The sequence below is a fragment of the Mus musculus genome, chromosome 10, assembly GCF_000001635.26.
Source record: "Mus musculus strain C57BL/6J chromosome 10, GRCm38.p6 C57BL/6J".
NCBI lineage: Eukaryota > Metazoa > Chordata > Mammalia > Rodentia > Muridae > Mus > Mus musculus.
The window spans coordinates 94,290,940-94,867,655 of NC_000076.6; the positions used below are offsets into that span (position 1 = coordinate 94,290,940).

At 43.9% G+C, this 576,716-nt stretch overlaps 3 protein-coding genes, 5 long non-coding RNA genes and 1 other non-coding gene across 25 annotated transcripts in view, besides 1 other annotated feature; 2 read left to right on the forward strand and 7 right to left on the reverse strand.

The window, feature by feature from the left end:
* Positions 1-2,723: 2,723 nt before the first annotated feature.
* Gm4792 (predicted gene 4792) lies at positions 2,724-7,764 on the reverse strand. Its single transcript, NR_033209.1, has 3 exons — positions 7,423-7,764; positions 4,244-4,361; positions 2,724-3,036 (listed from the first exon to the last, which is right to left on the reverse strand). It is a non-coding gene; the product is annotated as a predicted gene 4792 (long non-coding RNA).
* A 12,978-nt stretch (positions 7,765-20,742) lies between these two features.
* Positions 20,743-300,015, forward strand: Tmcc3 (transmembrane and coiled coil domains 3). Of its 10 annotated transcripts, none has more exons than XM_030245121.1 (6): positions 20,743-21,263; positions 84,410-84,494; positions 139,584-139,700; positions 287,484-288,400; positions 291,335-291,470; positions 295,789-300,015. In XM_030245121.1, exons 3-6 carry the CDS (start codon positions 139,671-139,673, stop codon positions 296,089-296,091), a joined length of 1,386 nt encoding a protein of 461 aa, XP_030100981.1. In that variant the 5' UTR covers positions 20,743-21,263; positions 84,410-84,494; positions 139,584-139,670; the 3' UTR covers positions 296,092-300,015. The 10 variants fall into 10 exon arrangements, with proteins under 10 accessions (XP_030100981.1, NP_001346691.1, XP_011241777.1 ...); XM_011243475.3 differs by lacking the exon at positions 20,743-21,263 and adding an exon at positions 66,061-66,169; NM_001359762.1 differs by lacking the exon at positions 84,410-84,494 and having other exon boundaries at positions 21,010-21,263.
* On the reverse strand, positions 124,010-135,522 carry Gm32827. 2 transcript variants are annotated; one of them, XR_871962.3, is made up of 4 exons: positions 135,394-135,522; positions 133,409-133,484; positions 130,817-132,200; positions 124,010-128,421 (listed from the first exon to the last, which is right to left on the reverse strand). It is a non-coding gene; the product is annotated as a predicted gene, 32827 (long non-coding RNA). The 2 variants fall into 2 exon arrangements; XR_380688.4 differs by having other exon boundaries at positions 135,443-135,512.
* Positions 221,338-223,940, reverse strand: Gm40743. 2 transcript variants are annotated; one of them, XR_871960.2, is made up of 3 exons: positions 223,749-223,940; positions 223,393-223,649; positions 221,338-221,951 (listed from the first exon to the last, which is right to left on the reverse strand). It is a non-coding gene; the product is annotated as a predicted gene, 40743 (long non-coding RNA). The 2 variants fall into 2 exon arrangements; XR_871961.2 differs by having other exon boundaries at positions 221,637-221,951; positions 223,403-223,649.
* Positions 274,777-275,232: an enhancer, noted in NCBI's record as "VISTA enhancer mm280". NCBI's record gives its function as "enhancer in: heart[3/8]" and the evidence as "EXISTENCE:transgenic organism evidence [ECO:0001131][PMID:17130149]".
* On the reverse strand, positions 295,198-295,260 carry Mir7211 (microRNA 7211). The gene has a single exon (NR_106070.1). It is a non-coding gene; the product is annotated as a microRNA 7211 (primary transcript).
* A 9,095-nt stretch (positions 300,016-309,110) lies between the features above and the next one.
* Gm32898 lies at positions 309,111-332,765 on the reverse strand. Of its 4 annotated transcripts, none has more exons than XR_001779842.1 (5): positions 332,633-332,765; positions 331,977-332,247; positions 326,722-326,984; positions 316,749-325,869; positions 309,111-309,150 (listed from the first exon to the last, which is right to left on the reverse strand). It is a non-coding gene; the product is annotated as a predicted gene, 32898 (long non-coding RNA). The 4 variants fall into 4 exon arrangements; XR_003948933.1 differs by lacking the exons at positions 331,977-332,247; positions 332,633-332,765 and adding an exon at positions 331,847-331,970 and having other exon boundaries at positions 316,749-316,870; positions 318,494-325,869; XR_380689.3 differs by lacking the exons at positions 331,977-332,247; positions 332,633-332,765 and adding an exon at positions 331,847-331,970.
* Positions 332,766-382,553: 49,788 nt separating this feature from the next.
* On the reverse strand, positions 382,554-397,674 carry Cep83os (centrosomal protein 83, opposite strand). The gene is made up of 3 exons (NR_015524.1): positions 397,294-397,674; positions 387,392-387,508; positions 382,554-386,190 (listed from the first exon to the last, which is right to left on the reverse strand). It is a non-coding gene; the product is annotated as a centrosomal protein 83, opposite strand (long non-coding RNA).
* A 10-nt stretch (positions 397,675-397,684) lies between these two features.
* Positions 397,685-499,397, forward strand: Cep83 (centrosomal protein 83). Of its 2 annotated transcripts, NM_029852.2 has the most exons (16): positions 397,851-398,107; positions 427,913-428,180; positions 428,653-428,803; positions 434,708-434,800; positions 437,652-437,783; positions 446,834-447,085; positions 449,118-449,249; positions 458,002-458,116; positions 459,320-459,464; positions 459,571-459,720; positions 475,503-475,578; positions 477,880-478,037; positions 480,006-480,135; positions 495,805-495,908; positions 497,708-497,897; positions 498,765-499,397. In NM_029852.2, the coding sequence occupies exons 2-16, from the start codon at positions 428,035-428,037 to the stop codon at positions 498,867-498,869; spliced, it is 2,079 nt and encodes a 692-aa protein (NP_084128.2). In that variant the 5' UTR covers positions 397,851-398,107; positions 427,913-428,034; the 3' UTR covers positions 498,870-499,397. The 2 variants fall into 2 exon arrangements, with proteins under 2 accessions (XP_006514363.1, NP_084128.2); XM_006514300.4 differs by lacking the exons at positions 480,006-480,135; positions 495,805-495,908; positions 497,708-497,897; positions 498,765-499,397 and having other exon boundaries at positions 397,685-398,107; positions 476,105-477,974.
* A 529-nt stretch (positions 499,398-499,926) lies between these two features.
* Positions 499,927-576,716, reverse strand: part of Plxnc1 (plexin C1) — a 154,150-nt gene continuing 77,360 nt past the window's right edge. Inside the window, exons 7-31 of one of the 2 annotated variants that reach the window (NM_018797.3) lie at positions 575,972-576,059; positions 573,992-574,094; positions 573,778-573,873; positions 561,650-561,789; positions 558,883-559,062; positions 556,576-556,675; positions 553,243-553,446; positions 552,784-552,969; positions 550,526-550,628; positions 546,979-547,080; positions 546,563-546,666; positions 542,709-542,747; positions 542,349-542,473; positions 540,404-540,602; positions 536,232-536,378; positions 522,184-522,361; positions 519,726-519,829; positions 510,522-510,576; positions 508,535-508,566; positions 508,332-508,439; positions 507,045-507,208; positions 505,431-505,578; positions 503,647-503,787; positions 503,477-503,551; positions 499,927-502,351 (exon numbers count right to left, since the gene is read on the reverse strand). In NM_018797.3, the coding sequence (NP_061267.1) occupies positions 502,247-502,351; positions 503,477-503,551; positions 503,647-503,787; positions 505,431-505,578; positions 507,045-507,208; positions 508,332-508,439; positions 508,535-508,566; positions 510,522-510,576; positions 519,726-519,829; positions 522,184-522,361; positions 536,232-536,378; positions 540,404-540,602; positions 542,349-542,473; positions 542,709-542,747; positions 546,563-546,666; positions 546,979-547,080; positions 550,526-550,628; positions 552,784-552,969; positions 553,243-553,446; positions 556,576-556,675; positions 558,883-559,062; positions 561,650-561,789; positions 573,778-573,873; positions 573,992-574,094; positions 575,972-576,059 (3,026 nt within the window). In that variant the 3' untranslated portion in view covers positions 499,927-502,246. Of the gene's footprint in view, positions 502,352-502,436; positions 502,971-503,476; positions 503,552-503,646; positions 503,788-505,430; positions 505,579-507,044; positions 507,209-508,331; positions 508,440-508,534; positions 508,567-510,521; positions 510,577-519,725; positions 519,830-522,183; positions 522,362-536,231; positions 536,379-540,403; positions 540,603-542,348; positions 542,474-542,708; positions 542,748-546,562; positions 546,667-546,978; positions 547,081-550,525; positions 550,629-552,783; positions 552,970-553,242; positions 553,447-556,575; positions 556,676-558,882; positions 559,063-561,649; positions 561,790-573,777; positions 573,874-573,991; positions 574,095-575,971; positions 576,060-576,716 lie in introns of those variants that run through there. The other variant, XM_030245180.1, reaches the window with a different exon arrangement.

Sequence of the window (576,716 nt, forward strand, 5' to 3'; positions counted from 1 at the left end):
ATGTGTTGCAGTGGCTTGTTGAAGAGGTATGGCCTGGACTCCACATGTCTTTAGTTTATTTCTCTTAGCCTGTTAAGGTTGTGGGATATATGAAATTGCATGTGGAAAGTGCATGCACACAGTACCTGCCCAGTGTCCATGCAACAAAACATTAACTATTACCACTGTCCTTCCCTTTGCAAGTTGTTCTGGGTCCCAAATGCTGGGCTCTAAACTAAACAACAAGAGCCATTAACAGCCAGTAATTTAAGATCTACTATAGCTACTTATGTGGAATAACCAATCGGAAATAGAAGGGAAAATGATGAAGCTAAGGTATATGTGTTCTATTAAAAAGATGTCGAATATATTATATTAAAATCAAAAGAAAAGGAGGGAGGGAAGGAGAGGAGACCAGAGGCAGGAAGGAGAGAAGGGAGGGGCTGGAAAGAGAAGAGAAGAAAGGAGGAAAAAGGATTGTATCAACTAGATGCCATCAGATTGTGTTACATTGTGTGCCTCAACTAAATGCCATCAGATTGTGTTACATTGTATCAACTAGATGCCATCGGATTGCAACCCTTACTCTGATTTCAACATGACTGTGTTTTAAGCAGCTGACTGAGTACCCCTGAGAATAAATGTTAGCATCATGGGAGACCTTCAAATTTCTAACTAAAGAGGAGCCAGGTCCCTCTAAGCACCCAAGAGAAAGCACTGATCTATCCCATCACCTCGTGAATGGGAGGGTCAATCATTTTATTTATTTATTTATTTTATTTATTTTTATATATTTATTATATTTTTATAGTTATATTTATTTATATTTTATTTTTTATATATTTATTTTCTCTATTTTTCTTTATTTATTGACAATGAAGGTGTAAGAGCAGCTGTGCCTCCATATTCTGGGGTTGCTTTGCTACTTCTTGTAATCAGGGTTTCTATTGCTGCAATGAAACGCCATGACCAAAAAGCAAACTGGAGAGGAAAGGGTTTATTTGACTTATCCTTTCATGTTGGTGTTCATCACTAGGGGAACTCACGTAGGGCAGGAACCTGACAAACCTGAACCCAGAACCACCAGACCAGAGGTGGCACCACCCACAGTGACTTGGCACCTCCCCCTTGGATCACTAATTGAGAAGAGGCACTTTCCTCTCCGATGACACTAGCTTGTTTGTCAAGTTGACACACAAAACCCAGCCAGTACGCTAAAGATACTGAGTTTTAAGATAGGCAACTTTCTGCTAATTGAATTCTATGGTATTGATTTTAAAGTTAAGGACACGAGTTTCTTTGTTGGAGAATCTTTAGTCTTCACAGGTCTTCCAGGCCTGTATCATGGGGCACAGATGAGACTCATTACTATTATCTGTAATCTCCAAACATGTATGTGTGTTCTTCAGATGGCCAGTGTTTAGGCCTTTTTTAAATTTCTTCTTCTCTCATACAATGCATCTCAATTGCATCCCTCACTCCCCTCACGGTCCCTCCCCTCCAGGTCTCTCCTCTTCCCCAGATCCACTGTTCTTCCACAGGCCTCCCAGGGATATCGACTGAACACAGCATAACAAGATGCAGTAAGACTAGGCACAAACCCTCATGTCAAGGCTGGATGGGGCAACCCAGTAGGAGGAAAATGGTCCCAAGAACAGGCAAAAGAGTCAGGGACTCCCACCCCACTGTTAGGAGTCCTACAAATAATCCAAGCTGAACAACCACAGCACAAATGCAGAGGACCTAGCACAGACCCATGCAGGCTCCATGATTGCCACTTGAGTCTCTGTGAGCCCCTGCTTAGTCGATTCTGTGGGTCATGTTTTCCTGGAGTCCTGGACCCCATGGCTCCTACATTCCTTCCTCCCCTTCTTCCACAGGCTTCCCTGAGCTCTGACTAACGATTTGCTATGGGTCTCTGCATCTGTTATCATCAGCTGTCTGAGGACGCATCTCTGGTGACAATAGGGCTAGGCACTGATCTATGAGTACAACAGAACACCATTGGGAACTGTAAGCAAAGGCCCAATAAGGGGAAGGTGAAGGGGTAGGTTTGAGTGGGATGATAAAGAACTCACCTCTTTGTGCCCAAATCTCTCCCCCCTGGCACCTGAAGCTGTCATATTACTCAGGCCCTTGTGGGAAGGACATTGAACACTCTGTTGAAAGAAAACTTCCCAGAAGGTCTCTCAGCAACATGTTTCCAATTACTTTGTCAAATCTCAGGAATCTCCCTTCAAAAACAGCAGGAAGAAATTCTCTCTCTCTCTCTCTCTCTCTCTCTCTCTCTCTCTCTCTCTCTCTCCACTCTGTGTGAGAGAGAGTATGTATGTATGTATGTATGTATGTATGTATGTATGTATGTATGTATGTATGTATGTATGTGTTTGTATGTGTATGTAGGTACACGCAGGTACATGTGGAGGTCAGAGGTCAATATCCATATCTCCCCCCCATTGCTCTCCAGTTTACTTTTTGAGATAGAATTTCTTACTGAATCTGGAGCCAATTTGGCTAGATAGGCTGGCCACAAACGCCCAGGATTCTCTTGTCTTCACCTCCCCAGTGCTGAGATTTCTGGTGTGCCAGCATACCTGGCTTTTTATGTGGGTGCTGGGGATCTGAACTTAGGTGCCCATGCTTGCAAGGTGAGCGCTTTACTGGCTGAGCTATCTCCTCTATCACCAGAAGAAGTAAGTTTTGATGGAGATATGCTAAAGGAGACACATATATGAAACCACACATTCATTTCCTCATGGTGCCAACATTTATTGAGCACCTATTATGTGCCACCACTTGGAAACAAGCTTATAGTCTAGTGGAGGAGAGTGCCTGCAGAGCACCCATGAAGCACCATGGACCACATTCAGGGTTGTGTTATCCTCAGAGATGGTGGCCTGGGAGGAGGGAAGTTGGAAGAACTGCTTCCTGAAAGAAGTGATGCGACTGATTCCTGAACCCGCCTGGTTCACAGGAACCTGTCTTGTACTCTCCAAACTCCATCCTCTGATCTTTCCCGTTTTATCAATTACGTGGATACATATATCAAAGGTACACCTATCATAGTCAGAGACACAGAGAGACAGGGGTTATTTTGGACAGTGGCAGAAGGAGGGCTCTAGTAGATCTTCATAAAGTCCTGGGGAGACGGCTCAGCGGGTAAGGGTGTTTGTTGTGTCTGAGTTTGGATCTCCAGTGCCCACATAAAAGCTGGGCATAGCTGTACATGGTTCCAACCCCAGGAAAGCAGGTGGAGATCCTGGGAGCTCGGTGTACAGACAGCCTAACCAAAACAGGAACTTTTAGGGATGGTGAGAAGCCCTGCCTCAAGATAACAAGGAAACAGGAGCATGGAAAGGGATGATGCCTGATATCTCCCCTGACTTCTGTATGCACCCCCACATACACCCCTACATGCATGCTTACACATATACATATGTATATATACTTATGCACTCACACATATATACTACACACACACATATATATATGTATATACACATGTACAAACCCCCAAACACACACATACATATATACATACACATACACACATATGCATACACATACATGCACATATATAAATACACATTTATATACACTTACACGCACCCCTACATACACATATACACACATGCATGCATACACATACGTACACATACACACATCCACATCCACATGCATCCACATGCACCCCCACATACACATGTACACATACACCCACACATCCATATATATATACACACCACACACACAAACACAGGAGAAAGGCTAGAGGAACGTGCATAGCCAATATAGTAAAGTCGAATACAGATCCACAAAAAGCCTCCTGCTTATGCTTTAAAAATAAGCAAACAGACACAGCATAATCCCAATCATTTCTAAAAAGCCGGACAGGGAATGAGAGATGAAAAACAATTTTTTAAAATATGCTTTAGCTTGGAAGTTAGGAAACTATGGCTCATGAAGCAAATTCAGCCAGTGGCCTGCTCTTTGTAAACGAAATCTCTCATCTTGTCTAAGGCTACCTCATGCTTTGTCAGCTGAGCCTAGCAGTTGCAACTGAGACCATGTGTACTACAAAGCCTAAGGCCTTTTGTGGCAGTATTTGTTCCCTGCCTTCAGGCCACTGCAATCCCAGCAGGAGACAAGATCTGTGACACACACATTTAAAGGGACAGTTCTCTATTACACAAACACACATGCAGAAAATCATTTGTGAATTGGTGAGTGAACGGAGAAGCAGAAACAGAAAGGAGTGCCTCACCTCGTCTTGGCTTTTATGAGCCAGAGCAGACCAAAGAGAGTCCTAGGCTCAATTCTTGGGATATAGTTAGGCAGGAATCCTGGCCACTGGGCTGTGTGGGGGAGGGGCACAAGCAGTCCTGGAATAAGGAGAGAAATAAAAAGGTTTAGTCCAAGCAAGCAGACTCCCATGACCATCAGGGTGACAATTCTGCTGCTGAGTCATATGTAGCAGGCTTCCTTTCCCATCCTAGTCTCCAAGGATAGGCAGCATTAGGGTTCCTGGTTTGCAAATGAAGAATCTGAGGCACAAGAAGATTCAATTGCCCAAAATCACAAAGCCAGGACTCTGTCCATGCAGTCTGCCCCTGGGGCCCACACGCTTAATTGTATATCATTCATTGTCGGCCGTCATTTGAAGTGAGTCACCCTGTTTCCTCTGATCCCAACAGATGGAGCAGCAGGCAGAGGGAAGAGAGAAACAGACTCTGGTGCCCTGCCAAAAAGACCTTTCCAATAACCAGTGATGGAGTGGCTGGTGTAGAATGGGCTTTAGAAAGCGTGACTAGTATGTGTTTAAGCAGGAGTCAAGACACCTTGACCAAGGTTTCAGAGAGAGAATATTCCCGAATGGGCAAGAACAGATGGTCTCTAAGATGTCTTCCATCTCTTGATTCTGTCATGGTCTGAGACTTGGACGGGGAGCTTCCTAGGGTGACCTCATGGCCATTAGAGAGGAGAAGTGGGGAGGGAGAGGAGAGAGAAAATACATCCATTATGGAGTCTGCAGGGATGAATTCCTTCTGCTAGCACCCCTGAAAGTCTCCATTACCTTACAATTATATAATCAAGTTAGGAATCTGTCTGTGGATTAGCCCATTGATGAAGGCAGAGCTCACAGCATCCAGTCAATTCTCAGTGACTGGAGGAGCCAGCCAGGGATTGAGCCTTTAACACATAAATCATCTGGTAGACACTTATACCCAAACCACAACCAAGCACTGGATAATTTCAAAAGTCCCCTTTCCTTTCCCTCCACCTTTTCCACCATGACTTTTAATGTATCCCCTTGCTGTGCTGGAAATCACTTTATTACTACAAGTTAATGGCGGCAGTTGTCGATATAATATTCTCGTTTTGTCAGGTGACAATTTATGGGGCCCGATTCTCCTGCTTCAAAGAACCAGGCTCTGAGGTAAGAGGTTCCCTGCTGTCCCATAAACTCCTACAGACTAATCAAGCTGCATGCCTGTGTTCTTCCACACAGTCCTACCTGAGGGGATAACAATAATGTACCGCTCAAAAGATATGGCTCCTTCCTGTTTAGGTATCAAACAGTAAGAATGCCTCAATTTCTGTACTTTCTTTAGAAGCAAGGTTAAGCTATAGACCAATGTGTGTGTGTGTGTGTGAGTGTGTGTGTGTGTGTGTGTGTGTGTGTGTGTGTGAGTGTGTGTGTGTGTGTGTGTGTGTGAGTGTGTGTGTGTGTGTGTGTGTGTGTGTGTGTGTGTGTGTGTGTATTTCAGTGCTGAGGACTGAGTCTGGGACCTTGTGCATGTCAGGCAGGTATTCTGCCACTCACAGGTATACCTAACTATTCTGTTTATGTCTTGGGGTGCTGAAGACCCAAGCCAGAGCCTCAAGCATGGTAGACAAGCACTCTACCATCTGAGCTCTATCCCCAGGTATACCAGCCGTTTCTGCATAGGAATTTCCCCAGTAGAAAAGACTGTAACTTGTTAATAGGACTAAAGCCAGCACTCAGTAGGTTCTTAATACATATTTGTTCAATATATAGGATCAATCAGGATTTATTGACTTTGAGGGAAGAGAGGTGTCAAGTTAACTTATTTCTTTTTTTTGTTCTAATAGCAACTCGTCCTGTTTGATATTTTTTTTCTTGTCAGTAACCAGACAAATAGAACTCTTAGCTTCTCTTTAAATGCATTACTCTCCTGAGAGGGGAAAAAAAATCTTCATAAGAAAAACTTATTATTTAGCCAAACATTATGTTCCCTGCCTGCTTTAATTCTAGATCTATCCTTCCTCCACAGACAGACAAAGAGTTGCCAACCCAGTGAGAGCAGGAATTGTTAAATGGTCGATGCACTCCCTAGAGGAGGGTGCAGGCTTTTGTGTCTAAGGAGACCACTTATTCATTGTGTACAAGGACAGAGTGTTCCCTGTCTGCTTGTTTACTGTGCGTTTTAATGAGCTGCCAGGCCTCTCATGGCAGTCGCTGCTCCAAAGGTGGAGATAGATACCAGAGTTACTAGGGGTGGCTCAAGAACTATTTCTAATTCTATACTTCCCCTGCACCCTCTTTATGCTCAAAGATTTCGTTCCTAATGCAAAAATGGTAAAACTCTCAGAGGGCAAATGGCCCCAGGGACAGGTCAGGTGGCAGCTAGCTTCTCAAGGGCAAGGGCATTGCCTTCTTGGTCATTCGCTCCAGCGCTAAATGATACCTCACACACAGGAGGGATGAGGAAAGGGGATGACTCCTTCCTAAGTTATACACGCTTGTCACCATGTCTCCAGATCCCACGTATCGTTAGGCCTTGTGGGGATCTATCTTGAGGTAATATTCAAAATATTGGTCTGAAACTAGAGCAGGGGCACTGACCATTCAGCAAGTCAGCCATTGAGTGGAGCAGGATGGACCCTGAAGAATGTCTGCATGGTGGGTGTTAACTGTGTAATTCCTTTTTCATGAGGTGTGCACGGGGATAGTAAGAGAATGTTTTGGGGAGACGTGGCAGGGGATTTGAACAGGGATGGTTTACTAAATAATCAAGGAGTAGCCACCAGCAAGGGTGTCGATTTCATTATCAAAGCCACCAAGACACCACACAGCTGAATGCAGCCAGAGTTCACCCACCTTTACCAAGTGGAAATAGCACTGCTTCCCCCCTCCCAGATATCTATGACCACCGTGAAAATATAAAATAGAGCAAGCTGGGAAGATGGTTCCTACAGTATAGTTTTTTTTTTAATGTCTCTGAATCCCCAAATAAGAAACAGTAGAGCACCCAGATGCTAACCCAAAACCCATGAGCACATTAACTATTGAGCAAGGACAGGGCATCCCAGGGGCTCCCAATCATTGAAGACTAGGGAGTATCAGTGACGGTGTAGGAGAATGCAGAGGAAGGGGCTGCCCGAGAACACGGGAGTCCTCAGTAGTCCACAGGTACTCACCAAGAGTCCACACAGAGGCAGTCTGGGTACAGGAGCGGTGAGTGCAAGGTTTGCTATCTCTAAAAGCAGACGAATGGACGAGATCTGTAGGGCAAGAGAAAGACGAGAAGTTAAAGACACTGAAACAGTCAGGGCCTGCTATCATCAGCTGCCTAGGGTCCTCTTGTTCTATTTGTGTAGACTTCTGATAGTTAAGGAGTGGCTCTTCCAGGTTGGCAGGGCCAGGCTCAAGTGCCAAAGGCTTATGGACTGGGTTCGCAGGCTCAGAGGCTTATAGAGCCAAGCCCTGAGGCTTATGGCTAAGGCTTTAGAAGCTAGAGATTTATAGCTCTGGGAGCTTAGGGTAGAGGCTTATTTCTCTGGCTCTGATCACCAGCTGCCTGGTGCTTGGCAGCTTACGTAACCCTTGGCCCTTAGCATCAACTTGAAACAACCTCAGTCAGTGCCATGTGGTATTATAGATCCCAAACTTTGATGTCGGGACCATGGGTCCCTAATAGCAGCTAGAATGACAGGTCTTGGGGCTTAAGGACTGGAAACTCCGTGGAGGCCTTCCAGCAACTAGGACCCAGTCTCTCAATTTGGCTCTTTGCAGATTTCTGCTTCCTCTACTTCCCGCTCTGTATCTTCTCTTGCCTATACCTTCCATCCTCTGCCATCCCCTTCTGCTTCCCGCTGCTGCTGCTACTGCCACTGCTACAGTGTTGGCCATCTCCTCATTGTGTTTCCAGCTTAGCTTACACCACCTATAATAAAGATTATAACTAGATCACTCCGAGATTTTTATTGACAGTAAGGTTGCAATACCAGCAGGCAGGACACACAGAAGGATGCCCTGATTGACTTGAAAAATATAGGAAACAACATGGTTCTATAGCCAGAAGGGCTGCAGCATGCAAATATCGGGGATTGTAATTTCCACCAATCACAGAAAAGCTGCTTCACAAAAACCAATCACAAGCCTCCAACAGGAACCAATGATAAACCTGGTTTAGGAACAGTTCCCCATCTGTCAATCACAAGCTGTTCACTGAGCCAATAGGGAGCACCCTTCCTCCTTTTGGTCCTTGTAGAAAATTAAATGCAGGGTCAGGAGCTCTCTGTGAAGCAGATATAGGCAGGGTCATCATGAGGTCACCAACACTTGTTTGTCAGGGCTTTGGTTTCAGGTGCTGGGTACTGGAGCAGACCAGAGCGGTCCTTACCGGAACAAACCTCCTGAGGTTGAAGCTGTGGTTTCAGCAGCCAACCTTGGTAGCCAAGGTCACTGGTTCTGGAATAGAGCTTCCTCCAGGCATCCAAGAAGTTTGCAAAGAAGCTGGGCTTCCATAACAACAATCTAGCCAGCTGACAAAAGAGGGGCTGCCTAGTTATGGGCAGGAGGAAAGAAGAGAAGGCCACGGTGTACATGGTAGAAAGCAAGAAGGCCAGGCAATCTCAGAAAGCAAGCTGCCTTATTCAAAAACCCACGCAAACGTCAGAAAAAAAAAGTTTCCATGAAGGTAGGAAAGCTACTGTAGATGATGCTTCTTTTTGAAATTTCAGAAAGATGAATTTTCCATAAACTATTAAGTATCAAGATCAAGTCCTATAGTTCTTTTAAGGGGAAAAAACAGAACAGAATAGCATCTGTGGAGACAATGAAATCAGACAAAAAATATGCAGTCAGATCCGAGCAAGACTATGAAAGAATAACTTGTTGTATCTTTTCTTCGCTTTACCTGTATATTTCTTAATTATGTTCACCTCCTTATCGTCTCCCATGGGCCAAGCTTTAAAGCACATGAATCTATGGGAGCCAAACCTATTCAAACCACCACACAAACTATTATTAATGTTCAAGAATTAGGGTTGTGCTGGCTAGATTTATGTCAACTTGACATGAATTACAGTCATCTGAGAGGAGGGAACCTCAGTTGAGAAAATGCCTCCATAAGATCAGGATGTAGGCAAGCATTTTCTTAAGTAGCGATCAATGGGGGAGGGTCCAGCCCATGACAGGTGGGGCCATCTTGAGCTGGTTGGTGGTCTTGGGTTCTACCAGAAAGCAGACTGAGCAAGCCACAAGGAGCAAGCCAGTAAGCAGCACCCCTCCATGGCCTCAGCATCAGCTCCAGCCTTTGGGTTCCTGCCCTGCTTAAGTTCCTGTCCTGACTTCCTTCAATGATGAACTACAATGTGGAAGTGTAAGCCATATGAACCCTTTCCTCTCCAACTTGCTTTTGGTCATGGTGTTTCATTGTAGCAATAGAAACCCTGACTATAACAAGGGTTATGGTTCCCGGGAACCTTTCCAGAAGGTTCTACTAGAGAACAGGCTTCAGACAAGAGGAGCTGGAGATGTGAATTAAAAATACAGAAACTGGGGCTGCAGAGATCACTCAGACGTCAAGAACACTTGCTGCTCTTGCAGAGGACCCAGATTTCGTTCCCAGTGTCCCACATCTGGCATCTCACAATTGCCTGTAACTCCAGCTGCAGGGAAATACTGACCTTTGGCCCCCACAGACACTGCACTCATATGCATATACCCATATGCAGATGCCCACATACATGTCCTTATACAAAAGAACACAACTAGACCTTTTACAATACAGGTATTTTTGAAGCCTAAATGAGTATTAAAATGAAGAGTGTCGTATGTGATGGCTAAAGAATCCATAAGTTAGGTATAGAGCTGGTAAAAATGACAGACCAAAATAGGAAGGGTACATCCAAAAATGCTCTTAAATATTCTCAGATATAACACTTGGAAGCAGTAGTATTGCTCTTTTGAGACAGCTGTGAGATAAAGCAAATGAATAATTGTAGTATATTCTAATTCCAACACACTAACCCATGTTATTAAAAATGAAGATTTTCATTTGTTAGAAAGAAGTGTAGCTATAATTCAGAAGAGGTAAAAATATGAGCAAAAATATACATTGGAGTTAGAATCATTAATGTCATGTATATCAAACAAGACTACTTATAGATCATACACATCATGATATAATATATGGCTGAAAATACACATGAAATCTCTGTATAAAAAATAGTCTCTTTTTTTTTATAACTCACACATTTTCATAACTGAAATTTCCATAAGTCCAATACTCATAGCCGCTGTGATACTTTGAATTTCCACACAGTACAATATGGCCAGTGACTGGAATTGAGAGATCTGTGTGAGCTGGTGGCTATAGGTCCAACAGGGATTCCATGATGAAAGACTCTTCATGGCTGTTAACTGTGGTCTTGTTACCTTGAAAGGGTTAGCAAAGGCTGTGCCTTGACCGTGCTGTGTGTGGCTGCCGTCCTGATTCTCAAGCACTGTCTAGCTGATGGTGAAGGGCTTGCTTTGAAATGCTATCCATGCTGCTGTTTTTATGTCATACCAGTTCAAAACTACTCCCGAAGGAAAAAGGCACACAATCTGAGAGGCTGAAGAGTTGGCTCAGTTGGCAAAGTGCCTCCCACATGTGCCCGAGGACCAGGGTTTGGATCCCCAGCATCCAAGAAAAAGCTTGGCTCAACAGCATCTGTAACGCCATAGCCGGCATCAAAGGATAGAAAAACAAGGCAAGCTCCAGGGTTATGGGACGCTCTCTGAGGAAAATAAGGTGGACAGCAACTGAGGTGGATGCCTGACATTAACCTCTGGTCTCTACATGGAGGCAAATACACATGCATGAATACACACAAACATGCACATGTAACACACACACACACACACACACACACACACACACACACATACACACACACACACACATACACACACAATCAATCAATCAATCAATCAATCACTAAATACTTTTTTCTCACTAGAGAATTTTGGAAATGGGGTCATACAAAAAGGGAATCTAGAAGCCTTATCAAAGACCCCACTTGATCAGAAAGCATATAAATGCTGGACCACAACTCTGTGGCTTGCCTTCTGAATGACTCCAACTGTGTGGTTGGACGGACAGCCAGAAGTTGCCCTGTGTTTATTGTCTGGCTTGCTGGCATCCTCAGTCCTTTGTTCTTCGGTGTCTTCCTGCTGTTTCTTGGATTGTAGTGTTCCACATGGGCCCATATGCTGAAGGCCAGTTCCCTACCCTGTGGTGCTATTGGGAGGTGGTGGAACCTTCAGAAGGTGGAACCTAGTGGTGAAACATTGCCGGGAGTGTGCCCTGGATGGAAATATTTGTACCCTAGCCCCTTCCTGCCTGTGTTTCCCAGCAGAGATGAATGAGATGACCTGTCATTCAATTATCCATCACCACAGAGCAAGCCCAAGACAAACAACTTAAAGGGAGGAATTATTTTGTCTCAGCATCTGCCCACAGTCCTTGGTCTCATTCCTTTTAGGTAGGTTCAGAGGAAACCATCACAGTGGTGGAAGCATGTGGCAGAGGCTGCTCACCTCATGGAGACAGACAGAAGAAGAAAATGGGAGACAAGATGCATTCTTCAAAAGTATACATCCAGCTCTCTACTATCCCATGTCAGCCCCCATCTCCCAGTTTTTATATTACCTTCCAATAATGCTACCAAATTAAGAACCATCAATGGACTAATCTGTTCATGAAACCAGAGTCCTCCTGGCCAATCACAGAAGCTCATCAGCTGCCAAACAAGGCTCAAGTACATGGTTTGCAGGGCTGGGTCATAGCCGGGACACAGTAAGGCTTCCTCTACCATGTGCCCCTGCATGATGTGAAACTGTAGGTCTCAGTCTTCCTAATGCTGTGACCCTTTAATACAGTTCCTCATGTTGTGGTGACCCTCAACAATAAAATTACTTTCGTTGCTACTTTATAACCGTAGTTTTGCTACTGTGATGAATCATAATATAAACATCTGATATACAAAATATATGATATGGGACCCCAGAAGGGGTCATAACCCATGGGTTGATGTGTGGGGTTACCACAGGTTCCTAAATAATGAGGTCAAGAACTGTGGATAAAATGCTTTGCAACCATTAGCCAAAGTAAACATTATTATCTTATAAGTTGATTGTCTAAGGTATTCTGTCACAGCAACGGGGAATTATTAACTTACCTTTATGGAATCTTTTTATCTCATCACTTAATTCTCTTTGCTTGGATATTAGTTTCTAGGGAGGATGTGTTGTTTGTTGTCTACCAAGGCTTCCTCTGCCTGTGGCTGGTTGTAATAATTTTGGCTCATTCCTCCTCCCTAAGCTCTGTAGAGACTGTTGCATCATCCTCTGGCACCAGGGTTACTCGGACATATTTGTAACAAGCTTGATTTGATTCGCACCCACCCCCACCCCAAGAAGATCTGACTCCATTGCACCGATGTCAGAATAAAAATCTTCCCATCAAATCTAGCAACAAAGCCAGGCAACATCTTAATGTTCATTTGAAGTCTGTGTGATCGTTTCTCTTCATTGTAAACTGGACTGGAACTTAGAGTCACCTAGGAGACCGGGTCTGTGAGGACATTGCTAGAGACACTCAACTGGTGAGTAAAGGTTCAGATGGGATGTGGGCAGCAGTATCCTATGCGGTGGGGTCCCAGACTATTGACAGCAGAGAGCCTCACTCAAACATTCATCTCTCCCTACCTCTTGACTATGGATTCAACTTGACCAGAGGCCTCAGGCTCCTCCCACCACAGTGGGAGTGGCTCCTTTCCTAACATACCAGACCATGTATTTTTATTAAACTGTGACCCAAAATAAATGCTTCTTCCCTTCATTTGCTTCCAACAGGTATTTTGTCACAACAACAAAAGTAACTAGACAGCCTGCTTCTCTTGGTATATAGATACATCTCTGTGGGTTTAGCTCTTTCATTTTAGGAAAATGTATCATGTGCCTGAATACATATTTTATTACATTTATTGGATCCTCTACACCAATTAACTATACCAATTACCCGTGCGTTTGATTATCTCTTGCTCCTCTCTTACTACATCTTATTATCTTCTCCCTAATTGCCCGACTCCTTCTGTGCCTTCCCTTTGTACACGCCATAATTACCTCAAAGCCTTTTATCCCTGCCATTAATTCAATTCCAGTCATGTCTTTCCTGTCATTTGGCATTTTTAATTCAAGGATTAGATCTATCAGTGTTGTTTCAGCTTGCGATTCGTGTCCTCAGCTACAAATCCTCCCTTTTGCTTCCGCCATTTTACGGAGGCAGTTTTGATGTCTTTATGCTGCAGAGAGCTCTGTGAGGACTTCCTGTTTCCTAGGGTCATGCTTCGTGATAGACCAGTTTCTTCATAGCTCCTGAGCTCTCTTCCCCTCCCCCTATCCCTTTCCACCATACTGTGTTCACATGGTCACCATGTAAGTCCTTTTCAGAGATCAGCCCCAGCTGGAGGTTTTACACAGTTAGTGCTGCTTGTTGAAGTCACCACACCCTCTTCCCACCTTATTTAGAGTAAGTTTACTGTCCTTTCAGCAGTAAACTGAAAGGTTTACTATGGTTTTAGCTCGATTAATCATAGATTTGCAAAAGGAGTCTTTGTCTGCCATCTTTACCCTGAAACCTCAGGATGATTTTCTAAGATGTGCATCTTATCACACCACATTCTGCCCTTTGATGTCTTTTGAACCATCTTTAGAAAATAGGTCTAAAATTCTTTGTTTTTTCAACTCTTTCCTTACGTCCAAGATCCTTCATTGTTTGACCCACACCCTTCCTGTCTTGGGTCTCTCTTTATTCTCTACTTTATCTACTAAGCCATGACAGGAGTGTGTTGCTGAGCCTAGATCTGACCTCAGAACCCTTCCCTCCAGAGGCCTGCAGGCAGCATAGGGGCCATCGGGGCTGTAGTTAAACACACCCTTTGTTGTCTGTCTGTCTGTTTGTTTGTTTGTTTGTTTTGTGTGTGTGTGTGTAGCCCTGGCTGTCCTGGAACTCACTCTGTAGACAAGGCTGACCTTGAACTCAGAAATCCATCTGCCTCTGCCTCCCAAGTGCTGGGATTAAAGGCACCCTTTTAAACGTAATTCCAGTGTTTTCCTCTCTGGGAAGCTTAGCTAGAGTGCTCCCCATCTCTCTTCCCTCATGCACATTGGCTTTCCCTCTCTTGTGCTTTTCTGTCAAAGCATTTATCATGCTGAGCTGTAATTGGCTTTTATGGTGTCGGGTAGTGGATTTTGGAGCCAGTTTATCTAGGTTGGGAACTTATCTCCCACATTGCTGTCTGTATGACTTTGGATGGCATCATGCAAACTTTCTGTCCGCTGGTGGGAATTTACAGTTAACATATACAAAGTTCTGTTGAGCACATGCTCAGTAAAGGTTGTGTATTGTTTATTAAAGGGCATTCACTCTAAATGACTACACTAATGGCCTCATAGGACTCGTCTCTAAACACACAACCCAGGAGCTATCCATGGTGCTAAACCCTGCTTCCTACCACTGGACAGCGGTCCCACATCTGGTCACATGCTTAGTTCCACGTAGAGCAAATCCATGCTTGTAACTTTCCAGATGTGGCAAGGAACATGAAAAACTATTTCTCCCTTCCCATAGCCACCATCCTGAGTTTGTCTTGGTTACATCATGGGTGACTAAGTTTAGCCTCTTGACTTCTCTGCTGATCTCCGGATCTTTTAATAGCCTGCAATCCTAAAACTGTCCTCCAAGCCTTTATATCAGGGCATATCTCTACTTACAATTCATAAGAGGTCCTCAGAAAGGGTAGAGAGAACTTAAATGGTCTCAGGAGGGGTTGGTTAAATGGTAACTGTCACTGTGGTGTGCATAGTAAGCAGACAATAAAGGTAGCATAGAAACCCATAGGCTGAGAGAATACAGTAAGGTTTGAACATCTTTCATTCATTTATTGAACATGTATGGAGGATACACTTTTTGTAATAGTTCCCAGAGGAGCTATTATTAGTATATTAATATATAGAATTACATTAGTAAAATTCTTTCTTTAAAGAAGCTCAGAGACAGCCATTAAACAGACTGCATAAAGCATGCATTTCAAAGACTAGGATGAACTATGTATTTGATTAATTTACTGCATTAAAATACACAGGCAAAACCACTCTAAGGGAGAAAGGGTCTGTCTTGGCTCACAGCTTGAGCACACAACCTATCACGGCAGGGAAGGTGATGGCCACAGCCAGGAAGCACAGTGACAAATGTGAGGGCTCAGCTTGCTCGCTCCTCTTTATTCAACCCAGGACCTCAGACCATGGGATGGTGTCACCCACATTTAGGGTGAGGCCTTTTAGCTCAACTAACCTAATTAGGCACTCCCCCACAAGCATGGCTAGGCTTGTATCCTAGAGAAGTCTAGATCCTATGCCGTTCACAATCAATATTAGCCACCACAGAGTATGAAAATAAAGAGAGATAGCATTTTGGAGGCATATCCGTAAATTCTCTTTTAGATTACCTGCTGAGGCTGAGCATTGGCACGGAAGCTTAATGGAGAATCAAACATCTCCGATGCGTAGTCCACCAGATCAAATTCGCTACCACACCACCATTGCTTCTTCAACTCCCTCTTCCCAAAAAGGCCAGCTCTAGACTGTGCCTCAGAGAAGTTGAACAAACACTTTGAAAGGGCAAGAGGAAGAGAAAGGGCACAGCAATGGAGTAGATCTTCAACAGCAAAATACACAGCCTCGAGGATCTATAAAGCCTCAAGTGGCTGTAATGCTCTGGGGAAGAAAGCCAAGGGACCACACACTATCCCCTCCCCCACCAGTGTCTCTAGACCCCCATAGGCCAGATTCCCTCTCCTGTTATCTGTCCCAGCTTCTAAGATGTCTAGTCTCTGTGTGATGCCCCTACCCTCCCACCCTCTAGCTATTGTTCACTTTGTAGGCAGACTCTTCTTCACTCCAATTCTAAGCACATGATCTTCTCCAGTGATATACTCAGCTTTCCCAAGAAGCCTTTTATTAGATAACCTCATGCTACGTTAGTATAATTACTTGGCTGTCAGCTTTACTGGCAGAGAGACATAAGTCTGAGATACACTGATTTTCTATCTCTTATTGGTTAATCTTTGGGGCTCTGGAGTCAGATTTGATTTTAGACATGTCCAAGTTACATGTGGCTGCACGTGACTAAGAATGGCTGTGAATGTTCCCCAACAAAACTTCATAAGCTTGCCTAAAGACCAAGCTTTTTTTTTTGCAACATGCACAGTTCTTGAGTGGGAACTTCGTGGGTGACAGTGTTGCCCCACAAGGTCAACAACTTGGACACCCCTGTTAGATGTGTGTCAGTTATGAGCCATAAAAACCTGTCACTTATTAGCTATGCCATTTCTTTAAAGTTGATAAATCTTATTTGCCTAATACACCAAATGTCCTATAAGGAGATATTGCCAAGTTTTGTGTAGGGTTTAGGGACGATGACAACATAGACACAAAAACCAACTCATTAGGATCTAGTATATACAAAGAATATCTAGGATATTTTTTGTGTTAGATATTTACTGGAAAATTTTTTTTACCTATCTCAAGGAATTATGGATTGATTTACGCAATGTGTGTACTTCCTCCATAACACTAAATAGAGATCTTATGGATGATAAGGGTTGAAAAGAATTTCATGTTGTAGCTTGGGCTAGTCTGAATCTCAATCATCCTGCCCCAGGTGAGGCCTTGCTGGAGGAAGTATGCCCCTGACAGTTTAAAGACTGCAGCCACTTTCAGTTCACTCTCTCTGCTTTATGCATATGGTGTGAGATGTGAGCCCCCAGCCTCTGCTCCAGCCACCATGCCCATCTCCTGCTGCTTCAGCCCCACCATCATGGGCTCCAGCTGTGTGGAACCATTTGCCCAAATGAAGTGTTTCTCTCTAAGTTGCAGTGTCCCCGGTGCTTTATTGTAGCCGTAGAGAGGTAACAGGTAGATTTGTAAGTGAGACTTGAAACCTGCAAACTGCTGGAGGAGAATGTAAGGGAAACATTTGAAGACATGGGTATAGGACTCTAAAGAGGACTCTGATTGCTCCAGAAACCATCTCAAGAACTCACAAATAGGGACGTAGAAAACTGACAATTTTTCCGCACAACAAAGAAAGCAATCACCAAATTAAAATGACAACCAATTGAAGGCACAAGATGTCTGTGGTGGTTTGTGTCCCTGTCAGCTATGCATCAGATTAATACCTAGAGTGCATAAAGGACTTCAAAAAAAATTCAACATCAAACATCATCCAATCGATGAATAGGTCCACAAATAAACTCGGTAGACAGTTCTCTGAAGAAGAAACACAAACGTACAATATAAATTGGAGAAAAGCACTCAAGATCATTAGCTGTCAGGGAAGCGTTCATTTAAACTGCTTTGAGGTTCTGTCTTGCCCCAGTCAGAATGGTCAACATTGGCAAGTGTTGGTGAAGACACTGGGGAGAGGAACTCGTCTTCAGTGATGGCTGGAACTGAGCATGGCAGGCACCGTGGAAATCAGAGTGGAGGCACCCCCCCCCCAAATCACAGTAGGATAAAGGTATGCTCTATCTAGGCCACTCTCTGGAATACACCATAAGGGCTCCGTGTGATACTACAGGGGCACTTGAGGATTCATGTTCACCGCTGCACACTGCATAGCTCACAGTCCATAAGAAACAGAGCAAGCCTAGATGCCAAACCACACCGGGAAAGACAAAGAGAATGACGTACAGACACACCATGGGATTATACTTAGTCAGAAAGAAAAATGAACTGGACATAGTGGCACACACCTTTAATCCCAGCACTGGGAGGCAGAGGCAGGGGAATCTTTATCAGTAAGTGCCAGGCCAGCCTGGTCTATACAATGAGACCCAGGCCAGCCAGGGCTACAGTGAGAGCCTGTCTTTAAATAAAATAAAATCAGGAAAATGGATGTAGGTGGAAATCATGATGTCTGTGATGGTTTCTATATGCTCTGTCCAGGGAGTGGCACTAATAAAAGGCATGGCCCTGTTGTAGTAGGTGTGTCTCTGAGGTGTGGGCTATAAGACCCTCTTCCTAGCTGCCTGGAAGACAGTATTCTGCTAGCAGCCTTCAGATGAAGATGCAGAACTTTCAGCTCCTCCTGCACCATGCCTGCCTGGATGCTGCCATGATCCCACCTTGATGATAATGGACTGAACCTCTGACCCTGTAAGCCAGCCCCAATTAAATGTTGCTGTATAAGACTTGCATTGGTCATGGTATCTTTTGACAGCAGTAAAACCCTAAGATAATATCAGACTAAAAAAATATTTAGGAAGATAAATTCCACGTTTTCCTCTCACATGTGGTCTCTGATATGAGTGTATGCACATGTGTTTTTGCACATACATGTGTGTTCATGCACACATGCACACATGTGAACATCACAAAAGTAGAGAAGTGCTGGGCAGTGGTACGCATGCCTTTAATCCCAGCACTTGGGAGGCAGAGGCAGGTGGATTTCTGAGTTCGAGGCCAGCCTGGTCTACAGAGTGAGTTCCAGGACAGTCAGGGCTACACAGAGAAACCCTGTCTCAAAAAAAAAATGTAGAGAAGAGACAGTGAGAGAGAACAGGACTTACTAGAAGGAGACGAAGGAGGAGACAGAGACCCAGAGAGGATAATGGACCACATGTGATAGGAAATATTTAACCTGGAAGAAGAAAGCCAACAAAGCGAGAGAAGAGCAGATAGGAAAGGAAGTGAATAAAAACAAAATGCATCCACATTTATTATGTACAGAAATGCCCCAAGGAAACCCATTGCCTTGTACGCAAACTTAAAACATTACAATAATCATTCATGTAACTAGTGCTTGAAGATTGCCAAAATGATTATCTAAAAAATGGTTACCTCCTGCACACTAGGAGTCTTATTTGTTGAGCAAGAAATACCATGAATTGGATTAAAGATCAAATTCATAAAGCAGTGGTCATTGTTTAGGGAGAGAAGGGCGCTGGTGCCATAGGGAGCCATCTTGGCCCTTAGAGGCTCACCAAGTGCTGCTGTTGCAGGGGACCATGGCCAGTTCCCAGCAGCCACATGGGATGGCTCACTTCACAAGGACTGAACACACACAGACAAGTGTAAGCTAGAATCTTTTTTTAAAAGAGGCTGTAGAACAACTTACAAACCAATGACATTACCGCTTTATTTCCAGGTTACGATTGCACAATGGTAGCCCATGAAATGATCACACAGCAAGTCGCAAGCTTCCTGTCTGGACAGCCCCTTGATGTGTCGACTTGGTCCAAGTTTTAATATAGTAGATGAAGAAACCAAGTTACGGAGCTGAGAGAGGTTGACCTGACCAAGACAAGAGCTGGAGTTTTACTTCCGAATGACACCCTTTGTGTGAAGCAGAACACAGAATGGGGCACTGGCTGGGAGAGAGTGGGCAGACTCTGTTGAAATCTTGGCTGTGTTATCAGCAGGCTGCGTGACTTGGGGTAAATTATCTACCTTCTTGGAGTATAAAGCCATAAAATCATAGTTAATGGGGTTGTGGATTGCAAGCGATCACAGAGAAAGCACATGGTTCATAAGTAAGCACACTTACTAAAATTGTTATTATTTCCCCAAAGGCAAAAAACATCAAAGAACAATATGATGAAATTCAGATCAAGGGGGGGGGGGAAACACCCACTGTAGGCAGATCATAAAATGAAGGGAAAAGGGAAGCAGCAGGCTTCATTAATTTCCTCTCTTTATTCTCTCTAGACATCAGTCAGTCCTCCCTTATCTTTCTTGATAAATACCAGAGAGATCCAGACAAAATGGTTTTATTCATTAGCTCATTAGGGTGCTTAGTCTGTGTGATATTATGGGCTCTCTGTGTTGCTGACAGTCTATGGGTTCCAGAAAATTATAATGGCACTTCTTTGACAGCAGTGATAAGTGATGATCTGTCAGAGTATGCTGCATCCATTCATCAGAGATGTTTACCTACCAGAGCCTTTGCGTTCTTGCCGCTGCCCCCCCTCCTCGCCCCGCCCCCCCCCCCCCCCCCCGCCTCATTTACCTGTCAAGGCTAGCTCTGGGTACTCACGCTTCTTTGCAAGTCTTTCAAAGAGTCTTTTGCAAACAAGGCATATTGTTTCGCTATGGAATTCGAGCAACCTTGAATTCTACACTGCTTTCTTTACTTTGCTAGAAGTCAAAGCAGCAAAAGGCCGGGGGTCCATCCTGGCCTTGATCTGGCAGAATGGCATCCTAGCTCACAGGTGTGCAGTGTATTCGTGGCTGGGGAACTATGCCCTTTCTCCCTCGCACCCCAAATTAGCATTTGAGGATGGCCTTCCAGAGTGGTTTGGAGATGTTGGGGTGGGAGACTGTGTGTTAGGAGACAGTTTTGCAAGCAGGTCGACCTGTGGGTTTTGCTGGCCTGGAGGTTGGGACTGCCCTCTGCTGAGCAACTTTGCTAGGCAGAGACTACATGGACTATGCTCCATACGATGGTCATTCTTCCAGCCCTGACTTGACTCCGTGTTTCCTATTCAACTTTTAAACCCTTCCATCTCCCCCACCCCAAGAACTCCCCAAACACGGAACCTCTAGAGTAGGAACTGACAGGAGTGTGCCTTTGGCGTGGGAAGGGAAAACCAAGGTACTTTGGAGGTGGCGCATCACCTCCCCCGCTCCCCGCCCGTCACTCCCTCGAACACTCAGCTCCGGCACCCGCCTCGCTCGCTCGCAGCTAGAACTTTCTCCCACTGGGCTCCGGGAGCCTCCGGACACGGGGTATCGGCGGCTCCTGCAGTGATCGGAGGAGAACTCCAGGCTGAGGCTAGAGCCGAAGCAAGAAGAGCCGAGTGCGCGCGGTTTGAAACGGCCACCACAACCACTGTCACCAGGCAGCCCGGCGAGCCCCGCCCGTCTCGATCCTGGCCTCAGTGTACGCGGAGTCGCCCGGCCTGCGGGGGCCAGCAGCATGCGGAGGGTGAGTGTGCCTCCCTGGTGTAAGCAAGGGAAGGGTGGGGATGGTCGCAGCGAGGTAGCCCGCGACACCTCTGGCCACGTATCCACCTTGGGGCCTTGGTGCGTGTGGCCCCATCAGCCAAGGAAACTTTACAGGCGTCAGTTGGGATCCCTTGGTGTCCGCCCAAAGGAGGCGAATGGGAACAGTAAGCTCTGAGTCCCGGTCCGGGAGGAACTGCAGGGGGGACACGGTGCGGGCGGGGCAGTGGTCCCTTCCAGTCGTCCCCTGTCGTCGTCCCCCCCCCCACCCCCGTGCAGGGACTTGGGGCTTAGCCCAGCTAGCTGCCTGCGAAGTTCCAGAGGAGCCCTGCGCGACAGCCTCCTAGGCAGCAGATGTGAGCTCCAACTGCCCGTGTCCAGTAGGGGCTCTTCGTACAAAGATGAAAATGAAAATGGACCGGCTCAGCCGCAGGGGGCATCCCCTTGGCAGCCCCAGAGAGCAGGAGGGTCCCAGGGCAACCATGACTAATCTGTCTGGGGGTGCTAATCTACACAATGGTATGGGTTACCAGCCCCAGTGTGCTTTTGATTATGACTTTGGGGTGGAGGCTACTTCATTCTCAGCATTTCTAGTATAGACATGGGAGAAACCCAAGAAATCTCCTGGAGGACCTAACCTTGGTTACCCGTGAGGTACTAAGGAAGAAATTAGTGAATTTTATTTCTGAAGATGCAAGGCTGAGAAATTGCAAAACAGAGTCTCTTTTCCATCAGGGCCTTTGCTTTTCTTTGGGTTGGAGTTTGGGGTTGGCTTATATGTAATATATGTATTCAGCTATTGGTTTGGTCATCTGGGGGGGGAATTTCCATGATTTCTGTCTCTCAGCTGACGGGATATTTCAAAGAGAACTCTACTGTTTTTTGTTAGTTTTAATTTTACTGTTTAGTATTTTTTGTTTGTTGTTTTTTTCAATGGTGCTGGAATTAAGTCGTGTGTGTGTCCCCTGTTTGTCTGTCTGTGTTGGGGAGTAGGATATTTGGAGGGCACTTAGAGTGAATACAACCAGTTCTAGTTGCCGCTGAAAATCTGTGGGTGAGCTGACATGGAAATTTACCTGTCTTTACCTTTGGATCGGCTCCAAACCTGCTCAGGTGTTTCTGGGGCAAACAGGATTCCAGTCAGGCTGGCACTGGTGTGGAGCAACTGGCCTTAGTGGCGTTACTTGTTTGAACTCCAAATTCAGAGATCAGTAACTTTTTACTTTCAACCACCAAAGGTGGTTACTAAGGCACACCACAGCTGGGATAAGCTGCAGATAAGTAGGGTCTTTAAGAGGGGGCATCAACAGCTGGAGGTGGAGGGTGTTGGCCAGAGTACATTAAACTGAATTGCGGGTTCCCTGTCTTGGAATGCAAGGGATTGATGTTGGCTGGCAATGCGAATCCCTGGGCTCTGCTTTCCTTTACATCAGCCTCTGGGACTGGAAACCTTTAAACGCCTCCTCCATTGTAAGAGACACACATTTAAACAAATACTAACTACAGGCATGGCTCTAAGGTTCTAAGCTCTAAGAGCCCAGTGGAGAACATGATAAGCCAAGAGCTTTGTTTCTGGGGAGAGAGAGGGAGGGGGGAGGGGGAGGGGGAGAGGGAGGGGGAGAGGGAGAGGGAGAGGGAGAGGGAGAGGGAGAGGGAGACTCTATTAGGATGGAAAAAGAAAAAGAACTACTTTGGGTTGTGTTCTTTCATGAAGGCGAAGATACCTAAGGAATGTCAGATGGAGAACTTCCAAAGGTGCCCATTAACTGAGTTTCTCTAAGTGCAAGTCTGAGTGGTTATGTCTCTCTACTTTAAACATAGGTTGAAATTGTATACTCAGGATGTTGGTATTAAGAAGACCCTCGAGAAGCGATTGAGTATGCAGACAGACCCCTTACAAATGGCTTCCGTATTCCAAAGATCCCAGGGCAATAGCCCTCCCCTTTAATTATGTGTGAGAATGGGTGTGTGAGAGAATGGGGCGAGGGAGCCTGTGAGCCAGTGTCCAAGCCTTTATCAGACACTGAATCTGCCAGGGAACGTGATCTTGGAATTCGCTTGCTTTCAGAACTGTGAGGAATACATTTCCGTTGTTTATAAGCTAGCCAGGCTGTGGTATTTTGTTGTAGCAACCTGAATGGACCAGGACCTGAGGCTGGTCACGTGCATGTCATGTTGCCAGTCCTAAATACCCCTAAAACTACATGGCCAAGTCTTCACTAACTTCTTCCCATAGAGCTAATTGTTTGTTAGTTACTTTTAAACCTCCAATTTTCCCTCCCTCCTTCCCTCCCTCCCTTCCTTCCTTCTCTTTTCCTTCATTTCTTTCTTTCTTTTTTTCTGTGCAAGGCCAGGAGTTTTAAGTTTGTATTTGTTAGAAGGAGTTAGAAATCAGATGTAGAAAAGACATTATATTGGCACCACTCTTGAAAGAATGCTTTCTTTGTTCCAGGTGTCTCCTTTCATAACAACCTTTTAAGTTAAGAATTAATAGCCAATACATTTGCCTGGCACAAATGCAAATAATATAAAAAGGGTTTACAATAAAAATCATCCCTGCTATTATGGTGCCCAACCAGTGGATTCCCTCCCAGTGTAACCGATGTGAAACCACTTCTTATGTCCTCTCAGGAATAGCCTACGCAATACAAACACTTATATTGCTCTTTTTTTATACACAAATGGAAGCATGTAAGTATACTCCCTTTGCATCTTGCTTTTTAAAAAGATTATATATATATATATATATATATATATATATATATATATATATATATATATCTGTAAGTACACTGTAGCTGTCTTCAGACACCCCAGAAGAAGCATCAGATCTCATTATGGATGGGTGTGAGCCACCATGTGGTTGCTGGGATTTGATCAGGACCTTCAGAAGAGCAGTCAGTGCTCTTAAACTCTGAGCCATCTCTCCAGCCCTACTTTTTTCTATTGCTTACAAGTTCAGTATTTACAGCTCTTTTTTAAAGTTGCATACACGATGTCTTTGCATGGCTATACAGCCTTAGAATTGTTTCTGATGATGTCGTCATGTCCCAGAATACTCTTACATGTAACTCTTTCTGCATGCATGTATGATTATGTATGATTAATTTATGGTTGAATGACATAAACACTTGTATTTTTATAGGCTAAAAAAAAAAAAAACCAGAAAAGACATTTTGAGCACTGATTACCTGTGTGGAATCTTCATGATTCTTATAAGCTGTGCAAGGACCCTTCCTCTTTGCCTCTGTTGCCTCCTTTGCAAAATATGGAGAATAATACTATCTACTAGGAGGACTGTATAAGTAAGTTTAGTTTGCTTTGCATAACAAGTCACCCCCAAAACTTAGCAGCTTCAAGTAACAACCATTTTGCTTAGCTCACATCCTTTGATTGGTTCAACTCAATGGCTCTACTCATTTGGACTCGCCCAGTGATCTCGTTGGGTTCTGTCATGTTTCTGTGGACAGACAGTCCATTGGTCAGCTGAAAGGTGGGCAGTCTAGGATGATCTTTTATGTCTGGTGATTGACAGGTGAGTTGGCCTTTGGGAACATCATCTGAGGGGCAGCTCAGACTTCTTTATAAGGTAGCATCAAGGTGCCATTGCTTGGCTCATGGGGTGTGTAGCTCCCAGGAGCAGCACAGCCCTTTTCAAGCTTCTGCTTGTGTCCATTGGCTAGTGAACAAAGCAAGTCACAACGCTACACTCAGAGTCTGTGATGGGGAATCTCTAAGGACAAGGACACCGTGACAGAGTCTCATTCATCACCACTGTTAATTTCAATGTAATTCTTTTCATAAAATATATATGATCGTATTCTTCCCCTCCCCCAAGTCCTCTTAGAGAGTCCCTACCTCTGACCACACCCAACTTCATATTCTCTCCCTTCTCCCGCCTCTCTAAAACAAAGACAAAAAAAAAAAACCCAAAAATTGAAAATCAAAGCAAGCAATAAGACCAAAAAAAAAAATACCCAAACAAAACAAATGAAACAAAAATCCTACCAAAACAAACAAATACCCCCAATGAGTCCATTTTGCGCTGGTTAACAACCCGGGGTCACCACCACCATTTTGACAAACAACCGACCACAGAGTTGGTAAGTGAATATTTGCACAGTACCTGTTAGGATACTCGGTGCACTTTTTGTGCTATGGAAGGCTGTTTTAATTAAATAAATAACATAGCCCATTACCAAATGGGCTCCGTAGAGATGGAACTGGTAAACTGTTACACCAATGTAACTGTGTCTGCCTCCCCTCATCTCTCTAAGCACTGTATCTATGTCTTTTAAATCCGTAGAGAGACAGAAGTCTTTATTCCCGTTTTATAAACTGCAAAATTCAGGGCTCAGGCAGTTTGAGCTCTGAGAGTCTGGAGCCTAGTAAGGCCTTGACTCTTGGACAGTCCGATTCCAGAGCACCCTAGACAGCCTCCTTCCTCGTGTCTGTCATTTCAGCTTCATATTTGGATCTGAGGAGCTTGTCAGACTTTTGAAGTCTTTAGAGGTGATCTTGATTTCTCTCTGGCCTACTGAATTCAAAGCAACGTGTCCACAAAGACAAAGGATCCTTTCACAGCCGAGGGGCACTGCTACAGGGATGCCAGTCTCTTTCCCTCTTTTAAGTTGAGAAGCTTGAAGCCTGACCTTGTTTTGTTTACACTTTCTTCCTTTGTATTTCCCAAGTCCTTTTATTCCAGTTTCTCCTTTTTGGAATTCCAGTCCCACAAAGGAAAAGATATGAAGACAGGATATTTCTCAGTGGCTCAGAACTTTATCTTGGGAACCCATCTGCCTGGGTTCAAATCGAGTGTGACAGCTCTCGCTGACCTGTTGATTCACAACTAAGGGTTTTCTGACTTGCGTGGTCAGCTATGGTAAAGACTCAGGGTTTTTTTTTTGTTTTGTTTTTTAAATTAGATATTTTATTTATTTACATTTCAAGTGTTATCCCCTTTTTTTGGTCTCTCCTCTGCAAACCCCCTAGCCCATTCCCCCTTATCCTGCTTCTATGAGGGTGCTCCCCTACCTACTACCCACTCCTGCCTCACCGCCCTAGCATCCCTCTACACTGAGGCATCAAGCCTTCACAGGACCAAGGGCCACCCCTCCCATTGATGCCGGATAAGGCCCCTTCATCTCCTTTAGTCCTTCTCCTAAGTCCTCCATTGGGGTCCCTAATCTCAGTCCAATGGTTTCGCTGCGAGCATCTGTATCTGTATTGGTTAGGATCTGGCAGAGCCTCTCAGGAGACAGCTATATCAAACTCCTGACAGCAAGCACTTCTTGGCATCAGCAATAGTGTGTGGGTTTGGTATCTACATGCAAGATGGATCCCCAGGTGGGGCAGTCTTTGGATGGCCTTTCCTTCAGTTTCTGCTCTTCTCTTTGTCCCTGTATTTCCTTTAGACAGGAACAATTCTGGGTTAAAATTTTGGAGATGGGTGAGTGGTCCCATCTCTCAACTGGGGGGGGGGGGTTATGCCCTAACCTCTGGATATGGTCTCGACAGGTTTTTCTCTCCCCTGTTTGGGGTATTTTAGCTAATCATCCCCATGGGGTCCTGGGAGGCTCTTGCTTTCCTGGCATCTGGGACTTTCTGGTTGCTACCCCCGTTCCCCATCCCCCATTGCTACACACGTCTGTTCAATTTCCTGATCCTCTGTACATTTCCTCCATCTCCTCCCATATCTGGTTCTTCCCCTCTTTCCCCCCTCCCCCTCTTCTCTTCCTCCTAAGTCCTTCCCACCCTCTACTTCCCTTGATTATATTGTTCCTCCTTCTAAGTAGGACTGAAGCATCCACTCTTTGGTCTTCCTTCTTCTTGAGCTTCATGTGGTCTGTGAGTTGTATTGTGGGTATTCCACGCTCTTTGTCTAACATCCATTTATCAGTGAGTACATTCCATGTGTATTTTTTTGTGACCGAGTTACCTCACACAGGATGATATTTTCTAGATCCATCCATTTGGCTGTGAATTTCATGAAGTCGTTGTTTTTAATAGCTGAGTAGTTTATTCCATTGTGTAAGTGTACCACATTTTCTGTATCCATTCCTCTGTTGAGGGACATCTGGGTGGAATGCAAATTGATCCATTCTTAGCTCCCTATACAAAGACTTAGTTTTTAATACTACTTGGCAAATCCCTTCTGATTCCATCATCTCTGTTGTGCTTCATATCCCTTCCCCCCCAGACCTATTTCTACGAACCTAGAACACTGAGTAATAGGACTAGCTAATGTTTCCAGCAGGACTCTTAAACCAAGCACACAACAGGCAATTGATTAATCACTTAGTTCTCAAAACAAAACTATGAACTAGGTTTTACTCCGTTCTCATTTCCAGGCAAGGAAGCTAGCTACTGAATGGCTAGGTAGTTTGCCTAGCATGCTACAGCTAATAAATGTTGTGACAGGGATTTTAAAGGAAGTGTCTTGGCACCAAAGTCTATGCCCTTAATGTTTATGCTACAAGAGAAAAAAAAAGAGTCTAGATGCTTGGTGACTGAAATTGAATCTCGTGCTCCAGCGAGGCTGCTGGGGAGCTCGTAGGCAGCCTCCATCCTTGGCAGCCAGCTGTGATTGCAACCGAAAGTCACAGCACACAGAAGATACAAAGCTTCAGTGTTTTTTTCCAGAAGCCTTTCCATTTTCATCACCACAGTCCTAGCAAGCTCTCAGCTGCATTTCAGCCTCCCATACAGCCAAGGGGAGGCACTACTGAAAAAGGTACTGGGCATTTTTTTTTAATTTGAAAAACAAAACAAAACAAAACAAAACAAAAACAAAAACAACAATCTGGCTAGCTAGCTCTGAGGCATGTCACCTCTTGTTTCTGTCAATGAACTACCCTGGTATCTGTGACATGATTTGCCAGAGCAGCTGGTATTTAAAATACAAATACTGATAAAATATGGCTTTCTGAATTTAAAATTGTGTGTGCGTTCAAGTTGAAGGAATGGCGGGTGTGTGTGTGTGTGTGTGTGTGTGTGTGTGTGTGTGTGTGTGTGTGGTGCATTTCATAGGTGTTGTTCCACACAGGACAGATTTAATGAGACAACACTCATCACGCATACGGAATTCAGACTTGCGCTCTTGTGACATCCCTAGAGTCTGTCCTGCACGAGCAGCTCTTCATGGCCCCCATTTCATGGAGCCAAACAGTGTTATCTGTTGTGTGTACTGCTGTGCGGAGAGTATACAGAGGTGGGACTGTGTAGCGGGAGCTCTTTGTTTAGTTTGTGTGGTAGTTCACGAAGTCCCTCCAGAATGAGGCTGGCGGCTAGCTGAGACTCGAAGGATACAATGGATGGCCAGAGAAAGAGGAGGAAGATCACATGCAGGTGGCGTGCAAAGCCTGAGTGGAAAGGGGAAAGAGGCAGCACGTGTTGAAGAGGGAGCAGGATTCGGAGTGGCCGGAAGGATAGGTCAGGTACTTGGAGGGCAAGAATTGAGTCTGGAAAAGCAGAGGTGGGCCAGGTGAGGATATACGGTGTGAAACACCCTGGAAAGGGACCAGTGGGCAGTGGGAAACCACTGAGAGGTTCTCAGCAGATATTTGTAAGTGAAATCTCGATATCAAAGTCTCTCTGGCTGCTGGGTATAGAACACACTTGGGATTGGGTCAAGAATTGAGGTGAGATGACTTGTTAGGAGTTGCTATGATCATTTGTGTCCACACAAGGGAGGGAGTTAAGGTAGTGGTGAGGCCCATCCTAGTCAAGATTTTGGCAGTGGAATCAGGAGGCCTTGGTGGCTGAGAAGACATGCGAGACCAGGGAAGAAACACAGAGTGACTGTCTCCAGGCTTCCTGCTTGCCTGAGGCATGTGGTGGTGGTGTGAAGAGGGACACAACGCCCTGAAGAGAAAGTAAAGGACTGGAGCTTGGGCCTTGTTGCTTTGAGTCTGAGATACCTTCAAGCCATTTCAGGAGGCTGGGTGGGTATGGAGATGTGCATCTTGGGAGAGTCTGTTCTAAAGTTACTGATATATAGATGATGATTGCTGCCTTGGGGTCTAGAACCCCGCACATAGGATGGGCTTTTAAACAGTGGCTCACAGAATCTGTTGTACATAAGAACCCCTTGTGGAAAATGCCGATTTCTATACAACACCTCTTGAATTACTGATTCAATATCACCATAGCCAGATACCAAGAGCTACAGTATCTAGCAGAGATAGCACTATGTATAATCTATAGTTCAGACAGTTTACCCTTAGGATTAGAATCTAAAACATCTCTAGCAGGCTATAGCCTCTCCTTTAAAAATAAAAAGGTGGTACAAAACAGAGTTTTAATGTGTGAAAAATGGGGGGAGGAATAATACTAATAATATATTGATATCTGAATAGTTGCTCTAACTTAGAAACAAACATACTAAAATCAGAGCTGGATTTGTCAAGATTGAGCCCGGTGCAGTGGGTGCTGGTGCAGAGTCCTGTAGACCCTGGTGATAACTGCAAACAAGGCTAAAGGTTATCTCCCAGGAGCTCTAGAAAAGTTACACCGATTGGGGTTTATTGGCGGGGTCCCCGGTGCCTGCCACGAGGGCCACCATCAGTGGGGAACCGTGAGCCTGTGGGGATTAAACACAACTCTAGACAGGGCGGCATCTCACACATCCCTGTGCTGCTGGTGTTAGGATCACAGCAACTACAGCCAGGCAGATCTCACCCAGCTGGACAGTTATGCTCACAGAAGAAACCCAAGTGATTCTGCAAGGAAAACCCACACAGATTTAGAGCTGAGACGACACAGGGGAACAGGCCTGGTACAGATCCATAAGGAGTATAGTTAGGGGTGAGGCCAGAAAGACAGTTTAGGGCTAGCTCAGTGACCAGAGACAAAACACAGCATCTAGGCCATTCTTTCATTGTCGTTGATCTCCACCCAGCTCTGGTTACCTCTGCAAATAGTCCTTCACTGTACAGCAGCTTAGGTCAAGCCAATGGGAGTGCTGACCTCTAGCACATTTTATTGTTCTATATCCTCCTCCTCCTCCTCCTCCTTTTCCTCCTCTTCCTCTGCCTCTTTTGTCCTCTTCCTCCTTCTTCTCTTCCTCTTCTTCCTCCTCCTTTTTCTTTTCCAATACTTTTTCCTCTTGATAGTACACATCTCCAGAGGCTCACTTGGTTTATGATAGTGGAGTACAGGTCTCTATCATGTCTTCTTAGTCTACTGTTAGCCAACACTTGAACCCCTCCCCACCATCTTTCTCTTGCCTCAATTACTACCACTCCTGTGTGTGTCTCCTTCCTCCATCTCCCAGCTAGCAACCAAATACACATTTTTATTCTCACCACAAGTGCTTGCTTCTTTTATTTTTCTTCCCATTCATACTCCCAATAATGAACATACTAGAATCAACAGTTCCACAAGGGTTCTTTTACTCCCGGAAACTATCAGTACTTATCAAGTATGCGTTTTGTAGTCATCAGCTACTGTATTATCAGAGTGGATAAGCTGCTGAATTGAGACTGTTGCTTCAGATAGTACACAACACACAGGAGTAAACTGCAGACAGACACAGTCTAACAGAAGAACACAACACAACTACACTACAGCCTGGTCTCTCCTGAACAGTACATACAACAATAAGAGAAAACAACAACCTCACAAGAACAGCTCCACTGTCAACAATAACAACAAAACCTTAATAAACGCTAGAACCCCAGATGGGCAGACCCTAGCACAAAATGCAAGTCACATCCCAACCCAAGGAAGGAAATATATCTTCTCCCAAAATTACCAATCCCATCATACTGTCACCCAGTGGAAATGACTTATGTGAGATTCCAGATGCAGAATTCAAGAGAATGAGTAAAAATATGTTCAAACAGATATTTTTCCAAGGAACACAAACTGCTGAATGGAACAAGAAGACAACTCATGATATAAAATTAGAATTCAATAAAGATATAGAAATAGTGAAAGAAACCCAAACCAAGATGAGGGTAAAAATGTAAAGCACAATAGGGCAAATAAAAAAAGTCAATAGAGGGCTTGAAGAGATGGCTCAGTGGTTAAGAGCACTGATTGCTCTTAACTCAGAGGACCTGAGTTCAATTCCCAGCAACCACATGGTGTCTCACAACCATCTGTAATGGGATCTGATGTCTTTTTCTGGTGTGTCTGAAGACAGTGACAGTATACTCATATACATAAAATAAATAAATCTTTGAAAAAAAACTCAGTGGAAAGTCTCACCAATAATAGACCATATGAAAGATAGAACATCAGAATTTAAGGACAAAATAGAAAGATTGAGCCATTCAGTCAAAGTTGTTGACAGTTTGTTTTCTTCTTTAATATAGCAATGGAACATGCAAGAAATCTGGGATATCATAAAAAGGACATAGGAAATGGAGAGGCATAGAAAACATTTTTAATAAAATTATTAAAAAAAATTTCAACCTAGGAAAGAGAAAGGTATCCAGACATAAAAACAGCGGACAGATAGAACCAGGGAAGAAACATCTCACATCATCATAGGGAAAATTTGCTACAGTTAAGCAGAGCAGAGAAAGTCTATGGAAAGCTGCAAGAGAGAAGGGTCAGGTCACACACAAAGGCAGGCTCATCAGAATAACTGCTGGGTTTTCCAATCATAGTCTTAGAAGCAAGAATAGTTTAGAATGATGTATTTCAAATCCTGAAAGATCACCACTGTCAACCCAGACTCACGTAGCTGCAAAAATAGTCTGTCATAATTGAAGGCAGAAGAAAAACTTTTCATGATAAAAATGGGCTAAAGGAGTATATGGCCACAAGTGAACTCTTTAGGGGTCATTGGAGGAAATACTCTGGACCAAAGAGAAAGATAAATACACTTAAGAGACTACAGGAGTTACATGAGGCTAGAACATTCCTTAAACAAAGAATAAGAAATCAACAAAATTATAGAATCAGTGCACAGTTTTTAATGATCTCACTTCACCCAAAAGATATAGACAAACGTATTTGGCTGAAAAGCAAAATCTTTTTTTGCTGCCTCAAAGAAACACATCTCACCATCCAGGATAACTACCCTTTGGCAAAAGGATGGGAAGGGTATTTAAGCAAATGGAATCATAACACAAGCAGGCTGCTATTCTAATATCTGACAAATTAAACCTCAGACTAAGTCTAGTCAGAAGAGTTAAAGAGGTTCTCTTCAAATTGACAATTCAACAAGACAATCCATCAAAGGAAATTGCAATTCTAAATTCAAATGCAGCAAACCCAGGCCCATTTATCACATTTAAAATAGTACTAGATTTAGTCAGGCATAGTGGCATACATCTTTATTCCCAGCACATGGTAGGCAGAGACAGGTGATCTCCATGAGTTCAAGGCCAGATTGGTCTACATAGTGAGTTCTAGGACAGCTAGAGCTACATAGTGAGACTCTGTCTTAATATAACCCCAAACCAAAAATAAATAAAATATTGCTAGATTTAAACTCACAGATTAACACAACACAGGCATAGTGATTTCAGTACTCAGTTCTCACCAGTAAACAGACCAACTGAACAAAAAATAAAGTATTAGAATCAAGTGCCTGAAAAAAGCCTCAGCAATAAAGGCTACTTGTTGCTCTTGTAGAGGGCCAAGATTTTATTCCTAGTATCTACATAATGGCTCATATTCATCCATGTCTCCAGTTCCTGGAATCTGATGCCCTCTTCCGACTTCTGTAGGAATCAGGCATGTATACAATGCATATACATACACAGGGAAAGCACTCATACATGTAAAGTAAAAGAAATAAATCTAAAATATTTTAAATAAAAAGAATTAGGTTTGTGATGGTTTGTATATGTTTGGGGCAGGGAGTGGTAGAATTAGAAGGTGTGGCCCTGTTGGAGTAGGTCTGTTACTGTGGGTGTGGGCTTTAAGACTCTCATTCTAGCTGCCCAAAAGTCAGTATTCTGCTAGCAGTCTTTAGATGAAGATGTAGAACTCTCAGCTCCTCCTGTACCATGCCTGCCTGAATACTGTTATGTTCCCACCTTGATGACAATGGACTGAACCTCTGACCCTGTAAGCCAGCCCCAATTAAATGTTCCTTTTAAGAGTTCCTTGGTCATGTTATCTGTTCACAGCAGTAAAACCTTAACTAAGACAAGGGTTAAATGACATGATGTTTCAAATGGCTCTAAGAAACCTCTATAGAAACATAAAACATCAAAGAATGCTCACTCTTCTTAGTAGCCCAGATCACATATTGGGCTTCTTCAAATCACATATTGGGACACAAAGCAAGTCTCAATGGACATAGAAACAAATCAGAGAAATGATCCCATCCACACTGGCTTAAAATAAAAGACCTTGGACTAAATTAAACTAAACAAGAAAGTGAAAGACACATTCAATGAAAATGTTGGGATATTAAGGACAGAACATTTATGAGACTCCAGAAGATGGAAAAACAATCCCATCCTCGTGTATAATGTGAAAATTGTTATCCTATAAAATGCCATCCTTATAAAAACTCTATAGGATTATATTTTTCAAAACCTACTTTTCATAAGGGTTCTTAGATGCTTTAACCTCTCTTTTAGCCCACCACCCATCAGAGGTAGTGGAAAGGAAAGGCTAATAGGGCAAATGAAGATGTGGACCTGTTTAGAAACAGTTCTTTGGAGCAAATCCAATCTGCATTGCCAGGCTAGCAGCTGTTCAGTTCACATGAATCAGCAGTGGCAGCTCAATCCACTCCAAACACCATTCATGAGTCAGCAACCACAGTTTGATCCAGAAGAAACCTCGAGGCTCTGCTGATCAGCAAGTGTCCACAGAAGTGGCAAGAGGCCACTGCAACACCACCACAAGTTTTTTTGGTGTATTTCTCTCTATAAAGTCATGACAAACAATGACCAGCAAAGTATGGCAAGGCAAACCAATACCATACAGCCTTGTTAGCAAAGGCCAGCATCAGCAAAGACCGGCATCAGCAAATCCCAGTGATGACCATCAGAGAACTGAAAGGCGAATCAATACCATACAGCATCATCAGCGAAGACCAGCATTAACAAATCTCAGTGACAACCAGCCAAGAATGGTAAGGTATACCAGTACTACACACCATAGTCCACTGTCTGTTGTGTTCTCTCAAGTGTCTGCTCTAGCAGAGCATCACATATCCTTTTTCCAGGCTGCTTCCAGAAAAACAACACATGTCTGTTCTCACTCAGCAAAACATTCTCCCACATGTCTGCTTTGGCAAAAACATCCTCTCATGAATCAAAGGCCTCAATGCCAGAGCTGGAACCACTAGATGAAAGGAAGGGGAGTATACTCTAAGATATAAGCTCAGATAAGGGCTTTCTGTATAGACCCCAGGCATGCAGGAAAGAAGGCCAACAATCAACAGCAGGATATCTTGAAATGAAAAAAGCTTTTGTAGGACAAAGGAAACAGTCAGCCGAGGGCACAACCCACAGAGTGGGAGACTGTCTTTGTCAATTACACATCGGACAGAGAACTTATGTGTAGAACGCATGAAAATCTTTAAAAACTCAACTTTAAGGAAGCAACCCAATTAGGAACTGACTATGAAAGTGGACAGAGAGTTTTCAAAAGAAGAAATGCAGGGCTAAGAGATGGTTTTAGAAGCGTCCATATCCTCAGTCAAAAGGGAAATGCACGTTAAAACGACTTTGCGATTTCCTTTATCCCAGTCAGAATGGCTAAGATCAAGAGAACAAACAGCAAATGCAAGGATGAGAGGAAAGGGGAACGAACACTTATTTGCTGTTTGTGGGAGCGCAGATTAGTATAGCCACTACAGAAGCCAGTGTGGAGTTTCTCAGTATGCTAAAGATAGAATTATCATATCACCCACTTATTCCACTCTTGGACATATACTCCATGTAATGTGGAGATAGTGGCACATTCATGATCTCTGCTGCCTCCAGGAAGGGAAGCAGCCTAGACAGCCCTTAACTGATGACCGCATCGTGAAAATGTGACACCAGTGCACAGTGGAGCATTGGTCATCTGTAGAGAGAAATGAAATCTTCAGGAAAATGGATGGAGCCGGGGAAGTGACCCCGAGGGAATTTACCCAAACTCAGAAAGACAAATAGCATGCGTTCCTCTCACCTGTTGGTCCTGGCTTTGAATCTCCAGATTTGTCTGTTTCCTGAGAATACCTATAGAAGTCAGAAACTAGAAAGAGACCATGGATCTCAAAGGAGGGGGATAGCAGAACACAAGTGGAATGAGGGAAAATAATTGGGGGGGGGCTAAATAGGGAGGGAAATGGGAGGATGAGCCAGAGGAGGGGGGAGTAGAGGGGTAACTAGTACTAAGATGGTTGGAGAAAATCATATAGAAGCCTATTTTATAAGAATGCCTCAAGATATAATAACAAAGAGTTCAAATGTCGGTAGTCCTCCAAGGAATCCTAGTTTATTAAATTAAAAAAAAAAATCCCAGTTCTAGGTGAGAATACCTCATGATTTTTTTCCTCTGGAGGAGATCCCAGAGGCCCACACCCCCAAACACTACAGGCTCTTGGTTGCCTACCAGAATTTTATGATAAGACAAAACTGCCAGAGATAGCACAACTTTGACCTTAGGTCATGGAGAGGTCAAGCTAGTCTTGACCTTGAGGCTTCCTCCTTGATGCTTCGTTTCCACAGTGCTACAAAGTGCTGAGCAGGCTGCTGGATGGGGAAAGCCATCAGAGGTCTTACCCCGTGTGGAAGCCTGCTCGCTACAGTAATGACCAGCCTAGAAGATACACCCATCAGAGCAGCAGTGCCGCAGAAGTTGTGCAGGTGAGCAACTACTTTCTGGCTGGATTTTAAGACCCAGGAGAGATTCATGCCTGGGTCTACAAACCTGCCCAACATTTGTGACTGAAAAGATTATAGGCCTAGAAGAATAAGTCTACTATGAAATACTATACTATTCTGCTAACTCTTTATGTTTATACCCATAGATTAGGTCTCTGATCTCTCATCAGAAAAGCTGCTTTTTGTATGGACTGTGGGTAATGCAGAGACATAGTCAAAGCACATTGGATAAGTGGCTGTGAGAGCTGAGCCTTAAATGGAGCATATAACACACACACACACATACATGCACACACAAACACATGAATGTACACACAAACACACATGAATGTACACAATACAAACACAACACTTGCATGCACATGTGTGTGCACACACACATGCAGGCACACATACATGCACACACAAACACATGAATGTACACACACACAAACACACATGCTCACATACAAACACATATGAATATACACACATACAAACACATAAATGCACAGAAAAACATCCATGTGTGTGCATGTACACACACACACAAACACACACACACACACACACACATCCCAAGGCTCAAAAAATATCACAGGGCAGAAAGCCTTTAAGAGGCAGAAGTGGAGGAAGACTGCTGTGAAGTTGTCTTGTGGATGAAACAGGGCCGTTGTATTCAGAGCTAAGAACAGCCGTGCACAGGATGAAACCCCACCCTTAGCTACAGAGCTATTGGCAGCTGACGATTCCTGGGGAAAGCGGAGTCATTTTCTGCAAGGACGTGGTTCCTGGTAGGTTATCGACACTCCCATGGGTGGTCCTATACATATGGGCAACATTAATTGGATTTCGTGGGTTAAAAGAAGACATGAAGTTGGGAGAGGTGTGTGTTCAGGAGCTGGAGTAGAGAGTGGATATGATCAAAATACCCTGTACATATGCATGGAATTCTCAAAGAATAAATCTACTATGAAAATACTAAGACCAACTGAAGTAGTTTTATAAAATACGACATACCCAATGATAACAAGGACAGAGTGTGTGTGCCTGAACATGGACAGATCTCTAGTGAGCATGAAGGAGCACAGGCTAGAATTCTGTTTCTGTCAAGTTCCAGGGTAGGGAACAATAGCATGCAGCTATAGAAATAAAAGCATGGCCCTAGGGGACGGACGAGGAAGAAGACTGAGGCAGGTTGGCCGGATGACGGTAATGGATGAGTTCTTGGTACATGTGGCTCCCATGGGTGCATATGCTGGCCGATACGCATAGGCATTGACCATATCGTTGAGATCTGTGTATGTAACTATGTAAATTAAGTTTTAATCAAAGATTCTAAAATATGTATCTCATATGCATGGAGCTCTCTGAGTACGTTTTACCAGGGGTAGCCCCTATCCTGAACTTAGCATGTCAAGGCCTTTTATGATATATGTGTGTGTTATGTTATACGTTATATATGTGTGGTTTTTATATATGATATATATGATATGTGTGTGTGTTCTTGAATCACCCACCTTCTTACCTTCCTAAATACCTGGGGTCATAACCATGTACCGCCATTCCTGCCTAACTACAATCTTTTTTTTTTTTTTTTTTTCTCGAGACAGGATTTCTCTGTGTAGCCCTGGCTGTCCTGGAACTCACTTTATAGACCAGGCTGGCCTCGAACTCAGAAATCTGCCTGCCTCTGCCTCCCCAGTGCTGGGATTAAAGGTGTGTACCACCACACCTGGCTTCTTCTTTTTTCTTTTTTCTTTTTTTTTAATTAAAATGTTTAAACACACTTAATGAAGAATTAATTATATATTGTGATATTGACTCATTTAAGTGTATAGTTCACTGAATCCAAAGCAGATTTGTGGACTATTATCTTCCATGTCTTTAAACTTTATATTCACCATACCATATACATTACATATGAAACATACTATGATACCTTGAATGTATGCGCATGCACGTATCCTTTCGTAATTTGATTATTTTGTGCAATATCATATATGGAAGAGTCTTCCCGTTGATGCCAGCAGCCAATCATGTGTTTCTAGAGCTCAGTCTACGTCTGTCCGTTAGTGCTCTGCATTTAGGGAGTTTCATACCCTGCTGCATTGACAAACCTACTTGTGTCTTATCGGTGGGCATTCAGGATGGAGGTGTTAGGATAACCATGTGATCGGGGCTACAGAATGCCACGAGACTTGCCAGAAGTGTCAGTGGCCTGCATTTTTCCAGTACTTAATACGGTCAGCCTCGAGTGTTTCTCGCAAGTGCGAGGGGTATGAAATGTTTTCTCCTTATGGTGAATTTGTGACTCTGATTTCTAGATTGAATCATGCTTGAGTGTAGTTCTTGGCCATTTGAGGAATCTTCCAATGCCCTCAGACTGAAGATACTCACCACTATGTATCCCAATGAAAGTTTAGCTTTTCAAAGATATTATTGCTATCAGTATTATGGTACATGTGTATGTGCGGTGACTGTGTTTGAGTATGGCCATTTGCGTGCCACCGTGAACACGTGTCGGTCTGAGGACAACTTCGGAGAGTCATTTCTCTTTTCCCTGTGGGTTCCAGAGATCAAACTCAGGGCGGCATGCCCGTGTGGCAAGTGCTTTCATGTGCTAAGCTATTTTGCTGGCTCTAAAAGCTTAAAATTCGCCTTTAATCTTTCGGTCGTTAATCCTCTTGGAATTGAGGTTGACATATGGAACGAGGCGGTTATAGCCAGGTATCAATACAGTCTTCTAGAGTGTATTTCTGTACGTGGCTAGATCTGTGGACTTTGCGTGTGGATTTCAATGGTGACTTTACAGTAAGCCTGGTATTGGATTGGCAGATGTGTTCTCCCTTTTCCCTGAGAGAGTTAAATGATGTATCTGGTCCCAAGAGCAATGGTAAGAAGGCCCTGGGTAGGAACTCAGTAAATATCCCACGAAGGGATTCCATTTGGGGGCACCTGCATTGACAGGTCAGCAGCTCCATGGGGGAGGGGCTGAGTGAGAAGAATCCTTGGAAGATTTCCCCCTCCCCCACCTCTCTCCTGCTTTTCACTGGTCTGTTGCTTCTTGTCTCTTCTTGGCCAGAACCGAATCTGGAGTGACTCCTCAGTCAGCCTCACATTTCCTACACAGTGTGGACACGGGCTGGCAAGCATGGGTAAGTGAGCTGGGTGGTTGCTAGCTGCAGTTATTCAGGAGCCAGCCACAGGCTGCGGAGAGTTCTGTGCAGTCTTTTGGCATCTGGCCAGTAGCTGCGCCCTTAAGCCTTGGTGATAGGCAGGGGCTAGTCTAAATTTAGCTTTACTTTATTTTCCATGCTTTTGAACATCTTTATTCCATAGGCCAGTGTTGCATTCAAATAGAGTAGCTCGGTTCTTGCGCGGTTTGTTACTACTGATAAAGGAACCTCCACTGACTCGATGTTTGAGATGTGTGATGCACGGTGCTAATGCATGCATGTCTGTTTTCCATACACCTAAAAAGGTTTAATTGACCTTTTCAAAACCAGCTTTTCTCTCTCATTTTGGAAGGCCAAATCTGTTCAACCTCGTTCACCTAACAGTCTTGAAAGGTTGGGTGGAGTTAGGGCTGGGGCTGCCAAAACACATGACCACTCAGCTCCAAAAATTCAGACTTCAGGGAGGAACAGTTACCCTCGTAGGGTGGTGATGGCATTGGCCAAAGCACACTGAGAATATGACCTAGAGAAAAACCCAGTGATCCAGGGCAGGGAGAAGATCCAGAAAGCTGAAAGCTGACTGTTCTTTTTAGTGATGGAAACCGAGCCCAGGGCCTCACACCTCCTGGGTAAGTGCTTTACCACCAAGCCACATCCCCAGCCTCGGGAAGATGATTTTAAGTAGGAAGCTAGCCCTGAGTATCCCCTTGGAGATCCATTTCTTGTCTCAAGCTTACCCCAGCCCCCTTGACCTTTCCCCTGTCCTTATCCAAAGCACGCCATCGTGCTTCTTGTAACGGATATTCGTGAATTACTGTTCACTCTGTACAGTCCTGCTGTTCTTTATTTATGGGTGGTTTCTTGTCCACACCTTCTTCCCTTCGCTACACTTTGGGTGTGGTGTTGGGGATTCAATCCAGGGGCTCATCCACAGGCAGGCCCTCTCCCTCTGAGCTATAAGCACAGCCACTTTTATTTTACAGAGTCTCACTGAATTCTCCGGGCTAGTCTCAAATTCACTACCTTGAGCATTTCTTTGAAAGATTTGTATTTATGCACACACGTGTTTTATTATGTTTATGTGTGTGCTGAGTGCAAATCACATGTGTGCAGGTGCTCTTCGAAGCCAGAAGAAGATATTGGACACCCCCCCTCCCCAAGAGCTGCAGTTACAGGCAGTTGCCAGCTGCCTAGCATGGGTGCTGGGAACTGAACTCAGGTCTTTTAGAAGGGCTCCAAGTGCTGCTAAACAACCACTTAGCTATCTCTCCAGTCCTTCTTGGAAGATTTGAACTCTTTGCCATATCCTTCTGGGTAGCTGGGACGTTCAGCCACGTAGCACCATTCCCAGCAAAATAAAATTTTTGTTTTTAAAAAATTAAACACTTTTATTGAGAAATGATCTTGTGTCATGGACTCATCCTAAGTACACAGATCACTGAATCCAGATCAAATTCGAAGTAGTGGCATTCCTTCCGTTTTCTCAGGTAGAGCAAAGCTCAGAAAAAAACGGACCCACACAAATGCCGCGGGCCCCTAGCAGAGTTAGCACTCAGACTGTGTGGTGTAATGGCCTGGTAAAATGTATCCAAGTCTCGGGGGGGGGGGGGAAGTAAGCCCACAGTGTCCTTCAGTTTGGAGGTGCTTTGTTTATCCCCTTGAGAGCTAAAGACCTGTTCTGCAACTAGAACTTTCCATCCAAGGAGAGTTCAGTGAACACACTAGGAAGGAGGGATGCACACAGTTTGAAACGTGAGTGAACTCTGTCGAGCCAGTTGTTGGTGTTTGTGATCCAGGCACCTATTTATTGGCAGGGGTCTCTACAGTTAGCAATGAGCCATGCTGGCTACGATTGTTGTAACCATGTGCTGCCCCTTTGGCTTTTCCAGGGTATTTACAAACACGAGTTTCCAGCAGGAGAAGGTGTTATCTCCATCCCCAAGCAAGCTGTGATGTGGAGGAGTCCAGCGGGTTTCCCCCTCTTTCCCCTCCAAATTACAGGGCTGGAAATGTCCTCACAATTGAATTAGCCGACTGATCCAACAATAGAAAATTTTTTATAATTTGCGCTGCCTTCAGAGATGGCAGAAACTAGGCTTCTGGTAATGGCTTAGAGCCGCCTGGACACGGGCGGGCCGACCTCCCGCCACTCTGTTGTGAATTATGCTTTATTCACGGCTTTTGTGATGCTTTGAATATTGATGTTGGGGAAATGGCAACAGAGCTAGCGATATTTGTTGACAGGATAAAACTATCCATTTCTTAATGACAGGGAGGCTTAGACAGGACTGTGCTGAGGGCCCTGCTGCATTAGTATGCTTGGCTGCCTCTCTTTATGCAACTATCGTTCTAATAACGAAACTGGATATGCAGAAACCCTACCCAACCCACGCTCGGGGCAAGAAAACCCCACAATAGTCCCAACTCATTGGGAGCACCCAGGCAGAGGCTACCACTGTATAGATCATGATCAAAGACAACACAGCTGGGATGATTCTAAGCTGGGTTTGGTGTTTTGGTTTTGTTTGTTTGTTTGTTTTTGTTTTTTTAAATCATTATTTCATATTCCGCAAATGAAGGCTAGAGTGGGTTTGATTTCTAGAAAGTCATTTAACAGCCCCACCCCCATCCTACTGTCTTAAACCAGTAGTTAGCAAGCCTTTTTAAAATTTCTTCTTAAAGATTTGACTTATCTTTATCTCACAGGTGAGTGTTTTACCAGTGTTTGTGAATGTGTACCACACCCATAGCAGTACTCACAAAGGACAGGAGAGGGCGCTAGACGCTGGCGTCGGAGTTACTGATGGCGACGAGCTGCCGTGTGGGTGCTGAGAACGGAGCCCACGTTCTGTGGAAGAATAGCTACTACTCTTAATTACTGAGCTGTCTCTCCAGCCCCCAAATTTTCTCTTTATAGGAGCACATAGTAAAAATTAGGATCTTAAAGGCTGTACGCTCTCTCACTGGAACTATGTAATTGTGCTTTGTATAAGAAGAAAGCCGCCATGGGCTACAAATTAGTAAATGAATCCAATCCGTGGGCAGCACTGGGATGAGCGGTTCCTGGGCTTGTTTCTATAGAATTACCCTATGCACATGAAATGTGCATGCCACAGACTATCCACAGGTCTTAAGTATTATTCTGATGTTTCGTTTGGAAATATAAGTAACATAGACGTTCTGGGGCAGACTAAAATGGGTCTTGGGGTATATTTGGTCCGAGGATCATAATTTGCTGTCCCCACATTAAGGTATTAGAAAGCCTCCTGCTTCAGGCAGGTCTCTGATTTGTCCTCTAGTCGGTGAGTTATCCCTTCTCTGCCGCAGCACTTCCTCATTTTTAGTGAATGATAGACAGCCACATGAGTCAAACCTACTCCAGTCTCCTGCCTGTCACGCTGTGCATGGGCACGCACACACACACACACACACACACACACACTCTTAGCCAGAAATCTAGGCTTACACACCGAATAAAGGACTTAAGATCAGCAGAACGGGATAGCAATTAGAAGCAAGAGCAGGGATGTTTGTTTCCTCTTCTTTAGATGATTTCTTACTAACGCTATAAAATGAGATTTACGTATGAAAGCCATGTGCACTACAAATTTATTAAAGTTACATTTGAATGTGTGCGTGTGTGATTTCTTAGTGCACAGACAGTGAGCGAGCTGGTTGGCATATATAGGGTCATATGCAACAATCATTCGGGCATACCATGGCTTTCGACTGGTTTATGAGTGTTCTGTGAGATCAATACTGGTACCAAGTTAGAGGCTCAGAAAATGAGGATGGCAAAAGAACTGTAGTGTGACATCTGAGCTGAGCCTCTTCTTGCTGCGAGTTTGATGACTGACAACAGTTAACTTGTTTGTCACCATCAAAAGAAGTAGCTCGCGTGAAGGCTCTCTCTGAAGTGCCCTAAAAGCTGCTGCTGTGGTTTGTTTGCCAAGTCTGAACTCAGTCCCTTGTTCATGATTCACAGACCTGGCTGGATGTTAGAATCAGCTGTGGGAGTAGGCGGAGCTCTGGGCAAACGTGGACTCAAGCCTGCCCCTGCCCCACGGAATCGGGAGGATTCTGGTGGGTGTCTCTGACGGGCTCTCCCCTAAATTTCATTCCATCGGTCTTCATCAACAAGAAGGGCATTGGAAGCCAGAGGGTCAGGACGTACCCGGGGGTAGGGGGAGAGATGGTAGGGCACATCCCTGAAGCCCTTAAAGCTGTGTTCATCTTTCCTTTATTAAAGTGTTGTTTGTGGAGTGAGCCTGGGAGACTGTACATCGTGAGCATGCAATGGACTGACAGCATCCCTTTCAGTCTGGCTACTCCAAACTCATCATTGAAAAATGTCTTTTCAAGTTATTCCTGGAGCTAACGCAATCATAGCATTGGCACTTGCAGATCACAAACACTGGGAGAATCTCAGTGCTGCTAAAAAGATGGATTCCTCAGGGTTTGCGTTTATTTATTTATTTATTTATTTATTTATTTTGCGTTTCCATTAACACTCATTTACATGAAAGTAGTTGTAGATTTCAAGTGAGTACACCTGCCTCCACATGGGCAGCCCAGGTTGTTTTGGACAGTAGACTTCAGTAGTTCATATATATATATATATATATATATATACACATAGGCACAACTCTGCTTCTGCGGTATTCAACCCTTCCTCTTCCTGATGCCTGAGACCCACAACAAAGCGCTCCTCTGTGTGCAGAATCTCACCACAAATAATTGTCCTCGCTGCCTCCCAGGGGCCTTGTTAGAATTTTAAAGAAACCATAACTTCACGGTCCTCATCTCAGAAGTTCACAGGCCTATAGGAGGGCAATTAGAAAAATAAGCCATTGGAAATAAATATTGGAGTGAATATCAGTATATTTTAATTAGATCGTATTTCCAAATTGTAACCGTAATAAAAGCAGAGATGGCCCCTCCCCAGTCTAGCCCACGGTGGCTAAGCTGAGATCAGGTGTCTGTCTGGTCCTTTACCACGTTGCTGTACTCATTACTTTTTTGGTGTACCTCCTTTGAGGTCACTGCTGCTCAGCTTCCATTGTGAGTCTCTCTCTCTCTGGAAGCTGATGACTCCCTAGGGATAACTTTGAGAGATCCAGCGAAGCCCTGCGCATCTCTGCATTTCTGCTCTCCACCGTTCCTCAAAGGCAGCAAATGAGAAACGGGGCTTGTTCTGTTTGTTTTTTTCTCTCCCATTCACATACTGACCAGGTCTCACCCTGCTTAGCCTCTGCGATCAGACCTGGTCAAGCGTGTTGGGAGTTGTGGCTGTAAATAGTTTTCATTTGGGTTTCTGTTGACCTTCTCCCAGATATGGAGGCTGTGCATTTGAAATCACCTCTGCCTGTTCTCTCTCTCCAGGACCTCTTGGCATATCTCTAGCATCTTTTCCTTCTACTGCCTGCTTCCTATTTTTAGATTTTTTTTGTGTGTGTGTTTCAAACCAGCTTCTGTAGGCTCTGAAGAGACTCTGTAAATGTTCTTAGGGATTGGAGTGCTCACTGTAAATTCGACAGTTTCGATGTTCATGTTCAGGATAATTTAATAACACGAGTCGTTGTGTGTTTGGCCTCAAAGATTTGGAAACACTAGAAGGTAGTAGTGCATCCCTTTAGCCAAACCACCCCAGAGGCTGAGGCCTGAGGGTTTCGAGTTCAAAGCCAGCGTGGGTAACATAGCAAGACTCTGTCTCAAAAGTAAAATAAAATAAATGAAACGCAGGCTTGGAACTAATGTCACATATTTTATCATCCATGTGTGTTTTGTGGGTATTTGTTAGCTCTAAGTTCAATGAATCCTCTTCGGGATCTTATGATATTACTAGAAGGTTCAGGGAGTCCCTACGTTATATGCTGCGCACTGCCGGGAAGACTCGGGGTTTTAGTTTCGCTAATAAAAGAATTTAACAGTGGACTCACTGGGAAGCTCAATTTTATTAGAATTTGAAAGAAAAACACTGGAGCAAGCAGGCTGAACATCTCCATCTTAGCAGCTGTAGGAGGAAGGAGCCAAAGAAGAGAAAGATGGAAAGCTACGCACTGCTAAGAGAGCAGTCTGGCTCAGTAATGGAGATCTGAAACTGACCCACAGCAGAACCGCAGTTGCACAATGAAAGGGGAGAGGGATTTCAGAGGAAGGGTGAGAAAGTCCAGTGTCCAAGAGACCATGCCAAGGCGTTGGGAAAAGAGATGGACGGAAGATGAAAAGGTCTTCGATTCAGGGTAACTCCAGTAGAGCTGAGTTTTGGTGCCTCCATAAGTAACTGCACCAGGGGAAGGATAAGTGTATTATATCATTCAGGGGATAACTAGTCCACCCCTCTACTCAGAAAGTGCTTTAGGTGGCTCACTTCCTGAGTGGGGAGGGTAGGTTCCTGGATAGGCCTGGCTAGATTAACTCTTTAAGCAAGGAGACAAGAGTGTACAGTGTGCTAATCTTTGGAGAAGATCAGAATATAGTATCTCTTCCCAGGGCTGGAGGTAGATTCCTTTAGGGAGGGGTCCAGCCTCCATTTCCTCTAGGGTTGTTTATCTCCTGCCTAGCTTTCTAATGATACCTTTACCAAGATTTACTCTAGTAGCCCATGTGTGCGCTGTTGTGCTTTTTTGAATCCAGCTTTCTTAGTGAGCTATGAAATGTTGGAAGACAGGGACCATGTCTGGCTTTACTGTCCTGTGACCTAGCATTGAATATATATATTCATATGTATATATCATATATATTGTCTTTGCATATATCATATATGATATCTGTTGATTGATATATTATATATTAACATATAATATGTTGCTATACGCAAATATTTATGGTTGTAGTCACCATGTATAAAGACTTAGTGCCCCTAACTAAAAATCCTAAACTTAAAATGCTCCCAAGGGCTGGAGAGTGGTTAAGAGCACTGGCTGCTCTTCCACAGGACCTAGGTTCAATTCCAGCACCCACATGGCAGCTCATATTTCTCTATAACTCCAATTCTTGGGGGCCTGGCACCTTTATAGTCATACTTGCAGCCAAAACACCAATGCGCATAAAATAAATAAATAAATAAATCTTTAAAATTCTCCCAAATCTCAAACTTCTTGAAAGCATAGAACTACTTTTAGGCTGTGTATAGGAAATATAGTTTGTATTTATGGAACTTGGAAACGCAGAGGGAGGTGTCCATGAATATGATGGAGACTTTCTCAATCTCCGGTGAGCTTACTAACTCTGGGGACTGGGGTTCTGCAACGTCAGCAGCCACCAGAGCCATCTCAGCTTCTATGTATCTTGTAAACTGGAAGACTGAACTTCACAGAGACTGGAAGGGTGGATTTCAGAAAAGAGCTTTATTTTGTAGTGGGAACTCAAGAGAAAGGAAGTGAGCAGAGCTCTTGTATTAAAGGAGAAGGCTAAGAGACAAAACGATACCAAGACAAGTCAGACGAGGCACCCAAAAATTGTCCAACTCAAATTCCGGCATGGATTCTGTGAAGGAATCCTAAACCAAAGACAGCAGCTGCTGGAGAATCTCTCTTGAGGTTTTCAATCGCTCATAAAATAAATGTTCTGGTTTCGAAAGCAAACAAACAGGAAAAAGAAGGGAAGAGGAAGAGAAAGTATGGAAGAAGTGTGAGTGCCCGACTCACCAGCAAAGCAGACGCCACAACAGGATCCTTCTGCAACACGTTTATTGGGAGTGCATTTATTGCATAGGCAAGAAGACCCCGAGCCCAGAACTGGTGCTGCTTATATAGGCCTAGGAGAGGTGTGTCTCACACCCGGATTGGTTATGCATTCTACCTCATTTGCATGTTCCTCATCTGATTGGTTATTCTCTCTCAGTACCTCACTGAGCCTCATTATCATAACTCATTTGCATGTCTCTCATCTGATTGGTTATTCTCTCTCAGTACCTTGCATAGCCTCATTATCATGCTGGGGCCAGGCAGTGACTTGGTGAAAAACTTTACTACATATGTACACATTGGTTGTTTACCAGACTTATGCGTGGTGGCCAGTGTTAGCCAGCGCCACCTTGTAATGGCATATGTGGCTTCCCACAAGAAGAAGAGGAGGAGGAAGAATTAAGAAAGATGAAGGCTGGAGACCAGTAAAGGAGCTGAGGCACCTAAACATTTTTACTATTTGTGGTCTCGGGCCAGAACAGAAGTGCAGGTAGAACCTGGATGTGCCTGGCTTCTCGTCAAGACAGAACTGCTTGTCAAGGTGAAAAGCAGAGCTGATCTTTCAAAGTCTCCACTCTAAACTTGTCTGACTACTTTTTCCTTCTGTTCTCACTACTTAAGCTTGGGTCCCATCTCCGATGTATCTCTTTGTGGGTGTGTGGATATCCCAAACCCCCAAATCTCTGAAATCTAGATTGCTTTTGGTCCCAAGCATTTTAGATAAGGCATATTAACCCCATATCATGCCTTTGTTTCTTATTTCCAGGGATGGCTGTAGGTATTTGAATGTTTATATACTATTTAGTTGTGTTGATAGACGACATTTGGCTTCACTCATCCCTTATTTGTAGATGTTTGGGTCATTGTCCTTTTTTTTTTTTTTTTTTTTTTTACTTTCTTGAGTAGCATCGCTTAAAATGTCCTTGAACAAAATTAGTTTCAGCTAGATTGTTCAATGGAGAATTGGTTAATAAAATTACTAGGTTAAGTAGTTCTATTCTTTTGTTTTAAGGCTTCTGTTTTAAGAATGTACCAGATAGGGGGATTATATGAATTCTTTTTAGATATGTTTTTCCCTCTTCAATTAAACTGAAGATTTGATTTGGTGGCAAGAACAAGTGGTGGTTACTGTCTTTCTGCATCTACCCATCACTGCATCCACCTATCACTGCATCCACCCATCACTGCATCTACCCCATCACTGTATCCATCTATCACTGCATCCACCCTATCACTGTATCCACCCATCACTGCATCCACCCATCACTGCATCTACCTATCACTGCATCCACCCATCACTGCATCTACCCCATCACTACATCTACTCCATCACTGCATCCACCCATCACTGCATCCACCTACCACTGCATCTACCCATCACTGCATCTACCCCATCACTGTATCTATCTATCACTGCATCCACCCTATCACTGTATTCACCCATCACTGCATCCACCCATCACTGCATCCACCTATCACTGCATCTACCCCATCACTGCATCCACCCATCACTGCATCTACCCCATCACTGTATCCATCTATCACTGCATCCACCCTATCACTGTATCCACCCATCACTGCATCCACACCATCATTGCATCCACAACATCACTGCATCCACCTGTCACTGCATCCACCCATCACTGTATCCACAGCATCACTGCATCCACCTATCTCTGTATCCACACATAACTGTATCCACACCATCACTACTTACCTGGACCACGCCTGCCTTCACATCATCACTGATCCAATCAGTAATGCTTGAAGCACATATTACTTCAGTCAAGGTAATGCTCTCAGCCTCCAGATCTAATCGTATGCTGCTCAGAACACAGCAAGGAGCTTTCTATTGCCTGCCAGATAAAGTCCAGCTCCACTGTCAGTGCACATAGAGCCCCTCGGGGCGTGGTGTCTGTTTCCTTTTCCAAGCTGCTCTGTGCCTGCTGCCCGGATGCTCTCAGTGCTCATCCTAAAGCGCTGTTTTCAGCTGGGAATGTATATACTGTTCCCTCAATCTGACCCTGCCTGCCATTGTACACACCCTTCAGGACTCTTAGTCCTGCAGGCTTCCCCTCCTCCACCCTCACTGCCTGCTCCACCCCCATTCTCTCAGTGTCTTTTCCGTTTACCTGCAAATCTTTTGTAGGTGTTGAAGCTCTTTGTCACCTTTTCCATCTCCTCACTTAGATTTAAGAAGAGAGATTCTGATAGTTATTGGAACAAATGGAATTACTTTGGTTTACTCATTTATAAGCAGGCAACTTACAGCTAGGTCTACTTACTGTCAATAGAGACTATACCTATGTTGTTTGTGATGCTTCTCAATTGTGTAGTAGATCAATGTGTTAAGCTTCTCTTTTCCCAATCATTCCCTGCTGGGCATCCGTGAGAATTCTAATAACTAAGCCGTAAAGTCTAGACTGTGAGCTGTTTAGTTCCTTCTCATTCCAGGTTCTTAACACTAATACCTGAGACTGAGTGCCCACTCACTACTCAGTGAATGAATGAAACACTGAGACAAGGCACTCGGCATGTGCCTGTGACAGGGGACAGTGCGATTTGCATGACTGAGGACCAGGTAAGTCATGCTATAGCCTGCTTATCTCTTTAATACCAATGCCTTAGACATACCAACTCTATAGACTAGGAAGCTGATTCTGTGGTCTATTAGTGTGATAGTCTTTCTGTCCCACCACAAGGAGGCCAGTGTCCTCAGGAAGATGGAGTCTGCAGGACCTAAATCAGCACCTTGTTGGGTGTGCAGTAGTTACTTCCTGTATTGTTGGGCAAGGTCCCTGTCAGAAGCACCTGAAGGAATAAGAGGGTTTCTTTTGGCTCACAGATTACAGTCCATCCTCTGTGTGTGTGTGTGTGCGCGCGCGCGTGCAGACAATGGAGCTAGGAGCTCAAGGCAGATGAACATGTTGCCTTAAAAGTGCAATGAATGTTCACATACAGAACCCTTACTATGCCTTTCAGGACCCAGCTCACGGAGGGTGCTGCCCACAGTTAAGCTGGATTTGATGCCTCAGTTTAATCTAGGGAACTCCTCATAGACAGGCCCAGAGGCTGGTCTTCTAGATGATTCTACCAAGATGATGATATCATCAGAAGATTTGAAAACTTGCATTGCATCTGCATGGCTACCTTGATTTGGATAGATAGAGACAAAATACCATGGCCCTTTTCAGGGAAGTGTGACGTTGGTATAGAGACTAAATCTCCCTTGGTCGGTGATGGATTTCCTGGGAATACACATTACTTCCCCATTTTTTGGTATCCTGGTGAAAACGTGAACTTTTTGACTATGTCCTAAGGAACAAAGATGGCCATGTATGGATGCATTTGGATTGCTGACTTTAAAGTCTAGAAGTGGACTAAAGAACTGAATTAGTAATCCGTGGAGTAATTAATAGAAGGAACACTGTGTGGAAAGGGGGTAATGATGGGAAACAGAGGTAGGCTTAAAAGCAACGACTTGGCTAGGTGGTAGAAGTCCAGCTATTTTGTTCATTAAGAAAGGTGTTATAAATTCCCAGGCTTAGGACCGCCATAGAAGTTCTGCTGTACGGAGCTACAGTCTTAATTGAAAATAGAGTGATTGAGCCACTTCTGCATTTACTAATGCTATCATCCATGCGGCAGTCTCCAGTGCGTTCTCCTTATGAGACTGGAGGAAATGTGCGACATCGTTTAGTTTTCCATAGCAGGTCCAGTCAGAAAGAGCAGTGTCCCTAGGCACAGACCAGGACATCTGAGTGGTGAGGCTGAAGAGCTTGTACCTGAATAAGTTAGACGCCCGTGTAGCACGTGAAGCAAGCGAAACTGGCCGCTATACCCAGGACGTGGGTGAGCCGCGCAGCAAGGGAACCACGTGGTATACAGAAAAGCTCCGAAAGAGCAAAGGCTTGCGACTGTCATCGCCTTTCGGCTCCATGGTCGAGGCTGCTGAGAATTTCTTGGCTCTGATATTCAGGGGAGCCAGAGATGAATTCTTAGGTCCCATATAGGCTCCTGCATCTGGATGCTTACTCCCCAGTCAGAGATGCTGTTTGGGGAGCCCAGGGAACTTTTGGGAGGGAGAGCCTTGCTGGATGATGTGTGTCCCAGGAGGCAGGCTGTAAGGTTTTATAGTCTCGGCTCACTTCCGGCTCCCTTGTTCTGCTGTCTGAGCGGGGATGAAGAAGCCAGCTTTTTCCTCCTGATGTAGTGCTTTCTCTGCCTGGTGCTGTGCCTCCCCTGCTATAATAGACTCAGCTTACATCAGGGTATTTTATATCACAGCAACAGAAATGTAGCTAAGACAGTTCCCAGCTTTCCATGAGTCCTAGGGACCAAACCCTGATCCTTATGCACACGCAGCAAGAGGTTTCCCCACCAAGCCATCCCCTGGGTCCTCTGTTTTGTTTTTGCTTTGTTCCTGACACCCAAGCGATGAAAACACATGTTTTGGATGAGAAGCAAACGAATCAGATTATGCCCCAGTAACCGTGAGGCAGGAAAGGGAGAGATCTGAGCCTAGTCCTATCCATTTGTTCTGGGAATGCAGAGAAGTGTGACCACTCTCAAGGGTCGCAGGGAGGAGTGTAACCACTCTGGAAAGGTCCCAAGGCTAGGAGGCACTGGTCTGGTTCCAGGTTTGGCATGGCCATCAGAATTGAATCACGGTCTGTGATTTGGATACACGGTTTGAGTTGTTTAGAAAATGGTGAGGTTGGCTCCCAACATGGCTTCCATGCCGATTTTTTCCTCAGTCTGAAGCAAAAATCATCAAAAGGAAACAAATATGTGGTTAGCATTGCACGGTGCTAAATGTGTTCAATTTAACAGACTCTCCTGTTTTCTAATATTAGGTCCTCTCTGCTTTTTATGTTTCATCCTTTTATTAAATAATAATAAGTAGATGGTGGTTGGATTGCTTTTATTTTTTTTAATGACTTTAGTTGGCAAAAAAAAAAGGTGGAGATATTGTTGTAATCCTTTAAGTTTTTTTTGTTTTGTTTTTTAAATTTTAACGGTAGATTAAAAAAAATCTGCCCATAACTCTCAGACCAAATAACCTTTAAAATTCTATCCAGTTCTAACAGTTGGGGATTTTAGCCTTTTCTTTCCACTTGTGACTGTGAGGCGAGAAATTCAAGTGTCAGTTTATATTTGTGTCCCGGAACTGGCTGTATTTTCACCCAGAGAAATCATGGTACCTCCATATCAGCATCATAGATGCCTCATTCCCTTCAGCTTAGACAAAGCCTGAAGCATCGCTTTGTGTCTTAAGTTAGACAAAGCTGAGAAGGGAAGTGGGAGATGGGTGTCCCACATCATTGCTGGGGACATGCTCTGGCTTAGTGTGGCTGCCATCAAACCTCCCCTTGTTATCTGTCACCCAATCTGAAATGAGGACACCCTGTATCCAGAGCCTCGAATACACTAGGCCAGTGATCTAACACTGAGCTACATCCCAGGTCAGTCTTCTTTTATTTCTTTAAACATTTCCCTAGAAACGTTAAAAACAAAACAAAAAGAAACATGGGTTAAGTTTAGCCCGTGGATTATAGTGATAAATAGTTGACTGTGGTCCAGGTCTCTGGAAGGTGCTTTGGGCTGACGATGTTAATGGTACAGATGCAGTTATCCCGTCTGACCGATTCTGCTTTCGGGAATTTATCCTGCAGATATGCTTATAGCTTACCTGAAATAGCAACATACCAAGAGCTAACTGGACACTCACCTATAGGAACTGATCGAATAATAGATTATCCACAAACAGTATGACTTAGCCTTTTAAAAATTCCCGGCAGCTGCCGGCATAGCCTCTCCAGAGGCAGGAAACAGGAGAGGTTTGCTGGTTTGGTGGCTAAGTGCTTGCCAAGAGCCTGTGAAGCTTTGGTGTTGATGCCAGCCAGCACTATAAAAATGTGTGAATCTGGGGAGGTGTGAAGAAAAAATTTTTTTAGCATAGTAGTATTTACTAGCTTTAAAAGACTAGCAAGGCTGGGCGTGGTGTCACATGCCTTTAATCCCAGCACTTGGGAGGCAGCGGCAGGCGGATTTCTGAGTTCCAGGATAGCCAGGGCTATACAGGGAAACCCTGTCTCGAAAAACTAAAAAACAAACAAACAAAAGACTAGCAAGTTTGTGTATGCACACACACCCATACATGCATATTGTGTCCCGTGTACGTATAGGATGCGCTTGTGCCCTGTGTAACTATAGGTTATCTGTCAATGGTGAGTGTCACTGAGGAGTCTGGCTGAGGGACTGAGGGGGGTGCTGGGACATTGATTTTTACTTCATATTATTTTGTAGCTTATGAATCTGGTGCACACGCATGAATCAATCCATGCGGAATTAAACTGAAAATCTTTTTTAAAGAGCTAAAACGAGTGAAATCACTCTAACGTCTAGCACGAGAAAATTTACTCAATTGCTTGAAATCGACCTGAATCATTTTTCAATCACAGGTGAGGCTGCCCTGCCCTAAGAAATATACATAGTTGTTTCCCCTTCGTGGGGGTGTTTTGACAGAATAACAGTTCTCTGTCAGCCTTTGATCGTCTTTCGTGGTGGAACGCCCCTCTCCCAGGGCAGAGTTTCAAGTTTTTCTGCTGCTATCTTTCCTTCTGATTTTCAGACAGCCCACCTGCAAGTTAACTTGACCAATGCACAAACATGAAAGTTCCGGGGGTTGGGGGGCTGTGCTGCTGGTGACTGCTACTATGCGCAGTGACTGCTACTCTGCGCAGTCCGGCCCTTTATTTTTCTGTTTCTTACCCACTAAGTGCAGAGATATCTGGAGTATGTTCCCCAGTGGTCACTCCCTGCTGATGACGTCCACGGTATGCGCACACAGGCCTCTGTGGTCTGCTGTGGTGTTTCCACCTGGGAGATTCTTGGCAGCTTGCTGAGAAGTTCTTGGTCCCTACTCTGACTTGAACGTCCAGCCACTTCCGTATTGGGCTTAGAAGGGCAGCACTGCCTCTCAGGATGGGAAGTGCTTGGAGGTGGCGGGGCGGGGCGGGGCGGGGCAGGGGGGGCGGGGAGAAGGATGCCTGGTCCTGGAGGCAGACAGGACTGGTTGAAGATGAAGAGATAGATACCAGTACCACTTCTCTCCGGTTTCTGGCTTCACCCTTCAAGCCTCACCCATTGTGGCTTAATATTCGGTCAAAAAGGATGTTTGGCCATTCCATGTTGAGGCTTCAGCAGGCACTGCATGCTTCTGTCTGTCCTTTTGCCTGCCCGCCATTGCCGTGAGAAAACAGTCTCAAAGGAAAGCTGCCATGACCCAGGATTTCCTGGCCAAGATCTCTAAATCCAACAGTCAATCAGCTGACACCAGACTGGTGGTCACGTGAGGGTGTGAGTAACCCCAGCCAAGGCCAGCAGAGACCCCCTAACTGACCACCCAGACCCCTGTGCGTTTGCTGTCGGGGCACTAGTGAGGTTCTCTGATCGCTTTCTCTGCAGCATCACTGTGGAAAACAGGTAGCAGACACATGCCGAAATGTTCAGAAACCGCAGGAGGTGGCGCACGCCTTTAATCCCAGCACTTGGGAGGCAGAGGCAGAGGCAGGTGAATTTCTGAGTTCAAGGTCAGCCTGGGCTGCAGAGTGAGTTCCAGGACAGCCAGGGCTACACAGAGAAACCCTGTCTCGAAACAAAAAACACAAAACAAAACAAAAAAAAAGAGTTTTCTTACTTTTTTAGTAGGACACCATTTGACGACACAAAGTGGTTTCTGGTCAAAAGAAAGAAAAACAAGCAAGCAAGCAAGGCCCAAGTTCAACACAACAGATCAGCCAGGGCTATGTAGCAGAGTGAGGAGAGTACCATGGAGTTGGTGAGGTGGTTCCTACAACAGAAGAGGAAATGGAAAAGTCCAGGCAAAGATTGCAAAATAGAAAATGAAAGTCAGGGAGATATGTGGTCACATATATTAAATATGTGTATAAAGTCATCAAATGGTAAACATTATGAGTAACATCTGAATACCTAAATAAGCCTATGTAGCTCAAAAAGAAAAACAATAAAAGAACATAGCCGATAGTAGGAAGAAAACATTTGGCTTTTTAGTGATAATTCCATTACACGACAGTAAAGGGTAGCAAATGTAGATAATGCTCACAGAATTATCAGGGCCTCAGGCCACTTGTGGGTTTATTCATGAGGAGAGCTGTTGATCGGAGTATACACCAGGCACAGCCTGTTGACTGTGACAGGGAAGTGAGCTGTCCAGGAGGGTAGAAACATTGCAAAATCCATAGGACACCCCCACATCCAACATTTGAATGAAGGAACGTCACCTCACATTTCTTGCTGTTAGAATATTCAATCTTTTACATTTTTCTCCAAATTACCTTGAGATTTTATGCAAGCCCACACAGGGGCCGCAGAAGGGCTCTAGCGATGGGATCTTCCTGCAAGTCCAGTTGGTAGGAAAAGATTTAAAAGGCCTTTGTCCTTTGGTTTCAAGGAAGAGAAGCTCTGGATAAAACCAGTTTAAACAAGAGATTGAGGTTTGTCCTTATGTGGGGTGTTTTGGAGAATTCTGAAGTTCTGCAGGATCACAGAACACGAAGCTTCTTTATTTTCTTGTCAACCTTGACGGTGGGCTGGTAACCTCAGCTTAGTGCCTGCTATCCACAACATGGCTGCATGAGCTCCACACATCACATCCTTCATCGAATCATTGTATCTAGAGTGGAGAAAAATGGGTCTCTTATAAGGACAATCTTCTCATGTCTTACTGGCCAGAATTATGACAAACGTTGCTTATACAGAAACAAAATGGCCTCAGTTTAGCCCAAAGCAAAGACGGGTTGGCATTCTTTTCCTTTGCTGATGAGAGGGCTCCTCCTGAAACAGCTGGTGGGGTATTAAATGGACACTGGAACAACATTGTCTCCGAGGCTGCATGGTGGCTCAGTCATTAAAGTGCCTGCCACACAAGCACAAGGACCCAAGTTCGATCCTCACCTACGTGCTGGACGTGGTGGGGGAGGCCTGTACTTCCAGTGCTGGGGAGACAGAAATGTGGGGATCCCTGAGTAGGCAACTAATAGTATTCGGGACAGCCAGTTGATCATGAGGATAATTAAGGGTACTCTGTAGTCTTCTGTGTTGACATATATATATATATTTTTTTTTTAGAATCCTTTTTTTCAATGAGCCCCTTCATTATAAATGGGTATTGTGGCTTTTCCCAAGTATAGGCTAATGTGAGTGTTCTGGTACATGGAAGGGGTGCTGAGCTAAGATTTGATGCTGGTTAGGTCAGTTGTTATTAAATGCACCATCACCTCATAATGGGTTAATCAGTTCATGACCCCATTATGAACAGAGAATCATCTGTATATATCTTATGTGTGTGCCTATTTTTATCTGTATCCCTGTAGGCATGTAAAGCATGAGCCACGGCCATATTGGCAATGTAACTAAATTTAGTAACATTTTACTAAATTCTAAAGTGACTCTTAACACTTTAAAGAACAAACATGGGGAACAGACCAGGAGGAGTGCATTTGGGCTAAGCAAATAGCCGACGGTGGTATAAACGAATAGGATCCATGTCTCTGACACGACTGTCCTCCTGAGGCAGACGCTGGCATAAGCCCCGGAGAGTAAGACAAGCTTGGGGGCGGGGCTGAGCATCCTTCACCCACCTGGCCTTTCTCTATGGTTGCCAGGTGGCTGCCCCAGCACTTTGCCTGGCACGAGGATAAAAGCCTCATTTTAGCAGCCCTACCGTGCCTTGCTGTTGGGAAGGCTCTTCATCACATTAGTCTCTGACAGGCCCCCACACAGAGGCCTCTTTCAGTCCCATTTTCCGGATGCACAGGATGGGTCAGCTGGGTGAGTGATCTGGCCTACTCTTTACATGCTGAAGGAGCCTCCCCCCCACCCCCCCGCCCCCACCCCCCACCCCCATGCTGCTCAAGAAAAGGCGGGAAGGGTGCTGCAGGAAGATGCTGAAGTGCTGCAGGAATCAGCCAATCACCAGCTGGGTCTGAGGAGAGTAGGGCTCTCTACAGGAGACCAGAGGACCCTGAGACCGCTCATGGCTTAAGGCCTGTCTCTTCTTTATTTGCCACTGATATAGCAAAATATCCCAGGCTGGGCACTTGGGCACTTTATAAAGAGATGGTTATGAAGCTCACAGTTTAAGAAGCTTGAAAGTCCGAACAGCGTAGCATCAGCCCCGGAGACCCTCCACCTTGGGGTACTCGCAGCCAAGGGCAGATGGTACCGAGGTGCTCATGGAAGAAAGCATGAGGCCGAGAACCAAAGAGCAGGCTAAAGTCAGGCTTTCTCTGTTAATAACAATTTTCTAATAAGAACTACGTTATTTCTAAAAGCAGAGACAACGACTTGGTTTACTTGCCGTAAGCACCCACCTCTAAGAGGTCCCACCGTGACCTCTGACATCACCACACCAGGAACAAGCATTCACAGGAACCCCCCAGGGATAAACCATACCCCAGCCATAGCAAGAGGAAGGCTGGGAAGGCAAAACGGAGAGGTGGGAACTAAAGACAAGGAAAGAAGATTTGTAGAGAGCGATGCCAGGTTGACGCCATCTTCTGAGACCCAGTGGGGCTTCTCTGTCTCGACTCTGTCTTGTCCTGGCAGTGAGTCCAGAATTATCCACTCTGTTTCTCACTGCTAGATGCCCAAAGTAGGAAATGTGAGTCCTAGCTTGGGTCAGAGAATAGTCTCAGACTCAGAAGGCAGAGCACCGGTGGCTCCGTGGGGCTTCTGACCCTGACCACTGTGGGGCCCTCGGTTCCTTTTCATCTCTAGCTTTTCCGTTTTCTGAGACCCTCTCTTTTCATCAAAGCCAGCAGGAGATAGGAGGCAGCTGACTCGTTTTCTCCAGGATCCTGCTCTCTCTCTTTCAATCTCTCTCTCTCTCTCTCTCTCTCTCTCTCTCTCTCTCTCTCTCTCTCTCTCTCTCTCTCTCTCTTGGATTAAACTGGGAACTGCTCAAACCATCACTAGCTCTCTTTCCGTTTTGAAATGCATGTTTCAGAGATCCTTTCTGACCTGCTACTTCTAAGCATCTTCTTTCACAGGTATCTGGTGGCTTGAAGCTCCTCCCAACTGACTCCAGCGCTTGCTTCCTCCCACACAAGATGGTTCCCAGTGGCTGGTTACCTCAGGCCTTGCTTCTGGGGGCCAGGCTCTTCCTCATTGTTACACCTCTGTAATAGGGCCTTAGCCATTGGAGACCAGACTGACATCAGATTTCTCCTTGACAAACACACTTCAGAACATTTATTCCACTTGTCTATGTAAAATTCGGGATACAACAACAACAACAACAACAACAACAAAATAGCAGAGAAGTTGGAGCTGGTCAGTTATAAATCCACTACCTAGGAAATTACTCAATATTGTTTGCATTTTCTTCCACTTTCTTCCTGAGGCCTGTGGTGTGTGTGTGTGTGTGTGTGTGTGTGTGTGTGTGTGTGTGTGTGTGTATGAGTTTGTGTAGGATCATTTGATGCAGGTAGAGTCATACATGTTTAATATTTATGATGTATTCCTGCTTGGATGTTTCTTCTTCTCTAACCACTGTTAATCTGACCTTTGGCAGGCCTATCAACTCCATGATGTTAAATAATGCTCTGCTATGTAATGGGCAACCCACCTGGCCTAATTAGGCTTCTCTTCTGCTCTCATTAAATAAAAACCCAACCCAAACCAACCTAGGTGAGGAAAGAGTTTATCTGGCTCACGGCTTGCATTCTGTTATCAAGGGAACCAGGGCAGGAACCCAGAGACAGAGGCCATGGAGGAGCCTTGCTTATGGCTTGCACTCCATGGCATGCTCGGCTTGCTTTCTTATATATCCCAGTACTCTCTGTCCAGAGCTGGCATCTCCCACATCCATCAGCTATCAAGAAAAATACTCCATAGACTAGCCTATTGGCCAAGCTCATAGAGGCCTTGTTAAAAAATCAAGGCTCCATCCATCTTTCTGATGACATTAGCTCATCAGCAACCCCCTTTCCCTTGGGTCACAGAAATACCCAATATTTCACTGCTATTCCTGATTTCTGGTTAATGTTGGTGATGAGTTCCGTGGAAGCCCTCTTCATGGGTGCACTTCATCCTGAAAACACACTACAGGACCGGTGATGTTATAAGCCCCTTTTATGAATGAGAAAACTGAGGCTGGGAATCCTTTCCTGATGCCACCCTGGTAAAGGGCAAGCTAACCTGGTAAAGGGCAGAGCTTGGGTTTCAGCTCAGAGCGAAGCAGATCCTCTCCACGTGGTACTTCCTCAGGGCCCTTTACTATCGAGTGGGGCATTTCTCTTCCACGCACAGGGGTTGCTTGCACTCCCAGAGCAATGGTGTTTTCCAGTTTGGTGTGTAAGTCCTGGTGTGATCACTTTTCCTACTGGTGACCTTCGGTGAACAATGACACCACTAGGCCTCTGCTGGTCTTCGCTTCTCGGCTCTAAAGTTCTGTGACTTTACTGAACAACAGTGGAGACAGGCCAGAATGAATGGCCCATTGTTGTCTGGTTGGTTTCCAGGGGTATTTACACTCAGCGCAACAGATCACATGGGCCTGGGCATTGCTTTTTCCCTTGTGCTGTTCAGGAAAGGGTGGGGGTGCCCAGGAAAACCACTACAGCTGTGGTACTGTCTTCTTGAATATCAAGATAGATTTTCCTCAGAGCGTTAAGTCCCCTGAATTCCCTTGAATTCTGAAGTTATGCATTTTGTGGCTCACCAGCAAGTACAGGAACTGCATGTGTGTCCCTCCCTGAGGCAGGCACTTGGGCTTCCTGCTAAGCATGATGGGTTGCTAGAAGGATGTGCTGGGGCGGAGGGTCCTTTAGCTGCAGTGTAGGCAGGTGGGCAAGTGGTGGGCCTGCCAGGTCAAAGGTGAGTGTGTTTTTCCTGGCATCACTGATGAAGCATCTGCCTAGCTTAATAGCCACCTTATCCCGGGCCATGTCCCTGAAACCACCACCCAGAAAACACGGACAGAACCAGAAGATGTGTGCCTTTCAGAATAGATTCTACCTGTGCAATTTCCCCTCCCTTTTCACATAAAAGAAGAGGGTATTTTGAACTTGGTTGGGTATCGGCTGTTCCCAGGAAATAGCCAAAGCGTTCTGCAGGGCTTTGCTGGGTTCTGAAGTAACGCTGCTCTGCAGCAGGGCCTGGTAGCTGTGGTCCGGTGCCAGCTCTTCCTGCAGATGGCCTTATTTTTCTTCAGTTTCCCTGTTCGCCAGGCCTCCCCGGAGATGCTGGCTGCTGTGTTTATCTTGGTCCAGTCTTCCTAGAAACAAACAACAATGTATCTATTTAAAACTTCCTGCTATTGTTGATCTTGAATGTTTCTTGCTTTAGCCAGAGAGTAGCCAACTGTCTTTCTGTCCAGAGAAATGACCGGCAGACCTAATTTCAAAGCATAAGTGCCTAAGATGATCTTAAATGAAGGTTTGAAAGACACTTGGCTGAGTGGGTAGTGAGCTGAATGGAGTATAACGGTAATGAAACACTCACTGGCTAGGAAGTATGTCCCCGTATCAACCCCCGGAGGGACCTAGGGTCATTGAGATGGTGTTAGTGATGGGTTGGCAATAAAAACAATAACATCAGCATTTGTTGAGTACTTACCACCTGCCAAATGGTCTGCAAGCTTAAACAGCTCTGCTGTGTGTAGTAACTCTCTAACACGTTCCAGGCCAGCTAGACAGCAGAGACCTGGGTATTTGACAAGGGTAGAGTTAACTGTCTCCAAGACCTTTAGAAAGATGAACTACTCAGAGCTTTAAGTTAGGAAAAACTGAAGTGGATTTTTATTCGTGTTTGTTTTTGTTTTCTTGTTTGTTTGTTTTTAAGACATGTCCCTGTAGCTCAGGTTAGCCTGGAATGCACCATATAACTAAATTGGTCTCAGACTCATGATACTCATATACATCACACATATGCACACATCAAAACGCATGTGTGCACACACACACATACCACATATACGCATATTCCCTCCCCCCTCCCCTGCTTTAAAAAGAAAGAAATCTGGGTAGTTTTAATACCACCCATCCCCAGCTGGGCCTGCCTCCTGTATGCCTGTATCATTATGGACTAGCCAAAGCCAAAATACATTTAAGGTGCCCCAATCATGCGATATCGCTAAAGGGTGGAAATTTAATTACAGGCTCCATAAATAAAATAATATTTATGTGAAATAAACTCTAAACCTTAATACACCTCAAAAATTGGCCCACGGGCTTGACTGTTAAAGCTTTCTTTAGCTGGGAAGGCTTAGGTTCCATCCATCAGCAACTGCAGTAAGTTTATAATTCTGAGCATAACTGTGGGTCACCAGGATGGTAGAAAGGCCTTGGGGTTGAAGCCTCTCCCAGCACATGTCTGCATAATGAATGGTGTGGTGGTTTGACTAAGTTTACCCACTATAGACTCACCCTTTTGAATGCCTGGCCCATAGGGAGTGGCACTATTAGGAGGTGTGGCCTTGTTTGGAGTAGACGTGGCCTTGTAGGAGGAAGTGTGTCACTGTGAAGGTAGACTTTGAGGTCGTATGTATATACTCTAGCTGTGCCCATATTGGGCAAGTGTGGAAGACAGTCCTTTTCTGCTACCTGTGGATCAAGATGTAGACCTCTCAGCATCTCCTCCAGCACCGTGTCTGTCTGGATATGGCCATGTTTCCTGATATGATGATACTAGACTAAACCTCTGAACTGTAAGCCAGACCCCATGAAATGATGTCTTTTATAAGCGTTGCTGTAGTCCTTACTTGCGTGACACCCTAAGGTCTGCCCAGTCAACCCACCCCACTGTTTTCATGAAAAAGAACTTTATCGATGTGTGATTTACCCATCAAAAACCATTCCTTATAAAGTCAGGGATTATTTTTTTTTTTTAGAATTGTGCATCTGTGTGCTTCATGTCTAGACACAGCTGGCACTGCAGAAAGTTGCCTAGTGGCCACCTTTAGACAGCAAGTTCCCACCGTTACACCTTAAGCCTTCCCTTCGATTGGTGCCTCCTGTTCTGTCAAGTGGTTCATATTTAACTTGGATTCTAGGTGTAGAGCTAGTCTGGACATTTCTTCAGATTATGGTGTTTTGTGCTCATCTCCAATGTACAGGTATGATCTGGTCTGACAGAGTCGCTGGGCCTGCCAGCCCCTTTCATGTGGACAAGAACTATCTGGCTGACAATGCTTAGCACCTGCATTGTGCTGTTGACACTTGCCAAGTCTTCAGTTGGCCAAAATCCTGTCTCTTTTTTGACTCCTACAGTCTTTAGTCAAGGCTCTGTTATCTATCCTACAGAATTCCCCTCTTAAGGTACCAGGCTTTATAATCAGTATGATAATCAATCAATGACAATGTTAACGACGAGCATCTTTTGAAAGCTTGCTATTTTTATCTTACTGGGTTTCCCCCAAGGTTTGTCCTTGGTATCATTCTGAATTTTGCTTCTTCCCTTTCCTCACTCTTTCTGCCCATAAAGAAAGAAATCTGCATATTTAGTTCTTACACCATGTCCAGGTCTCTGTACCTCTAAATGTATGTGTGATTTGTACATATATGTGGTATGTGTGTGTGGTCAGAATCAAAACAGATGAAATTATGTGCTCATATAAGTCACAAAGAACTTCTATCAGAAGATGTGAATGACTGCTATAACCATTAGAAACAGGCAAGGAACCAAGGAGGCATGTCTTCCAAGACAAGTAGTAGATAAATAAACACATGGAAATCAGATGAGCATTACTCAAGATTAGAGAAATGCAATCTGAAGCACGTGCGCAGATAAAATACAGATAGAAGTGCAGTCGGGGATGCGGAGAAATTGGAGCCACCCTGTGATGCTGCTCAGGATGTCAATTAGTAAGAGCACTGTGGGAAAGAGCTTAGTACATCCTCAAAATGCTAAACTTAAAATTGCCACACATCCCCACACTCTATCAGGTACAGAGCCATGAGAAATGAGCCCGTACCCACGTAAAAGCATGTGCAGTCAGCAGCCTTTTCATCGTTGAGACTATAGGAGTTTTTAAATACAGAGGCAAGTGCCCTGTTAGCGCCGTGATTTGCAAATATTTCATCTTAGTCTGTGCGTGACGGTTCCACTTTGTTGACAGGACTTTTATCGGTGACCTTTCTCAACACTGTGTGATGTCTGTATCATTGATGTGACCAAGTAGCTGACAGGAAGCTGCACGAGGAGAGAGGGGGTATTGGTTTGGATTGTGGATCAAGGGGGAAATCATGGCTTGGAAGAGGTGGTTGTTCAAGGCTGTGCTCACATGCCGGCAGAAAAGGAAGCAAGAGAGGAGAGTTACCCATGTGGTGCCCAGCTGGCTTTCTGCTTCCCATTTTGTAGTCTGTCCAGGAACTCAGACTGTAGGAGGGGGTTGCCCGCATTCAAGGTAGGTCTTACATTCCTCAGTTGATCCCCTCTGGAGACACCCAGTGATGTACCTCACTAATTCATGCCTTCTGTGGTCTTTAGTCCAATGAGGTTGACCATTGAAATCACCATTATTGTGTCCTTTGCACCAAAGTTTTTAATTTTGTTGAAATCTAATTCATCTATTTTTACCCCCTGTGGTATTTTGGTTTTGGGTTCTGTATGTGTGTGCTAAAATTATTAGGGTTTTTTTTTTTTTTAAATCTGAGCTAGTTATTTACTGTAATATACAAGAGGAGCTAGCTGTGAGTAATTGCGTAATTAAAACCTTTGTTACTGAAAAGTCAGAAGCTTACATAATTCTGTGGTTCAGGGTATTGATGACTTCCGTATTTACCTTTGAATCCCCTCCCCCACCTGCACTAAAAAGATGCTGAAAACAAACAAGCCTGTTGGCTGGCTCTGGAAGGAATTTTTTTCTTTTTCTTTTTCTTTTCCTTTTCCTTTTCCTTTCCCTTTCCGTCTTTCTTTCTTTCTTCCTTCCTTCCTTCCTTCCTTCCTTCCTTCCTTCCTTTCTTTCTTTCTTTCTTTCTTTCTTTCTCCCTTCCCTTCCCTTCCCTTCCCTTCCCTTCCCTTCCCTTCCCTTCCCTTCCCTTCTCTTTTTTTTCTTTTCTTTTTTTTCTTTCTTTTTTTCTCTTTTGCTAAAATCTAAACCGTGTTCTGTTCAGGCTTTAAAGATCTGAGTTCCACTTACATCTTCATTCTACTTACTCTGTGGCTTTTTTTTTCTAAGCCTTTAAGCCTCTGAGAACTCAGCTGCCTCTCTGTAAGAACGGACAACACACCTCTTGGAGACCTGTTTCGGAGATGACATATACAGCTCTGGGCACAGGTAGCCATTACTCTGTGTGTCAATGGCTTTGTTGCTGCTATGGCTACAGTGTTGTTCCTGCCAGCTCTTTGGGTTAGTGGCTTAGGCAAGATCACTTAGAGGAAGTCTTTTATGGGGGGGCTTATCCTGTAACACCCCAGGGCAGGATGGCTGGATAGCAGCCATTTCTACTTGCAGTTCCAGGGGCTCCTATGTCCTCCTCTTGGCTCTGTGGGCATTGCATTCACATGGCACCCCCACATACAGGTAAATAAAACACTCATATGAATTAAATAAATCTTTAAAACAACAACAATAACAACAGCAAAAGGTTTGTATTTGTACTGGTCATGCAGGGTTTTGTGTGTACCAATCACAGGCCTTCTGCAGGGCTTGTGAGGAACTGCTCTTCCTCTGTCTGGGGTAACAAGAGGCTTCAGGGTCACATAGAGTTCACCCAGGCTTGTCTTCCTCTGGGTATTGCTTTCTAAGGCCAACAAACATGTCTGGAGTGGTCATGGTGGGGGGTATGTTGTCACCTAGGTACATAGAGGTGTTTCCTAGTTGCTGGAGTTTCTTCAGTGGGATTATAAAATGTCCATTACTATCTGGGCTACCAGAGCCATGCAACCAGTCACTAGGAAAGGGACTGCCCAACTGACAGTTCCACACTCAAGGATACCCGGAAGACTTGTCAAGTGGCTTGCCCTTGTCAGTTTTAATCACTCATGAAATGCAATAAAAGTGTGTTTGCAGTTAGCACTTTAAAAAGCTCAATAAAGAACTAACACTTCTTTTTGTTGTTTGTTGGGGCTCTACTAAACCCATGCTGGCTTAGAACTCACTGTTCAGCCCAGGCCAGTTCCACATTCCAAGTCCTGCCTCTGCCTCTGCCTCCCCTGCCTCTACCTCCTCTGCCTCCTCCGTCTCTGTCTTTCCCAGTGTGCTGAGATTACAGGCAGAAGTCTCCATACACAGTAGAATTAATAGTGCTTAATATTAACTAGCAGTGATTAACAGCATTGACTCCTGTCCCACTGCTCTAAGGAGAGTCCCTATAATCTGTTTTATAAATACTATATTCTTATCCTTTGAGAATTAGCTCCTCTCAGATTGACACTTCAACTTCCCATACCCTTCCAACATGTGCCCCTTTAAAAAAATCATCCACTGAGTCAGTTTGTGGGGCCCATATACTCAGGGGTACGAGGCCATCCACTGGAGTGCAGTTGATCTAACATGAGCTACACCCTTAAGGAAAACCAATACCTCCTTCCTCAGAAATCATTGTCTGGCAGACACCAATAGCTCTTTAGTTGGGTTTGGGGCCTCTTGATCCCCTTCCTCCATGCTAGGATATTGACTGGTTTGTCTCTGATCTGTTTTCCTGGACTTGATGCCCCACCCCTGCTTCCTTTGGTAAAGAAAGTCATTATTTTTCAAAACACCAGGAAAACCTTTCTTAGTCCCCGGCTATCTCTGCTTTTTTTGGAATTCACATAGAAGGGACTGAATGTCTGGCCAGGAAGCCCTAGTATGGTTGTGTGAGCTTGCAACCACAGAGTAAACAAAACTAGATTAATTTTCTAAGGAAGGGATGGAAGATGACCTGGCGCTCTTGAATGTGAGTAGATGTTATGTCTTTTCTTGTGGGAAGCATAGTATGTCTCCCACAATGGCTGGACGGGAGCACACCGCCTTGCCAGGGATCTTGAGGACAGGCGGTCATCAGGGCACCCACTGGGGAATTGCCCAGCTGAAAGATTGGTGATCTGAGAAACAGGAAAAGCCCCATGGTGGGGTGGTGTGAATGAAGCAATTTTGCAAATACTTCTGCTTTTTGTTTCTCGGCGATTATTTTTAACTGAAGCAGTATCATCCGAAGCTCCCGTGGACTCATGGGCTCTCAGCACACGAAAGTAGCCTAGATCTTACAGACCTCGAACCACGCCATCTGGCCCGAAGAGAAGGTAAAAATTGCTCTCTGGTTTTCACTGGATTGTTTTGTTCTTAAGGAAGATGTTAGTGAGGCTGTCAGCTTAGTTCTCTCTGGCACTCACTTTAGGGTTTGGTAGATATCTATTTCTGTTTTAAAGGGACATTCCAGTAAATAATTTTCAGGCAGTACTGTTATGTTGTGAATTTCTCCATGGCTTCTAGAAGGCATCTCAAGGTCCGAGGGCAAGTTTCTCTGTCCAGGAGGTGGGTTGTGTGTGCATCTTACTCCGTTGAATACTTCTGTGGGTGCTATTACCAAGTGAGCTTTTATTTAATTTGAGATACTTGAGTGTTAGCTAGGACCGTGACTGATAATAGAAAGTAATGATAACTAACATTTCTTAAGAGGCCACTGTGAGCCGGGCACTATTATGAGTGTGGTACCTGTATTAACCATGTAACCCTCTCAGAAATACATTGAGTTTGTTAGTTGTGCTTTTACTCCTAGTTTTTAAGCAGGGAAATAGAGCAGATCTTCCATTGTCATGAGGGCAAGCATTAGCTGTTAGGTTAGCATTTCTCACAGGGCACAGCAAGGCAAGCATTATGGGATGCATTACACCTGAGATTGGGCAAAGTTTCATAAACCTCCTTGGTGGTGTTGTTGGTTTTCAGTTATTCTTGATCATGTGTGTGTGTGTGTGTGTGTGTATATATATAAGATTTCTTAAATAATCAGTTTGAAAAAGAGTTAGATAAGGTCTCAGTGGTCTCCCTGACTGACTTCGGCCTCTTTGAGGGCCAGGAAGCCCATTCCTAGTTTGAAAGTTGTAGACATCAGTAGATATTGAAAAAATGAAGTCCACTTGTGTATCGAATCAACGATTGATTCTTGGGCAGTTTGTGGAATTGGTGCTTAGGATGCAAACGCAGTGGAGCCCTGATCCCCTGTGCTCTCATGGAGTTGTCACCCAAGGAGAAGGGGGAAAGCACTTCCAACAGTTAACATCCCTGGAGTCATGACACGGAAAATAGTTTCTCGCATCCTATTTTTAAAAGTCTGGTGGCTGCAATGGGAAGACCCTGTGCTTCTTGGGTGACTTGTTGTCTGGTATTAAGGAATTCACCCAAAGCTCTCAGGTGCAGGCTGTGGGTACAGTTGCTCCAGGATGCAGGCTTCTCACTGACTACTGTGAGAGGGGTGCCCTCAGGTCTCCTTGATCACCTTAAATGACTGCAGGGCAGGCTCAGAGCCGGGGTACATTTTGTAATACATGTAAAGAGAGGCAAGCCCCCACTATAAGGATAGTCATCTTGGGTTAACATAGGAGACAGGTTGGTAACACATTAGGTCCTGTTAGGACTCCTTCAACATTGAAGATTTCTTGGTGCATGGTGAGAATCCAACTAGGGACACTGAAGGTGGCTTGCTCATGTCAGGCCCTAACCACAATCCTATGCTTCCTTGGATAGATCGGGTTTAGAAGCAAACAGAGGAAGAGTAGCCAGCCACATGGCTGTCTCTCTAGGAGAGTCACATAGGCTCATTTTAAGTTGCTAGACAGGTTTTCTGGAACCTTAGAGAACTTGGAACTCGCAGCTCATCTAGGTCCTGCCTCTTCTTCTAGCTAATGTGCTATCAAGATAATTTGTGTCTGTGTGTGTGTGTGTGTGTGTGTGTGTGTGTGTGTGTTAGTGTGTATGTGTGGTGGTGCGGGTTTCTGAGGATCAAACTCAGGGCCTTGTGGTCCCATGCTTGCTGCCACTGAGTCAAATCTCTACCTGGGGTGTGTTTGCTATTTCATAGCTAATGTAGATGAAGTTATTGGCCAAAAGGAATGTTGGGAGATTCTGTTTTGAAGAAAGATATCTTGGCTACTCCCAGTCTGGATGGTGTTTTGAGTCTGTCAGGCCCCTACCTCAGTTCAGTCTCATCACAGCCCCGTGAAGTGTGCACTCCTGCCCGCACCCGATGGAAACACAGAGATGACGACTGACTTGTTTTAACCAAGACTGAACTCCGATGTCTGGTTGGAGGACAGTGGCTTGTCTTCTGCCCTGGACAGCAATTTAGCTAGGTCATCCTGGGAAGAGAGAGAACTTAAAAATCGTCTAGATACAGACAGTGGATTGAACACAGAGGCAAATGTACTACTTCAAAATTTGGTTTGAAATAGTTGTGATAGAGCAACTGCCTACCAATGTTATCAGGAGCCTTTGAGCTGGTTTTAGCTTCTGTGTCTCTGGCCCGAGGAGAAGACCGGGGTACAAAACAACCTAGGGGTCTAAGGTTGCTTGCAGAGTTTTAGCACTAGGACAGAAGACGCAACATGAATAAACTAATTCAGCAAAAGATTACCCAACCAAAGGGGCTTGGAATTACTACAAACCTTGCTCTTGCCCCGTCCTTCCCACACTTCAGTGTGCCACCACACAGCCTGCGTGAATGCTCTGGGTTGTGTGTGTCTCAGTGTGTGTTTGTGTGTGCAAGTGCACACATGTGAGTATGCCTGCTTGTGTGTGTGTGCAGACTGTATGCATGTCGAGGTCAGAGGGCAACTGCAATGCTGCTTCTTGGGTGCTGTCCACTTGAACTTTTGGAAAGATTTGCCTTTATCTTACGTGCATGTGTGTTTTGTTGAATGTATGTACGGGCACTATGTTTTACAGTGCTTGAGGAAGCCAGAAGAAGATATTAGGTCCTCTGAAACTAGTAAAAGACAGCCATGAGCAACCACCAAATCTGGATCCTCTACAAGGGCGTGGCTGAGCCATCTCTCCAGTCCTCTTTTTATTTTTTCAGCCAGGATGTCTTGTTGACCGGAAGCTTGTCAGGTAGGCTAGGCTGTCTAACCAGCATGCTCCAGGGATGATGATGGTGATTATGAGGATGGTGATGGTGACAACGATGGTGATGATGATGATGACGATGACGACGATGATTTATTACAAGCATGGCACCAAGCATGGCTTCTTACATGGGGTTTTATGTTCCGATACTGATATCCTGTATCAATAACAATGACAGAAATACAAACTCTCTAATTCTGGTTTAGAAGAGAGAGTTTAATTATGAATTGCATTGTTACTTTGATAGAGCATTGTTTTGTTTTGTTTTTTTAATTCACTAAAATATTGGTTAAACTGTCTTTGTCCTAGAAAGACATCAATAGAACTTGGCTTGTGCCTCAGAGTGTATTTAGATGATAATAATAATATTATTAAAAGCTAATATTGGGATTTTCATAAGCACGGGAGCGATTCTGAGTGCTTTACATTCATACCTTGTAAACTCTAATGACTTTGATAACCAAAGTACTGAGAAATATTGTTAAGCAAAGGAGAGAGGAAAGGAAAGGAAAACTTCCCTGCCATCTTCTTTTTCTTATTCTTTTGTGTCTGTCTGAAATGTCCCCTCTGTATCCTGACTCCCTGGGGAAGGGTCTAGTTGTTGTTGTTGCTGCTGCTGCTGCTGTCGTTGTTATTATTATTAGATAAAGTTGATGCCATTTGAGGATTTTCTGGTCTTTGGTTTCCTCACAGAAAGACCATATTTCTTTCACAATTTGTCATAATTTTAGCATCTTAGCTAGAAAGAAAACATATAAGACTTTTAATTTTAAGACTCTTACATGGTGAGTCTGGAAATCCTACTTTCCTACTATTTGGAAATCTGTTGATTTGTTGTTGTTGTTGTTGTTGTTGTTGTTATTGGGGCTGATGTATATTGTGACCTTGCTAACTGATATCTGTCACTGTGTGTTCTTGTTTTTTGTGGTCACTGAAGTTTCTGTTCTGTTATCTCTGTGGTTGGCCAGTGACCTTCTTAAATGTCTGCCTCTGAAGAAGGGAAAACACAGGGAATTTATTTTTTAAAATTTCCCTATAGATGGTAGGGGAACTCAACGGGGCCCAGACCAAAGTAGGCACCTGGATCAGTCAATCAGGAGGCACTGTCAGTTTGCATGACAAAATTTTGGAAGGAAGGGTCCCGTTGCCCACCCCGGCACCCACCAGCGTTCTAGGTGCATGGGTGGCTCCAGTTTCCAGGGAGACCTCTGTGAGTGTGAGGCCAGCCTGGTCTCCATAGACAGCTCCAGGATAGCCAGGGCTATGTAGAGAGGCCCTGCAGTGAGAGAGGCAGGGAGGGAGGGAGAGAGACAGAGAGGGGGGGCGGAGGAGGGGGAGGGGGGAAAAAGGAAGGAAGGGAGGGAGGGAGGGAGGGAGGGAGGGAGGAAGGAAGGAAGGAAGGAAGGAAGGAAGGAAGGAAGGGAAAGGAAAAGGGTCTAGTTTCATGTTTTTTCCCATCTGAATATCTAGTTCCCCTCTCCTGTTTATTGTAGATATACCCTTCCCCTGTTATCTGTGTTAAACCCCTTTATGCACATGTGGGCATGATTTCCTGTTTCTCTATCCTATCTGGTTTTGTTCCTTTATATTCCCTTTCTCTTTATTCCTTTTGTTTACTTACTGTTTGTTCTTATAATCTTTGTTTGGTTGGTTTTGAGATAAGGTCTAAATTGGATCTGGGTTTGGGACCCAGGCTGGCTTCAAACTCATGTTCACCATACTTCGGCTTCCTGAGTTCTAGGACCGCTATTCGTACCACCGTGGGCGTTGCTGTTTTAATTCCTGTACCTTTGTCATCTAATATGAAGGCTGGAAGTGTGGTTTCTCCAATTGTTCCTGCTCAAGACCGTTGTGTTAGCGGCTTTTCCTGTTGCAGTGACACAGCGCCTGGCAAAAGCCCCTTAAGAAAGGGTTTGTTTCCGTTCATAATTCATGGGTACAGGTCATCATGGTGAGGAACATCGTGGTGTCAAGAACTTGAGATGTCTGGTCACACAGAGTCTCTAGAAAAGGAGTAGTGATCAATGAATGCTCATGCCGGCTCCCTTCTCTGTATTTTGATCTGTGATCTGAGACCAATGCAACAGTGCCACCCGTATTCAGAGTGACTCCTCCCACCTCAGTTAAGGTAAACTTTAGCGGATCTTGGGAGTGTCTTTTGTGGGTCTATGTACTTGAAAGCATTGTTTTGTTCTGTTTATGTCATTGGCATTTTGATATGCATTATATTGAATCTGTGGGTGGTGTGAACACTCATCAAATCTTCCTGCTTACTATCATAGGCTATTTACTGGGGTGTTCATTAATGACCTTCACTAAGGCCCAATAGATTTCACTTACAGATTGAACACTCTGTGCTTAAAGGAGTAAAGTTTGCTTTTCCCAGCCGGAAGGGCAGTGATGGGCACCGGAGCAGTAGCCCATGTTCTCTTCCTTTCTGGTTGCCCTTTGAAGTCCCTTTCTTCCAGAAGCTAGGAGTGGGGAAGACCCACATAAAGCGGAAAGCTTACAGAAATGCTGGACCCTCTGCAACAGGAACCAGAACAAAAGGGCCAGAGAAGCGAGGACAGGGTGCTCTTAGCGCTGATGTAGCCATCTGGATGGAGAGAAACTTTGTTTCACCGGGTATGGCTAAGTCTTATCCAGACAAAGGGCGGTGTCTGTTATTAGACGCGTTCTCACGACCGGCCAGGAAAGACGCAACAGACCAGAATCTTCTGCGGCAAAGCTTTATTGCTTACATCTTCAGGAGCCAGAGTGCAAGAAGCAAGAGAGAGAGAAAACGAAACCCCGTCCCTTTTTTAGGAGAGTTATATTTCGCCTAGGACGTGTCACTCCCTGATTGGCTGCAGCCCATCGGCCGAGTTGACGTCACGGGGAAGGCAGAGCACATGGAGTAGAGAACCACCCTCGGCATATGCGCAGATTATTTGTTTACCACTTAGAACACAGCTGTCAGCGCCATCTTGTAACGGCGAATGTGGGCGCGGCTCCCAACATCTCCCCCTTTCCTTTTAATAAGAGCAAATAGGCCACCCATATTAATGAGAGTGGAGATAGAGGTCAAATCCCCAGTGTGTAGGTAAAGGAGCCATGTACAGGATTAGCTCTTAGGCTCACAGGCTTTTACCCAGAGCAACCCTGACCTGCTCCCGTGTCGTTTTGCCTGGGGGAAGGGAACTAGGACACTGAACCTTCATGAAAGATGACATGTCTCCCTAGAATAGGCTCATATATGCCGCAGAGCCTTTCCATTGCAGTGCTTAGCCGTGCAACTCTCTCGGGCTGCTGAAGCACACTCACTCTATCCCGTGCAATGAGTCTAGCCTCGTGAGATGTAAGAGCTGAGTGGCCAGCGACCTATTGCCTAAGCATAGATAACCATATATCAGGGGGAGCTCCATGTTCTAGTCCTGCAAGCGCCTGGGCAATAACCACCTTGTCTCTCCTAGTTTGGGCCTTAAGCTTACAGACCAATCAAAGAAGCAACACTAATCCACAGCAAAGTGTATCTCCAAATAATATTAATCCCACCCAATTTTTTAAAGAAGGAAAATGCTGAGGAGATCCAATTGGGTAATCCTTTGGTCAGCGACAGGTCCAAGCGCGTGGAGTTGACCTGAAGTCTCAATTCCCGAAGGATCTGTTCAAATTCAGCCATCCAATTCTGTAACATATACTGAAAAAGACTTTTTGACAAATTAGCTGCCCTAGTAAATTTAACATACTGAATGGAAATAACACACAATCCCGGAAACTTTTGTTCACATCCCTGCTGAGTTATTTGTCATAATACATCTAGTTGTATCTGGACAAGATCTATGAGTTGATTAACCAGCATGAGACCTCTCTGTATCTTGACATTAGCTGAGGCCTGTTTATCTATGACTGTAGTCACTGAGGCTGACAAAGTGTTAATGGTGTCAGTCGTCTGGACCTGTCCAGACAGAGCCAAGGCTGTCTGAATCAAGGCTAAACCCAGTTCCTAGTTAGTGTAAAAAGGCAGGAGAATACTTGAGCATTATACATCACCGTCATTGGGAGTGGAAATGTCGACATTATCCCCCAACGCTGCTCTCTTTTTATTATTGACGCCCTGGACATCACCAAGACGAGGGACATTAGTATTCCCTTGGTCAGTCTGGATTTTTCGGGTGAGTCTTTCTGGTATCCAAAATGGGTTGTCTTCATTCTGTGGGAAAACACAGATAGCTCCCCTGGATCTTATCAAAATAGGATCCGGGCCATACCATTTATTATCAAGGACATTTTTCCATTTAACCATCTCATTGGGCCTATCTGGCTCTGTACAATGACGTTCAGCCGCAGTATGGCCATGAGCATCAATATTTAAAAAATTGAGTGTAAAGAGTGCCAAAGACACAGACACTCTTGGTGCTCGGGGTACAGTCTCTTCAATTCCCCTCTTTTGTTTTATAAGATAGGCTTTGAGGGTGCGATGCGCACGCTCAACAATACCCTGTCCTTGAGGGTTGTATGGAAGTCCAGTCAGGTGGGTCACGTCCATCTGACGGCAGAACTGTTGGAATTTTTGAGACGTATAAGCTGGTCCATTATCAGTCTTAAGGAGTCTGGGTTTCCCCCAAGCACTCCATGCCTCAAGACAATGTTGAATCACATGTGAGGCTTTTTCTCCAGTTAACGGAGAAGCAAACATGATGCCAGAACATGTGTCAATGGACACATGGAGATATTGAAGTTTTCCAAAGGAAGAAACATGTGTAACATCCATTTGCCAGACCTGTAGAGGTCGAATACCGCGTGGGTTAATTCCCACATGAGGAACTGGCAAGAACTCACAGCAGCTTTGACATTGAGTAACAATGTCACGGGCTTCTTTTCTTGTCAGGGAGAAACGACTGCGTAATGTTTCAGCCGTCACATGAAAATTGTTATGAAAATTTTTTGCAGCCTCTACCGGGGATGATAGGGCAGCAGCCACCACTTTAGTGGCCTTATCTGCCAAATCATTTCCCAGAGCCATGGGGCCAGGTAGGCCTGAATGGGCTCTAACATGAGTAATATAAACAGGAAATCTTCTAGATAACAAAACTAATTGTATCTGCTGAAAAATATTGGCAACTCTACTGGAAGGCTTAATCACTCCAGCCACTTCTAAAAGATTTACTGCATTAACCACATAACAGGAATCTGACACAATATTAAGGGGTTCTAAAAAGGTTTTTAAAACTTCTAAGACCACTAAACATTCTACCACTTGAGGTGAATTTTCATTATATTGTTTGGATACCACTTTACCATTAGCCACATAGGCACCTATGCCAGTTTTTGATCCATCAGTATATACCACAATCCCATTTTTAAGTGGGTTTCTTACTGTTATTTGTGGAAAAACAACAGATTGATTTTGGGCAAACTGTAAGATTGGATGTTTTGGATAATGGTTATCTATTTGTCCTGAAAAGGAGGTAACTAAAACTGCCCAATCATTAGATGTGGCTGCCAAGGTTTGAACCTGTGCAGCGGTATAAGGTACAATTAAAAGATATGGACTTTGCCCAAAGTGGGTGATTGCTGCTTTTAGACCTTTAAGGGCAAGCTGTGCAATTGCATCAGGATACCAATCTATTATTTTAGCTGGGGATACGTTTGGATGGATCCACAACAATGGCCCATTCTGCCACAAAACTGCAGTTGGCAATTGTGCTGTCTTAAAGACACACAAACTGAAAGGTTGCGAATCCTCAATACGTTGTAATTGTGCATTCTGTAAGGCCTTTTCCACTTTTTGTAAGGCCTGGTTAGCAGCTAGAGTAAGAGTCCTAGGGGAGGAGATATGAGGATCTCCTTCTAAAATACTAAACAAAGGCCTTAACTCAGCGGAAGGAATCTTTAAAAAAGGTCTGAGCCAATTAATATCTCCCAACAGCTTTTGAAAATCATTTAAGGTATGGAGGTGATCTCTTCTTATCTCTACCTTTTGGGGCACAATCTTATCTGGGGACACCACAGAGCCCAAGAATTGTCCTGTATCAGAAATTTGGACTTTTTCTGTGGCTATCTGTAAACCCCACTGACTTAAAGTTTTAAGTAGAAAAGGATATGCCTTTTGTAGCATGGTAAGGTCTTTATGGCACAGGAGGATGTCATCCATGTAAAGGAGCAAAATTAAAGAGGGGAATTGTTCCCTCACTGGCAAAAGAGCTTCTTGCACATAAAGTTGACACATAGTAGGACTATTGGACATTCCCTGTTCTTGATGTCCTAACCCTTTTCCTTCTTTATAACCCATCTTTGCCATGATATTTTTTGCTTTAGCTGAATACCCTCCCGATGGGGCGTTTTCATTGGACAAAATAAGGCCCAAATGCTGCATAATATCCCTTCCCCAGAGGTTAACCGGGAGTGGGAGCACATAAGGTATGAATTTCCCTTGCTGCCCTTCAGAGGATTCCCACGTCAAGGCAATGGAGCTTATAGTGGGACATGATTGATATCCTAGGCCCTGTAATGAATGAGATGACTCTGTGGTGGGCCATGCTTTGGGCCACCAATGTGTAGAAATTATACTTTTATCTGCTCCGGTATCAAGGATGCCTTCAAACTCTTTTCCGTTGATCTTAAGGCAGAGCTTAGGTCTATCATTTAAAGATACAACCAAATAGGCAGAATCATTTCCTGAGGAGCCCATTTTCTTTATCTCAGGTCCTGCAGATTTCTCCCTGGTATTATCAGGGAGGAGCAGCAGCTGAGCTATCCTATCTCCTTTACTAATAGAAAAAACGCCTTTAGGGCTTGAGCACAGGACCTGTATTTCAGGGGAATGTTGACAATCCATAACTCCAGGGTGGACTACTAAGCCCTGCAAGGTGAGTGAACCCCGGCCGAGAATAAGGCCCATGGTTCCCAGGGGCAAGGATGGTATAGGCTCCACCGGCACCGGCTGAATACTCATTTGAGGCATTAATAGGAAGTCGGAGGCGGCACGCAGGTCCACCCTTGTGGGTCTTCCTGGGTCGCCTCTCTGACTGCTTCCTGGGTCCTGACAAACCGGTTCCCATATCTTTGAGGGCCCTGGGACCGAGGGCCCGATGACCCGTTTTTTGGCACATCAGTTGATTGACTATCAGGTGGGGGAAGAATTCTGCCCTTTATATCCCTCACAGAGCGACACTGGTCAGCTCTATGATAACCCTTGCCACACTTAGAGCAAAGAGTGAGAGTCCCCCCCTGTTTATCTGGAGCTCTGCAATCTTTCTTAAAATGCCCAGGCTTTCCGCAATTAAAACATGTCCTCTGATCATTTCTGCTCATGGAGCGGTTCTGAGATTGGAGGATGGCGGCCGCTAAGCCTGCATTGGTGAGAGGTCCCCCAAGCTCTCGACAGACCCTGAGCCAGTCTTGTAAGCCTTTGTTCTTTCTTGGGGCTATGGCCGCTCGGCACTCCTTTGTGGCTTGCTCATAGATGAGCTGTTCTATCAGTGGCGCGGCTTGCTCTGAATCTCCAAAAATACGCTCTGCTGCCTCTGTCATTCTGGCCACAAAATCTGAGAAGGATTCCTGAGGTCCCTGGACAACTTTTGTTAATTGACCAGTGGTTTCACCTGCTCGGGAGAGCGCCTTCCAGGCCCTAATAGCCGTGGAGGAAACTTGGGCATAAGCTCCCCAATGGTAGTTTGTTTGATCAGCAGAATAAGCTCCCTGACCCGTTAACAAGTCAAAAGTCCAATCTCTCTGCTCTGGAGTCAAAGCAGCTGCGTTTGCTCGGGCCTGCGCTTGTGCAGCTTCGTGCCAAAGCGCTCTCCATTCCATATATTTGCCCATACTAGGGAGAGCGGCTTTTACAACCGTTTGCCAGTCGGCAGGAGTTAGTGCCATGCCGGCAAGCCTGTCTAACTGCACCAAGGTAAAATTAGCATTGGTTCCGTATTTACGGACCGACTCGGCAAGCTCTTTAATTTGTAAGTATTCTACCGGAGCGTGGACACGCCCACCCTCGGCTCCTTCAAAGACCGGAAATGCCTGTTGTATTTTCCTTTGTTCCTTTCTGGGAATGAATGAGTCTGCGCATTGCCTCTCTGCGCATTGCCTCTCTGCGCACTGCCTCTCTGCGCACTGCCTCTCTGCGCATCTCTCTGCGCATTGCCTCTCTGCGCATCTCTCTGCGCATTGCCTCTCTGCGCATTGCTGACGCACTACGCAGGGCGGGGGCTCCGCATAGGGCGGACCTTGAAGCCGACTGCCCTGAGGCCAATCAGCAAACTGGCCTTCGCCAGCCGCTTTTGGCTTCCTTAACTGATTAGCTAGCACTTTACCTGGCTGGTACCCTTTTTTCTCATAATGAGCTGCTTCTTCCTCCCAGTCTGTTTCTTCAGAGGAGAATTCTTCATCTGCTTCAGAGCTACTAAGAGCTGGCTCCCCGAGCCCATCCAGCGATGAGCACAGGCTCCTTTTCCTAGAGACCTCCGCTAATTGATCTTTCTTCTTTTCCCTTTTTCCTCTTTTTCTTCTAATCTCTCTCCAGGTATTCCTACCTAACCTTAACTTTTCCTCGGGTTCAAGACCCTTGGAAAGGCCTGTATACTTATTTTGTGTACCATATTTCCTCTTTGCTCCTACTCTCTCTCCCCGCTTTACTTCTGATAGATTGCCCTGAATTTCATCCAGAATCCGCCCTGCCTTAACCACTTGATAACATGTGAAAAGGGACAAAAGGGCTTCTAACACTAGAAAAAATTCAAGGCCAAACATTTTCCACTTTACTTCTGATAGACTGTCTTGAATTTCCTTAGAAAGTTCAAGATCAGACTTACCTCGTAAAGCTGTACTCACTGGTACTCTCGTTCCCCAGCTGAAAAGTTCTGAATTCATACAGTTGAATCCTTCTTAACAGTCTGCTTTACGGGAACCTTTATTACCGCGACCCGCAGTTCTGGTTCTGGAATGAGGGATCTTCCTTGCGCCAGTCCCGAGTTTTTTTCTCGTCCCGGAATTCGGCACCAATTGTTATTAGACGCGTTCTCACGACCGGCCAGGAAAGACGCAACAGACCAGAATCTTCTGCGGCAAAGCTTTATTGCTTACATCTTCAGGAGCCAGAGTGCAAGAAGCAAGAGAGAGAGAAAACGAAACCCCGTCCCTTTTTTAGGAGAGTTATATTTCGCCTAGGACGTGTCACTCCCTGATTGGCTGCAGCCCATCGGCCGAGTTGACGTCACGGGGAAGGCAGAGCACATGGAGTAGAGAACCACCCTCGGCATATGCGCAGATTATTTGTTTACCACTTAGAACACAGCTGTCAGCGCCATCTTGTAACGGCGAATGTGGGCGCGGCTCCCAACAGGTGTCTTAGGGTTTTACTGCTGTAAACAGACACCATGACCAAGGCAAGTCTTATAAGGACAACATTTAATTGGGGCTGGCTCAGAGGTTCAGAGGTTCAGTCCGTTATCATCAAGGCAGGAGTATGGCAGCATCCAGACAGACATGGTGCAGGAAAAGCTGAGAGTTCTACATCTTCATCTGAAGGTTGCTAGCAGAATACTGGCTTCCAGGCAGCTAGCATGAGGGTCTTAAAGCCCACACCTATAGTGCTATGCCTTCTCCAATAAGGCCACACCTACTCCAACAAGGCCACACCCACTCCAACAAGGCCACCCCTTCTAATAGTGCCATTCCCTGGGCCGGGCATATACAAATCATCACAGGTAACAGGGCAGATGCCCCACTTTGGCTTCCCTTTGGCATGTCTGCTCACAGTGTCCATCCCCTCCCCTCCTGCTTATGCCTGAGTCCTTCATGGACATCATCAGTATTACTCTCATCACTGGGGGTCATCTAACTACTCTCTCCTCAGAACCCTCTGATAGTAACCTTACCAAAACAGCTCACTTTTCCCTAGCCTCTAACCCGGCCTGATTTGTGTCCAGATCCGAGACACACCTTACATTATGTTGATGAATGGGCCAACATTCACTCAACACGTGTATTTTCTTATACTCAACTTACTAAGAATAGATATAGGGCAGACACTGCTCTTAGCTTTACAGACAAGTGGCCAAGACAAAAGTTTGGGGTTTTATGATGGGTTTGTATTCTAGTTTACAGAGATAGACAAAAGTAAGTACACGGTAATTTCAGGTAGTTGTAAATGTGTAGAGAAAGTGAAATCGGATACTAAATGTTCTGGTTAGTTTTTTATGATCAGTTTGACACAACCAAGAGTCAGTGGGGAGAAGGACTGACATGGCTTCTGTCTGAGTTCCAGCTCTGGCTTCCCTCAAGGGTGAATTGGGATCTGGGAATGTAAGATAAAATGAACTGTTTCTTTCCAAGTTATTTTAAATGGTCAGTAAGGTAGTGGCTGGGGGATGCCTTTGGGCTGGTGCTCAATGAAGGTCTTCCTGTGAAGGTAACATTTGATCTAAGATTCAAACTGTGTGGAATGCGCCAAGTGATGTCCTCTAAGAGTACAAATGCTGAAGTTCCAGCCCCTAAATACCTTAGAATGATTGTGTGTGTGTGTGTGTGTGTGTGTGTGTGTGTGTGTGCGCGCGTGTGTGTGTAGCTTGTGTATACCATGCATATGCAGGTTTGTGCATAATTCCCTGGAACTGGAGCCCCAGATCTTCTGAGCCACCCAGTGTGGGTGATGGGACTGAAGCTGGGTCCTCTTCTAGACCCCAAGTCCTCTTGCTGATGGCTCTCTCACCCACTTGTAAGTAACTTGACAGGATGCTCATAGGTGTGACTGTGACTTGGGCTCAGCTCTCGAAAGCTAATGGCTCAGAGCTTAGTTGCTTGTTGGTATTCAGCTTGCTGCCAAGTGGAGAGGAGGTAGAGACTTGAAGGGGACCTTCTAGGGGACCTACCAGCCACTGTGGTATACATACCCTTGAAAAAGGTAGGGGCCCCTGCATCTTTGTCTTCCTTTTGTGTTGGTTTCCTGACCATTGTGAGGTGTGCTGCTTTGTTCCACTGGGTGCTCTCTGCCATCAGTGTCCTCTTCCCTCACAGCCCCCAAAGCAGCAGAGCCACTGGTTCATAAACTGAAGTCTTAGAAACTCGGAGTCAAACCAGCCTTCGCTTTGTGTAAGTTGATCGCGTTGGGTAATTTGCTATAATAGCGTTCTTGGTTACCGTCTTTTGCCGAGACTGGGTCACAGCAGGTAAGAGAAAGATTGCAATGTTGAAAACCCAGAACAAAATAAAAAGAGAAGCCAGACAGTGCAACCTGCCAGGGGACAACAGGTAGCACTGACTATTGACATGCAAAGACGGTATCCTATTATCACAGAAATCCTGACAATAAATTAGTTTCCCAACTTGAAAAGCATAGCCAAACATTATATATAATCCATGTGTTAAAATAAAAAAGGTTCTACATATTAAAATAACACACTGAGTCCAGTTTGTAAGCTATTTTGGAAGATATCCAGTGTCCTCTTTGTTCTCTGGCAGCATGGAGTCTAAATGCAACACAAATTACACTTAATCTTAAGTCAAAAATGACTGCTGTTTTAAGATAAGAAGGAAAGACACTAGTGTATGAGACAGATGGCATGCCATCTCCTCTGATTGCTACTGACAGTGTGTGCCGTGGGGTGCCCAGCTATGGCTGTATGCCTGTAGATTAAATCATTTTTCCCCCAAAGAGATGCCTATTCTGTTCCAAACACTTCACTGTGTGTTGTAGATGCTTCAGTGGATTCGACTGAAAGCCCTTTGTAAGCCTGCTTGAGGTTTACACCCTAACCTGGGAATATGAGCAATAAAGCACTATATAAATCTGGTAGATAAGAGGTATTTTGTGGAGCAAAATAAAGCTAAGGCAAAGAGGTGTTTTGAGAAGTCGGCTACAATTTAAAAGAGTGAGCGGGTGAAGGTGTCACAATTGTTGAGAGAGGGGACCAAGTGAATTCAGGGGTAGGTTCCTGGAGAATGCATGCCAAGCGCCATGGTATGGAGGACAAAGTGGCAGGGAGTGGTGTCTCAGGATTCAGGTGTGTCAGTAGGAGAGTGCTAACTCTGCATTACTGCTCACCCAGCAATGGGGGATGACCCAGAGTTGACCCCCAGATTCATTAGTGCCCACTAGAGGTCATAAGTACAAATACATTAGAAGCTGGCTGCCAGCTAATAGTCTGCAGGTTTGTTTGTTTGTGTTTGTTTTTGTTTTTCCTCTGCAAATTATACATCATGTGCCCCTGGTGCACCCTGTGGCTTAGATTCACCTTCTTCTGATTTCCCTATTCCGGGAAGTGCCTCTGAGCATCAGTTTCAGCGCTACAAGATGGTTGAGTGCAGTGTGCCATCTCAAAGGAACACAGAACAAATCTTAGACAGGCAAAATAATACACACAGGTTTGTTCATGAGAGAACCAGGAGAGCAATGTCAGGCCAGAGTGCTGGCCTGTGTACTGAAAGTCATATGAGATCAGAATGATTGTTCCTTCTTTGCCCTCTCCCTTGTACCCTTGCAAAGCACGCCTTGGCCTTCTTCAGGGCTAGGCTTATATCTCAATTCTACCACGTACTAGCCCTCTGACTTTGAGCAGCCCCATCCATCTTGGCAAACCTCTGTCCATTTGCAAAATAGGGACAATAATGGCCCCAGGGAGCTGTGACAAACTGCTGCTTGCCTGTAAAACCCTTTGCATCCCAGGGCATAACAAATACCCTATATACAGAACCTCTTATGGTTATTACAACTCGGGGACTTCCAGAATGTAGTCTTTAGTTGAGCTGTCTTTAAAAAGATTTTTAATTGGTGCCATTGCTTGGGGTTTATTTATGTAACAGATTGAATAGAATCATGCCCACAAATCTATTAGGATTTTCTCTAAAGAAGTTACCAAGTATCTTTTCCCCCCTCCTGGTTTCGGCTACTAGGAGAAGAAAAAATGCCAACAAAACAAGTTAAAAACAGTGCACTGCACACTCAGGACAAATTCATAATTTGTTCCCCTTTATCAGCACGGAGAAAACAAAACTGTCAGTTTCCAATTCCCCAGCTTGCCATTACTCATGCGAGGAAAGAGCAGCCGGGAGGACGTGCCCTGTATACCGAAGAGACCCGAGAACCTTCTACCTGAGAGCTCAGTGTACAGAGATGCCTTTAAGATGCTGAAGGGTTACTCTGGGTAGCCACAGTATAGTCACAGTTACTGTTAGGAATGATCAGATGATTCCAGTGGGCTGGAGGGAGCTCTGCAGGCAAAGCACTGGCTGCAGAGTCATGAAGACTTCAGATTTAGGTCTCAGCACCCCAGCAGGATTCCATGGAACCCTGTCTACAACCCCAGTCAGGATGGGGAGCAGCTACCGTTACAGTTGTACTTCTTCAAACACATCCAAAACTTAGGCTCATTCCACCTTAGCATGTCGTTTCAAGATAAGATGAATGTGTTTAAATAGCAATGAATGGTATCACTTCACACGCAAGCTGTGAACCCAGGAGTTTCACCTATGTCCCGAAATCTGTGACCACCAAAGGCCACTTCCACTTTGCAAAATTATAGTGAAAAATAAGTTTCCCTCTTACCCCAGACTGTTGGTTTTTATTGACTATCTTTCCTCCCGAACTTTCTCCAGCGTATGCACTGGTATCGTGTGTGTCACCACCGTGTCTCTTGTTTTTAATATGAATGGCGTACTTCAAAGAGAGTTCCAATCCCTTTCTCCTTTCACTCCATGCTCATTCTTGTCACCACAGCAGCACTGACTGATCTACCCCAGTGGTTTTATGATGGTCTCAGAGCATTCTGTTGTGCGGATGTACATATTTTAATTTTCCAGACTTCTAGCTTGTTTTAACAAGGTGACATTACATTCTTGAACAACAGAGTTCTCTTAATGAGAACCACACAAAATAATATCTATCTCTGCTCTCCTAACGTTGGCACATGATAGACTCCCAGTAAATATTAGCAGAGTGGGTGACTCTGTCTTCTGTGCTATGTGTTGGCCGTTTATTTTGCATGTTATTTTCCTTTATAGATATTAGAAAAATAAAATCCAGCACTGAGGATGGTCACATCGTCTAAACTAATGGACTCTGTGTTAATGAGGCTCAGGTCATTTCATCTGTATCCCTAGCACCTAATTTGCATAATTAGATATTTAATGTCCCCTGCGAGGGCAACACAGATAGCTGTGTTTTAGAAGGCTGATGTTCACCAGCACCAAAGGGGATGGTGGCTCTGTATAGACCAGAAGGCTGGCACATCTCATTCAGTCTGGTGGGTGTTTAATTTGAGTGAGTAACGGGAGTCTTAGCTTAGGAGGTTGAGAATCAGGAGTGGGGCAGGAGGGTTCTCAGAGTTGAGGTCTTTGGAGCTGGGACTCGGGGTCCTAAGACCTGTACATTGAATGAAGGAATCTTTTGAGTCCTTGGCAGGAACCCTCCATGTTTGGCTGCAGGCACACCTTGGTTCATCAAAACAGTCTTCGTCATGGTCCTTGACAATTTAGATGTCTTGGGAAATGACTCCCTTTTCATGGTCATGAATTATCACAGCTTCTCCAAGGGTCTCTGGTTTTCACGAATTCCTGTGCGTTGCCAGCAAGGAACTTACCTGTGGGGCTCAAGGGTCAAAGAGGGGGAATGTCTTGTTCCTTAGGAAAAAAAACAGAACCATGTCCTGAAAGAGGTTGACTTGGCCTAAATAACACAGAGAGAGTCTTTCCTGGGAAGCCTTTCAGTATTAAATGGCATAGCAGGGTGTTTCCCTGAGTGTTGGAACTTTGAAGTAGGCCAGCCATAGTTAGTTATGAAGCATCCATACGTTCCCAAGGGTTGCAGGCTCTGTTAGCTCTATTCTCCATGGGCCCTCTGATCCTTACCGTTCTCAGAGTCTGGAAATAGTCAAGCCATCTCCTCTCCATGCTCGTCCGTGGGGAAGAGACTGAAGTAACGCCGTGCTTCAGTGAGATTCACCCAACAGGTCTGCTCCTGTCTCCTTGGATACCTGATTACAAAGACGGGTCAAGTGTAATGTTTTCAAGGGACATTAAGATTCCTGGCTAAAAATCAGTTTCTGTCGCCAGGAAAGAAGGAGAATGAATAGAAATGAAGAGAGACTATCTCAATTACCCAACTCTCTTCTTTAGGCAAAGCACTGATTCATGAAGACATAATTTGCTCAAAGTCCCTGATGAAAGGCGGGGATAGGGATAGAGAGTCGTGTCTCGTAGGCCTTCCCTACCCGGCTCCTACTCCGAATCCAGGGAACTGGCCTTGAAACCCTAAGTCTTTCTTGTGTGAAGTACTTTCTTCAAATTAGCAGGAACTGCTTATGCCTTTGGGAAAGCCGACTGTGGAAGATTTATTTTTTACTTATTAGTCTTGTGTCCGCTAGCATTTTCTTGATTTATTTTTTTTCTTTATATCCTGCCACTTTATGAATTCGATATCACACATCTTTTTTCCGTCTATTTAGTGTACCTATTGATCTTCTTGTGGACGGACTGAAGACCGCTCCTGGGCATTCAGATGCTGGTAAAGAACAATTACTGAGCTGGCTGGTAAGAACAGAAGCGACAGCACGGCACATGAACCCAGGACAGAGGAACTGGAGGAAGTCTAGATTTGCTTCTAGAAAATGCTATTCATTAGAATATTTCCCACGGAGATCTAGTATTTGTCTACATTGAAAAGTGCTTGTGAATGCGTGAGGGTGTATGTGAAAAATGACGTCATCCATAAAAGCTCTGAGCAGTAAAGATACATCTTCACCTGCCTATCGTGTACCAAGTAGCAGGAGCTATGACTGCAGGCAAAGCATGTAGCTGGGGTAGCTGACCCAGCCAATAGAGCTGTATTCCCGAGTAAGCCGTGGACCTGAGTTTAGAAGGTTCATAACACCTGGGTGGGCAGCCTGTCTGTAATCCCAGCACCTGGGAGGCAGAGTCACGGAATCCCGGGAACAAGCCTGCTAGCCACACTAGCCAAATCGGTGAGCTCAAGGCCAGGGAGAGACCCTGTCTGAAGAGAGGGTGAACAATCACGGAGACACTCAGTTGCAGCCTCAGGCCTCTATAAGCATGCACACCTGCATGCACATGTCTACCTGCAGCACGTGTGAGCATGCATACCTACATTCACACCACATGCATGGCATGCTCATATTCAAAGCAGTACTCTGGTGGGAGATGTTTACGTGTCGGAAGCACAGATGAGAGAGGCATCTAACCTAGCATTTGGAAGTAAGGGGAGGGATATTCAGGCTGAAAATAGTCGGACTTAGACCCACGATGTTTTCTCCAGGCAGAGGAAGCAGAGGGTGTTAAGAATGGCGACTCTGAGACAGATGCAGAGGTCAGTGACACCCTGCTCAGTAAGGGACTAGAAGCAGTGGGTGCTGGCTGGCCAGCTGTGCCTAGGTTACCAGGGGTCACGGTAGCCGCACAGAGGCTTTGTCCCTGCCTTTCTTTTAGACAGGACAAATTTGGGATACAAATTTTTTTGGGTGGGTTGGTGTCCCTTATCCTTCCACTGGGAGTCCTGCCTGGTTAATGGAGGTGGTCTCTTTGGGTTCCATGACCCTACTCTACTGTTAGTCATCCCGGCTAAGGTCACCCGCAATTGACTCCTGGGAGCATCCCTTATCCAAGATCTCTGGGACTTCCTAAAGATTCTCTGCCCCTCCCCCCACCCCTACAGCAATTTGAGTATTTTAATTAAAAAAAAAATTGTCCTAGGAAAAATCATTACCTTAGCTTCTCTGTAGTGAATGGACAGACACAGGGCAGTAAGCTTGGAAGGAGACACCAGTTAGGAAAGCCATAGGGCATCAAAGGGAAGAGGCCATTGTGACTTGGACCAAGAGACGCAAGTGGCGAAAAGAGGGTCTGTTTCTGTACCCTCTGAAGAGCTCACTGGAGATCAGGGAAGAATGATAAAGGGGACAGGTGCGTGTTCATTCCCCAGTTGTCTCAGTCAGCAAGGGGACCTCGAGAGGAGCGACCCATTGTCAGCGAGCAAGGCGCTGTGCTGAGTTCCCGATCTGTGATCTGCTGGCTACCTTTCTCCTGCGAGTCTCTGGTGTTGGTTCTGACCTCTGGAACCTCCATAGGTCAAGAAGAACCCCTTTTACTTGTCAGATACTCCAAGGCAGCTGCTCCATCAGCTGGTCTCCCCCAAGGCTCACACGCCTGTTCCTCTGGCCTTTTCCCGTGGGGCTTATCTTTGAAGCACTTTGCCAATCACTTTGTCAGTCACCTTCCTCCAGACACACACTGCATTGCTCGATGCCCTTTTGAAAATGGGATGGATTGCAGCTGGCTGTCACCTTGACAACAGGGATGAAGGCCCCAGGAGAAAAGAAAATCCATCTTTCATGTTTAGAGTAATACATAGAAGAACATTAAAAATACAGACAAAATATAAGAAAAGCTTAAGTGGCTATAATGTTGCTATTTTAAATTTTGATTACATTTCTATTCATCTTCTCTGGGTATCTGTTATCTAAAACATGGATACAGAGAGGTGTGTTGTTCTGATGGCTGGCTTTTTCACATCAATATAAGTTCTCACCAACAGTGCTTTCCTTAACTATTTTTGGATATAATTTATATACATATATATGTATATACATACATATACATATATATCTAGTTTTTAAGTTTCATAAATAATGTATAATTGTATACACTTAACATCAAACCAGTCTTTCTTGTCGTCTCTTAAGCACAGATTCCTGGTTTAGAATTACTGGGTACGGACATTTTTTTCCTGGGCTTTGACACACTTGGATGTCCTCCGGGCAGAGTTTACCTGTTCCTCCCCTCTCTCCCTAAAATGGATCAGTGGCCTAGGCCATTTCAACTTTCCCTGACCCTACCCAGAGGAGATAATGAATGAGAAAAATCCCAAATACCAGGAGGGCATGTGCAGAAGGGGAGGGCCATCAATTGAATCAGCCCACAGCTTTGAGCACTTGCCCTCTCGGCTGTGCACCAAATGAATGAACCCTACACCTCATGTGCCAGGGCGGAAAATGATCAGGCTTATGAAGTGGCTTGCTAGAGGCCACACAGTCTGAGTGAAGATCGTTTTCTATCCAAGTGCAAAAACCTTCCCCGGCAGATGGAGCATATCTTACCAAAAGATGCACACATGGCTGGCCATGCCACTCGTTCAGTTGTCCCACCTCCTCCACAAGCACTATCCAGCTCAAGGCAGTATTGTTTCAATACAGTGTTGTCAGCCTCCTAAGCAGAGCTGGAGGCCTCTGGTGATTAGTGCGCTCGCCTCCTCCACAGGAGTGAAGCGGTGCTCATTTCTAACCCTTGCCGTCAAGCTTGCCGGGGGTTGAACCTCACTAAATAAAGTGTAGTGTGAATATTTGCTTATTAGCTTTTTCCTTTCCCCCAACAGTTTGAGTCCGTGATCTGTACGTTGCCCCCGTTGTAGAACATTCATATTGCATGACTAGACCGCAGCCTGCATTTGCTGTTGGCAGGCATTTTCTGTCATTTCTGGTTCGGGGTGACTATGAATAGTGCGGTTGGGACCAGTCTTGTATGACAAAAATAGACACCCATGCGCTTTGAGGTCAGGGGTAGTGTTATGCAATCGCTTCTCCGCGTCTGAGACATTTCCTTAAAAACAAATGCTGTTCGGTGTGAGACAGCAAGAGAGCATACATGCCTGTCTGTTTACTTGTGCGCATGCTCCCTGCTGGAGGGAGGGGCAGCCGACGGCACTCTTCCTGGAGAATATATGGCTGCCGCCTCTTGGAGGCATGCTTGCTCCAGCAAATGGGACATTCACTCTGCTGCTGGCAGCAGAACACAGGAGTGGCTGTGGGCGGAAGAGTGTTTCTGTGATTTAATTATGAATCTCAGGGAAGCATATTACGATCCTCTCCAACCTGCTGCGCTGAATGGCAGGATGCCACAGGCACGTCTCTCAGGTGTTCCGAACGTGCCAGAGAGAAAAGGGTGAGGGACCCTGTGACAACCTCTCTATATCTCTGCACACAGTGTCCTCACCAGAGATTTGGGGGGCCTGAATCTGGTCAGTCCCCTCTAAATCATTAACAGCTATGGTTGAGAGATCACAAGGACATAAGGCAAAGTTGGCTCGAGGGAGTCACATGCCTTACCCGGATCAGTGTCGCTCATACCTGCTCTGGTTTCATTGTTAACAGCACCTCCTTTATCTGGTAGCGATGTCCCAATTCATTAATAACTGTTATGGTCATCCACTTAGTCACAGTGCTTAAGGTTCTGTTGCCTGTATGCAAAATGACCTTGGACAAGCCATGGCAGCCCTCTGAGCGTCACTGCACCGACTACAGTAACGTGGGTTCGTAAAGATGAAACAAGGCAGCAGGTGATAGACCTTCAGCCCTGTCACAGAAAAAGAACCCAACTGTTTACCCAACTGTTTACATCCTGTTTACTGTCGCTGTCGCTTGAAGCTAGATTTTCCGTGAGGATGAAGTGTGATTGCCTGGAACCGAAGGGCCTGGGGCTGTGCAGTCTCATCTTCCTGCTGAAAGGGTTTGTTTGCCTTCCTTCCAGCGTACTAGGTGGAGTTAATCACTTAGGCTTTCTCTCAGGTCTACTGCGCAGATGCAGACGCTAGTAGCATTTGGATGTGAAACTATCAACCTGCACTGTAGGGGGTGATTAGGAAATCCTGAGACAGCACCCAGAATCAATGGGGTGACCATACAACCTGGTTTTACGTTGCTGCTCTGTGTAAAAATCAGTAGTGCTCAAGACAACCTTTGACTCCAGGTTCTCTCAGTTCTGCCCAAAATAAGATCTGTGTACACCCATCCTGGAGTAAGGCGTCACTTTTGGGACAAGGCCAAGGTCCAGAGAGAGTACCAAGGTAAACTGGATAGCCTTCTAAACAGAGTCCCACCTGGCAGCCAGCGACAAAGATGTTTGAAAACTCCATCAGATGGGAAAGCAAGTTGCAGGGAAATGCCTACTGTATACTTCACTTACACAGAGTTGAAATTTTTGTTATTTTTAAATCGGTGTGTGTGTATGTGTGTGTCTGTGCGAGTGCGCGTGAGTTCAGGTGCGCCCAAAAAGAGCGTCAGACCCCCTGCAGCTGGAGGTGCAGGCAAATAGCGAGCCATCTGATATAGGTATTTGTTGGGAACTGAACCTGGGTCCTCTGGAAGAGCAGCAAGCACTCTTTTTTTTTTTTTTCTATTACATATTTTCCTCAATTACATTTCCAACGCTATCCCAAAAGTCCCCCAGCAGCAAGCACTCTTAACTGCTGAGCCATCTGGCTAGTCCCATAAGTAGTCATTTTATTTTTAACTATTTGTATGCATATGTGTTTGTGCGTATGTATGTGTGAGTTCCTGCAAGTGTGTGCAGGTGCCTGTGGTGGCCAGTAGAGGGCATATGATCCCCTGGAACTGGAATTTACAGGCAGTTATGAGCCCAAGTACTAGGAACCAAACTCAGGTCCTCTGCAAGAACAGTGTATCAGTCCTGCCCCACATTTACACAGAAGTTAGTAAAGCCAACCTAAGTGATTTCTTCTTTAGAGATACAGACATGTGTGGGGAAAAGTGTAAAGAAAAAGAAAGCTTAGGTTAATTTAGAATTCTTGGGCAGTGGGAAGGGCTGGAGGCTGGGAAGAAGTATGGCCCAAGGGTGGACTTTATTCTCTCTCTCTCTCTCTCTGATCTCAGGGCAAGGATTTTTTTTTCCTTTTGACCTTAAAGAAAGATGGATACATATTATAGACATCCTTTGGATTCTTTGGAAGGTTTAACAAGGAAAATATACAGAAAATAAGCCAAAACAATGTATCAAACTTTATCCTTATTATGCATGTGTGCTTTGGAGGTGATTCATTGCTGACTGTGCCGAGGAAGGTAGCCAGACTCTCCAGCTTTGAAGTGAAGTGCCAGGGAGGTGATTTTCTGCTTGGCAGCTTTAACTCTTTAATACGCTGGTTGTGACAAGTGGCTGCCTGGTTCTCTGCCTGCTGCTAGAATTGACACTGCTCTGGCAAGCGTGCCGGGCGTTCATTGAGCAAACATTTTCCTAATACCTCAGTATACGGTCTGTCTTGTTTCTCAAATGCTGTGAGGAACGTCCCAGTGTCACTTGCATTTCACAGTTAGGAAAAACAGAGACATCCAGGTTGACAGAGTCTGTCTACAGATTCTCACATCCCAGGCTGGGGCTCATTGCCATTGTCTGGGGTCAGTTCCCTGAAATGCTGCCTTCTGCCTGCCCTGCAGTGGTAGAGGCAGAGGCTCGGCCCTTCCAGTCTTTCCTAAGGCAACTTCCTTTTTGTCAGGCTCCACCTTCTTCAGTAGCCTGCACATTCCTGTGGTGTAGTCACCATGACGCTCCCCCCACTGACCCTGCAGGACTCTTCAGGCCCTAGGCACAGTTGCTCAGGGACTGTCTGTTTTCTATGAGGCTGGTTTGTGTCTGGCTTTCTGAGTGTCTTTGACCTCACTGGTGGCTGTGAGGGAGCAGAGCTGAGCAGTCCCTGGTCATATGTGGATACCGCCTCAGTTGAAGTCAGCCTCAGTATGCTTAGCATAGGGAACAAGTACACACGTGTGTATAGAGCAAAAGAGAAAGGAGAAGTGTTGTAGATGGCGTCCCTGTGTCCCAGCAGGAAGACCTACTGTGTGCAGTGAGTGGTCTCCAGGTACAACACAGCTTTGGTGGGTTGTCACTTCCCCAAGGTCCCATCTCTTACTGTCTCTGGAGATGCTACTTCCAAGGCAGGCGATTATTTTACCAAGTCCAATACTTTCTGTCCTTGCTAATGAAGCCAGGCAGGCATCTCTTAAATATAAACCTTGCTCTAGTCCTGGGGACAGACATGAGTGCCTGAATGGTCCTAAAATGGAAGGGGAAGTCTGCTGAGGGATGCTGGGAGATTCTCATCCTTTAACAGAGGAGGGCTCTCAGTCTATGCTGCTTCCTGCTTTGAGTGCAGCGAGGCTCACATGCAGTGCTTGGGGCTGCTGCCGCCATTCCATAATGGTGAGAGCATTCCATAATGGTGAGGCCATTTCATAATGGTGAGGCGTGGGACAAAAAGAATTGGTGATGCTGGCCCACCCACATCTTACCATCACTGACCACCCCACCCCCACCCCCCAGACCCTCAGCATCTCCGAAACAGTCCATCTGAGATTTCATGTCTTGCAAAGAAGAGAGATTCCCAGTTACAGAATCCTATGCCTGCCATTGACTGTTAGCTACATTTTCTGTTATTTGCAACTGTAAAAACAAAATGACTAGGGGAGTTTAGCCTGGTCTGGCCTCTGCAGGTACTCAGATACACATAGCTCCAGACACATACATAATTTTTAAAAAGTCTTTAAAACCCCAGAACTAAGTAGATGGGGTGCAGCAGTTGTCTGTCTTGTCTGTGGTTTAATATTACCCCCCCCCAGGTTTTTCTGGGGCAGCTCAGATATGTGGGTGATGGGAAAGAGGACTGAAGGCTTTGGCCTGACTCTTTCTTCAGGATACTATACTATGTCAGGAGGCCATACAAGGAAGGGTGGGGTGCCTGAGTTAAGGAGTAGAAAGAAGTCGGCAGAGTCACCTTACAGTTTGAATTTATTCAGTTCTTGACTTATTCTCTTGCAGTGGGCTTGGTTATTGTAGGTCCCACATATTGAACAGATTCAACATGCATGGCTTAAGAACACTATTAGCGCTTACACCTTTGAGACCTTTGATGACCATGCCTTTGAACCGGAGCCCAGGGAATAGCGCTTTTTGACACAACGTTTCTGTAAAGAGTTATTATAGAGAGACAAAACTCTCTGTTCTCAGCTCCCAATTGCCTTCCAATCCAGTCCCCGTCATTAAGCTATGCACGCTCTTAGTGTGCTGGAAGTTGGAGAGATGAGTACATTACCATCAAAGCACGCTAGGCCAGCGATTTGCATAATCGCTGCCGACGGGACAGCTCCTCAGGCTTGGCATCTGCCACCCTCATCCTCCGGTGGCCTTGTTTTGGATTCTGCTCATGCAGAGTCCCAGTTACTGGTTTTCATAGTTTCTAAGCCCTGGTGAGGGTTGTCTGGTCACTGCCGTTGCTTCTCCCTCACGGCAGCGCTTGTGTTAAGTACCCTGATACAGAGTCTACACGTTCCAGAATAACGAGGGACAAGGACAGTGTTCCTGGTTGGTGCTTCTAACCAGTGGCCATTCTGGCTGTGTCCTCTTGGCTGGGTGGCTGCTGCAGCTGCTCTTGTTTAGCCCCAGTGCTCTGGAGCATGTGAGCAGAGAGGTGGAGGGATAATGTGTTTGATCTCTGCTGAGATTCTTTCTGCTCAGGCAGGTGAAGAGGGAGCTGGAGTGAGATGATAGGACAGAGCAGGTGCAGTGGGTAGAAAAGAGTCGGATGGTGGATCTCTGGACCGTTAACCGGGAGCAAAGCCACCAGAGGCAAAGCGACAATGGTTGACCTACAGCTATGGCACTGCAATGTCCTTCAGAACTGATGTGGGCTGTAGGTCTGGCAAGCCCTGGGTCTGGGCTGGGCCATACGGGAACCCACGGTGAGGACAGGGATTTGGAGAAGTGAGTAGGGGATACAAACCAAAAGGGTGTGTGTGTGTGCGGTTGAATACTGGAGCCTTCTGCAGAAGAGCAACTTGGTAAGAATCCCGAGCAGCCCAAGACAATATCGTGGAGGAAGAGGGCAGCCAGAACTGCACCTTGACTGTGCCTGGCACCATGGAAGGAGCCTACTATTCATCAAAAGAAGTCAAGGGAGTGTATCAGTAAGCGCAGGGGTCCCCACTATGCTAAAAGGAGGGATTTCCCCCAAGAACTTTCTGGTGTTTTACAAGGCTTGTGGTTATTTGCATGTTCACTGCATTGCTATCAAAACATGAACCGGTGGTAGAAAAGGAAACTGTGTCCTTGTAGAGAGAAGACTACACGTCGACTGTCCTTTAAATGCAACTGGAGAGGGGTCCTGGGTCCCCTGGAGCATTCTCCTTCACACTGTACCTTGTGAAATGGTTATTGCAGGAGAAAGATCACGTCTTTTCAGAAGCAGCTGCTTTCCTGTCCCAAGGGGCCACACACGGGCTGGCTGGAAGTCTCGATGATGGAGAGTTAGGAGAGTGTCCTTTTGTTCCCGATGAGTGGAAAACACTAGGCAGCCCTGTCTAGCCACAGGCTCTGTGTCAGGGTGACAGGCTGTTCCAGCTTTGAGGCAAGGTGTCTCCTGGAGGCACTGTGGCACTGCGGGGGCTGCACAGCTGAGTCAGGCAGTGTTTCTTCCACAATGACTGTGATTTTTCCCTCTATGGCCTTGAATACCGGATTAGCCCCAGTGAAAACCGTGCGTGCTGCAGAGCTTTGGGCAATGGCTGGTTCTGAAGAGCTTGCTTGGGGGAGCTGGGCCAGATGTGATTCAAGGCACTGGTATGGCTTGACTGACTTCCCCCCTCTTCCTCAAGAAGGACACAAAGAGTCTTTTAAAGTGCATAACGACAATGCTGAGGAATAGGTTTATAATAATGGTACGAAATTCTAGAAATTAAGCACCTGGACCTAGGAAAGGAGAAAAAAGACAAAATACTACAAATGGAGAGATGAAATGGTGCCACTAAAGCCTTCAGAATGGTTTTATACGAAACCTCCTGGAAGCCATCCTGGAAAGAGAGAGATGGGATGTACCAGTTTCTTGGTGTCTTAGTTAGGGTTCTACTGCTGGGAGCAGACACCATGACCAAGGCAAGTCTTATAAAGGGCATCATTTAGTTGGGGCTGGCTTACAGGTTCAGAGGCTCAGTCCATTATCAGCATGGCGGCATCCAGGCAGGTATGGTGCAGGAGGAGCTGAAGAGTTCTACATCTTCATTTGAAGGCTGCTAGTGGAATACTGGCTCCCAGGCAGCTAGGATGAGGTCTTAAAGCCCATACCCACAGTAACACACCTCCTTCAACAAGGCCACACCCACTCCAACCTAGCCACAAGTCCTAATAATGTCACTCCCTGGTCCGAGCGTATACAAACCATCACACTCGGAGGAAGGGACACTTCTGAAAAATTAACTGTCTTCACTCCGAGTTATTCTGGAGCTGATGCTAATTGGCTCTCCCAGTTCCTTAACTATTCCAGCCACTCCTTCCTTTCATGGTCCCCACACCCCACACTGCCAGTAAGCTCTGTATTCGTGCTATCAGGAGGTACGGAGAAGGAAAAAGACGACATCTTGGTGGTGGTTAAAGTCATTCATGCCATGGCACCATGACTGAGTTCTTGCTGTCTGATGTTTAGAACAAAATCCGTATTCATGGAGACTACAGAATAGAGAATTGGACATGTTTTTAAAATCCCCATGGCTGTGTGAATCCTATGTAGTCATCAGCACCCCTGGGATTAGCGCCCCAGACAGGAGATCATGGTTAAGCATAACTTGCCTTTAGAAAGCTTGTCACCCCCAAGCCTGGAGGGGGTGGGGCTTCAAAATCATCCAGGGAGCCTTGCAAAATCCCACACTACCAGACTTGCCACTTTCTGCCAGGTCCCATCCCGCACTTTCCAGAGCCCGTACCACACTGGCTGAATTAGAACCTCAGATGGTGGGTTGGTTTGTAATGTGGTTTGTAATGGCTGATACTCAGAGGCCAACCTTCCCATGGGTATCCTTGTAACCAGTGAGGCTCTGGGTCCACTGTCTGTCCACCTGCAGAGAGACCCCATAGCCCCTGGTCAGTGCTGACACTGATCAGCTGCCCTTGTGCAGTCAGCTCGAAGCTTGAGGATAGTCTCCGGAACAGGACAGAGATTACTAAGTGGGTTATAAACAGTCCAGGCCTGGTCAGTAAAGCCAGATAGCACCATAGGAAAGGGTAGCTGCCCTCTTAGAAATGGTGATAGAAACAGCCAGGAGGAGTATCACAGCCTGCTTATCTTTGTCCTGTCCTGCCTGCCAGGTGCCCTCCATAATAGCAATGGCACCATGAGGGTGGTGCAAGTGACCTTTGCAGCCATGTGAAAAGCCTCAGCAGTCCTCACTGGTAGGAATAAAATAGGCTCAGTGACAGAGACACACAGCCTGGCAAGCGGTGGATCAGATCCAACAACCTTTGCATTCAACTGGACACCATCAAATAGTACTTCTAAATATACCTCCCCCTCCCCCATGAAATACTATATCAATTTCTGCTTGGTACTGGCTTCATGGAAGAACAGCCACTAAGGTGTCCTTTCTGGTAAAAGGCCTTTCTGCAAAGGCCATGTGACCCTTGGGAGGACAAGGGTCCCTTGGGAGATGACTGACCCATTGTGGAACGGCTAACTGGTTATACTTGGGACATTACCAGAGCCATGGGTGTCAAGGTCCACGACTGAAGGAGGAATGAGGAGCTTTAAGCTTTCTGGACCAGCGCTTGAGTGTTTGGCCCTCTGTTTGCTGTTTGTTCGCTTTCATAGACGAAAGAAATGTGTTTTATTAACTTATTATTCTATCACAGTCAAATATAATCCTTATATGATTGTATCAAAGAGACTGCCTCAACAATTTATATGCCTAAGACATTATCATTTCATTGGACATGAATATTTCATTGTTAGGCTGAAAGTTGACCGAAGCCAAAGCATCCCTCAGTTCTTGTCTTACTGCATTTCTTGCCTTTCCTAATAGCTGCGTTTATCAAGTGCTTCTCTATGCATGTTTATCTCACTGGATCCATTCTGAGGAATTACAACTGCTACCCCATCCTACAGATGGGAAAACTGAGTCTGGAAAGAACACAAGTGGCAGGACAGGGCCTTGGCTGTTTCTCCTAGGCTTACTTGGGTAGACAAGCTGTCTCCTGTGTCTGCTGTTCTTCTTGGGAGTGTCAGCCCTTTCTTTAGCTTCTAGTGACTTCTATGTACCCTGAGTCTTCTCTCCTCAAGCACACCTTCCTTGGTTCCTTCACACCTTCCCATAATCCTTTAACAGTACCTTGCGTGTCTTCTGTGACATATCTTTCCCATACCCCTCCCACACTCCATGTAGTAGACACCAAAGTCCTTGGAAGAGAAAGTTTTATGTTTGTCTTTTTAACCTCTAGAGATAGATGTATAACATTTTTAGAGTGTTGTGTCCTCAGAGCCTGTATGGGGCCTGGCTCATAGTAGGTGCTCACTATCTATTTTGAGCTACCAATTGAACTATAAACAAAGTCCCTGCCACGCTGTTTTTGAAGCAAAGTTATTAAGTATTTAGACAGAAAGGCATAGAAGAAAAGGATAGCACACCTAACCTAGATGTGGGTGCAGACTTCTTGAGAGAGTTGTTCTTAGGGGTATTCAAATAAGACCTCTCTTTCTCTCTCTCTCTCTCTCTCTCTCTCTCTCTCTCTCTCTCTCTGTCTCTGTATGTGTGTTCATTCACAATGTTATGCGTCATGTATATAACATAGTTTGACCACACCCATTACACCATTAGCCGCCTCCTATCCCTGTTGTGACCCCTTCCTCCTAGCAAGTCACCTCCCTTTCTACTCTCATTCATGTCCTGTGTATGTGTGACCCACTGTGTTTAATTTAGGGTGGCTTGCATGACCAGACTGTGGGATGAGTTACTTGAGTAAAACCAACTTCCCAGTGACTACACCACTGGGGGACACACCCCCCTCCCCCAACAACCACTGACTGCCAACAGCTCTGGGCCATGGCGAATGCTGACAGCCCCAACCTTGTGCAGGTCTTATGCAGACAGCTTCTGCTGTGAGTTCACGATCAATGGCCATTTTATGTCTGGAAGACAGTGTTCCACACTCCTCCCCATCCTCCTGATCTTGTGTTCTTTCTCTCCCTCTTCCATGATATTCCTTGACCCTTGAGGGAGGTGACAGAGATGTCCCCTTCATGGCAGCTCTTGAAGCTCCTTTTGGCCTAGGTCAGTCTATCCAACCGCACTGCTAGCATTTGTTCTTGTCTGGTATCTCAAGTGCCAGATGTGTGCACAGTCTCCCGAGCCTTGGTTTGGTAGATCTTTTTTTTTTTTCTTTCCTTGAGACATACATGGTATTTCTTCTTTGCTCTCGGCAGGCTGGCTTAGCTTGCTAATGATTTCACAGTGTGAATAGACTTGTAACTATTAAGCCATGGTGATCTTTCACATGCAGCCCTGGGGCAGGGGATGGGAGGAGGGAAATAGTTGTAAGTCATTGTATGCATGGATTCATTGAGAAAAACCGAGAGTCTGGCTCTAAAAGTGTATCATCGCTCCCTCTGTATTTAATAAGGGAATAAGAGGCCACGGATTTTCAGGGTTGAGAGTCAGGCTGCTGTGTTGAGGGGTGAAGCACTCTGGCCTGGAGCATCCCCCAGAGGTGGCCAGAATGGCTCATTGCTGGTGCAGAGATCCATTCTAACAGGATGCAGCCAGGTTAGGTTGACTCTTCCTCCTGGGTGGAAATGTCCACAGCTTGAAATTCCTCCTGTGTGTAGGATCCTAAGTCCCCAGCACCAAGCACAGCACCTTGCCTAGACAGGCAAGCTACATCAGTACTGGTTACAGAAGGCACGCACGTTCACTCATTGCCGCCCCCCCCCCCCGGCCCCCAGCCCCGCAGCTGCTATGCTCTTGTTGTTTAAACATTTTGCTTTTTTAGCATTCGGCTCATTGTATTTGCACAGAAGTTGATGGGAAGCAGCAAACTGGTAAACCAGAGCCCAAGGATAGGCTCTAATGGTCCCTTGTCTTTCTGTTTTTGTTTATGCTTTTTTTTTTAAAATCTTTCTTTGAGGGTATGGTGCTGGGACCTTAGTTACATTCACAGTGTTGTGCAAAGCCATGCCCTTACAAGCCATCTACATTCACCTCAAACTGAAATTGCTCACCTGCTGGACAGTAACTCCCTGTTCCCTCTCCCACTGGCTCCTGGGAGCCCACTGCTCCTCTCCCTGAGTCAGGGAGGGCTGGGTACCCAGCTGTAAATGGGCGGGTAAGGTATATGTCCTTTCCTCTTGTTTCACTTATCACAGTGACTTCAAGATTCATCCCTGTTGATGTGTGCCTTAACTTCTCCATCCTTTTTAAGGTTAATAATGCTGTGTCCATACTCACCACATTCTGTCTCAGACACTTGGCTTACGGCTTTTGGAGCAAGTGTAATGTTGCCTAAGTCCCCCTTCCCTGTGGGATGTGGACCAAGCTGCGCTCTTTAGGTCATTAGCATCCTCAAGTTTTAAAACCATGTCTTAGGGCCAAAAAAGTGGAAATTCAACTCTTAAACAGGAGTAAATATTTGGAAGTCATGTATATGGATTTATGATTTGTATCCAGAATAAAGAAGGACTCTTAGAACTAACCACTCAACGAAAAGTTCACCCAGTTTAAAATGGGCAAGGGGCCTCAGAATAATAAGACACACAGATAACCAACACAGATAACTGGAAAAAAAATCTCAATATTTGCAGCCATTGTGAGTATGCAAATTGGATCCACACTTCGCAGGCATGAGGATGGGTGGCCGAGGTGGCAGAGTACCAAGAGTTGAGGAAAGAGGCCTTCACACAATTCAGTGTGGCGGAGAGATGACGCACAGCTATAGAAGACAGCCCAGGCCTCCCCTCAAAATGCTAACCACAAAGTTCTGGCCCTTATCTCATCTACCAAAGAGAAAGAAGACTCGGTCACACAAAAGCCTGCTTATGAGTGTCCATAGCAACATCACTAAAGGCCAGAAAAAGCAGAAACAACCGAGATTTCCTTTGACCAGTAACAAAATCCACAAGATGTGGTCTGCTTGAATAATGGGAATATATCTAGTAACAAAACAAAATGGAGATTTACTGACGCCTCTTCTAACATGACCCCAAAGTCATGCTCAGTGAAAGAAACCAACCACAAAAAGCCAATCTCATAGGATTCTGTTCCTATAGAATGTCCAGAATGGGCCAATCCGGAGACAGGAGGTGGACCAGTGGTTACCACGGAGACATAGGGGGCAGGCCATGGCAAAACTAGGAGTGGCCACTAATATAGGGATTTGCTTGGGATGGTAAAAATGTTCTAAAATTAGGGTTATGTGAAAAAACAATGAATTATATTTTAAGTAAGTGAACCTGGTGGTAGGTACATTATAGCCCAATAAAACTGCTTGAAAAAAATATCTGGCAGCCATATCCCAGCATTCCACAGGGCGAGGATGTCATAGAGACAGTTACCCAGTATCAAGTAGAATTCTGAGACGAGATTAGGGAATCTCCCAGAGACACTATAGGAGGAAAGGAAATGAGAATGTGTTGTTTCCTGTGCATGTAAGAATTGAAATTTGGTGATCTCTATCAGTTTCCTAAAACTGCAGCAGGTCTTCCTTTCATGAGTCTCAAATTAGTGGCACCGATTAATTAATGAACAGGGGTAATAGAGTTGTGCCCATCCGCAGAGAACTTCAACAGCCTTAAGGATGGCTTTGGTCTGTTTCCTCCTTGGGCTCTTTCTCTCTGTGTGGGTGATGTCATGAGCACCCAGGTTGATGTTAGGGCAGTCGTCTAGAGTCACCACCCCCTTAGCAGGCTTTCTTCTTCCTTAGCGGGTCTTAGGTTCCTTTGCTCACCTGACCTTGGAAAACCAACAGTCTCCCTTCTGATTGCCCAGGAAATCTGTCTTGGGCTTAGTGGATGTGTGGTGAAAGCTAATTGAGGACTAATTGGGGTGTATCTTGATGGTAGAAAAATTGCTTTTAATGTGTGTGACTCTGAGGGTCAGCCTCCATCAACACACACACACACACACACACACACACACACACACACACACACGTACACACACACATTCACCTGATAGAGATTTGTTTATGCTTATTAATCACTCAACAGACTTTTAACTGTCAAATTAATTTAAATCTGTGGTCAGTTACTGGTCTGTTGAGCATGGCCATACATTGACTGGATGGTCGCTTGCTGGTCTGTTGTACATGGCTACCCATTGACTGGAGTCTCCCCTTGTGACTCTTCCCACTGCCTTTATGGTTTCTCCTCCTACCAGGTCTTGAGCCTGGGTACCTCTTTCACTCTCCTTACCAGACTGTAGACTCCTGCAAGGACCAAGATCACCATTATATTCTGCAGCTACTAGGCCAAGTAGGTGCACAGGATGGTTCACTGGGTTCTGTGTGGATGGCATGTCACACAGCAGCCAGAAAGAAGTGGCTTCTGTATGGTAGTGTTTGTCCTCTACTAATGTCTGCTAAAGGAACGTCCCAGAGCCAGAATCCTGCTTTTCTGCTGGCTGGAGCACACAGTGGCCTCCCATTTGATTGACTGTGACCCGGGCTTGCAAGCATGCAAGTGTGGCATTTAATCACACGGATTAGGCTTCAAACATTGATGTAGTGTTTGGCTTTTCTTCTTTAGAGTCTGTGAATAATATTTGTGGTTCCAAAACCTTGTGAAGGCGCCTCTGGAATGTGAGCTCGAGATGTCTTGGTTTTTCTTGGCAGGGCTGATCAAAGTCATCAGTCATGTCAGAGGGGGTTAGGCCACCAAGAAGACAAATTGACTCCAGAGCCATGCATAGACTTGGATCAGTTGATTTAAAAATGCATTTCCTCCTAATTCTAATAGTAATTCTGCCTATTTATGAAGTACAGAGCAATATTTCAGTCGCTTCATACTATGTGTGGTGATGAGATGGGGCATATTGCATACCTATGTGCCTCTCTACTCCATACCCTTCATGGGTTCTCTTAATCACTATTCTCTACTCTTGTGAGGCCCGACTCGCCAGCAAAGCAGACGCCACACCAGGATCCTTCTGCACATGTTTATTGGAAGAGCTTGATTGCAGAGGCGAAAAGACCCCAAGCCCAGAACTGGTGCTGCTTATATAGACCTAGGAGAGGCGTGTCTCACACCCGGATTGGTTATGCTTTCCACCTCATTTGCATGTTCCTCATCTGATTGGTTATTCTCTCTCAGTACCTCACTGAGCCTCATTATCATACCTCATTTGCATGTCTCTCATCTGATTGGTTATTCTCTCTCAGTACCTCACTGAGCCTCATTATCATACCTCATTTGCATGTCTCTCATCTGATTGGTTATTCTCTCTCAGTACCTCACTGAGTCTCATTATCATACCTCATTTGCATGTCTCTCATCTGATTGGTTATTCTCTCTCAGTATCTCATGGAGCCTCATTATCATGCCTGGGCCAGGCAGTGACTTGGTGAAAAACTTTACTGCATATGTACACATTGGTTGTTTACCCAAACTTATGCGTGGTGGCCAGCGGTAGCCAGCGCCACCTTGTAATGGCATATGTGGCTTCCCACACTCTACCTTTAAATATATACACACATATTATATATGCACATATAGATATATACTATGCTTTAATGAATATAATTTATTATATAACTATGTATGTAAATATATTGTATGAATATAATTCTGTATATCATTATAATATATAAGTATATATCATATATTATAAATAAATATATTATATGTATATATTTGTATATATCATAATATATAATACAAGTACATTTTTAGCTTCCAGATATCAGTGACACTGCACAGGGTTTGTCTTCCTGTGCCCACCTTATTCTTTTAACCTACTATCCTCTAGTTCCATGCTACTGAGATTGACAGGCAGGATTTTAGTTTTTCATGGTAGATGGCTTTTCACCCATCAAGGTGAAAATCTCACCTATTTCCCTTGTCCACCCCTCTGCTGATGGACCACTTGGGTTGATCTCACATCTTGGCAGTTGCAGGCAGCAGACAATAAGCATGGGAACCCAACCAGACTTTCAAAACAAAGGGCTCACTCATCCTCGCCTCGCTGTGTAATAGAATCGACTCTCTCCTCACCACAGAGAGTGTTAAGCATGTCTTACGTTTCCGTGAGTTTCCCACCGAACTCCATGTGGAACGGGCATTTGTGACATCGTGGAAGACAAAAGCTTAATCACCCTATCAACAAGCTTAGCTCAGAAGGGCGTGTGAGGATGTGATGCAGATATTGCTTCTCAACACGGTAGCCAGTGTTGTGGGGCAAGAAGGCCCAAGTCAATGGCATGTACTTGCCTCCAACTTCAACCCTCCAGCCCACCAAGCCACTGCCCACTCATTGCTGACTGCACACACTGTGGAGCATCCTCTCTTTGTGTCTCTGACCTCTCTGGCCCCTCGTGTTGGAGTCTCCTCCGATATCTCTGGTTGAGACTATCCCCATTCTTCATCCAGGATTCTCGTTCTCATTTCTGCTCCCTGACTTCAGCCAGGACTCAGTAGCAAGCATCATCTTCCCTCTTGTAACTCATGCTTATTTTCCATGCCCATGCAGCTTCCAGTGCCATAGGATTAAGTCCCCCATAGGATTAAGTTTAGCGTGGGGCTGCACAACTGGCATATACAGTGATTGACATCTCACTCTTAGCTGAGCTATAGATCACACAAGCCAGTAAATCTGGACCTTCTCCTTGCAAGCAGATTGGCTCCCAGCGGGAAAGCAGATGCAGCTGTTTACAGCAGAAATGGACCACAGAGTCTTTTGCTCTGCTGCATAGAGCAGGTCCTTTCCATTTACTGGGTTTTTTCTTAAACATAACATCCAAAGGATACTAAATACAGCTCTTCACAAGTGATAGGGAAGGGATCTAAGACAGATGACAGACCACTTGCCCCAAAGTCACTCATCTTGAGGTCAATCTTGCTCCCCTTGGTCCTCTAAACCCATGTTCCGTCCTGGTGACTGATGGAAAGGAAGGGATAGAAGGGAAGCCAGAAGACCAGCAGGAAATGCCCTGCAAGATGGGAGGTCCGAAAGAGCCAACGGTAAGTGAACAAGGTGTGTCGTGAAGCAGCAGCAGCTTTCTGTGTGGGAAATAGTCACAGCAAGCAGCCTGAACAACAGTGTAAATGACGGCCTCTGGTGGCTCGCCTGCCTTCTGCCAGCAATCAAAAGAGGAAAAAGGAACCTCACCCTCAGCTTCACCAGAAAAGCAAAGCAAAGCAAAACAGACCTTCAAAATGACTGTCTTAGTTAGGGTTTCAATTGCTATGAAGAGAATCCATGACCAAGGCAACTTTTATAAAGGAAAACATTTCATTGGGGCTGGCTTACAGTTTTGAAGGTTCAGTCCATTATCATCATGGCAGGAAGCATGGCAGCTGTGCAGGCAGACATGGTGTAGAGGAGCCCCACATCTTGGAGGAGTTCTACATCTTGATGTTTCAGGAAGCCAGAAGGAGACTGTGCCACACTGGGTGGAGCTTGAGCATAGGAAACTTCAAGGCCCACCCCCATGGTAACGCTCTTCCTCCAACAAGGCCACACCTACTCCAACAAGGCCACATCTCCTAATAATGCCACTTCCCATGGACAAGCATATTCAAACCACCACAGTGACAGAATGTATGGAGCAGCTTGAGCAACACAGAGGCAGCCATGCATGGCATCCTGGGATCAGATCAGGACTGAATCTCCACCCTGCACCTTCTTCAGCTGTGGAGCCCTGAGCATGCTAAGGGCTCAGGAAATACCAGGGGTTATTGTTACTTGGCATGAGCTGGGTTTCAGTGATCCAAGGTCAACCACAGCAGCCTGATGAGCATATGATAGTTTCCAAACTCCACAGAAGGTCAGGGCTGCACTGTCACCCAGTGGTGAACCTTCCTAGCATGCACAAGACCTTGGGTATGCTGATAGACCCTACACACAATACAGGCTTTTGCCTTCAGAGAGCCCATCTGAGGGAGTGTGATGTTCCTGAGGAAGGCAGGACTTAGGGCAAGGTCTTGTCCTACAATAGTGGAAACATTTTCTTTCTAAAAATGATTTATTATTAGTTTCTGTGTGCATGCATGCACACAATGTGGACACATGCATGATGTAGTTCTGGGATTGAACTGAGATTCCCCAGGGTTACATAGCAAAGGCCTTCACCTACCAATCAATCTCACTGGCCTAGAAAGGTTTTCTTTGGCTAAGAGATGGGCTGCCGATCCTAAGAGGGTTTGTTATTTAAAGTAAATAGCAAGGTACTCTGTTCTCTTTGCAAGGTGATAGAATAAATTGATTTCCCGGGGCAGGTTTTCAACTAAGTGCTAAGCCTCCTCACACTGCTCTCTGTTAAGTCCCAGAGAGGTGTGAACAGCTCATGAAAGTTTTATGTTTGCCCACTGCCAGCTTAATAAAGTTGGGCTTGGCAGGTTTTAGAAGAGAGCTCAGGTTATTAACTGGCTATGGTGTGAATCTCCTTAGCCAGGAGAAGATGTCCCGGAGAGATGCAGAGGATGCCTGAGGTCCTGAGGCAGTAGCTTGTTTTCCTCTTTGCTGGGAACAGGATGAGAGAGAAGGTGGCCACCCAGGTTCCTGCCGTCTTGCCATGGAATATGGGAAGCAACATGGGTTTTCCTTCATCTTTTCTTGTGTTTTGTTTGCTATGGGGGCTTTGCTATGTAGCTCCGAATGGCCTGGAGCTCTCACTAGGTGATCTAGAGTGGCCTCAGACTCACAGAAATCCTTCTGCCTCTGCACCTCAAGGGCTAGAATTACAGTATGTCCAACCATCTTCAGCTTCCACAGCTCCTTTTGACTTCCTTCTCACACCAACCTGTCTTCTTCCTAGAGGCCTTCTGCTTCTGAGCTCTCTCTGTGCTGTGGCGTGGGACATGAGGCTGAGGAGAGAAAAACGCCACAGGCTTTTCAACCTTGCTAACACTGTGACCTTTACTATGCTGCCTCATGCTGTGGCGACACATAATGAAAATTATTTTCAACGCTACTTTGTACCTGTAATTTGCTACTGTTATGAACCCTAATGTAAATGTCTGTGTCTTCCGATGGTCTTAGGCCTCTCCCGTGAAAGTGTTGTTCAACCCCCCAGAAGGCTTGTGACCCAAAGGTTGAGAACCAATACTCCAGATGGTCTTCACCAGGCTTTGCTAATTTCCCTATAGTCCCTTTCCTCAGATTTCCTCAGAGGTCTCTAGTGGTACCCACGAGCTTATTTCTGGGATTCGGAGGTGCAATTGTGGATATGTGATCATTGTGATAAAAAGTGTGGTCTTCGAAACACAGGACTGTGGGACCAAGAAATCATCACCATACTCTTCACCAAGTTTTGACATCTAGAAATGCTTGTGGGGTTTAGGTAGGAGTGACTTCATTTCTGGGCAGTGCAGAGTGGTTGGAATGCCCAGCCCAGCAGTGTGGGCATTTAATGTTGGCTGCATCTAAAGGGTGGAGCTTCAGTCCCTACTTTTGGAGAGTGGACTGTGCTTTGGAAATGAGACACCAAGGAGCCAAAGCTTCAGCCGCAGCCAAGCCTTTGGTTGCACTCAGCCTGAGCTTATACCTACATCCCTGAAGCCAGAGTAGTAAGGTAAGCAGCCCCCAAATCTCCAGCCACAGAGGTTTTGAGAGAGCAACTGTTTCTTGTTTCAGATCAGTGTTTGTGGAATGTCACATTAGACATGAAGCTTATTTTCAAGTGACTTTTGGGGCAATGGTCATTACATGCCATTCCACCCTGAGGATGTCCTCTGTGCATTTAGAAGGTTACTCTCTAGCTAAAGTTCTTGAAATGCTGTGAGCCTTAGTTTCTTCCTCTGTAAAATAGGTATGATAACAGATCGCTGGGTTCACATGGATACCTTGTCTGTGGTAGGGTGCCCCATAAATGAGTAACTCAATATCATTAATAGAGTATCAGCCTAGCCAGGTGTAGTGCCACACACCTTTAATCCCAGCTCTTGGGAGGCAGAGGTAGGCAGATCTCTGTGAGTTCATGGCCAGCTTGGTCTACAGAGTGAGTTTCAGGACAACCAGGGCTACTTAGTGAGACGCCTGTCTCAAAAAATACCATATATATATATGTATATGTACACACATATACATCATATACATGATGTACATCAAATACACCATATATATCATATACATTGTATTTTCTGAAACAGGGTCTTACTATGTATGTACATGTGTGTATGTATACACACACACACACACAACACACATGATGTACTGGCTGTTTTTGTGTGTCAACTTGACACAAGCTGGAGTTATCACAGAGAAAGGAGCCTCCCTTGAGGAAATGCCTCCTTCCATGAGATCCAGCTGTAAGGCATTTTCTTAATTAGTGATCAAGGGTGGGAGGACCCCTTGTGGGTGGTTCTATCCCTGGGCAGGTAGTCCTGGGTTCTCCAAGAAAGCAAGCTGAGCAAGCCAGGGGAAGCAAGCCAGTAAAAACATCCCTCCATGGCCTCTGCATCAGCTCCTGCTTCCTGACCTGCTTGAGTTCCAGTCCTGACTTCTTTGGTGATGAACAGCACCATGGAAGTGTAAGCTGAATAAACCCTTTCCTCCCCAACTTGCTTCTTGGTCATGATGTTTGTGCAGGAATAGAAACCCCGACTAAGACACACAAACACATACAGACACACACACACATATGTATATGTATGTATATATTCAGCCTTCTTGGTTCTTGGTTTTTCTTCTCTTGCTTCCTCAGACACCTGTCACACAAGCACAGGGCTCGTCTGCCCTCACCGCACTGTACAGAGATGGATTGCCTCAAGATCTTCTGCACTGATAATAAGCTCCAAAGAAGAGGGGGAATCTTCCAGTCTCTGTTTCCATAGCACCTGACACCAGATAGTGAGAGACTGGGCAGCTTCTGGGGTATTTGCACATACACCATCATCATTTGCACATACACCATCATTTGCACACATACCATCATCATTTGCACATACACCATCATTTGCACATACACCATCATCACCTGGTAATGAATGCCATTAAGTGATTGACTCTTGTCTTCATCCACACATGGGTGACATTCAAAAGCCAGAGATCCCGGCAGGGTCTGCTCACTTCAGCCTCTGCCTGCCCATCACAGAAAACTGGCTATGGTAGATAATCGTTCTTGCTTGTACATTTTCCTCATACGTAGGAACCACTTAAAAGTCAGAATCCCTTTAAGAGTTGGGATATAGGTGACAATTTGAGATTTGTTAATTTTAAATTATGATTCACGTTATTTCCCAGAACACAAACCCTCAGAAGTCATTAAGTGCCTTTTTTTTTTCCTGTAGTGTTGCAAGCACAGCAGAAAGAGGGGGAATGAGAGTGTCTGAGTTATGCCCAAATCTAAATTTCAGGATTTATGAGCTGTGTATCTGCCCAGCTGTGGCCCCAGCTGTTTGTTCCCTGCGTGTTCATTTGTTCCACCCCATAAGGTGACAATGAAGACTAGCAGAGAACACACACACACACACACACACACACACACACACACACACACACTGTGGTCCAGAAATCTCACCCTCCATTCTGTCTTTGCTGTCTGCCAGATGGATAATAGGTGTCCATCATCTGTCAAGAGAGGACGCTCCCAGGACCACCACACCCACAAACAAGGAGTTGTCTTATCCCTGAGGGATTCCTGAGGGCTGACAGGTTGAGGTCTGTGCACTGGTGACCAGAGAACAAGCATCTCTCCCGAATGACGTCACTGGGGTTGAACTCTGAGCACGGATTCTGGGTCAGCTCCCTCTGGTGATTGCATCTTTCCAGTTGGCAGGTCCGGGCGCCTCAGATCGGTCCAGCGTGCTGTTTACTCTCGGTTTTGCTTTGCCAAGGGAAATCTGAGGACTTGTTATTCTGCTGTTAAAACATTAATTAGTTGCACTTGCAGCAGCAAACATCATGTAAGCCCAAATTAGTACTTTTAATACCTCCTGGGCTGATGCAGAGTGGGAGGGAAGCCAAATCTGGTCGGACATGCACTTAGGGCTTCCCACCAAACAGCAAGTAGATGTTGAGTTCATCAGCATCTCACTAGGCAGAAGGCTCAGTCTCCATGGCAGGAGCATCAATTGGACTGGAGAGCCATCGAAACTGGAAGAGTAAAGCTTGCTCATGTAGCTCAATGCCTTTCCTTGTAACTCTTGAGAAAAAAAAAAACAAAAAAAACCAAACACCCAGTCCTTCTGCCACACACCATGTAAGCATCATCACACTGCCTGTCAATACCAAAGCAAAGGTGAAAGACGGTCTTGCAGAAATGTGCGCTCCAAACAGAAGAGATACATCGCTAAGAGGAAGTTACAACACAGAATTACAGATCTTTAAAAGGTACAAGCATCCAATACGTGCAGAGGAAGAAAGGGTTACACATTCTAAACACTAGTTTGCTCGAGTACCGATCGATCAGCACTCTTGCTCTACAGAGCGTTTTGCAGTAGTTATGAGAACTCCAATTTGTTTGCATTTGCAGAACAAAGCGGCTTATAGGACTCCATCTGGATGATGTAATAATGACAGTATGTGTAAGCACAGCAGATTGTTATCTTTCCATAATAGCCAAAGGAAAAAAAATGAAATATCTCTTAACAAGAGACCAGTTACTGACACCCCTGTTTGGCTATGCAGTGGCATACCATAGAGAGCCTTGAAATGATGTGTTTCAGAAGAGGTTACAGATGCCCATACCATGTTCATGCCACCTGGTTGGATTAAAAAGCGTGGGTCACAAAAATCAATAAAGATGGAATGGTTCCAGTTTTTTTGTATGATAAATATTTGCATAAAAGCAATTTGGCAGATGTTGTCTTTAGATTATTGTCATCTTCAGTTGGTATCATTTGTAAATTTCCAACTTTCCCACAAAGAGACTGTGCTATCTTTGTAGTTCCAAAAAGCCATGAACAAGAGAAGCCAGTACACTTGGATAAGGGCCTCGCCCAGGTGTTGGGGGAAACTGAGGCCAGAGCTTGGGGAGGGACGTGCACTTCCTTCAGTGCATCCAGCTGAACCACTGTTGGGAACTAAAAAGGGGGGCCCTGCGGAAGAGAGGGAAGGGGAAGACCCACACCCCGCCAGAGTTCCACCTATGCTCTGCTCCGTCAGGCATGGGAGAGCTGCCATACACTTTCCACTCATCCCTGGGTGGGCATCTAAGCCTCTGACCCACTCTTCGGAGGGTGGTCAAGGGGCAGCCCTACCTGGGAGCCCCGGAGCTACTTTGCTAAAGCCGCCAGGGTTATCAGAGAGAGAGATGAGGGAAGAGAGCTTCCCAGCACCAGCGAGAGTGAGCGCAGCGGATCTTGACTGGAGCAGAGACTGTCTATGGTTTTAGAGCTTTATTGTAGAAAGGCAGGGAGAAAGAGAGAAGGTATGAGAGAGAGAGAGAGAGAGAGAGAGAGAGAGAGAGAGAGAGAGAGGAAAGGGTAGAGAGAAAGTAAGAAAGTAAGAGGGAGAGAGGAGAGGAGAGGGGAGGGGAGGGGAGGGGAGGAGAGGGGAGAGGAGAGGAGGGGAGGGAAGACAAAGAGAGAGGAGAGAGGGGGTGAGAGTGGGGGTAAGAAGTAAGAGAGTGAGGTGGGGCCTAACAGCTCCTTTTATAGTCTTTACTGTTGCTAGGTAACTGGGGAGGAGTTTAGTCTGAAGGTCAGAAACTTGGGCCATTGCCTACTAGACTTCTAGCCATGCTTCTCTTGTGGGGGCTGTGGGGGGCGGTAACTTAGGTGGGGGGGGGGGGGACCAGAGGTCCAGGAGCATGAACACCTACTGTGTCATGAAGGTGAATTATCACCCTTCAGGGTTCAGACCTCAGCTCGGCTGGAGTCCAGCCTGTCTGTGCAAAGCCCAATCCCCCACAAACCACGGTCCCTGCTGGGGGCTGGGCAGAGGAAGGAGGAGCTTCTGTCCCCCACAAATGAGGGGCCTATTGCCATGATGCTCTGTAGCAAGGAAGGACAGACAGACAGAACTGAGAGTAGTAAACCACGCTATGGAGACCTTAAACCAGGGTGTTTCATTGGTGAACAGCTGGGTTAGAGGGGAGTTTGGGAAGCCTGAGATGTCTGCAGAGTTCACAACTATGGAAATAACATGTGGAAGAAAGAGAGAGTGCATGCGGAGTCTGGAAGGTAGGAATATGCTTGGAGATTTGTTCTGTTTGAGGCAGAGTCTTGTCACATAAGCCAGGCTAGCCTCAGCATCATGGCCGTCCTCTTGAATGGTAGCATCGCAGGTGTCAGCATGCCTGGCTGAGTTTAGCTTTGCAACGTATAAAGCAAAGAGCTCAGCACTTCAGGGGCCTAGTAGAATGGACCACGTGGTCCATTTAGAGCGGCTGGCAGGAGCAGATCGCACAGGGGCTGTGTAGAGTGTTGGACTTTACTGAGAATCCAACTGAAGAGCAGCTGGTTCTCATTGCTGTCACTAAGCTGAGCCTACACAACCCAAGGCAGAGGGAGAGAAGGGGCTGAGCCTTGACTGGTGTGGGAAACTGGAACTCTTGGTGTTACTAAATGCCCAACTGGATAAGCTTTGCTCGGTATGGTCACAGAGGTGGCAGGGAGTCCCTGTGGGACGGGCCACTCAGTATAGTCAGGCGGGTGGCGGTGCCCTCTAATGCAGAACAAGTTCTCTTGGTCTGCCTTTTCCTGCACACTCTGAACACTGGGAGACTGACTTGTCTGAGGCTATGAACAGCTTCCTGCAGTCTTTAGTTTCCAGAAGTCAGCCCGCAGGGAGGTCAACAGGAGACAACAGATACTGATGAAGTTTCCTCAGCCTCCTGTGCCACAGCACCTCTGGTTCTCAAGTCCACTGATCACAGCTCCGGAGGGAGGCACGCTTCTTTGTGGATCAGGTGACTACGCCCTGCTTTACCCTCTCAGTGCAGGAATATTATGAGTCCTGAGGTTCCGTGCCTCTCTCTAGGTACCCCTGCATCCCCACGCCTTCCTAAATAAACCCTTTGTTAATCTTGCCTCTGATTTGCGATTCAGGTTTACCATTCATGTCAAGCAGGAGCTCTGTCTGAAAAGCCACCATTTTTTTCCCAGTGGTTTAGGATGTTCTAGCCACTGAACAGGAGACCAGGGGCTGGTCCTCCAGGAGTTGGCGTGCCAGAACCCACAGGTTCAAGTCATGTTGATTTGATGAGGGTTGTGAGTAAAAGGCTTTCCAGAAAGGCTTCAAGAACTCTGGCTCCAGACAAGGTCTGGTGAAGTTGATGCATTTGAAGACACCAACATAGCAGTTCTTAGGGTCTAAGCACGGACTGCAGTCTCTCTCAGGCCTTGAAAGGTACCTCCTAAGTCTTAAACTAGAGGAGATACAGCTTTTGCGTGTGCTCTGGAACTAGGGAGCATGATAGACAATGGTAGAACATTATAGCCTTAGGGGTGCGGACTGCAGGGGTGGAGAGTTCTAGGTTCAAATCCTACCTCAGCCACTGTGTTGGCTTTCTCACAAGCCAAGTGACTGGTTTTATGTCAGCTTGACCCAAGCTGGAGAAGAGGAAACCTCAACGGAGAAAATGCCTTCCTAAGATCAGGCTGTAGGTAGGCCTTCAGGACATTTTCTTAATTAATGCTTGATGCATGAAGGCCCAGCCCATTGTGGTCCTGGGTTCTACAAGAAAGCAGGTTGAGCAAGCCATGAGGAGCAAGCCAGTAAGCAGCACCCTCCATGGCCTCTGCGTCAGCTCCTGCCTCCAGGAGCTGTCCTGTTTGAGTTCCAGACCTAACATCCTTTAATAACAAACAGAGGTGATGAAGTGTAAGCCAGACAAACCCTTTCTTCCCGAAATTGCTTCAGTCATGGTGTTGGCGATCGGATCCCTAACTAGGATAACCACCCTCATCAAGCTACTTCCCAACCCAAGGCCTCTGTTCTCTAATAAAATGATAACTTGTGTAATATCATCCCTCCCCTGGTGTATTATAAACCGATACAATGTATCAGTATAGTGTACGGGGGTCTGAAACAGTGTGAGATAATTATTGATACTGGAACACCAAGAGGATTAGTGGGTACAATAAGGATTTGTCATCAAAATTTCAGGCATGATAATAGTTATATGATTATGCTTTTCAAAATGAGTCCTTATGTCTTCGAGATACATAGTTATCCACTTGTGGATTTGCTTCAGAATTCCCCGTGGGGAGGGAGGTAACATAATCATGAGCCAGTAATTATTAAAGCTGGATAATAGTTACATGGGGATTTGTTTTCAATAGTCTCTTTGTGGTGTTTGACTTTCTCATAAAACAGAGTTTGAAATTCCCACCGTGGGAAATGTTTAGTGGGAGCCGAGGCCACAGTAAACACCTTGCAAGTCACTTTGTTTCTTGAGAAGCTAGTGGGCTCATATACCTTCCCGCATGGTGGCCACTGTGTCACCTTGATGGATGTGAAGACCCGCCCCTTTCCTGGTGGCCAGTACACAGCACCACCTACTCTTGGGGAGTGGTGGGTATTCTGTCGTCATGACAACAGGGTCCTCTACTTAGAGGCTTTGAGACAACTGGTACTTTCCCAGATCATGTCTCTTATGGAGATAAATTCCCTGGACAGCATGGATTGCTTTCAGGTTAGGCTTGGGGCCTTTGACGGTGTTAGTGTCTTTGGGAGGAAATGAAGAGTGGAGTGAAGGGAAGAAGGAAGAAGGAAGGAAGGAAGGAAGGAAGGAAGGAAGGAAGGAAGGAAGGAAGGAAGGAAGGATATTTGGTGGAGAAACAGAGATGGCCTGTGCTTGCTTTCTCACAAGCCAAGTGACTCTGACATGTCATAAACGTTCTCTGGATTTGAGTTTCTGAGTGTATGAAGCAAAAGATTTGGTCGAGTTTCTGTGATTCTCTCTTAATCCAACCTAAAGTTTTAATAACCTTCTGAATAAATGTTTTCACATTCACTGGAGACAACCAGGACCATGTAGAAATAGCAGAGACAATGTAAATTGCCCTAGTTCTGGCCCCAAGAAGTTAAGTATCTCCCAGTGTTATTTTCAAGAGCCAAATTCGTGCATGATTGGTTGAAAACTGAGTTTGTAGGTTGTTTTATCAGCCAGGGAAGATATAGCAGGTGAACAGGCCTGGCCCCTGCCTTCCATACCTGTCCCTCTAACAGCATAGGTGATGTCCTACAGGTTTCCATGGAGGGTGTATCCCCTGGAGGCCGATGCCTTCTGTTTACCAGTAAAGTCTGCTGTGTTTTGCTGCCATTTTGGGGCTGTCCTGCTTAGATTTGAAGAACTTTTCTGAATGTTATTTCTTATGGCGAAGGGCAAAGAAGCTTTAGGAAGCTACGTTAGTCACATTTCAGATTAGCATGACAAAGGCAACTTGCGGGAGAAATCATTTATTTTAGCTTACAGTTCCAGGGTGTTCAAGCCCGTGATGGCGGGGACAGCGTGGCGGTAGGCATGATGGCTGCAGCAGCTGACAGGGGTCACATCTTGAACCTCAAATACGAAGCAGAGCGAGCTACAAGTATGGGAAGCTTTGTTTTTGGTTTACTCTGAAAGCCATACCCTCGGTGAGAGACTTCCCCTAACAAAGCCCCACCTCCTAAACTGTCCCAAACAGTGCCACCAACCAGGGATCAAGCGTTCAAATGCCCTAGGCTGTGGGAGGTACTTCTCAATCCACCACAGGAACTAAGAAAGAAAGCAACATCAAGCCGTCAGACCAGACTTATCAGCCATGTTCAGCTTCTCTGACCGCCTATCTGAGGCACATCAGCTTCTCTGCTCTTCATCTACTGTCTTCAGGTCACCTCTGCCAGAGGCATAACAAACAATATGGCAGCTTCAGAGGAGAAAGACCCGGGGAGGAGAAAACATTGGGGGGGGGGGGGTGATCGGGAAGCTAACCCCCTCTCCTGTTACGTTTGCAATGAGAGCTGTAAGAAACCCTAGAAATATTCCTGATGAACCCCTGCTCTCTTCCAAGGAGATGGGGAGGCAGAGACACATGTCCCCAAAGGCCACTTCCTTTCCAGTCGTCATTTAGAGAGGGGCACTTACTCTACTCATAGAAGTCCCCATCCTGTGAAGCCTTCTCCACTCACCTCTCTTTTCAGAGACTGAGTTCCACCTAACGGAGCCTTCCCAGCACACAGGGCATCCTGCAAGCCCACCTCCTGCAGGGGAATCTGAGCCTGTAGCTGAAGGACTCCTGAGCAGGTTTCTTGCATCTCACAGAGAGGTGATGTCCCCATGTCTCTTCCAAACAAATGCAAGATTGGTTTCCATAGCAAATACTGTATTTTTTTTCCTACCTGTATGAACTGGAAGTCCGTTGCCTTCCTTGTAAGCTGAATCTTTTTGCAAAAAGTCCCAAGCTGACCCTTGCCAAGGGAGTTTGCTGTCCAAGTACAAGAAACAGACACACAAGAAGAAATAAATATTATTGGTGGCATAGATTTGCAGTTTCTTAACTCTCACAGAACTCAGGCCTGAACAAGCATAAGTTACCTGGGCGTTGTCCAGAGAGACAGCTGAAGTGGAGAAACAAGAGGAAACTAAGAAATAAATAAAAAAGCAACCAAGACTCAAAGTTCAGATTAGATGAGGAGAGAGTAATTCTAACTCCCTAACAGAAACCGGCACCAGAGGGTCTCCTGTCCTTCAAAGAGGGGTGTGTATCAGGGTCCAGTGCACGGGACAGCTGCTTCATCGCTCCACAGTTGCTTAAGGGCTGTCTTATGCTGGAGGGATGGAACGCTCGCTCTGCATGATAGCAAGGGATTGAACTGATACTGTTTGTGAAGATAAACAAAAGATGGGTTTCTCTTTAAGGAAACACTTCTAGGAACCAATGTAAAGGACTATGTGTGTGGAGAGGCAGTGTGTCTCTTGCCCGCCTCTGACTCAGTTGCCAGATATTCATCCTTCAGTATCTTAAAGGGGCCAACCCCTTCTGCACCCTGTAGCTAGCTCTGCTTGGAACACTCTGTGTGTAACCCTGCCAGAGTCCTGACTTCCCCTTTGACCTTTGAACCTGCTGAGTCACACACTTCCTTCAGGTCCCAGCCAGATTATCATAGCCACACACAGTGTTTTCCCGACCCCTTCTCTAAGGAAGTTCCTACTTGCCAGTGACCGTAACATTTTGTGCTTTCCTTTATAGCACTTACCAAATGTGTACATACATGTGTGGATCTGTGTGGATAGAGACATGTACTTATGCACATACATATACTTCATATGTGTGTGCACATACAAAGACAAAACACAATCAAAATTTGTGTGACTATTTATTTACTCTGTGTCTCAGCAGTAACCATGGAGCCCATTGCTTTATTCTATTTTCTGTGTGGCACCAGATACAGTAGGCACCAATAAGCATGCTGAATCCTATGGCTTCCGCTGCTACAATGTTTCTGAGTGTGTTGCTCCGAACTGAGCTGTCAGAAATGGTTGCAGGTGGACCTGCCTTCAGATCTTGATAATAACTGTACCAACTTGTATGGAAGGAACTTATTTTCCATTTACTTTTAATTCTTCTGATTTTGTCAAAGAGAAAAACTTGTTTGGGACAATGGCTATAACACCTGCCAGGCTAAAAAGAGAGATAGATGAATGGTAGGTAGGTTGATAGTTAGTTAGATAGATAGATAGATAGATAGATAGATAGATAGATAGATAATGATATAGATGGATACAGATAGAGGATAGATAGAAATAGAAGAAAGGAAGGAAACACACACACAGAGATACGGGGAGAGAGAAAGACAGACAGACAGACAGACAGACAGACAGACACTGGTTGGTCTTCAGCAAGCAACACTAGGCAGAATGTAGTAATTTGATTTTCATGTTTCATGTCCTTTATTCGTGGCAAGAAATACTGATGTTTTCCCTCAGGGAAGTGATCCCAGCCTTCAATTTAAAATAAAACCCAAATAGCTGGGCTTGGTGGCGCACACCTTTGATCCCAACGCTCAAGAGACAGAGGCAGGTAAATCCCTGTGTTCAAGGCCAGCCTGGACTACAGAGTGAGTTCCAGAACAGCCAGGGCTAGACAGAGAAACCCTGTCTTTACAAAACAAACAAATGAATGGCTAAATAAGGCAAAATCAAGTAAGTTTATCTGATAAAATATTGAGGTAATGTTTGTGCTACAGGCGGTTCTTGAAAGGTCTACAACTTGGAATCACTTGGTTCTGGGTAGAGACTAGGGGCGACCTCCTCTGGCTTTTCTCTGCCTTTCCTCCCTGCATTGCTAGTACCATATTTCTTGGCTAAGGGTTCCCTGGATTCCATTTCTGAGCACCGCGGTGCAAGTCTGTGACAAGGTTATGAAAGCAGACCAAGTCTTTCTCAAGTCACTCTGAGAACATGTCCTTTCTGATATTAAAATAGCCTTTTTTCAAAATAGCGATTGGATCACGAGTATGCCTTTGGTGACTCTGTTGTTCCCTCTGTTTCATTTTGTGTCCATGGTGACTTGGAGGATCATAGCTCCTCTGGGTGGGCTCCAACAGTCTGGAGTCCACTACTTTCAGGAGACATGTGTGGTCATCCTCTGTAAGAAGGGAATTTAATACATTCCGGTACAATCGTGTTTACCTTTATAAGTAATAAAAGGAACAGGGAATTCATTGTGTGTGTTATGTGTATTATACGAATGTCTCTGTGTGTGCATGAGTATGTGCATATGTCTCTGTGTTCATGAGTGTGTGTGTATGTGTGGGGGTGGCTTAAGGCCCTTAATACAAATGTATGTGTGTTATAGAAAATAGCCTTTCTATTTAAAAAATAAAAATAGGGAATTGTTGTCCTTCATTTCAAACAGGGATACCAAGAACCATATTTTTAATGAAAGCTATCACCTAATTAATTAATTAACTAATTAATTAATAAATATGGCCAGTGTTGTATAAGGCCAGTGTTGTGTAAGGGGTAAAAAGGTGTGAGGTGTCCCTACAGCAAATTCTTCCCCTGGAGACAGACCTGAGATGGAAGGGTCTTAGATTATGGTACCTAGAAGACAGACAGACCTGGGATGGCAGGGTCTGAGGTTATGGTACCTAGAAGACAGATGATTATGTGGAGGCTCAGGCTCCTGGTCTTCTGAGGAGAAAGGCAAGCAGGAGTTTACAGAGGAGAGACAGGTTGTCATCTGTGGAAATTTCCAAATATCTGGTGCTGCTTTCCAGCCCGAGCATGGGAGAAGCCAGTGCCTGACACCTGGTAGAACTGTGCTTTTTCTGTGTCAGTGCTGAGCTTGGGTTTGTGTGACACTTAGAGCTCTGTGGGAAACTCAGCAGATAGAGTGCTGGGCTTCATGGCCTCATCCCTTTGATCAGCTCCAGCAACTGCCTAACAAAAAGCATCCGAAGAATAGACCCTGGCTTGACGTGAGCTCACACGTATCCAAGCCGCCAGTCCTGTTGGTCTTCAAATCTGAGCTATGCAGCGAAAGCTATTACCTTTCGTGCAGGAACTCTGCACTGGGTACCATGGGGCATCTGCGGCAGATGCCAGGCATCGTGGAGGGGGCGGTGACTGTGTGACTGGGATGTGTCCCTGTCTCTTCACACGTGCGGTTCATCAGCGGCGCGTAAGCTAAAACGGAAGACGTCATGAAAGAACATGAGGACCAAACAGAGGGACGTGTTTAACTGTGTGATAGAGAAATTAAGAAAAGCTTCATTGAAGGCCATTTGACAAAGACCTAAGAAAGTGACACACCCTGGAGAAGACGCTGATCATCTGTCAGGCCAGAGAAGCCATGGGACGGATGACTCGGAAGAGCTCACTCTGCTCTTGTGGATGACCTGAGTTCAGCAGTTGATTCTCTCCATCTTGAGGGTCCGGGGGAACAAAGTCAGCCGTGGCGGCATCTCACCAGCTCATAATAAATGCGTTTGTAAGAGGGAGGGATTTAGAGGAGATACAGTCCTTAAACTATCTGACAGATGCGCATTGCTACATGGGGCAGGGAATGTGATTTTTCCCTAGCATTCAGACTAAGGCAGCAAACCTGACTTTGTTTCTGGAAGGTGGAATTCCCCCCCCCCCAAACATTGTAAAGAAGCCCTCTACAGTTAAGATTGTTTTCCATTGCAAAAAGTCCCTAAATCCAGGCAGAAACAGCGGGGAATCTGAGAGCAGAGCTCAGGTCTTCCACAGCCCTCACCATCACCGCCTGCTGTGGGCGTCCACCTTAAATCGCTGTGGCTGTTCCCTATAATCGCCAGCAGGTGGCAACAGTGCTGTCTGTGTAACCGTTGTTTTCCTGTTCCTGGTTTTACTCTGGAAGCCACACACAACACGCATATTCATTACAGGATCATTATAGGCAAAGCCAGGAAATAGAGGTGAGCAAAAGGGAGTGGAGGGAGGGAGCGGCGCCATCTGTACATAATCACTGCCGTGGTACAGTCTGCCTTTGTCGCACACTGGCCCGAACCAGCTCTCAGCAACCTTGAGTGATCACAGAGGTGAGGATCAGTAATGAAGCAGAGCCCACGGGAGCAGCGGTTTGCAACCTTCCTAATGCCGCCACCCTTTAATACAGTCCCTCATGGGGTGGTGACCCCCTAATCATAAAATTACTTTCATTGCTACTTCATAACAGTCATTTTTATTGCTGTTATGAGTTATAATGTAAATATCTGTGTTTTCCGATGTTCTCAGGCAAGCCCTGTGAAAGGTTCGTTCAAATCCCCCAAGAGGTCACAACCCACAGGCTGAGAACTGCTGCACTGCAGGGACAAAATGCACAAACGAACAAGTGCTTGTCCTGGGCTGTAAAAAGTACCTGGGAGGCTCATTTCCCACCTTCTTGTTGCTCAGACAACAATCCAGCAGAAGGCTGTCCACAGGGCTGGCATTTTTAATTTATATTTGTTATGTATGCATACTGTTTATTGAAAGTAGAATCACTTGACACGTTGGTATATATACATTTCGTCACCTTCTCCCATTAATAACATGTTGCAGGTATGTCTCTGAGTCAGTGTACCTCCACATTTCAGTGACCACTTAACAGTGCATCGTGGACTGTAATAACCACGTGGTTTTTACAACTTACAACTATAATAAGCATCCTTACAAAGATTATCTTTGCACATGCTTCTGTGTACATTTGCTTTGTTGGGATACATTCCTGGAAGTGAGACTGTAGAATCATAGAGTATATTCATTTTTAAAAGCATCTCCAACGGGATTTCAGATTCCTTTCTGAAAGAATGTAGCAATCTGCCCTCCCACCCGCATCTGCTCTCTTAGGCGCTCTCCCACACAGGAAAGAATTTAGTAAGTGTTGCCTATCCAGTAGGAAAAAAAAAAGCTTGAGTTAATCTTACTGATGAAGTTAGCCGGGTGATGTTGTTATTGTGGTTTTTAATATGGTCGTTGCTACTTTGTACTTATCCTTTACTTCAGATGTGGTGGTGCAGGCAAATTAATCACCATATGCCTATACTCCTATCTGTTCCCAGAAACCCTTGCTTTACTTATTGTTTTAGTTTGGGAAATGCAAACCCAACTCACAGCAGTTCAGACCATCCCAAAAGTGGGGGCAGTGGTTGAAGCCTGTCACTCCTGCTGTCCCCTCCATAGCCGCGGACACTGTTGGAAGGGGTGAGACACCCCAGCTGCCAGGCTATTTTCAGATGATGGTGGGAGTCTTGGGTTAAACCTGCCATGCTGATAGTCATATAAAACAATGTGAAATGTGACTTTAGAATCCTGAGTTAATTTGATGGACGTAGACAGCCAAAGGGATAATTGAAGCACCAGAGGGGGACTTGCTCAGCAGAATCCTCTAGTTTTCTTGTCTAGAACTGATTGGATTAACAAGGATATCGCTCTCTTCAGTTCCTAGGCTGATGTGTTTTGAGGAAGACCCACGGGGAGTCTCAGCCCCCCACCCCCATCCCCACTCCCACCCCGTCTATAGTTCAGAATCTAAATATAGATCCCGACCAGGAGAGCAGTTCTCAAAAAGAATTTTCCCGAGTTGCTCTGATGTCTAAAAAGAAGACAAACTTCCAGTGAGGTCCACCCCCCATCTCACATCAGCCTATTGCCTGGTGCCTCTAAAAAGGCAAAATCCTCCAAGCAAGATCTGTGTGGAGCTGGGACCTGAAACGGAAATTCATCAAAAGCTAAAAATCATCATAAACTTGCCCTAAAGCACCAATCATTGACCATCATTGGCCACCAGCCCTAGAGAAGGACTGGCCTTCAAAGGGAGGCAGAGGAAGAGTCACTGAGAAGAGAAGCCTCTGCAGGAGATGCGGGGTACAGTGGCATGCTTTGCTCTGAAATTGGCCCTGGTTGAGGATGGCTTCTCAAGGGCCCTTTCCACGGTGCTATTGGCCACGGTAATTGAGAAATTGTAGAAATGGGAACTTTAATGACTTCCTCTGATGTGTGTATCCAGGTGTTCGGCTCAAGGGGCAGCGCTTCTCTCTCCCTCTGCTTTCTGGCCACACTGACAGGATGATACAAATGTCTAGGGAAAGACTGGCTTTTCCAAGCCTGGGTCTCTGTGCTGTCCCCTCAAAGCATCCCTGGACACCTGCCTTCAAACAGGGACTGCTTCTGAACGTTGTCCCCTCTCCGTAACTTGACAATTAGTAGCCATTTTTGAATGATGATTTACGTCACTGCAGGCTCTGTAAAGATGGCATACTAGCTTACATGCCCATTATGAAGCCACCACGATGGAGGTGTGCAGCCCCAGCCTAAGTGTCGCTTTCCCAGAAAGGCAGTGGGGTACCCGACCCGTCTCCCTATCAGAATCACTCAGACACCCCCAAGTTTTCTTCCCAGCAAAGTTCGTTTGAGCTTTTTCAATCTGGATGCTCAAAGGATCATTTGAATAATTATTAAATCATTTGTCTACCACTGCAACCTGAGACTTTCCTTTTATGTTTTTCCTCCTGATTTCAGAAGACCCACGTGTTTACTATGTAGACATATGTATGTCTACTCTGTAGTCTCTATATAGACTCCGTGTTTACTGTGGAAATTTTTCAGAAATGCTGGACACGAAGGGAGTGACTTAGTAAGTCCCTCTCTGGGCCCCTGTGCAGACCTCTTGTGAGCACGCAGGGTGTATATTCCCATAGCACCACCGTCGTCCCCTCCCACCACAGGAAAGGAACCTGTTTTGAGTTCTGTGTCTTAGCACCTAGTGAGGTACCTGGCATGTGGTGTGTACTGAGTAAATATTTGTCACTTGAATAGGTGGGAGGTTCGGCCCTCGAAAAACATGTTGGGTTGCCCACACACCTGCAATAGACCCTGCTGTTGCCTGTGGGTGTCTTTTCTGCTTAATCTTGTCAGAGGGGTCGCTTTCAGGGCCTCTCCCACGGTGTCAGGCCCTCATCCGCACTCAAGTGGCAGAGAGTCACCATCTTCTAGATGGTGACTAGGCTAGGTTTCACAGATGTTAGGATCTCTGTGGCTCCTGCAAACAAGACAAGTTCAGGAAGCTGTTAGATGAGGCAGCCTGGTCTGCTCTGTGTGTTCATCATCCACTACTGAGTGCTCCCACCACTCGGTGCTCCCACCACTGGGTGCTCCCACTACTCATTGCTCCCGAAGTCAGTATCCCCACATTTGCTGAGCCAGGCAATCTGGTGAAAGGAAAGGAAAAGCCAGACCCCATCACAGGCCTGAATCTCACAGCAGGAACTGAAATAGCTGCCATTTCCTGAGAGCCTACGTGCTGGAGGTTTTACATGCCATTAAGCCTCATCAAAACCCTGTGAGGAAACTACTGTTTTTCTCCAGGGTCCAGACTACTCCCCAGGATGACCAACTACAAAACAGTGTTGCCTGACTTTGGACCCAGGTCTTTCTGGTTATAAACCATGTAGGCTCCCTTTCCCCCTGCGCCCCTCCACAGCCTTTGCACTTTGCAACAGGAGAATTAGATCTTAGAGAAGAAGCTTGGAGTCCCTTCTCTTGTTCAAGGAAAGACAACTGGAACTCTCAAGAAGCCATCTCATCTTCAGGAAAATTCTTCTCCATGTCTAAAATTGTAGCTGCATAGAGAAAGCATGGACCAGGCAGTTCAGGGTATGTCTGCATTTCTCTGCATGAGCGAAAGGCCTGTTGCTTTGGGTTTAGATGGACGTAGAGTGAGACTCAAATAGAATTCAATGTCTAGGTCAGTTATAAACCAGATCCAGATCACAAAGGCAGGCTGCTCTGTGGACCCTATGAGTCTATGTGAAAAGTGTCCCGAAGCCAGCTCGCTCTCTCTCCCTCCCTCCCTCCCTCCTTCCCTCTCTCTCTCCCTCCCTCCTTCTCTCTCTCTCTCTCTCTCTCTCTCTCTCTCTCTCTCTCTCTCTCTCGGCTATCTTGTAGAGCCCTCTTGATGATGTCCCCCTAGTCCAACATTTCTCTTGTTTCTATTGACCTATAAAAAAGGAGATAGGTGTCCAAAGTCACTCAAAATTTTTGAGAAAATTCTTCTGATATTATCTCTTGCCTGAAATTTCCAACGGAGACTGGGAATGTAAGAAGACCTGATACTGTGTCATCAGGAAGATGTGCTAGTGCATGTAAAATCCTTCTCTCTCTCTCTGTCTGTCTGTCTGTCTTTGTGGTGTGTGTGCTTGTGTATGTGTATATATGAGACACAGAGAGGGAGAGGGGGAGGGGGAGGGGGAGGGGGAGAGAGGGAGAGGGAGAAGGAGAGGGAGAGGGAGAGAGGGAGGGGGAGAGGGAGAGAGGGAGAGGGAGAGGGAGAGTTGGGGAAGGGAAAGGGTGAGGGAGTCAGAGAGGGAGATTTGCCTTGTGGGGGGTGTGTGTGACATTTATTTTATGGATCACCAATAATGTGTTTGAAAGAGAATCAATCCTCTTGTCTTTCGTTTAAAGCAAAATAAACTTTGTTTCCTGAGGGGTGGAGGGGGGCCGCCTCCTGAACATTTAGAAGCAGCTTGGCACCATCCCTTAGCCCCTTGAAAGCTCTGTTTTAAGTTGGATGGTGTCAGAGGTGGAGAGTTCTTTTGCATCTCCCAGTCCCTGACCTCCACCAGTTTCTGCAGCTGTGTTTGGTGGCTCTGGAGGGCAGCTCATTTCAGTCATTGTGTAGAGACTGCTACAGCTCAAACTACTCAGCAGACTTCTTCTCTGGACGCACCACACTCCCAGCCTTTGTTTGGGAGCTTTCGTCGTGGAAACTGCTTTGGCTGGTCTCCTCCACTCCCAGGTGGTCTCGGGCTTTGCCCACACAGTGCAACAGTGAGCATGCCGGCTGGCTCTTGGTTCTCTATGCACATCTTCATTGCTTATTCGGTTTGTGGCCTGATCCCAAGATTTGTTTCTGCAGAGGGGTAGTTTTCCGAGTCCCTGTCATCTCTAACACTGCTCGGTGAGAAACATCCTGAATAGCCCCACAGTTACCCCTCCCTGTTTTCACAGCCATCCTGAGATCAGGTCAGGCCAAAGCCCAGTTCTCTCTAACCTTTACTCTCACTTGGCTTCCTTTGGGCATCTGTTCAGCTGTTTTGTCTCTAGCTTGGGGTGTAGCTCAGGAGGGGGCCACCCTCACAGACTGTGCCAGGGGCTGCCCATTGCTGCTGGTGGCTGAGGTCTGGCAGTCTCCCTCAGCTTTTCTCAGCTCTGGATTTATCAGAGTGCAGTATTTATGCCATGTGCATCTCACTTGGGCCAAGAGTCTTCAATCAGCCTGGTGACTTGAGTTGCCAAGGAAACAATGTCTAGTGGGACCTTGAAGATTTACAACCTGTTCCCAGCCTGCAAGGATTCCTCCAGAATTCTTGCTGACACAGTTTACTCTGGTAAACTCTCAGCCCTGTGGGGGATATAAATCTCAGCCTGTCTCTGCACAATTCATTTTTCCTAGATACAAGGTCTAGAACAGGAGTTCAGAGAAGATGGGCTGCAGGGGGGCTCATGAGCTCACAGGGATGAGAGATGCTCTGCCTAGTGATTTACCACAGTCTTTTCACAGGAATGTCTCTAAGCAGGATAGCCTTGGGCAAACTGTGGGAATGCTCCGAGTCTCTGGAAAACAAGAATGATACAACATCTTTCCCAGTTGCTTTCCACGGGACAAAATGAAATGAAGCATAGAAGCTGCCTCACAAAATAGATGTAATCATTCACACGTTAGCTGCCGCTATTTGTATGAGCCCATTAACCTTAGAGGGCTATGATGGTGTGCATTGCCCTTTGTTACGTAGAATTTGGAGACACAGAGTAATACAGCTTTTTATGCTGCGCCAAGAATCTTCATTAAGCTAACAGGTTAGTCAGGTTTTCATTGCTGTGATAAAACACCCGAGCAAGGTGCTGGGGAAAAGGCTGAGTCAGGAAAGCATGCTGTGCAGACGTGAAGGCCTGCGTTCAGGTCCCCAGAGGCCACATAAACTGTCAGGCACGGCTGCAAGTATGTACCTGTAACTCCAGTGTGGGACATTTGGGACATGTGGATCCCTGAATCACAGTGGGCAGCCTGCTTAGCCCAACAGATAAGCCTCAGGTCAGCGAGCCATTCTGTCTGTAGATAGATAGATAGATAGATAGATAGATAGATAGATAGATAGATAAGATGTATGGATAACAATAAAGGAAAGATACTCAGTGTCTGTCTGTGGCCTCCATGTGGACATGCACATACCTGAACCTGTATGTACACATGCACACACACAAGTTCAATCAATGTACATGTACACACACACACACATACACACACACACATGTCTGAGCACATCACCTTAAAGGAGGAAAGGTTTATCTTGCCTTATGGTTCCTGAGGCCTCAGTGCATCGTGGCTGGGACAGTGTTAGTCATCCCAGCAGAGGGGAACCAGAAAGGAAGAGAAAGCCTGAGCTAGTAGGCTTGACCTTCCTGTACCGTATTCGGTACAGATCCCTGCCTATGGGATGATGTCACGTACACGCAGAATGTCTCTCCCTGCCTTAATCAATGCTCGCTGGAAACACCCCCGTAGAGATATACCATATTAATGTAGGCACTGCTCAATCCAACCAAACTGATGAGATTAAGTGGCACAGCCACTTCATGCGGCATGCAGTAATGGATGGATGGGTGTTACTACTCTCCCCCTTTACAGGTGCAGAAACTGAGGCTCAAGGAACACCAAATTCATTAGGCCAAAAAAAAAAAAAAAATTAAGAAAAAGAAAAGAAAAGAAAAAGAAAAAAAAAAAAGGAACCAGCTTTCAGTGGGATGGACGACAGACAGATCCTAAGAAAAAGAAACCCGACGAGCCCTGAGACAGACGGCAGGCTTCTGGGCATAAGTCATAGTTACATGTGTACCAGAGGTAGGAGTCAGTCAAGCAGGGGAGTACACTCCAGCAGCCTTGCAGATGAAGGCAAGAGGGCCTTCTGATGCCTAGAGGCAGAGAGAGCTCAGGGAGACGAGCAGTGTGGGGTGAAGTCTGCTGCGTGTAGAGACATGGCTGTATCAAGTTGCTGTCGGCCATGGACTGCAGCTGGGGAAAGGAACTCAACAAAGGACGGATGTGAAGAGAGGAGAACGGGTTGTTACGGTAACGGATCTCAGGGCTTGTTCTCATGCTGCATTTTGCTTCAGTCCAAGGTTGTTCACGGGACACTGCCTGAGTGGTCAAGATGCCAGCCTTCGGGAAGCTTCCAGCTCCCTTAGTTCCAATTCATTAACATGTTAGTTTATTTCTTGCTGCCTCTTGGGCGCTGTGCTCCAGCAAGTACCGGTTGCACGTGTACATTTATCACTAGCTGGGCTCAGGGTGCCCAACACCCCCCTTCCCCCTCCCTGCTTCCCCAGAGACTCCCCAGCTAGCCACCGCTTTACCAAATGTGACTTCTCGCTAGTCCTAAGTAGTGAGTGCTCCTCCTCTGTTAATGTGAGGCCAAGGAAGAAGCAGGGGCCAAACAGAAAGCAAGGCTTTGTCAAGGGTCTCAAAAGAATGGAACAAGGAAATTATGTAACCAGACGAGTGAGGGGCGGAGTAACCCCGTGTCAGCCAGAGGTGTTCTCAGGACCTGGCTTGTTACTGGCTGGAGTCTGTGTTTCCTCACAGTTGCTTGGTTTCCAAGCCTTCCCACAGGGATGGAAGGCTTTGCTCGCTCTCTGTGTGTTTTCAAGAGGCTAACTGGAAAGCCCTCCTACTCCCTCGGGTCAGCAACAAGAAAGTGGCATACAGCCGTCAGCCCGGGGAATGGCAACAGTCTGTCCCCGTCCATGGTCTGTGTCTGTGTTCTGTGTATTTCCATTGGCTGTTCTTTCAGAGGATGCTCGGCATGCACACGGTAGCTCACACAAGTCTGTAACTCCATCCCGGGGCTTGCAACCCCCTCTTCTGGCTTCTGTGGGTCCCGGGCACACATGTGGTGCACAGACAAGACATGCAGGCGAAGCTCCTGGGCACATAAAAGGGGGAGAGGAGATCTGAGATTTGCTCTGAAGTATATTAATATATTTACAGAAAGCATGGGTTTGAGAAATGAATGGCAGACACACAGCATTCCATTCCCTTCCCTCTGCTTCTTTAAAACCATCTTAACATCTTTTTATAGTTTGTTGCTGTTGTTTGTCGAGACAGAGTATCACATGGTCCAAGCCAGGCTTTCGCTCACTGGGTAGCTAAAGCTGTTCCTAACGTCAATACTCAAGGCCATTGCAGATGTTGGGAAGTACTCTGGAGAAAGCTACAGGGAGCCAGACACACAGCAGTCAGGAAAGTTGGTGACTGGAGAAGACCCCTCTGGAAGGCCCTGTTGGAACAGCCATGAAGGACCAGCAAGAACCTTAACAGGCACAGAGAGAGATGGCTTTCTAGGCAGGGGGCTCTAGGGACAGGGTATACCTTGGTTAGATGGAAGCCCAAGTGTCCAGTATTTAGAGGGGGTCTTGGTGGCTGTCTTTCCTCCTTTCCTCTCTTCTTCCTCTCCATCCCTTTAAAATTCTTCCCAGAGATCAGCTTGTCTCTCTGGGGTCCATTTTCCATTGGTTTGGGTTTAGGTGTTCTCCCAGATTGCACTGATGTTCTGTGTGGATTTTTGTTTGAGGGATCTTCTGTGGAAACCAGGCTAGGCTACAGGGCTACAAAAAAATAATAAAATAAAATAAAATAAAACCCAAAAAACAATGTGTGCAAATTAGAGAGGGATGCCTTGGTAGGCAGGGCTCCATTGTTTAGAAAGGAATGAGAATATGGAAGTTGGCTGTCTGTCCCGCAAAAGCCACATCCTGACTCATCTGTCACAAGTCGAGCCAGCAAACTAGTTGTAAAAGGAACCAAAGAAACAGAAACAAGAAATAAATCATAACAAAGTTTTGGCGTTAGCCATTTTTTTTTTTTTAATTTAAATTGGAAGAAAAAAAAAAAAAAGCCTTTCCCTGTATGAGGATACTGTCATTGGTCTAAACGGGATTTAAACCCTTTAGCTAAGAAATTCTATCTGCAGTAGTTTATCCTAAGAAAACAATTATGGATATATATACAAATTTTTGTGTATGAAAAAAATTTCCATCCTTTGCTAAGAGGATACAATGGAAAAAGTCATATAGACCACAAGTTGAATTGTAATTAAGTCCCTTGGAGAGTGCTATCAATGTAGATACTAAAAGGGTGTCACAGAAGAGTAGATGTAGTGGTGTGAAAAGCGATTTATGTTCTATTTTGTGTCTGAAAAGATTTGGCTGTAACTAATAAAAAGTATTTCCCAGTGGCTAAAGTAGGTCGGGGTGGATGGTTCTCGCCTGACAGGACTGACTCAGATGCATCACGACCAGTATCTCAGACGTTCCCACAGACACTCCAATGCTTGACGCATTATGGTTGAAAAGAGCTGCACCAACTTGAGCCATCCGGTCCTCTGCTGGGACACAGAGGGGACAGGGCGGCAAAGGCTGCTGGCGTTTCTTCACTACCCTGTTGTCCAAAAGAATGTCACATGCAACCTCTGTGTGCCAAAGATGCTAAAGTGTTGTTAAGTAAGCTTTGCAGAGGAGATGAGATGAAGATTGCATAGGAGCCTTAGATTAAGGCAGGAGAGCAAGCTTGAGAACAGGGGAAGAGGAAGGCACACAAAAACCCAGTGGAAGCGTCTGCCAGCAAAGGTGCAAGAATGCCGCACAATTACCAACTGCTCAAGGTCTGTCTCTCTTCCCTAGTGGAAGCCAACTGATGTCTAGAGATCTCCCCTGAAACCCCAGTCGCAGGGAAAGGGCATGGCCATTTTAAACATCTTGTGTATGCTCTGGAGGTTCCTGGTGGTTTTCCGTCATCAGATTACAATCAAAGGCCGTCCACGTCATGCTTGGGGTTCCCTGACAGGTGCTATGTAGGCGTACTCATTGTATTCTTAGATCTACCACCCTTCTCCATCCGGATCCCTTCCAATTTCCAACACCAGGTAGGTGAGAAAGGCTAGAGGGAGAAAGGGGCTTAGATCTCGTTAGACTGCTTCCTGTTGATTACAGGCAAGTGTAACCATCGTCATCAGGATACCCAATTTCCTCTTGTTGTCTCTTTGCTCATGACCACTTGACAAACAGCAGCAATAGAAACCAGCAATGGCAGGGGGGCAGCAAGCTCCGTAGGCCCTCTTGGCGCTCTCGAATGTATACCCTCTCAAGAGTTCCCAGAATTCCAAATGTCACAATCAGTAGCTGGCAAAACCCATACCCCTGCTAGAGCACGAGGCAAATCACAGTCCGCGGCTATGGACAATCTGGAGAAGCCTATATCCCACACCTGTGACCAAAACAAAAACAAAATCACATAACATAACTGGGTTAAAAAAAAACAACAACAACGAAATTCTCACTACAGTGCTAAATGTTGTTGTTCCCATTTAAACGACTAACACCCGAGGTTGTACACATTCCTGGAAGAGCCAGTCAGTCACTTATTAATCAGTTATTAGTCTCCAGAACAAGCTGATTTCTCTCACTTCTCAAAAGAGAAAAAAAGGAAAACCATAAGGGTTTCTTAGCAACCCTTTGAGATGTAACTCGAGAGTCACCAGAATGCTCTATACTGAACAGTTAATTCCAACTCTTAAAGGACCCATACCTGAGCTTAGATAGGTCTTATCCTCTGCAGCTTTCTCTTAGAGAAGCTCATGTCCGTGTTCTCGGGTGCTTTCCCTCCTTCTGAACACGGCTCTTCCTCTTTAATATGTTTAGTAAAATCTCCAATGCTGCTTCAAACCGGCTAAGCCTAAAATCCATTCCTGTGTTGGAGCCACGACTCCCAGCTGGGCCTGAGCTGAGGTCCCTAAATTGTAAGGTGAGACTCCTAGAGGAATTGAGGGTGATAGGGTGGAATTGTGTCTCTGATCCTCGATGCTGACAGGATCACCCAACCCAGCAGGGTCTGGCCCCACTGTTGAGTAGCTTGCACGGTAACATTCTAGGCACTGCTGTTAGGATGCGGAAAACTAAACAACATTTAGCACCCATCAGGGATAACATCATGGTATGGAAGGAGGAGGAGGAAGTTAGGATGTGACAGCCAGAGAACCTAAAGGTCCTTGTTCAATGTGACAGGGTCCCCACAATAATCAGTGCTATTTTTAAGAGTAGATAACTTTTTTAATTAGAAAGGAATACTCCAAAATTTTATTTTGGAATAATTCATAATCTATCTATATCTCTATCTATCTATCTATCTATCTATCTATCTATCTATCTATATGTCTTATATAGTTGTAATTATTTTTTATATATTTTAATGTCTTATATAGATATTAGATCAAATGATTCTCTAAAGTTCTACCAGCCACATTTAAAGTCCTTCAGGATGGGGTTATAGATGAGAATATTTCTCCTTTTAATTTTTAGAAGACTATTTTTCTTTGTAATGAGCACATATCAGTTTTATACAAAACTGTGAGCGCTCAATTAATGTTTACATTAAGGCAAAGAGAAAGCTATTTAGAAGTTTTAAAACTTTGCTCACCTCTTCACCGTGTCTAGCTTTTGTGTGCACATCATATGAAGAGGACACAGCAGCAAGAAGCGCATCCCAAGCCCCTCCTCCCCAGAGACAGAGCTTGCCAGCCTCTGGCGATGCCTGCCACACCAACATCAGCATATCCACCATGCTTTTAAAAATGGCAGTGCTTTCTGTGGGGACGCTGTTACGTTGCCCATGGATGTATGTTCTCTGACTGTCATGTCTAAGCTTTCTCCTCCTCCTTCCACACCATGTTGTCCCCCACAGGTGCCAAGTGCTGTGTCTCCATTTAAATCATTAATATTTGAGGTTGTACGTATTTGTGGGAGAGTCATTCATTCATTTATTCATTCATTTATTAATCCATTACTGAAGAAAGATTCATTGCCAGGACTCCATTAGGGATGCAAAGATGAACAAGCCCTTGGCTCAAGTTAACACACGCTCCAGAAGGAGCCCGACACATAAGCAGTTACAGCCCAGATTCTTGGCACCATGAGGGTGGGCTTAGAACATGAGGGTCACTTACCTGGCTTCTTCTGTGTGTGTGTTTATGTGTGTGTGTGTGTGTGTGTGTGTGTGTGTGTGTGTTGGGGAGCACCTCTGTGGAGGGGCCTACAAGAATGTCATGGGGGGGTGCATCTACAAAGGAAGTAGTGCCAAGTTAGAAAGAGGGGAGAAGAAAATCTGGGATTCGTCCCAGGGAAGGGAAGGCAATTTCAACCCTTCTCAAAACAAGGCTGAGGGCTGCAGTTTTAGTGCCTTTCCTGGTAAAGAGGTGTCATTAAATAGGATAAGGAAAACGTAATAGGTTCATATGTACTCAAAAAAAAAAAAAGTTTCCCTGTGTACTGCATCACCAAACCATTTCCCCCTCTAGAGCCTTGGACATTTATAATGTTAATCTCTTGACATTGGGTTATGCGACAGCGGGGGATTTGTGCCTTTTAAAATAATTTTTAATATTGTCTTTTGGTTTTTTTTTTTTTTTGGAATGCTGTATATGTTCTCTTGTTTGTGTGTGCACGTTTTTTGGGTATGCAAGCATGCCTTCCTATATTTTCTCCACTGATTTTTTTCTGAGCCGGATTCAGTCCCTCTCACACAATCTGGATCTAGCTGTTTCCGTTACACTGGCTAGCGTGTGCTCCCAGAGGTAGCCCGTCCCTCCTTTCCAGCGCCGAGATACCTTTTTCTATGGTGCTGGCGTCTGAACACGGATCCTCAGTTTGCACAGTTATTGCTTTAACCACTGAGCAATCTCCTTCTCCAGCAGGCTCCCTCCACCTTCGTTTTGGTTTGAAAACATCATTAGGCATCATGTAGGTGAGACTTTCTGGGAGTAGCTTTTGACAGTCCTAGGAGACACAGTCACACAGCGGACTCCTTGATCCTCTGGCTCTAAAAGGGTTCTGCCTCCCTTCCTTTCCTCAGTGATCCCTGAGCCTCAGGCGAGGGAGTTGTTTTGTAGCTGTCTCAGTTGGGACTGTACTGCCTAAGCTGGAGCTGATCAGGGTCAGCAATAGACATGCTAATGTGGACAGGAGCCCTCAATGGGCCCTATGGCAGCTAAGGAAAGTGGAAAACAGGAGAAATAGTCTTCCTTAGGAAGAACACACCAATTGGTTATCCAACAACAAATGGTCAGCCCCAAAACCATGAATGCAACATAACTTTATACAGACTGAGCAGGTTGTATTTACATATTTAGAAGGATGTATGTACATACGTGTGCATATGCATATCATATATGTATACATATACATGTATGTATATGTAGCAACAATGAATGAAAAAATGCAACTGCGAATCTGAAAGAGCACAAAGGTATGTGGGGAGTTTGGAGGTAGGAAAAGGAAGGGAGAAACAACGTAATTACAGTGTAATCTCAAAAAATAAAAAGATAATTTAAAAATATATATATCATTTGGGAGCTGAAGAGGCAATGCAGTGTCTAAGAGCACTTAACTGAGTACCCAGCACCCACAGGGCAGCTCACAACTACCTGTAACTCGAGCTCCGGGGGATGCAATGCCCTCTGGACTCTGCGGGCACCTGCACAGATGCGGTTACACATAAAAACTGATGGAGATGCACATACATACATAAAAACAAAATAAACAAATTAAAAACTTATCAACCTTTCTTCTCTCCAGTATTACTTCTACCACATTTTTAGAGCAGATTTTTAAGCTCAGAATTGGATTTGAGTTTGGAGTGTTTTCCTTGGTTCAATAAAGAAGGCATGATGTAAGAAATGGAGACGCAAGGGCTGGGGGGGTGGCTCAGTTGTAGAGTGGTAGTCTGGTGTGCAAGATGCCCAAAGTTCAATCCCCAGCATGGCATAAATGAGTGTGGTGATACATGCCTGCAATCCCAGTGCAGGGGAGGCAGAGGAAGAAAGATCAGGAGTCCAGGGTAATTCTTGGGCACAGTGAGTTCAAGGCCAGCCTGGGATGTGTAGAGGGTCCTGTCTCAAACAAGAACGTAAAAAGACATGAACCTGGCATGGTAGCGCATGCCTCAGTGAACTGAGGCAGGAATAGTGTTTGTTCTAGGCCACCAGAGATGATCTGAAATGGAAAAAAAATACGATTAACGATGTACCTCAGTGGATGAATATTTACCTAGCACGTATGTGGTACTACGTCTGATACCCAGCACTGGAGGGGGGCATGGAAGACAGGGTAAATTGGCTTCAAAAATGATAAAGATAGTAAGTCTATGTTTTGGTAATCCTGGGAATTTAAAAAACCTGTCCTTAAGATTGCAGAGTATACTTGGCTATGGAAAGGTCATTGAAGCCCAGTATAAAGACATTTCATCAGGGTTGAAATGGACTCCGAGGAGAATTCGGGGAAATAATGGTTACATCTCTTAAATCCGTTCCCCCAGAGCAAGCCAGACACCTCGCTCTCTGGGAACATTTAGTTGAGCCATTAACATTCCGTACACAACAGAGGCAGGGGTTCCAGGACTGTCTCATCCCTCACGCTGGACTCTGATGCCTGCTGTCCTCACTCAGAGCTTCTCAGCCATCTACCCTTGCAGCCCACTCGTTGCCTTCCAGGGAAGATCTTCAGCTGGGCCCCTCCCTTCACTCCTGTAGGGGCTTTCTACTGGTGGGCAGGGCAGAGCACAGCTGGATTTAATTCCTTGCACATCACTTAAGAAATTTTACTGAACACTTCTGAGCTCAACGTGGTCCTCTGTAAAATTAAGACCATGGATGCTTAGTTAGGGTTTTCCTCTTGTGAACAGACACCAGGACCAAGGCATCTCTTATAAAGGACAACATTCAATTGGAGCTGGCTTACAGGTTCAAAGATTCAGTCCATTATCATTAAGGCGGGAACAGGGCAGCATCCAGGCAGCCATGGTACATGAGGAGCTGAAAGTTCTACATCTTCATCTGAAGGTCTCCCAGAGAAGACTGGCTTCCAGGCAGCTAGGATGAGGGTCTTGAAGCCACGCCTACAGTGACACACTTCCTCCAACAAGGCCACCCCTACTTCAACAAGGCCACACCTCCTAATAGTGCCACTCCCTGGGCCAAGCATATTCAAACCACCACAGATGCCTGTTTTGTGCTTGAAATGGGGTAGCATGCAGTGTATAATCTCATAAAACATTGTAGCTGTTCTAAGACTTGTGTAAGTCTTTTGCCTGAGATAAAATTGGAGCCCTTCATGAATAGCCATGATCTGTGTGTCCTTCCTTCCCACCCTGCTGCTTCTTCCCAGCCCTCCAGGCTCTGGTTCCCATGCACGGGGCCACTTACCAGCTCTTTGTTTCTCCATACCACACCTTTGCTTAGCCAGCTCCATGCTAATTAAGACTCAGCTCATGAGAGGAAACTGGAACAAAGCATGCATTATGACCAAGACAACTCTTATAAAAGAAAGCATTTAAATGGGGCTGACTTAGAGGTTTAGAGACTCAGTCCATCATGGTGAGAAATATGGAAACATGCAGGCAGACTTGGTGCTGGAGGAGCCAAGTGTTCTTCTTGATCTGCAGGCAGCAGAAGGGGACTGTCACACTGGTCAGACTTGAGTCTGTGTGTGTATGTGTGTGTTTGTGTGTGTGTCCTCAAAGTCCCACCATCACAGTGACACACTTCCTTTAACAAGGCTACATCTCCGAATAGTGCCACTTCCCATGGGCCAAGCATATTCAAGCCACCACAGATGTTAAAACCCAGAAATTGAGGGAAGGCAAGCGATCAATAAGAAAGGGGCACAAGGAAATTTTCCAGTTGTGGTTTTTTTTGTTGTTGTTGTTTTTTGTTTTTGTTTTTGTGCATATGGATATTTTGCTTGTGTGGAAATCTGTGTACCACATATGACCTCTAGTGGCCCTAGAGGTCAGAAGAAGGCATCTGGGACTGGAGCTACAGATGGCTGTGAGTTGCCATGTGGGTGCAGAGAATAGAACCTGGGTCCCCTGGAAGAAGAACCAGTGTTCTTAAAAGCTGGGCCATCTCTCAAGATCCCTGATCTTGATTTTAGAGGTAGGACACAGGTGCACGTAGTTGCTAGCTTGTTTAACATCTGTGCATTTTGTTGCACAGTAGTAATGCCTTCAAAACAAAAATGTCACAGGCACTGTTTTCTCCAGGAAAATTCCTGGATTTTAGCTTACCCTCTAGGGTCTCCACCTGCCTTCTCTTTATGTACTTTGTGCCCCCAGTGGTCTGTGAGTTCCTGTAACAGACAAATGACCTGCTCTCTGTGTGAGTGCAAGAAGGCTGCTTAACCTTAACCTCTCTGCACCAGCCATAAATAGGGAACTATTAGTGTCTCCTCTACACAGAGCTGTTGGGATGATGAAAAGAACAGGTCTGCGGAAGGGACTCAGCACACAGTAGGTGTTCAATAAAAATTAGTCCTATAATGGGAACAAAAGGTTTGCTCACATTGACAAAGCAAGTGTAGCCTCCTATTTCTACCGTGAAGCTACTCTACACCTGAGCCCCTCTTCTGTCCTAGGCAGGGATAGCAGAAGGAAACCAAAATTTATTCCAATCTGACAATTCTGTCCCATCCAGCATCCGATATAGGCTCACCATGCAACTCATACATGCTTGCTCCCATCAACAGCTGCGGAGATAATTTAGTAGTGTGTTGATTAGTTTAAAGCACGTTAAAGTACATATTATTCTCAAGAGAACAAATGTCATATGATCCTACTGTATAAAGTACCTGGAATCATAACAGTGGTAGAAACAGAAATAAAATGGTGGTTGCCATGGCCCTGAAAGGGAGATGGGTGTGGTTTGGGGGAGGTGGAGCTTGTTTGTTTGGGTTGAAGAATAAGCTTGAGATACATGATGCTAACCGCGGTGCAACAACATGAATGTACGTCTGAAGTGTACGCTTAAAAATGGCTAAAATGTAAACTTTAGTTTTTTTTTAAATTTAATCTAATTTTTGCGTATGGGTATTTTGCTTGCACAGATATTTGTGCACCATATGCCTGCTATGTGAGGAAGAGAAGAGGGTGTTGGATCCCCTGGAACTGGAGTTACTGAAGGCTGAGAGCTGCCATGTTGGTGCTGGGAACTGAACCTGGAGCCCTCTGGGAAAGCAAGCATCCAGTCCTCTTACTTAACCACTGAGCCATCTCCCCAGAGCCTAAATTGTTAAACTTTATATTATGCATATGTCAGTTTAACTCTTTAAAAAGTTCTACTCTTCTCACGCCTGTGAGTCATCACTCTAAGCCGAACTATCAGCATCTACCCCACCACAGACCCCACCCTACCTAATGGAAAGGCGGCTTCCTCCCGGGTCTCCTGGGCTCCTCCCCTTACCCCAGACTCTCTGCCAGAGCTGGGAGAAACAGCTTTGAGCTCTTGGCGGACCCAGGCTTTGTGCCAGGCACAGGAAGTACAGAGAAACACAATTGCAAATGTCTGGTGAGAGATGCAGGCCAATCAACAGTTTCCGCACAGAGTGGGAGGGGCCGTGGTGGGGCAGCTGCAGGGCAAGGCGGCTTCCTGACTCTAGAGAGGTGGGGACACACAAGAGTTAACCCGCTGAATAGGGACAGAAGCCAGACTGCTTCCATTTCTCTGGGGCTCCCTTTACTTTGTGTGTGTGTGTGTGTGTGTGTGTGTGTGTGTGTGTGTGTGTGTGTGTGTGTGTGTGTGTGTGTGTTTGCTGGCTCCCTTTCTTCAGCTAGAGAGCACTCTTTTCCTTCTCTATGAAAGCAGCCCAGTCCTTAAAGTGCCAGCTCAGATGCCACCTGCCTTCTGGAAAAGACGCTTTTCCACCCAGCCGAAATTAATCTCCCCTTCTCCTGAGCTCCCACAGCCTCCTGTTGTATCTTCATTTAGCACATTCTTCATCCTGTCAGGTAATCCAGCCTTTTGTAGCTCTCGCCCCCCTGCTGGATATATTTTGGGAATTTATATTTCTAAGTAAGACACACCGAGTAGACGCAGCCGTGGCATTAAAGAATCGGTCGCCAGCGTGGAAGCCTTCCCAGCCTCTCAGTTCCACTTCCCAATCCACAAGGCAGGGCGTGGTACTCCGCTGTCTGCTGCTCCAACACAATGACCGATGAAATCGGTCGAGGAGAAGCTGAACCACGCTCATAGCTTTAGAACCTTCGCTATGTGGTCATTTGGGTCTATGATTTGGGGGCCTCTGGAGCCGAGGAAGATCAGGTTGGGAGCATGACAGGTGTAAAGATGCTCACCACTTGGTGGCCAGGAGCAACAAAGAGGAGAAGCTCGGATGCAAACATTTCCTACAAAGCCGCGCCTCTCACAGGCTGGAGGTGAAGACTTTCTGGTGTGAGATCTGAACTGTAATATGGGGACAAGTGGCATGCTGTAACTCTCACAGGTCGGACTCACCTCTGCCTTTCAAGAGTTCAAGCCCAAAGGTGGCCTCTGTCCTTCTTAAGGTCCTAACCATGAGCAGAGCTCTGTGACATCGAGGATGTCAGCGTTCAGTCCTTTAGAGTGGTCCTGGCTGCACTTCCCACCATGCTCTCCTACCCAACTTGTGTTACTTACTGTTATATGCTTATTACTAAATCTCTGACATAAACAGCCCAAGTTTGTTTTGGTGCCCGGGTCCATAGGACTTGGATCTGTTGATTTGGGGCTAACGGTGCAGTGACAATGTGAGTAGAGAGGGCTTTGAACTCATCTCAGACAGGGACTGGAGCATGAGGAAGAGACCAGGAGATGAGGAAGTCCCCTTCAAGGGACTTCCTTTCTCCAGCTGGGCCCTCCCTGCTGGTTTCCAGACCCTGTCCGTCGGTCTGTCCGTTATAACACCACTTGCCGAGGGTCTTTGATAAAGACCCACCTGTGGGAGACTTTTCTTACTAACCCGTGATAGCGCCCCCTCTGTGGCTTGCTTCCTGCTTCTCCAGCCACGTCATTTTCTCCTTCATGGAGGAAGGAGACCATTCCTGACTCCTGGGTTTCCCCGGAGGTTCCGCTCTGGCATCTTTTTTACTTTGTGCCTTTCCATTGGCTGGCCTCAGTGCTTTCAGAATAGTTAACCGCTCTGATCCGCTGCCTGACCCATTGCCTGGTGATCACCCCCAGAAACTGTCCCATGGTGCACAAGGTCACATGTCTCTCAGCCCTCCCGACCCTCTTGCATTTCTGCTTCCGATGGGCAGCACAGCGAACCACCCATCAGATCTGGGAATTACTATAATTCCTTGCTCCTTACCCCTTAGATCCAATCTGTCATTAAACCCTTTTGCTAAAGACTCAAATATGCCTTCTGCCGTGACTCTAACTCAGGGCTGCCTGGTTTCTTACCAGTGGTACTGGCCCTGCGCCACCTTGTAGTGTGCTTTCCCAGAGTGTAGCCCTGTGATGTCTCTAAATAAAAGATCTGGTTTATGGCAGCCGCTCGTTTGTACTCCCTCGGTGGCTCCTCATGGCCGTTGGAAAGAAAGTCTCACACACGCTTTGATATATGATCTACAAAATGCTCCCCTGCCCTTCTATGTAATTTTATATTAGACCTTCATGAACCATTTATAGTTTCTAAATGTACCCTGCTCTCAGAGATCCAAACTGTAATATGGGGACTCTTATTCAGTTTGTCCTATTTAAAAAAAAAAAAAAAAAAAAAAAAAGCCTGCAATGCCCATGCTGGCACCAGATGGGGGCAGGCAGATCCCTGAAGATCATTGGCCAGCTGGCCCGGCCAAATTCATAAGCGTCAGGTTTGGTGAAAAATCCTGTCTCAAAAATAAAGGTGAGGAGCCGGAGAGCCAGCTCAGTGCTTAGGAGAGCCTGCTGCTCTGACAGAGGAGTTGGCTTCATTTCCCAGTGCCCACAGCTCATAACCACCTGTAACTCCAGCTCCTAGATACCTTCTATCATCTTCTTTCAGGCACACACACACACACACACACACACACACACACACACACACACACAGGCACAGATGCACATATGTGTACACACGCACACAGTCTTTTAAAAGAAATAGGCAAACACGGAGAGTAATTGAAGAAATTATATGACATTGACCTCTACACACATGCACAATACACATGTGCACATACAGTCACACATACACTTATATACCTATGCACTGGTTAATTTTATGTCAACTTAGCAGAAGCTATAGTCATCTGAGAGGAGGGAACCTTAATAAAACAAAACAAAACAAAACAAAACAAAACAAAACAAAACACTGCCTTTATAAGATTGGGCTGTAGGATGGTTTGGGCCACCCTTGGGCTAGTGGTCCTGGGTTCCATAAGAAAGCAGGCTGAGCAAGCCATGAAGAGCAAGCTAGTAACCACTACTCCTCCATGGCCTCTGCCAGGTTCTGCCTCCAGGTTCCTGCCTAGTTTGAGTTCCTGCTGTGACTTCCCTCAATGGACTATGGCATGTAAGCAAAATAAATCCCCAAGTTGCTTTTGATCATACATAGTATACATAGCAATATATGCTATGTCATGGTATCTCAACGTAGCAATAGTAACCATAACTGGGACAACTCACATGAACATGTATATCCACCTTATAACAATACACAACAAGTGTGTGTATGTATACACAAATGTATGTATATACATATATATATGTATGTATGTATATACACATACATGTATGTGTGTGGATATATATATATATATATATATATATATATATATATATATATATCTCCAAGGGAAGGCTTAACTGGGGACCAAAGAGCCAGAAGGTGCTGATAACATAATTGAACATGATCTAAAGGCAGCCGATCACATGCCTGTCTGTGTTCCATACGGCAATCTCCTGCCTCTTGGGTGGAGCTAGAAACAGCTGAGCTGTCTCCACAGTGGGCAGGTTCTAGATCAACTTACCCATCTTTCACTGGTCTTTGCCAAGGTGTCTGAAATGGGGAGTTCTTGTATGTAAGGCTGGAGAAGGACACGTGTGTGCCGTGTGGGAACAAACTCAGGATTCAGCTGGTGGAAGAGAAGGTGGAGTGTGTGTGCCCCAGAACAACCGGCAGCCTCGGCGGCCATCCTGCTTTGGCATCCCATGCTGGTCCACATTTCATGGTGCAACAGACTGGTTGCTTCCTGGTACCCACACACATTGCTAATTGTGGAGGATGCTCAGTCTCTATGGTGACGTTGCCTAAGGTTCAGACTCTCAAGTATAACCTTCTGTCCTGGATGCTCTGTTGGGAACGTTTGGTTGCAAACCACAGAAAAGTCCAAGAACAGTGACTGAAACAAGCAGGGGTGTATTTCTCTAACGTGATGGCAGATCTGGAGATAGGCTAGTTCAGATCCTCATCAGAGCCACTCAACACTCTGGTTTCCGTTGTCATGGTAATACCAGGTGGCTTAAGTCCCAGCCATTGGGTCTATGTTGAAAGGGGTGGGAAGAGCTTTCCTCATCAACTGTATCTTCTTTTATTAGGAAATAACAAAACAGATGTTTACTCGGGTTTATTTTTTTCCTTCACCAGAACCATCGTACATGGCCATCGGCAACTTCAAGGGGGCCGAGAAGAGTATATTGAACAAGGCATATTAGCATCCTGAATAAAATCGGGATGATGTTAATGAGAAAAGAAGGAATGAAGGTTAGTGAACCCCACCCTCAGGGGTCCTCCATATTCCCACCAGCCGGCTGAGTACTTGCCCTGTTTACTGCTGCGAAAATCCCCTTAGCACTGCTCTTTCCTCTTTCCGCTCTTGACATTCAAATGCACTCCACCACTCTTCTACAAACCACTTTCAGCTAAGTGCAGCTCTCACTGGATAACCTTGACTCTGAGCAGCGGGGGCAAGGGATTGGTGGGATTGTATTCTGAAAAAAAAAAAACGCAAAAAAAAAAAAACATAAAACAGTCTCTCCTATTAGTTTTTCCACTCTTGAGCAATTTAATCAGACACTTATAATGTGTATGCAGATTGGGCTAATCTTCTGCTAATCACAATCGTGAGCCTGGGTGGGCGTGTTCAATGTGTCAGTGACTGGCTATGTACATGGAGACCCTGTTCCTCTCTTTAATGGTTATATTGGCAATCCTTCTCGATAGTTCAGTTTTATGATACAAATTTACTGGGATTAAACTCAAGCAGCTCATGTAAAATTAATTTTCGTTCCACTTCGGTTCCGATCACTAATTGGTTGAAGCCCAGTGCACAGTTCTCTCTCTGCTACCCTCCTGGTCCTTGGTTAGTAACACTTGCTGTTTTGATTTTGCTCTCTACTGCAACTGTGTGTGCTCGAAGGATGTGAATCGTGTCTGCCTTGACTACTATCTGTTTACTAAGGGCCTGGCCCAAGTAAGCACCAGTTAATTTTTTTATTTGCCACATCAGCTTGTATTAATAATCCAAATGGTAACCAATAAGTAATGTAAAAATAAATGAGATTAATGTGTGTGTATGGATGTATGTGAGTGTATACATACGGGTGTGTGTGTGTGTGTGCATGCACGCCCACTGAGCAAGCTCATGTGTGTATACTGCAGAGCTACAGCAGCTAACAGGAATACCAGTTATCAAATAGAAATCTGGGTCCTTACTATAGAAGAGAAAAAACATATATTACATACATGTATCCAAATGACTCTTGTCACACTCCATTGTATGTCAGCTGCAGAGTGTCTCAGCAGACCACTGTCCGCATGTATAGCATGTTTTATGTAAAGAGAAAACTCCTACAAATTAGGCCTCCTGGTGTGTTTAAACATGTAGGCTCTGTGTGGCTATTCTGTAATCCCACCCGGACCACATTCACATTTTACAGACCAAGGAGGGACCTTGAAAGAGAGTGGTTGCAGTTCCTGGTCCCAACTCCCCAGGGGATTGTTGTAGCCATGATTTTGGTCTGAACCTGTCCCTCTCCTGCCTCTGGGTCCCTGGGAAGGAGTCTACACCTTAGTGTTCTATCTGCAAACTCTGAGGCTGTGCAGAAGCAATGCTGGAAAGGACCACAGAGACAGGCAGGTCTAGAGGAAGTGCCCGGGCCACCTTAGCAGATGTGTGTCCAGCTGTATCCACCCTCCCGGCTCTGTGTAGCCCGTGTATGTTTACATTTCACTTAGTCAGTAACCGGTTTTATGTTCTGTTGTCTCTTCTCCGTGTGCTCACTGGACACTCTATGGGACAACCGTGATGCATTGTGGGATTGTCTTGAGGATTGAGATTTCTCACGTTAAATATATTATACAGTATATGATATGTCAGGCCGAGGATGTACACTGTAGACCGAGGATGGTCTACTGGAAACGTGGAACCATGCCCGGAACAGCATGTTTGTGAGATGGCCATTGTTACAAACCTACAGTTCACTTTTCTGCAGTTCTAAAACCCAAAAGCTCTTGAAAACCCACGTTTCTTCTTCACTTTGGTAGGTTCCAACCTGCTCTGAGTTAAAGGACTTGCAGGGTCTGACCAGAGGGGGTGCATGATGGCTTCCAGGCCTTATTTAGACCTTGGTGAGAATAATCATACGCGCTGTTGTGGAAGAAATGTCAGTGTGGTAGGCCTCAGCAATATTATATATATTATTGCCTTTTTCAAATGACGAATTCTGAAGTCTGGTGTGTGTATCTCTCTCTCTCTCTCTCTCTCTCTCTCTCTCTCTCTCTCTCTCTCTCTCTCTCTCTCTCAGTGTGTGTGTGTGTGTGTGTGTGTGTATCCAGGACCCACCTCACTCACAGCACTGTCCCTGGCCTTGACGGCACTCTGAGCACTGAGGCGACTAACATTGCTCCCGTGTGGCAGACCTAGGTCTCCTGGGTCCGAGGGCTGCTCAGGAGAGCTGTTCACTTGCTGTGGCGTCAGAAAGGCAGAAAGAAGGATGCACATGAAAGAAGCTGATGGGGGGTGGGGGTGGGGGGGGGATCTGGACCACTTGGCCCAGCCCAATAGAAAAGGCTTTTGTGTCGATCATCCGGTTATTCTTTTCCAGGGTGGCTGGAAAAGAAATCAGACCTGGGAAAACAAACTAGAGCTCTGGTCAGCTGAACAACTGTTGCTGCCACGGGTCAGCAGCATAATCTGTGAGCCTCTGTGTACACGCATGCCTAGAAATAGAGCCAGTGTTGGATGACTCTGGGGGCGTGGGGGGAAATGGGATTGTTCTCTCCTTAGTTGAACTTCCAGGAATTCCTGTGTTGTCTAGAACTGCCCCCAAAGCAATCACATGTCTGTTTCAGAAGACTCAGGAAGGGTGGCAACCTGTTCTTTCCTCATCACCCCCACATGTGTGTTTGTATGTGCATATGTGTATGTATGTGTGCATGTATGTGTGTTTGTGTATGTGTATATATGTATGTACCTGTGTATGGATGTGTGTGCATGCATGTATGTTTGGGTGTGCATGTGTGTATGTGTGCATGTGTGCATATGTATGTACCTGTGTATGTATGTGTGTGGGTGGGCATGTATGTGTGTTTGTGTGTGCATGTGTGCTTATGTGTGTGCACATATGTGTATATGTGTGTGCATGTGTGTATGTATGTGTTTGCATGCATATGAGTGTGCATATGTGTGTTTGTGTGTGCATGTGTGTGTTTGTTTGTGTGTGTTTGTGTGTGTGTGTTTGTGTGTCTCTGTGTGTGTTCCCTTCCTTAGCTGTATTTTATGCTTTGCTTTTCATTTTCTTTTCCCATTTGATTTTCTCTGATGGCCAGATCTGGCAGCAGTTGCTAGATACTTACCTATCATTTTCCTGTTCTCAGCGGAGAGAGGGGGGGGGGGGAGAGAGTAAGAGAGGGAGGGAGGGAGGGAGAGAGAGAGAGAGAGAGGTGGAGAAAGAGAGAGAGAGAGAGAGAGAGAGAGAGAGAGAGAGAGAGAGAGAGAGAGAGAGAGGTGGAGAGAGAGAGAAATTTCAGGAAAGCCTGAGATTTGTGTTTTACATTTTGTGTAGGATGTTCTTAGTGCTTCGGAGACAGGGATTCAGCCCTTGGGAATCCTTTACTCTTGGTTCGTAATTCTGTCACATTTAGAGCTCTCCTCTCTGCTGCTGGGTAGGTGGAAAGATAAAGGCTGCATGACAGCTCGGAATCCCCACAGGGACCCCCAGTGAGATGCAGTTTACCAAAGCTTAGCGATAAGAAGCAGATTAGTCCTTCGAGATAAGAAGGGATCAGAACTTTCCAGAACTGCAGAAAAGGCTTCCATGTGAGCAAGAGCCTTCACCACGACTGTGCCCCTGCAAATGAGGTGGTTGGTGAGGTTAACCGGGACTTCTTCTCAGGTGGGTTGCCTAGAGATCTCCAGGCTGGCTCTTTTCTGGGCGAAGTCATTGCAGGCAAGTAAGCAAAGGCATGAAAGGTACAAACAGAGCACGTGATTCATCTCTCAGAGGAGACACACCTAAACAGACAACACACACACACACACACACACACACACACACACACACACACACACACACTATTGTAATCCTCTCAAATATTTCCCTTCTTTTTCTGGGACAACCTAAATTATAATTTTAAAACTTGTCTTTTTTTGTGTGTATATTGAGGGAAAAAAACCCTGTTCAATGAATCCTCCACAGAGGGAAGACTACACGAGTCATCTGACTGTGAGCATGCTGGGGAATCTGGAAGAAGGAAAAACGAAAGCTACTTGGGTGTTCCCGACCCATTTTTAGAGTCTCTTCAAAGCTTACCCATGCACCTGTACTTTAGGGTCCTTGCCCTTGCAGTAAGAATTCAGAAGACACATTTCTTGGAATGTATGGTTCTGGGGACAGGCTCCAAAGCATGCGTGAGGGGCTTATATACACAGCAATGACAGGAACAAAACTTCTGCGAGACACGGACAGCTGCAGCTGCCTAGTAGTTCAATACTCTTTAAAGTGATGTCTGAAGACTTATTAAAGAATAGCTGGCAGGTGGAGAACAAGGCCCTTGGGTTTTCTATGGTGACCTCAAGAGACTCAACCTTGACCTCTGTCTGTCAGTCTCAACAAGCCCTGCAGATACACGGCCCTAGTGTTCTCCCTACTTCTGTAGTCCTGAAGGCTTTTAATTAGAGAAGAAATCAGCCTGTGGAAAAGCAATTTCCATTAAAGGGGGTTGAGGAGGCTGGGCAGTGCTCACAGAACAGGCCTTAGAATTGGGTTAATTAACAAAAAATTGACTTTTCAAGGTTGTCTCCAGATGGCATTGTTACTAAAACATAGTATCAATGTTACCAATGGACACCAAGAGCATTGCACTTTACTGACCAAGAGAACACATACTTCATCTTCTAAAACGAGACCCAACTGTCATAGGGCTACCTTTGCCTCCACCTGGAAAACCAAAAGAGTACGGTGTGGTAGTGCCACCTGGTCCTACCCCAGGGAGTGCCACTAACTGTCCTGAATGCCTGATGTGCCCCTTGGAGACTTGAATTGGCCACTGAACACAATATTCATCTGGAGCTCTGACTGCCTCCTTGAATTTCCCAGGTGGGTCGCTGGTCTGCTCCTGGCCCTGGCCCTTTCCTTTATACCCAGCCCCTGTTCCTACAGCCGGATGCTTCTGTTGCAGTGACGACAATTCTTAGAGATTCTAACTGCTGAACAGCACAAGAGCCTTTAAGTGTGAGAGGTAATTTACCTTTAATTAACTTCTCCTCCTCCTCCTCCTCTTCTTATTCTTCTTCCTCCTCCTTTTCTCCTCCTTCTCCTTCTCCTCCTCTTCCTCCAATTCCTCCTCCTCCTCTTCTTCTTCCTCTCCTCCTCCTCCTTTACCTCTTTCTTTAAAGTCCTCCTGTGGTGTTCTTCCTGAGAGGGTGTGAGAAGCTCTCGCTTCCTACGTGGTATGCTAGATAAGATCTTAACTTTCCATGTTTCTGATGAATGATCTAAATGACTTGTAGAAATGTGATTAGAACAGACGCATACCCATTTCTCCTCTTGACCCCTGCACTTTGAAACTGTATGGCAGATGTGGTGGTTTGAATACGCTTGGCCACAGGAAGTGATACTGTTAGGAGTGTGGCCTTGTTGGAGGAAGCGTGTCACTGTGGGGGTGGGCTTTGAGACTTTCCTCCTAGCCACATGAGAGCCAGTCTTCTCCTGTCAGCCTTTGGATCAAGATGTAGAACTCTCAGCTCCTCCAGTGCCATGTCTGCCTGGATGCTGCCATGATGATAATGGATTGAACCTCTGAACCTGTAAATCAGCCTCAATTAAATGTCCATTATAAGAGTTCCCTTGGCCATGATGTCTCTTCACAGCAGTGGAAACTGTAACAGTGGAGATAGAGGCAGGTTTCTTTGTCAAGGGTCAGCGAACTTTTTCTAGGGTGGGTGTGTCTTATTCTGCTCACAAAATCACCTGAGGTGTTCAACATAAAAAGTTGTCTATAACTCATGGCTTGATAAGCTTCAGCTTGCTGGATTTGGTAATACAAAATGAACATCATGGCAGAGATACCTGGGTCAGTTAGCTGCTTCCTTCCAGGGATCTAGGCAGCAAAAAGGAAGAGGTGGGTGCAGGGTCCCAGCATTCCTCTCAAGGGCGTGCCTTATATAACCAAAAATATATCTAGCTTGGATTCTACTTCTTAAAGAATTCACTGCCTCCTAATAGTACCAGGGACTGGAGCCAAACCTTTAACACACAGGCCTCAAGGAGACACTTATCCAAACCATAGCAATAGGTGAGACATACATGCTTTAGGCTTTGTGGACATGTGTCAATGTAGCTGTTCATCCCAGCAGCTGTATGTAAATGAGGGGGGAAGGCACACCGATAAAAAAATCATTATAGGCACTGAAATTTGAATCTCATGTAATTTTCACATGCTGTAAAATGTTCCTCTCTTTCTTTCAATCATTCAATAATTAAAAAAAAATCATTTTAGATCACAGATCATATGAACAACAGGTGGTTGGCTGGATGTGGGCAATTTCTGGTCACCTACAACCTCAAAACACACGGTGCTGAGTTCCAGCTGCCAGGACAGAGGCCTGTTAGTGTTTGCTTCATGGAAAATGGTAGAGATGGGCTCAGAAGGGCCACCAGCTAACTTCCTGTGTCTTGCTAGAGGCACTGCTTACAAATATTCATCAGACTCATGGAGGTTTAGTGACAATTCTAACAACGTGTTGACTATGTCAGTGGAGGCTGTACCATCCCATGCTGCAGGACAAACCCCAGACCTCCCTGTCACACGATGGACAACCAGCTTTCCTTTCTCTCTTCTCTTGGGTCTTCAAGTCATTGTGAAAGGCTACTCACAGTTCTCTTTTGGGTCCAAGACTGAGTGGGCTCGCTCTTCTCTAGGCAGATGAACAAGTCGGTAGAACATACAGCATCTGCATATTTCAGTCCTTGCTTGCTATGCTGCTCAAATACTGCTGGTGTGTCGATAGTAAGGGAGAATATATATATACATATACATATATATATATACATATATATATACATATATATATATATATATACATATATATATATATATATGCCCTTATATGTGCAACCTGCCAAATCTCAATCTTTAAATGGGCAGCGGATGCCACTGGATAGCAGGTCATACACATACATACTTGACATTAGGATAGGGTGAGATGAGGGAGTCATCTCCGGTTTAAAGCATGTCTCTGGCAGGTCAGAAAGGGGTATCTTCTGCTGTCCATGTAAGGATGCTGAGACCTGTAACAGGGCTTCCTCTGCCCACTCTTTAACATGGTTGCCCTCATAGCTGGGACTCCCTGGGTGACCTCGTCCTGTCCGTGGCTACAGTAGCTTCTGTCGCTGTTGACAGGGCTGTAGGTTTGCCCTGTCACATTCCCCCTTCAGTACTTCATAAGTTCTCCCAGCTGCCATGGAATACATTTGGGATCCAGTTAGGATTTCTGAGAACCCTTGTGAAAGTCTAGACCATGGTCTCTTGGTATTGCACCTCCATAGTCCTCTATGTGAAGTAGCCATCTGAGCTTATCATTTCCTATCCACTGGTGTGTGTGTGTGTGTGTGTGTGTGTGTGTGTGTGTGTGTGTGGTGTGTGTATGTCTATGTCTTTGTCTATGTCTACGTCTGTGTATGCATATGCACACACCCCTGCATAGGCATGCATGAGTGCATGTGTGTGTGTGTGTGTATCTGTGTGCCTGTGTGTCTGTGTGTCTGTGTGTGGGGGTGGGTGGTTAAGGATATCTAGAATTGGGATGGGAAGGAGACCTAGTTTTTACTAGATGTCTTTACAGTGTTGGATTGGCTTACCATGAGTGTATGACTTTATTTCTCAAGATAAAATAATTAGGAAGAGAGCCAGCAGAGAAACTGAGGCAAGGCTCCACAATTCACTAGATATGAAGTAGAAGACAAGTCAGATGTCTAAAGGTGAAGCCCGGGTTACAGGGACACCATAGTTTGAAAGCTAAGTAACACATTCTTTAGCTGAACTTCATTTCTGGCTCTTGGGTTACACATGTAGCCTGGAGCTCGGGGCCCTTCAGGTGAGGAACCGCACAGTCTCTGAAAAGCAAGGTGATGCTTTCTGATGAACTCTTAATTGTGTCCAGGGTCATGAGTTAAACCTGGTGGAGTGAGTTCTTCAGTAGGTTTAACACTAAGACTCTGAGATCATGAATCCTCACGGCTACACATAGTTGCTCTAAAAACTTGAGCAAATTAGGTTATTTCAGCTACAGTTCTCTGTGGGAACAGTGCCTGCTCCATAGCAAGACCTTGAAGGCGGAACTGTGTGTGTTACCAATGCATCTAGCTCCTAGGCTACCCTAGGTACGGTAGGATGCTTTTGTTTATTAAGTATATCCAAGAGAACTGGAGGGCATTATGTAAGTGAAATAAACCAAACACAGACTAACACTTCAAATTCTCATAGGCGAACACTGAAAAGGTCACACAGAACACGGCATAGGAGACTCGGAAAGGTAGATGGAGGTGGGCTGGACTTTGGTACCAAAATACAGATAGGCAGAGTAAGCGCTAGTGTTCTACAGCACCATGCTCAGAGCTGTCAATCAACCTCTGCATACTTCATAAAGAGCTCACAGAGAGGAATCCAGAGGTTGCCTGTGTGCTCAAAGCAATGATAAGTATTCAACAAGGAAATGCCCATTACTCTGATCTGATCATTACACATTACATATAGATATTGAATCATTGCACATAAATATGTACAACAATTACGTGTCTGTTTTTAAAAGTATTCCCAAGGGCTGGAGAGATGGCTCAGGGCGTAAAGTGTGTGCTGTGCAGTTGTGCCTCCTGGTTATAGATTCCAACACACACATAAAAATCCAGGCATCATGGCACACACCCTTAACCCCAGGACAACGACAGGGGCGGGGTAGGGTGAGGCGAAGATAAACAGATCCCTGACATCACTGGCCAGCCAATTGATGAGCTCTAGATTCAGAGAGAGACTTGATCTCAAAAACTGTGGTGGACAGTGATAGTAGAGGACTCCTAATGTCAACCATGTGACCCAACCCCCCCCCCCCATGGATACACAGAGACACAAATACTGTCTTAGTTACGGTTTTATGGCCGTGAAGAGACACCATGACCATGAAAACTCTTATACAAGAAAACATGTAATTGGGGCTAGCTTAGAGTTCAGTAAGTTGGCCGTTCTTATCATGGCGAGAAGCATGGTGGCACTGTGCAGGCAGATGTGGTGCTGGAGGAGCTAAGAGTTCTACATCTGAGTCAGCAGGTGTCAGGAAGAGACACTGAGCCACTAGGTCTGGCTTGAGCATCTGGGACCTCAAAGCCCACCACCTAGTGACACATATCCTCCAAAAAGGCCACACCTACTAATAGGCCACTCTCTATGGACCAATAAGAATCATTTTTTTTTTCTCAAACCACTACATATGTTCTTCCATGTGTACATGAACAGGCACTGTACACACACACACACACACACACACACACACACACACACCCCATGGTGGGGGAGTCTAAAGAACAGTTGCTCTCTTTGCTTAAAAACATCCAACATAAAGGTCTGCTTGTTGGAACCCTTATCCCACTGAAAGTCATACTGAGTTTAGAATCAACTATAATTAATGCCTGTAAGTCTTCATACATAGTAATTACGTGATCCATAATTTTCTCAGCGCTATCCCCTTATTCTACCTCCGTCCCTCCCTTCAATATTCTCTAGGCTTTACAGTTGTTTTAATGCATTTCATCTTGCTTAATGTTATCCTGAGGACCGATGCAGGATCAAAATATTGATGAGTTTTAAAGACTATTTACATAAGTATATGGATTACAGAAGCTAATGGGTTGTGAGGGTGTGCCTTGGGAAAATCAGAAATGTTTGTTAGGCAGTTTATTCCTCCAACAAATACTGAATAATCATAGTTGGTCATTGTCCCAGCAACTCAGTACACAGGCCAGATTGGATTCTGTCCCTGAGTTCACTTACTGATGGGGACAACCCCAGCTAACACTAAGCCTTAAAAGAGTAGGAACTTAGTACAGAGACATGGACCAGCCGTGTGAGCTACCGGGGAAAAGCTGTTCCAAGAACCCCCGGTGAAGGCCAGGAGGTGCGAGTAGTCCGAAGCACATGAAAACAGACTGAGGCTTTTTCTCAGGCAGCACAGTGGCTCTCAACCTTCCTAACTCTGCAAACCTTTCACATAGTTCTGCATGTCGTGGTGACCCCAAACCATAAAATGATCTTCATTGCCACCTCATATGGGTAATGTGCTACTGTTATGGATTGCAATGTAAATATCTGTGTTTTCTGATGGCTTTAGGCAGCCATCAGAAAGGGTCATCTGACACCCAAAGCGGTCTGGACTCACAGGCCGAGAGGTTGAGAACCGTAGCAGGAGGCCAGAGCAGGAGGAGGCAGTGAAGGGAGAGATGGGGAAACTCCGCAAGGCTGGGCTGAGCTGGCCCTGCAGATGCTAGTTAAGTCACATTAAGGCCTTGCTCTGGGTTTTGGGGGAGGGAGGGTTGCTGTGGTTGTGTGATTGCCTGGGAACCCCCTCCCTTCTCCATGTCCCCAGGACCTGTGAGGGTGTTACCGTACTCAGTGAAAGGAGTCTGGCTGATGTGCGAGCTGAGGTACAGAGCTGATCCAGGTGAGACCACTGTCATCCCAGGTGGCCTGTAAGAGGACCAAAGAAAGAGACAAGGAGTAGCCATGAGTCCGAAGGTGCAGACAGTCTCCAGAGGCCAAAAGGGTGAGAAAATAGATTCTCTCCGGAAGCCTCTAGAACATCGGTTCTTAACCTGTGAGTCACAACCCCTTTGGGGGTTGAACAACCCTTTTATAGGAGTTGCCTATGACCAGCAGAAAATTTATTTACATTACAATTCATAACAGTCGCAAAAAGTAGCAATCAATGAAAGTCATTTTGTGGTTGTGGGTCACCACAGCATGAGGGACTGTATGAAAGGGTCGCTTTGTTAGAAAGGTCAGGACTACTGACATGGTCAGGACTACTGACATAGAAGGTGTGTTAGCCCAGAAAACACTTTGATGTCAGATATCTGGTCCCCAGAAATCTAAAAATAAATAAATAAATAAATAAATAAATAAATAAATAAATAAATGCATGATGCTTTCAGCTGCTAAATTGTGGTGAATTTTTTTTAACAGTAGGAAAGAGATTCTGGTGTGAGGCTGGAAGATGGTCTTTCAAGTTTGAGGACCTGAGTTCAAATCCCCAGTACCCACATAACAAGCTGAATGTAGTGGTGTGTATCTGAAAGCCCAGGACTAAAGGGAAGACTGGCAGATACCTGCAGCCTCGGGGACCAGTTCGTGTGCACGCGCGTGCGTGCGTGTACACACACACACACACACACACACACACACACACACACACACGCAAGTTTTTAAAATGCAGCGGGAAGCTGGTCGAAGGTTTTAAGCAGGGGAGCATGGAGATCGTGTAGTTTGTAAAAGACAGGGCTATTGGTGGGTTGCTGTGAGGGTACAGAAAGCAAAACAGAAAAACAAACAAAAACAAACAAACAAAATCAACCAGGGAGATGGCAGATGCTGTAGAGTGGAATTGGGGGATACATGTGGAAGTAGAAGACTGGGAAAGCAAAAGAGCTGGGAGGGAACTTACATTTTCTGTCTGGAATGTATTAGCAGCACTTGAGATGCCTACTGAACCCCGGAGCAGATGCGCATGCCCGCACAGATCTGGGGAGAGGGGTGTTCCGAGGATCTCCCCTCCCCGGGCAGCATTCACCCCTCTCTGTAGTCATTAGCCTTCCATAGTCAAGGTCAAATAACCCTGAGAGCAGCTTTCAGAGTGGAACTATTTATTCAGATTCAGTGTTTCAGAGTTCTCGGCCTGTGTATGGCCGGCTCCATGATCCGGTGTCTCAGGTGAGGATGAACGTCATGGAGGAGGGAGAGCGTGGAGCGAGGGGCTGCTTGCCTCGTGCGGACAGGAAGCCGGAGAACGAGGAAAGGACCAGGACCAGACATAACATTCAGAGACCTATTTCGTCCAACAAGGCTCCACCTTTATAACTTCCTAGAGCCCATCAAATGTCACTGCCAGCTGAAGAACAATGCGTAACCCTAAGGGGGACATTTCATATCAAACCGTAGCAATCGTAGTGCTCAGCCCCTCACCCCCATCACTGACAGACCGCCTGGACGCTTGACCCACATGACTCTTCATGTTTGTTTACCTTTGCCCTGGGCTTATTATCTGTTACCTCCTCAGTAGGGACTGAATGAATTAAAAGTCTAAAACCAGACCCTGTGTGTTTGATGACTGAAGAGGGCTAGAGAAAACGATGGAGATTAATTTGTGCCCCAAACGTGTTCAGTTATTTAGCGCTTTTTCAGAAAGCTAAATGGATTCCGTGAATTTTAATTGATGTTTAACTTTTAATTGTGTTCATGTAGGGTGGCCAGTTGGAACTGCGCCTAATAAGACTGATGAGGCTACACACATTTGCATGCAGCAAGTATTTCCAAGGCAGCCAGGGAGAGGCTCCAAGTACGGGGATGAAAGCTGCAGGGAGCGGAGGAGGCAAAACACATTAATTTAGGGGGAAATGAAAAATTATCAATCTTGCTTTCTATTCATATTAAATAAGTATAGGTTTGCTATTAATTTTCTCTCACTGGTATTTTTTATTTAATTTTTTTTCAGAAGAAAGGGGAAGGGAAATTTTAAGAGGCACTGACTTATTTACAGTGGAGACAATTCTAATCTGCGGGAGTTTCAGGTTGCCGAGGTGCATTAGAACGCGTTGAAGTAGGGATACCGGTGCAGTAATTAAGACGCCTTTTGGAGCATTTGTTTGTTGCTGTTACCTAAGTAGTGTAATGGGCTCCAGGCACAGTACACAAGCTCCTAATCTCTCTATGGTTCTCAAGGCTCTGGTCTCCTGCATTTCGGGACTCCATCTGTAGGTCAAAGCAAGATGGCCACCACAGCGATTCTAGCTATCACACCCAGAGTTGATAACATCCAGAGGAACAGAGAAGGGTCATCCCTTGTATCTGCTGTAAAGTAGCCCTGCTTCCTGGGAGCCCTCCCAGAGACTTGGCCCACACATGCCATAGACACACACCATTCACTGGGATTGGGTCACATGACACCCACGGGGATTAGGTCACATGGCATTCAGTGGGACTGGGTCACATGCCATTCCCAGGATTAGGTTACAAACTATCCACTGGAATTGGGTCATATGTCATCCTCTAGAAATGGGTCACATGCCATTCACTGGGACTGGGTCACGTACCTATTTGTCACCTATTTGTCACTACATGCATTTACCATGATTGGCTCAGACTAAGATTTTGCAAACTGCAGCTAAACACTCATTTGTATAAAGTGCTTTCGACACAATCGGCACCATTGTTGAATTGTGGCTACTGTTGTCTTGTATTAGCAGAAGCTAACTGAAGCGTTGAGGCAGAGACATGGCCTGATCCATAATACCTGCACTCACTGTCTACCCTCTAACAAAGTTGTCACTTCAGTCCCCAGAGTGGAATAAAATGTGATCTTGGTCATCTGCTAGTCTGCTCAAAAAAAAAAAAAAAAAAAAAAAAAGTATTTCAATCCTTCCAAGTAGCTGGAAATGCTATCCTGTTTAATACTCAAAGGAAATATGTCCTATGAACACCTGTAATTGAGAGAAAACTATCTCTGCTATAAATTTGGAAGAAAACAATAAAATCTCTCCATCTATTTATTAAGCTTATATTGTAAAGAAATGAGAATCTAAAATAGAGAAACTTACGAACATGGAAGCATTTTTTTAGTCTAGGGGGAAAATAATAGTATATTTGAAAAGTAGTATTTGCTGTTTGAGGAACTGCTCAAAAGGCCAACAAAGAGTTGAGCAGAAAGGCAGCCTCTCAACTCACACCCAGCCCCCTTGGCTAATGGCAATTGATGTCAAAGCCAAACACAGGAAAACAAACCAGGGTAATTCCTTTGCTTTTTTGTTTTCTGTTGATCTGTTATGTTCTGTCCCATTTTATTCTGTTTTATTTAGAGAGGGTCATGCTATATAGCCTAGGCTGCCCTTATCCTCCTGCCTCCATGTCTTGGATAATAGGTCTATACCTCTGTGCCCAGTTAATATTAAAGAGATTAATGAAGAGGCAACCAGGGTAGTCCTTGCAGAGTCAGGCTACTGTGTCTTGACTAGGGGTACATTTGGACAGTGTGATGAGGTCTGGCCTGGCATAGTGGTTCACACCCTTAATCCTAGAACTCAGAAGATAAAGGCAGGCAGGTGTCTCTTGAGTCTGAGACTAGCCTGGTCTATATAGTGAGTCCCAGGGCAGCCAGGGCTACACTGGGAGACCCTGTCTAACGTGTGTGTGTGTGTGTGTATCTATTTGTCTGTGATCACTGACATCAGTGCGGGGAAACTGAGTGAGTTGGGTAGATTGTACCAGTGTCAGCATCCAGATACAGTTCTGGAAACCACTGGAGGAAAATAGTGGGTAAAGCTCACAGAAGGACATTCTGCCTCCCTTATTAGAACTAATTACAAAAAGATACTGGAGCCTGGGCTAGGTGGGAAGGTACTAGGGAAACTCACATCCCAGATGGCCATCTAGCAATGCTTAGGAGTTCAAAGATGCTGAGGAGGATAGAAACCATGCTAGAAACAGGAACGCCGCTCTCCTCTTTCACAGCTCGCCTTTGGCATTTCATTTGTGGTTTGTGATCAGGAAAGAATGAATTGATCAGTAGGAGCCAGTCAGCATTCTCAGAGAATGTTCATTATGGCAGCCTGGCTCTGGAACAACACACCTACTGCATCTGAATTTCCACCAAGGACTCACAAAACCCCTTATTTCCAATTTTGTCGGAAACAATGTTGGGCGGTGAGTGGGAGGTGGCCGGATGAATGGCATTTACTAGAGAATGACAATTCTCTTGGCTTGAGGCCAAACTGAATGATATCTATAGTGGAAAATATTACCGGTGACTTGGATGAGATGTGCTGATGAATTGTCAGTTGTCGTAGACGTCTCAGAAAGATACCTCACGGAGACAAATGACAATGGGTGGTGTCCATGCCTCAGATCTCAGTACCCATAAGGCAGAGGCAGGAGAATTGCTGTTCAGGGTAGTCTGGGCTACGTAGTGAGTTCTAGGCTATCCTGAGATATAGAGTAAGACCCTGTCTGGGAAAAATAGAAAAATAAAAACCTCTGGCAGCTTGGTCTCAGGTTTTGTGGAAACCCTTGAACGATGGAGCACACTAATAAAGCTAAGCTTAACCGAGGTAATTGTGTAGGTTTAAGAGGGCCCTACATAAGCACAATGAGATGCACACAGTTTTCTAGATGTTCATGTGGAGAAAACAACTCCACTGATGCTCTAACAGGCTGCCAGAGATCTGGGGGTAACCACTGGACCATCTGTGGGTAGCTGGAGAAAGCTAGGTTGGAGAAGAGCAGGGCTTCACAGCGTTGTTGAGAGGATCAAATGTAGTTTGCTGAATGCTGAGCACGTCCCCTGGACTGTGTGTTAGGTACTCCACCGCTGGTGATGAACTGGCCGTTTACGGCCGCAGAGAGGTTGTAGAATGTATTTCACCTTTAGAAGGAACTTCCTACTGCAGTCTCTTGGAACCTGGACTTTGGCATTAAATGAATCACTTCACAAACTTAAAAAGAAAATAATAACATTCAAAAGAAAAATGTTCCCCGATCGCTGAGCCAGAACCTCTGCGGTTTTTAAAGCTCTCCTGATGATTCTGACGTATTGCCAGCCAGCATCAAGTGCTCTCTAACTGCATTGTAAGTCCAGGTGTCACCGTCCCGAGGCCTCGGGTTTCCAGTGGACTGGAGACAGCCAAGAGTAGCAGTAGGGGGGATTGATAGCCACCTATGAACTTGGGATGGGCCAACAGAGGGGGAAACCATGCTAGCCCCCAAACACCATTGCTAACACTGGGCATCTGCTTCAGGAGAAGAGCTATGTCAAGTGAGGAATAGGTAGCCATGCTGAGCCCAGAGCCAGTCCTGGCTCTCCTGTAGCATTGCTTTCTATGCAGAAAGGTTCTGGAAGAGAAGAGACATCTCCCCAGGACGTTGGACTGAACCAAAGAGCGGCAGTGTTAAACCAGCCAACAGTGTCCAAACATTTCTGCGTGCTGGAGAAGATCACAGGCCTGGGACAACTGCCATGAATATCAGTCTGGGGACAATAGAATGTAAAAAACAGTACAATCGAAGACAATTCAAGCTCCTGCAGTAGAACAAGGCATCAAGAGATGCATTTTACTTACTTTATTTTATTAGGCATATCAGTATTTTGCCTGTGTGTGTGTCTGCGTGATACGAGTGCTCAGTGCTTGCAGAGGTCAGAAGAGGGCATAAGACTCAACGGTACTGGAGCTTCAGACAGTTGTGAGCCTCTGTGGGGGAAGGGAGTTGGGAATTGAAGCCATGTCCTCTGGAAGAGCAGCTAGTGTTCTTAACCATTGAGCCATCTCTCCAGACCTAGAGCTGAGTCTGCATAAATGTTCTTTAAAGCTGAAAAGCAGAAACAAGTCTGACAGAGCAGAGTGTGTTTATCAAAGTCAGTTGAAAAACACACTTAACAAGTACTGACGTCCCTGGACCAGGAGCATGTTGGTTTGGTTTGGGTTTTTTTGTTTTGGTTGGGAACAGAGTCTCAGTCTTGCTTCAGATCCTCCTGCGTCTGTTTCCCCAGTACTGGGTTACAGATGTGTGCCATCACGTGAGCCTTTTGTCCCCAAAGCACGCTCCGTGAGAAGCTAAGCAGGATCAGCAGGAGCAGAAACCATGTTCTCCATGCAGCAGACCTGGGGATACTGAGCCCAGAGCAAGCTGGGAAGCTGAGCCGAATAGAAGCCATCTTAACATGCTTGAAGCACCAACCAAGGTTTGGGCCTTATGGGAAGTCAGATCAGTGGGTGGTATCGAAGCCAGCCAGCTCTAAGTTGGTTAAAGTGCTGTGAATTATAGGATTCTAAAAGAAAGTTCAAAGAAATTCAGAAACTACGATCATTGGGATTCCTCTTCTAAAATTTTAATTGAGAGATAATAGCTGTGTATATTTATGAGATAGGTTAACTGTATGGTTTAACTGTGTGTATTTAGCTCTATGACTGCCTGGTGAAACGATTAGAGCATAGTAATTAATGTGCCCATTACCTTACCTACTTATCTTTTGTGGGAGAATATTCAAAAGCTATCTCTTTTTAGATTGTATGTATGCGTATTGGTGTTTTGCGTGCATGTACATCTGTGCAAAGCATACGTGCCCGGTGCTCACGGAGGAGAAGTGGAAGTGGGAATTACCAATGGTGTTTGTACTGGAATTCAGACTCAGGTCTCTGGAAGAACAACAAGCACTCTTTTTTTTTTTTCCTTTCTTTTTTTCTGGTTTTATGAGACAGCATCTCACGACTTAGCCCTGGCTGTCCTGGAACTCACTGTGTAGCTTCAGATTCACAGAGATCCACCTCCCTCTGCCCCCCCAATGCTGGAATTAAAGGTGTGCGAGCCCAAGCCCAGCTTAAGAATTACCCTTAACTGCTGAGCCATCTCTTCGGCTCCAAGAGCTAGTCTTCTTGCAGATTTAAAGTTGATGCTACTAATTACAGCCACAGCTCTGCACACTTCCCCTCTCATTTCACTCTGAACTCTTTGGCTGACATTTCTTTGTTTCTATCTACTCTACCCCAGTCCCTAGTAACCACCATTCTAGTCTCTACTTCCAGGAGTGTGACATACGGTGGCATGGTTCTTTGTTATGTTACGGGGCGGGGGTGGGGGGTGGCAGGAGAGACACGACAAATATTTGAACAACTGAGTGCTACTTGTTTGTATTACCAACCAGAAGAGTCAATTATTTGTACGAACACAGACTACAGTTCTCAGTGCAGATGGAACATTTTAGTGCCTTCTTAGGTCTCGGTTCTCTTCCTTTGCGATCATTTAAAGCGTTTTATATGTGACTCAACGAATGTTTGTAGTGCCTGCCGAGTCTGAGATAGCAGCCTCTACTCGGACAGTTGAAGACATCCTCTACCCTAAGTTTAAACACATTCGAAATGAATGGTAGTGTCTTATGGGAGCCGAGCAAATAGACAGGATGGCCGTGGACTGTCATTGTCATTGTGCCCTAGCACAACTCCCTGGACCCTCGTAACAGGTCCACTGCCACTGAAACTCCTGCACTCAGGAGAAGCTGACTGTGTGTCGATTAGAAGCCAGGCTGAGCTCATCCATACAGTACAAATGAATCCCTCTTACTTCTGTAGCCAGAACCCCTGAGCTGGACCTCCGAGGAGGAGCTGGGATGCAGATAAGTTTTCTCTCTTTGGTGTGAGGAAGGCACTCGTGATCCTAGGGCCTGTAGGTAGCAGCTGTTACCCACCCATGATAAGCCCTGATCTGAAAAATGGAGAAAAGGATTGCTACCTCTTGGTGACAGGGCTCCCTTCCTGTATTGAGCCTCACCGGAAGACTACACCTCTTACACATTGGCTAAGTATCTAGAATCTAGATTTCCTTGCTTGCTTTAGAACTGCTTTGACTAAGAACTGAAGATTCCTCCCCGTTCAGAATGGTGGTTATTTCCCGGCGGTTTCTCGGTTCAGCTGATCCTTATTTAATTATGTTTGCTAAGTAGTATGTGGTTTGGATTATATCCGTAATGAAAAAATAAGGGAAGTCTGTGGACACAGAAGCACAGCGTCCACAGCTACTTGTCTAGGAAGGCAGGCGTTTAGAACCAGGACTATACTAGGCCAAGATGCACGGCCAGGTGACATTCTGCGTCAGGTAGGGTCCTGAGATGACCCTGATGGCACTTGGCACTGCCATCGTCGGCGTTACCGTTCTGCAGGAAATTCTGCAGTTCTGTAAACTTACTGTAAACAGTTTTATATATTGGTGATCTCTTACCTAGCTGCCTGGGGGGGGTGGGGCCTGGGGTAGGGGACCTTTCTCCGCTGCTACACCATTTACCACTATTTCTCTTCCGATCCTCAGCAACGTGGGTGAAGGGCTGCGTGTTCTGCTCTCAGTCCTGGGATGTTGCCTTCTTGTGACTTAAAGCACACATCTGCACTCAATGTGAAATTAATAAATATGTAACATTTTAAGGGTAACAAACAAATTATGAGACTGTAATAAGAAAGAAGGACCCATCTGGTGGTGGCTAATGAGCCTAGCCTGAACCATGATTTAACAACCTATAAAACAGAATCACTAAACAAAATTGACCCTGGACTGAGTTTGTTTCTATAAGCAGAATCCCAACTTAGAAGGTAAACATACTTGAAAGGTCAAACTTTGGGATATATTTAGTAACAAATAGATTAGTCTCAGCCAACTACACCAGCTAAGTTTTAGCCAGTTGCCAGCTATCGGCTGATCAGGCCACACCCACAGGGCAGTGCCAGGCTCCTGGCAACGGAGCTTTCTGGACCTCTTTCTGCTCTCTGTCTGCCCACCCCATCCTGTGGGGGCAGAGTTCCTTGGACCGTTTTTGGTTCTGGGTACTGCCCAAACTTACAAATCATTCTTTACTCACCCAAACTCACATTCAGTTTGTCTAAAGTGTGTGTGTGTGTGTGTGTGTGTGTGTGTATGTAAAGTTGAGCCATTTGAAAGTTTAAGCAGTAGACACCATCTTAGAAATATTAAAGCCAAGTTTTGTTTGGTGTGTGTTTTATGGTAGTGGTATTATTTTCATGTTTTTAAGTTGTCCTCATATGTTTTCAGTCGGTTGGTTTTTTGTTTTGTTTTATTTGTTTGTTTTTTATTTGTTTGAGACAGGGTTCCTTTGTGTAGCCTTGGCCATCCTGAAACTGGATTTCTAGACCAGGCTGGCCTTGAACACACAGAAATCTGCCTGCCTGTGCCTCTGCCCCCCAGTGCTGGGATCGGAGGCCTGAGCCACCGCATCATCCTGGCTGTTTTCATCTTTTAGCAAGACTGATTCCTATTAACTGTCATTAATCTTGACTGTCAGCTGGGCAGGATTTAGAACCCCCCGGGGAAACAAACCACTGGGCACGTCTGTGAAGAAGCTTCTAGATTAAGCTAGTGAGGTGGGAAGACTTGCCGTAAATGGGGTGACTCCATGTCACCCACTGGATTCTTCGACTGAATGAAAGGGAGAAAGGGGGCGGGGCGGGGGGCGGGGCGGGGCGGGGCGGCAGCATCTCTCCCTCCCTGTGGAATGTGATCAGCTCTCTCCAGCACCTGCCATAACGCCCCCCACGCCCCCACCCCCACCCCCGTGATAGATTATACCTTGGAACTGTTAGCCAGAAGCAAACCTTCCCTTCTTGAAGCTGCTTCTGGTCCGGCATTTTGTTGCAGCAATGAAAGAAGTAGCTAATACGGGAAACCGCCCACAGGATACACTGTCTCTGATTCGATGCAAAGCTGTGGAGAAAGGGGCTGACTGCAAAGCGGAGATAAAATCGGGTCAGACTGCTGACTGCTAACATAAGCAATGGTGTGAACTTTTCAACTCCAGGAGCAATAAGAAATACTATTCTAGAATGAATGTAAATAAAAAGTAAAGACTTCCCCTTGCTGTCCCTCAGGAGTCGTGATGAATAATTTGATAAATCTGTATAAATTACAGAGAGAATTGGGCCAGCCAGCTAGAAGGCTGGGCTTAACTAAACGGACTGACAGCTCACACTGCCTTTCTTTATGGGAGCAGGGTGTTTTTTATAACGTAGATGCTCTTCCATTGAATTTGATTTTGGAGCAATTGATGGATTTTTTTTTCCCTCCCACAAAGATCAGAATATCTTGCTCCTGTAATAGTAAAGCTTCTATACAGCCTGGGCTCTAGGGCCAAATGCCTACATTGGAAACCTGGCCCTTCTGGTTTTCTGCCAGATCGTGAAGTCTAAGTCCTGGTATTTCCTGCTCTTCTGACTACAACTCTTTGTCAGTCTATGGTTGTCTCCCTCTCTGAAACCTCCACTCTTGATATTTTTTTCTCTGCCTTGGTGTGTGTATGGGTCACACACATACATGCATGTGTGTGCACATGTGTATTCATTTATGTGTGTCGTGTATGTGCAGAAGCCAGCGATCCGTGTATCCTAATTTCGAGACTAGATGTCTCACTGAACCTGGAGCTATTGGCTAACCTGGCTGGCCAGCAAGAGCCCTGGCATCCTCCTACCTCCCCCTCCCCAGCACTGGAGTGTGCCACTGTGCCTAGGGGTTTATGTAGGTGCTAGGGACTGAACTTTGGTCTTCATGCTTGCATGCCACATGCTTTACTGACTGAGCCATCTCACTGGCCCCTCGTGGTCTGTTTCCTGCTGCTATAACTGAATACCACAGACTGGGTGATTTGTTCTTTAAAATGTGTTTCTTATGGTTCTGAAGGTTGAAGTGTCCAAACTCAGGGGGCCACAAATGGTGAGAGCTTTCTTGCTGGTGGGCACTCTGCAGTGCCCTGAAGCTATGGTGAGCCCAAGTAAGCAAGTCTCAATCATCCATGAATCCACCCGTGGATTTATCCACTTATGAGGATAGGGCCTTGTGACCCAATTTCCTCTTAATGGCCCTACCTCCTAATACTTCAAATTGGGAATTAAGTTTCAACACGATGTTTTTGAAGGGTATTCAAACTATATGGAAGATGGTAGCCTCTTCCTTGAGATCTTACTCTCAGACAGCAGTTGTTTGGCATGCTGGAAACACAACATCCTCTGTTGTATGTTTAGGGGCCAAACATTTGTAAGAATGGAAAAGCCATTGAATTCATATTGCTTTTGGTGATCTTTATATAAAGCCAATTCTTAGTGACTAAACTTATGTTAGTAAGAGAAAATCTTGGTGAGTTTTGTTAGTTTTGTTTTGTTTTAGGTAGGGTGAATGAGTACGACCAGTCTTAGCTCCAAGGTGGCTATACTGGCTGGTTTTGTGTCAACTCGACACATAAGCTAGAGTCATCAGAGAGGAAGGAGCCTCAGTTGAGGAGATGCCTCCAAGAGATCCAGCTGTGGTGTGGTTTTTCTCAGTTAGTGCTCAATGCGGGGAGGCTCAGACCATCATGTGTGGTGCTGTCCCCGGGCTGATGGTCCTGGTTTCTATAAGAAAGCAGGCTGAGCAAGTAAGGGAAAGAAAGCCAGTAATCAGCACACCCTCCATGGCCTCTGCATCAGCTCCTGCCTCCAGGATCCTGCCCTGTGTGAGTTCCGGTCCTGACTTCTCAATAATAAACAGCAATAAGCCAAATAAACCCTTTTCTCCCCTGGAGAAACCCTAAGACAAATTGGTACCAACGTAGTAGGGTATTGCTGTGATAGACCTGATCATGTTTTGATGAGGATTGTGGAAGGACTTTGGAACTTGGGAGAGAAAAGCCATTGAGTCTTGAGATCTCAGAGAGATGCCTTGTAGGAGCTTGGACGATAACAATGTTGAGAACAGTGCAGACGATGGAGGCCCTGGCTTGTGAAATTTCAGAGGAAAGATTAAAGACTCAATCAAAGCCATTTCTATTTTGATTTAAGATTCTGATTAGCTGGGGCTAAAGAATCAGCCATGGTTAACAAGATACCAGAATTACTAAAGTGAAATCTTTGCATTACAATTGGGACAATTGATGCTGGTGAGCTGGAGCTAAGAAACTAGTGGTGATTAAGAAGAGATCACTGATCAGAGAAGCTGTGTAGAAGAACCTGGTGCTGGCAGCTGGACTTGGTAATGTGTAAGAATTACTCAGGTGGTACTAGTTTTGACAGGTCAAAGGGGCCATGGAGAGCAGCTGAGGCTTGGCACTGTGAGAGATCAGGAAAGGCCATTGGGGAAAGTGGAGCCTTGGTGGAGATTGAAGACCCAGGACTGAAGGGGTTAAGCATAGAAGTTGAGGCTTGGCACCAGGAAGAGAGCCTGTGAGAGGCTATTGGTGAAAGTGCAGTCCAGGTGCAACAGAAAACCCCAGTGGTTTGGAGCTACCAATACCATGTGACAACCACCAAGAACAGCAGCAGTAGTGAAGTGAAGCCAGCCCTGGCCTACGAGACAAGGTGTATGTGCAGAGAACCGAACTAGAGAAATGTCCCAAACTCTTTGGGGAAGTCCAGAAGATCCTGAGTGGATCCCAGACATTGGATGGTTGGAGTCTGATTTTGCTTTGATTTGATTGCAGCTGTATCCTGATTTTTTTTCTTCTTCTTGAAGTAAGAAAGTATTTTGCTGGAGCCCACAGTTAAGAGACTTTGAATTGTAAAAGACTTTGGATTCTAAGAGATTGAATATTTTAAAGAGAATGAAATTGTAATGTAATGTGTTTGAATTTGTAAAGACTATGGTACTTTTAAAGTTATTTAGATCTTGGGGATGAATAAGAAAGTAACCACTGTGGCTTAATAGTGATGTGTTTGTGTGCCAAGATGACAAGGGGTCAGTTGTACTGGTTGGTTTCTGTGTGTGTCAACTTGACACAAGCTAGAATTATCATTGAGAAAGAGCCTCCCTAGAGAAAATGCCTCCATGAAATCCAGCTGTAAGGCATTTTCCCAATTAGTGATCAAGTGGGGCGGGCCTAGACCATTGTGGGTGGTGCCATCCCTGGGCTGGTAGTCTTGGGCTCTATAAGAAAGCAGGTGGAGCAAGGCAGAGAGAGGAAGCAAGGCAGTAAGCAATATACCTCCATGGCCTCTGCATCAGCTTCTGCCTCCTGGCTCCTGCCCTGTGTGAATTCCTACCTTGACTTTCTTCAACAATGAACAGCATTGTGGAAGTGTAAATCAAATAAACTCTTTCTTCCCTAACTTGCTTTTTGGTCCTGCAGCAATAGAAATCCTAACTAAGATAGTGGCACTTTCTCTTTTCATGATGGGAAACTGACATAATTTAATTTCAATGAATCTTTCAATGTCTGTTACTGGTCATTTTTCTCTTTATCCCCATGGGGGAAAAAAGCAATCTATGTTTAGAATCCTTTTTTTTCCTTGTAACCCTTAAGGAACACAATAAATCCCATATGTCTTATGGTTTCCATTACTGTAAAGAGACACCATGACCAAAGCAACTCTTATTTTTTTAAAGATTTATTATACATTTATTCATTTATTATATGTAAGTACATTGTAGCTGTCTCCAGACACCCAGAAGAGGGCATCAGATCTCATTACAGATGGTTGTGAGCCACCATGTGGTTGCTGGGATTTGAACTCAGGACCTTCAGAAGAGCAGTCAGTGCTCTTAACCACTGAGCCATCTCTCCAGCCTGAAGGCAACTCTTATAATGACAACATTTAATTGGGGCTGACTTACAGGTTCAGAGAGGTTCAATCCATTATCATCAAGGCAGGAACATGGCAGCATCCAGGCAGGCATGGTGCAGGAAGAGCTGAGAGTTCTGCATCTTTATCTGAAGGCTGCTAGGAGAAGATTGACTTCCAGGTAGCTAGGAGGAAGGTCTCTCAAAGCCCACCCCCATGGTGACACACTTCCTCCAACAAGGCCACTCCCTGGGCCAAGCATATTCAAACCACCACACCATATCCCATGACTTATTTTCAAAGTGTTTTAAAACATTGTTATTATTATTATTATTATTTCACCCTCTTACCCAATACTTTTGCTACATCTACCTTGCTCTTGGCATTATGTCAGTGTGGGCAGGATCCAGGAGTGCAAGGAGATCAGTTTTCACAGTGTTGTACTGGTGGAAATAGAAGCCAGGCATCAAAGAAGGATGGATTTATGGTTTGCAGAGTAAGCATTTGGTATTCGGGCATCCTTTGTGTATAGATCTGTGACGATGGGGGACAACGTACTGATTAATTGCCATGTGTTGAGTGCCTGTCTGAAAGCTTTATCAATTATTCCGTTTGCTATTCTCAGTGAACTTACGGGATGTATGCTCATTTTCTTTTCTACATGGAAATCAAAGCACAGAGAGGTTAAATTATTTGTCCAAAATCATATAGTTTGACAGTGGACTTAAACATAGGAAGTCAACTCTAAAATCTGTGTTCCCGATGAAACAATTACTAAGGAATATGCTGGCTCTTTGACATTGTATCAGTGGCTTCCAATTTAAAGAAAACCATGGAAGGTTAATTAGTGTTTCCTGTCAATGTCCTTGGCTGTGAAACATGCTGATGTTCCTAACAGATACAATGTGATATTACAGCATTTTACCTTGCTCCGTATAGACTGCTATGGCAAATATCTCAGCAGAGTTAATTCATTAGTAGTAGAAATATGTCTCTTATAGTTCTAGAGACTGGAAGTCTAAGATCAAGCCACTGGCGGATAGGGTCTTGCCCTTTCTTACAGCACACTCATATGGCAGAGGTAGGGTGACCCCTATGAACACAGATAGTAGAAAGGCCAAAAGGGACCAGAGAGCATCCTGAAACCTGATGTATGGGGCCCTGGCTGCCTTCAGGGGTAGTAGAATCATTGCGTGTAAATCACTCCCTTAAGGAATCATCCTGGTGAGAATTAAGTTTCAATATACACTTAGGAGTGACCCTGGCACTTAACCCATGATAAACTAAGACCACTCTCTAAGCTTAAACTGGTCAAGGTCTACTGTATGTTACCTTTCTGGGATGAAATTCACTTTAGTGGGTCAGCAGCACTACTGAGTGAATCTCACTCTGTCACTTGCAGCATTCATGTGTGGTGACAGTCAAGCCTGGCTGACTGGGCTCTTGGATCAGTTTTATCCCCATGTGCAGTGTCACATTGAGAGTTTGTTTCCTCCGTGTGCACATGATGCATGTACCTGTATGTGCACAAGATGATACATGTACCTGTATGTGCATGCACACACACTCTGCCTAAAAAGACAAAAGTTACAACCCTTTGGGAGTTTCCTGTAACCTGCATTCATTGGTTCTAAATTCTGTCATCTGGGAGGCTAACCCACTTTTATTTAAATCACTCCACAAACCATCCTCAAAGTAACCCCCTTGAAGGCATTTCTCCTTTTAAAGATGAAGAAAGAAGGGCAAATGGGACTTGAATTCAAGTCTGTCTTCCTCGGCACAGACAGAACGGTACCCGGAGACCACAGAGTAGCCATTGACTAGAAAAGAGGTTTGATTTTTACAAGTAAATAGTCTAGGTGTTGCTCAGAGAGTGAGGACTTGTTTAGCATATGGAGTGACCTGGGTTTAAGCTCCAGCACTGTATCGTTGTCATCGTCATCACCATCATCATTATCATCATCTTCACCACCACCAGCAGTAACTAGGACTTCCTGTATTCTGGTGAAATCAAAAGACATTAGCTTTTGAGTCTTAGCTCTGTTTAATGTGAAGATATTTAAATAACAACAGCCTATGCCTTCATTTGTCTATAAAATAAGAATAACACTCCCTACGTAAACCTGCATACACAGTGACACTATGTTTAAGTGGGACAGTAGAAAGGAAAGTGTTCCCTATGGAGTTCTTGGCTGGTATTCTCATTTGTCATCTACCTCCCATTCCCACAGATCTTAAAGCTTCACCTTAGGTTTGGCCTAATGATTTTTTTTTTTTACAGTGTTATAGTCCTGGGCCAGGGAGATGACTCAATTGGCAAAACCCTTGCCATGCAAACATGACAGCCTGAGCTTTGGTCACCAGCTCCCGTGTAAATAGCCAGGCGTGGTTAGTGTGCACCTGTATCTCAGTGTTGAGAAGGAGACAGAGGCATCCCTGAGCTCACAGGCTGCCCAGCCTCGCTGAGCCACGGAGCTTAAGGCTCAGTGAGAGACCATGTCTCAAAAATTAAGGTCATGAGTGACTGAAGAAGACACCTGATGTCAGCTTCTGCCCTATACATACACACACCCACACACATGCACATGCATGAACATATGCTCACATGCATGCATACACACACATGCACACACCGATACATGCACACACATGCATATGAACACATACATAATACACATACACACCACGCACACATGCACACACAGGTGTGTGTATACATGCACACACACACATGCATACACATACATACAAACACACAGCACACATATGTTCATACATACACATACACACACACACACACACACACACACACACCACATACACATACAGAGGAAAATGAGCCTGTCCCTTTTTCTCTGTTTATTTAACCAACTGAGTGCCTACACTGTAGCAAGCATTGGCATTGTTGCCAGATGTGTAGCATTCAACACTCATTCCAGATGTGCAGCACTCAACACTCACTCCAGATGTGCAACATTCAGCACTCATTTCAGCCCTGGCCACAGATTGCCCCAGACAGTTCCTGCTAGAACGGCTCTCATAATGCACTCAGACCTGAGTAAACTAGATATAGTCCAGTTCTCTGTGTGGCTGCCCAGGCTGATTTGCTTAAGGAAATCTCTGGGCAGATGGGTGCTGGCACCTGTGGTGGCTTTTGGTCACCTGCTCTGGAATAACAGACAAAGCAGGAAGATTTAGCATGAAGCAGAGCAAAATCAGCAAGACACAATGGATCATCACTCTTGTGGGGGTTACTTCCCGGTCTGCCCAAACTCAGAGGCCCTTGGCAAGGTCATTTCAACTGGAACCATCCAGATAATTTGTTTCTTTGTTTTGAGACAGGGTCACACTATGTAGCTCGGGTTGTCTTGGCACTCACTACAAAGACCAGGCTGACCTCATACTCACTAAGATCCACCTGCCTCTGTCTCCCACACACAGCCACCATTCATATACATTTTAAAACACTTCAACTGGGAAAAAAACCATACATTTCTCTATAAGGATATTGCTAATTTTAATATATTTAAATTGGAGTCCTCACAGAATTTCATATTGAATTCTTTTAAGTAGTTAAATTAATACACTCCATCCTTTGAGCAGCCAGTGCTTGCTAAACATTGCCTAAAGTTGGCTTCAGAGAGATCAGAACACTCAAAAGCTACAGCAGGCATCAGCGTGGCATAACTGGGAGATGTCTTTGGTGCTATCCTTCTACTCAACTATTTCTGGTCCCAGTATTGAGCAAGAAATTCCGATACTATCTATCTTTTTGCTAGGGTGGGTGGTCTAGCGAGAAGTTAGAGGCCTGGAAAGATACAATGTAGGATATGTATCAAAATCAGACCTGCATCCTCTGGTAGAGAACAAGTGAACAAGACCTTCTCGCTAGCCCCTGCTCACTCCCGGAACCCTCACATACAAGTCTTTTTCAGAAGGCCACCTCATGATCTCTCATGGCCTGTTGGAGAGATAACTGGATGGTGAAGCCAGGATGAGCTGCTAAGGGTGGGATCAAATGTCTTCTAAAAGGTGCTGGGTTAATTTGCGTGGAGTTGTAGAATGTTGGAAACAGCAACACTGTCAAGCTCTGGCTGCACATTTTAAAGCAGTAAAATGATAGTGGACTCTGCTAGCAGCTCACAAGCTTCCCCCAGCAGCAGCTGTCGCTGTGTGGGTGGTCTTGGCTGGGACTACATTAGGTCACCCTGGTGTGTTCCTGTGTTTGCTGTTTCACCGTCAGATCTCACAGTGGTTACTGCATCCCACTTGGATAATCGAATTGACAGAGATAAAGAGCGATTTCATAGACTCCTCCACACATCTGAACGGTGACTGATGCATTAAATACCCCTGTCATATATGTGCTAGTCATATGTGTCATATGTGGGAAGGGGTTATAAGAAAGGAGCTCCGGGAACTGAAGTCTGTTTTGAAGTAGGGCGTGGGGATTTGAAAACCCAACTGATCAGGCTGATGGCCCTGAAGATCTGGACTACAGAAGAAACGACAGGATTTCCAGATTGCCCTGTGGTATGGAAACAGCAGGGCACCCCTGTCTGCCCCTGGAGAAAATACGCCCCAATCCAACCACAGCTCACCCAGCTCTGCTCTTACAGTGATCTTTCAAGAGTTTTGTGGGTGATGGTGATAAGACTCAGTCCCTAGCTTAATTGGAAAAGAGGGGGTGCTGGGAGTGTCATCTCTGGACCTCTCCCCTGAAACTTAGTCTCATTTTCCATGAGCCAGTAGTTCTAAAAGGAAGGGAAAAGAAAATGTCCTGACTTGCCAATGTGTCAAGCATGTCACAGATACATATATAATACAGTTAATACATTACATTTAAAAGATATTAAGTGAGTCTCCCACCTTCTTCCCAGAAATAACCAATATTATATTACCTTCTATTTACCCTTATGATACATTGCTATGCACATGTATGCACATAGACATCTTCTATGTAATTATCTTTATATTGACACATATGATAATATACTTTATTATTCATTCTCATAGTGCTAGAGCCTGCTTCCCTCCAGAAGTGGGCATGCTACCCAGGCTTGGCTTATCCGTGCCCAGCTACCAGTGGCCAAGGCCGATCTGATCTATTGTTATTCCCAACCCTCCATTAACCTCTTATAAGCCCCTCCATGCTCCTCACACTGGGGATATATGCTCTTCTGTAAAACTCATGGAGGCCACGGAAGAAAGCAGATTCTGTTTCATTAGATCTGAGGAAGAGACTGGAAATTTTCATTTACAACAAATTTTCAGAGGGTGGTTCCAGGGGCTACACTCTGAAGCGAAGAGATACAGTGTGGAGCCAGCGACGTGGCCAGGTTCCTCCTAATCTAATCACTTTGAGATTTCATAGCAAACTCTGAAAGCTGGGCTGTCGATTCCAGCTTGTCTCCGTTGCACATAGCAAAGAGAAACAATGATTTCATAAACACATTTATTAGAAAAAAAGGTAAGAACGTTGGCTCATTTTAGAAGCCCGCTTCTCTTTCTTGCCTTGATAGCGAGAAGAAACCGGTGCTGAATTGTATGGAAACAATCACACCATAGGCTGAAGGTGTAAAACCCTTTCCCAGGATGACGGAAGCCCTGCATTAAGTCCCTGTTCCTGCATGATCCAAGTGTGGGCAGCCCAGACCTACAATCCCAGCACTCAAGATGTAGAGGCAGGAAGTGCAGGAGTCTGAGCTTATTCTCAGCCACCTAGTGAGTTGGAAGCCAGCTTGGGTTACAGAAGACATTTTCAAAAAATCTTGAAAACATTTTTTTTTTAAAAAATCAAAAACAGAAAGTAAAATCAAACCTGTGACGAGTGTTGGCAGGAAAGTCACTTTCTCTCTGGGGAATCCTCAGCTCTCTCTTGTCTTTGTGGGGAGTGACTTCACCCAGCACTGCTGTTTCTGTCCAGGTTAGCAGACAGTCAGCCTGATGGACTTCGTTATCTTTCAGACCTGGGTAGCCTGGTGGCAATGCCTGGGGACAGTGCTATTTTCTTGGGAATAATAAAAATAAGTAAATCTCTTTTGTGGTCTTTTGATTTTCTTTGGGTCTTCTTTTGAAGTGGATTCTTTTCTGACCCTCTCTCAGAACTCCATATCTCAGTCCGGACTAGTTTAAATAACATTAAAGATTTTTTTCTTTGCTCTCTCTCATTCAGATCAGGCATTGAATGGGTTTCCTCCAACTCCTGGATCATTTATTGAATCAGAAAAATGATTTCTTTTGTGAAGCAATTTCATGGCTTGTTATGTCCAATATGTCTGTAAAATTGAAGGTTGCAGAGCCTTACCCGAGAGTCTGTCTTTTTGCAAAGATGGAAAAATGAAAAATTTTGATAAAAGACTCACTAAGCCTGTGCCATTGTCCCTTTGGGGTCCTCATGCCTTGAGGGGCATCGTTGGGGTATGATCAGGCATTTGTTTTAAAGCCATGTAAGGAAACATGTGGCTTCACACAACATTCGAAACTTGAAATATGTCAATAGGTATTAATGAATCATGAATGATAGAAAGTTTCACTATTTTGGGGAGAAAAATAACAGAAAAAAAAACAGCTAGCTGGCTTTTCTTTGGCATTTTCATGCACGGTCACACTGTATTTATACCTGTGGCTTCTTATAGAAGGCAGGTCTAAGGAATCCTGTGCAACTTACCTGTGTCACTTCATTATCCTGTTGCTAAGCTGTTAAGCTTAGAATGCAGACTTTAGGCTTAATAATGTAAAAGGTAGTGTCTCCCCAGGGCTGTAAGGAGGGATCTGTGGTTAGTAATACATACTGCATTTGAAGAGAGCCTGGGTTCACATCCCAGCACCCACAAGGTGGCCCACAACAAGCCCAAAGTCTAGTACCAGGGGATCTGATGCCCTCTTCTGGCCTCAGTAGGTACTGCATGCATGCGATGCTCTGCATGCAGACAAAACACCCATGCAGACAAAACACCCATACACAGAAAATAAACAAATCTAAAGAAATTAAAATGCTGGGCATGGTGGTGCACGCCTTTAATTTCAGCACTTGGGAGGCAGAGGCAGACAGATTTCTGAGTTCGAGTCCAGCCTGGTCTACAAAGTGAGTTCCAGGACAGCCAGGAGAAACCCTGTCTCGGGGGAAAAAAAAGAAAAAAAAGAAAGAAAAAGAAATTAAAAGTTTAAATAGCATCTCTATAAGAGTGGGTCCATATTTGCTTTGTAAGGTTTATGTAACTCAACCCATAGGAATTAGCTTAAAGTGCTTAGGAGACAGGAGGCCGAGACCCTTTCCTGGTTCCTTCCATATCCCATGGACTCTGTGGCCGATGCCCTTGGATGACACTCGGGCTAGAAAGTCATAGACAAATTGCATCTTGACGTCAGAACGGATGGGGGAGGAGCACCTGTTGTAGCTTGAGCCATTTCCATCCATTAGCAATAGAAATAGCTTCAGGCAGCAGGCTTGAAGGTTGCCATTTGGCCAGACGCTCTTTTCCCAACAATTCTTTCTTGAATACCTGCCGTGCTCCGGGGGCATGGTGGTAAGCTTTGAGCATGCAATGAACCCAGTGTCCTGAGCTCTGACTTCATGGTTGCCACTTAAGTGAGCCACTGAGTTTCTTTGGACTTTGCTTGAGAGGAGGAGCTCATCTTAACCTCCTAGGATTGCGTTTATGACCTGACATACTGAAAAAGCCCAAGATATTAAATCCCGACGTCTTTAGGTCAGGGTGGCCACACGGCCTTGGATTTTCTAAAACCAGCCTCCTTGCTTACACTCTGTCTTCGTCCACTTGCCCTCAAGTGACCCTCCCTTTGTCCTTTGTCTTATTGTGACCTTGGCATTGTCTGCTCTAAAGAGGACCCCATTTTCCTGATTGCTCAACAATGCTGGCTTCTCTCCTACTTTACACAGTCCTCCTTAAGGGAGAGTCTGAAGATGAAATGACAGAGACGTTTGATTGGACCTTGGAAGGAGAAGAATGTCCACAGATAAAAGATACTGGCAGGGGAAGCAAAAGTAGTTTTCTGCATTAACTACACAAGACAAATCAGATACTCCAATCAACAACACAGAATACAGTTATCATGGGACATCTCTGTCATTTCCTAGAGTCAGAAATAAACAGAGACCAGTTTTGGAGCTGGGCAAGTGGCCAGCCTTGTCGTTGGTGGATCGGAATGAGGCAGGGTCATGCTTGAATAAGGACGCCGGCGGCCAGCTAGAAGCAGCATTCTCTCGAGCACGTGGAAGCAGCTGAGACTTGAAAACACTTGGGGCCAAGCTGTCTGCGCCTGTGGAAGAGAGACCTCCATGTACTCTAAAGACTCGTGACCCTTCACACGCTCCCAGATCCTCTTTTGGTTTTGCTTTATAGCTCATTGTATCAATTTTATGTCTGATCCTATTGGCTGAGGAAGACCCACTACCACCCATGCCCCTGCCCAACTCACTTTCTAATGTCCGGGGAAATCTGTGTCTTTGACTCTGACTGTTCTCTGTCTCTCTCTCGTCATTTATCTGTCTCCAAGCTCCAATTGCACATATGTGTCTACATCACTTGGAGAGTGAAGAAGGACCTCCAGTCTTGTCCCTTAAGTGACTGAGAAGTTCTTGTCTCATTCTTTTTAAATCATACAACACTGACAGAGTGAAAGACTCCAGGGGCCACCTCTTCTTTTCTCTGTCTTGAAAGAAAAAAGAGACTGCAATTAGAAACAGCCAGACTGTAGAGTGTAGGAAATGCTTTCTGTGAAGGGCCAGGTAAGAAATATAATGCTCTAAGGTTTGAGGGCCATGTAGTCTGTCACAACTCCTGAACTTGACTGCATTTCATTAAAGCAGCTACAGGCAAGACTTGAGCACAGATGGGTTTGCAAACTTCATGAATACTGAAATGTTGACGTCATCGGACTCTACATGTCATGAACTCTTTGTCTCCTTCAGCTGTTTAAAAATATGAAAAACATGTTTAGCTTACAGCTCTATAAAAGTAGGTGTGGCAGGGGCCTAGAGAGAGGGATCAGTGGTTAAGAGAACTTGCTAGAGGATCCAAGTTTGGTTCTCAGAACTCATATCAGATGCTTCAAAGCAGCCTCTAATTTGTGCTCCATATTGGATGCTGTATTCTGGCCTCTGAGGGCACCTATACCACCCCCCATACACACACACATGCACAAGCACACACATACACACATATATAAATATATACAAACATATATATGCACACAAGCACACACACATATATACATATGTATATAAATATACACAAACACATATTTATGCACACAAGCACACACACATAAATAAAAATAAAACCTACAGAATAAGGTAGCTGGTGGTTTGGACTTCTGCTATGAGCCATGGTCATTCCTGAGCCCTGGCACAGAAGGAACTTGGAAGTAGAAGAGGGAAGCCTTTTGTTCTGGTTGCAGATTTACTGCTTCTAAGCCTTGGCATCGTCTTAATTCCTAATCTCACTTTCCCCATCTTAAAAATGAGTCCAAAGGGAGCAGGGTGTAAGGTGAGAGTGGAGAGACCTGGGCAAACAAGTCAGTTGTCAAGGTTCACGCCTGCTCTACTGTCCTGCTTGGAAAGCAAACAGATAGTAGAGCTTTGTTCTGGCTCCCTCACACAGAGCTCCAAAAACCCTTGGGATTTCCTGAGTGATAAGGTGGCAGGAATCTGTGTGTTACCCATAATAAACCCCTGCCAGCCTGTGCTTATGCTAAGGAGGGAACCGTGGACCCCTACATAACTACAGGATGGGTCTGGTTGCCAGAGGAACATGGAGTGTGTTAGAAGAAGACTAAAGATTAAGGTAACCACGAATATCCAAGGATGCAATCAAGCATGTTTATGCCATGAAAGCATCATTAAAAACCCTAAACCATAGGGTCCTGAGAACTTCCATCCTGATGGCTGCATCTTTGTATCAGGAGGGTGGTGTACCTGACTCCACAGCCATGGGGGGCCCTTCACCTGGCTGGTTGCTTGCAGCCTGTAAGAAAGTCACAGGTAGCACTTTCCAGAGTGAAACACTTTACAACTTATCAAACCTGGGGTGGTGGGGGCTGGGAACCCCTCAGTCTTACAGCCAGCCAGTCAGGATTGTTGGGGGTCTAGTAGTTGGGGCCAGGGTCTGGAGTGGGAGCAGTTTGTGGGTCTAATCCACTAACCCGAGGGGTCTATACTGAATAAGTAGTTCAGATGAGAAGTGACTCAGTCAGTCGACTGCTTGCCTAGCATGCATGAAGTCCTGGTTCAGCCCCCAGCACTGCATAAATCAGTCACAGGGGAACGTATCACATGACAGGGAGAAGCAGAAGTTGGAGGATCCGAAGTTCAGGGATGTTCTCAACTACATAGGAATTTTGAAGATGGCCTGAGCTGGAGACCTCAATCTAAAAGAAAAAAAAAAAAGACACTTGGTATCTAGAGTGTCAGGGGAGTGGGTTAAAAAGTCCCACACATTTCAAAGTATTAACACCATTCCAAGTCATGTTCATATGTTTTACCTCTGTATGTGTGAAGTTTCACATCTGTAGTTGTCCTCACCGAACAGTGAAATGTCAGTGGAAATATGAGAAAATTATCAGTCTACAAAACACCTGGCCACTATTCCCCCAGACTGCCAAGCCCATCCAAAGCTAGGAAGCCTTAAAAATGGCCACAGCGATAGCGGAGTGAGGAGAATATGTCAGTTCCATACAATGAGGTGTCCTGGAGATGGGTGCTGAGACAGGGAGGGGCAGTGAGCGAGGAATGGTGGCTGACGGCCCGAGTGTGACATGTAGTTCACAGTAATGCAGCAGTGTTGGCCCCTCACTAGGGGCAGACGCCTCAGGAGGGACAGATGTGCCATACTGCAGACACTGGCGTGGAGTCTCAGGTGGAAAGCAGTCTTGGTTGTAGACCTACAACTATATATAATTAAATTATTATTCTATATACAACTATATAATTGAAAATGTATATTTAAAAGAACTAAAAGCAAAACCTATAGGACTTAGCAGCTGATCAGGTCTGGTGCACAAGGGAGAAGGAGGCTATGGCCGTCTTCAGCCTCAGTCCCTGGGATGGTAACCAAGCCAGTGGACAGAAATAACGACTCTAGCAGGCTTGAAATAGGACGTGATGAAGTTGGAGTGTCAGGGAAACATCTATAAATAATGGGGCATATCGTTCTACCACTAAGGTCATGAGCGCCCAGAAAGGCTTTCTGGATTCCAGAGGCTTTATTTAAGACGATTGCCAGGGGACTAGAAAGATGGCTCAGCACTTATGGGCATTTGCTGCTCTTCCAAAATACCTGAATTCAGTTCTCAGCACCTAGGAATGTAACACCCTCTTCTGGCCTCTGCAGGTGCCCATATGCACAGCACACGCACATACACACACGCACACGCACACACTGACACACAGACACGGACACGCAGGCATACACATAAATTTTAAAAATAAAAATAAGCCTTTAAAAAATAAATATAAGTACAATGTTCCTAAGATTTGCTGCAGCATTTGACACTTAAATCCTAGTGTAAGAACAAGAGACTATCTGGCTCCAATAAACAAAATGGTTATTGGATTTAGCATGACTAGCTATCGTCCTGCCCATGTATATATATTTCTTTAGGGTGTGCTTACCCTCTTGTCATAGAGACATTGTGTGCATGGCTACAAGCTCTCTTCATTTGCAGAAAGATTTAGAGTCATACTGCCAAGAGGGACATCATTCATTTGGCTGCTGCCATGGTCAGTTCTTTCTCTCCAGCCAGAAGCTCTCACTGTGTTGACCCAAATCACACTGGAGAGCCGGGTTTGTTTACTTCAGTCAACAGCAAGAGCTTTGTTTGAGTTCTCTCCTTCTCCCACACACGTTCCAAACCCAGAATTGCAGCAGCGAAGCACACAGTCCTTTATCCGGGGGCCTGGAGTGTCCGCTGTGCTGTACGTACAACAACACACATACCAGGGCGTGTCAGGAGCAGGCAGCTAGAGAAACAAGAAATCCAGATGATGAAAAATATATGAAAAATAATCAGCTTCCCAAATAATCTAGGCTGGATAACTAAGCGCAGGCAGTGTGGTAGTAACAACAGTAAATCCTGTGTTGGCAGCTCAGGGGACCAGGATGCTCTCAGAGGGCAGCTCAAACTGCTTGTCCCAAGCTTTAAGACACTTTTATCTTTCACTCCTGTTACCTCACTTCTGGGATTGCTTACAATAGTGAACTATCCAGGGAGAGGGAATAGAAGCAAGGATGGTACCTGTATAGGGCCATGGGGCTGGGGGATGCAGAGAAGCCTTTACCCCGAGACTCAGGGCAGCAGGCAGGTGACCACCTCTCACCTGTCACTCATTGAATCGAGGAGCCTGATGACACAACGCTCATGTCACAGGCCTCCTCATTTCCTCCGTGTCATCAGCTGTATATAACAACTCCCTCCTTGTGATCCACTGGCCCCCGTGAGTCAGCTGTCCAGAGGACGGTTTCTACAAAAAGAGGAAAAAATAAAACCCGGTAACAGGGCGTCGGCTAGCTTCCGTACCGTAGTGATGTTGATATTGTGATCGATTTGTGATATTTGTTTTCTGGGAAGAAAAAATATTCCAAGGTAAATTCATGTATTCCGATGATGTAAATGGTGTGTTTGTGTCTACACTTCTAGAGCATGTGCTGAAGTTTAAATACCTATGAGCTGTAAATGCAAAAGAAAAAAGAATTAAGTCTGGATCAATGTGTGAATATTCACAGCTGCACTCAGGATGCCTGGTCTCATAACTGCTGCTGTTTGTAAACGTGAAAACATGTCCCCATCCCGGCCTGCAGGCTCTTTCTCCACAGCAACCCTGGCTTTCCCCAATGGTTGTTTTGTTTTTCATTGTTGTTGCTGCTGTTTGAGATGAAGCTGTGTTATCCAGAAAGGTCTCAAAACCTTAGACCCAACCAGTCCATCGTCTGCCTCCCAAGTAGCTGGCATGAGCCTCCAGGTCCAGTTAATCCCAAACTTCTTAAGCAACATCCTAAATTATTAAGAAGTTTTATTCTTTCATTGAAGAACATCTAGTGGTCTTAGCCAAAGACAATAAATAGTTGTCTTTTCTTCATTCTATTTTTTTGCTATAATAGTTAAAATACCCATGACTACGCTTAGGGTGGGAAATCAACACTTTATTTAACAATGCAGGATAAAAAACAAGATTTCATGGGGGAGAATGTTCACCTTTTCCCTCATTAATTTACACCTTGCCTGATGCCTGAACTCTTCAAACACATTTGAAGTTACTGAGCCCTTGCAAGAGAATTGTACTAAGTGTTAAGAAAGGATTCACACACACACACACACACACACACACACGCACACAAACACACACACAAGTTGTATCATAGCTACCTGACTCCCACCCCAAAGAAATAGTGATGTGTTAAAGACAATGTATTTGTGGAGTGCTCTAAGATCCCTAAACTACACACTTGACCTTCAGTGCATGAATAAAACGATTCAAAAGCATCTTTCCTCCAAGGTCAACAGAAAACCACTGTGACAATCAGTGATTTGAATCTGTCGGGAGGCAGAGCCGGAGAAGGACCCTCAATCACCCTCAGGGTCCTCAAGTCGATAAAGCTATACATATACCTCCTGACAGACCAGTGGTTCTCAACCTGTGGGCTGCAACCGCTTTGGGGGTCAAATGTAAGACCATCAGAAAGCACAGATATTTAATTTACACCGGGATTCATAACAGCAAAATTACAGTTATGAGGTAGCAACAAAAATAATTTTATGGTTGAGGGTCACCACAACATGACCAAGTGCATCGAAGGGGTCGCAGCATTAGGGAGGTTGAGACTCACTGTGATCAGTTGACAGGCTTGAGCAGCAGAAAGAGGGAGAAAGACTGAGCGGTCTCTGCTTCGGACCCGGCACTACTCTTAAATGCTTCTCTTGTGTTCTTGCGCCCGTAAACGGCAAGCACAGTGTGCAAACAGTAGTTCATCTAAATGTTTCTGAATGAAGCCATCTTCTCCCAGATGTTGCTTTTACCATCTTCATCCTGAGCACAGCCATCTCCAACCCCATCTCGCCCCCAGGTATTTGCCGATGGTCCCAAACTCCTTCTCTTGCTGCTGCCGACTCTTCTGTTAGCCACTCCTTAGAGCGCCCACATGGTCACAGTGGGGCAAGTGTGAGGTTAGCTAAAGAGGTCTGTCAGAGCATGGGCTTCATAGATTCATGAGAGGGCTGTACTTTCTTAGTTGTCCCATTCCAAAAAAAGATTGGAAGTGTTGGATTCGTTGGATAGTACACATGTTATGAGATTTTTTTCCCGAAAAGTAGGAAATATTAGGAACCCCACCCAGAAGGAAGAAGATCAGGAACTCCTGAAGTCACTCCCCAGTAATTTAAACAGGGAGCAAGTGAACCATGTGTACCTGACACCCATGTGCTATGGCAGCTGAAAGATAGACATGAATTCTTTGCAGTCAGTTCCATTGAGCTGTGAGGTCAAGTCCCCTTCCCTTGAACCTGGGAAGGCCTTAATGATCCACTGCTTGTCTCTGAGGTCAATTGGGAGGCATGTAGCTCTTATCTCCACTCTTTGTTTTGGTAGGCCTTTTGGCAGGGCATTTGGTTAAACCCAGGGCTTATACAGCTGGCAAGTGCTCTGCCACTGAGACACACCTGAGCCCAGCTTGACTTTGTTTTAGCACTGACGTTTACAGCCCAGTTGCTATTGCTATTGGAAGCCCAGACGGCTGCACAGATAGCCCCAGGTGGGTCAGTGATCAGACAATGGTTCCTGAGTGTGGAGCCTCAACCAAGAGACTCCAGTTAACACCACAGACAGCACGGTCCAGTATGCAGCTTTTGTGAGAGAAATAAACGACATTGATAAGTTCATTTGAGGATGGCATGTTATTTAGCAGTAATGAATGAAGCACCTGCCAGCCTTGCTCAGCCAGTGCCAGTGACAGTCATATTTGGGGTCCAAATGCTTGTGTATTCTTTAAGGTTAGTGTTAGTACAAAAACATCTCCTTTTGGAGATACTCAAATCTTAAATCATCCCTGATAATCAGCCCATAATTTGGGGGGCAGGGGAGGGGGGCTGGCCAAAGTATTTTTCTCTTTTCACTAACAGAAATTCCAGAGGCTACCCACATAAGTAACAAATTTATTGACAATTGAAATCTAATAAAAAATACATCTTTGCTTGCAGAATATTAATCATGTACCATCAAAAGAATTATAGGAACTGAATCCATGTAAAATCAGTTCCTTAGGGGATCCATCCCATAATCAGCTTCCAAACGCTGACACCATTGCATACACTAGCAAGATTTTGCTGAAAGGACCCAGATATGGCTGTCTCTTGTGAGACTATGCTGGGGCCTGGCAAACACAGAAGTGAATGCTCACAGTCAGCTATTGGATGGAACACAGGGCCCCCAATGGAGGAGCTAGAGAAAGTACCCAAGGAGCTGAAGGGATCTGCAATCCTATAGGTGGAACAACAATATGAACTAACCAATACCCCCCCCAGAGTTCGTGTCTCTAGCTGCATATGAATCAGAAGATAGCCCATTGGTCGTGCAAACTTTATATGCCTCAGTACAGGGGAATGCCAGGGCCAAGAAATGGGAGTGAGAGGGTGGGGGAGTGGGTGGGGGAGCGTGTGGGGGACTTTTGGGATAGCATTGGAAATGTAAATGAAATAAATACCCAATTTAAAAAAAAAGAAAAAAAGAATCCAAGTTGCAGCTGAAGAGATGGCTTAGCACTTATACTCTAGGTTTATATTTAAAAGTATTTTAAAATGTTTCATACAATATATTTTGATCAATTTTTCCACCCAGTGTTATGTTTTTCTCTTTCTCAAAAAAAGAAAGAAAAGAAAAAAAAAGAAACAAAACAAAATAAAACAAAAACAAGAAGACCTTCCCTCAAAATGCCAAAACTAAACAAAAATCTCACAGAAAAACATGGATTTGGCTTTGTATCGGCAGTTAACATTGGGCTTGGGGGCTGCCTGAGATGCAACTGATATACCCAGTGTCTCAGTCAGGGTTTTCATTGTAATGATGAATTGCTTCGACCAAAGAGCAACTTGGGGAGGAGAGGGGTTTTTTTGGCTTACACTTCTATGTTGTTCATCAGCAAAGAAGTCAGGACAGGAACTCAAACCGGGCAGAAACCTGGAAGGAGGCACGCCTCGGAGGGGTGCTGCTCACTGCCTTGCTTCCCCTGGCTTGCTCAGCCTGCTTTCTTGCAGCACCCAGGACCCCAGCCCAGGGATAGCACCACTCACACTGGGCTAAGCTCTCCCCCTTTGATCACTAATTAAGAAAATGCCTTACAGCTGGATCTTTTGAGGGCATTTTCTCAATCGAGGCTCCCTCTTTTCAGATAACTCTAGTCTGTGTGTTGAGCTGACATAAGAGCAGCCATCACACCCAGTAAAATTCCATTGGAGGAAATGGATTTTTCCCTTCCCTGAAGGTGTCAATGCAGAGAGCTTCTAGGTTAAAGGTGGGACCCTGTGACTGGTCCATCCTCTCATTGCTGTGACCCTGGCCGGCTTGAATCTGGGCACGTCTTAAAAGGCCATTTCCTCCTCTGGTGGAGGTCCTCCTGGGTTTGGGTTCCAGAATCCACCTGATGATTTATTATTGCCAAACCAAGGGATCTATTATCCTCTTCTGGTCTTCGAGGGCTTCTGTATGCAAGTGGTACACAAACAGACAAGAACACACACACACACACACACACACACATACACATGCATACACACGAATTTTTAATTTACAAAATAATCCCTACACCCTGAAAACTAGGTATGAGAAGTCTGAAGTTAGTTCCTCCTGTTAGCTAAGAGAGCAGGGAACTTAACATGGAACACTCATTGCTTGGGGTTCCTCATTTGCACATTTGCCTAGCAAACATTTTCCAGTCCGGCCAATACAATTACACAGGGTGTGCTCCACCGGACCTGACCAGCCAAGCTGGAGAGTGTGGGGTGATTTGTTTACTGTGAAAGGACGATCTGGTTTCTCGTGAGTCCTTCCCCACATGCAGTCCTCCTGCTCAGCGTTCCCAGCAAGACGAGTAAAGGAGGAAGAAGGCTCAGGGTCTGTAGTGGTGGCGGATGAAATCCTAGGAGAAACCTCACAGGGCAACAGCTGACAGTGAGGTATTTATCAGAAAGCTGCTGGGGCTATAGACACTTAGAGAAAGAGAGAGGGACAGCACGACCACGGCTGGAGCCTTTGCCGCCATTCCCCACGTGTTCATGGTGAAACCCAGTCCTCACTGAGGCTCTCAGGAGGTGGGGCCTTGGACAGATGAATAAGTCATGTGGGCTCCAGCTTCATGGATGGATTAATGTCCTTGTAGATGTCCGGAAAAGATTGGTGACTGCACCCAGCACGTGACAGTGCACCAAGACGGTGCCATCAGAGAATGAGAGCTCTCATCAGCCGCTGAGTCTTGGACTCCTACAGACGGAGAAATCGATGCTGTAGCCGAGCAATTATGGAGGCTCAGGGTCCCTAGTGACCTTAGATGACCAGAATGTACAGTTCAATTTTAAAAAGAGAACCGGGTTGACAAACAGGAGCTTTTGTATCACACAGTTTTAGGTGTAGACATCCAGGTAGAGGTGGCTAGCTGGAGAGAGAGGCTGAGAATCTCTCTGTTGGATGCAGGCATTCGACTCAGGTCTATAGCAGCACAGATGATAAGGAAATGGGCAGCAAGATTATATGCTAACAAGTTTTTCCTTATGAACACTGAAAGTTCAATTTTACATTATCTCCTTCCCTCCCTCTCTCTTCCTTTTCTTCCTCCTCTTCTTCCTCCTCTTTCTGAGACAGGAAATGGCCTGTAGCCCAGGCTGGCCTCAAACTTAAGTCCATCCTCTTGCCTCGGCTGCCCGGCAATCCTGGAATTACAGATGTGAGCCATCACACCTGTTGGGAATCCATGTCATTTTCACCTCACAAATTACTCTTTTCGACCACTTAAAATCATAAAACCATTTATACAAAAGCAGGTGCAGGGTGGGTTAGACCCTTGCAGCTTGCTGGGAGAATCAGAAATTGGATTGGTATGCAGAATATTGTCCTCCAGGCGTGACATGGCCAGGGGCTACCCAGCAGCCGCGACGACTTCCTGGACAACCGAAGATCAGGCCCACTAGCGTTCTGTCCTGATTGGGGTGGGGGTTGAGGAGAGGTCAGTCAGTGGCTCTCACAGGGTGTTTCGGCAGATAATGGTTGCTGGGACAAAGACATTTTCTTTAGCAATGTAGCCACCAAGTTGTCTATACTTCTAAGTAACTTTAACCCTTTGGGTCACCAAACTGGACTTGGGAGGTAGCCTTTCTTTGGTGTGTTTTTGGTGCCCTGTCTGAGACGAGCAGCGTTTGTTCCCCCTCTCCAGCTCACACAATGACTGGGAAGACAGGGGAGATGGCTTGCGTTTGCTTTTTTTACTTTCTTAACTTTTGTACATTGGGAACTTTTGAGAGAACATAAAGCTCGTACCATAAAAATAGCTAAAGATATTTCCAATTTAAGAATAAAAGCAGAAGAACACTGGGAGTCAGTCCTATTCCAACTCATCTGGACTCACGGGCTCCATTCAGGATGTCGCCCTGTTTGTTCTCTCCATAAAGCGAAGACCGAGCCTCAAAAGCTGTAAACAGCTAAAGGCAAATGGCATTAGTAATTATAAGTCGCTCCCCTCCGTGTATGCAAACAGGCGACTTAGAACATCAGCCTGAGACGGCCAAGTGTGCTTAGATGAAGACACTTGCAAGCCATTTTGTTTTGCCTGCTGCGTTACACAGCGAGTTCTGACTGCTTGCCTCTCGCCTCTCGGTGTTACACTTTTATGGTTCCCATCTCTGGGTGATTCATATTACTTATGTCCTTCCTGTCTGTCTTCTTCCTCTGTAGATTCTCTGCAGGCAGAGGACTTACACACAGCAGCTCCCATTCATTCTACAAATAATGCATGCTTTCTACTCAGCAGGCGTTGGCTTTGGGCTCTGGGGATACTGGGGTAGACCAAGCAAATTCCTGATTGATGGATCATATACATTCTTTGTTGAATACAACTTTTTCCTGTTCTCTGAATTAATGTTTTCTTTCAGGAATAGAAAGTTAGTTTTTCCCTGTCTGGTGTGTGCTCAGGGTAATGTGTCCAGGCAACTCTGACTGACTTCTTAGTGTGTGCTTGAGGCAGTGTTTGGACACTTTCTGAGCGTCAGCTCAAAAGAAAAGCCACATCTGTCACACGTCTGGGAGGGGAGTGTGACAGTGGGTTATACCTGTCATCTGTACAGATTGGAGATTAGGACACATCTGAGGGTGAATGTGACGTAGCATCAGTGGGATACATGCAGACTTTGTATGTCAGGGGCTAGGGCTGAAGCTGGCTCCGTTGGTAAAGTGCTTGCCTAGCAGGCTTGCAGCTGGGATTGGCACCAGGTAAACCGTAGCCTGGTGTGGTGCCAAGCACCTGTATTGCTGGCACTCAGGAGGGGGACAGGAGGATCTAAGTCCAAGGCTGTCTCAGCTCCACACTGAGCTCAAGGCAGCCTGGGATGGACCAGAGCCTTTCTCCAGGAGGAACCGAAAGAAGAAAGAAGAGGCAGGTTGTCTGTGTCAGGGTTCAAGTTAACTTCCCCTCTGGCTCCTCTTTTGTCACAGACTCATCAGTGGTTCCGTTTTATCATGTTCAAAATGGGCACAGTGACACCTACTCTAGGAAACTGTGTCATCACGGTCTTTATTAAGAGCTGAGCTTTGCTGACCATGTCCCGTGTTTACAAGGATTTCACTTAATTTCCCTAAGGATGACTTCTTGGCTTTTTGGATGAAATCAGGTATAATTCCATTGAAATTATCGTTAGCCAGAGATATCTCATTTTTACTTATGAAGAACCAGACATCTAGTTAAGGCTGATGGACAGTGGGATGGTGGCGTCTGGTGTGGGTTTACTCTGTCTGTGGCTAGGAAGAGCATGGGAGGCCTTTTGACTTGACCACAGCTGAAGTGGTTGTAATTACTGCACCTGGCCTGTCTCTAGTCCATACAGACCTTTGTAAAGCCTGGCCTTTTGGTTTTGTTTTGTTTTTTACATTTTATTGATTCTTCGTGAATTTGAAATCGTGCACCCTAGTCTTGCTCATCTCCCTGTCCCCTCATCTCCACCCTTCATTCTTGCAACTCCCCACAAACACACACACACACACACACAGAGAGAGAGAGAGAGAGAGAGAGAGAGAGAGAGAGAGAAAGGGAGAGGCAAAACGAAGCATATAAAAACATCTCATCGTGGGAGCTCCAGTATGTCACAGTGTGCCCCACTATCCATACATCCTAACTTGCAAACATTCATTGCAATGAGTGAGACATTGGTCTGGTCTGAGGTCTCCGAGCCAGGCCCATTTCTAAAAATATTATTTTCAATTATTTTAACATTGGTTATACTTTTCAGTTGGGTGTTGAAGACTATGAGAACGGCCAAAACACATCACTTTCTTTATACAGCAAAGGCCAGTTGAGGGTCTGGTCCTTGGGCTTGGAATGAACCTCGCTCTTCGTCTGTCTTTTCTTAACCAGTTGTTCCATCTTTCATTTTAGATTGTGTGTATATGGGGTAGGGTGTGTGCATATGAGTGCAGCTGGTCTTAAGAGGCCAGAGGCATTGGATCCGTTGGACGCAGAGTCCCAGGTGGTTGTGAGTCACATGATTTGGCTGCTGGGAACTGAATCCCAAAGCCTCTGCAAAAGCAGTATCTCCCTTTCCCCCCAGACGCTGAGGCACCTCTCTGTCTCATATTGTTCCATTTTGAGAATGCACTGGGGCTGTGCTTGACTGTGCCTTCCTCCACATTGGCTCTCCTCTTTAATGTAATGTTTATTAACTTGGCAGTTTTAATTAGCATAACCAAAGACTTATAAGCCAATCTGATGCCAGAATGTAGGTTCCATGATTAATTGACTCATCCCATTTTACAGACCAGAAAACTGAGTCATTGACGGGAGTGCAGCACATATACATTAGATGTAACAATCCCTGCAGCACTAGGCCTGGCACAGCATAGCAGCTTGCTGTATCCCTTTGCCTCTCCGTACATCCCACCTACCCACCTACCCACCTCACCCTGTGCTGTGTTGTAGCAGTATGGATAAGATTGTCAACTCTGAGTGATTTGTTATAGGTCAATAAAGACAAGCCCATTCACTCAGTTTTCTTCCTTCAGGCTCCTCAGACTAGATGTGTGCCTCCCCGTACTTCTGGTAATATCCTTCTTTGCATGCGTTATGGGTATTCTGGCTTGGGTCCTTGATAGACCTGCATGGCAATAGCAAATAAATGATAAACCCAAATTAGATAAAGGAACTTTGGTTGATGCCAGCCCAAAACCTGGAGTGAACACCCAGACCTGGGGCCCAAAAGTCAGTGGGGATGGGGCTCCCTGGACCACAAGTCAAAGAATACAGCCAGCCCAGGATGAGCAGAGCACACCCCAGCCTCACTCCTCTGTCCCATCATTCCTCCTGCTGTTCCCAGGAGTGAGTCCAGCTGGAAGACCCTGGATGCAGTCCTTGTCTGTCAGGCTCCCAGAGGTAGTACAGCAGACCTAGGGGAGCAGATAGGATGTGCTCAGCAAATGCCAGGGCAACGGTGAGATGACCACAAGTTCAGTTCCTCGTATGTCTCCATATCTGTGCAGATTCACACATCGTGGGCTCCAGCTGTTTAACAGATGGTCACTTCTACCAGGTCGACAGTTACAAATTACTTTTTGTAATGCGCATTTGGAAAAAAGTCTCTGGCAACAGTATAGTTGGATGACAAAGAATTGGCGTTGGTACACCTCCATTTTATATAGTGTAGCACGTCATTTCTACTACCCCACTTTAAGCTCCATGTGGACCATGCTACCAGCCACTGCCCTGGTTCCCTTGGATCCTTGGATGAAAGACACCCCCCCACACACACACCACCACCACCACCACCCCACTCTCTCTCTCACGCACGCGCGCGCACACACACACACACGCACACACACACACACACACACACACACACACACACATACACACACACACACACACACAGCTTATTTTGAACCTGGGCTCTTCTAAGCCTCTAGCATGCTTTTTCCTCGACTCCTTGCTTAACATTCTAATCTGCCCTTAGCTTAGTTGCCCAGTTACCTTCTCCTTGCTCAACACCCTACATCTGTCCTCAGCTTAGTTTCATTTCTAATCTCCTGCCTGGGGAAGCGGCCATTGACTGCTCCATCTGAAATCTCACATAGCTGACTCTTTCTCCCTCCAAAGCATGGCGAATTCTCTCTCCTCCTGTGTCTTCTAGCCTACCTGTGGAAACCCGGAAGTCCCACCTCTTCCACCCAGCCATTGCCACTGGCATCTTTATTGGTCGATCGGGAACCAATTGGAGAACAGGACACTCAGTGTTCACACACGGGTTCCTGATCAACATAGACTTTGCAAATCTTTATTTAAAAAAAAACCCATCTCGCTTTTTTATAAAATAAACATGCTGATATAGCTTCCTCAGGGTGCATGATGGAGATGGTGAGTCCCGGTCCATTGAGCATCAGAAGTATCAATAATGAGTGGCATCGTCTTTTAACTTAGATCTGAGATACAAGGGTCCATATGTGTATGTTGCTGACTCTGGGGTGTACGGAGGAGTGTCCCAGCTTAGAGGTTCATTTTCGAGATGAGTAATTTGACTTGAAAGGGCATTGAGGCTGTTTTGGTATTTTTCTATGCCAACAGTCTCAGAATAAAAACCAGATAATGATTGGGATTTCTGCCAAGAATCAACCACTCAAATCAAGTGTGTAAGCTTCTTCTTGTATTATGAAAGTCAGTGCATGAGGTTGAAACCTAGAATAATCTGCTAAAATAACAAGTGAACACATGGCCCACGGGATACCTCAGCGAGTAGAGGCGTTTGCAGCCAAGCCTGATGACCCGGGTTGATCCCCAGACCTTACCTGGTAGAAGGAGTGAACGGATTCCCACAGTTGTCCCCTGACCTCCACAGGCCTGTCACGGCACGCATCACCCCTACACACAGACTAATTTTTTTCTTTTTGAAGTGAGCATAAGAAGATTGGTCTTGTGGCACACTCTTATAATTCTAGTTCGTTCGCAGGAAGCAGAGGCAGGACAATCACAAGCTCTTGACGACCTCAGGTTACATGGTGAGACCCAATCTCAAAAGAATTAAAACAAACAAGCAAACAAGTAAAGTTCCTGTTATACCACAGATGTGCCAAGTGCATTACAGTTTAGCTTGTGCATATTGGGCAATAATTTAAAGTTCATTCTAGGCCTCTGGGCCAGTTGAAATTCTCACACATTGTCTGTGGGAATTTAAATTGGTGCAGCCATTTTGGAAAACTCATTCTTTCCACTGAAGTTAAAATAAATATATCCCTACCCATCAATATGGAGTCTTCTTTATTGGATTTTTTAAAAAAGGATTTTGGAATACTTTTGTATACTTATTGAAATACCTTTGGGATGAGACCCAAGTTTAAGCATGAAATTAATTTGTATCTAATTGGTATCTTACATATAAGAGCCTGGTATTTTCAGTATTGACTGACATATCACACAAGGTCAGGTGTGGAAGTTCCATCTGGGAAGTAATGTTGGTATTAGAAAATGGTGGATTTTTGGATTTGTGGATCCCAGATGCTCAGTTCTAAGTAGATATGCTGGTGTCCATGAGAAACATGTGAATTTACTGCCCCCCAAAACATGCACAGTGTTATTTCTAGAGCCTTATCCCCCATTTCCCTAAACAAATAACCCAAAATGGACATCAGCGGGGGAATGGGTAAAATAAAACATGGTGCTTTCCAGCAGTGAGGCACTCCCCAGCAGTAAAAATAATGAACTAATTAGAAAGTAATGAGCTAATACTGCGTACAGAAATACGAATGAACTTGAGGTCGTGACCTTTTCTCTGTTCTGCTGCGGATTACTATGACAGACATAACGCCCAAGTGAGAACTCCTCACACGCCATACCTTAGGTTACTCCATTCCTTATAGATTTGAATAAAAAGCGTTCCCTTAAGAGCTCATTTCTTACTATTATCTAACACCAGCAAGAGTGATGATGCCAGGAAAACACAGAACTTTTTACTTTATTGTATAGCCACACCCATGTCATCTTTCCAGAAGCCTTGGCTCTGTGTGTGTGTGTGTGTGTGTGTGTGTGTGTGTGTGTCCTTTCAAAGAGGTTGTCTGGAAGCCACCTGAAGATGTTCCAAAATGTGTAGTGTCACATGGAAATGCCACTGCACGCTAGTCCATTGTCATGAATCAATGATCAAACCGGAAACTGTGACTCCCAATTATATAAAATCTGATCAGTAGGCACAGCTATTCTCTGAGAAAGACTTTTTAAAAATTACTATTTCTTGTTTCTTCTTTTGGCTAAAAGAAAAATCGGCTCCACAGCCTTGATAGATTTCTTTTTTGGAACACTTTGTATAAGAAGAGATCTTACACTGCCATTTGTAAGCAGTTTTTAATTCTAGTAATCCAAGAGTGCTTTTTTCCATTGGTTTAAAAAAAAAAAAAAGCTTTCTTCTTTCAAGGCTTCCTTATACCAAGCTGTTCTTTCCAACCCTCTCAGAGCCTCAGTTTCTACATATATAAAGGGAGGTTTACTGTATAGGTGAGTTAAAACCCTCTTCTTTATTTGAAGGGCGTCTTGGGTGCCCTGTCTTCCTAGCCCACTCATCGTCCACTGTGTGAATGTTTACTGACCATCGGCCCCGAGCTGCTTACTCACTGAGGTGCTGGGACACAGTGAGCCAAACACAGTGGCCCCCAACTCCATGGGGATCATAAATGCTGGGGGGTGGCTTCCCAGTGTTACTTCTGCTGCTCCAGCAAATAATTTTTAGCCTTAACACGCCTCCCCCGTCCCCCATTGCTTGTTCGGTAGCCCCAGAAGTGACGGTCTTCCTGGCCCTTCCACGCAAGGAAGTCCTCCTCCTCCTCCCTATCCTTGCTGGCCTTCCAGATAGGTCAGCGGTTACACAGTCCATAAGGAGCTGGAATCTTCTTTCCAGGAATCGCCTTAAAATGGATTTATTGTTGCCCAGAATCTTGGCTGGGAGTCTTGTGGGAAAGGTCTCATAAACAAACGCCAGGTTATCGGAGGCTTGCCTGTGCGATTTACCAGCAACTTTTCACGTGACAGAAACACGTGAGAATGACCAGGGAAATGCTCCCGTCACTCTTGGCATGAACCAGAGTCCTTTGCAAGGAGAATGACTCTTTTTAGATTCCAGTCTTTTCGGATTCTTGAGACGGCAAAGACCACCTAAAGAGGAGACAGACCCGTGAATGGAGGGGTGAGCACACACACAGAGGGGGAATCCTCCTCCTGTTAAAAACAAAAAGCCATCAGTCTGCAGTGATAAGTGGGGAAGGAAGCTCTTGGCTCTTGCTTCTCTGACAAAAGGCAAAGTTTTTAAATGAAAAGGAAGACTTGGAAGCACGGGAGTGGGGGAGCGGGGTTGGGTGGGGTCGAGGGGGATGCTGATGTAGCAAACGCTGGCTTCCCTGGTTCCACTGGACAGTGAGGGCCAGCAATGAATAGGATAACATTTTGGGGTGGACGAAACAGGGGTTAAGCGAGCAAATCCTGCGTTCCTGTTTGAATATAGAGGCAGCTTGACCGGGGTCTTTCCTTCTTTCTACCTTACCCACTCATTCATCAAAGGGGCAATTGCTGAGCATGCGCATGCGTCTTACATGGAGCTAGGCTCTGGGCACTGGAAGAGCTCAGAGACAGGAAGGAGGCACTGTGGAGTCCTACCACTTGAGACAACAGGAAGCCACAGGGAGGTTCCTCTACCTCCAGAGTTCATGGCCTTCTGTTGTTTTGGAATCTCTATCTTGTTGTGGCTTTGTTTTGTTTTTCCTTTGTATCTTAGCTAACATCTTTATCCTCTCGTGGAATGCCACTTCTTTGATCTCTCGAACCTGCTTTGGGCCAAAATGTCCTTCTGGTCTAGAAAGCCATATTGTCTTGTTGTACGCTCACGGGAGATGCCTAAGCCTTCCCTCCCGCGTGACTCCCATTCTCTCCTTTAGTCTGTGTGGGCTCCTGTTCAAACTCTGACTCATTCTCTCTGGTGCCAAGTCCTCATTCTGAAATCTCTCCTGAAGATCTCCCTGTGGCAGACACGCAGGCCTTCTTCCAAACCAAACATAGTGTAAGCCAGGATGAAAGGCAGGAAGGATACCAGGGGAATTGCTAACAGTACCCAGGTTCTTGACTCTCAATGTTCTGAAGTCAAACTAGACTTGGAAAGCAAAAGACATTATTTATAGCAGAACACGGTAAAAATGAAGGCCCCATGGGCTTGATTCAGAGACTCTAATGCAGAGGCCATAAGCATGCATCCTGTGAAAACTGCAGATGACATAGCCTTGTGTCTTTTTATCATTCACTCAGCTGACATTTATCAAACACCTACTATGTGCAACTCACTACAGTGCTAGAAATGAAGCTCTTTCCAATGACCATAGTGATACACAGCTATAATCCTAGCACTTGGGAAGTGGGAGGCAGGAGGACCAGGAGTTTGAGGCCATCCTTGGCTACAGAAAGAATTTAAGACCAGACTTGACTGTGTATGTCTTCTCTTGAAAAAGAAAACACCAGTATCACTAACAATAAAAACTCCTGTTCTGGTAAAGCTGCTAAGCCAATACAGTCAACAAATCCCCGAGTATAATTCAGTTAGACCGTGGTAAGTGCTAAGAAGTAAAGGTAAGCAGGGAATTAGGGCAGTATCGGGGTGGGTTTTCAGTCTTACCTAAGGAGCTTAAAAAGCCTCCAACCAAAGGGGAGGTTTTAGTAAGGTACTTTGGCAGGAGATGAACCATTCACATGTGTGAATGAGACCATTCCAGACCATACAGGCCTTGTGCCAGGAGAATCAATGTCCAACTGAAGCTCCAGGAAAAAAGTAGACATCAGTGTGCCCAGAGCACAAAGGATCACATAGTAGGTTCAATCACATAGTAGGTTCACTCTGACTTGGGGCTTTGACTATTCCTAAGTGAGAGGGGAGCTACTCAAAGGTATGATTGGAAGGATTTTATTTTATCTTATTTAGTTTAGGTTTTTCTAAACAAGCTTTCTCTGTGTAACAACCCTGGCTATCCTGGAACACTGGCTTTGTAGACCAGGCTGGCCTTGAACTCACAGAGATTTGCCTGCCTCTGCTTTCTGAGTGTTGAGACTAAAAAGTGTGCACCACCATACTCTATAATAGGAGGGATTTTAGAGAAAGGTTATTTTTTCTGTTGCTGTGATAAGATACCCTGATTGACATCCCTTGAGGGAAGAAAGGGTTTATTTGGGCATATAGTTCTACTAGAGTGGCAATAGAATGGCAGCAGGAACAGGTGGATCACATTTTCATCCACAGGCAGGAACTAGAGAGAGAGAACAGGAAGTGGGGGCAAGGCTATAAACCTTAGCGACACACTTCCTCCAGCAAGGTCCACCTCCTTAAGGTTCCATAATGTTCCTGAACAGCACCACCTACTGGACATCATGAGTTCGATCGGCCAGCCTATGGGGCACATTTCTCATTTAAACCTCCACAAGTGAGGAAGATCGCAGCATGTTTGCATGCTGTTGGAAATGGTTCCCAGACAGAATAAAATACCATGATGCAGGAAAGCAGGGGAAGAACCGCTGGTGTGGTGTCCTTGAGCAAGGAAGAGGATCTGGACCGGGCGGCATGAGAGGAAAGGAGAAAGGTCAGCATCACACCGTGTCCATGGACCAGGAGGGAAAACAGCAACACAGGAAGATACGCATATGTGCTGGATACTCACCCAATGTCTCCGAGTGTTTCAATTATTGTTTTCAGAAAAGTAGGGGGAAACAATCATGAGTCAAGGGTAGAGATTAATAGAAATTAGTATTGAACATTTGAAGAGAAAATAGTTTGTGTACTTTCTGGACCTTAGATATTTCCCAAAGACCCCCCAGTCCATGGTGCTGATGAGGGGTGGCTGAACCTTTATGGAATGAGACTTTGTGGGAGGAAGTTAGATGACTAGGAGTGTGCCCTCAAAGGGCATTGTGGGATCTCTCTCTCTCTCTCTCTCTCTCTCTCTCTCTCTCTCTCTCTCTTTAACATGTTAGTCATGAGGTTATAAGCTTCTGTACCACATATTCCTGCCACGATGCCCTGTGCTGCCCAGGTACAAAGCTGTGCAACCATTTGTTTGTGAGCTGAGACCATGAGTCAGAGTCAGCCTTTCTTCTTCATGGGCTCATTATCTCAGCACTGCTATAGCCATACAAAGCTAACTAGCACAAATAGGAATTAGCCACACAGGAGGGTGGGAGACTGAGGAACCCTGAGATGTGGCATGATTGCGGTTGGCACTCCTGGCTTCTGGTCCTGAATTTAAAAGGAGCTGCATGGGTGTATGTGTTTTCCCTAGAGTGCTAAGCTGAATGGATGCAACTCAGAGTGAGCTGAGAGTTGGGTAAACAGGCTTAATCTAGAAGATCCTACTGGCACACACTGGGGAAGGAAGGGAGGCAGGAAGCTGAAGGTCCTTTATAAATGAATGATGATAAACTGCCTAAGAAGCAGAGGATATTGGTAATAGTGCAAAGACGATTACCAGCATCATTACTATAAGCTTCATGTGTTCCAGCCTTGCCTGATGTACAGGCTGGTGTTGTGTGTCAACTTGACACAAGCTAGAGTTGTCAGAGAGGAAGGAGCCCCAACTGAGGAAATACTTCCATGAGATCCAGCTATGAGGCGTTTTCTCAACTAGTGATCAATGAGGGAGGGCCCAAATGGGTGGTGCCATCCCTGGGCTGGTGGTCTATAAGTAAGCAGGCTAAGAAAGCCATGTGAAGCAGGCCAGTAAGCAGCACCCCTCCATGGCCTCTGTATCAGCTCCTGCCTTCAGGTTCCAGTCCTGCTAGAGTTCCTGTCCTGACTTCCTCTAGTGATGGACTATGATCTGGAAGTGTGAGAAAACCCCTTCCTCCCCAACTTGCTTGTTCAGTCATGGTGTTCTTATCAAAGCAATAGAAATACTAATTAAGATGCCTGGATTAGGAAGAAACTAAGGACGAAAAGGTAGAAATCTGGAAAGCCATGGCCAGAGGCTTGAAATTTATGATGAATACAGTGTGGTTTGGGGTAATGACGTAGTGTGATTGTGGAGGAAGCTGAGTTAGGTCAGAAAACAAGGCAAGAATAAGAGGGTAGTCAAGCAACTTAGAAGCTGGGACATTGGGAGGCTTCACTCTCTGCTTTTTAACAACCAAGTGTTTTAAGATACGAGGTATGCTACCAAGGTAACAGAGAGTCAGGTGCTAATATCATCAAAGGACAAAGATAGAATGTTAGGTGTGTAGCTGAGCAAGAGTGTATGGAGGTGAGTGTGTGTGGGTGAGTGTGTGTATAGGTTAGTGTGTGTATAGGTGAGTATGCGTGTAGATGTGTATAGGTGAGTGTGTGTCTGGGAGAGTGTGTGTGAGAGAGAGTGTGTGAGTGTAGGTGAGTGTGTGTCTAGGTGAGTGTGTGTCTAGGTGTGTGAGTGTGTGGGGTCTCTGGAAAATGCAACAAGGAAGACTAAGTAGCCAGTGGTCTTGCTTGATGACCACAGAGCTTCGGAGTCAGTGGGTGTGAGAGATCTGGAAAGCTGTTGACAACGAGGAGCACGAGGCCACCTGAGGACAGGGCACAGAAGGAGCAGATGAAGTGGTGGCTTCAGCAAAGGCCTGGCTTCAGTTACAATAAGAAAATAAAGAATAGAAGTGATAGAATATCACTTGAATATCAGAATAGAAAGGACTTTTGTTGATGACAAACATGGGACCCAGCGGTGGATGGGACAGGTTTGGGACCTTGGCTTGTTGAGAACCATCTGGAAATGGGACCTGAAGATAATGTCCATCCCCCATGGAGATTCTGACCATGACCAACCTTGACAGCAGCCAAGGTCATGATAGGGTATGGTCTTGGCTTTGGAGGACAATGTGTGTGCTTTGTGAGAGAAAGGGCAACTGGGAAGGGGTCTTTCAAGGGCTTCTTAGAACTTTGTCCCTTTGCAATTAAAACTATACACACCAAACGCACTGCAAACAGGAAAGAAAAGGACATCAGCGCCCTTGGTCTTTCTAGTGAGGTGTTAGATTAAACAGTTTTTTCTCTCTTTGGGATTTTCCTCTTACAGTGGGTCCCAATGACCTCAGTGCCAATTTGTGTCCTCTTAATTAGACACCGAGTACATTTTGTATAGGGCTTGAATTCCTTGAGTTTGCTAAGGAAAAAACACATTAAAAACAATGACCACAAATAACTTTTCAGCTAATGACTTTTCCCTGAATGTTTTCACAGGATATCCCACATTAATGCTAATGATTTTCTGGCCTTGAATGCATCTCAGTCCAGTGTATCTGTTACAGACTGGATTAGGGTTTTCTGGCCAGATCCAAACTTCTCAGGTTCTTCCAGAATATGACTTTTCTAAAAATTTCCAGAGCCTTTGAAGGAAGTTCTTATGTGCCTTCATGTTCCTGCTATGGTCCCTGATGCCCTGGGGGCAGTTAGAAGCTAAGTTATTCTGTATCTCCCTTTGGGACTTTTTAGAAAAAAAAAAAGAAAAAGAATCTATTTTCACTAGATAAAAAGAAGAGGAATTCTACCCCCATCATCTACTGTATTCCCAGCAGAAGATCATAGTTCAGCTTCCTGATTCTAAAATTATGCGTTTTTCTCAAATGGTTTGAAGAATTCATCAGTCTAGCTGGGGCAAGATGATACACACTTATAATCCGAGCAGTCAGGATGGAGAGGTAGGAAAATTTTGAGTTGAAGGCCAGTCTGGTCAAATAAAGTAAGATCATACCTCAACAACAAAAAAGGAAACTCGTCAGTCTGTTATTGACTAAACCAACAACACGGAATCTGGGGTTTGGTGTTGGTGTTGGGTGTGTTTTGTTTTGTTTTAATTCACTATCATACCTTGCTTTTTGAAAGATGTATTGATGATGGACCAGGTTATTGGTCCAGCTTTTATCAAACCGCTGGTTTGCCCATATGTGTAAGTGTTATCAATTCTTAGATGGGTGGGTGTGTGGTTAGTATTCCAATGAGTGTCTTGGCCAACAAGCATTTTAAGATACTGATGTGGGTTTGGGGCTTGAAATACTGTGGGGGGAACAATACCTTCTTAGAGCAAGCAGCACAGAGCCTGGATTACATCCTTGAATGAGTCTAAAGATGGACTCTTGCTTCCATGGTCTTGGGCAATTGACTCAACCTCATAGGCCTCCCATTTCATCATTGGAAGTATGAGAGATTGTGCTGAAACCAAATGATGGGGCCTTAGGGTTTTAAGTCCTAGCTCATTTCCTCTTCCACTGCACCATGCTGAGCTGTAAGCCTCTTAGAAATTATGCTTCAGCTTTAAATGTCCTTCTAAATTAGCAGGAACTTCAGAAGCAGATCAGCTCCCGCCACCTACCTTACCCTCCCCTGTGCCTCTTGAGCCTTGTCTGAAGGCTTTTAGATCAACAGCCCTGCTACACTGTGAAATGCTGGAAATGCTAAGAGCCACTGAAATGCAGTCTGGCTGGCTGGATGTGTGGTATGAGTGCCCTGCATTCATAAAGTGAGATTGGAATTCTTCTGTTTGCAGAAGCTAGAAGCAGCCTGAGCAGGAGAGGAGAGTTAGTAGCCCACCTCACTGCAAACTCCCACAACAAATGAACGGGAATGACTGGGTCTCACACAAGGACATTAAGCCTGTCGGTGTGGTCTCCTCAGCTCCTCTTCTTCTGTGATGGCTTCCACCCAGGAAGACTTGATCCTCAGATGGCCTCTGGTAGTAGCCAGCCTGCATATTTACCAGGTTATCACCACGCACAGAAGTAGCTTTCCACATAGTTCCAGTAGAAGTGTACAACTGAGTGTCACTGGCTTAGTCACTGGGCTAGCAATAGTAGCGAATGCTCATATAATACTTGCTGTGTGCATCCCTATTCTTAATCACCAGGCTGGTAGGATTCAGTGTAAACTGCTTCTAAAACACGACACCTTCACACCTTGTATTTATTTTAAGCTGAAAGAACCTGAAGAACTAGAAGCAACAGGAAGGTCAGAATGACCTTTCCTCTACTCTTCTTTCCTGAAGCCGGTCTGAGCATTCTATTGCAAAAGATAAGGTTAGACCCAGAGGAATCCAGACAGACAGGCCTTGTGTCCTTCCCGCTGGGGTTAACTCAGATCCTTTGCCTTTTATCCTATTCCCACACAGCTACCCACATCTCAACAAACTGCTTTTAAAAAGCCACTTGGATCTGGTTGTTTCTTCCTTGGGGAAGCTCTTGTGTCGTATGTAACCCACATTCGGTATTATACACTTTGATTAATTTGTCTTGTATTACAGGAGTTCTGGCCAATACACTAAAAATGGGTTTTAAAAAAAGTTGTTTTCTACCAATGCCGTGGAGAGAGGAAGGAATTGAGGAACACAGAGAGAAGTTGAGTAACTTGCCCAGGGCGTCACACAGCAGTAACAGAGCTGGGATTGAAAATGTAGGTAGTTTGGTTAGTGTATGGTCTTGGCCTTAAATGCTATGCTGTCATTTCCACCTCAGGAAAGGACAGCTCAGATTAGCCATTACTGGAGCAGATGCAGAATCTGTAGCTATAGTCTTCCCTGAATTCTGTGTTGCGGGCCCTCAAAAGCAGTCTTTATGTGTGAGGGAAAGGTGCCACACATTTATACAACACTAAGATAAAGTGGTATACAGTCAGCTATTGGATGGATCACAGGGCCCCCAATGGAGGAGCTAGAGAAAGTACCCAAGGAACTAAAGGGATCTGCAACCCTATAGGTAGAACAACATTATGAACTAACCAGTATCCCGGACCTCTTGACTCTAGCTGCATATGTATCAAAAGATGGCCTAGTCGGCCATCACTGGAAAGAGGCCCATTGGACTTGCAAACTTTATATGCCCCAGTACAGGGGGACGCCAGGGCCAAAAAGTGGGAGTGGGTGGGTAGGGGAGTGGGTGGGAGGGTATGGGGGACTTTTGGGATAGCACTGGAAATATAAATGAGGAAAATACCTAATAAAAAGTATTAAAAAAAAGATAAAGTGGTATATATGTATATATATATATATCACCTCAAATATGAACGACTCCTAGAAGCAGGTTCGTGGCCACCTTCAGCTTCAGACACTGCAGCCATCTCTGCAGACAGCACGTCACTGAGCATGGTCCCCTGGGAAAGAAGCCCCCGAGATTGCCAGGAACACTGAGAGTCAGGGTTCTGGGTCCTAGAGTGTTGGCAGCAGCATCTTCAGATACTGGCCCGTCTTAAAGGAAGTCACTCCAAGCCAACTGTGAGAAAGGATGCTGTGGTAAGAATTCGATGTTTCCTCAGCAGCTGGAGGAATAAAGGGAGGCTTCAACCTTCTCCCTAGAGTAAGTCACAACATGTAAATATACTGTGCCCGTGGCTGTGAAACCCAAGGATGGGAGCCTAACGCGCTCATGAAGTGTTGTAAAAAGGAAGAGGCAGGTCTGGGGAGGTAGAAGAGGTTTGGTGGTTTCCTGATGTTGGAAACAAACCTACATGAATAAAGATTTCTAAGCTAACAGCTACTGATTGTGTTTTTCCTAAGCATGGTTTACAGAGCACAGGCATCAGGATGACCCAATCACCCCATGATGGCCTCTCTTTTTTTCTTTGCCTCTCCACCCACCCTTTGGCTTTTTGACACAGGGTCTTGCTGCGGTAGCTCTGGCAGTCCTGGAATTCACAATGTAGACGAACTTGACCCTGCCTCTCTAGTGCTGGGGGGTCAAAGGCATGGGCCGCCACACCTGGCTCCTTGTTAAATCCTGATCCCATGTGCCAAGCCCAAGTATCTGGATCCGATATCACACAAGCCGTTCATTCTTCATTTCACTGAAGTTTGACCTGAAGTTTGCCATTGTAGCAGCTGGGTTGCTGGACATGGTCTAGGATCTTAAACGACAAAGGACCTTCATGACTATTAACATGAGTCAAAGGCAGCATCCATGAAGACAACTTCTGTCCCGAGATGCTTCCGTGTGTTTCCGTTGGCTCTCACTCTATGGTCCCCCACCCCTGACCCCCGCCTCCCCCTTGTACTTGATCCTGCTCGCCTTCGGAGGTGTGAGCGCCTGCTCTAGTTTGCTCTAGTTTGTTTCTCTTTTGCTGTGGTATAAAAACCAGGGACCAAAGCAGCTCAGGAAGAAAGGCTTATTTAGCATAGGCTTCCCAACCACGAAGAGAAGTCAGGGTGGGATCTGGAGGCCGGGATGGAAGGAGGCAGAGATGGTGGGAGAGTGCTGTTCTCTGGCTTGTTCTCCACAGATTGACTTAACTTGCTTTTTGACAGAGCCCAGGACCACCTTCCCAGGGCTCATGCCTCCTATGCTGGGCTGAGCTCATCTACATTAATATATCCCTCAAGAAAATGCCCCCATAAACTTGTGCATAGGCCCATCTGATTGGCAGTTTCTCCATTTTCCCAAATACCATTTGCTTTCATGTCAAGTTGACAAAAAACAAACAAACAAACAAACAAACAACAACAACAAAAACCAAACCCAAAACCTAACCAGCACAGTGCCTACGCACACTGTTGGCTCCAAAGAGCAGAAGGAAGAGCACTGTCTCCTAAGCTTCCCTAAGGAAATGTGCACATGGAAAACTTGCTCCCAGGAGCTCTAAGCTATGACTAATGATAATGGAATCACTAATCAGCAAGAGTTAACTTTTACCTAGTGTTCTTTCTAATGCATTCTGCTGGCATTATCCGTTCCGGTCAGAGTCACCTTAGGGATGCCTGAGTTCAGATAGAATCTCAATTTCACACAAGGAGGTTGAGGTGCAGTGTTATGCAACTTGTCCCAGGTCACAAAACTGGAGTAAAGTTGAGGCCCAGGTAGAGCAGCTCTGTCTCACAATACAGCTGATTATGTCTTAACCTTTAAACCGTGTCTCGGGCTCTCAGTGAGAATTCATGCTCCACAAGATTGAAATAGAAAGTCCACAAATCATATGAATGACTGAGGCAAACCTAAGTTCACTGGGGACCTGCAAAGAGGCCCCAGGACTTGACCACCCCTAGAAACTGTTCAGAGTTAGGCTTTTATAGCTCAGGTACTGGCTACCTAAAGTCAGAAACAGAGGTGTTTATATTTTAGGGCTCATTTCATGGGATTACAAGCTTGTACTGCCTCTCCGGGCTTTGTTCTTAGATTCATGATGCTGGAAGGGCAAGTTAATTGCTGCCCTTGACCTGCCTTGAAAGCCCTTTTGCTGGGTGAAGCAGAGAGACAGAGCCTGCCTAGAAGAACCAGCCACAGCGGGTGCCCCATCTGTAAATGCACAGAGCCATACCAAGGCACTTTTGCTCAAATTCAGGCAATCAATTCAGGGCAGTCTGTGAACTAGTTTAATAGAGTATTAAAGGATATGTGCACTCAGAAATCCACAGAGCAGATGGGACACATGCATAATACTTGTCATATAAGGTAACAACGCCTGGCCCAAACCCACTCCCTACACTTGCCTTTTGCTGACCTCAGTTTTCCCAGCATGGAGGTGCCACAAGCAAGGAGCCAGGTGAGGACCACCACAGTAATCCAGTTGTCACACTCAGGTTTGGGCACATGAGATCACTACAGCAACATGGGAGTGTCTGCTGTCCCCCCAACCCCCAATCCCATTTGTGATTCTTCTTTGCCCAGCATGGGTGATGTGCTGACAGGAATACACTGGAGTCCCATAGGCCTTACAATGCTGGTTTGGGTGTGACTGGGGAAGCCTGGGACCCTAAATCCAGGATGAAGTAGGGGACCAGAGGAAGGTGAGAGCCAGTTTTCCTCCAGAGAGATAACAAGAGGATGCCCCAAAGGCATATGCTGGACAGGTGATTTTCCCCCTAGCACACCCCCGCCCCGCCCCCTTTACCTGCTTGGATTTGGGATTGGGTCACTCCCACTGAGAGGTCCTCAGAGCCCAGAATGTTATGTAAGGGAGCTGCCTGATGCATTTAGTCTCTGTGACACTTAAGCTGTCACCTCCACCCCAGTTCAGCATTGTCCATATTTATAATAAACAGAGGATAGCCAAAGGACAAGAAGAGGGTGTTTTAAAATTAAAAAGGCGTTAAAAAGCCAAGTCTTAATGGTTGTCTCCTAATTTTGTCTCTCTAGCTAGAGACAACCAGGTCTGTGTCTCAGTGCCCAGTGGAGAGTTAGGGAGCCAGCACTGGGTGCACTTGCGTGCACTGTGTGTGTTCTTGCTTCAGTTAGGTCCAGCATGGGAGTTATGTAGAGGAGAGCCTTGAAGCTTGGCTGGCCTTGGGAACAGACTGGCAATAGTGTTGTTGCTCTGGCTAGTGAACACATGGGTTAGAAACTCCTGTGGGGCAGGACTTCGGTGCAGAATTGGTTCAAAGCCAGATCCAGCACAAATTGAAGGCGTGTTACAATTTGAGCATTTTTTAGAGGGCAGATGTGGCCCCATGCTTAGGCCTGGATTAACCTGATTTTCAGTAAATCTGCTTCAACTGTGCCCGTCGTAATCATGAAAATTAAATATGCAGGTTTTGTAAACATATGATTTCTTTTAGACAAAAGTTTACTGTGTAACCTAGGCTGCCTGTGAATTCCTTGTCCTGCTTTAAACTCCTCTCTGCTGGAATTACAAGCCTATACACCTGCGCAGCATGGCATTGTTAGGCAAGGGTTGAACTCTTTTTATAATCTTGAGTCAATCGTGAAGTGTTGGTGTGGCTAACCCAGGCACCTTCCAGGCTGTGTTTCTATCATAACTGTCTTCCAGTGCCACCTTCGGCCACAGCACGTCCTTGACACACCTCGCACAAACCACTTCAGTTTGTTTGGTATCATCTGATTCTTTCCAGAGCCGTGACTGAGATGACTGTTACCCATCAAGGGATGCTGACACAAAGACAGGTAAACTATATAAGGCAACCAAGCCAAGCATCAGCCAGGCCATGGGCTTCTGTGAGTGGGCCTCTTTACTGTACCACCGTCTCTCAGTTTTGTTTTAAGATACACTTTATAACCCAGACTGACCTGAAACTCATAATTCTCCTGCCTCAGCCTCCCTAGTGCTGGAATGTGTAGGCACGTGTGACCATACCTGGCTTTTGACTCAATTTGGAAAGCCCAGATTTCTCAGGTTTCACACAAATAGGTCATCTTTTCTTTCTGTCATATTGACCCAGTTACACTCCTTTCTGTAGATTTAGCCATCTTCCAGGATGTCAAAAGCAAATTCTATACATAACCAAGGTCTTAAGAACAAAAGTCCTCAGCAAAATCCACATTTCTTGGGGAGTTGAGGAAACAGGAAAACGAATACCTTCTCTGTGCCAGGTGCTCGCCTCGGGCAAACACACTTAAAGGGTTGGTTTTACAAATCCAGATCATTTTGGTTGTCACATAAAATAAAACTTTCCTTAGGCACCCACCTTGTAACTCTTCAGACCCGCCACCTCCAACTTCTTTCTCTCCCGATTCTTCTTGCCCAGCATCCGTGGAGAGCTTAGACATTTCCTTGCCCCAACTCTTGCTTTTCAATCTCCTCCCATCTGGGAGAGTGAAGTGTGGTCACCCAGGGTCCCCGTGAGAACACTAACTGGGAGAATCATTTCTTATGATTATGTATATGCATGTGGCCATGTGGGGGGAGGGGCATGCCCGTGAGGTGGGGTGCGTGTGAGTACATACGCCTACGGAAGCCAGATCTTCAGAATCTGCAGTTACAGGTGACCGAGTTACCTGGTATAAGCGCTGGGAATGAGATTCAGGTCCTGTGCAGCAGAGGAAACCATCAATGGTTTCTTGGACACACTTTACTCTTTCTTGTGCAAGATTCAGTATACGTCGAAGTCTTGGGAAATTTCTGTACGAAGTGGGATTAGTGCCTTCCTCGTGTGAGGGTAGGGAGGTCTCAAGGATGTGGTTTGTGGGGAATAAGGAGCACTGTGCTGCCTACAGTGATGGGTAGGGAGAACGATGGCCCCACTTTTATGAACACACTATGCCTTTGGCTCTTTGTGCTTTATTCTACTTCTCCATTTCCTTTGCTGTATCACAGAGGACCCTGAAACGTCATAACGATATCCATTACTTTGCATGTGGACCTACACGAATTAATTTTAAAAACGAGTTTTAAAAATAAAAAGAATTTTTAAAAAAAAATGTTCATCCCACAAGTATATTAGCATATTTCATGCCAAAAAATGTTCTTGGCTCCAAGAATATAAAAATAAGCACAATTAGGATTAGCATGTGGCTTCATTTATGGGTATAAAATTTTGATAATTGGCTGTATAGATATCTCAGATGGTGGTATACACAGCAGAGCCCTTTACCCAAGGAAGTTTGTTCCAGTGCATTTACTGAATGCCTGACACCACAAATAGTGCTGAAATCCATGTGTGCTCTGGCTTTGCCTATACTTACAGACCTATGGGAAAGTTCAGTTTATAAATTTGGGACAGTAAGATATTAGTAGCAATTGCCATAATAATAGAATTATAACAAAACACTATGATAAAACCACCAACATTATTGCTCTTATACTTTAAGAGCATTTATTAAATAAAATAAGGGTCACGTAATAAAAACATCATCTATTGTTGATTCAGTTACTAAGTGGCCAGCAGGCAAGTAGCATATAGAGAGAACACAATAAACAGAGATACTGGTTGTCTGTTTGGATAACAGGACAGCATGGCGCAAAGATTTTTTATCACATTAAGAAGGACACAATTAAAAACTTACAAAGTGCTTATACCAGGAATCTTCCATTAAGTATTTCTGAGCTATGGTTAACCTTGGGTAACTGGAATAGCTGAAAAGTGGTCCACAGTAGATGGTGTAACATACAGCATAACACATATTAGCACATATTTTCATAATTTCATCTATGTTGTGTAGTATATAAATACATACTTATAACAATTATATACCCCGTGACAAAATACACAGCGTTCAAGATGTCATCAGGTTTCAGAAAGCAAGGGATACCGAAGGAAAGACATAGGAGTATTGCAATTTAGAATAAAATGATCCAAGGAGCCCTCACCAGCTAGCTGTGGTATTTGACTAAAGACTGAGGGAAGTGAGGAGATAACATGTCGGACACCTAGAAGCTGACAATTCTAGACAAGGACCTCCCTTAAGGTATGGGAGCACCAGCACCCTTCTCTGCGTCCATACCCAATTCTTATCTAGTTCCCTGACGCCTTGGAATAGCCTACATGTTTCCGCAGCTCACGAACTACATCCCCTATTCCTCTGTCCCTCCTGACCACCAGCCTTACTTATCTTTCTATTTCCCGCCACATGTGCATGTGTTGATGGGGCCGCAATGTGCATGCACCTCCACACATGCGCATGCTCCTCCACACCCCTGTGGATCCACTGGGCTCCACCTTTCAAGAAGACAGCACCAAACCTGTGTGTCTGTTTTTAACACCTCGTCACCTTGGGCACCAGTTGTCTCTGTCACCTCTGTCCATAGCATGCCCTGGGTGCCTCCTCCTGCCCTCTGCCTGAGCCTCCCTCGCTTCCTGTGTAGCCCAGAGCTAGTAGTCCCTGCCCATGCAGCACCCTCTGTGCCTTCCATGCCACAGCTTGGCTTTCCAGAGATCTCATGCACAAAGGAGAGCTGTGTGGGACCAGCGGAAGGAAAGTCTAAAGATGTGCTTTGCTCCCAGTCAGGCAGCACTGCCTGTCGGTGAGAGAGAGAGAGAGAGAGAGAGAGAGAGAGAGAGAGCGCATCTGAATGGTGTGCTTTTGGATTGCAGAGCCGGAGTGGAGAAATAACCAAAGACATCTGGCATCTTGCCAGCATTCGCAGCCAGAGCACTATTTCCCAGAATAAAGAACGCCTCTCCCTTCCCACAGTCCAAATCCCAGCATCCCTCGGTCACAGAAAGCCTGCTTCTGTCTGGCTCAGGAGAGTAGTTTTCTGTGTGCATCCTGCCGCTCAGAGCACCGCAGATTATAATACATACAGGAGCTTCAACGGTTGGGAAGGAAGAGGACTGAGTGTGGACCATACACCCGATCCTTTATCTTATTCTACCAGAGAGAAAACGGATTACTTATTTTGACCCCCAAGTGCAGCCAGAGTGACCTAAAACAATTATAACTAATGGTGACAGTGTGACATTGGAGCTCTTTGTTTAAAGACTCTCAGTATCGCCTAGTGGCCTTGGTAGTGGTCACACTCTGTAGATACCGTCCCCTGGCCTGGCTGCTGTGCTCTCTGGTACTCTTTCTCTCAGCCTCAGCCTTTTACCTTTCTAGCTTCACTAAGCTTACCTCAATTTCTCAGACATGTACCTCTCATACCCTGCTCTTTCTCTGCTCTTTCCACACTTACTTATAAACTGTGTCTCCTTATCACCCGGCTCCCTGTGTTTTTTGTTGTTGCTGCTGTAACAAAATGCCTGATACTAAGTAGCATATAATGAAAAGAGAGTTGGGACTGGAGAGAAGGCTAAGCAGTTGTGAGTCCTTGCTGCTAACCAGAGTTAAGTTCCCAGCACCCACATGGCAGCTTGCAACTGTCTGTAATACCGATCCCAGGGGATCTGGTCCCCCACATTGTGATCTTCATGGGTACCAGCTACACATGTAGTGCACACGTGTACATCTAGGCAAAACATTATATGCAAAATAAAAGGAAAGAAATGTATTTGGGTTGTGAGGTCGGTGGCTATTAGCAAGGCTAAACCACACTAACACCGGCATCTGGCAGCAACATCTGTGTAGAGCCACGATGTGGCAGATGGGAAAAGAAGAATTAGTTCCTGGGCAGAGTTTGACTCATTCGCTTATAAGAACCTCATCTCATGGGAATTACAGACCAGCAGTAATCCCTTCCCAGGGGTGGTCATGACCCAGCCACCTCCTACTAGGCTTCTCATTAGCTTAACCTGTCAATACTGTCCCTGGAGACTGGGCTTCTAGCACATGAGCCTTCAGGAGACAGCCCATACCTAAACCACAGCCCTGGGGGATCCGCCCCAACTCCTGCATCTAGTTGGCTCTCCCTATCTTATGCCCTGTCTTTATTTGTCTCCCTGAGTTCAGTTCACACTGTACTTGTTTGGTGGGTTTGGTCTCATCCAGCTGCTGCCTGCTGCAGCCTGACTACAGCCAGATGACAGGAAGGCCTCACTCAGCAACAGTGACCACTTTGCTTGGGGCTTGATGTAAATACCCAGGTGTTTCATAAGTGCATACCTCATGAAGATTGAAACTGCTGCTCTCATTGACCAGGTGGCCCATTTTATAATAAAGCAGGGAGACAAAGAGTAATTGTCTGAACCCGACCACTGAAAAAATATGAGACTTCTTATAAGGGTTGGTGAAATAAGAGGATGGGAGAGAGAACATGATCTTGTGACCATATGTTGGACTTGTTTGTGGCCTTCATCTTCCCTGTGTTCAGTAAAGCCATTAGGTATATTGCAAACAGACTTCCTCACAGCACAGCTGTGTATATTGAGCTCTTTCTGAATCAGGCCAGTGAAGACAGCATGACTGGAAACCCAAAATTCTGAATTTTCATGTCCACCCCCCTCCTGAGATTGCCATCTGAAGCTACAGAGATGTCCTGTGAAGACGGCTGAGGTGGTCTCAGGATATTTTGTGCCTTGTATAATAATGTCTACAAAATGAAGGACTAGTGTGCAGTTTCCACTGGGGTAGGGTGTGTTCAACCTTTGCCAAGTTTCTTCCTCTTGGAACGTGGGGCTCCTTCACTTCAGGAAATGTGTGTTTCTACCGGGGTACAGAAGGGATCTTCTAAGATGCTGAAGGAAGTCGGTCTGACTTACTGAATAGACCCTTGGCACCTGAGCAAGGTTATCTGAGATCACAAGAGAATAATAAGAGGCTCTGCCAGCTTCTGCATTGCCAAACTAGAGCAAGGTTTTTGTGGCTGACTTTTGTCAGGCTTTTTAAAAAGAAGAAAAGAGAGAGAGAGGGAAAAGCATGCAATGCTGCTGCCTAATTATGGACACAATGACATAAAAACAAAAGAAGCTCATTGCTTTTCCAGTTCCCATTCTGGTGAGGGTGACCCAAGCCTGACTTAGATTTTCTCACCGATTCAAAAGAAAATTGAGTATTATTAAGGGAGAACAGCTTTAATCTCAGACTCTGAAATTGCTCATTAAATGTGAGCGGAGCACAGAGTCCCCTGATGAGTGTCACCTGCTGCCTTTTGAAAACTATTGTTGTATACAGCAGTCTGCTAGCTGCTTAGAATAGCAGTGACACTGGCCCTTTAAGACACTTCCGCGTCAGAGGTAATAGGTCAGACTCTTTCCCAATCCCCCATGCAATCCAGACTCACCAGATGGGGGCTTGAGGATAGCACTTTGGGTCACTATTTCTGTGGTCCACTTGTGTATTAAAGTTAGAGATAAGTAAGTTCCCAACCGCCTCCGACAGACTGTATCCTCTAAAGGCCAAGTAAAACAGTCTCTAATTAGTAGGACCACAGAAATCAGGAAACGGTACTCAGTTTGACGAAATGTTTTTCAACTAAGACGCCAAGTTCTATGAAATGACGGCAAGACTCTGAGAACCTGTCTTAGTATGCTTGATGTGTTTTTAACATGCATGCTGTACTTTTTTGTAGGCATTCCTATTTTTTGCCTGGGAAACATTACCCAATAGAGAGCCTTGCTTGCTAATGTCAGATGGTCTTGACTTTGAATCCATCACCAGCCGATTCTTCTTCCTTTTTGGGTCTCCATGGGCATTACAGTGGGAGGTAAACTGTACTCAGGACATTTTGTTTGTTTGTTTGCTTGTTTGTTTGTTTTTTCAGGTCAGGCAGGCGGAAAAGTAGATGTCATATTGTCACTTAAATAATTGCATTGGAGAGGAAAGAGCCAGAAGCTTGTGGAATTCCCATCACCAATTAGGTTGGGTGGCCAGGATTTTATTTGCTCACACCCAATCATATATGCATCCACACATTCATTTTTTCCCCCTGAGACAGAGTTTCTCTGTATAGCCCTGGCTGTCCTGGAATTCACTCTGTAGACCAGGCTGGCCTCGAACTCAGAAATTCGACTGCCTCTGTCTCCCAAGTGCTGGGATTAAAAGGCGTGTGCCACCATGCCCGGCCCATCCACACATTCTTAATTAAATGTCAGTCATGCTACCAAAACAGAAACCAGAAGCATCTCAGTTTGAATAGTAGGAAATAAAGCAAGGATTTTCAAGAGGCCACCGAATCTAAGTGTCTTGGGTAGGGTATTAAAGGAAATTATCGGAATTTCTAATTTCTTACAGTCTGCAGTCTAGCTAACCCAACAACGGGCAGCTGTGAATGGTAAGTCCAAGAATCTACTAGTTGCTCAATGCCATGAGGCTAGGTATTTCACCTGATCTTCTGTATAAGCTGGAATCCTGTAGAAGCAGGTTCCAACAGATGTGCTAGCAAGTAAGTGCAAGCCAGGTGAAGAAGAGCAAATCTTCCTTCTCCCAATGTCCTTATGTAGGCCTCCAGAAGAAGGTGTGGCCCAGATTCTAGGTGTGTACTACTGTGCCTGAATGTGGAATTTGCTTTGTCCCAAGATGGCCTTGAACTCAGAGGTCTGCTTGCCTCCGTCTCCTGGGATTAAAGGCATGTACATAAGCTTTTCATGGTGTGCCCTTCATTTCTGGATTATAGTTCATTGCAGATGTAGTCAGATTGACAACTGGAAATAGCCATCACACTACATTTGTGCAATGCTGTTATAAGTATCACTTTTGAACATAATAATATAACTTGGTTCTATTCACTCTCTTAGAAAGTTGAGTGGGAACAGAGAACAGTTGGTCTGTGGTCTCTGGTAGGTTCTAGTCTAAATCAGTCATTCAGTAAAAAAAAAAAAAAGGGGGGGGGGCAAGTTCTGGGGCTGGACCGATGGTTTAGTAGTTAAGAGCATTTCTTGGTCTTACAAAGGACCCAAGCTCAATTCTCAGCACCAATATGGTGGTTTACAGCAATCCATAGCTCTAGCTCCAGGGGATTCTGAGCTCTCTTCTGACCTTTAGGGGCACCAAGCTTACACACTGGCAAGTATACACACTGGCTGCCTAGCAATGTCCACACAGCCAGCACTGTCTCCTCCCTCTTATCCTACCCTCCTCCCAAGTTCTGCCACTTCATTTTGCATATCTGGCTCTCAGTTTCTCCAAGCTTAAAAAAAAAGTCACACTGTCCACATCATTCATTCTAGAAAGTTCTATAATTATAGGCTTTAAAAAAAAATAAGTAAATAGCAGGCTGGAAAGATGGCTCAGCAGTTAAGATGGCTTCCTGCTCTCCCAGAGGTTTCTAGTTTGGTTGCTAGCATCCCCATAAGGTGGTTCACAGCTGGCTTTAACTCCAGTTCTAAGAGATCCAACACATTCTTCCAGCTTCCTCAGGTACTAGCACATATATGGCATTCACTTACACAGACACACTCACACGTGTGCGTGCGCGCACACACACACACACACACACACACATGCACATACACACAGATACACACATACACAAACACAAACACAAATAAAAATAAGTCTTAAAAAAGATATAAGTAAATAAATTATTCCAACTCGGAAAAGGATATCAGTAACAAACGTATATTTGATATGTAAATTGACAACATGCACCAGCCATAAACTGGGCCTGGTCCTCGTGCTATCAATACGTTATCCTGAGAACAAGTTAATTAGAAAATCCAGAAAGCATTACAATTCCTTGCATTTGTCTTAAAAGAGCAATAAAATCCAGTCTCCTGCAGTTTTGAAATGAGTACGTGGAAGGATGTAAATATTTATTGGAACGAGAGCGGAGCAGGGAGACTCTCTGCTTTGTCTGCTAGTGGGCGGTAACATATCTATGGATCATTGTTTGCACGAAGCATTTAATAATCCCATCTGTTGGAAATGCATTTTTGGAGGTACTTTGAGACTGCTATAAACTACCTACGAATTGGCAGGAAAGCAATCCTGGAGAGACGCAAGTCTCTGGAGCAGAGCAAGAAGTTCAATATAAATCAATATGTAATTACAAAATTCCATCTTTGGCCACCGCGCCTTAAATATATTTATTTAGGCAGGATGCAGACTTGTGACTCCAGAGTCTAGGGTTGTCGTGTTCTCTGCTAACTCGAGATTTGAATTTCTCGGGAGAAGAGGAGAGGACACCTTTTTTTTTTTTTGGCCTGAAAAATCTATGGGAAGTGCGAGAATGTTGCTGGCCTGGCAGTTGCTCTGCGTTGTCTCCTGTGATTCTGTATCCCCCACCCCTGTGAGATTATTTTTCACTTAAAAAAAAATAGACGTATAAAAACTTGGTATTCTTGGTATTCCTTTTTCTTCCCTCTTCAAGCTTGCCTCTTTTGGCTCTGCCTCTCCTTCACAGCCGCATGCTGAAACGTTCATCTTCTTAGGTCCAGATGAGAGGGTATTTTCCTGACTGTACTACATCCTTCAGCAATCTGCTCGCTGGCTTCCCCTGTGCCCCGCCTCTTCGCTCCTCCACGCACAGCCTCTCTTCCCGTCCACTCTTCGTGAGTGTTCAATGTAGAGGGGGGGGAGGGTGCCATAAGAATCGTAGCTCATATCTAGGGGTTCAATTGGAGCTGTCAGAGAGATTTAATGGCTCATTACCTCGCCTGCTATCTCTTTTGGGTGAGATTCTTTATGTAACTGTCTTTATGTAAAATTAGATGAAAAAGTTTGGAAGGGGGAAGGCCTAGTCAGAATGAACCATTTTCAGCGTAAGAAATCAGGGCTTTATTTCCCCCGGGACTGTCGAGGTTTCAGTAGGCTTAGAGCTCTGCCCTTTCACCTCTGGCTGCCTCTGCCTCTCATCTCACAGCAAGGCCATTACTCTGAGTTGTATCACCCTAATAATATTCCCACTTGGAGAACCTAACCATGAGAACCTTAAATGTGACATTTCCGGGTGAGGGTCCCTGCAGACGTAATGAAATTAAAATAAGTCAGATAATCTAATCATATCTGATTCTGCTATGACTGCTATTCCTTGAAGAGGGGGAAATTAGACACCAGGGTGCTGTGTGGATAGAGGGGCAGCTTCTGCTGTTTAAGCCTCCCAGCCTGGGACCCACAGCAGTCTAGCAGAGAGGTCTGTGTCGTGGGACCACCGTAGGACCAGTCAGGAGAACACGAGGCAGGGACTCTAGGAGACGGGGTGAGACCACATGCATGCAGAAAGTGAATTAACAGAGGTGTGACCTGAGACCTGTGTGCTTACACACTTCTGATCTTTCCCTAACGAGAGAAGAAATGGCACCGTGGGCATGGCATGCCATAAGGCATCCCGAGACAGCTGTCACCAGGCTGGGATGCACAAGGCTCTGAGTTACAGAGTTAGGCTTACGGAGTTAGGCTAAAGGTTGGGGGTGAGTGAAGAGAGTACTGATCCCAGCTCAGTTAATCCAGATGCCCATGTGGAGAGGGGCTTTGTGTGGTGCTTGGACTCAGTCAGTCAAGAGCAGTTTCGGCTTCCTGCAGTTAGCTGCTAAATAAATAAATAAATAAAAATAAATAAATAAATAATTCTGAAGTACTTGGTGCAGTTGTTGTATCTGTCCATGTATATTTGGTGTCCTCTGTCTCAGTTCTAAACCTTTGACCTTTATAAAGCCACAGATGACTTCATCTCTATTCAATGTACTGTAAAATAAAAACAAACAAACAAACAAACAAAACACATGGCTTATAGACCCAATTGTGTTGCCATCTTTCAGTCAAGTTCTTAAAAACATACAGCTTCTGTCTCTTTTTATTTCTGTTGACTTAGTCCTAATTATGTCTGTTATTGGGTAGGAGGGAAGAGTATCATATATGACTGTGTATTATATAATCTGGTTGGAATTACAGTAGATTCTCAACAATAATAGAAAGCTGGGCGTGTGCCTCTCAGCGATGAGAAGGTTGTACCCTGGGTTTTGATTTTGTCTTCAGTGGTCTACCGCGTTTTCCGATTTTCTTCATCAGTTACTAATTGTTCCCCTCCAGCCGCTGACTGTCACGTGTTTCCAGATTAGCACGGGTCTCCTCTGAGCTCGCTCTTCATTGGTTGGCAACCCTGCTCCTGGTCACGTGAGCTTTATTGTTGTTGATAAGGCATCCAGCCATCTGATAAGGGCAGAGCAGCCTGCCAGCTCCTAGTCACCACCACCACCACCCCACCTCCCCCCAGTTGTCTTTTCTTCCACTGAAGTTTAAAATAAGCTTGTCAGCTTTCAGGAGAAGCCTTTCTGACAGAGTTCTGTTTTATCTATTGACTGATTTAGGGGGTGCTGCCATCTGTTTTATGATGCGTCTTTTCCTCCCCGAGTACAGAACACCTCAATATTAGTTTTAGGCTTTCTTTTGTAGGGAAAAAAAAAAATGAATGTTTAAAACACATCCGTATACACAGTATTCAAATCCTCAAACATTTAGAGAAGGATTTCCGTCGCAAGAAGCGTACCGGGAATGGAAGGGTTTTAAAGCGTGGGAGTCCTCTAGCTCAAAAAGGAAAAAAAAAAAATCATAATCTAGCAGAAGGGAATGTGATAGATATGTACACTATTTAATATGAACTAAGCCACGGAAAACACTTTTATATATAATGTGGTTCCTGGGAAGTGTCTTAGTTTCTTTTCTATTCCTATAACAAAATACCTGATAAAAGCGGCTCAAGGGATGAAAGATGTGTTAAGCTTACAGTTCTAAGTTATAGTCTATGATGGCAGGGAAGCCACAGGGACAGGAGTATACACACCCGCAGTCAAGGCGGAGAACAATGAAGGCATGCACATTAACTCTACATTTATAGAGTCTGGGATCCCTGCACAGGGCATGGTGCCACCCACAGTGGGCGGAGCTTCCCACTTCATTTAAAGTAATCAAGATAATCTACCATAGACAATCCCAGAGGCCTGTTTCCCAGGTGATTATCACTAACCCTCACAGGAAGTGATATTAATTTTGGCACAAATCACTTGAGGTAAAGAACTAGGATACAGTTTTTTAAATGTAGATCTAAGCACTAATTTTAATATACTTATGATCTATTATATTTGCTTTACACTTTATATGAGGTAGAGAGAATACTGATCAGTAGTGTTTTCATTTTTCAATAGGTAAGTCAGAGTGGAATTTGCTGTCTATATTGTCATGTAGTCATATAAAAACAAAACTATTCCAAAAGAAAAATTTTAAATGTTCCAGAACCTGAAACTTCTTGAAAACTAGGCAAGTAGAAAAATCTACACCTGACCTTACATGACAGAGCACAGTCAGAGTGTAGACATATTTAGAAACATTGTTCAAAATCAACCTTCAGGCTATGTGGTAAATTTCACGTTTAGACTTGAAAGCCATCTCATTATGTCTGTGTAAATGTTCCAAAATTAAAAGAAAAAAAAATCCACACTCTTTGGGTTGTGAGCATTTTGGATAGGGAATATTTAACCCACACTAATGATATTTTACATTCTTTGTTGGTGCTGACCTTCAGTGGAGAGACTAAGTAAAGTTTAAACTCAGCTCTCGCTAACAGTAGGCATATCTCACATACTCTGTGGTCTCCTGGGACTCCCTTACTCTGCGGGGCATCAGAGCTTTGGCCAATAATCAGTTATGTAATTAATCTTGATATCTAAATGACAGAAATGCTCAAATGCAATACTTTGAGTAAATGTTCCTGCACTTAGATTTGGTGGATTGCATAAATTCTGATTGGTAATCTGTATTTTCAGCCGCTGTATCTAAAATGGTCTGATTCTTTCGGATTGCAGACAGTGTGATTCCATTTACAGACAGATCGAATCGGGAACAGTGAGGGATGGGGAAAGCCTTATCTCGCTGGAGCATGCCTGGAAAATAGTTCTGTAATCACGAGTGTCAAGAGACTTCGGGGGAATTCATAGACGTCTGCTTCTCAGTGGGAAGTAGAAATTCAAAATCAAGCTGTATAAGATGAGCAGCATCCTCTTGGGTCTTTCCTTCATTTCTCCCTTGATTATCTCCAAGGGTCATTTTGGGGAACCGAAGGGAGTATTGTCATTGCTTTTAACCCTAACTACATTTTGCATTTCTGATCGTTTCTGACAATTCCGCCCTGTGTGTGTTGGTGTTCACACATGTGATCCAGTACGGTTGCCTGTGGATTACTCTAAATCTTGTGTGTGATTTAGCCGTTCTCTCCTTTTGGAAAAGACAGTGCTCTTATGGGGTCAGAACAGAGGGAAATCAGAAATATGTATGGGTTATGTATGAGCCTCAGCTGATCTGCGAAGAAGCAGTGAGAAATTACAGAGCCAGAGAAAACCCTTCGAAACTTGGCACCAAGGCAGAGATGGAGCATTTGACGAGACTTGCAGAGAAGTGTGTCTCAGTGTCACAGGAGAGGTGACTCCTCATTTTGGGAAAACTTAAAAACACTAAACCAAAAAATCCAAAAGTGCTTAGAAATGGCAGAAAAGACATAGAGGAAGCCTTCAGATGAAGGCTAAAGTTAAAGTGACTGCCATTTTGACTGCTTAAAGCCCTATTCAGATTCCCCCTACCCCCAAAAGGTAGAACAAAAAAACAAAAGTTTAGCATATTTAAATATTCCTCATGGGGTTTTAATGAGTAGTGAGTATTTACTAAAGGCCTTGGGAGAAGCTTGGCCAAGTGGGATACAGAATGACTCATGGTGTGGCCCGCAACCCTGTTGTTTCCAGATTCCTGGAGCTCTTTCCTGGGGCAGACTCTCGCCAGCTCTAGCACAGACTCGATCTCGATCTCGCAGTGGGAAAGCAGAGGCTTGTAAATGTGAAGTTGTCATCCAAGGAGGTATACCTAGGGGAGCTTTAGAGTCACAGTGACCAGCAATTTGTATATTACTTTGTCATCCTTGGATGAACACCTTTAGTCAAATCTGCCCAGAGACCCTGGTTGCCTCTCAGTAAGGTGGGAAAATAATAGCGCCTATCTACCTCATAGGCTGTGGCCGCTGTGAACAGTCCTGTGTGTGTGTGTCCTATTGGTGAAAGCCTTCTAGGTTAACTCCAGGGAGTGGAGCTGTCAGGTGTGAGAGTGCGTGGTGTTCTGGTCGTCCACAGCACTAATGGTCTTAATACTGTTTAGATTTTATTAGTCTGGCAGGACTATCCTGACCTGCCGTAACAAAGTCATGGTATCATTATATCGATGTTTCCTTATGTAACTGCTCATTCTTAAGTGTAATCTACACTGGCCTTACTATATTTTATCATAATTTATATACGCATTCCTTATTTCTCCATAAATACTAAAGCTGGGAATCACCCCCAACCTTTCAGAATGATAAAAACTGACAGACGAACTTGGGTATGAGGTACCCCCGCCCCTGCCCCGTACTGTCTTATTCTGGGGAAAGATTCCCAGGAGCAGAATCATTTGATAAAAATGTACGGAGAAAAGAAACTTTTAGTATGTGGGAGTCATGGCTTGTGACTGAAGGGAGTTCATCCGCGTTAGGAAGGGGGAAGTGTGCCTTCCTCATTTCTGTCAGCTTGTAAGCTCTGGAATGGTAGCAACAGCTAGGGCAGAAGTCAAGGGCCGGACCCGGACAGGATCCAGATCCAAGGTCTCTTATTTTCTTCCCTTTTCCACTGACAATTCTGATGGAGTTCGGCGTCGACATGAACCCTCCCTTCCTTGGAAGACTTGCCAATGTCGCAGCATAAATCCGTGAGCTCTCACTGAAAGGGACAAAAGGCGTCGCATGAAGACAGGCACTGGGTTTGGTTTCATTTCCCACAGACTTTACTGAGTGCTTATTTTTCCTAAGTGATTCAGGAGCACCATCCAGTCTACATCCGCAGTGTGTGCACTGGCTGGTTCTGTGTCAGCTTGACACAGGCTGGAGTTAGCACAGAGAAAGGAGCTTCAGTTGAGGAAATGCCTCCATGAGATCCAGCTGTAAGGCATTTTCTCAATTAGTGATCAAGGAGGAAAGGCCCCTTGTGGGTGGGACCATCTCTGGGCTGGTAGTCTTGGTTCTATAAGAGAGTAGGCTGAGCAAGCCAGAGGAAGCAAGCCAGTAAGGAACATCCCTCCGTGGCCTCTGCATCAGCTCCTGCTTTCTGACTTGAGTTCCAGTCCTGACTTCCTTGGTGATGAACAGCAACACGGATGTGTAAGCTGAATAAACCCTTTCCTCCCCAAGTTGCTTCTTGGGATGTTGGTGAAGGAATAGAAACCCTGACTAAGACAGTGTGAGAAGGGAGGGTTGTCACCTTCCAATCACAGTTACTGGGACCAAAAAGCTTCATAGTAAGTATCGAGACCAAGATTGGAATCCAGACCCTTTATCTCCAGTCGCCAATCCTGCCTCCTGGGAAGATCAGTCATACCATATACAAATGCTTGAGTGGTGTAAGAGACAGATGTTGGTGGGATTCAGGGAAGACAAGATGGAGGCAGACACAGAGGGCTTCGTGTAAAACATGGCTTCACAGTTATTTAGTTGTTTCCTCTTCGACTACCCTCATCTTGCAGCTTGAGCTGATCAAGCACAAAGCGAGATCCCTGGCACTGGGTTCCTGGTGCACAGCTAAGCCATCCTTCAGATTCAGTATGGGATTTACGAAAAGGTTTCTCTTGGACAGAGCACATAGCTACCCAGATATCTCCAGAGAGTTGCCTTCTCGGCGGCTGTGGGAAGTGGGAAGCCGGCATCCCAGCCACAGCCACAGCCACAGCCACAGCCACAGCCACAGCCACAGCCACAGCCACAGCCACAGCCACAGCCACAGCCACAGCCACAGCCACAGCCACGCACTTAACTGAATGGAGCATTCTGGGCCCGGTGCAAAGGAAAGCATTTTTAATCTGTTTTTGTAACATTGTTGTGAACTTCTAGGAAAGGGTAACAGGAGATAGCCAAGAGCCAGACGCTGTAACCAGACAGCTGAACCCTTTACTTTTAAATGTCAGGGTCAAGAGGTGAGAAACAGAAGGGCTCACTTTGTTAATAACCTGTGTGTATGTGATATAAAACACAAGCTCAGACCAAGGCCATAACCCCAAAGCGGTGAGGTACTGAGAGATTAGAGAATCGTCTATTCACCCTTGCAATGTAAAATCTTACTAAACAAGTTGACTTGTAAGGTCCTTGAATCAAGTCTATGAAGTGTGATATATGCTTACCTCCAAATCAGGACTTCATTTTCAATTAATTATACGACAAAACCTTATCAGGTTATTGCCTTATGCTGGGCCCTGTGCGTAGCACTGGTGTTTTGGGGACACTGCCTCTGGCTCTCAGTTGACCTAGGTTGTGATACAGCATACAGTGTGGCCAGACACAGATGCTCCCAGTTACATTAGTGAGCACCGCACAACTCCTCTCCTCGGCTGTGAGCATCTGCGCCATGGAAGAAGAACACGTACGTGCAGGGAAAAGCAGCCATATATCAAAGGCCCTCCCTGCTGTGTTGGTTTCTTCCTTTCCCACATCTGGAATTTTTCCTGGGGCAAAGGGACATCACAATTGCATCTTTTAGTTCAACTTTTTATTGTGAGATGACTGTAGATTCAGACACAGTCGTTAGAAATAATATTGAAAGTCCACACGTACCCATTCCCTACTTTGGCCTTATTGTAGTAGCTTGTAAAACTTTTGTATGAATCAAAGGCAGTAGTAGCATTTGTGTACTCTTCTGTCTATTTAGATTTTCCAAATCTCACTTACACAGTAATACCCTACTTACAATGGGATTATGTTCTCTTCCACCTTATGGTAAGTAGAAAATATTGTAAGTCAAAGCTCTGTTTACTATCAAACATTGCAGTGTGTTGTGAAGTATGAATATGACATAACTGTGGTCGTGTGGCTCTCTTCCTCTGCCCAGCATAGCAAGAAAGTGTTGAGCTGCAAATTGCTAGCCCAGGAAAAGATTACAATTCAAAGCACACAGGGGCCAACAAGATGGCTCACTGGATAAAGGCACTTGCCACCAAGCTGACAACCTGCATTTGATCCCCAGAATCCACATTGTGGAGAGAGAGAAATGACTCCAGTAAGTGATGCTCTGCCCTACACACACACACACACACACACACACACACACACACACACTATGGCACATGCTTCCTTCACACAAAATGAACAAAGGACTGTTTTTAAAAATTCAAGGCACTGTTTCTCCCGGATTCACATTGCTTTTGTGTCTTTGTAAAGTGGAAGCATTGTAAGTTAAGCTATCATAGATTGGGGCCACCTATACATATCTCTGTGTGTGCAACTTAGTTCTTGGTTATTTAATTGCCTACATAATTCTACCTACCACTGCTCCTAAGATACAAAATGGTTCCATCACTATGGGAGCTCCGATGTGGCCCTTCAGTAACCATATCCATCACCTGCCACAACCATCCTTTCAGGTCCCAGCCACTGGCAACTACTCATCTTCATGTCTGTAATTTTAGCACTTTAAAGATGCCGTGTAAGAGAACCCATGGGGTATGTAACCTTTGGGGACTGGCCCCATCCACATTGTGGCATAGAAGTAGTTTGTTCTCCTTTACTGTGTACTCCATGACATGTAGGTTCCATGTTGTGTGTTCCATGACATGTAGGTTCCATGTTGTGTGCTCCATGACATGGGTGTTCCATGTTGTGTGTTCCATGGCATGGACATGTATTTGCCTGTTCAGACACCTGGACTACTTCTGGTTTTTGATGTTGTAAATAAACCTGCCGTAAACAATTGTGGATCAGTATCAGCATAAACATGTTTTCTTCTCTCTGGCATAAAAGCCCAGGAGAACAATTGCTGGGTCAGATGGCTTTGCACAGTTTAGTTTTGTAAAACCTACTGGGTTTACAAAACCCAATTTTATAAAGCAAAAAACAGGGCAATTTGATAAGAACTTGTTTCAAAAACAAATCTGGAAAGTGGGCTGGAGACATACCTTGATGGCAGAGCAGTTGCCTAGCATATGTGAGACCCTCTGCTCCACCTTCAGTACCACAAACAACAAGAAAGCGAGCAAACAAAACAACTGGCAGACTGACTGCTGTTCAAAGAGGCCAGGGCACTTTTTGTTTCTATCAGTGACGTATGAGTTGCTTGATTTCTCCACGTCTGTGCCACCACATCCTGCTAATTGTTCTTATTTTAGCCCTCTGGTCAGTGCGGAGTGACATTTCATTGTGGTTTGATTTGCACTGCCCTTAGAGCTGATGATGTCAGACCTAATAGCCTATGTCTACTTTCCATTCACGTAGCCTCTCCAATGAAATGTCTTTTGTATGTTTTGCCTGTTCTTAATTGGATTGTTAACTTTTTATGGTTTAGTCTTGACAAGTCTTTGTAAATTACCAACTCTCCTTAGGTCCAGCTTTATCATTAATAGCATCATGATTTTGAGCCGCCTTGCATACCATTCTTAGTATATGTGCTGCCAAAGTGAGAACATACCATTCTTATATATATCAAAATGAATACTAAACATACATGCTACAAACACACACACACATTCAACACATACATGAGCACACACTATTCACGTGCACACATACACACACAAACATGTATTCTACACATATGTACACAGACAAACACATAAGCACATATGCACATGTACACATGCCACTACCCTGGGGAATTCTTTAACTTTTAACATTTTTTTTAGATATTGATTTTATCTTTTGGGTGTCTTGCCTGCATACTTGAATGTGCATCATAAGGTGTTAGATCCCCTGATAAAGAAGGTTGTAGAACACCAGGTGGGTGCTAGGAATTAAACTCAGGTCCTGTGGAAGAGCAATAAGTTCTTTTAACCAGTGAGCCATCACCAATCCCTATTTAAAACAAACAAACAAACAAGCAAAGAAAAAAAATAAACAAAACCAATTCTCTTTTGTTCTGTTTTGTTTTTTGAGACAGGGTCTTGCTAAGTAGTCCTGGCTGGCCTGGAACTCACATAGATAGATGTTCCTGTCTCTGCCTCCCAAGTGCTGGGATTAAAGACATATACCACCATGCCCAGCTCTCTGGGGAATTCCTTACGCAGTCTAGATACTCATCTTTGTGAGATACATGGTTATGCTGATATTTTCTGTCTTTTCATCTTAACAAGCTCTTTCACAAAAGAAACAGTTTTAAACTTTGATGAGGTAAAAGGTAAAATACATTTTTGTTCTTGTTAACATAGCCTCAGATCTACACAGAGACAAAAAGTTGGAGCAGAGCTCCGCTACCTCTAAAGGCTGCCTGTAGCATCTTCTTTGATAATCATTGCTCTTGGGAATCTGTAGCATGAAGTCACTGTCTTTGCTTTCAAAGGCACTGGGACTTTGGGGAGGCCAGGCTACCAGCCTACTGAGTCAATTTGAGTCTTCCCTCTTTGTTGTGTGTGTTTTCTTTTGTTTAGCAACATATTGCAAAGTGGAAGTTTTGAGCTTCCGTGCCAGATCATTACTGACTGTAAGTAAACAATGGAAATTGTTTCCATAAAAGTCATATGGATTATACTATATCAGAAGCTAACTGGAAGGGTGGTCATTTGCAGTTGGCAATACACCAAGCAGTTAAAATCGGAGCTTACAATTTTGCTTGCAGTAGGCCACACGGCTTTTGGGTCCTGTCTTAGTTAGGGTGTCTATTGCTATGAAGAGATTCCATGACCATAGTAAGTCTCATGAAGGAAAGCATTTAATTGGGGCTAGCTTACAGTTTGGAGGTTTAATCTGCTATTATCATGGTGATGTGCAGACAGACATAGTACTGAGGAAGGATCAGAGAGTTCTACACCTTGATCCACAGGCAGATGTGTAAGCCACATTGGGCATAGTTTGAGCATAAGAGACCTGAAAGCCCACCCCCACAGTGACACACTTCCTCCAACAAGGCCACACCCACTCCAACAAGGACACACCTCCTAATAGTGCCATTCCCTATGGGCCTATAGGGGCCATTTTCTCTCAAACCACCACAGGGGCCCCAATCTAAACATCTTCAAATTTTGCTATCAGATATATATCTGCGCATAATGTATTTACCTTGAATCATTTGAATAAAATTTTAAAACAGTGAGTATTCTTTCTTTTGCTCTCTTTAGCTATAAACCTTAAGGAAGAAAAGTTCTGGGTTTAGTTCTAGAAATATCTTCCCCAAAGAGTGTACTTTCTGTATAGTTTAATTAAAATGGAAGATAAAGGGTGGGGGGGGGTAACACTTTCCTTTATACACTCTGAACTTGCTATGTAGAGGAGAGCTGTCCTCTGTCTCCTAAGTCCCAGGTTTAATGGTATGAACCACAATGCCTGCTGTGGCCTTTACAAATTTAATCTTGAAAGAGTAGGTATGTAAAAGTTAAGTTTACATTGCTTGTATGTTTCTCAATAATTTTCACTGGACAACTTTGTTTTCCTAACAGAATAAGTTGTTTCCCTGAACTATAATTTTTTGTAATTTTTGTTTTTGTAGCACAGAATGCTTGCAGTTTTCTGTGGCTTGCTTTCTTTGTTTCCCAGGAGTGTTTGTGAAATTCAAAGCTGGGGTTTAGTCTGTGACTCCTGTTCTCACTTTACTATTTCTTCTCCTAGACAGAAGGATGTTTTAAATGTTGTTAGCATTTTTTTTAATGCTGATAAATATTTGGTATTTATGCTTTGGGAAACCTGCTTTTTGTGATTTGGGATAAAATGATCTCCAAGTTTCTTTTGAAAAAATGAAGTTATAGGTTTGTTTTCTTTGTCTTTAAAATAGAATTTTACAGTGTGTGTGTGTGTGTCTGTGTGTCTGTGTGTGTGTATTGTGCATGAGTGCACACCTGCACGGGTGCCAAGCTGTATGTATAGATATCAGGAGAGCACTTTCGAGAATCTGTCTACCACATGGGTTCCAGGCATTGAATTCAGGCCACCACTCTTACACCCAAGCTTTTACCCTCCAAGACTCTTGCTTTTAAATCCTACCTGGTATTGATTTTTTTATCTATGATGTGAGCGAATCTCTCTTCTCCTATGTGAAAAAGACAAATTATGCCATGGATTTCGTAAACTTCTGCCATTTTTCATAAACTTCTGTCTTCCTCTGGATGAAAGTCAAAGTTCTGAAAATGGCCTACAAGGGTCTCATCCTCTGAGACATCCCCTCCCACCTCATCCTCTATGTGCCCCCGAGGGAACATGGTCTTCCTCCTTGCTCTTCCTTGAGCTCCTCTCAGTGTGCCTGCTGCAAGTCTCTTGACATGTTCATGTGTGTGAAATTCCTAGACTCCTGCTTGTCTTGGTGAGTGTTTCATTGCTGTGAAGACACACACTGACCACAGCTTGTAAGAAGTGTAGTAAAACCAATTTACATTTAACCCCGTCTGGCTTATGAATGAAGAGACTCAGACTATGATCATTTTATTTGGCTTTGACAATTACTAGGGGGTAACACCTAATTTACTTTTTTAACTTCTGGCCTGGCTACTACCCCAGCAGTGTACCCCAAGTACTGGCTGGATCTCCTGGCCATGTGCTCATGGTCCATCTCCTCTTGGGGCAGCTTCTTCTTCTTCCTCCTCCTCCTCCTCCTCCCCTTCCTCCCCTTCCTCCTCCCCTTCCTCCCCTTCCTCCTCCTCTTCCCCTTCCTCCTCCTCTTCCCCTTCCTCCTCCTCTTCCTCCTCCTCCTCTTCTTCCTCCTCCTCCTGTCCTTCTCTCCCTCTCTACAATCTCCAACCAGGTAACTCAAAACCCACCTATCTCTAATCCTTCAAGTAATTGGTTGTAGCCATTTTTATTTAACCAATAGTTTTATATTAAGGAACAAGGTTTGCACAACAAAAACTTCAGGTACAGAATTTAGCATTACAATACATAGCAACAGACCAAACCTCAATAAGGAAGTATTTAATTGGTGCTGGTTTACAGGTTCAGAGGTTTAGTCCATTGTCGTCATGGTGGGAAGCATGGCAGCATGCAGGTAGATGTGGTGCTGAAGAAGGAGCTGAGGGTTCTACATCTGGAAGAGAGAGACACTAGATGTGGAATAGGCTTTTGAAACCTCAAATCCCACTCCCAGTGACTCACTTCCAAGGAAGACACATTCCAAAACCTTTCAAATAGTGTCACTCCCTGGTGACCAAGCCTTCAAATAGATGAATGAGCCTATGGGGCATTCTCATTCAAACCATCACATACATTACAGTCTCTCTCACTTCCTAAGTCTGCATTCCTCATACAAACATAGTCATTCCCTAAGGCTCTGCTCAAATATTGGCCTATCACAAAAGCTTCTCTGGACATCATAACTGAAATCACACACACACACACACACACACACACACACATCACAATCTATGCTTTTTGCGTGGAAGAATTTACCTGAAAATCTCTCTGAGCCTGGTGTGTGTGTGTATGCATGCGTTTTGTGTGTGTGTGTGTGTTTGTTTGTGTTTTATTTTAAAGGTTCTTTTCCCCTTTAAGTGGCTTTAAATTAGGTTTCTGATTCTTTTTAAGTTTTAATAATTTACTCTACTTTTGTGGCCACATTTAAGATGTATACTCAGTGAAAAAACGATCAATAAACAAACAATCCTCCCATCTGCCCTGTAGCTGCTCAGTTCTCCTTTCCCAACTTAAGCTGCTTGTTCACTTATTCCTGTAGCTTTTTTTTTATCTTGTCAGAAATGTGCCCTGTGTATATATAAGCACAGGCATATATCTATATTTATGTATATGTATGTATGTATATGTATCTATATTTCTCTATATAGATATGATACACATTGCACTTTCAATAAATGGTAGAACACTATATTCTCCAGCACCTTGCTTTTCTTCACTTAACTATACATGCTAGAAATGACTCCACAGAGGGCCATCGCAACTGCTACACTTGTCTAATACTCCACTAAGTCGACATGCTTGGTTCCCTGGTCTCCTTGTGAGTGAATGACACATAGGTCAGGTTGTCCTCAGTCTTTGAAAAGGCCTCCTATCGAGAGTTCTTTATCTTTCATCAATGCCTCTCACAGGACTATCAGATAGATGTCTTAGACTTCCATCCTGATCTTGTCAACTTCTGGTTCAGGGAGCCCAGCAGCTTGCCAAACACCCACAGAACAAAGCTGAACTTAATGTTGAAAGTACATTCCCCCCACCCCCTACCCCCGACTCTCCGTTCTTCTACCTGATCCCTTTTTGCCTGAAGACACCCACTAAACCGACACCTTGAGGGTCCCCTCCCCCACCCCCACCCAACGCACAGACCTGTTTTCTCTCAGCCAGCTAGGGGGATAAACACCTCCTCCCCTCCCTGTAGGCAGATCACACTGCACTCTGAGCCTGTTAGGATCAGTGATTTAAAACCTGCCAATCCGGTCTCAGGGGCACGTCTCACGAAACCACTGGACCTTGTGTAGTTAATTTGGGGGTTAGGCAACCGATACCGCATTGATTACCAATCAGTACTTTTTCTCTTCAGATTCCAAATTCCTTGTGGGCAGGGAGCACTCGCTGGGACTAGAGAACGCTCAAGTGGAAAGATGTCCCGGTTTCAAAGTAGCTTACAACACAGTGAGTCACACAAGCACAATTAAGATACACAACACAGTGGGAGTGCCGCTCCGTGGAATACTAGATGGGAAAATGCCCCTCCGTCCTGGAATCCTTAGCCCACTGTCCAGGTCCAGGAAAGCTGTCCAGCAAGTAAGTGTGCCTGTTGAGTGAAATATGTATATATATTTCATTAAGGCATCCGGCAACCTCCTGTGTGCTCAAACCCGTCTTTTTTATCACACTCAAGTGGGTCCATAACCTGTGCCAGCGTCGCTCATCTGAGCCGGGAGAGGCGTGGGAGCGCGTGGGCCCCGTTCGCAGGCAGGGAGGGCAGCTGAGCCCGGCACCTGGAGCGGGTCTAGGCGCCGCGCGGGCGCAGGGGCGGGGAGCGGGGAAAGGGGCGGAGACTGTCGCCCGCCTCCCCACCCGGGCGGCGGCGCAGGGCCGCGGGGTGTCGGCAGCAGCTGCAGCGGCCCGCGCCACCCCCTCGGCCGCGGCTCCGGGGCGAGGGTGAGCGGAGCACGGCGAGCAGCTGCCACCCGGCGCCGAGTGGAGCGGCAGCCCCGGAGGACGCAAAGTTGTCAGTCTAAGCGCAGACATGCCGGGCAGCGACACGGCGCTCACCGTGGACCGGACCTACTCAGACCCCGGCCGGCACCACCGCTGCAAGAGCCGGGTGAGGGCGCGCGCAGGGCGGCGCGGGGGTGCGAGTCTGCGTGGGGAGGGCGCGGGCCGGGTCGGCTCGGAGGCTCAGCACCGTAGAACCCAACGCCGGCCTCTCCCGGCCGGGAAGGTCCGGGGAAAACCTGCGGCCCGGGGACGCTGGGCCACCGCTGGAATCGGAGGCTAGCCAGTCCTATTCCACGACGGTGTCGCCGGGCTCTCCTCCCCGCCAGAGAGCGCACGCTGCCTGCCGGGTCCCCGGGACTCCCAGGGTCTGGCTCCCTCCCGGCACAGCCACCTGCAGGGCTCTGCATTGCTGCTGCGTCCCCTGCCTGGCAGCTGAGTCCCCTGCACTGTACGCCCGGGACGCGCTGCCCAGGTCAAAAGTCGATCTCGGCATGGACGCTCCGGAGTTGGGAGCCGTGCAGAGCGGGTGCCTTCGCCACGGTTTGCAGCCTAATTTGCTGTTGCTGATTTTGGCTGTGAGCGAAAATAGCTCTTCTGAGCAAGCTGTGGAGACCGGCCATGGAGGGCTTCACTATAAAGACGGAGGCCACAGCCCCAGCTCTGGGCCCCTCCTGAGGAACACTTTCCCTTTTGGGAAGCTCAAGTGTCCAGCAAGGATGTGACACCCCCCCCCCCATCCCTTCTTTTGACGGACTAAAGTGCCATTTGAAACAGCACCTCCTCCACTCTGGCAGGCGGCACCTGGAGTTGTTCTCTGAGCCTCCCAACTTCTGGCTTGTCCGAGGAACTGGGGATTCGATGTCGGCTTTCTTGTATAAAGTTCGTAGAGATAGACCGGGCAGAGTTTCTACCCTTCCACCTCTAAGATCAAGTTGCGGCCATAAGTGATAGGCATATGCAGGGGTCCCTTATATATAATGTGGGTATGCAGTCACAATTTGAAACAGTAGTCGATTCTCCCAGAAGTGGCATGTTTACCTCATTTCTCTTTTCACTTTAGCGCCTCTTAATCAATTTAGGAAAAATGATTAAAAAAAAAAAACCCACAAATTTAATGAGTTTGGTGGAATCGCTCCTGCATCGACCGACTCTTTCTCGGTTTCATTAGAAGTTTCATAACAGTGCACCAGGAAAGTATTCCCAAACTCCCTAAGAAAAACATTTAGAGTTTTGGTTACCTGCAGTCAGAAGTTTGCTTGGGAGGGCAACTACTCGCGAACCCAGCTGACTGAAGGAAAGGTCTTTTTTCATAAAACATTTGTAACCCGGTGGGGGTGGGGGACAAACGTAATAGAGCAGTCACAGGTGAGACGGTAATGCTAAGATAATTTGAGAGCCTGGGTTGTCATAACTTAATGGTCTCTGTAAGCAAGCAGGGTTGGTAACTCCTGGGGGCTGGTGAGCTTGTTGACAAACTTGGAATGAGCTTGAATGAGTTGTTGCGGGTCAGGTAGAGGTGGGAACTGGTGCTCACACACTCAGTTGGGGAATGGAAGGACTAGCTGAACTGCAGCGTCTTCCCCACACCTGTCTCTCCTTAAAGTGACCAAGACATCATGTCAAGGGGATTTTTTTTTTCCTTAAAAATCCTGCTTATCACGTTTTACTTGTTACATTATCAGTAGGGAGATACTGGATTTGCAAGTAAACTGTGCAGTACAACTGAGTTAGGTGCTGGATGGACTGACTAGTCTCTGTAATTAGTCCACTGGGCAGATGAAACCTAGTGAAGGCAGAAGACATGGGGGGGGGGTAGGGGGGCGGGGCAGGAGTTGAGTGGCCCAGATCACACAGTTCAAGGCCCTCCTAGTGATCCCGATTTAGCCTTCTGGACTGTCTGCTTTTAGTTGTTTTTTGTTGCTATTGTTTTGGGGTTGTTTTTGAAACAAGGTCTCCTTGTGTAGCCCAAGCTGGCTAGCAACCCACGATCCTCTTGTCTTAGCCTTCTGAATGCTGGGGTTAGAGGCATGCACTGCCACAACTGGCATTGCTTTTAGGTTTGTTTTGTTTTGTTTTGTTTTTGGTCTGCTTTCCTGTGGAGACATCGAGGCACCAGGAGAGCTACCATAAGAACTTTTCTCTAGTGGGGCTGGTGTAATTTTGCATCCCTCCTCAAGGCTGCAATAAGTCTGCTGGAATGAAGGCACAGCAAAAGCAATTTTGCTGTGGCAGAAGGCAGCACCCCATTAGGTGATCTGGCTGCTCCTCTGTGGAACTCAGTTTGATATAGCTATAAAAAAGCATCCTCTTATTACACCCAGAAAAGCACGCTGTGCAAGAGGAAAGCACCAAACCTCGGAAGGGCTTAAAGTTCTTCCTGTTACTCTCTCATTGGAAACAAACTAGGATTTAAAAAAGAATCCCTGCCTCTGGCAAACTAGCTTTTTTTTTAAAAAAAAAATGCAGATAATTACTGGGGTGGATGCAGAGGTGACTAACCTTTCAAGAATGGGTAGTTTCCTCCCCCCAAACACCTTGTTGATTAACAACCGTCATTTAAAAGATTCCCCTTGAGGTAACTGGGAAAACACGCATCACTTTTGCTGGGCGTATTTAAGCCTTTGAGACTAGATGGTAATGAGACAGGGGACCACTTTAATATTGCAGAGATCTATTTTTACAGCCAGGTAGACTAACCTACATTCTCCTCCCCTCCCTCCCCCTTAGCAAAAACTGTAATGTAACAAATGGCATTTTTTTTTTGACTGTAGCAAAGCTGAAATGCCAGACTCATTCACAGTTTTAAACTTCATCTTTGTAAAACTAAAGAATGATGCTTGTTAACTTGACACACATAACATCTTTCTTCTTTAAAAGAAAGAGCATACATAATTAGAGCCTGTGTTGTTTTATTTTTCCTTTATGCCCTAGATAGTCAGAGCCTGTCACCAAAACCTATATTAAGAATATAGGCAGTCTGTCTTTCACATTTTAGCTAGATTTTGTTAATTATGTGAGTCCAGTTTTTTTTTTTTTTCCTTTTGCTAGTTGGTTGTCACTTTAAATGTTTCCTAATGCCACTTAGCATTCCCTTTAGCCGCTTGGGTGCAGCTATGAACTGTTGTTGAATATTATTGAATATGTAAATATTATTTGGGGGTTTCTACCCCACCTTAGATTATTTAGTTCCCAAATAAAAGACACAAACACCTTTATATTTATAATTAGCCTTAAAGCACTAGAGCTGGGCAGATATCAACTCTCTGTGCTATTTTGTTACTTCCTTGTCAGTAACCTCCAGATATCCACCCTGAGATGTCACTTTTCATGTTCCACTGGGGCCACTCCTACTCTAACAGCCTGGTCCTCATGGTCATGAGCTCATGATTCACCTACCCTGGGGTGGCTTCTTCCCACCCCCACCCCAGTATCCTTTCTTCTCTTGGTCCCTGCTTGAGACCTCAAGTCCAGAACCCTCACTCTGCCCATTCTACTGCCCAGCCCAGGCTGTAGACATCTTTATTAACCAATCATGGATAACTTGGGGGAGGGGCAAGGTTCACATAACAGATGTGTGTGGATCTGCTTGCCTTGGGGTACAGAATTCAGCATTTGAATACAAGCTGAATTAGACCAACCTTCTACAAACTATTGGAGCTCTAAGGATAGAAACATGGCTCTCAACTGGTTGATCACCAGGACAAGGCCCCAAATAACTTTTCTGAGACTCTAGTCCCTACTGGAGATGATAGGTGTCTTAGCTAGGGTTTTACTGCTGTCAACAGACACCATGACCAATGCAAGTCTTATAAAGGACAACATTTAATTGGGGCTAGCTTACATGTTCAGAGGTTCAGTCCAATACTTAAAATTCCACCCACCCTGTACAGAGCACTGCAATGTGAAAGGTCTCTAAGTATAGTTGGTACCCAGAGAGGACAAATCCTAATAGATAATAATGCTTTTAGCTGTTAACATCAAGGCAAAAGCATGGCAAACAGACATGGCTCAGGAGAAGCTGAGAGTTCTACATCTTCATCTGAAGGCTGCTAGCAGAATATTGGCTTCCAGGAAGCTAGGATGAGGGTCTTAAAGCCCACACTCACAGCAACACACCTACTCCAACAAGGCCATGCCCACTCCAATAGTGCCACACCTTCTAGTAGTGCCACTCCCTGGGCTGAGCATATACAAACCATCACAGTAGGGGGACACCAATAGAACCTGGGGCATCAGCCCATTCCTTACATTGTGAATTTGAATCTTAAATAAGAGGTTGTTTGTTCTTTTAGTTGACAGTTGTGTGATTGCTACTGCTTTCTTCTGTATGTGAAGGGGATTTTTTTTTTCTTGCTGTTAGAATGCTAGGACCCTAATGCTGTTAGAATGCTATGACTCTCCCGCTTTTCCCTATTACACTGTCAACCATGGGGCTTTCTTGGACATCTCTGCAGTTGGTCCTTAACCCACTTAGGGCTTTAACTATTTCTATTTTATCAAGCCTCCAAGGGAGGACTAGAGTGTTTTTCTCACAGACTCCCCTTCATCAGGCTTGCCCGCTCTAGTGTGGCTTGCTTGGACCCTCTGATCATCCCTTGCTTTAGATTCTTCTGTGCAATAAGGGGTGGTTTAAGGAATGGATGGCAGTAAGGTCCATAAATCCTGAGGCGCCTAATAAGAACCCAATAGGTGGCGAGCTTATTTTGTTTATTTATTTATATATTTATACAATGTTATCAGGAGGCCCCACGAGCCTGAAAATTAAAAGACACCTAATTTTGTGACAAACCCACTGAGCGTCTTCCATGCCCCAGGTGCAGGTTCTGCACATCAGAAAGAACTCTGGAGTAAGTTAGCACTCCTGGTCTCCCTGGTAGCTTGGTACCTGGTGGGTATATCTTGTGTATACTGTGGCCCACAGCGATGTAGGCCTTTCACAGAAAGACTTGGTCATAATAAATACAGAAGTGTCTGAGGCCTGAAGCAGAACCTGTGTGGAGCCCCAGGGCCACACCTGTAACACACTGGTGGGTGCTGAATGATAGCCAGAGGCTGTCAGGAAGAGGGAGGTGTCGTGGCCCTCCCAGGGGAGCTAGCTGAGCAAGAGTGAGTCGATTGCTTGCTTGTTCCCGGGGAAGGAAGTAGGGCAGATGGAACCTGACTCTAGGTGCTCCTGGCCCAGGGAGGTGGCACGATGAGTAGTTTGTAAGGACCGCTTTAATCAGTGTTTTGTTTCATTCTAGAGTTAAGCAAAGAGACTCTCGCTATGACCATAGCCAGTCCCAAGTCAATTTGTTCACATTCGGAGGGGTAGGTTGATGGTGCATATGTTTTGTTGTTGTTGTTTTTGTTTTGTTTTGTTTGGAGCCATGCTTTGCCGCAGGCTCACTGGCTTTGCCTTCAGAGATGACTGACTGACTTGCCAGCCGCCACCAGTAGCTCACGCATGCCTGTCACATCCGCTGCAGAGCGGCAAGACAGCAAGACAGCTGCCATCAAGTTGGATCTCGAAATATGTTTTCCTTTAGACGCTTCCGGGATTCCTGGAGCCAAAAACCCAGAGTCCCAGATGAAAATTCCCCCTGTCTCCCGGAGAATCGGCAGTGCAGTGTGTTTTTAGCCTCACTGTTTCCTAATTGTGTGTGTGTGTGTGTGTGTGTGTGTGTTTTCGGTGGAGGGGGTGGTGAGAGAAAAAGACGAAGGAGCTATGATTCACTGAACGGTGTGAATCAGAATCAGGACTTTTCATTCCTTCTCAAAGGAACATCAGTGTGCATGCGTTGTGCATCTTCTAGCCACTGTGCAGATGATGTGGGGGTTGGGGGGGGGTGCGAGCTGAAGGGAAGTGTTGGACTTGTTGAGCATCCTTCTTCAATGAGGCAAAAAGAACATGCGTGGAGAGGATGTAGTGACAACAGTAGCCAGCACACACCACTCACATCATGCATATCAGGACAAGTGAGTGGGTAAGTGCTTCAGTCCCAGGCTCCCCCCTGGCCTTCTAAGTGGAGATGGCTTGGTCTTAACCACTTCCCTGGTGGCCCCTGGGGTGGATTCTGATGTCTTGATCATCTGAATGGACACCTTAAGCAGCTCCGTCCTGGTAACCCACTTGGCTGCTCTGAGAGAGAGCGAGCTGTGCCCGGCTCCCTCAAAGCACCTCCCCTCTTGCGTATTCTAGACTCTTATTATGACATGCTCCTTTCTGACTTGTGTATTCTAGACTCTTATTATGACATGCTCCTTTCTGACTGTTGGTGCCTAGTCCTGTGCTCCAAGTAAAGTTTTTGACTGAATGATATGGAATGGTAACTTGTGGACTTTTTATAATGCCCAGGGGAAGGATTCTGTTTAGGGGTGTGGAGAAGTCTTAAAGGGTGTTAAGTAAGGTCATAGTTTAAGGTAACTCGAGCAGGGTTGGAGAGATTTCTCAGAGGCTGTGAGTTCTGGAGACTAGTCCAGAAGACCCTGGTATGAATCCCAGTATCCTCAGGGTAGCTCAGAACCATCTGTACCTCTTGTAGCAGGGAATCTGACAGTCTCTTCTGGCTTCCAAGGGCACTGCGCGTGCACACACTACACAAACATACACACGGCAAAGCACCCCTACCAAATAATTTTTTAAATTGGGGACTTCTCTTTTAGCCTGATATTGGGTCTTCAGAGGGTGGGCCATGGATGAGCGTGGTGCATGGTAAAGGTTCCTGTGAGTGTTGAGTTCAGATGGTGCCTGCAAATCTGTTTCCTGGCTAAGATGACCGTTCACTCTTGTTCTCTGTGTCCCACATGTCGTCACCAGGCAATCTCCTGGGAAGTCCCTCGAAACAAGCCTCTCGTGTTTCCCTCGCCACACTCTGAGGAAGCACACCAGAGTGGTTCAGGCTGCTGGTTCTAGAGTTTCCACCTTGGTTGAATCCCCGTGGTGAGCTCATGAGCACAGGGCCTCAGTTACCTTTCTACAGAAGCTGTCTGTCAGCCTGCTTCCCCTGGGGAACTGTTGCATGCGTTAGGCCATGTGCCAGGCGTCTGCAGCATTCGGCCCAACCCCTGCTGATGATGAGTGACCCCTAAGGTGGAAGAAGGAAGTACTGCTGACTGCCACTTCAGGGGTTGTCTTTGTGTGGAACCCGGGGGGGGGGGGGGGGGGGGGTGGTGTATCCAGCACTTTGAACGCTCTGCAGAGGGCAGATCTTTTTAGTGTTGGCTTCTGGAAATGCATGGCATTCAATGAGGGCCCTTGCATGTCTCAGCTCTAAAGACACGAGGAGTATAAAGGAGAATGATTCAGATGAACTGGAAAAGCAATAACCCAGGGGCCACACCAGCACCTTTAGGAGGTCCTCTATTTTGATGGACAGACAGCCCATACTCATATGGTGCAGGGTTTGGAGTTTAGACCCCAAAGTTTGCCATGTTAGATGTTGAAGTGAATATATGTATATGTGTATGTGTATACGTATATTCGTATATACGTATATACGTATATGTGTGTGTGTGTGTGTATATATATATATATATACACACACACACACACATATATGTATGTGCTGGGGATTGTACCTAGGGCCCTTACATATGGTAAACATATACTCTGCCATTGACCCACCCAACCCCTGACCCTGGAAGGGAATTTAGACCATTCCATTAGCACAAGTGGAAAAGTGTGTCACTCAAACTATAACCAGTAAAATTCTATAACTAATACAGACTGGTTGGGACTGACTATTTTCTATCTTAACAGGGAGTCCCTTTAAAAATAATTGCTTTAAAAATATATGTGTATATTTAAAACAAACACATGTCAAATGTCTGTTTTAAGTCAAGTACATATTTTAAAATACATACTATGTATACTGCTGGGGCTTGGACTCAGGCCCCACCAAGTTAATTGCAAAGTTTATAGGAAGGTTATCTAAATTAACCTAGGGAGAATGAACGTACAATTCCTTTGGGTGGAGGGACTTGGGAGGTGGCTCACCGGGTTAGTATGCTTGCTAGGACAACAAAGGGACTGGATTTATTTCAGGTTAATAACTTGTATAAAAGCTGGCATAGCTTACAGAGCCTGTCACTCTAGAGTTACAGGGCAGAGACAGTCAGATCCTGGGAGTTCACTTGCCAGACAGCCTGGTGGTTAGGAAACAGCAAGGCTCACATTCAGTCAGAGTGCTGTCTTCAAAAAAGAGGAGGTGGGGGGGGGGGCTGATGAGATGGCTCAGGGGTAACAGTGATTGCTGCCAAGACTGATGTCCTGAGTTCAATCCCTGACACCCACATGGTGAAAGGAGAGAACTGACTCCCACAAGTTGTCTTCTGATTCTCATAGAGTGCTGTGGCACACTCATGCCCTCCCCTAAATAAACGTTTGCAAATAAGTGTAATCTTAAAATCAAAGAAACAGCATAAGGTGGCGAATGATAAGGGAAGACACCTGACATACATCTCTGTTCTTTGTAAATGCACATTCCCACACGCCCACACATACATGAGCGTGTACCCTGCCAATGCACACACCCACACACGCCCACACATGCATGAGCGTATACCCTGCCAATGCACATACCCCCACAGGCCCACACATGTATGAGCATATACGCCGCCACAAGCACACACACACACACACACTTGTTTTCAGTGAAGAATTCATTGAATGGACTTAAAAGCCTGGGGGCTTTTCTAGGTAACAGCCATGTATTTGAGTGATTTAGTGTTAGATCAGTATCCTGAGTTTGTTTGAAGTTTTGTGGGGGGAAGGAGGAAGAGAAGCCGCAGCAAATGTACAAAGCCACGTGGCTGCACGGGATCCTCGCCGTTTCAGAGCATCTTTCTCAAGGCCCCCTTTCAGCATCTTTGTGCTTTCCGTATAAAGTTCAGCGGAGTGAGCTCATCCTGGTCTTGGCTGCTTGCCAGCTGGGACAGGAAGCGGGGAATGATGCACAGATGCACAGGCCGTTCAGTGCAGCGTGCATTCTGCAGGCATGCAGCTCGAAATCCCTCCCACCTGGCTCCTGTCGCCTCTGAAGCATCTGGTTCTGTGAGCCTCCCATCCCGAGAATCTTCTAGCACCTGCTGTGCTCAGCAGCCCTGTGGTCGGCGGGCGGGCAGACCGAAACTTGAACACCTGGGGTGCTAGATCGCATCAAAAGGGGTTCAGAGTTTGCGTTTTCTTTGGATTCTGGAATATTTGCGTATGTACCACAAAATACCTTGAAGGCTTTGGCACTCAAGTCTAAACTCAAACTATTTAGGTTTCATATACACCCGGATGTGCATAGCCTAAAGATCCTTTTATGTCATATTTACATGCCTGTGTTATGTGGCCCATCACATAAAAGTTCAGGTTTGGCATTTTCTACGTGTTGCATCATGCTGGTATCCAAAACCAACATGTCAGAATGTTTTGAGCTTTTGATTGAGAACATTTGACCTGCATATATATGTGTGTGTGTGTGTATACATGCATATGTGTGTGTGTATGTGTGTATATATACATGCATATATGTGTGTGTGTGTATATATGTGTGTGTGTATATATATATATATATATATGCATATATATGTGTGTGTGTGTGTGTGTGTGTGTGTGTGTGTGTATACATTTACAGCCAAGTCTTAAACTCAGCCCCCAAACCACTCTGGTTCTTGGCTAGGGAATATGTTGCCTGCTTCATTGCAGGGGTATGGGGGAAGGGAGAATAGACAGAGCATCGAATGGCCTGCTGAGAGACGGCAGACAAAGTGTCGGCAGACAAAGTGTCAGACCCCAGTGACTCTGTAAAGGACTTCTGCGGTGTTCACTGACTTGAGCCTGGCCTGGAGTGAAATGTGGCTTCTACTTTTTTAGCACCAGACATCTGTGCTATGCCTTACTGTAGAGGACTAGACATTTCTACCTAAATGCTAGACCTAGATGTACCTTTAAGTCTATCTGTCAGATGTAGTTCTCCCTCCCTGTCATTTCTAGTGAGTACTTTGCCATACGGCCAGGCCCAGAGCCACACTCCTGGTACATTTCCTCAGACACTCCCTTCCCCACCACATCAGAGGCACACTTCTTAAGCACCCGGTTACACCTTCATTGTCTGTGATGACACCCTCCAGGCAGGTTCCCAACTTTGAGGAACAAACCAATAGTTGAGAGCATGGACTTGAATGTCCCCTCTACCTACCAGCTGTGTGACCCACCACCGGAAGTGGCATTAGAAAAAAAAATGCTGACAGGTATCGTGTTGGTTGAGTCACTCACGGCCTACCACAGAGTTTCCCAGACTTCAGCCATCCCCACGCCACCCACACCCAGCTTGATGCCATCAGCACTATTATTTACTTAATATTTCTAAATCAGCTCATTCTTTAAGTCTTCAATTTATTATTATTATTATTATTTTTAATGTCACCGTGACTATGCTAAGTGCTGTCTGAATTTGAGGCCTGCAGTCCCAGAGTGAGCTGTGAGCAAGGGGTGGGGCTTTTGTGGGAGTCTCTGCCCTGCCTTTCTCCTGGACTGGATCAGCCGGATTGAGTTGAGGCTTGAAAAGAGAAACCTCCTCAGCCCCCTCCTGTTGTTGGATGGTTTTGCCTCTGGCCATCTGTAGGAATTCAGAACCATTAAGGAAAGTACTAATCTCAGAGCAGCTGGTCCCACATCCTGTCCTGAAATACTTAGTGGACATATTGGACTAGAAGGTGCTCAGAAGCATATCTTCCCAACTTTGCCCAGTAAGAAACTCAAATCCAAATCTCAGTGGAACTGAGTAAGATATTCGATTCCTCTTTTAATTTTTTCTGTTTGTTTTGTCCCCCCTCCCCCCAGCCTTGTTTTGATTGTGTGCTTTTTTGCATACATTTGTTTGCATTATGCACAGAGACCATCAATCGTTCAGTAAGTTGTTGTTGGTTTGGTTTGGTTTTTGACTTTACCGTGGTTGGGAAGCATAGTCAAATAACCTGGTTCCAGTTTCTCTTTCAGTACAGTATCCAGGAGACTACACGAGCCATTCTGTTTATAGCACGGGCTTTGTGAGGTCAGTTTCATTTACCGTAGGCAACTCTGAATGTCAAGAGCACGTTCAAGGTAGCCAAGGCTAAGCTCTTAGGTTTGGTACATTCAATGTATTTCTACTGTTGTTAGTAGCTTAGTTTTTAGCTTACACTGGGGTGACCTGGAGGGAACCTGGTGTACGTAGTTGGTGGATTGCCAACTCTGTGGACGTTGTGGGGGAAAATGCCACCATCCTCAGTTTGGTTCTATGGCATGCAAATCGCTTTCCTACTTTTTCGAAAGTTGAGAAACCATACACATCAAGCCATCATAATTCAGACACTTCTACGTGTGTGTTTTCTGTAACACACTTCAGATTCTTTGTGTACCAAGCCAGGTAGAGAGACTAGTTACTTAGCCTAACACAAGGGCTGTTTGCAATGAACAGATACCCACTGTGGTAGGTGGACGGTAGCCTCCCCGGTGGGAATCCTTGAAGGAGGTTGGGAAGGAGTTGTGTTCACCCCAGGCTGTGGGCATCTTCACGATGCTCTCTTTGGGCTAATAGTGACCCGAGAGAAACTGAGGCAGCCAGTGGAAGACCTTCTGCTAAAGAGCAGAACCCCTAGAAGATAGAGGAGGATAGCGTTCAAAGATCATACCCAGATTGTGAGGCGAAGGGAAATTCTAAGCGGCATGGGGTTGTTTTAAAGTCAGATTGAACACAATTACTCTGTGTATGTTGACTTGGAATGCGAGGCAGTTGAGTGATGTCTGGAATGGAGTTGTCCAAAATCATGCCCTAGCTGAGAAGCAGTCTCTGATGTGTGACCGTTGTCCAAAAGTCATGCCCTAACTGAAAGCTATGCTGTAGCACCTAAAATGGTTAACCTAAATGTTTGCATTTGTACGAGGGGTCAGGGGGTCAGAAGTCCCTCTGCCTGCCTTGTAAATCTATTGTGATCATCATGAAAGGCCAAACTTGACTTCAGATCGTCATCGATGTACTATTTTAATCTCACTAATTGGAACAGGTGCCCTCTGTTTGAGGATGAATCACTGGCTGGCATGGATCTCCATTTATCTGACAGTGTGCGGCCCATTCAGTAAGAGCTGATGATTGTTCTGGCATCAGGCAAAGGGCTTACGAGCCCAGTGGAAAAAGCAACAAGGGACTCTGCGGAGACAGAAGAAATGTAGCAGTCTCATGCATTTCAGGGTCTGCACGTAGAACAAGCACGACTGAGGGCTGTGGCTCACTGTAGCATGACCAGTTGCTGGGGTGAGGTGCTCACGTGCGTTCTAGATGAGAAGAAGGCAAGTGAGCCTCTGTTGACTCTCCCTGATGAGACCCCATGCTTCAGGAAGACTGTGTGTCCTAGTGTTCTCAGGCACTCATCTGCAGGCATAGGGAAGGGGCGTGCCCTACTGTAGAGGCTCAGGCAGAAACACCGTAAGATGCTTCTAATGGAAGCAGAGATAACCTGAGATTATGAACTCCTCAGCTTTATCTTTATAGTAAGTATGCGTGTTAGGTGCTTTGTCACCGTGATAAAGCACATGACATTGGCAATGGAACTGAAGAGAAGACTGCTTTTTGCTTAGTTTAACTTTGAGTCTGTAGTCTTTGGTTCTGTTGATTCTGGGCTTATGTTGAGGTAGAACTTCATGGTAGTGGGAATGGGTGGCAAAGAGTACTCACTTAATGGTGGGCAAAAAAAAAAAACAAACAAAAAAACAAACAAACAAACAAAAAACACAAAGAGGAGAAGGGACTGGGGAACAGTGACAGCCTCCAAGAACAATGTGCCCAGCGACTTAATTCCTCTAGCTAGACTATTTCTCCTAAACCAGTGGTTCTCCACCTGTGAGTCTAGACTCCTTTGGGGGTACTGAGCAACCCTGCCTTAGTTAGGGTTTTATTGCTGTGAAGTAACACCATGACCAAGACAACTTGTATAAAAGATGACATTTAATTGGTGTAGCAGTTTTTGATTAATTTGCTCAATCTCCCTGCGGCAGCAGTGTGAGTTCCTAGCTACTGCCCTGATGTTGTGCATTTTCGAATGAAAGACACACACACACACACACACACACACATACACAGAACATGCCATATATTTAATATGCCCTAAGCAACTCAATGGCAGGGCCACTCCCAAACCTCCATGAGGCTAGCACACTCTCCCCTCTGATATTCCTGAATTATTACTTACTAAAACCTGTATTCCATCCTGACCGTCCCAGCCTACAGCCCTCCTGGGCCATGGTTGGCAGTCTCTCTGTCCTGCACTTCGCAGGCCTGATCTTTCTGCTTCCCCATCATGGCAGTTCATAGGGCATATTACATATAAGGCTGAGTGTGTGTCTTTCATTGAGAAGTCACAACATTGGGGCAGTAGCTGCTGGGAGATTAGAATGGATTAATTAAATACCACTACAGATGGCGCCCCACATTAAACACCAATTGTTACTGGAATTTTCAACCCCAATAAGTATATATATATATCACAATCCACACAATTATGATTATAAGCTATGTGCCTAGATTGGGCACATCTAGCACTATGCTAACTTATTCCCCAGCTATAAGACCCTTTGCTACTTGCAGTTTCTTCTGGCCATGTGGTTGTCCATCATGACTTCCTCCTCCTCTTCCATCCTTACTCCTCTCTTCTCGTTCCCCTCTCTCCCACTCCCTAACACCTCCCATCACACCTTTCCCCACTACTGCCCAATCACAGGCTCTAGCCTTTGTTGACCAGTTAAAATGGGTAAAAGATTCACTTGAGATCACCTGCTTGTTGGGGGCAGCCCCTCCTGAGGAAACAGGACATCAGAATATAAGCAGCATCTGGGCCACCCACAACAAATTGGACCTGGCTTATAGTTTCAGAGGTTCCTAGCAGAAAGCATGGCAGCATGCAGGCAGATATGGTGCTGGAGAAGGAACTGAGAGCTCTATACCTTGATCTGCAGGAACCAAAGAGGAGACTAGATTCCACAGTGGGCAGAGCTTGAGCATAGGAGACCCCAAGCCCATCCCCACAGTGACACACTTCCTCCAACAAGGCCACACCTCCTAATAGTGCCACTCCCCATGGACCAAGCATTTAAACACATGACTCTATAGGGCCATACCTATTCAAACCACCACAGACCCTTACCCAAAGGTTGCCTAAGACCATTGGAAAACACAGATATTTACATTAGGATTCATAACAGTAGCAAAATTATAGTTGTGAAGTAGCAACGAAAATAATTTTATGGTTGGGGGTCACCACAGCATGAGGAACTGCATGAAAGGGTCACAGCAATAGGAAGGTTGAGAACCACTGTCCTCAAGGTTCCAGAATGTCCCCAAATCGTCCCACTAGCTAGGATGTCAAGCATTTGTTTAACAATGGGGGATCATTGGATATTCAAACTGTGATAATGTATGTTCATAGTCCTATCAGTGCATTAGCACAGAATCCCAGCTGCTTAACCTGATAACCCAGAGTCTCTCAAATAATGTCAGTCCTTCAGTCAGTCCAGCACTTGACCTGATCCCTTTCACAGAGGACTACCAGTTCCTCCATGATTGTAGGCACCCATTATATACTCTCTAGGGATGTGGTGCGGTCTCTTCACCTGGGCTTGGAGCCTTGGTACATGGTCGAGACTTTGTAAATGTTGAATGGGTCAGTACAAATGATGCTCTGGGGACTGGCAAGATGAGACTGTGCCAAGGACCAGCCTCGGCTTGGAGAGGGTTCCTGAGGAAGGGGTGTCTGGGAGCTGGTGAGACAAATGGCTCACAGTCAAATCGTGGGTCCAAGCTGACAGCCAAGGTTCTACTCAAAACAGCTTTCCCGATTGCACTCTCTGTCTGTCTATCCCTTCCCCTCTCCCCTCTCCCCTCCCCTCTCCCCCTCCCCACTCTGTGTACAGAAAACAAACCAACAAGCAACCATTTATAGACCCACCAGGAATAATACACTACTGAGCCGAGGCTCACATCCTCAAACACCCAAGCTTTCTTGGGATTTTGGTTCCTATTGATATGCTAGGTGAAACTGGTGGCTCGTTTCAACTATTTTCCTGTTGCAAATGAGGCAGGTTGTATATGAAAGTTTTAAATTTTGTACAGTGTTTGATTTTACAAGAAACTGCTGGGGACAGTAGTGACATTCCCCTGTATCCTCTAAGCCACTTCCTCCAGATGGTTAAGTCTCACAGAACTAGAAACACAACAGGTTGATTGTGTTGTCATAGGCTACAGAACTAGAAACACAACAGGTTGATTGTGTTGTCAGAGGCTCAGAGCAAGCATTTGTCTATGTGTGAGCCCCCTGTTTATCTATTCTGGCCACATACACACTCAACTTCGGAGCAGATTTGCAGGAGCCTTCTATCTATTAGAGAAGTTGCCATGGGCATGCGGTTCCCCAGTGTTGTTATTCCTGACTGTATCCATTTCTCTTACCATGTAACAATTGCACAGGAGCATCTTTGAAACAAAGTCTGCTCATTGTTCCATGGTTTGCCTGGCTCGAAGTCTGGGTGCACTACAACCACATCCCCTGAGAGTTTCATCAGCCTGAAATCAAAGTGTCAGGCAGGACAGAAGTCTCAAGGGAGACCCAGGGGTCCTTTTGTAAGCTCTCTGGTTGCTCACAAAGTTATGTTTCTTGCAACTGAAGCCCTCAGAGGCTGTCTACCATTCCCTGCCACATGGCCCCTTCACAGCTTGCTTCTTCAAGACCTACAGACCCCAGTCCGTTGGCTCTCTTACCTCTAGATCCTTGTTTTGAGCTTGCCAGGGCCGACATATATGTTGTTTTGATTTATGTCAACTGATTAGGAGCCTTAATTGTATTTGGAGAATTCCTTGCCCTTTGCCATAGAAGATAGCCTAGTCATGGAGTAAGGTCCTGTCTCAAGTCTTGCGGGCATCCAGGGTGAGGAGGATCATATGTTGGCTACTGTCTTAGAAGTCTGCTAATCATGCTGGTTTATGCTCTGTGAGGATGGAGGGGCATAGATAGAGCTAGCATATAGAGAACATGTAGTAACATATATAGGACATACATAGAAAACACTGGGTAATAGCAGCAGACCTGCCATGCAGACATTTGGAAGTGCTTAGGTGTGGAGGTTTCTTCGGATAGCCTTTGCTCTCCGCAAGCCCAGGATGCTTGTGTTCTCCTAATGCGTTTTATGATTTTCGTTTCCCTGCCTTTGGATTTTGGAACTAGGTAGAATCTCTTGGCTGCTTTCCATATGTTCCAACACTATTTTTTTTTTTTTTGCATAGTTACCTGTTTTTAAAAATATACTGCTTCCCATATGGACGGAACTTAATTATTTTATCTTTTTCTTTGAGTTTTAAAAACTAATGAACTCAGCTGGTTGTAATTCTGATGCATTTATTCTGAATCTTCATTCCCCTCTCCCCCAACCTCCTGCCTCAAGGAATTGAAATGTGCATTTTGAGAACTCTAGTTGAAGCATTTAGAAAACTTCAGGCAGGCATGATTCCAGTATCCTTTACAAAGAGAGGCCAAAGGAGGGAGTTGGGGACAGTGAAGGTTTGTGTGCCTGTGAATACAGATGGCTCAGTGGGGAGAAGGTCTTGCTGTGCAAGTCTGAGGACCTGGATCCAATCCTTGGAACCCAGAGGGGGAAGAAACAAAGCCTGACCTCTGACCTCTGACCTCCAAACACACAAGTGACAAAACAAAAATGGCTTCTCACCAAGCTCCTGCTGTGACAAAGTACTCAAAAGGGCCAGGTATGGTAGTAGCACATTCCTGAAATCCCTGCATTGGAGATGCAGAGGCAGGAGAATTGCTGTCAGTTTGAAGCCAGCCAGCTCCATATAGCAAGTTTCAGTTCAACCAGGGCAGTGTGATTAAGACCCAGATTAAGACCCCAACAGTAAGGTAAACCTGACAGAGACCGTTTAAAGGAGTAAGACTCTATTGTGGCTCATGGTTTGAGAGGATATAGTTTTTCCAGGCCACGAAGGCATGGCAGCAGGAGCAGCTTGGTCTATGGCAGGAGCAGGGGGCAGCAGCTTGTTCCAGGCATAAACCAGGAAGCAGAAAGCTTGGGCTAGAAGTGGAGCTAGCCTTGTCTCAGCCTAGCGATTCATCTACTTCCCACTAGGTCCCACCACCACTCACAGGTTCCACAGCCTCACAAAACAGCACCTCTGGCCCGGTGACCCAAGTGTTCAAACGAGATCCCGTGAGATCGTTTTACATTTAAACCATAAGACGTTCGTTTAACCCTTGATGACATTACAAGATTTCAGATCTGGAGGTGATATGCTATTTCTTACCTTGTTCTTGTTTTCTGTTCCCCATTGCCCCTGGCCAAGTATAACTGAATTCTTAGAGGTTGTTTCATGTACCTGTGATGATCTTGGAGCCATCTGCCTGCCTCTAGTTCTGTGTTTGATACACAGACAGGTTGGAGCTGTTGTCTGTGCCCAGAAACTAACATTTACATTCCATAACCCGACCCAGGAGCATCGTCAGGGTGGCGGGAGTATGTTTATATTGCATGCTTTCATTTGGGCAAGGTGCCCTCCCTTACAAGCAAATCACCACATAGTATTGGCTATATAAGGTGGACCAAAGCCTTCCTCACGTGCTGGCCAGGTATGGGGCTCCGTGAACTGGTGCTCCTGGGCACCAAAGTTACCCCTCCCTCCCTTCTTTCCTTCCTTCCCCTGTTCCCAGGAACAGCTGGGGACACTTTCTCATTCCATGTCATTTTCTAGCACCTACAAATGCCCTGCTGTCTGGGTGGGTGGAGGCACCTGATCCTACTGCTGAGGAATTTGACCAGCTCTGTGAGATAGAACACAAATGAAAGTAGGCATGTGTTCTCGTGGCTTTCTTTAAGTTGCGCATTTTAAAATAATTCCTGTGTTTGGGATGATTCTGACAACAAAAGGGTGATAAATAATAAGACACAAGTGAAAGATGAAGCAGCTACTTCTGAACACAAAAACTATTGTTTTTTTCTCCTGCTCAGGCATTTTGGAAGTCTTGGACATTTTGTCAGTAGAGGCTCCTCTAAAGTAATTGCTTTCTTAGTTTACACACCAGCCTAAAATAAGCATGACTTTTTTTTTTTTCTTTAAAGGACAGCAAAGTTATTAAAGTCTCACCAGATTTTAATTTTCTAGCATTTATGATTGCTTTGCTGGTTGAATTTAATTTAAGGTTGAAGCCAGTGCCCTGTGGATGTAACTGCAGTGATGTCAGATTCTAGAATGCTAAGGTGATGAAATGGTCTGTCAGACACAGCAGCTATTGCATAGGGGGGGGAGAATGATTGACAGCTGCTGAGGAGTGTATCAAACTGTTAGCCCAGTGGTTTCCATTCAATCGTAGGTTGGCAGAATTCCTCATGGTAACTAAATCCTTCCGATTCGGAAGCGGGGAGGGTCATTTGGGGAAAAGTTAAGATCCCTAACTTCCCATGGAACCTCTACCAATCTCCCTCCTTGTTTGCATCAGATTCTGGTTACCGCCCCAGGTGCAGCTGTGTGGGTGTGGTCTCTCCTCTGCTTACTCCCAGCTCTCCATCCCTCAAGCACGGCTTTACCCACTGGTAAACCAATCCAATCCAATGTGTTTGCATCATACTATTGGTCATACAAGTAGTATCTCTAGAAACTTGCCCTTTCTCATCATTGTGGAGTGTGTGTGTGTGTGTGTGTGTGTGTGTGTGTAAGAGAGAGAGACAGAGAGAGATTTCCCTCACTTTCATCCCCTCCCTCCTCTTTAAACTGCTGTGCATTACTTCAGTACACAACGGAGAAGGGAACAGAGTGTGTGCACAGCAGTTCTAATGATGAGCAGTTTCTCTGTTGGTTCTGAGGTTTCTATCCCTAGGGGAGAGCATCTCTGGAGAATATACGTCAGAGGGGGAGAGCTAGACCAGAAGAAAAAGAATGTCTTCAGCCTTATGGTCCATTCTTGAGAGCTTTTTTTATTTATTGGGGGGTACATTGTGTGGAAGTCGAAGCACAGCTCTTCCTCTACCTCGTGGATCCCAGGGATTGAACTCAGATCATCACACTTGGCCGCACGCAAGCCTTTTTGCTCACAGAGCCATCCTGCTGGGCAACCACCCACTCTTCAATAGCTTTCCCAACCGCTTCTACTTAAGCAGTGATTTTTATACATTTTTTTTTTAAATATCTTTAATAGGAATTTTTATATTTTGTAGGTTGTGTGCCTAGGTATTGGATAGTATTTATTTTAAACATGCATATTTTTATCTTGCCTAAAAGCACATATAGTGATTGTGAGTGTGCCAAGAGGCAGTTTTCAGATCTTGTCAAGACTTCAGCTTCTCTCCCCCGTTAATGTGTATAAAAGTTGATGTCAATATCTTAGTAATTGAGACATAATTCACGTAGGTAAAATGTCCCCTTTCTGAGTATTTATGTGTTCTATATGTATATATTATAAATATTGTATATATGTGTGCATGTATATATATATGTATATGTGTATGTATGTGTATATATACATATATGCATATATACATATATATACATACATATACATACACACACACACACACACATATATATATATATTCATTCATTCTACATATAAAGGCAGAGTCTTGCCATTTTTCAACCAGTTAGGATATAGCGTATTTTCCATGCTTCCAAAAGCACCCTTCAGCCCCTGATCTGACCTTTGACCTTACAGCTCAGCTTTTCTAGAATGCAGTGATACAGTCTTGGCACCATCCCCCCCCCCCCCCCCCCGTGTTGCTTCTTATTTAATTTAGCATCATTCTTTTGTAATTCCTCCTGTAATCCTGCTGGCTACCAGGATCTCAGGGCATAGCCCAGGAGGACCCTCAACCTGGGTTCCTCCCCACAGCACCCGCTCCTCTCTCTTGATCAGTAGTGGCAGTATCTTTTTCAGAGTACTGTGATAGGCATGGACAGAAATGAAGAATGGTGAAGGGCTCTGGTGTGTGGGTGTGTGGTGGAGTGTTTTTCTTATGGGCACACCCCAACACTATGAAAAGATGTCTATGGGAGGGTGAGCTCACAATCGTGTTCATTGGGCATTTTGTTTTTAGACATTTAGATACTTCAGGATACAGCAAAACACACATTTAAATATTATTGTGCATGTTGTGTGCAAGTAGAGCTGTATTCTTTCTTAACCTATAGTCTCCTTGATCTGCTACGTGTGTTCTAGCCCCGCAACACAGCAGTGCAGCTGGAGTGGGAGGCCATGATATCAACAGGACTCTGTGAGAACCATGGGACCTCCCTCCTGAGATCCCCAGAGCGCTGCCACCCTCCCCCCCCAACCCCCACCTGTTGTTTTTATATCATCTTCCTGTATACTGTATGTCTGCATTTTCCCTTCTTGTAAGGGCACCTTTATATTGGATTGCTACCCAGCTTAACTTATCCTTCCAAAGGCCTTTTCTTGATATAGTGAAATTCTGACATACTGGGGATTAGGACTTCATGAGATGTTTATTTTGTTTGTTTATTGAGACGTGATCTCACCGTGTAGCCCTGGATGGCCTGGGATGTGCTTTGCAGACCAGGTTAGCCTGGAGCTTACAGGGGTCCACCTGCCTCTGCCTCCTAAGTGTTTCTCTAGGAAGATATAGCAAGGGCCCAAGAAGTCAACCAAACACCCAGATTTCCACTACCCAGCAGTCACTGGGGCTTACAACTAGGTTTCTGGGTCACTGCTCTTGAGATGTGTGGGAAGTTCTGTCTATTGGTTGGAAGCACTTGGGATTACCAACTTAGGCTCCAGTTGCAGCCTTTCCACTTAACAGTGTGATGTTGGCCACGGCATTTAACCCATTTGACCATCAGGTCTTCATCTATGTCATGGGTATCACTTTATTGGTATTGCTGTCAGAATTGCCTTCACCACACAAAGCCTTTACTGGCATCAGTGTAAAAATATTTGCTGACATGTCAAGAGGTCTTACTTACAGATTGCCTGAAGAAGTTGGCAAAACATCTCTACGAGATCACTTTTGTTTATAAAACAGCACCCTGCATTCAGGATGTTCTTAGTGAAGCTGGCTCAGTTAAGTGTTCAGTGCCAGCACTGCAGTACGGCATATGTACTTTCTTAATGGAATTTTGAGCAAATATATTCAAGGATGTCTCCCTGGACCCTGATGTACATTTAGAGGAGCAAAAGAAATGACATCTGTAGTGCTGTAGCTTCTTACACGCATTCACGACCGGCCAGGAAGAACGCAGCAAACCGGAATCTTCTGCGGCAAAACTTTATTGCTTACATCTTCAGGAGCAAGAGTGCAAGAGAGCAAGAGTGCAAGAGCCAGAGCAAGAGCAAGAGCTCTATTGCTTACATCTTTAGGAGCCAGAGCGCAAGAGTGCAAGAGAGAGAATGGCGAAACCCCGTCCCTTTTAAGGAGAATTATTCTCCGCCTAGGACGTATTACTCCTTGATTGGCTGCAGCCCATCGGCCGAGTTGTCGTCACGGGGAAGGCAGAGCACATGGGGTGGAAAACTACCCTTGGCACATGCGCAGATTATTTGTTTACCACTTAGAACACAGGATGTCAGCGCCATCTTGTAACGGCGAATGTGAGGGCGGCTCCCCACAGTAGCTGCCTGGCTAATACCTCATTTGACTCCTGGTGTGGGTCAGTGTTCTTGATTGGCAACCGCAGATGGAAGTTCTCAGTTGTAGGCAGTCCAGGCTCATCTTCAAGATGATGAAAATGCCCCTCTTCTGAGACATGGTGTACCATCATCACCACCACCACCACCTCCACCCCCACCCGCACCCCTACCACTATTTCATACTTATGTTTTTGGGTGTTTGGCCTGCATGTATGTCTGTTCACCACATGTGTGATGAATACCAGCAGAAGCCAGCAGAGGTCATCAGATCCCTTGGAACTAGTGCAAGCCACCATGTAGGTGCTGAGAATCAAACCCCAGGTCCTCTGGAAGAGCATGCAGTACCCATCTCTTCATCCCAGACAGGGTATTTTTGTTTTTGTTTTTGTTTTTCTTTTCAAACTTGATTTATTTATCTATTTTATGTATGTGAGTACACTGTAGCTGTACAGATGGTTGTGAGCTTTCATGTGGTTGAAGAATTTTAGGACCTCTGCTAGCTCCAGTCTGTCAGCCTTGCTCACTCAGTCCCTGCTCACTCCAGCCCAAAGATTTATTATTCATAAGTACACTGTAGCTGACTTAAGATGCATGAGAAGAGGAAGTCAGATCTCATTACGGGTGGTTGTGAGCCACCATGTGGTTGCTAGAATTTAAACTCAGGACCTTAGGAAGAGCAGTCAGTGCTCTTACTGGCTGAGTCACCTCACCAGCCCTGACAGGGTGTTTTTGGAGCCCCATCCTGTCCAGTCTTAGTAAAAATATCAAGAGAGGCAACAGTGTCCTTGAGCTCCCCTCATTGTACTAAGCACTCCACTCCATACCCAGCCATGTATAAGACCTAAGAGCCTTCTTCATGGAGCTGGGACAACAGGTCTGTGAGTTAATACCGATGCTGAGGGTGGCAGAGACTGTTCTCTAGGGAGTCCTGGCTCCATGTGATTTCCTGTGGGAAGAACTGACCCTAGTCTGCCCTGAGAGACTGTGGGTCAGAGGAGTAGTGCCCACTGTTCAGGCTCACCTTCCCTTCCTTATAGCACAGTCCTCTTTGCAGGGATGTCTCTTGTGTTTTGTAGGAGATTTGTGGTGTGGAGAATGAATGGTACCCATTTTTCAAGGATCGGGTTACCTCTGATTGCTGTTTAGTATGTGTTCTGTATATGTGCACATCTGTAGGGTTTTCTTTTGTAGCCTTGTGCAAAGGAAATGCTAAATCCTGGGTGTCCTGGCTTCTTTGACTTGACTCAGAAGAAGGATGCTGTGGGAAGGGAGGAGTGAAGATGTTAATTGTCATGGCAACCAGCAGGTTTTTATAGTGGAACACTGCCTTCGTAACCCAAATCCGTCACCTTTTTGCTAACTACTGGAAACAGACTGACGCAAACTCAAGAAATTACCATACCATCTCTCAGTGGGATTTTATTTGCTCTTTGGAACAGTCTTACAGTCATCTTGGTCCTTTCTTAGAATTCAGAACCGAAAGGCACATGTATTTATATGTCCAGAATTTTTCTAAAGTTAGATGCTTATGACGTGGTTGTTATCACGATGCTCTCCCGCTCCGTCCTCAGTCTGACCTGTAGGGGACTTAGGATGGGAATAGAGGCAGGCAGACATCCTATGTTTTGTGACACAGGCTCCTCCCTGGAAAAGCGTTCCATTTCCCACTTTGTAATGTTTGTTTGTTTGTTTGTTTTGAGGTCTGACATCATATCGTCTTGCTTCTCCACCATCCACAAGGCTGAGATGCCTGGAATCCCTCATTACTATCAGGCCTTGTGTAGACAAGTTCATAACCACCGTCAGCTGCCCAAGAGCTAATAGAACATAGAACCCTGTGAGTTCCTTTGGGAGCTCTGCCAAAGTTTGTAGGGAAGTGCTTACTGTAAGAAAACTTTGTGCTGCTGGGCAGTGGTGGCACATGTCTTTAATCCCAGCACTTGGGAGGCAGAGGCAGGTGGATTTTTGAGTTCCAAGCCAGCCTGGTCTACAGAGTGAGTTCCAGGACAGTCGGGGCTACACAGAGAAACCCTGTCTTGAAAAAAAGAAAGAAAGAAAGGAAGAAAGAAAGAGAGAGAGAGAGAGAAGAGAGAAGAGGAAAGGGAAAGAGAAAGAGAAAGAGAAAGAGAAAGAGAAAGAGAAAGAGAAAGAGAAAGAGAAAGAGAAAGAGAAAGGAAAGGAAACTTTGTGCAGAGAGGCAGAGGTTACCTAGGGGAACTAGAGACCTTTCATTACGCAGGCAAGGTGCTTTGGTTGATAAATACTTGGAACAGAGAAATTCAAACTTCTGAGGTTGAGAAAGTCAGATTGAGTGAGGATAACAAGAAGAGGTAAATTGTACTAATGTAATATATATGTATATATACACACATACATACATATATATGTGTATACATGTTGCATATCTATCTATATATGGATATAGATATATGGGTATGACATGGTAAAATACATTAATCTGTATAATTATTATACAATGATTGAAAGATAATGACCTCCACAGACTCATATTTGCATGTTTGGTCCCCAATTGGTAGAACTGTTTGGGAAGGATTAGTAGGTGTAGCCTTGTCAGAGGAAATGTGACATTGGGGGATGGGGCTTCAAGGTTTCAAAAATTCACACCATTTCCAATTCTTTATCTACCTAGTACTTGTGAATCAAGATGTAAACTCTCAGCTACTGCTCCAGTGCCTGCCTGCCTGCCTGCTGCCATGCTCCCCACCATGATAGCCATAGATCCTAACCTTCCGGAGCTATGAGCCCCCAATAAACTTGTCTATAAGTTGCCTTGGTCACGGTGTCTCTTCACAGCAACAGAAAAGTAATGAAGCCATGCAGTAATGGTTTCAAATCTACACGGAAAGGAGAGAGATGAAAGAGATCACCAGGCTGTTCTTGGCCCACGGAATTCCCTCTCTGAATCCATGCCTGGAGTTTGCTTGTTCTGGGACTGTTGGCCTCAATAGGAGAGAAGATGGGAGTGTGTCCTCGGGAATGATGTTGAGCGTGGTGGTAGCCGTGTGTCCCCAGTCTGTAGCGTGGACAGGGATCTTTCATGGAGGTGATTTGAAGGATGAACTTGGTTGAGCCCCTTAAGGTGACTTCTTTCAGTTCCTCATTGCCCGTTTGTCAGGTTGTACCCTCCCCACCCCCCATGCCCTCCCCCAGCCCCTCCCCCACCCAGAGCTCTAGCCCTTTCACACAGTTCATGAATGGACTGTCAGCCTTGGAATCCCATTCAACACGTTGATTTCCCAAATATGCATCAGTCCCCTGTGATGTGCTAGGTATTCTGAGTGACAGGAGGCCCTTCTCTAGTCAGGTGTTTGTTCCAATCGTCTGAGGCAAACAAACCAGACCCACAGGTAAAACCCATGTGTGTTCAATGGTGGCAATACAGCAGGAAAAGATAAAACAGAAGTTAGGTAGGAGCCAAAGTGAGGTCAGAGAGGAGCAGTTTAAAATAGAAGACTCAAGGGATGCTTTTCTCAGAAAAGACCTGTAGTGCTGGGCAGGTACATCATCCCTAGATAGGAAACAGCAAACACAGATGCTCTGAGACAGGAGCTTGCTGTGTCCCAGGTACACCAGGAGACATCTTAGTTGGAGCCAGGTGGACAGTGAGTTGAGCAGAGGTACAAGGGAACCGAGAGAAGTCATGGGGAAAGCCAGATCATGCATGATCCAATGTTTTGCAAGCACATCCTTGGTTGCTGGGTTGTAGAGAGGTTATAGATGGACCCAGGGAGACCAGACTGTGACAGCTGAGGAGGTGGTGAGTGATCAGTTCTAAATCCAGCCGAGGTTAGAGCCCTCTGTCACTGTGCAGGGAGCCAGCTCTGCATGGTGGAATTAGGGGACAGCGCAGGGCAAGGGCTTAGGAGACACGGGCCCAGCTTTGAAGTCCTGGTGCCTCTTATGACTGTGCAAAATCATCTTAGCCCATTTTTGCACCAGACTCCTCATGCAAGAGGACCAGTTCCTCATAAGGATGTAGGAGGCTTGTGTAAGCTGACATGCACAAAGGATCTTTTCTGATGCCCTCTCTTGACTCACATCTGGCTTGGGTACCCCTCTCTCCAGCCTGCGCCAACCTTCACACCCTTTTATCTTGGGACTTAGTTTGCTCAATCCTAAGGTAGGAGGGGTTGCTCCCTCTGGTGCAAAATAGCTATGTGGTGCATAGAAATGGAAGGAAGCAAGAAAGAAGGGAAAGCTCACATTAAGGATTTCATGTACAGATATTAGTATAATATTTGAGTTCGCACCTTCCAACAAGCCAGCAAGGTTTGTCTTCTCGGAGTTCAGTGTTTGAGTACATCAAATGATTAGTTAAGGCCTTGGCTACAGTTTTTATTTAAATAAGTCTAATTAGGGAAGGCATGTTCTCTTATTTCCATATTTTAAAATTTTATCTTCTCTCCGCTTTTGGCTTGTAGAAATTATTTGTTCAAAGATGCTAATTGGCGTCTTTGGGTTAGGTCTGCTTTAAGAATGAGTCTGAGTTTCTTCTTGTTCCTGAAGCAGCTTTCATGAACTCTCTAAGGAAAATCTCCCACAATCTTTTTATAATGACATTTTCAAGCAAGTTAAATCCGGCAGTCATCATTTAGATCACAAGTGATGTTACCTGTGGCCCAGGTCAGTGCCCACAAAGGTGGTGACCACTCTACAGCAGTTCTAAGCTTATTTAGTTTTATGTTTTAAGATTTAACTTTTATGTGTATGGATGGGGTCCTGCATGTGAATGCAGTACCCACAGAGGTCAGAAGAGGGCATCAGATCCTCAGACCCACAGTTACTGGCAGTTGTAAGATCCAAATGTGGGCGCTGGGAATCGAACCCAGGTCCCCTAGAGGAATGGCCATTACTCTTAACTGCTGAATCTTCTCTCCAGCCCCTTCTATTGAGAGTAAAGGCTTCCATCACCCACTGGCTGAGAGAAAGGCTCCACCCCAGCATAGCTTTCCTCTGTCAAACAATGTCTGCTTGTGACACCGTTGTTCACTGTGAAACAGTTTGATCTCTGTGGGAACTGCTGGGTTCTCTATGTAGTTAAAGCTGGTTTTATAGGTTGAACATCCCGCAGAACAGTCGCTGACATCCAGACCTCCAGTGTCTCACAGCGGGACCTTGTTTGGAGACAAAGCCTTTATAAACCAAGTTAAAATAAGGTTTGTAGAGCAGAATCCAGTATGGCTGGTGTTTTAATAGAAAGGGTAATTTGGACAGGGTCAGACATGCACCTAGAGACCAGAGTGTAGAGACCAGGGCATGGAGACGGAGGGTTTGGGCCATGGAATGAATGCCTCAGACAGCCACCAAGAGAGACATGGGATGGTCAGTCCCTGGCATCTCCCCAGGCACTCAGTCCTCTCCACTCTTGGACCTTGGTTCAGCCTCCAGAGCTGTGAGAAAAGGAATGTCTGCTGGTTTAAACCACTGAGTTTGTGAAACTTTGTTATAGTAGTTCCAGGAAGTGGGTATGGTCAACTATAGTGATTCCTTTGTTTAATTCAGTTTTTTAAAACCATTCTGTGTTCATGATTTGTGTGTGTGTTTGTGCTGTAGCGCACTTGTAGAGGGGGTCGGAGGACAGCTTTGTGGACGCAGTTCCTTTTTCATCTCTATGTGGACGATTCCAGGCGTGAGGCTAGGTAACATGGTAGAAAGATTGTGTTGCAAGCAACTTTACTTGCTGTTGTAGGGTTTCATTGCTGTGAGGAGACACCATGACCAAGGCATCTCTTTTTTTTTTGTTGTTGTTGTTTTTGTTTTTCGAGACAGGGTTTCTCTGTGTAGCCCTGGCTGTCCTGGAACTCACTCTGTAGACCAGGCAGGCCTCGAATTCAGAAATCTGCCTGCCTCTGCCTCCCAAGTGCTAGGATTAAAGGCGTACACCACCACTGCCCAGCCCCAAGGCATCTCTTATAAAGGCAACTATTTAACTGGGACTGGCTTACAGTTTTAGAGGTTCAGTTCTTTATCATCATGGCGGGAAAGCATGGCAGCATGCAGGCAGACATGGTATTGGAGGAGGTGAGAGTTCTACATCTTGATCTGAAGGCAGACAAGAAGAGACCCTAATTCCATCCTAGGCAGAATTTAAGCACAGGAGGCCTCAAAGCCCACCCCTACAGTAACACATTTCCTCTACAAGGCCACACCTACTCAAACAAGTCCACACCTACTCCAGCAAGGCCATACCTCCTACTAGTGCCATTCCCTGTGGGTCAGGCATTCAAGCACATGTGTCTATGGGAGCCTAACCTACTCAAACCCCCACGCTCCCTGAGCTGTCTCACTGACCCATTATTTTCCTTATTGACCAACATGAACTAAAGGCTTGCCAGGACCTGGCTCCACCTCAGGTAGAAATGTAAGCAGCATGGGCAGTTCTTGGTTAGCAGCTGGCCCTCTGTGGCCCCTCCATTGCAGTTTATTATTTACCATCTAAGCAAATGCAACATTTGAATCTGCTTGTAGCAAATTCATGGGACCCGAGGCTGACTCCAGTGTGCAATCATAGAAATAAATCACAGAAACAAAGCAAGCGGTTTGGGGCTGCTGAGATGGTTTGCTAGGTAAAGGTGCTTGCTGCCAAGCCTGATGACCTGAGTTCTAGTCCCAGAACCCAGAAGTGGAAGAAGAGAACTTGACTCTTGCAAATTGTCCTGGGACCTCCACATAGGTGCTGTGCAGAACATACCCACATGTGCACACATATATATGCACGCACACACACAAATCAACAAATGTAAAAACAAAAAACTTAAATAATCTTGGATCCTTGAGAGGGAGGAGGAGGAGGAGGAGGAGGAGGAGGAGGAGGAGGAAGAGGGATGGATGCAGCTTAGACTTTGGGTCTGCGTTCAAGTCCAGCTTTTATGGAGATTCCAAAAGGCAAGGCAGCCCACTTAGGGTTAGGTGGTCTTACAAGTTGGGTATTCGTGTGGGACAACTATGAGCAGAATTGCTAGGTGTCACAGGGATGCTATGTTAACCCTTTGAGGAATGTCAGGGTTTTCCAGTGGTTGGTCATGAGCATCCCTGCCAGTGTACGTAGGTTGTAGGTGTCCCATCTCCTCCCCACCGCTCCCTGTCTCTTTCTGTCTGCTGAGTAGTATCTCATGGCAATTTTGTGCTGAGAAAATTTTTCTTTCCATGAAAGTTGTCCCTATACACGCTACTAGGTAAAATATCCTTAACTTAATTAACAGTCCAGTACAGATGCACATCCTGTGTCATCCTAGGCAAACGGACAGGACATTCACTCATGGTTCTCCCATGGGGTAGCTGCTGCTTCGTGAGTATGATAGTAGAATATGAACATCTTACCACTGTAGCCAGCTGGAAGCCAAAATAGAATCCATGCCCTCTTCTGAGACAGGCTGCCCAAAGCTGTGAATTCCCTCATCAAGAACAAGTGGCTGAACAAATGCTTGGCACCCAGAGCCAGAATAAAAGCTAGGCAGAATGAATGAATAACTCTAGCTTTGGGAGTCAGGCACAGTTGTCGCGTGGCAGCTTGATCAAGCTACTCAAGGCTGTCGGAACCTTGGTGGTAGTAACTCCGTCAGTCACACGGTGAGATGCGAAGTGCCGGGCTCAGGACAGACACTCAGCTGACGTTAACTCCCTTTCCATATATAGCTTTGTTGTTAGCATCAGATATATTTTTTTTCCCAGATAATGGCAGAGCAGAGGATTCATTGTGTTGTTTAGATATCTTCTCTTTGCAGAGAAATAACGAGCTCTTGGCAAAAAAAAACCTTAGTGCTGGTAGAAATGGATACTGCAATTTGGTAGCTGCTGACTGACACGTGTTTGCCAAACAGCTATTCAGTCTTGAGCAAGCTCACCTAAAAGCGGGGAAAATGGGAGAATCCTGTAGTTTTATCCTCTTTGCCAGGTATTTATTTGGAAACAAATATCTTTGTAAAGTCCCAGCTTAATTTTTTTTTGTGTGAATAAAATGTTGACACGCTTTGGCTTAAGAGTTCAAACTATCCTATGTGAAACTTAAGTGTTAGTCGACACAAAGGTGTCAGACGCTTTCCAAAGGCTCATTGCTTTGATTTTTGATTTTTGGGTTTTTTTGGTTTTTGATTTTTAAGAAAATGTTGGTCTTTTTGTCACTGGAGTCTTTTGGGTTTTTTTTTTGTTTGTTTTTTGTTTTTTTTGTTTTTTTTTTCTTGCCCTGCAGGGAAGTCCTAGTAACAGGCTTCATGTCTGATTGGGTTCCATGGCAACAGAGGTTGTGACTTTATTAAAAGAGAGCCCGAGCATGCCAAGAAAGATAAAAATCAGAACATGGGAGATGTCCGAAGAGATGCATGTGTTCTGAGGGCCGTGTGCCCTGGAATGCAATCGGTTTCTCGTTCGCTGTCCTTGGTCTCCGTTAGCAATATGAGGCCCACAGCGTTGCCCCTGAGGTCACAGGGTTCAGGGCTCTCTCTTTGAAAACACATTTACATGTTTGCTTTTCATTCATTCACTGATCTTGCTTTTAATATCTTTTGATGTATTAGGAAAAATCCAAGCAGTTATGTGAAGAACCTAGGCAGGAAAGGATTCTGGTTTTTAAGGTAGGAGGAGAATATATGGCATCCCTTTTTGGAACTCATTACAGCTGTAAACTGTGCGATGGTGTGGGAGGGCCAATTAGAGGCAATTATAACCAGCTCGAGCTTTCCCTGAGTCAAAGCTTGCTCTGAGCTTTCCAAGCTGGGTCCTGGGAGGGTGGGGCGGAGCAGAGTGCTTCTCCTCCTTGTTTCTCAGTTAGAAAAGCTGATTCTGGTCTACAAGCGGAGCGTCTGTAGCAGGGCTTGCCATCCTTTCTCTCCCGACCACGACCACAAGAGGCTGGCAGTTGCCAGGACCAGAGCTGTTTGGCTCAAAGTGCTAACAGGAGCTGAGGAAACAACGGTGAGGTGGTTGAATCAGCCTGCGCTCCTGCCTTCTTGTTGCTTTCTTTCTCAAGGGTAATCAGTCAGGCCTTTCCCCTCATTCTGATACTGAAAGTGAAAGAAACCGAGGGGCCGGTCAAATCAGACAGGTCACCCTGTCTGTCATCCTCTAAGCCGGTGGGTGGCACGTTCTGACCTGCATCCGGAACTCAGACTTTGTTAGTCACGTACCCACAGCTGCCTCACGGTGAATCAGAAACTTCGCAGATACTTGGACTCTGATGATTAAACATAGCAGGCAGTATTGGTCTGTGAGCAAAGAATGAGCTCACCACGTTCTGGGCCCCCGAGCCATAGTTAATCAGACCTTGGGGAAATTATGTCACTCAGTCAGCCCTGGTTCCGTTCTTCACAATGAGCTCGACCTGAACAGATGCTTCTCAGACTTCCCTGTGTATAATATTACAGCCTGGGCTCCAGCCCAGGACACGGAACCTCCTAGAAATTCTGATTCACTGTCTCGGGTGGGGCAAGGAGGGTTAGAGGCCCCAGGTGATCTCATGAGTAGTTGTTCTGGAAATACCGCTTACCTGGCTCACTGATGGCAAACTAGTTGGAATCAAAACTGGAGGGAGAAGGGAAGCTGTCGGGTATAGATTCCCATTGATCAGGATTAGGCAATGGTGGCCAGGCTCAAAAACAGGGCCCCACTTTCCCAGCTCCCTTCTCGGCTCAAACATAGCTGTCTTCCCTGCCTGCCCCCCACATCTCTAAGGAACCAGAAGGGGCCGAAGTGATGAGAGGCCAGTTGGGTTTGTTCGTTCTCAGTGGCTCACATCCCGGGGCAGGGTAGCTCTGAACACTTACACATTCGTTCCTAGACTCTTGGCTCTCTGCAGTGTTGTCCCCTCAGATAGAAGTGTTCACTAAGGACTTAATTCCAGTGGGCAGGAGGCAGTGGCAGAGACATCGGAATTACCTAGGGAGGTTGTTTGAAAAGAGTGGATCTGAGCCCTAAAGATTCCCCGTCACGCAGAGCCCTGGTTATTCTTTTTAATATGAAGCATTTTTACAAGGAAAACCCATGTTCTTTTGAAGATTTAAAACTAAAGCTATAAGAAACCAGACCCCAACCAGCCCTCCTGAGTACAACTAACTTCAAGTTCAGGCGCACACGTGTAGCATAAAGGAGATGACCACATGGGGTCACTTAGATAATGGACGTGCACACAACCAGAGCCAGGGCCTTAGAGAGCAGCCGGCTGGATCGCTGGAGAACCTGAGTTTACTGGTTAAATCATTAACTGCTAAAGCAAACAGGGTTCAATGTGTGTCTCCTCTGTGCTCTCTGCTTGTGGCTAGGTTTTGCGTTCCCTGTGGAAGAAAGGTTAAATGACATCAGTAAGTGAGGTTCTCAGTGTATTATCTGAAGAAGCAATTGTGAAAAAGGCTCATCTTTTTCCTAGCAAGCTTAATGTAAAAAGTGTATGTTCGGGGGCTGGAGAGATGGCTCAGAGGTTAAGAGCACTTTTTGCTCTTCCAGAGGACCTGGTTCGGTTCCCAGCGCCTACATGGTGACCCACCGTCATCTGTAACACCAGATCCAGAGGGTCCAATGCCTTCTCCTGGCCTCCATGGGCACTACATGCAAGTGGTGCACAGGCACATATATGCAAGCAAAACCACCCATAGATGTAAAATAAAAATAAAATAAAGCTAAAAGCATTCTTAAGCGTAAACTTATTGGAAAGAATAAAACCCATAGTACCAAGTACACAACCCGGAGTACTATGTATATTTCTTCAGGGGAAAACCAGACTCTCTGTTCTGGCCTTATGTCCCCCAGACCTGGGGTATCGAGTTATATTCACTATGCAGCATACTCTCTGCCCAAAAAGGTTTATTTATTTCATGTGAGTGCATTGTCGCTGTCTCCAGACACCAGAAGAGGGCATTGGATCCCTATTACAGGTGGTTATGAGCCACCATGTGGTTGCTGGGAACTGAACTCAGAAGCCATCTCTCCAGCCCCATCCGGCTATTCTTGGACCACTTCTCCCACTGACATGCGCACTGACCACTTCTCCGTTGACATGAGCACTATTCAACCTCTTCCTAGGCAGGATGTCACTATTCAAGTCTTTTCCAGGACGTCGTGGCTCATTATTTGCTTCCCCCCTGTATTTGTTTGGATTTATAATGCTATATTTTACATCTCTGTACCTTTTTCAGGAGCGTTAGAAAAGTGCTGAGCTACCCAGTTACAGCTTCAGCATCCTCCCCCACTTGCTTGCCCACCCCCACCTGCCCCCATCGATAGATAAATTGCTAAAGTAAAAGTGTTTATAGGCCAAGGATAGGTACAAATCTTTGTCCTCCCAAAGCTGGTGCCAGCTTGCTAGGAGCATCTTTTACCTGCAGACTGTCCCCACCCCACCCACCGCTTGACTGCTGTCATGGCCTGTCTGTGTACGCAGAACCCGGGGCTTCATCAGAAGAGACCCTTGACTAAAAAAGAATGAAGTGAGCTATTGGTAAGAATAAAAAAAATAAAAATAAAAATAAAACAGGTACAGTATGCCTACAGTGTTCTGAGGGAGAAGAGGATGAAGAGCCCAGCAGCAGGTAGCTAAATGAATTTGCAGAGGGCTTGAGGTCACAGAGGTCATAGATCCTGAGCCTCCTTTTTTTTTTTTTTTTTTGTGGAACTGTGTGTGGACCGCTAGTGGACAGTAGAGCTTCACAGTTTTAGCAAACAGAGACGATCGGCTTTCATCCCGATAACCTTGAGTTTAAAGAACCCCTGCATTGAAAACTGGGTTTAATGCGTCTGACCTGTGTGGTGCAACACAGTCCACTGCAGAGAAGCACTCTGGCTTACTTGCCTTCCTCTGAGGACTTGGCTGAGGGAGTGCCACCTCTCTGCCATCGCCTGCCATCCCCAGGGCACTTCAAGCCCCATGTTACTCGCCCAGGGAAAGATCTGAAATCTGAGACATGGCTTCGACGGGGCATACATTACTTTCATACTATCACAAAGTTTAAAAAAATTTAAGTCGACCCTCCTACGTCAGGTCTGGAGCCATCTATAGTTTTAAAAGTGTTGAAGTATTAAGACAAAATAAGCAGATGAGCCCAACCCCTTCCAAAAAGCAGGCGTTTCTTTATAGAGCATTCTATTGACTTGACATTTCGTTTGAGGTGAGGCCCATTTGGCAGCATTTATTATTTAACACTTCTTAGACCCTGCTTTAAACTGAGATGGAGAGACCATACAATATTAGCTCCAGTGGGCACACTTCTTCCCAAACATTACAGTGTAGATATGCACAGGCTAGGTTTTATTATACTGACAAAATTCTCTCTTTTTTTTTCCTAAACCCCATTGTCCCTTTCTCCCCGCCCCCAAACAGTTAAAGCAATAACTCTGAAACCATCCAGCAATTTTGGGATCTTGGCATCCGTAATTTAACCTTAAGGGCAGGAAACTTCCGGTTCCCCTGGACCATCCTGGTCCGAGCTTTTCATATGACTTTGTGTCAATTCAAATATTTGAGAATACGTGCATACAAGGAAGGTCAGAAGGGATTTAAGGACGGGTGACTGACAGCAAGAAAGCCAGTGATCTGCTTGCGTGTGTTAAATTATAAAACGAAGCGCTATATAATCTCGAAAGGGCAGGAGGAAAATACGAACCATCTCCTGTCTGCTGTGATATTAGGGCCTTTTCAGAGCTTGTTAAATCTCAAGAGAAATTTCCTTAGCTAAAAGCAGAGTCTCAGAAAGGTTAATTTACTTGCCCAGGGTCACACAGTTACCAAGAGGCAGAGCTGGGGCTCCAGCAGGTCTGCCAGACCCTTGAAATCCATGCCCGTACTTAAGAGTACAGGGTTCTTCGGGCTTGCTGTCCAGAGCAAACACCATGACACCTGTGCTTGAGTGTCCAGGGAACCTCTGAAGTGTCTGAAGCTGAGTCCCCTAGCCCGCACATCTCTTGCCTATTGTGTGGATGGCACTGTGCTGCCTCGGCCTCGCTAATGTACACTCTGTCCTCTGATGACCTGGAGCTAGGATACTATTCTCTAGCTTTTACTACCTTTGGCCTCTGATTTGCTATGCTAATGCAGCCACTGGCCTCTGATTTGCTATGCTAATGCAGCCTCTGGCCTCTGATTTGCTATGCTAATATTGGCTCTGGCCTCTGATTTACTGTGCTAATGCAGTCTTGAATCCCTTCTTTCCATCCTGATCCCTCCTCCAGTTCCAGGTTGCCAAGGGCCTGGCAGATGAACTCAGCTTAAGTGGGGCAGTCAGGGTCTGATCCCTAGGGCGTCTCTGTTCCTTGTACCATATTTCTCAAAACTTACATTTCTCTATGTGCTAACCCAAAGCAACTTTGGACAAACAAACTTGTCTCTCTGCTTTAGAGGAAAAAAAAAGCCAGCCCCTCCCACTTGGCAGCACTTCCCTGGTGCTCCCTCTGTACCAAGTCCTTTCAGTTATCAGTGACTGTCATTGTTTCTTCCTCTGTGGCCATTAGACAAGAAGAGGGCTTTGCCTCTCCAGCTGTGCCTGACACTCAAGGCACCCAGAGCATCTGTCTTGGGAAAGAATCAACAGAGGAGAGGGTCTCCTGACCCTGCATGTGGCCTGCAAACCACTTCCACTTCCCTCCCTGTTCACTGAGTGTCTGCTTTACAGCTGGTTGTGTGTGTATGCATGTGTGTGTATGTATGTACGAGTGTGTTTGTGTGCATGTGTGTGCATATGCGTGTATGTCGCATGTGTGCGTGTCTTGTATGTGCATGTATGTATGCATTATGTGTGAATGTGTGTATGCATGTGTGCGTGTATGTATATATGTACCAGTGAATGTGTGTGCATGTGGATACGCATGTGTGCATTGGAGTGCATGTGTATGTATGTTGCATGTGTGTGTGCCTTGTATGTGCATGCATGCATGCATTTGTGTGTGTGTGTGTGTGTGTGTGTGTGTGTGTGTGTGTGTGTGTGTATGTCCCATCCTACTGCTTTGCATTTGCCCCGCCATCCTGGATTTGTTCTGTCGAGCCCTTTTCCTATAGGTACTCAGGAGCACCAACCAGGCTAAATGTGAATTGTCCTGCACTCCCAGGGTTACAGGATAGCAGGCCTCTGCCCTGGTGGGCCTCCCTGCAGAGACAGGGAGGCTCTTGCTTAGCCATCAGCACAAAGAGCCCATTTGTACAGCAGGGTGCTGAATACACCATATTATTGCTGACAGTTGTTCTGGGCACAGTACAGGGCGTGGAGTTTCCCCCGAGACCAGCACAGGAATATCCAGAGATAGCGTGTGTCGATCTTCAAAGTCCAGCGTGAGTCACCACCAGCAGGCACAGGGAAGAGTGTCAGCCTGCCTGTGCACAGTTGGCTGCCTTGGGCAGACAGGTGAGAGAGCCTCGGCGGTTTTGTTGTTCGGGTTTGTCCTGTGGCGTTTGGTAAGTCTCTTTATTGTCTCTCCAGCTTCAGCCCTAGCATGGACATAGGTATTGTCAGGCCTTTTGTAATTAATAACCTGCAAGATGCTTGAAAGAAATACAAATTATTTTTGTCTTTACTAAGTTGTCTTTGTGCTCTTTTGCAAATCCCTCTCTAATTTCCCAAGTGGATTTCTAAATATTTAAATTCCAAAATTCCTAGGGAGTTGCCAAATTCCTTCACTGCTCATTCTTCCAGGAAGTGCAACCCCAGTAAGAATAGTTCAGGAGAGCAGAGCAACAGACGCCAGGCAGGGCAGAGTGCTGGGGCTCCAATTTTAAAAAGACCAGTTCTTCCCCAGGTCCCCCTCGCCTGTGGGTCTAACAAGTCCTGAGCTGGCATCTAACTTCCTCCATTAACATTCCATCTTCCCACAGTGGTCATCCCTCATTCCACTTGCCCTGGAAACCGGAGCTTCTATATAACTGCCTCTGTGACACCTTAAGCTACCACAGGCAAGAAGGGTGTGGCGTATGCCACCCTGTGGGTGGGGATGGGGGCAGTCTAGGGGGAGTGCTGCGTACTTTGAATTGGGATTCCTCTACCCATCCTGGGACTTGTGGATGGGACACGGACGTGGTGGTTTCAGCAGAGGTGAAAAATCTTGTACCTGTGCATCCTATCCTGGAGCTGATGAGGTCACAGGAAACCAGTATTCATGTGACCGTGTGTGTGTGTGTGTGTGTGTGTGTGTGTGTGTGTGCACATGTATTATGGAAGAATTTAAATAGTGATCTTCTTTTCATTCTTTAAATATCTATCAATCTATCAGTCTATCAGTCTATCTATCTATCTATCTATCTATCTATCTATCTATCTATCTAGTTTTTGAAGACCGGGTTTCTTTGTGTAACCCAGGCTGACTTTGAACACAGAGCCTGCCTCTGCCTCCTCAGTGCGCCACCACCGCTCAATACATTTAACTGAGGTCTTTTTTTCCCCCAAGCTGATTCTTCATCAAAGTTTTGTCTAGGATGCCTTTAAAGACAGGGTGTGTTCTTGGAAGCTGTTCTCTGGTTTTCAGAAACCACAATAACTGGTTGTGAGAGGAAGTAACCAGTTAGAAATCTCAACCCTTAAATCTCAGACCTTTAACTTTCTGTTATTTAAGAAGAAAAACCAGAGTGCCTAATTGTTCCAGCAAGCAACAAAGTATCCCATAGCCTCAGCATTGTGATCGGCAGTTAACAGAGCAGCGTGGCGTGCACGGGGCCAGTTGGAATGAAAGAGAAAGTGCTCCCCAGGTCATACTGCCTGTAAACCAGTTTCAGTCACCATCCCCACCCGCCCCTTCCTGCCAGGCTGTGCACAAAGATAGGAAGTATTCTGTCAAGCCATTGATTGGAGAACAGGCCTTTCTGGAGATCCTGTATCCATGTTGGCACCCCTTCCACCTATGCAGCCCCTATCAGGGGCTTAGCCTTCACCATGGCCAGGGACTTTCTCCTGACTGTATCCTTCACTTCCCTGGATGTGACCTAGTAAGGACAATGATGGGTCAGAAAGACAGGACCAAATGCTGGGGTGGCCTAGGGCCCTTTAAATCCAGGTCATAATTTAAATTTTAATAGTATACAAAGGTTAAGTTATGCTGGAGATAATCATATTGAGTTAAACCCATCTTAGAAAGGCTGCTATTATGTGTCTTCCTTCCTGGTAGTTCCTAGGTTCTATATAGATATATATAAACCATGTATGTATGTGTGTGTATGTATGCATGCCACAGAAGTAGAAGCCAAACCAGGAACAAAGTAGGAGGTGTGGGGGACCATGCTCAGCAAGTGATACATGTATGAAAATGCCTTATGTCACACAATGGGAGACACATTGAAAACAGTTTTTCCTTGTCATTTTTTTAAATGTTAAGGGGTGTGTCTGGTAGCATGCCTTTAATTCCTGCACTCTGAGGCAAAAACAGGCAGATGTCTGTGGGTTCAAGACCAGCCTGGTTTACAAAGCGAGCTCTAGGCCATCAGGTCTGCATAATGAAGACCCTGTCTCCAAAACTTCTTTCAAATAAAATGGTGGGGACAGAGCATCGGGATTGGAAAAGATGCCATTTGTTCTCTTACTTCAGACACATGTAGTTTAGTACTTTATTCCATAGTTTGTACTTTTAGAAATGGCCCTAAAGTATCACATAGTACGCAGAAGAGATGGGGCCCTAAGGAAAGAGGAAGTGGAATGCCTGAGAGCCAATGCCAGTTATCAGACATGACCTGTGACCTCTTTCCTTTACGGGGTATCCTTTCATAGCCTTCCCAACCCTAAGATGCCAGCTCTGTCGTTAAGATTTATGTTAATCATTAGCTCAGGCTATCTCATTAGTTTTTACCACCCAAGTGTTTATACTAAGGGGAGCTGGCATCTGACCTCTGTGAGCTTCATTCTGAATATGATCTCATTTTTGTGGGTGGGGCGAGTGTTGTTTGTTTGTTTACTTCTTTGGTTTTTGGAGGAAGGATTTTACGAGAGATGGCTAGGGTCTCAAACTGATGGTGTTCAAGTCTCGGCTTAGCAAGTACCTGGGTGTGTTCCGTAATCTGCTTCAGTTTACACTCACTCAACGAGTTCAAGTCATCCGCTGTGCAAATGCATCTGTGTAGATTGTGTGTGTGTGTGTGTCTGTGTGTGTGTGTGTGTGTGTGTGTGTGTGTGTGCACGCGGGCATGCACTCGCTTTGCCCAAGGCCTTTGGATTATCTACGCGTCGTTTCGTGGTTTTCCTGTGACTTGCTCTGTGACCGATGCTATTGTGAACGTTTTTAATGTATTCTCCTACCTGGGCAGTTGGGTTTCTGAATCTCTCTAAGAAGGCGTGGGCGTGTTCAAGTGCCCGTTTTTTAATATTTTAAGAATAACTTAGATGTAAACAGTTCCAATTTATCTTAATCTGATTCTAGCGTTGCTTCGTTTCAGAGGCCTAGAGCTACCAGAGTGTATTTTAACGAACCAAGTTCTCTTCTGTTTTGGCTTCTGAGAATGTGGTCCCAACCTTCAGGACATGGCTTTATTGCTTTTTGTTTTGTTTGTTTGTTTGTAGTTATTGTTACAGAAACCATTTTTAAAAGTCCAGGTAAAACATTAAAGACTAGGACTCACAAACACAGCAGCTCAGCCCCTGAAAAGTCATATGAGCTCTATGTAAGCAGTCTCTCTCTCTCTCTCTCTCTCTCTCTCTCTCTCTCTCTCTAGCCATCCCAGGATGTATGACACTACCATGTGTCACCATACCAGAGATGACTTGAGGAGACAGGTTCTGAGAAATCTTTCACTAGGTGATGTTGCCATTTTGCAAACATCGTGAAGTACACTTACACAAGCCTAGGCAGTCCAGCGTACTACATGGCTAGGCTTCGGAGTACAGCCTGCCACGCTCCCACACACAAACCCTCATATGGAGCACTGTGCTACACACTGTGAGCAGTTGTAACATAGCTGTGTTTGTGTGTGTGTTTCTAAACATGGAAAAGGCACAATAAAAATACCAAAACTAACTTTATTTATTTATTTATTTATTTATTTATTTATTTCATTGTATATTTATTTAATTTTAATGGTGCAGCATCTAGGGCACTTCTGGGACTGGAAGCTGCCCTGCAGGAGTCAGTGAGATGCCGGTGAGGGACTGTAAAAGCCTAGGGCATCACACCTAGTCCTATCAATGTAATTTTGTAAAAATTGGACTTGTAGGCACCACAAAATTTATGTACAAAAAATATTTTTCTTCAGTAGTAAACTTATTTTAATGTCACTTTATTTTCTAAAATTTTTAAGTTCTTCAACTTTGTGACTTTAAAAAAAATAATAATTAAAAGAGACACCGTCTAGCTAGACCTGTAGTTCTCAGCCTTCTTAATGCTGCAACGCTTTAACACAGTTTGGGGTCATGTTGTGCTGACCCCAACCATAAAATTACTTGTGTTGCCACTTCATAACTGTAATTCTGCTACTGTTATGAATCATAATGTAAATATATGATATGCATAGGTGACCTCTGTGAAAGGGTCATGCGATCCCCCACAAATGGGTCATGACTGAACTCCTGAGCTATACAAAAATCTTTACTCTGTTTTAAATGTTGTTTTTAAAAAAAAACTCCTTAGCTTTTTGTTTAAAAAACAAAACCCAAAACCAAAAACCAAAAACCAGACACCTGAGATTCAACCATACGCCTTAACCTGGGCCTTCTTCCTATGGTAGAGTATGTATGCACACTGCTGCAAATGTCTCCCTGGATCTGTCCCAATCAACAAGGTCTTCAGGAGAGGTCAGGCACATGGGCCCATCCTATGGTGACAGTGGCACCTCCTAGACCTCGGGGGACCTGCATGGTGCTATTTTACTCTTTTGATGAACTCTTTTTGTTTTTAATGACCTAGGAGGAGAGTAAGGTCAAATAATGATGGGAAACACCGAGAGTCCATAAACCAGGAACACACTCCTCTGTTTCCAAGTGAGTGTATGTGTTACACTTTTCTTCTATGTGTCACACTTTTCTGTGGCCGCTAATGAAGTAGGTTTGTTTACACTGGTTTTGCCCAGACTCTTGAGTAATGTTTTCTGCTATGATATGAACATACTATGATGTCACCAGGTTTGTTTTGTTTTGTTTTTTTTCAGCTTCATTATAGTCTTACAGGACTCATGCATACAGTCAGCCCATTGGCACTGCAGACAGAAGAATCCTTGTGCTGTGCTGTGTGTGTGTGTGTGTGTGTGTGTGTGTGCGCGCGCGCGCGCGCGCGTGTATGTGTGTACATATGGTATTGTTTTGCTCCAGTGGGTGTTCCCAGTGAGGAGTCTGTATTGGGGAAAAAATCACTGTCCACACAGTCCAAATTCAAAGCTGGGAGCATTTGGGAAAGTAGCCTTTAGCAGAAGTGTTTTCCGGCGGCATTGGTACCTTGAGAAAATAGTAATTCGTGAAGACCTTAGAAGAGAAATGTAATATTAGTATACTGTATTTGGGGAGGGGGGTTGTTACTTGAAGTTTTATATTCTGAGTTGGTGATTCCAGCTGAGTATCAACAAACATGGTTTTAATTCCTCGGGGATTGGATTTTAAAACCTCTTTTCTAGTGGAGTTACCTTTCTAAAGGAAATCAACACATAGAGAGATGATGAAGTCAGCGTGCAGCCAGAGAAGTCTTACTATCGGGGAAAGTTGGTTTGTCCCTACGAGCAAGCCAGCCTTGGGATGAGTCAGAGAAGGGACTTGCCTGTGGTAATGCTGTGTCACAGGTAAGTTGTCTGTTGGTCTCCCTGGGAGGGGCCTTGTTTTTCAATAGAGAGCTTAAGGACGGCAAAGGGCAACGGGAGACAAAGTGTTTCATCTCTAGACTCCCAACCCACTTCTCCATGGGCAGCTACCACTCAAAATTCTTAGGATGTCCTCCTAGAAAATTCCATGTGGATACAGTACTCTTGTACAGTACTCTACAGTAACCTGTTCCACCCTCTGAAGCACAGATGGGCGGGCACCATAGGCAGAGCTCAGCATCTTGCTTTTCCCTATTAATTTCGATAGCTTCCCATGGTAGCTGGTCAGCTCCATTTCCATTTTGATGGCTACATCATTTTCTATAAGTTTTGTCTGTCTGTTTCTCCCTCCCCAACTGACCCCTCTTCCTTCTTTCCTTCCTTCCCTTCCCTTCCCTTCCCTTCCCTTCCCTTCCCTTCCCTTCCCTTCCTTCCCTTCCTTCCCTTCCTTCCCTTCCTTCCCTTCCTTCCCTTCCTTCCCTTCCTTCCTTTCCTTTCCTTCCTTCCTTTCCTTCCTTTCCTTCCTTTCCTCCTTTGCTCCTTTCCTTCTTTCCTTCTTTCTAAATGGTTCTCTATGGATGGTTGGTTGTCTGTGATGTTTCCAAAACCAGGAAGCACATGGTGGTGGTAGTGGCAGGGGTGGAAGGGCAGGGGTAGCATAGGAGGGGATGGCGGTGAAGGCAGACTATGGTGTTATAAGCAAAAGTAAGGAACTGGAGAAGAGGCAAAGACTCACTTGAACTTTGATCTTCATTTCTCCTTTCCAATCTCTTGGGGCTGTTCATTTTGAGAACTATATGGAAGATCAAACGGGCTAGGTAGCTGGGCTGGGCTGGGCTGGGTTGGCACACACCTGCAATCCCAGCTACCTGGGAAGCTGAAGCAGGAAGTCTACAAATTCAAGGCCAGCCTAGGCTTCAGAGTGAGTTCAAGACCAGCCTGGACAAATTGATCTCAAAATAAGAAGTAAAGCTGGGTAGTGCTGGTGCATTCCTTTGGTTCCAAAACTTGGGACAGGCGGGGCTCTCTGAGTCCAGCCTAGTCTATAGACTCAGAACAGCCAGAGATACACAGAGAAAGCCTGTCTCGAAAAACCAAATAAAATAAGTAAAAAGTGAAAGAGAAAGAGGGTTGGGGATGATACAGGTGGAGTGCTTGCTCTCCTGCACAAGGCTCTGCATTCAATACTCAAAAGGGGAGGGGTTGGGTGGAATGCGTTCTTCCTTCTCCTCATGGAGGCCATTATTGTGGAGAAGAGTGTGATGTGCAACTAAAACCCAAGGAATGGAAATGTATTTACCACCTGGTGGCCAAAGATCTGCGCATTCCAGCTGCTTTATCTTCTAGCTCTGGTGCAGATATTCCCTATGGCTATCTGACCTTTTTGCTAACACCTCATTAACAGACTTTTCTCATGATGTCTTTGGACATGGAAGATTCCCTGACGTGAAGCATTGCATTGGTGTGTTTGCAAACCTTCCTGCACTGAGTAGACCCTCAGGGAAGGCACACAGATCTGTGTGGGCCTGCTAACAAAGGTGGAGGTGGAGATGGACGTGATCCAGGCTCAAGCACTTAGCCTGGACATGGTTCACTGGGTCAGGGTGTTTGCTCTGGGAAATAGGGAAAAAGTACAGAATGTGTACAGAGACAGGGCTGGGTCGGGGCCTGGAGGCCTTTAAAGTCCAACTTCAGGAAGTTAAACTTCAGCCTGTAGACAGTGTGTGACCATTAAAAGGAGGAGCCTAGAGACACATGAGTAAAGACCCTGGCTGTAATCCAGCTGTGCCGTCTAAAAGAGTTGAGCCAGGGAAAAGAAGGGTGAGCAGATAGAAGATAAAGGCAAAAGAATGTGGTAGGTAGCTGTGGTGGTCAAGGGTGAGGTGAGCTTAGCCCTAAAGACTGTGCAGGACTCTCAGTTGCATAGTGTGACATTCAGGGGTGTCAGATCTTGAGATATCTGTATCTGGATTGGGGCTAGGACACTTGGAAAGATTTATTGAAATTGTTGATGAAAGATTTCAGATAGGGGCTGGTGAGATGGCTCAGCAGTTAAGAGCAGAGGCTGCTCTTCCAGAGGTCATGAGTTCAATTCCCAGCAACCACATGGTAGCTCACAACCATCTCTAGGGGGAAATCTGACGCCCTCTTCAGGCAGGCGGATGTATATGCAGCAGAGCACTCATACATTAAGTAACTAAAATTGAAAAAGAAAAAAAAACAGATGTCAGATAAATGGAAACCTGATGATTGTACCCAGATCTCTGCTTGTCATTTGGCTCTTGCCTAATTACACTGTCGCTTTCCCTTTGTTTGTGTATATTAAGTTAATTTCTTTGAAGGGTGTGCCCTGTATGTAAAATGAACATAGCCTAGCCTCTGGTTGCATACAACTGAACACTTGAAGTCAATCCTGCGATGGGCCGTGTGTGTATCTTCACTGATTTTCAGCTTCCTACTTATCCAGGATGGAAAGCAGTCAAGCAAGCTATCTTCAACAGAGGCCCGAGGTGTTTACAGGCATATTTACAATGGCCCTAATAATCAAACAAGTGTGAGGTCTGGTAGCAGCGGAGGCCGTCAGGACCATGGAAGCAGAGAGATCAGAGAAACATCAGTTCCTCCGTTTCAGGCTGAAATCCTAGGCTGAACAAGGTTTCGTAATGTTCCTGGTCGATGAATATCAACCAGATGGTCCTCTAACATTTTGAAATGCTGAATAAAGTAGGTGGACTGAGCTGAATTAATGAAGCATACCATATTGTAGATAGCATTACATTGTTCAAAGCCTTGGAATCAAGTTCGTCAGCTTTCCCAAGGCCAAAGAAAGGGGGAAGGGAGAGCCCTACCATTCATATAGCTTAAGGAACTGCTATGAATAAAGTCTATTAAGAAAACCCGCTTTCCCCTTTCGGCATACATCCAGTAGGTTTTCAAGTGATAATTCTGAATACAGGCAGGTATGTAATAAGCTCAGAGCAAGTACCTCCTGTGAGTTCTTAGTCTCTGGAGGTGTTAGGGCTCCAAGTAGGGTACAGAAACATGGTTTGATCTACTGTCCCAATCAAAGAAAAACTGCATTGAGCACTGAAACTCCTAGGCTACCTTCTACCCACAATGCCATAGGTTGTTCGTTTTCCTTGTTATGATAAAAATGCAGAGACAAGAGCAAGCCACAGGTGAGGGAACACAACTCACTGTATGAGGGTGCAGTCCATCTTGGCAGCAGGGGGGGGGGGGAAGCAGAGAGCAATGAATCCTGTGTCCAGCTAGCTTTCTCCTTTTTACACAGCCCAGGACTCAGCCCCACATTCAGAGTTGGTCTTCCCATGTTAATTAACCTAATTAAGATGAACCCTTCAAAGGCATACCCAGAGACCACCCTGGTCCCTCCAGGTATCCCTGTGGCCTGCCTCCTGGGTGATTCCAGACTCTGCCGAGTTGACCACCGACACTAGCCATCCTGTCTCCCCTAGAATATACCTCCTCTTTATTCATCTAATCTGCGTTTTCCAGACAGAATGTTTGTCTTAGAGACGAGCAGCCGGGAGCCTGCTGCTTTCCTGCTGTTCGATGGTTCAGGGAAGGTGGGGTATGGTGTGCTGCGGGGATTTTTCTTTTCAGTCCCTAAGTAAATGATCTGTTTCTCTCAGAGAATCTTCTTTAACTCCTGCCTTTTGTTTTGGTCTGAAAGCAGTGCCTTTATAATCTGTCCATGCCCCTGATGGAAAGAACCAAGACTACTGGTAATAATTAGAGACTGTCTAGTATTGATAAAGGTCTCCAGGGGAGAAGTAGTTTGGAAATGCCCTAAAATACCAGTCAGGCAGTTTTGAAGAAAAATGATTGTTTATCATATGATAGATAATATTGTCTTAGAGAGGAACCCATCTAACCTTAGCTGTGTGTGTGTTTTAATAGTAGGTCCAGTAACTTCATCTCTGACTCTCAGACACAAACCTACTTAGCCTTGGCATGCAGTAGCATGGGCATATTTTGACTAAATCATATACATTTGTTCATGTGCAATCTTCTGTAACTTCACAGCACATAAGCCAAATAAGAAACCCCTAAAATTCAGTCTAGTCATGACTCTGGAACTTTGCATGCTAAGTAAGAATATAGATCGCCAGAGGCCTAGCATGATAGTGCACTTATAGTCCCAGCAAATGGGAGACTGATGCAACTTCACAAGTTTGAGGCCAGCCTGGGCACATAGGTGACTGTTCTTTCTCTCCCTCTCCCTCTCCCCCTCTTTCACTCTCTCATCTCTGTCTTTGTCTCTCTCTGTCTCTCTCTCTTTCTCTCTCTCTCTCTGTCTCTCTCTCTGTCTCTCTCTCTATCTATCTATATACACATATATATACACACACATATATACACATATATGCATAAAAGTATATATACATGTGTATATGTATATAATTTTAGAAGCTGTATTTTATGTGGATTTTTCATTTTTATTTTGACATTCTGCCTTCTCCATTTCTCAACATTTTCTATGTTCAGTGTAAAGTGTAGCGTGGTCTTTGGAGTCTTTCTGTAGGCTGTCTGTGTTCCTTAGTCATTGGTCTCCTTTCAGACATAAATAAAAAACTCTTTTCAGAGTTAAACAAGAATTTGTTGTGCATACTTCTTCGGCCAGGCTGGTGGTGCATCACAACTCAGAAGATAGAGGCAGGATGATCTCTGTGAGTTCATGGCCAGCCTGATCTACATGGTTGAGTTCCAGGACAGCCAGGGCCATGTAGAGAGACTCTGTCTAAAAAACCTGAAATCAAAACGTAAGAATAAAAATATGTCACAACCTTTTTGCCTCATCTTTCATTCACACCCATAGAATGACCCATTTAGTCAACTTAGGTTCAAATATCTCCAGTAATTTCTAATATTCTAAACGTTGCCCTTTGTGGTGTCCCTTGCATATGTATTGTTCGCATAGGTAGGTTATCCTAGCTGGCTTTATTGTCTTCCTTTCAGTTTGGAAACAAACAATCTCAAGCTTATGGCCATCCTCCTGCCTTAGCCTCCAAAGTGTTAGGATAACAGTTATGAATGGCCACAGGCATCTTGGGAACTTTTCAAGCCTCAGCTGGGTCTGGGTCAGGTGTCTCCTTCCCAGAAACCTTGGGAATCATCAAGCTTACTTACAGCTTTCTCTTTGTTCCATCCTCTGTAACACTTACCGCATTCCTCCCACACACACGTAATTCTTGTGCCGCTCCACCCAAACAGTGGACACTCCCAGGGTTGAGCTTATCACGGTCGCTTTCTGACTCCAGTGCTTGTAGTACCGCCAGGCTAACTAAGCAGATGGGAACAGGAGGGCACTTTTCAAATAGAACATCTGACTTTGGGTGGGTCCATTCGTGAACTAACTTAATGAATTCTGTCAGCTACCATAGACACAATTAGGCTTGTGTCAGTAAGCTCTCATTGTGCACTCTGTGCACTTTCAAGTTAAATCCAGCCTGAGAAACACTGGCTCTCTAAGTGACCATTCATTCTATGAGGAAGCAAGACGTCAGCCCAGGGCACCAACGTGGTTGTTTAGGGTTTGCTGGTTTTCCGAATTTGAAAATTAAGCATGTCTGTGTCTAAATCTGATGGCACTCAGTTACCTCCTTGATGTTAGCACCTTGCTGTAGACCTTTCCAATCCCCATTCCCTTTTGTTTATACTTTATATTCTGGTAACACACACACACACACACACACACACGTTTATCAGATAGCATCGTGGACATTCTGGAAACTAAAATGCAGTGTGCATCAACAGGCTAATTAATTTGCTACTGAAAGGTGATAATTTTTTGACAGTTCTTTCATTTTTGTGCTCTAAGATTGTTTTGCTTCTTAACATATTTTTTGAGATATAATTCACAGAAATGTGCATATATACATACATACATACATACATACATACATACATATATACATACATATATAATACATATTATACATAAATTATATATATAATGTATAGTTGGATGCTTCTAACCCTGCATGGATGACTAACATCAGCAATGTCAGTGGTCTGGTGCTCCCTCACGCCCCCTTCTGGTAACTCACTCTCCCAGCTTCTGCATGGGTAATCACAGTCTCTAAGTCATACAGCATGAATGGTGTGTGTGTGTGTGTGTAGGGGGAATGTTTTAACTATTATATGCAAGAGCTTCTTCTATAGCAGTGGTTCTTAACCTTCCCAATGCTGTGACCCCTTAATAGAGTTCCTTATGTAGTGGTGACCCCCAACCATAAAATTATGTCATTGTTACTTCCTAACTGTAATTTTGCTACTGTCATGAATTGAGATGTAACTATTTGACATGCAGGTGTTCTTAGGCGACCCCTGTGAAAGGGTTGTTCCACCCCCAGGTTGAGAACCTCTGCTCTATGGTGTTATGTATTAACACTCATTTGGTCCTTGGGCTCATTCGATTAAAACTACTAGCTGCATGCATTTTGTTTTGGCAACCCTGAGACTCCAGAAGGACATATATTCAATTTGCTAATAATAATTCAATGTATTTTACAATTCTACCTTAGCCACAGACTGCTGTGAGTGAGTGCTGCAGAGCCTTTCAAGGCTGGGGAGTTCAGCCATCCAGGTCCCTCACACGAGGGTCCTAAGGTCTGAAGTTAACGTCAGCACAGATCGCTGGTCCACCTAGGTCAGGTGTCTTCCTTCCTGAGAGTCACCGTGTCACAATTCAGATGATATCTTGTGGACTGTATTTATCGCTTTGCTTATGGCAGTAACAGAAGCAACTTAAGGGAAGAGAATTTCTGTGTCGGCTCATGGCTTGAGAGGGTGTTCAGGCCATTGTGGCAAGGACACATGACAGGTGGGGCTGCTCTGCAGTGAGCAGTGTGTGAGGCAGCTGTTCCTTATGTCTTGGTAGATCAGGAAACATGGAGTTGGGGGTGCAGGAAGCAGGACCAGGCTGTAACTGTCAGGGGCTCCTCATTTCATCACATACACCAGGAAAGCCCCTTCTCTCCCCTTCCCCAAATAGTGCCACCATCTCAGGACCAGCCCTTGTGCCTCTGAGGTACATCCCAGCTCCAAACCATAACCATAGCCCTGATCAACAAGAACTCAATATTGGCAAGACTTAAAAATGTTGACTCTCACTCTTGGCAAGAATTTCAGTTATCTAGAGACTTGAGAATCTCACCTGGAATACGCCCCTCTTGGTGACAATTAAATGAAGTCTATCTGACTGTGTCCAAGGAACCCTTTAATTAAAACCAGACGTTACAGAAGGAGAGGGAACAGTTTACCAAATTCTGTGTCTTTACACGTGTGTCTTGAATGTTTTGTATTCTTGAATATGGTCCTTTATAAGTCCTGATTTTTAAAAAAGAAAGAAAGAAAAGAAACACCCACAGAATTATTCTTAGGGTGGGAAGACTTAGGATAAATTCTGTTTCTGTGATCTCTACATGTAAAAACAAACAAACCCTTAATATACATATACATATACATATACATATACATATACATATACATACACATACACATACACATACACATACACATACACATACACATACACATACACATACACATACACACACACACACACACACACACACACACACACACACACATACACATACACATATACATACTTTGTAAGATTTGTCTTATTCTTAAGTCACACACCTTTAATCCCAGCACTTAGGAGGCAGGGGAGATCTCTGTGACCTCATTTCAAAACTTATAATTTATGTTTCCATGCACTCGTGATAGCATGTTGAAGGGAGACTTCATTCTCACCCAGGCACATAAGCAGCCTGAGGGTCTTAAACCTTCTTGCCAAGGTAGCAGTGAGTCACAAAGAGGTTCCTCAAGGGCTCTGAGGGAGAGACATTGGTGAACTTACCGCAAGGATAAATTCAGGCTTTTGTTGACCTGCTGGCCAGGGAGCAACCATAGAACATTTTTCAGAGTGTTAGTGTCTCTTTAGATATAGTTAGCAAACAGGAAAAGAAAAAAGAGAAAGAAAGGAAGAGAGAGAGAGAGAGAGAGAGAGAAAGAGAGGGAGGGAGGGAGGGAGGGAGAAAGGAAGGGGAGAGAGGGAAAAAGAAAGAAAGAGAAAGGAAGGAAGAGGGAGAGAGGGAGGAAAGAAGGAAGGAAAGGAAGAAGGGAATGAAGGAAGGAAGGAAGGAAGGAAGGAAGAAGGGAAGGGAGGAAGGAAGGAAGGAAGGAAGGAAGGAAGGAAGGAAGGAAGGAAGGAAGAGAGAAAGAAAGCAAAGCTTGTCTTTTCCCAATAATAAAGCACTTTCAAGCGGGATTAAAACCATCGGTTGTTGATGAAATTAGCTAGAGAAATAGCAAGTAGTATTTTATATATTCAGGTGGGAAGGCAGAGGTTACCTCACACAACACAGACTCATCTACCTTACCCCAGTTCAATATTGGCAAGTTTCCTACTTGTTGTGTGTTTGTGTGTATGTGTATTTGTGTATGTGTCTGACGTTTTTGTGTGTTTTTATGCATATGTGTTTGTGTGTGTGTGCATGTGTATTTGTGTGTTTGTGTGCATGTGTACTTGTGTGTATTTGTGTGTGTGTTTGTGTGCATGTATATTTGTGTGTGTGAATGTGTATTTGTGTGCATATGTATTTGTGTATATGTGTGTGTATTTGCCTATGTATTGTGTGTGTGTTGGTAGCTGTGTTTGTTGTGTGAATGTGTATTTGTGTACACATATATTTGTGTGCATGTGTGTTTGTATGCATATGTATTTGTGTGTTTGTGTGTATGTATATTTGCATATGTATTGTGTGTGTGTTGATAATCATGTTTGTTGTGTGTATGTGTATTTGTGTGTGTGTCTATATATATTTCTGTGTGTGTATGTGTGTTGATAGTCATGTTTGTTGTGTGTATTTGTATTTGTGTGTGTGTCTATGCGTATATATTTCTGTGTGTATGTGTGTGTGTTGACAACTGTGGTGTCCTCATTGTCCCTCTTGGCCTACCTTCCTAGAGCATATTGACTTTAAGTGGGAACCAATTTTCAGCCCTTACTCTGTACAAGGCCAGTTTAAGCATTCACAACGCCCTCACAGCTACCCTGTGGAACAGATAGAGCCTCATTTTCCATGTAGGAGATTAAGGCATAGAAAGAAATAAGTTATATAGAATAAGTCAACCTGGCAGAAGTGCAGCTTGAATCAAGCTGGTTTGGCACAGAAATCTACGCCTCAGGCTCAAACGTAGGCCCCCACCTGGTCACTGACCTCTCCTTAGGACACATGGCAGTGGAATCCCAGGAAATCTGAGCTGCCTGGTTGTTGCTGCAAGTGCCATATATAAGTTGGTTCTGGCAGTCTGCTCCCTCTGTTTTGGAAAGACAGTCGACCCAAATATAGACCTGGATCTTAAGACGGGTCATGATATGGTGTTTTCTTTAAAGCCACAATTCACAGTGTCTGTTATTTATTCTCGGGTCTTTCCCTCCCAGATGATAAAGTGTTCCTACAACCCTTGCCTCCCTCAGAAACGAGCATCTCTGGGGTCTTTAATCTGCAGTGACAGTGTGAGCAGGAAGCCTGCACTCATCTGCAGCTGATAGCAGAGCATTTAGTGGCTGGAGAAGTTCATATCTGAAGGAGGAGGAAGTTTGTGTCTGCCTCTGAGAGTCATTATCAGTAGCCGAAGCAAAAGAAGCCTGCATTTCTTTTTTTTTTCCATTATGCAGGACATTCTTGGGATTTAAGCTCATTTCCCTTGTTAATATCAGATTGAAAACAGCTCCAGTAATTACCTCAGGGCACCAAGGACTAGCTGAAGTGAAGCATTCAGTGTTCATGTATGTGCTCAGCCCAGGCTGTGACTGTCAGTCACAGGCAGGAAGTCTCTGGAGCCAGGTAGGCCTCAGTTCTGCCTCTCGTCAGCTTGACAACTTCACACAAGCCACGTGACGTGTGGAGATGACTTTCTTCTTGTCTTCCTTTCATAAAAAAAAAATAATAATGATAATGTTGAACTCTCTTAAGATCCTAGTCTTCTTTCCGCCGTTCACCAGCTCTGCCTTTCTCTCTCAGACACGTCACTGCCATCTTAGATTTAGGAGGGTGAAGGGCTGTCAGAGATACACACATACATGAATGGATGGTTGGACAAACAGACAATCTGATAATTTAAGGGGTAGAGTTTGGCAGGATTCCAAGCAGGGAAAAGTGCTTACCAACAACTCTGATGGCCTGAGTTCAACCCTTCGAACCCACACAGTTGGAGGAAAGATCAGATTGCCAGGAGTTACCTCTAACACCCACTGTGATCGGGCGTGCGTGCTCACTGAATAGGCAAACAGCAACAAGCCGCCGGATCTTTTGATCTGTAAGCGTCACACAGCAAGCAATCACTCTCGCACGGAACTTCTTCACTCTTAGCCATGGGATGCCTGCATTTTTTAGGTCACGTTCAATTGCGCCGTGCTAAGGAACAAGAAACTACCCGTGGCCGTATTTTCCATTGACGTATAATAAATTGTCTTTAGGGGACACAGCATATGTTCTGTGTAATGATGAGGGATAGAACTCAACCCAAAATACTTGGGTTCTTCATCTGTATCAGTTCTTAGTGGTGATTGCATTCAAACTCCCTAGTTATCTTCACTGTAGGCTTCTGTGCTGTTTGCTATAATCACCCCAACTAGGTCCTCCTCTCTGCCTGTAACACTGCACCTGCACACAGTCTCTCCCCATTCCCTGCCCCTCATCCCCTGCCTCTTTCGTCTACTTTTTTTTTAAAGATTAGGGTTTTTTTTTTAATATTTATTTATTTATTATATGTAAGTACACTGTAGCTGTCTTCAGACACTCCAGAAGAGGGAGTCAGATCTCATAACAGATAGTTGTGAGCCACCATGTGGTTGCTGGGACTTGAACTCAGGACCTTAGGAAGAGCAGTCGGCGCTCTTAACCGCTGAGCCATCTCACCAGCCCTCTTTCGTCTACTTTTACAAACTCCAATTTTTAAGAATTCCATATATAAGCAAGCCCATGCGCCTGTTATCCCCTGCCTGGCTTACTTCACATAATATTATTACCTCTGGCTCCATCCATGTTACCACTTATCTGACAGTCTTACTGGTTCGTTAGATAAGTTTAACATTTTCAAGACTGCTTCCTTATCACAAAGAGTAGGTTGAGTCAAAATGTATAAATGTGTTCCATATAGCAGGCACCTGAGTTCTCAGCATTAATTATAATAATGCCTTCAGGGAAATGCCATTTAGGAAGGGAGGGGTCCTGCCTGCATATTTTGTGCATTGTGGCTCTTAATAGCATTTGGGGAGCTAGAGAGATGGCGAGCACAGACTGCTCTTGAGGGGACAGAGGTGGAGTCTTAGCAGCCATTTCAGGTAGCACACAATTGCCCGTAACGTCACTTCCAGTGAATCTGATGCCCCTGGCTTCCTTGGGCTCTTGTATGCACATCTACATACCTACACACAGACAGACAGATATTCATAGAATTAAAATTAAGTCTTAAAATTTTATTTTTAAAATGTCACTTGGTAGTTGACCACCTATATGCTGTTTGAAGGCTGCTGGTTTCCTTGCTATCTGAGCGCTAGCCATTCTCCAGTATGGCTTGAAAGCCATGTTGTCTCCACAGCCACGCCACGTCCCTCAGTCACAGGTTCTTCTTGGTGTTATTGCGAACAGCTGAACAAGTTGTAAACAAGAGGACCGACTGGCTGCCCCAGTTGGCTGTTTGTCAGCCACTGATTCATTCAGCAAACACAGAGGTCCGATTGAGGAACCGGTGGGCAGACAGGTGGCTCATTAGATGATCCTTCTCCGGGGAGGCTTCCAAATGGCGAGCGAGCAAATGTTACACAAATACTCGCAGTTCGGGGCAGAATCAACATTGTAACAAAGGACATGATTAGTTCCAGCTGGTGATGGGTGTGGGCGAGGCACCTTGGAAGGCTCCTTGGAAGAGTCCAGCGATAGGCCTTGAAAGGTGAGTTGGTGACTTGGGATGGAGGCATGGGAGGCGGTGCTAGGCTGGGGAGCCAACTCGGAAACAGAAAAGTGTGAGGAGCATTCAGGGCAGGGTGCTCATCAGATACCTAGAATGCAATGAAGGCTAAAACCTAGACATTGGTAGAGATCTCAGCTCTGTGACTTGGAGCTGCAAACACAGCGGTCTGATGGCCTCCCATGTTCAGATCCATACAGTAGAGCTGGTGACAGCTACTTCTGGAACTGTGAGGATGGGATAGGTTTGGATCCCACCCACCCCCGGCCCTATTCCTGTGGTTGTCTGTGACTGTGCTCCGGATCTCACGGGCTGGCTGGCTGTGCTGTGTGGTGTGTCTGAGGTGTGAAGACCCTGCACAGGCCTTAAGGTTGAGGTGCTCAGGGCTGAAGGACAGAGGGCAGCACAGATCACTCCCGAAAGCTCTCACCTCGTGTGCTTGGGGGTCAACAGGGCGCCTTTCCTAACCGAAGGCAATACTTCTACCCCCAGGATGGGCCTTGTCGCTCTTGCTCTTCGGCTAAGGGCCGTAAAGACTTGTTTCCCCAAACTTTCTATAGCTGCTTCCCTGGCTCTTCCTAGAGGGCGTCTCTCTAGGAGTGGAACATGGTTTTCCCACCTTCCCTTGCTCGCTGGCCTCCCCTCCTGCCAGCCACAGTCTAGTGAGCATGCACAGGCACAGTGGGAAAGGCCCCAGACACCCCAGGGCCTCTCATTCATTCCGTCCCTTCGGTCTGAGTCAGGGACTGAAACTTCCGTCCTCACCTGCCATGTGTTTAGTGCCCAGTGTGGCCTTCAGCTTCCTCTTGTAGGAACTGACTGTCCACCACCTCCTGAGAGGAACCTGAGAGGAACTTCCCTCAGGAAGGCACCGAGTTACTAGGTACTCTGTTCCCTTCTCGGACCTGCTTGAGTTCAAGGTGCATGGGTGTCTGGAGACTTCCTAGAAACACTCTCTGTGGGTGTTGCCTGTGAGCCTCTGCAGGCTCCACCGCAGGTCTGGGCAGTTCCTCACTGGAAGTCAGTGCTCCCGTCTTCTTCACCACCAATCTCCCTGCTTACCCTCCTAGGGGCAGGTCGGCCATCTTCCTCACTTCAACACCATTCATCTATATGTTTAGCACGCAGTAAATCTTTATCAGGACAGATGAATTTCATCAGGGATTAGCTTGTGTGGATTCGAAGTGTGAGTTATAAGCTATTTTTTTTTTGAAGAAACGTGTGTCTTCCAGTGCATGTAATTCAAAGTAGATTAGCAGTGCAGGCTGGTAGCGCCTTAATGAGAAGAGAATTATTTGTAATTATGGTATCAAGTGTTTGTAAGTGCTTGAGGATGCTTGAAGAATTTGCTTTGAGAGCCTTAAACACCGCCTCACACATCTCCTCCACAGTATTAATCTGTGGAGTCGATGGAGAAAGGACAGGGCTGTCTAAGGTGTGTGCTCTCCAGTTACATTTCAGAGTGACCGGTCCTTCCTTCCAGGCAGCGAGGCAGTGCAACTTCTGACACTCCAGAGGGCCCCTGTCCTGGGATTTTAAGGGAGGGAGTGGGGTGCCAGCAGGAAATGTGTTAGTGACAGCGTGGTGCAGAGCCAGTTTTGCTTACTCTGACGTCAGATGGAGACAGTCAGAAGAAATGTTCCAACTTGTCCAAGCCAATTGGAAACTAACATGGGATGAAGGTAGTTCCCTAATAAAACGTCCTTTTGAATGAGGATCCTCAAGATTACTTGTTTGGGGCATGTGGGGAGGGACGGGCTGTCTTCCAGAGAGTGCAGGCATCAGGTCTTCTGAGCTGGTGCCCACGTGAATGCAGCCATGTCTCTAGAAAGAGATGACAAGAGGCTTGCCAAGGCTGCCGTTGGTTCGGTGGTGGTGGTGGTGGTGGTGGTCTGGTGATGGTGGTCTGGTGGTGGTGCTGTAGTCATGGTGTGGTGTAGTAGTGGTAGTGGTACAGTGTTGGTAGTGTTGTGGTATAGTTGTGGTAGTGGCATAGTGTTATAGTGTAGTTGTGGTAGTGATGTAGTGTTGTGGTATAGTAGTGGTGGTGGTCATGGAGCTGTAGTGGAGATGTTGTACCGGTGGTAAGGTATGGTGGTGTTGTAGTGGTGCTTGCTGATGGTGTGTCGGTAGTAATGCTGGTGACAGTAGTGGTGGTAATGGTGGTAGTAGTAATGGGGACTGTTTTGTGTATTAGTGCATTGGCTCCATCAGTAACAGAGGCAAGTGCCTGGCATTTGCTTTGATGCAGTGGTTTGGTTATCTAAGTTAAGTCCCCTCAGATCTGTTCTCACTACCTCAGTGAATAATTTCTGGGTCAAGTCAGAAGGAAGATGACCTAATACAGCACATATTACTACAGGGTGGGAGAAGGAAAACCCGACCACCCCCATCTCCCCCCCCCCCACCATGGCACAGCTCCTCCCCACACAGCACAGCTCCTCTGTGCCTCTACAGGATTATCCCTCGGCACAGGAAAGGAACTATAACCTCTCTTCAGGCCTGCGCTGGGTGCCCTTGCCAGACCCGAGGCATTCACTGGCTGGGCGTGTAGACACTCCCAAATCATCTTTCCTTTTTCCCGCTTCATCTCTTGCTTTCCTTTCTTTCTCTTATACTTCTGACTCACTCTTGGTGACTATAAATGTTTGAGTATCGTTGTCATAAAAGCAATAAACTTTCTGTCCTGGTAAAAGCTGCTTTAAACCACTGTTCATATTTTACAATAAGGATCCACCTGAGACAAGGACGTGCCAGAAAGCAATGCCAGGCCTCTGCTAGCCCCTAACCTGGAAGCGATAGGTCCAGACTTGGTGATGAAGGAGATTTTTCTGACAGGAGACTCCTCCAAGCACAGAACCCACACAAGCCCAGGCGGCCATGTTAAGGGCACTGCAGAGTAAATTCTTCCACAGTCAGCCCTGAGTGTTTCATAAATCCAAGTTGAGATCCAGTTAAACTGTGTTATTATCTCTGGCCTTCAAGAGACATATATTTTCTTTGTAAGCCTCAGTGTTCTCGTAAAAGAGGGTTAGTGTGGAAGATACTCGAACACTTAAAAGCTTTATCTTTGAGCCTAACTCACACAGACTCATTAGGCAAGCAGGTGCTACAGGTGCCAGGCTTGGGCTTCCATCCTGGCTCTTCCTTTATTAGCTGTGTGTCCTGCTCCTAACTCAACATCTCTGTGCTCAACTTCCTCGTTTGCAAAATGATTATCAACAGAAGAATCCACCTCAGAGAGTGCTTCGCAGATCAGTACTCTTACTTATGTCAGTAAGGTGTCACTGTCCTTTGGCTTAAAGAAGGAGAATGCTTCCCTGTCCCCAGGAGTCCCTGCTGTGTGGTTTATGGAGCAGGTCACTGATGCCGTCTCTCTGGGAGAAGTGTGAGGGACTATGTACAACTAAAGAGCATTCCAGATGCTGTAGGCTTCAGCACTGCCTGGATCCTCCCGCTGACTTGAGCTGCTAGTGAGAACAAGAAATAGTCCTTAAAAAACAGAAGGAAATGGAAGTGGGGACTGGGATTTTGACCTTGTTACTGTAGCAAAGCCTTGCACATTGTAACTGGCACACTGTGGGAATAGCCCTGATTGTAGACCCAAGAGACACAGAAGTCTGCTAAGACGGGTGACAATAAAATCAGTAAGGGTGAGGGGGATGCTTGGCCACAAGCCCCTCCCCCTGGCCACAAGCCCCTCCCCCTGGCCACAAGCCCCTCCCATTATCTCTAGCCACAAGCCCTACCCCCATCCCCACTCCTCCCCTAGACTCTTGGGTTCTGGCCATGCTGCCTCGTGTGGCCTGCATGTGAATCTACACCTTTACGTGGCCCTGAAATACCCGTAAGTGGAAGTGGGTGGCTGCCCGTGGGGAGGACCTGCCCCTTTCCTTGTATGTCCGAATACAGGCTACCTTTCTGTGAGCAGAGGTCTATTGTGTCTGGCCTTGAGACTAAGCAAACAGTTAACTATCTCTTGTTCTGCACTCTCTGGATCTCAGCAGGTTCTAAGCCTCACGCCACATGCCTGAGGGACATCTTAGCCCATTATCCCTTGCTATAAGGGAATGCTGATAGACTAACTTACAAAGAGATGTATTTGGCCTTTGATAAAGGAGAGATCAAGGGTCCAAATGGCACAGCACCAGCATCCTGATGGTGAGCCCCACCACCAGTGAGTACCAGAATACGGTGGAGGAGCAGAAGGGGGACTCTCATGTGCAGAAGGGGCCAAGAAGGTAGCATGGCCGCACCTCTAACAATCTACTCTCAAGAAAACATACATCTGTGAGGCCAGCACGGCTGTGACCGCGTCCATGACAGCAGAACCACAATCGATGGCCTTCCAATTGTGGCTCTGCCATCTTGGCACTGGTACATGCTCCTCTGATGAGCAAGTGACATGCCAATCATAGAGGGTCTGCAGGAGCCCCCTCTCCTTTCCGTTCTGTCGCCCAGGTTTTCAGAGTGTCCTTGAACATCTTGTTCTCTTCCTGTAGGAAGGGGGGGAGGGGTGGTAAATGTGTATCAGCGAGCCTAAGGGGTGTGCTCTGAGCTCACAGGGAAGGACCACACTGTGCCAGACTTCAGGGTGGATATGAGTTACCTTGGGACACCGTGCAGGAGTCCGGATTGGATGCAGAGATAACTCAGGGTAGGGTTTTGACGTCTGTCCAGCGCTTAGCCTTTTCCTCAGCCTTTGTTCTAGAACACTGAGGTGACAGTGGAAACGTCTCTGCTGCCGGAAGAAAACACAATTAGCAGTGGTATTCCGCTAGGACGCTGGGGGTCTGCCTTTTATCTAAGTAATAACAACCAGGTCGTTGTGGGTGGACTGGAAATGTCAGCCATCATTTTTAAAAACAACAACTCTTCCTGCCAAGACAATATTGCATTGGCTGTATTTTTCTAAGTGGGATAATACAGCAGAGGCATAATAAGAACGAACCCTTATGACCCTGTGATGCAAAAATAGCCGTTGTTAGGACAATGGTGCTTGTTTCCCTTTCACATTTTACATAAAGATATGTTTTTAAGTGAAATTAGGACGATGACAGGAAACACCAATTGAAGCCATTCTGCATGCCAGGGTTCTGGAGCTGTTTGTTTGTTATCCATTTTCTCTTTACAGTGGAGAATCTCACGAGTGTGCGTGTGTGTCTGTGTGTCTATGTGTCTGTCTGTATGTGCCTGTGTCTATGTGTCTTGGTGTGTGTCAGTATCTGTGTGTCTGTATATGTCTATATCTGTGTGTATCTGTGTGTGTCTGTGTGTCTGTATCTGTATGTGTATGTCTATATGTATATATGTCTGTGTGTCTATGTATGTCTGTGTGCCTGTGTAGTATGTATCTATATCTCTATATGTCTCTGTGTGTGTATCTGTGTGTGTCTGTGTATGTGTCTGTGTGTGTATGTGTGTATGTGTGTATCTGTGTGTCTATGTGTCTGTCTGTCTGTGCCTGTGTCTGTGTGTCTTTGTGTGTATCAGTGTCTGTGTGTGTATGTGTGTCTGTGTGTATGTCTGTGTACCTGTGTCTGTGTATGTCTATATCTGTGTCTGTCTGTGTCTGTGTATCTGTATCTCTGTGTGTCTATATGTATATGTGTCTATGTATGTCTGTGTGCCTGTGTATGGATGTATCTATATCTGTGTGTGTGTATCTGTGTGTGTCTGTGTATGTGTCTGTGAGTATATGTGTCTGTCTGTCTGTGCCTGTGTCTGTGTGTCTTTGTGTGTATCAGTGTCTGTGTGTGTATGTGTGTATGTCTGTGTACCTGTGTCTGTGTATGTCTATATCTGTGTCTGTCTGTGTCTGTGTATCTGTATCTCTGTGTGTCTATATGTATATGTGTCTATGTATGTCTGTGTGCCTGTGTATGGATGTATCTATATCTGTGTGTGTGTATCTGTGTGTGTCCGTGTCTGTGTGGTGTATGTGTGTGTGTGTCTGTGTGTGTCTGTTTATACACCAGAGGAGAACCTTGGGTGTCCTGTTCATTTATTCCTCTCCTAATTCCCTTGGGAATTCTTAGCAAGGCTAGAATCCAGTGAGCCCCAGCAATCCTCTTGTTTCCACACTCGCGGTGTCACTGGGGTCGTAGGTGTGTGTACAGCCATACTCGACCTTTTATATGGGTGCTGGGGCTTTGAACTCATGGCCTCATGCTTGAACAGCAGCCTCTCTTACCATTAAGTCAACTCCCCAGCCTTTCTTTAAAGTCTTTATGTCCATTTACAGAGGAGGAGCCTGAGGCTAGGATAGTCTATAGGAATCATGATAACAAGGGCGGGGTAGTCTGCCTCCAGAGGCCTCAGTCTGGACTGTGCATCAGCAACTTCACAATGTGTAGTGTCCTGTATCTCCTCAAATTATACAGTATTCGCTGTTCCCTGTCCCCCTGTTCTACAGATTGGGTGATAGGATCCTACCGACCTGACTCAGTTTACCCAGAAACATGTAGTTAATTAATACAGCACTGGAAGAAGCCCACAGTCCCTCATGCACACAATCCATATACACGCTGACCGCGCAGGTGCTCCAGGGACCTCTGACCTCCTCCCACAGCCTAATTCTGAAAGCAAGTTGCGCCATTCAGGGGCGGGCGCCAATTCCAAGATAAACAAAGCAGAGAGGGCTTGGCTCTCACACATACTCTTTGTCTCAGTTGACACCCAGGGGATCTGCGGGCATTGAGCAATGTATACCTGGCCCTCACTTATCTGTGCAATGATCAGGCTTCATATAAAAGTCCAAAATGTGCACCCCAGCAGTTCTGTCGCTCTTCAAGCGTGTGTAGCAGAGATTTGCTGGCAGGCAGCAAGACTAACTGACCTGAGCTTTAAGCTTGGTTCCTTTCCCCCAGTCTTGAGGCCATGCCAAGCATTGTTACAGCTTTAAAGTAAGGCAAAAGTCAGTTGGCCTCCTGGGAGCCAACACAGCTCTGTATAGAAGGCTCCCTGGGACCTGCAGTGTTTAAGAGAGCTCTGCTCACGGCCTTGGGACTACCTGGGTGGCTGACCAGCTCAGGGGTGGGGAGGCCCGAAGAAAGATGAGCAGGCGGTAACTTCGTGATGAGTTTTGCCAGGTAAACCATGAAACCTTTCTCTTCAGACACAGGAGAATTCGAAAACAAAATAATGTCAGTTGAGACGTGTGAGGTGTGTGTGTGTGTGTGTGTGTGTGTGTGTGTGTGTGTGTGTGTTTCATCTTATATTTGACTTCTAAGAGGACTACAACAAGTTGCTCATGAAAAAAAAATGACAAGAATGTTGTGTAAATAGGCCAAACTAATGGACACTGTTTGGATTCCCCTGGAGGGAAGAGTGATGTAGCTGTGATTGACAGGGCCCGGGGGGTGCTTCTCCTCTGCCTTAAGCTCAATGTAGTTACACAGCGTGTTCATACTGTAATTGTTCATCATGTTTTATACTTATTGACTGAGGTCTTTCCTGGGTGTGAGCTCTACTTCACTTAAAGACTGAAAGCCCTTGTTTGTGTTTGTGTATATTGTCAGGCAAGGGTACTCAGCTTCCTTCTCGGTGGAGTCGATTTGGAACAGCCTGGGAACTAGGAAACAACTCTGTCTAGAATTGTCAGGGCTACCAGAGCCAGAACACGAGGCTCTGTTTGTTTGTTTGTTTGTTTCATTCTGCTCATCAGTATCTTGAGTGACTTCAGGGTGGACTCCTCGAAATACAGAATGATGTCACTTTGGGTGATCCATTGTGGACAGCCCTCTGTGAATAAAGGAAGTGCCGGCCGAGGCTGGGTACAACTGTGACATCATCTCTCCCATGTCCCTGTCCTGCAGAGAGAGGAGCGGTAGTGAAAGTTCACAGAGGAGCAATAAGAGCCAGAGTCAGCAGGCGGGGCCACATGATACCAGGGCAATAAGAAAGCTCGCAGGAAGCAGCAGCCTCTGCTGGCACTGGGAAAGCTTGGGGTGAGAGGCATTTGAGCAGCTCTCAGAAGCACTGGAGGATTTGGATAAGAAGTAGACAAGCGGGGAGCACTGTGAGAAAGTCCAGAAGGTGCTCACATTCTCCACTCAATGCCGACCAGCTCACTTAGGCTAAGCGGCATCCCTCAACTGCAGCTGGGGCTTGAAAGGTGAGCTGGGGTCTCGCTGTGGCTGGGTAGTGTGATTTCACCTGGGAGGCCTCGGGAATTGGAAAGTTACAATCAGCTCTGGTACCTCCAGCAAAACTCGGTTTCCAGCCTTATGGCTGTACAGCCACCATGAATTACCCCGTCTGTCTCAAATTAGCATTTTCTAGGTTTGGCGTATTTCTTTCAGTTGTTCTCATTTGGACCCATTGCTGTTCCTGTTCAGTAGTGAGCCACGGGTGCATAGCTTCTGTGAGCTCACTGTGACCACCCTCTTGGACAGCTAAAGACCTCCCTGTACCTGATACTCCTTCTTCCTGACCAAGCACAGTCATGGCCCCTCTGTCCTCCTTTATCTTGCTGTCTAGTCTCACGGTGGCCTGTGTCTATTTCCTTTCAGCCTGACTTGCATGATCCTTCATGACGATCTCTACCTAGATAAAGCAGCAAGAACGAGTCTGTTTCTTGGCAACTGTGTGTGGGAAGAGGGGAGTAAGAGAGAACACTAACTAACTTACACACGTTTTGCAAGAGGTTTTGCCGGTCAACCTTTGCCTACTATAGGACTCCCTTCTTCCTGATAAGGCTCTAGGCAGGGTTTAGGACCGTGGCAAAGACTTCATACTCTTGTTGAAAGTGGTCTGTATCGAGTCTGGGTCACTCAAACACTGTGAGGTCTGTCTGTTTAATCCCTTACTAACCTTTTGCTGCCAGATCCTTGGTCCTTTACAAGGTGGGAAGAGGTAACTTCTGCCAGCCATTACCTTGTCTCCTGTCCAGTAATGGCATTATTCTTATCAAGGGCATGTTAACTTGACAGCTGAGATGTTCCAGATTAAATATTATGATTGGAATTGGGTTCAGACTCTACCATGGCTCATTTTTCATCCTCTGAGGATGGTATCAGAATAAGAGGGTGAGAGGAGGCTTGGCCTCAAAGCCCAGCTCCACAGCACTCAGTTGCTACATGTGTGTCTTTAGCATGTTGCTACATGTGTGTCTTTAGCATGTTTCTTGCCTGGCTCGGTGATAAGGGTCAAACACGATAATCTCTATGAACACGTCAGCAAACTCGGTGCATGGGCTGGGTCTGCCCCTCCCTTTTCGAGCCCAAACTTCTAGCCCTGACCAGGATGCTAGATGCTACTTTATAGGGTTTTTTTTTTGTCAGGACAACCTGGGAATGGGAAAGCAGGTGTCTGGCTGGCTTTGTATTATCACAGCAGTTCTCAGCCTGTAGGTCACAACCCCTCTGGGGAATGCCTACCAGATACTTAACATGATGATTCATAACAGTAGCAAAATTACAGTTATCAAGTAGCAACAAAATAACTTCGTGGTAGGGGTCAGCACACCACAAGGAGCTGTATTAAAATGGTGGCAACATTTGGACTATATGATGATCTTCTGTTCACTTACTTTAATCACTGTGCTTGTAGTCAGGAATTATTTATTTTCATATAGAGATACCACTGTATTATTCAATTATCGAAGTTAATCATCCACCATACAGTTCTGTCACATCTGCTTAATGAATCTATTCGAAAAATAATTTTCTTGATGGATGTGTCTCCTTGTCTTGTTAAATGACTGAGTTCTGAATTAGGGGACTTGGCCATCATGAGGCACACCACAGTGAGGGTCACGGAAAGTTTCCCAAGTCACTTGGGAAACCAGAACTGACTGGCTTCCTCATTCCATTCTGCATTTTCTCCCCTGGAAATCAAGAGTTACCGCCTACAGACAGCAGATTGGATACGCTGGAGATGTGATTTTTGCATTACTCAGATATAGGCTACAGTTGGGCTGTCCCCCCTTCTTCAGCTTGGAGGGATAGTACAGAGTGTCCATCCTGCGACACAAGCTGTTTGGAAAATCTAGGGCTTGACAGATGTGCCACACGTACATGGACAGTTCCCTCCCATGGAACGTCTCAGTGACTTCAGGTGTCAATCTGGTTCCTTGTCTTTCAGGTGGACCGCCATGACATGAATACCCTCAGCCTACCCCTGAACATACGCCGAGGGGGATCAGACACCAACCTCAACTTCGATGTCCCCGATGGCATCCTGGATTTCCACAAGGTCAAACTCAATGCGGACAGCCTGAGACAAAAAATCTTAAAGGTGACGGAGCAGATAAAGATCGAGCAGACGTCCCGAGATGGGAACGTTGCAGAGTATCTGAAACTGGTCAGCAGTGCAGACAAGCAGCAGGCTGGACGCATCAAGCAGGTCTTTGAGAAGAAAAACCAGAAGTCAGCCCACTCCATCGCCCAACTTCAGAAGAAGTTGGAGCAGTATCACAGAAAGCTCAGGGAGATCGAACAGAATGGCGTGACCAGGAGCTCAAAGGACATCTCTAAAGACAGCCTGAAGGAAATACACCACTCTCTGAAGGATGCCCACGTGAAATCTCGAACTGCTCCCCACTGCCTGGAGAGCAGTAAATCTAGCATGCCAGGGGTATCCCTCACGCCCCCCGTGTTTGTCTTCAATAAGTCCAGAGAGTTTGCCAACTTGATCCGGAATAAGTTTGGCAGTGCAGATAACATTGCTCACTTGAAGAATTCCCTGGAAGAGTTCAGGCCCGAAGCCAGCCCCAGGGCTTACGGCGGAAGCGCTACCATCGTGAACAAACCTAAGTACGGCAGCGATGACGAATGTTCTAGTGGCACATCCGGCTCAGCGGACAGCAATGGGAACCAGTCCTTTGGGGCTGGTGGGACCAGCACCCTGGACAGCCAGGGGAAGATTGCCAAGATCATGGAGGAACTGAGGGAGATCAAGGTTACCCAAACCCAGCTGGCGGAAGACATCGAGGCACTGAAGGTGCAGTTTAAGAGAGAATATGGCTTTATCTCTCAGACTCTGCAAGAGGAGAGATACAGGTACGTACATAGAAGTCTCCCTCTGGGATTCCTTTTAGAAGCAGGAAGCAGAAACTGTCTGCTCACAAGTGAAGTGCTAATGCATGTGTTTGCAATAGATACAGATGTGGATGCAGAGACATTTAAAGATTGATAAATTCTTTCTATCCTTCATGATCCTAAGTTCCATAATTTCCAGTTTATAACTGACAATTAGAGGAAGACATTATATGCATTGGGTCTCTTAAAATATTGTTATCCAAGCCATGACTCACATGCCTAGTAAGAAATTGATTCAGCAGACGTCTGTGATGGCCTCATTACACTAATTTCCCTCCATCATAGCAGGCAAGTGGACTTAATTCGTTGGACAATGAGACAATGAGGTAGACTTTTATGTGGTATGTCAGTTTGAAATATACATATTTTGTTAATTAAGCTTTTGTTAAAAAACACACACATGGACTGGAGGGATGACTCCGTGGATAAAGTGCTTGCCATGCAAGAATGAAGCCATCAGTCCAGGTACCTGACACCCATGCAGATGCTGGACATGACAGCACAGGTCTGTGTCCATAGCACTTGGGGCAGCAGAGACAAGCAGATCCTAGGCTGGACCTTGCTGGGCAGATCCTAGGCTGGACCTTGCTGACCAGTCAGCCTAGTCAGGGTCATTGAGAGACCCAAAACACCTGGCATCAACCTCTGGCCTCTACACACACCCATATGCCCACATGTGCTACACACACACACACACACACACACACACACACACACACACACAGAGCATTTTACTATAAATGAGTGGCTCTCAATCACCATCTTGAGATTATAGGTTCTGTAGCCTGGCATTTATGTGTTTATAGTTTTTTAAAGAAAGAGTATAGATGACCAAATATGAGATTGTTTGCCCCATTTTGCTCCTATCCTCCCACCAAATTATTTCCATCAAAATGGGTTAACTTCAAAGACTGTGAAATGGATTGTAAACGTTTACTGCATACTATAACATTTAAATTGTAAATTTAACTTACACTCAATGTACAAGTTTTATGTCATAATTTAGAACATGGCTCTTTCTTATTTTTACGAAAGGTTTTTTTGTGTGTGTGTGTGATGTCAGGATTTGAACCCAGGGCTTCATCCTGAGTAGGCTCTGTACCATGGAGACATATTACCAGCCTTGAAACTGTGTTTACCTATTGCTTGCATCTTACAAGAACTGTTATTCTTTTTTTTTTAATTTTTAAAAATTTATTATTCTCTCATATGTTTCATCCCAGCTGTAGTTTCCCCTCCCTCCCCTCCCTCGGTCTCTCCACACCTACCTCACCCCAGTTCAGCCCTCTTCACCAGAAACGAGCAGGCCTCCCAGGGACACCAAGCAAACACAGTGTCACCAGCTACAATAAGACCAGGCACATTTTCTCACATCGAGGCTGGGCGATGCAATCCAATAGGAGGAAAAGGGTCCTACAAGTAGGCAAAAGACTCCGAGACAGCCCCGCTCCCACCATTAGGCACCCCACAAGAACACCAAGCCACACAACCATAACACACACGCAGAGGACCCCGGCCAGATCAGTGCAGGCTCCCTGATCTCCGTGAACCCACTTGAGTCCTGCTCAGTGGATTCTGTGGGCTGCGAGGAACTGTTTATCAAGTCATGGTGGCGTGAGACTGTGCTGACCGTACCTTCATCCAGATCGTTTGAGATACTGTATGCTTTGGATGCGTGTCTTATCCCAGATCACAAACACTCCCTTGTGTGAGCCTTGGACGGCCTGAGTCATGTGTCCTGCATTTGGTGATCCTCATGACCGAGCCATCAAACGCATTCCTTAACAGGTTAAAAGGCTCACTTAGAACAATGATAACGTTTGGCACTCAAGAAGCGGAAGATAATCGGTAAATCTGAATTAAGCCTTTTCACCTGTCAGATGACCTATGTCGATATCTATAGCTGGCCAGTCATTTCAGGATAAGACTTTATCCTTAGATACTGCAATCTCTTTCAGTTACTCAGAACAGAGTTTCAAGTGGGACACACATTCTCGTCTCTGATGGTGGCTGTGGGAAAGGAAGTGTCTGTCAGTTGTGGATTTTTGGATATGCCATAAGCCATCTATAATTTGTGATGAGCTTAATCTTAACATCTTTTTTTTTTTTTTTAAAAAAGATGTGTTTATTTATATTTTATGTGTATGAGTCTTTTGCCTGAATGGATGTCTGTGCACCATGTGTGTGCCATGCCCATGAGACCAGAAGAGGGCGACAGATTCCCCAGAACTGGAGTTACAGACAGTGTTAGCCCACCATGTAGGTGCTGGGGTTTGGACCCAGGTCCTCTGGAAGAGCAGCCAGTGCTTTTAACCGCTGATTTTTTTTTTATTAGCACTTAATAGTCTTAAGAGCTGAAAAAGCAGGTCTGGGTGTTTGCTGCGAGGCAGTGGGATTGCCTTCAGGAGTAGAAGCTAATCATACAAACTTCATTATTTTCTTGGTGGGCTGTGTGTGGCCACGGGCCCCTGATTACTATTGGGTAGAAAAAGGGATAGGCTACTGTAGGTGTGGCCAGTCCTGGCTTGTCCTTGCTGTACAGCTGTCTCCTAGCTAGAGGCAACTGCATCCCTGACAAACTCTATCTCTTACATTGACAGCCAGTCCAGGTACTGGGTCAAGCATGGGTGGGAAAAATCAAAACAGATTTGATTTTGGTAAAGCCTGAAAGTTGAGGACATACAGTTAAAACTGTAGACAGAGGTCCCTCCTAGAATTGGGATTCAGGGGTGACAAAAATTGTGTTTCCCACAAATACACCAACTCTTTCAGAAAAACAGTCTTCCAGGGGATGAAAACAAGCCAAGGGCCCCAAGACAAAAAGGGACATCATTCTAGACCACGCCGTTGGAACACCTGTGCCCCGTGCTCACTAAGGCTCCTGTCTTTGTTAAGGTATGAGCGACTTGAAGACCAGCTCCATGACCTGACAGAGCTGCACCAGCATGAGACAGCCAATCTGAAGCAGGAATTGGCCAGCGCTGAGGAGAAGGTGGCCTACCAGGCCTATGAGCGCTCAAGGGACATCCAGGTATGGGTCCCCTCCTGGGCAGACCCCGGTGTAGGATTTTTCCAGGCTTTAATTCATTCAACAGCCTAACCCAGTACACTTCCCCAAGCATTCCGTCATGAGGGGCAAGATGTTCATTCTCTCTACATAGATATTTCCCATCCACCCCTTGGCCCTGTTGGCTTATGTTCCCTCTGTTACCCGGTTGCCTAACTAGTGGCTATACCACTAACCTAATTTCAAAAACTCCAAAACATTAAGAAACGTCACCTGTTAGGCAGCCTGCCTTCAGGAAGCTTCTTGCAGAGGCTGGAGTAGTCTAACGGTATACCAGATGGCTCTAGCAAGGACGCTACAGTGCCCCAGAAATCCAGTCCAGCTATGCTTGCTGGCCGGGATAGGAGCAGGGAGCAGGGGCTAGCACTCGGACATTTCCTGGTAAATTTTGGTTTCGAGTCTATTATTTACCAACTGTTTGGCTCTGAGCAAGCCTTGAGTCTGCTTATCTATAAAGCAATTGCTTCGTATCTGTGAAATCGCCGAGCATGACTGCCAGCCCCTACTAAACCACTGTACTTGGTACTTACTCAATAGCCCTTTGTAATCGCTCTTATTGTTGGTCCTGTTTCTCAGATCTGGAGACTGAGGTACAAAAAGGTGAAGTGACCTGTACAAGGCCTTGCAAATTGTCCCTTAGGAGTGACTAAGAAGGCGGAACTGAAAGGGAAAGGCAAGGCCCAGAAGGTTAGCAGGAACAGATGTGTAGATCCATGTAACAGTTATGTCACAAACAAAAGCCAGTGCTGAACTTGCTCCTGAGGTCCCCAGGCTGCTATGGAAGAGCCCTAGGCTTCTTGGTCACCTTTTGAAAGAAATCATAACAATAACCAAAATCAGTAATGCCCTTTTTCATATCTTCTCTGTAGTCGGTGGGAACTTTCTGAGCTTAAGAAAGGCTATCCACGCCCTGAACCCCACTTTACAAGGCAGTAGGCTGAAGCATCAGAGCACTTTCTCCCTGGGGCGCATGCTGCAGTTCCGCTGCAAGCATTTTGTTCTGCACCGGTGGAGTCTGGGTTTGCTGATGCCAGAGGTCTATTCAGACAGTTCTGGGAAGCAGGGCTTTAGCACTGATGGGAAACATTGTCCCCAGAGAGCAGAGGACACTGGGAAACTACTCTCTGTTCCCTGGGTGAGGAGCCTCAGAGTCTCCACTGACTGACCTGGGAGACAGAACTCTCATCTGTTAAGTGATTCTATATAGAACATTTTTTATTATACTTACGTGTGTGTGTGTGTGTGTGTGTGTGTGTGTGTGCATGCGCGAACACGCATGCATGTCACAGCATCATGTCACACATGATGACTGGAGAACAGGAGTCATGTCCCTTCTTTCTACCTTGTGGGTCCCAGGAATCAAAATCCAGACTTGGCAGCAAGTGCTTTACCCACTGAGCCATCCCACCTGCCCTTGGCCGTCCTATCTTAGAACAGGTCTAGGATATCACCGGGTGGTGTCTAAACACACTGTTTCCTCTTTTAGGGGATGGTTTAGATTAACATTGTTCTCTGCTCTTTAAGAAACATATTCTGGGAGCAAGGAGGTCAGATCAAGGGAGGGCCCCCACAAAAGGAACTTGAACTTCTGAGGAGTTCATTTCCACGGTTTTTCTTCAGCTGCACCTCTAGTCAGAGCTATGAAGAGCAGCTCTGTCAATGACAGAGGTCACGGAGGTTCAAAGCTGGCTCTACCACTCTGTCTCTGTGTGAACCTGGCTAAGTCAGTGCTGAGCGCCTCCGACTCCTCGTCTTCAAACAGTCAAGCAGATCAAATAGAATCAGATATTTGTTGTACCAGGGTCTTCTTCGCCAGACTCATAATAAACAGCCAAGAAGTTAATGCCGGGGTCCCTTTTATCTTATTGTTAAATAGCAACATTCCTCAAGGCTCTTAGCCATTGATCTCTCTGGTCCCCATGTCTGTGGTTCTGGGAAGTGAGCTTCCAATGGGATAGGCTGGCATGCTGCACGTAGCAAGGGCCCACAGACCCACAGTTTTTGCTGTTAAGTGACCGATCCCCCTCATCCTCTTTAAAATCCTGAATATCCAGTTTAAACTACTAAAGATAACCCCGCCCTCTATGTTCATATAAAACAAGTTAAACACTCAACCAAAGAAATCCTAATTATCATGGGGCAAAATCTCTCCATGTCATGGGCGAAATGCCTTAACAATTCACTACCTGATTTTCTTAGATTTTTCTTTGAGTAAGACATCGGTAGCAGTTCTAATGTGAATTCTAAGATGAGCCTAAGGAGATGTGGACCTCTCTACCCTAAAACTGAGTGAAAGGGCCAAACATGACAGTCCTTTGTCTTGATCTGTCACCCTTTTCACGCCATATCTAAAACGGAAAGGGGAAAAAAAAATCCCGGGCCCCATAGCTGAAAGCCAGCCCGCCCTTCTGCACTTGCCTGTTAGTGCCGGCAGCCAGCAGCGCTTAAATGTGAAGATCTGAGAAAGTTTTATCCTTTGGTCGGCAGCCTAGTATAATGAAAGTTGCTATAGTAACAGAGAACCCTGTTCTTTAGCCAAGCGAGTATATTCAGCGGGAGAGAAGCAAATCAATGTTGGAGCCATTACACCCGCTTAAAGCCTGGAAAGGTGACCGCACGCAGCTGCACAAGCACATTGGCAAATGATTGCCACAACAGACTGGTGGAGGAGCAGGCACGTCGCACTGCCTCCCAGGAGGCGTGGGCTCTTCCTCTTCGAGCTGACATTCCTGTTACTGGCACCCTGGCTCTCCAGCCACCTGCTGCGTGCAGCACTGCTGTTCTGAAGTGGACAATGAGGGCTGGATGAGCCTCGTGCCTGACCGCATGCAACTTAGGCGCCTCTCAGCTGTGCAGGAAGGCTGACTAGAGACAAGATGGGTCAGGGAGGGCTTCCTTCGGGGAATGTCTGTAAGGATGAGACCTCAGACGTGTGGCAGATCCACTGGTGAAGAGAGGGGTGCTTAAGAGTTTCCGGCAGTGGGTACTGCACAAAGTCCCCCAGGCATTTTTTGGAACCTGGAAAGGGTCAGTTTGGGCAGAGCAGTGGATGAAGGCAGGATAAGATGGCTGCACACAGACCAAGCAAGATTCCGAAAGGTCTTTTATGAAGAGGGATGTCAGAAATGTATATCTTTCAAAAGTCACATGGACTGTGGCAGGGAATATGGATTATGGAACACACCATGTGAAATTCAAATCACAGCAAGCAAGAGGTCCCGGCGATCCCTAGTGAGTGGGGACTGCAAGAGAGGTTAATATTGATTAAGATGGACAGTGCCGGCTGCATCGGCAGAGCCAGCTGATGGCTGGACAAGAGACATGTCAAAGGATGCTTTGGGGTTTCTGTCATAAGAGGCCTAAGTGGTGTTCTAAGAGAAAGAGTTGGGGGTGTGAGGACACAGGGTCACTGCTTGCAGGGCAAGGTACACTCCATAAACATACTCGTGACTGAGCTGCACAGGGGCGTTTTCCAAAAGCTCTGTAGATGTGCAAGTCAGCCTCCGAGGAAATAGCCAGGCTGGGTAATCTACTCCGAGTCACCCATGTGATGTCGCTTTAGGAAGTGAAGCATCAGGTTGCACTGGGCCTGGAGAGACAGCTTGGGCTGCTGCTGACTTAAGGAATAGATTCACAAGGCTGATTGAAGCAGAGCGGCCTGCTGTTGGTCCAGTCGTTCCCCTTAGCATCTGCATCCTCCCTACAGTCACTCCACAGACACAAGCTCCCAGCGGTGGAGTGGCAGAGGGAAAGAGCAGATACCATGGATAAGGGTTGAGCAGCCTGCATCCCAGAACACAGATCCAGCTCCGCCCCTTTTCAGTCCCCTCCTGACAGGGCCAGCAGACACCGGTGTTTCATGTCACCTCTTCTCAAGTACAAATACATTGAGAAATGAGCCCTTATGACCGGGTATGATGCTATTTGACTGTGACCCCAAATCTCAGCACTTGGGAAGGTTGAGGTAGGAGAATTGGAAGTTTAAGGCCAGATTGGGCTACTTCACAAGAGACCTTGTCGCCAAAAAAACAAACAAAAACAGTAAACAAATAAACAAAAGTAGACCACCGTAACTCCTCCCTTATGGTGTTTTATGGTTGAATACATGTAGGAGTCTTGGGATTCCTGCCTTATGACTTCCTCTCTCACCGTTGGTTTGGGGATTTGAATCTGCTGAGGCAGTAGATGCTCTGAGCTGGAGCTTGGGGCACATCTGGGCACGTGTTCCCGCAAGGCCTGTGATTCCAGCTACGTCTGACCCTTGCTCTCCTCTCGCCCGCAGGAAGCCTTGGAATCTTGCCAGACCCGCATCTCTAAGCTCGAGCTGCATCAGCAGGAACAGCAGACCCTGCAGACGGATGCCGTGAACGCCAAGGTCCTGCTGGGGAAGTGCATCAACGTGGTTCTGGCCTTCATGACGGTCATCCTGGTGTGTGTGTCCACCCTGGCCAAGTTTGTCTCGCCCATGATGAAGAGCCGCTCCCACATCCTTGGCACCTTCTTTGCTGTGACTCTTCTCGCCATATTCTGTAAAAACTGGGACCATATCTTGTGTGCCATAGAAAGGATAATCATCCCGAGATGAGCCGCTGCTTCCTGCCTTCACATCCTCTTAAAGATTTTATTTTGAAGAAAACCCTGTGCATACTACCAAAATTTCTGAATGGACGGCTGTGCCAAAGACGGCGCGAGAGGGACCAGAGCTACGTGCGGTGTAAATAAGTAGAGACTCTTAACCCAGTAGCAGATGCCAACACTGTCCCTGTATGTGGTTAACGTGAAACTGTCCCAGAGTCCTCCTCAAGGGGCTCACTGCCTTAATCAGAGCCGATCTCGAGCCCACCTGTTGAGCTCAGCACAGCAAAGCCCTTGTTCTTTGGGCGCCATGATTGCTAACTGCTGTGTTCTGAGTTCCCCCTGACCAGCAAGAATATGGCTAGGACTTGGGGAAGTGAGCAAACAGGAACTGGCAGGGTTGAGCTCCTGGGGGCCTATGGAAGCTCAGTGAGTCTCTCTGTGATCTCTCCTACTTGTCCATGGGTGGCTCTGTGCCCTACTATGTACCCAGTGTTCACAGCGGTCAATGGTGTATGTCCTCATAACGTGGGAATCTTCTACCTGCTTATCCAGCCGTAGTAGTGCACTTTACAAGGTAGACACTGGGATTTACAGCCAGGCTTTCCTCTTATGCCCAGAGCACCACACACCTGATTCCATCTTGCGTGGTTAGCAGTGCTCTGCCCTCAGAGCATTCGGCTGGGCTGTTGTCAAACTGTAGCTTGGGTAACTCAGGGTCCTGCGAGCATCCCTGGGGAGGCAGTGCGTAGGCGACTGTTAACTGTGATAAATGCCCTGAGACGACAGGATGCACTTTACGTGATTCACTTTACTTGCGGGTCTGTGGGGATCTGACTGCAAAGCTTGTTCAGGAAATGAAAACGAATGACGTTTGTGTTACCCAGCTTTCTTTTCTCAGAGACAGCAAAATCAAACTTCATAACTCAAGTGTGTGTGTGTGCTGAGGCAGGACACTGGGGGCCTAAGAGGGATGTGAACTTTTAGGTCTAATCAAATGGTGGCAAGAGTAGTGGGAGCTCTTGACCCAGATGAGAGCAGGAGGGTCCCTTAGGGACGCAAAGGCCATCAGGAATAAAATTAAGTCCTGCGCTGGAGTGGAGTTGCTGCTGTCTGTCTCTTAGGTACACAGATAAGCTCTGAGGTCACAGGAGAAATGCACTGCCCCATGAGCAGAGAGCCTGCAAGAGCTGCTGTGTCTTGTTCGATGGCTGCCATTTACTGACAAACCTGGTTTTCTGTGTACGCCACCAAGAGGAGAGAGAAGATTCTTATTGTGTCCTGTCAGCCAGCCAGTCAGGTCTCTGGTCCTCCCCACCCCCAACCCCCTCCCTGCTGAAGGTGTAAAAGATACTCTTAAATGCTTTCTTCCAGAAGAACCTCTCTTAGATTTAACTATCCTCACTTGCAAATGGATGTCCTTAGGGACACTCCACCCCACCCCACCCCCGGGGCACATTGGGGATGGTGGCATGTAGCAAGTTAGTACAAGGCCAGGTTAGGTGAGTGGGACCCACACAGTTCTAACCTTTGCCCCTCACCCACTCCAACTTCTAAGTCAATAATTCATAGTTTTAGTAAATTCACAAAGTATTTAACCATCACCCCTAACCAATTCCAGAGCCATGCTTTTCCAAAATAATAATAATAATAATAAATTTAATTTTATAAAATACAAAGGAGTTTGAAATCAGGGATGGGGAAGTTCCCAGTACCACCCCTATCTATGGCTTTGTTCCTACACGGGAGACAGAGGTTTCTAGTCCAAAAAAAAAAAAAAAAAAGGGAGGAAGAGAGAGACATGATCTTCTTTTATTCTTGTATTTTACTGGCCAGCTCCCTTACCTGTAGGCCCCAGACTCCATCTGCCTGTACCCTGAAGCAAGCTGGGCTCTGCTGGGCTCCCATTCCTATCTGTGAATATTTCCAAGTGGCACTTAGGGCGTGCCAGGGCCTGGGATGCCCGTGAATGCCGCTAGCAGGTTTCAGAAAGAGTTTGAATGCAACCTTAAGAGACTTAGCTAGGGCTCTGAGAGAATCTGGGAAGAGGTTCTGTTCTCACGCCAGCACCTGCCCCACCCCTACACTGCCTAACCGGACCACTCTTGATTGACGCTTGCCAGACCTGCAATCTGTGTTTCTTCTCCCTGCTGAGAAAGTCCAAAACAGCACACTCCACACCCTTCAGACTGAGCTTTGGACAGAATCTGTTAGAAGCCTCCAGCACCATTGTGAATTAATGGAGGTAGGGGTGGGGCCTCCAAATCTTGGATTCCTTCTAAAGAGCTTAGATGCTCATTGCTTCCCATTAGATGTCAGATCACCTTCTTTGCCTGGGCATGTGCAGCTCTATGGCATACTTGTTTCGGTCTCACGGAAAGTTTGTGAAGCTTTTGATATTTTTAGCAAGAGTGTATAGTTCAAGGAGACTTTGACTCAACAGTTCTTCATTCTCTCAAGGGCTATAACCCCACTCTCACTCTCTTGAACATGTAACATACATACTGAAGAAATGAGTTCTATAAATATACAATTGGCGGTAGCAATAGAGCTGTGAGGTACCCTGGAATTGGAATCGATTTGTAATTGAGTCAGCGCATCTTGTTTTGCACTTTATGTTGGGAGTAGACATCTCGTGCATCCCTCGTGTTGAGAGCCAGTTGGAGGTTAGTGAGCACGTTCCCTGTTCGCCTAGGAACACTGGTGAGAGCTTCTAGATGCTGGACGCTGCGTCTCTGGTTATCATGACCGATCATCAGAAGAGTGATTACGGAGGACAGAACAGAACTTTAAAATACTAAGAATAATAAATATTAAAAAAAAAAAAAAAAAGTAAGCAGCCACTCAGTGAAGCAAGTGGTGACCTCAAGTGCTGTCGCTGACTTTGGACTGTGAAGGCAGGATTTCCCATCTCAAGCTCCTGGCTTGTGGCTTAGTAGTGTTCAGGTGTTCTTGTGTTGTCTGTTGGTGTTCATTCACATTAATACTCTGTAGCTCTTGACTTTATCTAAGCAATGCCCTCAATGAGTTCTTACTGCCTGACTGCCTGGCCACTTCTCTAACATGGGGGGGGGGGGGGGCAGGCGGATGAGGGAGCTCTTCCCCCCAACTCCCTCTCCCAATAATTAGTTACTTTGGCTCGTTTGGGTTGAATTTTAAATACCAAATTACTTTTGTGTTGAATGGCAGTATATCTATCATAGGGTTGTTGTTGTTATTGTTGTTTTGTTCTGATGTTGAATCCAGACCTAATTGCCTGGGTTTGGAAAAACAAACGTACTCATTGATAAGAACGTGTGTGATCAAACAACCTATTTTGGACGTTTTCTTAATTCTGACCTTGGGCTGGGATGTGAGCACGGGCTTATGCAGGGAGATGGTTCAAAGCTAGCAGGTAACCTTTAAGGGGCCTAAAAAGACAAATCACAGAAAACAATTAGATTGGCCTGTTTGTATCAAAAATAAAGAGCTTTAAAAACGTGTCATTGATGGGAATTGGGTAATTTGTTATAAATAAAGCCAAATTATCATTTTCTGCCATGGATACAGTTCTCTGCTTAAAGAGTCTGGAAGTGATGTGTAATTCCTTGGGAGTCTGAGGGAGATTTACATGTTGCTGTCCGCATATATTTAAAGCATGTCTATTGTGTTTGTCCTAAAAGAAACATTTCAACTAACCGTGCTATGTGTTTCAGATACGCAGGGGCAATAGCAGCGATTCTGATGTAACATCAGGAATGCTGACTGTAACTTCTGTTGGAGAATTCCCATCTCATGGGAAGCTACATAGTTTTGTATCTGCCTAAAATTGTAATTTCTCTGTAGATCTTCCCCACGGCGGTGTTATTAATGAATTCAAAGCAGGTGCCATTATTTTTTAAACAATTGATGTTTGCTTTGGTGTTAAATAAAAGAACTAGATTTCTTAAATTTTTACATTTGTCAGAGCCCATCTCTATAATGTGGGGTGTGTGTGTGTATCTGTGTGTTTGTGTTTGCATGCACAAGTGTGTGCACAGGTGCATAAAGTAAGATTAATAGACTTAAAAGCCACTTAGATTTAAAGCAAACCTGAGAAAGATGTATCAAGATTTCTCTTGAATATCCTGCCCCTACATGCCTCCTCATTACCAACATCCCCCCACAAAGTGGTACCTTTAATGTGTATGAGTGTTTTGCCTACATATGTATGAGTACCATATATGTGCTTGGTAAACACAAAGGTTTAAAATACAAAGTTATCTGATTCCCTGGATCTGGAGTTACAGATGGTCATAAGCCACCCTGTTGGTACTGGGAATCAAACTCAGGTCCAGGTCCTTTGTAAGAGTGACAAGTACGCTAACCACTGAACCATCTCTCCAGACCCCTGAGTGGTACCTTTGTTACAGCTGATGAACCAACATTGTTAAATCATTATCACCCAGAGGCATCATTCATATTAAGGATATTCTTGGTTTCACTCTATATGGCTTTAGACAAATACATAAGGACAGGTATTTATTGTAGCATACAGAATGGTTTCATTTCTTAAAAATCCTGTGTCCTATCTCCTCATCCACCCCGGCTGTCAACTTTAAAACTAACTTTATGTCTTCTGTAGAAAGTTAGTGATGTGTGATGTGTGGCCTGTTCCTTGAACCCAAGGGGAGGGGCTGGTTATTCGTCAGGACTTGGAATAGCAAAGAGCAGAAGTGAAGCCCGGGGAAGCCGAGTCTGGGTGAATCGAAATGAAGAACACGGAAGTGATGTGGGGGGTGCCAAGTGATGTGTGCACACTCGGGAAGGCCAAGAGTGAGCAGATCCCTGAGCAGTCTACTCTGGGGGCTTTGGTGTTTGCAAGGCACCGCTTTGACGGTGTATAAGAACTCGGCAGGGCCGTGGTTCAGGTTTCATTTCCCCCCATCCTGTGTGGAAGTAGAGCTTAGTTAGATAAATGAGCCTCTTCCAAGGCCAGGACCTGTTAAGGAGGGATTTAGGGTGCTGCCTTTGCCTTCCTAGCATCCTGCCCTCTGAGCTCTGTTTCCAGGCCGTTTGCTCCATGGGTCACCCATCCTGAACCCCGAGCAAAGAAAACCACTAGAATTCCCCAGGTGACTCAAAAGCTCTGAGAGATCAGGCTATTCTCTGTCCTGGACAACACTGACTCTAGAGACCATAGAAGCACAACCCTCATTCTGGCCCTGGTGTCACATGATGTCTAAATGCATAAATACAGGAAAAAGGAATGCAATAAAGATGGATAACTGGGAGTGTGTGCAGCCCAACATACTCTTGGTCTATATTGCCTAGAAATAAAAACAAGCGAGAAAGCAATTTTAGTCATTGATGTCTAGCTAAGAATGACTATGCTAAAGAATAAAGCACCATTTTCTGGTTTCAACATATCCATGTTTCGTTTCTGTGGCTGTAACAACCCTAACCCTAACCCTAACCCTAACCCTAACCCTAACCCTAACCCTAACCCTAACCCTAACCCTAACCCTAATCCTAATCCTAACCCTAACCCTAACCCTAACCCAACACTTCCAACAAAAAGCCATGTCGTGAAGAAAAGGGTTTGTTTTAGCCCTCAATTCCAGATCACAGTCCATCATTGTGGGGAAGCCAAGGATGGAACTTCCACTAGTCACATCCCACCCACAGTGAGAGCAGAGAGAAACCTCCCTGCTGTGAGCGCAGGTCCCTTTCCCCACTCAAATGTGGTTCAGAACCCTCTACCTCAGGGACACAGAGGCCACTGTGAGATGAGTTAACTTTAGACAGTCCTCCTCAGACAGTCCCATTAGCCAGCCCAATGGGACAGCCTTCACTGAGACTATCTTCCCAGGTGATTGTAGGCCGAGTCAAGTTGACAATGGAAGCCAACCACCTCACACACATGCGCTCCAGGTGGAAGAGAAACACTGGAACATCGAAGAATGTCCAGTCACAATTGACCAAGTAGCAGAGTCTAACAGCATTTTACCATTGCTCCTTTGTTTACAATCATAGGTGGCAGAATATCTTACCTCTCCCCATACAGTTACTTTATATGTAATGTAATGTAGATAGACTATTGTGGGATACACAGTGACTGTAGCTATACTAAACAGATAGAGTATAGATCAAAGGAATCCCACTATCAATTCTTTTGTGTCTGAAAAATTGTTGTGTGACCTCCAAGTATATATACATGCATATATATATATACATATATATATATAAGCTAGTAAATTCAACATTTGTGATAATAAATCATTTTTAATTTTATTCCGTTTGTGTATGCACTTGTGTTTGTGTGTGTGTGTATGTGTGTATATATGCATGTATGCTTGTATATATGTATGTGTCTGTGTATATGTCTGTGTGTGCATGTGTGCTTGTATGTACATGTGTGGGTATGTGTCTGTGTGTGTGTGTGTGTGTGTGTGTGTGTGTTCTATGCACCTGTGCAAAGGGTACAAGTTCATGTGGAGGCCAGGGATTATCTTTGGACATCTTCCTCCATGCTCTTTACCCTATTCTTTGAGGCAGGATCTCTCCCTCAGTCTGGAGTTCACTCATCGGCTGAGTTGGCTGGCCAGTGAGTTCCAAGGACCCATCTATCGCTGCCACTGCTGTCCCTCCCCCACCCCCACTGCTGGGGTTACAGATGGCCATTGCCACACCCAGCTGTTACATGGGTACTTGGGAATCCAGACTCACATCCTTACGCTTGTACAGAGAGCACTGTACCCACTGAGCCGTCTCCCCAGCTCCCCCCCAAATTATTTTAAAGCAATTTTTATCTACATTTACTTTTACTACTTAAAGACTCAAGCAAATTTGCATACTAATGAGACGGGTGTGCTTAGTTTTACATAAAAGCTAAATCTTGGCCCAGTATTTGATATGGCAGGATGTGGACCATCTTCAGCGCTTTTCAGAGTTGATCGATATTTTGATTCTATAATCGCCAATGCTGGTCCAACACGGTAGAAGTATATTTAAGGCCACTTCGGAAAATGTTGGAAATTCTGTCCTAATCTCAAGCCAAAATTCATTTAATGATGTTTTGTGAGACTATAATCAGCAAACTCAAAACACAGTTTTTAAAACCGAACAGTCTATCACAACACAACCCAAAAACATATTAATTTGATCTATGTTAAGGGATGACAGTAGAGAAAAATAGCATTTGTTTTCAATAATGGAACCAATATTCTTCTACAGTAGAGGAAAACTGTGTGTGTACAGTACACACACTGCACTTCACCACATACCAGAATCTGAATGGGGGTGTTTTTGGGTCGTGGAGGGCACAGTGCAAAATAGCAGTATTGAGTGTTCAGAACCAAGGCTACAGTGAAACCCTGAGCTGCAACCCAGGGGAACATAGCCAAAGACACCTCAGGTTCCTTACCTGATTTGGTTTTGAATTATTTCTGAAGCTTGAGCATTCAGATGCCTTTTACTGTCACCAATTTTTGTGAACCAGCACATTCGGTCGCATGACCTCATTGGGGTTGTGGTGGTTTGAATAGGAATGACCCCCGTAAAGTCACAGATTTGAATGCTTGTTCTTCAGGGAGTGGCACTATTAGGAGGTGTGGCCTCATTGGAGGAAGTGTGTCACTGGGGGTAGGCTTTGAGGTTTCAAATGGTCAAGCCAGGTCCAGTCTCTCTCTCTCTCTCTCTCTCTCTCTCTCTCTCTCTCTCTCTCTCTCTCTCTCCCCAACCCCACTCCCAATCCCCCCCCCATCTGCAGATCCAGATGTAGAACCCCTGGCTCCTCGTCCAGCACCATGTCTGCCTACATGATGCCATGATGATAGTAAGCCACCTCCAGTTAAATAGTTTCCTTTATAAGAATTGCTGAGGTCATGTTGTCTCTTCACAGCAATAGGAACCCTACGTCAGGCTCCTAACCCACACTTCCGGAAGCTGGTGTGTAGACGCCACCTAATGCTGCTTGAATACTTACTGTGTTCAGTGCACCGCACAAGCACTATCAACTGCAGTCACCCACGTGCTCAAGAAGACAGGGGCTGTTATTCCTGCTTCAGTGAGGAGAAAGCTGGGCTTCTCAGTGCTAATTATGGAGGTTTGACTGGAAGTGGCCCCTACAGACTCATAAGGAGCAGCACTATTAGGAAGTGTGGCCTTGTTGGAATAGGTGTGGCTTTGTTGGATATAGTGTGTCACTGAAAATGGGCTTAGAGGTTTCAAAACTCAAGCCAAAAGCTGCCTACAGATCTGGATGCAGAACCCTCAGCTCCTTCTCCAGCAGCACCACATCATCTGCACATGAGATGTCATGCTTCCCGCCATGATGATAACAGACTGAACCTCTGAAACTGTAAGCCGGCCCCCAATTAAATGTTTTCCTTTGTAAGAGTTGCCAAGGTCATGGTGTCTCTTCACAGCAACGAAATCTTAAGACATAAAGTGACTGGCAGTACCAAACAATGGGTAATGGTAGAGCTGGTTATCCAGCCCAAAAACAGCATCACTGGGGCCCCACCCCAAGGCGCTGTAAAAAGGAAGTAGATCAACTTTGAGAGTAGTCCCTTCTGGTACCTGTGACCATAGAAGGAATCACCTAAAACCTAGGCCTAGAGCTGCCAATACTGACTGGATCAATTACAAGCTTACAGTGTCACACAGCTGACATGTTAGATCCTTGAGGAACCATGGGCTGACAGATTTGTGGAAATAAAAAAAAAAAAGTCATATCAATTAAGGGAACTTCAGTACCTTCCCTGGCTTCCTAGAATTCTTAGGGTATATAATTGGCAGTTGGCTTGGCTGAGCAGTTCTTGGCGGTTTTGCACAGCTCTGAGATGGTGGAGTCCCTGGCGGCTTCCGCTCTGAGTTTCACGACATCTGCTACCATCTGTGGTGGCTACCTCTGAAATTTCTCTCCCTGCTAAGCAGCCAGAATGTATCCCTGCCAGGCCTTTAACTTGACTCAAGCAGTTAACGGGAACAAGCTTCAGTCATGTTAACAGCTGCTTGGGTGGCGGTTACCCTACGCTAGCTGAAGCACTGAGATTTGGACATTTCGCCCACCCCTGCTCTGCTTAAAAATAAGCAACAGAGATCACAGAAAGCGAGCAACATTGTGCCTCCACCACGTGACCAGTCAGGGGCTCCTTCAGCTAAACGAACCGTCAAAGGCCTGGACCCTTCTCTGATTCTTTAACTGTCCATGTCACAGTAATGATGCGACCCAGCTTTCCATCAAAGCTGTCCCCTCTCCATGCTGTCTTGGCTTCTCTTCTGTCTTCAAACTTCCCTTGTACTTTGAAGTCAAATCCCAAAAGCTAGAGACAGAACCTTGACCCCCTCCTCCTGTTTCTCTCTCTCCCTCTTTTTCTCTCTTTTTCTCTTCCTCCCTCCCTCTCCTCTCTCTCTCTCTCTCTCTCTCTCTTTCTCTCTCTCTCTCTCTCTCTCTCTCTCTCACACACACACACACACACACACACACACATTCAAGCCAACAGGATCCAAACACAGGATCCACAGAAGTAGCCAGCCCCAGTCTCCACAGTGGAAAGTGTGTACTGTTTCCCTTTGTTAGCAAGCAACAGTCACCTCAGAAAGTCAGTGAAGATCCCTGTGAGGAAACAAAAGCTACCCATGGAGGGTCACTCAGGGAGCAGCCGTCCTCACAGAAAAAGCTAGAAGGTCACAGGAAGGTGCTGACTCTCAAGGTATGCCTGAGCATGGCCAGCTATGTGTCCCTGGTCCTACTAGGAGTCCAGGTACAAAGGGTCACCTTGGCAGCCAGCTCAGTAGCATCCAGGAGTCAGCTCAGTGCTTGACTTCAGAAGGGATGGAGGGTGGAGGGGGGTGCATAGCCTAGCCGGAGGCAGTTCCTCAGGCTTCCTCAGAGGACCCTTGCTCCTGCAGGTAGACCAAGCTTTCCAGCCGGGCATCTGCATACATGTGAATGGAAACGATCACAATTGCTTGTCCCAAGGCCCTTGGTCAGCAGTTAGTGTGAACTAGTGTCTCAGGAATGGTCACCTGATACATTAAATCCAGAACTATAGTCTGGCCTGAAGGGAAGGGGACACGGGGGAAGTGAGAACAATGGTGACATTCCTCTGTCCACTGAACAGATGTCCTGGTTGGTTTTGTGTCAACTTGACACAGACCTAGACTTATCTGGGAAGAGGGCATCTTAATTAAGAAAAAGCCTCCATAATATCGGCCTGTAGGCAAGTCTGTAGAGATTGTTCTCAATTAGTGATGGATGCGGGAGGGCCCAGCCCACTCTGGATAGTCCCACCCCTGGCCAGGGGTTTCTTGTTTATGCAAGAAGGCTGACTGAGCAAGCCATGAGGAACAAGCCAGAAAGCAGCACTCCTTCATGGCCCCTGCTTCAGTTCTTAGCTCCAGGTTCCTGCCTGGAGTTCCTAGGGTGGTGACTTCCTTCAGTGATGGACTATGACACAGAAGTGTAAGCAAGATGAAGCCTTCCCCGCCCAAGCTGTTGTAGCATGGGTAGTTGATCACAGCAATAGAAATCCTAATGAAGTCAGCAGGCCGGCTGAGCAGGTACAGCAAGCAGCTCGCCTCACTTGGGGTTATGTCTGGGCAGGGTTACAGGGGCCAGGAGGCCCAGGGTCAGGGCACAGAGGTAGCTCCTTGGGCTGCAGGAGAGCCAGCAGGGAGGCTGCTGTGTCTGTGTTCTGGAAGTGGGGGCAGGACTGGGGTGGGGGGAGCAGCCAGCATCCTGCAGAGGGGTTATTCACCTCTGACTCAGAGCCAGGTGCCCATTGGCACACTCTGCTCTTCAAGCAGAAAGGAGCATCCCTTTCTCTTTTTCAAACAGAACCACTCCAGATCATACCATACAGAGCCCCTGACTGCTGGGCTGTTTCTGAACTGGAACTATTTCTATGGGGCAAGATGGGGAACTGAACTGAAAAAAAAAAAAAAAGGAGACGCCCCCCCCCCCCCCGGAAGTTCATTTCAACACCACTCCTTCCCTTCCTCCCATTTCTCCTCCCACTCCTCTCATTCCTCCTCCCAGTCTTCCTCCTATTCCTCCTCCCCTCCTCCCATTCCTCTTCCCCCTCCTCCCATTCCTCTTCCCCCTCCTCCCATTCCTCTTCCCCCTCCTCCCATTCCTCTTCCCCCTCCTCCCATTCTTCCTCCTCTCCTTCCTCCTCCCATTCCTCCTCCTCCCATTCCTCCTTCCCCTCCTCCTATTCTTCCTTCCCTCCTCCCATTCCTTCTCCCCCACCAACCCCCCCTCAAATCCTTTTCTCTCCTCCCCTTCATTACCAAGTTTATTAATGAAATAATGTCTACCCTCCACCTCTGGATTCCTTAATCCACTGAACCTCTCCCCTGCCCTCAGCAGTGCCCTAACTCTCCCCTAGTGCATCCCTAGTGCATCCCTCAGGCCAGAGGTGGCAGGCATGGTTTCCCTATCTGCATTGCTGCTGCGTTGCTAGCGTCTTTCAGCTGAAGGGCTTCACTGCCAACTGGAATGTACATGGGTACCTCGGATCCTCACTCAGGTCTGTGTGTGCACATCTGCATGGCCAGAACGTCATTGGCTGAGCCCTCTCCCTAGCCTGGAAATGACTGTGTTATGTCTGTTTCTGGAATAGCTAGCCAGCTCCTTGTGGCCAGAGCCCCGGCTCACTCACCTGTGGCTTTTCCCAGGACCTGGACAGGTACCAGATGTGTAGGTAGCACTCCATCCATGTAATGAACCATTTACTATGTAAGTAAATTTCCCATGAATGCTTGCTTCCTTCTCCCCTAGATTGTGAGCACTTGGTGCGGTGGCTCTCGGCCTTCCTAAGGCTGTGACCCTTTAATATAGTTCCTTGAGATGTGGTGACTCCCCCCCAACCATAAAATTATTTTCTTTGCTACTCCACAACTGTAAGTTTTTTGCCATTATGAATCATAACGTAAATATCTAATATGCATGATATCTGACATGTGACCGCTGTGAAGGAGTCGTTTGACTCCCAAAGGGATCTTGACCCACAGGTTAAAATCCAGACTCAGAGCAACCTGAACTATTCCTTCACCTGCCACACCCGATGGTGTTTTGGAATCTCCAGGATGAATTGTGTTTCTCAGCCTCCAACCAGAAACCTCTCCTGGTGCAGAGGGAGAAAGGTCCTGACTACAGTGTAGCCCCCTGGGATGCACTCCTCCACCTCAGCTATACTCCCCTGACACAGACTCTCCCACTCACCGGTCCTTCTCATCCTCCTCTCAGCCCCAAATTAGAGGAAATTTGGGGCCATAAAGTAGGCCTAGTAAAACATAGCCAGAATCTCATCTCAGTGAAAATAGACACACCTCAGAACCTAGCCCAGAGGTTCTGCCTTTTTCTTTTTCTTTTTCTTTTTAATTGTATTTATTCATTCATTCATTCATTCATTCATTCATTTACTTATTTATTTAATGTATTCACTTTATATCACTGTCACCCCCTCCCACAATCCCTCCCCCTCCCCTTATTTTCTGAGCAGGTGGGGCCCCCTGGGTATCCCCGCCTACATCCTGACATTTCAAATCTCTACAAGCTAGCTATTTCCTCTTCCACTGAGGCCAAAGAACCCAGCTAGAAGAACATATCCCATGTACACGCAACAGCTTTGGGATATGTTCAGGACCCACATGAAGAAGCTATATACATCCTCTACATATGAGTGGGGAGGCCTTGGTCCAGCTCCTGTCTGTTCTTTGGTTGGTGGTTCAGACTCTTTTTTTTTTTTTCCATTTTTTATTAGGTATTTCGCTCATTTACATTTGCAATGCTATACCAAAAGTCCCCCATAGCCACCCACCCCCTCTCCCCTACCCACCCACTCCCCTTTTATGGCCCTGGCGTTCCCCTGTACTGGGGCATATAAAGTTTGTGTGTCCAATGGGCCTCTCTTTCCAGTGATGGCCGACTACCCCAAGGGTCCAGGTTAGTTGACTCTGTTGGTCTTCCTATCTCCTTCTGGTCACACAATCCTTCCTCCTGTTTTTCCATAAGAGTCCCCATTGTTTTGCTGTGGGTGCCTGCATCTGTCTGAGTCAGCTGCTGGGTGGAGCCTCTCAGAGGACAACATGCTTCTGTCTGCAAGCATAATAGAGTATCATTAATAGTGCCAGGGATTGATGCTTGCCCATGGGATGGGTCTCAAGTTGGGCTGGTTATTGGTTGCCAAACTTTGTTTTTGACTGACACATTTCTGGGATTTGATGTGATGATACACACACACACACACACACACACACACACACACACATTGTGTGATGACCAATTGGGAATGGTATATATCTCAAGCACTTGTCATTTCTTTGTGCTCTGAACATTCTGCTCCCTCATCTATTTTGAAATAGATTGTGGCTAAAACATTGTCACCTCTGCTATTTTCCACTTAGTGAAACACCGGGCACACTTCTGTAGTCAAGAAACAAAGACAAGTAAGTTGTAAACCAACCTTCCATCTGTAGAAAAATCCTGCTGGGGGTGGGGGGGCTCATTTTATGCAAACAATTGCTTGAGAGTAAGTTGCCAATCAGTTATTCTACCTGATATTTATAGGCGATTATACACTGGCACAATTCATTACCTCAGTATAGTCATTACTTCTGTGTGTAATTCTTAAAGCTAAAGACCATCTTCTGTGGCCCAGAGATATGGCTCAGTGGCTAAGAGTGTGTGTCGTGCAAGCATGAGGACTGTGAGTTCAAATCCCCAGCACCTGTGTAAAAGGACAGGCTTGGTGCACCTGTAACCCCAGGATCATGGGAGTGGAGACATGATTGCTGAGGCTGCTTCCTGCTAGCCTAGCTCAAAGTCCATGAGAGACCCTGTCTCAGAGGAATGAAATGGATATTTGATAGAACAGGGTACTGAACATCCTCTTCTGACCTCTGTACTCTCTCTTTCTCTCTCTCTCTCTCTCTCTCTCTCTCTCTCTCTCTCTCTCTCTCTCTCTCTCTCTCTCTCACACACACACACACACACACACACACACACACACACAGTAGATGTCCAACTGACTCCAGATCCCTTTTAAATTTTCCTAACACCCTTTGCAGGAAAAGGAAGCTGCTCAGAGTTACAGCTATCCTCGCTTATCTCTGGTCAGTTCCCCACTCTTTCCTTGATGGCTGTGACTATCCATTTTCAAAGAGTTTTTCCTTTGTATCAGGTTCTTCGATCTGATATTTCCTCATGACTCACTGCAAGTTGTCTATCTTTGGTCAGAATTGCGGAAGTGACTCCTCATTCTCATCGCTTCCTCTCTGATGAGGCGGTTTCTGTCTATTCCATTGCTGATGGTCTTACATCGCTCATTCAGTGAAGACCCTTAGTCTTCAGCCATTCCACCTTACATGACCCTAAGTTCCTTAGAAAAGGGACTCTGGACCTGCATATCCCCTCATACTTTAAGTTTATTCATGTACTTATTTGGATCAACATAGAGGCAGACTCACAGACTCATCTCAACAGTCTTTAGTGACCTTCTGGCATGTTGCCATTACACCTGAGCCATCACCTTGACTTTTGACACAAGGTACTCCACGCTTGTGCACTTCCCTTTCCCTAGACCTAAGTTGTATGTTCTCGCAGGGATCTCAGATTCTCCTTAGTGAGAAACGGTATTTAAAAGACAATATCTGGGGGCTAGAGAGATGACTCAGCGGTTAAGAGCACTGACTGCTCTTCCAGAGGTCCTGAGTTCAATCCCAGCAACCACATAGTGGCTCCTAACCATCTGTAATAGGGTCTGGTGCCCTCTTCTGGTGTGTCTGAATGGTGGTACATAAAATAAAAGAAAAAAAGAGAAAATACTTAAAATACAATATATGGTGCTATGTCTTCTCTTTATTCTCAACACCCCTAGATCCTCCTAGCAGACAGAGCGGGGAATGCATGGAGTGTCTGTATGGGTGTGTGCATGTGTGCTAATGTATAATGATACATATAAAAATGTATCCGTTTAATGGGCTGCATGGCCCCCTAAAATGAATATACTATATGGAATACTTGGAGACCGGGCCTTGGAGGAGGTGACTAATGGTTGGTTTGGCCATTGGGGTGGTATCTCCATGAATAGCCTTATAAGAAGAGAAGTGAAGGTGGAGAAATTATTTGGGGATTAAGGGCAGAGACTGCTCTTGCGGAGGAACCAGCGTCAATGTCTAGCACCCATACTGCATGACTCACAACTGCCTGTAATTCTAATGCCAGGAGATTTTCCAGTCTCTTCTGGATCTCACAACACCTGTACTTATAAGTGTGCATGTGCACACATGCATATATCCATATCCATATGCGTCCGTACTCACAAACACACACACACATTTAAACATCCTTTAAATCTTAAAAACAATATGAACAGCTGTTAGAACTTGCTTTTTGTATGTACCATTTAAGAACACGGCAAGAAGACAAGCATCCACAAACTAGGCAATGGCCCTCAGCATGGACCAACTTAGCTAACAACCTGGTCTAACCCCATAGCCTCCAGAGCTTAGGAAATACATGGCTGTCCCTCAAGCAACATAACCTGCAGTTTTTGTCATAGCAGCCGGAAATGACTGAGAATATCTATACTTGTTTGTGTATAATTTCACACAGATGCGCACTTAAACCCACACTTATTTCTGCATCTGATTATATGTCGGCAATCAAGGGTGCACACCTCTGACATCAACCAGCATGGCTAAATTTATCCCAGCTTCCCTCCTTTCTGGACTTGAAACTCTTGCCTCCAACAAGGAAACCACCAGCTTCCACTTTCAGTGAAGGATAACTTTTGATGTTTCCTGGCTTCCATGGGAGGAGTTCCATTGTATTAAACCCATCGCTGAATAGAAAATATCCTAAGCTGAAATGCATTTAATATCCCTCACCTAGCAAACATCAGCCTTAACATATCCTGAGACCAGGAAAAGATCCATGCTCAGAACATGGAGTTCGCAGGCATGTTGCTTCCATGCCAATTCAGAGTTGACAAACTTTAAGTAGAACCTCAGAAGTCAAATTGTCTGCTCTCACTCACCTGACCAACCCTCTGTATACAAGTAACAGCTCACCTCTGTTGCCTTGAGTACACAGTGTTTGGTTACTCGCATGCCATGCTGGACTGCTGATGTGTTGGGTCACCTGCCTCATCCCGCTGGGGCCTCTAAAACCCTTGGCAGGTTGCCCTGTTTTATGTGCCTAGGACCTCTCATTTCTTTCATTCCATGAAACACTTCTCCTTGCTCACTTCTTCCCCCCCCCCCCCCCCCCCCACTGCTTAACTGCCATCCTCAAGCCCTGCTCTACACTCTAGGCTACCAACTCTTTCTCCACAGCCCCATGCCTGGCTCTGCCCCTCTGCTAACCAACTTAGAACTATATGGTTCAGGATGGGATAGGAAGGCAATAGGAACAGGAAAAGCAAGATCTCTATGCATGTTTCTCCTAGAAGCCATAGAAAATGACTAGGAGACACTGGGAAATACAGACCAGAAAAGAACCAGTCTTTCCCCTAGAGCAAACCATCACTGTCACTTTCCCTACAAAACAAAGCACACAAAGCAGTACTAGGAAAAGCTGCTGGTTTCTTCTGCTGCAAGAGGACTACGCAGCTGAGGTTGAAATGTTCAGAGGTCACATTTCCTCCCACCCATTCTCAGACACTACACCTGTGCCTGCCATGCTAGCTCCTATGCGTGTGCGTTATGTATGTTCTCTGTATGGCTAGACTTTCATCTGTCTTGTTTATTTTCTATATGCATTGCTTTGTTTTAAAACTGATAAGCTTTCTGCCTATTTCTATACTTAGGTCCTTCCATGGTGTCATTTTTAAGTGATTTTATTGCTTCCCATCATGTATGTGTTTAATCTATATAGTCTGTTGTTGGCTGACTGCCATATTTACTATTATAAATGAGCAACCTTAGCCTTACCATGCCAAGGGGGCTCCAGAAGCCGTTCAGTGTAGTGAAGCAGGTCAGCCACCTTACTTGGCTGGTAAATCGGGTCAACACATCTTCAGTTGTGTGTAATTGGCTGAAACAGTTGTGGTTTGCTTTGTCCACTAAGAAATACTCAGGGAAGGGGTGGCTAAACGAGGGTGCTGAACCTGAGTCTAGACAGTGTGACTGAGGCCCTCAGCTCGGTCCTAGAACCCCCTCATTCTCGTCGGGATCAAGAAAGAATCAAGAGACAGGAAAGAAGGAGAAGATTTTTGAATTTGTTTTTCCTTTGGATTTCTGCCAAGTTGGCTGGCACCTGCTGCCCTAGTCCCCCCACCCCCACCCCTGTCGGGACCAAATCAGTATTTTGTCTGGGTCCCTGGACTAGCAGGTGAGAATTCAAGCCACTTGTACAATCATGGACCTGGCAGAAAGAAGGTGTGTGGGACAGTCTCTGGAATGTCTAGTGTTTTCTTCTGGACAGATGTGGACCACATAGGAGAAACGTCTTGGGGGTTGAGTTGGGATGTACACTCAATGGGTATATGAGGGTAGGGTAGGGGGATCCCAGTAGCAGGAAGCCAAAGGACAGGGCATCTCCATGAGGCTTAGGGATGAGCCCCCAGGATATGTGTAACACCTTAACCCAGTCAAAAGACTGCAAGGAAGAATCTCCTAAAGTGACAGTGGAATAGGAGTCTCCCAGGGGCACCGTGAGAAGCCAGCTCTTTTGTCTGTGGAGATTAGTAAGCTGAGGCCAGCAACAGGAGTTCCCATGTTAGCCCATTGCTTGTCCTTTACCACCCCAAATCCCCGACCAAGCAGACTCATCAGGGAAGAATTGGAAAGCAAGAAGAGAAGAACATGCTGCCAAGCTGAGAAGTCAGCCATTGGTCCCTCTACCTCATCCGTGAGCTGGACATAGACCTGGTGGTAGTTGGGAGATTAGATGCAATATCAGGTCCATGGGTTTTCTGGGTTTGTCTGTTTGCTTGTTTGTTTGTTTGTTTTATTCACCTTGGGCTATTTTATTTTATTGAGACAGAGTCCCATTATGTGGTTCTGGTTGGCCTGGAACCTACTCTGTAGACCAGGTTGGCCTCAAACTCACACTGCTCACTCTCTAAAATGCTGGGATCGAAAGCTTGGACCATCACGCCCTCAAGGCTTGGCCATTTTAAACTCCAAGAACTGTGTCTGTGTTTACTACCAAAAGTGATCTCAGCCTGTTTCCCAAGATGAAGTCATGGATCTGGCAGAGTTTTTGTCCAGGTGTGTTTTATGTCCTGGGGAGTTCCCAGGGATGAGAGAGACAGCAGCAGCAGGTTGACTGTGGACAGCTTGTGAGCTGTTGTCAGTACAGCCGTTCCTCTTAGAGTCAACATGGAGTAAGCGTGGGGATCTGTGCTTCTCCCCACGTTGAACCTTCAGACCTGGTGAAGCCCTATTTCACTGAGGCGAGGGCCAAGCTCATCTGTATCCATCCTTTTCTCCACTGGCCTCATAGCAGCAGTGTTTCCCAACCTGGCCACGCCATGGCAATGTTTGCCCAGCCTGGCTACGAGATGGTCACCCCAGATCTAGGTTGTGCATCCTAGCTCACCCAAACACATAATTGCAGCTGCTGCTCTCTCTGTACTTATTACAGAGAGAGAAGGAAGTCCCTCCCCAAAACCAACCTGTGACCTTGGACCAGAGCTGGGTCACATAAGCACCCCGCCCTGCAACACATCTCTAGAACATTTTCACTTCCTTATTTCCTAAGACACTTCGAGCCACTATAAACTAAAATGGTGTCTCCACCCATGAACTGATCCCAATGAGATCATCAGTCACCTCACTGCTTGAGTGGGTACGGTGTTTCACAAACTATGTACTTTGATTTCTAAATCAGTTGATGCTGCTGGCTTCTTCTTGCCCCTTGAGATCTTGTTTGTCCCCTCACAGGGAGCTTCCTTTCTGGGTCTCCTACCTCTCCATCCCTCTTCAGGGTTCTGTGACTCTCTCAACTCCATTACAGTGTGTGTGTGTGTGTGTGTGTGTGTGTGTGTGTGTGTGTGTGTGTGAGAGAGAGAGAGAGAGAGAGAGAGAGAGAGAGAGAGAGAGAGAGAGGAGATGCCAGAGATAAATATTAGATATCATTCTCCATCTTTATCTTCTTCTCCTCCTCCTCCTTTCCCTCCATCATCTTTGTCATCACCACCACCACCACCACCATCATCATCATCATGATTTTTTTTGAGACAGGGTTTCTCTATGTAGCCCTGGCTGTCCTGGAACTCACTTCATAGATCAGACTAGCCTCGAACTTAGAGATCTGTCTGCCTCTGCCTCCCACGTACTTACTGACTTATTTTTATTTTTGAGACAAGTTCCCTCACTGAAGCTGGGGCAATTGGGCTAGACTGGCCATCCCCTGGGCTCCAGGGCTCTCTGTCCCTGCATTGGGGTCACAGAAGTGTGATGCCATGTCCAGCTTCTGGGTGGGTTCTGGGGATCCAAACTCAGGTCCTCCTGCTTGCATGAAGCGTCCTTTTCAAAGTGAGCTGCCCCTCCAGCCCCCACCCTACCCCCGCCCCCACCCCCGCATATGCTTTCTACACCAGCTCTCCTTGCATTCGGCAGCAGCCTGTGTGACAGATACCCAAACATAAATTCATCATTAGCACTCATCTCTTTTCTCCAGGGTCAATGTAGCCCCGGCTATCCTGGAACTCAATGTGTAGACCAGGCTGACTGGTTCCCAGCCTGGAACTCACAGAGATGCCCCTGCCTCTGCTTACTGAATTTGGGGATTAAAGTGGTGTGCAGTTACTCAACTCCATACTTCTAATTTCTGTATAACATCTCTGCCATGCATAGCCTTAGGCTGAAAACATCAAAGTCTTTCCCCTTACCTCTGGTGTTTTCGTATACCTCCACCTATCCAGACTGGAAGCTGGAGCCCTCACCATTGCCCACCTCAGACCCAGTCAGTACTACCTCCCAATTACATCTCAGAACTGCCACTCGCCATCTTGGCCACACTATGTTTGCCCTGTTTCCACTCTCTCTTGAGTGGTTCCAAACCAGTGCCTGTCTGTTCTGGTCCTCTTCCTGTGTGAGTATAATGCCTGCCACCATGCTAGCCACGTTGCCACCGAAAGATAACAGCTGTCACGGCTAAAATAATAAAACCCATGTTCTGGGGATGGCAGTGGGAAGACCGACAGAAGCCACTTGCCTATCAGCCCCATAGAGCAGCTGAATCAGTGCTGCCAATCACCTGCCAGTGCCATGATGAGGTCACAGAAATGTCTGTCCTACATAAGCCCTGGCTAATTGCATCACAAAACATCTGCTACCGAAGGGATGAAGGAGAAAACAGTCGGAACAAATCTATGACATGTTGATGTGTCAACCTCAAGGCAGCTATTTTAGTGCAAGGGACATATTTTAGTGGGAAAGACAAATTATTAATTATTTAGCATTTTTGTTTTTGTTCCCTATGACATGTTCAACTGATATTATGCCCATCTGTTTGAACAAGATCCATCTTCATTTATCTTTTTTGGATTATTACTGTTATTGTTATTATCATCATCATTATGACTGCTATTATTATTATTATTATACTGGGGCATATTAAGCAAGTTCTTACCACTAAGCTACATCCCCAACATCTTTGTTTTGTGATATAAATCGGTGCTTCCAATAATTTTTCGGGAGGAATTTTAGAATGGTCACCCCCAAACACCTCCAAGTCAAAAATACCTTTCTCTCACAGGTCCCTGTAGCTTCGTTGCTTGTTTTGAGTAACGATGAGGGAGGAAGGGCTCTGTGGGGTGGATAAGGGGAACAGATGTCCAGTTTCCCCAGTACGCACTGCTTTGACCCTGAGAGTGAGAGTTAGAATGTAAGCAGGACTCAGAGAATAGATGGTTAAATGCTAGCTCACAAGTAAAATATAAAGACCATGCATGAGGCTCGGGGACGAGGGTCCTTCTTTCTCTCCTGGAGGTGTTGTGCCAGGGAAATATTAGTAATCCCCCCCAAAAAACAGACAGGAGATGATTGGATGCAACTTACAGCAGGGTCTTTACTCTATTCAAGCTAGCTCAGGCCCCTCAGCTCACTACCGACACGCATGGCAGTTCTGGTGGTGGGGAAGCCCCAAATGTCTATCGGGGCAAGGCTTTATAGTAAACACAAGCAGGGAAGATGTGTGCAAGCATCAAATTGGAAAGCTCCTGTGGCCTTTAACATAATTGGCTGGTGCTGGGAGTCATATCATAAACTTAACTTCTGTTCCCCTCTGCATTGGTGATCGTTAGGCAAGGAGTGGACTTGTAACCTGGGCATGCAGGTTTGTTGAGGGAACAACCTGGAGATACTGGTCTTGTTGAAAGTGTAACCTGGAAACGCTGGTCTTGTTGGGGATTAGCCTAGAGACTGAAGCTAGGCCCAGGTTTTGTTGCGGGGGCAACTTGGAGACCAGTGGAGTTCAAACTTAGGCCAGGCTCTCTAAAATGGAGTCTGAACTTAAAAACTTTGGCATCCAGAGTCAGTTAGTTAACTGGTGTCTTATGGCCTCCATTCCACCCATCCCTACCTTCAGAGACCCACTAGGAGCCCTACTCAAGACCCGTGGAACCCTTAATTGGTTGCCCTATCTCCTAAGAAACATGATGAACTCCACTTGCTGAGGTTCAAAGTCCAGGGTGTAGGTATGATAATGGAGCTAAGAAGCTCACAAGGGCTTGGCTAAAGCTGTCTGTTTCCAGTGTCTGACTGCTAGCCACTTACAAAGGAGGCAGAAAGCCAAGGTTTAGACAAGGAAGAGGCTAGAGGTCCTGGAGGTTCATGTAAGTGACAGGGTCCTTTGAAAGTGCCCCACCTATGTTAAGAAGTATAGACTGATTTGAGTCCAACTGGTGGCAGCCCTATAGGATCCTGGTGTCTTTACCAATGATCAAGGTTTAGAAAAAAGAATTGAGCCGCTATCATCAAGTACAAAACCCTGGAACCAACCACCCAGAATCTCCCAGATTAATAACCACGAGGTAACCAAAAGACATTCTTCCCTCTACCTTTACCCAAGCTGCCCCAAGGGAGACCTACTGATAGTATTGTCCAGGCCTGAAGAGACTTTACCCATCACAGCTGGTTAGTGACTTCTGAACTTGCAGTTTAGGGACTCCATGCTAAAAACTGGGTATACTACGTAAGCACATGGAGGGATCTCCACAGCCGTTGGCTACTGGAGAAGTTACGCCTTTGTTCGTACCATTCCTTCTACCATGGCTCTCACCATGGGAAGTGTGAGAGGGGTAGACACTGTCCCCTTCTGACACTGTTGTCACGAGCCTCCCGTGGCATGTAGACTGTTGAAGGTCATCCTAAGATCACCAAGCTTGGGCCATCTCAGGGGAACTGGCAGGTTCCTTGGGATACAGCTCCTCATTGCTGAGGCTCTAGCAGCCTCTAGGGGTTGCCATGGGTTACTGAGTACTTGGTACCTTGTCTGGAATCGTTCAAGCTGAAGTTCTAGATATTTCCTCCAGGCGGCTCCAGAGAGCACAGTGGGTTTGATGATGGGACCTCAGCCAGGCCTCCATTGGCTGATGGTAACCTGGAAATGGTTAGAGAAAGGGCCAAGGGACCCAGGCTGGCCCTGTGGTCAGTCAGCTTGACTGGGTGCAGCTAAGATTTGCCCCCATTCTCAGGGTGTGTACGCACCACAATGAAGCAGATTCCCGGCCACCTGCTCTGACGGGCCACAGCATCCCATCCCTCCCTGAACCCTCCAAGGCTACAGCAGCTCCTGCTCTCATCCTAAGCTCCTCAGTGTCCAGACAGAGGCATGGGAACCCTGTAGGGCTGTGCAAAGGGCCTTCTGCCTTCTCCAGGGTCTTATCAGTAGCCCCTGTCACTTTCCAGGATTTCTTTTTCTTTTCTCTTTTTTTTCCTTTCTTTTATGAGTGTGTATATGTGCATGCATGCATGTGTGTGTGCACACATGCTCTTGTGCATGAGTACCCACACATGCACACATGTATACATACATGTATGTAGAGTTCAGAAGTCAATATTGGGTTATCTCCTTCTATACTCTCTACCTTATTCTTTAGAGACAGACTCTCAGTGAACCTTGATTTTGCCAATTCAGCTGGATCATGTGGCCAGAGAGCCCTGAGAAGTCCTGTCTCCACTCACCAAGCATGCCCTGCTGAGCTGTTTGTTTGTTTATGTATTTGACGTGGGTGCTGGGGATGAAACTCAAGTGTTCACACTCGCCTGGCAGGCACTTTATTGTGAGCCCTCCCCTCAGCTCTTGGGTGCCAGTTTTCAATGATTTATCTCGAGATCGAATCCAGTCCTGACACTCTCTGTGTGAGCATGCTCAGCACCGCTCATTACCCTGGACAAATGTGAAACCCCATCTCATGGGCCCCTTTCCCACTCTGCTCTCTGAGCATGACTCCTCATTCTTGCCAGGATGAATTCTCTGAGTTTCCAGTGTCCTGCCTGAAACTACATGGTATCTCCTCTCAGAGCTGAGACTCTGAGGATTTCATGGTCCTTTCTAACACATAGGGGTGTGTGTGTGTGTGTGTGTGTGTGTCTTTGTGTGTATGTCTGTATGTATATATCTGTGTGTCTGTGAGTGTGTGTCTGTGTGTAAGTATGTATCTGTGTGTGTAAGCTTGTATATCTGTGTGTGTTTGCACGTGTGTCTGTGGGTTTGTGAGCGTGAGTATGTATGTATCTGTGTATGTCTATGTGCATATATGTAAATGTGTGTGGTTGTATGTGCATGTGAGTGAGTATGGGTTAGTGAGCATGCATGTGTGATTGTGTGTGTGTGTCTATGTGTGTCAGTGTGTATGTATGTCTGTGCAGGTCTGTGTGTATGTCTATGTGTGTCTGTGTGTGCCTGTCTCTATGTGTGCATGTACACAAATGTGTGTGCTTGTATGTGGATTTGGTGACTGAGTATGGGTTAGTGAGTACATGTATGTGTGTGTTTATGTGTATGTGTGTGTGTGCATGGATATGTGTGTGAGCTAATATTTGGAAAGCTGTCTGTGACCTGCTCCGAGTGACTTTTCTGAAGAACACTGAAGAACTTTAAGACACAGCTCCCACATTCATGAAGATTTTATCTTCTAATTGGCTGCATAAGACACTAACACATGAAGAAGCTAGAAAGTAGTTAAACTACTGTGTGTGTGTGTGTGTGTGTGTGTGTGTGTGTGTGTGTGTGTGTGTGTGAAACATGGGGTACAAACTGGGGCCCATGATGGTGTAAGCCCTTAAGGGCATCTTGGCCAGCACAAGCATTGTCTTTCAAATTGTCTTATGTGTTATAACATAAGATTTAGTAACTGGCCATCTTAAGGTGTAGAGTCCAGTGGCTTTCTGTACATCCATGTTGCTAGGCAACCATCTCTACCTCCCATTCCCATCCTGCAGAACCAAAACCCCACCTCCACTCAGTAGTAGCTGTCTGTCATTGCCCTCTCGCCCTGGCCACCATCATTCAACTATCTCTGTGACCATGATTACCCTAAGAACATCATACACACAGTACGTAGCCTTCTGTGATTGACACCTCACTGAGCAGTCCTCTAAGCTCATCCGTGTCGAAGGCTGTATCCACATTTTAATCCCGTTTAAGGCTAAGTAATACTATTTTGCAAACGTACACCACACCTTGTTACCTGTTTGTCTGGCAGTAGAGATGGGGGCTGCTTCTGTATTTACACCTCCTGTGACTAATCCTGTTATGAACACAGGCATGCAAATAAATCCTCGCTGCTTTCAGAAACACGGGGCTCCATCCCCAGAGCTGAAGTCGCTAAGTCACACTCCATTCTTCTTAGTCTTTGGAGAATCTGGCACGCAGTTTCTCAGATTGGCTTGCCTCCTGTTATATTCCCACCAGCCGAGCGCAGGATTCCAATTTCCCCTCACCCTTGCCAGCACGTTCCAGCTTCTACTTCTTTTCATTTTTTGATGGTAGCCATCATAATAGGTACAAAGTGGCCAGCAATTGCTTTAAAAAAATTTTTTATATAGTTGCTAATGTTTAAGGTCTTCTTGTTTCTAATCCACATTCCCACTTCATTTGAGAGACTGTAAGACTCTGGCGGGCCTCAGCCTGCACTTGCCTCTGGTGACAAGTGTCTGGAGCCAAGCAGCAGCTGTGCCCCTGGCAGGGACAGGGTCTGCATAGCCAGCTCACCTCACTGTCTCTCTGCATGGGCTCTTGCACACAGGGCCAAGGCAATGCCTCTCCCGCCAAGGTTGTTGCTTTCCGTAGCACAGTCAGGAAGAAAGAGAGCTGTTTCATATACCTACCCTTCATGAACTCGGAGAAAGATAGACACCAACAGGAACACTGGCAGCCAGCACAAGGTAAGGGAGGCTGCTTAGATTTAACCCACAAACACCATTCCTCACACTAACCTATTCCCTGCCTGGCCCTGTAGGCACTAGGCTTGTGGTCCTGGCTAAACAACTCAGCTGGGAGGTATTCCCAGACAAGGGTTGTGCTGTGAGCTGGTCCAATCAGGCATTTTGGAAAGGGAGGTAGAGTTTCACCTCTGCTTGAAATCTGATACATCAATCAGACTTGAGCTTCATCAATATAAGTCATATAAGTTGGCTCCCTCATACTTCAGGAGGCTACAAGCCCAACATGGAGATCTCTGCAGGGCTATCTTCTGAGGCCTGGCTGCTGGGCCTGTAGAGGTTCTCTTTCGTGTTGTCCTCTCACCATCTTGCTCTGTAACTTGATCCTGTGGCGTAGTGTTCTTTACTTGCGGGATGTCAGTCATGTTGGATTAGAGCCCGCCCACAGGACCTAGTACCTTAACTGTCTGGCATGATGCTGTCTCCAGATGCTTGAGGCTTCCGCATGAGAACTGTTGAAAAGATTCATTCCACAGCAGATGGAAAGAACAGGAAGGAGGGATGGGAGAGACACAGTGGCCTTGGAGTTTAGCTTCTCAGTACCTGTTATGTTGCTAACATTACAAATTGTCACAAATGTTAGTTGAAATATAGAAGTTACATTTTTTTTCCCAGAAGAGCACTCAAATCAAGTATGGGCAGGGATGGGGCTAGAGTAGAGGGGCTAGTCTTCTACCCCTGTTAGCTTCTAGAAGCTCCATAGCTTTCTGTGGTTTGCAATCCCCATGAGTCTGAATTCTGCTCCAATCACATCTCCTCCTCCTCCACTTCTTCTTCCCTGTCCCATTGGTCCTCCCAGATTTCCCTGAAGCTCTTCCCACACTAAGATTCTTTACCACATTTGTAAAGCCCTCTGGCCATGTAAGATAACTAATACAGGTCATAGAATAGTGTTGCATGTAGTTTTATGCTCTATCCTCCTTTGACCCCAAGAGTGGCCACAATACTAGCCCCCTCCCAGCTTCCCTTGAATCCTTGGATAAAAGACACAGACACACACAGTTGTTTCTTTTGAACTTGCCTTAGGACACAAGTGCTGGGCACTACTATCTACCACCTAGAAAAGTGTGCCCCTACCAATTTCTTATCTCAGCTTCTCACATCTGCCCTAAACCTTGGTTGCTAAACTCCACTGACCACTTACTTGCCTTTGGACCAGCCTGTGTGGCTACTCTGTTTTGAGATCTCATATGGTTGCCTGGTTCACTTTTCTCCAAAGCAAGATGAACTCCATTCTCCTTCTTTGTGTCTCCCTGCCTCCAGGGACCTGGAAGTTCCTCCTGTACCTTCCATCCAGCAATTGGCCTATGGCTTTCATTACTGACAGATAAAGAACCAACTGGGGAACAGGACCTTAGCATCGGCATCAACCCCTACAGAGTAGGACACTGTGGTGGTTTGCATAATAATGGCCCCCATAGACTAATATATTTGGATGCTTAGACATCAGGAAATGGAACTTGGATGGACAATGAATGGGGAAGATTAGGAAGTATGGCCATGTTGGAGTGGGCATGGCCTTGTTGGAGGAATCATGCCACTGGAGGTCCAATCTCTCCTCTCCCTGTCTCCCTGTCTCCATGTCTCCATGTCTCCCTCCCCCTCCCTATAAGAGTTGCCTTGGTCATGGTGTCTCCTCATAGCAATAGAACAGTGACGATTCTTGTGATATTTTAGCAAAAAAAAAAAAAAAAAGTGGCTTTTTTTTTTTTTTGCTCTTGTCCTAAAAATCTACCTGAGGCTAAATTGAAGAGTTTTAGATTAATAGTGTTGGCAAAGGAGACTTCAAGACAGCCTAATGTTGACTGTGTCATGTGGTTTTTAATGGTCCCTCTTATGCTGACCTACTATGAAAAGGAACAAGCTGAGCAAGGAAAAATGCAAAATGCATAGTTTGAAGAGAAAAAGGAACACCAGGAAATGCTTTGTCGGAACCAATTCCTGTGTTCAAGGAAATAAAATGTTTAAAGGACAGCCTGGTGCTAAATGGAATAAAGAGAGTGGTGACCTCACACCAAGACCCCATCTAGCTCTGCTTCCAACCTGTGAAAAGGAATTAAAGAAAAGCTTAAACAGTGAAGGAAACCATCAATAGCAGAAAGCTGAGGCATATATAATTGAAGGAGAGGGCCAAGTCCTGGCCCCATCAAGTAATAGATGTTGGCAGTCTCAGCCAAGGGGTTCCGACTTTAGAGTCAAGGAAACAAGAACATGTAAAATCTTTCTCTGCAACTAAGGAAAACCACTAAGGTCAGGCCTGTGTCCTTGCATGGAAACCCAAAGAGATCATCTTGTGAAGCTGTGAACATAAAACCTAGATGGTGTTGGAGACCCCAAGATGTTGGTGATGCCAGAGTCATGTGATATCTGCCAAGGAAAGCTGCTAACTGGGTGTAGAACCAAGACAGAGATATGTGTTGCAGTCAGTAGAGCTGAAATGAGTTGGAGACTTAAGAGCTTTGACATCAGACATGAAGATACTGCATCTGGAGTCTGCCCTGATATCTTCTGTCTTGCCCTGGTCTAGTACCTCTTCACTATTCCTCCCTTTAGGAATGACAGTGTATATTCTGTGCCATCATATGTTGGAAGTATGTGATCTTATTTTTAAAGTTTGAGTTTCCAGGGGGTTATAGTTAAGAGATTGCCATGAGTCTCAGAAGAGATTTTTGAACTTTGGACTTTTAAACAGTTGTTCAGTCTGTGGTAGACTGTAGAGACTTGTGAAGTTAGACTGAATGCACTTTTTGCATTATGATTTGGCTACAAGCCTATGGGGGCAGGGAGAGGAATGTGAGGGCTTGCATAAGAATGGACCTCATAGGCTCATAGACTTGAGTGCTTAGAACAATGTCTAAGATAGACATGGACACAGGCGGGCACTGTTCTGTCTACCACAACCCCTGTCCTTCATGCCTACTCCCACCTTGAAGATCTAGTGGGAACTGTCCATCAGAACACTTCACTAGAGTGGTCCCATGGCCCACACCAGCCCCCTACAGTGCCCACAAAACAGGCTCTGGGTCCAGAGGGGCAGAGGGCTAGCCTTCTGGAAGGTAGAAGTTCTGTCTGCACTTGTAGAGATGAGAACTGAGGGGAAGCAAAGAGACAAAGAGGCCTTGCACTGTTTCCCCACTGTCCGTGACTCTGCACTGAGGGAACGAGTCTATCCTTCCTTGTTCTTGTGAGTTTCTGCCCCTGTAAACCAAAGTCATCCGGACATAGATAGACAGACAAAACAGCTTTTGAGTGAGGGCCTGACCCTGGCCATGGGGAGACAGCCCACAGGAATGAGTTGTCCTAAGTGTGGAGAAGCTAAAGCTTCCAAGGCCTCCATCCCCATGTCCCACAGAGGCCCTCCATGAGCACCACGCTGCTACAGTCCAGTAAACTCTGTAGACAATGCATTGACTAAGGTGATTGCAACCAGGGCATTCGCTGTTCATTTCCACTGGGCTGGTAGGAGTGAGTGGAGGGCACACGCTTGTACTTAGAGCATTTCCAGCTGCTTTCTTAAGTCTGTAGGTAGGCTGGCTGCTGCGGTGGCTTATAGGAAGGAGGACATGGATATGTAATGTGTGACCATCTTTAGGGCCTTCTGGGGTTTGCCACCAGAAATATGGTGAGTGGAGGAAAAACATGGAACAGTAGAGAGCCAAGGCTCGTCGCTGAGAGCCTGTCTGGTCACCACACATATCAAGTGGATGACTGTAATCTTGATTCCTGGTCAAAGCTGAATTCTCTTCAGTGAGGAACTGCCAGATACCACTGTGTAAATGGACATCTTTCCCTGTTTTAGTGGAAGCTGTACAGATTCAGATTTATCAGGATTCCTGCATGCATTGGCTACTCTTCCCATTGTGATTTCAAAATGGCTGACAGCCGTGACACAGGGTGGGTTTATTTGGGCTCATAGTTTCATAATGCAGTGCATTATGGTGGGGAAGGTAGAGCAGTGGGTACTTAACGCATCCACCCACATTGCATCAGCAGCCAAGAAGCAGAGAGATGAGAGCTCATACTCACTTCCAGTCCTCCTTGATATTCAATCTGGGCCTCCCAGCCCATGGAAAGGTGACACCCACAGTTAGGGTAGGTCAACCAATCTCAACTAAACTCCAGCTAGGGATAGTAATGAACATCTTAATTTCAGAATTCAGAAAGCAGAGGAAAAAAACAAAAACAAAACAAATAAACAAACAAAAAAACCAAACAGGCCTTCAGAGTGTCTTTGGCGATAGCCACCAGGGCTACAGTGAGACCTTTGGGTGTAAGGTGGGAGAGGGAGGAAGGAAGGAAGGAAGAAGCCAGGCGGTGGTGGTGCATACCTTTTATCCCAGCACTTAGAAGACAGAATTCAAGGCCAGCCTGCTCTTCAGAGTGAGTTCCAGGACACCCAGGGCTATGCAATAAAACCCTATCTCAAAAAAAAAAAAAAAAAAAAAAAAAAAAAAAAAAAAAGAAAGAAAGAAAGAAAGAAAAGAAAAAAGAAGAGAAGAGAAGAGAAGGAAACAAGAAAAGGAGAGAGAGAGACTCCATTATAGATTCGCCCAAGTTTTGTCTCCTAGGTGGTTCTAGAATCAGCTTGACATTCAATATTAACCACTACACTGTGGAGCTACAAACAAGCCTGCAGGGCTACAGCAGACGTGTGTGTGTGTGTGTGTGTGTGTGTGTGTGTGTGTGTGTGTAAGACATTGCAGACTCGAGCATCCCAAGGCACTGGCTTGTGTTGCAGAGAGACCTCATTGAGACAGATGGTGAAACACAGGTCAGCTTCTCTAATCTCAAAAATATTCTCTGTGTGACCCCCATCTAGATAATACTCTTTTAACCTCACTGTCACATGGGAAAACATGGGCAAAGCCCAGGGGCACAGGTCTGGAATCTCAGCTACTCTGGAGCCTGAGGCAGGAGAATTACAAATTCATGACCTGCCTGGGCTACAAAGTGAGTTCAAGGCCAGGCTAGGCAAGTAAGTGAGCTCTTCCCTCAAAATAAAAAGGGGAAAGAAGGCTGACGATATATAAGCTTAATGTTAAGGCTCTCCAGTATTCAAAAAAGCAAATAAAATAAAAGTAAATCAGATCTCACCCCTCAACAAAAAGGGGTGACACGAGTTATTGTTCTACATTTTGTGTTCTGCTATTTGTCAGCTCTTGAGTATCCATAATTTGTTGCGATATGTTTTCTCATTCTGTTAATTTTTGTATTTCTAAATTTGCATTGATTTCTTCTAAAGAATGCCCTATTATTCAGGACTCATTACCTGGACCGGTTCCCAGTGAATAAGTCACGCTGAGGAAGGGAGAATGGCCAGCCTGCCCAGAAAAGCTAGCTTGGGAACTGAGAACCACCGGTGAGAGCTTGGCGGAGATGGAGACAGGTGATGGTGGATTCTGATGAAGGTGGGTGGGCAGCCAGGTGCCGGGAGGCGGGCTCTGGGTGACGGGTGCACAATGGCTCCTGCCAAGAGGAAGAGGTCCTTTTCCTATTGAACAGATGTTTCCCGACAGCTTCAACCTTCTGCACCTGTGAAGAGTGGCGAGATGATTAAAGACTAAACCAGGTGGTATGTTCCAGAATCCTGAAAAGGAGTCAAAAACGTGTCAGTCTCTGGAACGGAGATTTATAAGAGCCCAAGTAAATGGCTGAGCCTGATCAGAGCTTGCGTGCTTCCCAGGGCTCCCAAGAGGCCTTGGGGGAGAAGGCAGCCCCTCCACTCATCAAGAGTTGAGAGTTGTATGAAAACCCCATCTGGGCAATTCCAGGACCAGAGCTAATGAGAGATGCTTTCCACCATCCTGCTACACTGTGATAAAGCATTTAAAGAGAAAATTTCAAAACGACAATCTCAACACACTTACGTACACAGAAGATGAATTAGACTAAAACAATACTTTAAGGTGGAAAATGTAGACTTTTTTTTTTAAATCTAAATGACATGCAGGAGAAATATCTGTTACTCCTTCCACATCCAAAAGTAATTTTCTTAATGTATCAAAACCCTGATAAATCTTAAAAAAAAAAAGACCACCAGTCTAATAATAAAATAGGCATTTCACCAGAAGGAAATACATACGCCTCTTGGAGGGAAAGCGATTAAGCCTTATTCACAATGAGAGCATGAAAAATAGAATTCACAGTGCAATTTCAGCTATCAGATTTGTAGAGATAAAAGAATGTTGGCAAATCAGGAGGACTCACACTCTGGAGTAAATTGTTAGCGTATAGATCCAAATATCTGTGGCAAGCAATTTGATGGTATGGATTCAGCTTGTAAGAACATACCTTGGCACTCGGCAACTTGATTTCTGTGAATTTGTTATAAGGTCACACATGTATGATATGACTCAATGCAATGATAGAGCTCTTGTCTAGCAGGCCCGAGGCCTTGGGTTTGACCTCCAGCAACAACAACAACAAAAAGGAATTATTTACAACACTTTTTATTGATTTTGTTATTGTCTTGAGACAGAGGCTTGTGCGGCCCAGGCTTCTGACTTTCTATGGACCTGTGCTAATTAGCTTTAGAGGTCAATTTGCCATAACCTAGACTCACCAGGGGAGAATCTCAGTTGGAGGATTATCTAGATCAGGTTGGTCTGAGGGCATACATGTCTGGATGGTTAATTTACCCAGCCCACTGTGGATGGCGCCATTCCAGAGCCCGGGTCCTGAACTGTGTAGGATGAAGAAAGCTAGCCAAACATGAGCATCAGCAGGCAGCAGGAGTGTTTCTGCTTCTCTCAGCTCTGCGATACGACAAGCTGCCCGAGTCCATGGCAACTGCTCCTTAAGGATGGATTGCAACCTGAAACTATTAAGCTACAGGAGACCCACTCTTTCCCTATGTTGCTTTGGGTCAGCGGGCTGGCTAGTTTTAGGTCAACTTGACCCAAGCTAGAGTCAGCAGAGACGAGGGAACCTCAGTTAAGAAAATGGTCAAGCTGTAGGCAAGCCTGTGTGGCATTTTCTTAATTAGGGATTAGTTGGGGTGGGGGGGGGAGCGCGGGATGGGGCAACCCCATTATGAGTGGTGCCACCCTGGGCAGGTGAGTTGTGAGTTCTATAAGAAAGCAGGCAGAGCAAAATGTATGGAGCAAGCCAGTAAGCAGCACCCCTCCATGGCCTCTGCATCAGCTCCTGCATCCAGGTTCCTCCCCTGTTTGAGTTCCTGCCCTGACTTCCTTCAGTGATGAACAGCAACATGGAAATGTAAGCCAAATAAACCCTTTCCTTTCCCCTCAACTTGCTCTTGGTCATGGTGTTTCCTCGGAGCAATAGAAACCCTAAGCCAGTCAGGGTGTGTTGATCACAGCGACAGGAATGGATCCAGGATAGTAGCCGAGGTTAACTTTGAACTTCGGATCCTCCCATCTCTGCCTCCTGAATACTGGGATTGAAGGCATCGCCATGACATCCAGGCTATTATGTTTTGCTGGGGGATTGAACCTAGGACTTTCTGCATTGTAGTTAAACACTACCAAGTGGACCACATCTCCAGCTCTGCTGTACTTTTAAAATAATAACAACAGTGAGAGGCAAGCCAGCCTTACACCCAAGGGAATAAGCTGTATCCACAGGCAGGGATATTACTCTGTTGCATAAGAGTATGAGGAAGCTCTATGTAAACACATATACCATGATTTTCAAGATACTAAACATGAAGGATTCAAGAAGGTATAGAAGAAATAGAGTGTTTGCAGTGGCAAGTCAGCACACAGTACTTACAGAAAGACAGGAGGGAGATGGAGTTGTAGCTCAGTTGGTAAAGTGCATGCTTACTATGCACAAAGCCATGGGTTCAAGCCCCAGCACACCCAAAAAGAGCATGATGGTGCACACCTATAATCCCAGAATCTAGGAGGTGGGGGCAGGACAGCTAGAAGTTCAAAGACATCCTCTGCTTCATAGCAAGTTCCAGGCCAGCTTGGCCTTCGTGAGGCCCAATTAGAAGGGGCTGGGGGTGGGGAGCATTGTGTATATGGATATGAAGAGACATAACCTATGTCTACGAGTCAACCAGAATGGCATGGCAGCAGTTAACCTCCAGAGGGAGGTGAGGACGCTCTGGCACTTACCCACCCTGTGTAAAGAACCCAGTGTTTTAAGAGTGAAGAAAGCTAGCCGAGCAAAAGCGGCAGCAGGCAAGATGGGTGCATTTGGCTCTCTCTGCTCCTGACTGCGGATGTGACGTGACTAACTTCTTGAATCCCTGCGTCAACTTCTTCTCAGTGATGGGACTTGTAACCTCCGAGGGTGACAGGGAGCCACAGGAACTACTGTCCATTCAGTGGCTGCCAGCAGCAGGCACAGCAGGGCAGTGGGGATGCAGGAGATGAGGAGACAGACAAGAGTCTGCCTGCAGGGAGCCCGCAGTCGAGTCAGCAAGATGAGCAACAAACATATAAAGCACATGTACAGGCTTGTGATGGCCAGGCAGAGAGACAGATGTGAGGGAAGGAGATGAGGGAAAGGAAGGAAGAAAGGCAGGCAGGTGTTAAAAGAAAATGAAAATCAGGAGAGAGGGAGAGAGTAAATGAGGCCATGATCTTATTTTAGATAGAGAGGTAGGTCATCCATGCAGACTCCAGCCATGCAGATCTCTGGGGTAGAAGCTCCAGGGTACAAGATGTGCCGTGGGCACTTCTGAGAAGGAGTGGGCGAGGGGAGGGAAGGGCATTGGGATGGCTACTGAGCTATGTCCCCGTGTCAACCATTCTTCAGGAACCAGAACATGCTCCTCAGCCTTTCAGGAGTGTGGCCAGCCCCTCCTGGATTCCCTAGGAAGACCTGTTCTTTTTTTTTTTTTTTTTTTTTTTTTTTTTTTTTCCAACCTCAAGCGAGCGAGCGACCCAAATGGAATAGCACCAGCTTCGGAGCTGTGGAAGGTAAGAGAGTTGGCACATATACTTAACAGCCAGGGTATTTAACCACTTCTCTTTTGAAATAACCTTCCAAACCCAAAGTGACACATCTCAGTGTCCCCATCCTCCATAGCCCCCAGCAACGCCCCCTCCCCCCTCAGTTCTCCTAGAGCGCGTGTTATCTTAGCAGAATGCAAACACCTTTACTAAAACTGGCTCTCCCCGACCTGTGTGGTCCAGAAGCAGTCTTCTGTGATTGCCTTCCAAAAGATGGCTTGGCCCCATGGGACCAGAACTTCCCCCAGAGTGAGTAACTCTCTGTATGGTGCGTGCTATGCAAACTCTTCGGTCACCCTGGGTCCTGGCTCTTTAAGACAACAGAGCCCCCAGGGGAAGAGTGTTGAGTCTTTTGTAATTGGACAGTTGGCTGCATCCAGCGGCAATGTTTACTGAGTACATCAGAAGCCAGCCCAGGGACCCTCGTGTTTGCTCAGTATCCACACAGCAAATAGCAAGAGCCTCCCTTGAACGCATGGGTCAGAAAGGATTTTCCTCAAATCTAAGTGAACCTCCAGGGTGACGGCTCATTCAGAGCTGTGCTGGACAGGGTGTCCTAGAAGACGGGTGCCAGGCTTCCTTCAGCTGGGTCGACCATCAACTGGCTTTTCTTCTCATTTTTGTGTCCTGGTGACAGAGCCAAGCCTGGGAGACTGGAGGAGGACCCAGGCCAGTCTGGGATCTACTTGGAATGAGAGCCCAAAGGGCAGCTGGAGGGAGCAGCAGGGGGTGGGGCAAGGAGGAAGGCCCACTAGCTGTGCTGAAAAGGAGACCCACAGCTTTTATGCACATGATTAGTGATGAGCTGGTTGCCTGGCAACGGCAGCCCCTTTCCCCCTTCTATCCATACCCCTCAGGCTGCATGTAATGTTTGTGACATTTTTCTTTTCACCGCAGAGACAGGGAGTCTGCCCCCTTCATTAGCAGAAGATGGTACCACCCCGGGTACTCCCCCCCACACGCACACAACCGGCTTGTTAGAAATCCTCTCCCTAAAGCATTTAATTATTAATTGCACATTGGGCTGATTGCTGTATCTAGATAGCCCTGCGGATAGTTCACAAAAATAAAATGCTTGGAGCGAGACCTGGCACATGGGAAGTGCTATATGAAAATTAGCTGAGAAATTAATGTTCTTAGGAGTGATTCCCTAGGGCTGAGACCTCTTGGTCCAGGTTTGTTCTTTCCGCCGTTTCTCAGACTCTCCCAAAGCCAGAGGCAGAAGAGCCCTTCAAAGTGCCTTCCCACACAGCTGCCTTTGTTTACAGCTGGGGAAACTGAGTCCCAATAGACCACTCACAACACCAGAGTCAGATGGAATGCAGATCTTCAATCTTCACTATACTTCCTGTTCTCAAAAATTTAGTGTGCCTGAGAGTGGACCTGCAGTCCATCAAAAATGCAGATTTAAGATTCCTCAAACTGTCTTTTACTCTCTATTAGTTTCCTGGGACTATAATGACTTACCTCAGACTTTGCCAATTTATCACCCACCGGGTTGGAGATCCGAAGTCCTAAAGTGAATTTTAAAGACTGAAAACGAGGAACGAGGAGTCCAAGTCCTTCCCGAGGCTGGAGGGGAGAATGTGGCCTTTACCTTTAACAGCTTTGGGGCTGCTTATATTCCTTGACTTGTGGGAAAGTCACATGATCATAGGTCTGTGCCGGGCATCTGCGGGTTCATTTGTGTTGTCCCGGCTGTGCCTCCACAAACAGATTCCGGCCCAGGTGATTAAGGCAGAGCCCTGGGAACTGCATGTGAGCCCCCACTGAGAACAGAGGGTCTCCTAGACAGTTAGGAAGTCCTGCCCGCCATGCTCCTTCCTCTTCGTAGGGAAGGCTGGTCTTCCAGTCCTTGGTCCCACAGTCTGAAAGTGAGAGAAAAATAAAACCCACTGCTGAAGTGTATGGGGGGGGGCGGTGGTGGTGGAGGGGGCGCTCCTGTCTTGTAAATAGGAAACCAAGACTGATGGACCCCTACTTCCATATGCACCCCAGAAAACCCAGAGAGACCCACCCACACCAAGCTCTTTCCCTCTGGGAGATCTAAGCCTAGCAATCTGCCAAACACAATCAATCAATCAATCCAAACAAACAAACAAACACTATGCTCTTTTGAAGGTAGAGAAGTGAGATTCTCCGAGATCACCATGGTAGCCCAAACTATCCTCGAACTTCCCATCCTCCTGCCTCCGCCTCCCAAGTGCTAGGATTTCAGGCACAGGCCGCCACACCCGGCACTTTTAAACATACAGGAAGATGGATGTGCTAAATTAACTTCAAAAACATGGAGTAGTAACACTGGAGAATTCCCAGGAATTGTCTCTCGGAGCAGTGAAGGGAGCTGGGTATCTCAAAGGATGGGTGAGAGAGTGACGGGCCTGTTCCTGCTCAAGTCCCTAGAGGAAAATTGGAAAAACAAAGGAGCCCTCCCTCCGCTGCTGCGTGTGTGACCACTAGGGGGCGGAGTGTATCCAAGAATGGGAAGGCCACCTCTGCTTGCCTTTGGTTGTGAGGGCGATTTTTAAAAGGCCCCGGCTTACAGTGTGAAGGGTCATTGCCTTTAATACAACCTTAGTCAATAGGTTTCTAATTGGGCTATTAATCTGGAAGTAAGTGTGACATCGGAACCCCAGAGGGTGGGGTGAGAGGGATACAGCCGTGACAAATGAGTAGCCTGCGGAGCTGTTTTTAAGGGTCAGCTCTCTCAGAATCTTTGTTCTCCTTCAGTGTGAATTGACACCACTACCCCATCACCACCACCACCCAGCAACTTGGGACTTTGTCACAGAGCAGTAGGTTAAAAATAGCAACACATCAAATAATAATTCAGGAGTTTTCTGGTCTTTAGTCTCTGCAGCTAGAATGCAGCAAAAGTAAGCAAGAGATTTATTTTTATTTATTTGCAAATGAATTCAATGGCACTAACTAAGCTATGTGTGCCCTCAGATCTGCCAAGGTACAGAACCTGACTGAGGCAGGAGCACACGGCCATAGTTAGAACACATAGCACGCCGATTTCTTGCTTGGGAATTAACCTCAATAATGCGTAACTCAACCATCTGCAGGCAACATTTGGACCAATTTGAATTTAGCAGTGGCCTGTAGGCTCTTGGTGAGAGAGAATTATTAATGAGAATTTCTTAGACACACTAGGCACTGGGCTCTTTTCTTCTCTCTCTGTCTCTCTCTCTGTCTCTCTCTCTCTGTCTCTCTCTCTCTCTCCATCTTAGTTCCTGTTCCTGTCTTCCCATAGTCTTGAACAAGCCTATCCCAGTGAGAAAACTTGGACCCCAGAATCTGGTCTTTCACCTATTCTGACATGGTGGGCGTTTTAGAAAGCTCTCCATCTTCATTAGATCTGAAGATCTTAAGAAGAGACTTATGCTTCATAGTTCAATGGGGCCACAGAATCAAAGCCACTGTACTAGAGATGCCCGAGACATGTGCGCCCATGCAAAGGGATGAAGTAAAGGGTGCCATCTTAAGATCTAAAGGGACCTGGCATTTCAGAAGAAAAGGTTTTATAAGTTAGAAATTAAAAGATAAGAAGAAGAAGAAGAAGAAGAAGAAGAAGAAGAAGAAGAAGAGGAAGAGGAAGAGGAAGAGGAAGAGGAAGAGGAAGAGGAAGAGGAAGAGGAAGAGGAAGAGGAAGAGGAAGAGGAAGAAGAAGAAGAAGAAGAAGAAGAAGAAGAAGAAGAAGAAGAAGAAGAAGAAGAAGAAGAAGAAGACGACGACGACTGGAATTGTGCCCTGTTTGCTGAAGGTCCAGGGTACATGTTCCTACTTAGAGGGATGCATTTGAAGCCTACAGATCTGTCAGAGGACAGGCATGCACTGGGCATAAAGACACAAGTATCAATGACATATTGACATCGGCTGATGGGCAGCTGGAGAAGGAGCCCATGATTCCCAACAAATCAGGAGCCGACTGGGCACTGATGCCGGGGCCAGCCTTCGGGTAACGTGATCAGCTGTGTAAACCACAATCTATACCCAGGGGAGCAGAGAAGGAGATAGACAAGGTGAAAACGTTTCTTTACTGCCATGCCCCAAACCTTCTGAAACCTGGAGTTTATATAGTCTATGGGAGAGGAGAAGAGGAAGAAACCTTCAAATCCAGGATACGGCTTGAATTTAAAATTGAAGAGAAGCGAATCTCAATGAGAGAAATGATTCTGATAAGCAAAACAGTCAGACTGAAATATAGGTGGGAAGGGGCGGCTCCATGGCGTAATCAATAGATTAATCTGGAAGAAAGAACACACACACATTTCATGTTTATCTCCCCGGAGCTTTGACAATCTTCACTAATTCACTAACCCTGTTACTCCAAGGGAGATCAATAAATATCAAATATTCTGCTGGAGGTGAAAGACCGGAGCCTGCCTTCTTCACACAGCCTGGTTGGCTCTTCACGGGGCCATCACTGGCAAGCTAACTGAGCCTCAGCTCTGGGATACTTGAGCTTGGATACTTGAGGGGAGAGAAGAGGGTGCCCCTCCCCCTACCACAAGTGCGGCTGTAGCTTTCTGCTGCTCTCACAAATATTTGGGGGGGGGGGGGGAGATGGGATATTTATCGTCTTAAGTGTCTTCCCTCGGCTCAGAGCCCTCTGCCCCTGAGGAGTTAGGACTAATGCTTTCCTCTTCCCAACGTGCGTGCCCCCAGTTTAGACTTGGCTCAGCTCTCTCTAGCTTCACATTTCGCAGTAAGAACATGAATCGCAGACATAATGACCGCATTTCTTTGCCCCCCCCCCCCCGACTATAGATGAAGGCCATGTAAATCCTCAGAGATGACAGCGTATACTTGTAACCCACAACTTGGGAGACTGAGATAGGAGATCCACAGGTTCAAGACCAGCCGTGATTATCACTGTGTGATAAAGGTGATGTCACCAACGCATGGGCGCTTGGGTAACAGTATCTGGATAACCATCGAAGAGTATGTGGGAACACGGCCTTTAAAATCTCACCTTGGAGAGACATGGAACATGTGTCACCGCGGAACACAGCACCTTGGCAGCACCGAGGATCTTAGACTAAAGGGAGCTGAAAACAGAATACAGAAAGAAGGTCTTTCTGACGGGAGTACCTCCTGTTCCCTTCTCCTGCAGGATCCATAAGAACTGCAATTCTTCCTGCTCCTTCTCCCCTGAAGCAGACCCCCACTGCTCCTTGGTGAAGCAACATCATACAAGGTGGCCCAGGAGAATCTGAATAAAGAGGTCTTTCTGAGTCTGTTTCCTCTGCCCCCGAGTTGCATACCTTAGATCAGAGCCCTCTGTTCTCCCATCATGCTCTGCACAGCTGTCCACAGAAATACATAGATGTCCCCACTCCCTCATGTCTTCATTTCTAAAAGCTCACATATCATGCAAAAGCCTATGCTTAACATGTTAAATAAATTCGATTTTTTTTCTAATTTATTTCTATCATAGGGATCACTGCCATGCAGCAGTGATGGGTGAGGAAAAGACACTACGTTTTCTCCTTTACATGTCTCGTGGTGCACACCTTTGATTGGACACTTGGGAGGCAGAGACAGGTGGAAAGATATCTGTGAGCTTGAGGCTAACCTGGTCATCGAAGTGAGAGCAGGGCGGGCATGGTGCAGGAGAAGCTGAGAGTTCTACATCTTCATCTGAAGGCTGCTAGCAAAATACTGCCTTCCAGGCAGCTAAGGTCTTAAAGCCCATGCCCACAGTGACACACCTACTCCAACAAGACCACACATACTAGTAGTACCACTCCCTGGGCTGAGCGTATTAAAACCATCACGTATTTGTAGACAAAAATGAAAAGAACTGTAAAGGAAAGACTAGAGGATGTGATGACCCTGTGACTTGGGAGCTGTAGCTCTCCTGGGTTCTTCCTCCCTCCTCTACATAGTGAGTTCCAAATCTGCCAGGGCTACATAGTAAGACTCTGTCTCCAAAAAAAAAAGAGAGAAAGGAAGGAAGAGGGGAGGGGAGGAAGGGAAGAAGGAAGAAAATAAGGAGGAACTCATAGACCAAAGAATGGACACATAGAGACGTAAGTGAATGTTTATCAGATCTTAGAATTTGGGGGTGGGGTGGGAGTTTATTAGTATAAAAATAAAGAAATTAACAAATTATAAATTTCAACATATAAATGTTTTAAATGCATACCAAAAAAAAAAAAAAAAAAAAAAACAACCAAACAAACAAACCAAAACAAAAAATGATGCTAAATGTCATGGGCTGGGGAGGTGGCTGTAGCTGTTGCTGCACAGATGTGAGAAGCTGAGTCTGTAATCCCAGTGTTTCTGCCCTGGTGGGTAGAGACAGTAGAATCTCCAGACACTGGTGGGCCAGGTAGCCACAGCTGTCACAGCAGGGGTCAGAGGACAGCTTACTGGATGAGATTAAGGATGTCTAGCTTTACTTGCTCAGTCCTATCCCCAGCCCCTCCCCCGGCCGCCATTAGGCTTTTTGACTGTAACACTTTGTGTCCAAAGAGAATGGAATAGCATCTAGCAACTCAGGAAACACAACAAGCTGGGTAACTTTGTGGCATTAGTAAAGCGCTCCAGAGTGAAGATTCCTTCCGAAAGTCCACGAAAGAAAAGGAAAGGAGAGTGAAAACAGTGAAAACGACCAACCAAAGGCACTGGGTTAAGCTTTGCTTTCCCCCAGCATTTGTCAGCGTCTGGGTTCAGTCTCCAGCATCGGGTGAGATGTTGGTGAGGGCTGAGATCAGGTTCTCACACGCAGTTATGAGACTAGGAATAGGAGACAGCGTAGCATGGCTGTGAGTAATGAAAGCAAGCCAGCAAGCCAGAAAGACCGACTCCGACTTTAAAAAAAAAGTGTAAGAACACAACAACAAAAATCCAAAGGGAAGAAAATTATAATGTATTATTGGGATGAACAGAAATACTTTAAGAGAGTTATGCCAACCACGAAAGAACCACGTAAAGGAGAAAGAGAAAAATTCAGGAACATCACAACCCAAGATATAAACATGGACATAAAATTAACTTCAGCGGACCCAGTAAATAAATACAGTGGTAATGCATAATGAGAAATAAAAAGGGAAAATACGCGGAAGATTTTCAGAAGAAAGCAAGGCAGAAATAATACTTGAGACCGAATGATTATAAGCAAAGAAGACGCAATATATGGATAAGAGCTGTGCCCAAAGGAAATACCAAGCAAGACCACCAAAGGACTAGTGGATGCAAGAGCTTAAGGGTTTTTCTGAAGTAAAGTAAGTTTGAATGTACAGATTGAAAGAAGAGACTAGAGATGGTGAGACGGCTCAGCGGGTAAGAGCACTGACTGCTCTTTTGAAGGTCCCGAGTTCAAAAAGAAAGGAAGGAAGGAAGGAAGGAACGAACGAACGAACGAACGAACGAACGAACGAACTATTGAACCTCTTGAACCATGGTATTTACTATGTTGACACAACATAGTAAATTTTGGGGGCCTTAAGAAAAAAAGATAAAAATCATGTACTACACATCACATGACTTTCAGTGAAATGTAGATTTTAGTCATTTTTTTTAAATTGTATCATTTCATGTGGGATAAAAAATAGAGAAGGCCCATTAAGATACTCAATCTGTGACATTCAAGTATATGTTAAAAAAAATAACTTATTATTCTTCCAAAACTCCTGAGGAAATGTATCAGAGAATAAGCTTCAGATGCCAAGATCACTAGAATTGGTAGGAAGCAGTAAACAGATAACAACTATTTTGTCTTAGTTATGGTTTTACTGCTGTGAACAGACACCATGACCAAGGCAACTTTTACAAGGGACAACGTTTAACTGGGGCTGGCTTACAGAATCAGAGGTTCAGTCCATGATCATCAAGGTGGGAACATGGCAGCATCCAGGCAGGCATGATGCAGGAGGAGCTGAGAGTTCTACATCTTCATCTGAAGGCTATTGTAATACTGCCTTCCAGGCAGCTAGGGTGAGGGTCTTAAAGCCCACACCCACAGTGACACACCTACTCCAACAAGGCCACACCTACTAATAGTGCCAGTTCCTGGGCTGAGCGTATTCAAACCATCACGTATTTGTAGACAAAAATGAAAAGAACTGTAAAGGAGAAACCAGAGGATGTGATGACCCTGTGACTTGGCAGTGTGGCCATGTCACTGAGCTGTAGCTATCCTTTGTTCTTCCTCCCTCCTTGGTTTAAGCCAGGGTTCATTATGCAAAGAATAAGAAGACAACCCTTGCTCCAGAGAATGGGCTGATGGGCAGGCAGCAGTGGGAGAGAACTTAGGAGTCAACTCGAAAAGTCCCCAGTGGTCAAAAGTCAGAATTCTAATTTCAATAAGAACAATGGCTGCTGTGGATTTTAATGCTTCAGATATATTTATAGTAATCAATTCATCACACTATAAGACTAAATGGTCTCCTTTGGAGAATTACAGGGCATCAAGCCATTGGTTTGTAAAGCTGATAAAAGGAAGGAAATGAAAGCATGCCTGTGTAAACTGGAATGAAAGCTTTCCCTGGGTAAACGTTCAGTGGGTAGCTGTGAGTAGATGAGAGAATGTGTGTGCTCCATAGCAGAGATTCAATAAATAAGACAATAATTATACTATTACCATAGTGTAATTCAGATGGATTAATGGATATTTATTGCACATTGATGCTGCTAATATTAAAAAGCAATGAAAGATACTGTCTGTAGAACTAAGCCTGCTCAAGCTTTTAGATCCATTGGCAGAAAATGCCCAGGACAAAGGAATGTATTGAGTTGTCCCATAAATGCACAATTGTTAAAATCCAGAAGGTGGGAAACTCTATACATTAAGAGGCCCACATTTCTTCCTTCCTCCCTACCTTTCTTCCTTCTTTCCTTCCTTTGAAATTCTAGTCTCACTGTGTTACCAAGGATGGTCTCAGAATCCGGCTTTAGCTTCCCAGAGGCTCGGGCTGTATCACCATCATGGGCTGTAGACAAATGTGTATCACCATACATGGCTAAAAACCCAAGTTCTTAAACAAGTTCATTAGAAGCAAAGAAAGGCTCAGAGGGGCAAACAGCAGATTCAGATACTTAGATGATGTATTAGAAATGAAAAGGCTACAAAGCCTATGGACTTAAATGTGTAAATAGCAAACATATGTGAATGAATTATTATTATAATCTTCTGAGGATGCAGAATCTGTGTGTATGTATAGTCAAAATGGTGTTTAACATTTGGAAGATGGAAAGATAATTAATACCTGTGGTAAGATTTCTGGGTGCTTACCAAAGTCCTATTCCTCAATCAGGGTAGGAGATTCAAGGGTGTTTAGCTTCGAATGGTTCACTAAAATATACGTTTATTTCATATTGTTTGACTGCATTTTACTTTTCATTGAAAATAAGTCTAAACAAATAAAATGACAACCAAAACAATAGTCCCGGCCTACCGGTGGGCAAGCCCAGCCAAACTGAACTTAGTTAACCCAAGAAACGTGGGATGGTTTGTTAGACTGAAACCTTTGGCTTCTATTACCTAACACAGCTTGATATGCCTCAGCTATCTGAAAGCTCTTGCTGCATCCTAAGTCTTGAAGAAGCCAAATACCATTTTCCTAGGTACCATCATAGTCCATGCTGGGCCTGTGACTCAGACATAAAAATGAGGGGCCCTCAGGGAATTTTGCTATAGGACTCCTGCCAAAGACTTTCAAACTAGCACGTGAAGAGATGCTTGCTCTTTTTGGCTCCACCCATCCTGTGGTCTTGAATTTAGCTTGTGTGGCTGTGTGCTGCTTTGAGTCACTTTCCACAGGAGACAACAAGGATGGAGAGGCAGCCTTCTGAGGACACTGCAGTGGGGAGAAAAAGAGAAGAATCTGATGACTTGGTTCATTGTGCCTTCCTATAGGTCGGGTTACCCAAGCATGACTCTCCCCAACGTTCGTTTGTTTTTCTATGACTTGTTCTTGGCTTCCTAGCACTTCTACACTGGCTTTTAAGGATATTCCTGACTTTAGCCTGGTGAATGAACCATTTCCACCAATTTAGCATGAGAAAATAATCCAAATTACAGGCAGAGAGACTTTGTCATTACCTGCAAAACTAGAAGACAATCTAGGAATTCAATATAGATGAATTATCAAATAAAATATAAATATGGTGATGAATTATACATCCAGTAACATTCATGTTTTGAGAGACTGTTTAGTGTTATATAAAATATTCATGTTTGATTAAAAAAACATATAAAACTATATGGGAGACACCAGAGAAAATGGCAGAACACCGACCTCCAAAATTCTCTCCCATTACAAGTAGTGGGAAAACTGGCAAAATTGTCAGTATCAACCGGAGGATGTTAATTCAAGAAGAAAGGCTAAATTCCAGTCATTCAAAGCTGGGAGCACTGTGGCATTTTTCATTTGCCCTGTTCTCATTCTCATTCTTGCTTTTTTCAGTAGAAATTTGTGCCCTGGCAGTCACCAGATGGGTCACCACAGCTTTGGGACACTTCAAAGCCCCATGCCGAGGAAATAACATTATGTCCAGTCAAAGTCACTTAAAAGAGCCCACGCACAAGGCCATCCATCTGCATGTGGCTTGACCTAGAGGTCACCCAGTGTGAACAGCCTTTCGAAGAGTCTGTGACAACTGTGATGTCACCGGCCGCCTCCAGCCATGGATGATAATCAGATCAAACACTTAGGCCAGCTGACTAAAATACCCAGAGTGAAAAAAAAAATCTAGAGAATGAGATGTCCGTGGGGGCTTTTCGAAGCACTGGCATATTTGTGGGTCTCTAGACGGTAGCATCCATGCATAAGGTTGTGCGCATGCCCAAAGGTATGTGAGCAGAGGAAAAGATGAGGAGGGAATAAGTTGCCACCTCCATGAACCTTGGGACTCCGGAAATAGTAAGTGAAGGCTGCGGTAGAACTGTACAGAGGCTGAGAAAATCAACCCCAGCATGCGCACAGCTCCCCCAGAGAAGAACCAGGAAGCCGGGTGTGGCAGCGCATGCCTGTGATCCCAGCACCCAGGAAGCAGAAGCAGGCAGATCTCTGTGAGTTCAAGGTCAGTCTTGATGACATAGCAAGTTCTAGGCCGACCAGAGCTACAGAGGCCCTGTCTCAAAGACCAAAAACCAAACAGAACCAAAGAATGATGGGAGAGTCACGCAGCCCAGGCATTTAAACAAAGTGTCTATTAGCTAATTGTCTAAACAGTCTAATTAGCTAACCACTAAGCTAGGCAGAGGTTCTAGCAGCCACATACAGCAAAACAGGCAGATTTTACACTTAGTTTGGAACAGTGACTGTACAGACTAACCAATGACAGCAATCTCAAACAGAAACATGAGGGAGTATGGAATATATGATTCCTGATAATGACTTCATGTCAAATACCTGGGTTTTCTACTATATTTTGTTTCCATTGTGTGTACATGGCATGGGATTTCTTGGGGACATTTTCATATATGTGTAAAATGTATTTTGAGATTATTCTCCCCACATACATACACACACACCATGTTTCTTCCTCTTTTTCATTCTTCTCCATTCCAGTTACTCCCTTGTTCTAGACAGGTGGCTTTCACTCTCACAACACATGCCCATTCATGACTCTATGTAAAAATCTAAGAATCTCAAAGAAAGGGTATGCTATCCTTATTATCAGTGACTGGCTAAATTTACTTAATATGATTATCTACAGTCCTACAAATAACTTTGCTCTTCCTTATGGTGGGCAAAAAATTCCATTGGGTGTACCACGTGCCACATTTCCTTCATCCCTTTCTCCACTGATGGACACCTGGGTTGGTTTACTTAGCTACTGTGGGCAGTGCTGCAATCAACATCGATGGGCAAGCATCTCTGTGATCTGTGAATGTAGAGCTCTTTAGACAAATACCCTGGAATGGCATAGCTCTATTCTATTTGTTCTATTCTATTCCACCAATCCAGGTGTTGGGCTTTGTGCTGGCGCCATGTTGCTCTTTCTGTTACTACAGCTCTCTAATGTGACTTGACATCAGGTATGGTGTAGTTCTGCCATTGTTCTTTTCATTGAGCATTGCCTTGGCTAGCCAAGGTCTCTTGCACTTCTGTACCAATTTTAAGATTTTATTTTCTATTTCTGGGCTGGTATCATTGGAATTTTGATGGCAGTTATATCAAATTTGTAGATTGCTTTTGGATCTATGACCACTTTCAAGATATTAAGTCTTCAAATCCATGAGCATGGGAAGTCTTCTCATCTTCTAGTGTCTTTGATTTCTTCAATATTTTGAAGTTTTCATTTGAAGTTTTCATTATGTTCTTGGTTACATTTATTTTTATTTTATTATTATTATTTTATTCTTGGCAATTTCAAATGGGCTTCTTTCCCTGGATTCTTTTTAAGCATTTTTTAATTGACCTATAAGATTTCTGCATGATAATTTTGTATCCTGCCATCTTGTTGAAAGTATTTATTAGTTCTAAGAGTTTCCTGGTAGAGTCTTTGAGGTCTCTTATGCCTAATCTTACCATCTGCAAATGAGGCTTCCTAGACTTCTTGCTTTCCTAATAATGTTCCTTTTGTTCCCTTCTCTTGTTTCACTGCTACACATAAGACTTCCAGCACAATACCAACAAAGAGCAGAACATGTGGACACCCTTGACTAATTTCTTGACTAATTCCTGATTTTAGTAGAAATACTTTTGGATTTTCTCCACTTATTACAATGTTGTCTATGCATTTGTCAAATAGAGCCTCTATTGTGTCTATTGACTAATGTTCCCTCCCTCAGTAGTCTCTTCAAAGTTTTTACTAGCAAAGAGATGTTGGGTCTTGTCAGAAGCCTGTCTGGCATCTACTGAGATGATCCTGGGATTTCTGTCTTTGCATCTGTTTATGCAGCATGTGACACATATTGATGTCCATCTGTTGAACTATCTTTGCATTTCCAGAATGAAGTCAACTTGATCATACTTAGTGAACTTTTTGAAACCAGTTTGCAAGTGTTTTATTGAAAATGTTTGCATCTATGGGCACATGATGGTTTTCTGGTGCTCACTGGTATGCACTGCAATGTTTCTCCTAACTTAATTAATTTTATTAATTGATTTTATTAATTTGGGTCATCTTCTTCTTTCCTTCAGTGAGTTCGGCTAAGGGATTGTCCTTTTACCTCTATTTCTCTTCTCTTCTATTTCTCCATTAGGACTTTACACATCTGGAGTTATTTTGTTGATTAGATTTTCCTGTCGGCTATATTTTTTCAGTTGAAGTGTTTGAGATGTTTGACTGAGGCTGGGTTGTAGTGGAGTTAAGCTGTGTAGTTCAGAGTTCAATCCTCAGCCCATATGCATAGGTGCTAGGAGTGCTCTTCTAGATGACTCTAAGAGTAAAATGTTAGTGGAGGAAGGAAACCCAGCTGCTGCACAGATCCACTATGAAGTATCAAGGAGCCAGGTAAGAAGTTGCTGCTTTAGCTTCAATGACTATTGGGCGTGTAAAGGAACAAAGGTAGCTTGGTGTGTACAGGATCTTAGTCACTGTGTTTAGGGATGGTAGGGAAGTAAGACAGGATTGAGATTGAGGGAAAACAATCAAGGTGGGAAAAGCAGCCAGAAGAAATGGAGAGATGTTGGAGTATGGTTAGGGCTCACAAAAGGGAAAGGTTAATAATCCATGATAGATTAAAATTATATATAATACATAAAATATACATATAATATATATTTACAATTATATGCATATATGTATATATATATATATATGGATGAGAAGAGAAAGAGAAAATGAGTTAGGAATGAGACGAAATGGTGTGAGTTGTATACAGGAACAATAGTAGCTTCTAACTAATAGAATGTGTGGAAATGCACACCGAGCAACCACACAGCATAACTGAGGGATGTACAAGCGAAAGCAGGACTATCCTGAGCATGTTCTGCAGCCACGATAGAGATTGCTCAGTGGTTAAGCGTGTGCAGCTCTTGCAGAGGACCCACCCTCAGTGCCAGCTCCTGTGACTCTAGCTCTAGACTCTGGAGTTGAGCCCAGCGCTTCTCAACCTCTAATGCGGAACTTTAACCCAGTTCCTCAGGTACCGGTGACCCCCAATCATAAAATTAGTTTTGTTGCTACTTCATAACTGTCATTTTGCTACTGTTATGAATTGCAATGTAAATGTTTGTGTTTTCCGATTTTGTGATTTTGTGAATGGGTCATTTGATGAGCCCAAGGGGGGGGAAGGGTGGGAGGTGGGGGAAAGGATGGGGGAGCGGTGGGGGCTTTTCAGCCCAACTGTGGAACAAGCAGCACACAGCAATCATATAAGATCTTGGGGAAGTCTCTGCTCTACACTTTATCTCCATATTTGCTCCTGTGAGTATTTTGTTCTCCTTCTAAGAAGGACCAAAACACCCACACTTTGGTCTTCCTTCTTCTTGAGCTTCATGTGGTCTGTGAATTGTATCTTGGTTGTTTGGAGCTTTCGGGCTAATATCCACTTATCAGTGAGTGCATACCATGTGTGTTCTTTTGCAATTGGGTTACCTCACTTGGGATGATATTTTCTAGTTCTATTCATTTGCCTAAGAATTTCATACATTCATCATTTTTAATAGCTGAGTAGTACTCTATTGTGTAAATGTGCCACATTTTCTGTATCCATTCCTCTGTTGAGGGACATCTGAGTTCTTTCCAGCTCCTGGCTATTATAAATAAGGCTGCTATGAACATAGTGGAGAGACTGTCCCACCTGGGGATTTATCCCATCAACAGTTACCAAACCCAGACATTATTGTGGGTGCCAAGAAGTACATATGGAAAGGAGCCTGATATGGCTGTCTCCTGAGAGGCCCTGCCAGAGCCTTACAAGTACAGAGACGGATGCTTGCAGCCAACCATTGGACTGAGCACGGGGTCCCCAATAGAGGAGTTAGAGAAAGGAGGACTGAAGGAGATGAAGGGAATTGCAACCTCACAGGAAGAACAACAATATCAATCAACCAGACCCCCGGAGAGCTCCCAGGGACTAAACTATCAATAAAGGAGTACATATGGCTACAGCTGCATATGTAGCAGAGGATGGCCTTGTCATGCATCAATGGGAGGAAAGGTCCTTGGTCCTATGAAGGCTGGATAGATGCCCCAGTGTAGGAGAATTGAGGGTGGGGAGGTGGGAGTGGGTGGGTGGGTGGAGGAACACCCTCATAGAAGCAGGAGGAGGGAGGGTGGGATAGGGGGTTTCTGTGGAGGGGAGACTGGAGAAGAGGATAATATTTGAAATGTAAATAAAGAAAATATCCAATTAAAAAAAAGATCTTGGGGAAGATAGAACCAGAGACCTCTGCCACGGGTGGATGGCCAAGGAGGTTGGCAGGAGCTGGCTAATCCAGGCTAACTGGTAAATTGAGGGCAGGAGATTCTATGCCCAACAATTATGTTTGTAGGCAAATTCTAAAGTAATAAAGCCGTCTGAATGTTTCTCATCTGCGGAACAAAGGTGGGTAGAAAGAGAAGCCTGGTCCGTGATGGAGGCTCAGAGGAGCTGAGCCAGGAGGAACACAAGGAAGCCGGGAAGGGCAGGAGTCGGGGCAGGCAGCAGCTCCAGGGGTGCAGCTCTCGGGAAAGGAGGTAGTGTGCTTTTTAAAAAAATTACACACAACAACAATGTGTGTCAGTGCAGGGCAGGCTGAATCTATCCATGGCTTGCATGGTGGGTGGGAGAATGCAGCCAAGGATGAGCCACAGAGCTTGGTCTGACCACCGATAAGTGAAAGAGAACTTTTTAGAAATTGTACGGAATGCCTGCGAAGGAGGAGGGATAACAGTGTTGGGGAAAGGGATCAAAGCTCAATTTTGAATGTCAAGTTAGGAGTGATTATGGTCCCCCATGCGAACATCGATGTAGTGTAGATGGCGTATATCTCGAGGTGCAAAGGAGAAATTCGGAGTGGAGATGTAAAATTCGTCATTATCAACACAAAAAGATATGGCAAGATCTGGATCCGGATTAAAAAGTTCCACCAGGGCCTGAGTGCAAAGATGAACAAGCAGACGCCTGCTGCTGATGTAGCTCAGTGTATAGAGCTCCTACCTGGCATACAGGAGGCCGAGGGTTCGGTCCCCAGCACCATCATCCAGTGGATGGGTAGAGACACACAGATCTGTAATGGAATCCCAGACACCTCCGATGTGTGAACTGGAGGATCAGGACTTCAGCCTCGCCCTTGGCCTCAGCCAGCTTGAGGCCTATCTGGACTACATTAGACGACATCACAGCAGCAAAAGAAAAGCTAGGCAAGAGGAGCCCTGGGGGTGAAGGTGTAAAACCCTCTGATGTTCAAAAGCCAGGAAGAGGAGGAGGAAATCTCAAAACGGGAGAGGGAGGAAGGGCAATCCATTGAAAACAGAGTCATGAAAGCTGGGGAGTCCCAGAGACGGAGGGAAGAGATGGCTTCACAGAGAGGGACGCAGGAAGCTTGTGTCTAGGACAATTTCAGTGTGCCGGTCTCCTGGCCAAGGGTGCTCTCTTATGACCCCTTCACATTCCCGAGGAAACCTTTCCTGTGAGCTGTGAGCTGTGAGCCTTGGGAGAGAGTTAAAAAGAGTGAGAGTTCTTATGTACATGGAATGCTGTGTCCAAAGGTCACCCCCATATCTTCCTACTCTTGAGTCCTTTGAGACATTGCAGCTGAAGTCACTGGCTACGGGTGCCCTTCAAGAAACGGAAACTTTTGAAGATCACAGACTGTCCAGTGTCTTGGGGCTCGTCCCTACAGTCCCTATCCAGCTGATGGGATTTTTCTCTATCTCTGTTCTGTTGAAGACAACTTCACACAAAGTATTGTATATTTCCTGCTTCTACTGTGTCTTCTTGACCAGACTATTTGCATCCGTTAAATGTTTTTCCCCCCTCTCTCCCCTGCTGACAAGATCCCCTCTCGTCATTTAAATTGCAGCTTTACATTCATCTCCATTCCCTGCCACACGCTGCCAAATTGGGAAATGTCTATTAGTCACTCTGCAAAAAAAATTTTTTTTGAGTGTCGGCTCTACAGAGCACTGTCATCAGCGCTGCACAGTACACTAATAATTATGACACAGACTTTGTCTTCAGATTCTATTCAAAGGTAATTCTGGAGAGAGAAAGAAACTAAGTGTGTGAAATGACAGGTAGTAAAACTACACAATAAATCACATTTTTAAAAAATCACCATCAAATCCTATTGATGCCCAGTGGGAGGAAAGGAAGATAGCGTTTGGGCAGGGCCATGAACAGATGAACAGGATTTAAATTGGAGGGAAGGAAAGAGGTGGACAATCTAAAATAAAAAATAAATGATGTCTGGATCGCAGGGAGGTCCATGGAAAGGTAAAGCCATTGCGGATGACAGGATGTAAGTGACTGGAATTGAACGGGGGGGGGGGGGGTTGCTCAGTAGCTTCTCAATAACGTAAAAGCGGTGTTAGAAGAGGAACTTGGAAGCCTGGGTCAGGATGAAGAACTAGAAGTCAGAGAAACCAGTCACAAGTCTGGTGTAATGCTGGTACAGAGCACAAGTACAAGTACTCCACAGGGCATTTCCCATCAACCAGCCCCACACAGCAGTGCCCAGGGGCTCCCAACTACCAGGCATTTAACCAACATATAGAAGACATGTTTCAGCAACCATGATTACAAGGATCATAGGACATATGAGCCAGGAAGGGGGACAGAGTCCAGCTATATAATCTTTCAAAATATATATCCTTCACAACATCACACAGTAAAGCCCCGCAAATGATGGATTTCAAAGGATGGGCCCAGGGACAGGCTTGCCAGGGAAAGGTACCTTATTTGGGGATGAAGACAATATTCCCAGGACTATCACAAGCAGGCACATGTCCAGCAAGCAGGAAGGGAGGCCTCTTTTGATACAGAAAGGAACTTTCTCCAGAGCCCCCTTACAGTGAGTGATGTCTTAGCTGGTGTCTCATTGCTATAATGACCACAGCCACTCTTATAGAGGAAAATATTTAACTGTGGCTGGTTTGTAGATTCAGAGGTTCAGTCCACTATCATCAGGGCAGGAAGCATGGCAGTGTGCAGGCAGACAGTGCTGGAGAAGGAGCTGAGAGTTCTACATTTTGGTCCACGGGCAGCAGGGGGACACACTGGCCAGACTTGAGCTTATAAAACCTCAAAGCCCTGCCTCCGCAGTGATGCACTTCCTCCAACGAAGCCACACCCACTCCAACGAGGCCACGTCTCCTAATAGTGACATTTCTTGTGGTCCAAGCATTCACACACATGAGTCTCTGAGGACCATCCCTATTCAAACCAACACAAGTGATCACTCTTCAGTGTCAACTTGACTGGGTTTAGAATTACCTGGAATATATACCTCTGGGTGTGCCTGGGTGGATACTTCCAGAGAAGTTTAACTGAGGAGGGAAAACCTACCCTGAATGTGTGTAATACCATCCCTTGGGCTTGGATCCCAGACTGAATGAAACCTGGGGGAAAAAGAGCAAACTTAAAAGCAACCATTACCTCTCTCGGCTTTTTCACTGTGGATACAGCATATCCAGCTGCCTTGAGCTCCCGCCACCACGCCATCCTTTCTTGATAATCTGTACCCTCAAACTGTTCCTTAAGAATCTTCTGCCACAGCTGGGCGGTGGTGGCGCACACCTTTAATCCCATCACTTGGGAGGCAGAGGCAGGCAGATTTCTGAGTTCGAGGCCAGCCTGGTCTACATAGTGAGTTCCAAGGACAGCCAGGGCTATACTGAGAAACCCTGTCTCAAAAAAACCCAACCCCCCAAAAGAGAGAGAGAGAGAGAGAGAGAGAGAGAGAGAGAGAGAGAGAGAGAGAGAGAGAGAGAGTCTTCTGCCACAACAGTAAGAAAAGCAATGAGTAAGCCCATCAGGCTTCTTAGAGCCCTTTCCTTGCCATTGGTAATCCGTCATGCTGGGCTGCAAGAGAAGCTGAGAGAGCAGACATTGCAGACTGTACACCGGAAGTGTGATGTTGACCACAGGGGAGGAAAGGGAAGGGGTTTTACCCCGCCCCCCCCAAAAAAAAACTCAGTGAAATACTAAACACAGACTTATTTTGCAGACATTGTTTCAGGTTCAAATGACTTCCGAATGACTTCTAGTACATTAAGCAAGGTAGAAATGACCCGTGGAGGGGGGTTTGGGGGGAGAATACGTCTCCCATTCCAGAATCTTCCAATTCCATCCCTCCCTGCAGCAGCACTAGATCTTGGTTGGAAACCTTGTTAAAAGGTTTAATAAGGAAATGCTCTGCTGTCTGGAGTCAGGGAGAATGTGAAGTTTAACTTCTGTCTGGGAAGTGGCAAACTGTAAGAAAGTTGACTTTGAAATTTGTCAGATAGGTCAGGCCTATTTGTAGCTTTTTAAAAAAGGCCCGAAATCATGGGGCTGACAGGAAGCGAAAGGGAAGCAGAAGCAGCCTGCTCCTCATCCCTAAAATTGCATCAAGTCCAAGTCTTAGAATAAAATAATTTTCATTTTCTTATTTCTTATCCTAGCCAGCATTTGGATCTAGACTTGAGTTCCTTGGGGGGACACATCGTCATTATGCAAGATAGGAAAAGGAAAGAAGCCCATGATTTTTTAATGCTATATTTATGAACCAAATAAATATGTAATTATAGCTAGAAACAGGGAAAGGGCAGGCAGTAGGAAGCAACTGGAAAAACTGCTGGCGTGGTGTATTAGTTGCTCTCTTTGTTGCTCGCACCAAAATGCCTGACAAGACACGAGGGGTGGGAGAGATGGCTGAGAGTTAAGAGCAAGTGTGGCTTTTCCAGAAGACCTGGACATGGTTCCTAGGACCCAGGGGACCCACCACTGCCTGTAATGCCAGCTCCAGAGAATATGATGACATCTCTTCTGGCCTCTGCAGGCATGGGCACACACATAGTAAACACACAGAGAGACATACACACCTACACATAAATCAGAATAGATAGATAGATAGATAGATAGATAGATAGATAGATAGATAGAAGAGAAGCAATTTAAATAAGGAAAGCTTTCCGAGGACTCACAGTTTATGAAGAGAGTCCACAAAAGCTGGGAAGGTATAGTGGGAGGAGGGACTGCTATGGTGCTGGGAGCTTGTTTACATCTGGACAAGTGAGGAAGCAGGGGATGCCTGTTCACTGGCCTTTTTGTGTCCCCAGGCCCATGAAGTGGTACCATCTACATTCAGGGACCATCCTCCCTCCTCATTTAAACTCTTGAAATGTCCTCACTAACACCCTCAAAGATTAGATTCATTAATGCCATTATTGGATTAATTCTTAATCCAATCAACTTGACAATTAAAATGAACACGTGTGAATCCACCCCCACCCCCCACTTGCCAGCTTATACCCAACACATCACCTTAAACCAGAATGGTCCCATCCGGGTCCACATAGGCAAACGTGTACATCCCAGCTTCAAACGTCTCTAATTTTCATCCAACGTCTCTTTGGAACTCAAAGCAGTCTCTTACTTGTGAGCAATTATAAAACACACACACAAAAAGTTGCAGGGCTGGTGAGATGGCTCAGCGGTTAAGTGCACTGGCTGCTCTTCTAGAGGTCCTGAGTTCAGTTCCCAGCAACCACATGGTAGCTCACAAGGGATCTGATGCCCTCTTCTGGGATGCAGGTGTATATGCAGCATATATATATATATATATATATATATATATATATATATATATTCCAATAAATAAATAATATAAAAAGATACTCTGTTCCCAAACTTTAAAAATATAAGGAAATAAATAATTTAAATAAGTTAAGTTGCGTACCTCCAATATGTCGTAACATAGAGTAAACATTTCCATTCTAAAAGGGAGGAAAAGAGGGTTCCGCTATTAAACCACAAATGAAAGCGAGCCAGGAACCCAGAGGGGCAAACACCAAGCCCTGCAGCCCCATGTTCAGCATCTGGAGCTCATAACTGCATCGTTTGTGCTACATGGGCCCAAGTAGCCCTTTACCCACAGCTCTGTTGCTGGCAGTACCCTTGGCTTCTCTCTTGTGGTTACTTGAGTCAGTGGCTACAGCTTTTCTTGGTGAAAATCCCTCGTTTTTTTGGCGGCTCCAATAACCTTGGTGTCTACTGCAAATTAGGCTCACCTTCAGCACTGGCAATGACCTGTCAAGGTCTCTTCTCAGGGAATTTGACTTTGCTATACATTTCCTGGCCTTAGTGGCTTTCTGGAATCTTGACAAAAGCTTGTGTGACCCCATAAATTTTGCATTTGTTTACCTGCAAGACCAGCACCCTGTAGATGGCACCGCCAAATCCTGTTGCCAGCTTGAGTTGTAACCTGGACCCCTTTAGACCATAGGATGATCCAAAGGCTGCCTTGTGCCTTCACAGCTGAACCTAGGGAAATAGTTTCCAGTAAGATACTCGCCAAAAAAACAAATCAATTATTTAGCCACTATTCTACCAAAGGACTTTTCATTGTTACACCCTGGAGCTCTGAGAGAGTGCTGTACTGTCCAAACAGTGCCTCTCTGATGTGCCACAACAGAGCTTGAGGTTTCTTCTCAAGGGTGCTCCCCTCTTTAACAGTTACTTTAGCAGGCATTTGGTCCACCATGTCCACGACTTTAACTGTAGCTGAATGTTCGCCACACTCCTTTTCTTTTTTTTTTTTTTTTTTTTTTTTTTTTTTTTTTTTTTTAAAGATTTATTTATTTATTATATGTAAGTACACTGTAGCTGTCTTCAAACACTCCAGAAGAGGGAGTCAGATCTTGTTACGGATGGTTGTGAGCCACCATGTGGTTGCTGGGATTTGAACTCTGGACTTTCGGAAGAGCAGTCGGGTGCTCTTACCCACTGAGCCATCTCACCAGCCCCACACTCCTTTTCTTACACTGTACATATTTGTGCTCTCACTGTTTCATGGTAAATCTGGGTGAATTCAATAAACAATCACATCGTTGCTTGAATGTTAAGCTGTCTTTAAAAAAAAAATTCCTCTATCAAACACCTTAGTCCATTACATTTCAATTAAGCCTCATTCAAGTTTTCAGGATCAAACAAATGCTCTTAGGTTCTTTGTGAGACTATAGAACAAATGGCCTTCAACTTCATTCCTCCACACCCCTTCCTCTGGGATTTCATGAGCAATCTCGACTGTCTGCCTTTCTATTGGTGTTCTACTTTCCTGAGCATCCCTGAGGAGAACAGCCCATTAAACTCTGCTTAGAACACTATAGAGATTTTGTGGCCCACTCTTAGTTAGGGTTTCATTGCTGTGAAGAGACGCCATGACCAAGGGAATTTTTATAAAGGATAACATGCAATGCCTTACAGTTCAGAGGTTCAGTCCATTATCAACATGGCAGGAACCATAGCAGCATGCAAGAAGCCATAGTGCTACATAAGGAGCTACATTCTAAATCTTAAAAAAAAAAAACTAATAACATTTATTTTTAAATATACAACTCAGTATTGACATTTTTTTAAGTCATCAAAATAATTTATAATAGTTAAATGCCTCTTAAATATACATGATATCTTCTGAAGCTAAAAGTAATATGTGCTCAACTAGTTTTTAAAATCTATTTGAAACATTAAACATGATAGAAGTGGAAAAAATCTCTTATGAAGTCCTCTATGAAAGGAAATTGTGAAAAGTTCCTGATTAGTCAGAAACCGGTTCATCTCCAAGGGAGACTATGCAGTGTAACTGTGGCTTCATAGAATGAATTGGGTAGTGTTCCTTCTGTTTCTATTGTGTAGAATAGTTTGAAGAGTATTGGTATTAGGTCTTCTTTGAAGGTCTGATAGAATTCTCCACTAAACCCATCTGGTCCTGGGCTTTTTTTTTTTTTTTTTGTAGACTTTTAATGACTGCTTCTATTTCTTTAGAATAGGACTGTTTAGATGGTTTATCTGATCCTGATTTAATTTGGTATTTGTTATCTGTCTAGAAAATTGTCCATTTCATCCAGATTTGCCAGTTTTGTTGAATGTAGGCTTTTGTAGTAGGAGCTGATGATTTTCTGAATTTCCTCAGTTTCTGGTGTTATATCTTCATTTTCATTTCTGATTTTGTTAATTTGGATACTGTCTCTGTGCCCTCTGGTTACTCTGGCTAAGGGTTTATCTATCTTGTTGATTTTCTCAAAGAACCAGCTCCTGGTTTTGTTGATTCTTTGTATAATCTTTATGTTTCTACTTGGTTGATTTCAGCTGAGTTTGATTATTTCCTGCCATCTACTCCTCTTGGGTGTATTTGCTTCTTTTTGTTCTAGAGCTTTCAGGTGTGCTGTCAAGCTGTTAGTGTAAGTTCTCTCCAGTTTCTTTTTGGATGCACTCAGAGCTATAAATTTTCCTCTTAGCACTGATTTCATTGTGTCCCATAAGTTTGGATATATTGTGCCTTCATTTTCATTAAACTCTAAAAAGTATTTAATTTCTTTCTTTATTTCTTCCTTGAACAAGTTATTATTGAGTAGAGTGTTATTCAGCTTCCATGTGTATATGAGCTTTCTATTGTTTTTGTTGCTATTGAAGACCAGCCTTAGTCCATGGTGATCTGATAGGATGCATGGAATTATTTCAGTCTTCTTGTATCTGTTGAGGCCTGTTTTGTGACAAATTATGTGCTCAATTTTTGAGAAGGTACCATGAGGTGCTGAGAAGAAGGTATATTCTTTTCTTTTAGGATGGAATGTTCTATAGATATCTGTTAAATCCATTTGGTTCTTACCTTCTGTTAATTTCCTGTGTCTCTGTTTAGTTTGTGTTTCCATGATCTGTCCATTGCTGAGAGTGGGGTGTTGAAGTCTCCCACTATTATTGTGTGAGGTGCAATGTGTGCTTTGAGCTTTACTAAAGTATCTTTAATGAATGTGGCTGCCCTTGCATTTGGAGCAAAGTTGTTCAGAATTTAGAGTTTTTCTTGGTAGATATTTCCTTTGATGAGTATGAAGTATCCTTCCTTATCCTTTTTGATAACTTTTGGTTGAAAGTTGATTTTATTAGATATTAGAATGGCTACTCCAGCTTGTTTCTTGGGACCATTTGCTTGGGAAACTGTTTTCCAGCTCTTTACTGAGATAGTGGCTTTCTTTGACACTGAGTTGTATTTTCTGTATGCAGCAAAATGCTGGGTCCTGTTTATACATCCAGTCTGTTAGTCTATGTCTTTTTATTGGGGGAATTGAGTCATTGATGTTGCAATATTAAGGAATAGTGATTGTTACTTCCTGTTATTTTTGTTTTTAGAGGAGGAAGTATGTTTGTGTGGCTATCTTTTAGGTTTGTTAAAAGAAAATTTACTTTCTTGCTTTTTCTAGAGTGTAGTTTCTCTCCTTGTGTTGGAGTTTTCCATGTATTATCCTTTGTAGGACTGGATTTGTGGAAAGATATTGTGTAAATTTGTTTTTGTCATGGAATATCTTGGTTTATCCATCTATGGTAATTGAGAGTTTTGCTGGGTATAGTAGCCTGGGTTGGCATTTATGTTCTCTTAGGGTCTGTATGACATTTGCCCAGGATAGTCTAGCTTTCATAGTCTCTGGTGAGAACTCTGGTGTAATTCTGATAGGTCTGCTTTTATATGTTATTTGACATTTTTCCCTTACTGCTTTTAATGTTCTTTTTGATTGTTTGTTTTGTTTTCTTGTGTGTTTTGTTGTTGTTGTTGTTGTTTAGTGCACTTGGTGTTTTGACTATTATGTGAAGGGAGGAATTTCTTTTCTGGTCCAGTATATTTGGAGGCCTATAGGCCTCTTGTATATTTATGGGCATCTTTTCTTTAGGTTAGGGAAGTTTTCTTCTATAATTTTGTTGAAGATATTTACTGGCCCTTTAAGTTGGGATTCTTTGCTTTCTTTTATACCTATTGTCCTTAGGTTTTGTCTTCTCATTGTGTCCTGAATATCCTGGATGTTTTGGGTTAGGAGCTTTTGCTTTTTGCATTTTCTTTGACTATTGTGTCAATGTTTTCTATGGTATTTTCTGCCCCTGAGATTCTCTCCTCTATCTCTTGATTCTGTTGGTGATGCTTGTATCTATGACTCCTGATCTCTTTCCTAGGTTTTCTATCTCCGGGGGTGTCTCCCTTTGTGATTTCTTTATTGTTTCTATTTCCATATTTAAATCCTGAATGGGTTTGTTCAATTCCTTCACCTGTTTGGTTGTGTGTTCCTGTAATACTTTAAGGGATTTTTGTGTTTCCTCTTTAAGGGCTTCTAGCTGTTTACCTGTGTTCTTTGTATTTCTTTAAGGGAGTTATTTATGTCCTTCTTAAAGTTATCTATCATTATCATGAGATGTGACTTTAAATCAGAGTCTTGCTTTTCTGGTGGTTTTCCAGGGCTCGCTGGTGGTGGTGGGAGAACTGGGTTCTGATGATGCCAAGTAGCCTTGGTTTCTGTTGCTTATGTTCTTGCCCTTGTCTCTCAACGTCTGGTTATCTCTGGTGTTAGATGGTCTTGCTGTCTCTGACTGTTGCTTATTCCTTCTTCAAGCATGTGTGTCAGTACTCCTGGGAGACCAGTTCTTTCCAGGGGTTGGAGGGAATTTGGGTATGGAGAGCTGTGGCATAGGGTCAGCTCCTGGCACAGACAGAAACTGGAAGGATCTTGTCCATGGCTGTTCCTTGGTTCCTGTGTCCTTAGGGTTCCCTGCGGGTCCCTCAGAGCAGAAATGGTGGTCTTACCTGTGCTCACAGGTATGACCCCACCCCTGGATACCAGCTCTCTCTTGGAGGTATTTGGGTATGGAGTACTGTGGTACAGGATCAGCTCTGGGTGCAGTCAGAAACTGGGTTCTACATCTTGATCTGAAGGCAACTAGGAGACTGTTACTTCCACACTGGGCAGAGCTTGAGCCCTCAAAGCCTGCCTACACAATGACACACTTCCTCCAACAGGGTCACACCTATTCCAACAAGGCCACACCTCCTAATAGTGTTACTTCCTATGGGCCAAGCATTCAAACTCGTGAGCCTATGGGGGCCAAAACTTTTCAAACTGCCACACCCACATTTGTAACCTTGCCAACATTGGGTCCTCAAACCAAAGGCCTAAGAATTACAAGGTCGAGTTTATCACAGGATATCAATCCTCTGCATTACTGTGTCTTCACTGCTATGACAACATAGCTTACAGAAAGAAACTTGTATGGGGAAGGATTTACTCTAGCTTGCAGTTTGAGAGGCCTTGTTGGAGGACGTATGTCACTGTGTAAAGATGCTTTGAATTCCCATGTTCAAGCTCCACCTATTATAGTTCCCATCATGATAGGGAAGGCTTGGTTGGAAGTGGAACACTTCCTAGGACACATCATTTCTCAGAATACCCATCTCAGGACCCCAGCCATGAGACACTGCGGTCCCCATTCAGGCTGTACCTTTTCTCCATATCTAAGCTTCTCTGACAATATCATTACAAACACATCCAAAGAGTATCTCATGAATATCCCAGATGTTTTAGTTTTTGTTTGTTTTGTGGGGTTTTATTGTTGTTTGCTGGTTTGTTTTTGAAACAATATCTCCCTATTTTTTTCCTGGGTGGCCTGGAACAGATATGTAGACTAGGCAAACCTGAAAATCCAGTAAAGATCCCTCTTGCTTTGCTTCCCAAGGAGTTAAAGATGTGTACCACCACACCTGTCCCCTGAAGTGTTTCTTAAATAAATAAAGTTGATAATTGAAATTAATGTGAACTCTTGAAAAGAAGCTGTGTTCGCATAGATTGGTTGACTAATGAGAAGTTCAGTTCTGTGGGAAGACTGAAATATTGCAAGTCCAAAGGCCAATCACCTTATCTTGGGCTAGTTTTAGCCTCACAATACATTCCTTTCCCACCTCTCTGCTTTGAAATCTATTAACTTAGAAGCCTACTAGCTTCTACCAACTCCAAAGCTAAGAATCTCATCAGATAAACTCTTAGGCCTATATAAAAAAAAAAAAAAAACTTCCCCAATTTCTGATGTACCAACCAATATATTTCATTTTATTATTATCTCCTTTGGAGTTTTAATTAAAGTATTTCAAACTTTCTTTGATTCTGACTTTCTTCTTTAAAATTTTTTAAACATTTATTTATTTATTTTGCAGACACCAGTACACTGTTGCTGTCTTCAGACACACCAGAAGAGGACATCAGATCCCATTACAGATGGTTGTGAGCCACCATGTGATGCTGGGAATTCCTCTGGAAGAGGACTCAGTGCTCTCAACCCCGTCTCTCCAGCCCCTAACTTCCTTAATTCTATAAAACTGTGATACTTCAAGAATTCATTTTCACATTAGCACACAAATTTTGGAGATATTTTAAATCTGTGCTGCCAGGCCATGCCATTCAAAATGACTCCAGAATAAATTTTCTCTTATTGCCTTCAAGATAAGAGTATGGGTTTTGTATTGACATTGGTCATCAAACATAGCTGATAGACACAATGTATAAAAATGCTTCAAACTGTTAGTTATTAGGAAAATACAAGTTTAAGTCACTGTGATGGTTTGTACATACTTGGCTCAGGGATTGTCACTATTTGGAGGTATGGCCTTATTGGAGTAGCTGTGGCCTTGTTGAAGTAGGTGTGTCACTGTGGGCAAGTCCTAAGCTGCCTTGAAGCCAGTCTTCTCCTAGATTCCATCAGATGAAGATGTCTAACTCTCAGTTCCTCCTGCACCATGCCTGCCTGGATGCTGCCATGCTCCCATCTTGTTGATAATGGACTGAGGGTAGAATGTTAGTTGCCGAGGGCTGGGAGTAGAAGGATGAGGAGCTGTTGGCAGTGAAAGTAGGGGCGGGGGAAGCCAAGTAAAAACCACTGGTCTCTGGAGAAGCCATCCTAGCCTGGCTCCAGCTGTCCCTGGTACCCACAAACACAGTGTTCAGTGCCATTGGTCCCGTCTCCTACGTCATTGTTCCATTGTGAGTAGAAAGAAGTCAGAGAACTTTAATGCAAACAGTCATACTATTTCAGTGGGGGCCACCCCACCATAACAGACGCCGTATTTTCTGTTTCACAGAATGGCATCTTCTTCATCATCACCTGGTCACTGCTAAAGCAGGCCACACTGACTAACCTCGTTTTGAACACAAGCCTAATATACCCAGCTTACTTCCCTGCAGTCGTCATTGCTGGAGTGTGCAGCGTGAATCCTTTTACCTAAACCTAGTCCTCTAAATCTTTTTTAAAAAGCATCTTACACAAATATCTAGGAAAATTAAGCAACACATGGCACCTATCTGCAAAATGATTTTATGGTCCAGTGGGATGGAATGGCTGGGGGTGTTTTTTGTTGCCTTCTAGGGACTTAAGTCGGGTTCGTTTTCTCTGCCAGTTAAAGAATTAAAAGGCAGGAAAAACCTTGAACAAGAGAGGTAGTGGCACAGAAATCTTGAACACAGCAAACAGGAACAGATAGAATCGGTAGTTGAAGGAAGTCTATTATGTTGAGGAAGCACACCTGCACAGCAGGTACACAGAGAGAAAGACCCTCTGCAAAGCCGGGGCGTTTAGGGCTGGAAGGTTTAAGTTTTCTGAAGAGTCTTTGTCTCCTCATTTAGCGTTGTTCAATTTGAAGAAAGGATGGCTGATTAGGTCCCAACTGTTGTATAACCATTTTCTGATCACGCTTTGAACTTGTTGAACTATTCCATTAGTAAGAACCTGCTGACAGGAGAGAAAGACCACAAGGCCTTTGTTTTAAGCAGGGCCCAGGCTTTTGTCTCAGGTTAGGAGGGTGAGGAAGAAGCCGCCATTTTGAAAGGCACCAAGTTTATTACCTAGTCATGCCCTTCTCCATACGTGTCTGCCTCTCAGGGAGTCTGGTTCCTGATCTCTCATTTTGAAAATAAGTTACCACAGAGTGTGATAAACCCTGCCGAGGAGAGTATAGGTACTTTGGGAAAACCATCAGGGGCTACAATTTGAGAGGCAGTGAATTCTGTGTTGTTCTGCAGAAGGCCTTATGTCTAAGCAAAGGCTGATGGGACAGTGGGGCCCAGTCTGGGAAGGAAAGTAGGGTGTGGGAGGATGTTCTTGGCAGAGGTCACTGCCAGGTTCAGACAGTGACAGGATCACTGTGGGCTCTTCATTATGTTCAGTTCATATCGGGGTTTTGACAGGGCCTAATTTTGAAAAGTCTGCCACACTCTGAATGCCTCAGCCTTGGGACGTGTGCTGGTAGGGAGTTACAAAAAGGAAAAAAATTAATTGCTTTATGCAGATATGAGATATGAAAATTGGCTCAGGATTATGGACACCAAATTGGTACATTCTGGGTGGTCTGCAGGTTAGACATCCAGGAAATCTGGTCCCATTCAGAGTCTAAAGACCTGAAGAAGAGGTTAAGTGGGGTGTGGATGTGGGTGTGGTGGGTGTAGGTGGGAGGTCGGTTGGGTGAAGGCTTGCACTCTGCAGGCCTGGGATCCACCTCTAGTGTCTAAAGGCAGAGCATGTTGATCCTACTCCAAAAGTGACTAGATTTGCCCTCCTTTCCCGTTGACAAGTACTGACCACACTGCATAGGCCATCCCACCTGCTTCACTCGGTTCACCTGTTCCAGAAGGACCCTTACAGACACACCCAGGGATGTTTTTCTGGGATATCCCCACACTCCTTTAGCCCAGTCATATGGACACACAAAACAGAACCACTTTAGAGTATTTAATCGGGAGTTACAAAAACTGACTGGCGTTTTGGAAAGGCGACTCTAATGCAGAGAGATTAGAGTCCCAGCCCATTGGCTAGAGTAGATAGAGGCAGTGTGGCTTCATGCATATGCCTCTGGGCTTTGCTTCTTTAAATGCAAGAAGAGTATTTTCCAATTAGAACTACTGGGCAGCCAAGAGGAAAAATGCTCACAGGAGCATCACCACAGAGCCTAATAGAAAGTACATTTTAAGATGGGTATTAGATATTAAGATATCATCCTGAAAACTCCATGCAATCTATGAGAGTGTCCTAGCACAGACTCGTAGTAATAGGGGACACGGAGCCTGAACCAATATCATCTTCTATACCTAGTCAAGGCCTCAAGTGGAGGGACTGGACACCAACCCAGCCTCAAACCTTCAACCTACAGTTTGTCCTGACGGCCAAGTGTTCTAAGATTAGAGCCTAGCAGAATGATCATTAAGGAGAACAGAGAGACTTCAGATGGGAGCAACATATGGGAGCAGATGCGGAGTCCCATAGTTGAACATTAGGTGGGTCTCAGGGAGTCCTGCAGAAGAGGGAGAGGAAGGACAGGAGGAACCAGAGAAGTCGGGGACACCATGAGAACATGGCCCACAGAATGAACTGTCTGGGACTCATGGGGACTCTGAGAGATGAGGAAGCCTGTAGGTTCCTGAGAGGAGTCTAGGCCCTCTGCATATATGTTATGGCTGAGTAGTTTGGTGTTCTTGTGGGAATCCTAACAGTGGGAGCGGGGGCTGTCTCTTGCCTACTTATGGGACATTTCTCCTCCTACTGGGTTGCCCTGTCCAGCCTTGCTGTGATGCTACGTGCCTGGTCTTATTGTAGCTTCTTATACTGCATTTGGATGATGTTCCTGGGAGGCCTGCACTTTTCTGAGAGGAGGCAGAGGGAGGGTGGATCTGTGGGGAGATGGGAGGCAGAGAGGGTAGGATCTGGAGAAGAGGGGAGTTTGCGGGGAGAGAGACTGGGTGGAAGGGAAGGAGGGGAAAACAGTCAGGATGTAATGTATGTAGTAATAATAATGATAATAATAATAATAATAATGATAATGATAATGGATATCATCCTGAATCTGGCCAACCCTTATCATCTCTGCTTCTGTGCTTTGTGTTGCTTTGAAACAGGGTGTCACTGTGTAACCCTGGCTGGCCTGTAATTTACTTTATAAAACAGGATGGCCTTGAACTCACCTTCCATAAAAAAAATCTCTTTCAAGTCAAGAAAGAGACAGAGGGAGGGAGGGAGGGAGAAAGAGAGAGAGAGAGAGAGAGAGAGAGAGAGAGAGAGAGAGAGAGAGAGAGCTTTAGAGTCCAGTTGCTTATAAAAAGACTCTAGCTGCTCCCCTACACCCTTGGCAGGCTGAACCTTGTCACCATCATGGTGGGGTGGGGTGGATTGGGTGGGCTCCAACCCAAGTCAGTGGGGCTGCACCTTTTCACCTTTACAGTGGGACAGATCAAGACAACCCAGCTGACTGCCTCAGGTCATAGAACAAAGGACACAAGACCTCTCCCAAGCCACAGAGGCTTTCAGAGGTGCACCCAAACTATATCCCTTCAGGACACATCTAACTGCCTCTGACAAATGCAATATCTATGGAAGCTTTTGTATTTGACTAGCAATTAGGTTTTCTATCTACGATCATCAAGTATCCTGTAACAACTATCTCTCTGTGCAGTGAGGGCCACTGTGATGGGCAGTTTTTAACTATCACAAGCGTTGGCTCTGGGTATGGAAAGATTCAGCCTTAACTGAAGTTTTCATAGATGGGAGCTGTACAGTCAGTCACACAGTGCCCTCCATTCCGACTCCTCTGCACTGGTATTTATATTGCCACTCAGGTTTGAGATCTTTTTAAGAAATACAGTAGCTGAAGAGGATGTCAGCAGCCAGCACTATGTCAACCTTAACCGTGCTCCCTGTCTTCACATGGATGTACTTATAATACTGGTTATAACCTCTCTGGAATGTTCCAACAATATCTTTAGGGGTGAAATCTGCCATCAATATCCAGCTTGGCAGCTCGTCCAGTTAACTTCCGTAAGTTTCTTCTCCTTTAGTGGTACAAGTGATGACATGCTGGAGTCTTATTGTTGGCAGACAAATATACAATATCAAGAAGGAATTATCAGCTGGGCAGTGGTGGCGTATGCCTTTAATACCAGCACTTGGGAGGAAAAGGCAGGTGGATTTCTGAGTTCGAGGCCAGCCTGGTCTACATAGTGAGTTCCAGGACAGCCAGGGCTATACAGAGAACTCCTGTCTCGGAAAAAAAAAAAAAAAAAGGATTTATCTAGGTCAGGTTAACTCTATGAGATGTCTGTATGGGACTTGATTGCTCGTTGATGGAGAAAGACACACTGTGGGCAGCTCCATTCCTTAGGCTGGGACCTGACCTGTATGAGTCAAGAAAGTAAGTCAAGCAGATGGCAGCAAGCAAGCAAGCATCCCTGTGTTTATTCTCTGCTCTCAGCTATGGAGGAGATGACTTAAGCTTCTGCCTTGACTTTCTTGCAATAATGGCCCATAACTTGGAAAGCCAAATATACCCTTTCCCCTTTCCTCTTCTGGGTTGCTTTTTGTGGGAGTATTTGTTGCAGCAACATAAATCAAACTGTAAGAACCATCATCTTTTCCTGCCCTCCAAACCAGTAACTTTCTAACCAAGTCCTCTGCTTCTTTTTATAGAATAGCAAAAATGATTTTTTGAAATTAAAAATCAGATGATGTAGCCCAAGAGCGTGGCTCTGTGGTGAAGAGCACTGGGTGTTCTGGAAGACCCAGGTTCAAGTCTCAGAACCCACGTGGTAGCTCACTGCTGTGTGTAACTCCAGTTTCAGGGGACCTGGCACCCTCTTCTGACCTCCACAGGCACTGACACACATGGAGCACATAAATACCAAATACCCATACAAATAACAAAATAATTTACCATGCTAGCTTGGGGGCCTCCAGTGGCTTCCCATCAGTCTTAGAATACAATTTGTAATTCTGACTCTTCCTTCCTTCTCCATCTTCCTTCCTCCCTTCCTCCCTTCCTTTCTTCCCTCCTTCCTTTTTTTCTGCTCCATCTTTCTGTGACTGACGCTCTTTTATCTTCCAGCTCAATGCATTCTGTTCCTCCCCTCAGGCATATCAAGATGTTTTTATTTTTATTTTGAAGTATGAACTGTCTCAAGATTCTCTCAGATCATCTTTCTAGCTGGCTCTTTTTCACGCTTTCAAGTTTCTCCTTAGACATCTACTTAAATAACATCTAAGTCTGGGAGGGTCATTTCTTGACTTCTAAATTTTTTTTATATAGTTTATGTGTGCGTGTCTGTGTGTATGTGTTTTTATATGTATGTGCATGGGTGCATGTGCATAAGTGTACACATGTATGTGGAGGCCTTAATCACTTCAATGGCTTATTTTATATGATATATATATATATATATATATGCATATATACATATATATATGTGTGTGTATTATATATATATATTAGTTTTTTCAAAGTGTCTAACAGTTGTAGTTGGATTAATTCTCCCCTCCTCCACTTCCCAACTCCTTCAGATTCACCTCCATCTCTTCCCAACTTTAAGTCCTTTTTAAAAATATCCTGCTGAATCCAATTTATACTGCTCATATTCTCATGGGTAGGGGGCCATTCATTGAAGTGTAGTCAACCTACCAGGGGCTATATACCCCTAAAGAAAACTGATTCTCCCCCACTTCTGCCTACCTCTACCCCTGGACTGCTGGAATTAAAGCAGTAGGTCACCACACCTGGCCCTGCTTTTGCATTTTTAAAGCCAGCCTGACTTTCCTTCAGTGTGAGTAGTGCGTAGCTTCCCAATGGGCTTGCCTCCCGCTTTACACAGCAGCCAGGGAGATTTTCACAAACTGTTACTCTGTCATAAACAAAAATGAGTCATTCTGCATACTGAAGAGACCGAGGTAAGGCCATCTTGTCCTGATCTTATTTTGTGTCTGCTCGGATGCTTTTCCTGCTACCTGCCTGATCTCCCATGCCATCTTGGCAGGTACGTTTGGTCTTTCCATGACCCTGACCATGACCTAGATGGAGAATCAAAACAAATGTTCCACGGTTCCCTTGACCTACGCCCAACAATAATGTCACTGTGATTTTTCCCTTTATAAATGCTGTTTCCCTGAGCTTTGGGGACTGAGATTTGTTTGTAGAAAGATCCTGTTCCTGGAAGCTGGTTCAAATAGAGGACTCTCATTTGGTGTTTTATGTGTGTTGGCCTGTAAGTTGGTCACCTGGCTATAACATAATGAGGAACCACAAAAAGACTGTCAACCAAATAGGAAAATAGGCAAAATGAAGAAATCCTAACGGCTCTAAAGTTTATAGATAATTGCTCAACCTTGTTTATAATAAAGGACATGCATATCACAGCCATTTTATTCTCTCAAATATCAGACTGGGAAATTCTAGGGTTTAATAATTGCAAATAGCACATTATTGGTAAGGCGGTAACTGAAAAGACCTAGGTAGAAGGCAAACAGGAAATGCCTATTGAAATACTAAAGAATAATTTTCTTTATGGTACCTTGGATTGAGCCTACGGTCTCGCATGGACAATACAAACTCTGTACCAGTGATTGGGCCACTTAATTCCTATGAACTTAACCTAAAACTATGGCAATCACACAGAGTATCTGTTACAAATGAGTGTGAGCTGGACCCCAGAAAATCAAATAACCCCATTAAAAATGGGGCTCAGAGCTAAACAAAGAATTCTCACCTGAGGAATACCGAGTGGCTGAGAAGCACCTGAAAAAATGTTCAGCATCCTTAATCATCAGGGAAATGCAAACCAAAGCAACCTTCAGATTCCACGTCACACCAGTCAGTATGGCTAAGATCAAAAACTCAGGTGACAGCAGATGCTGGCGAGGATATGGAGAAAGAGGAACACTCCTCCATTGTTGGTGGGATTGCAAACTTGTACAACCACTCTGGAAATCAGCCTGGCGGTTCCTCAGAAAATTGGACATAGTACTACCGGAGGATCCCGCAATACCTCTCCTGGGCATATATCCAGAAGATGTTCCAACTGGTAAGAAGGACACATGCTCCACTATGTTCATAGCAGCCTTATTTATAATAGCCAGAAGCTGGAAAGAACCCAGATGTCCCTCAACAGAGGAATGGATACAGAAAATGTGGTACATTTACACAATGGAGTACTACTCAGCTATTAAAAAGAATGAATTTATGAAATTCCTAGGCAAATGGATGGACTTGGAGGGCATCATCCTGAGTGAGGTAACCCAATCACAAAAGAACTCACATGATATGCACTCACTGATAAGTGGTTATTAGCCCAGAAACTTAGAATACCCAAGATACAAGATACAATCTGCAAAACACATGAAATTCAAGAAGAACGAAGACTAAAATGTGGACATTTTGCCCCTTTTTAGAAATGGGAACAAAACACCCATGGAAGGAGTTACAGAGATAATGTTTGGAGCTGAGACGAAAGGATGGACCATCTAGAGACTGCCATACCCGGGGATCCATCCCATAATCAGCCTCCAAACCACCATTGCATACACCAGCAAGATTTTGCTGAAAGGACCCAGATATAGCTGTCTCTTGTGAGGCTATGCTGGGGCCTAGCAAAAACAGAAGTGGATGCTCACAGTCAGGTATTAGATGGATCACAGGGCCCCCAATGGAGGAGCTAGAGAAAGTACCCAAGGAGCTAAGGGGGTCTCCAACCCTATAGGTGGAACAACAATATGAACTAACCAGTACCCCCCCAGAGCTCGTGTTTCTAGCTGCATATGTATCAGAAGATGGCCTAGTCAGCCATCAGTGGAAAGAGAGGCCCATCTGTCATGCAAACTTTATATTCCTCAGTACGGGGGAACACCAGGGCCAAGAAGTTGGGGGGGGGGGAGCGAGTGGGGGAGGAGGGTATGAGGGGACTTTTGTGATAGCATTGGAAATGTAAATGAAGAAAATGAGTGTGAGCTGAGTGTGAATGCCATAAGCTCCCAGGTGCCTCTTTATCCTTGGATTCCTCCCTGATTGCAGAACTCCAGCCACTCTGACAGATGTTTCTATTTCTGACGTGGCAAACATGGAACACTTCCTCCTCAAAGCCAGAGCATGTGCTCTTCTCTCAAGTCTCTCTTTGTGGAAGGTCCATCCCTGTCCCTTTTAAATGGTTCTTTGCGACACAATTCACCACCTGATCTTTGACCAAAGCTGTCGAAGTGGATTTATATGGTTATATATGATTTATATAATTAATAGCCTCACTGTGTCCATATAGGGAACAGTCCAATAGAAATCATTATGGGGGCTTATTAGTGTGAAACATTAAAATAGAAACATAGTGATGCACACTGGAAAACGTTTCTTTCAGAAAGAGAGGCTGGCCCTGGTGTGTGTGTGTGGAGGGTATGGTTGGAGTGACTGGACCAAGGTCTTGAGTAAGAGAGAGCTGGCCCTACACCTGACCCCACCTCTTATTCTGCCCCTTGGTGGCTACAACTCCTTCCTTGGCAGCACAGTAGAGCTGGCCTATTGGCACGGGTGCAGAAAAACTGGCCCCTATGGCTTGAACCCAGGAGAACTGGTTTACCCACTCCCTCTCCTGGGCAAAGTGGGAGAGCTAGCCCTGGTAGCTCAGGTGCAGGAGAACTGGCAGAACCCAGGAGAACCCAGGCCCAGATCCATGGCTTTGAGTTGGCCCACCTCAACATCTATCCCATCTAGGAACCAGATCGTGTGAAGGGGCCATTCCTGCAGACCCAAAGCTGCAGGAGCTTCATGACACAGGGCAACAACAGGACATCAGAGAGGAGTCTCAGTGAGGTTCCGATATTGATAACATAGCAGAAGTCAGAGCCCTCAAACTAGACCCAGGACTCATTAGAATGAACTTCTGCAAGTAAAATTTGGGCAAAAGGCTGTACTGTGTGACACACAATGACATACTGAAGCTTCCAGAGTGAGACGTTTGTTTGTTCATCTTTTTTTTTTTTCTTGCATTTTTGTTTTTCGGGGGAAGTGGCAAGGGCAGATTCGGTCCACTTCTGGCAGTTCTTCTGTGCAGATGAGATAAATGGAAATAGAAGCATTACACTGGGATCCAGACCTCCTCCCTTTGGACCCTCTGTTGGACAAAATGCCATCAACGACTGTCGCATCTGCTAATAAGAAAGGCAGAGCCTGCCGTTGGCTAAGAGGTAGGTTCCCTGTGAAATCTCCCCGACACACACACAGGCGGTAAGTCACGCATATGAAGTAGGAGCTCTGGGAACTACAGATGGTTCCGGATGGGAAGAAATACTTACTGTGACCTGCGATTTGCACAGCAGGTGATAGATGCAAGTACAGAAAGTGCTAGAAAGTGACCGGAACAGAGGACACGATGCCAATTTGGAAACTCAAGTCACACTTCTTTAGGCCAACTGCTATCCATAAACCCTTTGATGGTTAATAGAGAGCTCTACGCACACACCACCCATCCTGTTATTGTATTGGAAGACTGCTCAGGTTGTTCTAAGGTCAGCCCTGAGGGGGAAAGAACAGAATGTACCTACATAAGAGGAGGAAGTTTCTCTGTGCTTCTCTGGTAGCATGTTTTTGCCTACTTTATTAAGGAATTATCCAGGGTACTTCCTTACTTTTTCAAGTGCTTCTCTATGTCATTCAAGAGATGACAATAATTCTAGTTGAAGGCTTATTTTATGCTCCCCTATCCAGTTAGAGTCCAGCTGCAAGCTATTTTTCTCTCAAGTGAAAATGATATGTCTAAAATCCCAGTGGTCATTGCTGGGTGGTACTGACAGGCTTTGGTCCCCATGTTCCTGTCTGTATAAGCACGACTTCTACAGTACCTGATGTGGTGGTGTGAATGGGAATGGCTCCCATGGGCTCATGTGTTTGAATGCTTGGCCCATAAGGAGTGGCACTATTAGGAGGTGTGGCCTTGCTGGAGTAGGTGTGGCCTTATTGGAGTAGGTGTGGCTTCGTTGGAGGAAGTGTGTCACTGTTGAGGTGGGCTTTGAGGTCTTACATGCTCAGGTTAGTCCTAGCAGGCAGTCACTTCTGCTGTCTATGGATCCAGAAGTAGAACTCTTAGCTCCTTCTCTAGCACCGTGTCTGCCTGCCCGCCACCATATTTCCTGCCATGATGATAATGAACTAAAATTCTGAACGGTAAGCCAGCTACAATTAAATATTTTCCTTTATAAGAGTAGCTGTGGTCATGGTGTCTATCTCTTCACAGCAATGGGAACCCTAACTAAGGCACATGCTTATTACATGCAGATATGACATCTACAAAATCACGTCTCAGTGCGCATCATAAGGACTCAGCACCGTAGAGAAACAGTAAAATTTCAGATTCAAACATAGCTTGTCACTGTTTATGCCTCATTCAAATTCAAATTCTTTTGGAATTTTTTTTTTAATGAATAGGAACTAGGAATATTTCCAAAGGACACATGTTCTCTAAAATCTGAATAAACTAACCAGATGCCAGGTTTCTAATGTATCAGTGAATTGGCAGCCTTTCATATCCGACGGAGATCTTTACACTATTTTTAATGACCAACCTCTGTGGGATTGGGCAATGTCACTGGTTCATATTTATCAGGTCTAATCAATAGCGTTTGATAGGTAATGACTTCTGTTTTACCGTACTAGAAAAAGGAACTACTCCCAGGTCAGACAATACCCACTCCATAATACATCTGAGTAAAGGGGGCACAATCATTTGACATGAACTGTGTTAACAATGTAATTTTTTTTCCAATTTTCACTTTAATGAAACACTGAATTCCCATATCCCTTCAATCTAATTCAGGCCTCGGCTAGTACTACAGTATATCGATCATGATATCCAGCAAGGTCAAACACAGTAACAATGGCTACCCCTTTAGGAATTTCCATTTGCAGTTACTTATTCTCCCTCTGCCCAGAGTCTAAATTCTGAAGAGAAGCTGCACCTAAATGAAATGTTAATTGCTAAGTAATCTTCCTCTAGACTTAAAAAAAAAATCAGAACATTTGGACACCTGCATGTAACATCACAACATACTAGGGCATACTAGGGTTGTTTTTTTTTTTTTTTCTCTTCAGTCATAGGCATTAACACAATGCATAGAAATTATTGTGAGGCTTAATCTGTGGACAAATAATATGTTTGCCCAGAGTTATAGAAACAAGTCCAGGGGTTGAGGTTGGTTGTATGTTCTGGCTGGGTTTGGGGATGAACGGACATATGCCCTGATGCTAAAGGTCCTCCTTAGTATGTCATCATTCTATCGATCGATCCTGCATCCCCTTTCCCTCACATATAAAAACCCTTTCATATCACTGAACTCCCTCAGATGGTCTTTTGGGGGAGTGATAGCTCCCCAATATCTTCTCATGATACTGGACATTAAATAAATCCAATCTCCTAAGTACTGGTAAGGAGATATCCAGCAATAATACTTAGCACCAAGCTAAAGGAAGAAAACATTGCTGCTGTTGAAGTCTCCTATGTGGCTCTGCATAGCATTATCCTCTCCTTAGCAACCGCTATCTATCATTCCACTATATTTAGGTTGATTATATATGTTTACCCACCAAAAAAAAAAAAATTTAGGGATTGGAATAATTCTGTATATCTTATTTTGCAAATGTGCTTTTTCCTCACAGTACAATGTTCATGAAATGCACATGTCATTGTGTGTGGCAATACTACATTGCTTTCCTCGTGGTCTTCACTGTCTTTTGGATCGTTGGTGGACAACCGGGATTGTTTCTGCTCTTTTTGAGCTTACAGATGATGTAGATATGAACGTGTAAGAGCTTTGCTTGAATGCATGCAACACTGGTTAGTTTGATCATCAACTTACCCCCCAAGCTAGAGTCACCTGGGAAGATGGCACATCAGTTGAGGAGATTGCCACCATCAGATTGGCCTATGGGCATGTCTGTGGCCATTTTCTTGAAAATGATTGATGGAGGAGGGCCCAGCCTACTGTGGGTGTGGCCACCCCTGGGCAGATGATCCTGGAGTCTTTGGAAAAAGCAAGGTAAGTAAAACACAAACAAGCCAATCAGCAGCATCTCTCCATGGCCTCTGCTTGAGTTCCTGCCCTGCCTTCCCTCTGTGATCAGTGGCGATTAGGACATGTGAGCCAAAGCTATTCTTCTCTTCTCCAAGTTGCTCTTTGATCAGTGTTTCATCACAGCAACAGAAAACAAACTAGGCCACATGCCCATGAGTAGAAGAAGTGCTGGACCATATGACATGTACATCAGTAGAACCACTAGATAATGTCAAAGCTCTTTTCAAAGTGGCTGTGTCAGCTTCCTTGCTCATTAACAGTTTACAGTGTTCCAGTGTCTTTACAGTTCCACTGACATTTGATGTTCTATGTATCTTTGTATGCTATCATGCTGTCCAAGTACAGCTTTACATTTGTGAATGGTTTTGCCAAATTTCTCCTCACAAAGGCGTTACTAATTTATACTACCACTAGCAGCATGTGAACAAATATTTTATTTTATTATACCTTAGCCAGAATTAAAAGCTAAAAAGAAATTGACTTAGCACAATGGTTACAAATTTTATTAAATTTGTACAAACATTGGTTATACAAAGGTAGATATATTGTGTAACATAAAGTACTATCTGTTAACAGATAACAACGTATTATCTGTTAGTATCTTTGGGGAAAATATTGTTTCTTGCTAGGAGGTGTCGTTACATAACCTGAACAGGCCTGGAACTTAATCTATAGACCAAGCTGGTCACAGACTAAGAAATCTGCCTGACTCTGACTCCTGATCCTAAGATTAAAGACAAGTGTCATCAAGCCTGCTCCTTGGGAATATCTTTCCTCTCTCTTCTTTCATGTCTTATCACTTGTCCACTTGAACTACAGTTATAGACTTGTGGATTCCTTGGGTCTGCTGTTCATTAGAAAGTTCACATTCACAACTTGGCCAGAGAGCCTGATTTGGAGACAGCCCCTTCTCTCTCTCAGATATCCCTGACAGTATTTTTTTTTCTTTCTTTTTCTGCTTTTCGACAGTCAATTATATCTTCTCCTATAAATACTTTAATTTTCAAATATTTTCCAATTTTAGTTTTTATGCTTACAAAACAACAAAAGGGTTATCTAATTTAGATTGCATTGCTTACTGGAGAAATTATGTAGTTTTGATTTAATGATGGTACCTATGTATCTTCTGATATACATTATCTCCATACATAAAATTGTAGTGTTTATAGAGATCTAAAGGCAGAGGTCTGAAAGCAGAGCATCAAGTAAAGAAAGCTTTGCAGAGTTGAGAGGGGTGGTTCTGTAGAGAGAAAAGTATTAACTCTGGAGATTTTATTATTTCAATTTCTCGGAGGCTCTTTCCCTCCAATAATTGAAAGGAAACTGTGGATGTAATATTAGATTTCTGACAGAGTATCAAATTAAATTTTGTTTTCCCTCTATGAAACTTAGAAACCGTGCAGCACAGAATTAGAAAGATGTTTAAAAATAGCATTTACATAATTGGACTTGATATAAGTACATCTACAAATAGCCCACACTGGGCCTGTCCATTGTCTCCAGTCATCTTCAAATAATGTAATTTTTTAAAGCTTTTATAGTGAAGAAAAGTGAAACAGCTTGAAGATAAATCCGCTTCGCAAGGTCACAGTCAGTCAGTACAAAGGTCAAGAGTACAATTAGTTTTTAGTCTATCATTATGGTCCAAACCCTTCAACCCCCCTGCGAGTTTTTTTACTTATTAGGAATTTAAGTGTTGCGAAGATGAAAGCCTTCAGTCAGCAAATTGTTAGTTAAATACAAAACAAAAACATTAGCATTACAAGTTTCTAGGGTGTTGAAAGCTAAGTGTTTGAATGCTAAAATTCTTGACATTTAAAAGGCTCAGGAGCCAAGCCTACTGAAAGCCAACTAACATGCAAATTATAACAATTTATTTCTCTTGGGCCTTGGCATACTTCTTCTGCGTGCCAGAAGCAGAGTGAGAGATTTGAGATTCAAACCTTTCAGAAATGTGTAAAATGTAAAACTATATTCTCCAGAGGAAAATGTCTGCACCGTCATGACTTTTCCTCCCCCTATGAACCAACTGAGCATCCCAGCCAACACGGGGTTACCATGGTTCCCTGTGGATGAGCGACCATCAATCTTATCGGGTGGCCTTTTGCATCTGGTTGCTGAGGTTTGAGTTTATCCTGTGTCACCTTCTAACTTCATCAATTTCCTCATTCGTTGTTTGGGTACCATGCCGTGGCCCGGCTAGCCCAGGCTCCAGTGTTAACATTGTAGGGTTGTGTGCTTTGCTTGAAAGCAGTCACTTAAGATTAAGGGCACCTTGGTATTTGATGGGAAAGATGTGAGATAAGGACTATTTTGTGTTCTTTTGGGGAATTTTGTTGTTAAGGGTACACAATCAATTGAAGCTGAACATAGAATTCTCTTTCTTTTCTCAATCCCAATGCTAAGAATGTTTGTAGGGAAAAAACATTTGCTCATTGTTTAACTTCATTCTTTGACACTGTATTTTCTTTCAACCCTGGCTGACACTCAGGTTGCTTCTTTGGTTGTTTATTTTGTTTGTTTGTTTGTTTGTTTTTTTGGTTTTTTTTTTGATTCAAGAATCAGCCTACAATTAAAGTAACAAAACTAGAAATCATCTTGGAGCACTGGATTATTAGGTAGGGGCAAATAGATCCTTTTCCCCTCTTCACCCATTGCTTGATATGTGACTTAGATACCCTTCACAGAAGATAGATTAACAAGAGTCAAGCATACAAATTCATGCACCAGAAACTTCGCCACACCTGGGAGGCTTTGGACCTAAAAACCCCAAAGAAAGAGAGAAACCTGTATATTACTGTGCTTAGATGTTGGGGGAAGTGGGAGTGATTGTGTAGAAACGTCATAGGCCGAAAGAACATCATCTAATATAATTGATAGGAGTGATACTTAGCCAAGTCTGCTTAGATTCTTTGTGTCTCCAAATCTTTGGATATAAGGGCATTCCTTTTCTCCGGGGATAAGGTAGGCACCTCTGAGATAGATTCTATGGCCTGTTTCCAGGGAGAAGGTTGAGGGGAAGATGGAGTTACTATCATTGTTGTACAGTTTTCCTCAGATGCTAGGATTCTGGACTTTGGAGCAGCATGTCCTAAACTCCACAATTAGGAGGCCAGTGAAAAGCACTTTTGGAATAAAACAAATTCTTGGCTCTAAACAGGATTCACTCTGCCAAACCCTTCCCCCGTTCCCTTCTTCAATGAGTAGGAGCACCTATTTATTAACTACCTTCCACAGATTGCCCAGCTTAAACACGTAGGAATAAAAGAGGTCAGCTTTCTTAGCCTCACAGAACTCCATACTAGCAGGGGGGAGAGATAGGATGAAGTCAGACACAAGGCAGTGCTGCTAAGAGAAAACGAGGATGATCTGAGAGTGTCAACAGGAGGACGCCAGATGAAGCCTACAGCCCAGGCAGAAGCATCCCAGGGATCGCCTACTTCTCATAGCCTGCTCTCATACGCTGAGGCAACTCTTCAATTCCCTTTTGTTGTTGTTTTTGGATGTATTTTATTTATTAAGTATAGTGTTCTGTCTGCATGTATGACCGAATGCCAGAAGAGGGCACCCGATCGCATTAGAGATGGTTATGAGTCACCATGTGGTTGCTGGTAGTTGAACTCAGAACCTCTGGAAGCACAGCCAGTGCTCGCAACCCCTGAGCCATCTCTCCAGCCCCACTGAAGTCCTTTTCTTTAAAAAAAAAGCTTATGGGTGGTAATAATTTAATGTATCTGGATATACATTTTAAGAAATGTTTTTGCAAAACCAACATACATGGAATGACTATCAGTGTTAAGGTCTAGACTGGAAAGATGGATCAGTCAGTGAGATGCCCTATGTCCAAGGCTGAGGGCTTGAGCTCAGATCTCCAGTGGATACATATGAAGCTCGGAGTGGTGGCACACACCTGTAACCCCACAGCTTGAGATACAGAGACAAGAGAATTCCTAGGGCTTGCTGACCAACAATCTGCCTAGCAGAATCAGTGACCTCTACGTTCAGTGAGAGACCCTGTGTAAACAAATAAATTGGAGGTGAAGCGGGGAGAGTTGGCTTTCTTTAGGGGAATATAGCCCCTGGTATGTGACTACACTTCAATGAATGGCCCCCTACCCATGAGAATATGAGCAGTATAAATTGGGTTCAGCTGGATATTTTTAAAAGGACTTGAAGTTGGGAAGAGATGGAGGTGAATCTGAAGGAGTTAGGAAGTGGAGGAGGGGTGAATTAATCCAACTACAACTGTTAGACACTTTGAAAAAACTAATAAAGATATATATATATATACATACATATATATATCATATAAAAATAAGCCATTGAAGTGATTAAGGCCTCCACATACATGTGCATACTTGTACACATGCTTCCATACACATACATGCATATACACATAAACAGGCATACACACAGACACCCACAATATATACTATACTATATAGTGTATAGTAGACATACACTATAAAATTTAGAAGTCAAGAAATGACCCTCCCAGAACTTAGATGTTATTTAAGTAGATGTCTAAAGAGAAATTTGAAAGAATGAAAAAGAGCCAGCTAGAAAGATGATCTGAGAGAATCTTGAGACAGTTCATACTTCAAATTAGAAATAAAAACATCTTGATATGCCTGAGGGGAGGAACAGAAGATGGAAGGGGGGCAGTCACAAAAACATGGAGCAGAAAAAAAAGGAAGGAAGGAAGGGAGAGAGAGAGAGAGAGAGGAAGAGAGAGAGAGAGAGAGAGAGAGAGAGAGAGAGAGAGAGAGAGAGAGAGAGAAAGATGGAGAAGGAAGGAAGAGTCAGAATTACAAATTGTATTCTAAGACTGATGGGAAGCCACTGGAGGGCCCCAAGCTAGCATGGTAAATTATTTTGTTATTTGTATGGGTATATGGTATTTATGTGCTCCATGTGTGTCAGTGCCTGTGGAGGTCAGAAGAGGGTGCCAGGTCCCCTGAAACTGGAGTTACACACAGCAGTGAGCTACCACGTGGGTTCTGAGACTTGAACCTGGGTCTTCCAGAAGAACACCCAGTGCTCTTCACCACAGAGCCACGCTCTTGGGCTGCATCATCTGATTTTTAATCTCAAAAGATCATTTTTGCTATTCTATAAAAAGAAGCAGAGGACTTGGTTAGAAAGTTACTGGTTTGGAGGGCAGGAAAAGATGATGGTTCTTACAGTTTGATTTATGTTGCTGCAACAAATACTCCCACAAAAAGCAACCCAGAAGAGGAAAGGGGAAAGGGTATATTTGGCTTTCCAAGTTATGGGCCATTATTGCAAGAAAGTCAAGGCAGAAGCTTAAGTCATCTCCTCCATAGCTGAGAGCAGAGAATAAACACAGGGATGCTTGCTTGCTTGCTGCCATCTGCTTGACTTACTTTCTTGACTCACCTGTCAGGTCCAAGCCTAGGGAATGGAGCTGCCCACAGTAGGCTGTGTCTGTCTGTCTGTCTTTCTTTCTTTCTTTCTTTCTTTCTTTCTTTCTTTCTTTCTTTCTTTCTTTCTTTCTTTCTTTCAAGACAGGATTTATCTGTGTAGCCCTGGCTGTACTGGAACTCACTCTGTAGACCAGGCTGGCCTCGAACTCAGAAATCTACCTGCCTCTGCCTCCCAAGTGCTGAGATTAAAGATGTGCGCCACCACTGCCCAGCTGTGTCTGTCTTTCTACATCAACTAGCAATCAAGAGAGTCCCCCACAGACATGCTCATAGAGCCAAACTGATCTAGATACTTCCTCCTTGATATTGTATATTTGTCTGCCAACAATAAGACTCCAGCATGTCATCACTTGTACCACTAAAGGAGAAGAAACTTACGGAAGTTAACTGGAAGAGCTGCCAAGCTGGATATTGATGGCAGATTTCACCCCTAAAGATGTTGTTGGAACATTCCAGAGAGGTTATAACCAATATAACTACATCCATGTGAAGACAGGGAGCACGGTTAAGGTTGACATAGTGCTGGCTGCTGACATCCTCTTCAGCTACTGTATTTCTTAAAAAGATCTCAAACCTGAGTGGCAATATAAATACCAGTGCAGAGGAGTCGGAATGGAGGGCACTGTGTGACTGACTATACAGCTCCCATCTATGAAAACTTCAGTTAAGGCTGAATCTTTCCATACCCAGAGCCAACGCTTGTGATAGTTAAAAACTGCCCATCACAGTGGCCCTCACTGCACAGAGAGATAGTTGTTACAGGATACTTGATGATCGTAGATAGAAAACCTAATTGCTAGTCAAATACAAAAGCTTCCATAGATATTGCATTTGTCAGAGGCAGTTAGATGTGTCCTGAAGGGATATAGTTTGGGTGCACCTCTGAAAGCCTCTGTGGCTTGGGAGAGGTCTTGTGTCCTTTGTTCTATGACCTGAGGCAGTCAGCTGGGTTGTCTTGATCTGTCCCACTGTAAAGGTGAAAAGGTGCAGCCCCACTGACTTGGGTTGGAGCCCACCCAATCCACCCCACCCCACCATGATGGTGACAAGGTTCAGCCTGCCAAGGGTGTAGGGGAGGAGCTCTTCTCTCTCTCTCTCTCTCTCTCTCTCTCTCTCTCTCTCTCTCTCTCTCTCTCTCTCTCTTTCGGCTTAGAAGAGGTTTTTTATGGAAGGAGCTCTGGGTAACCGGTAGGGATTTTCTCTCTGAGCTTGCAGGAACCACACACAGAGAAGCAGCTGACAGGACACAGGGGAAGCGGTTCTCTAGGAAAGGGAGCTAAAGGGACCTCTTGGGTTTGGAGGAGCTCAAGAGAAATGTAGACTAGCTATGTAGAGTGGCACAGATAGAGATTTCTAAAGAGCTATTAGGTTAGTTGTAGGATCAGGCTTGTAAAGAGTTATTTTATATATAGTTAAAGTAAAATTACCTCGCTGAGCTAGCGAGTTTATGCCTCCTGTGTCTTTATTGGTATATTAGATCATTTAAATGGCTACAGATGGTAGAAATGGAAAGTGGATACACAACAAATTGGATGGATAGATCTGATGTAACTTATTTATATATTAGCAATGAAATAGAAGAGGAAATTAGGATTCTTAGGGATTTGGGCTTGAAGATTCTTAATTAAAGGGTAGTGACATTTACTGAGACAGGGGACATGGGAGGACAAAGTCATGGCAGGCTTATTACCTCTCAAATACCTGCTAGATGCAAGTCAAGCAATCATTTATGTCCATGAGTCTGGAGTACCTGTGAGGAATTTAGACAATGCATTTGTAAATCATCATAACACAGATGGCATCCAAAACCACAGAAGGGAAGGCATCCTCTAGATAAAAGAGAAGGAAGAGCCCTCTCTTCATTTATTGTGTAAAAGAGATGAGCTGGCAAAATATTTGCTTAGTAAAGGAGGGAGGGGCTCCACAAAGGTAGAGGGTGCTTGAAGAAATGGTCAGTTGTATTGAAGGCTGAGCTCTTACTGTGTGACTTTAGTGAACAGCTTTATCCATTCACATTCACTTTCCACATCTTAAAAGGTGTACAAAAATCATGCTGCTCTTACAATGTTGGGAGCAGTAGAAGAAAACATAAGGTATATGATGTTCTGCGTGACTGGCGTATAATAAGCGATAAGTGGTAGTTATTATTAGTCTATGCTGTAGAGTCCTGAGATCTATAAGGCGGTATATAAATAATCAGGGGAAATGTATATACATTTACAGGAAAAGTACTGCACAACAGAGATCTAATTTTATCACATCTTGCAAACCCTTCTTTAATGTTCCTTTTAGTCTTTGCTTCCTTTTTAGTTCTCTGGAGTCAGGGCTTAAGATACAAGAATTCCTTCCTCTCTGGGTAGTCAAAAGTTGCTATGACAACTGACTGGAAATGAAAGCCCTCTATTTTATTTATCTGAGGATGACGTGCAATAAAGGCAAACACAATTGTAATAAATGTTGCCTTTCACAGAGGATGTGCAGGAGCTAGGCTCCTTCCCATCTTGGTAGTATCCTTGTATTCATACCTATGACCCTATGCTTACATCCAGTTGTGTGTGTGTGTGTGTGTGTGTGTGACTGTTTATTTCTGACTAGTCTTGAACTTGGAACCCTACTGCATCACTTTTTAAAGTGCTGGCATTACAGGTGTGTGCCATCGCACCTGATTTCTTGTATGCTTCTAATAATTGTTGAGGACTCTATGTGGTCTGTATCTTAAAGTTTTTATTAGAAACCAAACCTTAGCAATGAAGAGTTAACACAAACATTAATTCACTTTAAATCACAGTGCTTTTCCTACAGGTGAACTTATAAACACTCTCTACCAGATAAGGCATGAGTGACATTCACCCTTTCTTTTCAACACTGCTTTCAGCAGCTCAGTGTCTCAAGAATTCATTTGGAAATTATCTAGTTATCTAACAAAGACGGAGGTCCCCTTTTTCAGACATAATTCTGAACGAACCATTTCCCTAAAAGCTGCTTTGATAGCATGTATGTGTTGAGCAGCCAGCCTGAAGAGAATTCCAACATGCTAAAGACACAGGCGTTCTTACTGCTGTGCTTGATACATATGAGGCAATGTGCACTGCCTTCGATTTGAACTCATAAATCTATGACTGAAGTTGAGAGCACCAATCTACTGGTATAAACAGAAATACCTGGAACCTTCCCGTTCTTTTAAATATAAAGACCATTTATTTTATTAGCGCTTAAGAGCAACAGGGCAGGCCAACTGTAAACCTTGGCAGTTGCTAGGAGGAGGGTAATGGGGAAGAGGAAGAGAAGTGTGCTTTTAGAGTTAGGGTCCAAGAAGGCAAGCATGTTTAGCCGTGGAAGTCAGCAAGCATGGTAAGTGATCCTAAGAGAAAGAACATCCTGTGTGTCAGGACAAGTATACTTAAAATCTTAGCCAGTGTCCAAAGCAGGTATAGAAAGTCAAACAGGAAACATTACACAGTTGAGTTACAGCTCTAAAAAGTAGGCAGGCTGACAGTGAAGGTCTACAGGGGAACTGTATCCTAATGTCTGTTTTAGTAGAAAGCAACTGAATTCTTGCATCTGATTCTGTGCTTAGTCTATTTTGAAATGTACACATATCAAAATAGTACACAAAGTAAATCTGGCCCCTGACATGTATGTCATTGGAAAGGGGTGAATAGTTTAACGTCTGTCCTCAAGCTAAGCAACCATCGCTGTGACCCCCAGCAAAAGGATCACCCCAGCTGTCTTGTTGACTATTTATACCATCATGGTGGGGGTGGGGGGTGGGGGTGGGGGTGGGGCAGGGCGTGGGGGGATGAGGAGCGTCACAAGACTCTCACTTGAGTTCCAGTTGTTCTCTACAACCTGTTGCATGCAACTCTGCTTTAAATGCACATGGTCTTGGGATAGGGCTAATAATAATCAGGTGGGTGTGGCCCACCTGAACTCCATCCATGTGGCTACAGGGCAGCCCTTATCCCTACTGGGTAAAGACTTTCCAGGTATGGCCTGCTGTGGAGAGAGGAGCACATGAACCCCTGTAAGCAATCCCTCATCTGTACTCTGTAAGGAAGCCCAATAAAGTTATTGATTCCCCAGAGTGAACTTCAGCAGTCATGCTTCGTTTGCCATTCTGACCTTATATGGGATAGATACTGCTTATGTCTCTAGGTGGGAAGGAACTTTAGCAACAAGGCCTTCCCCGTGTGAGTGGATAGATGTAGTCTTTGCACTTGCTAGTGTAGTTGTTAGAAAGCTTGTCAGAGTGTGGAATCTGAAACTGTACCATACTGTTACAGTAACATCCGTTTATGTAGCTTGTCCTTTGAATAGCTGTCATCACTGCATGATTTTGTAACTTATGTATTTGCAGAGCCTCCAAAAGCTGGCATGTTGACATATATCATTACATCAGAAAAGTACATACCAGTGGGATGGGCACAACGCTCTGAGGTACAATGCTGGCCTTGCATACTGTATCACACAAAGTGCTGAGTTCCATAAAATACATACACTAATAGCTACATTTGGAAGTATCATTACTTTTACTACAAAAAAAAATCCTTAAATATTGATATGTAGTTACATTCAAGATAGTTGATACAAATTTCCCAAAAATTCTAGCTTCCACCTAAAAGTTCAAATTTTGTCATTGGGAATAAATATCAGTTATTTTCTTTGTAGTAGTTATTCTTCAGGAAAAATTACCAAATACCCAGGACCAAATAACCACTGTTTGCCATCAGTCTCTCAAGCAAAACTAGTGTTCTATAAGCGATTAGTTCAACAACTCAGCTATACAAATGCTTCTCCCTGAGCTAAGTATTAACACTTGTTGGGCACAGCAGAAGTGATACTTGATTTTAAAGAGCATCAGCACTGGCCAGGACTATCTTAAGAATGTGAACTATTGTGTCCCGCTCCAGGTTTCCTGAATCAAAAAGTGCAGGGGGAAGGACAGTGATGTCTTCTGCATGTCTAGGTCAGTGGTTCTCAACCTGTGGGTTGAGACCCCTTTAGGGGTCAAATGACCCTTTCATAGGGGGTCACCTAAGACCATCAGACAACCCAGATATTTACATTACGATTCATAACAGTATCAAAGCTACAGTTTTGAAGCAGCAATGAAAATAACTTTATGGTTGGGGGTCACTATAACATGAAGTGTATTAAAGGGTCACAGTGTTAGGAACATTGAGAACCACTGCAGTTGGTGCTTCTGACTTCCAGCAGTCGTTTTGTGTCTTCAGTGCAGAATCACCCTTCACTCTAGAAGTCTTCAGTTTAGTCACAGTCTCTGAGGGGCCTTGTGGTGAACTGAGTGAGGCCAGGTATTTGGCAGGGGAGTCCCTGAATGGAGGCCTTCAGAAGCCATTATTTAAAATTGTGGCTTTTGTTGGAGATTCCAGGGTGTTAGAGATGCCAAGATCAGCACCACCTTGAAAGACTACTAGACATGTGACATCATTATCCTCATCTCAGATCCTGAACCAGAATCTCTAAGGCAAAGCCCAGGAATTTGTGTTTTAATCTCTTCTGATTTGTAGATCTGAGACCCACTGATATCAACATATCTCCATTCCAGATTATTTTAAAGCAAATCTCAATTGGCATTTAGATATATCTAATTATCTAAAAAATAATGCCACAGTATCCTGTGAGAAGGTTTTACCATTCCTTAATAGCAGATATCTAGCTTAATTCTTTCGTAGGTATTTTTAATGTTTCAGATCAAAACCATGGTCCCATACATATTGTTATTTGTAATTTTTAAAATAGTTGCTTTGATTCCGTTTAAATTGGGCCTGCATATTGCATTAGGGAACAGACTATGCAGCCAGGCTGGTCTTATATTGTGGTGATCCTGCCTCATCCTCCCCAGTGTTGGGGTCACATATAAGCTGTCAGATTTGACTTGATATGTTTCATCTTTTTAAAGATACAATAATCACTTTAAAAAACGAATTTCTTGCTATTGGTGTTCTTGAGGAACTTGGTCATTTATTACTTTCTCACATTCTGGATTTCCTGATTTGTGACCCTGTGTGTCATTTTGTCATGCTCCCCTTTGTATTGATTGTGACTGTTAACACCCTTGGTCTATGGGTTTGACTGGGTAAGAAGCAAAATTATTTCACAGAGAGACCCATGGCCTTCTCGTTTTATCATAGCAGAAGCCACTGTGTGTGTGTGTGACTTTGTTGTTTAACTTTGATTTTTTTCAAAACTTATTAATGATGGGTCTTAAGCACTTTAACCTCCCTTGTAGTCCACCACCCACCAGAGGTAGTAGAAAAGAAAGGAGATGGAGGAAGTGGACCTGTTTAGAAATGGTTCTTTGGAACAAATCACATCTGTGTTGTCAGGAAATTGGCAATTCAGTCCACAGGTCAGCAGCAGCAGCAGCAGCTCGATCACTGACAAAAACTTCACAGATACACCAGCAGTTGAGTTGGCATAGCAAACAGCAGCGGTGGCATGTCCTAGCAGACACAGCCATGCCTCAGCCAAATCGGCACAAGTCAGCAGGAGGGGTTTGGACCAGCAGGGATGTCAGGACAAGTTCTCAGCTGTACTTCTCTCAGCGAAGTGAAGGTCAGAGAAGATTCAAGACCAACAAGTGTTGCACAGCTAGCTCTACACCAAGCCCTGGTCACTGTCCATTGAGTCCTATTTATATTTCCTCCAAACATCAGGTGTCCTCCACAGGTCTTGCCTCAGCATGTGAGTCTGACTTAGCCAAACTCCATGTGAGTCTGTATCAGCTGACGTCACTCTGTGAATTGGCCCGGGGCCTTGCAGCATCAAGAAGCCACAGCACACCAGCGGTTTTTTTGGTGTGTTTCTTTCTATGGAGTCCCAATAAAAGGAGCTCAACTATGCAATGTAAGGTAGACCAATTCATGTGTGTAGTTGGCTAAGAATCCATCACGTGTCTGTTCACGTGCTTGCTTTAGCAGAGCATCCTCTCTCCTGGGTCCGCTTCAGGAGAATGGTACTGCACGTGTCTGCCCCAGCAAAACACCATCAACACAGATGACTTTCCAAAGAGCCCTTAAATTTCCACTTCAGTTTCTCATTGTTACTGTTGTTAGTTTCAAGTGTTTGATGGCATGATCATCCTGTATAGACTTTCTCAGCAGAGAAGACTGGAAGGTCAGAGACAATGAGGTAAGGAAGAGAGGTATAGAAATGGAGATATGTGGTCACATGGAGTGAGGATCTTTTTTATTATATTGTAGTCAAATATAATGGGGTCACATATCATTGAGTGCAAGCCAAAATAATCACAGTCAATATATAAAAAGAGTAGAGAAAGATTACTTGCAATAGATAAGGGCGAACAAAGGTGTTCTTTCCAAACATCTTCCAATAAAGCAAGCATGGGAATTGTATTCCGAGAGCCTATACACATTCACGTAAGGATTGGCCCAGGACTGAGCAAGGGGCAGGCTTAGTTAAGGAGTACATCCCTGAGCAGATTCAGTTTAAGGTCATAGTTTTAAAAGAGGCTATAGTAGACACATTCTGGAGCTTGCAGAGCAAAAACTAATGAGTAGACACGCCCCAAGGAATGCTCTTAAGCCATAGAGCCTTAGCTGCAAATAAAGAAAGGATACCCTGAAGGTGCATCAACCTAGGATTCTGTCCCTGATGGTGCCTGTCTTGCTTAGCGGCTAATGACAGGTTCATTCTGACTAGAACATCCATCATGAAAGAGAAACAGAAAAATTCATACTGACAAAGGATTCTATCAGTTGGTGTTAAGCAAGTGTTTGTCATGGCCTACTCTAGAACTGTCACTAAGACAACACATGAGTTGTCATGTTTGCACAGGAGGCTATATGTGAGTCACAACATAAATTCCCAGCTACAAAAGCCAATCCATATCTACACCTGTTTCTAAGGAACCTGATAGGAGCAGAGGACTACACTGTGTTCTCAATACTGCAGTATTACTCAAGACAAATCAGATACCTGGTCAATAACATGGACTCTTTCCATTTTGGAGTAGCTAGTGGTCTATCCCAACAGGGGTGAATTCTGGGTATGGACTTGTTGTTATGCCTTTCAGTGCCTTGGCCTATATTATCATGACTTAGTTCCTTAAAGAATGCCTGAACCACAGGTATGGGATCCAATTCAACAGCATGCAAACGGGACCTACTTCACAGTAAAAAGATAACATGTGAATTCATGACCAGGGAATCAACAGGGTCATTCAGTTTGACAGATCGATCACCAGGCAACCTACTGAGGGTGTTAGAGATGTCTCCTCCCACATGTCCTCCAATCTCAAGTAAAGAGATTCACATTAGGGGACAGGTAGGGCAAACAAGTTCTTGAGGTTTACTGTAGCAGGTGGGAAGGCAAAGGCAAGATGGGAGGGTACTGTGAGCCAAGTGGCAATGGCCAAGGAATGCCTCTAGCGTCTGGACTTTGCCCACCAGTTCTCCTTTGTCTATCCCTGGGGCAGTCTGGAGAGGTCGCCCTCCTAAAAAAGGTGCAGGCTTTCTCAGAAGCCATTACCCACAATTCAGTCTGTTACAATTAGATGCATGGTTATCCATGAGGGTTAACTACCTGTAAATTTTAGATGTTTACTAAGGGAAAGGGCAACAATACCTTGCACATGTTGCTGCAGGAGAGGGTGGGGCTCCTGGGCCCTGCTGAAACAGCCCAGAGTTCTGCCTCTTCTCTTACCTGCTCAGCTTGGCTATTTCATAGCCAAGTGCAAGCCTTCTTATTTACCTTCCTCAGTGTTTCTGACCTAGCTGTTTAATGTTTGCTTTCAATGTAATAATGGTATAACTGAAGTGCCAGTTCAGAAGCAGGGTTTCATAAGGATTAAATGCCATCCTTCAGGAAGTAGTACATACACTGGCTTGGATTATTATCCCTACTAAGAACAAACACATGGTTCCAAGAACAAAACAGAGAAAGCAGAAATGACCCCACTGAACACCAGTCCTACTGACTTGTTAGGGAACACTTTCCAGTCCCCATAACTCTGTACACTGAAGGTATAAAAGTCCTGGCTTCCAAATGGGATGCATTTCTGCCAGGAGACACAATAAGAGTCCCACTAGACTATGTTAGAGCCATTTTGATTTTGAACTCTGGATCCAGGTATGAGCAGGCAAGGATTTCCCATCTTGGCAGTGGTAACTGAGCTAGAGCAATAGGAAACCAAAATGATGGTAGGCAGAGAAAAACATATAGGTAACTGATCTGGGAACATTTTGATTCCAAATTGTAATTTGGAAGGATATGTGCAGCAATTCCAGAGTAAGATATAAATAATTACTGATACACATTTTTTTTTTTAAATTCAGGAATGAGGATTTGGGTCATACAAGCAAAGCCCTTAGGCTTATGGAAGAAACAACCTAAGGGACATAGAACTTGCATTGACTATGGAGGAGAATGATAAGTAGTACTTGTAGCCCTGAAACTGACTGACTGACAGGAGCTGCGGTTTGCCTTAATAAAGTACTTTCTCAAGAGGAGAGGCCCATAAAGGCCACAGAGGAGCAGCTGCCCACACACGCTTTAAGAGTCCCGGCTAAGATAACAAAAAAGGGAAAGCAGGACTGAAATAACTAGGAAGGAGTCAAGAAATACAGATACAAAAGCCTGTGATGTAACAAATGCCAGGAAAGGATACTTAGAAAGAAGATAAAGTAGATGAATAAGAAAGCCCCAGATAAAAATCCCCTGGATACATTGTTTCCACAGGGTGTAGTAGATGATTCAGTTAGTAAAGTGCTCATCTAATATGGCTGATAACCCCAGGCCTGAGAGGGCAGACATGTAGATCTTGGAAACTTGCTGGCTAGCCAGCCTGTCTGAACTGATGAATCACAGGTTCAGTGAGAGACCTTCGGTGAAAACCTAAGGAGGAAGAGTGATGGAGGAAAACACCCAAAGTCAACCTCTGTCCTCTACACCTATGTGCACGTTATGTGCAGACATACACATGATCAAGTACACATGCCACACACACAAATATCTCTAGTAGAAACTAATAATGGTGTGGTTCGTGTCCAAAGATCAAGACACAAAATAAAAATACCAAAATTCCAACGAAACTAGAATAGTGAGAAGCAGTTACTTGGCAATGCACAACTTGGAAAGCATTTCTTAATGGTAATTTAAAATTTACCTAACAGAAAGTCTGAAAACTCTCTGCAAAACAAACAAACAAACCAAACAAACAAAATCCAATAAGACAAAACAAAAAACCCAAACTCAGCAAATAGTTTAAGACCATCCAGGAAAATATGGCTAGCTGAAGGTAAAACTGTGACCGTGAACCACACTGACAATGAAGCCTGGCCAGGCATCCTAGGGGTAGGCTGGCAAGGCTACTGATACTGGAGGCTGGGATATTTCTCTAAGTTCTAATGGATCTCCCCTGCTAACCAGAAGAAAGGCTTAAAGGATGTGGTGAAACTTCCCTCAAAGTTTCCAAGTGACTTCTGAGTTCAAAAGAAGAAAAATTTTGTAATTCAATCAGAACTGTGAACATTGGTGCAGGCTGGAAAGTTCTCTCATCTTGTTTTCCAGGCTAGAACTCAACTCCTGAGTTTTAATCTCTCATATTTTCTTATTCTGTATCCAATATCCTGGTTGAAAAGAAAAGAGATAAAAGGGTAAACATCAAAACAATCATCTTGGCATATATCAATTATTTTTATATTATTTTATATTAGTTTTAATATATATTTAATATGTATACACTATATAGTGTGTATCTGTCTGTCTCTATATATATCCATCTAATCTATCTACAGATTCTATATATCAATTATCAATAATCAATATGTATATATATATATCTTTGGAGAGAGAGAGAGAGAGAGAGAAAAAACTATAGTTATCCAACAGTTTCCCAAGTGTTGCATCTTGGGGATTCATCAGAGACTTTAAGCTACAAGCTGTAATCTTCCTGAATTGCTCCCCACCAAGGTCTGAACAAAGTAGTGTCTGTCCAAACTGGGACTTCTCAAAAGTCATTGCCCATGAATCTGTGCCTCCTTAGTGATATGGCCAAGGCTTTCTTACAGCTGTATTGTGATTTTCTTGCAGCTGTATTGTAGGGGTTATACAAGTCTGAAGACTCTCCCAGTTTACCTCTTTCTCCCTTGTTCTTAAACACCATTTCCTTTAACCAATACTCTGCATGCCTGATTCTATCTTGCTTACTTCTTCCAGAACTCAAACTAAGCAAATGTTCTGTAGTGAAGGATGTTCAGTACTCCAGGAGTCTCCTTAAAATGCTATATATAGCACTGGCCCCTAATCTTGAAGCAACATGTGATTTATAAAACACGTCTTTGAGAACAACTCAGAGTGTGATTAAGATCACAACATTTAAGAGTTGGAAGAGGGGCTGGTGAGATGGCTCAGCGGGTAAGAGCACCCGACTGCTCTTCTGAAGGTCCTGAGTTCAAGTCCCAGCAACCACATGGTGGCTCACAACCATCCGTAAGGAGATCTGACTGGTGTGTCTGAAGACAGCTTCAGTGTACTTACATATAATAAATAAATAAATATTTAAAAAAAAAAAGAGTTGGAAGAGAGCTTATAGATTAAAAAAAGAGAGAAGACTGATCACTCCCTCTTTCTTTATTCTCTTGGTTCTTTTCTATTCATGCTCTAGCCTAATTCTTGATTGAATTAGATAGCTTTATATAATAGGTTGTAAGTATCAAAGAGGTTGTATAGCTTCAGAATTCAGAGAAAAAAGTTAGAAAGCAATCATCTTATCCATAGTAAACTACAATCAGTATAGAATGGATGGAGACAGTTATGTAAATAACCTACCCTTTGAACTCTGTGAATATGATGTTTTGTGGTCACATTACTTTCCAAGTTTATTCTCAGGAAGATGTTCTTTGAAAATGGAAGTGCTATGAAGTAACCAACAGAAGACAGCATCATCTAGAAAAGAATGGAGAGCTTTGGTTTATAGTTGTCTGATAGATATGTATGTAAAAGTAACCTGTTTTGTTTTTTCAAGACAGGGTCTTTCTGTGTAGCCCTGGCTGCCCTGGAACTCTTTCTGTAGATGAGGTTGGCCTTGAACTCGGAGATGTGCATGTTTCTGCCTCCTGGGATTAAAGGTGTATGCCACCACCTCCACCTGGCTAAATGACCCCCCTTTTTTCTAATCATATGAAACACGATTTTATGCATTCTTTCACAGAACTAATTACCTTGAGCATGGATCTTCATCCAAGAACATTACTACCCAAGGGGATAAAAATTGGGTTTGGGGCAAGCCGTTTAGATAGTACCATGATGTTTGGTCCTTCAAGGAGCTACAGCACAGAAACAGATACTCAGTAGACCTTTGTTTTAGGATTTCATGGTCATGAGAGGTGAAAAACAAGTGTGTGTCAGGGGTAGTGCCAGAAATGCCTCTTAAGTATCAGTTATGAAAACAGAGAAATCTGGTCTAAAAGAGAGAAAAGTGTGTGTGTGTGGGGGGGGGCAGGGGGAAAGAGGACAAATGAATGAGAACCCCAGGGAAAGCATTGGTATGAAAGAGAAAGAGGGAAAGAGGAGCAGACAGATGAAGGGAAGGTGTGTGTACATTTGAATGGCTTCATTCTCCACCGAACTACATACAACAGAACTACTTCCCCTGGACATTCCAAAATACAAACTATTCCCCATGTATTATTTCTGTTCTTAGCAACAAGGTATTAAAAGGGAAGAGTGATACTGCAATCCCTACTCTCTGTTGGAAGAATTCCTCTATCTCAAATCACTCTGCTTTGCTCAAACACTCCAATATCCTCACTTCTTATTTAAAATTTAAACGTGTAAAAATGTCATTATGTTTCATGAGCTCCCTTTTCCATGAATTAGTAATGTGAACTTTGATTGATAATACCAAAGTCTCTAATTTTATAGCATTTCCCTCATTGATCTATCATAGTACACTAGCCCATTTATTATTGTTTGGGTACTCATTTTTTTCCTGCAGTTTGAATCTATTCCTTGTGGTTAATATAGTGCTATCCAGGACTGGAGAGATGGCTCAGCAGTTAAGAGCACTGACTGCTCTTCCAGAGGTCCTGAGTTCAATTCCCAGCATCACATGGTGGCTCACAACCACCTGTAATGGGATCTGATGCCCTCTTCTGGTGTGTCTGAAGACAGCTACAGTGTACTCATATACAATGTGTGTGTGTGTGTGTGTGTGTGTGTGTGTGTAATGTTGTCTACCTGAGATTGAGTCCCAGATGCTCTATGGATAAGAAAATTTACAGGTGTTTATATCCCTTTTGTAAAATGTAATTGTATATAATATATACTCTCTTGTATTCTTTAAAATTATAACTATATTATTTATTGTTATAATCTGGATCCTAAATGCTCTCCTGAAAGTTCGCTTGGCAAACAGTGTATTGTACCCTTGGGAGATAGTAGAGCCTTTACAAGATGGGGCCCAATGGGAAGTCTTTAGTGTCGGAGGTATGCCCTTAAAAGAGAGTAGTGGAACCCCAGCCCATCCCTTCCTAGTTCTCTTTCACTTCTCACCCATGAACTTGAGCAATTCTGGTTATCAACAACTTCCTAATGCTACAAATACTCAATACAGTTTCTCATGTTGTGGTGGCTTCCAACCATAAAATTATTTTTGTTGCTACTTCATAAGTCTAACTTTGCTACTTTTATAAATTTCTGTGTTTTTCTGATTATCTTAGGAGACCCCTATGAATGGGGTCATGACCCATTGGTTGAGAAACACTGAACTATGCATTCCTTGCCATTGTATGTTACCTCACTAGTGGCCCAAAAGCAACAGGCCAATTCATTATGCACCACAATACACCCCCCCCAATAGCACAATAAACTCTTGATCATTTCAAGTTTTTGTTATGACACACTTATGCCTACTATAATATAAATACTATGCAATTAAAGAACAACAAAAAATTTGGATATACTCAGTACAATTCATATATATGTAAAACACATATATTACATATATATTGCGCGTGCGCACGCACACACACACATACACACACACACACACACACACACACACGGTTTTAGATAGAGGATTTCTCAGTATAACTCTGAATGTCCTGGAACTTGGACTGCAGACCAGGCTGACCTTGAAGGGTCTCAAACTCCACCTGCTTCCCAGTGCTGGCATTAAAGGCATGTGCTACCATACCTGGCTATAGTTATTTTGCATGGCACACATGTGGAGGCTAGAGGACAACTTTGTGGGGTTTGTTCTCTCCTATCCCCTTTAGGTGGGTTCACTGGATCAGACTCAAGCTTGTGTGACAAACGCCTTTACTGGTGAAGCTGTCTTATCAGCCTTCTTCTCCCCTCTTGCTGGTCTCTTTCCTTCTCTCAAATAATTTCCTTTGTGTTTTCATCAGACTGTTCTTTCAAATGGATATTTTCTATCTCACAAAAGCCATGAATTTCTACCTATTGATCCTGGAGGCTGACTTGTGCTTCACTCCCCCTGAAAGTAGGAACACTAAGCAACTTCCTAAGTGCTGATCAGATTTCTGGGGTATCTTGATATCAGGAAGGGAGTTATCTTCCTAGTAGGCATTAGTATTTAAGTGAATGAGAAGGCATAATTTCTATCAATACTTTTTTTTCAATTTTTATTAGATATTTTCTTCATTTACTTTTCAAATGCTATCCCTAAAGTCCCCTATACCCTCCCCCTACCCTGCTCCCCTACCCACCCACTCCCACTTCTTGGCCCTGGTGTTCCCCTGTACTGGGGCATATAAAGTTTGCTAGACCAAGGGGCCTCTCTTCCCAATGATGGCCGACTAGGCCATCTTCTGCTACATATGCTGCTAGAGACATGAGCTCTGGGGGTACTGGTTAGTTCATATTGTTGTTCCACCTATAGGGTTGCAGACTCCTTCAGCTCCTTGGGTACTTTCTCTAGCTTCTGCATTAGGGGTCCTGTGTTCCATCCAATAGATGACTGTGAGTATCCACTTCTGTATTTGCCAGGCACTGGCATAGCCTCACAAGAGACAGCTATATCAGGATCCTTTCAGCAAAATCTTGCTGGCATATGCAATAGTGTCTGTGTTTGGTGGCTGATTATGGGATGGATCCCTGGGTGGGGCAGTCTCTGGATGGTCCATCCTTTTGACTCAGCTCCAAACTTTGTCTCTGTAACTCCTTCCATGGGTATTTTGTTCCTTATTCTAAGGAGGAATGAAGTATCCACACCTTGGTCTTCTTCTTGATTTTCTTGTGTTTTGCAATTTGGATCTTGGGTATTCTAAGTTTCTGGGCTAATATCCAGTTATCTGTGAGTGCATATCAAGTGACTTCTTTTGTGATTGGGTTACCTCACTCAGGATGATATCCTCCAGATACATCCATTTGCCTAAGAATTTCATAAATTCATTGTTTTTAATAGCTGAGTAGTACTCCATTGTGTAAATGTACCACATTTTCTGTATCCATTTCTCTGTTGAGGTACATCTGGGTTCTTTCCAGCTTCTGGCTATTATAAATAAGGCTGCTGTGAACATAGTAGAGCATGTGTCCTTATTACCAGTTGGAACATCTTCTGGGTATATGCCCAGGAGAGGTATTGCTGGATCTTCTGGTAGTACTATGTCCAATTTTCTGAGGAACCGCCAGACTGATTTCCAGAGTGGTTGTACCAGCTTGCAATCCTACCAACAATGGAGGAGTGTTCCTCTTTCTCCACATCCACGCCAGCATCTGCTGTCACCTGAATTTTTGATCTTAGCCATTCTGACTGGTGTGAGATGGAATCTCAGGGTTGTTTTGATTTGTCTATCAATACTTTTAAGTATATAAACTATTATGGTATAGTTAATATAGAATAAAATGTACATATCTTACCCAGTTTGTGAATTTCAACAACAGTATTATCTTAATTACTTGAGACAAAATATAGAACCTCTTAATCATTCAGAGCCTTTAGACTCTTTTTCTTACCATGCTGTTGTGTCTTAAAATCACCTTGAAATATATAAGACTTCTTTTTCTTGGATTCTGTACAAGTGGAACAAAATATCATGTACTTTGCTATGCCTAGCTTCTTCTGTTTATAAAATGATTTGCCCATGTTATTGGTTATATTGACAAGCATGTTCCTTTTATTGCTGACTTGTCTAGTGTGAGACTATATGTATTTTTATATTTTCATATTTTATCTGTGTTCCTCTGATAGTAATGTGGCGATTTTTTTGTTATGAATAAGGCTGTTCTAAACATGTAGTTTTCTTGCAAACTTGAATTTCACTTCAGTCAAGTAACTGAGATTAATGGATCACACATAGGTTAGATTGATGTTTAACTTTAAAGAAACTGCAAAACAGCTTTTAACGTATGTTACAGTAACCACCAGTGATGTGCGAGTCCCAGCTGCTTTATATAATAACTGACATTTGGGTTATACAGGATTGACTTTAGCTCCTCCATGTGTGGAATGGAACGGAATCCACTATAGTTTAAACTTGCATTTCTTGTCACTAAAGATTATTGAACATTCTTTATCAAGATACTCATAAAATTTATTACTTAATCATTTAAAGGCTTAGGTCATTTGTTCATTTTTTTGAGACAGAATTTCATATGGTCCAGGTCTTTTTTTTAAAAAAAATTAAACTTTTTATTCTTTGTGAATTTCACTTCATGCACCTCACCCACTCACCTCATTGTCCCTTTGTATACGGCCTCCACTCTTGCACCTTTCCAAAGGAAAAAAACAATAAAAACATATCATGGAAGCTGCAATTGTGTCAGTGTGTCAAGCAGTATATCCTTTGCGCACACCTTTGTTTGCAAATGATCATTCCAATGAGCCATGGGTCTAGCTTGAGGTTTGGCTTCTGCTACATTATAAGTGTTGGATCCTCACTGAGACTCCTCTCTGATACCCTGTTGTTACCCTGTGTCATGGAGATCCTGAAGCTGTGGATTTGCAGGACCAGACCCTTCCCACGCTGTAGCAGTTCATAGATAGGGTAGATGTTGGCGTGGGCCAGCTCAAAGCACTGGATCTGGGCCTTGGTAATAGCTGAATTGGTCAGCCCACCAGCTCTCCTGCATCTACCCCACCACAGTTAAGATCTCCAGCACTGCCCTGGCTATCTTGCTCTGAGTTGAAGCTGGGAAGGGGCATGGCCAGATCTCAGGCTCTCATTCACCCCCATGACACCAGGGCCAGCTCTATTGTGCTGCCAAGGAGAGGTGCAGGGCCAGCTCTCCCAAATGCTGTAGCCCTGTGAGGGATGGTGCAAGCTCACCCTCCAGTGATGGCAGACAGGAGTGGAGCCAGCTCAGCACAGTGCTCAGATATCAACCTGGCCTCAGATAGTGCAGACTAGGCCTTTGTTGTCTGAGCTGTATGGCCTTTGGTGGTAACAAGGGCCTCTGACATCAACTCAGACCCTAGCTTTGATAGGGCCACGGACCCAGACATGTCACTGGAAGCAACATGTCTGTCTCTGGTTCATCTTAAAACACTTGTAACTGCATTACGGTAGGTTCCCTATTTCCCTTATATCTAGTTTTCCCAGTACTATTCATTCTTTCTCCTATCATATCTCAGCCTCCTTACTGAAAATAAACTGATTATAAATATACATTTCTAAATTCTTCAATTATGTTTCATTTATCTACACAATCTATATTTATAACAGTACTGGTGTGTGTGTGTGTGTGTGTGCGCGCGCGCGTGTGCACATGAGCATCTCTCCCTGTGCTTGCCTGTGCCCACATGTGTAGAAAGCAGAGGTTTATGTTAGGTGTCTTCCTCTACCCATTTCCATCTTATTTTTTGAGAGGGCCTTTCACTAAATCTGAATCTGGCTGTTTTGTCTAGTCTGCTGCTCCGTGAGCCTCAGGATCTGCCTGAGAACCATGAGCGTTTGGACGACAGCTGTGAGCTGCTGTGCCGAGCGTTTGCATGGGTGGTGCAGAGCTGGATTCATGCCTCTGCAACAAAAGGCACTTTATTCACAGAGTAATCTCTCGGCGCAATCTTACTGTAGCTTTGGAACAAGTTCTGACACCAGGAGCTGAATTTTCTAATCTATAGCCTTTCTTTTTGGTTAATTACATTTACTGGGTCTCCTAGGTCCTCAGCATAAACATGGAAACATTTTTCTTTTCTTTTTTGAGACAGGATCTTGCTCTGGTCTTGAACTCAAAGGCTCAAGTAATCATTGTCACACCTTGCTTTCCTAAGTAGCTGAGACTACAGTGAGTGCTACCTTACCTGATATAGAAACTTTTGTCTTAATGCTATTCCTGATCTTAGCACAATCCGATTTCCTATTTTACCACAAAGTTTTCAAAAGATAACCAAACTCCTCGAGGGAGTTCCCTTCTGTTCTTAGCTTGCCGTGACTTAACCTTGGGTTTTGAATTTTGTTTTACTTTTTTTTTTTTTTTTTCTTTTTCTTGAGACAGGGTTTCTCTGTGTAGCCCTGGCTGTCCTGGAACTCACTCTGTAGCCCAGGCTGACCTTGAACTCAGAAATTCACCTGCCTCTGCCTCCCAAGTGCTGGGATTAAAGGCGTGTGCCACCATGCCCGGCCTTGGGTTTTGAATTTTGTAAAACACTCTTCTGCATCTATGGGGCTATGGCTTTCATTTTTGTTCCATAAATGTTATGAACTCTTGTCCTGTATTGCATTTCATCGTCTGTGGTCATGTTAATTTTCTATGTTGCAAACTTTGATTTGCCAATATTTAAGAATTTAAACATCTATGTTTATGAAGAATATTGGTCTGTGATTTTCTTATAAAACACTATTGGCATATTTTGGTACTAAGATTATGTTGAACTCATGAAACTGCTGTTTTTCTGAAACAGGGTAGCACCGGAACGCTTTACCTAAGGTATTGATGAAATTCATTAGTACAGCCGTATGTGCCTGGAGTTCCCTGTCAGTGTTTTGATCATAAATTCAATGTGTTCTGTACTGAGTTACTTGAATGTTTTATTCCTTCTGTGTCAGCTCCTGCTTTGCCTTCCACTGGGTCTCACACACAATGGCAAATGTGAGTTCTCCAGCCTCATGGCAGTTTCTGTTTCATTTTAGTTATTACTAGCATAAGTAACCCAAGTATCTCTTTAAATTCAACATAGTTCTATTAGCACTAGGACTAGAATAGTTTGTGAGTTTACAAATACATAAACAAATGATAGATAAGAAAAAGGAAATGTGTAATACATACCAGAAAGATATATGTACAGAAAGAGCAAAAATAATCCAGGGGTAGGGGGAATTACAAGATACGGTGAAAAATATCATGAAGAACATAGAGAATACAGGAGGGCATTCAAGAAAAAAAGTCAGAATCAAGATATGTGGTGAGTCAGTAGTCAGGTCTACAAGTTTGTAGAATTTATGGCAATACAACAACAAAAAATCCCAAGATCCCAAGGTTGCACACTGGTGTAGGCCGGCAGTCAGCTGCTTCTTTCCCTGGCACATCTTATAATTAAAAAACATAACATGATCTCACTTTCATAAAATAATAAATTCACAAATTAAAAAAAACTTAAACAAGGTTAAAACATCCAAAAGATAAAAAGCAGCTTCATATTCTTTTAGATTTTGTACTCATATTTGCCATCATATATGCATTCATATTCTGTACACTGTGATCTGTATTTTGCTTTTTCTTTTGGACAAATATGACCCAGATTCCATGGACATATGCAATCGAATGTTTTAATGGGTCAAGAGTATTCTATTGTATACACACACCATAATTGTCTTCTGTTCTAGTGCTATTATACATCATGAGTATGTAATAGAAACATGAGAGTCAACAATATCCTTAGGAATCCTTTTTTTTTTTCCTTTAAGTGCGACAGAGGACAATGCTTATATTAAGTCAGGTGTACAATTATCGCCCTCACACTAGTGGTCACAAAGGAATTGTATTTCCACAGTCCTGTTAATACTGGTCAGCAAAAGATCTGTTTGGAAGGTGGATACCTTTTCATTTGTTAATTGGGTATTTTTCTTGGAGAATGTCATATTTGGACAATTTTCTCTTTTTGTCAAAGTCTTACTTATATGCCCAAGATGACCTCAAACTCCTATCCCAGTGACTAGAGTGCTGGGATTACAAACACGTGCCACCTCTCTGTCAATTTTTATTATTTAGGTGTTGAAATTTATAAGTGATTTTTCTAAGAGCTGTATGTTGGGAATATTTTTCCTTTGCAAATGTTATGAATATATTTTTCTATGGTTCTTTTTTCAATTTTTGAGGATGCATTACAACTTTTGTTATTGTAGTTTATTTCATACTTGGATAAGGCCTTTCTAATCACAAGGTGTACTGGCTAGTTTTGTGTCAACTTGACACAGCTGGAGTTATCACAGAGAAAGGAGCTTCAGTTGGGGAAGTGCCTCCACAGAGATCCAGCTGTAAGGCATTTTCTCAATTAGTGATCAAGGGGTAGGTCCCCTTGTGGGTGGTGCCATTTCTGGGCTGGTACTCTTGGTTCTATCAGAGAGCAGGCTGAGCAAGCCAGTAAGGAACATCCCTCCATGGCCTCTGCATCAGCTCCTGCTTCCTGACCTGCTTGAGTTCCAGTCCTGGCTTCATTGGTGATGAACAGCAGGGTGGAAGTGTAAGCTGACTAAACCCTTTCCTCCCCAACTTGCTTCTTGGTCGTGATGTTTTGTCCAGGAATAGAAACCCTCACTAAGACAAATGGTTATTAATATATACACCTTGATTTTCTATTTAAAAATATTGCTATTTATACTAATCTGTGTCTTTATGTGAGTTGGTGCAGATGTTCTCAGAGGCCAAAGGCATCAGATCCTGAGAGCTGTAGTTACAGGCCAATTTGAGCAGCAGGACCTGGCTTCAGGGACCTTAATATGGGTCCTTTGGGAAAGCAGCAAGCACTTCTAAACACTGAGACATCTCACCACTGCGGATTTTCTCCTATTTTTAACGGTTTAAATGTTCATCTAGCATTTACTCTTCTCTGAGAAATAAAGTTTTTCTTCAGTTGTTAGTCATCTCTCCAGTCTTCTCCTCACTTTCCAGTGATTCTATTTTATTTAATTTATTTTATTTTTTTAACGGATATTTCCACTGGTTACAAATGATTTGATTTGATTTCAGGATCTGGGGAATCCGTAACGCCTAATTGAATTTACAGAACTAGGGATTAAGATAATCTATAAAAATGCTGCGGCACTTGATATAGGACTGTTCAGCAAATTGTTACTGTCAATGTCTCTCACACACACAGGACTTCTGCTTTCTCTATTCTGATCGTGAATGTGTCTCCCACATACCTCCTTTATATAACCTACCCATAATAGTATGCACCCTCATTTCTAGAAAAAATGGTGACAGCTCAGTTACCACTCTACCCAGAGCCCGGATCTAGTCATCTCCTGCATGTTCATGAGAGGTGAAGATAAGCTGTGCTTCATAATGCACTGTGGCGATCCAAGGCCACAGTATGGAGGCACTCAGCAAGCATGGGTATAGACGGGATGCATGTTTCTCCCATCGCCCACCCTGAAACGCGAAAAGCCTAATTTACCTTAGCTTTTAGGTCACAAATATTATCAAAGCTGTCACCAAGTGTCAATTTAGTTTGCAGCCTGGAGACCAGGAGCCCACCCTGTTATATTACCCCTAAGAGCAGGCGGGCCTACAGGATGGGCCTGGGGCAGGAAGGAGGTCCTGACCTGACTTCCCTGGTGGCAAGCTGGGGGCGACTCCGCACTCACAGGCTGACTGGGTGCCAGAGCCCGGAAAATCCGCCCAGCAGGCACGATGACAAGGCGGGCGGGAACAGAGGTGGCGGCGAAGAGCACCGTCCAAGCCCTCCGAGAAGGAAGTGTGACAAGGGCACAGAGTCCCTCAGCCCACCGGGAGTCGGGCGTGAGGTGACATCTGCCGTTCCCCGGGCTCGCGGGCTTCGGTGCGGCCCACAGGGACGTCCCAGAGTGGCATCCTCACTTTTTTTTTTCCCCCACAGCGGCAACAGCTACCCGCGTAACCGTCAGCCCGCTCCTCTCACCAACGGCTCGGACCTTGGGCGGCGCGCGGTGCTGATGACGTAGGACGGGGAGGCGGGACTTCCTGCCTCGCGCCTCGCCGGGGCTCGGGACGCGCGCGGTCCGCTCGGGAGTGGCGGACGGCGGGCTGAGGGGGCGGCGTGTCGGCCGAGGAGGGCGGGCCGCGGAGGAGGAGCCGGCCTTGCAGCCGCCGCCCTCTCAGCCCTCCGAGTTTCCCGGGCTACCTCAACCTTTCCCGAGGCGTGGGTGCCCTCGCGGACCGTCCGGCTCCTCGGTTCGCCTCCAGCCCCGCGGCGGCAGCGGCCGCTTGGACCGCTCCGGGCCCCACACCCCAGCCGGTGGGACCGTCCCGAGCCCTCGGCCCCAATGCCTGGGAGAGCAGAGCGGAGTGGGTGGCGGTGGTTGGAGCTGTGCCGGGGGCTCCCGGTGGCGAGCGCGGCTGCTGTGCTGGGGCGAGCAGCGGGGACCGTGTGTGAGTTTGGTAAGTCACCTCTCTTCTTTTTAGGCGTGCTGGGCGTCTGCTTGGAAGCCTGCGGCACTCCGCGCCCGCCCTTGGACCCGGGTTTTGTTTCCTGGTGAAGCAGTGTTAGCCGGTGTTAGGAAGGCAGGCCCTGAGATGAGTTCTGGATGCAAGGTTTTTCTTTTCTTTTTCTTTTTTAAAGCACGTGAAACTCCTTTCGGGGCTCTTTGGTGCACTGCGGCACGGTAGCCAGCGGAGTCATGGGGTTAGTGTAAAGCACCTCTAGGTTAATTGGTGGGGGAAAAGCCACGCTGTCATCATTTTCCTTGTCCTTAAAGGTAGTCATAGCAGTGAGGTTTGCGGATGTTGCTGAGGTAAGGTCTGAACTGTGGGAAGTGTATTTTGGGCTTGGTACTTTGGCAAGTTCTTAGTCCAGTTTCTGACTATGATAAAAAGACTCTTGGCTTTTTAAAAATGCCCTAGAGGGCATTTAAGTGTCTTTAAGTCTTTGCTTACCTTCTAATTATCAGACCACTTTCTTCTCGAACATGTTGAGGATCAGGCTAAATTTGTTCTGATGATTTTTTTTTAAATATGTAGTGAATTCATAATATGTTCAGGCTGTTAGTATAAAGTACTAAACTGAGATTTAAAGTACCGAGTAGGTTGTTAAAGCCGTGCTTCTGTTACCAAGCAACATCACCGTAAACAAGTCTAATATTCAACTAGAACATAAGTAAATGTGGCCTGTTAATCTGAGTTTGGAGCGAGTTGGAGCTCTTCAGATTTATGCTTTTAGTTTATAGGTGGCTACATTTGTTGCCTTTTGTAGTCAGATTTCAAATAAATTTTATCTAGAATTATTAGAACACTTTGATTGTTTTTGTTGTCACACAAGACTATGGAGAGTTGTAAATGGATTTGAGTTCTTTTTGGTTGTTACATATTCCGGAGTATGCTGGGTATTTCTCTTTGAGTATTTCTTTTCTAATGAGATAAAGTATGCAATCTGTATTTAATAATATTCTTAAATAAAAAGATTATAGCAATTTAGAGTTACATACATTTGAGAGATTGTGAAACAGTACAAGTTTTTAAGCCTTGGCTTAGCAGTAGCCTTGGTCTACATTTGTTGAACCCTTAGTGATATAACTTGAATGGTAAACTAAGTTTTTATTTTAATTTACTTTATTAAGTGTTCTGTTTGGTGGGGAAAGCATTAAAGACATGGTCTAGCTTTGTATCCCAGACTTGCTTTGAATTGGCAATTTCTCTGCTTCAGCCTCCTGAATTCCAGGACAGAATGAAAATGAGGCTATAACCGCTCCAAGGTATGGTTGAGGAGAAGAGTTTACTGTAGATGTGAAGGAGAGAACAGCCAGAGGCAACAAGAAGGGTCTAGACTGAACATGGCCAACAGAATAGACCAGGTCGTGAGAGGAGAGAGGGGGGAAAAGGAAGGAAGCAAGAGGTCCAGGAGTGGAGTGGAAAGCAGAACCTAGAGTGCAGAGAGTAAGCTAAGCCATCATGATGGTTGACTGAGGTTGTACAGGAAAGAGAAGCTGGGGGAAGGAAGCTGGAGAGGGTTAGGGGAGGGGCCCAGGAGGGAGCTGGGGAGGGTGTGCCAGCCAGGAACACTCTGTAGCAGGTACTTGTGAGTAGGGATTGAGGGAGCCTAGAGGCTAACATACATCTTGACATGCTAATAGGCATCTCAGGATTAGGTTAATGCAACAGCCTTGGGTCCTTTTTGCCAGGGATAAGAAGAATGAATGAAGTCCCTGAGGTTTTTTTCTAAATGACAAACTTTGGGAAAAGGAATTTCTTAGGACCATAACTGGGACCACAAGCCTGAGTGATTGGCTTAAATGATTGTTTTGTTGTCGTTTGCCTTTTTATTATTTATTTATTTTTTGTTGTTTTAAGTTGAAGCTTGGTCTTGTAATTTTGCTCAGGATGATCTAGAACCCACTGTAGCTTCCTCATTGACTTTTAACATCTGGCAATTCTTGTGGCTCAGTCTTTTTTTTGTTGTTGTTTTTTTGTTTTTGTTTTTGTTTTTTTTTGAGACAGGGTTTCTCTGTATAGCCCTGTCCTGGAGCTCACTTTGTAGACCAGGCTGGCCTCGAACTCAGAAATTCGCCTGCCTCTGCCTCCCGAGTGCTGGGATTAAAGGCGTGCGCCACCACACCCGGCGTGGCTCAGTCTTAACCAGTGCTGAGACTAGATGTGTGAAGCAACCATGACATCAATTTGAAACTGTGACAAATGATATCTTTAAAGTCAAACTATTAGCAATAAGAGTTGGATTTTATATACCCTTACTAACAATCTGTTGATTTCATTTTAGTTTTCACTTACTGTGTCCTTCAATTGCTGAGGTTGACATAATGAACCATTGACCAGTACTGGTGTTAGTGGCAGTTGTGAGCCCACCTGTGTAGTTACTGAGGCTTGTGGTGTCTTCTGAGAGGAGCAGCGCTTTAACTGCTGAGCTACCTCTCCAGTCCCTTCCCATCACAACTGAGTCCTTAACTTACAGCGACTTCTTCAAAATTGTTTCACCATGGCTTCCCAATCTCTTATTCATTATGGAAAAAGTGCCTTTGTTCAAACTGTTTTTTCTTCCATTATCCTTTAAACCTGCTTTCTCCTTCCTGTATTAGTCTTAATTTCTTTCTACCCTGCCCCAATTTCTCTTCCCCCTCTTCCTCCTCCTCCTCTTCTTCCTCTATCTCTTCCTCCTCTTCCTCCCCTTCCTTCTTCTTTTTTAAAAAACCAAACAACTAAATTATACCTTTTCTATAAGGTTCAATTTAACCATGACATTTGAAATTCTACAGTATGTATTTGTGACTCTTACTTATTTGATATTTAGACTGGTCTTGTCTTCCTAACTATATTAATCTGTTTCATGAGCATATCCTTTGTTTTTTTAAACAGAAGTTGTTGAAGGGATGTTTCTTGACTGACACATGCTCATTTGAATCCCTGACTCTTCCTATAATATAGTAGAAATCAGAACATAGCAGTAAATCAGAAGATGGGAAATTAAAGAGTGGGGGAGTGACTGGAATCAAAAGGGAAGGTTTTGTTCCTAGAAAGTATGAATGAATATTTGAGAATTTCCCATGACATTAGCATCACTAAGAACTCCCTCAGGAATTATGGCTCTACTCCCACGGGGCATGGCGAGTTTGGTCAATTTCCTGGTTCTTCCCCAGAAGAACCTTAGTTTTAAAATGTGAGTCCCTTTAATCTTCCTTTCCTTTCTTCCTCTTGCATCCCCCTGGTCTCTGGTCTCTCTCCATCTCATTTCACATCTTTCCATTCTACATTCTACGTTTTGCTCAGTCAGCACTTAGTTTATGAGCCTGTGTCAATACTTTAGTCCGCTCTCCTAAGTTAGCAATCCTTGGAAGCTCATTGTTTGCCTGTCTTCTGTCAGGACTGCCCTTTCTGGACCACAGATAGATCACTGGCTGCCATGTTGAGTGCTATTTCTTTTTTGTTTGGGCAATATTCTAGGAGGAGAGAAACAAAGGAAGCTAGAAAATGCTCCATTGTTGCTTTCTGCATATTATGACTTTAAAGTACCTTAAGAATTAACATTTAGAGCTAGAAGGAATCTAAAGTCTGACTTTTCCTTTTTAGAAAGTACTCAAACTATGAATTTTAAAATTGTAGGTCACTTTAATAAACTTGCCATAAATCACATGTCTGATGCTTATAGCATAGAGTGGCTTTAGGTGAAGGTATAAGAAGGTGAAGTAGGATATTGGAATGTTTTTATAAATCTTCTTGGGTTCAGTGTTAGGTGATCTTACCAGCCTAGCTTCTAAGTTGTTGCTCAGTAACACAGTTGCAATAAAACATAGCAACCATTGAACACTATAGGGATTTCAGAGCACAGTCCTAGCTCTAGTGTTCATGTTCATCTCTCATCTACATCACATTTTGTTTTAAATCAGACACAGTGTTAAAGAGCACACAGTATATGACCTTGAATATATTTTTCAGGGTGCTGACATAACTTCTTGTACATTATTTTTCAGAGATGCATTATAAATGTTTTGAATAATAGTGCATATAAAGGATATCTGAAAAAACGGGATCAATCAAAAGCCTGTATGTCGCGTCCAAAAAACACAACCACCGGTTCTTCTTAAAGCAGTTTACTCAGGCAGCTTCTCTCTTCAAATCCCCCGCCTCTCTGGTTACAATTGTTTTTTTCCACTCCAGCCACAACCACGCCCCCACCAATCACCACAGGTCGCATCACCTCATCAGGCAGGCTTGCTCAGCCAATCAGGGATTAAGGGCGGGCCATCCACCAAACATGGGCTTGTTTACTGCCTGGAACAGATTTCTGTCCGGCTGGCCAGGGAGTCTGGAATGGCTTCCCACAATTCCCCCTTTTATATTCTTTTGAAGCAAGCTCCGTGGGTAAAGATAGAGGTCTGATCCCCAGTGTGCAGAAATAGGGGCCATGTACAGGATTGACTCTTAGGCTCACAGGTTTTTACCCAGAGCAACCCTGACCTGCTCCCGTGACCTTTTTCCTGGGGGAAGGACACTAGGACACTCAACCCTCATGTAATCAGACATACCTCCCAGAGATTGTCAAACAGCTTCCAGACTAACCTCTGTGCAGTGCTTAGCCTTACAACCCTACGGAGCGATGGCTTCATTGTTCATTCTTCATGGCAACAAGCCAAATCTGAGGTGACTGCCCTGCTTCCACTGCGGCAAAAGCTTGCACCACCATGGCGGCAGTGCGGACCTGGGCATTCCGCAACCGACACATACACCATACACACAACATGCATGCCAAAACAAGGGCCACAGCGAGGGCACCTATCCCAGCCCATTCTTTCCCGATGCCAAGCCAGGATCCACTCGGGTAGAATTCACAGTGACAATCGCCAAGCGAAGCTCATTCATCTTGCCATCAAAATTTGCAGTCCAATTACTTAACAGGAATTTCTTAACCGGATCAGCTTCTTCATTTTGATAGTGTCGTACTAGCCGCTCTGGAACCCACACTGGCTCTGTGCGATTCTGTGGAAACATGCAAACAGACCCTCTCGCCCAGGCCAACACGGGATCCGGACCATTCCATGATCCTGTAAGCACATCCTTCCTTTCTAGCCTCAGGTGTTAATTCCCTTTTGGAACTTAACTCTGAGTCTTCTTCTAAAATTTGAAACAGAGATTTTAATTTAACATTTGGGATCTTCAAATAGGGCCGAATCCAGTTGATATCACCTAACAATTTCTGAAAATCATTTAAAGTATGCAAGGAATCAACCCTCAACTGTTTCTTTTGAGGCCAGACGGCCATAGGGGCAATCCTTGCTCCTAAATAGGACACTATTTTCAACAAATCCCTACCCCATAAGGTAATGGGCAGCTCAAGCACATATGGTTGAAACATCCCATCATGCTCTTCCTTATCTTTCCAAGGGAGCATCCTGGCACTTATGTCTGGGCTCTTTGCATAACCCAGGCCTGGTAATATTTGTTCTGACTCCTGAATCGGCCATCCTTCTGGCCAGTCCTTAAACCAATAGGCAGTAAGAAAAATTACCCAAATGGCTAGAAAAAGAAAGTAATCCATAGACTGTCCCTATTACCCTCTTACTTTCACTTTCTTGTCTCCAGAGCCAGAGAGCCTTATTGTCTCTTTACCAAGAGCCTAATTGTCTCTTTACCAAGAGCCTAATTGTCTCTTTACCAAGAGCCTAATTGTCTCTTTACCAAGAGACAATTGTCTAATCCCAACCCCAGGATGGTGAGTTACTTACTGTACACATCCTGTAGACAGACCCTGACTGCAGAAAGTTCTGAACCTCTTCGGTGGGGGAGTCGGTCCCGGGTTTCAGCACCACTTGTTGCGTCCAACTCGACCAGCAAGGAAAATACAACCACCGGTTCTTCTTAAAGCAGTTTACTCAGGCAGCTTCTCTCTTCAAATCCACCCCCCCCCTCTCTGGTTACAAGTGCTTTTTTCCCACTTCAGCCACAACCACGCCCCCACCAATCACCACAGGTCACATCACCTCATCAGGCAGGCTTACTTAGCCAATCAGGGACTAAGGGCGGGCCATCCACCAAACATGGGCTTGTTTACTGCCTGGAATAGATTTCTGTCCGGCTGGCCAGGGAGTCCAGAATGGCTTCCCACACCTGTAGAAAAGTTATTATTAACATCAGTCTTCTCTACAGCTTATTGTTTATATTTAGCTAGCTTATATTGCTAGCTAAAAATGGAGTGAAGTTGAAATATACTTTTTCTTGTGACTCCGAGAGTTACATGGCAGCCTTAGACCAGTAAACATAATTTCATAGGTTGTGGTTTTGTGAGAAGAGAATTGGGTCCAGGAGACCAGCTTGAGTGGGTGTTTTGTTTTGTTTTTTTCTCCCTGTACTTAACACAAGCTAGAGTCATCTGGAAGGAGGGAGCCTCAATTGAGGAATTGCTTATATAGGATTGGGCTTTAGGCAAGCACTGTAAGGCAGGGCTTACTGATTGATATGGGAGGGCTCAGCCTACTGTGGGTGGTGCTTCCCCTAGGCAGGTGATCCTGGAATATGCTGAGCAAGTCATGAGAAGCAAGCCAAGAAGCAGAATTCCTCCAAGGTCTCTCTGCTTTGGTTCCTGCCTTGAGTTTTTGCCGACTTCCCTTAGGATGGACTGTTGTTACTTAGAAGTATATACACTGAAGTAAACTAGCTGGTATGGTGGCTCTCCCCTTTAATACCAGCACTGGGGGGTAGAGGCAGGTGGATCTCTATTGAGTTTTAGGCTAGCCTGGTCTAGATACTGAGTTTCCAGGCCAGCCAAAGCTATATAGTGAGGCTATTTCAGAAAACAACAAACAAAATCTTTCCCAAGTTATTTTGGTCAATGTTTCATCACAGCATTAGAAAACTAAGATAGTAAGTCCCTTAATCTTTCTTCTTCTGTTTCTCATTTGAAAAATAACTCTTTGAAGACTTTGAAAAATTATATGCAACTTATATTTTTGCTGTTAATTAGTTTAATCAGTTATTTAATTTTATTTTAAAATTACATGTCCTACACTATATTAGACACTGGGGAAATGGAGAGTAAGGCTGGGCTGTCTTAAGTGCTTTATTTTCTACTATCTTAAGCACCATATTGTCTACTGGGAAAATGGATGAAGTAATTTATGACTTAACACATAAATGGTATAGGATAAATGTGAATATATTTTGGGACATGTAGGAAAGAGACCTGATATAGATCTACAAGCAGAATACTCTATAATTTAGTTAAGTATAGCTTGAGGGTGAATACAGATATTTTCAACTTGGACTAGAGGGAGTTAAGTCAGGGAATACTACAGAGGAAAGTTTCTGGGAGCCAGGGAATCAGGAGTCACTAGCAGTGGTGGTAGTAAAGATCTTGGAGATAACCAATAGGGAAAAACGTATGCGATCGGAAGGGCTAAAAACCTGCATGCAGTGTGCAGATGAGACGGTAGTGAGGAAAAATAGGGTCAGATCTTGGAAGCCAAAGAAGTGCATATCACATGTGTTTACTGATTGAAGTTATTACTCAAGAAATATTGACACTGTAGCACTATCTGAACGTGCTAATGAAGACAGCCAGAGAAGTTACCAGCTACTTAGCTTTGTAGAAAAGTTACTTAATTTTTTTTTTTTTTTGGTTGTTATTACTGGGTATTTTTTTTGTTTTGTTTTGTTTTGTTTTGTTTTTTGTTTTGGTTCCCAAACAGTGTTCTTAAACAGTTGTTTGGTCTCAAAAAAAGCACGTCATAGTTAATGGTATGCTGCTTTTCACTCAGTCTAATGCTAGACACTCATGTGATCTATGTACCTTTCTCTTTCTCTCCTTCCAAACTGTTAATTTTTATCTTTCAAGATTGATCAGGGGTTGGAGAGATGACTTAGCAGTTAAGAGCATGTGTTACTCCTGTGGAGGACCTGGGTTTGATTTCCAGAACCCACATGGTTCACAACCACGAATAACTCCAGTTCCAGGGGATCTGATACCTCTTCTGACTGTGAGGGTCAGCATGCACATGGTACACATACATACAGTGCTCTCACATATCATAAATACATACAAATCACACACACACACACACACACACACACACACACACACACATATTTATTACTGGCTGATTTTGTGTGTCAACTTGACACAGGCTGAAGTTATCCAGAGAAAGGAGCCTCAGGTGAGGAAATGCCTCCATGAGATCCAGCTGTGGGGCATTTTCTCAGTTAGTGATCAAGTGGGGAGGTCCCCTTGTGGGTGGTGCCATCCCTGGGCTGGTAGTCTTGGGTTCTATAAGAGAGAGCAGGCTGAGCAAGCCAGGGGAAGCAAGCCAGTAAGCAGCACCCCTCCATGACCTCTGCATCAGCTCCTGCTTCCTGGCCTGCTTGAGTTCCAGTCCTGACTTCCTTTGGTGATGAACAGCAACACGGATGTGTAAACTGAGTAAACCATTTCCTCCCCAATTTGCTTCTTGGTCACGAAGTTTTGTTCAGGAATAGAAACCCTGACTAAGACAATTATATATAAATCTAATTTAAAAATTGATCAAAATTCTTGCTGTTTTTACATTGATGATATTCCACATTTTCTGTTAATGAACATGTTGAAGTATCCCTTTTAAAAATATGTATTATTAAATATATACACGATATAATATAAAGCATATTATGTTTTATATATTCAATATATAGTATATATTATTATAAAATTTCTTTTTATGTTCTGGATATTAAAAAATTAGAGATCATTTGCAAAGAGTTTCTTATATGTGTGGCATGGCTTCATATCTTTTCTGGTATATTTTGAAGTGCCAAAGTTTTCAGTGAAGTCCAGTGTGTTCATGTGTGTACTATTCTTTGTTATATATAAAGATTTGTTTTGGAGAAGTCTAATTCTAGGTTATCAAGATTTTCAGTGTGGGTTGTTTTTTAAATCTTTCATTTACATATAGGATCTAAATTTAAATAATTATGTATGTATAAGAGTAAGGTTCAAGCTTGTTTTAAAGTCGCTGTCATATTTCCTAGTATTTGTTGAGACTATTCTTTTTCTTTAAGTTGCCTTGACATCTTAAAGACATTGTAAAAATATCTGTTGAAGAAACAGCAATGTAAATATTTATTTTTTAAGCTTTCTGTTAATAATTATGTCTATACTTACTCTGATACCATACTCTCTAGAGCATTTCATGTTCTTCCATTACCACAAAAAAAATTAAGGTCCTGAGATTTGAAAGGATTTGTAGAAAAAAATCACTGATTTAATGAAACTGTATCTTTATCAACATATAAGATGTTTAATTAGATCTTTGATTTCTCTCAGCATTTTTCAAATTTTAGTGTAAAACCTTGCACTTTTGTTATGGTTTTCCTTCCTTCCTATCTGTCTGTCTGTCTGTCTATCTACCTATCTATCTATGTGTCTATTTATTTTGAGTTAGTGTCTTTATGTAGTCCTGGGTGTCCTAGAATGTGCCATAGATCAGTGGTTTTCAAGCTGTGTTCATAACCCCTTGGAGAGAGGGGGTGAAGGGTGAAGAGTGTTATATCCACACATTCACAGGCATCTCCTAAGACCATCAGAAGACACATATTTCCATTACAGTTCATAACAATAGCAAAATTAAAGTTAGGAAGTATCAATGAAAATAATTTTATGGTTGGGGTCACCACAATGTGAGGAAATTAAAGGGTTACAGCTTGAGGAAGGTTGAGAACCACTGTCATAATCAATGCTGACCTTGAACTCAAGGTATCTTGAATATTTGGGATTAAAGTCATGCTCCACCACACTCAACCCATTATATTTTTTCATGAAGAAATTTGTTATTGTTGATGTTCTTGTAAAAGGAATGTTTTTATATGATACTCATCGTTCGTGGCTAGTATAGAAAAATGTGGTCATCTCTTGCATATTGTTTTCATGTAGAGGGCCAAGTCTCTGAATGAAAAGGATTACAACATTCTCTCTAGTCTGTTCTTCATTCACTCATTCTTGCCTTAACTTATGGTATAGATTCTCTAATAAGATATTACATAGAAATGTTGAAAGTGCATTGTTCCTGTTGTTTAGGGAAAAGCACACACATTTTCACTGTATAGTGTGATAGTAACTAGTTTAGCCCCATACTTTTCCATAGATACTTAATCAAATTGAAGAATTTCCATTCTATACCTAGTTTAAGTTTTTTTATAATTAACATGTGTGAATGTGCACACTCATGTTACAGTGCAGATATGGAGGTTTAGAAGACACCTTTGTAGAACAATTTCTTTCCTTCCGCCTTTACGTGGCTTCCAGGGAGAAGGAACCTTTCACAGGTGTGGCAAACACTTTTATTTGGTGACTCCCTCCTCTTTTTCCTCTTCCTCCTCCTCCTCTTTTTAAAAGATTTATTCGTTTATTTTATGTATATGAGTATACTGTAGCTGTAGAGATGGTTGTGAGTCATCATGTGGTTGCTGGGAATTGAACTCAGGGCCTCTGCTCTCTCCGGCCCAAAGATTTATTTATTATTATATCTAAGTACACTGTAGCTGTCTTTAGACACTCCAGAAGAGGGCGTCAGATCTCATTATGCATGGTTTTGAGCCACCATGTGGTTGCTGGGACTTGAAGTCAGGACCTTTGGAAAAACAGTCAGTGTGCTCTTGACCACTGAGCCATCTCACCAGCCCTCGCTGACTTTTCTTGATGTTCTTATTTAAAGTTTTTAATGACAATGGGTGTGTGTGATTTTTCCCAGAGGTGTTTTTTTTTTTTTAAACCTTCATCCAGTGAAATGATCATCTGTTTTAAAGTTTTTATTGTTAGTGTCGTTTATTAACTGACTTTTGGATATTAAAACAAAGGCCAGCCTGGGCTACATGAGACCCATTCTCCAACAACAACAGTCTCTAAAATACATTAAAATTTTTTACCTTGTGACTGTGTGCATGCCTCAGATTTCAGCACCTGTGAAGCAGGGGCAGCCTGAGTCCAAGGCCAGCCTAGTTTCTGTGTGTTCCAGACCAGCTAAGGCTACACAGAGAAACCTTGTCTTAAAAAGAGAAAAAATTTTCTTTCACCTTGTGGGTTTTTTCCTTTGATGCCTATGTTAGAAGTGTGTTGATTACTAATAATTGAGGGTTTAAAAATAATTTAATTCCATGTTCTTTCTTTTTCTAAAAATCATTTTATGCCTGTAAGTATGTTTGTTTGTGTGGGGGTGTGGATCCCTGGAACTAAACTTGGAGACAGTTGTGAGCTGCCATGGTGCTAGGGATTGAATCAAGATTCTCTGGAAGAGCAACCAGTGCTCTTAACTGCTGAGCCATCTCTCCAGCCCCTCCCGTATTTCTGACTGTTGTGAGCTACTTACTTTGTAATACTCAGATGGCACACTTTTTATGATTGTGTGTGTTTATGTTGTATATGTGTAGGTCAGAGATTGATGACCAGTGTCTTCCTTAATAGCTCTCTGCCATCTTTTTTTTTCTTTTTCTTTTTTTTTTAGATAGAGTCTTTTACTGAACAGGGAATTCACTAATTTGGGTAGACTGGCTGTCCAGCAATCTCCAGAGATTCTTCTTTCTCCATTTCTGGATTACAGGTGTTCATTATTGTACCTAGTTTTTTATGTGGGTGCTGGGGATCCGAACTCTAGTCCTTAATGCTCACAGAAATGACTGGCACTTTCTGTTTTGTATCTTAAACTAGGTTTGTGGTCCAGCGTATGGTACATCCTGGAGAATGTTCCTGTGTATTCACTGAGAATGCATATTAAGTATGGTAGCACACCTGTAGTCCCAGCACTTAGGAAACTGAAGCAAGAGATCACCCTGAACTGTGTAAGGAGTTCTCAGCTAGCCTTATTCAGTAGTGAGAGTCTCTTGTAAAATTTATTTATATATTTTTTAGTGGAATAGTCTTTGGGTGGAATATTCTGTCAGTTATAATTATGGTAATTAGTAAGGTCAGCCAACTCCTATATTCTTAATTTTTTTTTTGTCTTACTTTGACATTCATTGCAGTCTTTTTCATTGTTTTACCCCTTTCTTGTATGTTGGGGTTCTGTTAGACAAATAAACATTCGTCATAGGTGTCATTATTAAATATGATTAGTATAGAATATAATTAGTAATATTTCTTGTATTATATTGTTTGTCTTCAGTAACTATTCTGACATTATAATTACGATTTGCATGCCTTAAATTTTTGTCCCATTTCTTTTAACCTGCTTATGTCTTTGAATCAAAGAAATATTTCATAAACAACACATAGTTGTAGAAAAACTGAACCAGTTTAGCATTCTCTATCCTTGGAATGGAGTTCACTAATGTTTAGCACAATTGTTAATAGTGTGGATTTATTCCATTTTCCCAAGTTTTGCATTTATCTTATTTTTTATTTTCCTTTCAATAAGTTTGAAATATTGTTTAGTGTACCTTTCAAACGGATTTTTTATTGTATTTTAATAATGGTTTTTCTAGAAATAACAATATGTATTTTATTATAGCAATCTGTTTCAGAATAATACTAAATTCTGTTAAATTATACAACTTCCCTCCAATATAGCTGTTTTTATACTATTGTCATACATATATATTATAGTTACGCATATTATAAGCCTAATAACCATACAGTGTTATAGTCATTTCTTTATGTAATTTAATGTCTTTAAATAAAATGGCACACTCTACTACTGTACCTAGGCCTATTTATTTTTATGGTTGGTTTCTTGCATCTGTGTAGCTTTGTATTCAAACAAGAACTAGCTTGATGTGTTCAAACTGACCCATGGATAGACCTGTGCATGTGCATGGCAAGGATGCATTTAAACACAGTCTATTTCAAGTCTGTCTTGGCTTTATGACCTGTGCCTGCTCTGGTCTTTGGTCTACATGTTTGTAGTTTTTGTTCTATCTAGGTTTGGGGACAGTTTATCAAATCCCTATGGTTCTCTTTAATTTCTAGGCCTTTGTAAAATTCCTAGTTGGTTCTTTCCTTGCCCTAAAGAGGCCCCTAATCTGAGACTTTGGGAATTATTGACCATCTCTGCTTGTCACAGAGATCTCCACTTTAATTGACAATGCATCCAAAAACAGATTTTCTTCAAATAATGCTGAAAGTGTTTTCACTGTTACAGTCTGAACTCCTTCACTGATCTATCTGTCAGTGTAAAGCAACCCAATGGGAGAATACCGTGGAGTCAGGTTATTCTTATTCATACCAGTTGTTTTCATGATTGAACAATCAGACCGTGTGGTAAGCCCTTGGTTGGGTTCCAGAACACTGAAATGACTGGGTTTTTGGGCTGTGCTTGTGTAAAGGATTTGTAGCTTTATTCCTGTATGTTGGAAGTAGGAAAGCTGGGTGGCTATGACTGAAATTCTTCTCTTCTCTGCAGGATAAAACTTATTTTGTACTAACTTTATATTACTCACAATTCTTTGAACAATGTTAGATACTTATTAGTCACTTCAAATATGTTTTGAGTTAGTTTCTTGATTTTTCTCAACTATCAATTGTTTTTTTGTGTTTCTTGCATTTGTTTCTTTTGTAATTTTTTAAAAATTAAAATATAGTCACATCATCTTCCTTCTTTTTTTCCTCTTCTTCCCTTCCAGTCCTGCCTGTGTAACCTCCCTCTCCTCACTCCATCTCAAAATCATGGTCCTTTTTCTTTGTTGCTTTTACATATGTTTCTTGGATTTTTAAATAAATGTAACATGTTATCCTATTTTTATCTGAATATGTTTTCACTGCATAATTATTTTGACATGTATGCACTTATTATTCCTGAGTGATATTCCATTATATAAATAATACAATTTGTTTGTCTATTCACCTCATGATGGATTTGTGTTGAACTCTCAAAGATGTTCTGAATAGTTGTGTAAATTTTTTTATAGGGATGCATTCTTTCATTTCTTAAGTGTGAATACCTATAAATGTATGGGCAGGATTATATAGTAAGAATAGGGTATATGTTCATGTATGCACATGCACATGTGTGTGTGTTCATTTGTGCATGTATGTGAATATGTGGTGAGACAAGAGATCAGCTTCTGGTGTTATCCCTTAAGGAGCCATTCCCCTTGTCTTTAGAGACAGTTTTTCTTGTTGGTCTAGTGTTCATATATGATTATATTTTGGTGTTATGGGTAAAACATCTCTATGTTCATTTTGAGACTGTATTTGTGTGAGTTCAAGTTATATATCAAAAAAAGGTAAAAGAATAAATAGTGATTATTAGAGAGAATCAGCAGATAGCAAAACATCAAATCGGTCACTCACAGTATCCCACAGAGATGGCTGGAGTAGTCTAACTGACAGGTCAAACAAAAGGTAACAGCGTTAAATTGGGGACCTATTCTCATATACTGGAAATTGACAGGGAAGCCTTATTAAGGCAGTCATTTGGAGGTCATGGTTGAGGTCATGGGCAGGGCAAACCTTTCCCTTTGCCAAGGCTTCCAAACACAAATAGCAAGTATCAGATATATAACACATCAAAGTGGGTACTTATAAACAAACATCCAGCAGAAATCAACTGGGGAAGTGGAGGAAATCCTGTTTTTGTTTGTTTGTTTGGTTTGGTTTTTTGTTTTTGTTCTCTCTATGGGTCAGCTTCCCATGGCTGAACTTTGAGCTTTCTGTTCCCCACTGCAATATCAAAACAAAACAAACAAACAAACAAACAAACAAAAATTGCTAAGTGTAACGTATTTTATTTGTTTGGCAGAGAGGCGGGCATCATTATGAAAAGAATGATTCAGATCAATAGATGAGGGCTGGCACGATGGCTTAGCAGGTACAAGTGTTGGACATCTATGCCTGGAACTCACATGAAAAGTTGGATATGGTGTGCATCTGTAATCCCAGCACTCAATCCTGTGGGAAATGAAGGGTGCAAATGAGAACTGCCCAGACACTTAGAGACTAGATAGATAGCCTAGAGTACACAGCGCAAAAGCAGAAACCTTGTCACAAAGTGGAAGGCAGGAACAAACTACTGTCTCTAGCACACACCCCCTATACTTAAGTATATAGTAAATACCTTCAAAAATCAGCAGATGAAGATGAGTCAGCAGTAGTGATACTTAGTTGCAAATAGTTGTTGAGGATAAGTTATGTATTACAAAAAGAGAGAACTGATTTTAAAAAGAAAACAGCTAGAAAATGTGAAACTAGTGAGTTGATTTGAGGAGCAAATTTCTTTTTTTAATCCATTCTAGGTTCATGACTGAGATCTTCCCTTCATACCAAAAGGGACCATAACAAATCAAGAACCTACAAATTTGCTCCCTCCCCACTTTATTGTTCTAGGGGATTGAGCCTAGAGCTTCATATGTGGTAGGCAAGAAGTGTATGTACCACTAAGCTGTATCCCCAATTTTATGTGATGTGGAACCTTGAGAAATGAAGAGCGAAATTAAACAGGGAAACCATGTGTTTATATAGTTATGCAGAAGTGTGGTTGAGGGACAAGGGACAATGTATATTCTAATGGCAGGAAACCAAGAGGGATTTAGCAAGCTTAGTTAGCCCAGGGTCTTCTTGATGCCTCTGTCCTCATTCTCCCATCTAGGTATAGGCAGGATCCCTGTTGAATGAAGGTCTTAAAACAATGGTTGGAATACCCAAGCTCATAGAGACATTTCTCTTTCAAACCACAATCCGGGACAGTATGTGGGAAAATTGGTGTGGGAGGGGTTTATAAACTTCTTGGCTTCTGCTGTTTCATAGTGTCAAAGTACAGTATTGCAAGTAGTGAGTTACTGAGTCCTGTCATTAAGCTTCCATTGTAGATGGACCATATGAATTGAGCTGGAGTTATGTACTAAAGGAGACATTTAGGACCTTCGGTGTGTACTTGTGACTCAAACAAGCAGTAAATGAGCGATGAGAGGGGCAGCTGAACTTTTCTTATGGGGCTGGGACTGATGACGAGGTCCTTGGCATGGTGAGGGAAGGTGAGGGAAAACACAAAAGAGAGTGAGATAGATGGGTCAGAGAAATGGGAGCCAATTGTGACATTCAGCTGCAGAGAGAAGGAAAAAATTTAAAAGATTGACAAAATATGTGCATGCCAAAATTAAATAAGTTTTTGCCTCCTAGTACTTAGCATTTTTATTTTTAGTTTTTGTTTTTAAGACAAGGTCTCATTATGCAGACCAAGCTGGCTTAGAACTTAGGTCTGCTTGCCCCTGCTTCTGGAGTATTGGGATTAAAGGTGTTATGCCACCATGCCCAGCCTATTAGTATATCTTAAAATAGTAAATACTGCATGAAAGGCCATGTAAATTACCCTCTTATTGGTTCAGTCAAGATTGAAATGCTTTCATATTTTAAAGACATGTTTTTAATTGGCAAGAAAAGAGTAATGATATTTTATTTTTATAATTTATAAGTCATATGTTACTGTTTTCATGTAAAGAAATTACTAGTGTTAGAAATTTTGGCCTGAATTATAAAAGTGATTTTTTTGCATCATTTAAATAATTTAATTCTGCTAATACTGTTGTCTAGTACAGTGTTTGCATTTATAGTGTTATAAAGTACTATGTTTACCTTGTATTAAGATTTCTTTAGCGTTTTTGCCTTTCGAGTTTTCAAATGAATTGTATATGGCCAAACCATCTCAGTCCTATGGTCTTGGTATTATTGCTTATTTTCTAAACCATCCTTCTATTTCTGTTGTAAAATTTGTATAATTTGAAAAGTTTTACCACAAGGTGTCATTGTAACCTATAAAAAGAATTTCCTTGTAAACACGTGTAACATCAGTTGTATAGTTTTTATATTTCTTTGTTTTAAAAATACTTTTGTTTCATATCTATTTACTAATTTTTAGATTTTAAGGTATGTATATGTGTGGGTTTTTGTTTTTTGTAGGAAAAGGAAAAGTAAAGTAGCTCATGGTCTTGGGTTGTTAAGAGTTTTGCACAAACATATGCTTTCCACCCACAAGTTTCTGTATCATCAGACTCCAGATCTGGGGAGTGTGTTGCTATAGAGATAGTTTGTTTGAAGGAAAGAATAAGGAGGAACCGCAGAACAGCAGCAGGTGGACATTTAAGGAACAAAATCCACATTTTCAAGTCTTTGTTCCTGACTAGAGCCAGCTTTAGAGTTTACCCTTCTTGCTAGGAAATTCTTTTGGAAGAAAGTGGATTCTGAGTATTTTACTGTGGTGGTATTTACAGTTAACCAAAATACTTTTGCAAAACTTATTATGCTTGATTTTTTTTTTTACTCAGTCATTTTTTTAGTATTTTGTGTGTGTGTGTGTGTGTGTGTGTGTGTGTGTGTGCATGTGGTATGCATGCATGTGCATATGTTTATGCACATCTATCTGGAGGTTAGAGACTGACATCAGGTGTCTTCTATCTTATATTTTGAAGTGGAGTCTCCAACTTGGAGCTCATTGATTGACTGGGCTGACTGGCCAGCAAACCCCAGGAATCCCCCTGTCTCTGCCTTGCCAGGTCTGAGATTACTGGCAAATGCTACCACTCCCAGCTTTTTATGTGAAGGCAGGCTGTCTGGACTCAGGTTCTCATGTTTCTGTGGCAAGCACTTTACTAACTATGCCATCTCTTATAGGCTTAAATTTTTTAATGACCTACTCTTAATGATGGGTCTTAAATGCTTTAACCTCCCTTCTAGCCCAGCACCCACCAGAGATAGTGGAAAAGAAAGGTTATTAGGATACTGGGGAAGTGGACCTGTTTAGAAATTGTTCTTTGGAGCAAATTCCTTCTGCTTTGTCAGGTAATCAGCAGATCAGTTTACAGGTCAGCAGTGGCATGACTCAGCAGAGACAGCCAGGCCCCAGCTGAATTGTCATGAGTCAGCAGGAGGGACCAGGACCACCAGGGATGGTGGCCAGGAGAAGTTCTTTACCACCCCTCTCTCAAGGAAGCAAAGATGTGAGACCAGGAAGTGTTGCGAAGCTAGCTGTGCAAGCAAGCCAAGCCCCAGTCACTGTCTGTTGAGTCTTATTTATACTCCCGCCAAACATCATGTGTCCTCCATGATTCTTAGCAAAATGCCTTGTGAGTCTGTGTCAGCTGACATTACTCTGCCAATTGGCCCAAGTCTGTGGAAGTGACAAGAAGCCGTAGGAACCTCGAGAGAAGTTTTTTGGTGTGTTTCTCTCTATGGAGTCCTGACAAGAGGAGCTCAGCAATGCATGTAAGGTGGACCAATGCATGTGTGTCCTCAGCGAAGACTCCTTTATCACATATCCTTTCATCTGGGTCTGCTTCAGCAAAACACTGTGATACAACCGACTTTCCAAAGAACCCTTAAGTTTCCACTCTAATCTCTTAACATTAAAATGAGATTCTATTATAGTTGAAGAAAAGGCTACCAATTTCTGTTAGCTCCTTTTCCTCTGTCTCCATATTCAAGACTATTTTCTGAACCACTTGTTGCTTTTATCACAGGTCAGGCCCTCATCATTTTTCTGTACATTTGTGTGCTTTCTCTTTTATTCCTTCTGGTTCCTTAATTTGGAAAGACTTCCACATGTGGAAATATCTTTATTACTTTTTTCTGGAGTACAAATCTAAACCTACCCTGGGTTCCCTCACTTATCTACAGCTTAAAAGCTTCTACGGACTCTCTAATAATCAACAATAAACTGTGATTCACTGCACATAATCCTTAAGGCTTTGCCCTACTGTCCAGGCACCGCCACACTGATGTTCGTCTCTTAAGTTCTGTGTTTTGTACCTTTTTTTGTTTTTGGTTTTTTTTTTTGCATCTCTACCTTGGTTTTAGTTTTGAATTATTTTGGGGAGGTGTCTCTGATAAGTGGTTCTTCCCTCTCTGCCCTCATACTACTTACAAATATGTTTATTATTCTAAGGCTTTCTGAATTAATGTTTTGAAAAGTCAACATATGCAAATGGCCAAGTTTTAACAGTACAAAGATGATTTGATGGTATATTTTTTTTTCATCTTGGTTAGTCTGCAGTTGCTGTTAATGTGTTGTGATGGTTTGAGTGAGAATTCCCCCCCCCCCCCCCCCGACCCTCATATGTTTAAATACATGGTCCCCAGTTGGTGGACTGTTTGGGGAAGGTTAGGAGGTATGGTCTTGTTGTAGAGATATGTCACTGGGGCTTGGACTCTGAGGTTTGAAAAGATATGTCACTGGAGCTGGGACTCTGAGGTTTGAAAAGCCCTCACTATTCCCATTTAGTTTTCTTTGCCTCCTACTTTTGGGTAAGGCTGTAAGCTCACAACTACTTTTTCAGTTTTGTGCCTGCCTGTCTGCTGCCATACTCACTGCCATGATTGTCATGGACTCACCCTCTGCAATTGTAAGCCCCAATAAACTCTTTCATGAGTTGCCTTCATCATGGGGCAATAAAGAAACCATGATATGTACATTTGTTAGCTTCCTGTCTTGATCTAAACAAACAAACAAACAAACAAACCAGAGATAATTAATTTTCAAAGAAAAAAGCTTTATTTTGGGTCATAGTTTGGAGTTTCTAGGCAACAGTTGGTTGGGCAGATCTATTTGGACCTTTGTCCAGTGGCAGTGATGGGTAGTGGGTGATATAGTAAATGTTGTGTCTAAGAAGCCAAGGAGAGAAGGACCTGGAAGTGTATAACCCTCCTTAGCAGCATGCCTCTGATGACCTAAGGACTTCCATAAGAATGTGAAGGAACAGTAGGCAGCCTTTGTGTTCCAGCCATGTGGCATGGGACTGAGCTAAGGACTTTGTACCTCTCAGTACTTCTGCCCTGGAAGGTCCTTTAACACAATTGCTTTTTGGGGACATTTGACATCTAAACTGTAGCTAACATGTTTGTTTCACTGACCACTATCATTTCTTTGAGGATTAGGTGTTCTTTTATTTTTATCTTACTCAACAAAATGTCTGGCATAAAATAGGCACTAAAAATTAATCTGTAGTCTGTGGCTGTGGGCCAGCTCTTCCTGGCTGAAGGTAGATGTATCCCTCAAACTCTTATTATACGTAGACTAGTCAGTACATGTGCTTAGTCATTAATTAAGTACTGCTTGATTACTGTGGTTTTTTTTAAAAAAGTAAACAGTTTCTTTGTTCTGGTTCACCTTTCTATTGAAGTTGACTTTTACCTCATTTATGGCTATACATTTTTAAAAATAGTTTTTGACAATTCTAAAAGATGTTTATGTCAATTTCCGTACAAATATAAATTTTTCATTTTAAAGTTTTCAAACTATGTTGTATAGCTGAGAAAAAATTACATTAGGATTTACTTAAAGAATGTATTTCAGGATACATTAGATCATTGAGTAACATTTTGTGTATTAGCCCTGTGGTGCGAACAGAACAGACTGTAATACACACATCAAAAGTGCTGCTGGCTCATAATTTCCCATGTTATACGTCACAGAGCCTATATACTGAAAAACTTTGAAATGAATTTGAAGTATGATTTTGTTAAGAGTCATCTTTGCATTTTGAATCACAATGATAGATTTATAATTTACTACAAATAAGCTTTTGAAGTTGGCTGGTTACAGTATCTTACCAGAAATTTACCAGTTAAGTCGTCATGCAGTAGAAAGTATGATTGTAAGAAAATAATAATGTAATTCAGTGTTTGGTGGTTGATTGCTAACCACTCAAATACATATCTTCTTCCTTTCCTCTTTCCCTGACTTCCCCTGTTTTTCTCTAAATCATAATTATTGAGCTTGGCATGTTGCCAGGGCTCTGAAGGGTCTGCTCCCAGCTGCACTTCAGGTTCTGGCAAAGTGTCAAAATGTGACATTTATTCTCTTTACAAATCATGGGATGGCTAGCCAACTGCCTGTAGAGTGCCTAGTGCAGAGTTGTCTTTGGGTTTGGAGTAAATTTCGAATTTCTGTTTGTAAGTGAAGCAAATGCCTGATGAGTGTTATCACTAGACTTTTTAATATTTTGAAAAACAACAAAAACAGCATTCACTTTGGGGGAATGAAATATTTAAAGTATTGTTTTGAAATGCTCAAAGGCATAGAGCATGTGCTTTTTAATGAAATGTATTTGGAAGCTTTCCATAAGCATCAGCAGCTGTGCTTTTTGAATGTCTTGAATTGCCACACTTTTGGGCAGACATTGTACTATTCATTGCTTTAAAAAGTTGAATGCCTGTGTAGGAGAAGATGTAATATGTAGGTCTGTAGATATGGGGTCAGTCAAAAGTGGTCATAAGGGTGCGTGTGTGCACTTATATCGTTGTTAGAGTTGTAAAGAAGGGACAAGGAAATGTTTGGTTAAAAGTTGGTGTTCGTAGAACTAATTGCCTTTCAGAGACATTCTGTAGACACTAAATTACTAAGATGCCTTATTTTTTTCTTGTTATGGCTTAAATTATATGCTTATTTTAAAAGGATCTTTTAAAAAATTTTATGTGTACGAATGTTGCCTGCATGTATACAGTGTGGTGCCTGCAGAGGCCAGAAGAGGGCATTGGGTTTCCTGGAGCTGGAGTTGGAAATGATTGTTAGCCATCATGTGAGTGCTGGAAGCTGAATCTGGGTCTTTTGTAAAAACAACTTGCAGTGTGTTATCTTAACTGCTGGACCCTCTCTCCAACTTCTGAATTATGTACTTTAAAAATTTGCATTATGGATATATTTAGTTGGTAAACTTTTTATTATAGATTCCTATGCATGCACGTGTGTCTGTTTTGAGTGTCTAATAAATGGACAGGTATCTGAGTCACTGGTTGAAATTAAAGCTATATGACTAATCAATTTAAAATTATAGTACAGGTTTTGAGAATAACAGCCAGGGCTATATAGAGAAACCCTGTCTCGAAAAACCAAAAAAAAAAAAAAAAAAAAAGAATAGAAAGTTGGTGTTTTAGTGATCTGTGTTAGAACACAGTTCATGAATAAAGCTGTGTGAGGAGATTCTGAAAGCTTGTGGGAAAACTCCAAGTAAACAAGAAAAAAGTCTTGTAACCTCTGTTCCTCGATAACATGGGCTCCTCCCAGGTGTGATAAGGAGGAGTGGGGTTACCCACCATCTTCTCCAGGATTCAGAATGATGCTTCCAACATGAGTTGTTCTTGTGATCGTGTACAGCCTAAACTCATGTGACCTGGCCCATGTGACTGTATACAGCTTGTATACACTGACGTGAACTTTGCTGCTAATGACTTTGTCTAACCCTCAGAATATAAATTGTTAGATGCCTTGACTAAAAATGGCTATTGCATGAGACTTTAGTAGGCTTTACTCTCCCAGGTTCATGAAGTCAACTAGAGTGGTAACAACTTGTACTTGTTATGCAAATTATTCTATTAAAAATACTCCAGATGTTACTCCTTTTTGGTTTTAGAGACCAGACCTACGAAATGAAATTGTTGCCAGAACCCTAGGCGAGAATCTTTTCTTTGCCTCTTTCAGCTTTTATGGCTCCAGACATTCCTTGTTATATGACTAACTTTGTTTCATCTGCAGCCTGAAACTCCCTTGTTCCTTCTCTTAAAGGTACATGATTAGCCAGATGTTGGTGGTGCACACCTGTAATCCCAACACTAGGGATGCAGAAGCAGGCAGATCTCTGAGTTTATGGCCCCCTGGTCTACAAGAGAAACCTTGCCATGAATGAATGAATGAATGAACATGATTATACTTAAGATCTACCTATATAATCTATAAACTAACAAGGGTTAGTTTATCCTGTGTGTATATTTAATTACATGTTCATAGTGTCCAGACATTAGATAACTTTTGGGGAACTAGCATTCAGTTCACTAATAGTCTGGAAGCCACAGTTTCAGAATACAGATGAGAAAAATGAGTTGAGACTAAATTGACATTGAATGAGTGGGTGTACTATTTGTTTACTTCATGGTTTTACCATCTTCATACAGGCTTCTGCTTGTTGTAGGTGTTGAGACTATGTAGTCTTGCCATGGAAGAAGTGAAACGACATGTTATATTTATTAATAATCTAGTATTGAGAAAATTAAATATATTTGGTAGAGTTAGGACTTCATTGAAGAAGTAATCCATCAGTGAACTTTTGTAGTTTCTCGTTTTGAGAGAGTCTCAGCATTGCTTAGGCTGCTTCCCAGCCTGGATTCATGGGGATGGTGATGCTCTGCCTCAGCCGCCTGCATGCTGGGATCACTGATGTACTTTACTGCTTTTACAGTGAATGCACCAGATCATACAGAGAGTGGTGAGAAAGGCTTTCATGGAAATGAAGTTAGTATTTGCAAATGAATGGGAAATACATGCTTATGTAAGTCATTAATGGACTGAATTAAATTTGGGCTTTTACATCCTAAAATATACTTAGCTAGTGCTCATTTTACCATTTATTTTTACTTTGTTCTTAAAACAAAGATCCTTTCATGATTTAAAAGATTTATGATAGGCTATTAAATATGTAAAAAAAAGTACTTAAGGGAACTTCAGATTAAAACTACAATGGAATAATACTTTATACTCCCTAAAATGGCTAAAATTAGATTTGTAGCCCCAACTGTTGGCAAAAATGTAAGGAAGTAGAACTTGCTCTCATATGCTGTTGGTTGACTAGAAATGGCACAGCTACCTTACAGAAGGGTTTGTTAGTTTTTTAACTATAAAATTCTCATCTGCACATAATAGCCATCCCTGTATTTCCCCATCCGAACAGAAAACAATCCAGAGAATGTGCTTGATCTGTTACTCACCAGGAATTGTGGTTACATTTTCTCCCTATGATTATAAATTTGTCTGCTTGTCCTTATGGCTCTGATAAGCTCTGCTTATGTATTTAGTGGCCATAATAAGTGTATTAAATTTAATGTGATCACCTCTCTCTGGTGCGTTTAACCTTATCACTATGAAAGTCCCTTTTTATTTCTAGTACTGCTTTGTTTTTTGTTTTTGGAGGGAGGGGATTGTAAAATTGACTTTACCTGGTAATACAGATTTATCATCTATCTTTTGATTAATGCTTGCAATATCTTTTTCCCTTTTCCTTTCAACTTTTCTTTGCCCTTATGGAAACAAAAAAGTTCATAAAGGAATATATCGTTGAATTACATAACTTTCGGGATAGCATTTGAAATGTAAATAAAGAAAATATCTAATAAAAAATTGTCTTTATTTCTTTCAAACATTATTTTGCATATGTTAGTGCAATTGGTTTAAATCTGTTTTACAATGTCTATTGTTGTACTTCTCTTCTTAGGCCGTTCATTATTAATAGGTGGGGTCAGGGGTGGAACCGGTAGACTATGTATAGCAATATGTATAGGTGTTTGGCTTTCACAGCCAAGCCAGGCACTATGAGACATCTAGTAGATGGAGATTAGAATGTTGCCAAATACTATATATACAAGACAGTCCCCAACACCCAAAAATTGTATTCTTTTTTACAACAGTAGTGCTGAAGTTGTAAAACCCTGTTTTAGATAAGTTCTTTAAATTTTTCCATGTAACATTTTTAATGGTTATACTAGAGAAGAATTTGGGAGCCTTTTATTATAAAGAATTAAGAAATAGGAAATATTTTACGCTCCTGGACTATGCATGATTTCTGTCATATATCCCTTATCCCCAGTTCTTTTTTATTAAGCTGTCTTTAAAAATTGTTTAACTATTTATTTAGATGCAGGTTCTCAATATGTAGTCCTGGCTGTCCTGGAATTCATTGTGTTGATCAGACTTACTTCAAACTGATCTGTCTGTCTCTGCCTCCTGTGTGCTGGGGTTAAAGGTATGTGCCACCATGCCTAGCTCACAGAACTATTTTTTAGAGATTTTTGGGTAAATAGTAAAATTAATTAAAAGTACAGTGGTCTTCCACATACTTCATTTTCCTACATATATAACTTCTACATATATAATTGGCAGTGCAACTAAATCAGCCAAAGTCCCAAGTTTACATTAAAGTTCACTCTTTTTGTAGTAGTGTTCTATACATTTTGCCAATTGTTTATAAGCACATATCTGCCACCATAGTATCATAGACAAGTTTTCCTACTTTAAAATTCCTCTGCATACTCCTAGTCCTTCCTCACTCTTGACAACTACTGATCATTTTAACGCCTCTATGATCCCACTACCTAAATGTTAAATAGTTGGAACTTTACAGAAACTCTTTCAGACTGGGTCAGTCTCACTTAGCAATATGCATTTATGCTTTCTCCAATTTTTTCCTTGTAGATTGATAGCTTATTCCTTACTAGTGCTGAATTTATGTGTTGAAGCTACATTTTTATCCATTCATTCATGGAAGAACATCCTTATTTACTTCCTGATTTTGGCAATTAAAAATAAAGGTGCTATGAAGATGTATATACAGGTTTTTTAAAAAAAATATGAAGTATGATTTTAATCATTTGACTAAATACAGGGGATGATTAGTATATCTTATAGGAAGGAGTATGTTTAATTTTGTGAGAATGATCTATCTTCCAGAGTCTCTTATGTTCATATTATTTAGAAGTGTACTTAATTTCTAAATTGTCTAGCCATCTTTCTCTTGTTGATTATTTGTATAATTACTCCCTGCTTTAAGAACTGTATGATTACTATTCTTTTAAATTTGTTGTGATTTAGTGCTAGAATGTAGTTCCTTTCTTCTTTTTCTTTTTTCTTTCTTTCTTTTTTTTTTTTTTTCTCTTTTGGTCGGGGAAGTGTGAGGCAGGGTGTGTCTATATAGCCTGACTCTTTTGGAACTCACTATGTAAATCAGGCTGGCCGCGAACTCACAGTGGTCCTCCTGCTTTTACCTCCTATGCTGGGGTTAAATGTGTGAGCCTCTGTGCCCAGCTAGAATTTGGTTCTTAATGAATATTCCACATAAGCTTGAGAAGAATATATGTTCTGTGGTTGAATTTTGCGGTATATAGTATCCATTGTACTCAGTACGTGAACACATATACATATATAAAATGCACATTTCCTGTTTTTTAAAAAAACCTTTTTATTGATTTTTTTGTGAATTTCACATCAAGTACCCCATCCTACTCATTTACCTGTCCCTTCATATGTATTCTCCACCCTTGCAACCTCCCCCCGAATAGAATAGAATAGAATAGAATAGAATAGAATAGAATAGAATAGAATAGAATAGAATCTTGTTGTGTGGAAAGAACCCAGATGCCCCTCAACAGAGGAATGGATACAGAAAATGTGGTACATCTACACAATGGAGTACTACTCAGCTATTAAAAAGAATGAATTTATGAAATTCCTAGCCAAATGGATGGACCTGGAGAGCATCATCCTGAGTGAGGTAACACAATCACAAAGGAACTCACACAATATGTACTCACTGATAAGTGGATACTAGCCCAAAACCTAGGATACCCACGATATAAGATACAATTTCCTAAACACATGAAACTCAAGAAAAATGAAGACTGAAGTGTGGACACTATGCCCCTCCTTAGAAGTGGGAACAAAACACCCATGGAAGGAGTTACAGAAACAAAGTATGGAGCTGAGATGAAAGGATGGACCATGTAGAGACTGCCATATCCAGGGATCCACCCCATAATCAGCTTCCAAATGCTGACACCATTGCATACACTAGCAAGATTTTACTGAAAGGACCCAGATGTAGCTGTCTCTTGTGAGACTATGCCGGGGCCTAGCAAACACAGAAGTGGATGCTCACAGTCAGCTAATGGATGGATCACAGGGCTCCCAATGGAGGAGCTAGAGAAAGTACCCAAGGAGCTAAAGGGATCTTCAACCCTATAGGTCGAACAACATTATGAACTAACCAGTACCCCTGAGCTCTTGACTCTAGCTGCATATGTATCAAAAGATGGCCTAGTCGGCCATCACTGGAAAGAGAGGCCCATTGGACACGCAGACTTTGTGTGCCCCGGTACAGGGGAACGCCAGGGCCAAAGGGGGGGAGTGGGTGGGTAGGGGAGTGGGGGTGGGTGGGTAAGGGGGACTTTTGGTATAGCATTGGAAATGTAAATGAGCTAAATACCTAATAAAAAAAAAAAAAAGAAAATGCTTTGTAAAAATTACCTGAGCATATTAATATATTTTCATTAAATATCTGGAATATATAAAAAAAAAAAAAAAAAAAAGAATCTTGTTGTGGAAGCTGTAGTGTGTCATACAGTATATACTTTTGTCCACACTTCTTTACTTGCAAATGTTCACTGGGACTCTTCTTGGATATCCTATTAATTGCCCTGTGTCATGGAGATATCCTGCAGCTTTGGCTATGCTGAAATGGCCCCTTCTTGTGCTCCAGTAGATTATAGATGGGGTAGATGTTGGGATGGGCCACCTCAAAACCCTGGATCTGGGCCTGGGAGGTAGCTGAGTGGGTCAGCCCCCAGCTCTCCTGTTCTCATACCAGCAGGGTGAGTTCTCCAGTAGTGTCCAGGCTAGCTCACCCAATACTGCAGCCAGCAGTGGGTGGGGCCTGCTCTCCAGAATGTGGTGACTGCCAGGTAGAGGGGCCAGCTCAGCACAGTGGCTCAGGCTGCAGTCCAGACCACAGACATTTGCTTAGCTTTTGGTGGTTTCTTGGCCACAGACATCAACACAGACCCTAGCTACATTAGGGCCATGGACCTAGACGTGACCCTTGGTGGCAGCCCACACCAAGACCTCACCATGGCCTCTTTCCTCCCTATTCCTCACTGCCATCAAGTCTCCAGTTTCACCTTTCTCCACAGTCTATGAGCCCCTTGGCTTCTCTTTCTTTTCCATCTCTCAACTTTCCATCTTTGCCATCTTTCCATCACACATTCTCCATCATAGTGGCCTCACAGGCTCTTGATGTCTTTCTTTCAGCCTCCCCAGGACGGAGTAACAAATTCACATTTCTGTGTAAGCGTAGGAATACACAAACATATACTTCTAGTGTAAGTAAATATTACAGTGTTATAAATTATTTCATTATTATAAGCTATGTTACATACTTTTATAAGCATGGGGAGAGGGAAAGAGTTCTATAAGTTCTATGATTAACCTCAGACTTTTGATGAACTGTACTCCTGAGCTAGAAATGTTCCTAGTGACATTCGGTCTCCTGCACTGTTCCTCATATGGGAGAGAATGGCTGGAGAGTGCTAGATTTTACTGCTGTTCTTCTATGAGAGCATAGGAGCTGTTAATACCACCATAGAGTGGGCTGCAAGTTAAACAGATTTTTCTTTGTTAAGAAGATTAGAATGCTACTGTATTTCAGAGTGCTTCCGTGCCCTTCTCTTTGTCATAACATTTTTTTTGACTAATATTTATTTTGAGAACTCAGTTGGTTCCAGGAGGTAAAACTCAGCAAAGTATGAGAACTACTAAAACTGGATCCTCCTGGAGTTTTTAAACTCGGAAAGCTGCCTGCATCTAGCTTTCACCAGTTGGTTAATTACACTTGAGGTTCTCCTGTCTTTGTCTGGAAACACTCCTACACGTCCTTTTCTGCTCTGGTACACTGTTCCTGAAGTTGTCGAATGGCCTCTTTCGTTTTGTGGGTACGGTTTACTTTGCCACCTCTTACTGGAATTCAAGAAGAGTTTTTATTTTGTACATGATTTACCTTTCTGCTTGCTAGGGTGAGCCTCTTAAATGCTACTGGAAATCAGGAATCTTCTGTAAGTTGTTTTATTCTCCTCTGGCTGACAGAGTGGTATCCATGTTCAGTCTCTAGAGGCTCTTTATAAGATGTAAGCCAGACTGAGCTTCTTGCAGCCTTCCTCAGAACGCCTGGGAAGTTGAAATCTCTCAGTGAATTGATAGGATCAGTGGAGCTGTGTTTAAAATGAGGAGTGGAGCGAGCGAAGAGTATGGAAGCAAAGTGTCCCCTCTGAAGTACAATTGAATAGGAAATCTAGGCAAGACCAATTTCATTTTAATGAAATTGTGAGTATGTGAGTATGCATTTGTAAATATGCATAGGTGAGTATGCATTTGTAAATATGCATAGGTTTTTTATGTTAGAAATGTCACGGACTTACCAGAGATTATATTTTCAAACAAGATGGAGAAATGTAGAGGATAATTTTCATAAGCCAAAGGGAAGGAAAAATATATATGTATGTACATACATACATACATACATACACACATACATATAAAGTGGTCTGGAGAAAAATTAATGATGTTAAAGGGATAGAACTATTTAATTTTATTTTGCAAATAAAACACTTTCCCGTCATTTTTAGCTTTTTATGTAATAAGCATTTAGTTATTGCAGTATTTAATGCTGAATCAGTATTTGGGGGGATGGCTGAAGTGATCTGTTCTTAGCAAAAGTATGTGTCATACATAGGAAACCCTCAGTATTTGTTTGCTGATTTATTTTCCCATTTGAATCTGCTACCCAAGTACAGCTTTCCATGTGTCAGAAGACCTTTTACAGCAGGAATTACAGACAGGATTATTACTAAAGGTCATTGTTGTGAAGATTGTCATTTTTCTTCAGACACTTTCCAAGTTCTATATACGTTCCCTCTTAATTATTGGAGTATATATCTTATGCCAGGATCCACCTTTGAAAGTTTTCCACATTAACTTTGAGAAAAAGCTTAATTTGTGAATCAAAGATAACTCAAACTAGAAAAGGCCATCCTTCTTATTTAATAAGGCTAAGGATAGGGGCTTGATGGTTACAGTTTCTTCATGCGAGCAGAGGAAAACTACGAACCTGTGATTCAGCTTTTTTTTTTTTTTTTTGGCATTTGTTTTATGAAGAGAGAGAATCTAAAGGCTGAATTTTAACAATAAAAATGATAAAATAATTAACAACATTTATGTAAAATCACACGATGCTTAAGTGCCTGAGTATTCATTATGTTCATTCTCTGTGCAGGCATGATTTGGTCCCCTGGGATTCTGCCTTAGCAAGAAAGAAGTTGGAAATACTTCCTGGAAGAAAACTAAAACAATACAAAAGCCACAGCTTATTGATTGCATGTCAGCCCCCTTACAAATATGGACACATTTCCTAGCCTATTTCCACCTGGAGGAGATAGTAGGCTGAATCCTGAGCCTGAGTTCCAAAATATGTTAATTGATGAAAGGGTACGCTGTGAACATCATAAACATAATTATCAGGCTCTGAAAATTGAACACAAAAGGTAAATTACTTAAAGTTAGAGATTAAAGTATGGGGTGGGGTCTGGAGGTCGCTGATTAAAGACGTGCTACTAGAGTTGTGTGGGCTGCGGCTTTGCTCTGGAAAACACAGTATATTTTTGTTATTTTGCAGTACAGTTATTTAACACTGAATATAGTAAAATTAAATTACTTTTTCAAATCTATTATATTAAGTGGGCTGTGAATGTAGTCTTACTTTGAAAGTAGCAAAACATGCAACATTAAATATATCCAGGTGGATAAATGTGTGTGTGTTTTTTCTTCTTTAAAATAAAATTATTTTCAAAAATTACACTGTTAATAATTCAATAAAAGTTATCAAAAAAACAGTTAAAAGTTTAATGAAATGTCTTATATCAGTCTTGTTTTCTGTATTATTGGTTGGCTTTATATGAAGCAGTGAATTTAAAAGTAAAATAACCATTTAAAATTGATTTTTTTTTTTAAAAACAGGTTGCAGGAAGAATATGTAAAATCACAAAATGAACTTAAACGTGTATTAATTGAAAAGCAAGCAAGCCAGGAAAAATTCCAACTGCTCCTTGAAGACTTAAGGGGAGAATTAGTAGAGAAAGCTAGAGACATAGAAAAAATGAAACTGCAGGTAAGAAATTATATTTGAATTTATATAAAATTAGTCATGTGGTTAATGGAAATAAGTAGTTTTGGTAAATATGTTTCTTTCTCTCTATGTTTAATGGTTTCTTGTTATATCTGCAGTTGATATAATCCAGTCTTTCTTATATTCTATACAACTTCTTAAACTGTAGTCTCCAACTTCATATTAAATTGCATAAGTAACATGGGGGTCATGAAAGTTAGCTTGGATTTTTCAAAACCTACTTTTAATAATGGTTCTTAATGTTTTAACCTCCCTTTCAACCCACCACCCACCAGAGGTAGTGGAAAAGAAAGGTTATTAGGGTATAGGAGAATGGACCTGTTCAGAAATTCTTTGGAGCAAATCCAATCTGCGTTGTCAGGAAACCAGCAGTTCACAGGCTACTAGCAGCAGCTCAATCCACTTGTATACACTTGATGATCAGTCCAGTTCAGTAGCGTTGGGATAGCAAACACAAGTCAGTGGCAGTGACATGACCTAGCAGACACAGCCAGGCCTCTGCCAAATCATGACCAGGACCAAGGAGAAGTTCTCTGCTGTGGCCACCTCAAGTGAAGATATGTGAGACCAAGAAGTGTTGCAAAGCTATCTATGTAAGTCCGTTGCCGTCACTGTGTGTTGAGTCCTATTTATACTCCCTCTGCATGCCCTCTCACGGGTCTTGCCTCAGCATGTGAGTCTGTCTTAGCAAAACTCCACATGCGTCTCTATAAGCTGCTATCACTCTGCCAACTGTCTTGAGTCTTCCAGAGCACCACCAGACATTCTTTGGTGAGTTTCTCTCAATGGTGTCACGACAGGTAGAGCTCAGCAATGCAATCAGTGTAAGGCGAGTCAGTACATGTGTGTTGTTAGCAGAGTAGTAAGGCAGAGCAAAGCAAACTGTCTGAGGGCTCATATTTATATTTGTTCTTCACAGGTCTTTTCATGTGTCATCTATAGCAAAACTTCTTTTCACCAGTGTCTACTTCAGCAGAGCATCCTTTGATATAACTGACTTTCCAAAGAAACCTAAAGTTTCTACTTCATGAAAGAATTGATAACTTCCGAAGATTGATTCAAAAATCAAATATTAATGAATCTAAGGTGTTTCTAGCAACAGTCACTGTGCTACATTGCCTGGCTTCACTGTAACCTTAGTCCTGAACATATGATTAGAGTAGTTTCAGTGTGCATACCATCAGGCCATACAACATCAGTGATCATTGTCTAAAACACCTCAGCTCATATTTGAGACTGTTGTAATGACTAGCAGCAGCATTGTTTGTTGTAAGACCTAAGGAGATAGTCTGTATTTTTACTAAGTACTTGGTGCCTGTACATACTACAGATGATGGCATTTTCATTCTGGTTGTTTTAGTGTCTCCAATGACTGTAGGGCATTTTCTTATGTAATGATTAAGACCCAGTCCATTATAGGTGGTGCCACCTCGGCTGGTGGTCCTGGGGTCTGTAAGACAGCAGGTTGAACAAGTGAATAAACAGCAGTACTCCATGGCCTCTGCATCAGGTCTTACCATCGGGTTCCAGCCCTGTCCTGACTTCCTTTGATGATGAACAGTGATGTGAAAGTGTAAGCCAAACCTTTTCCTCCTCAACTTCCTTTTGGTCATGGTCTTTCGTCACAGCAATAGAAACCCTAATTAGGATATATCCCCTGAAACTGGAGTTACAGAAGCTTGTGAGTGGCCATGTGGGTGCCAGGAATACAACCCAGCTCCTCCAGAAGGGCAGCCAGTGCACTTAACCACGGAGCCATCTCTCCAGCCCCTAGTTAACCTTTAAAAGTAATACATTACTATTTACAAATTAGTATATGTCAAACATTTTCTTCCTCATGTTGAAATGAAATTCTATTCTTCCTGTGATCTTGTTTGTGTATTCTTTGGATGTTATAACTTGCCAAAAATCCTTGATATTATAGCTTGCCAATGTTTGCTGACAAATGTAATTTCTTTAGAAAAGTTTGTTTTTCATAAACATATTTAGTTTTATTGTAATATTTATCTGACCAAAAATAAAGAAAAGAAAAGACAAAAGGTCTGGTGACTGTACTTCCTGCTCTTATAGAGGAGCCGCGTCTGATGTGCAGAGCCCATGTCCAGCTCACAGCTGCCTCTAACTCCACCTCTGCATACTGTGGGCATCAGCACTCACAGGTACATATCTACATGCACGTGCACACACAAACACAGACACGATAAGCTAAAGAAGTACACAAAAGGAGTGTGGAGGGATTGATTTAGTTATTCACTTTAATGGTTTTTAGTTTGTACAAACAATGTTAAGTTAAAAACTTAAGTAAATTGAACAGTATCCACTAGAAATATTTCACTAGCAGTTTATGAAAGATGATTTTTAAAAATATATATCTTTTATTTAACAGTTAAACCCTCTATAGCACTTTCTGCTCTATTGGCTTTTGTAGATAAAAGATTAAAAAACAAAGCAACAAAAACAAAAAAAAACCCATATTTATTAAAAGAATCAACAGTCAACAGGAATAAAAGTACTGGGTTCATTGTAAAGATGAAATGAGATGTTGCAAAGAAAGTATTAGTGCTTTGATGTATAACACTTACGTGACCTGTACCTGTTAGCTGTTATCACAGGCTAAGTATTCCTTATGTCAAGTGTGTAGAACCAGAAGTATTCAGATAAACAAATTCTTCAACTTTTGCGATATTTCAGACTTCAGTGATTGCGTGTCTCTAATCTGAAAATCTGAAGTTCAACATTCTCTAAAATCTGGAACATAAGCTACAGCATTGGAGCGTTTTGAATTGCAGGTTTTTTAATGGGCCTTAGTATCTCAGTAATCAGATAACACCTTTAAAAAATAGTCTCCAAGGGTGAGCAATAGCAAAGACGTTGTGATGACCTGAAAGAAGCAAACTTCCATATGAAATAGCAGTGGGTAGACGGACGGTTTTTAGGAGCTGAAGGCCATAGTCCTGTTAGCATAAGAGCTGAATTCTAATAACTACTAAGCTAGAAAAAAAACTTCTGGTCCCAGACAATATTTATGTCTTAACTGCATTCACTTCACGTTAAATAGAGAACATAAGCTTAGCTGTGCCTGGTACCCTTACACTGGTTCTCAGCCTGGGGATGTCAAATGACCCTTTCATAGGGGTTACCTAAGAGCATCATAAAACATAGATCTTTACATTACAATTGAAAACAGTAAAATTACAAAATTACAGTTATGAAATAGCAATGAAAATAATTTTATGGTTAGAGTCACCATAGTATATGGAACTCTATTGGAAGTTCATGGCATTAGGAGGGTTGAGAACCACTGCTCTAATCCATAAAGGTAATACAGTAATTTTAAGTCTTTTATTCCATTATGGTACTCAGCTTGTGGTACTTGAAAATTGACTACAAGTGTAACATGCCTCAAATATAGAAGTGGAAAGTCAGTAAAGATAAGAAACTTGAGGATCACCATAAAGCTTAAAGCAGCTTAGGAACTAGAGGGAAAGACACTACTTGTTAAGTGTGTTATGTAGTGCATGAAGGTTTGTAAAGTGTGTTCTAGAAATCCTGCAGAAAGCAGAATCTGTAAAGTAACAACTGTGGATATAAGGCTGAAAAGAGTTACAAGTCCTAGTATTCCAGTATATGCGTTTAACTGTCATGATGAAATCCATTGTTTTATATAATATTTAAAAAAATTAAAGAGGAAATTAAACTATTAGTGGGGTAAATAGTAATATTAGTAAGAAAAATGACAATGACTAATTATATTGATTAATCAGCTTAAAGATTTAAGAGACTGGAGAGATGGCTCAGTTTGTACACTTTCTGCCCTGCAAGCGAGGCCCTGAGTACTGGTCCCTACCTGCGTCATAGAAAGCTGTTAGGCATGGCAGTACCTATCTATGATGCTGGGCGATAGTGCCTGAGTTATATGGGAGACAGACAGGTGGAGCCCTGAAGTTCTCTAGCTACACTAGTTACTTACAGGTTCTGTGAGCAGTCCTTTCTTTAGAAAGCTGGACAAGAGTTTAAGGAAAACACATACTTCCACACACGTGCTTGCGTGTGCATTTGCAAACACATATGCAAGTACCTCACAGCAAGGTAAATACCCCCACACTAATATACAGAGATTTAAAAGTAAAATATAGATTGTTCCACTTTTCCTTTTTTGCCTGTAGTAAAAAGTGAAGTCTATGAGATTAATTAAAGGAAGAACTCTTGAACAAAAGAAAAGAGACTGAATACTTATTGGAAATATATATCAACCAGTTGCAACTGCATCTTAAGATCTCAGAGTGAATAAAGAATAAAATAATCACAGAAAGAATCTTGTCAAGAGAGAATATACTTCTCCTCTTTTTCCTCAAACCAGAGGGCCGGGCTCCTAAGCAGTTTGAAGTATCAAACAAAATTTAGGGCTGTTATATCTAAATATTTTTGTCACTTTCACCTCTTGAAGATCTAAGTTATTCTTTAATGTTCTTTCCTATCTTACTGAGATTCTATTAATTTTAGTCTTTTTCTTTTGTGTGTATGTATATTCATTTTTTCTATCTGAAATATCTTCTCTTTGATTTGACTTTTTAGTAGCAGTTGTTACTTTATTATTACTTGTGTGTATGATTTATTTATCATGCCATAATTTGAAGTTATTATGAGAAGATGCATGCTTCAGTTGAGTCTTGTCAGCCATTAGAAAGTTGTCTAGGTTCTTTGTATGCTCCCAGGTAGGTACTCTGTGGGGTTTGGCTAACTCACTGCATGTAAGATACTCAGAACAGAACGGTATGTAGATTATCATACATTACATAATATTTTATATTTAGAAGACTTTCATTTAGTAGAATGTATTTGAGCAACTGTGGAATATTGAGTAAATGGGTGAAACTTAACATTATTCATGTTTTCAAAGAAACTCATATAAATAGGAGCTACATTATTTTTCTAGCCAGCATTTGCTCATTTGTTCTTTTCGTTGATTCACGAAACTGGAATTCAGTAGTTCCTATATGGTAGGCATGGATGGAAGGTGTTGGGAAAATAATGATGAATCTTAGCGACAGGAGTCTGCTCATATGTTACTTCCATAAATATTAATTATTCACTGAAGTGAGTTCTGTAAGAGAGCATGGCAGATAGAGCCACAGTCAGTCTTTCTGGTCAAAATAACAATTATCAAATTTCTTTTTTCTTTTGAGACAGGGTTTCTCTGTGTAGCCATAATTGTCCTGGAACTCACTCTGTAAACCAGGCTGGCCTCGAACTGGGATATCCACCTTCCTCTGCCTCCCATGTGCCTGGATTAAAGGTGTGCACCACCACCATCCAGTATAAAACTTGTCATTGATTTTTCATTAGTCATGTTACTGGGATTTTTGATATCTCTGATATCAAGATTGAGATTCTTAAAGTATTGTTTTAGAGATTATGTTTATTTTTTCCTTTTACCCATTGTGTGTGTATGTGTGTGTGCATATTTGTACATACTTGTAACACATGTGCATGCATATGCATGTGCATGCCAGTACATGTGGAGACTTGAGCTTCACATTGAGACTCATCCTCTTCTACCTTATTCATTGAGATGAGACCTAGGGGAAACCCAGAGTTGGCTGACCAAGGCTAGTCTTGCTAGTCAGCTTGCTCTAGGGATCCTCTGTCTCCACCTTCTGAGTATGCAATTATGGTAGCTTACTGCATCCATGGCGTGTGTGACAGTTACAGTAACTGCTGGGCTAGTCCCCGAGCCTGAAAAGTCTTACTATAAAATAAGATAATAAAAATTAACCACAGTATAAAAATGTTTGTAACTAATACATAATACTAATACATGTAGACTTTGAAGAAGGGAGATTTTTTTCATTTTCGTATTTATAGTTGTTTATATTTTTGTATTAGGTACTAACACCACAAAAATTGGAATTGGTAAAAGCCCAACTACAACAAGAATTAGAAGCTCCAATGCGAGAACGTTTTCGGACTCTTGATGAAGTAAGTAATGAAGGAGAAGAACTGCGTTCATCTCCATGTCTCCATGGAAAGCATCCTCTGCATGCAGTCCCTACGGTGGACTCTGAGGCATAATGGGACAGGACTCCATTATCTCTCTGTTCTCCTTTCTTCCGTCTAGGTTGGTCTCCTGATGTTTCTTGGCACTGATGAAATTAAAGAGTCGCTACATTAGTGCTATATCTGCTTTGAATATTGCTCTTAGATCTTTTGGCTGACTCCTTGATCTCTTTCATATCCTACCCAAGGTTCCTTTTCACTAAGCCTACTCTGACTGCTTCCAATGCCATTTCTCCACCCAATAGTCTAACCTGCTCTCCTGCCACTACTTAAACTTGTGGAGTTTACTTAGTTCTCTAGCTTTTCTCTAGGACATGTTAGCTTCTAATGTGCTATTTTGCTTAATTGTTGTGACGTTTGTTTAGTACTTCTAGAATAGAAGTTGCATGAGAGGAAGACCTTGTTTTTTGTTGACAAGTTCCTAAGAACTACATACAATAAAAAAAAAATTCCTAACATACAACAGGTGAGATGATATTTTTGAAATGACAGGATGGATTTCATGTAAACTGGATTTGTTATATCCTCTGTTGCAGCAGTGTATGGAAGGAACAGTTTGTTTTGGTTTACAGTTGAGGGGACAGTCCATCACGGTGGAGACGGCACAGTAGCCGGATCACAAGGCAGGTGGCCTTGCCTACAGCTCTGAAGCAGACAGTAATGAACACTTGTCCTCCGCTCCTTTCTCTTTTTCTTTAGCCCAGAACCCCAGCACACCTATATAGTGGGTTTTCCCTCCTCGGTTACCCTAATTTGGCTAGTCCCTCACAGGTACTCACAGGGGCTAACCACGTCTACCTAATCCTTCAGAGATGTCTCAGAGTCATTTCTCCTCGATGATTGTAGATCTGTCAAGTGTACAGCAGTATTAACGATCACACAATCTCAAAAAGAAAAATACTTGTTTTTACTTTGGGTTGAAACAGGGTTTCTTATATTACTAAGTGTTTGATAAAGATGACAGCAAAAATGCAGAGAAATGAAGTAGGTACTGTCCTAGACATTTTATGTTCTAGCTTTACAAACATATATCAGGTCTTACATATATAAATTATTACTGTTTCCTTCAAAATGAACCTCTGTAGGAGATTGGAGTACTCTAAAATACTTCCATTGTATGAGAATGCTTCGAAAATCCCCTTTTGTAATGATTTATTCATTGATAAATCCACGTTTTCAAATATGCCTCTAACAGCATTACATGTTATATTATATGTCAGGGTATCTATTATGCTTTGGCTACAGATTGAATTTTTTGTAAATAAAATTAATAATATCAAAGGTAATCAAGGTAAATATGAACAGTTCTAAAGACATAGTATGTATTTCATATAACGTTAGCACCCCCATTTTCTTAGTTTATAAATTGGCTTAGAAATCTTTCAGTTAAAAACTTAGGAAGTTGTGTTACTTTGGGAGTCTGACTTTGATTATTGCTTGGTTTTCTGACACTTACTGAGATCGACTCTTCCACACAGGACTGCTCTGCTGCTCAGGTTTCTTGTTGAGTATTTAGAGTGCCAGTAGCTTTTATAGATGCTGGGTGGCAATGTTAGAGCACCTTAGGTGTTTCTAGTAAGTCAGGAGAGTTGGGATGGTGAATATTCTTCAGGCTAGTATATTTGAGTTCAACTATTGCAGTAGTTGATCAAACCTTAAGTTAGTATACTAAGTATTCAAATAACCTTTTGGTCTACTTTGAGTTTATCTTGTCTGACTTAGAGAGGGGTCTCATATTTTGTACAGAGGTGGTGATTTTGACATTTATTATTATAGTGAGAATCAGTGACGATAAAAAATGACTTGAGTGGTAGTTTTATTGATACATTTCAAGGAGAGTACTAATCTATTTCATTATTTTTTCCCTTTTTCATGAGGAAGAGTGCATGTGTGTGATGTGCGTGTATGTGTGCCTTTGCATGCGGGTGTTGGGCACATGTTGAAGTGCATGTGTGGAGACTGAAGTTGGTGTCAGGAGTCTATTACACTTTACCTTACTCATGGGGCGGCTCTCTTATTTGAACCCAGCATTTACTGAGTCAGGTAGTCTGGCTAATGTGCTCCCAGGGTCTTCTTCCTGCCTCCCAGTAACTGCAGTTGCTAGCAGGTCACCAGGTCCACCACACATTTACATTGGTTTTGGGGCTCAGAACCCTTGAGCAGGAAGTATTGTAACTGCTGAGCTAGGACCCTTGCTCTCATTTGTATTTCTTCTTCTTCTTCTTCTTCTTCTTCTTCTTCTTCTTCTTCTTCTTCTTCTTCTTCTTCTTCTTTCTTCTTTCTTCTTTCTTCTTTCTTCTTTCTTCTTTGTTCTTTCTTCTTCTTTCTTCTTTCTTCTTCGTTTCTTCTTTCTTCTTGTTTCTTCTTTCTTCCTCTTCTTCCTCTTTCTTCTTTCTTCCTCTTTCTTCTTCCTCTTTCTTCTTCTTTCTTCCTCTTTCTCCTTCCTCTTTCTTCTTCCTCTTTCTTCTTCTTCTTCCTCTTTTTTTAATTTTTTTTTTTATTTTTGGTTTTTCTAGACAAGGTTTCTCTGTAACCCTGGCTGTCCTGGAACTCACTTTGTAGACCAGGCTGGCCTTGAACTTAGAAATTCGCCTACCTCTGCCTCCCAAGTGCTGGGATTAAAGGCATGTGCCACCATGCCCGGCTTCATTTGTATTTCTGTTGCACTTATTTTTTTCTTTCTGATTGGCTGTAATATAACTAAGAATTATACTGTACGGTTATCTTTGGAGAGTACAGATGTGTTTCTCATGTGTTTCTCTCTGTAATTTAGGAAGTGGAAAGGTACAGAGCTGAGTATAACAAGCTGCGCTACGAGTATACATTTCTCAAGTCAGAGTTTGAACACCAGAAAGAAGAGTTTACTCGGGTTTCAGAAGAAGAGAAAATGAAATACAAGTCAGAGGTATGTAATTATTTATACTGATTATCAGAGATTGTCCTAGTGAGTGAAATTTTATGATTATATATTTTTATAAATTTCAAATTAGAATTGGTTGTGTAATTAATAATTAGTGAAGTATTTGTTTTCTTTTGTTGTTTGTCAGCAGTTTCATGTATTTTCCTTTGGCTATTTATTTAATTTCTGTTTTATTTTGCCCTAGCCATGGAGATGGATATGTCACACAGTCTCATGTTGTTCATAGCTACAGGCAGAGAATTTTCTCTGTAAATATTACTTACGTGAGTCCTTATTTAGTATTGTTCTTTCTATTTAGGACTAAACTAGGTAGCTCTGGTTCAAGCCTTTGTGCTGTTAATGCTGCTATAGAGCATCAGCCTCTCCCCCTTGGGACGCTTAGAATTGCAGTGCGCACTCCCCATAGCATGCACTCCGCTTTCATCTGTGGCTTTCCATAGTCCTGTTACTCAGTCTGCGCTTTGTCTTCTACTTCTGCAAAAACGGTTTTCCCTTCGTTCTCTAGCTTACTCTTTGATGATTTGTTTTTATTATACAAGGGGACAAATACAATTCTATTCTAACATTTGTAAAATTAGGCTGATATTTGTAGCAGTATGTTACATGCTATATAGAAATAGCAACTACATACTATTGATACTGTGTTTATTTGGAATTAAAATATTCGTACCTTCCTTTAGTTGTTACCAAATATTTGTAATGTTATAGGCATCTCAAAAAGCTAAGACAACAATATTTGGCTTAGACTGATTTATTTTTATCAATGAACAGTTTCTTGGTTGTTCCATAATAAATAAGAAACTATCTAGATTCTTGATTATTTGAGTTTTTTTTTTTTTTAAATACAGTAGTCCTTGAACATTATGGATATTTAAAATGGGTTTCACGTTTAGCTGTTTATTTTTCCCTTACAGTTTTATTTAGGTATAATTTCATTTTCTCTTTTTTTAAAAATTTTTTTAAAGATGTATTTGTTTATTTAAAGTATATGATGTACACTGTAACTGTCTTCAGACACACCAGAAGAGGGCATCAGATCCCATTACAGATGGTTGTGAGTCATGTGGTTGCTGGGAATTGAACTCAGGACCTCTGGAAGAGCAGTCAGTGCTCTTAACCACTGAGCCAGCTCTCTAGCCCCTTGTTTTCATTTTAATAGTAAGATGAGAAAAGACTTACTTATTCAAAGTTTAGGAAGCTGAGGCACAAGATTTGTCAAAAATTTCACAGGCATCAGCTAGCTTAACAGTAGAATGTAGATATCCCAACTTCTATATCTCAGCTCACATTTTAGAGTTTTAAATTTGAAATTATCAGTGATTCGAGGCTATCACTCTTGATTAGTGACTATCCCATGGCTTCAGTTTTATTAAGAGCTGAGCTGATTGATACTATTTGTGATTGTAAAAGGCGTCATTCAAATCTGTAAGTCTGGCAGTCTCAATAGCCTGTCAACATTCTTTCGTGAAGATGGTAATGGTAATGGTAATGGTAATGGTAATGGTAATGGTAATGGTAATGATGTCCACGGTCATGTAAGATGGAGGATCAGTATTCGGAGTATTGCTGAGGTTTTCATGGGCCTGCTGTAGCTTAGACTTTGCTTTTGGAATCAGTCGGTGTGTTTACTCGATGGTGATTGTATGTCTGCTTCAGTCTCCTGACTTTTTGTTACTTTTGTTGTTGTTGATCTAAAACTCTTATTACTAATATATTTTTCTCTTATAAAAGAAAAGACTAAATAATTTTGAAAATTTAGATGTTTTAAGGGGTTGCTATAGAGTCTAGAACAGTAAGACTTTCTGCTCTTCCCGGTCCCCAGTTCATCCGTCACTGTAGTGCTTCAGTTACTCTGCACAAGTATAGTACTGTAGACAGTAAAGCGTGGTGAGGCAGCTGTTGATTATGAAATAGCAGATAATAATTTCAGTTAGAGTTTATAGGAATAACAAATGTAATTTTAGAGTTTCAAAGTAGAGTTTACCACTGCCACCCTTCTACTTACAATTTACAATTTACTATATGAATTCATATAATAAAGTCCAGGCATATATTGTTCAATTGTACTTAAAGCACTTTGCTGGCATTACTTTTCTATAACACAGATTGACGTTTTAGGCCATCCTGTATTGAGTAAGTTTGCCAGAAGCAGAGGTGATGGTTTGCCAACAGCATATGTTTGCTTCATGTTTGTGTTGTTTGGAATAATGGTGACATGCGGCTAGTCTCATACAGTTTCAGACCTTTCCATTTATTATATCTGTTATTGTGATCTGTACTATGCTAATTGTTTTGGGGTACTATGATCTGCTTGCATAAGAGATGGAACATAACAAGAAATGTTGTAGAGTCTAAATATACCATTGACTGACTGGTTATTCTCTCATTGGATCTCCCTGCTCCGTTAGCCACAATGATAATAAAATTGGCCCAGTTAATAATTTACAGAAGCTTTCTAAGTATTCAAGGGACTTTAATCCAAAAGTCAGAAATGCTTAAGTCTTACCAGAGAAATTGTGTTAAACCCAAGACAGTCCAAAGCTGGAATGCTTGTACCAACAGTTAGCCAGGTTTTAGCTGTAATACTGCAGCAGTTAGCAAAGGAAAGGTTCTTGAGGGAATTTTAAAATGCCACTCTAGTGACACACATGTGAACGATAAGAAAGTGAGACCACTCATGTAGAAAGAGTAAGTTTAGTTTCCTGGATAGATGATCACTTAGCTGGGGTAGTCTTTTAAGTCAAAGAATAATTTGGACCCTAACTCTTCTTAATTTTATGAAGGCTGAAAAAGGAATGTTAGTTGTCTTTCTCTTGTAACAAATAACAATCTGAGATTAACCAGTTTATAAAAAGAAAAGCATTATTTTGTCTAAAGGTTTTGAAGACTTCAGTTTGCAATTGGTTAGTTCCTTTACTTTAAGCCTATAGGCACACATAATTGCGGAGGCAACCCAGGCAGAATAACTGGTATGCTTCGTGGCTAGTAGGATTGGTTTTGGTTTTCAAGCCATATTATTTAAGAAATATACTCACAAAGCTATAGTTCCCATAGGTAATAATGCCTCTGAATCTGGGTGGACGAAATCAGAAACCTTATGGAAAGAATTCTTCATCTGAGTGCCATTCAGAACATTTGTGATCCATAAGAGGAGGTTAAAATAGTAACATTAAACAAGCATTTGTGAGCAGTTGATACAGTCTTTGTGGATGACTTTGAGTGTTTCAGAACTAGTGGGCATAGTTAGTAGCTACAGAGGTGCTATATAACTAGTAAGAGTGCTCAGAGTGGCACAAGAAAGTGTGACTTAATTTTTGCAGTTTCACAATAAAACTTGAGTAGCAGAAGAATTACTTCGTATGGATAAGTAAAGATGTTCCCTGCCCCTCTGTGGTAGGGATTGAACCTCTTGCCAAGTAGACTAACACTGCTACTGAGCCACAATTTCAGCCCAAGAAAGTGGTTCTGAAAATGGAGTGGGGCGCATGTTAGTACAGGGTTTACAGTATTGTATCATCTTAGATGGTGAAGCAGTGGCAGGCTGTGAGACATTGACTCCAACCTACTGTAGGTAAGAGACTACCAAATAACATATCATATTACAGAAATAGCTTTCAGGAAAGGAATCAATTGATGTGACAGACTTCATTATTGCCTCATTCAAGACGTGATCACAGCCGCTAACCATTAGCAATCAGCACCCTAATCAGGCAGCAGCCATTAAAACTGATGTAAGGCCCTCTGAACAATCATGACTCACTTAGGAGTCATGTCAGTTGGTAGCACTGTAGTATATTTTCAGTAACACACACACACTAGTTGGTTTTTTATTTGATTTTACTTATATTGGTGTTCTGCCTCCATGTTTGTCTGTGTAAGCATATCAGATCCCCTGGAACTGGAATTACAGATAGTTGTGAACTGCCATGTGGGTGCTATGATTTGAACCCTGTCTGAGCAGCCTGTGCTCTTAATCACTGAGAAATTTCTCCAGACCCCCACATAATAGTTTTTAAAAGGGTATGATATTGTTATACCATGGATAGACTATAGTATAATAGAACTCCCCACCCCCTAAGACAGGGTTTCTCTGTGTAGCCCTGGCTGTCCTGGAACCTGCTCTGTAGACCAGGCTAGCCTCTGCCTGTCTGTGCCTGCCACCCAATTGCTGGGATTAATGGTGTATGCAACCATTGCTTTTCCCTCTCCCTCTCCCTCTCCCTCTCCCTCTCCCTCTCCCTCTCCCTCTCCCTCTCCCTCTCCCTCTCCCTCTCCCTCTCCCTCCTCTCTCTCTCTTTCTCTCATTCCTTCTTTTGTGCTTGCTTTCTTTCTTCCTTTCTTTAATTCTTTCTTTTGTTCTTTCTTTCTTTCTTTCTTATCAAATATAGTCTAGCAGGAGTCAAACTGAGAAAGGAAACTTCAGTTGAGAAAATGTCTCCTTCAGATTGTCTTGTAGGCAAAAAAGATCATTGAGTGTTTTCTTGACGGATGATTTACATTGCAAGTGCCATCCCTGAACAGCTGGGAATAAGAAATCAGTCTGCACAAGATAGTCATTCTATCCTTCATGACCTCTTCTTCAGTGCCTGCCTCCAAGTTCATGTTTGATTTCCTGTCCTGACTACCATTCATTCATTACATTTATACTGTAAGATATAAAATGAAATAAACTCTTTCCTCTCCAAAAAACGAAACAAAACAAAACAAAACAAAAAACCCAAACCCGAGCTGGGCATGATGATACATGCTTATAATCCTTGCACTGGGGAGACTGAGTCAGGAGTAGTAAGAATTCAGGGTGAGAGGTCGGGATCAGTGGTTATGAATGTGCACTGGTTCCCAGCAGCCATGTTGAATAGATCATTTCTGCCTGTGACTCCAGCTCCAGGGAATCTGACACTTTCTTTTAGCTTTTGTCAGCCAGCATCTGTACACAAGTGCACATTTCCACACAGAGACACATACCTATATACATAATTAAGAAATAAAAGATTTTAAAAGAGTGTAAGCTGGGCTATGACTACATAGTTACAAGCCATTTTAGGCTATGTAGTATGCTGTTATCTGAAATAAATTAAATATAAGTTGGAAGGACACTGTTTGCAGAAGGAGGCAGGCAAGACTGACAATGTTCTTACAAGCCAGAAGGAAGTATAGGAGTAGCTTTAAAATACTGCAGAACAAAGTCTAGGTGCTTGATTTTTCAGCTTAACTATTTGTATGCTACGCCATAAAGACAATAAATACAAGGATGGATTACAGCAAATAGGTATTCTCCCTTTCCCTGTGTGTGCCTCGGGGTTATGGAGTGATACCAATGTCCTTTGAAAAAGAAGCCATTCACTCTTTGTAATCCCTGTTCTGTTTCTGTCCATTTTTTTCTACTTCAGCTTTTAGAAAAGCAAAATTGGTTAATACCAAATGTCTTAACCTGTCAAGCCAGTTTTTATTCTAAAGAGAGTAAAGTAGATGTGAATGGAACTTCAGTATAGGCAAGTTTGGACAGATGTCAAAGAGGAGAAATTAGAGAAAGACCAGAGGTAAAAACAAATGAAGGACATCAAGGAAAATGACGTATGAGTCTGATTAACAGTGGGAGAAAAGACAGAACTGAGGATGTGTCCAAAGTCTGCCCAGGTGAATGAGCGAGGAGTGTTGTACGGCAGTGACTGGAGATAATCGGCTTCTAGACTACAGGTTGTGTGTGTGTGTGTGTATCTCTGTTGAGCTGTACATATTTTTACTGCCTAAAATAGTGCTGGGTACAAAGTACTTAATGTTTATTATGCACGTGATTTTGAGATTAGTACTTAGAAAGCAGTGGTCAACAGTTTGGGTAGGAAGGGTTTTTGACAGTGAATTGTGTTTGAGGAGTTATATAAATTCTAAGCTAGACTGCCATTTGGTAGTTGTCATTGCTTCAGCTGCCATTGCTGGTGTCATACAAATGCCTCTCAGGTATTAGCTGTGTGGCTGTATATTTAGAATGGGCACTGTCAAAGTATGACTACTAACTTTTTATCTCACTTGAGGGCACCATTGTCTAAACCTGTGATACACCTTGTCCTTACCTACCTGAGCCACCCTACCAGTAACAATAACATATTATAACTGTTCGCAGATGAGGATGTAGCTTAGTGGTAAAGTGCTACTTTACCAAGTTTATGACTCTGCATTTAGTCCCTACCACTGTCCAAACAAAACATGTACTTGAGTTATTTTATGTAAATGCTAAACAGTATCTTACAAAAGCACCCAGCCTAAGTCCTTCATTCAAACTGAAGCTGAGATAAAAGAAATGGCTTATCAGGGGTGTTCAAGAAACCCGAAAACAATATAGGCTACCTCCGTTGCCCTAGATTGCCTTCTAGAACTTGAAGGCTGTTGCTGAAGGCACCACATATTTTTCACAGGACTTGAAGAATCAAACTGGTACTGACCCAGAAGGCTTTTCCCTAACTAAGCTCTAACTCCCATAGGATTTTAAGGTGCTCTGCAAACTGTCAAAAGAGAACAGTGGTACCCAGCTGTAACGCCTGTGGACCACAGTAACCACTGGCCAGGCAGGCTGCCACAACAGTGTGATAGTGCACTTAGATCTTGGGTAAACCCGTGGTCATCTAATTGGACTTAAGGCCTGCTCAGTAGGAGGGAATACAGCCTACTGCTGTAAACCCAGCCAAGAACCCGGGGCAAGATCATAGGCCCTAGAGGATGACCTACTGATATTTTTCTAAATAAGTGTAGCTTTCAACTGTTCTAAATATTTATCTTCAGAGAAATCTCTCTCTCATCCTCCACCAAAGAAGCTTCTGCAGCAGATGGAGGATGCTACGAGATTTATATCTGGTCAAAATGTAGAACGTATATGACTAGGATGCACAACCCCGGCTGGGACTTCTAACAGACAACCTCTATACCTAAGGCTCACAGAGCATCATGGAAGAGGGGGCAGAAAGGTTGTAGAGGCAGAACCAGGACAATTGCTGTGAGAAAGTGGCTTTTAGACATGTCAGGGGTACTGCATCCATGAAGTCTCAACTGTGTGCTTGCCTGCATAAGACTATGTCACTCAAATGCCAGAGTAGGCAGGGGAAATTTTCTCAACGCTCTATCTACCCTCTGAAGAACTATAGGCAGTCAGTGGCTGCTAAGAGAGGGAGAGTCAGGTTTCTCCAGAGATGAGAGACCCCTGACAAGATCCCCATTCAGAGTGGTCAGCACTGCATACGTACAGATGGGCAACAGTAACTGGATTCAGAAGGTTGTATGTGTGTATGTCTCTACACCTACAGTATTTCCAGAAACAATAATTAGAAAAGGAGGTGATGAATTTGAGAGCATAAAGGGGAAGATAGGAGTTGGAGAGGATATTGGGAGAGATGAAAATGATGTAAATACAGTGTGTTTATGTAGGAAATTCTTTGAAAGTTATAATGTGACTTAATACAGACTCATACAGTTAGTGGAAGGAGGAAGAAACTGAATAAATGTAGTCCGAGAACAAACGTGGGAGAGAATTATTCTACATAAAAGATCAGGGAGGGAATAGGAGAGATGAATTAGTTATACCTTTTTTTTTTTTCTGTTTATTTGGTGGTGGTGCTGTTGTTGGTTTTGTTTTTATTTTGTTTTTGTGGTGAGTGGCCACGGTGCTTAGAATTAAACCCTGGGGTCTTGTACACATTGAGTACATCACTGAGTGCATCACTGAGCTGTTAGTTGGACTTTGATGCTTGTCTTCTTGGATGAGTTTCATTTTTCTCGAAAAATATGTTTACATCCTGGATGTCTTCATTTTTATGCCCTGTCAATATCTTTAATATTCATTGTATACAAATTCAAACTTGGAATTCATAAGTTGTAAGACTAAGAAAGATCAGAGAGAGCCTCTCTTGGCGTTTTGAAGATGAAGAACCAGCTTCTTAAATTCTTGAGAGCTCAGCCAGCATTGCCTATGTCCCAGCGCATTCCCTTAGTGTCCTTGTGACTTAGGTTGAACCTTCAGTGTTCATCCTGGCTGTAACTAGCTACTGGTGCAATTGAAGAATGAGAGGTAACCCCAGCATGGAGAAATAAATAGAAAAGAATTGCTAATGGGGCTGGGCTTGTACCTCACTGTAGAACACTGCTGTATCTTGTTCAAGGCCCTGGGTACAATCCCTGGCACCACTCAGAAGAAGATGGAAATGAAAATGAAAAAGAAATAAAAGTTAGAAGCAGATGTAGTGATAAGTTATAATAAACTAGGAAGATCACCAAAAAGGGAGGTAGGGGTTTCTATTTATTCTTAGTGCTTAGTCCCTTAATCCTCAGGAGCAAGGGGCCTCTGAAGTGCCTCAGGTGTTAGGAAACTATTTGGAACACACTGATTTGGAAGCATGTATCATCTGGCAATGAGAGCTGTTATGAAAGGAAAATCCTACTTGTTTCTTGCCTCTTTGAGTTCCTTAGTGAATGTATTAAACCTTGGAATAATGAACATGATAAGACCTGGGCTTTAATTAGTTAGGACTTTAATAAACTTGGCCATTACTTTAAAAGTTCATTGACTGCTTTTGTATTTATACAGATTTTGTGTGAATTAGTTCCTCACAAAGAGATGATTTATTAGCCTAGACATAGCCAAAGAGTTAAGGAGAGTAAGACAAACAAGTGAGGCGAAATTTAAGAGTGGCCATTGAATTGGCCTTGCGTGATTTTCTGTCATGGGCTTGTGAAGTTTATGTGTTTTAAATAATTATTTTATTGTAGTATTTACAATTTTGAATTTTAGCCAGCATTTGATTAAGCCCTGTGCCAGACACTGTGGGGAGGGAGGGAAAAATAGGGCAAAGTCCTTCCTCTTAGACTTGTGTCATGCTGAGGACAGAATGAGGAACGTGACGTTTTAGAGGTTTTTCCTTTTTACTTAATTTCCACACCTGAGCTTTCATGTTGTACGATTTTTAATTTTAATTTACTGACTTGTAAAGCATGTTCATGACTGAAAATTCAGTCATTTAGAGCTTGTATACTTCCTTTCCAATTATTAGGTTGCACGACTGGAGAAGGACAAAGAGGAGCTACATAACCAGCTGCTTAGTGTTGATCCCACGAGAGACAGCAAACGAATGGAGCAACTTGTTCGAGAAAAAACCCATTTGCTTCAGAAATTGAAAAGTTTAGAGGCTGAAGTAGCAGAATTAAGGGCTGAGAAAGAAAATTCTGGTGCTCAGGTAGAAAATGTCCAAAGAATACAGGTGAGGCAGTTGGCTGAGATGCAGGCTACACTCAGATCCTTGGAGGTAAGGTTTTAATTGCATCCCAGTGGAGTATGGCATAAGTTTTAAAAGTGCTCTTGACAAGCCTTTGGTTTTTAGAACATAAATAAATGCTTGCGATCTAGTGCTGACGCATTTGCGGACTCCCAAGTGTACATGGGAAGAGGAAAGGTTTTGATTGATCAGCAGTGGCTGTGCTCTACATTGCTGAGGGATATTCATTCTTTGGGAGTGGAGTCATCATCTGAGTGAAAGGACTTTAAAATGTCACGGAATGTAATATACAAAATATCCCCCAAGTTTTCAAGAGTAAAGTCATCTCAAAACAGAAAGAATAATTATTTTGAAATTATAAATTCCTTATTCTAGTATTTAAAATGTTAAAGTTATAAATTCTATTTGAGCAGACATATTGTATATAATTTGAAACAGCTCTCTAGCCAAAGTGATAAAAGGTAGCTGGCTACCAATGCATCCCGATCTTGACTGAGTTCTTTCCCTGAGCTCATTAGAGAAGGAGCAGTGTTGGCAGAGCCGCCCTGGGGCTGGTGGGGGGATCGCTGAGGAAGACTCTTGACTTTCTCTGTATTCAGACAGGCCGATGCCTCTTAGACCCTGGGGCCTAGGATGGAGCAGAGATGCTACTTTATGTGCTTATTTATTTGGGAGTTTGTGTTTTCCTCCTTGAGAGAGCTGTGAAATGGTTGAGCTGGAAGGAAATTATATGCACATGGTTTGTAGTTAATAGTCAGTCTCAAAATACTCAGTAATGATGGGCTAATCAGCTGGTCCATGGAATACGTTAGTGAGTTTGGAAGAATGGAAGTCACTTGGGGGAGAGAGTGGGGAGGATGAGGTCTGTGTCCGTCCTTGTTGATTTCCACAATTAAACTTGTTAGAGTCCCTGAACATTAGACTTAAACCAGTTTACAGTAAGATAATGTAGTTTTGCAGTTCTTAATATATTGGCACAGTGGCAGAGTAAGGGGAAAGTTGCAGGTGAATATAGTGTCTGGTCCCAGTGTGAAGTTTGACCAAGGTCATCTAGAGCGATTATTTTCCAGGTAAGATGAGTGATGACAAAAGACAGATGGCTCATTTGGGACATTTTTCAGAAGAGCCCGTATTTAATTTTTATCATTTGTCAGATGAAATGAAAAACATACGATAACAAATAGTATTTTTCTCTAGTGTTTCACAGCTGTTGTTGTACACAAAGAATACCATTTTATATTTCAACAAAATAATTGTTCTCTGGCTTAGTTGCTGAACAAAGTCCTTTTTTAATACAGTAAACATGCATAGAAAACATAAACCTGAAGTTTATCCTGTAAGTGAAGAAACACTCATTTTACTTATCATGAGTAGGAATGTTTCAAAGCTTTTTTTTCCTCTCTGGTAAGAGTACTTTGAATATCAATTTGAGGAAATTTCTGGCAGTTTAGAGATTTAATTTGTGGTAAGGTCAGAAGCCTCTTTGCCTATGCTTCTGACGGCTCCAGGACAGTGGAGAATTTGTCTGTCTCTGATTGAAAAAAAAAGAATCTCCATTGATTGTGGATTTTCAATTGTTTTATATTCCTTTATTGTGTGTGCGCATAGACCTGTGTGAGGCCTGTGTACCACGGCAGTCAGAGGATGGTGTTCACCTTCTACCACGTAGGCCTGGGGTCTAAGTAAGATCGCCAGGCTGGGCAGCAAGCACCTTTACCCACTTTCTGGGCCTTGTAAGCCTCTCCATGCCTGCTTTCTAAAATGCTATTTTGTAACTGTTGTGAACTTGACAGTCTAAAAAAATGTTAGAATTATGTCACCATTGCCATATTAAGGTATGTGAGTACTTTCTCTCCTGAAAGAAATGAATTTGAATTCTCAGTTCTGTTTGAGAAAACTTACTTTAGGATATGTTAGTGTTGTTTAAGTTTTGAATAATTAATTTTTGTGTTTGATTGCACAGGCATGTTAGTAATAATAACAACATAAATAATAAAATAATGCTTATTTTTAATATAATATGAAAGGTTATGGCTGTATTTTAAAATCTTTTGTCTTGAAGGCTGAAAAGCAGTCAGCTAAACTACAAGCTGAGCGTTTAGAAAAAGAACTACAATCAAGCAATGAACAGAATACCTGCTTAATCAGCAAACTGCATAGAGCTGACCGAGAAATCAGCACACTGGCCAGTGAAGTGAGTTGCTGTCCTTTGCGTCCTCAGGAGAGCATGCGAATGACTGCACAGTGATAAAGAAATTTGGTGTTTGAATAATTGTCTGTGTTGAAATCCTTTTTAACCTATCATTTTATCTTTTAACTGATGATTTCTGGTTGTTTTCTGTGTCCTCTACCCATGCAGAGCCCTTATGACCTTGAGGTCTTCCTCAACTATCAGCATCTGGCTTCCTTCCTATCACCTCCCTCTTCCCTCCTTCACTGACTCTCTTAGAAAGAGCTCACTCGCCCTGGTGTCTCTGTGCTTGTGTGCCTGCCATGAGCTTCCCCCACATAGTTACATATCTTGCTTCCTTCCTTTCTCTAGTGGGAACCTAAAGGAGGCCTGCTTTCCCTGACTTCAGAATAGTAAAATAGTAATTTTTCTCTTCCACCTTAATCTTTGTTTTATTAACCTGTTCTGTCTTTCTTTATAATTCTTAATGCCATCAGATATACTTTTATTTTTAAAATTATTTATTTTTATTTTATATGTGTGCCTGTGTCTATGTATTGCTTTACATGTTTACATGTGTTCTCAAGAAAGCTAGAAGAGGGCATCAGATCCCCTGGACTAGAATTACAGATAGCTGTTCACTGCTGTATAGGTTCTGAATTTTTGCAAGAGCATCAAGTGAACTTGACCACTGAGACATTTCCCTAGCCCCTGTTTGTTTTTATTCTTTTTAAAATCTCTCCTTACCACTTTGTCCTTTAACTGAATGTCAGCTCCATGATAGCAAACATTGCTTTTCACTATAGTACTTTTGGCTCCTGGGAAAGCACACTCACTTAGTAGATACTTGCTAATATTTCTCCAGTAAGTAATTTTAACATGATTTGCTTGTAAATTATCCTTAAAAGTGTAACTTGAATGTTAAGTAATCTTTTAAAAAAAAAGATTTATTTATTATATGTAAGTTCACTGTAGCTGTTTTCAGACACACCAGAAGAGGGCATCAGATCTCATTACAGATGGTTGTGAGCCACCATGTGGTTGCTATGATTTGAACTCAAATCCTTCAGAAGAGCAGTCAATGCTCTTAACCGCTGAGACATCTCTCTAGCCCTTAAGTAATCTTTATGTCAAAGTTTTTTCTCAAATTCAATTTTTCTTCACCAAATACAATGTATATATAAAGTATCTCAAAATCAGAAATAAGATAGCAATGAGAAAAGTGTTTTATGGAAGATCACTTTGAAGTTAGGCAGACTGAATGTAAGGTTTTTTTGTTTTGTTTTGTTTAATTAGCTTTGTGACTTTGTAATTTCTATTTAAACTTTAGTATCTACCTCCATAAATATACATTTGAGTTGTGGAAAAATTAAATGAGGTATTATACATAAAGTGCTTGTCATAAATTCTAATAACTACTCCCTAACATATTGCTGTTTTCAGCTTTGGACCTTCATAAGATCTTGAAGATAAGATCACCATAAAAAAATCCAGGATGACTCACAGGTTAAAAAAATAACACTATTCACTGTAGCCTAGTAAAAAATGTATGTGCTTTAACTAAAGACATTGTCTAGTCATTATATATTTGTTGGCCAAGAACTTCTTGCAGTGGCTTATGGGCGGTGCGCAGACTGAGAAGGGACAAAGTCACCACGGCTAAGTGTCATGGCCCCACTGGAAAGACACTTCTTACTATGAAGTTACACTGTAGTCTTATTGTCTTTTTATCCCTTTTAAATGGATTGATTTTGTTATTTGACAGTTTTATTCATGTGAGTATTCTCTCCCTCTGCCCACATTTATTTATCTCCCTCTCATCTCTATCCCAACTACTGTCTCTACCAGTCCCTTTCTTGGAATCTGGGCTTTGGGTTTTATTTTGTGACCCATTTAGTTTAACCAGAACCATCTGTGGGACACATGGGTTGGAACTGTCCATTGGAGCCTGGCAGGGTCATCAGTGCGTATATAATGGAAGGCAACTTGGTGACTATGTAATTTTTTTCTACAGAAAACTAATGTACTAATCGTGTAGACTTAGCATATTCTTGTTACCATTTTTCATATAGTTAAACTGCATTCTGCTTTGGGAAATGACAGTATTCTATTAGTATAAGTTTAACTTTGAATCTTTCTTTTAGAGAATTGTGATAAAAGTAAATTTTTGTGATTGAAACAGTAATTTTAGATTTATTGGATGTCACCCTTGGAAGATAGTCTACATAACTTTTTTCCCATTAAAAGCCAGCAAGATGCCAGTGGGTAAATTTAATTACTGGTGCCTCCTTATGAGTGTTGTCCTCTGATCTCTATACATACACCTTGCATTTGTATGCCCCTTCCCCAATTAATAAATGTAATTTAAAAATTCATATTCCTTCACATTGTAGAATATACATGTTATTTTTCTTTCAGTTTATGTATAACATACAAGTTGTTTTGTAACTGATGGTTCATTTAATTCATCTGACATGAATGGTACTAAGAGTAAGTAAAATTAAGCAAATAAAATATTTGTTAGTTTTGGTTTTTTGAGGTAGGATCTTTATTATGTAGTTTTGACTGTCCTAGTCCTCTGGCTCTCTTGTGTATTGACCCTCACCTCTCTTCTGTGTTCTGTACATACACACTTCATTATTGTTCTTCTTTTGTTTAAGCTAGAGAATAAATACAGTGTAGACCAGGCTGGCCTCAAACTCACAGAGATCCACCAGCCTCTGCCCTCTCAGTGCTGGGATAAAAGGTGTGCACCACCATACCCACCTTCAAATAAAATTTTCAAAGGTTAAATACACACACACACACACACACACACACACACACACACACACACGCGCGCGCATAGATTTTTCTTCTCCCTTTTTGTGGTATTAGGAGTAGAAGTTAAGCTTTTGTGTGTGCTGTACAAGCACTCTACCCAACCATAGTTATTAAGGTATTTAATTTTAGATACTATTAGTTGTATAGGTTTAAATTTAGGTAGTTTAGAAATTATGCCATTCTGATTGTTGGTGGGATTGCAAGCTTGTACAACCACTCTGGAAATCAGTCTGGTGGTTCCTCAGAAAATTGAACATAGTACTACCGGAGGATCCCGCAATACCTCTCCTGGGCATATATCCAGAAGATGTTCCAACTGGTAAGAAAGACACATGCTCCACTATGTTCACAGCAGCCTTATTTATTAATAGCCAGAAGCTGGAAAGAACCCAGATATACCTCAACAGAGGAATGGATACAGAAAATGTGGTACATTTACACAATGGAGTACTACTCAGCAATTAAAAAGAATAAATTTATGAAATTCCTAGGCATATGGATGGACCTGGAGGGCATCATCCTGAGTGAGGTAACCCAATCACAAAAGAACTCACATGATATGTACTCACTGATAAGTGGATATTAGCTCACAAACTTAGAATACCCAAGATACAAGATACAATTTGCAAAACACATGAAACTCGAGAAGAATAAAGACCAAAGTGTGGATACTTTGGCCCTTCTTAGAATTGGGAACAAAACACCCATGGAAGGAGTTACAGAGACAAAGTTTGGAGCTTAGACGAAAGGATGGATGATCTAGAGACTGCCATATCCAGGGATCCATCCCATAATCAGCCTCCAAACGCTGACACCATTGCATACACCAGCAAGATTTTTCTGAAAGGACCCTGAAATAGCTGTCTCTTGTGAGGCTATGCCGGGGCCTGGCAAACACAGAAGTGGATGCTCACAGTCAGCTATTGGATGGGACACAGGGCCCCCAATGGAGGAGCTAGAGAAAGTACCCAAGGAGCTAAAGGGGTCTGCAACCCTATAGGTGGAACAATAATATGAACTAACCAGTACCCCTGGAGCTCCTGTCTCTAACTGCATATGTATCAGAAGATGGCCGAGTCGGCCATCATTGGGAAGAGAGGCCCCTTGGTCTTGCAAACTTTATATGCCCCAGTACAGGGAAATGCCAGGGCCAAGAAGTGGGAGTGGGTGGGTAGGGAAGTGGGGGGGGGGCACCTGGGGGACTTTTGGGATAGCACTTAAAATGTAAATGAAGAAAATACCTAATTAAAAAAAATTTTAAAAAGAAATGATGCCATTCTGGATGAGGTAATGAAATACAAAAGAGAGACTATGGGCTTTGAACATATTTTGAATCCTAACTCATTCATTTTATTTTGTGTGTGTGTGTGTGTGTGTGTGTGTGTGTGTGTGTGTGTATGTATGTATAATGTTTTGACTGGTCAGTAACTGTGTAGTCTTAGGCAAGCTATTTCATATCTTTAATATTCTGTTGATTTCATTGGGATCCAATTTCCTAAGTGCAACAAAGCCTTTTTCTGTTGATCACTAACAATTCTTCCAACTTTCTATAGTATAAATCCCACTAGAAATCAACTAGTGGACTTCTTCCTCATTTGTGTCAGCAGATAAAAATTAAATGTCTACATGATAAGAATTGAGCAAAATTTCAACAGTGTCTCCACCTCTAATCAAAACATATAAAACACAGAGTAGTAAATTCAGGATATAGGGAATTCTCAAGTTTCTTCAAGACCTTTATAGATTGTTTTCAGTTTTGTTCAACCATATTTGAGTATTCAATATTTACAGTACATTGTTTAAATATGAGCAGTCTGACTAGGTTCCTGAAATAACTGGAACTGTAAATGTAGCAGCAGGACATTGACTGTGCTAAGCTTCGGTGGTGGCTTCTAAGTCTTGGGGTAGGAGGGGGGATTGAGGGGGATTTTGCAACACAATTTTTCCTAGTCCTCTGGCCCTCTTGTGTATTGACCCTCACCTCTCTTCTGTGTTCTGTACATACACACTTCATTATTGTTCTTCTTTTGTTCAAGCTAGAGACTAAATTCAGTTTCTTATTCCACCGAAGAAAACAGCAGTTTGGTATTATTTCTCAGTGCTTGTTTATTAGTACTCTGCTGAGAATTGCCTGTGTTTTTTAAGGCACACTTGGAGTACTTTGCATATAAATGGGAGTATTCAATACATCCTTCAACTTTAGACAAAACAAATTTCATCTGAAATTTTATATATAAAAGGATTGCAGGAAGGATAGTTTTAAAGGTATTTCTAACATGTATGTCACAGTTTTCTTTGCAACTTGAAATTTTCATCAACATTTTGCAATCCTAGCAAATGGTTGTTTGCAATGCAAAGGAACACCTGGGGTATGTTTAACTAAGTTATTTAAATTTGTAAATGTTAGACTTTAGAACAAAGCTATGCTATCCGTGGCTCAGATGAAAGGTATTATAGTTAGTCTAAAAATGATGGCCTTAATGATATTTCTATTCTGTGAAGAACATTAAGTTTACCTCATGAGGTTTTCAGTCTTCAGAAATCTAAGTTACAGAAATCATCGCTCAGAGCTGTTATGATTCAGCTGTTTAAGGAAGTTACACCATCTCATAATGTAGAGAAAGCCAGAGTTTAAGTATCATCTCTTTGGAGTTTGTAGCCAGAGCTTCTGGTATAATACATTTTTAAAACTGTATATTGTTTTCTCAGTTTTTAGTTTTACATGTATGAGTGTTTTGTCTGCATGTATGTATGTGTGCCCTATTTGTGCCTTGTGCCTATGGAGGTCAGAAAGTGGATATTGGATGCCCTGGATGTGGAGTTATAGACAGCTGTGAAACACCATGTACCCGGGTGCAGGTAACTGAGTCTGAGTTCTATGAAAAAGCAGCAGACACCAGCCCCCTCTCAGTTTAGATTTTGAGCATCTATGAAATACCTTATACCACCATTTAAAATTCCGTTTTAGTCTTGGGTGACTGAATACTTCCTTCTGTGATGTCAAAAGCATAATGCACACCACACTATGAAGGCCAGCCTCTGGTAGACAGTCCATTAAGACACTGACTTAGCCTGGTAGAGAGGTTGACGAGGCCATGGAGCTCTTGAAGTTTAGGTTTCTTAGGTATTTGGAATCCTGAGCACAAGGGTCTGATGGCCATGGCTCTATAGATGTTTGGCCTAGTCATTTTTGTGCATGCTAGAGTGGAGGACAAAGATCATGATTTGGTATCTTCCTCAGCTGTTTTCCACCTTATTTTCTGAGGTGAGCTTCCAAGCCCCAGCGGTCTGTCTGTCTCTGCCTCCTCAGCTCTGCGATTACTGGCATGCCACACGATTATGAACATAGGTCCTGGGAATCCACACTCAGGTCTTATGCTTGTAAGGCAAACAGTTTACTCACTAAGCTAGCTCCATCACTCATGTTCATGTTTTTAATATACCTTATAGTAGTATCTCTATATTTTAAAAACAAAACACATTTTGAAAATTTAACAAGTGGTTCTGTAAGTAAATACATTAGTTTAAGAACATAGAAATATGGCACCAAAGAAAAACTTAAGACCTATAAATTTATAAAAACAGCATAAGTAAGCTGTTACCTGGCTCTCTGTGTGTGTATGTGTGTGTTTTATGTAGTATGTACACATGTGTGTAGAGACCAGAGGTCTCTCAAGGTGTCTTTCTTAATATTTAAGGTAAGGAAGTTATACCATCTTATAATTTAGAAAAACCCAGAATTTAAGTATGATTTCTATGTAGTTTATAGCCAGAGCTTCTGGTGTAACACAGTTTCTAAAAAAACTGTATTGTTTCTCTGTATATTGTTTTCTCTGTTTTTTGTTTTGTTTCAACATTTTTGTTTTTCTTGTTTTATATATATGAGTGTTTTATCTGCGTATATATATGTGACATATTTGTGCCTTGTACCTATGAGGATCAAAAAGACAATATTGTCTATCATATTTTATAATTAGTTTTTTAAAGAATTAAAAATTTTTTTAATTTGTTTTTCTGTATATAGAGGCTTTGTCTACATGTATGTCTGCACACCATGTGTGCCTGACGCCTACAGAGGCCAGAAGAGGTTATTAGATCTCTTAGGACTGGAGTTGTAGACAGTTGATACCTGCCATGTGAGTTCTGGGAACTGAGCCTAGGTCTTGTGTAGTTACTTGACACAGGCTTTCACTGATCCTGAAGCTGACTGACTCAGCTAGACTGGCCAGGCAGCTAGCCAGCTCCAGGGCATCTCCTGTTCAGTCTCCTAGCACTGGACTGCAGGTGCACCCTGCAGTGCCCAGCTTTTTATGTGGATGCTCGGGTCTGAACAGTGGTCCATGCTTGTGCTGCAAGCACCTTGCTAACTGTTCCAGCTTGCCAGCCTAAAGAATGTTTTCTTTGTTTTAGTAAAACTAGGTTTTTATGTACTTTTTCTTTAGGTTACCATGAAATTAATCAATATTCTATGAAATTTACTTGAATTTGTTACCTCATTAAAAGCAACTATAGTGTGGTTTAGTGAACTTCTGTGTCACTCTCAAAATTTTGCAATTAGTGTGTAATATATGTCACTGTAATTATTTTAATACTATATTTTCTCAACATTTTAATGCCCTTGTCAGTTGTCCTTAAAATTATGGCACAGTAAGAAAATTTAAGTATTAGAAAAACGCCAGCAGAAGGTTGCTATTCTGTATCATTTGGTACCATATAATCTAATTTGAAAGTATCTTTTTGATTGGGATTAGCAATGTAAAGAGTAAAGTTCATGAGTTTTTTTTCTTGAGATGCATATTTTATATGAAACCATTCCTTGCAAAATTTTCAGTACCAGTTGTAGATAACACCTCCTCTAATAAATTTTTTTTCGATGCAGAAATACTACTTATGAACTAGAATTATTTGGTAGGACTATTTAGACTAAAAATGATGTGTGATGGATTAGTTATTTGTAAAGTATTGAAAATTGTTCACATTTCCCTGTAGCTTTAGAAGTAGATTTTGTAATGAAGGGTTTATCTGCTTTTTTTTAATATACCTTCCTTCTACTTCACTTGAATATACATATGCAAAAACATATCCTCTCCAAATTCAATTGGTCCTTTTTTGGTCTCTTTTATTAATTCTTTTGCTGCGAGCTGATTTCTTTGCTTTTATTTCTTAACCTAACTCATTTTTAAATTAGCTTTACAAAGTTAATTACTCTACCTTAAATTAGCTAATCAGCTATTTTGGGCAGTGTGCATGATAGCTTTTTGTCAACTTGACAAGAGCGAAATTCATCTGAGAGGAGGGAACCTCAATTAAGACAATGTCTTCATAAGATCAGGCTGCAGGCAACCCTGTAGGGCATTTGCTTCATTATTTCCCAGTCCATTTTTGAGCCGTGCCATCCCTGGGTTGGCGGTCCTCAGTCTACGAGAAAGCAGGCTGAGCAAGCAGTAAGGAACAAGCCAGTAAGCAGCACCCGCCATGGCCTCTGCATCAGCTCCTGTCTCTAGTTCCTGTCTTGTTTGAGAGTCTGTCTTGACTTCCTTGATGATGGACTGTGATATGGAAGTGTGAAATAACTCTGTCCTCTTGGTCATAGATATAGTAACTCTATAACAATAAGCTTTGTTCCCTGCTATCCTCTCAGAGGTTTTAAGCTTTCCTACGCTTTATTGTAAGGGAGAGCTTATTGTTTGAAGAGAAGATTCTGTGATAGCATTCCTGATTGACATTTTATATGTTGTTCCTACTACCTAGAGTGCCTTTGCCCCTTCCCCAATTTTGGTTAAGCCCTGGGGCAGGGTGACTTTTGTTTGGTATCTGGGCCTTGGGAGACTTTTGTTGACGGTACTTATACCCTGCACTACCAGATTATTCTCATTTCTGTCTATACTTTTAGGTATGTACTGAATGATAAGAAGGTGACCCAATAATAATTACAGTTTCTAATGACCAACAGGTGAAAGAGCTTAAACATGCAAACAAACTAGAAATAACTGACATCAAACTGGAGGCAGCAAGAGCTAAGAGTGAGCTCGAAAGAGAAAGGAATAAGATCCAAAGTGAACTTGATGGTAATATATAATCTCCCATGCTTTCTCTGTTCTTTCCAGGTCTTAATGCAAATTATTAATATAGACCAGCCTGAGTTCTTTTCCAGATTCTCTGTCTTAATACAATTTTCATCTTAGAGTATTAGGAATGATTTTTATTATGTTGAATGATTTGTGTATTCTGTGATTTTTCTTTAATGAACTGTCTACTGTCTTAATTTTATATAGCAATTCTTGATTACTGTGTGGATTAAAAGAAACATTGAAAATGCGAGCCTGTCCTGTGTGTGCTTATAATTGTAGTTGCTCTTAGATCATCTTCGACCAAGTTAGAGCGTGTAAGGCGGTGGAGCACAAGCTCAGCTTGGGGTTTGATTGGCTGTAAGTCCTAGATTAGTTACTGCGTCCTCATTCAAGGTGGGCTCAGTTTCAGTTCCATTTTACTCTTAAAATGGCTCATCAAAATTTCTCAGAGGTTAAGTTTCTTTCTTAAATACTTTAAAAATCTACCCTCAGGCTGCACTGTGCTTGAGTTGACCTCTGTTGTTTCCTGTAGAGCTGATTTTTATTAGTGATTATTTTGACTGTTTCTATGTATTATTAGAGTTGAGAGTATTTTTTTTTAAGTGTGAGAGTTTGGGATCTATTGCTATATTGTGTTTTTAAAGGTTAAATATAAATTATAGTTATTTCTGAAATATTTATTCTAAGACTTGAGAATTCTTTTAATAAGCTTGAAAATGTGATTATCTTTAATTTTGTTAGAAATGTAGCGTATTTTCTAAAATCCTGGGTCTTTTGAAGGATTCAGTTTATGGTTTTGTTCAATTTTACCATTACCATCTAGTTTATGATACTGCCCTGGAGCCTTAACTCCAGGATCCCTGTAAGAAGTCAAGTGACTAAGCCTCTTCGTGTATTCGTCTAAGCTGATCTCTAGTTCCCCGAGAGTCAAAGGAATAAGTATGTGTAAACTATTTGAAAGATATTTGAGTAAAAAGTGACAACATTATGTCCACGTTTTAGTTTGTTTCTCTGTTATTTTGGGAAAGTTCTGATGAGCTAATGCTCTGTAAGGACCTCTGTTGTTTCATGTGTCCATGAGTTACGGTTGTCGAAGGATACTGTCACAATCTTTCCTTTTACTAGGGGTCAAATGCTTGCTAATTGGAAACTTCATGTTAATGTTGAATAGAGTTTATTTTTCTTCTAAAAATATACTAGGATTGCAGTCAGACAATGAAATTCTCAAGTCAACTGTTGAACACCACAAAGCGCTCTTAGTGGAAAAAGATCGTGAATTAATACGTAAAGTACAAGCTGCCAAGGAAGAAGGTTACCAGAAACTCATGGTCTTACAAGATGAAAAGTAAGTACTTAGTCCTGTAGTTTGTGTTAAACTTCTTTGTGCAAACATTGTATTCTCAGATCATCTTTATTATAGCCTGCTAACATATTGTCATCTGTTGTTTTAGGCTAGAACTTGAGAACAGATTATCAGACTTAGAGAAGATGAAGGTGGAGCGTGATGTCTGGAGGCAGTCGGAAAAGGAGCAGTGTGAGGAGAAGCTGCGGGCCTCCCAGATGGCAGAGGAGGCAGCCCGCAGGGAGCTGCAGAGCACTAGGTGAGTTTCTTATTCTAAGATGGTTTGGGGGACATAATGGTGTACACGTAGCACAGAAAATTCCTCTCTTTTATCTGAGTCTCCACATAGAAACAGATTTCTTAACTCTATTGTAATCAAGATGAAGTTAGCAGTTCAATAAATCAGACAATAAACCAAACCCATTTCACTTTCTTTTGTTTCTTTAGTTTACTCTTTAATAATCTTCATCTGCCCTCACTGTATCTTGAGACTGCAAAATGCTCACTAAATGATGTTCTGCTACCTTTAGCATCCATTCACCATCTTGCCTCTTTAGTTGCTACTTGTGTTCCCCAGTTGTGATTTCCTCGTGTATTTTCATCATTTCTTGCTTTTTATTATTTGGGATTCTGAGTGCCTTCCCTTTTGTAAATATCATTTTAACTACTGTAGACTAGTAGATTCTTATTTTCTTCTATGTGTTCCATTGTGTTTTTACATGCAAACTATCTCAGATTTGAAGCACCTGCCACTTCCTGAGGCTTTTCTTATTTTTTAATTTTATTTTATTTATATATCCTGAACATGGTCCCCACACAACCACCCCTAATCTACTGCTCCACTTATGTTCAGAGAAGGGCTGGCCTCTATGGATATCAACCAGCTGTGGTATATCAAGATACCTCCTCTTCTATTAAAGCTAGACAGGACTACCTAGTAGGGGGAAAGGTCCCAAAGTCAGGCAATAGAGTAGAGACAGTGCCTGCTCCCACTGTTAGGAGTCCCACAAGAAGATGAAGCTACACAACTGTAACATGCGGAGGACCTAGGTCAGTGCCATACAGGCTCCCTGGTTGGCTGTTCAGTCTCTGTGAGCACCTGTGGGCTCAGGCTGGTTGATATTGTGGAATTTCTTATGGTGTCCTTGACCCTCTGGTTCCTACAATCCTTCCTCCCCCTTCTGTGGGATTACCCAAGCTCGACCTAATGTTTGGCTGTGGCTCTCTTCTGCATCTGGATTTCACTATTATCTAGCATCATAGACATCATAGCATCAGAACCACCATTCTCCACCATCCTAGTGCTTTGACCCTTGAATGCAGTTCCTCATGTTGTGGTGATCCCCAACAATAAAATTATATATTTTCATTGCTACTTCATAACTGTAATCTTGCTACTGTTATGAATTATAATATTAAGTATCTGTGTTTTCCGGTCGTCTTAGGCTAGCCCTATGAAAGTGACATTCAATCCCAAAGGGATTGTGAACCCCCCCCCCCCCCCAAGGTTGAAAACCACTGATCTAGACTTTGTTTTGACTTTCCTTGTCCTGGGTCTGTATTCATTTCTCTAAGGTGCTGTGGTTTCTTTTTCTTGGAGAGTAATAGAGGAGTGGTGTAGGCAACAACATAGCCTGGGGACTGTTGGTTCTCGGAACTCCTTACATTCAGTTCCTTTCAGGAAGGTGCCTCTTCTTTGCAAGTTGAGAATAGAACATTGAAATCTCTGCTATTTTGGAACAGTGTCTCCCCTTAATCCTCTGAGATCTTGTACATGTGAGTGGCCACAGTTTGACACTGAGGAATCTTCTTATATTGTTGTCCACTGAATTTTGTAAGGTGAGGGTCTCACTGAATTTGGAGCTAGATATTTAAGCTAAACAGTCTGCCATTGAGCTCCAGGATGCTCCTATCTTTGCCTCCTGGCATTGGAATTGCAGGGGTGTCTTGCTATCTAGTCTGCGTTTGCATAGTTGCTAGAGAGAGAAACTTGGGTCCCCTTGCTTGTACAGCAGGTACTTTACCTCCTCAGCCATCTCCTTAGCCCAGCTTTCTATATTTTCATGCTCTTTACATATCTAGATGTTTTTAATTGTTATATATTCCTAGCATATTGAACTTTTCACTTTATAATGCCCTTCGTGTCTATTATAAGTTTATGGCTTAGTCTGTTTTGTTAAGTGTATTTACCATGGCCCTTGCTTGGTTATTGTCTACATGGGGTTAATTATCCCATGCGTCCTTTGTCAATTTATTGGTACCTCAGTTACTTCATTTAGTTGTTGAGATGATTTTATTTCTTTACCAATTCTTAGCTTCCCAATCCAGTGTAATACTGGGTCGGAGTATAGATGGTAGGCATGCTTGCTTCAGTCCCATTGAGTTTCTTCATTGATTAGGAAATTAGCTTTAGGGGCAGGAGAGACACCATGGCAGTTGGACACATGTCACTCTTGCAAAGGACCCAGGTTCAATTGCAGATGGTTCATAACCACCTGTAGCTCCCTTTTGCTTAAGACTTAAATACTATTTAAAGGGATGCTGTTTAAAATGTTTAATTATTCACTGGTACAGTAGAAATAGTTGACTTAATTGACCTTAATCCTATACCTTAAGAGAGGTTTTAAAAAATCTTTGATTAGAAAATAACTTTCTTCTTGGCTCTCTTTTACTATTTTATCATTAATTTTGTTCTTCACATCATTGTGATCAGAGAATATTTCTACTTTACGCAATACATTAATATTATGATCTAACATGTCAAGGCCAGTATTAGGATCAGAGACATTCATTGTGTGTGTGTGTGTGTGTGTGTGTGTGTGTGTGTGTCTCAGAGCTCAGAAGAGGGTGTTACATACCCTGGAACTGTAGTTACAGGTGATTATGAGCCACCATGTGGGTACTGGGAATTGAAAGTGGATCCTTTGCAAGAGCCACAAATGCTATTAGCCACTTAGCTGTCCCTGCAGCCCCAGTCTTTAGCTTTATAGGCAGTTTCTGCCATTTGTCTTAACCTAAGGCGATTGTTTCACAATTTTCACAAAATGGTCACCTGCTTTGCCTCATGCCTGTACTGTACGGTCAGTTGCTGTGGGTCATATAACCATATGTGAAGTGAAGTGAGCACAGTTGCTCTTCAGCGTGTGCTCTTGTATATGGGTCACACTGGGATCAAACCCTCATCATACGGTATCAGTGGACTATAAGATTGGTTATTTATCTATATCATCACATGGATGACCAGTGCTGCCCCTGGCTATCAGTTTGAGAGCATGTTATACTGTATATTGATAGCCTGGGAACAAACCAAAATTTGAAATTTGAGGGACAGTTTCTACTGAATACATACAACCTTCATATCATTGTAAAGTGGAAATTTAAAGTTAAACTATTTCAAGTCAGGTAATATTTGATACATTTATGTTATGGAATTTAGATTTTCTTTGTACTTCTCAGTTGTTCATTTGATCTCTGTGTGAACTAGTCAATATTAAAGTCTGATTATTAGCATGTTTCTGTCTTGGACTTCTTATAGTTCTGCTTCATAAAGGTGGTTGCTGTGCTGTTTGGACTGTACTTGCAAGGTATATTTTGATGATCAATTGCGGGGTTTTTTTTTTATTACGAAAATAGATCTTTCTTGTCCTTCACTTATTTTTTTACTTGAACCCTCCATTATCTGATGTGATTACTATGTGTATTTTATACAGCTTCCATTTGTCTGGTGCATTTTTGTCAACTTTCTAAATTTTCTGCATTATTTTCTTTTTGTAAAATATTTTTTCTATACAACATGTAGTTAGACTAAGTCTAGCCTTTGGTTTTTTGTTTTATTTTGTTTTGTTGTTTTGAGACAGGGTTTTTCTCTGTAGCCCTGGCTGTTGTAGAACTCTCTATACCTCGAAGTCATAAACATCTGCCTGCCTCTGCCTCCAGAGTGGCTGACTGTAAAATCATGAATCTGTGATGGACTCTGAGAACCAGTCTTGCTCGTCTTTTGCACTTAGGTGCTTGTTACTTAACTATTCCAGACAGTGTCTTCGAGACTCTTTCTAACCTCTCCTCTCCCCAGGGAAGCGCCCTCATGGGTTTTATTCTACCGTCATCTCAGGCCGTTTAGAGTGTTTCTATTTTAAATTTGTACCTACTCCTCTTGCTTCTAGCTTCTGTAGCCATAGTGGTAAAACGTTAGCATCCTGTTGTTACTTAAAGACAATAATGAACTTGACCCATAGTCCTTGTTTTATTTTATTTGACAACATTTAATAAAATACAAGCCAGCTTTTATCTTTAACTTGTCAATAATATAAATCATTTCCTATTTCATTAGTCACTTTTAAAATTTGCTTTTTATTTTTCTTGAGTTTCTCCAGATCATTCATCATGTGTGATTGACCCCAGACATTTTAAAATAAGGATACCTTAACCATACAATATCGGATAGGAGTACTTCTGAAGATTGTTTAATTCTCTCCCTTTAGAATATTATATAATTGATGTCATGTCTGATTTACTGATTTATAAATTTAATCACATCTCCTAAGTATATGTTTATTTTTCACTAAAATAAGTATAAGTGTAGCTTCTATTTAGTACCATCTAATGGTAGGTCAGACACTATCTGGGGGAAAAAGTGGGTCCTGACAGGAAAAATGTAAATAGTGCTTAAAAAAACCCATTATTTTAAAATGACACTATATGCTAAGTAGCTGATCTGCTGGGCATAAATGTGTGCTTTAGAGGTTATAGACTAGTTATTATTATATGCTAGTGTTTAGTCTTCATTACAGTGCTTTATTCATCATAATACGTCACAGTGTGAAGAATAATGTTTTAGAAGGTATTTCGTTATGGCAGTGAGATGGCTCAGTGGTAACATGCTTGCTGCTCAGGCTTGAGGACCTGAGCTTGGATCCATCGCACCATGTAAACACCCAAGGACAACGGTGCACAGACAGGGTGGCCAGTCAGTTTAACCAAAGGAGCAAGTTTATGGTAAAGTGAGAGACCCTACCTCAAAAAATAAGATGGAGAAGCCATCAAAGACATCCCAGTGCCAATGCCTGGTCTCCACATGTGCCTGTAAGGACAAGTGCATGTGCACGTGCAATTGAATGTGCACACATACACATTTTATATATTTTTTTTAAAAATTTTTTATTGGCTATTTTCTTTATTTACATTTCAAATGTTATCCCCTTTCCCCGTTTCTCCCACCCCTGGAAACTCCCTATCTCATCCTTCCTTCCCCTGCTTCTAAGAGGGTGTTCCTCCACCCACCCACCTACCCACCCATCCACTCCCACCTCCCCACCCTCAGTTCCCCTACACTGGGGCATTTATCCAGCCTTCATAGGACCAAGGACCTCTCTTCCCACTGATGCATGACAAGGCCATCCTCTGCAACATATGCAGCTGGAGTGATGTGTACTCCTTTGTTGATGACTTAGTCCCTGGGAACTCTTGTGGAACTGGTCAGTGAATATTGTTGTTCTTCCTGTGGGGTTGCAATCCCCTTCATCTCCTTCAGTCCTCCTTTCTCTAACTCCTCTATTGGGGACCCCCGCGCTCAGTCCAATGGTTGGCTGCGAACATCTGCCTCTGTATTTTTAAGGCTCTGGCAGGGACTCTCAGGAGACAGCCATATCAGGCTCCTTTCAGCATGCACTTCTTGGCATCCACAATAGTGTCTGGGTTTGGTAACTGTATAATATGGGATGAATACCCAGGTGGGCCAGTCTCTGGATGGCCTTTCCTTCAGTATCTGCTCTACACTTTATTTCCATATTTGCTCCTGTGAGTATTTTGTTCTCCTTCAAAGAAGGACCAAAGTACCCACACTTTGGTCTTCCTTATTTTTGAGCTTCATGTGGTCTGTGAATTGTATCTTGGTTATTTGGAGTTTTGGGCTGATATCCACTTACCAGTGTATGCATACCATGTGTATTATTTTGCAATTGGGTTACCTCACTCAGGATGATATTTTGTAGTTCTAGCCATTTGCCTAAGAATTTCATGAATTCATCATTTTTAATAGTTGAGTAGTACTCCATTGTATAAATGTACCACATGTTCTGTATCCATTCCTCTGTTGAGGGACATCTGAGTTCTTTCCAGCTCCTGGCTATTATAAATAAGGCTGCCATGAACATAGTGGAACATGTATCCTTATTACATGCTGGAGCATCTATTGGGTATATGCCCAGGAGTGGTATAGCTGGGTCCTCAGGTAGTACTATGTCCAATTTTCTGAGGGACCACTAAACTGATTTCCAGAGTGTTTGTACCAGCTTGCAATTCCACCAGGAATGGAGGAGTGTTCCTCTTTCTTCATATCCGTGCCAGCATTGGCTGTCATCTTAGCCATTTTGACTGGTGTGAGGTGAAATCTCAGGGTTGTTTTGATTTGCATTTCCCTGATGATTAAGGATGTTGAACATTTCTTTAGGTGCTTCTCGACCATTTGATATTCCTCAGTTGAAAATTCTTTGTTTAGCTCTGTACCCTGTTTTTAATAGCATTATTTGATTTTCTAGAGTCTTAACTTCTTGAGGTTTTTGTATATATTGGATATTAGCTCCCTATTGGATGTAGGATTGGTAAAGATCTTTTGCCAATCTGTTGGTTGCCTTTTTGTCCTATTGATAGTGTCCTTTGCCTTACAGAAGCTTTGCAATTTTATGAGGTCCCATTTGTTGATTCTTGATTTTAGAGCATAAGCCATTGGTGTTCTGTTCAGGAATTTTCCCCTGTGCCCATGTGTTCGATGTTCTTCCTCACTTTGTCCTCTGTAAGTTTCAGTGTATGTGGTTTTATGTGGAGTTCCTTGATCCACTTGGACTTGAGCTTTGTACAAGGAGATAAGATTTGCATTTTTCTACATGCTGACCTCCAGTTGTACCAGCACCATTTGTTAAAAATGCTGTCTTTTTGCCACTGGATAGTTTTAGCTCCTTCGTCAAATATCAAGTGACCATATGTTTGAGGGTTCATTTCTGGGTCTTCAATTCTATTCCATTGATCTACCTGTCTGCTGTTGTACCAGTACCATACAGTTTTTATGACTTTTGCTCTGTAATGTAGCTTGAGGTCAGGGATAGTGATTCCACCAGAGGTTCTTTATTGTTGAGAATAGTTTTTGCTATCCTGGGTTTTTTGTTATTGCAAATGAATTTGCAAATTGCTCTTTTTAACTCTATGAAGAATTGGTTTGGAATTTTGATGGGGATTGCATTGAATCTGTAGATTGCTTTTGGCAAGATAGCCATTTTTACTATATTGATCCTGCCAATCCATGAGCATGGGAGATCTTTCTATCTTCTGAGATCTTCTTTGATTTCTTTCTTCAGAGACTTGAAGTTCTTATTATACAGATCTTTCCCTTGCTTGGTTAGAGTCACACCGAGTTAAGTAATATTATTTGTGACTATTGTGGAGGGTGTTATTTCCCTAATTTCTTTCTCAGCCTGTTTCCCCTTTAAGTATAGGAAAGCTACTGATTTGTTAAATTTATATCCAGCCACTTTGCTGAAGTTGTTTATCAGCTTTAAGAGTTCTCTAGTGGAATTTTTGGGGTCACCCAAGTATACCATCATATCATCTGCAAATAGTGATATTTAGACTTCTTCCTTTCCAATTTGTATCCTTTTGACCTTTTGCTAATTGCTCTAGCTAGAACTTTGGGTACTATATTGAATAGGTAGGGAGAAAGTGGGCAGCCTTGTCTAGTCCCTGATTTTAGTGGGATTGCTTCAAGTTTCTCTCCATTTAGTTTGATGTTGGCTACTGGTTTGCTGTATATTGCTTTTACTGTGTTTAGTTATGGGCCTTGAATTCCTGATCTTTCCAAGACTTTTAACATGAAGGCATGATGAATTTTTTCAAATGCTTTTTCGCATCTAATGAAATGATCATATGTGTTTTTTCTTTGAGTTTGTTTATGTAGTAGATTACGTTGATGGATTTCTGTATATTGAACCATCCCTGCATCCCTGTAATGAAGCCTACTTGATCATGGTGAATGATCATTTTGATGTGTTCTTGGATTCACTTGGCAAGAATTTTATTGAGTATTTTTGTATCAATGTTTATAAGGGAGGTTGGTCTGAAGTTCTCTTTCTTTGTTGGGTCTTTGTGTGGTTTAGGTATAAGCGTAATTGTGGCTTCATAGAAAAACTAATTGGGTAGTGTCCCTTCTATTGCTATTTTGTGGAATAGTTTGAAGAGTATTGGTATTAGGTCTTCTTTAAAGGTCTGATAGAATTCTCCACTAAGCCCATCTAGTCCTGGGCTTTTTTTTGGTTGGGAGACTATTAATGACTGCTTCTATTTGTTTAGGGGTTTTGGGTCTGTTTAGATGGTTTATCTGATTTCATTTTAACTTTGGCACCTGATATGTATCTAGAACATTGTCCATTTCATCCAGATTTTCCAACTCAGTTGAGTATAAACTTTGTAATAGGATCTGATGATTTTTTTTTTTTTTTTTTTTTAGATTTCCACAGTTTCTGTTGTTATGTCTCCTCTTTCATTTCTGATTTTATTAATTTGGATACCGTCTCTGTGCCCTCTGGTTAGTCTGGCTAAGGATTTATCCATTTGTTGATTTTCTCAAAGAACCAGCCTGGTTTTGTTGATTCTTTGTATAGTTCTTTTTGTTTCTACTTAATTGATTTCAGGCCTGAGTTTGATTATTTCCTTCTGTCTACTCCTTTTGGGTCAATTTGCTTCCTTTTTTTTTCTAGCACTTTTAGGTATGCTGTCAAGCTGCTCGTGTATGTTCTCTCCAGTTTCTTTTTGGAGGCACTCAGAGCTATGAGTTTTCCTCTTAGGACTGTTTTCATTGTATCCCATAGGTTTTGGTATGATGTGTTTTCATTTTCATTAAATTCTAAAAGGTCTTTAATTTCTTTATTTCTTCCTTGACCAAGTTATCATTGAGTAGAGCATTGTTCAGCTTCCATGTGTATGTATGACTTCCGTTATTTTTGTTGGAATTTAAGACCAGCCTTAGTCTGTGGTGATCTAATAGGTTGCATGGGATTATTTCAATCTTCTTGTATCTGTTCAGGCCTGTTTTCTGACCAATTATTTGGTCAATTTTGGAGAAGGTACCATGAGGTGCTGAGAAGAAGGTATATTCTTTTGCTTTAGGATGAAATGTTCTATAAATATCTGTTAGATCCTTTTGGTCCATAACTTCTGTTGGTTTTACTTTGTCTCAGTTTAGTTTGTGTTTATATGATTTATCCGTTGCTGAGAGTAGGGTGTTGAAGTCTCCTAATATTGTTGTGTGGGGTACAATGTGTGCTTTAAGCTTGATTAAAGTTTCGTTTATGAATTTGGGTGCCCTTGCATTTGGAGCATAGTTGTTCAGAATTGAGAGTTCATCTTGGTAGATTTTTTCCTTTGATGAGTATGAAGTGTCCTTTCTTGCCACTTTTGATAATTTTTGGTTGAAAGTTGATTTTATTTGATATGAGAATGGCTACTCCATCTTGTTTCTTGGGACCATTTGCTTGGAAAGTTGTTTTCCAGCCTTTTACTCTGAGTTAGTGTCTGTCTTTGACACTGAGGTGCATTTCTTGTATGCAGCAAAATGTTGGGTCCTGTTTACATATCCAGTCTGTTAGTCTATGTTTTTTTTATTGAGGAATTGAGTCCATTGATGTTAAGAGATATTAAGGAAAAGTTATTGTTACTTCCTGGGTTTTTTTGTTGTTAGAAATGGAATTATGTTTATGTGGCTGTCTTCTTTTGGGTTTGTTGAAAGATTACTTTCTTGCTTTTTCTAGGATGTAGTTTCCCTCCTTCTGTTGGTGTTTTATCTATTATCCTTTATAGTGCTGAATTTGTGGAAAGATATTGTGTAAATTTGTTTTTGTCATGGAATATTTTGGTTTCTCCGTCTACAGTAATTGAGAGTTTTGCTGGGTATCGTAGCCTGGGCTGGCATTTCTCTTAGGGTCTGTAGAACATCTGTCCAGGATTGTCTGGCTTTCATAGTCTCTGGTGAGAAGTCTGGTGTAATTCTGATGTCTGCTTTTATATGTTACTTAACCTTTTTTCCCTTACTGCTTTTAATATTCTTTCTTTGTGTAATGCATTTGGTGTTTTGATTTTTATGTGAAGGGAGGAATTTCTTTTCTGGTCCAGTCTATTTGGAGTTCTGCAGGCTTCTTGTATGTTCATGGGCATCTCTTTCTTTAGGTTAGGGAAGTTTTCTTTTATAATTTTGTGGAAGAATTTACTGGCCCTTTAAGTTGGGAACCTTCACTCTCTTCTATACGTTTTATCCTTAGGTTTGGTCTTCTCATTGTGTCCTGGATTTCCTGGATGTTGTGGGTTAGGAGCTTTTTGCATTTTGCATTTTCTCTGTCTGTTGTGTCAATGTTTTCTATGGTATCTTCTGCACCTGAGATTCTCTCTTCTAGCTCTTGTATTCTGCTGGTGGTGCTTGCATCTATGACTCCTGATCTCTTTCCTAGGTTTTCTGGCTCCAGGGTTGTCTCCCCTTGTGATTTCTTTATTGTTTCTATTTCCATTTTTTATCTTGGATGGTTTTGTTCATTTCCTTGCCTATTTGATTGTGTTTTCCTGTAACTCTTTAAGAGATTTTTCTGTTTCCTCTTTAAGGGCTTCTATCTGTTTACCTGTGTTTTCCTGTATTTCTTTAAGGGAGTTATTTATGTCTTTCTTAATGTCCTTGATCATCTTTATTAGAAGTGATTTTAAGTCCAAGTCTTGATTTTCTGGTGTGATGGTATATCCAGGACTTGTTATGGTGGGAGAATTGGGTTCTGATGATACCAAGTAACCTTGGTTTCTGTTGCTTATATTCTTATGCTTGCCTCCCGCCATCTGAATATCTCTGGTGCTACCTGCCCTCGATATCTGACTGGAGTCTGTCCTTCCTGTAATCCTAGATGTGTCAGAACTCCTCACAGTTCAGCTGTTTCTTTGATCCTTTGATTCTGGGATCCAGTGACCCTGAGATTCTGGGTTTGACAGAGTCCCTGGTAGTCAAGTTGCCTCTGGGACCCCGAGATCCTGGTGTGACCAAGCTCCTGGGATCCTGGGATCCTGGCTATGTTAGAGCGATTGGTATTTGAGCCTCCTCTACTTGCTGTGTGTGGGACTGGCTGCAGAGTTTGCACCCAAGGTATACAGGTACAGACCAGAAGGAACCCAAGCCACTCCACATTTTATATCTTAGAAGGCTGATTTACTATGGATTTATTCAGTTTGTTAAGTGTATTGTTACCTGTAAATTTAACCATGTAAAAATTACAGATGGTTAACTGTGTATTCAACTTTCCATAACAGCAGCATTCTAACCCAAACTATTACAAGAAATTAAAGAGACTATGTTTCTACATAACTTGTAGGAAGGTTAAGGACTTAACTGTTTTGTTTGTTTTTTCTTGGACACAAAAATCTACAACTAAACTATGAGCAGACAGAATTTATTTCCTTCTTTTCTCCTTCTTCCTCTTCTCTTTCTCTAAGTTGGCTTATTTTCTACTGTTTTCTCTGTGAGGCAAGCACTATATGTTCCAGTGAAAAACGGCAGTTGCTTGCCAGCTCAAGTTAGAAAGATCTAGGGAGTGGTTTGGATGTTGTTCATATAATCATCTTTGGGCCTCTCAGTGTGTCAGAGGGAGTGAGACACTGTGGCTAAGCCAGGATATGCGGCCACTTCTCTACAGTGATAGAGATGATGTGTGTTTGACATCAGAAGTGAATAGAAGAAATTAAAGCAGTAACTATTCAAGGGAACAGGCTTAAACATTTAAAATTATTGCCCATAGTGATATCTTGTAAAATAGTTTGCCTTTTGCATAACTTAGTCTTCACCGTTTTGACATCACTGCTTTGGGTTACCTTGTCGTGTCACCTTATCAGGAAGTATAATCGAACATTAGAACCATTTCCTTTGCAATTTGGACTGTTTAATAAGTGACAGGTGGAGGATGTGTGGCAGCATTTGACAGGTGCAGAGAGAGATTCCTGTTGCATGTTTTTGCTTGATGTGTGTCATTTTATCATGATTCTCTAGTAATGCTTTGGTTCAGTGGCCTCATGTCTTTTCAGGATAGTCCCTCTTAGTAAACAATGATCAGTCAGTTTCCAGCACTTGAGACAGGACAGTTGCTTTAGAAAGATGATGTTGAAGGGACTGTCCTCCTGAGGAGGAATTGCAGACTGCTTTTCTTGTCACACTGCTTTCCCTTGCTAATGGACGTAAACATCATATGAAGGCAAGATCCTTTACCATTGAATATGGTATTGCTGATCACATGTAACTACTTAAATCTGAGTTTAACTAAAATTTTCGGAGATTAAAATTCCAGTTCCTCGTTCATACTGTCTACAAATTGCTCAGTAGCAACATGAGGCGAGGACCTTTTCAAATTGAAACTTTCAGATGATATTTCCATTACCAGTGAGGGTCTTATCAGATAGAACTGTGAGCTGTTAAGAGCAGGGCCTCTGTCTTTATTTTTAATGTTTCCATAACAGTTAGAACTAAGCTCAGCATTTATGGGCACCCAGTAAATATCTGTTGAAATATCAAATAGCATATAAGCTGCATGACATAGCAAACCTAGACTCTGGTCACCATAGTAGAAAGGGATTTGAAATAGTCCCATCTCAAAGTTATTCCAAAGTTTCCAGTTAAGCTTTTCTACAGCTGAACTCTCTGTTGTAACTTGACCCTTCATCATACTTCCTCTGTCTGCTTCCATGTTTATATGTAAAGTAAAAGTAATTACAGCTTATCATTCTCCAACTTATCCTTCACTTCCTAATCTCTTACCACCCACTTATTAACCTTCTTTCTCTCCCTCCTCCCTCCCCCAGGTTTCCCCACCACAACCTGTCTCCCCTACTCTCCCTTTCCATCCCTACCCCAATACAGAGAATTAAACTTTAGGTCTTACACTATCATACTGAGCCACACTCCCAGCAAAGCTCTCTCTTGAACAGCAATCTGATATAGCCTCTTTTATTCTATTACCAGGAAGTATTTTGTGATTCAGCAGCATTGTCTTTTAAAGGTTCTCACTGAGTTCTGAGAGGGCGTATAACCTTTAGTCCTTTGAAGGGGAAATGACTCTTTCTTTTCCCCCCAACAACAGATCAGCCAGGGGGCTGGCAGGACTATCTATTCTTGTTTCAGATTTGACCAAGTTTGGTTAAAATGGCTTTTCTCTTGACAGTCATTGCATATAATTTATCCCAATTCTTCTTCCTTTCCCAGTTATATTCTACTAGGTAATTTTTCAACAGTCATGGAGTCTTTGGTATCATGCTCAGACTGTCTTCATGTCCTGTCCCTTCCTTGCCTTTAATCGTTTGTATTGTTGAACAACTCCCCATGTTTAGTTTTGTAGCTTAATCTATTTATCATCCCATATACCTGCCCATACCCTGGGCTTTGTCTTCTCTTAGAACCATTCACTTCCAATATGTAACCATCTTTCTTTAGTTGTTTTACTCTCACTGAAGGCACCAGAAGGTAGCCCTATGCTTCTCTGCCAACTTGCCTTTTGTCCTGGTTATATTTTTCCCCCTGCAACTTGACACAAACTAAAATCATTCGAGAAAAAAGAACTTCAACTGAGAAACTGCCCACGCCAGATTGGTCCATGCGCCATCATGTGGGGCATTTTCTTGATTAATGATTGATGTGGGTGGGCTCAGCTTGTAGAGAGTAGTGTCGCCCGTGTGCAGGAGGTCCTGGATGCTATTAGAAAGCAGGCTGAGCAAGCCATGAAGAGTAAGCCAGTAAGCATTGATCTTCCATGACCTCTGCAGTTTCTTGACTTCTTGCCCTGAATAGGCTGTATACACTGTAAACAGACAAACAAACAAAACCCTCTTTGTTCCCCCAATTTTTTTTTTTTATTTTCTAAACTGGTGCTGTGTTAGTAATGTGCTCTGGAGAAGGGCTGCACTCCAAGTGTGGTCTGTCCTCTCTAGGAATAGTGGGTTTGTTTCCCTGTCTTACCAGATAGTCTTTAACATTGCTTCTTTGCCTTCAGCTCCTTTATGTACGGCATTTTTGTTTTTATTCATATCTGTGTCGTTTAGTTAATAATCATTCCACAACCTAGGCTTTAGAGGTTTTCTTTCTTATTGATTGATAGTCCATCTAAATTCTTGACCTCAGTGAGATATATTTGGAACCTAAGTTTTCTTATTCTGACCCTAACCTACCATAATATTTTGAACTCTTGATTTCATCATGTTTTTATAGAAAGAATTCTTTATTAAGGACTAACATCCATAAATATTGAACAGAAGAGGGCCTAGGTATGTAGAGCGTGCAGTACTTGCCTAGCATGCGTGAAACCCTGGGATAGGTTTTCCAGCAATGCCTAAACCAGGTATAGTGCTGCCTATAACTGCCTAGGGATTGCCCATAAGCCCAGAACTTGCAGAGGTGGAGACAGGAGGATCAGAAGTTTAGAGCCATCTTCTGTCGGGTATGTGACTGCATAATAAGTTGGAGGTTACGATAGGTTGCATGAAAACATATCTAACGGCAAGAAAGATAAATATTTAATGGGGCAAGTAAATACAATATTGAGAAAGCAGAGGACCGTGAGGTGGCTCAGTACACAAGGGTGCTTGCTGCCAAGCCTGAAGACCTGAATTCAATCCCTGGAGTCTACTTGGGGAAGGAGAGGCTTACTCCATGGTTGTCACACTTGCTATGGCATGTATATACACACACACACGTGAGAAACAACAGAGTAAAACTGCAGCTGGAGTTAGTGACAGAAGCGTGAGCCTGATTGTAAGGGACAAGAGCTGCTGTTCCTGGCCTGTTTATATGTGTAAACCTCTAAGAAGCAGAATGGTAACTGCAGGGTTCCCACATTGTATTCATCACAGACACTCCAAGTCAGATTCAGGATCCTCACAGATTAGTAGTCAGGAAACAAACATTTATTGGCGGGCTAATCATGCCAAGACAGAAGCACATTCCAGTAGGTTTGTATTTGAGATAAAGATTTGAAGAATGTGATCAGTTAAATCTTAACTCATCTTGCTTACATTCACACACATATAATGTATGTGCCTGGTGCCTGCCAGGGTGAGAAGAGGACACTAGAGTTCCAGACGGTTGCAAACCAACATGAGGTTGTCAGGAGCCAGAGCTAGACTATGTGTAAGAGCAGCAAGTGCTCTTCACCACTAAGCCATGGCTTCAATCCCTTTAAAAAATTTTTCATCTAAAACTTATTTTAAACAATTTAAAGGAAAAACTTGAGGATATCATCCTCCCAAACTTAATTAGCATGATGTTTTTCTGTAGATTAGTTGATATCGCCCAAGCTGTGATTGACTGTGCAAATTATATTCTCTTCAACTGTCCATTTAGCTCAGAAATGTAAGTTATCAGGTATTTTAGAGGATGCAGGATAGTGTTCTGTGCTAACTAATACTCTTTTAGATGTGTAACCTTGTAAATTGAAAGCAGAGTAGCAATTTGTAGAATCTATAAGCTATATAGGTCACAAGTGGTTTCTAAATTAGTTTCTAATGCTGTAACCACACATTCTAAAAACTTCAGCACTGAAGGCTAGGGAGTAAAAGCTGTTCTCTGTTTTTTAAAATCCTTACTACTATAGGGGTACACACCTTTAAACACTTGGGAGGCAGAGACATGCAGATATCTGAGTTCAAGGCCAGCATGATCTACAGAATGAATTCCAGGGCACTCAAGACTACATAGAGAAACTCTGTCTCAAAACCAACCAAACAAAAATCCACCACCAATAAAACATTGCTGCTGTTGTATCCATGTGTAATTCTCATTGTTGCCACTCCATACTCTGTACTTGTTGCTAAAGATGTAATTTGTGTTTTTTTATGTGAATATAATATCGCTGCCAAGAGTCTAAATATTTAGGATTATATATTGCATTGTGCCTATTGTCAAACAACCATCCTGTAGAATGATTGACCAGTTCAATGAAATAAATGAATTATTGATTCATAATTTCTTTGTTTGGTTATGGTTTTTAGGTTAAAACTTCAACAACAAATTGTGAATACCGAAAAAGCAGAAAAAGAAAAACTTGAAAATTCTGAACTGAAACAGGTGATTGTAATGCAGTTTGCTTTTATTTTGTTGAATGCTTCTTTTTAGTCTGTTTTGTGTAGCTTTTGCAGTTAATAATAATTAATACTTTGTAATCTGATCACCATAATTCATAATATACTGATGAAGCTGTTATGTAAAGATAAAATGTTTCAAATTTTCTGCTATAATTTAGTAGACTTGCTTTACTTTTGCTGTTTACCTTAATATATTGGTACGTGGTAGCCTTTGACAAATTTTTTGTTATAGTTAAAATAACATATTTTGGCATTCTGAATTTTAAAATTAGAAATATTCAGCTTTTTAAGTTACACATGTAAAAATATTCTGTGACACGTCATAGGTTTTTGTTGTTTTGGTTTTGTTTTCTTGCTGTATTTGTCTAAAATTTAAGAGTTGTGTTTATAGGAAGAAAGTTTTATTTTAGTTAAAAGAAATATTTCTATAATGTAGGGTAAAGTACACATGAATATTTGTTTCTAAATTCTGTTTTTTCATTTTGCTTGGGATGTTTCTATTTTCTTAGATTATGAGTAGTGAGGATTCCACTTAGAATTTTCCCCATCTGCTGACACTGCCTTGCACATGCACTTTGAGGACCTGAATTGAGAGAGAATAATGCTTGCATGTCAGCTGAAACTGCTTTGTGTGTGCACTTATGGAGCCTCAAGTGGCAGGGCACAGTACTCAGACACTGTGGTTTCGGCTGTCCTATGGATCTAGAGTTAAGTTTCTGAAGGTTGCTTAGTTACAAAGCCGTAGTAAAGAGTTAATACTTTCCACTCCTTTGTTGTTTTTTTTTTAAAGTAAGTTCTATATGAAGAAATTTATTATAAAATAGAAATCGGAGACATACAATGTTACTGCATTCTAGTAATTGCACCATGGACATGTATAGTCTGATCTTACATGGCTTTTATACTGTTAGCCTGTTATACTGTTAGGGGTTGTTTCCCACTTAGCTAATTTATTCTACCAAGAATCTTGCTAGAATCTTGCTTGTGTTAGCTGTGCTGGTACTTGCCTGTAATCCTAGCACTTGGGAGGCTGAAGCAGGAAGATCATGAGTTTGTGGACTGCCTGGGCTGTGTAGCAGAGCCTTTTTCTTTTGACTCTTAAATCTTACCATGATGTTTTGGTTTTGGTGATGGCAGAGACCAAATTCAGGCCTGTGTGCATGATAATTAGACAGCTATGCTGAGCTGCATCGTAGGCTTACAGTGGGTTCTTTACATTGATGTCTCCTGATTCTTTCAACTCTGAAAGGCCTCTTAGAGAAACTGAAGTGAAAGTGAAGACTTTTGTTTATTAGCTTAGACATGGCGTATGAAGGATGTAGATCCATAGTTGTCCCCAGTGAGCTCTATTCAGTCACAAGTTTAAAAAGTGTAAGTCTTTCTAGCCAGTTGGTCCATAACTCCAATTATCATAAGAAAAGGTGCTTCCATATAAAGGTAAATTTCGGGTGAATCAAGCCTGTGACTTTGATACCTGTGCTGATAAATGGCTCTAGATCGTTGGTTCTCAACCTTCCCAATGCTGCCACCCTTTAATACAGTTCCTCATGTGGTGACCCCAGCCATAAAATTGTGCTATTACTTCATAACTGTGATTTGCTACTGTTATGAATTGTAATATAAATATCTGATATGCAGGATATCTGATATGTAACCCTTGTGAAGGGCTCATTTGACCCCCAAAGGGGTTGTGCCCACAGGTTGAGAACCACTGCTCTAGAGGCTATGGAATCCATAGTATATTTATTAGATTTCTCAAAGCACCTTTCTCCTTCTCAGTACTGGGGCATACAGAAAGCTGGGAAACCTTTGAAGAACAGGATTATAGTGACTCTTCTCATATTCATGCCCGACAATTTCTGAATTCTCTGAGAGTAGCCTTTCTGGTAGAGTAGCTAATCTAATGTGTGCTTCGGGAAAACAATGCTCTCTCAACTGTTTTTTCTGCTGGCTTGCTTTTAAAATCTCTTCTGGTAGAGAAGGGAAAGGCTTTGTAATAGGAGACTATCTGCCAATGTTTTCTTCTTCCCAAAGCACCTACTCCCCAAACCTCTTTGCAGTGCTCATTTGGGGATGAAAAGAAAGAAATCAGTATCTAAGTTCTATATGGTATGAAATACTGTGGTTATAGTGAGAAATGCCCCCAGTCCTTGCTATTCATTACTCACTTACAGGGCACCCTGCATGCCTCACTGGGAGAGACAGTTTCATGAGGAGATACTCTGCTCCTCACATGGCTTGATGGATATCTTAGTGTCTTTCTGTTTTTCCTTTTTCTTTTAAGCAAATCAGTCATTTGCAGATCCAAGTGACCTCACTGACACAGTCGGAGAACGACTTACTGAATTCAAACCACATGCTGAAGGACATGGTGGAGAGACTAAAACAAGAATGCCGAAATTTAAGGAGCCAAGCTGAGAAAGCACAACTAGACGTTGAAAAGTAGAGTTTGCTCTTTTTTTGTATACAAACTTTTTTCTTTCTGCTGTATAAATATTTTATTGATGATTGAAACATTGAATGTATTTGTGGGAAGTTACTTTCTCCTTCTATGAAATGAACTTTTACTCCTTAATTGCTTCTAAAAATTTTAGGAATGGACAAAGGACCTTTAAAATTATATCTGAGCACAGTGTTCTCAAAACTCTTAATGAGAAACCTTTATTCATTTAGCAAATTAAACTATGATTCCCCAAATCTGTCTTGAAAACCAGAGAACAGAATGATTTGGGTTGTGAGGTTGCTCGCTCTCTCTGTCTCTGTCTCTGTCTCTGTCTCTCTCTCTCTCTCTGTGTGTGTGTGTGTGTGTGTGTGTGTGTGTGTGTGTGTGTGTGTTGCAAACAGACACAGAGTTAGAACTCACCGTTTGGATTTCTCTTGTGAAAAGTTATCTACTTACTTATATTCTTTATACCTTAAAATGCACTGCTGGTAAACGGTAAACGGTATGGAGAATGCTCTGGGTATGCTCAGGATTTTATTCTCTAGACAATGCTGTGAGGAAGTGGGGCTCAGGATGCAGTTCAGTAGAATTGTCTGGCTGATATATAGAGGCCTTGGACTTGATGTCTGGCTAGTCTAGAGAGAGAGGCCTGGGGCTTAATGCCTAGCATCACAAAAATAAATTGTAAAAAAGGAAAAAGAAACATAAGTATAGAATATTGTTTTATATTTGCTTTGTTTTTATAGCATATTTTTATTTATCTATAGGACAATTTTCTTTCCAAATTCTTAAATAAGTCTTAACATATAAAATGTTTTTTTTCTGCAGTTTTTCCTATTGTAAAGCTTCTCTGTGTTTTATAGATGGAGTTTTATGTATGAAAAGGAAAATTTTGTATCTTGTGATCCTCAAGTATTTGATTAAAACGAGCTTAAGAATTGTAATGACATACAGTGTAGCTAACAGCTTTAAGTAATTCACTATTGATTGCAGACAGATAATCATTACCTGGCTCCAGATCCCATCAGGTCCTGGCTCCAGATCCCATCAGATCCTGGACAGGGATGCAGCTCAGCAGCAGGGCCCGCTCAGCAAGTGCATGGCTCTGAGTGAAATTCTCAGAGACAAAACAAAGTACTGGATTTTATCTCAGTAGAATTTAACTTTTGTTTCAACAAGTACAAGCAAGCTAACATGACAGGATTTGTTATTCTGATTTTTAGTGACCATGGTATTGATACTAAAATTCATATTATAGATTAGTATGCAGAATAGCTTTTAAATTATGTTATTACTAGGATATAACTTAAGACGTCATTTATATAAAGTTTATTCTACACAGAAAACATTCTGCATTAAGACTTAATATAAAAAAAAGACTTAATATCAAGCTTGGTTTTTGTTTCCCCATTTGGATATGGTTACCTTTATGTACTATGTAGCCCTGACTGTCCTGGAATTTGCTAAATAGAACAGGCTGGCCTTCAGCTCAGAGAGATCAGATTGCCCAGGCCGCTGTAGTGCTGGGGTTAAAGGTGCTAGCTACCACACCAGGCAGCAGGTTTGGTTTTAACTGCCTAAATTAGGCACAGTTTTCATATCTTGATGTTTATAATTATTGTTTACATTTTAAATGCTTATTTTGTCAGTAAAAAAAAGTTTCTTTACACAACTTAGATGCTCTAACTTCAATTTCCTAACTTACTTAAAAGACACAACAGATGTATCTAATTCCAGAGTGTTTCGTGTAAGCATTGTGTACATGTTATTCTAAATACAGTGTCATATTCATAAAACTTGCTCTGCAGCAACAATGTGAGGAAACATGTGGGCACATAAGAGTCACCATAGCTGGAAAGGGTAGGGCATGGTCAGATAGGCAGGGAGTTTGAGAATACTGGCCATAGTGCCTATTTGATCTAAGAATTTCTGTTCAGTACTTGGCATGTGTGCCTGTTCTCTGGCAGGACACTGGAGGAAAAACAGATCCAGTGGTTGGAAGAAAAGCACAAGCTCCATGAGCGAATCACAGACAGAGAAGAAAAGTATAACCAAGCCAAGGAAAAGCTACAGCGCGCAGCGACTGCTCAGAAAAAGGCAAGTGGTTCTTAGCTACAGTGCTTTCTGTACTGCCAAACACTTTCCCAGAGTAAGATGTATTACTGGCATATTTAACTTGATATCTAAACATCACACTTTGTTTTAATTTTGCAGAGAGAGTTAGTTGGGGAAATCCAACTAATAGGTATATTCCTAAAATATTTTAAAGTTAATATATATTTTCTTATAAGTGATATTTTTCAGAGCCAATCTATACAAACACGTATAGCTAGCTCATCACAGTGTGATGACCTGTTTCAATTATACTTAGCATCTGTAATATTGCTTTTGTGGTTAAAGTCTGGGCCAGAGATAGAGCTCATAGGTAAGAATTATTCAGGCATATCCACCAAGTTCTAGATTAGCCAGGACTGCTTGTTGCCATAGACAGGCTACATGCCTGTCTCAACAATAACAAAAGAAGTGTTTGTTTCCAACTCAAAAAACAAACTTGCCCCAGCAGTAGGATCTTGGACTTCTCCTTGGCTTCTGAAACTCTGACAGTTCCTGCTTTGATGCTACAGATTTGTCCTCTGTAGGCATATGTTCACATTCTTGGAACCAGTCCAGTACTTGATGAAATGATGTAGCCAGATGATTCATCTAGTCGGTAGTTTACAGCTTTTCCTACTACACACCGGCTGTGGTACTCTCCTCGGCTGGGGCTCATTGCTGCAGGGCTTCAGCAGTGATTTCCAGCAGGCCTGGAGTGTGCCAAGAGACAAGCTTGTGTGTGTGTAGTTGTAAGTTACCATTTCATAGGTTCTCCTCATAGTGACATTGGGTATGGAGAAGAAATACAATGTGAATGAAAGAAATATGCCCTAGGAATAACAGTATCTTAAGATCTGTATATATTACTGAATAGGTTTAAATAACTGAAGACACTCTTGTAATTCTAAAAGTAGTATAAAATTGAGATTAGAAGATATCGTTTCTTATATAAGAAACCCAGCATTTTATACCCATAGGAAGTACATTTTTTTCTCTTTTATTGGCCACTCATATTCCTTTCTGTCCATGTATAAATTTTGAAAGGCTTTTAGTGTTGGTGAAGTTTCAGTGATTTTTTTTTTGATGACTCATAATGACCTTAGAAATGCCACTGTACTTCTTGTATTGTGTTTGAACTTCAGAAACCTCTGAATTAAGAAGTCTTTAGAAAGTCTTTCGACTTTTTGTCTTTTGCAGATAAACTTTCATGTTCTTCCAGTATTAGGAATAATTGTTGTAGAGACCAGAACCTAATTATTGAGGTTAATTTGGGTTGACTGCATTTGGAGCAAAAGTGACATCCAGTGGTGACAGAGATTATTAACTGATAGTAGGTGTGCCAGAAAGAGGGCAGAGAGTGATAGGTTAAACCTATCAAGTGATGCTGTACCATTATTGTAATGATGCAGTCTCCCTTTTTCTTAAATACTTAACTGGTGGCTGAGAACATAGTATTATCTCACTTTTAGACTGTGGTTTGTGTCGGGAGGTGGAGGGCTAAGGGGGCAGGTGCACTCCTTGTGCATGGAGCACTGCCACCTCTGTCATTCTCTGCCTCTTCCTCTCAGGCAAGGTGCCTCCAAACCTAGAGCCTGGGCCTGGTTTTGAGGCTAGGCTGGAGCCACCAAGTTCCAGTGATCTTCCTCCCTTCCACGCTTTTCTCTGTGCTGAGAATACCTGGTCTGTTAGGAGAGTGTTGGGATCCAGACTCCAGGTCTCTGCTTATGCTTCACCAGTGTACCATCTCTCTAGCTCCTCACTTCACCTTTTGTTGTTGTTTTTGAGACAGAGTATCATGTAGCTCTGGCTGGCCTGGAACTGTATAGACCAGCCTGACCTTGAGGTCTGGCTGCCTCTGCCTCTTAAGTGCTGGGACTAAAGTCACAGGACACTATACCCAGTTTATTTATTTATTTATTTATTTATTTATTTATTTATTTATTTATTATATGTAAGTACACGGTAGCTGTCTTCAGACGCACCTGAAGAGGGCATCAGATCTCATTACGGGTGGTTGTGAGCCACCATGTGGTTGCTGGGATTTGAACTTCGGACCTTTAGAAGAGCAGTCGGGTGCTCTTACCCACTGAGCCATCTCACCAGCCCCCCCAGTCCACTTTTTAAAACGTGGTGTGTGAATTAAAATTTAAGTCATAGACGATTGCTCAGTTTAATCCAGTGAATAGCAGTGACCTGAAACTATCACACCCTGTGGAACACTGTTCTATGAGCTTAATTTTATCAATGAAGTTGAAAATGAGGTGTGTGTGTATGTGTGTGTACATGTGGCAGAGGTAGTATTATGTATGTAAATATATATACTTTTAGGATTTTAACTGATCTTAGCTTTCAGATAGCTTTTACAAATGAGGGAACTGAAGTTGTAGGTAACCAAGATGACTTGACTAGCTAGAATCCAAACTTTGAGAATCATGGTGCAGCATGCCTTTAATCCCAGCACTTGGGATGCTGAAGCAAGAAGAGTGTGAGTTTGTTGTGCCCGTTTGAGAGCCAACTCTGATGATGCAGTCGCACTAGGGTCTTTTTATTCAAGCTCCAGCTTGGGCTCACCATGGACCCCGACAGAGCAGGACAGGAAGGTAGAAGCCCGAGCCCAGTTTCAAGCAAGCATTTTTAAAGGCAAGCCAACAAGTAAAGGGGCTTCCAGCCTGGCACGGATCTAACTGGGGGCTATTATGGACTTTTGTTGCTCTTTAAAATAATTGGCTGGTGCTAGGAGCCAAACCATAAACTTAACTTCTGCTTTCCACCTGATGGTGGATGTTAGGAAGTGAAGTGCTAGGGGCAGGCTTGTAACCTGGAAACTAGTGCTAGGTGTGGGTTTGTTGGGGGTAACTCAAGTTCAGCCTTAGGTCAGGTTCTCTAAGATGGAGTCAGAACCCAAGATCAGGTCTCTCAAGTTCAGGTCCAGCCTAATCCACTTAGGGACATTTTATTTCACAAAAAACCAAGGCCAGGAGATCAGGCTTGCATCTATGGTATAAAGTCCCTGTCTTTCTGCTTTTACTACAAGGCACTGTTATTCTAGTGTCCCACTTTCTTTGAGTCTAGATATTTTTCAAGTTTTCTCCTTAGAGTTCATATGAGTCTGATTATGCCTTTAAGTCAGCACCCTGGAGGAAAATCAGAGGTAGGTGGAGCTTTGTGGGTTTTAAGAACAGCCTGGTCGACATAGTGAGTTCCAGGCAAGCAAGGGTCACTGGGAGACTCTATCTCAAAGAAACAAAAACGAAACAAAACAAGACCACTTCTCCATCATAGTTTTTCTATCCTTAGAAATATAGTTTATAGAGACGCAACAAACTTTTAAGTTCTTTATTTAAATATCAAAAATATCTTAACTTTCTTAGGCAGTAAGAATTAAACCATTCTATTCTAGAATAGAATCATAACCCTTTCAAATTTCTTACTCATGAAAAATGCTTAAACTCGAGACTAGTGACTTTGTTTTCCCTTCAGGCTAGATAAACATGCCATCTGGGTATGTTTATTCAGAATGCTAAACTTGTAAGCATAAGACTTAACATCATTTTGAGTAAGTGTACTTAGGTAGAGCCTTTGGTGAAAATGAAATTTTGATAAGTTTATCAGTTTTTTAAATTTATTTTTGAAAAGCATGAACAGGGATCTTGAATTTGAATGTTGTTCTTTGGTTGAAGATTTCTCTCTATCTCTGTACCCTATCTTCACTGCCTAATCGTGAATATGAGTAATGATCTCTTGCTATGAGCACAATGAACTGTTTGTCTTTTTGAGGCACTTGAAGTAACAGTTGGCAATTTTTATTTTAGCATAAGTCCCTTGGAAGTAATTTTTGTGTTGTTGTTTTTGATACAAGGTCTCTCTAGCCCTGGCTGGCCTGGATCTCAGATCCATCTGCCTCCCATATGCTAGGATTAAAGGTGTACACCCTCAGGCCCAGCCTGAAGCAGTTCTTGGTCAAATAATATTGTAAATGTTTTCCAAAACATTCCTTGAATTGTTAAAATGTTTTATGAAACATGTTATGTGGCCTAGCATTATGCTGAGAGAGAAGAGAAGCCATCACTGCTCTGTATCCTTAATGACTACTTGAGGAAAGAAGATAATGTTTAAGAAACACCTGATAATACTATCAACCACTCCCAGGTCACTTACATAGACATCAATTTGAGAACCACAGTAGCAAGTCTTCTGCCTAAACAAACAAACAAACAAACAAACAAACAAACAAAAAACAGCTAGAAGTTACCCCACAGGCCCCAGTGGACAGTTTAAAACCATGGTCACAGAGACAACCCTATTTAAACCTAGTGGGTCACAAAACAAAAAGGCGTGAGTGTGAGAAGGGGGCGTGACAGGAGTGGGAGAGATGAAGAAGGCAGAGGACAGTGTTCAGAACCCATCATGTACACATATGAGATGGTCAGTGAGCACATTCAGAAAACCGTAGAAAAAGCCCTGAAGACAAACTGGTTTTGTGAACTAAGTGAGATATGAAAGCTCGATGGAACTTTAGAGTATAGGAATGACAGTGAAGAGAAACTGACCCCCAAAGGTCCTCCCAAGGGGAGAAATGACAAAATAATGCAGTCCAGTGCAGCAGCATGCATGTCTTCCTGGTTACTCAGGAGGCTGGGGCAGGAGGATTATTTGGGCTCAGGAGTTTAGAGCAAGCCTGGCCATAGTGAGATTGTTTCAAAAACAAAAGAACAAGACAGAATATGCAGGTAAATAAAGAAATGAAAGAGGTCACTTTAGCTGTCAGAGTTATAAGTGGAGTTGAGTGGTAGAATGAAAAACATGGAGTACACAGTAGATTCGACCAAGCGCAGATGTAGTATGATGGCAGCACATCCGTGTAGACATCCCCTAGGCTCAAGAGGGCCAAACAGGGAGATCAGTTAGTCAAGTTTGAGATGAATGAGGTTTTGAATATGTTTGAGGAATACAAAGACGAAGAACTAGATAGAGCTGGAAGGAGGGGCTGTACCAGGAAGGATGCTCATGGCTGGGAGCAACAGTGCGAGTGTCATGGGAGCCAGAGTTGAGGAACGTTACCCAAGATGAGTGCTTGCCTCTAACCCCAGTGCTGTTGGCTGCAGGGACAGGAGGCTTGCTGTGGCTTACTGGCTTTCAGCCCAGCTAAAACAGCTCCTGTGACCTCCAGGTTCTGGGAGAAATACTGTGTGAAGAAGGGAGTAAAGCCGAGAGTTTACAGCAGGACACCCGACCTTCTCTCCTGCAGCCCCATACATACACAGCTCACACACATGCACACAGACCACTTTTTAATGGGGTAAATGGCCATTGAGCGTGCTTCTTGAAAAATGTTAATTGAATTTGGTATTAAAGGAGAATCTCAGTTGATTCTTGTTTTTGAGGTTTCAGCAGAGAAGTATAACTAACTACTTGTGTTATAATCACACACTCCATCCCCCATTTTTGGAAACAGGATCTCATGTAGCCCCGGGGTAGTCTTGAGTTTTGTATGTATTTCAGGCTAACTTGACCCTCCTGCCTTAGCTACACCCAACTCTAGATACCCTGTAAGTGTTGTAGTACTCTTTGTATTGTAAGGCATTCATTTGTCTTACTCTGTGATTATATTGGAATGCTAATGCAAACATTCTTATTCTAATCCACTATAATCTCTTTTTACCTTGACTGCAGCTGCAAAGACTTTTTCCAAATCATAACACTATGGAGTGCAACCAATACTCAGTTTGGAAACTACCTGGACTATAGTTAAATCTTTAAAGTTAAGGTGTTTAGCACCCCCAAGAATGGCTCTCCTCCAATTCTAATGTAAGCTACCCAGCTGGTCACATATTGGGAGTTACCATAATTTTGTTTTGATATTTAAAAATTTTAGGATTCAGGAGAGCACATTAATGGTGTGTGCCAGTTTATTCTAAAAGACACCAAGAACAACCATGGAATAGATGCACAGATAACTGTATAGGATGTAGAGGTCCATGCTGTCTCTATATGAGTTATTTTGTTCATCAGCACGAAACACTCCATATTTCTAATTTATTGGTTGAAGAGTTTTGACAGAGCTCAATTTACAATTCCCCCTTCCTGTAGGTTAGACGACTGGACCTTAAATATCACCATATACTCTCTTGGTCTCTATTGACCTCCTACATCCTGAGGGTTGACTTGGGTCCCCATTTTAAGTTATTTCATTACCATAAGTAGAAGAGGTTGAGAATGACTTCCTACTGGTTACAGGGGCTACCCTTATCATGTAAATTCCTAGGGTTTGGGGAGCTCTGTGCTACTAATGAGGAACAAAGACCAAGTAATATTTCTTATACCCTCAGGTTCTAGGTGGACCTAAGCTTTGGTGGTATATTATCCCATAGTGTTGTTGGGAAGACAATTCAGAGACTGTTGCCTGTTTGATAAGTACTTGGCATACTTGACTGTAATACCAAGGTGACCAGATTCTATCCAAAGAACATGAATTATAGTGGGTAGGATGTATAACAGGGAGGTAGAGGAGATGGATCCTAAAACTAAAAGTAGAAAGATTACGGATGAGTGTTGCTCTGTAAGTGATCAGGCAAGACTTATTTGGAAACATTTGAGCAGGCCTTGGAGGAGAGGATTTATATAGAAGATCTTGTTCCAGACAGAATAGCAAGCACAAAAGTATGCAGATGGCTTGTCGTGTCGAAAGAACAGGAGGAGGTACTGGTGTCTAGGATAGGGAGACAGCACCAGGACAGATGGTACAGGAACTTGGGCTTTTGTTCTGAATGAAGTAGGACTGCATTGAACACTTCTGAGTCAGGAATTGATAGGGTCTGAACTACATTTTAGAAGAATCTCTGAGACTGTTGTATAGTAAAGCAGAAACAACCAACAACAACAGTAATAACAAAACCACTCAGGGAGACAGCTTTGGAGTAGTCCAAGTTAGTGATCATGATGTCTTAGGACAGAGATCTAATAAAGGAGTCTCACTGGTGACATTTGTGTATTTTTTTAAAGGCAATTCTTTGAGATGGTTTTACAGTGTGAATGAGAGAAAACTCCAAGAAGATTATTTATTTATATGTATGTGTGTGTGTGTGTACATATACTATCATATATATATATATATATTCTCTCTCTCTCTCACACACACACACGCACACAACCTGAAACAGGGTTTCTCTGGATGTCCTGACACTCAGAGGTCTGCCTGCCTCTACTTCCCACATGTTGGGATTACAACCATGCACCACCACTGCCCAGCTGAAGACGAAGATGTTAAACTGAGCCTTTGGGAAGACAGAGTTAGTCTTTACTAACATGAGAAAGACTATGAAATGGATGGGTTTGGGTGTAAAACAACGATGTAGTTTTGAACATGCCAACTTTTCTTTTCTTTTTTTTTTTCTTCCATGCCAACTTTTCAAAACCTGTTTTTTAAAAAGTATTTAATTATTTTATGTGTTGCCTGCATTCCAGTTCATGCACACAGTGTCCATAGAGGGCAGAAGTGCGCATCAGGTCACCCGGAACTATATTTCACAGGTTGTTTTGAGCCACCATGTGAATGCTGGGACTTGAACCTGAATCTTCTAGAAGAGCAGCCAATGTTCTTAATGGCAGAACCATCCATCTCTCCACCCGTGACCATGTTGACGTATTGAAATGCTGCTGTTATTTGTACAGTATTGTCAACAGTTCATCGGTTAAAGGCTTGTTCCTCAAGCAGCAATACTCAAAGTACTGTGGCTCCTAGAAGATAATGGAGGGTCACTGGAAAACATGAAAGAAATAAGGGAGCCAGCCTCTCTGCTTCATTCAGTTTCCTACATTACCTGATAAGTGATTTGTTGTGATAACCTCCTGCCCTGATATACCGCAGCAGTGGTGATATCGAACCTTAGGCCGAGGCTTCCAAAACTAGGATCCAAGATGGACCTTTTCTCTTTAAGCTCTTTACCTCAGATAGCTTGTTATAGTGATGTGATACTTACAAATACAAATGCATGTCCATCTTCTTTCTATATGAAGATGATAAATTAGCTTCATGAATCTAGTTGGCTAGAAGAGAGTAGACTGGCTTTGATAAAAGCTGGGACTCGTTGGCATTTAAAGCAGTAAAATTCAATTAGAATAGATCTGAGAATTGATCTTCAAGGAATTCTGAAGTTTAGAAATTGAAGAGGAGAAAGCAGGTAATGACCAGTATGGTAGAGGAACCAAAAGATGTGCTTGCTGCAGGTAAAGAGATGCCTCACAAGGCTCACTTTGGATCAATGACACAGATAGACATGATGATGACATAGCATTTGTTTATCTGAGGAGTTTGGTAATGGTATTAGAGGCCAGGGAGGGGTGTGGGTATTTTTTTATGAAGGAAGAAGTTGTAGGATATTTCAATAGCACAGAAAAAAATGATAAAGGGAACCGTTGTAGGCAGATGAACAGTTTAGAGGGGACAGGACCGTTCCTTAATCTCTTCAGCACACTCTAACAGAGCATCACCGATGGGATAGCTCATGCACTGTAGAGATGTGCTCTTCGTTGGTGAAGAGGCTAGCAAGTCCAGTACCTGTGCCTGAGCAGACTGTGTGCCCAGGGAGGGCCCCTTTAGTTATGTGCTAACTAGTGCTTAGAATAGTTGCTTGCTTTTGGAAACAATGGATAAAGATACTGATACTACTGGACATGAACTCTTATCTTGAGGAAGTCTATAGTATCCTTTATGCTGTTAATATTTTACAGCCACTGCTTTTTGCTCAAAATCCTGCTGGAGAACCTTCAGGTGAGTCTACATCCCCATAAATTACATAATAATGGGTCCTAGGTTTTTGATGTTTTTGTTTGTTTTTTACATTTCCCAGAGTAATTCTTCTCAGGATTTTATAGATCTCTTAATCTTTGTGTTATCTATAGTAAGTATAGGACACAATTATGTATGTTCTGCGCACATATAATATGTACGCATATATGCTTGCTAGGCATGTTTAATTAATGTTTTCTGATGAGGGCTACAGAGATGACTCACTGGCTCATTGTGCTCCTTGGTCTTCTAGAGGACCTAAGTTCATTTTGTAGGTTCCACATCATTTGGTGGTTCACAAACACTTCTTACTGCAAGTCCAGGGGATCCAGTGCTTCTGGCCTGAGGACGCATTGCACTCAGGTGCATATACCTATATAGACACATATATACCTAATTAAAATAATCAGACTAAATCTTGGAAAATATTGATAAGCTAAATTTTTATACTTTATTTTAGTTGAAATGACTAGTAAATAGAAAAGAGAAATGCAACTAGATTTTAAGATTGTGTATTTACATGATTATACAGCAATTGGGTGTCTTTAAATAACTGAAAGGAGTAGTACCTTTGTTAATGTAGGCTTAGAAACATGTGAATCAGATGTACCCATAGGCTATGATTATTTGAATATTGGTTGTCCCTCCAGCCAAATTTATACATAAAGCCAGGCTTAGTATTACACCCCTTAAATCCCAGAATTGAGAAAGCTGAAACAGGGTGGTTGCTGTGAGTTTGAGACCTGACTGGGCCATATAGTGAGACACCCTCTTAAATAGATGATGAAAGTCTGATTGACTAGGCAATGCATTACAAAGTGTATTTTGGGGAATAGCTGTATCACAATGACGATGCCCTAGTGATTGGTCTTAAAGAGGCCACAAAATGCTGTCTTTGTCTTTCTTTCTTTTTACCGTGTTAAGATCCAGTGAGAAGGGCACCCTCTGTGCAGAAGTAGGTTGTTATCAGACTTTACCAGCACTGTGATCTTGGACTTCCCACACTCCAGAATAAAGAGAAAAACATTTCTGTTATTCATAAAGTACCCAAAATTTCAAGTACTTTGTTAGAAACAGTTTGAGCAAGACTTAAGACACCATGCAACACCTGGAAGAACAGTATAAACTATCTCCTTGAAGGTCTCAGAGAGCTAACCAGGCACTGAGAACAGTGACGTGCTGTGGAGTTTCTAGAGGGGGATGGGGCAGAGAGAGCTGGGAGGCTAAGAACTTGAAAAGGTTTTGACAGCCTCATAAGCTTGCAAAGCAATAATTGGAGTCCAGACTGTGCTGCAAAACAGGAGTGCAGGTAAATCCTCTAGTGCTTTGGATTGGGATCTACAGATTGACCCCTGGACATGGCTAAACTGAAAAAACAAGTCTGTAACTATTGAAGCAGAGCTTCAGAACTCAGTCCTTAAAAATGAATTAAACTTATACACATGGCTAATGTTCCTAGATGCCTACCAGAAACAAATGTTAAGGGAAAAAAAAACATTAACCATGGGTTGGAAACTATTTCTTCAAATTTTTATATGTAATGCACAAGTCTACATAAATACAAGATAGAGATAACACTATATACCCAGAGAGGTCAAAATTTAATACACTACCAATTACTAGTGGAGACATAGAGCCTCAGGAACTCTTTCCTTCACTGCTGGTGGGAATGCAGAATGTGCCACCACCTGACATGTCACTCTGTTTTATGCAATGCTATATAAACTCTTTACCCTATCTACGGCCCGTTTATCACATCCCGAGGAATTTACTCAAATCAATTTAGAACATTCGTCTTTATGAAGAATTGAAACACAGAGTAGCTTTATGCTAGTACTTTAAAACAGTCAAGGTATCTGTTAGTAGGTAAATGCACAAACTGTGGGACACTTATGCAGTTTTTATCACAGTTAGAAATGAGTTGACAACCCACACAAAGCCACAGAAAGTGTGCTTGTCTTGCTGATAGATAGGAGTCTAAGTGGAACTTAGTAATGCCGGACTATGGAGCGAATGAAAGGTCAGTGCTTGCTAGGTTTGAAGATGGATGAAGACTGCTAGGGAGAGCACTGAGGTGTGGTGCTTTTGCTCTAAGAGCAGAACATGTGACTTACATTTGAGGCAAACTCGTGGGAACAAGAATGAGCCCTAGTGCAGCGTACACGTTAGGTACAGTAATGCACTCATGATGGCTGATCAGTTAAGATGAATGCACCTTAGCAGTGTACGCTGTAATAATGCCAGTGGAGTAGATGAGGCAGCCGGAGAAACTGCTCACTGGTTTGTTCAGTTTTCTTGGAAGTTTAAAGTTCTGTAAGAAATAGTTAACAGAAATAACAATAACAGGGCTGGTGAGATGGTTCAGTGGGTAAAGTGCCTGCTGCCACACCTGACAACCTGATCTTAGTCCCTGGAAGAACCAACTCATGGTTGTCCTCCAACTGCCCCATGTGACACTCCCATACCTTCCCCACACAAGTAAATAAATGCACAAAACTGCAAGAGGAGGAATGCATAAGAAATTAACATGGAAAAAAAAAAACAACAACAAGAGAAATAACAATATAAACATGCTCCAGAAGGGATCCAAGCAGCCTCAGGTACAGATTTAAAAAAGATTGGTAATTCTCGGAGACCTCAAAGGATCAATTAGACAAAGAGAAATGTTATCACTGATGGAAAAGTAGTTACTACTACATATTGTATAGATAGTAAAATAAAAAAGAATATAAAAATAACTGTGCTGATTACATATTTAAATGAAAGGAATACATTCCTTGAAGAGCATCTTAATGAAACAGGTAGGAGAGTAATTAGGAAACCTGAAGAGTCTTAAGGATAGAGAAATGAGATCTTTAATTAAAGCCTTCCACAAAGAAAATTCCTCCTCGGCTTCTCTGGTAAATCCTTCTAAATAATTAAGGAAGAAATAATATTAGTTTTAATTTTCCCAGGTAATAGAAAAGTAGAGCATCTTCATATATTTTATGAGATTCACATCTACTACAGTCAAAGAGAAATTAACATCATTTAAACAGGTACAAAATTGGAAATATTAGCAAAGAATATTACTATATATTAAAATAATGTGTCTTGAGCATGTAAGTAAGGTTCATTTTAAGACTAAAGATGGTTTAGCATGCAAAATTGTCCAGTATAGCTGAGTGGTCGAGCAACAAAGAAGGCAAACTGTGATGTCCATCTTAATGGACGTAGATAACTGTTGAAGAAACCAGAAATCCTTTCAGACTAGAAGCTATTACCAAATTCATAGTAGGGAGGATTTTCAATTTGATCATCGGTTACTACAAAATCCTCTAGCTAATACACTTACTGATTAAATATTAAATGTTTCCTCCACATAAGCTCAGGAACAAGCCAAATTCTTCCACTATGAACATTTTGTTCATTTTTTTTAAGGAGGTTCTAGCTAATTTAATGGAGAAAAAAAATGGGTATGATGGTTGAAGAGAAGATTGTCACTCATAAATTGCATCATTATGCATGAAATATAAACAAATGTAGCAGTATTAAAAATAGGTATGGGGTATTTATTTATTAACTTGATTTATTTTTTGAGACAGTTTTGTCCTGTATCCCTGGTTGCTCTCTCACTCACAGAAATCTACTAGCCTCTGCCTCCTAAGTGCTGGGATTAAAAATGTGCCACCACACCCAACCTAAAATCTGTAAATTTTTTAAGTTGATAGCTAAAATGTCAAGCAGCAAACCAGTTATCTTTATTATGCACAATTGGAAAGTAAAATATTTAGGTGTCATTTACAATAACATTCAATTTTAAGTATATAGGAATGACTCTAGTAGATATATAAAACATCAATATTTAAAACTACAAACTGCTCAGAAAAATTTAAAGAATGATTAATGACTAATCAAAGAAAACACATGGAGGGACTTATGTCTCTAGCTGCATATGTAGCAGAGGATGGCCTAGTCAGTCATCAATGGGAGGAGAGGCCCGTGGTCCTGTGAAGGTTCTATGCCCCAGTATAGGGGAATGCCTGGGCTAGGAAGCAGGAGTGTGTGGGTTGGGGAGCAGGGGGGTTGGGGGGAGAGGATAAGGGATTTTCGGAGGGGAACTAGGAAAGGGCATAACATTTGAAATGTAAATAAGGAAAATATCTAATAAAGAAAACAAAAGAATGATTAAAGAGGCAAACTGCATCATGCTTGAGCGTTAGGAAATTCATTTTTTTAGGTAGTTCTTCCCAAGTAGATCTACAACTAAATATAATCAAAATCTTTGGATATTTCTTTGTAAAAATAAAAAATAAGCTATAAAGCTTACACAGTTTTGGAAGGAGTAGAATAACCAATGTTGAAAAGTGAAGCAAGCAAGAGCTTGGTACAAAGGTTTCCACAGCTGCATCTCAGTAGAGAAGACTTTTCAGGGCAGCCTGTCAGACAGTGCGCCTTCCCTCAGCACTGCAAGGGTGGAAAAGGACTCGCATCTGCACACGGGAAAGGTGGAAGCAAACAGCCAGCATTTAAACAAATAAGCAAACAAAGACCTTGGGAGAAAACCAGAGGAGGTTCAATAAATAAATGTTTCTTAAATAGGGGCATAGAAAGTACTAACTATAAAAGATAGTGACAGTTTGAAAATAAAAGTAAAATTTCCTAAAAATAAAGAACTTTTTCTTGAAAGTATGTGTGTAATTTTGTTTGTTTGTTTGTTTTAAAGAGAAAATTCCATGATAGGGCTGGAGAGAGATTACTCCATTGTTAAAAGAGTACTGGGTGCTTTTCCAGAGAGAGGGCCTAGGTTCCATTCCCAGCACCCACATGACAGTCCTAAAGAATGCCACACCCTATTCTGGCTTCTGTCAGCCTCTCAGTCGTCTACATGGTGCACAAATATACATGCAGTCAAAGCACACATATACATAAAAATTTTTAAGAGAAAAAGAAAATTCCCCAAGAGACATGAATCTAATATATTCGGCTACAAAAGGGTTCATAACCTGTTTATTTAAAGAAGTCCTTCCAATCCATAAGAATCAGATTACTCGAAAAACATTTTTTTTCTTTTTCTATTGAGCAAAACTAGACCAAGCACTAACATATGTACACACAGTGTCCCTAAAAAATACAGATGGCTGATAGGGTAAGATATTTAATGTCTTTAGATAAGGATCAGGAACGTTACCAGCGTTTTCAATAAGACTCTAATACATTCTACTAGAATGGCTAGAATGTAAGTGACTGACTATACTGCATATTGGCAAGGATGTAGACCAGCCTGAATTCTATCAGACTGGTGGGTGTGGAATTGATAGAACCATTTTTAAAAAGTGGCAGGTTGAGAATGAGTATATTTACCAAACGTGTGTTCAGAAAGTTTGCTAGTACTAGAATTTCAAACTGGAAACAATTGCGATTTTTATCAATACGAATATAGTTAAAATAATAGTACATTTGTGCCCTGGGTGACAGTATAACAATGGCAAATTATACTACTGTAATGTTCAATAGCATTGCTTCTATACATAGATAAAATGCTTAGAAAAAAGTGTTGCAAAGGCTATATGTTATATAGTTTCTTTTATACAGGTGAGATCAATAGATGAATGGACCCCATGTTCCTCAGGTCACAGGTAAATGGGTATAGTCATTAAGGAAGAAGAGTGGTAACTTGGCCAGGGTACACATCCCAGGAGGAGCACAAGGAGGTCTTTGGGCATGCCGTTTGATGTTAAAGGCTAAGTAACGCCCACAATGGAGTTACTGCTGGAACACCACTATGAACCTCTGGTTCTGTCACAAGTAGAAGTACCTATGTGACCCCTAGCAGTGGACTGGGTGAATGTAATAAACGTAGTAGTCAGAAGTGAAGAACACCATGTGGTAGTGAATGAGGAAATAACATGATCAATCGTAAGCATGTTGAGTGAAAGAAAACATCATCTGCAAAAGGATGTACTCTTATTTTTCAATTCATGAAATGAGATTCAAATGGTGGCAGGACCGTAGCTTTGGAAATAAATTAGTTGGTTCAATGCTGGGGGTCCTGACAAGAAGGAGTGTTCTGAGCGCTGTCCTACAGTGTTCTTGACCTACACTTGGTTTGTGCATTTTCATTGAGCTTTGCATTTACAGTCTGTGTGCTTTCTAAACTTGCTATGCGTCAGTAAACAGTCAGAAACACATTTAAGGGGTCTGCAGCTGCTAAATTAGCTCCAACATGATGGGTATCTTTCTATTTTTAAAACTTGCTTATAAGAACTGAAAGAAATGCCTTACTTCATGTAGTCCTTTTGTATACTTTGACATTTCCATTAATTAAAAAAAAAAGTCATACAGCATTCACTTTTACAGTTTTTTTCTTTATGTATTATAAAGTTAAATTTTTTCTCTTAATGATTAGAAAGACATACTTTTAAACTAAGATAGGCTTGTATTTTATCTTAGCATTTCCATCCATTCCCTTTGTGCTTTGGTAGGAATTTATTGGTTGCAACCAGGTTTTTAATTTTAAGTTGTGTTCCAGGTTCTCTAACTGTGTATCACCAGGCTATGAAGAGCTTGTTCTTTCCTTTGCAGATGGCAGGCATACTCAGTAAAGTCTGCCTCCCTCCGTTTTCTTTAGCTTGCTGCAGTGAGTTGGTTATTGGTGCTAGTTTTCTGGAAGGCATTCATAATGATACTTTCTGTTACACTGAGGAGGTGAGGTTGATCTGAGTTTCTTGGCTTTGCAGTTTCAGTACAAGCCATATACTAATATCTGTCCCTGATAGTTACTGAAAATATTAATCTCTAAATTTTAAAAAGTGCCTTAAGTATCCACCATCTTTTTTTCAAATAGGAAATTATGTATCAGCGTACTTTTTCATACTAATCTTTTTTGTTGTTGTTGTTTTTAGAGAAAATCTCTTCATGAGAACAAATTGAAGAGACTACAGGAGAAAGTAGAAGTCTTGGAGGCAAAGAAAGAAGAACTAGAAACAGAAAACCAGGTGCTAAATAGGTAATATGTATGTATATATGTGCCCCTATTGTTGTGTAGCACTTTGTTTCTGTTTACTGTGTTTTTATTTATCCACTGTGATTGAATGTCTCTGTGCTTACATGAGTCTCTGTGTACCACATGACAGCAGGTACCTGCAGTAGTCAGAGAAGGGTGTGAGGCCCCCTGGAACTGGGGCTGCAGGCTGTTGTGAGCTACCTTGTGGGTGCTGTGCAGTGAGCACTGGTCCTTTGGAAAAGCAGCCAGTGCCCTTTGCTGCTCAGCCACCTCTCCAGCTCCAGCACTTTGTTTCTGAGCTCACTGTACTTATTTAACCCGTGTACTCAGGGCCAGCACTCTGCAGGAAGAGACAAGTAGACATCTGTGAGTGTGAGCTCAGCCTGCTGTGTATAGCAAGGTGCACAGACAACCCCCTCCCCAAAATTAACATTTACAAAGTTTCCTTTTTACCTTTACTCTTCTGTCTACTTGAATGTTCAAGCCAAAAGTCTCTATCTCGTATAAGGTATTTGTGGTATTGTGTGATAGTAAAAAAGGACACTCACTGGCTTCGGTACAGTTTTGTGATTAGGGGTGGTATGAGTTCTTGTTAAGGCAGCAAAGTTATAGCAGTGGCATAGTTCAGAACTTTAGTGTCAGCTAGTTGTCACCGCCATTAGTGTTCCTAGAGCTAAGAAGATTGATTCAGTTAGGTTGCTGATAGTAACATTGATGAACCTTTTCTACTGTGTACTAGGACAAAAATTCTCTAATGGACACTGTCCAGGTGTCCTATAATTCAGTTCTGATACTGACACAGGATGAGGGCTCAATCGTACGAGACTGCTTCCACTTCAGATGGCAGTCATAAAGCCAGGTCATGACCTGTACCTCTCATTCACAGGCTATAAATTGGGGTTCCAATGACTCCATGCTTCAGATCTATTAATTTGTTAAGAGTTGCTCATTGAACCTGGGGCTCTTTCTGATGACCTGCTCCTTCTAAAGCTCTGTAGGGTCCCTGGTCAGGAGTTAGCTCATTACAAGAGTTTTTAGGAGTTACTAGAGTGCCAGAGGCCAAATACTATATTTATTGATCAATATTCATTTACACCCAAAATTGGGTAAATTCAAATATAAAAACTTATGATTTTAAATTTGACTATATTTCATGTAAAAAAAGAATTTCATAAGGCTTAATTCAACTTTTAGGTTTTTGTAGTCAAGAGTCCTCTTTTACTTTCAGCATTCATAGGAGAGTAGAAATGAAAAGTACTGAAGTTTTTCCCAAGGTATTTTTAATCTTTGATTAATTGACAAATAAAACTATGAGTTGGTAGCTTGCAGTGCTAATAATTACCTAGTGTTAATATATAGGGTCAATCGTGGTGGCACATGCCTTTAGTCCCAGTACTGTGGAGGCCAAGACAAGTGATTGGCTGAGACAAGTAGAGCGTTGTGATACTAGTTCAGCCTAGTTGAAACAGAGAGTTCCAGGCCATTAAGGGCTAGTGAGACTCTTAAAAACAAAAACAAAGAACAGAAAACCAAAAACATACATAGTAGCTGGATGTGCTTGAACACCTAATAATCCCCACTTGAGGTGTAAAGCATCCTGGGCTCCAGAGAGAGTCCACATCAGCTCCAGGCACAGCGGTGTGGGAGAGGGGGTACAAAGGCCATTTCTGTTGATCTTTTTACATACATTTTCAGTTAGTGGAGTTACAGTTTAGGAATCTTTCTCCTACTTAAAAATTATATTCTGGTTTTCTTTAGGGTATAACTACTAAAGAACAGAAATGTTTTTTTTTCTTTTTAAGACAAAATGTTCCATTTGAAGAATATACAAGGCTTCAAAAACGACTAAAGGACATACAGAGAAGACATAATGAATTTCGAAGTCTAATTTTGGTTCCTAACATGCCTCCAACAGCATCGATTAGTCCTGCTAACTTCCAGTCCGCAGTGACAGTTCCTGGAGCGGAACTCTCTTTTCCCCCTCATCTGCAGGTATGAACATTTTTAAAAGAGACAAACATTTCTGTAGGTTGTTTTGTTTTACCAGTTTAGAGAGTTAAAATTATTTTGAAGTTAAAGTCGGTTTTAACTTGCTATATATATTTTCTGAGTAGATTTAGATATACTCTGTCATAGTGATGGCTCTTGAAAGACATTTTCATATTTGGCTATAGACAGCATAATTAGTGAATCTCTGAGCAGCTTAGTTTTATAGCTTAAATCTATACAACTCTCAAGAACTTACTAATGCAACACACTGCATATATCTATATAAAATTTTGTTTAATACTAGTGAAAAATGTTTTGAGAGAAAGCACCATTTTTCTTTCTAATCCATAGATGAAGAAATTGAGAGCATTGTGATGATGCCCCTAAGACCCTAGCTGAATAAATTACCATTAAGCTCTGTTTAACCCTACCCTATCTGAACCCAGAGCCTAGGCTATGTCTTTATCGGCCCCAGAGCTTTCACTGGCTGGCATTCAGAACATGGACTGCCAAAGTCATGAGACACTGCAGTGTCAACATGAGACTGTAGTCATCGGATTGACTTGTAGACCAGACCAAGTGCAGCACTTAGTAAATTACAGTGACATTCCAGTCTTGTTGGAAAGCTGCCACCTCTGTGTCCTCATGCCCTGACAGTAGCATTGTCTGACTTGCTGCCTGGCGACTTTTACTCCTAAGGAGGAACAGACTGGGTTTTACTTAAGAGTGCAGTCTGAGGCAGGAGAGAAGAGCAACTAGTTTTTACATAGCTAACCTGGGTCATTTCTGTGCCACACTTTGGAGGCTTATGGAAGAGAGGCAGGGACGTTCCTAGTTTTTCTAGGTTTCTCTTAATGTGTCATTTTTAAGGAGGAACAACATCAAAGAGAGCTCTCTCTCCTTCGCAAAAGACTGGAAGAACTGGAGACTACACAAAGAAAACAACTGGAGGAGCTTGGGTCTCCTGGGGAGTGAAGCCTGAAGACAGGCAAAGCCAGAGACTCAATAAAAGTCTGACGGGTAACGTGTGGCACTGAGACGCCTTCTTCCTGTTTGCCAAAATCCATGAGCTGCCTCAAGAAAAGGTACTAGCAGCGCACTGCATGGGCTCCAAGATTTTAGGATTATACTAAGAAAATGAAAGTATTCATATATTTAGAACATGCATTGACAATCTTTTGACAATGCAAAAATAAAAGGAACTAGTTAGTTAAAAAAATCAAGTTTTCAAATTAATTTCTGTTTTGTTGATATTTTCTGGCATTTTGCTTGAAATATATCCACCCTGAAGTCCCTTTTCCTCATCTTTGAGATGCCTCCTTGGTAATGACAAAACCAATAAACATCTCCTTTATTATATATAAAAGTTTTGGAAAAGATAATCATTTATAAGTATAAAAACCACTTAAAAGTTTCTAAACATGTTTATTATAGAAATCTTTACCTTTTCTAAAAGCTGTGCACTTAATTTATTGAATAACTTAATAAATATTTTTGTATCTCTGCTGTTTGTGTTTAATTTTCCTGATCATAGAATATGTACTAAACAGTTGAGATGGCATCACTTCTGTGGCTTTGGTGAGTTTTAGAAAATGAAGTCCTGTGGCTGTAAAGAGTTGTTGGTCTTACTTGAAGCAGTGAGGTATTGAAGTACCGCTGACATTTAGTTTGGTTTCTCACTGTTAGGTAAGGATCAAATAATGATGTTTTATGTCCTTCTGTTTTCATTGTGCATCTTTGGAAGCTTCTTTATGTAATGTTTTAGAGGGATTCCACTGGAATAATTTCATGTCAGCAAACGGAAGCTTAAATTTATGTGGATTTGTCATTGTATAGACGTCTCAGCAGCCAAAAGTCAGGTTGCTCACTGAAGACAGGAATATAAGTGAGCAGCTCTTGGCGCCATTTAGCAAGGAGCTTGGTTTACTGAGCGGAGCTGCTTATTTATATGCAATGTACCGTGACATCTTGTTCCTGGAAAGTAATTTAGGTTAAGAAACCTATTAAAACTAGAAAAGACAAACAGTCCACATTTGTTACATCAAAATGTTTATTTTTGGATATAGACATTTAAAACATTCATCTCCAAGAACAACTTCAGTCAGGTATACAGTAAGAAATAGACTTTAAATCCTAATACAGAAAAGATAACAGAAGTAATTTTTAAGTGCTGCTTTAGACACTAGTGTTAGAAAAAAAAGTTTATAAATTAATTGTTTTGCACCAAAAATATGCAAAGAAACTTGAAACTAGATACTGTTTGTCATTTGCTTCTTTAGTTGTTGAATAGAGGCCCAGTGACTGATTGTCTTCAGCACACATCTAATTTGGACATTCTGTGCATTTGGCTAATGGGATCCAAAGTGTGATCTAGATAGTGCTTTCCACTGGAGGATTGACAAACACACTACATACATTAGTGAATCTTCACACCACCTCAGTGAGGTAGGTTAGAAATAGTATACAGAAATTGAGGCACAAAGAGGTAAGTGACTTGCCCAAAGTTCCTAACTCCTGAAAGAGGCGGTAAGGCTCACACAGGACTCATGTCAGAGAGCTGGACAGGGACCCCCTGGTGTAGCATTTGTAACACAGCTAAAGCTGTGGCTCAGCCTTTGCGTTTCTGTTCCCCAGAGAAGGGAAGGTTTGTTGGGCAATTCTCCTACCCTTGGCTCTCAAGTCTCCTCCAACTTTTCTCTTAGGAATGCCTTCACCTCTTTAAAGACGGTAGCAGCTTTAAATGGGGACCAGACCTCTCACCTTTCTACTTAGAAATAGACTATTTGGTAGTAGTTTTGAGATGTGTCCATTGGACAGACAGTAGTCACAAGAAACAAGATTGGGAGGGCGTCTGTCAGGGCAGCCACTGCACTGTTGAGGTGTCAGATAGTAAGGAAGAGAAAGGACTGCCATTTACCAGGACATTGCAGTCTAGATGGGCCAGGCAGTGCTGGTAAATGGTTTTGAGGAATGTGTGCTCAAGGTTTGATTGGCTGATTGAAAGAAAAGTCCTTCCTAAACTGGGGGTTTGGAACCCCAAGGGTAGGGGTGCCTGCCACAAGGTAAGTGAGAGGGCCGTCAGGTGACACTTTTTACTTCTGTTTAATAGAAGGAAAGCACAGTGGTATTAAAATTGGTCACGAGCAGCAAAAATTTGGGAATAAAAAAATCAGCAATAAAAAAGACTACAGTATAACTTGATAGGAAATTCTTTGAAAAAAAAAAAAAGAGGCACGAATAAAATGAGTATTTTTAAATCTTTCTCCTGTAAGGAATACTTTCAAAAAGTACATAGTAAGACTAAGATACCAAGTTGTACTAATATTTTCCAGGCCTTGGGCCTCAAATATATATATTTATATATAATACTCCAATGTGAACAACAATTTGATGAAATGTAAAATGTATCTTTTATTTTAATCACACACAAGTATTTATAACCACAGGGTTCACCAGAAATCTAAAGCAAGGAGACACTAGCATAGAAATGTAAGATTACAGGAGTGACTTACACATCCACAGACAGTTCTGATCAAACAGAAGTAAAGTCATGAACTCTTTTTCTTACAATACCCAACATGTCCACTACCAGATACATGAAAAGATAAAAAAGAGACACACCGTAGGACAGAGTCTGGGAAAACTGCTGTTGCATTTCAGTGAGACCCACCCACTCTCCTTGCTTTAGAGCTGCGTTGATGAGATGGAGGTGGGCTGAGGAGCCCGGCTGGCAACCACTGAAAAACACGAGCCCTTTCAACAATGTTGCAACACTGTTAGTTTTTGGTTTAAACACACACACTCACGAATGCTAAGTGTACACACTACCAAATTCTGCCTTCAGCCTTTCCAAGAACTACTGGGGAAAGAGGAGGAATGCCGCAGACCCTCAGGGTTGCCCTAACACCCCCTCCGGGTTTCCAAAGGACTCCTTCCACACTCTGAGCTTTGTTAGTATCCCCTTTCTTCTGCAGAAGTACAGTGTAGTCACAAGTACTACATAGCTGTAGTTTTCCAACAAAACCACTTAGATATCATTGTGCTTAAGTGGAGACTGTAGTTACAATACTGACACTTGCTTACTGGCCCTGTATTCTCTGTAAACAAGGAGGCTGTTTGCAACAACCACTTCAGCTCTATTTACAGAAAGGTTCCCACGATATACCCACAGGCACAGTGGTTGATAACGCTTTCTAAAAGCTGTGCATGTGCCTTGGTCTCCTAAAGGACAGTGCTCGAAGTGGAACCCATGTGCAAACTTAAGAAATTAACGACAAAGAGTAGCTCAAGCAGCCAGTTTGCTCCCAAGCTGTCTGAAGAACTTTGTCAAATAAAGCCAGGCCCCAGGGTGCTTACATCCACTTGCATTTCTTCTTTTCATCAAATAAGACTTTTACATGCAAGAGTTGTTTCTGAGCTTCTTCCAGCCCTCGTTCTCTTTCTAGTTTATTTAGAATCTGTTGACAATTAGAACAGTTATTTTACATATTAGAGTTTTAGCAGTACAATTCACAATTCTGGTGGGCTTGCTCTTTCTCTCTCTTTTCTTTTTTGCATTCCTGATGCTGTGAGTGGTAAAAATCTGTATGAAACAGATGCCAGCAGTTTCTTCGATCATTTCCATACTCACTTTGCAAGTTGTTTTGCTAAGTCATTATCACAGGATCAACAACACTTGGGCTTGAAATAGAAGCCCGAAAGAAATACCATCTATTTGCTTACAAATATGGGGCCAGACTTCCAAGGCCCTCTTTTTATGCATTATGTCACAGCCATTCCAAGCACAGCAAGCATCCCTGGGCAGCCAGCATGCAGGCAAGTATTCCTCAAATGCAGCAGGCAAGGGCATCCTGATCAGAGATGAATCCTTCCATCTCTCTCCCTCCCTCCCCTCCCCTCCCTCCCCTCTGGAGTGCTTCCCTTCTCACCCCTGGCCCCTGGAGAGGGAGAGATGCTTATCATGTTTAAGGGACTCATTGCCTCTACCCTACCTTAGCTCTTCACTTGATCTTCAAGTAGCATATGGAATTGGTGAGCTATTCTCACCATTGACATGGATAGCCTGTCCCAGCATGACTGAGTAGGGGGGAATCAGGGAAGGGGGAATTAACATATATTTGGAAACAAGGAATCCAGATTAAGGAGAATTAATCATAAAGGTGAATGGTAGTTGCTACTTATGGTCATAACAAACCTGAGAACAGTGTGAATTGGTGTTTGCTTAAGTTAGGAGTAGTATGTCGTGACCTCATAACCATGGAAAACAGAATCTAGGTGATGCAACAGGCTTAGCTTTCACTTTTCGCAGACCACAATCAAACATGAACTGGCCCAATTAACAAGGGCCAGAGTTTACTAATCAGAGTTTACTTGAGTTGTTGTGGCTTTAGGCCCCATGAACTCAAATGTAAATTCAGGCTGGTCCAAAGGTGGGCAGCATGACCGACTACAAGAGGGGTAGCCATGTGCACTCTGGCTCAGGGCCTCCCTTTCTGCCTATTTGGGATGGAAGGCTGTACCCAATTCCTTGTGGTGGGCTCGTGGGCTAAACTGTGATAAATTTAAAAAAGAAAGCAACTTACCTCATCAAAATACTTTACGATGTATTTGTAGATTTCTGTCAAGGCCACTTCTTCATTAAATTCATTTTCATGTTTCTGAAAAAAAAAAAAAAGGCTTGTTGAGAGACTCTGAAATGACTGTTTTGAAGTAACAAATATACAGGCTTATTTCTGCTTCGTAGTTGTTGTACCTTAGATTCCTGAGTTAAGAATTCTTCCATTTCTAAAGATGACAATGGAGGCAAATCCCTGATTGCTTTGTAGTAAGACTTCACTTCCTCTTTGTAGGTTGGTATATCCTTGGCATAGAGAAGTTTATTGGTTGGTGCTTCCTGAAAAACAGCAACAGCCACACGAAGCATAAAGTCACGGGGGGGTGTACAGTGGTTCAATGTGACTGAACTTGCACCGGCATCCCTTCCTGCCAACAAGGCTTCACACAGGAGGCCTCAGTGAATGCTGACTGAGTGAGTGACTGCCATCTAGATAGTTCTGGTGAGTCACTGTTATTTTCAGGCAGATTAAATGCTAATATATTCAGCCTTCCTCTCATAAAAGAACTAAAATTATTATTTTTGCATGATTTTGAGTTACGGTAACAATGGAACTTATTTCAATCACAGTTCATTACTAATGGCCATTAAAAAGCCTGAATTAAAACGTTGCTCTCCCCCTCACCCACCAGTGAATTTTGGCATTTCTAAAAGACTTGATTGTAGAACTGATTGAGCCCTTTATATAACTGTAAAACTGGTAAGTAATTGGCAGTGGCAGATTTTCTAGCTTGTCCCTTCATTTCATTAGATTCTAAAGATCTTCCAGTTTGTCTAGGAAGCACATGTCACCAGTACTGGTAACTCTGATGTCCGATTTCCCAAGTATTCTTTGGCAATTTGCATGGTGTTATATAAATATAATAGTAGGAATATGTAAGCAACTAAATGAAGATGAAATCATTGTTGACAAATGTTTTTAAAATGTCCATGAAGATAGTTGAATTAATGATTAGACTAATGTCCCAGTGTGTTTTACAAGAGTCTAGGGACTGAATCAGTGGCGTGGGGAACTGGTTTGAAGGCTGCCTGCACTGAGATGTTCCTGAGAGGTACATGGCGGGTTTGAAGTGGACCCTGCAAGTTGCATGACCATCCATTCAATTAGCATTTACTTATCCAAGTATCTGTGGCAGACATCAAATGTACAGAGATGACAGTGACTGCTGTCTGCCTTTGAGAAGCTTACAGTCTTGGGAAGAGGAATTCACTGCCTGAGTGTGATGTGAAGCATCACTAACAGACTGCAGGAAAGGGTAAGGACTACTCAGCTGGACAGAGGAGAGTTCACAGTTAAACTACTTTGTGATAACAAAACCTGTGACCTTCTGGACCTCACTCATCTATAGAATGGGAAGCATAGTCCCTGAAGGATGAACTAAACCTAGGAAGTGCGGGTTCTAAAAGCTCCTTTTACTGGGAACAAGCACATTGTGTTTTCAGTATGGTATAGGAGACACACTGGGCAAGTTCATAGACACAACCAAACAGATCATAGTCTTCTTGCAGTTCTTCTTACAAATCAAGAACCTGTGTTTGTGGCATCAAACTCTGGCAGATGGAGGAGGAGTTCACTAACAGGACCGAGGCCAGTCAGGAAGGCCCTGTAGCACAGCAAAGATGCCATTTGTAGGAAGAAATGCACTAAGATGGTGAAGACGAAGAGTTTAGCGGCTGGGTGGGCAGCAGGGCCATGGGTGTGGGTTAGAAGGCAGTTACCGTCCAGGAGGGAGGGAAGGAAGACATGAGAGGAAATAAGAGGGACGGGAGGTTTTAGAGAGCGGAGTGAAGGCAGGCTTCCATGGGAATATGGTAAGCGTTGGCAGTTCCGAGTAGGGTTGTGGCACCTGAAGTCCCCATGAAACCTCAGTCTCGGGAGGTGATTTCAGGGATACTTATCAGAAAGCAAAGCTGGGCCTTACCTTCCCCAGTTGCTGTTCTGTGAGAGAAAAGGCATCCATGAATGCTTGGGCAATCACTGACAAACAGCTGTCTATGTGTGGTGTCTTCTTAATGTCAAAGACAAACTGAGGGTTCTTCAGGATGTTTACCCAGAATCGAAGAGGGAGGCTGTTTGAAGGGAAAACAGTCTCTTCTCAGGCAGGACTTAACACAGCCGGTGCTCTGTGCACCAGTTTGTAAATGAGTGTGTCTGACCTTGTTACCCAAGTACAGAAACCCGCTTAGCCAAACTGATAAGCAGCAGGTGGCAGCATCACTCAGACCCCAAAAGGGCTGACCCCCCAGTGAGTGAAGGGCAGGCTAGGAAGTCCAAAAGTGACCCTGGACAAGAATTCCATATCTGGGTTCGATGAGATGATGTCACCAACAAACAAGAACTTTTCACTCAAATCTGTTCCGCCTGACCCCTTTGAGCCCCTCTGGTCTAAGCCACTGACATCTTGTCTGGATTATTTGTCCCCAGATCTTGATCCTTCTAAGAGAATCAGATCTTACCACTCACTTCTCTCTTGTCCTCTGTCAGGGTCTCCTCTCCTGCCACTCTTAACTGAGCTCGTCTCCACTAGGTCCTTTACTGTCTTCAATTCATGTCACCCACGATCACATCTTAGGGCTGTACAGTGTGGTCTGTCCTTGGACACCCTGGCCTGATCCTCTGACCCTCTTTTATATTCTCCATTGTACACATCACCTTCTAGTGCACTTCAGCGAATGCACCCCGTCTCTCTACCTACTAGAATTCACACTTGGAGGACAAACTTAAAGTGTTTCCCATACCACAGCAATATGGCACAGTGTAGACAGTTAAAGAAATAATGGAATATGAACTTGAGACTCATTCAAGTTCCACATCTCTGTTCCAACTTTGGCCTAGCTTACTGCCGCCACCACATGGGTGCTGGGATTGTCAATGGCTCAGTCTGTTGTGGCTGGTGGTTAGTACCTATGCTGGGTGTAGGGGTTGTCGAGCCGGGGGATATGAGGCTGGCACTGAGAACAGGAGTGAGCCCAGAGCAAAGCATATAAACCCAGAGCAAAGGGCAAAACTGACTACGCATTGAACTTCACCTTTACTGCTTGCTAGCATTTAGAGGGCTTTGAGCTCACGTGAGACATGCTATTGTGCCATGTCTGGGTCTCAGCTGAGGTGCACAGCCTTTCAAATAGAGGCAGTGAGCTATAGCAGTCTTCTGAGGAGATACCAGCGTAAGTGGGGACATCCTGCTTCTTCAGGTAAATGTAAATTAAATAACACTGTCTACTACCACAGATGACAAGAGCATGAGCCATGTAGAATCCCAGTTAACACACAACTTGGAAATTATAAAGCAATTATGTAGGCACAGGAACAGTCTAGTAAAAGTAATAGGTTAAACCATAAAACACTTAATTTCTCATTCCTCACTAGTCTAACATTTTAGACAAGTCCCCTTTCATGCATTAAAAGATAACAGAATTTTGTTATTTTATCATCTAGAATAGAATTCAAACCCTGAGATTCTGGTACAGTAATTCTGTATATAATATTATGCTCTAGGTTCTTGAAGACAGCCAGCAATCACCTACATTCCCACCTGTTTGTTTTCCAGATGTGTACAACATCAGGGTCTGTGATTTTTTTGTTTTCAGCTTGGGCATCCAGAAAGTCAAAGAAGTATTTTATAGCAAATGGGGCCCTGCTATTGGGCAAACTCCAAATGCTTCGGAAGAGTTTCTCAAGCACAGAGTGAATTGCCACCTGGAAGACAGAAGGGGAGGCTGAGATACACGGGAGTCATTCTGAAAAACAAATGGAAAAGCCAGCTCCAAATTCCGAGAAAGAGCTAGATATACTAACCAGAGCAAAGTCATCTGAGGGGCAATGGGAAACGGTCAGAGGAGGTCAGCAGGAAGTGGGACAAGAGTTCTGCATGTGCTCACAGATAGAGCTGCTATATAAACTTGCTGACAGCAACACTGTTTAGATGGAGTATGATGCAGAGATAGGTGTAGGTGGGTGGGCGTGCGTGTGTGCACAGGAAGCCACTTGTTGTTTGGCCTTTACTGTGTGCAGCCTGGATAATCTTGAGTGATGGTGCTCCACTGCTTGATCTGTTGCCTGTTGCCTGCATTTCCATCTCGGGGTTTAAATACGGACTTCCCAAAGCAGTCGAGTATGAAGTTGAGTATGAAGAGCTCTCTGGGAAAACTGAACAATCAAAAGGCACCGGCACTCCTCTGCCTAGCACACAGATCTCCTCAGGTCTGAGCAGATTTGCTAAGGGAGCCTGCCCAGCAAGGTAACAACAAGGCCAGGGGGACAGTAATGGTTAGTAGTGGAGCAGAAATCCAGAGACTTCCACTAACCCCCAGAAAGAGATGCGGTAAAATTTGCTCCTGATTTGGTATTCCTCTAACTTCCACATCTAACACTTTTTTATTACATGAACAGAATTCTTAATTTCAAGATGGAGAAAAAAAGGCAGTAAGATCTACTAGGTTAATCGTCACAGATTTCCCCCTCATTTTATTTGCATTTCAAAGGAGTTTTATTGCTTATCTATAATAACAAGTAAACAAAAAGGAATAATTATGCTGTCAGCCTAAAAGATAATAGTGAGATGGTGGCAGAGGAGCAGGAGCGGTGGTAAACGCCCTGACTGAAGATGCTGCAGGAGGAATTTATGAAGTGCTCTTCTTTTTTCAGTTAAAAAAAAAAATCGAAGGGGGGTAGAGGATGTGTCTACAATTTAAACTTTCATTTTGCTTTGCTAGAAGGCACTAGGGATTTGTAACATTTTCACAGTTGAGTGGAAATTAAGTTGAACACATCATATACCCCCAAGGTGGCCATGAAAGCATTCCTAGAACAGTGAGTGTACCTTGGTCGACAGCAGCTTGGTCAGATACATTTCTTTTACTTTGAACTTGTGTTTCCCTCGATGTCTCTTCCCTTGAACTACTTGGAATGCTTCTGAATCTGGCAGAATCTGAAAGAGACGACAGCAGACTCTGCATTACCTGGGGGACTGAATGCTACGGGAGGCACGCCGATCAGTGGGCAGCACAAGCCTGCCAAACTCACCAAGTGGCAGTGGTCATCTGAGTACTCCACATCTGAACACCAGAGAAAGGGAGAGAGAAAAAAGAAGCCCATTAAAAAAACAACCACGGACTAATTGGCCTCAACAAAAGCCCTGCTTGTGTTCTAAAGCCAATGGCTCCGCTATTATCTATGGGCTCTTCACAGCTGCACATTCTCTGCTGCACCTGAGCAGTGTGGGGAGGGGCTAGGGGCTGGAGTGGAAGCAGGCTCCCTGGCCCTGCAAATGTTAGAGCAGAGGTTAAGTAGACACTTAACTGGGGATAGGGAGGAGGGGGTCCTAGCCTGTCAACAGATAGACCTGGAACACCTGTGTGCCAGGCCTGCAGCCAGAGTTAAGCCAGCCTTGTTCCTGCTGCTACTAATTACACAATTACTTAATTTCAGTGAGAGAGAGAGCTATGTAAAAAGGTGTCAATCTGAGACTAGGAGATTTCTTTGAAGAAGGGATGTTACAGATGAACCTCAGTAAATGATTAGCCAGGTAAATAGGGGGAAGACTCCAGAGTGGGAAGCAATTGGACCCCTTCTAAGATAGGACAGTGTGTCCAGCTCAGAGGGCAAGCCAACTGAGAGAGTCACTAAGCAAGGGGAGGTTTAGAACATGGGGGTGGGAGCAGGGGAATAGATGAAGGCCCTGACAATGAGTGGGACTCATATCTAGAAATGCTACTAAAATTTAAAAATTAAAGCAATTAAGGGGAAGGGGGCTGTCCTAAAGTGCCCATGACAGATTAGCCTTGAAGGAGAGGGGTGCGGAGATATGCAAATGCCGTGCCTCGCTGGATTGGATAATGGATTTGAGGGAGTCAGAATTACACTAGGAAAGGCAAAGTCCTATCTAGTCCTACAGCAGCAGCTCTGTGTAGGAGCCCCCTGGAGAACAGGGCTAAGTGCTTGAAAAATTAGTAGCCTTAGGCTTTATCAAGATCCCTGTTCAAGTTCAACGCCATGAATTCATCCAGCCTTAACTGGACGGCTGAGTGCCTTTCTCCTGTGGCTGCCTGGCTAAGAGTTGGGTCATCCAGGGCTGAGATGGCCACAGAGGGTCAAGGGGTTGAGAAATCAAATTCTGTCCTACTGATACTCGGCCACACAGGACAGGGAGAGGGAGCATGCCTGTGATCCATGAAGAGATCAACCCTAAGATCCTGCTACTTGGTCCTAAAGCAGCAGGCTCATCTAAAAGCCCAATCTATGAGTCTTAAAAGCCACGTCGCTCTCCTTACCCACAATGACAGCCACTCAGTAACATGGCTTTGTATAGTCCAGTGTCGTGATGGAAGGTGGGACTCACCAAAGGGATGTGGTTCCACAGACTAGATGCTGAGTCTATCAGAGTCCCCGTGCCCTGCCTGCAGTGTGTATACAGGAGGCCCACTGAGGAGAGGCCCCTGCCTAGGACTAAAGACAAATCCAGAGCAGGACCAACAGATTTTCTCAAGGTGTTATCAGGGTTGTTCTGTCCTACAGCTGCCAGGAAGACAGACTAGCTTGCTGACTTTCCTGTAAACCTCCTCCCGTCTCCACTGCCTGGGAAGTCTACAGTGTTATCTTGGAGATTCTGCATAGGATGTCATGCTTGCTCAGCCTGTCTAGGGCAGGGTGATTATCTGTGAGCTTCCTGCTTGGTGTGCAGGGTGGTCACTTCTGTTGCTGCCCATCGTACTGAGGACTCAGAAAAGAGCTCCGTGGCCTGAGATTGGCCTGGGTTCAGAGCTGCTTAGAGCCAGCAGCTTCCTTTGTGTTGGGCCTTCCTTATCAGCATGGTTACTGTTTCCTTCCCTTCTTGCAGAACCCATGTTCTTAGGACTAGAAACAGCTCAGAATGGCTTGTCTCAGCTTCCAGAGAATTACATAGCAGCAACTCAGTCAGACCCCTGTGACAGTATGTCTAAGAGAAGAAAAAAAAAGCAATACTTCATAAAGTTTGGTGAGAACAAAAGGTTGATGATATTATATTGGTTACCTGAAGTAAAATTTGCTATCTTCTTAAAGACTTTTATAGTGGATCCATTTGATATCTGAAAACAGGGATAAAACATGTGAGTTTTCAAAATATAATGGATTCCTCAGCTTCAACCAGGAATTAAATAGATACTATGGTCTCTCACTTATTATCTCTCAAGGACTGCTACATTCGGCATGCAGTCTGGGGTTAACCAGGCGACCAGGAGGGCACTGTCTGAGTTCAAGGGGCTCGTGGCCCTGTGAAGGATACACATAGACAGCTAGATGTGTGGGGGACAGTGTACCCTGTGACCTAAATGGGATGGGGGCTGCCTCAGAGAGAGGGGAGGTGTAAGCCGTCTTAGTCCAGCCCCTACCCCAAGCAGGTCAAGAGGCCTGAGTGGCTTTTTCTCCCCCTCAGGTTTCTACCAGTTGTTTTTACCAGTTGAGTGCTTATGTACCTCCAAATAGATATGCTGAGTAATTTTAATATGATGGTATGAGGAGGTGGGGCCCTTAACTAAATCCTATAGAGAAGCCCTTTGAAATGAGATTAGTGCCCTTCTAATGAGAAGACAGCCAAGCCTACCCCACCCGACCTTCCTCTCGTCCCACCACCTGCACATACATATACAGTTAAAGGACAGCCCTCTGAATTAGGAAGAGGCCTCGACTACCAGGTTTGGGTCTGGTGGTACATGACCTTGGCTTCTAGGCACCAGCGATGTGGGAAATAAGTATTTGTTGCTTGAGCCCCCAAGTAGATGCATTCTGTCACATCGTCTGAATCTGCTGAGACCATGGAGGAGTGCTGTTTACTGGCTTGCTCTCATGGATTGCCCAGCCTGCTTTCTTAGGTCATCCAAGACTACTAGCCTAGGGATGGCACCACCCACAGTGAGCTGGCTCCTCCCACATAAATCATCAATCAAGAGAATGTCCTACAAGCCAGCCATGGTGGCACATGCCTCTAGTTCCAGCACTCTGGAGATAAAGGTAAGCTGATCTTTGTGAGTTGAGGCCAATCTGGTCTACATAAGACAGACACAGCTGCATAGTAAGACCCTGTCTCAGAAAAGAAAAAAAGAAAGAAAGAAAAAGAAAATGCCCTTCACACTTGCCATTCTAGTGGGGAACATTTTCTCAGATGAGGTTCACTCTTCCAAAATGACTTCAGCTAGTATCAAGGTGACATAAAACTAGCCAGTACAAGTGTTATTACATGTATAACTATGGTCATTCCTATAAATAGGATTTGTGTAAATGGGCTGTAACTCTATCAACGTTGTTTTGTAAAACATTTCAAAGTTTTGAGAATGGCCAGCCACCTGTCTGTCCATTCCCAGGCAACAGGCAGTCCCCTCTCGGACTTGCCTCAGTGACTAGCTTTACCCGCTCTGGAGAGTCAGAAAAATGGACCTAAGCAGTACATAGTGTGTGTTTATTGTCCATGCTTTTTAGGGTCAATATAAGGCCTGTGATCATCTATTAATATACACTGTGCCTGTCAGTACATCCCTTTTCATAACTGTGTAATAGCCCATGATATGAATGTACAACAAAAACTTCCATATGGTAAAGGAAATGCTAATACATGCAATGTTGGGGATTAAGTTTAAAAATATGCTAACTGAAGCCAGTTACAAGATCACATATATGATCTCATTCATTTAAAATGCCCAGAACAGGCCAATTTATATAGACTGTTAGTGTGGTTTGTTTTTTAATGGGGTTATAGAGGAGACTGAATAGTAGTGAGTTTCTCTTAAAAGTGATGAAATATTCTAAAGTCAGGCAGCGATGATGCAGAAAGTCGCACTTTTTTTTTTTTCTAGACAGGGTTTCTCTGTATATCCCTGGCTGTCCTGGAACTCATGTTGTAGACCAGGCTGTCCTCAAACTCAGAAATCCGCCTGCCTCTGCCTCCCAAGTGCTGGGATTAAAGGCATGCGCCATCATGCCCGGCTCCCACATTTTAAGCAGGTGAGTTTTGTTGGTTTGGGGTTTTTTATGTATCCTGGTACTGGGAACTGAACCCAGGGCTCTCTGCTTGCTAAGCGAGTTTTCTATTACCAAGCTGCATTCTTCTCTAAACATGTAAGCTTTGGGAAACATAAACCATAACTCAGTATAGTTCTGTTAAAAATCACTTCAGGTTTTACCTGTGCAGGTTGATGATAAATGCTTTTATCGTGCAATCATGTGAATGCCATGCCTACGTGTGACCTCCCCTGAGATGAAGTTCAATACCATCACTTTAAGGCCTTTTGGAACCAAGGATCCCTGGGCCAGAGGCCAGGGTCTTTCTTGCATAACCAGTTAAGTCCTTAGAAATGCCTAGTACACAAGTTACCTTTGGGCAGAGAAAATCACAGATGCTGAGATACAATGGGCAGGCAGGGGTTAAGAATAAATGGTTCTGAAGGAGGGGCTGGTGGTCCACAGGATAAGACAAAGCATGGTCAAGAGGAAGAAAATCAGGGACCAACCCTACCTCCCTTCAGCTGAGGCCTAAAGAGCAGCTGTCACTTTGAATCCTATCAGCTAAGTGACTTTCCTCTCCACTTTAAAGCCCTAATACAAATTTGGACCTGGCCTTCCCTGATTTGGGAAAAAAAAAAAGTGGGGGGTAGAATCTTAGAATTGCTCTTTGGCTTGCTGCACATTGGTTATCAGAATGTACAGACCTCCCTGCTAAGCACCAGAGGATTAAGCACAATCTCCTTCAGGTGACACCCACAGAGGAAGAGGCAGCTCTCCAGGGGCCTCAGACACAGCTGTCTAGCCAGCTGTGTCCAGCCAGCTGCTAAGTTTAGGCTAGAAGCCTCCCACTGCCAGTGTTCAGGACATCTTATGGGAAGAGGGGGAGTCTGGGGAGAGCTAGCAAGACCATCAGGCCTCGAGGCGACTCTAGCAAGTGTTCTTAATTCTCACGGAACTCTTGGACTGCTGTTATTATCAAGCATCCTCCTTGAGCCATTCATGGTTTTCGGACTGATTTCTCAATTCTCCATATTTGAGGCAATTAAAATAAATGCCCTGTGCAGGCCTCCCCTTAGCAGAACTCATACACCACACTTATAAGAATGTGTGAATGCAGTTAACAAAATTCCTCCCCACCAAGAGCTGGATGTACTGATTCTAAGCCAATAAATATCCTTTTATAAAAGGAAGCTGGTGATTCATTCTGGGTAATTGTCAAAGAATGAATCCCAAATGGATCCTGTTGAGTGTTGAGCCAATACTTCGCTACTGTCAGACGCTTTGTTTTGCCAAAAGCGAGCACCCTTCCTCTATAATCACAAACACCATGGATGGGCCTTCTGATAAGGAATGCTGCCAGAAGTTCAAATGTCTTTTCGGGAGCTGGCAGCGCTTGGCTGCTGGCACTGTGCTCAGGCATTAAGATAGTGTAGATGCAGCTTGAACAGAGGAGATTTTGCTCCGAAAATGATCTTCCAAGAGCTGGTGTAAAAGCATTTTATCAGTGGATAAGTTAGATGTGTGTGAGCATACTCCTAACCTTCACAGCTGCTCTAGGGCTGGAACATTTCCACCCCATGTGATGCTTTAACACTATTATAAGGACAGAAAAATAATTTGCAGATGTTTGGGGGGGAGCGGAAGGTTTCTGATTTCTATTCTCAAGTCAGCTGCTGCCAAGTTCTGGCCAGAAATGCCTTTTTCAAAAGTGCCATGGGATCCAAAGAGTTAAAACCACAGTGGCTGTTTGTTGCATCCCAGGAGCTCCAACCACTTCCCTGAGTGTCACATCCATCTACTTGTCCTTCTGTGAAGCAAGGAACATCATCTGAGCCCCAACTTTAGGGATGGAAACCAAATTAAATCAAGGAAAGATTAATGCTACTAGGTAGATCTACAGGAGGACTGGTTTTCCAGCCCAGGGCAGAATAGGTAGGTGTACATGGCATTTTCAAATGAAACCCTCTCCAGTGACGCCAGCCCAGGAGGTGATAGAAGTATAGACTTTCTCATCATCAGAGTTAGAAGTTGTGGCCACACGGGGATGAAATGAACCCATGTCAGCAATTTAAAGCCATGCCTGGGATGTAGCTCAGCTGTTATGATGCTAGCCTAGCACGCACGGAGCCCTGAGTTTGATCCCAGCACTTCAAGAAGTAGGTGTGGTTGTAAATGCCTCTAATCCCTGCACTCAGGCTAGGGAAGCAGGAGGCTCAAGAGTTCAGCTTGAGCATATGGAGCTGGAAGCCAGTTTGGGCTACATAAGAAGCCTTTGTCTAAAACAAAAGCTAATAAAGTCACTTCAAAATAAATCTGTGCATAAATGAGATATCTTGATGGCAAGATGCTTTCTTTATGTCATAGGTTATAGATTACCCCATAAAATAGATTTTTCTAGAGACAAAATGCAAACATACTTAATCATATAAAAATGATATTTGTGGGCTGGGGAGATGGCTCAGCAGTTAAGAGCACTGTCTGCTGCTCCTTCAGAGGTCCTGAGTTCAATTCCCAGCAAGCAACAGCTCACAACCATCTATACTAGGATCTGATGCCCTCTTCTGGCATGCAGGCATATATGCAAATAGAGCATGCATATACATAAAATGAATGAATGAGTAAATACATAAGAAAAAAAAGATTCTAAAAACATGTTACTTGTGGGGACAGCTTAGTGGTTAAAGCATTTGCCTTGCCACTGCTTCTCCAACAGACCCAAGATTGGTTCCCTATACACATCAGTTGGCTCACAACCACTTAGAACTCCAACTCAGGGGGAATCTGAAACCTTTCTCTGCCTTCCTCTGAAGGCACCTGCACACATGTGTACTTTTACATAAGCATAAATAATAAATTCAATCCTCATAAAATGTTATTTGTATATGTAAAAATGATCAACCATTAGCAAATTCATATGGCTCAGATTTTTTTTTTAATTTATGGAATTATACCTCTGAGTTTTACGGAAAATGATGAATGTGATCTGAATGTAAGGAAAATAATCTAAAAAGCACACTGATCAATACAAATTACTTCGGGGCAACCTTCCCTGGTATCTTGGATTCCTCAGAGCCACTCTGAAAGGCTATTCACTCAAAGAGTCTTGTCCCAGGAGCCATGAGATTCATCCCACGGCCTCAAGAGAAGTGAACCTTTTCTGTCGGGAGCAGAGAACTCTTACTACCAGATTATGTCTGAGATCAGGCCCAGCTCTCCATCCAGGAAGCCTGAGATCCGGAGCATGGGCTACAACCCCCACTCAGAAACAGCTTTGCTCTGCTGGCCTTAAGCAGAGCCATGGTTTGGGAGGGAAATTCTTTTTATCAGCTGGTGGGTGACCTTGGTGTGTCAAGAGAAGCCAAATGAATATGGCCAAGTTTCTTACCCTCCCCAGCCTCGAATATAAATGACAGTATTCAATTCGTAGGGTAGTAAAGGGGACCAAAGTTACTGATGTTGGCAAAGCCCCTAGATCAGTATGTGGAACAGCAGCAGTCTCTTTGTTGGTTAAATAAACCAACATCTAAAGGGGCCTTTTTGAGATAGTCCAGTCTTTATTTAGGAGCAGAGATGAAACATCTCCAGACGGAGCATGGCTCTGACCTCACACATCACCTGAAACAAACTTATAAATGACCTGGCAAACTCAATGTCAGCAGTACCTACCTGATCACTAGCACACAATGTTCTTCAACTACTCAGTGGTTATCATTTCTCCCTCCCCAAAACTCACAGCTAGGAACAAGATGTGTGATCCGTAGAGAAAACTTCCTGCCCCTGATAAACACCTGACCCGAAGCCCCCCATGCCACCCAATGGCAGGGTGTGACAGTGTAGCCCAGCAAAAGGTCACAGGGGGTGCTGAAGGAAGGAGAAAGAAAGCCTAGCCTGCAAGCATGCCTCCTCAGTCTACCCTAATGCTACTAATAGGATACCCTTCATAGCAAACACCCGGAGCCAGAGCCAGATAGGGGAGTTTGGGAGGGTTTCATTATAGAGAGAAAGATGCAGCTGCTGGCTGCATGTGTTTATAAAGACGTTTGCTCACAACCCCGTTCTTGCACAAGATGGAACAACACTGGAGCAAAGCTTTGCTGTCCTCTGCAGGCACCTCATGGGAATGAAGAGGAACGATACTTCTGGCCTAAAAGCATCAGGTGAGGGTGAGCATCAGTAGAGCCCGGGACTGTGGACAAGGCTGGGTGCTGACGGCCACAGCTGCTGCCATAGAAGGCAGCTGTTGAAACGCTAAGAGTTGGATTGGAAACCATGCAGTAGGTTGACAGAGCAGTAGCAGCTTGGAGCTCTGGCTGGGGACGGTACCCGACCCTATATTCTGTACTCTTTGACCCGCCCCCTTAGTATTCTCAGAGCAAAGGTCAAGTAAGGAGTTGCCACACCACATTGTTGCCCTCACAAAATGCGGTACAGGAAGCTGGGCCTTACACTTCAGCAGGAGACTCTGTTTAGACAGAAGGAGGGACTGGCCGTCACTGACGATTAAAGCCTAACTAATTTGGACTAATTGGGGGGAGGTAAGTCTGAATCACTTAGAACTCTGAATTAGACCCTATTTTTAAATGAAATATAGTTTTTTTTTTTCCTTTCAAGCACATACAGTGACTCAAACTAGGGTGCTTTGGTAAATGAATAAGAGTGATAATTACCATCTCGTCTCTTAGGAGGGAAACGCAAGTACTTGAAAATGGTTTTCTTTAACGAAAGGGCAAAAGCAAACATCAGCCCAGCCCCCTCAATTTATCCCAAATTTCAAGTCTGTAGAGGTGCTATTAAAATCAAGTGCAGACTCAGGCAGCCAAAGGTGGGGTGGAAGCTTTCTTTCTTCAGCTCAGTCCTTGGGAACTGAGGCAGGCAAACTTTGGACTGGTCCAGCTTTAGGGAGCGTGGCCGGCTAACCTCCCTGGATTCCTTCAAGCGCTCTGCACTTATTTGCCTTGCAGCTTATCTTTTTAAACATAAGCAGAATCCGTTAAGCTCTCATGTCCTGGTCTTGTCATTTATTACCACCAGGCAGCAACACTGGGTTATGAGGCCAATAAATCATCAGGACGGGAAGTGACTACAGGCTGGATTAATTTCATTATCATCCTTAAGCAGATAGGTGTCTAGTACGAGAGATGTCTCCAGGAAGAGTGATGCTTCATCTCTCCTGACAGGCTGCCTGTGCCCTGCAGACTGCTGTGTGCTTCTGTTTTCTCTGTGGGAATGACCTGTCCTACCTATCCCTATTAAGCATTAAGTGGCCACCACCCCACCCCCTCTTCAGGGTCCCACCCAGCGCCATACAGTTGGGGTGAAGGTGAAGTGTGGCAATAAGGCAGGGGAGGCTCATTGGAGCAAGGCTAATACTCCAGCCAAGAGCACCAAAAAGGAACAGCAATACCAGGACGCCTTTGGACAACCAGACTACCTTGCCACCCAGACCCATGGAGAGGAGATGGCCTAAAGCCCTGAATGCACAGTGGTGTACTAAGACCCCTCTCAGACCTTCCATCCACTTACATCCCTTGGGACTATTGCTGCCCAGGAACCCATCCTGAGAAAACTGGGAATTTTCACACACCCCACCCCCAAGCTAAGGATGCTGGGTTTGACCAGGTCATTCTGGGTCAGGAAACTTAAACTGTAGGGGACTTACGTGGGACAGGGTCATAAGTCTCTCTGTCAAGTCTCCAGAAGTAGTCGCAAGGCCTCACAGGCAAGACAAAATGCAAGATGGGATGCTTCCGGCTCCTAACTCTCCAGGCACCTGCTTAGGAACTTGTCTCGAGTGCAAACAAGATGAAGGTGGAGCCCGGCAAAGCCCTATGTCAACCCTGGTGCTTTGGACATTGATGTAGCTACTCTTCCTCTGACTTCTCCTCTCAGAGAGAGAGAGAGAGAGAGCAACTCCCCCTTCTGAGTGCCACCCTTGACCCCCATACACACACTTCATCTAGAAGGACTACAGTGCCACTTTCTGAGCCCCCTGTGACCACTAGGGACACTCTTCTCTTCTAGACAATGCTGTTCCTCACGGGAAGGTTTCCCACAGTTTCCAATGGGTCTCCCTATTTCCTGTCCATCACAGCCACTTTCTGAGAGAACAAATTTAGGCCCTCTGATGCCCCATACTGTCCTTGAGATATAAACTAAGAAGAAGCCCAAGTGGCGGGTTAAAAGACAGACCCCTGGTCTCAGCCCATCTATACAGTAGGTTAAACAATGGCTGGTCTCTCACAGGACTGCTGCAGGATGGTACTAACCAAAGACCAGAAGAACTGAGTCAACATGCCACCCAGCATGGTCTCAGGCTAGCACAGTTCCTCCTCAGGTTCTGACCAGTCTGAGAGCCATTCTGTCCAACATGCCTGCTCTCTGTTCCCCTGCTAGATAGACATAGCCCAGCACCAGACTCAGCTCAGCTATGGCTTCCATAAAACCCCCTATGGGTCTCCAGTCTGCAGCACTATTGTATCATGAGGTGTCACCTTCCCTTCTTCTCCCTACTGTCCCAGTTCTTAGCACGTAACAGACACTCAAAGATCTGGGCCAATGCTGCTGAATGAATCCCAGGCTCTGTTTTCAGGAACTTGCCCTGGTTCCTGTCTTGTCACATACAGGCCTCTGGCACTTGTTTCTCTTGAGACATCATGAGCACACTTCACTGACTCCATCGCTCACCCAGCGTGTGGGTCAAGAGGTTGAAGGGGGTCAAGGGGCTGAAAGGGACATCACTGAATAGTGCAAACCAACAGGACATTTCGAACTTCCTGAGAACAAGTTCTCTGCACAAGAGGTCACAAGGTCAGCACAGTGGAGAGAGGGGAGGCTGAGGGTTCTACTCTGCTCAGCACTGATAAATTTGACATGCCGGGGAGGGGCATGCATGTATGATAATTCACCCAGTTTTCCTAAGAACACACTGCATAAGACCAGGCAGCCTTGCCAAGGCAAAGTCTCTGATCTAAATGGCAAGATAGAGACTCAGATGGCATGATACTCTATGTCTTATGAGGAGGGGGGCATGTGATAGGGACGCCACGAGAGACAGTAATGCCAGGGCTCATCTGAATGAGCAGAAGAGGAAAGCATCTCTCTTAGAAATAGGCAGCCTGCGAACCACTCAGAAATAGCGAGTCTTTGTTTTGTTTGTAAAGGGCTTTTCTAGTACTTGAGTTACCCAGTGCAGGAAGGACTGTGGGTAAAGGAGGAGTGGGTAAGGCTGTCTTGATCTTACCTCATAGTGGCCAATGGTGTTTAGCTTGGTTATTCCATCTTCAAGAATCACAGAGGAACTGTCAATGTCCAGGAGTTCTTTCTGCCGTGTTCCCACCTGAAGCTCTGAGAAAGGGGAGAGGCATTTGGGTCCCTTCTAAAATCACAGTTAAAAAAAAATATATAGTGCTACCTAGTCGCTCTTACAAGTATTATTAATAATGTTTAATAATAATGTTAATAGCATGAATGAAGTGGTAAAGCTTTGTTGGAAGGCATGGAGATAGCCAGATGGACCAAAAGCTTTGGGCTTGTGTCTGCAGCCAACCATTTCAGACTACTGTTCCTGAAACATGACACCAAATCAAATCTGGAAGTGGAGTCCCTGAAGACAGAATCACCCATCATCTGAAGGATTAAAACCTTTAAAAAAAATCCCTCCAGTATTACCAGTCCATGTGCATGCTCATTCACAGAGCACAATGTGAACACTCTTCTCCATGGCTCCTGAGAATTACTGTTTATGAACACACCAACCCAGCTAGAACACGATGGTCATGATAGTCACAAGGGAACCACAGATGAGTGTTGGGTTTTCTTGAGTTTGTGCAGTATTTTATGAATTGTTATGTTACTATCAACATAACAATTTAGCAACATGTGAATATTTGGAGGTTACACACACATACACACACACACACACACACACACACACACACACACACACACACGTGCGCGCGCAAATCTGGACTTACAATTTCTCTTTTTAAAAAACTAGCAATGGGAGCTGGGGAGATGACTCAGTTGGTAAAGACACCTGTCTCCAAACATGACAATCTGAGTTCTGTTCCCAGGACTCACACAGTAGAAGGCAAGAACCAACTGTCATGGTTGTCTTCTGTCTGCCCAACAATGAGCACATGTGCACTCACATACACGATAAATAAAAATTATTTTTTTTAAATCTAGCAATGGCCAGATATGGTAATAGCTCATGCGTATAAGCTCAACATTCAAGAGGCTGAGGCAGGAGGATCATCACAGGTTCAAGGTTAGCCTGCATTCAATAGTGAGTTCTAGGTCAGCTAGGGCTACAACAGTGAGACCCTGTCTCATCTCTTCCTGTCACCCCCCAAATCTGGTGTCAATGGCTCTGTAACAAGCCACAAGGCAACTCAAATGGCTCTGCTGTCTTAGATAGTCTTTCCCAGTTAGGTCAGGCCCTACTATTTCCGATTCCTAGGTGGTAACATTCTATGCATATATGCTTTCTGCTAATCTGGACACAATGCCACCAGCTTGTTCTACCTTTGCCTCCCAGCTTCGGGGTTGAGGGAGGGACACCTGGTTGGCACAAACCCTTGCAGACACTCCTGTGGACTTTCCGGTGGCAAAGAGAATGCTGCTGGGCTGTTTTCCTGTGGTTATTAGGTTGGGTGTGCCCATGCTCTTTGTGGTCAGAGCCACACACTTGCGAGGTAATATTCAAGTCAAGGAAGCTGATGGTTTGGGTCAGGCACCAGTCCCCTAGATGGGGTTGCCCCTTCTGCTTATATCTAAACAAAGGAGTTAAACCCGTTTCAAGCTGTTGAGTACTCCAGGCCATGCAAGGAAACAAAACCCTGGCACAGAGCAGTGCCTAAGCAGCCTGCTTTCTTCGAAGCAGGCACTGAAGTTGCTACACATTTGCATGGCCTCCCCCAAATTTCCCAGGCCTGCCTCTAGGCTTTTCTCAATGGTTTTAGCAGGAGGTTTGATTGGTGGGGGAGGATTTTAATTGCCTGCTTAGTGGAGGCCTACAACTGCACATGAAGGGAAGATGAACCTTGTTACGCTGTCTGTCACCGCCACAATTCGACTCTTCTTTCCTGTCCCATTATCTGTTCTAAAATCCCACAGCAGTCTCCTGGGAGGGTTGCGCCGAGCTCAACTTGAAAATGTTGATGAACATTTGAGAGAAACGGAGCCCTGTGAGCTTGCTCACACATATGCTCTCCTTTGCAGTATACCAATAGAGCCCACAAATGAATTCACAGCAGATGCTGCTTCGTGTTGGGGGAGGACGGAGGATACACTTAATGCAGGATGCGATTAGCAGGGAGGAAGATGACCTTTCCAGCAGGCTGGAGTTAACACTGTGTGGCTGAGCCACCCGCTAATGACACGCTCCGTATCACAACAAACAAATCAAATGCAGTGTGAAGTGCAACACATCCAGGAGGGCACAGGCTTGACACCTTTCTGTCCTCCTTCATGCAGGGTGATTCCATGTGGTCCCTGGGTCACAATCACATTGATTTGCAAATACAGTGTATATATTTTTAAATGGTATCTCAGAAGGATGATATTTCCTGGGAAGAATCAAGAAGCTCAAAAGAGAGCGAAACAGTCCTCGTATGGGTGGACATGCCCTCTGGAAACAACTCAGGCCATATAACTGTCACCCAACAGAAAGAAAGTGGGAGGAAAACGAAACTTACCAAGACCAATCTCATTGAGCTGGAGTCCGTATGGAGAACCATTTTTGCTTAGGAAGGCTTGGAAAACCTTTTCTTTGGCTTGGCCTATGGTATCGCAGTCAAGAACGTTGACTGAAATATTCCGGCAGACATCTGCACTCTCGTTTTCCGGGATTTTTTCAAAGACGACATTTAATGCCTGCAAGAATACAAACGGGTTCCCAAGTCTATGAGGTAACTACAGTCAGAAAGGCATTCATAAGAGACCCGCGTGCTTCTGACAGCACATTAGCAAACAGCGGATCCCATTATACTACTTTAATCTTTTCTCCATAATCCATCCTTTTCAGGGATAATGGGAGGGAAAACAGAAAGTTAAAACACTCATTACAGAGCAAGCATTGGATAAATATATTGGAGAGGAAAATATATACACATATAAAAAATCTGCTAAAAAAAGTGATTTCTAATTTCATCCTAAAAAAAAAAAAAAAAAAAAAAAAAGAAAAGAAAAGAAAAGAAAAGAAAAGAAAAACCAACTTGGAAAGATTCCACAGCAAATGAGCGCGGATTGGTGATTATCCTTTTTATTAGCAGAACCAGGGAGTCTCAGGAGTGATGGTCCAGGTGACAGAAAAGGTTAAGAGGTCCGGGTATTGATTACACCAAAGAGGTCACTGTTTAATATGCAGCATTAATTATGGCAACGTTCATCTCCCCCCTCCACTTTCAACATCTGCAGTGAGATGTTTCTGAGTCCTCATTAAAATACCAAGATCCCCACCCTGCACTGTTATTCCTGCATTAATTACATTCCCAAGCTTTTGCTTGCATTGTGTCAGTTACAGGTCTCCCAGTGCCGCAAAACCTCAAAATTTAACTAATGGGGGAAGGAAGTCTTTGTGTATGTGTGAAAACATAGAACCAGGGAATGTTTTAAAAAAATAATCTAAGAGCAGTTTCAGCTTTACTTTGTCTATGAACAGATACAGAGATCTAAAATAACCCTCCAGGTTTTACCTGCTATAGATGCTGGGGTAGGGGTTGATTCAGAGAGAGCAAGAGGATTTGGTAAACAGCAAAACATGGTTCAGATTCCTGGGCACCGTTATCAGTGAGTTGGGGGACTTGGGGACAGTGTGAAATGCATCTTTGTTAATGTTTGGGGGTCTGGCTTAATGAGGGAGTGCAAAAGGCTCAACTTGTGGGTCTGGAAAGAAAGGAAAACAATTCTAACTCCGTAGACGTTCATTGTGGTGTCCAGATTTTAGGTCCAGTTAATTTGGGTCTATGATGTTTTCATTTGCAAGTTTTTTATAATAAAGTTCATAAGAGAAAATTTGAAAAGAAGTGAAAACAGGGAATCCGAAGAGTGGGGATCCTTATGATGGCCTGAAGTGCATATGGGAACTGGGGTGGAGGGCTGGGCCAGTGGGAGAGAGAGCTTGCCTAGCTTGCATGAGACTCTGAATTCCATTCTCTATATAGAAATAAAACGTGTATAACCACACCTGCTTTCTAATACGGAGGTCAAGGAGACAGCTGCCAGAGGTGCTTCAGAGCTAAAGAATAATGGTAGTAATGACTTATCCAGTTGATCGCCACTGTAACATTAGGTCAGTGTACTTTCACCTGGACACAGAGACTCGGTCCACACTGCCCAGCGGGACTGACTGCATGCAGTGTTTCAGAAGGAAGACCCTACCCATGAAAGGCATCATGTGGGCTCCTGGCTTTAATCCCAGCCCACCACTAGCCAACTGAATCACTTCTCTGGGTCTCCACTTCTCCCTTGCAACATGTAAATGATGGTAACTGACTTCTGATAGTACCCGATGGTGAATAGACATCATCCTTAGGATCTGGATTGGTTGACCTGTGCTTCTGGCATATGGCTCACAGACCCTCACAAGGTCAGGAGATATCTGAAACTCTGGGCAGATTCTCTGAGCCATGCATTCTTTGCTGACTGTGTCCCCACAGTAAATTTCTTAGAGCCCATGTGTCTCAGTATGGGGGCACAGCAGTTTCAAGGACACTGTTAAGGCCTTTGCCTTCATCACTTACCCAAAGGTCCCTCCCCCACCCCCTGCCAAGCACTTTCACATTGGCATCTAGGATTTCAACATAGGCAGCATGAAAGGAAAGACCTTGCTCTGGGATACTGCATAGAGTTCTAGGCCTCCTGGTCACATGGTGCTCTGTAAATGTCCTGAGTACTTTTTGGCTAGCCAGGATTCTACATACATATGGCCATTTTGACTTATTGTCACGGAAGCTTCAGGAGGCAGCAATTTCAGTGAAACCCAATAGGGCTTTCCCAAGGCAGAGAACGAGGTGCCATCAGTGAGAAAGTGGTGCTCATCATACATTGAACGTGACAAGGAACAGATTCTTAAACTACTCTGTCTTTAGGAACTTGGGTGTTCACAAGCCACCCAGCCTATGGCCTTTTGCTATATATAACACCCAAGACAATATTTGTCCCCCTGCAATCTCATTTATGATATGATAGTCACTTTAGTGCAGACCTAGCCAAATGATTTAAACTCAGAAATTAGTAGAATCTGCACTTTAGAGGTTGACCAGTAGTCTCAGTGTGCGCCAAATAAGTCCTTGCTCTACAATGGATTTACACTTGTCTACTCTCTAAGAAACTCTGTGTTCTGAGCAATTCAGCCATGAGCAAGGGGTTCAAAATGCCTCTCCACTTGTGAACAAAAACCAGAAAACACCAGGTAAAGGAAAATGCAGGGGTACCAGATGAGTAGGACAGCTGCAGGCTAGACCGTTTAGAGGAGACCGATGTGGCAAACTCTCATACTCAAGCCCTCTTTTTCACCTCCCTTCTTTACAGACATTAGGTCCTCTTGGTATAGATGCCAAATGCATTTCAAGACATGCCGTTTTCAATGGGGGAGGGCTGTTCAACTCAAACTTAACATGAGGAGCTTGCTAAACACATACTCTACCAATGAGCTACACCCCCAGCCCTATGACATACTTCTTTGATTCTTTTAACCCCCAGGCAAGGGTGGTTATATTGCTGTTCCAGTGCCCACTTCAGAGTGTAGAAACAGAGACACAGAGGGGTTAATTGCTCCAGGGACAGAGTTTCTAAGTCTGGAGATGACGTCTACTTTGCATACCCACTGTGCTGATGTCAGGGCTCACTGAGCTAAATTGTCCCCTCCTAAGCTCCAACCCATCTTCCCAGGGCTCTGATGATCTCCCAGGACTCCTCCTAGCCTCCAGGAATCTTTTCTTACACCAGCTATTAGCAGGGTCCTTAACTAGAGCCTAAGCATATCCTGGGATAGTTAGGAAGTGCATTTGAGAGGAAATTCTGTTCCTGTGGCCAGGTTGCTGATTCCTTTACTTGTGGCTCTTCATGTAGAGAGTGATGCTGTCAAAGGCGTCCAAAATAAATATGAATGGGAAACACCTTTTAATCAGAGCCTCAGCCATCCTGGCTCATGAAATAGTTTTATTGGCATTTACAAAATAACATTCGGTTGCTACCTAAAGGGCACCATTGTCTTTAACAATAACACCTCTTTATAGGCAATAAATGTTCTTAAAAACATAACCAAAAGGAAGAAATACCTTAACTGCATGTAAACTAATGTAAATCTGCCACTGCCTCCACAGCTAGATAGGGTGGAAAAGAGGTAAAAAGGCATTTTACAGAGTCCACAGGGAATTCTGAGAGTAAATCCAGACGCAAATTGATTTGTGTTCATTTTTCACGGCGGCAGTGCTTATTGCTCTGACAGCAGTTTCCTAGAGTGTGAGTGGAGGGCCCCCTCAGGACTGGCCCAAGTCTTAATACTCCCCATCCAGAGCAGAGACACCCACCTGAGCCTCTCTTCTATGCTAGGGAGCAGTCAGTGTCCTCTTTGCCTCAGAGTGTGGGCATGACAGGGTCGATCTTTGGCCAATGTCCCATGGCATCCAGAGTGGATGTATCACCTGTGCAGCCCCTCCCCTGCCAAGGCCCACAGAGCCAAGCTCTTCTGGGTGCTCATTAGTGTTGGGGATTGTTTAAAACATGTTCTCAGGCTACCCACAACAGGTATGGGAGACACATCTATCAGCTCGGAACACACACACTCAGAGAATCCCTTGCAGGCATGCCAGCAGAATGGAAGGCTAACTGGACCGTTCAGTCTGGGCCAATGCTCTAGGATCTATAGCTCCTTTTCTGACCACCACAAAAGGCTGGTTCTTTGAAGCACATTCTTTTCCTCTATTGCCCCTTACTTCCTTGGCACAAAATACCAGCAAAGCTGAGGTAGCATTTGTGGTTGGTGTCTACCTAACCAACAGCCATGCAGCAACCAGGGTAGAGGAATGCTCCTGGTGGTAGCTCCCTGTCCTCCTCCATTAGGGAACAGTCATGTGACTAACCTCTGGACAAGGATAGAGAAAGGAAAGAGTTTTTATCCCAACAACCAAAAAGGGGTCAGGGTAGGGGAGAAAGTTATGGCAGTCATCTTATAAGTACAAAGCTACGGCCAAGAGGAGAACAGATATGGTGACCGTAGGTTCTGTTGAAGATGGCTGAGCATGTGGCTGTTCCTTAGGCATGGACACCACTCGCCTCCAGTCTGCTCTGAGACGCACCTCTGCTCTTGGTGTTTCAGGTCCCATTGGTCCTATTTTCTTTAACTTGGAGCTGAATTACCAAAACCAGTGCCCCTTACTTTGCCAATTTTTAATGGCAGCTAAATTCATTTACAGACACGTACGTTTATTGTGGATCCATTAGTGTAGGGCATTGTAAGTGATACCATTCATTTGCCCCAGTGTAAATCCAGATGGGAAGCACTGGTAAACTAAGCTAAGTAGGAGACAAACACAAGTTCTAAGACTAGGTACTGTGAGTATGATGGTTAATCTTGACGGTCAGTAGATGAACTAAGAGAGACACATTTTGGCATACCTACCTAGGAGGATTTTTTTTTCATCTGTTTATTTGAAGTGGATGGCTTACCCCGAATGTGGGTAGCACCAGATAAAGAAGGTCTGAGGAAAACCTTTGCTTTTTGCTCCACTGTCTTCATGTCTTATTGGTAAGCTCATCTACCCTGCTGCCACCACCACTATCCACTTTGCTGACAGAACTCAGTTTCTTCTACCTTCCAATGCACAGTGAAGACCAATGGCTTTCCACGACTCCCCTGGGCATTTGGCAGCAGGTGGGGACTGCTGGGGCATCCAGCCTCATGGGCTGGGCAGCTTACTGGAGAGATAAGCCTTTCCAGTGTGAGGGCAGCTGCTGTTGGATTACCCAGACTAAGTCACGTAAGCTATTTAATTAACCTTCTCTTGCTATACCTTCATTCTGTCGGTTCTGTTCATCTAGACCAGTGGTTCTCAACCTTCCTAATGCTGAGACCCTTTAGTATAGTCATGGTGACTCCCAACCACGAAATTATTCAGTTGTGGATTCATAACTGTAATTTTGCTTCTCCTATGAATCATAATGTAAATATCTGATACTCAGAATATCTGATATGCCATCCCAAAGGAGTCATAACCCTCCGGTTAAGATCTCTGTTCCAGAGAGCCCCGGCTAATAAATAATACGGCCAAGTGGAAACAGACGGGGTGATTGGAAGGTTCTAGCTTTGAGGAGGGCATTGACAGGAAGAGAGCTTTGGGAAGGCTTCATGGAGGAGGTAGCATTTGAATAGGTCTGGAGAGGAGGTGGTGAGGGAGGCCTCTGGACAGGAAAACCCTCAGCTACCAGACTGAGCAGATTGGCGAGCAGCAGGCTTCAATCTTAAGTCAGGAGACCAGGCCAAGAAGTGGAGAAAAAGAATTCCACCTCCTTAGAATGAGAGAGCGCGGAGCCCTCCTGGTCCACCTCTGCCTTCCCCCCAAACCACCACCTGCTGCGGAGGGAGAAGCCCTGTGCTATTTTTAGAGGACAGAGTGATGAGGACAGAGCTTGGAGTTTCTAATAATAATAACAATAGCCGGTACTTATCGAACGCTTACCACATCCCAGCAATGAATCTGCTAATTTCATCGAATCCTCACAACTCTGTGAGGTGAGGGACTATTCTTAGCTTCCTTTAACAGATGGAGCCGGGGAGATACACCGAGGTCTGGAAGCTTGTCCCAGATTACAGCTTCTGGAAGGGTCACACTTGACTATGTCCAGACTCCCACTGAAATGCCAGGAGGCTAGGAATGGTGTTCTCCTTGCGGAGTTCTCCATCAGTAGACGATGGGTGGGCACACACCAGGTACTAGAGGGGGCTTGACCTTCTGACTCTGGCTTAGTACCAAACTGTGCTCTGTGCATCTTCTGGAAGCACACGTTGATCAGCATTACTGTGTATAGCTTCCGGAGCCTCTGGGCACTGCCCTGTCCCCGCTGCTGGGTGTGGCCACGTGACCGCATTCTGGCCAATGACTTTAAATGGATGTGTTATGTGGCAACCCCTGGGAAAGGTTCTTGCAAGACAGCTGCTGACCATCTGTCCTTTCTTGTGTAGTCCTGCTGAGGTCCTGCTGTGGCAATTGGAAAGAGGCTGAGGAAGCAGACAGCTCATTCCAAGAAGTTACCTGCAGGCATCCCAGAGCAGGGCTGCCCATTCCGGCCCTTCACACTGGGGAGAAATCCATCTTTCTGCTGCTTGGACTTGGGCATCTGGACCTCTGTTCTACACAGCTGTACTGCTTCCTAATAGCTATATACAGAAGGAAGCCATCAGGCAGGCAAGGCCATCTGGAGACTCACAGTGCATAGGAGAGGACTGGATGAAAATGGCTGTTTTTTTCCCAGCATACCCCAAGGCAGCGGCTTTTAGACAGTTGTTCAGGTTTACCACTGTCAACTCCTGCCCTGCCTATCAGGGTATTCTCTGCCATTTGGTTGTCCGTGCCCAAACACAGGAAGCATGTGTAACCTGGTACAGAGCTAACACAACACATGGGAATTTCAGATGTGTTTATCATGATGACAGAGCTAGCTAACCTGGTTCCCCTACCTCACCTATCATCAATAAAAAAACAACTAGAAGGACCACAGGAGAGACCTCCCTTTAGTGTACCTTAAAGGTGATAAGAAAAACACTGTCACAAAGAATGACCACTTCCTCTGTGCCAGGAAAGGCAGTAGGTGTGTTACACACATAATTTTCTGACTTTAGCACAAGTCAGAAAGGTTACCTACAAAAACCTACAAGGTTAGGCTTTTATCACCAACTATTCATAGATGAATAAATAGGCTGATGGGTGGTGACCTGCCCAAAGTCACACAGTAATGGACCAAGACCAATTTCATACCTAGGACTCTCAGAGCCTAAATCCCATGTCTTTGACCCTAGCCCCACAGCACATGGGTGAATAACTACACATTCTTACTTGGCTAGTGGTTCTCTCCAGCTTGAGGTATAGAGGAAACAAAAAACTGAGGCTTCTTGGGATAAACTGAATATGGGGAGAACCCTGTCCCAGGGGAGGTCTATAATGTCACCTGCTTAGCTTCTCTGACATATCTGTGGCTAACAAGGGCTGGATGCAGCCACATCCTTGCTGACATACCCTATAATTCCTATAAAGGAATTTTTTTTTTTTTTTACAAACCAGCAACTTTGTCATAAATGGTCTTTGAGCAATAATTGTTCTCATTCAATAAAAGCTATAAAATATATTTCTAATTTCATTTCAGGGCCAAATGAAAGTCAAGAGGAAAGTCTCTTTCATGTACCAAACTCAGAAAGGCTGCAGCTTGCTCAGTATAGCCAGCGGTCCAAGCGGTTTCAACAGTTGTCCCCTCAGCCCTGCACAAGCCTTCCCTGCCTTCAACTGTCTCCCTAACCCATGCTCACCCGCCTCCTACCATGTCCAGCCCCCTCTCCTGTCGCATCAAGGATAGACAACAGCTCCCAGCTAGGGAGTCTGCTCCTCTCACAGAATTACAGTGGGCAGAGAAGTGTGGAAGAAAGCCTTTGTCCTCTGAACAAGACAAGGTGAGAAAGGCATTGGCCCCACTTTGTTTCTGTGACCAGTTTCTCTATACTTAGCATGTTTGCACGTCCTAGAATGGAGAGAACAGAGCTAGCAAAGATTTGTGAACAGTGAGAACACTTTGCCAAGCACTTTCAGATTAGAGAGAAGATTCTAGATTCCTCCCCCACCCCCGCCTTCAAGTGTCAGTTTAAGAGCTGACAAATTATCTATTGAGGATCAGGCAGAAAATATTTAAGGCTTTGAGGTTTATATGGTCTTTGGTGCGACAAGTTAACACTTTCTGCCATTGTTAGTAAAGAGCCAGCCAGACATAATACAGAAATGAATACACGGAGTAGTGTTCCAATAAAGCTTTATTCATAAAAACAGTCCAGGGGTCTCATTTGTCCCCAGGCTGTTGACTGATGATTCCTGCTATATATATCACCAAATGGAAAATGACAACGGCAAAAAGACAAACCTTTGCAATACCACTCTCCCATTCAAATAGTCACGGGGGCCTGCCTCTGTTTACCTTCCGAGAGCAGATGAAATGGAACGTGTTCAGAGTGCTATGGCTGTAGTCAAAGCAACTGATTTGTAAAAGGTATAAATAATGAAAGAATAATTAATTTGAACCACAGAGATGAAAATTAAATACTTTTGTACTGAGATAACTAAATTATTTCTCTAATTCCAAGACGATAGGCGTGAAGAGAAAGACCACGAAGAGGAACGGCACTGAAAGCGCTCATTTAAAGTTAATTTTTCATTTTCCACAGCTTGCCATCGACCAGGGAATGACTTACCTAACACGATTATGAAAAATGGTTTCACTCTTTGATCAGGAAGCTAACTATGAAGCTAGTAATGGTTTCAGTATTATCTCAAGTCATAATGGAAATGATTTGCACTATGGTAGAAAGAAAAAAAAAAGAGCTTAAGAATTGTTAATTAACTTCACTGTTTCTCCACAAATGCTAGGAGTATTAAAAACAAGATTGCTGAAGTGCAAACATCAGGACTTAATGAACAATGGGATGTAATTGAAGTAACAGAGAACGGCTTAATCGGGACAGTGGGTTGTTTAATTACGGGGATAATGGATCTTCTGCAAGGACAAGCTAAATGGAACCAAAGGGGTTTGAGAGAGGTAAGGAGAACACACAGAAATTCCTGCTAGGGCTAGCCAGTGTTGTGTTAGAGATAGAATGTTGCCCTAAACATGCCTGTCCCCAAACGGCAGCCACCGGGGAGCAGGGTGACTTGGTAGCGACCGGCATAAACCTTCCATGAATCACAACAGACGCATTAGCATTTCTGCAGGCATGTCCCTGGGCTTTGTCAAGAATTTCTAATAATCTTAAAGACTTTCGTACAGATATGAGAACGAGTGTAATAATGTGTTTGTCGGAACTCTGTTTCCCAGGGTGCCAAGATGCTATCTCTCCGATGCAGCAGATTGGCAAGCTCATTTCCTGGGTTTAAGAGTTCAAAAAACCATTTCTCGCTTAACTTTGATTACAAGTCAAACTTCTCCTGCTAATTCAGCACGCCTGTTACGAGTTATTGGTTTTTCTCATCTCCTCTTGAAACTGAGGCAAATGTCCCTTCTCCCATGTGGTATACTTTCCTGGAACTGAAATCCTCCAAGATGCAGGCCCTCTGCTCTGCAAACATGTTCCTGACATACAGGAGGGTGGGCCAGGGCCAGGCACTCCCCAGAAACACTATTTAGCAAGCTCTCAGTTTTGCTGTGGAGAAAACAGAGGATCAATAGGTTTTGCTCCCGCTTTTGACTGTCAACTCTGAACTCTTGAATGGTGTATGCATGGGTGTCACACATGTGAGGGTATGGTGTGTATGAAGGTCAGAGGTTAGTGGTCAGTCTTCTCTTCTGTTTTTCTTTCAATCAGGATCTCATGTAATCTAGACTAGCCTGGAACTTGCCACGCAGCTGTAGGTGACTCTGAACTTAAATTACATTTATGTATTAATTTAAGTGTGCATGAGGAGAGCAGAGGCTGATTTTCAGGGACAGGCCCTGTCCTTCTACCATGTGGCTCCCAAGGACTGAACTCAGGTTGGCAGCAAGCACCTTTACCAGCCTAGCTATCCTGCCAGCATGAAGTCTTTCTGGATCAAGTGTCCACCTTATTTTTGGAAATAGTGTCCTTTACTGAACCCGGGGCTAGAGGAAAGTTTCCATCCCTAGCACCGGGATTACAGGTGTGCCACCATGACTAATTTCAACATGGGTACTGGAGATTTGAACTCAGGTCATCGTGCCTGTATAGCAAGCATTTTCCCTTTAGGGCCATCTCCTCACACATTAAAGGAAGTCTAGGGTGTCGTATGAAGATTGACACAATCTCCCCTTAAGCATCAGAGAGTGAATAGAGATTGGCACCATTCGACTTGCCAGATGCCGGTCTGGGGCACCTGGTACTGGAGCCAGGGTGGTTATGAAGGGCTTTGTGAAGGCAACTCAGGCATTATCCTCTCAAGATGGGCTGAAGGACATCTGACTTTCCAGAGCGATTTGGTAGTATAAGGGTTTTAAATACAAGAAACTGGCAGTGCATCTCTATGTTCTAGAAAACACCCTACACCTCAGAGAGAAAACATTCTAACCTAGGAGGTGTGAAACCTAACTCAGAGTTTGTTGTGTGAGGCGCTGTTTCTGAGCATGCATCCCAACGGGCTTTTTCTCCAATGGGGCCCGCCATGGCACCACATTCTTCTATTTCAAGTTGCTCCTGTGACTCTTGTAGAGCTTTCTAATGTCCCTTGTTAGAACAGGGACACACACACACTCTCCAGTATGTTCACAACACCTTAGTCTTCAATGACATAAACCACCTCAGGCAAATGTAGCAAGGCTTTGCAAACCACCAGGAGTGTAGCCTGGGAGGGTGGGGGGAAGGGAAGTGGAGAAAAGGGAGGGGGGAGGAAGGGAAGAAGGGGGAAACTTAGAAACAGGGTGGTTCAGGTTGGGAGAACTTATATGAAAGGAAATGAAAATGCTTAAATTTTTCATATTGACCCTCGGTAACATTTTTTTTTTTTTTGGTCACACAAGCTTAGACTGACTGGATCATGTGCCTTCTCTCTAGCTTCTAGTTTAATCAGCCACCATGAAAGAGAGGTTGGAGCAGGTCCAACAAAAGACAGTTTAAAAAAAAAATCATTCTTAAAGGCAAAGGCCTTAGGAGCTAGGGCCCACCTCTCTGCCAGCCTCCACTCTATCCACCGCAGATGAATCAGAGGAGAACAGTGCAGAGATTTAATTTTCCATTGCATTTCCCCCAGAGGCTATAACAGGGGAAAAAATTCAAGAGTCGACACGAATTTCTTCAACATCAAGTAACATTTTGACGATGAGTTGAGTCCTAACAAATCAGAAACACATGGTCCTAATTGACTGTGAAATAAATAACGCTTCCAAATGAAAGGGAGAGAAAGTCCTCAGACAGAAAGCGCTGGAACGCCGTAACCTCAAAAGTTGTTTCGGGCAGCTGACTTCTCCCTCCCCTTCCCCCCAGCCCACCTCCTTTCTTCTCTTCCTGGTCTGATGCAATGTGTTTCATGAAAAGAAATCTTGCTGGATTCCCCAAACCTACGTTTACTTAGGAACCTTTATCCCTAAGACCCCTGTGAGGGCTGCCTTCTCTTGTTAGACCCAAACACTGGCCTCACCCGAAGCTGGGTGATTTGTATAGGGAAGGGACTGACTGACTTCACAGTTCTAGAAAGCCAGAGGCACGGTGCTGACACTGCTGGGGGCCACGTACTGCTTTGGGCTTGGTGGATGAGCAGCAGGAAAGACCATAAGGAGAGAAAGGAGACAGTAGAGAAGAAACTGAGGATCCCCACGTGACTATGTTCCTCTGTATGTGGGCATGCATGTCTGTGTGTATATGCGTGTGATGGTTTGTATATTTTCGGACCAGGGAGTGGCACTATCTGGAGGTGTGGCCTGGTTGGAATAGGTGTGTCACTGTGGGTGTGGGCTTAAGACTCTCATCCTAGTTGCCTGGAAGTCAGTCTTCCACTAGCAGCCTTTGGATGAAGACATAGAACTCTCAGCTCTGCCTACACCATGCCTGCCTGGATGCTGCCATGATCCTACCTTGATGATAATGGACTGAACCTCTGAACCTGTAAGCCAGCCCCAATTAAATGTTGTTGTTTTTTTTATAAGACTTGCCTTGGTCATGGTGTCTGTTCACAGCAGTAAAACCCTAACTAAGACAATGTGCATGCACAGATGCATGCGTGTGCCTGTGTGCTGGATACTCTTTTAATCTTTATCACATCCCCAAGAGATGGGCCGTCATGATTATCATCTTTATCGTCAGGGAGACTGAGAAGGCATAGCAAGTGAAGAGACTCGAGCAGTGTCACACAGCTAGCCAGTGGGAGAGGCAAGGTTCAAACCTGCCTGGCTCCAGAACCCAGGTTCCTAACCCCCATGCCAACAGTTCTCAAGTAGTGCCTGAGGAGAATATTAACCATGCACATCCTAAGGCTGGAGGGCTCAGTGGTTAAGGGCATGCATTGTTCTCGAAGAGGACCCAAATTCAGTTCCTAGCACTCTTGTTGGGTTACATACAACCATCTTTGGAGTAATATGATACCTCTGTTCTCAAATATATACTTACATTCGTGTGCATACACACACACACACATACAAGTAATTAAAAATAAATAAATCTGGGCTGGAGAAATGGCTCAGTGGTTAAGAGCACTGGCTTCTCTTGTAGAGGACCTAAGTTCAGTTCTCAGCACCCGCATGGCAACTCATACATACAGGCAGATACTTATATACATCAAATAAAAATAAATAAATGTTGTAAAGAGTAAATTGAAAGAAATGCAAACCCTAAGTCATACCCCAGACTTGCATCTAGGGTCACCTAACAATGGGTGTTTAACACTGTCCGGGCCACAGTGCCACCATGCTAAAGCCTGAGAACACTGCCCTACCCCACAGGTGCTGACAGTTATCCACAGGAACCATGCTCTGCTGAGCACACAGCCATGGGGATGCTACACACAGATGAAAGAAACTGGAAACAGCTGATCTCCTGGCTCCTCCTCACCCACAGCCATGACATAACCATAATACGGTCCATAGCACAGTGGTGCCTTCTTCAATTAGGGAGTGAATTCTTCTAGAATGATACCACAGGACTCACCACCCAGAGCAAAGCCACAGGAGCCTGAGCTCTCCAGTGAGCAATTCCTGAATCCCACTGGAATCTACTTCTTCCATGTCCACTAATAAGATGGTAAAGAAGTCTAGAGTCTTCATAGAGCTAAAAGTCAAACCAAAGCTACAGAGCCTTTCCTCAAGTTGACGATGATGGAAAAGCTTCGAAAGCTCCTGAGCCGTATGGAAGACATGTTCCATGTGGGGCTTCTGCCACAAAACTCCTGAAAGGCCCCGAAGTACTGTCTCCTTCTCTGGGGGTGATTGAGGGCGGCTGGCGCCAGAATGGGTTAAAAGGAAGCTCTCAGTATTTGAAACTCTCAGGCAGCCTAGCCCCGTCACCCTGCTGGAGCGATCTACAGCATTCCTCTAAAAATATCTATGAGATCACAGTACATTAAGTGCGTGACAGCAAACATTTGTAACCAATCCATGGAAATAATAAAGGAAGGCGTCGTGTTGCATGGGGAACACAGAGAAGTTTGTCTTGTGTTATCGGTCTAAAATAAGACGGCCTCAATTTGGGTTGAAATATCTCTTCACACATTGTCTTCCCCAAGCAGAGCCATTTGAGAAATTCTGATTGCAATTATAAGTGCCGAATAGGGAGCAGTTTGCATTTCCTTTGACGATGTTCAAAGCTATAAGCAATCCCGATATTAAAACCTTTGGAAATTGACGAGTATCCCAGGCATCGTCACGGCGCTTCCCTCCCCAACCCAAGGAATTAAAATCTATTATGCGAACACGTGTTAATATTTTATCAACTACTGCTTTCAATTATGTGGATGCCCCGGGGCCTCCCACAGTCAGGAGGACCCACCCTCCCCCCATCCCACCTACCCCCACCCTCTGGGTCTGGATGGAGCGCTTTGGGCAAGCTTACCACAGTGTTGAATTCGGGGACCTGCCAGAGTAGCCAGTCTTCGTTCAGGGTGTACAGCGCTTTGCAGGTGATCACGTCCACGGGACCCTTGTTTATTTTCTGGTTCAGGGTCGTCACCAGCAAATAGAATGGCTCTCCAACAGTCTCCTTGGAAAAAGTTGCAAAAGCAACAGTTAGCTCTGAAGCCCACGGTAGTACCACGAGTGACAGGCAGCAGTATTCACTCATAATCAACATGCAAAGCCCGTGGAAACGCGCAGCACATCACCCAGGAAACTCCTTCTTGCACACTATGCACATGCACGAGCCCCACCCCACCCCCAACACTATGGGAGGTATCCAGTAGAGGCCCCCCTTAATTTCATGTTTAAGTTCCTGTCTGGCAGGCTTGTGCTCATCAGTAGGCTGGTGCCTAAGAGCAGTTCACGGAGGTAGAGTTATAACCTTGTTTACGTGCCCGTTTAATTGCAAACCAAAAATAAGCGACATTAAGAAAAAAAAAAGTGCTTCACACTTAGTCTTGGCAACAGGGACTCATGCAAGAATGTTTTAAACATTTGCTGTGGAGGGTGGCCTGTCAGTGTTCAACTGCTTTTAGCGATGGAGGTGGCCTCCACTTCAGCTGTTGTCCTGCCCATGTGCCAGCCCTTGGCCCTTATCATTCAGACACCTCTTGCACGGTTCACAGGTCAGATGGGCAGTATTCCCTTCCCTGAACCTCTAAGGCTGGTCCCAGGGTCCCTGTCTCCAGCCCTCTCCTGTGAACACGTCCCACTGAATTGGGGGAGGGGGTTTTGATGGCCCAGATTTGAAGCCACTATGTTCAAAGGGACATTGGGTAGTTCAGGTATAGGCTGTGTTCTGCTTCCTGCCATCGGCTGAGGCATGCAGCCCTGGGGCAGTTTCGGTTCCCCCTAAACAATGAGGTTTCCAGGATCCATGGACACTAGGCCTGGTGGGGGAAAGGGGAGGGCTCCTCCCAAGCCAGAGTGCCTTAGTAAAGATGAAACAGTAGTTACATGGCTCCAATTGGAGCCCCCATGTTACCAAGTTCATCTGCAGAGCTAACTAATTCAGCTTCGAAAGGAGCATCCCTCTGGCTCTCTGTCTGATTTCCTGTGAACAGGAGGGTTACCGACAACCCTTTGGGGCCTCCCCTAACCTCTCCGCTCACCCCTGTCTCTGCCTTTGTACTTCCTCCAAGCACAGGTCCCTCCCTTGGTCTCCTGCCACCCTCTACCTCTCCTGGTCCACTTCCTCCCTGCCTCTCTTTGCTTCTCTCCCCTCTGCTGACAACTCCCCAAGTAGCGAGTAGCCTCTTCCTGATGCGGGACAGTAGCGAGTAGCCTCTTCCTGATGCGGGACAGAGAGGGGGATGTTCAGAAGTTTCCAAGGTGGGGCAAGGGGGACCAGTACCTGACATTTCGTTCTCATACGAAACTTCCTTTATTTCATGGTTCATTATCTCACCGAGATCTGCTTTCCGTCCACCCCCTTGGGAAAGGGCCTGACCACAAACCTAAGAACCTCACTTCTGCCTTTCTTACACATGGCAGAGACACACCAAGGGCCCTTGTGTGGGGACTGGGTTGGCCACATTGGTTGACGCAGAGGCCAGCCAGGACCCCCAGGGCTGGGCAGAGGAACAGCCACTGGCTCAAGGGCTCTCTAGTTAGGATTTTCCAGCATTCCCCAAATGGAGCTGGTGACATATGGCTTCACACTGCCCCTCGGGCCCTCAGTTCTAGCCCTATCGAGTCACCTCCAGCATCTTTTAAGGATCTCCCTAAGAACTTAGGTGCCTGTCCCCTACCCTGTGCCACATAGATACCTACTCAACCTAGATTTCGGTAGCAGAGGCAGGTTGAAAAACCTTTCTAGAGACACTGACTAGCCTAGGAAACCACCAGGCCACAAGATTTCTTTGTCGTCAACTAACACAAGGAATTGTATGTCTCATCTGTTGGGGGACATGTCTTCTCTCTTTAGATGACAGACCAGAGCTGACTATCAGCTCATTCAGAGGCTGGCACCATCCTCGCTACCCTCGGACCTACAGAATCACATCTATTCTGTCTGTCTTGAGCCCCCATAGGCAAAACAGCCATAAATGTACTTACCTCTGCAGACCATTAAGGGTTAAATGAGAAAAGATAATCCAAGCTCTTGGCCTGATGTCTGATGTATAGCCAACAGCAGTGCTTAATAGATGTCAACTGTCATATCTGTCCCTACCAGGCCTTGGAGTCTGGGAAGGGAGCTCACCTGAAGGTTGCTACCTGCTTAGCATCAATGAGCAGGGCAAGAGGAGGCCCCCCAAGCCCCTTGATAACTGGAGGGATTCTTCCACTGAAAGTGAAAGTCCCGCCCAGGACTGGCTGGCTGCCACTTCCTCTTGGGCACCGTGCCGCTCTCCCCCCTCACCACCGAGTGTTCCACACACTCTTGAATCAGCACAGAGAAGAAATCTTGACCCAGAATGCTTTGCTCAAGGGGGCCGCTTGGGCTTGGAGCCCAGATTTTTCTGAACACTTCTCCCCTTTCATGCCTAAAAGCAGCTCCTGCGAGTTCCTGGTAGGGAAGAGCTGGGAGTGAATTTCAAACCAGTAGACTTACCAGTGAATGGACACCAAGCCAGAAACACACAAGCAACAAAATGATACAGTGTCCACAGTGAACACGCTAACCCGGGGGACTCAGGCAGCTGGGTGGGTTGGGGCGCTGGGGAATGGACGCAGATAGCAAGCAAGCTTACTGGTTTTAAACAAAACCTCAGGGTGCGTGTTTGCTTTCTGTTTCCTCTGAGCATTGTACACATTAGCCACAGAGTTTTTAGAGAAGAGACTGGTGGATGCCATTCTAGGGCTTTTGGCTTAGGGTCAGCTGAGGATTAAGACCTGGGAACCTGGGAGAGGGTCTAGCACCTGTGTTCAGCAGTGGCCACCCACCCAGCCTCAGGGAGGCCCAAAGGCAGCTCTCTCCAGAAATAACCACTTGACACATCCCCAGAGCAGATGATATATACCAAGTAAACAGAAAAGGAGGCAGATTTCATTAATCTTAATAAACGGCCATTGCCTTGGGAGTGGGAAAAGTCAGTTAAAAAAATTTTTTTTAAATGTTGCGTATCTACTCTTAAGATTGCATTAAACATTAAACTAGGCACAGTCTAATTTAAAGTGCTGCTTGTGGATCTCAGCTTAAGCAGCCCTGTTAAAACCTGTGGCATAGCAGTGTATCTTATTCAGGGTTTAATTAGATTTTGAAGCAAGCTGCAAATACACAATTATGCCGTTTTGCTGGAATCTGGACGGCTGGTGAAGTTAAAGATGGATAAGAACCTCCCTCCATCCCAGGGCCTCAGAGCGATGAACAAAGACCATGTTCAACAGAAACACCCTGATTTTCATTTTAATATTTTATAATAATGGCCAATATTTATGGGGTTCTTACTCAGTGCCGAGCAAATGGTGTACTCCTGCTCATCTGGGCTTCAAAACAGCCCAATGATATTCATCTTTTGTTAACTCCACAGGTAACATGCCAAGAAGCGATGGAGCCGTCTTAACTCCAGACCCAGCCCTGGGCTCCAATGCTCATAGAAAGTTTGGACTCTGAAAGATTTGAAGGTTCAATGAAATTCAACCATATGCCATAGTCACTTCAAGAAAGTGAACTCGGAGGACAGAAGGCTCTTTGGGGATTTGCTTTACTGCTGAACACCTGGGAAGAAGGGACCGTCATTAGCTGCCAGTGTGCCAGTGAGTAATGAGTATTTCCAACATGTTTTAAAGGACTCAAGAACAGTTTGTGCTCATCAGCGTTTTAAACAGTCTCAGGTCTCGGGACGTTTTCCTACATAGGCTAGCAGAATCAAGGGTGTTAACTAAGATAAGAAGATGAGCTCGCATATAAGAATCTTACCCAAGAGAGCCCTACGTGAATTATATGTACCCTAGGGACTACTAACAGCAGCAACAAACAAAGAAAATAAACAAACAAGACCCGCACAATTGTTATTTTCCATTCAATCTGGAAGACCCACGATCAAGTTCAATTAAACGCTGACTGCACAGAGCATTCTGGACTTAGCTCCACAAAGACACCAGTGTGGGCTAAAAATAATTGCCTATTGTCTTACCTCTGACACTGCAGAGCCCTGTGACACTTACCCGGAGGAAACCGGAGAGACAGACAGACATCCAGTTCGTCAGGAGCTTCTCCACCACAGACTCCGTGCGCCTCAGCATCAGCTTTGGTTGCATATTACTGCACTGCTCCATCAGGTCCCTGGTCAGCACCTCCAGGATGCTGGTCAGGTAGACCAGTTTGGTTTGCAGAGCAATGGTTAGGAAGGAGGCGAAGAGACACCTGTTTAAAAATAGAGCCTGGTGAGCCGTTAGCCCTGGACTCAGGAGGACTTGTCTGATTTCCGTGAAATCTTGCTGGCAATGGGGGAATTGTCTCCTGAGGAGCCATTTTTTTGTGTGTTGTTTAGGTTCCGATCCGTTCAGTTCTTATGGCATAAGATTACCCACCAGGCGTAAGCACCCACATAGCTCAGTTGGTAAACTGCTTGCCTAGTCCATGGGGCGCTGGTTTTGATCCCTAGAAGGGCATATATGGGCTGTGGTGGCAAACAGTTGTCATCTCAGCAGTATGGAGGGAGAGGCAAGAGAATCGGGAACTCAAGGTCATGTCAGCTACAAAGGGAGTTTTAGGCCAGCCTGCTGGGTACATGAAATAACAAACAAACAAACCAAACAAGTCATTTTCTATTTTTTTTCCCAACAAGAAGTGAGTTTCTTTTCCAAAAAATTTAGGGTATTTCTTTAAAATTCAAAATTAAAAATAACACTTCTGCTTTTTTGGTTAAGAATTTTCTTTTTTGGTGTTGGGGTTTTTGTCAGGTTTTACTGGGTGATATGTGTATGTATGTGTGCCTTCAAGACAGAACTGGGTTCTGTTGGTGTGATCCGAGTTGCACAAAGCATGGCTGTATAAACCCCCTGTCAACTCCGCTGGGACAGGGCCTGCTGAGGCGCAGGGAGAGGTTTAAGAGCAAGGAGCTTGAGAGCTGGGTCTGTAGCTCAGTGCGAAGCACCTGCTCAGCATCCCTGAGGCCCTGAGTTCGATACCCAGCCCTTCAAAAACTAAAGCAATGGTACCAGTGTCAGGGATTGGTTCTTGTTCAGCTTGCAGACAAGAGCCCAGCATGGCTGTCCTCTGAGAGGCTCCATCCAGTAGCTAACCAAAACAGATGCAGAGACCCACAGCCAAACATCAAGTGAGGCTCAGGAAATCTTGTGGAAGAGCCTGGGTAAGGATTGGGGGACCTGGAGGGGATAGGAATACCCAGAGAATACCAACAGAGCCAACTAACCTGGGCCCTTAGGAGTTCCCAGAGATGGAATTACCAACCAAAGAGCATACACGGGGTGGACCTAGGCCCCCTGTACATATGTCTCTGCATCTGTTTTGGTTAGCTACTGGATGGAGCCTCTCAGAGGACAGCCATGCTGGGCTCTGTCTGCAAGCAGAACAACAGCCAGTCCCCGACACTACTACCATTGCACATGTGCAGCTTGGACTTCATACAGGTCCCCCAATGACTGTAGCAGGGGCTGTCCCTGACTCTGTTGCCTGCCTGTGGATCCTGATCCTCTAACGGGTCCACCTTGTCTGACCTCAGTGAGAGAGGATGTGCCTAGTGCTGCAGTGACTTGGTGTGCCAGAGGTATCCAGGGAGGGCCCTCCCTCTTCTCAGAGGAGAAGGAGAGGAAGATAGGGAAGGACTGTACGAGGAGGGGATTAGGAGGGGGCAGGCTATGATCAGGATGTGAAGTGAATGAATGAATGAATGAATGAATGAATAAATAAATAAATAAATAAGGGGGAAAAACAAAGCTAAAATAAGTAGCTTGGGGTTGTTGCTTGTCCCTAGCTGGCCTATAATTTGTTACATAGACCTGGCCGGTCTCAAAAACTCACAAAGCTCTACTTGTTTGGCCTCCAGCATGCTACCATTAAAGGCGTGTGCCATCATACCCGGTGGGTGCTTAGGTTTTCACGTCTCTGTCTAAGTGCTTATCAAAATACAAAGGAACTAACAGGTACCTGTCCTTTACTGAGAAGTTCTTCTGCTTCTCCAGGGTATGGATGACGGTAACCAGGAAGCTTTTATTACATATGAGGGCATCCAAGGCTGTGAGGCTCTCGTTCTTGTCATTGGCGTCTCTGTTCTGGAGGAGGTGAAGAGTAAACAACAATGATGTAACAGTATGATAATATAGCTCAGGACCATACGTAAGTGGAAACTTAGAAAGCAGAGCCACAATGGGTCTCCCAAGACAACAGGTTACTTAATATCCAAATATGCCCACAATAAAAATTCAAAGTATTAACAATGGTGGTGACAGTAAGGATGATAAGCTGACAGACAGTCACTGAGCACAAAGTGAAGACGGAGAGACTTACGTGCATATCTTCAGTGAAGATGTGCGTGAAGCCACCTGACTGAGAGGAAGGAGACACTTTTATTATTCATAACATCCAAAAGGAAATGAACAGTGCATTTTTGTTACAATACCCAAGTCCATTCTAATAAAGCAGGGGTGCTATTTGCTAATCTGAAGAGCCCTTGGTCTACGCTTGCTGTGTCACCTCTAAGACATAATAAATAATTGCCATGCTCTCAAAAAACACCCGTGGCCTCTGGAAGCCTCTGAGAATTGTCGTTGGCAAAGACTGGCTTTTTGGTAGATTATGTTGGGTTTTTAAAAGAGAACTGACTCAAAAGTTAAAAACAAAACAAAACAAAATGGTGGTGGAAGATTACAGAAACGTCAGACCTCTCATCATGAAACTGACCTCCAAGGGTGTGAGGCTCACACAGTGCTGACCTCCAAGGGTGAGGCTCACACAGCGCTACCCTCTAAGCATGAGGCTCACACAGTCCGCCATGCTTAGATGTGGTATAGCCAGGTAGCATCTACTGTCCTACTATGTTACATCCTCAAGCAATGGCAGAACATGTGATGCATAAGCATGGAATTTAGAGCCAAACTACCAGGGGCCCAGCTCTGGCTTACCATGTACTGGCCACACGAGCATGCATGGGTTATTTAACCTCTGTGTCCGACTTCCTTCATCTGTGAAATGGAGGGAGGCAATGGTTCCCACCTCACAGGCTTCTTGTAAAAATGAAATGCGGGAGCCCTGAGCACACAGTGCTCTGTGTCCACTATGACTGAGGGTTTTATCCCTACTCGAAAAAATACGTCTTGATATACTATGCTATGTGGATCCTAAATATAAACTTTTCATTTTGAGGGTTTTTTTTTAATGTCTCATTAATCTTACCGAAATTAAGAATTGCATTTTATTCTATTTACTTATTTTGGGTGTTTTTGAGACAGGACCTCACTTTATATCCCAAGCTGGCCCCAAATTCCCAGCAATTCTCTGGTCTCTGTCTCCCAAAGTCTGAAATTACTAACATGGACTATGCCCAAAGATTATAATATAAAACCATACTGGGTAATAGTTTGAATTAACTAAGTAAAATCATAACATCAAACAGATTTCTCTCTCCTCTCTCCTCTCCCCCCCCCCTCATACTTTAAACTCTGGATAAAGCTTGTGTCTTAATAAAGTAAATTTTTCCTGCAGAGAACCTCATTTCACGGTTTCAAATTTGTTAGCCAAAGCAGAAGATCTCAAATTATTTTGGTCTACTCCTTAACTTCATATAAATGTCCAGTTTAAACAGTTTTGTGTGTGTGTGTGTGTGTGTGTGTGATTACATTTATTTACAGGGGAGGGAAGGGCCATGTCTCAGTGTGGTGTGTGTGTGTGTGAGGACAACTTTTGGGTCCTGGAGATTGAACTCTTACTGTGGCAAGCACCTTTACCCCTGAGCCCTCTTAAGACCCCACAATTCATTCTTGACCTTCTGCTGGGAAGTGATGATACCCTTGCTCCCTGGCTCAAAACTTCTCCTCCTCATTCAAATTTCCTTCCTCCAAGAGATTAGATATTCTGCTTATCCTGTGTTTTCTATTTTCAGGAAAACAGAAATCAGTCTATCTATAGGAGACCAGAAGTTCAGGGTTCTTCTTTATGACATTGGAAACTTGAGGTCAGCCTGTGCCATCTGGGGCCCTATCTCAGACAACAATAACACATATACACCATGCAGCGATTCGCATGCTGTGGGTCAAGGCCCCTTCATGGGGGTCGAACAATCCTTTCACGGGGGTTGCACATCAGATATCCTGCATATCAAGTATTTCATCAAGGTTCATCACAGTAGCAAAATTGGTTACAGGCATAGCAACAAACATAATTTTGTGGTTGGGGGTCAGCACAACATGAAGAACTGTATTAAAAGGGCCACAGTACGAGGAAGGCCGAGAACCACTGCTCTAATGAAAAAGAAAGCTTTAAAACAAAACCAGCAGGCAGGTGAGCAAAGCTGGAGCCGCCACACCCTGGCCACCTCTTCCTTTGCTGTCTTGGAAGAACTGATCATCCATCATGGCCTCTCAGACATCCAAGCTCCAGGCCCAAGGATCTGGCTCTGGTCAACCATAGCAAGCAGCCTGGTCTTGGGCTTCACCCCACTTCTTATTAGTATAAACTCAGTTTTGACTTAGATCTCCTTCAAAGAGTTCTGAAAGATCCCTGTTGGTTTCCACTTGGGTCCTCTGTCTTAATGACTCCTGGCTTTAGGACTCTCTGTTTGCCATTCAGCACCACACTGAACCCTGAGTTAAATCGGTTGGGCTCCTTGCGACTATTCTCTTCTCCCAAGATAATGCCACGCTATTCTGGGGGCTTCCTTTCATCTTGAGGCACTCGGCTCGCAATGGTGTTCCTTGACACTCATCAGTCCGCCCTGCCCTTGACTGCTGACTTTAGAAGATAGGAGAATTTCCTTTTCAGGCCGCAGATTATGCTATTCAGCATTCAAGGGCAATCATTAACTGTAAAAGCCCACACAGTACTCATCTGGATGCTGGAAATCTCCTTTATTGCTTTTAAATTCTTAATGGGGAATCTCAGAGAACGGGGAAACTGGGGCTCGAGATGCAAGCTTCTCAGAGGTCCTGAGTATTACCGTGACTCAGGGACTTGAATTTCCCTCCTTCCCCCAAGTACGGCAAATGGATGAGGCAGCAGGCAGCAGGTCTTGGTGCCTGGTATTCTTGGAGGATAAGTAAGAATACTGGTCTTATTTGTAGCCTTCTTGATTTATAACACCAAGGCTTGGATCCCCATATATGGCAGGTATCTTGTGGCAATGTCTAGCTGTCCCGACAGTGCTATGTGTGTGCATGTGTGTAGGTATTATATGTGTGTGTGTATATGATAAATATATATTTATATATATGATTAATATATATATACATGTATATATATATATATATATCCATTGCAAGACTTGTAGAGACACTAGAAATTGCCAACCACATGTGCCTATGTTCTTAGGCTTCTGGCCAAAAACAGTCAAGGTTTGAAGAGATTTCTAACTTTGCTGACTGGCCCAGATCTGAATATGGGAGGGACTAATGAGCTCTAATTCAGAGGGCATCTCTCTGAGACCAGCAGAGCAATATGGCAGAGCTGAGGTATAGCGTGGTGAGACAGAATGGGTGAGTGTTCTTGTCAAAGGCTTGGGGTGGGGGTGGGGGGGAAGGTAACTGAAGAATGTGTGAGGAAATGGGGGTGTCAGAACAGAATTGAGACCCACCCCAACCCAAAGGGCTCTCTGTACACTTGAAGCGCTAGAACCACTCACATCTCATTCCAGACACCTATATCTATTGAACAAGCAAAGTGATCTACTAACAGAAAAACTGTCAAAGAAGAGACCATAAACCCTTCACGTGGCTAAAACTGCCTGCCATCAACTCAGATTCCCTGCGTGTCCAATTTCTCCCCCATTTGGCTGATCCTGCCTTTCGTTTCCAATGGAGAAATAATAGCGAATAATCTAGGAGCAGCAGTGCAAGTCAGGCAGATAAACACAACAAATTGGCGAGCCCACAATTTATTGATTTTAAAATGAATTAGCTCACTTCCCAGCTACGGAGTCAGTTTGAAGCTGGTAGTAAAATATATATATATATATATATATGGCAAAACCCATCACTCTAAACTTGTACTCCTTACCAGGGAAAGAGTAATTGCCAGTAGCCTGTTGCTGCCCTCTACCCTAATCAATGCAATTAATAATTATCCTCTTCCCTGCTCGGCCCGGACTTAAGGCAAGATGTCGCATTATTATTCAAGGCTCAGCCTGAGGATGATGATCAGTGTTCTTTTACCTCAGGGAAGAAAGTTCTCAGAGCGAAATGTTTGTAGTCAAGGAAGGGTACTGTTCCAAAGCTATCAACCACATCCAACTTATCCATCTGGAGCTCGGCAAAGCCTGCAACACAGAATCCCAAGAGCAATATTTTAACTCTGCAAACAATGGATAAGATCCTCTGCTGTTTTGTCTAACACAGAGTGTGACCTTGGTTTTCATTAAAGAAGAAACAATAGATAATTACTTGGTTGGCTGCAGAGAAGAGCCGAAATAGAACACAAAGCCAGGCCCAGGCCCAGGCCCTGCTGCTCAGCTTGTCTTCTACTACACAATCAGTTCTCATTATGTGGCAGTTTCCACATAAGGGCAAAAATTAAAATAAAAGTGAGCAGGGCTTGTTTTGCTACGCGCACGCGGAGTCTCAGAGCCTACCGTCGCGGATCTCCTTCCGGAGTTCGCTCTCCAGCAGCTCCAGCTGTTGGCTCTGCTTTCGACTGAGCTCCTTGGATTTGTACCTCGTCACCACCACAGCCACTGAGGGGACAGAGACTCTGGGTCAGGTTGGTGCAGTAACACAGAAATGAAAATGGGGGTGGGGGTGGGGGTGGGGGGAGAGAAACAGGGAGGAGAGATAGAGGGAGAATTATGCATAGAAAAGAGCATGTAAAAACTTTATGGGGGGGGGGGGTCTGTGTGGTGTCAGAGCACTGACCTAGCATGTTCCATTGAGATTGGGTTCCAACCTCAATGCCACAAAAAACAAAATGAAAAAAAAACAAAAGCTGGATTCTTATTAAAGGGCCATTTCCATAAAGGTCATTTTTTTAAAAAAAGATTTAGTTATTATTATACATAAGTACACTGTAGCTGTCTTCAAATGCACCAGAAGAGGGAGTCAGATCTCATTACAGATGGTTGTGAGCCACCATGTGGTTGCTGGGATTTGAACTCAGGACCTTCAGAAGAGCAGTCAGTGCTCTTAACTGCTGAGCCATCTCTCCAGCTCCCCCATTAAAGGTCATTCTAAAGAGGAAGGTGTTAAATGTAACAGGGGGAAAAAATTCCACTCATCTTAAAGTGAAAACACAATCAAATAACCTTCACTTGGAACCAAAGGTCCCAGCTGGCTGGAAAGTAAGGAAGCAGGCCAAGTTTTTCCCTGAAGCCAGCCACTGGATTTGTGGATGGTTCATTCTTTTCCCCACATCTCTAATCATATCTGGAGAAACGAAACAGCGTTGCAAATACCGAAGGAAAACACAGATGTGTCCTTGCTGCAGATCCCTCCTCGCAGCAGGAGCCTAACTTGCACCGTTTAAGAAGGGGTGATGTAACAGGCAAGTCATGGAGAGCCCCCATAGCTGGTGGCCTCTGTGTCCACATCACCTTGCTCTGAACCATGCTGTTTGAGTAGTCAGTGCAACGAATCCTGGAGCTTGGGTTTATATCTCCGCTCTGTCGTTTCATTTACTACCTGTGTGACCCTGAGCAAATCCCTTAGCATCTCTGTGCCTGCCTGCCTGCCTTATCCATAAGAGCTGTGATGTAGAAGAGATTACAGGCAGTAAATCAAGGAATCACATCGACCCGAGGAACAAACGATTGCCAGCTCTCATATGATCCCAGAAGGATCTCAACTTTTAACAGATACTACACAAAAGGGGTTGGGGGAAAAGTGTTTGCCATCCAAATAGGAGGATCTGAGGGACCCACGTAAAGCCAGACACACCCACAGCAAGATGGGAGGCGGAGACAAGAGATGCCCCAGGAATCCTAAGGCTAGCTACCCCAGTGTATGCAGGGTACAGACAAGAAACACTGTCTCAAACAAGGTGGAAGGTGAAGAGCAGCAACATGAAGTTATCCTCTGCCAGTTCCATGTCTGCAGTGGTATTCGGGCACAACACACACACAGACAAATTTTTCCTCTGTTATACGAGTCCTATGGTATTTGGGCACCCCTATGTATGTCACCACACACACACACACAGAGAGAGAGAGAGAGACACAGACAGACAGACAGACAGACAGACAGAGACATAGACACAGAGAGAAAACAAACACTGTTCAACACAATTACACAGAAGTCATCCCTAGACTTTTTCACCATCTCAGCTGTACTTACAATAACCGGGACTGAGCATTTCCAAGAGCTGATTTTCAAACTCACCCAACCAGAGAACCCCTTTTTTTTCATTTGGGGCAGTGGCTCCCCAGGAAGCTACCCTGACTCAGAATGTAAAGGGAGCTGCAGCATCCACACAGCAGGGTTGGTTTCCTGGCTCTGTTGTTGGCAGGCTCAGGCTAGGTGCATCTAGCATTTACACTAAGGACATGAGTGAAGGACTAGGTCACATTTACCATAGCTGCCGTGACACATGCCTCCCTAGAATGAGTCACAACGGGATGGTTTTGAGAGGTCCTGCAGATTCAAACAAATCACCTTAAAGGACAAAATGACTTCTTACAAAGTTAACAAGAGACCAGAGGTTTCTCGGGAGTCACAAAGTGGACATGACTATGTGGCGAGGCTGAGAGATCTGAACACGTCTGACAGCAGTTGATACTCAAATCAGAGCTCAGCATTTATACAAGCAATCTTCTTGAAGCCCATATCAGCCAGGAATTTATGAAAATGTCAAGTCAAATTTTAAATTGTAGATATATGACGGAGGTAGACAACTTGGGGAAAGCATAAAAAAATACCCCAAATAATCACCGATGAGGCAACATAGGAAAATTCATTTCATGGAGCCAATTCTTCACAAATGTATATCTCCCGTCCCAGGAGTGTCAACTGCCCAAAGAAAGCACTAGTCCTTAAGTCAACTCTCAAAGTAGGGACAGACCCAGTCACCCACATCTTATCCAATGCTCAGTAAAAAAACAAACGAAGAAACAAGGAAAACAGATTTGGAAACGAGAGTAAGAAGGGGGTGCGAAGACACACAGCACAGCAATGCCGACCCTTGCCTCCATGCCCTACAGTGTCAGAAAGGGGCCATGTTGTAGTTAATCAACAAACATGGTGTGCTGTTGATAAAGAAGAAGAAGAAAAAGAATGAAAAGGACATAAAATAGCTGCAGGCACCAGCTATAGAGGTGGGTGGAGACCTTAGGGGATGGAGAGACTATGGTGAAAACCCAGAGGGCGAACACCCTGTCTTCAAGGAGTAGCAATTGCCAAGCTCTAACAACGAATGCAAGCTAAAACTGGGACCTTAGAGTTTAGACCTTTCACACTGTCCATACAGACTACAGGATGTATTTATTTAACATATACGAGCACTCTCTCTTCATGTACAGCAGAGGAGAAAATCAGATTCACTGCAGATGTGGGGAACCATCTGGCTGCTGGGAACTGAACTCAAGACCTCTGGAAGAGCATCTCTTCACTGGTGAGTCATCTCTCTGGCCCCCCTCAACACGAATTTAAAGGGTGAGTTACCTAATTTTTAGATGTCAACTTCTTCAGTTAAAACAAAACCAAACCAAAACGGTACCGTAGGATCCAAGAAATAGGTCAGATTTGCCCACTGGTAGTCAGTATGGTACTTCCATGTCCATAGGAAGCAGGGCATGTTGGAATAGATAACATAGACACACGTGCAAAGCCTGACTTTCCCAGGAAAAGCAGGGCAGGGGGTGGGGAGAAGCCAAGGATGAGATAGGATGACCACGTTCTGGGAGTCCTTAATGGACTTGTTTCCAAAACAATCCCAAAGACGTGGGGTATCTGCGCAATACTTCTCAAACATCAAGGGACCATCTTGCAATCTCGCTCTTTGTTAGTGAAGCACCGTAAAAACTCATTAGAGAAGCCACAGACCACCTGTTATTCACTTCTCAACTCTCTGGCTTGGCCTTTCATCCATTAATATTTAATGGAAACAGAGAGTTCCCAAAAGCTGAAGGTCTACCTGCCCACGGAGAAGCCTTGGGGAATAACGTCTCGGGCAAAATGGAACGGGCCACTTACCAACGATGACAATGGCCAGCAAGATTGGAAGCGCGATTAGAAAATACCACGTGGAAGGAACTGATTCCTGTTCCACATAGAGTTCCAGGTTTCCCAGCTTGACCTGATGGGACAGATTGGTACTGTTAGACCCAGTGGCGCCAGGCACCATACGCATGCGCGCTGTCAGCTTCCCCGAGATGTAGACGTGGTGGGGCGGGTGGGATCTCTAGGTGTGCCGGACTAGACCTGTGGGTTTTAAATACTAGCCCTCTTTGTCCTGAACCTTACTAGTGCAGCGGTGGGCTCACACTGAGGCAGAAGGCTCCTAGCCGTTCTCTACAGGTGCAATTACACTTCGCTTTCTCCTACACTGATGCTTCCAGTCAGGAAGGTTTTGACTGTCACTTTCTCAGGTGAAAATTAGTTTGGCAAAGCTGACCACCAGATGATCCCTGAAGGTCGTTTCTGTTTTCTGCCTTTTGGGGAGAGGGGGGAGGTTGAAGGGTCAGGGGCTAAGAAAAACTTGGCAATTAAACTTGAAAAGGAAGAAAAATGCTACATCTGTCCCTTCTTCATCTTCACACACACAAGTGCCAAGGCACCTGCGGCTCCCTGGAACCTGAGCTGCCCCATGAACCTGAGCCCCATGGAAGCACCAAGCGAGATGGTTGCGGTGATGGCAGGTCTTAGTCCAGCTTTTCTTTCCTTGCAGGATCTTAAGTTAGTCTGCACCCAGCCTCATTCTGTCATCTCTGACATGGATGTTGAAAGGGCCTATGGGTAGGTAAAGGCCAACGGTCTCTCTCCTATAGGACGGCAGCTCACACCATCTCTGTTCTCATTCTCTCTCTAGCAGCTGCCTAGAATCAAAAGCACAGGCCTCTAGCAATGCCTTAAAGGCCCTAATAATCTCTGGCCCTCCCCATCAACTCTCTAACCTCCTGGGAATGGCCCCTCACTCCAACCATGCTGACCCACCCCATTCAGGCCAGACCTAGCCGGCAGGTTTCTGCCTCAGGACACTCGGAGCCTGTGCTTCCCTCTGTCTGTCCGTGGCTCCTTCTCTTCCTTCTCCTCCTCCCGGAGGCCCACATTCCAATGTCGCCTCTCCAGGCAAACTTTTCCACCATCAGGTGCAAAGACATCCCTAGGTAGTCTACTTTCTCCTCCCCCTTCGTATAGTCCTCCCTAAAGATTATTCCTCACTGCATGCCCTCACTGGGACTCTCCAGCAAGGCAGCTGTTTCTGCCTGCTTTCTGCTCTGCCGGGTTTGAATCCCAGTGCGGGTGCTTGGGAACTTTGCAGCAAATGGAAGGATGCCTGGATGTGCCACACCCAGCTAGCACCTCGAGCAGGTTCCTGGGGTTGCTCATTTCGTGATGGCTACTTACTACCTCTCTTGCCAAAATGATAAACAATGAAAGGGTCGGGGGGGGGGGGGGCGAAGCCAGATGTCCTACCTAGAGCCACAGCTGGGACTCAAGCACACTCTCACTTCTGCCTCCCAGTACAAATGTTCTCTCTTGTCTTTTAGCCAATTATTTTTTACTACAAAGAAAATGGTTGCTCTTCTTTTTCTTATAATGCTGGAGATTAAGCCTGGAGCCTTGGGCACCACAGGCAAGCACTCTACCACTGAGCCGCGTCCCCTGACTCGCAGAGTATTATTATTTTTTTTAATAGACTTTACAGAGCCGCTTACGCTGGACAGAGTAAACACTACCCTGTATGTTTCTCTTCTCAGAGGATCCTTGGGCACATCTAGGAAACGGTGACCTGCTGCAGAAAAAGACAGCCAGGCTGGCGGACGCCACTCTCAAACCCTAGATTATTGGGCTGCCGACAGAGGCTTGTGCTGCCCGCCCTGCTTGTGCCTAAGAGGCTGGTGTTTTGGGTTTCTGCTTAGACATGTCACCTCTGCGTTCAGAGAGAGAGAGAGAGAGAGAGTGACAGCTCAGTCATCAGTGGATCTGGAGATGTGGCTTGCAGATGCTATGGTATAAATGCACAGCTAGAACAAAAGCTATCAAGGCTCATTAGGATTATAGACAATGGTGTGTTCGGTGCTTTGCCGTTCCAACAAGCACAGGCATGGCTCTGCCTGCTATTCTGGTTGGAATTATGCTTGGGCTTGCAGTATCAGCTTTGTCGATCTTCTTCTATTTAAAGAGAAGAATCTAAAGATCTGTGAGAGATTCCACTCCAACCTGGGGGTTAGTAAGGCAATTACGGAGACTCAGATAAAGACAGCAGGCGGGGCAATCAGGTGACTTACGCGGACTTTTTTAGAGGAGCTAGCGATGGTGTTTGCATTCTTGATACTCTTGATCTTGCAAAGGATGGTTGTGAGATCCTGGTTTCTAGTAATATTTTCAAAACTGCAATTAAATTGTTTATTTTCCCCATGGAAGAGAGTAATATCAATGTCATCCTTGGAAATGTTGAAATTGTCATTTTCTTTCTGCAATAAACAAGATGGAGAGGAAGAACTAAGGGCATGCATGGAAACTCACATACCTCTCCAGACCAGGGATAAGAACAGCCCACAGAGAAGAAAGGAAGGAAGGAAGGGAGGGAGGAAGGGAGGGAGGAAGGAAGAAAGGGAGGAAAGGAGGAAGGGAGAAGGAGGAGGGAGAGAGGGAGGGGAGGGAGGGAGGAAGGAAGGAAAGGAGGAAGGGAGAAGGAGGAGGGAGGAAGGGAGGGGAGGGAGGGAGGAAGATGCATACATACATACTTGAATTTTTACTTCCAATTCTGTATCAATCTCTGACTCCACTCGGTACCCTGTAAATCTGGGGTCCTCGAGGTATTGCAGCGTTCCACAGTCCAAGTAGGTGTCTTGGACCCTCAGCTTCACGGCCACGTTTGTACGTACTTTGGAGCTCTTTAAATTAGGAGCTAGAAACCTGCAGAAAGTTGCTGCGCAGTATTCAGAGACCTGGAGACAGGAAAGAGCCTATCAGGTACCGGAGGACCCCAGCTCTAAATGCTAAGTGACCCAGGCAACCAAACTTCTGCGGAACGCCTGTTCTTCCCCTCTATAAAACCAGGCCAGCAACACTATGGATCTCATAGGATTGAATTAACCCTAAATGAAATGAGCAGAGATTAAAAAAAAAAAATTCATTCAATTAAATGTTGGCCACTGTGAATGAGATTATATCTGTAAAGTACTTAGGGTCTGACGGGCACACAGGAAGTATTCTGCACATGCGAGCATCCTCTATGCAGAGCATCACTGACACAACTGGCATTCAGAGAACCTGTCGGGTGATGGCATGGGGAGCACAGGGTGGCTCTGCAAAGAGAAGCAGGCTGGGAAAGGGGAAGGCTTGGCTCAAAGCTCTCAGGTACCTTTCAAGTCTGCATGGCTGAGTCCCGGAAACTTTAGGAAGGGAGTTGAGAGCTGAGGCCAGCTTCTAACTTGGTACCTGGTTGAGTCACTGTGTGTCAAAAGAGCCTCTGCAGAAGGTTAGCAAGAGAGTCCCTAAGTTGGGGAAGCTACGGCAGAGGTTCCCTCTGAGAAGTCCCTAACCACCGCAAGAGGAAGCAGCTTTTCAGGCACAACAGTAAAGAGCAGAAAATGACAAGCTTAAGAACAGCAACAGGTCCCCTAAGACATGAGGGGTGTGCAAACGGGACGGAGGCAGAAAGCCTGACCCAATTTGTGAACAGGTTTATTTACAAAGAAAACCCATAACTACACGGCCATGTTCAAGGGCGCAGCGAGACAGGCAGGGAAACCTTGCAGACAATGTAAGGACAGGTTGGCAGATACTTAAGGGAGGGTGTGCCGGGGCTGGGGCTCAGTGGCAGAGGGCTTCCCTAGTATGCTCACGGCCCTGGGTTCGGTCCTTAACATTGTAAGATAAAGAGGAAGGGAGAGAGACTGGGAGGGAGAAGGGATTAATACTCAAGCAAGCTGGGAGCAGCATTCCCTCTCTTTGTTTTCTGTAACCTTGGAGCTAAGGATGGGTGGACAGAGGATCTAGGTGGCCACATTGGAGTAAGAACACCATTCTTTATCCTGAACACATTCTGAAATTCCTGCCTTAGCACTTCTGCGATAGGGTGAAAACCCACTGGACCACAATACCTACTTCCTTAACACCAACGTCCTAAAAGAAAAACCAGCAACAGGGTCTCCCTCGCTCCTTACCCCTAAGACTGAGCCTGTTTGTGTGGGGAGCAACCCTTATTTTAAAGACAGCTTCTCGGTGACCGTCTCTGGTCATTCTATTTTCTTTGACTCTCCCACCCTCACCCCTGAAGAAAAGCTTCGAGCAGATTCTAGACATGCTTTCTTCATCCTTGGTGCTTTCTCTTCTACACAGCCACCCCCCACCCCCATCTCCATCCACAGGGATGCTGAAATGGCTAGCCTCACCATCACCAGCCCTCTAGACCTACCCTGCAGATGGCATTCCAGCAGAGAGCTCCACAGGCATCTATCTGGTGGTGTCTCAGTCACACTTAGACCTGTCCCAGCCATGCCTGAAGCATCCTCATTAACTATCCTCTCCAAACTACCTTAGGCACCGTGGATAAAATGACCCTCATGCCACTCCTTGCCAAAGACCCCCAAGACCTTCCTGCCCCCATTGCCTACAGAGCCAGGGGTGATGGGGAGCTGTCTCGGAAATGTAGAGCCGTATTGGGGGATGATTCTCCCTTGCGTGGCCCTGTATGGTATTCAGCCATCTCTATCACCCATCCCAACCCAGCCTCTAAGGTTCCAACAAAGCAAACGTGAGTGGTGTTTTAGTCTAGAATAGGTCTAGAATAGGTGAATACCCTCTTCTGTGCTCTGCAATCAACTCCCTGCTTCCTTACCTGCTTGCTGGTCTAGTCTTTTCCACTGAACTCCATTAGCTTAGTCTCAGCCCTACCCACTCATGCTTTCCCTGGGAAACACATCATGGCTTCTTGGACTCATGAGAGATGGAAGGAGCGGGAGGACCCGGCACTTGTCACCAACGATGCTGCCAGTGTCCAATGCCAGTGCAGGTCTGCCATCTCCCTTCATGAAGGTGGGGTTGGGTGTTGTGGGGGCAGAAGCTCATTTACTCTTTGTTCTTGCAGCCAGAAAAAAAAATGGTTTTGCATATAGTAGGTGCTCAATAAATGGGACATGTTCTGGGAAAGAGACCGTGTTTCCAGGTCTCCTGGCTCAGGCTGTCCCTCAGGCCAAGGGCCACTACACAACTGAACAGGCTTCCATCACGGGAAAATGGCCAGAATCAGACTCAGTGTGAGGCTGGGAACTGGCCAGGAAGTGTGCCAGAAGTGGATGGGCATGTGTCTAGGACAAGGCCGTAAGAAAGATGGATCGCTACACTCGTTTCCAGGCGTGAACACCTACTGGTTGCAAGTAGGACAAAGTGTTTGGCCACCCTCAGCACTGCTGGCTTTGGCAGGAAGTGGTCAGGTTGAGGCCCAGAATGGCTGTTCCCTTTACACTAGAGAAAAGGAGGAAGGAAACGGAAGAACATTCAAGAAGCACCTATATAAGCAACAGTGTACCTAGCCCCTCCTCACAGACACCCATGGCTTCACCCTGAAGGTTCCTGTGAGAACGTCAAGGCTCTTCTCAGAGAACTAAACCCTTAGGGGGACCAGACAATTCCCACAGTCTGGGGATGGGGAAGCATAGTGGGGGAGGGGCGGAAGACAGTGGCCACAGGACCAAGAGACAATGACAAGAGAAGGAATGTTACTTCAGCAGGTCCCCGACCTCCCTTGGTGCTGTTGGACCACATACTTGTCACAGGCTCTGTACATAGCACCCCAACCATCCACAACGACTTTCACACCTATTCAGAAGTGTTATCTGATTAAAGCAACGTGCTACATGCGTCGCACGAGGAGAACGTGGCAGGTCTTAACACATGAAATTCTTTTCTGGTTCCTCTATGCGGCAACCCCAAATAACTCCAAGAATGAGATCTTTCCGTCACAGCAGAGACAGTATAGATCACATGAAAGCAAAAGTTTATAATGCCGAAGTCGTAGAAATGAAACATACCCTTCCTCCAGCCCCCCCCCCCCCCAGTTTAGTATAACTTACATTTATGTTCACATTTGCGTTTCCCTTCAGCTCGTGTGAAATGATGAGGTTGTCGATGACGTCAAAATTTCTGCCCATGATGGTTATGTTTTGCCCACCGCTGCAAGGGATCGAAGGGCAAGGGTGAGCCACCGGCGTTCACGATTTCAAACTAAACTATTAACTGATTCACAATTAATGTTAAGCTCGGTCATATTTGGGAGACAAGGAACCAATTTCAATTTAAAAGACGTTGATAATTTTAGAAGTCTTTAAATGGTACTGGCTGCAGACTCATGGTTTCTAAGACATACATATAAAAAAATACAGGTCAGCCCCGTTTCAGTTCTGGGAAAGTGCCCAAATTCTTTAATAGAATCGGAGCTTTCTTGTGGTCTTTCGCCACACATAACCAGATCATCTGCTGTACCTTGGAAGCATTTCACGGGACAAAAATCTCATTTGATTACAGTTTAATCTATGAGAAGATGACCCGCTCTCACAATTTCCACGACCAAACCCTCTAACCCACCAATTATATTTTATTTATAGTTTATTTATTTAGAGGGAAACAGGGAACACACGATAGGTGGACAAGCTAAAATGGCGAGTGACCTTAGAAGTTTGTATTCTTGTTTAAGATATGGGATTTCAGTGTACGGGGAAGGTACACAAATCTCACCAAAACCAAACAGTGATTTCACCTAGTCTCAAGGTGTCACCAGATAACATCGGAGTGGTCACCCAGTGTGAAAGAAACAGCTGCCTACAGCTCTGGTTATTCTCATGGGTCACCAGACACTTGTTCTGGGGTGGCAGGTCCACCCCAGACACTGTATGGCCACTTGACAATCTGCCTCAATTTTAAGAAAACCAACCCAAACATCTTCTCCTGATTCCAGATGGTGGCACCTCCTCCTTCTTGCTCAAGGATGAGGAGCACTGAGACTCAGGGGCTCAGCACAATCATGGTGACAGGCAGCCATTTGATGAGGAGGAAGCAGAGTATTGTGGTAGAAACCACGCATCCTGGGCCCAGCTCTCAGGGAGCTACGTATATTGCTTGAACTGCAGCCGTGCCTTGGTTCACCCCTGCCAAAGGGACAACCCACCGTTGGGTTCTCAGAGTTTTTGTAAGGTTTAACCAGGTCAGCAGCTATACCATGACTATGTGGTGAGTGCCACATCCGGGTTACTACTTATACATAGGGCATACTTAATCTCAGAGCGGAGGGTTGCAGGTAAGAGCCTTGCTTTTGAAATCTCAGTCTTCCCTATGCCACTCCAATGGGCTGCAAAGTTTGCATGGGGAAGCCCTGACTCAGAAGAAGGCTGAAGATAGAGAGATTGGGGGTGGAGGTGGGGAATAGGCAAATGCTAGGCAGTATTTTACCACTAAACCATACCTGAGATTAAGGTCATTAAAGAGGTAATGGAAATTCAGGGCATTCACTGGAGTGACTGATGGCATTCTGAAAAAGCTTAGGGCACAGTCTTAGATGGAGGGACAGGGGAGAGACAGCTGCCTGAAAACTCTGCAAGACGCTGCCTTGCAAGGGGCTAAACTTCCTCCCACCTCGGAGACGTACAACCTGGAGGAACTCCCATTTCGGCTGTCTAAGCTGTCCGGTCTGACTTCTATTATCACAGTTGAGCAAACCCAGCTGCTTCCCAAGGTCATCTCAAGTAAGAGTACAGGAGATGTTTTGTCTCTTTTTCCTTCCAATTTATTTTCCCTCATTGCTTTGTCTGTGGTTTTATCTCGAAAGGTACGTGAAAAGTTAACTTCGTGTGAGATGAAGAAAATCTCGTTGGGGTTATACACCAGAACCTAAATGTGAATTTAAATTTGACTAGAGAGAGACATTTTTCCCCATTAATATATTGTATTCATCTCAAAGAGTTTATTTTGGAGTTTTTTAACCCTCAAACAGGACCTTTGAAATGTAGAGGCTCCACGCAGGCTCCAGTATTTCCCCCAAAGCATTCAAAGCAGCTGAGTCTAAAAGTTAGCAAGTGAAACCTGTGAGTGGGGAGTCTTACATCACGAATGGGGAAGGCAGGTGACACAGAAGGCCACAGCAACCTGGGCTAAGAACAGTCATTGTGGTTGAACAAAACGTTTGAGCTGTGAGTTTCCTAGTAGCCATGGTGAAATAAAAACAGGCTATGCTCACAGTCCTTGTGGTCAGACAGGAGCAGTTTTCTAGAAATAATTCCTAGGAGGAACACCAAGAGGAAAATTTAGGTGCAACTACCATCGCCATGATCTTATGTACATCACCCTTCACCGGAAGAAGAGAAGCCCTCTGTGGATCCAGACAGTACCTGATCCAGGTGGTGGCAGGAACTATCAGGGAACAATGTGGCAGAGCAATGTAGGACAGAGCCCCTGCAGACGAGCAGGTCCCACCGTCAAACTGGATGCAAACGTCTTTCATTTCTTTGCGGCTTGATGGAAGTGAGAATTTCATATGCGTGTCATTTAGCACATGGCTAACCCGGATCCTAGAAAGGGGTCATGAAAGGAACTCTTACATGACACAGACACTTAGCACAGTTGATTGCTCAAGGTGACGACCCATGAATTGCACTCGAAGATGGTCAAGAACAGTTTCGAGAGGCGGACTAGTCAAGGGCCGCCTGTTGGGTCTGGCTCTCTAAGGCTGGGTTCCTCTTTCTTCTGTGTGTCTCTCTCTCTGATCCGCATTCCCCCTTAGAAGGGGAAAATGAAGAAGCAGCTTCCTTTGCCCTCAGAGGTCCTAATGGACCAGGGCAAGGAGGGGCATCACACTAAATGAAGAAATTAAGGTTAACATTGGCACTACTCTGTCAGAGACACATTGACGGGTCCACGAAACAACGTGGCACCAGGATTTGATTGGAAGACACTCCAGCCACAGTGTATGTCTTCTGCCCCTGCCGCCTCCATGGGGGAGGGGGGCATGAAGGGGGGAGAAGCAATAGAAAAAGATGAAATAAAATTGGGAGAATGTCCAAAACTTTTAAGTTTATAAAGAGCCTTATTTATATGCATCTTTCTTATATATGAGCTGTCATTTCCATAATTAAAAGCTTTTTTTTAAGAAGAAGAAGAAGCAGTTTTAATCAAGCACAGGAAAGTATGACCCCCCCCCTCCCCCAAACGGACCTGGGAATTCTCCCCTTCAAAGAGAGGGGAACCTGCTTCAGGAACCCTGACGTCTTAGAATCAAAGGACACAAGGCTGGTGCCCCTCAGGGACTTCCAGACCAGGGATTGGCTGGGACTGTCCTATACACTCCTGATGGCCCTCATCAATCAAATCAAAGCCGTCTGTGACATCCCCTCTGAAACTATCAGCGACTCTAATGTCTATGAGTCTCTAAAGCACACATTTAGATCAAGTTGTATTTGCCACCTGCTCAGCTTAATGAGGCTACAGAAGGGTCTGGTTTTACTACTGAAGGGATATTCTGTGTGTGGTTGTTAACCCTAGTACCGTCACCACACCTTACAAGAAAGTGAATTTGAAAGGTACTGGAGTCTGTTTGCATGTGTCCTGCCCCAGATGTATATCTTTAAGGCTTCTAAAGAGAAGCTCTAGGAAGTCCATGCTCAAATCATTAAAACACAAATGTGCTTATACACTTTGGAAGGTGAGGGGTGGGGATATAGATCATTCTGCTACTAGGCTTGTCTTTTTCTCTTAAAAAAAAAATAGCCATTCACTTACAAAGTTTCCATGAACAGGGTTTGGGATTTCACCATGGATTCGGGTACAAGATTAACTGCGTTATTACGTTGCCTGCTTGTGAACCTGGGTTCACCATGCAGATGTGGTTAGTAGAATGCTCCATGCAGAAAGAGCTCTTAGTCATTTAATTTAATAACTGTGGCTTCTCAAGACACATTCAGAATGGAAATGAGAGCATAAAGAGCCAGAAACAGGGTAATGCTCCAAAAACGACTTATTTTGCAGCGAAGCTGATTGCCCTTCATTGAGCGCACAGGTGTCTAACGTCACAGATTTCACCACACAAAATGAAAGATCTTTGCTATAAGGTATTTAGCCAGGATAAATGGTGCACATAAGCAACCCAGGTTGCATAGATACAGGCTTTAATGTGTGTTGATTCACTCTGGTATAGAGGAAAGCCACTGATGGGTATCTTTCCCCCATCGAGATCATGGGTATCCCAGATTTACTGCAGTAAGTGGAGGTGGGATGCAGCGATGTGCAGCCAGTGAATTAAAACAGAAAGTTCACTAAATAGGCATGGCAGATTACAGCACTGTACAAGTCTGTTTTGGTAGTTAAAAAACCAAAACATCACGCTTCAGCAGACTGTCTTAAATGCATTTCCATGAGGAGAATTAGCTCAGTATTATGGTTCATATAGACTGAAACATTTTCTTTTAAACTTCAAATTAACCCAAACTTATAAGAGTCAACAAGCAGAAAACTAAAGTTATCTGTCACGGTGTTATTATTACATAATGTTAGTATTATCCCCCCTGGGAAGGTGTTATCATTCACCTAAGAATATTAATGAACAAACACTGGATATGTTTTTCATTGCTAGGATAAAAAGAACCACAGGTATCATTATCTTTAAGGGGTACTTCATCTGATATTTGTTTGGGGGTGGGTTTTTTTTAACTACTATTATATGCCCTAGTAATTTAATTATTTGAAATGAAAACCAAGCCAGTCGAGAGAAGAAAGCTACAGTGAACAACATTTCTACTTCCATTTTTCCTTTTCAACTTCAGGTAGCACGCTCTCCATCCATCCGTTTCCAAAGTTCATGTCTATAATTCTAAGTTAGTTCCTTTCTACATACACTTGACTCTGCTTTAAAAGCCAATCAAGGCTCCCACTGGCAACATCCTGAAACTGGTTTTGACTGAGGATGTAACACAGGCCAGAGTCTCCCACCTGAATGTCAAATGAATCATTAAAGATTTTACTTATTATAATTTACTTACTATAATTTTGATGTATAAAATACTTAAATGCCATTTGACTACAGAAAGCACCAAGGCCTACTAACACTGCTTTAGCGTAGGTTTCTAACTTTACCAAAGATCGGTTGTTAGTGCTTCAACTTACACATCCCTCTCGCAGGTACTGGTTCCTCGCAGGATCATGGTGATATTTGACGCCTGGGTGAAGTTTGCTCCAGTAACAATCACATTGCTTTTCCCTAAGGTTGATATTTTTTGTGGCTCAATGGCCTTAATGTAGAAGACCTATTGGAAATAAGAGATTAAAACAGCAGATCAAAGCTACAAAATGGCACTGTTTCTCTCTCTCTCTCTCTCTCTCTCTCTCTCTCTCTCTCTCTCTCTCTCTCTCTCTCGTGTGTGCACATGTGTCCACACACACACACACACACACACACACACACACACACACACACACACACTTTCACGAAATCTGTTGATGTGTTGCGGTTCGAAGAACTCACTAGGAAATTACATTTTGCAAACACAAGCAGACAGCATTTAATGAAATCAATGAATTCAAGGAAGAGGGCTGAAGATTCGTGTCTCTCAACATGTGACAGCATGGGGTCAAACCAATTAGTCTTTGTCTCACAAGACAGTTGAAAACACAGTTGAAGAGCCCGGATATTCCATCTGAGGCGTGAGCTGTCATTCGAGTTGAGAAAGAGCCCCCTGCCTTTCCCTCTCCTGAGGCCCATGATGCTCAAGCCCAGGGAAGGGAAGGGAAGTGGTCTCCCCAGCGGAGGCTCACACGGACTCATTGTTCCGTCAATACAAATGTCAATACAGAGGAATTTAATTCTCTAGGAAGGAGTCCATATTTTTTGTTTGTTTGTTTCAATGCGGAGGACAGGGTGTCTTAAGAATGTTGAGCCACTCCCGTATGGAAAAGTTAGGCATTGTGAACATTCGTGTAACCTCTGTGACCCAGTCTCTCGCTTTCTCTGGGCTATAATCAAAACTGAGTCCTGTGGAGTTACATGCTACCTAACTTCCCTAGCACTCAGGCCATCTCTCTGAGCTTCTCCTCTATTTGCAAGATCTAATCAGTTTCCCCTACAAATCCTAGAGGAGGCAGGAATCATCTCCCTTCTCTTCTAAAGGTTTATTTTAATTTAGATGCATGTGTGAGCAGCTGCTTCAGGGGCCAGAGGAAGGTGTTGTCCGGAATTAAAATGACAGGCTGTTGTGACACATCTGACATTAGTGCAGAGATTTGAACTTGGACTGGATCCTCTGCAAGAGCGAGAATTATTCTTAACCACTGAGCCATCCCTTCGGGCTCTCGTTTCCCCCCTTGCAAGACAAAAACAACCCAGGTGCCTTGTGCACCTCTTCCCCAAGTGCTACCATCGTCCATTCTGATCATGGAGGTTCTTTTGTAGATTCTCTCCATTCCAAGACTCTGGCTGACATAAAGCATGGCAGGTCTTAGCATACAGAGACTCCACAGTCACACTCTTCCCATTTGAAAGTGGCCTAAGAGTTCAGAGAAGCCTCATCATGCCACACTGGGCCAAAGCACAAATGTAGAGATCAGCTGCTTGTTGGATGACGTCTATCAGGAGGACACTGAGTCACTGGTCCAGCTTCTGTGATGTCTCGCGCCTGCCCATCTCCTGCTGGTCCGGGTGACAGAATGTGGTCGGCTGCCACGCTGACCATCCGCCTGGTAGGAGCAACCTCTCACCCTGCTCTCCTGACAAACCCAGGGGCTATTTGGCAGAGCAGCCACTACTCATTATCACCGTGGATTGATTTTGCAGATTCTGATAAATCCATTATTAATGTCATCGTGGTGATGATGTAATGCATCAGGGAATTGATTCCTGTGGTGGACTTTATTTTAATCACCTTAAAAAGAACGTTAGCCCTGTATTTATTTATTGAACCACTACGTGCCTGAAAGGGTCACTTTAATTATTCTGTTATACTTGACTGCATTTTATGGGGGGTGGTGTTGGAATTATCTCCTAGAGTGGTACTTGGGATGGGGATTAGCAACGACTTCAAGATAAATCCCTTGCAAATGTCAAGTGTGTGTTATAAGAAGACTTGCTGTTTAGCTTTGTAGGTGACAGCCAAGTGATCAAGTACTTACTGATCACTAGACCAGCAGCTGCTAGGTAAAGGTAGGCATGGTATGTGGTGGGGGGCAGATCAAGGGCTAGGAAACTTCAGACCCAGGGTCAAATCCTGTCTGCTGTTTTTGGATGTCCTATGGAAAAAAATGTCAAAAGGAGAATAGAATTTCAAACATATAACAGCACATGTCACATGTCATTATCCAGAAGTATGTGTATTATCTCTAGCTAATTACAACAGAGACTGTGTAGCTGGCACAGCCTCAAAACACACTGCCAGGTTCTTTGCAGTATGGAAGTCCTGAACCTGTGGGTCACAACCCCATTGGAGGACAAAGGACCCTTTCACAGAGGTCGCTTAAGACCCTCAGAAAACACAACTATTTACATTACAATTCATCACAGCAGCAAATTACAGTTATGTGGTAGCAATGGAAATAATTTTATGTTTGAGTGTCACCACCACATAAGGAACATATTAAAGGGCCACGGCACTAGGAAGATTTAGAACCACTGTTGTAGAGAAAAATCTGTATCCCCTGCTCTACAAGAGAGCACACTGTCTTATTAGAGAAGCAAGATATGTGTGTGTTTAAATTTTTTTTAAACTTTGTGCACTCACGCTTGTATGTTTGTCTGTATGTATATGTTTGTGTATGTATATGTGTGTATGTTTGTGTGTGTATATATGTGTGTGTTTGTATGTATATATTTGTGTGTATATGTGTGTATGTTTGTGTGTATATGTTTGTGTGTATATGTGTGTATGTTTGTGTGTATATGTGTGTATGTTTGTGTGTATATGTGTGTATGTTTGTGTATATATATATATGTGTGTGTGTGTGTGTGTATGTGTGTGTATATATATATGTTTGTGTGTGTATATATATATGTTTGTGTGTATGTGTATGTTAGAGGTCAGAAAACTGCCTAGGGTATTGGTCCTTACCTTACACCTTGTTTGATGCTTCACATACTCATGGGACTAAATTGAGGTTCTCTCCATCAGATAATTCTAGCATATGCCAAGTTGACATAAGACCAGCCAGTACAAGTTGCATTGCCTCCCATCTCACCTTAGGAATGCTAGAGTTACAGATACATGCTATTGCCCTTGGCTTTTCCTGTGTTTGGCTTTCCCTAGGTTTAGGGGATCGGAATTCAGGGCCTGTAACTTCTGTGCTCATCCCCGTGTGCTGCCCGCTGAGCGATGCTCCCTGGTCATACCTCTCCGCTATTGTAAACTGTCCATTATTTGTCCTCTGAAGCCAAGTCTTTTTCTCGGTGCTTCTTGTACTTATACTGTAGTTGTCTGCCATAGTAAAACAGGATAGCATGCTTTTGAACATGCTACTTCTTGTTCATAGTACAAGATAAGAGAGCCTTGTAACTAGTAAAGAAAAAAGTTGTTGTTTCAAAGGTAGGTGCATTTTGCTCTTTTAAGGGCTCTAGAAACACCATCGGAGGCTGATATCCTTTTAACTTCCTATTTCCCCTTGAGCCTTGCAACCTCAAAAGCATTTCGTTTGACAATCTTATTGTTTAGAGGAGTTTACATTGCCCATGGAGGACCGAGTCTAGGCCTGGCTTCTTATGGAAGTAGGTGCCTGCAGTTTGCTTCCAAAGAGGGTCGCATCAGCTCTTTTATTTTCCAGGAGAGTTTTTTTTTAATCTCAGAGTTAGGAGGCTAAAGAGCAATCAGTGGCATGACCCCACTGTGAAAATATACAATTTAGGATAGCACAGCTACATAGCTGTACGTCATGGATATGAGGATTCATTAAAAGGTTTTTTTTCTTTAATATTTGTTAACTTTTTAAAAAATAAAATGAATACAAAGGACCAGAGAACAATCTTTCCCATAATGTTTTCTGCCCTCCATACTTTAGATGTTATTTGATACTTTAATTTAAAGTTAATTTACAACCTGACATGATGTAGCCAACCCTTCAAGCTAAAAACCATAACTGGGCTGGATACAGCCAGGCCTCCTCACCCCTATAGTGAGGGTCTTCCTTCTTTCCATATCCAAGGTTCCCCTGCATCAAATCTAGACATCACTGACTGTAACCATCCTGGCCCAACACCTTCTACCCATTAACCTCTGAACTGTCCACTTCCTGGGAGTTCCACTTTAGAGACAGGGGTTATTTTTAAGTGATGGTAAATTTTAACTATTTTGTTTAAAGAGAGAAAGAGAGAGAGAGAGAGAGAGGGGGGGGGTGTTTCTCATTTGTTTGTATTAGGATAGCATATTGGAAAGTACTTAATCAGGCAGTTTGCAGGATGCCTGTTTATTTTTCTTTTCTTTTCTTTTTTTCAAAAAACTAAGCCGTTATAAGATATTGGAAAGTGTATAACCACCTGTAACAGTTCTCCTTGAAAACGTCTGAGAGGATCAACTCTGAAGGCACAAGCAACTTGTACTTGCTGGTCTTATGTCAACTTGACACACGCTAGAATTACCTGACAGGAGGGAACCTCAATTTAGAAACTGCCTAAATAAGATCCAGCTGTAGAGCGTTTTCTTAACTAGCGATTGATGGGGGAGCACCCAGCCCATGGTGGGTCATGCAATCCCTGGGCTGGTGGTCCTGGCATCTGTAAGAAAGCAGGTTGAGCAAGCCATGAGGAGCAAGCCAGTAAGCAGCACCCCTTCATGCCCTCTGCATCAGCTTTTGCCGCCAGGTAGTGGAGTGCCCTGCTTGAGTTACTGTCCTGACTTCCTTCAATGACTAACAGTGTCCTGGAAGTGTAGGCCAAATAAGCCCTTTCTTCCTCAGCTTGCTTTTAGTCACTTTAGTATTGTATTGCAGCAATAGAAATCCTAACTACGGCTCACCTTGCGTGACGTCTGACACCAACATAACTCAAATTGCCATGACATTTTTAGAGAAAAGACTATTGGAAAGAGGTCCATTAAGAAGGCTCAGTTTATTAAGAACAAACTATACTCTATTAATCTGTTAGGGGAAAAAAAATCAGAACATAGTGAAGCTCTCTGTAGGTCTGGACCCAAGTCAACACTTGGTAAAACATCTCTCAGATTTTCACTCATGAAATTAGTTCAAACAGGACAGGATGAAAAGTCACATGGCTTCAAAATCAGCAGGACATCTGAAGTCAAAGGACATGAGAGAGATGAAAGGTAATACAACTAATTAAACGAAAGTGTCCTGTGGGGCCCCACGGGGGTGAGTATTTGGCTTAGAATTATTTAACATCTTCATTAATGGCCGAGAAGAGGACAGATGTAATATATTAATCATATGTACAAAGTGAGCGGTGTGGTGACCAGCCGTGGAGACGGGAAAGTGTAAAAGGGAATGTGATATGGAAAGAAAAGAGCAGAATACAATCCCATCAAAGAATAATGGGAGAGTTCAATGAACACCTCACGATGTATTTGATGCTCAGTCCCCTAAGGAGATAGCCCTTCATAGGAGTCCCAGTACAGCAAAAGAGAACTTGGGATGGAACAGGGAACTGGGAACTGCCAAAGGTCATCAGGGCCTCAGGACTTAGGTGGGAAACTTTCAGAGATCCATGCTCTCTTCTGAGAGATTAAGACTTGCTTCTGTGACCTGGGGACTAACTCTAAGATGAGGCTGACACAACCCATGGTGGAGCTGCCAAGGCTACCCCCTAACTTACTCTTGGCCATTCATCCTGAATGTAGCCCCTCAGATCAGGCCTGAAGGATCAGGATGCTGAGACCAGAGAACATAGTTCTTAACCCTGCTTCTAACACACCTTCTCCCAAGACTCAGTTTGAACACTGGATTTTTGTTGACTCACTCTTGTTTTGGCCATCCTGGCCCATCCTGGGGCTCATTCTTTCTCATAGCCCTCACCCTGAGATGCCCCTCTCCCTCCCCGTCTCCCATGAGAATAAGCTCCCGTCTGCCTGACGCACAGATGGGACAGACTGTTATAGTCTAATCCTGAGAAAAGCCTGCATTATCTTTAAGAGTTTCCTCCCTTCCAGAGAGGGTTTTAGCAATAATATTATGTGGCTTAACACTTATTCAGTTTAGGTCATTTAAGGTAGGGTGGTAGTTAAAACTGAAAATTCTCTATCCAGATACCTGGGTTCAAATTTCTTATCTACATTTTGGTTTTGAGGTAAAACTTCCATGCCTGTAAAATGTGGCATTGTGAAGCTTAGATTAACAGACACTGAGTTCAGGATATGGCAAGGGTCTGATAAAGATTAGCTGCCACTAGTCAACTCAGTCCACGCTGACATTCTTTTTGGCTTCTATTCCCGTTATGAGTGTTTGACTCTTTTTATAACGAAGAATCTCACTTCCTCATTCCAAAACATTCTAAGTTTGACAGTGCAAACTCCATGTGGGTCTGTATTGTGCCTGCCCAACACACACACAATTGCTGCTCAACAAATATCCTGTGAATGAACTCAATGCAGAACAGTGCTAGGCCCATAGAAGCTACTCATAAACAAACCAACAAAAGTCTGTGTTAAATTTAATTTTCCTTCTGAAGGCAAGGTTCTTGAAAGGGTCCATTTGGTACTGTCTATATGAGAAATTAAAGCACACATTGAAAAGTCATGGAGGGAAGCAGAGACATAGCTTGACATGGTTGATTTCCTCCCTATAGTGATAAACATATTGCGAGGAATTATGAGTATGGCCAAAGAGGCCAAGCATGGTGGTTCATCTCTTTAGTCCCAGCACTCTGGAGGCAGAAGCAGTTGGATCTCTGAGTCTGAGGCCACTTTACTCTACATATTGAGTTCCTAGTCTACACAGTGACAGCCAGAGCTACATAATGAGACACTGTCTTGAATAAAACAAAAACAAAACAAATACCCCCCCAAACCAAAATCAACAACAACAACAACAAAAAAAAACCTAACCAGCCAACCAACAAAACAAAAAACCATAACCAGACAACATCTACAATTCACCACATATCATTACAGCCTTCCCTGTGGGCAGGAGGGCAGCTACAGCTTCCCTCATTGGGTAAGGGCACCAGATGAAAGACGGTTAGGGAATGAAAGGAAAGATGGTCACCCAGTCAGATGACAGAACTTGCCGTCTCATGGCTTCAGGAAAGCAGAGATCAAGATTGGTCTTACAGCAGATGGCTGCCCTCGTTCTAGGCCAGATGAAATCTGGGGCTTCTTTACTGGGCCTATGCTTTTCTTTGCTTCAGTCTCCTGACAAATTAGGGCTGGTGTTCCTGGATCAGGGTATCTGTCTTAGGGTTTCCATTGCTGTGAAGAGACACCATGACCAAGGCAACTTTTATAAAGGACAACAATGAAAGGGGGCTGGCTTACACTTTTAGAGGTTCAGTTCATTATCATCATGGTGGGAAGTATGGCAGTGTCCAGGCAGACATGGTGCTGGAAAGGGGGCTGAGAGTTCTACATCCTGATCTGAAGTCAAGCAGGAGGAGACTGTCTCTTCCACACTGGTTGGGGCTTGAGCACTAGAAGCCCTCAAAGTCCGCCTACACAGTGACACACTTCTCCCAACAAGGCCACACCTACTCTAACAAGGTAGTGCCACTTCCCATGGGCCAAGCATATTCAAACCACCACAGTATCCTGGATCAAGTAAGTCTTAGGATCATGAGAATGTGAAGCCGACTGTCCTGGGATTGAACCAGGAGTCCTCCCTTTTGAGCACCACATTCTCAGATGATCAAATTGATACTAAAATAGATGTAGTGAAAAGCTTTGCATTGCCACTGAAGAAGCAAGACAAAAATCCCCAAAGGTATACATCCCAGCACACACAGGCTCCAGCTTGTTCACCCTTCTATGCTATCATTTGTCCCCTGCCTCTGCTGCCAAGACAAACTGAACTACTGAGGTCTCCTGGATTTTCCGGCCATGACTACACTTATTTATGGCAGTTGCTTCATGAAGAATATTCACTCCTCTGTCTTGTTGAGCCTAGGTATTTCTTGTCCCTCTAAGGTAAGCTGAAAAGTCCTTTCCATCAATGCATCCATCAAAGACTTAACCAACCACACTGATTGTGCTTAACCATCAGGTACTGGGCTTAAATAAACAAGAAAAACTAAGAGCTAAGACTCTGTGCATAGCAAGGCTTTGAGTTTTTGTACTTTCAGGTTCTGCTTATACATACATATACGTATTATATAAATCTTGTACTGCTATGGGTGTTCTCATGGAAAAGAGTCTCAGGGCTGATGTCCTGAGAGAGGATTAACTCATTTGTATATTGCGTGCAGTATCCATGGAGTTCAGCATGACATCATATAGCAGATGCTTCAGCGCTTCCTGTAGGAAGCACTGACTCTAGCTCAGCATCTCTGAGCCTCAGATGGTGCCCAGCACACAGGAAGCATTTGGTGCTGAGGTGATGTGGGCAGATGAATTCAAGAAAAGCTCTTGGTGGCTTCTCTGCCTCAACTGTTGGGTCTACTACACAAACTTGACGTGAGAACCAACCGTGCAAACCAGAAAGTTTCATGTTCATGTGATAATGAAAGACAGTGGCCTTTCACAGAGAGAGCACAGGAAATCTCTCCTGTGCCAGGTGGCATACCATTCCCTACCAACCAAACTTGAGATTCTGCTCTGAGTCACACGTACGTAAAGTTAATGTTTCAGTCTCAGCAACATGCCTTTCTCCAAACATAGAAGGGCAATCTGTAGAGAAGTGTTGAAGGCAAACCTTGGCTTCTTTTGAGACCTACCTTTCTTTCTTGGTGACGCTACTTTTTAAACCACAGTATCACAGTTTAGAAGGTACAAGAAGTCAGGGTGCTATGACTATGTCACCCTTCTCTTTAAGATATTTATAAAGCACTGCCCAGACTGCTATACAAGAACTCGGCTGAATTTCCATCCAATTGCATCACATGGTACCCCATTAATATGTATAATTTCTGTTTTTATATATCCATAAAAACAAATTTAATAAAAAAAACTAATCTCCCAAAGGGGACATCCAGACGATTCTATTTACATAAAATTTTAGAAGCGACCAGACTATAGAAATGGAGAACATGTTAGTGGTGTGGGGCTCCAGGGCTGGTGGGGGCAGGAGACAGTAGATGGAGCTATAAAATGGCAGCCTGGGGTGGCCTGTGGTAATGAGCATCCTATACCTTGACCTTTGACATCATTAGCAGGGCTAATCTTCAGCTATAGGTGGTACTATCAGAGGAAAACAGAGTGAAAATTTTACGTGTTGTTTTCTTATGAAACAATCGAAGACAAGAGAGAACTTGGAAGATACTGGTTCCAAAAACAGACTTAAAAAAAAAACCAGTATAAACATAGATGGTATAGTACTCATGTGAAGACGGGTGCTCAGAGCACTGGGACAGGGAGGAACCTCAGGAATAAAGACTTGCATGCAAGCCCATGGGGTTCTCAGTGAGGATGCTATAACCACTGACCCAGGGAGAGAGTGTTCAAGGAATGGTGCTGGAAATCCATGTGCAGAAGAAGGGCTGCTGAACCTCACTTTACTCTATCTACAAAAACGGACTCCAGTGGGCAAGGTGTGCACAGATGAGTTAAAACTCAAAGAGGAAAATGGAAGTTTGAAAGGCTTCACAACATTAGGGTTTAGTAGTCATCTCCTGAGCCTGCCCCCCAAAGCACAAGAAACAACAGAAAAAAAAAATAGGCAAATTGGACTTCACTGAAATTAAAAGTTCTATGTATCAAAGAACATGACTAGTTCAGGGATATAACTTAATGTAGAGTACTTGTCTGGTGTGTGTGAGGCTGTGGGTTTGGGATGTTGCAACACACACATATGATCATGCACACACACACACACACACACATATATATATTTATACATATACAGATATATATATATATATACACACACATACATATTTAAACACACATGTACACATCAGACATACACACATACTCTCTCATACTCTCTCTCTCTCTCTCTCCCTCTCTCTCTCTCTCTCTCTCTCTCTCTCTCTCTCACACACACACACACACACACACACACACATTCAACAGAGTTGAAAGATAACAGAATAGGAGAGGAATACTTTCAAATGTTGTATCTGGCTAATCCCTAGAATATACTTCTTGTGCCCAAAGGAAGAAAACAAGTTAACCAGTCAAGTCAATGGGAAGGAGTTTAGCAGAGGACTTCAGCCAGTGAACAAGCAAATGAAAAGGAGTCAGAAAGCGCATGGAGCAGACAACCAAAGTCAGTGAGGCTGCTGCTCACATCTGTGAGTACAGTAGTGACCAGACCAAACCAAACAAAACAGGAAAAGGTCCGTGAGAATTCGAGAGACAGAAACCCTTGAACCCTGTTAGTAGAACCCTTGGCTAGACAGAGTACCGTGCAAGACAGGATGGTGGCACTTAGTAAAAAGAATTACAGTGTGATCCAGGAGTCTTAACTCTGTGGTGTTGAGCAAAAGAACTAAACAGGGTGGCTCTAAGAGTCAGTTGTATGCCGGTGTTTCTAACTGGGCTTGTCCTAATGCCTAAATGGTGAAAGCAAACTGAGAGCCTGTGGTTGGGGGAATGTATAAATAAAATGTGTTCTATACATATGCTGGAATATTATTCAGCCTTCAAAAGGAAAGAAAGTCTAATCCGTGCCACAACACAGTGAGCCTGGAGGGCACAATGATAAAGTAAGCCTGTCACAAGAGGCAAACCCCTCACACAAGGTGAAGATAGAATAGGGGTTAGAATAGAATAGGGGTTTACAAGAGTCTGGGGGCAGGGTGAGGGCGGGGCCGGGGTGGGATGAGGGCGGGGCCGGGGCGGGGGGAGGAGTTACTAAATGAGTATTGAGTTTCAGTCTGGCACGATGAAAAGTATTGCAGTGACTGGCTGTACATGCAGGGTGAAGGAATACTTACATTACGGAAGTGCACACTAAAAATAGTGAAGATGGTAAATCTCATGGTCCCTGCAGTTTACCAAAACTGAAAGCCACCACCACCAAGCTTAATTAAAAGACAAAAGCTTCTCACTTCTCCATCCAAGCTCCTGTCACTGCATCTTCATTTTTTACAAACCACGGAGACCAGAGGAGCAGCCCACCACTTAATTAAGTCTCAGAGACTCAAAGGCCGGAGATATTGGCACACCAAGGTTCACTAATGCTTTAATTAACTTTATAATCCATTTGGGTTCACAGGCCCTCAGCCTGTTACTTAATTCACCTAAAGTTACTATCAACTTTTCAGTAATGATTGAAAATGTGCTCCTTATTGGTGTTGACACTTGACCTTAAGTAGCAGCAAATGGCTAAATCAGAGCCCCAGCCTGGTCAGAGAGTAGAAAGCTGGGCCCTTGGAATTTCTTCCAGTGCTGATCTTAATTTGACAGAGTCGAAAGAGAATGAGGGAGGGAACCTGTCCACTCTGTGTGTGTGTGTGTGTGTGTGTGTGTGTGTGTGTGTGTGTGTGTGTGTGTTACCACATGTAAACAATTAATGAACTTCTAGCAACTGGAGGGAGCCAGTACGGAACTAAACAGAGTTACATGTGTCCTGTGCGGAAATATTCACATGGTCTCAGACCATCTTTTTGTATATGACTGATATCTAGGCTGTGGTAATTATAACTGTGAAGACAAAGCAAGAGAATTTTCCAGGAAACTTTCATGGGAAAAAAACCTCCGCCACTTTTGAGACAAGGGAGGGAGGCACATATTCTTCAGCTGTTCTATCTTGATGTTATTAATGATGGGGTCAATCAACTCCATAAATCAAATCAAAAAATAAGCAAGGTCAGTTTGCTTATTTTGCATAGATCCCTAACCACACACACAGTGCTGGTCATTAGTGAAGTCAGAGTATCTGGTTGGAACTGAGGTCAGCTCAGCTGTCCGTTGTACTTTCCCCAGTGAGCCACAAAGTCACCTTTACAATTCCACTTCTACTGGAACCGCATCATTTTTCACAATTACAAAGTTTTAATTTCTCTTATGTGAATGTGAAAGCCTTTGATGTATTGAGCCAATTATGTGAAACTTGGTTTAAAAATGAACTAAAAAAAAAAAAGTGTGTGTGGGGGAGGAGGGACTGAGGTTATAAGATGGGGAATTTTACAACAGAAACCCAAAGTAGTAAGAGTTGTTATTGCCATCAAAAGGGGATTTTGTCTTTCCATTACCAGCACCAAAGTTGAGCCTGACCTGCACAGCCCCGTCAGTTCTGTTTCTCTTGCTCTCCTTGACTCTTCCTCCTCCTGAGTCCTTGGGCGACTTCTCCACAGCAACTTGACAGAGCTCCTGCATTGGAGAACATCCCCTCAGCATGGGAGTGTGACACACAGAAAGGGGTGGGGCTGTGCGCACGCAGGCACTTGCTTCCGATAGATCTCTGTCATATTTCGAAATGTCACTTTACCTGATTCCTCTCATAGTCTGATGGTTCGCAGGGGGTGAAGGGGTGGATGCATTTCTTGTCCCGTTTACACCAAGCACAGCCGCTTCTGATACACGCCGGGCATCTGGTGACACGGAAAATAAACAACTTAATTTCTGTACTTTGAGGGAATTATTCATATTCTAGAAACTTCCCTCGGTGGCGCTACAGGTTGAGAACATACAGGAATGATACTACTATTAATAATAAAGTCTTTGACTAGCTAGGGGGACAAAGGGAGGAAGGATTTCCTTTGAGGTTGGAGAAGCGAGCAAGGCTTTATGTGTTTCTCTGGGAAGCCCTGTGAGTTGATGGATTGTCATCACACTTACAGAGGTGTTGCCATGGAGACCTGAAGCTGGGGTCACCCGCTGGTCTGTTGATAACAGGAACCCACTGAATCCGATTCTGAACCTGGTTGCTATTTGCCTACCCTCAGGTAAGCCTCCATAAAGTGAGATCTTTCTCTCCCGGCTGCCACTCAACGGATCAGCAGAGCCCGCGCTGTCTGGAGCAGCTGTGCTGCCCACAACACGGTGTGAGACACAAAGCATTTCCTGGCAGGCAGAGAGGATGGGGCACCACTGTTTGCTTTACAACCAAAGGAAGAGTTGGACCTGAGAATCAAAGGAGGCATTTGTGCGTGGGTGACTGTGGAGAGCCTGAGAATGCCCTCCATGCATAAGGAATGATTGGAGATCAGGGAGAGACATTATTAATAGAAGAAAGATCGGGGCTGGTCTGGAGAGCTGTCCAAGGGATGCCTCAAGAAAACTTAGCAGGAGGTGATGAGGAAACCGGACAGAGGGAGTACACTTGGCCTGGAGTTCATATATGCTCCGGAGATCCTAACAGACAGAAAGAAGTTCCCTGAGGGCAGAAAACAGACTACATATCAGGGAGGAAGCCTGTTCCCCAAGGAGTTCCCTGAAAAGGAGCTCTCTAGGCTGGTGGATCTGGCTCTGAGGTCTGGTATATACCTAGCATTGGGACCCTGGGGTATGTCATTTCCTTCTACCTGGGCTCTAGAGCAGGGGATCTACAGCAAGACATCTTTAAACTGTCCTTGCACCCCTAATTTCTACTTCATTCTCTCTTCCTTTTACCTGGGTTGGAGTTCTATTTTTCTTCCCTAACTTCGCTCTGCTTCTTAGACAGCAATGACTCTCTGTGGCCTTGCAATGCACCTCTTTGGAAAAGGTAACTTAACACCATCTGACTTCACTTTTTCCTATAGTGACTTCCGGGCCAGGCTGGAAGCTGTTCTCCTATGCTGATGTCCAATCACATCCCAGAATGGATAACACACCTCTGGTAATACAGCCCACCAGTGTCCTCTGTCCCAGCTGCAGAGGATGGGCCTCTGAAGAGACTATTTCCTCTGCCTTTTCTCTGCTTTAGGAGCCAAGAGGGAGCTGTAGTCCAAATTCAAAGGGTCCATAGCTGAATTGGGGCCAATAGTAAATAAATGGAAGACACAGGGCTGGGGTCACTAAGTGGTAGACTTGCTTAGCATGCTCAAGGCCCACAAGTCCAGTTCCCTAGCACCACAGAGAGAAAGCAAAATGGATATGCCTTTTTGGTGAAGGAGACTTCAACTTGTCCTCATTCGCAAGTCTTACTGCTCTGTCCAAACTCCCAGAGCCATTTGCATTATGGGAGTTAGTGGTATTCCTTACTGATCCTTTCTTCAGGGATCCTCCAGGTCTGGGGAAAATACCTTTCCCTGTTGATAGGGACACCTTGGCGCATGCTCTCTGAGGCTGCTCCAGTTTTCTTGTTAGGGCTTGAACGAGTGAGCACGGTTTATTACCGCCGTGGCTCTCCTAGCTCCCGTTAGGCCATGCTCCAAAAGGCACTTTGGAAAGTTCTAGTTCGCAAAGGAGTTCTTTAGGAAATCGAGGAGCAAAACAAATAAATTTAAAAGCAATGAGAACATTTAAAAGTCAAAGCCAATCTTACTCTTTTAATGACGCACAGTTGGTGAAGTTGAATCTTTCTGATAAGTTCCAAGACGGAAAGGAGAAGGTCGCATTGACAACTAAGACATCTGGAGGAAAAGAAAGGGAAGGGAAAAGGCATTCATCGTGGGTCCCCGCCATAGTCAAGCATAGCTGGAGATGCAAAAGGAAGAAAGAAATATTCTTGCCTTTTCTACACAGAGGGCACGGGTGTGCCAGCTGTTCACCAACATTTCAATCAGTGTGTGGCTCCTTCCCCATGGGCCATTCATGTCAGGCAGCCGCAGTGCACAGCATAAGCCTCCAAACAGACTGAGCCTGATGCTAGCTCCAAGGCTCCCACAGATAATCACCAGGAAAAGCCATTTTACAGCCCATTTACATCCCATGCTCTCGCTGGGATCACTACCTCAGCTTGTAATTGGCCAAGGCATGAGAATAAAACAAGTCACCGAGCAAGAAGTGCCTGGAATATGAATGCCAGCACCGGAAAAGAAACCCTGCACCTTCAGAGCCATCCACACTCAGTAAATATTTACCTAAGAAACCCTGAACGCCGTACCCTGGGGTGAGGCCCAATGATCTCCTTGGAGTCACCTACTGTCAAGTGAAGGTGTTCTGGTTTGCTTCTGAAAACCTTATCTGTTGGTTGGAAAACTCCAATAGAATAAAATGGGGGGAGGGGTAAAACCTATGCTAAGTCAGCAGTAGAGAAATGCTGCTTTCGGTACCTCCTTAAACCCCAA

What these genes read in the sequence shown, in the direction of transcription:
- Cep83 (NM_029852.2), top strand. Translation starts at nt 428,035, where the DNA reads ATGGACACATTTCCTAGCCTATTTCCACCTGGAGGAGATAGTAGGCTG. An exon ending in GTTTTCGGACTCTTGATGAA is followed by an intron (nt 434,801 to 437,651) that starts GTAAGTAATGAA and finishes TCTGTAATTTAG; the next exon opens with GAAGTGGAAAGGTACAGAGC. An exon ending in GCACAACTAGACGTTGAAAA is followed by an intron (nt 478,038 to 480,005) that starts GTAGAGTTTGCT and finishes GTTCTCTGGCAG; the next exon opens with GACACTGGAGGAAAAACAGA.
- Tmcc3 (NM_172051.3), top strand. Translation starts at nt 224,088, where the DNA reads ATGCCGGGCAGCGACACGGCGCTCACCGTGGACCGGACCTACTCAGAC. An exon ending in ACCACCGCTGCAAGAGCCGG is followed by an intron (nt 224,166 to 287,483) that starts GTGAGGGCGCGC and finishes CTTGTCTTTCAG; the next exon opens with GTGGACCGCCATGACATGAA. An exon ending in CTGCAAGAGGAGAGATACAG is followed by an intron (nt 288,401 to 291,334) that starts GTACGTACATAG and finishes GTCTTTGTTAAG; the next exon opens with GTATGAGCGACTTGAAGACC.